This window comes from Tachypleus tridentatus, chromosome 13 (assembly GCF_004210375.1).
Source record: "Tachypleus tridentatus isolate NWPU-2018 chromosome 13, ASM421037v1, whole genome shotgun sequence".
Lineage (NCBI taxonomy): Eukaryota > Metazoa > Arthropoda > Merostomata > Xiphosura > Limulidae > Tachypleus > Tachypleus tridentatus.
Genome location: NC_134837.1, coordinates 40404186 through 40980901, shown reverse-complemented (window position 1 = coordinate 40980901; position 576716 = coordinate 40404186). Strand labels below are relative to the sequence as shown.

Sequence of the window (576716 nt, the reverse complement as noted above, 5' to 3'; positions counted from 1 at the left end):
GTAGTTGAAGTTGAAAAGTCAGTTATTTGTTTAGATGTAGCTGTTGGTGTGTCTGTAGTCTTATCAGTTGAGTCTACTTCTTTTATTGTTGTGGCAAACGTAGAACTTTTCACGGAAGATGGTTCTGCAGTAAATATTGTTTTGTCAGAGGAAGTTTCGGATGTAGTCTCAGTGTTTTGAAAAGATGAAGATGTCATGTCCGGATATATAGAAGTCCTTATACCAGTAGTGCTTGCAGATATTGTTGAATCTTCACTAGATAAGGAGTAGTGATCTGGAATTTCATCAGATGTGGGTTTAAATGAAGTTTGAGTCACAACTATATTAGAAATTGGTATGTCTGTGACTGTGGATGAACTCGATTGAGTGTCTACTGAATCGGATGTCACATAAGGTGTGCTTAGTGTGGGAACAATGGTTGTTTCTTTATACATTCTAGTTGTGGATGTCACACTATATGCTTCGGATGCAGACACCTTTTTGACGTTCCAGGTAACTTTGACGTTGTTATGTTCTTCGTTTCGTCGGTGAATACTGTTTCGGGTGATGTCGAATGAGAGAAAACCTCAGTCACTGGACGAGACGAAGATGACTCCTGAGCGAAAGAGGACGTTCTTGAATCAGTTCTACTTGAAGGTATTGTTGATGTCTCACTATATGCTTCAGATGGTGATTCCTTTCTTGATGTTTCTGGTAACTTTGATGTTGTTATATCCTTCGTTTCGTCGGTGTATAGTGTTTTGGGAAATGTAGAATCAGAGAAAATGTTAGTTGCTGGAGGAGACGAAGATGATTCCTGAGCGAAAGAGGACGTTCTTGACTCAGTGCTACTTGAAGGTAGTGTCGATGTTTCACTAAACAAAGAATACTGTCGTGAAGTTACTTGAGATGTTGGTGCAAATGAACTTTCTCCATTAGTTTTGGAAGAAAGTAGTGTGTCTGCTGTCATGGAGGAATTTATTTGATTTGTTGCTGAAACTGATGACACATAATGTGTAGTTGAAGTTGAAAAGTCAGTTATTTGTTTAGATGTAGCTGTTGGTGTGTCTGTAGTCTTATCAGTTGAGTCTACTTCTTTTATTGTTGTGGCAAACGTAGAACTTTTCACGGAAGATGGTTCTGCAGTAAATATTGTTTTGTCAGAGGAAGTTTCGGATGTAGTCTCAGTGTTTTGAAAAGATGAAGATGTCATGTCCGGATATATAGAAGTCCTTATACCAGTAGTGCTTGCAGATATTGTTGAATCTTCACTAGATAAGGAGTAGTGATCTGGAATTTCATCAGATGTGGGTTTAAATGAAGTTTGAGTCACAACTATATTAGAAATTGGTATGTCTGTGACTGTGGATGAACTCGATTGAGTGTCTACTGAATCGGATGTCACATAAGGTGTGCTTAGTGTGGGAACAATGGTTGTTTCTTTATACATTCTAGTTGTGGATGTCACACTATATGCTTCGGATGCAGACACCTTTTTGACGTTCCAGGTAACTTTGACGTTGTTATGTTCTTCGTTTCGTCGGTGAATACTGTTTCGGGTGATGTCGAATGAGAGAAAACCTCAGTCACTGGACGAGACGAAGATGACTCCTGAGCGAAAGAGGACGTTCTTGAATCAGTTCTACTTGAAGGTATTGTTGATGTCTCACTATATGCTTCAGATGGTGATTCCTTTCTTGATGTTTCTGGTAACTTTGATGTTGTTATATCCTTCGTTTCGTCGGTGTATAGTGTTTTGGGAAATGTAGAATCAGAGAAAATGTTAGTTGCTGGAGGAGACGAAGATGATTCCTGAGCGAAAGAGGACGTTCTTGACTCAGTGCTACTTGAAGGTAGTGTCGATGTTTCACTAAACAAAGAATACTGTCGTGAAGTTACTTGAGATGTTGGTGCAAATGAACTTTCTCCATTAGTTTTGGAAGAAAGTAGTGTGTCTGCTGTCATGGAGGAATTTATTTGATTTGTTGCTGAAACTGATGACACATAATGTGTAGTTGAAGTTGAAAAGTCAGTTATTTGTTTAGATGTAGCTGTTGGTGTGTCTGTAGTCTTATCAGTTGAGTCTACTTCTTTTATTGTTGTGGCAAACGTAGAACTTTTCACGGAAGATGGTTCTGCAGTAAATATTGTTTTGTCAGAGGAAGTTTCGGATGTAGTCTCAGTGTTTTGAAAAGATGAAGATGTCATGTCCGGATATATAGAAGTCCTTATACCAGTAGTGCTTGCAGATATTGTTGAATCTTCACTAGATAAGGAGTAGTGATCTGGAATTTCATCAGATGTGGGTTTAAATGAAGTTTGAGTCACAACTATATTAGAAATTGGTATGTCTGTGACTGTGGATGAACTCGATTGAGTGTCTACTGAATCGGATGTCACATAAGGTGTGCTTAGTGTGGGAACAATGGTTGTTTCTTTATACATTCTAGTTGTGGATGTCACACTATATGCTTCGGATGCAGACACCTTTTTGACGTTCCAGGTAACTTTGACGTTGTTATGTTCTTCGTTTCGTCGGTGAATACTGTTTCGGGTGATGTCGAATGAGAGAAAACCTCAGTCACTGGACGAGACGAAGATGACTCCTGAGCGAAAGAGGACGTTCTTGAATCAGTTCTACTTGAAGGTATTGTTGATGTCTCACTATATGCTTCAGATGGTGATTCCTTTCTTGATGTTTCTGGTAACTTTGATGTTGTTATATCCTTCGTTTCGTCGGTGTATAGTGTTTTGGGAAATGTAGAATCAGAGAAAATGTTAGTTGCTGGAGGAGACGAAGATGATTCCTGAGCGAAAGAGGACGTTCTTGACTCAGTGCTACTTGAAGGTAGTGTCGATGTTTCACTAAACAAAGAATACTGTCGTGAAGTTACTTGAGATGTTGGTGCAAATGAACTTTCTCCATTAGTTTTGGAAGAAAGTAGTGTGTCTGCTGTCATGGAGGAATTTATTTGATTTGTTGCTGAAACTGATGACACATAATGTGTAGTTGAAGTTGAAAAGTCAGTTATTTGTTTAGATGTAGCTGTTGGTGTGTCTGTAGTCTTATCAGTTGAGTCTACTTCTTTTATTGTTGTGGCAAACGTAGAACTTTTCACGGAAGATGGTTCTGCAGTAAATATTGTTTTGTCAGAGGAAGTTTCGGATGTAGTCTCAGTGTTTTGAAAAGATGAAGATGTCATGTCCGGATATATAGAAGTCCTTATACCAGTAGTGCTTGCAGATATTGTTGAATCTTCACTAGATAAGGAGTAGTGATCTGGAATTTCATCAGATGTGGGTTTAAATGAAGTTTGAGTCACAACTATATTAGAAATTGGTATGTCTGTGACTGTGGATGAACTCGATTGAGTGTCTACTGAATCGGATGTCACATAAGGTGTGCTTAGTGTGGGAACAATGGTTGTTTCTTTATACATTCTAGTTGTGGATGTCACACTATATGCTTCGGATGCAGACACCTTTTTGACGTTCCAGGTAACTTTGACGTTGTTATGTTCTTCGTTTCGTCGGTGAATACTGTTTCGGGTGATGTCGAATGAGAGAAAACCTCAGTCACTGGACGAGACGAAGATGACTCCTGAGCGAAAGAGGACGTTCTTGAATCAGTTCTACTTGAAGGTATTGTTGATGTCTCACTATATGCTTCAGATGGTGATTCCTTTCTTGATGTTTCTGGTAACTTTGATGTTGTTATATCCTTCGTTTCGTCGGTGTATAGTGTTTTGGGAAATGTAGAATCAGAGAAAATGTTAGTTGCTGGAGGAGACGAAGATGATTCCTGAGCGAAAGAGGACGTTCTTGACTCAGTGCTACTTGAAGGTAGTGTCGATGTTTCACTAAACAAAGAATACTGTCGTGAAGTTACTTGAGATGTTGGTGCAAATGAACTTTCTCCATTAGTTTTGGAAGAAAGTAGTGTGTCTGCTGTCATGGAGGAATTTATTTGATTTGTTGCTGAAACTGATGACACATAATGTGTAGTTGAAGTTGAAAAGTCAGTTATTTGTTTAGATGTAGCTGTTGGTGTGTCTGTAGTCTTATCAGTTGAGTCTACTTCTTTTATTGTTGTGGCAAACGTAGAACTTTTCACGGAAGATGGTTCTGCAGTAAATATTGTTTTGTCAGAGGAAGTTTCGGATGTAGTCTCAGTGTTTTGAAAAGATGAAGATGTCATGTCCGGATATATAGAAGTCCTTATACCAGTAGTGCTTGCAGATATTGTTGAATCTTCACTAGATAAGGAGTAGTGATCTGGAATTTCATCAGATGTGGGTTTAAATGAAGTTTGAGTCACAACTATATTAGAAATTGGTATGTCTGTGACTGTGGATGAACTCGATTGAGTGTCTACTGAATCGGATGTCACATAAGGTGTGCTTAGTGTGGGAACAATGGTTGTTTCTTTATACATTCTAGTTGTGGATGTCACACTATATGCTTCGGATGCAGACACCTTTTTGACGTTCCAGGTAACTTTGACGTTGTTATGTTCTTCGTTTCGTCGGTGAATACTGTTTCGGGTGATGTCGAATGAGAGAAAACCTCAGTCACTGGACGAGACGAAGATGACTCCTGAGCGAAAGAGGACGTTCTTGAATCAGTTCTACTTGAAGGTATTGTTGATGTCTCACTATATGCTTCAGATGGTGATTCCTTTCTTGATGTTTCTGGTAACTTTGATGTTGTTATATCCTTCGTTTCGTCGGTGTATAGTGTTTTGGGAAATGTAGAATCAGAGAAAATGTTAGTTGCTGGAGGAGACGAAGATGATTCCTGAGCGAAAGAGGACGTTCTTGACTCAGTGCTACTTGAAGGTAGTGTCGATGTTTCACTAAACAAAGAATACTGTCGTGAAGTTACTTGAGATGTTGGTGCAAATGAACTTTCTCCATTAGTTTTGGAAGAAAGTAGTGTGTCTGCTGTCATGGAGGAATTTATTTGATTTGTTGCTGAAACTGATGACACATAATGTGTAGTTGAAGTTGAAAAGTCAGTTATTTGTTTAGATGTAGCTGTTGGTGTGTCTGTAGTCTTATCAGTTGAGTCTACTTCTTTTATTGTTGTGGCAAACGTAGAACTTTTCACGGAAGATGGTTCTGCAGTAAATATTGTTTTGTCAGAGGAAGTTTCGGATGTAGTCTCAGTGTTTTGAAAAGATGAAGATGTCTTGTCCGGATATATAGAAGTCCTTATACCAGTAGTGCTTGCAGATATTGTTGAATCTTCACTAGATAAGGAGTAGTGATCTGGAATTTCATCAGATGTGGGTTTAAATGAAGTTTGAGTCACAACTATATTAGAAATTGGTATGTCTGTGACTGTGGATGAACTCGATTGAGTGTCTACTGAATCGGATGTCACATAAGGTGTGCTTAGTGTGGGAACAATGGTTGTTTCTTTATACATTCTAGTTGTGGATGTCACACTATATGCTTCGGATGCAGACACCTTTTGACGTTCCAGGTAACTTTGACGTTGTTATGTTCTTCGTTTCGTCGGTGAATACTGTTTCGGGTGATGTCGAATGAGAGAAAACCTCAGTCACTGGACGAGACGAAGATGACTCCTGAGCGAAAGAGGACGTTCTTGAATCAGTTCTACTTGAAGGTATTGTTGATGTCTCACTATATGCTTCAGATGGTGATTCCTTTCTTGATGTTTCTGGTAACTTTGATGTTGTTATATCCTTCGTTTCGTCGGTGTATAGTGTTTTGGGAAATGTAGAATCAGAGAAAATGTTAGTTGCTGGAGGAGACGAAGATGATTCCTGAGCGAAAGAGGACGTTCTTGACTCAGTGCTACTTGAAGGTAGTGTCGATGTTTCACTAAACAAAGAATACTGTCGTGAAGTTACTTGAGATGTTGGTGCAAATGAACTTTCTCCATTAGTTTTGGAAGAAAGTAGTGTGTCTGCTGTCATGGAGGAATTTATTTGATTTGTTGCTGAAACTGATGACACATAATGTGTAGTTGAAGTTGAAAAGTCAGTTATTTGTTTAGATGTAGCTGTTGGTGTGTCTGTAGTCTTATCAGTTGAGTCTACTTCTTTTATTGTTGTGGCAAACGTAGAACTTTTCACGGAAGATGGTTCTGCAGTAAATATTGTTTTGTCAGAGGAAGTTTCGGATGTAGTCTCAGTGTTTTGAAAAGATGAAGATGTCTTGTCCGGATATATAGAAGTCCTTATATACCAGTAGTGCTTGCAGATATTGTTGAATCTTCACTAGATAAGGAGTAGTGATCTGGAATTTCATCAGATGTGGGTTTAAATGAAGTTTGAGTCACAACTATATTAGAAATTGGTATGTCTGTGACTGTGGATGAACTCGATTGAGTGTCTACTGAATCGGATGTCACATAAGGTGTGCTTAGTGTGGGAACAATGGTTGTTTCTTTATACATTCTAGTTGTGGATGTCACACTATATGCTTCGGATGCAGACACCTTTTTGACGTTCCAGGTAACTTTGACGTTGTTATGTTCTTCGTTTCGTCGGTGAATACTGTTTCGGGTGATGTCGAATGAGAGAAAACCTCAGTCACTGGACGAGACGAAGATGACTCCTGAGCGAAAGAGGACGTTCTTGAATCAGTTCTACTTGAAGGTATTGTTGATGTCTCACTATATGCTTCAGATGGTGATTCCTTTCTTGATGTTTCTGGTAACTTTGATGTTGTTATATCCTTCGTTTCGTCGGTGTATAGTGTTTTGGGAAATGTAGAATCAGAGAAAATGTTAGTTGCTGGAGGAGACGAAGATGATTCCTGAGCGAAAGAGGACGTTCTTGACTCAGTGCTACTTGAAGGTAGTGTCGATGTTTCACTAAACAAAGAATACTGTCGTGAAGTTACTTGAGATGTTGGTGCAAATGAACTTTCTCCATTAGTTTTGGAAGAAAGTAGTGTGTCTGCTGTCATGGAGGAATTTATTTGATTTGTTGCTGAAACTGATGACACATAATGTGTAGTTGAAGTTGAAAAGTCAGTTATTTGTTTAGATGTAGCTGTTGGTGTGTCTGTAGTCTTATCAGTTGAGTCTACTTCTTTTATTGTTGTGGCAAACGTAGAACTTTTCACGGAAGATGGTTCTGCAGTAAATATTGTTTTGTCAGAGGAAGTTTCGGATGTAGTCTCAGTGTTTTGAAAAGATGAAGATGTCTTGTCCGGATATATAGAAGTCCTTATACCAGTAGTGCTTGCAGATATTGTTGAATCTTCACTAGATAAGGAGTAGTGATCTGGAATTTCATCAGATGTGGGTTTAAATGAAGTTTGAGTCACAACTATATTAGAAATTGGTATGTCTGTGACTGTGGATGAACTCGATTGAGTGTCTACTGAATCGGATGTCACATAAGGTGTGCTTAGTGTGGGAACAATGGTTGTTTCTTTATACATTCTAGTTGTGGATGTCACACTATATGCTTCGGATGCAGACACCTTTTTGACGTTCCAGGTAACTTTGACGTTGTTATGTTCTTCGTTTCGTCGGTGAATACTGTTTCGGGTGATGTCGAATGAGAGAAAACCTCAGTCACTGGACGAGACGAAGATGACTCCTGAGCGAAAGAGGACGTTCTTGAATCAGTTCTACTTGAAGGTATTGTTGATGTCTCACTATATGCTTCAGATGGTGATTCCTTTCTTGATGTTTCTGGTAACTTTGATGTTGTTATATCCTTCGTTTCGTCGGTGTATAGTGTTTTGGGAAATGTAGAATCAGAGAAAATGTTAGTTGCTGGAGGAGACGAAGATGATTCCTGAGCGAAAGAGGACGTTCTTGACTCAGTGCTACTTGAAGGTAGTGTCGATGTTTCACTAAACAAAGAATACTGTCGTGAAGTTACTTGAGATGTTGGTGCAAATGAACTTTCTCCATTAGTTTTGGAAGAAAGTAGTGTGTCTGCTGTCATGGAGGAATTTATTTGATTTGTTGCTGAAACTGATGACACATAATGTGTAGTTGAAGTTGAAAAGTCAGTTATTTGTTTAGATGTAGCTGTTGGTGTGTCTGTAGTCTTATCAGTTGAGTCTACTTCTTTTATTGTTGTGACAAACGTAGAACTTTTCACGGAAGATGGTTCTGCAGTAAATATTGTTTTGTCAGAGGAAGATTCGGATGTAGTCTCAGTGTTTTGAAAAGATGAAGATGTCTTGTCCGGATATATAGAAGTCCTTATACCAGTAGTGCTTGCAGATATTGTTGAATCTTCACTAGATAAGGAGTAGTGATCTGGAATTTCATCAGATGTGGGTTTAAATGAAGTTTGAGTCACAACTATATTAGAAATTGGTATGTCTGTGACTGTGGATGAACTCGATTGAGTGTCTACTGAATCGGATGTCACATAAGGTGTGCTTAGTGTGGGAACAATGGTTGTTTCTTTATACATTCTAGTTGTGGATGTCACACTATATGCTTCGGATGCAGATACCTTTTTTGACGTTCCAGGTAACTTTGACGTTGTTATGTTCTTCGTTTCGTCGGTGAATACTGTTTCGGGTGATGTCGAATGAGAGAAAACCTCAGTCACTGGACGAGACGAAGATGACTCCTGAGCGAAAGAGGACGTTCTTGAATCAGTTCTACTTGAAGGTATTGTTGATGTCTCACTATATGCTTCAGATGGTGATTCCTTTCTTGATGTTTCTGGTAACTTTGATGTTGTTATATCCTTCGTTTCGTCGGTGTATAGTGTTTTGGGAAATGTAGAATCAGAGAAAATGTTAGTTGCTGGAGGAGACGAAGATGATTCCTGAGCGAAAGAGGACGTTCTTGACTCAGTGCTACTTGAAGGTAGTGTCGATGTTTCACTAAACAAAGAATACTGTCGTGAAGTTACTTGAGATGTTGGTGCAAATGAACTTTCTCCATTAGTTTTGGAAGAAAGTAGTGTGTCTGCTGTCATGGAGGAATTTATTTGATTTGTTGCTGAAACTGATGACACATAATGTTTAGTTGAAATTGAAAAGTCAGCTATTTGTTTAGATGTAGCTGTTGGTGTGTCTGTAGTCTTATCAGTTGAGTCTACTTCTTTTATTGTTGTGAGAAACGTAGAACTTTTCACGGAAGATGGTTCTCCAGTAAATATTGTTTTGTCAGAGGAAGATTCGGATGTAGTCTCAGTGTTTTGAAAAGATGAAGATGTCTTGTCCGGATATATAGAAGTCCTTATACCAGTAGTGCTTGCAGATATTGTTGAATCTTCACTAGATAAGGAGTAGTGATCTGGAATTTCATCAGATGTGGGTTTAAATGAAGTTTGAGTCACAACTATATTAGAAATTGGTATGTCTGTGACTGTGGATGAACTCGATTGAGTGTCTACTGAATCGGATGTCACATAAGGTGTGCTTAGTGTGGGAACAATGGTTGTTTCTTTATACATTCTAGTTGTGGATGTCACACTATATGCTTCGGATGCAGAAACCTTTTTTGACGTTCCAGGTAACTTTGACGTTGTTATGTTCTTCGTTTCGTCGGTGAATACTGTTTCGGGTGATGTCGAATGAGAGAAAACCTCAGTCACTGGACGAGACGAAGATGACTCCTGAGCGAAAGAGGACGTTCTTGAATCAGTTCTACTTGAAGGTATTGTTGATGTCTCACTATATGCTTCAGATGGTGATTCCTTTCTTGATGTTTCTGGTAACTTTGATGTTGTTATATCCTTCGTTTCGTCGGTGTATAGTGTTTTGGGAAATGTAGAATCAGAGAAAATGTTAGTTGCTGGAGGAGACGAAGATGATTCCTGAGCGAAAGAGGACGTTCTTGACTCAGTGCTACTTGAAGGTAGTGTCGATGTTTCACTAAACAAAGAATACTGTCGTGAAGTTACTTGAGATGTTGGTGCAAATGAACTTTCTCCATTAGTTTTGGAAGAAAGTAGTGTGTCTGCTGTCATGGAGGAATTTATTTGATTTGTTGCTGAAACTGATGACACATAATGTGTAGTTGAAGTTGAAAAGTCAGTTATTTGTTTAGATGTAGCTGTTGGTGTGTCTGTAGTCTTATCAGTTGAGTCTACTTCTTTTATTGTTGTGGCAAACGTAGAACTTTTCACGGAAGATGGTTCTGCAGTAAATATTGTTTTGTCAGAGGAAGATTCGGATGTAGTCTCAGTGTTTTGAAAAGATGAAGATGTCTTGTCCGGATATATAGAAGTCCTTATACCAGTAGTGCTTGCAGATATTGTTGAATCTTCACTAGATAAGGAGTAGTGATCTGGAATTTCATCAGATGTGGGTTTAAATGAAGTTTGAGTCACAACTATATTAGAAATTGGTATGTCTGTGACTGTGGATGAACTCGATTGAGTGTCTACTGAATCGGATGTCACATAAGGTGTGCTTAGTGTGGGAACAATGGTTGTTTCTTTATACATTCTAGTTGTGGATGTCACACTATATGCTTCGGATGCAGACACCTTTTTTGACGTTCCAGGTAACTTTGACGTTGTTATGTTCTTCGTTTCGTCGGTGAATACTGTTTCGGGTGATGTCGAATGAGAGAAAACCTCAGTCACTGGACGAGACGAAGATGACTCCTGAGCGAAAGAGGACGTTCTTGAATCAGTTCTACTTGAAGGTATTGTTGATGTCTCACTATATGCTTCAGATGGTGATTCCTTTCTTGATGTTTCTGGTAACTTTGATGTTGTTATATCCTTCGTTTCGTCGGTGTATAGTGTTTTGGGAAATGTAGAATCAGAGAAAATGTTAGTTGCTGGAGGAGACGAAGATGATTCCTGAGCGAAAGAGGACGTTCTTGACTCAGTGCTACTTGAAGGTAGTGTCGATGTTTCACTAAACAAAGAATACTGTCGTGAAGTTACTTGAGATGTTGGTGCAAATGAACTTTCTCCATTAGTTTTGGAAGAAAGTAGTGTGTCTGCTGTCATGGAGGAATTTATTTGATTTGTTGCTGAAACTGATGACACATAATGTGTAGTTGAAGTTGAAAAGTCAGTTATTTGTTTAGATGTAGCTGTTGGTGTGTCTGTAGTCTTATCAGTTGAGTCTACTTCTTTTATTGTTGTGGCAAACGTAGAACTTTTCACGGAAGATGGTTCTGCAGTAAATATTGTTTTGTCAGAGGAAGTTTCGGATGTAGTCTCAGTGTTTTGAAAAGATGAAGATGTCTTGTCCGGATATATAGAAGTCCTTATACCAGTAGTGCTTGCAGATATTGTTGAATCTTCACTAGATAAGGAGTAGTGATCTGGAATTTCATCAGATGTGGGTTTAAATGAAGTTTGAGTCACAACTATATTAGAAATTGGTATGTCTGTGACTGTGGATGAACTCGATTGAGTGTCTACTGAATCGGATGTCACATAAGGTGTGCTTAGTGTGGGAACAATGGTTGTTTCTTTATACATTCTAGTTGTGGATGTCACACTATATGCTTCGGATGCAGACACCTTTTTTGACGTTCCAGGTAACTTTGACGTTGTTATGTTCTTCGTTTCGTCGGTGAATACTGTTTCGGGTGATGTCGAATGAGAGAAAACCTCAGTCACTGGACGAGACGAAGATGACTCCTGAGCGAAAGAGGACGTTCTTGAATCAGTTCTACTTGAAGGTATTGTTGATGTCTCACTATATGCTTCAGATGGTGATTCCTTTCTTGATGTTTCTGGTAACTTTGATGTTGTTATATCCTTCGTTTCGTCGGTGTATAGTGTTTTGGGAAATGTAGAATCAGAGAAAATGTTAGTTGCTGGAGGAGACGAAGATGATTCCTGAGCGAAAGAGGACGTTCTTGACTCAGTGCTACTTGAAGGTAGTGTCGATGTTTCACTAAACAAAGAATACTGTCGTGAAGTTACTTGAGATGTTGGTGCAAATGAACTTTCTCCATTAGTTTTGGAAGAAAGTGGTGTGTCTGCTGTCATGGAGAAATTTATTTGATTTGTTGCTGAAACTGATGACACATAATGTGTAGTTGAAGTTGAAAAGTCAGTTATTTGTTTAGATGTAGCTGTTGGTGTGTCTGTAGTCTTATCAGTTGAGTCTACTTCTTTTATTGTTGTGGCAAACGTAGAACTTTTCACGGAAGATGGTTCTGCAGTAAATATTGTTTTGTCAGAGGAAGTTTCGGATGTAGTCTCAGTGTTTTGAAAAGATGAAGATGTCTTGTCCGGATATATAGAAGTCCTTATACCAGTAGTGCTTGCAGATATTGTTGAATCTTCACTAGATAAGGAGTAGTGATCTGGAATTTCATCAGATGTGGGTTTAAATGAAGTTTGAGTCACAACTATATTAGAAATTGGTATGTCTGTGACTGTGGATGAACTCGATTGAGTGTCTACTGAATCGGATGTCACATAAGGTGTGCTTAGTGTGGGAACAATGGTTGTTTCTTTATACATTCTAGTTGTGGATGTCACACTATATGCTTCGGATGCAGACACCTTTTTTGACGTTCCAGGTAACTTTGACGTTGTTATGTTCTTCGTTTCGTCGGTGAATACTGTTTCGGGTGATGTCGAATGAGAGAAAACCTCAGTCACTGGACGAGACGAAGATGACTCCTGAGCGAAAGAGGACGTTCTTGAATCAGTTCTACTTGAAGGTATTGTTGATGTCTCACTATATGCTTCAGATGGTGATTCCTTTCTTGATGTTTCTGGTAACTTTGATGTTGTTATATCCTTCGTTTCGTCGGTGTATAGTGTTTTGGGAAATGTAGAATCAGAGAAAATGTTAGTTGCTGGAGGAGACGAAGATGATTCCTGAGCGAAAGAGGACGTTCTTGACTCAGTGCTACTTGAAGGTAGTGTCGATGTTTCACTAAACAAAGAATACTGTCGTGAAGTTACTTGAGATGTTGGTGCAAATGAACTTTCTCCATTAGTTTTGGAAGAAAGTAGTGTGTCTGCTGTCATGGAGGAATTTATTTGATTTGTTGCTGAAACTGATGACACATAATGTGTAGTTGAAGTTGAAAAGTCAGTTATTTGTTTAGATGTAGCTGTTGGTGTGTCTGTAGTCTTATCAGTTGAGTCTACTTCTTTTATTGTTGTGGCAAACGTAGAACTTTTCACGGAAGATTGTTCTGCAGTAAATATTGTTTTGTCAGAGGAAGATTCGGATGTAGTCTCAGTGTTTTGAAAAGATGAAGATGTCTTGTCCGGATATATAGAAGTCCTTATACCAGTAGTGCTTGCAGATATTGTTGAATCTTCACTAGATAAGGAGTAGTGATGTGGAATTTCATCAGATGGGGTTTTACATGAAGTTTGAGTCACAACTATATTAGAAATTGGTATGTCTGTGGCTGTGGATGAACTCGATTGAGTGTCTACTGAATCGGATGTCACATAAGGGGTGTTTAGTGTAGGAATAATGGTTGTTTCTTTATACATTCTAGTTGTGGATGTCACACTATATGCTTCAGATGCAGACACCTTTTGTGATGCTCCAGGTAACTTTGACGTTTTTATGTTCTTCGTTTCGTCGGTGAATACTGTTTCGGGAGATGTCGAATGAGAGAAAACCTTAGTCACTGGACGAGACGAAGATGACTCCTGAGCGAAAGAGGACTTTCTTGTATCAGTTCTACTTGAAGGTATTGTGGATGTCACACTATATGCTTCAGATGCAGACACCTTTTGTGATGCTTCAGGTAACTTTGACGTTTTTATGTTCTTCGTTTTGTCGGTGAATACTGTTTCGGGAGATGTCGAATGAGAGAAAACCTCAGTCACTGGACGAGACGAAGATGACTCCTGAGCGAAAGAGGACTTTCTTGTATCAGTTCTACTTAAAGGTATTGTTGATGTCTCACTATATGCTTCAGATGGTGATTTCTTTCTTGATGTTTTTGGTAAATTTGACGTTATGTTCTTCGTTTCGTCGGTGAATACTGTTTCGGGAGATGTCGAATGAGAGAAAACCTCAGCCACTGGACGAGACAAAGATGACTCCTGAGCGAATGAGGATGTTCTTGAATCAGTTCTACTTGAAGGTATTGTTGATGTTTCACTATATGCTTCAGATGGTGATTTCTTTCTTGATATTTCTGGTAACTTTGATGTTGTTATATCATTCGTTTTGTCAGTGTATATTGTTTTGGGAGATGTAGAATCAGAGATAACCTCAGTCACTGGACGAGACGATGATGACGCCTGAGCGAAAGAGGACGTTCTTGAATCAGTTCTACTTGAAGGTATTGTTGATGTCTCACTATATGCTTCAGATGGTGATTTCTTTCTTGATATTTCTGGTAACTTTGATGTTGTTATATCATTCGTTTTGTCAGTGTATATTGTTTTGGGAGATGTAGAATCAGAGATAACCTCAGTCACTGGACGAGACGATGATGACGCCTGAGCGAAAGAGGACGTTCTTGAATCAGTTCTACTTGAAGGTATTGTTGATGTCTCACTATATGCTTCAGATGGTGATTTCTTTCTTGATGTTTCTGGTAACTTTGATGTTGTTATATTATTTGTTTTGTCGGTGAATACTGTGTCGGGAGATGTTGAATTAGAGAAAATCTGAGTCACTGGATGAGTCGAAGATGACTTCTTATCGAACAATGACGTTCTTGAATCAGTTCTACTTGAAGGTATTGTTGATGTCTCTCTGTATGATGCAGATGGAGACTCAAGATGCATATTTTGCGTTGTACGCAGTTGTCTTGGTGCATTTAAGTGTAAAAAAATTTCAATACTAGCTATGGCCAGCATTCCTTTTTGGCTCTTTGAGATTGTCCCTTGTAGTAGTATCTTGGAAAAGAAAAGAAAAAAAGAAAAGTCGTTTTGAAGTATTGGATTTGAGATAACATTTTTAAATTATGACATATTGACATTCAAATATTTTGTAATTAGTGGGACTAATATTTTTATTGTATGTACAATAATTTATTGTTTTTTTTACTGGGTTTTTGTAAAGCTAGAGTAATCACAACGGTTCTCCACATGGTGAAATTTTACATTAGTTAAACTTGTAAGTGAACTGTTTGATTTATTCGTGGTACTTATTTAATCCTAGTTGGCTGATTAGAAACTAGCTCTTTTTTGTTAATTTTTAATGGTAATATTTTGGTTCATGTGAGAGCTCTAAGGAGAACCGAGGAAATCCCTTTTAAAGTCACAACATATTTCGTTTCAGAACAGCCAAATATATGTTTACAAGTGTCTTCACAGTATGTAGAGATCTTTACACTGTGCATTGAATTTCAAAATAATTTGACTACTTATTTGTTTAAAATATATGTTAAGTTTATTTGTAGACGTTATATGTCTATACATCTTCGTTATTTTAATAGTATGGTTATTTAAGGGTTTATTATTGACCAGCCATTATCAGAAGTGGTAGTTTCTTTCAGTAGATTCAGCCAATATATACTTAGTTTCAGTTTTTTGCTTAGAAAATGTTTATTTTAGCAAATAATACATATTAATTAATAATTCAAGAGTTTGGGCTCGTCAATAAGTTGTACATAGATATTGAAGCTTTCCCTTCGATTGACTGATTGTTTGGAAGCAAGAACAAAGCCACACACTGAGCTATCTGTGGTGTACGTACCACGGTTGTCGAAACCCGGTTTCTATTAATGTAAGTCCGCAGAGATATTGTTGTGCCATTGGGAGGCTTTTCCCTTCGGTTTGGTTTTGTTTGGTTTGTTTTGAATTCCGCGCAAAGCTACACGAGGGCTACTTGCGCTAGCCGTCCATAATTTATCACTAATTTTAACTGGTGGATTAGATGGAAAACAGTTGGTCAACAGCACGCCAAGACTTACGCTACTTTGTTTGGTTTGTTTTTGAATTTCGTTGAAAGGTACACGAAGACTATCTGCGCTAGCCGTCCTTAATTTAGCAGTGTCAGACTAGAGGAAGGCAACTAGTCATCACCATCCACGGCTAACTATTAGGCTACTCTATTACCAACGAATGGGATTGACAGTCACTTTATAACGCCCCCACGGGTGAAAGGGCGAGCATATTTGGTATTACAAGGATTCGAACCCGCGACCATCGGATTATGAGTCGTGTGCCTTAACCACCTGACCATGACGGACCCTTTTCCCTTCGGAGGAGACATAAGAAATTTAATTAAAAGCATTATATACATACAACCACACACACACACACTCACATATATTGTATTTCAAGTAATCAGATGGAAAATAATTAATTCACTCTTTTTCTTTTTTCAATAATAATGTAATTGCTATTTCATTTCTCTAAACACTTTTGTGTTACTTCTTTCAATTCAACAGTATTTATTATGCGAAATATAGTAAAAATAAAATTCTGATAAGCATGTTTTTACGTTCATAGTTTACCTCAAACGTTTTGTTTTCTTTGTTTTGTTGAGTCATTTTACTAATCAAGTCAATTTCAATTGGGATCCATTCTCTTCCAAGCTTTATATTGGGAGTAAATTCCGATTTTGTTGACCATAGGATTGTTTTTTGAGGACTAAGTAGCGTCACTTCAAATTGCACTTCAATTGACAAAAAAACCCATAGTATCAGTTTGTCTATCGCAGTGCTGAACTTCAATTTGTCGATTACAAGATATGCCGTTTTATGTTTCTGTCCTCTGAGTAGCGCAATAATACGTTGACCTGTAAAGCATACAATTATAAATATTAAAGCGTTAAATGACAGAAAAGTCAAGAAATGCGTAATCTCCGCTTTAATGTGTTCAAACAAAGACAACGTTGTACCTCAACGTAAAAAGAATCAGACCATATTCAGTTTTAACTCGAATTCGTTATTTCGAGTGTTGCTGAAACACTGTATTTTTAACTTGCGAAATAACTCTTGTAATAAGTTCCAGTTAGCGTTTGAAAAAGATCAGAAAAATTATTTGTCTGTTTATAATTCGGAATAAAAATGATATCCAAAGATATTTGGAAGTTTCATGTTTTCAAAAAGATATTACATTACTCAGCTTTTTCACTTAATCTATTTCCAAACTACTAACAATTAGAAATCTGTTTTGAAATAAGATATGATAATCTCTTAATACATTTTAACAGTTGCATCTTAATGGATGAGTCAATATGTAATTTTTACCATTTGTGATCTTATGTTGCCAGTATAAATGTGGATAAATTCATAATAACTTGCTACATGCAGTACATATGATTGTCTGCAAGGAAACGTTTTGGATTTCATCATTTTTGACCTCAATTACATTTTCAATTGTAGTTTATAATACCCAAGATAGATTCTTAACCTACTATATTCATCTCTAGGTGTATTCTTCCACATGGTGAGGGGAGTTCCCAGTGAAGGTTCTGTTCTTTGAGTTTACCTCCTATGGGATCTAAACATCCACCCATTTGTTTGCCATGTGTGACGACCCATTTGACATTGCAATGCGTCCCCTCGTAGGGCTTCATGGTAGGTAGAGACAGTGGGCATTGAAATTTACTTTGTTTATTATGGATACCCTAGTTCATGAAAAAAACCTGAAAAAAGGATTTTTGGAAAACGACCATTTATGGACGACTCTGTTCAAGTGTTACCGTTTGACTCAATATCTTGATTTCTCTTTTTGCATTCATTGTCTGAGAAATCCTTAATGCAAATGTTTCCCTTTTTTGTTCAAAGAAGTTTAGAGGAATTTTCTGGCTCCCCCAAGTCACTAAAAAAATTGTGCTCTGGAGACATTTTTATGGAAATATTAACACTGCAATATACCAACCTCTCCCTGAATGGAAAGACCATCGGGGATATACCCATTGATATTACTCCCCATGCTACTCTGAATACCTCAAGAGGAGTTATAGTTGAGAGGGATCCAAAGAACATTCTCGAGTTGGAGATCCTCACTGGTTTCTACAGCCAAAAAGTTTCTACAGTGTGCCATATCTCTGCTCCCAATGACAGAATAATGCTACCTACAAATGTTTTAATTTCGACACTAACATCGCCCGTCCAACTGCCACTACCAAGGCAGGTTGAACTGTAAGGTACGGCAAAATATTCCCAATCTTCTATGATGTTTCCAGTGCCAGCAGTTTAGTTATTCAAAGACGTCTTGTCTTGAATCTTTAACGTGTGCTCGTTGTGGAGTCAAAGACCATAATGCCTACAAGTGCAAACTGGAACCACATTGTGTTAACTCTAGTGATTCACACTTCTCGCACCTTCTTTCATGCCCTAAGTGGGTGGAGGAGAAAAAGGTACGTTAAAAGACTGTAAACAGTATCTCCTATCCAAAGGCTCGGAAGTTCTCGTCCTTCACTCTATCTTGGACATATGCTGCTGCACTTCATTCCACTGCTACAGTGGGAGTGCAGAAATACCTTTGCGTGCCTCTGAAAGAGTAGTTCTCCAGCCATGTGAGGAGTTTTTGCTCTCCATATTAAAAGAGTTAATCAGTTAACGTTTGCTCCTGTCTCTGTTCCCACCAATCCTTTCAGTGGCTTTCCAGAAGAAGTTTATTTGGCACCAGCTTCTGACATCTACTCGGGTCCATCTACTTCTTTGGCTCCGAGATGCAGAATGATTATTTGTTCATGCTCTCAGTTATGGAATCTTCTTCCACTGACAGAAACCTGCCCTGGGTCGAGAAAAACGACTTTCGTAAACCAAAAGGTTCTCTACCAAGTTTTCTACATAAATAAAATTACCCCATCAATACAGTGGAATTTTCGAGGTTTCCATTCTAATATACATGACAATAAGGATTTGTTTGACACTCATCATCCTGTATGTCTTTCCTTACAGGGAACATTTTTGAAACCTGTGAATACAACCATCTTTCAGCAGTTTCCTTTGTACAGAAATTACAGGTTGTGTGATGGATGAGTGCATGGAGAGGTGGCACTACTGGTCGCCCAGCACGTGACTGCCCTGTATTTCTCACTCGATACACCCTTCCAGATGCTTGGCACTGGGCTTTTGTCCCTCCTTTCTCTAAGTCTGCGATGGATCCCAAATTTCCCTCCAACTCTCGTCCAGTTTCTTTGACGATCTCTCTCTGTAGGATCTTAGAGAGGATGGTTAATGTTCACTTTGTTTAGTTCCTCAAGTTAAACAACCTCCTCTCACCCACCCGGTGCTCTACCATGGAAAATTTGATTCGACTTGAAATGTCAATCAGGAAAACCTTTCTCAAGCGACCACATCTTATCACTGTATTTTATTTTACTTTGAAAAGGTTTATGATACTACGTGGAGTTATGGCATTATGCGAGACCGCCACTCATGTGGCTTTTATACAGATTTTTAAAAAGACATGAGAATCCAAATTTTTGTGGGCTTAATGCTCGCCCATTCTTTTCCATAGGCACTTGGAGTCCCTCAGGGCTATGTCTTGAGTGTCGCACTTTTCAATGTAAAGATTAATATTGTCATTGCACAACTTTCTCCTACCATTCAAAACAGGCTCTATGTCGACATCTTCCACATCTTGTGTCAGTCATCGAGTATAAGATTTGTTGAGCAGCAGATTCAGACTACCCTTAATTGTTTATTGAAGAGGACCACTGCAAGTGGTTTTATGTTTTCTTTCTCTAAAACCACTTGCATGCACTTTTACTGCCAACGGGGTATTTACCCCAATTCCAAGCTCCATCTCAGTGATGTTATTCTTCCAGTTTTCCTGAAGACACAGTTCTTGGGGCTTATCTTTGATCATAAGCTAATCTTCATTCGACACATCAAGCAGCTTCAAGTCAAGTGTATAAGGGCACTGAACATTCTTCATGTTCTCTCTTCCACCTCTTGGGGAGCGGTTCAGTGTTCTATATTAAAGAGTTAACGTGCTCGTGATTTAAACTGGACTCTGGGTCTGTGGTTTATAGTTCCATCAGGACCTCTGCTTTGAAGATGTTAGATCCTATTCACCATTTGTGGATTTAACTCTGTAGAGGGGCTTTTCACACTCTTTCAGTCCAGAGTTTCTACATTGAGTCACCTCAACACCTCCACTACTTCAACTTTCTTTCATATGTGCTTTAAAGCTCTAATGCTTTCCACAGCATCACACCTGTGGTTGTGTATTCCTTCTTCAATGGGTTATGTTTTTAAGAATAGACGGTCTGCCATTTTTCCTTTTGGCACAGCTGGCTGAATTGAGTCTGTCATTGGATGACATTGCAGTCCCCATTGGTGAGCCCTTTCCACCATGGCTTATTGCAATCTCCAAACCTTGAGTCATCTGAAAAAGGCGGATATTCCCAATTGGAAGTACCATCTTTTATTTGCCAGATATCTTTCGTACCATCCTTCCATTCTCATTTATATGATTGGTTCGAAATTAGGCGACTCTGTGGGCTCTGTCATGGTTTGTTGTGGCCCGCTGGTTGCACACAGCATCTCCTCTACGGTTTCTATGTTCACTGCCGAATTGTACACCATTTCTTTTGTCCTGGATCACGTAGAAGCCATGCAGTACATGAATTGTACTATCTACATTGACTCATGTTCGTTCTCAACCTTTTCTCGTCGATATTCCAAACCGACTGGCTCATTTCTCTTTATCATCCATTTTTATCCAGTTTTTCTAGATACTTGGCCACGCCGGTAATCACGAAATGAGCTCTCTGATACCACAGCTAAGTCTGTATGTTCGGATGCTATCACTGCCGTGCCTGTTCCATACATGGACTATGGTCATGTACTAAGGGTTCGGCTCCGCCCCAGTTGGCAGTAGAATTGGAGCGGGCAACGTGCTAACAAGCTTTTCGAGATCAAACCTTCTATTGCTCTTTAGCCATTTTGTTTCCGCAAGGATCGGAAGGAGAAAGTTGTCCTAACGAGGCTACGCATTGGTCAAAGTATGTAACTCATTTTTTTCTTTTATCTGGGACTGATGCACCATTGTGTGGTCTGTATGACATTAAAGTCACAATAGCCCACATTTTACTGTCATGTCGTCGCTCACGGTCGTAACGACGACATGACAGTGAAATGTGGACGATGGTGACACTGCCCTCCTCAGTTATGTTTTTAAATTTATAAGGGCCGTTGGCCTTTTTAATTCTGTTTAAGTTCCTATCCGACTTTGAGCCATTGTATAGTTTTATCTTGCTTAGTTTTTACATTTTATGTGGATGGAGTTTAGTTTTACGTGTTTCTTTTACCGCTTGTTTTTTGCATATAGCTCAGTCGCATTGCACCAATAAACTAACCAACCACCCTACTTTATTAATTTTGTCATGTTTACAAATTTATCAGCCATTTCAAATTCCCTCTTGGTAGTGCCAACAAATAACGCACACGCTCATCATTCGCTATCCTTGTGAAACCTAAAATAATTTTGATTTTCTTAATGTGTGTACAAATTTGAAGCGTGCCCGGTTATTATCATCTTATCCACATTTATACTAGCTTCACATTACAATGTCAAACACATTGTGGTTTTCTTGTATAATGACATAAATAAAGTATCAAACATACTTACCCTTGGATTTATAACTTGTATTTTAACTCTATTTTTTATCTTCCATTCATAAGATCATTTTTTTTTACACCAGAAAACTGTATGCTGAACTTTTATCATTTCCGGGTTACCAATTTGAATTCAAGCCTTTCTTTTTTACCGTCAACCATGTATTATTATGCCTTGGTTTGTTTGCTTAAAGTTAAGCCCCGGTTTACGTTTGCAGACATATTGTTGTGTCACTGAGGGCATCATGGCTAAGATATGTCGCCTTACATAATATAACACATAGCAAGTGTGTAATTAAATATTATAATCATTACAGATCTGTAGTTCAAAATTATTAAATGCATGTCTTAGCAACTTACAGGTATATGCATTTGATTACTAGTAGAAAAACAAAGACTCATAAATATGTTGAGCAAGTTATTTGTAAATTTAATCAGCATGCTTGCTAGTAGCAAAAACATATTAGGAAAAATCTATTAATACACTGCTTAACGCTCAGAGGCCATGACTAATATGGTTGATTACTTGGTTCCACAGGAAGCTCGTAAGGCTACCCTTTTCCACGGTAAATGATGATTAAATAACATATTGATAATAATATTATGTGGCCCGGAATGGCCAGGTGGGTTAAGGTGTTCGACTCGTAATCTGAGGGTCGCGGGTTCGAATCCCGCTCGCACCAAACATGCTCACCCTTTCATTAAAATTAAAAGAAACTAATAATGTCACATTAAAATTGAGAACCTTCTCCAATTACATAGGAAACTTTACGTTACGAACCATTATCTTGGATTTTTTAAGGTAAACCATTACATCCGATAAGGAAAGATTACGTGTTCTAAAATATCCTAATACTCAGGACGCATGAGTTAATACAGCTAGTAAACTAATTTAGGGTAAAACCTATGGATTTTTATGTGATAAAAAACTCTCAAAAAAAGGATTAACACAGAATGGTAGAATCGTTAGTTTGTTTTGAATTTCGCACAAAGCTACACAAGGGCTATCTGCGCCAGCCGTCCCTAATTTAGCAGTGTAAGACTAGTGGGAAGGCAGCTAGTGATCACCGCCAACTGTTGGGCTACTCTTTTTTACCTACGAATAGTGGGATTGACCGTCACATTATAACGCCCCCACGGATGAAAGGGCGAGCATGTTTGGTGTGACGGGGATTCGGACACGCGATCTTCGGATTACTATTCGAGTGCCTTTAGCACTTGGGCATGCCGGGCTGAGAATAGTTAGCAATTTGAAGTTAAATAAAACTGGCATCCAATAAATTTTATTTTAAAAAGTAAGAAATATTCTTAAGAAAATAAATAAATAAAAACTGAATAAATTAAACACACTTAACATATTGATGTAATTAGAAGTAATAGTAAATTAATTTCTCAGTAATTCAATTATGTACTGAACTCCTTTAAAATAACATTTTATTTAAATTTTTATCGCAATTTAACGTAAAGAAAATTAGTCTGAACTGAACATTAATAAAATCGAACATAGCGGTAAATTTGCAAGAATTTTAAACTTTAAATGATTTGTAATACAAAATCGTACTTTCACTTTATTAGTCATTTAGATTTAGAAAGATTTTAAATAAGGTGAACACAATAACTGTCACAACGGGTATCGAAACTTGTTTTCTAGCGGAATAAATCCGCAGACATGCCGCTGTGTCACTGTGTGTGTGTGTGTGGAAGTTGTTTGAGAATTTTGTTGAACGGCTACAAAAAGCGCCATCTGCGCATAACCATCTCTGATTTTGAACTTAGAGGTGAGATGAAAGACAGCTCACCTAACGCTTGCTCTGGGGTTACTCGTGTTTCGATGAATAATGGGATGTGACTTTTATAATGCACCCCCAGGTAACGGGACACCAACCATAAAACTCGCAAAGCTACAATCCAGCAAAAATAGCCATGAAACACGTTCTGTCTTGTTAAGTTTGTGCTTTAAATTTAGGGAAACGTAATATATTTTTTTTAATTATAGAAACGAACAAAACATTAACCAATTTGAACGTATGTTTTGGGAAGTTAAAAAATATAAAAAGAAACGTAAAGCCTTAGCTATAAGATTATTTAATATTTCAGGTAAAAAAATGTAACGTGTCGGATAATTTAATAATTTCCATAATATTGTCCACTGTAAATTTATGAAGTTAAATTAACGATATATATGGCTGTAAACTTATTAAGGATTTATTGTAATTCACTGTTCAATATCAATAAAGCTAAATTATAATTAAATGGATTAGAAGATTCTAAGAATATATAAACATTTTTATAATAATGAAGGATTGTTTTAGTAAAAGTTTAGTGAATATAACAAAATTTCACAAACACGGATTTTATGGGAAGTAAGACAACGAAGGCTGAGTTCGTTATATTATAACGATTTTGGAGTCACATCCTGTTATGCTGTTTTTTATATAACTATGAAATAGTCCTGCAGCATAGTGTCCATTAAAAAGGCTTCGTCGTAAGGCTTTCATGGTTAAAGTACACAACTGCTACCTAAGTGCTTTTCATATTCCATTTAGTTTACGAGAGCACTGTTTCCCAATGTCCATTTCAACAATTTGATCACGAAGAAGTCCGTAAGCGCTGCGTCTAGCGATTTGACCAGTATGTCTTCGTATAAATTAGCACGAAATCCCATTTCACTCTCTAGCTTCTTATTCTTAAGGTATATTTTGGTTGAACGGACGGACATGTCGTGGAAGTATTTTATGTACACTTCTAGACGAAGGTCCTTCTTTATTATGTTGCTACTATTATCTTGGACACATGGACTGCATTGACAACTGAACTGGGTGCTCACCTGTTGCAATTGGCTTACAATGACTTGTTACAGACCTCTTCACTTATGGACCTGACACCCCAAACTGATTCTTTTCCTTTATCTTCTAATTCATTAAATACAAGGGATATCCCAATCTTGGACATTTTATGTCCTGATGTGAACATATCTCTATAATTTAATTGCGGAAAGGACTGTTACATTCTCTTTCTAAAAACGATGATTTTTATTAGCATTACGCTACTTACGAACAACGAAACATTTCGTAAACGAAATTATGGTTGTAATTTGTATATTTAAAATATTTTAATATAACATACAAAACCCTCTATATGACTGGCATATTTTAGACATATCAAGACACTTATAAGACTCATTTTCAGTCTCTTTCTTCCCAAAGTATTGAACTAAATTAAATAATAATGAGGTATTTTTGCCTAAATATTAAACTGATTCAACCGGATCTAGCTCATTTTGTCGAATTCGTGAACTGGTGAATATGTTCTATCTCCAAAAGTAGCCTTTTTCCGTAAAATTACTTTGAGATAAATTATTTGTTTACTCATCTGTCCCTTTAGGAACTCACGTTCTCTTAATGATACACTGAAATAGGTTTATTACAGATATCATTCAAATTAATATAAATAAAGGAACATGTTTCATAAATATAACATTTATACGTCATTACCTTTTGGTGGTGGGATGTTGGTAATAACAGAATAATCCACAAATTCCCAGTTGCTATAATTTCTGCAATTACACAAATTTTGATCAAAGTCACAATTGATGCGAGAAATGACTGTTGGAATTTGGCCTGAAATGTTAAGAGACAGAGTGTTACACAATATAAAGATAGACAAGAAAATGAAAACTAACTGTGTAGAATATTCAATATAAACATACATATATATGTTTATATCCACATAAATAGAATGATTACTATATGTTGTTATTAACGTATTTTATTCGTACTACTTCAGTCTGTAAATATATAGACTGTATATGTATATATATAAAGTACGTGTATCTATATACATTTATATATATATTCAACTGCATATTAATCAGATTGCAATAGTATGTATTCTGTGTTATAGTCTGTAAAATAGGACACTACAAAAGGGAAAGCGTACCTCAATTTTCGTCGATTTTAAGGCTGTATTATAATTATGTTTAAATAGCTACACAACTAATGTCAGATAAACGTAAATGTATGTTTATGTAGTGAGCAACTATAGAAACTAATATTTCCGTCGTATAAAAGTTAAAGAAACGTTGTAAAAACTTTTATTTTTCTTAAGATCGAAAAAAATCCTGCCAAAGCAAATTGTTTATTCAGTTACAATAGAAATGAAAAGGAACTGCACTGAGGTCATAAATTTGAGTGAAAGTTACTTGCTTGTGTATTGATAGTCTATATAAAATATGTATAAACCAAAAACAACACAATATACTTGAAATTCAAAAACACTCCTTCTGTACCATTCCTTACTATCGTCCTATAGTCATTCATGTTACATTCAATTCATAACAATAATAAAATATTCATATTAACACTGAATCGTAGTTGAGAAAAGGAATTGTATTTTCAACTTGAACGGTTGACTTTGTGCCCTTGGTCTAGATAGCTAGGTCAGAAACTACTAGGATTCATTTAGAGTAATTCCACCAGCACCCACTGCTACAGGGTCAACATCAGATTCTTTGGATGGGATAACACAGTTCAATGTTCTTCTATAATGCACCCACAGGTAAAAATATCAAGCGTTTCCTGCATGAAACTACGTCTTATACACTGTTAAGCCTATTAAAGTGATGTTATAAACAAGCAAAAGTACCCGTTGTCAGTAAAAAGTTATCACTTTAAATTATTTTGTGGACTTTGGAAAGATTGTCTTGCATTCTATATTTTAATCAGAATCAAAGTTCTGAGATAATTATATCGCCAATCGCGAAAAATAATTGTTAAGCCTTTCAGTTATGTTAAGAATCACTCAGCAATAGCATAATCTAAATCTACATTTTTATTATTTAAGTTATATCAAATTTTGAAATATGAGTGAGAGTGTGATTAATTCCTAACAATATAGTGGAGAAAATCCTACTTGTGAAATAAAATATCCTGTTTGTGAAATAAATTTTCACCTCAACACTATTCATTTCTGTTCTCCCGTAATTTCAAAAGTGAATGGTGAGTTTTGCCTGCCTTGTGCAGCTTTTCAAACACAGCACGAAAAGCGGCCACCACCATATACGAGAGACAGATGGACAGACACCAGAGATCGCAGTATATATAAGATACTGCTTATTATTCATCCATTTGTAACAAATGTCTGTATGTTTTATTACCTTCACATTCTGTCACTTTTTCTCTATTTCTGTATCACAGATCTGACACTTAATTCATTACTTTAGATAACAAAATGTAATATACTGGTATTTCTTAAATCAGGAATTATCTTCCACGCCCTTCTCTTAAGACTTATACCTCGTTCTTGTAATACTAAAGTTGTTTTTTATTACATATTATTTTGAGTGTTACTTGCTTGTTACGTCACAACGACGTATATATCATTTTCTGTACATAATGTATGGTGTGTGTGTGTGTGTGTGTATATATATATATATATATATATGTGCATTTAAGTGTGTGTATGATATACAAGTTGTACGTGTATATATTTGGGCCAAGCATACACTCAACCAATAGTTTGTTATAATCTCAGATTTACTTTCCAGGCCCAGCATGACCAGGTGGTTAAGGCACTCGACTCGTAATCCGAGGGTCGCGGGTTCGAGTCCCTGTCACACCAAACATGCTCGCCTTTTCAGCCGTGAGGGTATTATAACGTGACGGTCAATTCCACTATTCGTTAGTAAAAGAGTAGCCCAAGAATTGGCGGTGGGTGGTGATGACTAGCTGCCTTCTCTCTAGTCTTACATTGCTAAATTAGGAACGGCGAGAGCAGATAGCCCTGGTGTAGCTTTGCGCGAAATTAACAAACAAACAAACATTTTAGTTTCGAAGTTTTGTATATATAGAGTTAGAATGCTGTTTGTCAGAAACATTTTACCTGTTATTTTTATTGTTACAGTTGAAAAACATTCGGCGGATATCGTGAATCTTTGCCACAATTCCGTTTGAGATTCATAGTTGGTTTAATTATTAATTTCATTGTTACTGTTCATAAAACTTCATTTAACCACACATACACGTGAAACTTTTAATTGTTTAACTTATTACAATAAGAACCAACTCAGCGACAGTGACGTAACTACATATTTTATGGGCTCCCTCACCGCATGAAAAAGGAATTCAACTTCATACATTTATTTCCTTATAACTGTAGTTACGATTCAGACTAATTCATACCCCCCTCCCCATTTTTCTCGCCCTCCCCAACTGGGTGGGTTGTGGAAGCATACTTACATCGACGCCCAGCGATGACAGATAAATACTTTTAATATATATATGTAAAAACGGCTGGTTTGGGTTGAAAAAATTTTTAAGCAGAGGACTCAACCCAAACCAGCCGTTTTTACATATACATTTTTCCCTACAAGTGGGTTTTCTCGTCATCACTGATTATACTTTTAATACGTTTTGAAACCGTAGTTACTGTATCTGTAATGTATTTTTAGTTGTGAAAGATCTTAACCAAAACGTTTAGTTAGAAAAAGTGTACACTTCTTTCTTAAATACAAGAATTACTTCTAGAAATAATAAAGCCCTCCAAGTGGCACAGCGGTATGTCTGAGCACTTACGACGCTAGAAACTGGGTTTTGATACCCGTGATGGGCAGATTATAGGTAGTCAGTTGTGTTGTTTAACTACAAATTAACGTTTTAGAAATAAATGTGGCGACATCACTAACTCTTTGCTCGTATAGTTATCTAGGCAGAACGATTAATTTTGAAATTGAGTGAATGAAATCAAATGACTTTACTCACGAAATATATTTCGAAAAGTATGACTACTATTTTAAAAGAGTTCACGATTCTTAAACATAATATATTAACTGCAATTTAGTTCCAAAGAGATAGACTGAGATAGCTTTAGGTGAACCAAACCATTTATTAAAAACTTCCTGGGGCCTGGCATGGCCAAGCGTGTTAGGGCGTGCGGCTCGTAATCTGAAGGTCGCGGGTTCGAGTCCCCGTCGTGCCAAACATGCTCGCCCTTTCAGCTGTGGGGGCGTTATAATGTATCGATCAATCCCACTATTCGTTGGTAAAAGAGTAGCCCAAGAGTTAGCGGTGGGTGGTGATGACTAGCTGCCTTCCCTCTAGTCTTACACTGCTAAATTAGGGATGGCTAGCACAGATAGCCCTCGAGTAGCTTTGTGCGAAATTCAAAAACAGACAAACAAACAAAAACTTCCTGAATTGGAGAAATACACTGACGAAAAGAATGATTAAAACATGCCAACCCGTCAAGTCTTGTGGATAATCACTTCACCGGTTACAAAGACTTAGATATGCAAAGTACAAATGTAAAAATGTAAACATCGACACATTATTTAAATGTAATACCGAGGCAAATAAAGCGGCAGTATTTGTTGGCTTAACTTTGACAGCCTCCTATTTACAGACATACTGATTTATCTTGTGTAAAGTTACATGTAGCAGTCTCTCCATCGTAACTTAGGAACAATTCTAACATTGTATACTACAGAAAATTAATAATAAAAGGTAATATCAGAAATTCGGATCCAAAGATTCAAGGCTCGAACTGCGATATGCCCCTGCGCACATTCTTTTTTAGGCATTATTGTTGAAAGAGCCAATCCTGATATTTTATTAGAAGTAATCGTTTAGACATTGGACGCTGCTCTGACTGGATTCCGTTCCTTTGGTCAGCAATACTAAATTATGAATAGTTAATCCTGAACGTCTGTAACGAGGCCATTTAGCCAATTGACCATTCTGGTTGAACACACCAAATACGACATATTACAACGAAAGTTATATGCAAACTAAATGTGTGTTTGTGTGTTTTCTTTTTAGCAAAGCCACATCGGGCTATCTGCTGAGCCCACCGAGGGGAATCGAACCGTTGATTTTAGCGGTGTAAATCCGAAGACATACCGCTGTACTAGCGGGGGGCACAAACAAAATAAACTGTACCATTTTTTTCTCGAATTGTCACAAGGTAGGAGATCACAAAGGAAACTCCAATGTTACGCAATTGTGTTTACGCAAGTACAAAGAAGTCATTTAATCTATAGAAGTCACTTAATCATGTATATGGTCACTTCACATGCTGCGATATAATTACCAAGCATTAGAAACCGTTTATTCTGATAACGTATACTTAACCTTAACAGAATGTTGAAACATTATATGTGAAATTTAATATCACAATATAACAGCCAAAATGTAATTTTTTGCTGTGATTTAAGTATTCTAGTTTTTGAAAAATAATAATTACTTTTAGAGAGACACAAACCAGTAAAGGCGACTCCTGTAGTGTTATCAATTTATATCTTATTTATATTTATTTATAACAAAAAATATTAAAAGCATTTAGTTATTGTAACCTTCTTCTACTGTAAGTTAAGTTTGTATTATTTTTGTTGCTATAGGGAACTTCGATTTATGGATGTCTTCTCTCAAAGACTGTTTTGAAGTTAAGCGCAAAGCTATACAATGGTCTATCTGAGCTTTGCCCATCACGGTTATCGAAACCATATTTTTAAGTCCGCAGACATACGGTTGTGTAACTGAGGGGCTCTTCTCTCGAACATCAGAAACAAAAATAACTGTACTATAACCCACGTCCAGGTATAATGGGGTTTGTTAATAATCTTATGGGACAGTGATAGCCTCATAATATATACATATCTATAACATTTTAACGTATTTTTTTACTTGACAATGAATCCGCTAAATCAACTTAAAATATATTTTAAATAGAATAACATAAACCTATTTTAATTATGTTTGAAAAAAAACACATAAATATTCAGTTGTAACATCGTAAATGCCACATTTGTCTTACCATGCAGTTTCTGAACAAAGCCATTCAATGAAAGAAACGTTATTATGAGAGGTACAGTGATTATAGTTGAAAAATACATTTTCTAGTTACTATTCTAGTTTTAGTTACGTTATTTGAAGTTGTATTATTTGGAAATAAAGATAACTTTGTAGTTATGATTACACGTAAAAAACTCCTATCCAGTAATCCTCTTCTCTCTAACACTGCACGTGAAGGGTATTAGAACAACGCCCGATACGAAACACAAGTTATTTTTGTTTTGTCAGATTTGAAATTTCTACACCCAATAAATTGTTCATTAATCATCTTTAGAAGGCGCTGCTTTATCAGCGACCTTGATTTCAACACCCAATAGGGCAAAACTAATGTAAGAAAATATCTTAAACTGAGCCACGTTATCAAAATTTATCATACAAGGATTAGATAAGATGTTTCAGAAATGAAGTATTTTACCGCTTATTTAAACTTAATATTTGCCATTGAAATTAAAATATATGTAATGCAATGCAGCGGCCTTTGATAAGCTATAAACTGCAAGAAATAAAATAGAATAAGATTTCGAAAAAAATCTAAATTCTAAAATGTATGTTTAGGAGTTTACTTCTGCAAGGCCCGGCATGGCCAAGTGGGTTAAGGCGTTCGACTCCTAATCCGAAGTTTGGGGGTTTGAATCCCAGTCGCACCAAACATGCTCGCCGTTTCAGCCATGGAGCGTTATAATGCGACGGTCAATCTCGCTATTTAGTTGTAAAAGGGTAGCCCAAGAGTTGGCGGTGGGTGGTGATGACTAGGTGCCTTCCTTCTAGTCTTACACAGCAAATCTAGGCTAGTGCAGTTAGCCCTCGTGTAGTTCTGCGCGAAATTCAAAATCAAACAATGCTTCTGCAGTTTTCGTTATACTATAAATCTTATAGTGACTTGAATAATTTAAAGTTTAAATAAGTTTTTCTTTTTTGTAATTACGCACAAGACTACACAATGCGATATCTGTGCTGAGCCCACCAAAGATATCGAAACCTTGTTTTCGGCGTTACACATTTTTAGTGGGGGATAAAAGATGGTGTATTTCTTTGGGTTTGTTGTTTTTAGAGTAAAGTCATATAGGAACATCTGCTGCACTGCAGGAAACTGAACTACAATTTTAGAGTTTTAAGTCTGTAGTTCTAAGTTGTAAGTTTCCATTTTCGCTGGACCAAAAATAGCGATTATTTTATTCACAGATTTAAGTGTCGAAAAATGGCCCATCAGTTAACACCTGTAAATACACAATACCACTCCATCCGTCTATATATGTGATATGCCAGTGTTATTCATTGTAGAACGACTAACGAAAGTTATATAATTTAACTAATTAAAATAAATTTGTCTATACCCACAAAATGCACCTACTATTCGCTTATGTCATCAGTTTCGAAGTAATTCTTTAATCACCACATTATTTTCGTAAAAATTACGCATAAAATGAAATGTTATCGTGAACAAAAGGTACGTGTGCATTTTGAAATAAACTCAATCAGCTTTCTTAAGCCTTTCCACTGTAATCTAGGTGAGAAAGTACAAAACATAATGCCGATATTCGGAAACATATTTTCAACTTTTGTTACTGCACTAAGGATAAAAAGTATTTGGAAGAAAGGAAATTTTTTTTTTACTTTATATTTTAAGTCCAAGTAGATAATATATGTGTTAAAATATCAAGAGAATAGTTATTAATTAGCACTTATTCACCAGTGAAAACTTTTTAAACACGGTACTATTAGTAACAGCAGGTCTATTTGTCGTCTGATTTTACCGTTAGGCCTAAGTACGTAAATGTAACATAAGGCTTAGCTGAAACACTACTTGGTAAATTTTATTTTGCTTTTTGGTTAGAATTCAGTTTCATGAAACTTTTGAATTAAACTCTTTTGCTGTTTTATCACCGAAGTTATCAAAAATAAAGAATAAAAAACAAACCTTTCAAACAAGTTAACAATAAGATTGATCATTCGACGCACACACCATATACAGGGCGGCCCGTAAGTCCCTACCCATCCATGTATCTTATGTATCCAGTGTATCTGTGTGCTGTCCCTCATTCTCGCTGCATAATATTATGCGACACCATATTTTGTGAGACATTTTCAAGTGTAAATGAGTTTAAATCGGCCATATTTCTGTGACAAAAAAGAAAAAAATTATAATGCATGCGTAATTGAGTATAACATGATAACATATGGATGGGTAGAGACTTACGGGCCACCCTGTAGTTAGCCTAAACTTTATCTTAAAATTTAGGAATATTATTATAATATACTTCTGGTACAGACTGATGGTTAGGACGATCAACTCAGAATCTGATGCGGCATTATAATGTAACGGTCAATCTCACTATTCATTGGGAAAATATTAGTTCAAGTAGGTAGTTGCAATTCTTTTAGTTTACTACTTCTAAATTATGGACAGCTAGCACAGATAGCCATCGTGTAGTTTGCACGAAATTCAAACCAAACTATTCTACATTATATTTTTCTAGTATGGAATTATTTGTTAACACTAATATTCCTTATGTAAGTATTTTGTTATTTGAGTTACAGCACCTTTCACATATAAATATTTGGTATTATATGTATTAGTTTATATGGTTGAATGATTCTTATTTTTCGAAACCTGTTATCTTTTTAGTGCATCTAAACGTTTCTGTTAAGGACCGGAAAAAAAAACAACAACAAAAACAACTCGTTCATATAGTTAATAGGGCTGGGCATGAGCAATTGGTTAGCATGCCAATACTGAAAATCCGAAATTTCGTGTTTCGTGACCTTGAGGCTAGAACAAAGTCTCCAATTTGGGTTCATTGGTATATTATACAAATGAAGGTCAAATATCCATATCCGATTAGATAAGAATAGCTCAAGAACTGTTGATGGTCACTGTTGACTGTTTGTTTTGTTTTGAACTCTGCGCAAAGCTTCTCGAAGGCTATCTGTGCTAGCCGTCCCTAATTTAGTAATGTAAGACTAGAGGGAAGGCAGCTAGTCATTACCACCCACCGCCAACTCTTGGGCTACTCTTTTACCAACGAATAGTGGGATTGACCGTAACTTTATTACGCCCCCACGGCTGAAAGGGCGAGCATGTTTGTGAAATGTCATGTACCACTTTTGGACTTTTCATTCTCCCATTTACTAGTAGAAAATGACACAAAAACTTGTTACCATATGTTTCGTCGGTCGTTATCATATGCTGTTATTTTATGTTAACTATGCACTATTCGTACAGTTTTATATAACTAGTGTTCTCTACCTGAATATTTCGTGGAAGTAACATGTTTAGGTGTGACCTGTGCCGCTTTGGCAAGCAAACGTTCTTCTTAATTATACTGTCTCTGTCTATGATTGTCTAGGACACGTGAACGGATTTTTCCGTTATGTTTGTATATTTCCAAATGCTTGAAGATTCCGCAATTTTTTTTTACCACGCTGGGGTACAACGTGTTGTAGATCTCCTTTCTGGATAGTTCTATTGCACGAAGTTAATCTATATGCCTTTGTTTTCCAATACCATTAAGCGCAAGGGACATCGGTTTCGCTGAAATTTGAAATCCATGATCTGAACACATCTTTATGTTCGGAGCGTGTGACTCTAGCCCGACATGGCCAGGTGGTTAAGGCACTCGACTCGTAATTCGAGGGTCGCGGGTTCGAATCCCCATCATGCCAAACATACTAGCCCTTTCAGCCGTGGGGGCGTCATAATGTGACGTTGATAAAAGAGTAATCCAAGAGTTGGCGGGGGGTGTTGATTTCTATCTGCCTTCCCTCTAGTCTTACACTGCTAAATTAGGGCCGGCTAACGCAGTTAGCCCTCGAATAGCTTTGCGCGAAATTAGAAACAAACCAAAACAAACATGTACTCCCCAAAAGTTATAAAGCTGGAGGATGAAATGGGTATTAATTCTTTTCCGTATAGAGGCATAACAGTCAAATATCCAGATCCAGCACTTGAGGATTTCTTTGCTGTCTGAATGTTGAAATGGGTGCTGAGAAGCTGTATTCCTCGTAAACTAGGTTCATTATAGAAAGCACTCAGGAAGTAGTGGTATGCTTTTAACATGAAAGCCTTACGACAGAGCTTATTTTTGTTAGAAGTTACGCCTCAGAACTATTATCAAGCTGCATGGGCACCAAATAGAGCATAACAGAACATGGCAAGAAAAAGTGTAATCTGAAAATCAACATAATCAACCTTAATGTTGTCAAGCAGTTGCATAATTGGATGTGAATCTGACTTTTTAATACTTTATTATAAGCTCAATTGATGAGTTATTTGGTAAACAACTGTTTGAGTTTAAATGTCATTAACGCGAATCTCTGATCCGAAACACGTAAAGAACTAATTAAAAAGAATGTAATAAAGATAAACAATTGCCATCTTTAGTCTTATCAACTTAGGTTCTGTAATAAACTACGCTAAGCCTGACGTAGAGCATATCATTCATTAGAAGAACTGTTGAAGTATAAGAATGAACTTAATGAGATGATGATCTGCCAACAAATAAGTGTTGGTTTTAATAAATCGTGTGAAGCAATACCATCACTGCCTGTACATGATCATTCATGTTTACGTCGAGCTGCTGGTAAATGTTCACAACTTTGAATTGTTGATCATCTGGTTGGTTTCAAATTTCAAAGAAATGAAAAAAACCTTGATTGTAACCCTTGTTTTCAGGCTTTTAGTTGATTTCCGACCCAAATACTGAAAACCCGAGCTGATGGCCAACACCGTGCCTAAAGATAACCAAAAGTAAAAATCATACATTTTTGCACAAGTACATATTAAATTATGTTTTTCTTTCGTGAATATATATTTTATTTACACCCACAAAGACTTTTACGTTTTAAAATATGTTTCTTGGCTATTATAATTTCAAAAGTGTGTGGTTTATTCATTTATAAATAATTACAACACTTAAACTGTGCAGTTATAAAGAGTACATAGTACGTATAGTGTTTGGTTGTGATTTCAATCGAAAGGCCTTTTTTTGCATGTTATATTCGAATTTTTTATTTATTGAATGAAAGATTTATTGTCTGTGATTTTGTTTTAATACTTAATACCACATTTTGAATAGTTTTGTTCAATTATGCATTTTTATCAATCGTATTGCCTTCATTTTTAATAATCAGTTCATCTATTTGAATGTTTTACGACACTTAATCTTGTGCTCTTGAGAATAGAGTTAGTATGACGTTATTTCTAGAAAAGTGTATTTACTTTGTTTCTTTAGTGATTGTTCTATCACTGAGTTTGCTTAATTAGATATATGTTGTGTTCAGGTTGCTACTATGGATACCATGATAGTTGGTAGAGAAACGTATGATGTGTTGCATGTGGCCTTTTGATATCACTTATGCCTGCTTTATTATGTTTGTCTTGCATGAAAAATTATCAAACAGTGATTGAGAGAATACGGATACGTTGGTCTTTTTTTTTTTTGACCAACGGTCAGCATTTCTTGGCCCGTTTGGTCGTCAGTACACTACTAGATTTGATTTGACATTGAAACTTCATTGTACTCGCTAGTCTACAACTCAAATAAGCTGGTAGACGTTCAAGCATGTCCACTGCAATGTGAAAGATATTTGACCATTTAGCTACAAAACTTTCATTTACTTCAAAACTAACTGCGTTTATTAGCATCACCATAGTTTTTACTGGGATTATCATCGTATCTGGGTTTGTGTAGTGAATGTGCAAAAAGACCTCAAATAGCAAAAGTCAGTGAATAATATATGGAAAGTTTTTTTTTTAATTTCACGCAAAGCTACACCACGGCTATCTGCGCTAGCCGTCCTTAATTTAGCAGTGTAATACTAGAGGGAAGACAGCTAGTCAATCACCACCCACCGCCAACTTTTGGGCTACTCTTTTACCAACGAATAGTGGGATTGACCGTCACATTATAACACGTCCACGGCTGAAAGGCCAAGCATGCTTGATGTGACGGGGATTCGAACTCGCGACCCTCGGATTACGAGTCGAGTGCCTTAACCACCTGGCCAATATGAAAAATAGTAGACGAATTAGGTTTATCCACAGACTAAAACATTGTATATCACATTTTAGGACAGGAACAAGAGGATAATATTTTACAATTAAAACAAAAGTGACACTTAAAATATCTCTTCTATGGTATTGTTTGTTTAAGTTGTGGCGTGCAGAGGGTTGCGTACGTCATTTTAACACCATATTGAGCATGTAAATCAAATGCATGACAACCACAGTCGATATAAAATCGCGATGGAACGGGATATATAAAAACTACATTTTGACACTGGCGTTTTAGATTAGTGTAACGCCACCGAAAATTCACCATTTTAGAGAAGAGATATGTAACAGCTCTTTACGACGTAAATTAGTCAGATCACGAAGATGTATTCAGATTAGAGACTTAGAATTTGCAACAAAGGGATATCTTTGTACTTACTGGCATCAGAGATAAAGAAAGACGAATAATTTTGGGTACCCCAGCCATAGTGAGAAAAGTACGGCGTTTCATGACAGCTTAAAAACAATAAACATATACGTTAGAAGCAAAATCGGTCCACATGACTTAGGCAATTACGCAACATAATCAGAAAAGGGTTTTCAACTAGAAAAGCTACAAAAATACACTGTATATAAGTTGTTTCTATAGCATAACCGCTCAACCATAGTATATTTCAAAGAGCTAGAGAATGAAACAGATATCCATGATGCTCCGAACGACACACAATAGTCAGTACTAGGCCATCAAGCCACTAAACGGGTGCTGGGAAACCCTCGTTCTCAAGCATTAGGTGGATTATGAAAAACCGCATAGAGATGCGTATGCTTTAAACAAGATAATCCCACGATGTATTCTTTTACAGCTGAAACAGCGTTTCACTGATGTTATTAAGATACACGGTCATCAGTTAGGGAGTGACCGGATGTGGCGACGTAGATTGTAATGGCCCAGTGAGACTCGAAAGTTGTTTCAATATGATGTTCTGAATCTTTGTACATTGAACATTATCAGCAAATTAAACGTGTATAATTTTCATAAATGGAAGCTGTTAATGGCTTCAATAAAGATATTTTAAACTTTGTACAGATAAATGTTGCATTTTATGTATTTATGTGATGACAGGTATTGTTTTCTGTCAGCTATACATTTTTAATAAATTACAATATTTTATCAGTAATGTTGAAATACTGATACACAAATTAATGGTTAATGGATTTAATAAAAAAAATTTAAATAAAATTATTAAATTATTCTGTAACAAATATAAGAATGTATTAAATAAATATAAAAAAAATCAATGTGTGTTTTTCTTATAGCAAAGCCACATCGGGCTATCTGCTGAGTTCACCAAATTGAATCGGAACCTTGATATTAGCGTTGTAAATCCGTAGAGTTACCGCTGTACCATTGTGGTACTATAAATAAATAAAAAATAGAGATGTTTTATTAAAAATTTCCAATAACTATTTTTAGTTATGAATTAGGCCATTTAACAACTTGGCACTACTTTATGCGGATGTACACCTTGCTGTATATAAATGCTTGTTTATAGCGTGATTGTCACAGTGGACTTAATAAAATGGGTGGTGGTTGGGTGCTATACTAGTTTGTTTAGATAACTGGGCGGGACTCTTCATACTGGTATGATTCGTTTACTGGGCTACCAATTAGTGCCTTTCTACCATAATAGGGGCTGTAATGCCAATTTCAGGAGGTCAGTTTTAACATACTTACCCCCAAATGTTTGTATCTTATTTTTCTTATTTCTATTTTTCAATTAATGTTTTATTCTTTACTTTGGAGAGCAGTCACCTCCCACAACTGTCTACAGGCAGTGAAGGGTGATATAGACATGGGACGTTGTGGGCTTAAGCACCCATATCTCGCTCTCTTAATTTTTATTTCTATATCTACTGTCACTCCTTTATTTTATTTATTTATGTGAGACTAATGAATGAAAGTTAAGACTGATAGGTAGTGTATCCCCACCGCAATATGGGTTCTACTTCCGCTGTCACCTCCAAAATCTAGGATACATTTTATATTCCACTTTATAACTTGTACCCTTGGATCTTTTTAATTAGTTAAACGTTTATTGCTAGGTACAGTTTTTGTTGAGTATATATGTACGAAGTTGAGATTATTATCAATATTTTTTGGTCATGTGAAAACGATATTATGATTGCTATTTACTAGTTTTTGTTCAATGTACATGTGACAAAGGAATTACTGTAAACTGCTAGGTTAGATCCAATATTCTTTCTCTTTTTGACTGGTTCTGTTAAGTTAAAAATTAAACTATATACTGTTACTAAGTAATATCCTTTGTCACAGTTCTTCGTTTAATATCCTTATATGATAGTTATTAAATTGGAATATTCTTATGTTTGTGATTTTCGTTTCTTTGTTTTCATATTTTTGGTATATCGAATTAATTCTGTTAAAGTTTAATATTAGTAAGAACTAAATATCTTTTATTTTTATCATTTTCAATATTCTTCAGTTACGAACTGATAAGATGAATTGTTTAGGCACTTTTGTGTTTAATATATCAGTTATTTTGATTCATGCGCACCTTCAATTTTACAATAGTAAATATTTTAGCGATTACAGAATATAATCAAATTTCTTTAGGTGAATACACAATTAAGTCTCCCGATGGGTCACTGATAATTATACGCACTATAACACTAATTTTTATTGTGTAGTTTAATGATAAAATTACGACAGCGGTAATAAATATCTCTTTTAAATCGCACTAATAATAAAGCACTTGTTTCTATACGTTATGATTTCATGTGTATCACAATACTTTTAAAAATACATATAAGGTATTTGAAAACTGATAACTAGAAATATATATCAGGAAACAATATTTTGAAGACATGATTATCAACACAAAATGTTTATCCGAATGCTTATTTATATAAAAAAGAAAAGTCAGTTTTATTTTAGCTGCGTTGTAAATTACTTGTAGGATCTCTGAAAGGCATTAACCTTGTCACAAAGATATGATAATTTTCAATAAACAGTAAGTCAGATTCAATGATTTATGTATTTATTTTTGTGTTGTACGAACCAAATAAATCAAATAGTCTGGTTTTTATAAGATGAAACGAAACTCTATGTACTGACTACGTAAAACTTGGAACAATAAAACTTTCCGCCACTTTGTGAAGGGATGTGGGGTTAGCGCCCACTCTCGATCCGGGATATGACACCCTAACAAGGTTTGGCCAATTGGCTGAAGTTGCTGTAAGTCGGCAAGAAGGGCATGAGAGGCCAACATACCGAGGTACAAACAGTCAACTGTTCTGACAAAAGAGGAGTTATCAACTTGTAGTCTGCCCGACGCTCAACGTCATGAGTCTGGTGACATATTTCTTGTTATGTGTTGGATCCTGTGGTTTTTTTTGGCAGGTTTCTGTTGCCAGGGCAACGAAACTGTCGTATGATAAAAGTGAGTAATCCAGAGATAAAAATGTATGTTAGTGAGAACTTTTTTTAGTGTTTCTGTTTTTAAGTAAACAACCAGTTGTACACATAATGGTTTCTAATCTCGTTAAATGCAGGTTTTAATTTGTGGGTTTGGCAAGTAAAGAGATATTCGTGTGAATAGTTTTCAAAGGTTAAATAGTATTGAAAGTATGCAAAAAATTGCCATTAGGTTGTCTTATAGATTCTTATCACAACACTTTATAGGTATTATTATTCATTGTTGTTTAGTAATATTTGTCTTTAATAAATATAGAAAAGATTAGGTTCATGTTTCTTCTTTGTCACAAAGTATTCTGAGGTAATGTGATAACTGTCGCAAAATATTCTGATGAAATGTGATAAGTGTTACGAAGTATTCTGATGAACTGTCGCAAAATATTCTGATGAACTGTAATAACTGTCACAAAGCATTATGATGAATTATGGTAACACTTGTTTAGTGTGATAGAATCGAAATTTTCAACTTAAATGATCTAACTTTTTTGTGTGTTTTTTTTAAATATCAACAGTTTAGGTGATAATTTTAAAAGGTATTAGAACTGTTCACTTCCAGCTGTAATTGTGTCAGAGGTGTTTTGTTTTTTATCATTCTTACCTTCAAAAAATAGGATGGTCACCTTACTTATTATTGTGGTGTTTGTCTCTGTAGTTTTTACACCTTAGTTTTGGTAAAAACTACTAACAAAATATAACATTCCAGTTAATACCAAATTTATTCAAAAACCAGGCACAAAACTAAGGTCTATACTATGTAAAACCTACACTGACAAACACAACACCAGCATTATTTATAAAATACAATGTGACAACTGCCACGACTTCTATATTGGAGAAACAAGTAGAAAAATGGAAACCAGATTCAAAAAACATAAAAAGTCACCTTCACACGTTTTTCAACACAGCAAGTCAAATAAACACAACATAACCATAGAAAACATTCAAATACTAAATAAAGAAACAAACATAAACAAACGCAAATTAAAGAAGCCTTACTTATACAACAACTCAAGTTCAAAATAAACCAATACAAAGGAACACCTTTATACCTATATTAATATATAATCAAACATCTAAGTACGCCCTCTACATTCCTACACTCAGTTACACAACCGCTTTCAAACATGTGGTCAGCTATCGGTCAATTACCTCTTCCTTTCTTTCTGAACCTGACGATGACCGAAGAAGGTCGAAACGTTGTTCACTCCTCTACATAGAGTTTTCTCTATCCATACCAGCCGTTTTTACATATATATAGATGCCTTCATATGAATGATATTAACAAGTTTCAGTTACCCTGTAATACAGCAATCTCTTCAGAGATGTAGGATCAGGCAGGTGTCTCTTTAACTTCAGATTATGGAGCACTTCTGGAGTGCTTTCCAGTTCCTCTGATTTACCACATAAAAGGGTTAATATTAAACATGAAGCTCAGTGTTACTACTTCTTTCTCTGACTTTGTTTGCAATTACAGACAGATGTGAGAGTTAACATTATTACATTAGCTTTTTGGTAGCCAAAAGGTTTGGACACCATTCACTCCGAAGTGTTTTTATTAGAAACACATTTTGATATTTACTATTCGAAACAGCTGCCGTTAAATCATTCAAAGTCTGAAAATTTATATCACTTACATAGCAATATACTTCAAAAATGGGTTTCTATATTTCGGTTTTCATACAAAAACAAACATATTTTTGTTAACTCAAACTTTGAACACTAATGGCGCAAGTATTTTTGACAATAATACCTTTATTTTCGATTGTTGAAGGACTTGTGATGTGTCTGAACATAGTCTTGTATGTAGCAAATCAATTTTAGTTTTATGTTGTCAAAACAGGTTATTTCATTCTTGGGATAGACTTACGTCACCCTTTTGTTATAATAAAATAATTATCGGATTTCGTTTCATTATTCAGCTCCTAACCTTTACATGGAAGCTTGATTCTGTCAACAAACGCATCTTCTTACAAAGTTTGAAAGTCAAACTAGTTGTAAGATTCAAACATGCAGGAAGGCAAAACATACTCATACAGTACATTGATCGTTTTAACTTGGCAGACTCATTGTGCACTCTCTTAAAAACAAATATCAGCCTTCCTTTATGCACTTGAAATGATTAAGTTGATTTATTTTTATTTCGAATAAATTCAACCTTGACTGGGTGAAAATAATTGAAACTCATTTTAGTTTTATTGTGTTATTTATACATTTTAGCACTGCATCTGTCATTAAAAACAAACATTTTATTTTGTGTTAGTACATTCACAGTGCTGTCCAAAATGTTTAACATTGTGCATGTTTGATTCCAGTTCTGTTTTGTTTCTTTTTCCACGAGGTCTATCTCGCATATTAGGAGATGCCCTGCTACCACCATACCATGAGGTGGGTATTGTACTTCGTGACATTGTCCCGCAACGGAGATACGAAGACAATCAACTACTGCTATCAGTAAGCTTTCCTGGAACACAGCATAGTTTGTGCATTCTGCTAGAACGAACAAAACACAGAGGTAATGTATGTCGTTCTTATTCGACACTTCTCCATGTGATCTCGAAAGATCCTATAAAAGCGCAAGTCGTTAAACTTGCCAATAGAATTATTATTGATATAACTAGAATAGGAGAGAAATGCCCAAATCAGTGACCAAAACTCAGTACTAGTGTAATTATCCACGTATCGTATTCCTCACTGAAATACACAGAAAATTTTTATTTTTTTTTATGAAATTTATTTCAGTGGGGTCAACTGAAAAATTTGGTGGACGTCAATATATCTTTTTTAACGAATAGGGCGTTGTTGTGTTCAGAAAGAGTTTTTGCATATGCAGATAAGCCGATTAGAGAAACGCTATTTTTGTTTGTTTGACCACTCTAATTGGTTTGGTTTGTTGTAAATTTTGCGCAAAGCTACACGAGGGCTATCTGTGTTAGCCGTCCCTAATTTTGCAGTGTAAGACTAGAGGGAAGGCAGCTAGTCATCACCACCCACCGCCAACTCTTGGGCAACTCCTTTACCAACGAATAGTGGGATTAACCGTAACTTTATGACGCCCCCACGGTTTAAAGGGCGAGCATATTTGGTGTGACGGGGATTGGAACCTGCGATCCTCGGATTAAGAGTCGAATGTCTTAACCACCTGGTCAGACCACTCCAGTTTTAAAAGAATACGTTGTGTATTTCGATTCTCTTCGGATACTTTCATTTTTTGCCGTATTAATTTTGTGAAGAAAAATGAATATAATAAGGACAATAATTACGCTGTAATTCCCTCATTATTTGCCATAAAGCCAAATTCACAGATTTGAGTAAGCGAAGTTATTAATAGAAAAGCACCTTTCATTACGAACTTCGTGATATACCAAAACATCCAACCACTACAAATTGATGGGTTAAATATAAGGTCAAAGGTCAAAACCTAAATGATCACAACAAGGCAAAATGATATAATACCGAGAATGATACAAATGGAAAATCTGAGCAATTTTAAAAGTGTTTTACACGTTATTGCGCATAGAAATTAATGTTAACGTTCGCTATTTTGTTTATGTTGGCTTTATTAACCTCATATTTATATCAGAGAATAAAATTTAGTTTTACTAGACGTGACCTATGGGTTAACTGCCAGAAGATAGATTTGCAGGTCCATTACTTACCTCGAGTTACCACACATATTCGTGTTCAATACTTTCGGCCATGTTTGTGTTATAAAAATTACAATCAACTCCCCCTATTTGGTCTGAAAAGAACTGCACAAGGGTTGGCGGTGGGTACTGTTGACTAGCTGCCTTTCCTCCAGAGATGGCTACCGAAGATAGCCATTGAGTAGCTTTGTACAAACACTCGAAGACAAACAAATATTTTTATTCTGTGTGTTTGGTTAAACTTCTGTTTTAATTACATTCTAATATTAACTTTTTATAACGCTCGGTATGGCCAGGTGGGTTAAGGCGTTCGACTCGTAATCCGAGGGTTGCGGGTTCGAATCCTGGTCGCCCCAAACATGCTCGCCCTTTCAGCCGTGTGGGCATTATATTGTCACAGTCAATTTCACTATTCGTTGGTAAAAGAGTAGTCCAAGAGTTGGCGGTGGGTAATGATGACTAGCTGCCTTCCCTCTAGTCTTACACTGCTAGGTTAGGGACGGCTAGCGCAGATAGTCCTCGTATAGCTTTGTGCGAAATTCGAAAAACAAACAAACTTTTTACAGATATATGCATATTTTTGTCACTGACCTTCCCCGTTCTTCTGTAGCATTTCATACTTGTAAGGTTTGTGTGGAACACTTTGGTTGGAAACGAAACATCATGTCTCATAAAACATCTTTTGCTTGTCTTGTGATAAATAACAACGAGTTAAGTTTGAATGATCGTTTCTTGAGCAGCAGTTAAAATCAATTAGATGATTAAAATACAGTCTTTATTATTATTAAACATGTAGAACACGTAGTGACGTCGAAACGTGCCGTTTCTGTTCAAGGGTCAATTAACGGTTTTAATTATGTTCAGAGAAAATTTGTCCTTTAATTATTCACTTGGTTTTATGCAGTTAGATACGACGCCACATGACCCAGAACTACGGAAAGAGAATTACTTTCTGACGTAACAAGTGTCGTTAAGCTAATACTAACTTCTTTAAAACGTCACATGATATTTTTACGTTTTTTCTTTTTTTCTTTCTGGTTGAAACGTTTGTGTTTGTTATCGATAACAAAGCTATACAATAAACCCTCAGACTTACTGCTAACTAGTGCTTTTACAGTTCATATATATATTTTAAACACACGTAGGTTGGAACCTATTAAGAATATCTGAGATTAATGAAGTTCTGCCTTTAAAAGGGTTGAGGGTATGTTATAACAATGACGGTCAAATTCTACTGTTCGATTGAAGTAGCGAGAGAAGGGGCAATGAGTGTTTTCCCTTTTGTCAGTTCAAAACTAGGGACGGTAAACACCTTTGTGTCGTTATGCGAAAATGTTTGAGAGATACGTATAACGAACAGTTCGCTTCTGTTTATTTACCAAGATGTGTTTTCTTAGAGCAAAGCCACTTTGGGCTATCTGCTGAGCCCACCGAGGGGAATCGAACTCCTGATTTTAGCGTTGCAAATCCGTAGACCTACCGCTGTACTCGCGGGGAGCGTTTTACCGAGATATTGTTCATGAAACAATCCTTTGCTGCAACGTGTTTGTTTACGAACCGTCAATTAAGGGACACACTTTCTAATACAAGTGTCAAAATTACAGGAAATATTCGTTTAACTGCAATGTGGAAAACAGCACAAAAAACGCAAAAGCGAATACAGAGTTAGAAACTGGTACGCGTAATTTCGTGTTTCTACTAATGCCTTTCGTTGTTCACTGTATGCTAATAGCAGTGTTTATCAGACATATCGCTGTGCTACTGGAGGGAGGTGGCTAATAGCCATACACTAAAATATTATTATTGTTGTATAAAAAGTTGTACTTTTATTTAGATATAGCATTTTAGGATAAGAACTACAGTTGAAAAAAGAAATATATAATTTTTATTTGTCATTTGCAGAGATACATGTATAAACATAGATTGGTATAATAAAGACACAAAAACAGATGTAGATTTGGATTCCCAAGGGCTGAAAGTCTCTGCAGTGCTTTTTTCAACTTTATAAGTGGTTCAAACGACATTTATAAATTGACGTCAAAAATTTGTTTCTTACATCTACGGCGCACTATAGTTCATATGCGCCACGCACATTTATGTAGTCACGTATCTCACTCATGCAACATTCGTTCGTGGTTTCGCACCGAATTCACCGCTGATTTGTTTCTCATGATAGCGGCTTTCTTTGAAGCTAGATTAATAATATTGTCACTGTATGTGTTCATTGTTGTGTAAAAGTGACAACGTAACTTTTTATGTAAGCTTTTCTCGAATAATAAAACGAACTCGTAACTAAAACCAATAATTACTACTGTACACTGTATATAGGATATAGCCCCCTTTCTAATGTGTTAACCACTTATTTTTCATATCATATCTTGCTACATTATTATAGTAATAAACTAATTTATTTGTAAACTTAATTAATAAATTAAAACTTGTGTTAAATTCGTCATAGAAGTGTTTAACTTTGTAACATGCTGATGTCACACCAAAATCATTCTTATTGTAAGATTCTGTGCCGGCATATTTCTAAAATAATTTATTGAGGCTTTTAAAACAGGTTTAATTTTTAAAAAAATCAACACATGACCTGTAAGAAGGTCATGGCCCGACTTTCCACAAAGAATACTGAGAATATGAAAAAAAAAAATGCTTGGATATGATTGTATGCACATATTATATGAAATGAAAAATAGAGCTAACTTTTCCTTTCGCTTCCCATAAACAAAACAGACTAGTTAAAGTTATTTTCTTGTTGCAAAGCTGCACAATGTGTTATCTGCGCTAACTGAACCCCGGGTTTTGGCAATGTAAATCCGTACATAAACTTACCTCTTACCCACAGGCAGACTCTGGACCACGTATCTGTTTAACGCACAGGAAAGACACAGGAGTCGCGAAGAGTTACATAGGGAAATATCCTAATTCCGACTCCTGAGGGGTTAAATTATATAATAAGTTTGGTGACAATCGGTCCAGCCGTTCTCGATTTATGAGCGGACATACATATTTTACATCAGGATTTCAGATTTAAGTTCTAAGACGTTATGAGTACATGTAAAGAATAATATGTAACCCACATTACATCTGTCATATCCAGCGCCGACGAGGCCTTTCATCAATATGAGGGTAGCGAGACACAACCGACACAGTAATGGTCCAGATGTTATTTAAATCGTTGATTTTCATTGTCGACAACTGTTGTGGTGTGGACTAGATTAAGTAAATAAACTGTAATTATTATTAATTTTATTTACCTCATTTACAATCATACTAATTGATTATGCACATAAATTATAATAATTATTAATTTTATTTACATTATTTACAATAATGGATTAAGTACATAAATTATAATAATTATTAATTTTAATTACCTTATTTACAATACTCCTAATGGATGAAGAACATAAATTATAATAATTATTAATTTTATTTACAAATCAATTTTTAGGGTAAGGATTAATAACACAGTATTATGTATTTATTTTATTTCTAACAAGGACTGTTTATTTTATCATTATTAACTTTAATATCATTCAGAAGAAGTAACGAATCAGAAGGCTAGTCTGTTCAACAATATCTTCGTCGCTCTAAACAGACACGTAACCTTTCTTATTTGTTTTTGGTCTGATAAGCAATGGAAATATACACACTACTATCTGTCGTTGGCTATAAGTGGTTCTCATCGATTCATAATACTAAAAACGAGTTTATAATCATATTTCATACAAAAATGTAGTCGTAAAAGCCACCCTCCCTCTGTTTTTTATTGGTAGTACATTTATTCATAAATTTTAAAACGGGAATGTTATTACAAGTTTTCACAGTCTTGTATCGAAATGACATTCGAAGTTCAGTTTTCAAATGGAAAGAGAAGCCAAATATGCACTTTCTATTGGAAGCGATGCTCCAGCTTCACATTTCTAGATGAAAGTATTTTCATTAGAGTCCTGGCACGGTCAGGTGGTTAAGGCACTCGACTTGTAATCCGAGGGTCGTGGTTTCGAAACCCCGACACACAAAACATGGTCGTCCTTTCAGCCGTGCGGGCGTTATAATGTAATGATCAATCCCACTATTCGTTGGTAAAAGAGTAGCCCAAGAGTTGATTGGTGGGTGGAGATGACTAGCTGCCTTCCCTCTAGTCTTACACTGCTAAATTAGGGACGGCTAGCACAGATAGCCCTCGTGTAGCTTTGCGCGAAATTCAAACAAACCAAATCTAACATGCAAATATGTTTAGCACAAACATATTTTCACGTTTCATTTTAAAGTTATGTATACATACGTGTTTGTGTGTATATTTTATCGATTTGTTAGTTCTACCTTTCACGATTCGTACTAGATGTAACGGTAACAAAGCAGTCGTGTCTGGAAAAAAAAAGTTTGTTTTATACTGGTAACCATATTCAAAATCATCTACCGCATTTCCTGATAAAAAACATTCTTTACTGAGAATAATTACTGACTATAATAGTGTGGCATGTAAATTATAAAATCGTTGAGAAGATGTTCTTATATAATAATTTTACCGTAACTTACACATACGTTATCATTATCATCGTATAGAGAATATTACACGCGTTAATAAGACTCAAGTGAACCATTCAGGCTACTTTACGGAAGCAAAAATTCTGTCGTCGTTCACGGAAATGGATTTAAGAATGTACATTATTATAAAGGAAACAACATAACAACTACTCGTATGGTTGTTACCGTTAACATAAGTTAAATTATTTACTTCTCTAACTTAAATAATTTGTGTATATACACGTACTAATTCATATACGTACTAACTCATTTTCATTATTAAAATCTACGCCATATTAGCATCATCATGACATAAAGATCTAGTAGGTGTAAATGTTGCGTGGGTCTTTTTAAGAAAAGACTAAAAGGTGCTATTGTTATCAGTATAAGTAGCTTCGCTGTAATTGCTTGAGTTCCAGAAACAAACAAACATAAAAAGACGGGAAATTAGATAAAACCTTTGTTTCAATATTGGTTCCCTAATTAAACTTAGTCAAGAATGTAAAACATTAATAAATAGTACTTATTTGCACTTTCTTTAAATTAAACTAGACCATATGCAAAGTAACCCAAATGATTTGCTACTAATTATACACAATATATATATGTATATTATAATCTAACTGGTAATACGTCGAATCATTATAACTTTCACATTTGTGTCGTTGAGTTGCTTTCATTCATTAATTTTGTTAACTGATCCACATAAATCATGATATTGAGTAATATTAATTTTATATTTCTGCTTGTTACAACACTCATTGTGAAGAACTGACTCAAAAACTGGTTGAAATAATTCGTTTTCAATGTAAAACATACAGGAAACTTGAGTGGTTTTAATTTCTGTATTAACAGTGTTTATGTTTTCGTGTGATTCGTATGCTATTAGAGACATCGTAAACAATAAAGTTATGAACCCACAAGCAATTTGATGCCTAAGTGAACAGCTTAGAGAACTCCGTGTCTGTAGAACTGATGAGGTCATTAGAGACTTTGACGGTAATTCGAGTTGAAAATGATCAGTACAGCTGCACAAATATTGAGAATTACAGCACTAGGTATATATAATTTATTATAAATGGTATTGTACATACAAGCTAGTTTTAAGAGCTAACACTAAAACTTAAGACTGCATGGAATTTTTACAAATAGCAAATCCATTGAATTTATAAATATGCAGGCGCTTGTGATGTTGTAGCATGTATCCAAAAAATATCTTACAGTGTGTGTATGTGTGTGTGGTCAGAAAATCGATGAATATGAATTTCTGATGAAAGACACGATTTAAAACGAATTAAACTTGTGTATTTTTTTCTACTGGAAACAAATTAGCCACATTGGCTAAAAACGTTTGTATCTTTTAATTGCATGTTACTGATTAGATATAGTTTCCGTCGTGCAGTTTACACTTTAAAAAACTGGCTGACAGTAGTTTTGTTTTATCAGATAATTTAAAGTTTTATTGTTCAGCAGTTTTATAATTTATGTACAATAATTGTTTTGGTTACAACAGGAATCTTAATACATGAGTAAAATGTTAAATTTTTAAGATACTAACATTCATTGAAGAATAGAAAGCACAGACAGCCCATTGTGGAGTTTTGTGCTTAATTCTAAACAAACAAACAAACATACGTTTCTAAAATTTTCGAGAAAAACGTGGTGTGTTAGGTCTGACTGTTTTACACAAAATACCAAACCTAAAATCCTAATTGGTCAAATTACGAACATTTGAGAAATTATTTTTAATAGTGTTTCCGTAGTGGAAACCAGAACAGTTGTATAATGTAGCAGTATCATATGTCTAATAGTTGTTTAGAAATGAACGTATGTAATAAAAAACGTTCATATTACTCATAAGCAATATAAAAGCTGTATTTACACAGTATCATAAAACAGTAAATAGTAATCATTCGTTTCCTCAGATTACTTTCAACCATGCTATAGAGTAATTTTCCAAACCATGTCGTGCATCTTATCTGTGGCGCACTTCTTTGATAGTGTTTACATTAGTTTGATTTCTGAGATTTTTACTGTGTTTATTTACTCCTGTCTAACGTATGGCAGGGCTATCATTTACACTCGTGTGTATGTGTGTGTGTGAACAGCATAAAAGGAAAGCAATTAATATGATTTGGATCAAACTTTGTACAAAGGTTAACTGTCTTCCACGGAATATACGTTTAACTTTCGGAGAATTTATCTCAAAAGCAAATGCCACATTGAATGTAAGTTACGTAATTTTAAAATTTTTAATCGGATTTTAGTCAAATTCGGTACAGAGGTTACGTTTCCTCCAAGGACTATTTGATTACTTTTTGGTAAATGTAGCGGAAAAAAGACAAAAGTTAAGGTCACATTGAAGACCAACTACTTTTGTTATAATCGTAACAAGTTGGGATTTTAATAAACGGTCAAAATACGGGGACCAATTAAGATCGAAAGAATTTCTTTTCACCCAACTTAAGTTTTTTCAATGTAGTAAATTGGTGTTTGTTGGATGAACATGTTAGATTGGTTCTTTCAAAACTGAAATCAATGCGGGGGCGGGGACTGACTTTCTGAGTGCCCTTCTATTTAAATATTTGAACACGCATGACGTATCGTTGTAGTCAGGTTTTAAACAGCTTAAACAAAGTCCTTATCGTGCATTTACACACTTTTCAGAAGCTTCTATTCTTGTATTTAGAATTTTCAGTTTATTTATTTTCAACTTCTAACTATTAATATTGAGAGATAAAAATATAGATATTCTTCTGTGACATATCTCACAAATCACTTAATGTGTTGACATTCTGCGCAAATCTTAATTGTCTAACATCATAGTGTATGTGGGTTGCATAATATTCAAATAAACGTTTAGGCGTGTTTCGGGACAGGCATGTATAGCAAGAGGGAAGGATTTGTTGGTCTATAGTGTTGTTGGTAGTAATATGGTTTTCCGCTCCTTATCACTAGTTCAGTATAGGTGTCGCTACATTCGATGCTGGGGTATTGTTGTAATTTAATTTGAAAAAGGAACAATTAAATTATCGGTTGTAATTTAATTATCTTAAACTACAAGAATTTTTTTTGCAAAGTCTAAATAATTTCTTGCAGTTTTCTTAACGTATCATTCCTTACGTTTCATGTAAAATTAGCGCAAGCAGACAATAGTTCTTGCTGTATGAAATAAAAGTAAGGATTTTCGCCTTGTGTTAGAGCTCCAAGCTGGTGAAACGGTTTCGTACCCATGTGTTTGTTTTTCCATATAGCAAAACCACATCGGGCTATCTGCGGAGTCCACCGAGGGGAATCGAACCCCTGATTTTAGCGGTGTAATTCCGGAGACATATCGTTGTACTAGCGGGGGTCTTTTATCCATTTGATAGCACAAAACATTCCCTGTGGATTTAAGTTGTGAGTGCATTATTGGAGTGACAGTCAATCCCTCAGTGTGAATACTAAGTGTACAGTGCTGCTGATTGGTTACTTGTCGTTAGGTCAGTAGTTCAGAATGAAGAAGGAGGACAGATAGCATAACTAGATTTGAGATAAATACGAGTACAAACGAAACGTTCATAAGTTCGAGAGTATTATGTTAATATTTAAGGTAATAGTTATACAAAGTAGGAAATAATAAGCTGTTAAACCGAAAGAACTCTCAACATAGAGATCAAAGTCTTGACTTCCGCTTGGGAAACAAGGCAGGGCAAGTCAATATCAAGTTTCAACCGTCATATAAGCTATATCTCTCCTGTATTGTATGTACGTTTTCAAGATATTAATTATTTTATGCATTTGAATCATTATGCTTTCGAAATACGTGCCTTCCAATTATGTGGCGGGAATATCGAGGGCTTGTAACGCTAAAAGTCAGAGTTCGATCCTTATGTGGCATTGCACTTAACAACAACAACAAAAACAAAAAGTAAAACAAAATTGAAATTAACTTATGTAACAAATTATGAATGAATTACTCTCGACTACTACGTGAATTCCCCTTTCCTTTGGATTAGCAGTGAGTTTACGGACATACAACGCTAACATACAAGGTTAGATTCCCTACGACATACAGAGCCAATTGTGTAACGCCGCGCTAAAACAAATAAACAAGAATAGACTAAAATCAATACATTCTATCAGTAAAATAATGATAATCAGGAACCTTTCGAAAGAACTGTGGAACCATTATATGCTATAGTTTAAAATACTTGTAAAACTCAATTTGATTTACTAATTTTATGAACAGAAAAATCTAGGTATCTCTTTCTTTTTTTTACTGGTTTAAAGTAAAATTATGTCTATGTAGGATTGTAAACTGTTTTCAGCTCGTAAATCGTCTTAAAATAAATTATTCGTTTGATTTTATCTATGTTCTGTAGAGAAGCAGTAAATTTATAGCAGGCACATGTATATCAATTATAGTAAATTTATAGCAGGCACATGTATATCAATTATGCCTTTCCATGCACCTTACATAAAATTACTTGAATACTGATATATTTAAATGAAAGAGAAATTCGTTTTCAATAGTAAAAGGTCTGGCATGACCAAGTGGTTAAGGTACCCTACCCGTAAGCTGAGGGTCACAGGCTCGAATCCCCGTCCTGTCAGCCGTGGGGTTATTATACTCTTACAGTCAATCCACTGTTCGTTGATAAAAGAGTAGCCCAATAGTTGGCGGTGGGTGGTGATGACTAGCTGTCTTCCCTCTAGTGTTACACTGCTAAATTAGGGACGGCTAGCGCAGATAGTCCCTCTTGTAGCTTTGCGTGAAATTCAAAAACAACCAATCAATCTCTCTAGTCTTACGCTGAATACTTTCTATTGTATTGTATTTCCATCATTCACAGTAATTTACAAATTTTAGCTACAAAATACGCTCGTGATGTTAGATTGTTGTTGTTTTTTGACATAGAGTTTACGACTTCAAATATACTGTTTTGTTTGTTTTTTGAATTTCGCGCAAATCTACTCGAGGGCTATCTGCGCTAGCAGTCCGTAATTTAGCAGTGTAAGACTAGAGGGAAGGCAGCTAGTTATCACCACCCACTGCCAACTCTTGGGCTGCTCTTTTACCAACGAATAGTGGGATTGATCGTAACATTATAACACCCCCACGGTTGAAAGGGCGAGCATGTTTGGTGCGACGGGGATTTGAACCCGTGACCCTCAGTTTACGAGTCAAACGCATTAACCCATCTGGCAATGCCGGGCCTATACAGAGGGGATTTGTTTGTTTTTGCCAGGGAATCATGTTCGCGAATAAAAAAAGCAAAATGTACATTTACTTGAGTATTTTACGAAAATACATGAACATGTCTCAAAAGCATTTAAGTTTATTAATCTAACGCGTTGTGCATAAATCCGCAGCTACATCCTAACCTTTGAGATCAGTATAAGCTGAGTTATTTGTAGGCCTAATGGGATACCGATCAGGACGTCCAAGGTTTGAGACGTGCTATGTCTCATAAAATGATTATAACCATAATTGTTAGGAGTATGCAGTGTGTGCTGTTGGCTAGTTGTCTTCCCAACGGTCAGTAATCATAATGTATGTATGGCTGACCTTTAGGGTCCCTGACGTGGCCGCTTAGCCCATGTGTTGCGAAAGTTGAAAGTGCCAGATGGAATCTATAACTAATGACTAATATTCCATTCATTTCTCTATGCAGCCAATCTTAAGAAATACGATATCAAATTTATCGAAAATAAAACGTTTAAAGAAAAAGTTCCGATTGTCAACAGTTATCCTCAGTTTATTTTAAAATTGTATTGATCACATGCTACAAAATTCAACTTGTTTTTATGTACGCAGCCACGTCCTATCATTGAGGATACATTAGGTTCATTATGAACTTCTTACCGTTATCTGTACGTTAATCTATTGCGATATGTTATTCAAAAGAATTAATTTTATCAGTAGTCGAAACTACAGTAAATCTGCTTCTATCGAGTTCAAATGACGCAATGCTATCCCAGAAGGAAATGTATCAGGAAGGGAGTGTTCAGCACTGTCAATTGCAGTGAGGCCAGGCGAGTTAAGGCGTTCGACTCGTAATCTGAGGGTCGCGGGTCCAAATCCTTGTCACACCAAACATGCTCGCCCTTTCAGCCGTGGGGACGTTATAATGTTATGGTCAATCCCACTATTTGTTGGTAAAAGAGTGGTCCAAGAGTTGGCGGTGGGTAGTGATGACTAGCTGCCTTCCCTCTTGTCTTACACTGCTAAATTAGGGATGGCTAGCGCAGATAGTTCTCGTGTAGCTTTGCGCGAAATTAAATAAACAAACAGTTGTCCTGATCAATGTTACTAGTCTTCGTTCACCTGCGATTATTCGCACTTGTTTTAAACTTCTAATAATGCTGATTAACGCTGCCAAAGAAATGAAGACTAAACGTGCTTTTTTTTTTTTACGTTACGGAATTCATTTATTACATCTTTATCAAACTTAAATATTTAATGCATGGTAACAACGCATAACATATAAAAATTGCAACGTAATCAGTCGCACAACTTTGAATATTTGTTGGAAGAAATAAAAAAGCAGACTTTAAAATTAGACGATAAAACTTTAATTTTATATAACAGTTAATTTTTAGTTCCTTGATTATCTAATAATTATGTTTTGACAAAAGTTTATAATAGTTCAACATAAAAGCTTCAAATTATAAGTAGAAAAACTGTACTTTTTTATTATTAACTTTCTGCTCGTATTGAAAGTATAAAATAAACTTTATAAGAATATTTATTTCTTAATAACTGTATGTCTGTGAGTTGCTAGACATCTATAAGCTGCTTGGTTTGTTTTGAATTTCGCGCAAAGCTACACGAGGGCTATCTGCGCTAGCCGTCCCTAATTGAGCAGTGTAAGACAAGAGGGAAGACAGCTATTTGTCACCACACACCGCCAATCTTGGGCTACTCTTTTACCAACGAATAGTGATATTGATCGTAACATTATAACACCCTCACGGTTGAAAGGGCGAGCATGTTTGGTACGACGGAGATTCGAACCCGTGACCCTCGGATTACGAGTGAAATGCCTTAACCACCTGGTCATGCCGGTATTATAAGCTGCCGTCATGTTTTTAAAGAGTAAAACGTTATACAAAAGGTTCTTATGACGGTTGCTCAATCCAGGTGGCTTAAAGGTAAGCCTATGAGTTTGGGGACTTACAACACCAGAAACCGGGTTTCGATACCCATGATGGGCAGAATACAGATAACCCACTGTGTATCTTAGTACTTAATTGCAAATAAACGAATATATGAAGTCATAAACGATCGAAATCAGGTTTCGATATCCGCTGTGGGCAGAGCACGGATGGTCTTTTGTGTAGCTTTGTGCCTAACAGTAAATAAACAGATAATCCAAAGCATTCAATAAATGTGACTCTTTTTGTTTTTTTCAGGGCTGAGCAAGACCGAGCTGCTGAATATATTTCACATTTTCAGCTATGAATATTTTATAAGTATCTGATTATTCCACTATTTGGTTAACGTGAACCAGGTGCTATTAACTGGTTCCCCCCCCCCATATGGGCAACATTTCAAAATTTCTCTGACCCATCCCTCTAACTGTTGTGTCGCACAATTTGTACTCATTATTAGACTATAGAATTCTTTTTACTTGAGAAATATTTTACAGCGTTGCTTCAGTGTTTTTATAAAAATAATTTAGTATAACATAATGCATTTAGTTTTCTCTCTTTTAGTTCTGATAATCACAAGAGAGTATGGACAACTCAGAATACAAAACCTGCCTATTAAAGGATTGCACAAGAAAAGCTATCACAGAAATATGTTTTTTTATATCTCACCTCCAAACGATAAAGGTTTTTCACGAGTCCAACTTTACGTTGATTGCGAATTTCAAAATCAGCTTTTCATGCCCATTTCCATATATGAGATGTCGTCTCAAGTAAACCCAACAAGAATCCGGACGGTAAGATATTTCTAGTGTGAATATACTTTTAAATTTGAAAATCACTGTCGCCATTCTTTGCGTTCAAAGGTATTTGAAGGATTGTGGAAGTAAAATACTAAAGCTTGAAAATAGAAGATGAAGAAAATATGTTCATTGAGGCTGATCGAAACAACTAAATACCTTTTTGCTTATTCGCTGTCTCGTCGACATTTTGAAATTATAAATGGAAACGAGCTAAGCGAATACATTAGATTTCACGCCTAAAGGTAATGTATGTGTTACTGGAGGAAAACTATTAAAATTAATGGCCAAGTATTCTTTGTTATCATTATTGCGCTTGGCATGGCCAAGGTGGCTAAGGCACTCCCCTCGTAACCTTAAGGTCGCGGGTTCGAATCCATGTGCTCGCCTTTTCAGTCTTGGAGGCGTTATAATGTTACGATCAATTCCACTATTCGTTGGTAAAAGTGTAGCCCAAGAATTGGCAATGGGTGGTGATGACTAACTGCCTTCCTTCTAGTCTTACACTGCTAAATTAGGGACGGCTAACGCATATAGCCCTCGTGTAGCTTTGTGCGAAACTCCAAAACAAAAACAAACAAACAATTATCATTATTAAATTAGCCGTTACTTTGACAATTTTGACTAATCGGAACTTCTCAGCCAATTCCGAGTTCAGGGTAACATTTTGACAATAGAATGATCTTTCTTATTATATTTAGTGACTCAAAAACAAAAGATATTTAGAAGAGAAATAAAGATTTATAAATTTATTAACGGCTCAACAGGCATATTAGAAATAAATCAACCATCCTTTATGATACTTATTGACCCGACAGACAGGGTTTTGTTAATTTCAGTTACTCTTCGAATATGTTTAATTGGTTTTGTAAATAAATTGTCCATTCCTGTCATCACTTGTGGAACACCAATAAGTTTACAGACTTTCAATGCTTCAATCTTTTTTCTATTCCTAGCGATGGAAATAACAGATAGCCTGAGGTGGCTTCACTCTAAAACAAAAAATAAACAATCTTAAATTAATGTGTTATGTTGTACAACTTCATAAATCACAGTATTGTGTTATTGAAAAACAATATCATCGTTATAATTTAGTTTGTTTTGAATTTCTCCCAAAGCTACACGAGTGCTATCTGCCTTAGCCGTCCCTAATTGACAGTGTAAGACCAGAGGGAATGCAGCTAGTCATCATCACCCACCGCCAACTCTTGGGCTACTCTTTTACCAATAAATGGTGGGATTGACCGTCACATTATAACGACCCCACGGCTGAAAGGGCGAGCTGTTTGGTGTGACGGAAATTCGAAACCGCGGATTATGAGTCGAGTGCCTTATCCACTTGGCTGTGTCGGGTTTGCTTTTTTTTTTTTTAATTTCGCACAAAGCTACTCCAGGGCTATCTGTCCCTAATTTAGCAGTGTAAGACTAGAGGGAAAGCAGCTAGTCATCACCACCCACCGCCAACTCTTGAGCTACTCTTTCACCAACGAATAGTGGGATTGACCGTCACATTATAACGCCCCCATGCTGAAAGGGCGAGCATGTTTGGCGCGACGGAGATGCGAACCCGCGACCCTCAGACTATGAGTCGCACGCCTTAACACGCTTGGCCATGCCGGGCCCAGGCTGTGTCGGGCCTCAACGTTATAACAAGCAAGTTGTAAATGTGTTTTCTCCCTATTTGTTACATGAACAATGTTAAGATTTCTCCCCTATTTGTTATATGAACAATGTTATGATTTCTCCCCTATTTGTTATATGAACAATGTTGAGATCTCAGTGAAGTGCCCAAAGGATAAATGTTTGATGTTTTTTTTTACTCAAATTCGTTCAAGCTTTTATGTATTAGTTGTACAATAACATATTTGCAGCGAAGTTGAATAATTGTCTTTGATATGAAAACTAAAAAAAAAACTTTCGCTTTTCATATTTGTTTGTGCTTGAGAGAAATAGACATGCTTGTTTATTGATAAACATTAGGTCTCTCCAAATGTCAGCACCAATGATGGGACTTTCTCTAAAACACACTTCACAATGATCAGCACAAAGCGACATGATGAGCAGTCCTTGTTATGCCTGTTGCGGTTTACCAAATCTGATATTTTTAGAATAGTATGCTTTCAGATGTACCGCTGAACGACTTTAGAGTGAAGGGGCGAACACAGTGCAAATGAATTAATATTTTTTAGAAACTGTAAATTTGAAAACTGGAACAAATAAAATATAAACATTAAACTTAAAAAAACATTCTTAAGCCTAATGTAGCTTTGAAGGCAAAAAATATAATTTCTATGATTAACTTGCTGATAAATTGTGTTAAGATTAATGAAAGTTTCGGCGCGGCATGGCTAGCGTGTTAAGGCGTTCGACCCGTAATCCGAGGGTTGCGGGTTCAAATCTCCGTCGCGCCAAACATGCTCGCCCTTTCAGTTGTGGGGGCGTTATAACGTTACGGTCAATCCCATTATTCGTTGGTAAAAGAGTAGCCCAAAAGTTGATGGTGGGTGAAATTAGGGACGGCCAGCGCAGATAGCCCTCGAGTAGCTTTGCGCGAAATTCAAAACAATACATGAAAGTTTGAAGTATTTGTAAAAGACGCGAATTTTATCTTTCTCGACTGGACGATCTACTCGAGTGAATTAAATACTAAAAACAGGTTACCAAAACGAGGCTTTTCGAAAGGTGTTAATAATTTGAAGTGTTATCAAACAGAAAATAACACATCTTTTTTGTTGCATTATGTACGATTGTTGTAAACACAAATCCTAGAATAAAGCTATTGTGGTAAAATTGTGTACACTTTAAGAAGTAACTTAGAAAAGACCATCTGTGTGAGAATGTTTTGGGTTTGAATTTTTTTTGTATAGAAATATTGTAAGGTATAGAACTCGGGAATAACTTAAGACTATTTCTCCAAAATATTTAGCGAGCTTTCTCCCAAACAAATTTGTTGTATGGTAATTCTTATGTTGGTAAGGTATATACTTGTGTTAGTAGAATTTAGAAATTATATAAAAGTTTATTAGTTTCAAATATATTTACAAAAAAAGAACATCTTTTAAGGCTTTTACGAAAGTGTGCAGCAAGAAATAAGAAAAAACAACTACTCCAATAGCCAATATAAGGCTGGCGAAAAACGGTTAGTTATAACAACACTAGAAACCAGATTTCGATACCCGCGGTGGGCAAAGCACAGATAGTCCCCTTGTGTATCTTTGTGATTAACTTTAAACAAACAAATACTGTAAATATTTAATGCCCCATTTATGGGTTGTGATTGGTTGCGCGCTGAAATTTATGATTATGCATTACACATTAATATTAGAATTGGAAAACCCTTTGTAAATGAGTCAAAAATAATTTTAGCTTTTATTATGTGTGTGTAGAATGTAAAAACATTAAACGCTACGAAATTTACTAATATAATGAGACGTTATTTTATCTCTTGCCTTTGATTTACAATTTTACACATTATCAGTCTGCACCTCTATGTAAAACATTTGCATTAAGTGAACAAGCGAGAAAGAAAAACAAAACAATTATGTTTTCTTATCTCCTCATAACTAAAACATTTATAGATATGGATATAGGACAAAATGAAAGAATTGTGTATTTTTGTCATATATTTTTCATGTTAATGTCTTGTTCGTATGAAAAATTACTTAAACTTCGTGTGTTTGTGTTCTTTTCTACAAAAGGAAATTTCCTGGTGTTCCACCGCAACCCCCATCCCCATTTTAAAGGGCAATGGACCCTCCATTTTTTTGCACGTGGTTTCCATAAACAGCCGTAATTTTTCATTTAGAATGCATGAAGACCCTACCAGACACTAGGAGGGTAGGGTGTCAATCAGACGCATGACTGGCCGTTTAGAGGGGCTAAATCTTAAAATGATAGAAAGTGCTAACGGTATAATTAGCTCGCTGGTAGCCCACATCTAATGTTGTTGTTACCGGGTTCCATCTGTTAGTCGCTAGAATCGACTCTCGTCTCCACGCTGAAACTGCCAAGCGTTTCTCCCACATTCCTGAAATATTAATGGGATTTCCACGCGTGAACGTATTTACCTAAATCCATTATATCCGGACTTTAATCCACGAGCAATGTCAGAGCTTCCGACATTAAACCGAGTCAGGTATTTTGGTATTTTTCTCCATTTCGCGCACGCGTCGAATGTCTGCAATTACCAGTGTTCGTTTTGCGCTTCACTGGGATGTGTTAAACGCAATATTAGCGTAAAATATACCATATTGCTTGCTGTTGACGAGTTATTTCCTAATACCAGTTAGTCATTCACTAATGCTCTATCGAAATGCAACAAAATAACCAGCAGAGTGGTTATAATTTCCGTACATTTTGACAGTAAAGGCAGACAAGTTCAAATTGAAATAAATAACTCTCTTTAAAGTTCTATATAAAACTATTCAAATTATATTCAATGGCACTTGTCCAAATGACACTGATCAAAAGCAAGAGTTAGCGCAATACTATTATATATTTATCGTATTCTCTACAGACGATTATCAAGAGCCGATCAGTTATTTTCTACAATAAAAACCCAAATTGTATGTACCTAAAACATCCTTTGTTCGGACGCGTGTTTAATATCCATACCAGCCGACTTGAGAATACAGATGGCTACGGTTTGTTTTGTTTGTTTTCGAATTTCGCGCAAAGCTACACGAGACCTGGCATGGTCAGGTGGATTAAGGCGTTCGACTCGTAATTTGAGGGTCGCGGGTTCGAATCCCGGTCCCACTAAACATGCTCGCCCTTTCAGCCGTGGGGGCGTTATTATGTGACGGTCAATATAACTATTCGTTGGTAAAAGAGTAGCCCAAGAGTTGGCGGTGGGTGGTGATGACTAGCTGCCTTCCTTATAGTCTTACACTGAAAAAGTAGGGACGGCTAGCGCAGATAGGCCCCGTGGAGCTTTGCGCGAAACTGAAAAAACAAACAGCTACATGAGTGCTATCTGCGTTAAGCGTCCCTAATTTTGTAGTGTAAGACTAGAAGGAAGGCAAATAGTCATCACCACCCACCGCCAGCTCTTCGGCTACTCTTTTACCAATGAAGAGTTGGACTGACCGCACATAATAACGCCCTCACAGCTAAAAGGGCGAGCACGCTTGGTGTGACGGAGGCGGACGTGTGTAGAAATTTAAGTGTCAATACTGCTTGTCTGTACACCAACCAATATTATTTATATTTTCTAGAAGCTGTATTTATTTATATAATTATGAAACTTACGCCAGAAAGAACTTTAAAAGGAACCAGCTTCACCTCCTTTTTCCCTCTTCTTTCAGTGACACAGAATAATTAGTTTATTTTTTAATGATCATTCCTCGATCAATATGAACGATAATTAACTTACTCAACTGTAACCCCTAAATTACATTTTAAAGGTTACTGCAAAATAGTACGTTCGTTATAAAAAGGTGTCGTAAAGCTCGTGAATGGGACTTTGTAATGCTTGCTTGTTTTCCAGTTATTCCTTAACCCAAACACGAAGCACAATAATAACTTCACGTCCAATCAACACGAGCAGCAGTTCACAATTCACAATGAAGACAAATGCAGAAGTCGGTCTTTGAAACGATAACTTAATCAAGGAGGGCTACAAACAAAACACACCAGGTCTGAGATTAGTGTATTTAGGTTTCGAAACGTTTAACGACTGTTGTTGTTTTGTATTTAGGTTTCGAAACGTTTAACGACTATTGTTCTGTATTTAGGTTTCGAAACGTTTAACGACTATTGTTGTTCTGAATATTTAGATGTTTTAAGAAAATTAAATATGTGTTCGAATTTTATTACCTTACTACGTTACTTCAACTCCACGCTTGTACAGCGGTAAGTCTATGGATTTACAATGCTAAAATCACAGGTTCGATTCCCTTCGGTGGATTCAGCAGATAGGTCGATATGGGCTTGTTATAAGAAAACACACACACACATTACTTCAGTAATTTCATAATGCGCTAAATCGTTTTATTCAGTAATATTATACTGAGTAAAAGAGAGAAAACTTATGTGATGGTTATCTATTGATATTTTATACTAAGTAATATTGTTTGTGTTTTAGTATCAGCTGAAATATAAATTTCAGTAAAATATGGAACTGACCAATAAAATGTTTACTAGAAGCGGCAACTGGCGGTTGTCTTTTCTTGCTTTAATGTTAAACACAAAACTATATAGTGGACTATGTGTGCTTTGCCCACGGTAAGTGTCAAAACCATATTTTTAGCGATATAAGTCTTCAAAATCACCGCAAAGTCACTGGGGGCGGCAGATAATGAAACATTTGATAGTTAACTTCGTGTGCCAGTGTATCGTAGTGCATGTTTAAAAAAATCCCAGGAGGTCAGTGTTACGTTTACGGACTTCATCACTAAAATCCGGAGTTTGATGCTCGCGCGGTGTACAAAGTACAGATAATAAAACTACTGCTAGGTGTTTACAAAATTACATACACCAATAGAGAACCTTTCAATAAGTTCGAATTAACGTACTGGGTTGTGGATGCGCGGATCCGGCGCTTACGTCCCGTTACCACCAACACAGCAAAATATAATCTCGCTCTACACTTCGAGACCGTCGATGCACTATAAGTGTAAGTATCAAATCCTGTTATTCTGTCAGACAAGAATAATTTGTGGGTGTTGTTGACAAGCTGCCTTCCCTTTAAGCCAATAAGTTCAAGAGTAGGGACGACTGGCACAGATTAATCTTGAGTAGCTATGCTCGAATATACGTCAGCAAAGAATAACACAGAAGTGTGACATAGAATATTTTGTAGTTGCGTTCATAATTTGGTGTTAGAAAAGAGAGAGCGTAAACTATAGTTTATCTGTATGATTTATATTTTTCTAGTATCTTCTCATTTGCTGTATTCTTTTAATGAATAAATATCATTTAAATGATTTATAACATTGACTAAACGATTTCTGATATATTTTGATAGAATTATATGTTGTATGTTCTATGATGAAATTAACATGAAAAGAAAAATATAATGTTTTTTTAAAGGAGTATTTATTTTTAAAATAATATCGTATCGATATGAAAATGTCAATTTATTTTAACAAATCATTTAAGCAACACTAGATGGCAGCAGTATGTGTTTTACTTTTTTTAATTTTTTAAAGGAAGTACATCAGGTGGTATTTTATTGATCAAAATATCCGATACACTGTAACGCTACTTGAGTGTAAAAATCGTACTATTATAGTTGGAAAACTTAATATTCATTATAGAAATCCTCAATTAAAAACTAAAACTTTACTTTCAAATGACTGGAACAGAATAAGTGACTTCAAGAATTCCGAAGTGTTTTACAGATTTGAGTAGGAATTTTGTTCCACAGATATTTCACAGAGTTAAGAAAACAGAAGATGTGAGTAATAAATCTTATGGATAGTACTACAGCGTTATTAAGTTCAGTAAAGATATGATAACTTGTTAATTTGCAGAGAAGGATATCTCATGATTCCACTTCAATCTTTAATAACCTGTGATTTAAAACTAAAACTTAATTTTTTCTGTTCGATGATAAAACGAACAATCATTATAAAACAAAAATAAATAATCACTGTTTGTTTTTAGTTATTTAAATACATTTATCCTATCTTTAGAAACGATATCACAAAGTACATGTTTCGATTTACCACCATGTTACTCTTGAGAGAGTGCTGGAAGAGGCTGGTTGTGAGCCTCCGAGATCCAAGTCTGTTCAACCACCTAGCTATTTTGTTCGTGATGACGAAGGTAAATATCTATCTACCTTTAATGTTAGAACATCAAAGGGTATGCTTTGATCATTATTTGAATGATTACACTTCATAGTTGTACTTTTAAAAATTCAGTGAAAGGATTATTTGTATTTTTTATTGTCTGTATTTAATGAATAAAATATTTGTTATTTTTAGGTATATGGTCAAGTGCGACATTTAGCTTTAATAACGATGAAGAGATAAGGTAATTAGTTAAGTGCGTAGTTCTGTCTATTACTTTACCTTGAAATATCTAAATCAATGGAAAGTTAGTTTTTGGTAGGATGCACAGGTTGACAACTCATTAAAATATTTTTTATCCAAATATACCTATTTACCTGTAGATGCTTTGATGTTGGATAAATACTGGAAATGACCAGGTTCAACTTAATTGTCACTAGAAGGAGTTGTTTTCAAAAAAATCTCTGTAGGACTGTTGATAGAAACAAAACATATTTAAACCACAGTTATTTGCTACTGCAGAAATCAAAGACATTTTCCTACACATGTTTTACCTTGTGAATGGTGTGTGCGTGCATTTGTGTGTTTTGTTTTTTGTAGTTTTATTTAAGAGTAATCTTAATTTGGAATTTACATGAAAGACGTATTACAGGAAGGCGTTTGTTAGATATAATACACCCACAAACATACACATGTATGTTTTGTTATCTCATTTATTGTCATTATGTCTGACGATGGCCTGGTCAAATTGGGACGAAACATGAGTAAAATACCTTTATTTTTGCAATAACAAATGCTTAAACGGTGTATTTATTTTATTAATTAAAAACAGAAAACAGATAAGAAGAGGGAACTTCAGCAGAGATTACTATTTTAACGACATAAGTTCAAATTTTAATTGTTGTTTGTTCTCGACTTCTTAATCTTGTCAGTGTTATTAAGCTGTTAGTTGGTAGTTTAGACGTTTTACGGGTTTATTGTGGGCTAGTTTCTAGAATGCTCGGACTTTTAATTCGAGAGTTATGGTTGGCGTCCCGGTGTCGGAAAAACGTGCTCCGGCCGTTGGTGTTCTATAACAGTGTTTTCCAAAGTGCGACCCCCAAAAAAATGGGCCGAAAACAAAGATGCTGAATTAATTCTAAATCTACAATTGTCCGATGAAAATTATGTTTAGTTGATTAAAGTACAGGATTGCTTCGTATTTTAAAACGAAAATAAGATAATCTTACATAAAATGAAGTGTGCATTTAACTGTTCATTAGTCTACAAATTTAACCCAAGCATGATAAACTTCTAATGATTTAATTACAATATGAATAAATTGATGAGAAAAATCACTTTAAATCACTAATATATAATTTAATAGAAGAATTATTTCATAGATATTATTATAATTCGAAGTCGTTAAATTACATTTTAAGGCATTTTTTATAGGTTGGGGGCTAAGACTTTTTTAGTCATATCAAGGTCACCTCAGACTAAAAAACTTTAAAACCCACTGCTCTGAAAGAACATTATATAATCCTACTTCACCATCAGGAAAAAGATTAGCTTAAATGTGCGCTTTCTTATAGCAAAGCCACATCTACTGAGTCTATCAGGGAGGAATCGAACCCCTGCTTTTAGCGTTGTAAATCTGTAGACTTACCGCTGCACTAGCGGTGTACGGTAGTATAAGAAAAGATGTTAGGTACTTCTCAGTAATTGTTAGGTACTTCTCAGTAATTGCCTTTTCAGTAGTCTATTAGTTCACAAAAAGCCATCCGATGGCTCTGCGGTGTACAGAGCGTGGATAGTCCATTATCTTGTAGCTTTGAGCTCAACAAAACAAGCTAGTTCAAAATTATAGTTGAATTTGTGCAAGTAGCTCATTGTATAGCTTTGCAAAAAAGTTTCAAACAAAACTAACTTGAACAGTTCGTGAACTATTAGTCTCAATAAAGCTGCAGTGGCTAAACATTGACTGAAATATTTTTTGTTGTTGTTTTTTGATGTGGAGAATAAAGATCATTTTTTTCTCTCTTACTTTATTACCATAAAACTAATGTTTTTGCACAAAATATCATTATTTTGCTCAGTAATAAACTCAAAAACATCGTGGATCAGTTAAAGATTCTTAAGAAGTAATAACACGGTTGATTTTCATATTTTTAGGTCAAGAAAACTTTGTATCAGCTTTAACGGAGCTAACAGCAGCTGTTAAAGAACTACGATTTTTGTTGGAGGCTCAGGTAAAACCAATAAATTATAACAACAGTACAATAAGGATTCTAATATTTAGCCTGATTTTCATTGATATATTATTAAAAGAACTACCTAATAAATGACAGTATTGCCAGCAAGTATATACGGTACGTTAATGTCCACTTATGTACTTTTGATTAATTTTGTTATACTGAAAACTATTTATAAAATATATTGTGAGAACGGATTAGAGTCGACTGTTGTATTTTTTATGACAGTGATTATTGTTTTATTTTGTAGTTTATTACTTATGTTATCTAGATTATTATGTACCTCACTTGATTTACGTTTCATTGAAATCTAAAGGTATATAATATTTTATTAATTATGGATGTAATACTGAACTGTGTAATGTAAAATGATTAAGTAATAAAGGTGTAATTAGAACTAATATAACTATATACTTGTTTGATTTGTATTATTTCATTATTTTGGAACGTTTAGACATTGGAGACAAAAATGCTACGAGAGTCATTAGAAAAATGCGAGATTTGCAAAGGTGAGAAAAATTGCACGTGTTAGTGATGTGAAACAGACATATTTTTATCCTAATATGTTTATTTGTTTTAATTAAAATAAATTGTATCAAAATATATTTTGTTTGTTCTTCACATATCGAATACAATTACTGCTTTCTTTGCTTTCCAATAAAAAAATTATTTTTCTTTGTTCACTACTGTTCACTACCAATAGTATCTCGTTGTTATACCGTTTAATACTAGTCAGACCTCGTTTTTACACTGTTCACTATCACTTAGTATCTCGTTGTTATACCGTTCACTTCTAGTGAGATTTCGTTTTTACACTGTTCACTACTAGTAAGATTTCGTTTTTACACAGTTTACTACTAGTAAGATTTCGTTTTTACACTGTTCCCACCACTAGTATCTCGTTGTTACACCGTTCACTACAAGTAAGATTTCGTTTTTACACTGTTCACTACCAGTAAAACCTCGTTTTTACACTGTTCCCACCACTAGTAACTCGTTGTTATACCGTTCACTACTAGTAAGATTTCGTTTTTACACTGTTCACTACTAGTCAAATTTCGTTTTTACACCATTCACTACTAGTAAGATTTCGTTTTTACACAGTTTACTACTAGTAAGATTTCGTTTTTACACTGTTCCCACCACTAGTAACTCGTTGTTATACCGTTCACTACCAGTAGGATCTCGCCTTTACACTGTTCACTACCAGTAGGACCTCGTTTTTACACTGTTCACTACCAGTAGGACCTCGTTTTTACACTGTTCACTACTACTAAGATTTCGTTTTTACACTGTTCACTACTAGTAAGATTTCGTTTTTACACTGTTCACTACCAGTAAGATTTCGTTTTTACACTGTTCCCACCACTAGTAACTCGTTGTTATACCGTTCACTACCAGTAGGATCTCGCCTTTACACTGTTCGCTACCAGTAGGACCTCGTTTTTACACTGTTCACTACTACTAAGATTTCGTTTTTACACTGTTCACTACTACTAAGATTTCGTTTTTACACCGTTCACTACTAGTAAGATCTCGTTTTTACACTGTTCACTACCAGTAGGACCTCGTTTTCACACTGTTCCCACCACTAATATCTCGTTGTTATACCGTTCACTACTAGTAAGATCTCGTTTTTACACTGTTCACTACCAGTGCGATTTTGTTTCACACCGTTCACAACTGTAGGAGTTTATATATTGCGTCATATAGAGTTTTGTATTTTATTTTTGTTTATTACGTCAATCATTGTAAAGAACTAGCTAAAACAAGTAGAGTAAAATAACTAATTTTCTATTTAAAATACACAGAAAATGCCTCCAGTAATTTGTCATTAATTGCAATAAGGATGGCATTTTAGTTTGACTTACATTTGTGGCTCATGTATTGTCAGGAACTCCTGTAACCAATAGAACCAAAAATTCACAAGCAATAGGATAGATAAATAATTTATAAAAAAATGTACTCAAAATTCGATGGGGGGAATCTCGACCTCATGAGTCACAAATGAAAAAATAGGGTTTTATTTAAAATTAATAACTCGTAACTAATAAACGTAGTCGCATCTTACGTGGTTATTTCGCTCAGCATAGCGACTGAAGCTTTTACATATATATATATATATATATATATGTGTATATATAGAGAGAGATTTTAGTCCAGGAATAAAATGTTGGCTTGCAACGACTGACAAAAAGAAACTGGATCCGTAGATAAGAATTGAAAAAAATTAACCCAAGCAAATAATATAGATAATTAACAAATCGGTCTAATTAGATTTATGTAATGTGAAAAAAGGGAAACTTTACGATAAACTAATGCTCTAATTCATCAGTTAAATATCCTTGTTATTATAAACATTTTTAACTGAAATATTTGTGAATAGATAACACTTGTAAGATTATTATAATTTGTTCGTTATTAACGTGATTAATTATGTGGTTTGTTTGGTAATTCTTGTAATTTTTTTTAAATTTCGCTCAAAGCTACACGAGAGCTATCTGCGCTAGCCATCCCTAACTTAGTAGTGTAAGACTAGAGGTAAGGCAGCTATTCATCACCACCCACCGCCATCTTTCGGATTACTCTTTTACCAACGAATAGTGGGATTGACCGTCACATTATAACGCTCCCACGGCTTAAAGGACGAGCACATTTATTCTTGTAAAGAGTAGAGGAGTTAAGTGTTTCAAATCCAAATACAGCTCTGTGTTCTACACGAAAATCAGATATAATCTGACAAATTCGTATCAAAATCAAAGATCGTGAACCATTTCTTTAAAATAACGTCAAAATTTATCAAAGCGTTACTCATTTACTGAGATCAAAGTTATATAATTAAAAACAATTATCAACCTCTATGTTCATTTTATGATTTTTTTCATAGCTCATTACATTTAAATAAAACTGATATATGATATTTTTATTAATTAAACACTTCATATATCAGCATCTTTTTCCGTTATAAAGCACCTCATATCAATTTCACATTTAGCTAACAACTTCATATCAGTATCTCAAATTCGTTCATTTTCTTTATGTAAATGTTTCAGTTCGTTATAAATCTTTTATATCAACTTCTGAGCTATATGTAACTTCACTTAATCATGTCCATTCGTTTAAAATCTATCATATCAACTTCTTAGTTATCTAATAACTCTCTAATATTAACTTCTTAGTTACTTATTTCTCATATTTACATGTTAGTTATTTAATAACTCTCTAAATATTAACATTTAATTATTTAATAATTCTCTTATATTAACATTTTAATTATTTAGTATTTCTCTCATATCATTATCGTTTGCAGAATGATCGCAGTATAAGCTTGTTCATGGTCAACTCAGAGGATGTGTAATACTCTACAGTCCATGAATTTTAATTTTGTCAGATTTTATCATTCGATATTAACGCCTTCGTAACTGTATTTCATGACATTTTTAGAGTAATTATATTACAAGATCCACGTGACAAGAACGTGTTTTAATTTTCGTAATTTTACTGCACATCATTTTCGTGCTAAGCAAACTAAAGTTAAGACAATGTCGCGATTAAAGTTAAGATCAAATAAATGTTCGTGAAGCTGGGACAACGTTGGCGTCTTTGTAATTTGTAGAGTTTAATTAGATGAGGACTGTAGCACTCGAAAAATAAAATGGCTTCTTTGCTTGCTAATATACCTGATAGAGGTACTTCAGTATCTCTTTGCATGTCGGGACAGACTGATAATGTTTGTCATTTGTGTTTGAATGTCATAGTTCAAAAGACCTGTCGAGACAAGCCTTGCTTTCCTGGCGTTCGGTGTGAAGATACTACACGGGGATATCGGTGCGGTCCCTGTCCAAGAAGTTTCCAAGGCAACGGAACTAAATGCATCCCTCTAGTCACGTGCAGTGACAAGCCATGTTTTCCAGGTTGGAGACTGAAATGAATTCTCAATGTCTTCGGCTTTTCACTTTTTTAAATTACTTAATTTTTTTATGTATGTTATTATTCCTCTTTGAAAGTTTTTGTTAAAAAAATATGGCAGCCTTCACACCTGAGAATTACTTGTGTTTTTTTTTCTAATTATTTCAATAATATTATTACACTTCTGTTTAATTTATTTGAGTTTGTTTTACGTTTTAGTACAGTATCGATCTTCAAAGGTTTCTCTGAGGATTTTTGGATTCTTTAAGACTATTTTATTAACACTTGTTTCTGAAACGTTTTGATTAATTATGTGATATTTTCATTCGGGTATGACTTTGATGAACCCATTTCTTAGTTGTTTTTTCTAGGCTGGAAAGCAGCTTGTTTCGTGTTCTGATTGATGGTGGTTTACGTAACTGAAACAAATTAGTAGAATCGTTGTTTATGTGTCAGTCCGATATTTCAGTCACATAAAACCTTCAAACGTTATTTTTATGCCATAAGATATACAATTCTCATTGTATGCATGTAGGGCTATTTAAACCTGCCTTCATTTAGTTTAATATGTGCGTTTCCGTCTACTTAAAATTTCGTTAGAATAGTTTAAGTCATTTAAATACGGCGCCAACTGCTTAGTGAAAAATGGATTTAGTTTGCATACTTTTACGTTTACTCTTTAATCAAATATAAATACATCGTATAAATTCATTTAGAGGTTAAATGTTACAACCGAGAGAAAATTGGATACGAGTGCGGACCGTGCCCAGTTGGGTTTACCGGGAATGGTGTTTACTGCTCGCCGTATAACACTTGTGAAGAATCTCCATGCTGGCCTGGCGTCCAGTGCACTACCATTGACACCAGTCCTGGGTTTCGATGTGGACAATGTCCTGTCGGTTTCTCTGGGAACGGTACTATATGTGAAGACATTGATGAGGTAAGTTTTTTATAAAGTCTTTTTTATATCTCTTTGGTAAGGGATGATTCTGGTGTAAGAGAAATGGTAAATAAATGAATAACAATACAGTTATAAAGCACCTTCAAAAGATGTAACCTAACTGTAAAGGTATAGGTGTAATAATTAGAAGATGTAGGTGTCTTGACAAGTGTAGTAATATAACCTTAGTGAAATAATCATGAAGTAGATGTGTTGTCGTTTTATTTTGAAATTTTCAACAAACTACTTGCTTTGACAAGTTACTATACTTCACTGTGTTTGTTTGTTTTGTTTCTTTAATTTCGCGCAAAGCTACTCGAGGGAAACCTGCGCTAGCCCTCCCTAATTTAGCAGTGTAAGACTAAAAGGAAGATAGCTAGTCATCACCACCAACCGCCAACTCTTGGGCTACTCTTTTACCCACAAATAGTGGGATTGACCGTACATTATAACGCCTCCACAACTGAAAGGGCAAGCATGTTTGGCGCGACGGAGATTCGAACCCGCGACCCTCAGATTACGAGTCGAACGCCTTAACCAACCTGGCCATGCCGGGCGCACTTCACTGTGTAAACCATTTATTACCGAAGAGAAGAAACGTTTTATATCTGTGTTTATGACCAATTTTTTCTTGATAATATGTTTCCAGTCTCTCTGCTAACAGAGGCTGTGGTGGGTAACAAGCAGTTCATTGCTGTCGAAACGTTCCTCAATAAATATCCAGCAGAGCTAAGTTTACAAAAATCTCTTGCTCTAATAGATGTAGCTGGTAATTACTTTTCATAACATAAACAACATAAGCGTCTTCAGATTATAAATTCTACGAGTTATTTTGAGAGAATGCTTCTCTCACGATTCACTGGAAATGGATTAATTAAAGGTTTCCTTGAAAAGAAAGGTTCATTAAATTATTTTTGAATGATCAACGATATCAATGAAAAAAAAAAAACGTTGTCTGAAGCAAATATGCTCCGCATAAACTGGGCCGAATACAATCTTCATATTAAAAGTGATTTTTAATTAAAAACTACTTAGAAAGAGCTTAAACAATTGTAAAATAAATTTATTTGCCATAGAACTTTCACGACAAGCTTCACTAAAATCGGTTGCGAATATGTGTCGCTGATTTTGTAACTGATACATTAGAAGGAATACAACTGGTCAACAGCATATATTACAAACCATCGGCTTCTAAGCAGTTTTAATTTGTCAGAATGATAGAATGTCATCGTTATTTTATAGTTCACCCATGGATCCAAGTGAGAAGTACAGTTTTCGTGGCAGCAGGACAAGATGCAAATCATAAGCTTGTGCAAGATGCTCGAGTTGTTTTTATCTACTTTTCAAAAAATAAAAATAAAGTTATTACTGCTAGCGTCATGGCCCGGCCATGGCCAGGTGGGTTAAGGCGTTCGACTCGTAATCTGAGGGTCGCAGGTTTGAATCCCCGTAGCCCCAAACATGCTCGCCCTTTCAGCCGTGGGGGCATTATAATGTGACGGTCAATCCCCACTATTAGTTGGTAAAAGAGTAGCTTAAGAGTTGGCGGTGAGCGGTGATAACTAGCTGCCTTCCCTCTAGTCTTATACTGCTAAATTAGGGACGGCTAGCATAGATAGCTTTCGAGTAGCTTTGTGCGAAATTAAAAAACAAAACAAAACAAGCGTCAGAAATTTTTAGTACAAACAGTCAACAAACAAAATTAAGCGATTACAACCTACTAGTAAAACCACCTGGTGAGAACCAGTGGTAAAGGAATAGGTTTAATGATGAAATAATTGAACTGAAAACTAATATTTCATTATGTCAAACACAGCGTGTAAAATGGGTATATTCGTCCAAGAAAAAATAGCGCCGGTCTGACATTCAAGAACAGTAGCACTGTTTTTCGTAAATGATGACACAAATCTGAAATATCCTAATAGATGTCACACTTCTTTTTATACGTTTTATTTTTTGGTGTAGAAATAACCCAGGTATATCGTGAGAATTTTTTAGAAATCCGCTTGTTTTTATTTTTATGCACTTCAGGCTATTCTATATAATTTCAAAAGAAATCTGGACATTTTTTCAAAACCAGAATAATTGGTGATTGTTTGAATTTCATTGACTTTAGCAGAACCACTGTCCATCATGGTCATGCAATTCGTACTCGGCACTAACCATTTAAAAGCCTATTTTGTAAACCCTTGCCTTTCACATCTGCCTATGCTACAAATCTCTATTGATGCTATTTTGTAATGTAGCTTTTGTTTTTCTCCATTTTAATTTTCAACTACCGAAAAAGAAAAAGTGGATGCGCCCAAAGAAATTGACAGAGACGTGTGAACGAGGCCTACTTTCTATAAGACACATTCCTCCTACCGAGATTAACAGAAACATGTCACATGAACAAGGCCTAACTTCACAACAGACAATTCCTTCCTCACGATTTTAACTGAAACCAGTTGTGTGAACAAGGCTTAATTTCAAAACGGAATTACCCTCCTAACGACATTGATAGAAATCAGTTGTTTGAATAGGCTTGATATTAAAATGGAAACTCCTTTCTAACAACATTTACAAAAACCAATTTTTAAACGAGGCCTAACTTCTTAAAGAATTCCTTTTCGGAAGAGATTAACGGATATCCATTGTCTGTGCAGAAACTTAACTTCATAAGAAATATATCCAGTTTTTATACTATTGTGTGTGCGTGTGTTTTTATAACAAAACCGTATTGGGCTATCTGCTGAGTCCACCGAGAGGAATCAAACCCCTGATTTTAGCATTGTAAATCTGTAGACTTATCACTGTACCAGCGGAGGACTTTTATAATATTGAGATAGTCACAAAGTCCTAAGACGTTTCAGGAATTTGTTTCTCAACTAATGGGCAATGTTATTTTTGCTTAAATTGTTACAGTGCAGTTTGGCTGTGCCATGTTACCCAAACGCCACCTGCACTAATATTGCTCCAGGTTTCCTCTGTGGTTCCTGTCCCCCTGGATACACTGGCCAGATATTGAAAGGGGTAGGAGTGAAGCAAGCTCGGATGTTTCGACAGGTAAAAATAGTTATCATAACAATAAACAATGCACATTCAAGTTTCAAACACCTCAATTCGTGTGGGAACTTGTACGGTCAAAGTGTTACTTTTACTCCAATAGCAAAAATAAAAATTAAAGTTTGTTTTAAAGTCGATTTTTTTCTATGAATGTTTTGAATTATTTTATTAGTTCATTTTTCAATGAAATAACAATGGTGATTCTAAAAAAGAAATATACTCTCACTTCTCTGTATATGTTTCCAAGTAAAATTTGAGGTGTACCACAAATAAACAATATGAACAAGTTAAATAAAAAGTTCGGGATTTGAAAGTTCCAAATAAGAATCGTATGGAAAGTAACGAAATAAGATTGGAGATGCTGTAGGCATTGTTACTTATATTACGAATCCCTGTTTTGACTTCACAAAATATAACAGCATGTAGCCTTATTTCCTTATTTTCCTTGCAATCTATACTTGCAGATTTATAACTTCCCAGTTTTTGTTTATCTTGTTTGCTAGTTTTTATATACTCAACTGTTGGCAAATGACTACTTGATACGGTATCTAACCTTATAAATTGTGATGATAATAAACATAGCTGAAGCTAGCCGATACAGTTAATGATGATTTACTATAGCTATTGACTACTGGATCGCATTAGTCGAAATGTGAAACGTTAAGCTGGAGTTGGAGATTGTCATGGAGATTTGTTGGAGAATAAAGTGAGAACTTATAGTTTCTGTGTAACTAAAATAGTTATATAAAATACATACCACTAAGTAAGTATATACCTAAACTAATACATAACCTCTCAAAACACGTATAACATTTTACCAGTAAGAAAGTAACACTTTGTCAAATAAAACATATACTTCTAAAACATAGATTTAAATAAACTTTCATGTATCTTAAAGTAATTATTCTATTAATGTGTATAATAAAATTTAGTATTATGTGTATTGACGTTTCTTTACTCCTTAATTTTACACATAATATTGGGGTTACACCCTCTAAAGCCACCGATTGTATACTGTACAAAGTGTTGAGCATTCTGCATGTTACAGACATTTAACGTTTATCTATTATAGGTTCGTACGTCCTGTTTCAACCTGTAATTCAGTTTTCTTTTTTTTAAGGAACACCTGATATTTGTAAAAAAAACAACTAATTTTAAGGTGTAATGATAACATCATTTACACCAAAATTACGATGTATTTTTTTAGCTTATGTAAAACATGACAGAAACAAACTGATCTTTTAATACACTCTACAACCTTCACAGTACCTTAATTAGTATTCTACAAAAGCTCTGGGTGCAATATAGGAAACCGTTTTTGTTGTACACTGGTTAGAGAATAATAATAGTTACAAACTGAAAGTTTTGTGTATATTAGTTGGTTTTTTTTTTAAGTATAACATGCTTTTTGTGTATTTTTATATGAGTACAGTTTTAGCAGTTAATAGTAAAGCTCTTAAAGTGTTGTTCGAACTGAATCTTTACTGTTTTCAGTGTTTTATATCAGAATATTATATTAGGATTATGTGCAATTCCTTGCGATCCTTTTTATGAATCACTATTGTAGTTTATGATATTATCATATAACATAAGTCGTACTATGTAATGAGAACTTTATCATACAAGTGTAATATGAACTGACGAAGTAAATAAAATGTAACTTGAACCATATAATATGAATTATAACTACAGGGTGTTCGGAAAGTCACTGTGCAGTTTTGTAATAATATTTATTCAGTCTATTTCAAGCCAGCAACTGATAGCGGTGTTTAGAAACAAAATAAGAAGGATCCAGGCCTGTATTGATGCCAACGGGGGTCACTTTCAACATTGTTTATAATTGTCATTCATATTTACCTCCTGTATTCTATATTGAAACATGTCTGTTAATAAATATATAAGTGCACAGTGACTTTCCGAACACCCTGTATTATGTAAATAATAACTGTCGTGTCAGTTCCTGTTTTGCAGTAAGATAGTCTGATCTGCGATCTGGTGATTATCCTGTATTGGTTATTCATCTTTTGTTATGATCCCTTCCTTGCACTAATATGATCTCGTTTCCCATGCATTAAAACTAAAGAACGACTAATAAGTGATACTAAACACATGTAATAAGTTTTATAATAAAAGGAAAACAAGAAACAAAAAAATCACAAAATCGGTTCTGCTATACAACTATAATATGCATTATAATTTGAAAGTACACTATAAATTCCATAAAGAATTACGATAAACTATAGGTGACTCTCGCTAATAGCATCACTGACCAACGTATCTGTTTAAGCTACGTAAATAATGAGTCCAGTTGCGGGAAGTAGTTAGAATAAAGTTTAAATTAATTAAATAAAATCTGTATACCTAGTAATTGCAATACTTCAAGTAAATAATTAAAATTGAAGTAATCTCGTGAAAGACGAAGCATAAAACGTAAGTATCTAATTTTCCGTTAATATCCGTAGTGTTCTTTCGCCATAAGACGAAGCTAACCAGATATTCAGGTATAACAACCATTAGAAAGCTTCTTAACAACAATATATATAGAAAAATAATGGAAAATATACCTACTGTTCTAGGTTAGCAGAAGAATTGGTTCTATCATTAACAAACCAATTTAATTCGCCTGCTGTGTAATTAACTCTACTAACTGTGCAGAAGCTTTGAAAATGCCTTCCTAATGAGAAATATAATGCTTTCAGTACAACTATGGAATTACCTGTTGAATCGAAAGCGAACAAAATAAGCTTTCTGTTCTCTCATACACTTCTGTTCGTTAGTGTAAATATCTCTGGGTTAGAAATTTGATGAAGAAAATGACTGCTTTCGTTTATTTGCTTGATCCACTGTAAATTACTTCAGAATTTTGTATTATCTTCAGAACAAGAAAGAGCTTTTTTTGAAATACAAATAATTGTTAAGGTGGTAATCCTAATTAAATAGGCTCTTGGTTGAGCTCAAGGTAATTCTTAAAATTTCGCTTGAATAAACCACCTGAAATGTTTCATCATAAAGTTATTGTAAAATTATTATAATTATAACAAACAAACACAGGCTGAACCTTACTCTTCCACATCTTGTGACTTTTTTTTGTAAATTTCTAGTCATCTCAAAACAGTGACGCAAGGGAAGTTAGTTTGTTTTGAATTTCGCGCAAAGCTACTCGAGGGCTATCTGTGCTAGCCGCCCCTAATTTAGCAGAGGGAAGGCAGCTAGTCATCACCACCCACCTCCAACTCTTGGGTTAGTTTTTTAACAGTGAATAATGGGATTGACTGTAACATTATAACACCCCCACCGCTGAAAGGAGCATGAAAGGAGGGAGCATGTTTGGTGTAACAGGGATTTGAACCCGCGACCGTCAGACTAGGAGTCAAGCACCTAAACTACCTGGCCACGTCGGGGCCCCAGGGAAGTAGTGATTTAAACGTTTTATTCAGAGCATTTCTGAAAAGGGCGAATTATTTGGTAGCAATGGCAGAGTTTTATCCGGGTCCTCTTCGTAGGGAGAAAATACTATGCTATCCATTCCTTCAAGGGTTTTCCATTTTTAGAATAGAATCAGTTAACTTATTTTAATCATTTCAAGAGGAATCTTCAGTTATTTATTTACATATACGCTAGTGAATTCTAATTTCATTTTTGTATTTTTAATAAACTAGAGTCCACATTTATAATAGTAATTTCACTTTCTAATGAGTCTTTAGTAATTAAAATTGAAACACTGAAGTTTCAAATTATAATGAAAACAAATATAAAGTTTCTGATAATTAATACGAAGGATTTCTAAACTTTATATTATATCCTTACGATGTTAAATTCATTTAGTTTTATAGATTATCGTTGGAGGGTCTGCATTTATTCGTATCACGTATCATTTTTTTATTGTCTGGTTGTGCATGTTTGAATGCTCAGAAAGCTATAATCTTCAGAATGTGTGAACAAAAGAATGTGAATTACAAGCTAGGTCATCAGTGAATGAATAACCTCTGCTCTTTCTTAAAGTAGTCGTTTACATGAGAAACGATATAATAGGACAGAAATAAAGTAACAGAAAATTGAAATAATTTTTCGAAAGTGTATGAGCAGGATTGACGTGTACAAATACACACAATAAAGATTTACAAGTCTTGAATAATAATATGTTTCATTTTTTTAACTGTGATTTATTTTTCAGCATTGTTTGGACATCAACGAATGTGCGGACGGAAATAACGGCGGTTGTGTGGAACACTCCTTCTGTATCAATACTGAGGTAACACATGTCCAGTTCATCCCAGAAACGTTTAAAATACTTAATATTAATTTCTGATAAAACAAGCTGCCTACTTAGAACTAATCAAAAGTCAATCTGGTAATGACGATAGCTAATTAAATCTATGTTCTTAATTATAAAATTATAATGCATGTTTTCATCAATTGGGCATTCTCACTGTTAACGATATTTTCGGCCGTAAACCCAATAATACTTCACGAAAATTATCCACGCCGAGAGATTTAGGTTCGTCCTATATGCCTATATTAAGCTAACACTATAATTTCTGCAGTAAATATATAATGAAGTTAAATATTTCATTGTTTGTAGTTAAGCACAAAGCTCCAGAAAGGACTATCTAAATCCGGTTTCTAGCATTTTAAGTCCACAGACATACCGCTTTGCCACTGGGGGCTAAAATTTGAAAAATAAAATAAATGTACCGCTCTTTTGAACAAATATTATTTGTTATTTTTACCAGTATTTTTGTTATTAGTAAATATTATTAAGTATTCTCGTGGTTGTTATTCTGGAGTAAGATACGTACTGGTAATTAAACAGTTAACCGTTTCCTATGCTAAGGCCCAGCATGGCTCGGTGGTTAAGGCACTTGAGTCGTAATCCGAGGATCGCGGGTTCGAATCTTCGTTACATGAAGCATGCTTGCCCTTTCAGCCGTGGGGGGCGTTATAATGTTACGGTCAGTCCCACTATAAACATTAGGTAAATAATTATTCATATTTATTCACTTCATCTTCTCGTTTTCCATAAGCACAGCAAGACAATTTTAAGGATTAAAACATCGTCATTAAGTGAGTGAATAACTAGGTTACACAACAAAAATAGACACATATAGATTTTATACGTATTTGTAACAAACATTTTTTAAAAAAGTAATCCAATCTTGCCTTACTAGGGATCTTTCACGTGTGGAAAATGTGTCGACGGTTTTATTGGGAACCAAACGTCTGGTTGTGTTTCTCACCCTGGAAGATGTCCAGATGGAACTGCTTGTGACTGGAATGCGGTTTGCGAGTTGCAGCGTGGTTTAAGCTCCTTCTCTTGCAGGGTACGAGAGATTACAGTTTTTCCTTTGACGTAAAATGTATTCTAATATACAGCAAAAACTCATTCATTATATCTCGCCGTTTTCTGTTCTTCAGTTGTTAGCGCCCTCTTTTTTGGTGTATTTTTATTTTAATAAACTGAGTGATATTGGCATATATCTGAGACGTTACAGAAATACTGCTGTCAAGACAATAACTCAGTCTCAATTAAAACATGCTTACTTCACGTCAAATAATTCTGCTTTTAAAAGTAAATGAAGATTGTGTTTATGGCTGTTAGTTTGGCCTACTCCAAATAAAACAGTTTCCCTTTCATTCTAATACACGCGATGTAGTTCATAAATAATTTTCATACTCATATGTGTATGGTATTTGCTACACTAAATCACATAATCTGTTTTGAATTAACAAGGCCAAATGAACGCATAATGTATCACCATGGTCCATATTACAAGAGTCAATAGAACGTGTAATGTATCACCAACAGCAGTATAACACGAAATATATTACCGTTATTAGAACACGTAATATATTTCCAAGATCAATAGGATACGTAATGTATTAAAGAGGTCAAGTGGACGCGTAATATATTACCATGGTCAGAAGAACATATAATGTATTTCCAAGGGCAAGAGTACGTGTAATATTTTATCAACCTCAAATGAACACAATATAATATTGACCCGTAACATGTTGACTGTTGATCTGTACTTTAAAAGGTCAACATTATACGTGTCAACGTGCTAAGCGAGAACCAAATTTCTCAAAGATCAATATTAGCAGTGTGAAGTAAGTATATTAAATACGCTTGTAGTTACAGCATCTTCTAAACAGTGATATAGTCGCAGATAACACTATGTAACAAAATTTTTACTTTTTCTTGTTCCTGGGCAGAAAGTGTTATTTCCCAATTGCTTATGCCTAAAGTAAATGGAAAATACCTATTTTTCTCTTCAAACTTTGCTTTTGTGACCTGGGTAACGAAATTTTCAAATTTGCCCATTTTCCAGAACATTCCAGGTAGATTTGGTGTTGAGTAGTTGATGGAAAAATTTTCTCGATCTTACAAGAACTTTCTACAATGTTGTAGAACTTACGAGAATTTTCAAGAACCTTTTAGAATTTCTTTACAACTTTCCATAGTAATATATATACAGGGGCTCACCACTTACCACTTCAGTTTAGTTCTAGCTGCTTAAGTGAGCACATAGGCCTATCGGATTTTATCAGAGATGGCATCAAGAAGCTGCAAGCATTCTTCAGACGCATTCTGCTATCTATGTTGTCAATTTATCAAGACAAAAGCGAAAAAGTACTCTGTGACAGCATCTGCTAAAACGTGTGAAACATACAAGACATATTTCGGCATGCCTGTCGGGAATCAAGACAAACCCTGGGCACCTCATTTTACCTACGACCATTGCAAAAAACTCTAGAAGGTAAGAAGGACAGTTTTTGCTTGCTTGAATAGAAAGATTTTATATTATATAAATTTTAGACCTTTTACAATTTAAGTATCTTTCGGTGCACCTCAAAGAGGAATACAAAAGCGTCAAGGCTTCTAGCAAGGTATTTACGCTGTTGTATTTCTCTTTGAGTATGGCTGGAAGGTTACCAGAGATGTAACATTCCCGATGGGTCTTTAAGGAGGCTTTACCAAGTTTCCCTGTTATCTTTGCCTTTGTGACAGCAGAGACACCGCAGTGCACTTCAACAGGAAGCACTGGCCACAACAGACCCAGTTCTCTGCGTGGAGGCACAATGTCATGTGCGTGCCACTAGTGGACCTTCAGAAAGTGTTGTTCCCACCATTGCACACAAAACTGGGTCTTATGAAACAATTTGTCACAGCTCTTGATAAGGAGTCTGCAGCCTTCAAGTATCTTCGAGACTTCTTCCCTAATCTGTCTGAGGCAAAGGCCAAAGCTATTGTCTTCGTTGGACCACAAATAAAGATGATCCTGCAGTGCAGAGAATTCCTCAAGAAGCTCAGTAGGAAGGGAAAAAGAAGCTTGGGGCAGCTTTGTCACAGTGGTTCGGGGTTTCTTGGGCAATCACAAGACCGAAAATTATGTGGAACTGGTTGAGGTTCTGGTGACGAACTAAGGCAAAATGGGCTGCAGCATGTCCCTGAAAGTCCATATCCTTTGAGCTCATCTTGATATATTTAAGGAGAACATGGGAGCATACTCAGAGGAGCAAGGCGAGCGCTTCCACCAAGACATACTGGACTTTGAACGCCGCTACAAAGGAGCGTATAACGAAAACATGATGGGAGACTATATTTGAGGACTGATACGTGAAAGTGATTTACATTGCAGTCGCAAATCTCGAAAAACTACTCACTTCTAAACATTTTTGTTCATTTTTGTTCATTTTTGTATAACTTTTGTATAAATACATGTAAATTTTGATTCATATCTTGTTTTATTCACACCTTATGTAAATTAAAATGTGGAAATTTGTCTGTTTTTACATAGAAAATATGTTAATTTTTAAATTTCATTGTCTAGGTCACAAAAGCAAAGTTTGAAGGGAATAATAGCCATTTTCTGTACTTGTACAACATAAGCAATTAAGAACTAACACATACTATCCTGGAACAAAATTTGTGTTACATAGTGTAATTTCAAAGAAGCTAAATGACTAGTTCGCAGGGAAGTAACTGTTGTGTAATTCACTGACTGTGGAAGTAACTGTTGTGTAATTCACTGACTGTGGAAATAACTGTTGTGTAAGTCACTTACTGTGGAAGTAATTGTTGTGTAATTCACTGACTGTGGAAGTAATTGTTGTGTAATTCACTGACTGTGGAAGTAACTATTGTGCAATCCACTTACTGTAGAAGTAATTGTTGTGTAATTCACTGACGGTGGGAGTAACTATTGTTTAATTCACTTACTGTTGAAGTAATTTGTGTAATTTCACTGACGGTGGAAGTAACTGTTGTGTAGTTTTACTAACTGTTGAATTAACTATTGTGTAATTTCACTTACTGTGGAAGTAACTGCTGTGTAATTTCACTGACTGTCGAAGTAACTATTGTGCAGCTCACTGACAGTGGGAGTAACTGTTGTATAATTTCTCTGACTCTGTAGTGTCGGATTGGCTGGGCAGGGGATGGGATGTTTTGTGGTCCAGATAAAGACCTGGATGGTTGGCCGGATTCTAATCTTCCATGTTCAAGTCCTCACTGTAAAGCTGTAAGTACATTGAATATAAAACTAGTTTTAAGCTTTCTCTTCATCAAACTGCATTTCTCGCATATCTTCAAATCTTTCCGTAGCTTGTTTAATAGTGATATGTATCACAAGTTTCTTAATAATATTTGAAATACATTTTTTCTTTCCCTTCAACAATGCTTCGTAAAGCAGTTATGAATATTTCAGAACTAAACTAAATTGTCCGGGGAGACAATTGTCAGGTTACCTAACTGAACTTTGCAATGCTTGTTTGTTATTAAACACAAAACTACACATTGGGCTTTCTATGCCGAGCCCACGGCGAAATACAATGTTTAGTGTTGTAAGCCCTCAAACTTGCAGCTAAGTCAATGTTAAGAAAGGTTGGTTGTTTAGTGTTTATTGGCGAAAAGCAATTACGCTATCTGCGCCAAACAATTGGTAAAAAAGTTAAATGTAAAAGTAAAAATATTAAAATATGTTAAAGCAAATCAAAGGTGGAAATAGAAACTTAAATAGAATTTTAAAATGTCAATGTATTTTAAAATTTAAAACACAACTGGATAGAAATGGATGATAAAGAGAAATGAGCCAGTCGGTTTTGAATATCTACGATGACAGGATGAGAACTAAGATAAAGAGATTTCAGGGCCAATTAAAGAGCTAAGCGAGTAGGTATAAATAGTACAACTAGTGTAATGCATATTTTGTACACGATCCAGGGAAAGAGAAATGACGTACAATTCGGCAATGAACAAAGCAACTGTGGAGAGAATCCTGTGTGCAACCACCGAACCACAACATACCATGGCAGAGCCCAAAGTGTTGCCTGATTTCCAACCATCTGTATAAATGAGAGTGGAAGGATGGTTTGAAAGATGTTCGGAAAATAGAAGATGGTACTACTTTCAATCAGGATTATCCGCTTTCCTCAGATGACTCAAAGAAAGATAACAGTTGAGAATCTTAATAAGCCATGGAGGAATGAGCTGATCAATGGAAAGACCAACTTCATCCAAGGACAGATCCAATTGAGCCATCTGCACCTTGATACAAAGGCCAAATGAAACAGTGGTAAATTATCTCTTCTGATAAAGCATGGCCAACTGGAAAACACAACCCCAAGTTGGATGCTGTGGTAAGGATCGAAGTTTTGAAGTGTACAGTGAGACATTTGCAAACGGCAGAGATGTAGAAGAGGTTCATGAGACTCAGTGTACAAACTCTGGACTGGAAAAGTGTGGAACGCCACCATGCAGAGCCAAAGCCCCAGATGGTAGAGGGAGTCCAACATCTTCTAGGCCGAGGTCCTGACAGAGCCACAGATCAGAAAGCCATAGTCCAGTTTCTATCGAATAAAGGCATGATAGATCTTTAGCACGAAACATGCATCCACTTCCCGAGAGATATGAGAGAGGACACAGAAGATGTTTAGTGCCTTTGTATACTTGACTCGTAGCTTCTTTATGAGTGGAATAAGGGTCAGCTTACGGTCTGAAGATAAGCCCCAAGAACTTTTGCCTCAGCGACTATGTGAAGTACAACTTCACTGACACGCTGTTCGGTAATGGGGTGAATTCTCCATTGGGAGCAAAGGTACATGCAAATAGCTTTAGACAAAGAAGAGGTAAAACTGTTTGCTATAGTCCACTTCAATAAACAATTGACGGTAGTCTGTAGCTGCCACTCAATAAACCTCATGCTCGATGACTCATACGGGATATGGAATTTGTTGACATAGAGCCCATTTGCAACGGTAGGAAGGAGTTGTCTGGTAATGGCATTAATCTTTATACTAATACATGTGACACTAAAGACACAACCCTGAGGTACTCCAAACTTCTATAGGAAAGAACGGAAAAGATCAAAAACTTATAATAAAAAATGGGCAAATGGCCATACAATCCATATGAGTGGAGGTCTCGCAAAATGACGTGCCTTCATATAGTATCGTAAGCTTTCTCAAGGTAAAAAATAGTGACACAAGATATTGTCGCTTGAGAAAGGCTTCTCTGATCAATATTTCAAGCCAAATCAAGTGGTCCACAGTGGAAGCACTGTCGTCGGAACTCACACTGAGTGGGTGAGAGGAGGTTGTCTGATTCGAGTAATCAAACAAGATGACCATCAACCATCCTCTCTAAAATCTTACAGAGACAGCTCGTCAAAGCAATTGGACGGTAGTTTGAAGGAATCTTATGATTCTTCCCAGGCTTAGAGAAAGCTAGAACAATACCCAGTGTCAAGCATCAGAAAAAGCATTCTCCTGCCAGATCCAGTTAAAAACAACCAAAAGAACAGCAACAGAGGCATGAGATAGATGGCGCAGCATCTCGAAGTGAACATCATCAGGTGCAATGGAATTTCTGCCAGATCAATGAAAAACAAGCGTGAGTTTCATCAGTGTAAAGAGGTAATTATATGGAAGAAACGATCGCGTTTCCCGAGTCTTGGTGACTAAGAAGGAGGTAATTATATGGAAGAAACGATCGCGTTTCCCGAGTCTTGGTGACTAAGAAGGTGGTAATTATATGGAAGAAACGATCGCGTTTCCCGAGTCTTGGTGACTAAGAAGGTGGTAATTATATGGAAGAAACGATCGCGTTTCCCGAGTCTTGGTGACTAAGAAGGTGGTAATCATATGGAAGAAGCGATCGCGTTTCCCGAGTCTTGGTGACTAAGAAGGTGGTAATTATATGGAAGAAACGATCGCGTTTCCGAGTCTTGGTGACTAAGAAGGTGGTAATTATATGGAAGAAACGATCGCGTTTCCCGAGTCTTGGTGACTAAGAAGGTGGTAATTATATGGAAGAAGCGATCGCGTTTCCCGAGTCTTGGTGACTAAGAAGGTGGTAATTATATGGAAGAAACGATCGCGTTTCCCGAGTCTTGGTGACTAAGAAGGTGGTAATTATATGGAAGAAACGATCGCGTTTCCCGAGTCTTGGTGACTAAGAAGGTGGTAATTATATGGAAGAAACGATCGCGTTTCCCGAGTCTTGGTGACTAAGAAGGTGGTAATTATATGGAAGAAACGATCGCGTTTCCCGAGTCTTGGTGACTAAGAAGGTGGTAATTATATGGAAGAAACGATCGCGTTTCCCGAGTCTTGGTGACTAAGAAGGTGGGGAATGAAGTAGAAGTGCTAGATGCACCAAAAAAAAGCGTTTGCCAAGAGCATCGGTGGTGCTCTGAGCATCAGCAAGTCCTGGCTGTTGGAGAGCAAGATTGAAAGAGGACGAAAGTATACTGCCCACTGATCTTTCGAATCTTGTCCAATATAACTTTAGAACTGGTGGTAGAATAGATGCCAGATGTGTACTTAAACCAAGAATATTTTGGCTTTGACGTCTTACCTGCCGAGCATATACGTGGGACCACTGGAAAGCAATGCAGTTTAAAAGTGTGGGATACCTACAAAAGATATCCTAAGCCCGTTTTTGAGTCTTACATGCCATGTGGCAGGCAAGATTCCACGATGGACGAGGATACTGTGGAAAACGTGTCGAGGTTTTAAGAATACATTGAGCAGCTGTCTGGATAATACAGTCAGTCACTGCTGCCACGCAGTCGTCTATTGATGGTTTACAGACGATGACAAGATCAAGTTCTGAGAGAGCAGCGAAAAAGAGCCACTTGGCCTGGTCCAGCTTCCAGCGAGGCACACGAGTTCGATAGCGTCTACTTCGGCTAATCTCCCTCAAACTTATGGAAGGATGTTGGAAAGAGTGGGTAGACCTCTATCAGCAGATGTAGAATCCAGCGACTAAAGTCGAGAACGAATACTCGTTCGACATCTTGAGGTAAAAGAATATATGCTCGAGCATATATCAGAAGCTGAGACCAAAGAAAATGGACACGAGCAATCACTGGAAGGATTTGTGGGAACAGAGATTAGAGTAGACCTTGACTCGTCTACTGACTCGTGTACTCGTTTAACTATGGAGGGCAAAAGACTCTTCACATGGTTGGAGAATGGCTCTGTTGGAGACACGAAAATATCTGTTTGCACTCTCACTGTAGAGTGGACGACACTGACTTCAGAGTCCCGCTATACGAAATGTCTTTTACAGTTTTTAAACGTTGTACCACCTCTTACTTTCTCACTTATTTTGGGAAAGATCGAAAATACAAGGTGTGTGAGCCACTACAATTCACAAAGTGTGGTTCCAGTTTACACTAGTCAGCTTTATTGTGTTGGCTTGCTAGGTTGAAAGGTTCCAAGTAGTAACCACATTTTTCAAATTGTGGAGGAGGGCTGTCCTTCAGACTGATTTAAAATGTGGCTTCGGAGCTCCTTGTTGTAGTACGCCATATTTTCTACGGGTTTTACTCTTTCTATGGTAAACATTGACGTTATCGTCCTTCGAAATATTGTGGTTTTGTATTTATATCTTTGAAAAGTTTGCTATACAAGTCCTGTTTATTGAAAAGGTCACAGAATATGATGGTCGGAAATACATCTTAACCCTAATACGTATATATCTACTAAATGAGACACCAAAAAGGTATATATTAATATCTACTTCTAGCTACTTACCATAACGTTAGCATATGCAAAACATTTTTATAAAGCGCAGTTAACCCTCTACATACGTAGCAATTCAACAAGTCTTTGTTTTAGTTTTTTCACTTAGATGTATCTTTATTGGACTACGTAGGATAACTGCCCTCATACACCCAATAGTGGTCAAGAAGATGCTGACAATGACACCATAGGCGACGCCTGCGATGAAGACGCAGACAATGATGGTATTCTTAACAACCCGGTGAGTTTGTGAATGCGAATACATTTCAAAAACAGATTTTCTTTAATTATATTCAAATAAAACTAATATTTGCGAATATTATTTGCTACATGTTGAGAAACGAATCTTTTTCAAACCGAAAACTCCGGTACAGAAACGAAAGTAAGTTTACGTTAGCTCTTAATGGAAACGTCGCAAAATAAGAACTAATTCTTGTGCTTGTTTGCTTAATAATGGTTGGACCACATGAACATTTTCCTTATGAATGTTAGTAAATGAAAACTTTAATAATAATGTGAATTTCACTTCAGTTATAACTATTAACATTTTATTCACCTGTTGATAGTCAAATTCGATTAAAACAAAAAAACTTAAAATATTTTATTTGAAATAGGATAACTGTCCTCTTGTGGCAAATCCAGAACAAAGTGACACTGATCCAGATGGCGCTGATAGACTAGGTGATGCTTGCGATAATTGCCCTACCGCTCCAAATCCTGATCAAACTGATACTGATGGTGACGGAATAGGTGATGTTTGTGATGAAGACGCAGACGACGACGGTCGGTTTCCCTTTAATAAATCTAGAGTTAATCGATTATACAGTTTCGAATTTTTAGAAAGTAGAAAGCAATGAAAACTATGAACTCCAGATCAAAAGATAAGATTCTTGGGTCACGGAAATTTTATTGACTCCGCACGGTATTCATGTATAAATAAATACTCTAAGCCTTTAAAACAACTCAATATATTATAATTAGTTTTTAAAATAACTTGGCGAAAGTTAAACTTGTTAATTATTTGTGATTAACTAAATATTTATTATGCACGTGTTATAGGTAGTAATTTTTGTATAGGAGATTTTTACAAATGGTGCACAAGGAAAACATATCAGACCCGATCGCTAATTCTGCTAATTCATTCGACGAAAACCTTAAAGGTAAATGCAAGATTTGGTGACAACTGGTCCAGCTGTTCGTTAGTTATTAAAAAAAACACACACAGAGACTTCTGTCAAAAATTATTTGGTTTGTAATAAGAGTTGTTTTTGTTTTAACTTTTAATGGCATTATACGAACACGAATAGTTAGAACCTACTTCTATTCTAACTGGTTACACTCGAGTTAAATAATCGGGGCACTTTAAAATTGTCATTATTTAGAGAGTGGGATGTTCTCTTTTGCGTAGGCAAACTATTTTTATCAATAAACTTAAGATTTATCACTTGTGAGAGGATTAACTCAGAAACTTCGTAGTTCTTTCACTAGAAGCTACACTTGAGGATTTATATGTTTGATAGAACATTAACTTACAGACATTTTAATCTTTTCTTTGTTAGAGAATCATTCTAGAATAGGTCAAATCTATTGAGGACTCTCGAGTTTAAAAGCTTAATTGCTTATTGACCACGTGGTTGCCCATGAATAAATAAAATACTCAATGGACAAGGTCATTTTGGAAAAGATTATGCTAGAAGTAATTTAATTCATTAGGGAATACGTTTTGAACAAATGGAATATGCAAAGGACGTAGTCGGTTTTGAGAGGTTTAAGTTAAATCCAGTTCAATAATTTCATTACGAGAGTATGTCCTTAGGCATTACTCAGATCTTAGGCTTTATAAAAAGCTTATGTTAAACTCGGTTGGTTTTTGTCTTTAACGTGGTTTCTATTTACAAAAGAAAAAAAAAAACTACTGAAAAGCCACCAGCTAGCTTAAAACAGCCTACTGCTCTCCAATGATCCTAGGACTTCTGTTCTCGCTCAACTTAGAACTATTTGCAGAGGAAACAAAATTCCAAGTTCTTGTAACACCAGTTTAATATTCTTCAATCTTATTTTACACTTATAACTACATATTTTGATAAACCCATTCCACGTCTCCCAACATAGTTTGTGCCGATTCAAACCACTAAGCCTAACTTTCTTTAATCCGTAAGTAAACTAAATTTTCCCTTCTGTAAATTCCTATCTGTGCGAACGTTGACATTATCTGTGAACAGCCATAAGTTCATACTGATTGTAAGTAATGTTAATAATGCCATGAGTAACTTTAATGTGTCTGTAAGTAAACTTGGCGCCGTGATTGAGCAACTGTGATACTTCCTGTGAACAATTTTAGAAATAAATATGTATAACACTGATAAAGCTGTTACTAACCTTTGTACTGTCTGTAATTAAGTTTAGTACCTTTACTGAGTAACCGTAATATTATCTCTAACTAAGTTCAATACATTTATGGAGTAACTTTAGTAACATATGTAACTAAGTATATTTATTCAGTAATCCTAGTATTACCTGTAACTAAGTTCAGCACCTTTATTTAATAACCTTGGTATTATTTCCAAGTTTAGTACCTTTATTAGTAACCTAGTATTATCTGTAACTTAGTCTAGTACCTTTATTGAGTAACCTTAGCATTATTTGTAACTAAGTTTAGTACCGCTTTTTGAAGAAACTTATTATGATCTGTATCTAAGTTTGTTATTTTTATTAAGTAATTTTGGTATTATTTGTAAGTACGTTTAGTACCTTTCGTGAGTAACTTTAATATTATCTGTAACTAAGTTTAGTACCTTTATTGAGTAACCAATATATTATGTAATTACGTTTAGTATCTTTTTGAATAACCTTTGTATTATCTGTAACTAATTTTATTATCTTTACTTAGTAACCTTAGTATTATCGCTAGCTATGTTTAGTACCCTTATTGAGTAACCTTTGTATTATTTGTAACTAACTTTTGTACCTTTATTGAGTAATTTTAATATCATCTGTAACTACGTTTAGTACCGCTTTTTGAAGAAACTTATTATGATCTGTAACTTAGTTTATTATTTTTATTAAGTAACCTTAGTATTATCTGTAACTAAGTTTAGTATCTTTATTGACTAATCTTTGTATTATCTGCAACTAAATTCAGTAACTTGATATTTCCTGTTGGTAACTTTAATATTATAATGAACAACAGTGTTACTGCCTGTTACTAATTTTGGTATTGTTTGTTGATAAATATGATGGTGGCTGTCAGAAGCTGCATTATTGTCCTTGAGTAACTTTGATAGCGTCTGTGAGAAACCATGATATTACTGTTGAATTGCTCTGTAAATTAATAAATATGAGTTTCTCATATGTTATAAGATAAATATTTAGTTACCTATTTTGTAAGAGGAAAAGGATGGAGAATGCAACAGGCACTTACCTCTTGCATATAACTTCAAACCCAACAGGCACTGACCTCTTGCATATAACTTCAAACCTAACAGGCACTGACCTGTTGCGTATATATTCAAATTCAATAGGCACTGTCCTATTGCGCGTAACTTCACAATAAAATGTGTGTTGAAGTTGACTAGGAAACAGGCTAAGAGCTTCGACATAAAAACTTATGTAACTTATTTTTCTTATTTCACCTCACGCGGCCTCCTTATTTCTCTATGTTACCGCTTCTCATCGTGATAAACATACCAGTTTTATGTTTAGTAGTCATGTTGTGATCCTCCAGGTATCTCCAATTTATATGTACTAGTTATGTTGTGTTCCTCCAGGTATCTCCAATTTATATTTACGAGTTATGTTGTGATCCTCAAGGTATCTCCAATTTATATTTACTAGTTATGTTGTGATCCTCCAGGTATCTCCAATTTGTATTTACTAGTTATATTGTGATCCTTCAGGTATCTCCAATTCCCTGGACAACTGCCCTTTTGTGGCTAACCATGACCAAAACGATACAGATGGAGATAACATTGGAAATGTCTGTGACAACTGCCCTTTTGTTGTCAACCCTCTACAAGTAAGGCTTTACATTTTCTTTCATAGGCAATCTGTTTTAAAATTGTATATACCTACGCATATATGTGCTTCGCAATTTTATGTTTATTGCACTTTTGAGAAATATTCTCGACTTATTTTTGTGTATGACATTCCATAGGGACAAGTTCTGTTTTGAAGGTTTTAGAATTTTATAAAAATCTGAATAAGACACACAGAAAAAAAATTCATTAGCGCCAACTTGATTATAAGAGATCGATATATTAGAACATACATTTAGTTGACTTAAGTGTCCAATACTTCTCAAAACGTATTAAATGTAACGTCGTGGATGTTGTTGTTTTATGAGCAGAGATTTAAATTTGAAGAATTGTTGTGCTTACAGTGATTAAACTAAATAAAGTTTTCATTTTAATTTTGTTTGTTTCGCGCATAGCTACACGAGGGCTATCTGCGCTTGCCGTTCTTAATTTGGCAGTGTAAGACTAGTGGTAAGGCATCTAGTTATCACCAACCACCGCCAACTCTTGGGCTACTCTTTTACCAACGAATAGTGGGACTGACCGTCACATCATAACATCCCCACGGCTGAAAGGACGACCATGTTTGGTGCGACGGGGATTCGAACTCGCGACCTTTAGATTACGGGTCGAACGCCTTAATCCACCTGGCCATGTCATTTTAATCTAAGTCACCGCGTCACGTAATGAAGTTCAATATTTGAAAACAAGCATGTGACTTTCCTACAACAGTTTAATGTTTATGTGACTCGAGGAATTTCGTTTTAACTAGTTAATATTTTAGAAGTACCAAAGTTCTGCGTGAAGGGGAAAAAAAACAGACACAGGGAAATTGAAGGTCTGGTAGCGCTCGCTTCATGTCTTCTGTTTCTTAATGCACTTCTTTGTTGTATCTTTCATGGAGCAGAAACGTCATATACGAAACGTTAATATAACTAAATTGGATAACATGAATTAATAAAATACTCAAACAACTTTGTGCTCCTAATATTTTATTCGATTTAAGCTACAACGGACACCTTAAATAAACAATTTTCTTATATGATTACTTGAAAAGAATACCTATTACAGTAAATTGGAAAATCAACTCATAGCGATTTTTAACACCTTGTTTTTGTATGTTGGGAAAAACCAAAACTAATTACTTCATGTTAGATAATAGGTCCCACAGCATAACCTACCAAGAACTACTGTATAACTTAATCTTCTAGACGTTTCTTGATTATCAATCTGTCGATCGTCCTTGTCATTACATCAGTTGTGTGGTTGGTTAAGATACGTGTTTTATTACCGTATAAAAGGTAATTAAACAAAAGATAGATTTCTTCTAACCAAGATTAAAAAAAGAATAGAAGGAAGACATAGATCTGTTATAGTCTAGTTTTCAGTATACTTACTGATTATGTTCGATTTTTTTACAAGTTACACTTTTACAGTAGCGCTAACATTGTGTTTCATTCTAAAAAATATGCATCTAACACTAGCTATGTTTATTTTTTATTTTAGAAGTTTCCAAAAAAAGTTCAAAATAGAATTCAGTTCTGTGTTTAGAAGTAAAAGGTATAATTATTCTTTTTCGTAACGGTATAAATGTGAAGTGAAAAGTTCAGCGTACGCGCTAAAATGGGCTTCAAGATAATCTGTATCCGTTATTCGCTGCTAAAGAAAACAACCCTACAAAGTAATACGTACGCCACGTACAGTATCGAACGCTAGACTGACAGCTAGCGACCACAATCAGTGGATTCTAAGAACTCAGTGAAAGTGAAGAAAAATGTTTAACAATATGTCAACCACGTTACATGTACTATATAAAGTGCCACGACGCGTACAGTCCAATGCCAGGGCTCATTAAACAGGCTATGATATGACAGACATAGTTGTAGCTCAGACGCTATATGTCTTATTAAACATCAGTTATTATGATGAAAAGTAGAATAAACTGATGAATTAATTTTTTTCAATTTTATTTGATTACAGATCAGAATTAGTATAATGATTAATAACACATTAGTGTGATGATTAATAACACATTAGTGTAATGATTAATAACACATTAGTATAATGATTAATAACACCTTAGTATAATGATTAATAACACCTTAGTATAATGATTAATAACACATTAGTGTGATGATTAATAACACATTAGTGTAATGATTAATAACACATTAGTATAATGATTAATAACACCTTAGTATAATGATTAATAACACCTTAGTATAATGATTAATAACACATTAGTGTAATGATTAATAACACATTAGTGTAATGATTAATAACACATTAGTATAATGATTAATAACACCTTAGTATAATGATTAATAACACATTAGTATAATGATTAATAACACATTAGTGTAATGATTAATAACACATTAGTGTAATGATTAATAACACATTAGTATAATGATTAATAACACCTTGGTATAATGATTAATAACACATTAGTATAATGATTAATAACACATTAGTATAATGATTAATAACACATTAGTGTAATGATTAATAACACATTAGTATAATGATTAATAACACCTTAGTGTAATGATTAATAACACATTAGTGTAATGATTAATAACACCTTAGTGTAATGATTAATAACACATTAGTATAATGATTAATAACACATTAGTATAATGATTAATAACAAATTAGTGTAATGATTAATAACACATTAGTATAATGATTAATAACACCTTAGTATAATGATTAATGACACATTAGTATAATGATTAATAACACCTTAGTATAATGATTAATAACACATTAGTATAATGATTAATAACACATTAGTGTAATGATTAATAACACATTAGTATAATGATTAATAACACCTTAGTATAATGATTAATAACACCTTAGTGTAATGATTAATAACACATTAGTGTAATGATTAATAACACCTTAGTGTAATGATTAATAACACATTAGTATAATGATTAATAACACATTAGTATAATGATTAATAACAAATTAGTGTAATGATTAATAACACATTAGTATAATGATTAATAACACCTTAGTATAATGATTAATAACACCTTAGTGTAATGATTAATAACACATTAGTGTAATGATTAATAACACCTTAGTGTAATGATTAATAACACATTAGTGTAATGATTAATAACACCTTAGTGTAATGATTAATAACACATTAGTATAATTATTAATAACACATTAGTGTAATGATTAATAACACATTAGTGTAATGAGTAATAACACATTAGTATAATGATTAATAACACATTAGTGTAATGATTAATAACACATTAGTATAATGATTAATAACACCTTAGTGTAATGATTAATAACACCTTAGTGTAATGATTAATAACACACTAGTGTAATGATTAATAACACCTTGGTATAATGATTAATAACACCTTAGTGTAATGATTAATAACACCTTGGTATAATGATTAATAACACATTAGTGTAATGATTAATAACACCTTAGTATAATGATTAATAACACCTTAGTATAATGATTAATAACACATTAGTATAATTATTAATAACACATTAGTGTAATTATTAATAACACATTAGTGTAATGATTAATAACACATTAGTATAATGATTAATAACACATTAGTGTAATGATTAATAACACATTAGTATAATGATTAATAACACCTTAGTGTAATGATTAATAACACATTAGTGTAATGATTAATAACACCTTAGTGTAATGATTAATAACACATTAGTGTAATGATTAATAACACATTAGAGTTCATATATTTTAACACCAATTATTTATTACATTATTTAAATTTGTTTTTAAATAATCAGGAGAACTAGCTATTCAACAAGCTAAGTTTCTTGTCTTTATTTTTCTCAGAGTTTGCAACACATTATTTCTTACGTTAGAGGTGTCAAACAGCGAATTAAACCTGTCTATTTATTGAGCTAGCTAATTACTTATTTGTAGTTGTAGATGAATGTTTATTCTTGAAAGCGTATCACATCCATGATGAAAAGGGATAAACATAAATTAATAAAAATAAAAATACACTCTTTCCCTCATTCCCGGATTTCAATTCGCGTAGCTTTGTTCAAAGAGAGTTTCTTTCGGTGTCATTGTTGTTTCCGGTGCTTTCTTGTACTTTGTAATCCTGAAAGGTAACGAACTTTCCAATCCTGTACAATCTACGTGATGATGTGTGTTATGTTTGCCATATTACGATTTGGATAATATTTGCTTTCATGAATTAATTCCCTTTAATGTTTTGCTCAAACAGTAATGATTACAGTGTAAATGTATTGGGTTGATGTAACACACTAAAATACGTCAAATGTATTCGAAAATACACGAGGCAAGCTGAAAAGTTATTGCTTTAACAATGAAGAAATACACAACGAGCTATCGGTTTAACTCAAAAGAATTATAAAAGTCGTTCAAACAATGAAAATTGTTTAACACAAACTGTAGTTAATATGTCATAATTGCAGAAAACTAAAACACGTTGTATCATTAATCACGTGCTGTAAAACTGCATTTATCTTCAGTTTGCCTCCAACTTCACCTAACAATAAACATATATTTACACTGAACAAAATACATTTTGGTGAATTAGGAGCTAACTAAGTTGAATATAAATTTGTTTACAGCACATGATTCAAATGATACAATGTGAATGATGTACATTTGCTTTATTTTAATGTATTTATGACATATTACCTACAGTTTGAGTTTCAGTAGAATATTAGCTTTTCTGGTTCAATTGTTTTTAGATTAACATGAAATTTTCTTAAAAGAAGTTTTTTATTATTAGTGGGCGATTTCTTTGCCAGTTGTACTTACTTTACAAATACTAAGGCTTTGTTTTAAATATTGGAAACACTTATTTAAGTTAAAATAAACTAAATTTGTTCTTGTAGACATGTGACAAAGAAAGACTTGTAATTAGAATATAATATAATATTTAAAATGATAGTGCAATAATAATAGAGAGTTCATCATTGAAAAGTATAGCAATCATAACTAATTCTGAAATCTAACTAAAAAACAAAAGGGCTGGGTTAGGCCTGTAGGTTATCGTCATACTCTACAGCTCGAAAGATCCAAGGATCGAGCCCGCATGTGTCTCCGAGCAACTTTTGAACTTTGAACTTTGGGAAATTATAAAAGCGTCAGCCAATCTCGACTTTCTGTTAAAAATAGGTGGCAGATGTTGATGTCTGTTTGCCTTTTATATAACTAATATTAACAAATTAGTAATGGCTATACTTAATGAACCTTGGATTTTTTTGGCCGTTTAACCTGTGGCTTGCTCGTTAAATATCTTAACATTACAATAACCGATTGTCACATGAATTCCATTTTCTTTTCATCGCATTTTCTAATTGCTAAAATAGCATATTGCTTATGAGCCCCTAATGGCAAAGTCATAAAACACAAATTTGACAAAAATTTCAATATTGCAGTTGATCACGCTCGTGGCAACAAAGGCTTCCCATGTACATTGCACAGAAAATAAGAGATTTCTATCATTCTTTTTTTTTTTATGGATAACAGTTCTTCCCACTAGTATTTTCACAGGTAAAAACATGATTACTTTATGTGATGCAACATGTGGATTCTTCAGATAGAAAACAGTAAATGTAAATAAGTCAATAGTTTTGAGACTTCGTAACATTACTGTGTTATTCAACTCACCAACAAGTTAAAAGGGAAGTGATTCGACTTTTAAGCCAATAATACTGTATTTCGCTATAAACTATAGGAAAAATTGAGAGTTATGGAATGTTTAGGGTCAATATTCATCACACTTATCCAGTGAATCAACAAAATTGCTTTTCAAACTCCTGGTATACGTTGTGTGAAACGTGTGAAAGATACAGTATTTTAGTAGCAAAGTAAAAAGAGTAGGTAGGTATGCTTAGTTCCTCAACACAATATCAGTGGAATGTAACTATGCAGGACTTACGTAACTAAGGTTGTGAGATAAACTGATGCTTCTTATATTAAACATTACCAACAATGCGTTGTTGAAACCTTACTTGTTCGACATTAAAAAAAAAAAAGTTGTTTACCCTTATATGCATGGTTTGATATTTAAAATTAATTTATTTCGAGTTGTGAACTTATTTCCTAAGAAACTCTACTTGTTTTTTTACAGAATGGAAGAGTATGTACATTGTAAGAAAATTCTAATAACGAAGCGATAAGACGTTTGGGGAAGTATTCCTTTCTGAATGAGGAAACAGTATGGTTGATGTGGTTATCCATAACACACAAACATTACAACAAAAATAAACTTTAAATTTTCTTATTTGACCTTTTTACCAACCAACAACTATTTGTTTATTTATTATAAAGTACATAGCTAAACAATGGGCCATCTGTGTTCTGCCCACCACAGGTATTGAAAACCGGTATCTAGCATTGTAAGTCCACTGACTTACCATTATGCCACAGGGAGGTGGGGTTTCACTAACTACTACTAAAAAAGAAGGGGGGGTTCAGAACGTCTCTAACTGTTTATTAAACATTCAGTATCTCTAAACAGTCAACAGTCGTTTTCACACAAATACAACATACGGATTATGTTGGAGAAAAATGGTTTTCTGGAAATAAGCCGCTCGTTTTATTTCTTTGGTGTTCCCCAGCGAGTCAGCGGTAACTCTTCGGATTTAGAACACAGTGGACACAGCAGATAGCCCAATGTAGTTTTGCTATAGAAAACACACATGCAACCTTCTAGTGTCCATTACTTCTGTTCAAATCCGAAATGACAGTTGTCTCATCAAGGAACATTTTTATTTTTATTTCCGTAAGTGAAATATTCTATACACAAGAGAATGTACGTCAACCTGCAAATTATTTTGTACTTGTCACATATTTATACATTTGATATTTAGTTTCGAACATTAGTGTCAGAAGCAGGTATTAAATTGTTTTCCCTTCTGTCTTTCGTGTTGTAGATTGACGCAGACAAGGATCTCGTGGGAGATGCATGTGACGACAATGTTGATAGGTAAGTCACTTATGAAAACTATCACACGTGCGAATAATTTGAATCATTATGGTAGGCTTCTCGTAAAGTTGTTTTTAAAGACATTCGTGGAAAATGTATTGATTTATATATCTGCTATATCACACGCTTCTCGGTTTTATCAACGTAAAGTTTTCGTGTATATTATTAAGTAACGTTATTAGTCTGTAATTAACTCATTTCAGAGATTACGACGGCATTCAAGACAACCTCGACAATTGTCCAGACGATGCAAATAGTGATCAGCTGGACTCTGATGAAGACGGACTTGGTGAGAATGCGTAGCGTTTTGTGTGTACATTGACAGTGTATTTAGCGTAGCGCTTGTTTGTTTGTTTGAAGTTAATCCTGAAACTACACAGTGGGCAATTTGTGCTCTGCCTTACCCGGGGTATCGAAACCCAGTTTCTAGCGCTGTAAGTCAGCAGACATACCGCAATGCTATTAGAAGATGATAATAACAACCTTGTATGAAACTTTTCATGTTATGGTTTATTATAATATAAAATCTACTACTGTGTGATGATAGTTATAAATCCTCGTGATGAAGAACACGTTTTCGTGAGAAATAAATGTGTATAAAGTTAAATATCACTATGCTTATATGATGATGATGGTTGTCAACAAAGAGTAATATAATTTCAATACGTTTCTACGAGGCTCGACTCGTAATTTGAGGATTTGAAGACCCGTCACACCAAACATATTTGCTCTTTCAGCCGTTGGGCGTTATTATGTGATGGACAATTCCACTATTCGTTAGTAAAAAAGAGTTGGCGGCGGGTGGTGATGACAAGCTGCGTTTTCTCTAGTCTTACACTGCTAAATTAGGGACGACTAGCGCAAACAGTCTTCGTGTAGCTTTGCGCGGAATTCAAACAAACGTTTTTACGAAGCGGGAATGAGATTTATTTCCCCTCCAAAACGTAAAAAGCTCTTTTTTTTTATCTGTTAGTTTGGGAATGAAGCAAAAACAACTCAGCACGTGGCATTTCAGTGTAGGAAATTATATCTGTGATTATAAAATTATAATTTAACAATTTGTTAGGGCTGAATTCGTAATAGCCAGTATAAAATGTGTTCCAAGTAAGTTAACTTAGTCTACAACATACGTCTCCCCTTGTCGTCGATATTGCGTAAGAATACTTTGAAATTTTTGACGCTAAGTAGTAAACAAACTCGCAATATCACTCCATCGTAGTCTTTGCTGTTACTCTATCAAAGTGTATGAAACAGCTTTTAGAACTTAAATTAATTTGGAGATAACCTCCTCTACCATATATCCCCGTCACACCAAACGAGGCTCGACTCGTCATTTGAGGATTTGAAGACCCGTCACACCAAACATGCTCGTCCTTTCAGCCGTGGGGGCGTTATAATGTTAGATCAATCCCACTATTTGTTGGTAAAAGATTTAGCCCAAGAGTTTGCGGTGGGTGATGATGACAAGCCGTCTTCACTCTAGTCTTACACTGCTAAATTAGGGACGGCTAGTTCGAGTAGCTTTGCGCGAAATTCAAAACAAGCCAAACCACACAGAAAAGAAAACAAAAACGCTTGCTTCTCCCTAGTGGCACAACGGTATGTATTTGGACTCACAACTCTAGAAATCGGGTTTTGATTCCCGTGGTGAGCAAAGCACAGATAGCCTATTCTGTAGCCTTGTTGTTAATTACAAATAAGCTCCTGCGCCAATGCTATGTATTCTACTTTGTTGTCCTTGTAGTTCATTTAGAATATATATGATATAATAACATTATCGACCTCAACCTTAACTAAAATACGTCATGTTGGTAAGATCCTTGTTTAGTCAGTGCTCATTTCAACACAAATTCAATATATTTTAAAAAGCAACATGATCTGGTGTTTTATTTCAGAAGTTATAATCATTTGTTTTTTGAAAAGATAGAAACAAAAGATTTAATTACACGTCACAGTTTTGTGACAACTGGAATGTGTACAGTTTTTAATTACGTTTCCCAACAGTGTTTACAGAGTAAAAGAAATATATATATCTTATTTGAACTGTCTAATTAACACTAACAAAATAAAACTGGTACGGTTTTAGATGAAATCAAAGCTAAAGACTCGTGCACCAAAAGTAATGCCGATACACCCCGATTTTACAGTACCAAATTTGTCTCAAAATTTTGGCCTTTTTGTAACTGAGAGTTAACTAGTATTTCTCGCTGCATCCGCATTGTTGGATGGAAATGGACAATAGTAATGATAGGCACGTGTGAATGACACGTCTTCGTCACTTTGTTTCAATTGGTTATCGCATTGAACACCAGATATATAGATGATCTTAAGAGAATTGACTAAACTGAGCAAATATTGTGATCATGTACAATGATCATGAGCTGGCTGGCTTTCTTTTCCTCGCCTGTCTCACCTTCGGAGTATCATGGACGAAAGGTGAAGATATACTATTCATATAATTAATGTGTATTTATGACATACCTTTAATGTTAAATGCTCATAAATCTTTACTAAGTCTAGTAGAGATTAGTTTTGTACTAATAATTTTTAATTCTAAGCTAATATTGGAGTATTTATGTCTCAACAAAAGAAAGTATTCCGAAACACTGCTTTATTTATACATATAAAGTCTTCATTTGAAATAATAGATTTTTGTTGAAAATAACAGCAAATAAATGGTTAAACCTGAATCCAAATAATAAACAGATATTAACAGAGTGGTTTCATTTGTTTCGAATTTCGCGCAATGCTATACGAGGGCTATCTACGCTAGCCATCCCTAATTTAGCAGTGTAAGACTAGAGGGAAGGCAGCTAGTCACCACCACCCACTGCCAACTTTTGGGCTAATCTTTTACCAACGAAAAGTGGGATTGACCGTCTCAATATAACACCCCCCACGGCTGAAAGGACGAATATGTTTGGTGTGATGGGGGATTCGAATCTACGACCCTCAGATTACGAGTTGAGTGCCTTAACAATCTGTCCATGTCGAGCCGTTAATAGCGTGAAGAGATAAATTATTATTATTTCCGAGTTTAAAATAGTATTTTGATTTGACTAATGAAACTAACTTTTATAAAGATAATAATAGCATATCTTCACTTATTCTTATCTTGATTAGTTTATGCTTTTCCCAAAGTTTATTTATTAAAGGTAAAGCAATTAATTACGCTTAAGGCGTTCGATATAATAGGTTACGAAAGTGTAATTGTTTTGACAACCAAGTCTGTAATAGATTTAAATAAAGTTTACACTTGTATAGCGTGGTCTTGTTAATACAGGATTATCTTTAACTTTGTTTTGATAACTGAATTACTTCTTGCAGTGATTAATGGCTCATTATTCATTAATATCTGTAATATTCGGCAGCAAAGACAATAATATACCACATCGTGTTTGCTACAATTGGACTTGTTTATTTTTAGGTGATAAGTGCGATTTTGACAAAGATAATGATGGAGTTCCGGACAACCTTGATAACTGTGTATTAGTTTTCAACCCAGACCAGAGAGACACCAACGGTAAACATTTTGACAATATTAATTTCCAAACAAAAACAATAATAAAGAACAGTACTAAATTAAGCATACAATCTGAAATTGTATAAAAATTTAGTTCATTTTTTATAATTTAATTATTGTTTATGACTTTTGAGGATTATATTTTTCTTCGTATTGTGTTTGACGCAATGGACGAAGAGTTGAAACATTTCAAAAGTGGATGTTGTAAAGTTATAGCGGATATTTCACAGACTATTTATTATTAGTTCACTTCTTTCAAATATTTAATACCAATACTTTATTTAAATTGAAACAGAACATTGTTATAGTGTGAAACCTGTGATCTCTAACATTATATCGGGTGTGAAAATAATAAATATTAACCTGTTCGGTGCCGTAGACGAGACAACTCGTTCAAGCCGATCGGTAACACAGTGCCACGGACGAGTTAATTCGTTCTAAATAATACCTAACTTCAACGCTAGATGTCAGCACCATACATGACTTTGACCTACTTACTAATTATTTCACTTTCGATCCAAAATGGCGTCACGAAAAGCGTTACAAAGTGAAGAAGCATTAGAGTTGTATTATAGCAGCTGAAATACTTGGCAGTCAACAGGTTAGTATTGTTCCTTACATCGAAGCCTACTGATATTATAAACAACAGAACATGCCTTTAATATTGATTGTTGTTAGTTACAAATTGAGTTTACTCTTTGGTTTTGGTTTTGTTATGGATAAACAAATTTTTGACATTAAATGCAATTGAAAATAATAAAGCTAATAACTATTTGAAAGTAGGTATACAAGGTAGGAAATTGTGAAGATGTTAAAGCACGCTTTGCTAAGGATTTTTTCTATTAGTGTAACATTTATGTACTGGTAAGTGTTCTAATATATTTAATTTATTGTAAATTTACTTTTAATGGGAACAGTTAATACGTAAATAACAGTTCGAACGTTTAGTCAATGTAATGTCTCTTGATTGGCCATCACAAATAACAAGCTGACGTATCCGTTGAATTCATGGGGGGTTGGGGGTCAGGGTTACTAATAAGGAACATGGGAGTATCACTTCTGAAATTCGGTAACAGTATTCCTTCTAGAGCTCGAAAGGTTTATGCCTGGTTTAATGACAATTGGTCCAACCTTTAACTGTTGTAAGTGGACACAAGCAGCGGTTTTTTTTTGTCAACTAATGATTTAGGATTTAGACTTTATTAAAGTTTTGCTTTATTTTTGTGCTAGCGGGTTTCTTTGAAACTTATCTCTTTTTTTTCAAGTTGATTCTAATGTTCTGTACAGAAACTGGTGTAGGTGACGCTTGTAAAGGTGATTATGACGGTGACAAAGTCCCAGATCATGAAGATGTCTGCCCCGACAACCGAAAGGTCTACGTCACTGACTTCCGGACTTACTATACTGTGGTGCTGGACCCTGAGGGGGACTCCCAGATTGACCCTCACTGGATTATCTATAATAAAGTTATAAGAAACGATTATATTTTATTTACACAAGAACAACGTTTTGATAATTTTCAGTTGTGTTGCAATTAAGAAAAAATATATATTGACGTGTGTTAATAAACTAATACCAAACGACAGCCAGCAAAGTGTAGAAAAATAATACAATAAGCCTAATAATTATTTAGGCCTAAAGAAGAAAAACGTTTAACAGATAATTAATGTATAATATTATGAATTTGGTTAAGTGCAGTATAATGATGCTAAACTATTATATTCATGAGTTAGTAAGTAAAGTTTTAATTATTCTCCAAACATATTGCAGACGTTTCTCATGAATGCCTAAGAAATCGGTCGTATTTCAAAAATTATAAACATAATTCAAAGTCAAGTTATGTCCTTTATAATTATTTTAATTGGGTAAAACTTACAACAAAGTTTCTTTCTTTTAGAACTATTACTTAACAATAAATTGAGAAAATTTGTTTTTGTTTTAATAAAAGTTGCTATAACCAAAAGCTCGCAATGAAAGATTGCCTAATTGAAAATAAATTTACAGTTTTACAATTTTTATTAATTAATGTCTCTTCTAGAAAGTTGTAAAAGCGGTCATGAGCATGTCATTTACGTAGATACTTCAGTAACTAATTTGCTTTACCTTGGTTGCATTGAAAACGTTTTATTTTGTTATCTTTGTGGAATCTCAGAAAATTTTATATTAGTTGCCGAATTTAAAAAAAAAAAAAAAACATTTCAGGGAGCCGAGATTGTACAAACAATGAACAGCGACCCAGGCCTGGCTGTTGGTAAGTGTTATCCACCTATAGGGTGTGTTATAATACATTTTTATGCGTGACTCTTAGCACAAAGCCACACTAATTAAACTATATGCTGTTTTCACTGCGGGAAAATCGAACCCAAAATTTTTGCGTAATAAGTCCTTCAACTTACTATTAACTCACCGGGAAACATATTATTTAATATATGTTTGAGTTTATATACCAGGAAGTGTTCAGACATTATTTGATGTGTCCTTAGAAGTTTCATATATAGCTTAACATTAAATGTCACGTACACACGAATTATATGTGTGTGTGTGTTTTGTTAAAGCAAAATCACGCCGGCTATCTGCTGAGTCCACCGAGGGGAATCGAACCCCTGATTTTAGCGTTGTAAATCCGTAGACTTACTGCTGTACCAAATTTTTTATGTTATTTTAAATATATGTGCATATGTTTTTCACTTTGAATTTTGTTTTTAAAAATAATATTTATGAAAATTCCTTACACCCCAAATAGAGTTTCTGGTAATGTATCATAGAAAGAAACGGAATTACAAAGATAAATCCAGGGTTAAATTCCTCACAGTAGACAATGTATGGTACTCCATTTTGTAGCTTTGCGCTTAAACAACCAAAGAAGAAACAACTATAGATGAACATTTGATATAAATTATGTTTGTCATTAATAAATCTTTATTTTCAATTGCACGCGTATCAAAGATCTAAAATTAAACAAGAAAAGTGATAACTCAAAATAGAAAGCGAAACGTGTTTAATTTTGGGAAAAAAGTCACTAATATAGTTAGAACAAGTGATACCACATTCTAAAATATTAGTTGTTGCAATAGCAACCAAATGACAGAGCACAACGATTTCTTGTATTTACTACAACACCCATACACATGTGGCTAATCAAATACGCTGGTTTTATATTACTAGGATTCTATGCTTTTGGCGGTGTTGATTTTGAAGGAACATTTTATGTCGATAGCGAAATTGATGATGACTACGTTGGATTTATATTCAGGTTTGTATAACTGTTGAAGTGAACTGTCCAAGGGATCCACAGTTTTTAATACGTTACAATAGAGAACTGTGAAATTATTTTTAGGCTGGCTTATTTGTTTGTTTTGAATTTCGCACAAAACTACTCGAGGGCTATCTGTGCTAGCCGTCCCTAATTTAGCAGTGTAAGACTAGAGGGTAGGCAGCTAGTCATCACCACCCACCGCCAACTCTTGGGCTACTCTTTTACCAACGAACAGTGGGATTGACCGTCAGATTATAACGCCCCCACGGCTGAAAGGGCAAGCATGTTTGGTACGACCGGGTTCTGGCTGGCATATTAGATTCTTTAAAAAACCTTAGTAGCACTTAACTGTTATCAGTTATGTTAAGACTAATGATAAATTCAGAGAACAATTCTTACGTAACTTGTTATTTTGTTCGTAATAAAATGATAATTTTATCTCTACGAAGTTATTATCACGTGTATACTCTAGCATCTTGTTCAATAAATATTTTAAAGAAAAATGTTTTGTAGGAATCGGCTGCAATAATAGCAGAGAATTCAGGATTCTGAAGAAAAAATTCAGCGTTAAGTAATAATACGAAACTGAAAAAAAATAAACCACTGAAATTCCGTTTTCCTCGTGGTCGTTGAAGAGACATCTTTGTTGTAGTTAAATTTCGGTATTACCTTACTACTTCTTTACGTAGGTTAGAAAATAAAACGTTCTTTTTAACCAATAGGAACATCAAAGAAAAAGTATAGAACAAATTTTTGCTTTCAGTCTATCACGAAATTAACATTTTGTTTTCACGAACATCAGGAATTCTTACCGGAACTACTCTGTACGATAGGTTGAGCAGACGATCTCTGAATTGTTACGTCATAATTTCGGTTCCTTGACTCTTTTTTATTGCCTGTTGTGTTTCCTTCCGACTCCAATATGTCCACCAGTTAACGGTCTGTTTGTTAAAAGTCGTGTAAGTTAGTGGAGCAAGTAATACTGAGATAAAAAAAAGAACTTGTCATAATAGTGTGCTTAAAGTTGTTGTTTTAAGATATTCTTAAAAACTGGATGTTTTGTTTTGAATTTCGCGCAAAGCTACTCAAGGGCTATCTGCGCTAGCCGTCCCTAATTTAGCAATGTAAGACTAGAGGGAAGGCAGCTAGTCATCACCACCTACCGCCAACTCTTGGGCTACTCTTTTATCAACTAATAGTGGGATTGACCGTCACTTATAACGCCCCCACGGCTGAAAGGGCGAGCATGTTTGGGGCGACCGGGGTTCGAACCTGCGACCCTCGGATTACGAAAAACTGGATGTAGAACTGAAATAAAATCTATGTAATAAACTATTTTACTCAAATGTAAAAGAGCTTACACAAAATGTTGGTACCTACTTTAATTTTTTTAAACACACTTCTGTGAATCTTATTTAAATAGTTATATGTATTTTAATATGAGAAATGGAGCAAATAATCTTTGAAATGAAACTTTTTTTTCAGGTGGATAATTAAAATAACACTTTTGGCTACACTTTTAAAGGTAGCTGTTGGGATATTCAGTGGCCAACGCTTTACGGAAACTAAAGAAAGGTTTCACATATAAACTCTGTATTTTCAAACAGTAAATATTATAAGCATTTAATACCACCAAATATAAAATATAAATAAAATGGTGAGTTATTTATAAACGATATTTTCGATAAATGTGTAAATTGTTGTTACATAAGAGGTGAGTATTGTGATTGAATCATGCATATTTTACGAAAGACTTCATTCAGTAATAAATAGAAGGCTCGTTTTACCTATATTTCCATATTACCCTTAATGTTAGTAAATTGTTGTTCTGTCCAATTATTACTTTTTCTGTAATGCTAAGTAACCGTGTTTGTTTATTTGGAATTAAGCACAAAGCTGTACAATGGGCTATCTGTGCTCTGCCCACCACGGGTATCGAAACCAGGTTTTTAGCGGTTTGAGTCCGCAGATATACTATGTTATGTACTACAGAATGTAGGCTCCTATCTCAAGTATGTGTAACTGTGGCTCCACGAACATAACCCCTGCATTTTATATATATATTTCACACGGTAATTTGAAGAAATACACCGAACGTAATTAAACATACATGAAACCTCTTTTAAGTGTAAAGCAGTAATTAACACGCGAACATGTCTATTTTACTATTATAATTGAGTTGAAAATTCTGGAGGGCATTTCAACATTTTCAATTCACGTCTTGTTGTTCTAGGTAAGAGGAAACTTGATTAGTGTAAGTATGTTTACGTGTTTAACTGTCAGTGTGATAACTCTATAAATTATACCAAAGGAAAAAAAGTTAAGAAAATTAGGAACGCTAAGGTTGACTACAAGTTTACTAAATCCTAAATTTTAGAACATTCACACGTAGGTTTTTTTCGCTGTTATGTCTATTTCAATTCCCTTGATAACTTGTTATGCGATAAGTGCCAGTTACAGGTGAACTGTTTAACACAGCCGTACGATCAGTTATAATACCGTATTATTGATTGGGATGATAATTTTATTTCATCCTTTTTCTTGTCTTATTTCAGCATCAGTATTTCTAGTCAATATACACAATTCGTATTTAATATAATTCATTTTTCTGGGTTCGCTATTTCCTAAGACTCTGTTTTTGTTGATGATTCAGGGTTCTTGGGTCCTTGCCGCAGTGACGCGCTTCTTAAGTGAACTTTTTTTAAAAAAAAACGATCAAAGCACCCAAAGAGTCAGATTAGAATAGCCAAAGAGTTGATGAAGGGTATTGTTGGTTAACCGCATTTCCTCTATAATCTACTGATTCAGATTTAGGGATAGCTATGCGTAAACAGTCTTTTCTGTAGATTTCCGGGAAAAAATTGAAACAAACAGATTATAAATTATTATTGTATTTTTCTCCCATATAAGCTGTTTTCTAGCTTTTGCTAGGCCCAGCATGGTCAAGTGTGTTAAGGCGTTCGACTCGTAATTCGAGGGTCGCGGGTTCGAATCCCGGTCGCACCAAACATGCTCGCCCTTTCAGCCATGGAGGCGTTATAATATGACGGTCAATCCCACTATTCGTTGGTAAAAGAGTAGCCCAAGAGTTGGCGGTGGGTGGTGATGACTAGCTACCTTCCCTCTAGTCTTATACTACTAAGTTAGGGATGGCTAGCGCAGGGAGCTATCGTGTAGCTTTGCGCGAAATTCAAAATAAAACAAAAAGCTGTTGCTAAAATCAAACCAACATACACTTTTTGTGTTATAAGACAGTATTTTTGTTGTCGGATTAGAAACCGTTATTGTTGTCTTATTAGAAACAGTTGTTATCATATTATAAAGTATTGTTGTTGTCATATTAGGCACTATTATCGTTGTCGTTGTCTTATTAAAAACTGTTGTTGTTTTATGAGACACTATTATTGTCGTCATATTATAAACTTTTGTTGTTGTCCCGTTAGACGCCATTTTATTTCCATTAATCGTTAATGGAACTTAGATCCTTGTCAAACATAAGTTGTAAAATACAGTTTATTGCTGATTATTTAAAAAAATGCGAAGTCGAGAAATGCTACTTGAAAACTTTGTGAACAATAAAATATGATATTTTATGTTACTTTAATCCTGCCGCTATGTGTTTATTTCAAACAGTATCGCTTTGATCCATTGATCATAAAATTTATTTTACAATAAGCAAATTTTGTATTCTGAATAAAAATTGAGCTTAATTTTGGTAAGCTCTAAGCGATAAAGTCATCCATAGAAATGATGGCACTGAGCTGGTAGAGAACATTTGGGAATGGTAAAGGTGTTCTGAACTGATAGAGAGGATTGTAAATTTTATATTTTTAATTTTCAACTGTACCGTTAAAGTTTCTCTTTGCGATTTTGGTGTTGGTTGACTAGAGTCATCTTTCTTGATGGATCATTATCGACGCTGCTTTTTCCTATTTGTGATTAGCTTGGAGGATGAATATTAAATATAGATAAAGGTTACAAGAAAAATACAGATATTTTTACCTTTACTGCCAAACGGATCGATTTTCAGAACTGTTAGAGAATGTTACTCCAAAATGAAAAGCATTTTTGGGAGAAAAAATTAAAAACAGCTTTGATCTGATAATTGGTTTATTCAGTTAGATATGCTAGCTGTAAACCAGACAAAATCGACTAACACCGTTCGAAAGTTGCTCTTTAACTTACTAAGTTCTCTATATTATACCAAGTACCTTGTCTTTAAGATTTTATATAAAAATTACATCTATAGAAATATATATATATATATATAAACAAGATTATTAGATCCGGCATAGAGATGTAGTTAGGATGCTCTTCTCGTAATCTGAGGTTCGCAGGTTCGAATTCCTATCACATCAAACATGCTCGCCCTTTCAGCCGTGGATCAGTTCGTTGGGTTGGTGGTGAGGTCTATCTGCCTTTCTTTTACTACTAAGTTAGGGATGGCTAGCGCAGATAGCCGTCGTGTAGATTTGTGCGAATTTCAAAAAACAAACACGATTGTTAAGAAATGTAAGCCAGGAAGTAAATCTTCTATAAAATAATTTAAAATTCTTTAAGAAGAGAAAACGTTTATTTTGAGGTGTAGGATTTACATAGTTAACCAATGGGTGTATGTTTGAGGTTTGAAAAATAAAGTTGTATACCATATTTCAGTTTGTAATGGCAGAATTCTGTAAATATATGAATAGCGAATGGCTGGTACAAAACTACTTGAGGGTTATCTATATTAGCTGTCCTTAATTTTGAAATGAAAGACTAGAGAAAAGCAGCTAATCAACACCACCTACCGCCAACTCTTGAGCTATTTTAATCAAACAGTGGCATTGACCATCACGTTATAAAGCTCTTACGGCTGAAAGGGAGATAATGTTTGGTGAGAGGATTAGAACCCACAACTTCCGGATTGTAAAATGAACATCATAACCATCAGGCCATGCCAGGCCAAGCGTTTGTGTAATCCATGATTTGGATAACGAATAGCTGTTTGGTTGAATGTTATCGCATATCGCATTAATTTGTTTAATTTTTTTCATTTGAATAACGAATGGCTGATAGTTGAATGTCATCACAGCAAGCACTCGTTTAAAGTATAATGCGAATCTCTAATTATTGAATGACATCATTTTCAGCTGTTTATTTAATCTGTAATTTGAATACTAATAGTTAGTGGTTGAATACCGTTATTAAAATGTGTTGATTGAAGAGAGAATGAATTGTAATTTAATGTTATCTCATCAAGCTACTGATTTAATTTATGATTTGAATAGCAAATAACTGGTGGTTAAGTACTGTCATCAAAAGCTGATGGTGGAATATTAAATAGCTGATGATTTAATTTACGATTTATATAGCGAATAGTTAATAATTTTATCTATGATTTAAATAGCAAATAACTGATTGCTGAATGTCGTCATTCATAGTTTAAATAGCGATTGACTGGTCAAAGTGAACGATGTTATTTCAAGTTCTTGGCTTAATCCATAATTTTGATAGCACATGGGTGATGGTTGAATGTTATGAAGCTGTTGATTTATTTGGTGATTCGAAAAACAAATAGTTTTTGTTGAATTTATGCCTTCAATTACGAGTAGCAGGAGCTGAACGTCGTCTCTTCAAGTTGTTTGTTTAATTCTTGATATGAATAACGAAAGCTAGGTTAAATGTTATTATTCTAAATTGTTTGTTCAGACTTTGTTAATTAGTTTGGTTTGGTTCGAATTTCGCGCAAAGCTACACGAGGGCTATCTGCGTTAGCCATCCCTAATATAGCAGACTATAAGACTAGAGGGAAGGCAGATAATCATCACCACCCACCGCCAACTCTTGAGCTACTCTTTTACCAACGAATAGTAGGATTGACCGTAACATTATAACGCCCCCACAGTTGAAAGGGCGAGCATGTTTAGTGTGACGGGGATTCGAACCCACAACCCTCGAATTACGAGTCGAGTGCCTTAACCACCTGGCCATGCCGGGCCTTTTGTTAAATACACAGGATACATTTTTATTTTATATTTTAGAGTATTTAGTATATTACTTTATTTTCACATTTCTCGGTTGGACATGCAACGTAAAACTTTAAGATATAACGTGTTATATTATAATTATTTTTACAATGGTAGCTCATAAAAAGTTCTAACACATAGAAACGAGTATCGATTTTAATGTACAGTTACCAGGACAATGCTCATTTTTACACTGTCATGTGGAAGAAAAATACTCAGACCTATTGGCAAGCAACTCCATTTAGAGCTGTAGCAGACCCAGGCATCCAACTGAAAGTAGTAAAGTCGCACACAGGACCTGGCCAGCTCATGAGAAATTCCTTATGGCACACAGGAGATACGGAACGTCAGGTAACAAATGAAAATCATACGTCTTGTTATTCTCATTGCTCGCTTTGAAAGATATAACAAAGCATCAAGTTTTACAATAATTTAAAACAAAAATATAAGAGTTATTTTTTACCTTTAAATAAGGTTAAGAAAACGTAAACATACTATGTGCTCCCTCTTTATTCAATTTCCTTTACGACGCATTTTTGTTAAGCAGGAAAAAAAACGTGGGATGTGTGGATTTGGACAGCTGACACAAAAGCTTCGTAAATTTTAACAATGGATTGTCAAATACTGATTCCTCTAAGTGAAGGAATATTTTAGCATTTATGTAAAAGGTGAATAAAAAGTACATAATTTTTTCATGCGCATACATTAGCAGATGTGTAATGATGGAGATTTTCATAAATATAAAGAAATTTTATGGAAAGGGTATTTTTTATAAAAACTAATTACCATAAATTCAAGTTAATGCGTTAGCGACACCTATTGTTCCATCGAGTCCGCATATCTTGGGTTAATGGTGTAGAGATGAAAAGTGACAGGTACACGAAATCTTCCTTAACCTTTAGTAAGTTCATGCAATAAGGGGAAAAAAAAATTCTGTAGAGTGATTGTTTCAAAGGATAGCAGAAGATACTTGTTTAAAAAAGAAGTTTATTTGTCGGATAAAGTTAAAGGGCAATCTGTGAAACTGAATAAGTTGTGGCTACACTTTTTTTGTGTGTTTGTCAGCTGGGGTTGGCTTTGACGTGAGTGGCTTAGGGCAGAAAAAACAACAAAAACTTGTCAAAGCATGGTTGATTGTGGCTTCAATGATATATAATCGAAAACTCAGATGGTTAAATATTCTAAAAGGTACAGATGTAACAATTTATAATTAACTTAATTTCTTTGTCTAACTAATTTCCTGAACCTTCTGTTTAGAAACTTTCTTTACTTCTGAAATAATTCTCTATGACAGTCTATAGCATTTCTTCACTGAGGTTTTGCACCGCTAATGCACACAAGGAACGAGAAAAAATGCAGCTGAAGTCAATTCTCAGAAAACGTGTTGAAGTTAAGGTGAAACGCTAATCGGTGCGAAGCACGTTAATTGAAGTGTGTTTTTCTTCCAAGTAGTTCTTTAAATACTTTCGACCATCTTAGGCTGATGCATTTTCAAGTGCTACCTTTCAAAGAATTATTACTCCTACTGGATCTCCTGTTTACAATTTGGGTAAAACCAATAAATGAAAGAAGTACTTTAACTTAAAAGTAATGACTTTTAGTAAAACAAATTACCCATTAATTAATTAATATTTTTATAATGATAATAAATTAATTAGTTAATTATCCACGTTTACAAAGTTTTTATTTGTTAAGCTTTGCGGAGGACCTAGTAAAGATAATCCATTGAGCACCTTTACTATTAGCAACCAGCAAAAATTCGTAATTAGGAAACGTTTAAACAATAATGCATTAAAGATGGTACGGTGTATATATTAATTTAGTTTTATTACACCATTTGGTGAAGCTAGAATTAGTGTTAGATATTTATAAGACACATTATCACCAAGAACAAAATACAGAAGCTTCCATAGATTGTTTCTTTCGTTCGAAATTATTGGCAAGGAACGATTTCGTAAACATAAACTGATTAACTACTGAAACGGAATCAGTAACGTTTTATAGCTATCTTGAAAATTAACCAATCAGATACAAGATAGATTTTACTCTTCCTCAAGATGAAGCTGTGCTAACACTTTTATTCTTAAAAATAAAACAAAAATAATCTAGATGTTTGAAGAATAAAATTACACAAAAGAATAAAATTATAATTTCATCTGGTGCACTCCATGCAAACACAAAAGATCAGAAAAATGAATTAGAAATTTTTTTTGATCTCACATTCCCTAGAGTTCGCGTCTAGTCTGTGTTATAGATGATATACATGTCCGTAAAACAAAGAGTAAATATCATTCAACGACAATAAATTATAGATGTAGTAGAACGTGAAAACGTTATAGTAGCGATAGGAATTAATCTAAAGGAGTTTGTTTTTTCATTAGGTTCGACTTTTATGGAAAGACCCGAGAAACGTAGGCTGGAAAGAAAAAGTTGCTTATAGATGGCTTTTACTACATCGACCAGACATTGGATTAATTAGGTAACTTAATAAAAGTAGCAGGTGAATGAATATTATAAGGTTAAAGTTGAGATATTATTCGTGTTTGAATTTTAGAATCAGATTGTATATCAGTATAGTTATTAGTTATACAACAGACAACATAAAGCACGCAAAAAATAATCGAAAATACGTAATAAGGTAAAATTATCTACCTTCATCTAATGATCGTTTAATTTGTTTTTTTTAATTTTGCGCAAAGCTACACGAGAGCTATCTGTGCTAGCCGTCCCTAACTTAATATTGTAAGACTAGAGAAGTCAGTTAGTCATCACCACCCACCGCCACCTCTTGGGTTACTCTTTTACCATCGAATAGTGGGATTGATCGTCACTTTATAATGCACCCACGGCTAAGAGGGCGAGCATGTTTGGTGTGATGGAGATTCGAACCCATGATCCTCAGATTACTCATCTAGTGAAATTGAGTTTGAAAATAAGACGCGTGACAGTTCGCACGAAACATACTCGCCTTTTCAGTCGTGGGGCGTTATAATGTGACGGCCAATCCCACTATTCGTTGGTAAAAGAGTAGCCCAAGAGTTCGCGGTGGGTAGTGATGACTAGCTGTCTTCTCTCTAGTCTTACACTGCTAAATTAGGGACGGCTAGAGCAGATAGCCCTTGAGTATCTTTGCGCGAATTTCAAAACCAAAACCAACCACGTGACAATACAGAACAATTAAAGATGTAAAAATAAAAATGTCAATAAATTCTATGAAAATTGTATGCGTGTGAAAAATTGAGAATTTTAAAATGGTTAAGTTCTCGTAGTATTTGTTGAAGGATATTTAAATCATATCGTCGGTTGAGGTAGTTTTTGTTTCGTGTGAAATGGCAAACTAAAATCCGGAATTCTATTCCTCGCGGTGGACAGAATGTTGAAAGCATTGCGTATCTAAGGAAATAACAACAGCCCCCTGAAAACTATTGATATTTAGTGGCCTCGCGACCTGGGCTTGTAGTTGGATAATAGTTCGAAAATAACTCGCGCCATTCTATTGTGGCCTTAGACAAGAAAACGTTACCACCACCCCCTTTGTACCCAAATGTATGACGGGTACAAGTTGTTTGCTTGATGTTAACCTGCGATGGACTTTCTTTCAGTCCCGGGGAATGGATCATCGTTGTGAAACAATTCTATCTATCTATCTTTAGGTGTTTGGGTATATATATTTGTATACCCAGGAGGGTCAGGTACACTAGACCTCTTCCTCCTTCTGTAACTTAGTTGTAATGTCCGGATTAATACATTTAGAGTAAATACAAAATGGCTGAAGTAATAGCATAACTTTAAATCTGGTCCTTTTCAGGGCAATGTCCATTTATATTGTTATTTCATTTTTTTATTTTATTTTTTAATAAGTGTAGAACGTAGGTGGCCTGTTTTATTTTAACACTATTTTATTATTATTATTATTTTAAATTCCATTTTATCTTAAAGATCTGATGTACAAGTTTAACGGGGAGAGGTGTTTAGGTCTCTCTTCATCATATATGCAATATCTGTCTAGTTTGCATAACAACTAATTTTTTCGCCAATTTTTATCAAAATATTTTATTGTAGAAGTCTATTTGGTATTCTTTGTGTATTTGAGTAATTGTGCATGAACTTTGAGGAAGTGGTTTTAGGTACTCTGTATGCTGATGTAATTAGTGTATTCTGTAATGTTTGGAGTTTGGTTTGTATTTGTTTTTCACTTACATTGATCCATGCAGGAGCTGCATAGTCTATTACAGGTCTAATGTATATTTGTATAATGTATAATGTCTTATATATTTTAATGATGTTTTCTGGTGTTGTTCTGTAGTTTTTACCAGTTACACTCCTAGCATAGTTTATTCTTCGCCAAATTTTAGTTTTTATGTTATTTGCATGTTTTATCCAGGTAAGTTTAGAATGCAGACGTAGCAGTTTGGAGAAGCTTTCCGTTCATGTAGATCTGAGGTTGAACTTTTTGATGTTTAGTTGATTTTAAAAATATTACTGATTGTGTCTTCGCTGTGTTTATTTTAATTCTATATTTTTATCAGTATTCACATAATCTGTTTAGTTGTGGTTGTGAGTTAGTGGCTGCTATTTCTGGCGTAGGGGCACTTTTCCAAATTGCTACATCATCAGCGAACTGTGACTCGTATCCATGGTTTGGGTCTTTGAGTGGCATATTATTTACATACATGATGAAGAGAATAGTACTAACCATCCCTCCTTGAGGGGCGCCAGCTTCTGTAGTGAAGAACTCGAAGAAAGTTCCCTCTACGTTTACTCTATATTTTTTATTTTCCAAAAAGTTTGATAACCAGCGAATAATTCCTCGCTGTAGTCCCATTTCATACATACGGAACTGAAGATCATTGTATCATACAGTGTCGAATGTTTTCTTGATATCGAGGAAGCAGGCGACAGTGCATTCTTTTTTATTAAAGCCGTTTATTATTTTTTCAGTTAATCTAATTAAATGATCTGTTGTTTGTCTATATTTCCTAAATCCGTTTTGTTCTTCTGGTAATTTTGAATTAATCTCCAAAAATGTGGAGAGTCTGTTGCTTATTATTCTTTCAAAAATGTTACCTACACAGCTGGTCAGGCTGATCGGTCGATAACTGTTTGGTTTATTGGCTGGTTTTCCGTCTTTGTAGAACATTAAAATATTAGCTTGCTTCCAAGAAACTGGGATGTATCCAGAGTATAGAGATAAATTAAATATGGCTAATAGATGGTCCAATAATTTTGGAGTGCCTTTTTTGAGAAGAATTGTTTGTATTTCATCATTTCCCGGTGCTTTGTTTTTTGAATTTTTGATTGCTTGTTCAAGTTCATTTAGTTTGATTTTTTTGGTGAGTAGTTGGGTATTTTAGTCATATGTATTATTAGTGTTGCTGTTTATAATGTTGACTGGAAAATGTGGTTTATATAATTCTATGTTATTTGTTACGTGGTTGTTTATTTTATTGTAGTAATAGTTGTTCATGTCCGAGTCATTATGTGTTTTAAATGTGTTTTGTAATTGATGTTTGAAGACTTCTGCTTTTTCTTTGTTGGTTTGTGCTAAGGTGTTGTTATATTCCAGTGTTGGGTATTTTCTTGTCGTGGGTTCATTTGTGATTCTTTTTAAGTGTAGCCAGAACTTACTAGGGTCCGTTTGTTCATTTAGTTGGGAGCAGAAGTTGTCCCATTTTTATTGTTTTAGCTGTTTAACTTCTGCTCTAATTTTATTTCTAATGTTGTTAATTTGTGTTTTTATTTCTTGTTCTCTTGTTGCCATGAATTGTCTTCTTCTTAATTGTCTTCGTTGTTTTATCATTTTTAATAGTTGTTTGGTTGGTTTCCATGCAATGTTTGTGGTTGTATATTATTGTTTTGGTGTCCGTAGCTGCTTTTAGAAGGCACTCCGTAATTGTTTGACTGTAACAATCAATTTCTAATTCGTTATTCGCTGTATGTTTAATTTTGTCTGGTAGCATGTTGTCTAATACTTTTTGAAATTCTTGCTAATTTGCTTTTTTGTAATCAAATTTGTCTTGCCTACAGATTTTATGTTTATGGGGGGTGAGATCGAAGACACACCATATTGGGAGATGGTTGCTGTCAACATCTTTTCCCACATTAAAATTTATTAGCTTTTGTCTCGCATTAAAAGAGGTGAGACAGATGTCTAAAATATCTTTTGAATTTGTTGCATAGATAGTATGGGTAGGTGTATTGTCATTAATAAGGGATATGCTATTGTTATCTATGAATTGTAATAGGTGTCTGCCATTTGAGTTAGTGGATTTACATCCAACGTTCTTATGTTTGCTATTCAGATCACCTATTACAATTGTATCTCACATCTACAACATCTTTTCCCACAACCAAAATATAATTGTCAAACACTTGTAGCGCTTAAAAGCGTAGTTCGAAAACACTGGCCATATATGCCATGCGAAGACATAGCAAAAACTTAACTTTATAGCTTATGTGGCCAGGCTTCCATATCATAACAGAATATTTAGTTACCGCACTCTGAGAATTTTTTTATACAAGCTTTTGTGTGAGTAATTTAAATAATACAGTAATAATTCATTCCTTGCAAAGGAATTAATAAGTTTGTAGGCAAGTGTTCTACAATCAGAAATAGCAAATATATATTCATTCTGTATAATAATATGTTCTATATTATATATGGTTTCAGACTTAGGGTATTTGAAGGTGAGAATATGGTTGCAGACTCAGGGAACATATTTGATAATACTCTAAAGGGAGGACGTCTTGGAGTTTTCTGTTTCTCCCAAGAAGGAATTATTTGGTCAGATCTGATCTACAGGTGTAACGGTAAGAGAATAAATTAAAGTTTTATTGTAAAGCTGCAAAACTTCTGCTAGCAATGCATTAGTGCTATTTTTTAGAAAATTGCTGTGTGATGAGTGTACTGGTACGTTCATCAAGCGATATCCGCAGACAGAGAATTGTAAGGGATTTCGCATCGATTTTTTTCTGTATCAAATCACTTTCTACAGATGAAATATCTTCATCTTTTGAAATGTATCGAATTGAGAGACATTTAACAGACCTTGCTACATAAGACAATGCACTTTCATAGTCTACATGGCGATTTAACGCCTTTCTCAAATAACGAATAGTAATTAACGACATTTAGAGGTGACAAGAAAACTGACACTGATTTGCAAAATAGTAGTTCCTATCGTCTTGAATAAAGTTAGGTCAGTGTATTAACTTTTTATTATTATTATTTAGCTGAGAACGTTTAATGAAAGAGACACTTCAAAAGTCATCATTAACCATAAGTAGTAGTAGAAATATCCAAGTTACTATTATGAATTTTCACTTGGTAAAATACCATATAATATTCAATTTCCTATTTTGGGGGCCTGGCATGGCCCGGTGGTTAGGGCGCTTGACTCGTAATCCGAGGGTCACGGGTTCGAATCCCCGTCACATCAAACATGCTCGCTCTTTCAGCCATAGGAGCGTTATTATGTAACGGTCAGTCCCACTATTCCTTGGTAAGAGTAGCCCAAGAGTTGGCGGTGGGTGGTGATGACTAGCTGTCTTCCCTCTAGTCTTACACTGCTAAATTAGGGGCGGCTAGCGCAGGTAGCCCTCGAGTAGTTTTGCGCGAAATTCAAAATAAACCAAATCCTATTTTGGGTAATTTCAGCTTGGTTACAGCAGAAAAGTTTTGTTAAGTTTCTTCTCTAGGTAACGTATTTTATTTTTATCTATTCACGAAGTAGTTTATCAGCAAACTTGTTCCTTGTTTGTCATGTTAGAATTTTTTTCTTCCTCCACAAACCTTATTCTTTATTGTTTTGGGTTCACACAATAGAATTTATCTCCGATGTTCTACTTCTGTTTTATCTGCATCTATATTGAAACTTATCGTTTTCATTTGTTTATTTGGTACGTGCTTATTTTAGTCACCGAGAAGCTTATCGTGTGTATTTTTGTATTCGTTTACGCAGAAGCTGTGCCACCTCCTGTCTTTGACGAGCTCCCTCGCCGCTTGAAAAACAGAGTTAAAATCGACGCGTCAAGACCTATTGAGGTCTCAGGTTGAAAACGTAACACACCAAACGATGCTTCAGGCGTGTTAGCACAACTGTTCGGAATTCGGAAACTATTACTCCTGACATAAAAAGATTAGTCTTACCTGTGCCTTTCTACTAATAATGTTCAATCATATCTTTAATATTTCATGTTCTTAGTCCGAGCTAGACGAGTACTGTCTGTAAAGTTATATCAATACTTGTGATGTCTATACGAAGTCTGACCTGTTCTGATTATTATTTTATTGCCGTACTAACGAGCTAATTATCTTTGCTACTAAATACGGTGTTTTACTGAACTAAACTCAGTTTTATTATATATATGTATTAATAAGCACGACAACCGTTATCTCTCTTGTTTTGTTAACGAACTGTTGTAATCAGCGGATTAAAAATAATAGTCTAAACTATATTACCGTACACCGACAAAAATGAAACCATTTGCTTACGTCCGTTAATATATGTGTAGATAGAAATTCTCTTCATGACAAAACAGATTCGTTCTCGTGCTCGTCAAGAATTAGTGCATATGAAATCTTTTTGTTTGTTCTGTTAGTGCTAGCTTTATATGGTTTTTGTACATTAGATTTGCTCTGTAAAACAAGTTTACTTGTTTCAAACGTTTTTAGTTCGAAAACGATAATAAAATTGCAGTTACTATAGCACTTTAAACGATGCAAATCTAAGCATTTGATACGTAGCAGAAAACATCTGAGTGCTTTTGAAAATTGAAATATAGTGTTTTCTGGTTTATTCTTTAAAAAGATAACAAACTTATGTCTTATCTTTAGAAATGGACTGTTTATGTTCACTGATATTTCAATAGCTTTTGAAGCGGTATATAAACTGATCGTAACAATTATACTTCTTTTAACATAAAAGAAAACATTGGAATGGGTTTCAAACTACTTTAAACTATTAGGTTGAGGAATAATTCGTGAGCGTTTTTAAATAATTTCATTCAAGCATTACATGCAAGACTATACAATACTTCAATGCATGAACACATTACACCCAAAACATTTATTATGATACTTTATTTCATGTAATACCTAGCTATATAGTATGCATTGTTTTAAACGAAATTGCAAGAAATTAAATGCGAAAAGCAGATGGTGTCGAAAATGCTCGATTTTGTCCACTTGACATTCCATTTAATGAGCTGAAAATGAAAGCAAAAATTAAAGACATATGAAAATCAAACACACCATCTATTAGAGCAAAAATTATCTACCAAATGACATGAAATATTTTGCGAAAGCGTTTCATTTATGATTATATTTTGTTAACTTGAAAAAACGCTCACGAATTATTCCTCAACCCAATATTATATGAAGTGTATTTTGAAGAGTATCTAAGTGTATTATAGAGTCACATGTACGACAGCCCAATATTACTTAGACATGTTTAAAATGGAACGAAACTTCTAAGTTCGCAACATTGCAAATACAACTACGAAATATTTGTGAAACTTATAATTTACATTTTTTGTATTTCTTAATACAGTTTTATTTAACTCTTTTTATTATGTTAGAATAATATTGTGAAATAATAAATGAATTACCACTGCTTTTGTTTCCTGTTATTATGTGTTACTGTGAAATATGCCAGATCAGTTGTTGTTGTCAAGCGAAAAGCCACGCAGATGGATGGATATCTGTGCTCTGCTCACCACGCGTATCGAAACCCGGTTTTTAGCAGTATAAGTTCGCAAAGTGACCACTGTGCTACGTGGATGGCTACCAAATCAGAAATGCTTTCTAATGTGGCATTTAAATATTATATATTCCCGCATATTTTCTCCTGAAATATCTTAATGACTGGTAGTTTTATAAATCAACCATAAATAGTTTTTTTTTTTAAATTAAGCACAAAACTATGCAGTGGGCTATCTGTGTTCTACCCCCCACGAGTATCGAAGCCCGGTTTCTAGTGAGACAGAATGAAACTAAACCTACCTGCTGACAATTCTTGGTGGTTTTAAAGCTTTTACATACGTTTCTCTTATTACCGTGATTTTGAAATCCAAGTCGTAATTGTATAATTTTGTATTTAGACTACAGGAGTACAATTTCGTGGAACATGTTGTGGTATCGAAGGTCTGTTTCCTTGGCAACACCACATGTGGAGCTCAGAGCTTGCACGATGGTTTGAGAGGTTTACAGTACACTCAACTATTTTATAATCGTAACCGTTAGCGTATTTAAATACAGTAGTAACCTAACTATACTTTACCAAATTCAGCAGTATGAGTGTATGAATTCTACCATATTCAAGTCAGCAGTGTATAAATGTACTAACCTTGATTCCCTTTCTTTCTCTGAAACTTTATTCACTCTTCTTAAATATGAAAACAACGCATATTACAACATATTAATTGAATACAGCCTTTAAATGCTATATCTGTGTCACATCTCCCTTCGAAATACTTTATCAACCTCTCTACATTGCTGCTAGTAGCTCAGGTAAAGCTTTGGTTTTCAGTAGATCAGGAATATGAGAATCGATAAAAATGTCTGCGTCGCTAATTTTTATCACGTGACTGGATTTCATCCCTGGCCACTGTAAACAAGACGTCCAATAGTCGCTATTCACCTTTTCCACACACATAGACCTACATCTGTTCAAACTTCATGTCCAACAGGGTAGGTATTACGCAAATAAACAATACTTTACATCAGAAGTTCGTGTGGTACAATGTTAGCTTTTTAGGATTAAAACTCATTTGTTTCAGATTTCTTTTTCAGTGTTCTTATTCGTCTGTGAACAGTATTATAATGATATGTTTTGTAAGGAATAAAATATAAGACATAATTTCATAATCGCTGCTTCGCTCTTCCAAGTTCGCAACGTTTATGCTAGTAGAAAACCGAACCTATTTTATAATATCAGTTAACAGTCTTAGTTTGGTTTGGCTTGAATTTCGCGCAAAGCTACCCGAGGGCTATCTGTGTTATCCGTCACTAATTTAGCGGTGTTATTTAGCTAGAGGGAAGAGAGCTAGTCATCACCACCCACCGCCAACTCTTGGGCTAGTCTTTTACTAACGAATAGTGGGATTGAACGTCACATGATAACGCCCCCACAGCTGGAAGGGCGAGCATGTTTGGTGTGATGGGGATTCGAAACCTCGACCCTCAGATTACGAGTCGAGTGCCTTAACCACCTGGCCATGCCGAACAGTCTTAGTTTTACTATCTTGTTAAAGATATTTAAACTTTTTTTTTTAGTTTAAAAAACACAGTCTAGTCTGTAACAGGTTAAACAATGATCAATATTAAAAAACTAATTTTGTGGTTCAATATTGAAGCTAATTTGAATCGTTTTTAGTTTTGAAAATGTTTACTAAAATAATTATGTACCATTTGAACATCGCATTTGTTTTACTGCTAAGCAAACATTTCTCGTGCTTGGGGTTTCATGTTACACTGCTCTTTAGTCGCGAATACCAACAATGAGTAATAAAACATTTCTTAAGGCACATAGTCTTTTAAAAATCTAAGAAATGGTCTCTGTAGAACTAAAATATGTTATCTATGTAGACGTTGGATAAATTTACAGACTATAGTATTTAATAGGAAATAAAAGACTTGAAATCTGTAATTGTAGAATTACCATTTAGACCTTTTAATTTTTCATCAGATTCGTTAACGAATTTTGTTAAACTTTTTATGTACCAATGTTTTTGTGGCTTTATGGATTTCATGGTGCTATAATAATTTATGAGTAAAATAAAAGGAATTAATACTGCATCTAACATCATTTGGGCTTCCTATGTATTTTAATAAAACAGTAGCGATTTAAACTAATTATTTTGCTTAATTCTCACACTGTGCGTTGTGATAGGCAATAAAAAAGCTACTCTATATAGTGTAATATGTGAGCCCCTACTGGTAGTAAGTGCGAGTAAATGGCATTTAAAACAACGTGATAATATAACGGTAAGGGTTTGGCTTACTTGTACTAACGATTATAAAATTTAATTATAACATGCTTTGATTTGGTTTGGCTTGAATTTCGCGTAAAGCTACACGAGGGCTATCTGTGCTAGCTACCCATAACTTAGCATTGTAAGGCTAGACTCTAGAGGGAAGGCAGCTAATCATCACCACCCACGGCTAACTCTAGGGCCACTCTTTTGTCAACGAATAGTGGGATTGACCGTCACATTATAACGCCCCCACGGCTGAGAGGGCGAGCATGTTTGATGTGAAGGAGATTCGAACCCGCGACCATCAGTTACGAGTCCAGTGCCTTAACCACCTCGCCATGCCGAATACAGTCATAACTTGACTTTAATCGACGACCCCAATATGTGTTGGTAATAGTTTTTGTCCCATAGCTAAATTTGATGTCAAAATAATCAAAGGGTGTGTGTGTATTTTCTTATAACAAAGCTATATCGGGCTATCTGCTGAGTCCACCGAGAGGAATCGAACCTCTGATTTTAGCGTTGTAACTCCGTAACCTACCGTTGTACCAGTTGGAGAATAATCAAGGTTTTTTAACTGAAAGTTTGAGAGGAAATGACTGATATATATTAAGAGCCTGTGTTTCTAATACGGCCGTGTTTCTGCCCAACCACCATTCACAATGTACTTTACCAACGACATTCAGAATTAAATAAATAAATCTTTTTTTTTACCACAAAACGAACGTATTGTGAGGACATTGTGGTATATATTTCTTTGTATTACTATTTACCCTTCTTTGATCTAAGTTGGATGTTCTCTACATTACCTCCATACTGTGTTTGAAGTTCTAAATCAAACAAAGCAGGAGCATTATAATTGTAACGCAGGTTATCTTGTAATTTACATTCATTATTGTGTACTTTCTCTCAGCTTCACAGTGGGCTATCTGTGCTCTGCCCATTACGAGTATCGGAATCCCAATTTTAGCTTTTTAAGTCCTCAGACTTACTGCTGAGCCATCGTGAATTTAGCGTTACACTACAGTCTGTTTGGTTTCCTTCGATCGTATTGTATATTTTTAAAATAAATATTATACTCACTTTAATAGTAAATATTCTATATGGTTATCTCACTTTGATACATTTATTGACCATCACAGGTAATATAGTAAGAAGTCTCGGTACTTAGTGGATGGAAGTTTACTTTACAGTTTTAAATAATATGCTAAAATAACATATGCGAGGATTAAAGAGAGCGACTGCGTTATACTAAAAGGATTTTGGAGTCCCACCATGTTGTTATGCGGCTCATGTTCTATTTCACGATCGTACATTATAAGGTTGTCATGATCAAAGCACAATATACCTTTCTGTAGGCTTTCCATATTTCGTTGATCGAAATGTACCATAACGATTGTTTCCCAACGCTTGTTTCAGCAGTCCAACTGCACGAGAACCTGTAGGCGTTTCTTCCATTACGCTTTTGCATGATATATCTTGACTATTCGTTTCATTCTACATTTGTTTAAGTTATGTCGTGGAAATAGCTTGTGTACAACTGAATGGTGTCGTTTTTTATCTGGTGGAGATACCTTTTTAGTATTACTTAATGTTCCTTAAGACATGTGAATGTCGTTTGCCACTGACATTTGTGTTCCTAGATTCTCATATGTTACAAGACACTGGTTACCATGGTGAACTATAACTTGTTGCAGGTTTGATACACAGCGTTTCGTCTGGACTTTATATCGATTGTCGTTGTCACATGATTTGCTTGCTGAATAAACATAATTCAGCAATAGTATTTTATTCTCTTTAAAGGGTAAGTTTTAAGTATCATTTTAATGTATATTAATTTTATCACCGTAACTCAGCAGTTATTCCTTAACTGAAGAATATCATAATGATAGAAGTTTGATGGTTTCTGGGAATATCTTATAATATCTAATGTCAAGTACAGAAAATGGCCATTATTCCCTTCAAACTTTGCCTTTGTGACCTAGATAATGAAATTTAAAAATTAACATATTTTCTATGTAAAAACAGACAAATTTCCACATTTTAATTTACATAAGGTGTGAATAAAACAAGATATGAATCAAGATTTACATGTATTTATACTAAAGTTATACAAAAATAAATAAAATGTTTAGAAGTGAGTAGTTTCTCGAGATTTGCGACTGTAATGTAAATCACTTTCATGTATCAGCCCCCAAATATAGTCTCCCATCATGTTTTTGTTATACGCTCCCAGGTCACAAAAGCAAAGTTTGAAGAGAAAAACAGTTTTTTTTTTTTTTTTCATTTACTTTAGGCATAAGCAATTGGGAAATAACAATTTCTGCCCAGGAACAAGAAAAAGTAAAAATTTTGTTACATAGTGTAATCTACGGTGTTGTGGCGTCACTGGATAGTTGCTACAGTAGCGCTTCCTGAAGCGAGTTTAAAGAATAGTAGAATATGTCATCCGTAATTCTCTATAAACGTTTGCAAATATTTCACTGATGCTTTACACAGTTATCGCTGTAGACCGTTACAAATATCCAAACTGATTTTACAGCCACTTTGTTTCATATTACTTCTACGATGCGAGAGATTTATTATTTATTAGAACGAAAACACTTAAACATTACAACGAATTTTTTTCTTTCTTTAGATGGTAGATGGTAGAAAATGATTTAAATAAAAATTAACTCATGAAATTAAAATAATATTGAAACGTCAAAAGTTTTGGTCTTTTCCTGGTGGTTGTTTGCAATTTGATTCCTCCTAATGATTAACTGATTTAATCTTTTTGGTTTATCAACTAACTCGGACATATGCATTAATACCCTGTTTACCTCACAGATTAAAGTATGTGACGTACGTAATTTTTATTTGCGTGAGTTTCCACCTGCGCAAATTCGTTATTATTATCAAAAGCTTGAAGATAAATAAGCGTTTTCTCGAAATACTGAAAAGAATTTATCTTTTATTTGCTGTTGCTTTTTTTGTTTTGAATTTCGTGCAAAGCTACAGGAGGGTTATCTGCGCTAGCCGTCCCTAATTTAGCAATGTAAGACTAGAAGGAAGGCAGCTAGTCATCACCACCCACCACCAACTCTTGGGCTACTCTTTTACCAACGAATAGTGGGGATTGAACATCACATGTTAACGCCCCCACGGTTGAGAGGGTGAGCACGTTTGATGTGACGGGGATTCGAACCTGCGAACTCAAATTACGAGTCGGGTGCCTTAACCACCTGGCCATGCCGGGCCCTATTTGCTGTTGAATTGCTAAATCTATAATTTTCATTTTAACCTAAACATGTTTGATTTTCATGAAACTGGTTTTAGTTGATTTTCTGTCAACTATTAACGCATAACTACATTAAAAAAAAAAAAAAGAACCAATAATATATTGCATTAAAAGCACTTCAGCCATAGTGGCACAATAAATTGTATGAACACACTCACAGAAACACACACACATATATACTACTCATAAAATTTCTAGAAAAAGAAATTGTTAAAAGTTTGAGGATGAAAAACAAAATCCTCGTCTCTGAAATTTCACTCTCTATTAACCACAGTGTCTTATTTGTTTTTTTTGCCCCTTCTTTGTTTTTTATCGTACAGTCTACACATGGATTTCTTGCTATAGGATTACGATGGATTTCCAAATTTCCTTTTAAGACGGGTATCTAAATTGTTTGGTTGATAAAGTTGTCATGCATTTGAATGGCGTGAATTTGGTCATTATAATAGTAGAAAGCTCTTAATTTTTAACAAGCCATGCAATAACGCCTTTCATATGGATATCAATAAATGAATGTCGTTATTGTTACTGTCTAGAATGTTGTGTTTCAAAGTCTTCTACGTTACGTATACGACGAAACTAGCAGATGGTTTATCTAATTTAGTCCTTGGATAATCTTGTTAGACAGACTGCTTTTCTTTGCAGCAGTATTAGGAGTTTGACTACAAAATGGAAACGACAAGCTGGTGCTTGAAGTAATGAAAATAGTTTGAATGAGAAATTATTTTAAGGTGTAAATTAAACGGAACCAAGCTTAAATCCCTCTTTTGTGGACAAAGTGTTTGGATATAAACTAAGTTTTATAGCAGAAAAATATTTTAAAACGTTCATATGTTGAAGTATCTTATATATGTGTGAATTAGATGATTTTTTAAATATGGTGTATTTTACTTTTAAAATCCTAGGTGACCAAGATATTACTAAACCTTGAAAGTTGTATTTAAAAGTTTTAGCTCAGTTTGAGCTAAAAGAACCTATTGAAGACAAACACGAGCAGCGTCTTTACTCTTATAAACGTAATTGAGTTTTTTTTTTTAATTCGAGATAATCACAAATCAATACAATACGACAGCATTAAAGTTGGCACTTCACTGCCCAAAGGATGCCGCCTTACGCTGATTGGCTACTTTTGGTAAGGGGAGAGTGGTGATGTCATCAACGATGACGACTTTCATACTTCCAAATGTTCCAGGTGCGCGTTGCTAGGTCTCCATGACATGTGATCAATTTGTGTCATCATAGGGTGTAACTAAAGTTAGGGAGGACTGAAATTACAGTTCGATACCAGACAGACAGCTATAATGGACGATTAAACAAAGTACGGAATGGGTTTCTAGGTCACCATGATAAGCAGACATGATTCATACCATACATGTTTCATCCATAATTAATTATGGATAATTCATTATCTTTAATTATCAAGATAATTCATTATCTTTAATTATGCATTACAAAATACACTTTGTCAACTTAGTAATGGGTTTATCATGTGTGTCAATGCCTCATTCTATGTATCAATATGTCTGAATATATACTTTCACTGTTTCAAAAACACTATATTTACTATGGCGATTTTCTAGGAAATGTTTACTGTCGAAGTTTGACTGAAATGTTACTGAATTCAAGCAGAACTTTGATTTTTATGGTTATTTAGCGGCTTTCAATGACAAAGAATAACTGTAAAGTTTCATGATTTGAAGTGAGTAACTTATAGAAACCAGTAACCTCTGCTGTAATGCTTCATTGATACCTGTTGACAGTTAAATGAACCAGATGAAAATACTTATCATTCTTTAGACTCCCGTATATAACAAAGACAAGTAAAAAGTTTTCTGCTTGAATGAACACACTGATCAAACTTAGGATATGAAATGACTGTTATGTTGCCCCATGCAATTTCTTAACTATAAAGAAAAACTAGCAAGAATCTAGCATATTTTACTGGTATCTGCTAGAAGAAATAAGTTTAATACGACTCCACAAGTAAATTTTGATAAAAATAATGTTTCACACTATATGTTAGGTTTAAATTTAAAAAAAGGTCATGCCACTGCCCAAAAAACGTATAGAATTGTCAGTATAGCAGAAAGTTAGCATAAAAGCTTTATGTGATGCTAGTTGGACTCTCCAACAAATTTCTGAAGACTTGAACTGCTCCAAAACAATCAAGTACCCTAGATCGTGAGACCGAGACAGATAAATTTGAAAATAGGAAAGGAAAAGGCAGAAAACTTGAACTCAATAATACTGATGTTAAGTATCTATGTTTATGCAGCTTTCGGAATAGAAGAAAGATTTCCACTGATCTCAAGCATGAGGTAAATGACAGTCTATCAAATGACTGAAAAGTGTCCAGATTTATAGTATCAAGAAGTCTCAAGAACAAAGGAATCTTTGGTAGTGTAGCAGTAAAAAAACCTTTACTTCGCTCTCCAAATTTTGTCGAGAGACTGGAATTTGCTAAAAGGCAGAAAACCTGAACTGCTGATAATTGGAAAAAGGTGATATGGAGGTATGAGTCCAAGTTTGAAAATTTGGTTCAAAGCGTAGGTCGTACAGTTGGCGGAAGAGAGATGGAAGATACTTATCTCAGTGCATAACATCTACCATAAAGCATTGGGAAGGCATTGCGGTGGTTAGGGTTGGTTTTTCTGCTGAGAAAATAGGAGATATATTTGCAAAATGGATAGAATAAGGGAGTAGTACAAATACCATCAGAATATTATCCGTCATGGTATACTCAGTCGTCTACATATTATTGGTTAAATATTCTACTACTAAGAATATAATGACCCTAAACATTCATCTAACCTGTATTTTCAAGACGGCTTGTATGGGCATTAAAATTTTAATTAAAATAAACTATAAAAGAACAAAGAACCTCTTTGTTAACCTGAAAATGACCTAAGAAGGTCAAAACGTTGTCCTGTACTTTATTTTAATTAAAGTTTTAATGTCTCTATGTATCTTTTCTGATAGCAAAGCAACATCGGGCTATCTGCTGAGTCCACCGAAAGGAATCGAACCCGTGATTTTAGTAAAGTTTCAATACCCATACAAGCCGTCTTGAGAATGCATTTTTACTTCAAGCGGATTTCTCGTCATTATGAACTCATCCAATCTTCGCAGAAAGTACTCAGCTAAGAAAGACGCTACTCGAGTCATTCAAATATGCAATAGCCCCCACAGAGCTCTTATCTCAGCTCAGTTGAACAGATTTTGGATTAGATAAATCAAAAGTCACTTACAAAGAAATTTTATTGTAGTATATTCGAGGCATCATACAATACTTGAACTCTAGCTTGAATGATATTGAAAAATATTTTTTATTACGACATGTGTAACTCCACACTTTGCGAAATTTTTATCCCATATGCATGTAGATTTGCAATAGGGATCACGCTTTTTCCATTTCTCCTCCGTTTTCTGTCACGGAGAAGTTTATATTTCTCCGATCTCAAGGTGCACATACAACGTCATAAATACATCACACGCAGATATAATGCAGTGAAGCCATATATACAAACATATATAGTACTGTCTGTTGTATATCTACGTAAATACTTCGCAGGGTGTGGATGGATCTTCACAAAAACTGGTATGTAGGTCTGTTAGGTCCATGGAAAAATATACACAAATGATCAATTTTGTATTTTGCAGACGTGTGTTTTTACGGTTTGTTTTTACCATTACTTTGCCCCTGTTGATGGATCTACACCAAATTTGGCATGAAGGTTTGTTGGGTCCATGAGGAGACACATTCAAATTTACGGTTTCACATTTTGTATTTTACTGTTTTTATGGGTGTTTTAGGTTGTTGTTTTTTAAATATAAAGGAAGCAACTGTATATGTCCTAAGATAGCCTCTCATTAATCATGAATTTACGTAACTTCCTTCCAGGATACGGGTAACCCAAATGATTTGTAGCAAAATCTCAAAGGGCATTTTAGTTGGTATGTTACAATAATTCATTAAAGATTCCCTGCAGTTATCAAAGAAAAAGAGTGAAAAATAAAAGGCAATATAATACGTTTTTTTATACTCATTAATGTTATAAATTTTATAGGACTTATATATATATATAACAGTGTGTATGAAGCTTTAATTACAAATAGTTTATTCATTTAGTTTATTTTGTCAAACAAAACGAAGTAAAAGTAATACATGTTTTAACTTGGTAATATAATGAACAGTAGTACATATTTCTTTTTGTTGTTTGAAGCAAGTAACTGCTCAATAGGTCTTTCGCTCCGTAACTGAACTCGTGAGCTGAATTATAGCTATGACAGTCAAATTTCTGTATGAAAAATATCTCTGTGATTCGAAATCCGCAAGGAATAAAATCATAGGAAACCACACATGATTATCACAAGTTTAAGGATCATTTATTTCGTAGATCCATCAGTTACAGAGTTTTAAACCAAATATACGCTCCGAAGTTGTTCATACAATGAACATACTTTTAGTGTGACAGAGGGATAATTACATGATATGTAAACGATTTTGAACTCTCACCAGGGGTAGCCACGTTTGATTATTTCCTATTTTTAGCTATCATACATTTTTAAAATAGCTCTTACACTCAATGACTTAATGATAAACACATTTGTAACTTAGTTGCAATAAAATAAGTTTCAGACGAATAATTATCTTATTTTTTCTGAAAGACTAACAAGTCGAAATGTCTACAAGGAGCTCACATAAGAGTAGCATTTATCACCAGAAAATCACTTGTATGGTGAGCTGTTTTTAAATGCCCTTTCTTAGGGGCGTAGCAAAATGTCTGCGAACTTATAACGCTAGAAACCAGGTTTTTATACCCATGGTGGACAGAACACGGATAAGTAGGTTATTGTTACGAAATGTAACAAGAACTATGTAATAAGTCCCCCCATATTGGAAAAAGGATATTTCTATGGACTTACAATGCTAAAATCTTGGGCTCGAATCCCCACAATGATCACATTAAATAGTTCAATATGGCTTCGCTCTAAAACAAGTTAACAAAGCCTAGATAGTTGTTCAATAAAATGCATTTTGAATTTTTATTACAATTTTATTAGACAAGGGTTATTACAAAAATTGGTCAACTGCATTACTCAGTTCAATAATTGATTAATGCGGAATTTTAAGAAAAACAACGAATTGCTGGCTTTTTAAAAAAACTGTGATCAAATTGTGCATGATATTAAATATCCGACACATTTTATTCAATGAGACGATCGTTACACTAGACTTTATTTCTCCATTTACTAAACTCATTTAAAATTTAAGATAAAAAGTTAAAGGTTCTTTCTAAACAACGTTATCAGTTATCTATATATAAATTAACGTCAGCTAAGGTTATCTACAATTTGTTAAGTATAGCACCAAAAAATTAATTGCAATCTCAAAAATTGTAATATAATTACGTAAGGACGCCACAGACTTTCCAATGTCGAAAATGATATCGAAACGAGAAATAAAAAGCGTAGCCCAGTGAAAAAACCCTACGTGGTTATGTTGTGCAGCCTAATTACAGCTAAATTAGTATATTAATGGGGACTACATAATTATATTGGGTTAGCACACTATGCATCATGGTTCGTTTTGAATTTCGCGCAAAGCTATACGAGGGCTATCTGCGCTAGCCCTCCCTAATTTAGCAGTGTAAGACTAGAAGGAAAGGAGCTAGTCATCACCATCCACTGCCAACTCTTGGGTTATTCTTTTACCAAAGAATAGTGAGACTGATTGTAACATTATAACAACCCCACAGCTGAAAGGGCGAGCATGTTTGGTGTAACGGGAATTCGAACCAGCGACCCTCAGATTACGAGTCAAGTGCCTTAACCACCTGGCCAGGCCGGGTCCTATGCATCATCATTTAAATGAAAAGGAAAATTGTTTGTTCCTTTCTTGGTTATGCACAAAATTCTCTGTTTATTTTAAGAAAACACGATTTATCTATATAAATAAAACAGTACTGTCTGTTTTATGTCCATGTAACTACTTTGCCCCCTATAGATGGATCTTCATCAAATTTGGCATGGAGGTTCATTATACTCATGCAGGAAAAAATACAGACATTTGGCTTTGCATTTTCCCTTATTATGGGCGTTTTTTAACTATTACTTTTCCCTTGTAGATGGATCTTCGCCATATTAGGTATAGAGGCTCATTGATTCCATGAAAGATACAAATTTTGGTGTCACATATTGTGTTTTGCTGTTTTTGGGTGTTTTTACGATTTTTTTTTACAATTACATATAAGGAAAGGAACTTTTATGTCATAAGATAACATTTTATTAAACATGAATTCACATAACCGTCCAAGGGACGGGTACTCCAACTAGTTTAATAGCAATTTAAAATAGTTTATGGGTTGACAAGTCTAAAACTACATGATATTAATTTATTGCACCCAATATTGTTTATTAAAAATGTTGTGCAAGCGAAGTTAGCATTTCCATAGTGTAAAATACCCTGTTTATTAAATATCCTTGAAGATACTCAGAATGACATGGTACGGGAACTGAACCTATGTTATTGCAAAGTCGGATGGCAAGTTTTCAAAACCTCACAGTATTCCATAGATTCGAGACGTGCCCAGTTTTAGATAAAGCGTATATAGTGACAAGGACTGAGGTATGAAACCTGTCCAGTTTCAGATAATGCGTGTATGATGACAAGAATTAGACCTTAAGACCTGTATAATTCCAGATGACGACAGTTAGAGTGTGAACTTTGTCCAATTTCAGACAACACGTGACTGGTGACGAAAACTAGGGTGTGAAACCAGTCTAGTTTTGATAATGTATGTATAGTGACAGAACTTAAGAGTATGAAACTCTTCCAGTTTCTAATAAAGCGCATCTTACGACGCTCATTAGTATTTGAAATCTATCCGATTTCAAATAACGCGCCTCTGGTGAAGGAAATTGTGGTATGAGAGTTATCTAACGTTGCATTTTACTTTCCCAAAGAATCTCAAAAACATCGTAACCTTAAGTTCGACTCGAGCTGCTTAAACTTTTGATAACTACATTAATTTCCTTCTTTGTTTGAAATATTATTCAAAACATTCAGTCCACTATAATGAACACAATATCTTTAAAAAATAGGCATAATTAAGTTTCAGCTACCAAGGTCTGATTTTATTAATGAACTCATGATTTTAAATAGGTTAATTGAATCATTATCCATTTTCTAATTAAGACCACTTTTTAAGACAAAATAATACAGTATTTCTGATACTCATTAACGTTGTATATTGTTAAAAGACGTGTATATATATATATATGTCAGTGTGTTTGAAGCTTAATTAGCCTCGTATGTTTTACATTTATTATTTGTAAGCCATTTGATTATGAAATCCATGTTACTTTAATAATAAATGAATCGTTAGTCAAAAAAAATATGATAACAAAATGGCGTATGTAAAATTATTATGTTGAAATGCTATGTCACATTAGAACACAAGCAAAACACATTTCATTTAGTTTTTTAATAAAAGTCCTGATATATTAAACGATTAAACTCCTCGTGTATGTTAATGAACTGACAAAGCTGGCTTTTAAACAGAATTTTACTTAGAAGTATGGAACAGTTTAACAAAGTTATTATTCTAGAACCAGCTTGAACCAGTCAATGTGACTGATAATAATGAAAGAGATCAAAAGTGGACTATACATATATCTAGAGCTATGAAGTATTTATAACTGAATGCAAGGTTTCTCTCTCGAAATAATTATTTTAACCTTGAGAAATGATTACCTTAGCCTCAATAGAACGATTCTGACCTAGGCATAATAATAGGCCTTAAGTTTGATAAAAAAAACACCCTCAAAATGTACTTTCAAGCTCTTTCTACTGGTCATAATCGTATTTTAAGAAGCGACAGTAATGAAAAATTAAAGTTACCACAAAATGTGTTAGGTATTCGAGGTCCCAAAGCATCACACATGATTATCTGAGAATAGTGTAAGAAGATAATAAACATTTTCTCTGTAAGAAAGTTCTGGTCTTTAGGTGTCTTCTTTGTGGATCAGAGGTAAGTTTACGGTCTTACAGTGCTAAATTTCAGGGTTGGATTCCCAAAAGTAGACATAATGCAATGACATTGTGTAGCTTTGATCTCAAAACACAACAACTTTCGTAAAAGGACACTGAAAATAACAGAATTCTCATATTAAAACCGTTACATACATATAAATCATCAGTCAACAGAAGTATAACAGATGATGCTTGATCATAGGATGTAACTTTAAGATATCTCATCATCGTAATTAATAACATTCTGCGAAATTAAAAGAGAGTGTTATAGAATATTAGATAAAAGACGACTGATTCACTTTCAAAGTATTATAGAAGCGTCGAAAAGTTACATCTAAAGTGAAATCGAAGGGGAAAGATTTGTTCAGGAAATCGTTAAAGAGTTTAAAAGAAGATGGGATATAGGTTTTATTTTATTTGTTATCTAAAGTACTAGAAAAAACAACAAAAAGTATTGGAATTGCAATTATTTTAACAATCAATTTTAATCTCACAAGAAAATATAATAACTGTATCTGACACAAAATAACTTATTATTTATTCAAGCTGTTTATTATTGCAAATAATTTCTCTAGAATCCAAGTGTCACATGAGGCTTTGTTTAAAAATTCAATTATGTATTCTGATTTTTTTATTTTTCAGTTCTATACATTTCTAGATACCTAATTTGGTTTGTTTTGTATTTCGCGCAAAGCTACACGAGAGCTATCTTCGCTAGCCGTTCCTAATTTTACAGTATAAGAGTAGAGAAAAGGCAGCTAGTCATCATCACCCACCGGCAACTCTTGTGCTACTCTTTTACCAACGAATAATGGGATTAACCGTCACATTATAAAACTCCACGGTTGAAAGGGCGAGCATGTTTGGTGTGACTGGGATTCTAACTCGTGACCCTCAGATTACGAGTCGAGTGCCTTAACCACTTAGCCATGATGGGCTCTTTTGATGTTTAACGCAAAAACTGCAAATATTTTATACTTGTGATTATAGTTACTGGTGATATATTTCGTTTATTCGTGTTTTTTAGAACAAAGCCACATTGGGCTATTTGCTGCATCCTCCAAGAGAATCAAACCCAGATTTTAACGTTATAAATCCGTATAAGAATTGAAGCTCCTTTGAAAAGTGCTTATTATAATCAAGAATTAAATTAATATTAATGTTATTTAACAAATGAAATACAGTTTTTCACGTATGTCCATCAACAAATCTGTTTGGTGTCACGAGCTCTTATTTAATGTGTAAACTTTTTATCTGTGTTTTGTTTCAAGCATGTGGTAATAGAGAGCTGTCAGTTTGTTTTATTAAAACATAAGGTTCGATTACTAATGTTTAACCAAAGAATATGGAAAACCTGCTCTTTCTTTCCCAACAGCAAAAAATAAGTAAACGAGAATAAAACATCCAAAATAAGCAGATATGGCGTGTTATTTTACTCTAGGATTATATTCAACTGTTTTGTTCTCATGCCGATTTTTAGAAATGGAAGATTAGATGATATAAACATTTTCAAATAAAAAATGAATTCGACTTCTCATTATTTTTCATTCAACACGGACCGATGGTGACCTAATGGTTAGTAAGCCATACCATGAATCTGCGGTCCCATCGTTTGTGTTCTGCTACCACAACATAATATAAATAATAAAATCGTTCTACACTCTATGGGACCGTAAGTATGTTATTTGAGTATTGATCAAACCTTACTATTCGAACAGATACGAGTAACCGAAAAGTCTGTAATGGGACAGATGAATAGCTGTTTTCCCTATAAGTCTACCAGCTAAAAATTAGAAACGGCTAACTTAAGATACCCTTCGAGTAGTTTTGAGCGAATATTCGAAAATAAAGAAAGAAACTATTCTACAGCCATGATGTTTCCTATATATAATGTCTTCATATAGGACCCAGCATGGCCAAGCGTGTTAAGGCGTGTGACTCGTAATCTGAGGGATGCGAACTCGCGACGGTTATAATGTGACGGTCAATCCCAGTATTCGTTGGTAAAAGAGTAGCTCAAGAGTTGGCGGTGGGTGGTGATGACTAGCTGCCTTCCCTCTAGTCTTACACTGCTAAATTAGGGACGGCTAGCACAGATAGCCCTCGAGTAGCTTTGTGCGAAATAATGGGATTGACCGTTACATTATAACGCCACCACGGCTGGGAGGGCGAGCATGTTTGGCACGATGGGGATGCGAACCCGCGACCCTCAGATTACGAGTCGCACGCCTTAACACGCTTGGCCATGCCGGGCCTTGCCGCTCGGAAAGGGCTCTTTCTGCACCAAGTTCTATGTTTCATTTATTAGCACATATTTTTTATAAAAAATGTGAACCTGCAAAATTAATCAGTATGAGTAGTTCTTTTGGCTGCAAAGTTTGTTTTTTTCTGTAAAATTCACCTTTAACGATGTGTCGAGGTTCTAAAAACAGTTTTAAAATAAAAGTTCCAATCGTGAGATTTCATGTGTATCGCATAAATGGTTTATAAGAAACATATTTAGATAGTTGAAACAAACTTTGTGACAGAGAAGACGTTGTTATTTATTACTGTAACGGGTTATATTACCACGAATTCTCTGATTCTGCTGATTCAATACAAATATAAACAGCAAGACATTAATCTAGTCGTACTGAATTCGTGATGACCCGGGTGTTATTCAAACAACCTGAGATATTGCTGTAAATCAATAAGACAATTTTATGATACTGTCCTTTGCTTTTTTTACATTAAATTTGCGGATTTTAAGAAATAAATTTTAATTCAAGTGAGTCGCTACTGATATTTATGTTTGAATGCTTCTGAAGTGAAGAGTTGAGACTACTTTTCTTCAACTAAGTTTGTGTATTAAGTGAAGAAAAAAGTAAATTGGACGTCCAATATTTAGTTTAAAACATGCAATCTATTTCTCATGCTTTTACATAATTCGCTCACTTAGTATTAAGTATAGTTTTAATTCTTTGGGTAAACATGAGGTAATAGTTTTATTCAACATTGGCAAATATTATAGCTAGATCAAGTAAAGTTCCTGATGATTTGATTTCATAGTAATTTAGGTTTGACGAGCTATAAATAGTAGAAGTCAGAGCTCGATTACTGACCATGAATACATTTAGGTTTTCGTAGCAGTTCATGTTAGATTTTGCAAATTTGATTTTACAGCATGTCTTTAAGGTCTGTTTCATGTATTCTATGCTAATGTTTCATAATGTTATAGTCTCACAGATTCATTTTTTTATAATTAAAACTGCTTTTATGTTACAATTATAAATTTTTGTTTATATTATGTTACCAGCAGGTGGAGGTATGGAACACAAACCAATAGTTGCAATAGTTTATTTACAGTGGCTTTAGCAAGTATGTTGTATTTGATGTACTGTTGTTGCACACTCTTTATTTCCATTAAAAAATACTTTACGGTATTTATTTACTAGTTATTTCATCGGCAATGCTAATCATAAAATCCCTATTTTACTAATACCGAGCATAACAGCGTATTAAAGATAATTTGATGACATTAATGCGTTTCGCTTTGAGTCTCGCACACTGCAAAATCAGTGGCATCGCTCTTGTATGAGAGATAGCAACATCATTACGTGAGTGCTGTTGAATCAATAAACACTTAGGGTATACGGTGATACATGATCTCGCTTGTGTCTTCTTTGTAACATGCCAATATTTTACACATCGTATCTGATCCAACAACTCCCAGCCATAGTACATATTTTCCACATTCACCTTTCATATTACTACGTGTATTGTTTACAATAGACATTTAGTAATTAAACCTAACACACCTACCATAATATGATGATTACAGAAATATTTAACATACGTAAAGTAACTCGGGAAATAACAACTAATATTATTACTTATAGAAATATTTTCTGGCATTTCTCAGTAACGTAGTACCATTTAAATGGTAAATGTCATAACTACCACTTATATAACATGTATAACATAAGAAATAACTGTGAAAACGGCGAGAAAAATATATACAAAAAACATGTTCCACAGGAATGAGCTACGTCAGAATGCAGTCACAAACTGAGTGTTTACATTGTCTCCCAATAAATCGAAAAGAGCAAAATATGTGTAAGGTCTATAAAAAATATCGTCAATCATACTATGCCCAGTAGTAGTGGCGTATTCCAGTTATGGCTGTTCGAACTGTAATAGCGCATGACAAGCGTGAGGAGATCAATGTTTTAACCGGTCAAAAATGTTTTACTCGAAGAATTGCAACAATAATTTATGTTTCAGTAGAAGATATAAACACGACTCTGGAGAAAGTACGTGAAACTGGCAGTGTTAATAATAGAAGTGGTCGAAACATGTTAAGGTCGACGTCACTTAGTGCAGATTTTGTCAACGATCATGATGAAAATACAGGTGTGAATGTTATCTCAATATCAGTAAGAAACACATTAGAAATAATTGGTTCCAGTGTACTTCTGGATGCCCGAAAACCGCCGCTGAGAAGAGGTAACCAAATAGAAAGAATGAAATGATAATTTGACCATAAACAATGTAAGCTGAAGACGTGCGCTCTCTGCAGACGGATTTAAGTACGTACAAGTCGTGCAACAACACTCAACGACTTTTTTTTTTAAAGCCACAGAATAGAATGAGTTCACAGTCAACGTAAAATATATACAACGTAGCATTGCGAAGGATCGGTGCAGTTTGAGCTTATGTATCATACCTTCAGGAACACGACTTATTGGGTGAATTTTCATCTTTCAGGAAAATAACTATCCTAGGCACACACAAATACAATGAAACTAATGTAAAGCAGCCTAGGGAACATCAACAGCCCTGAAAGTAAAGCAGCATATGGAACACCAACAACCATGGTTTACATAAAATCCTTATATGAAGTTGCATGAGACGAAATTTTGTGTAGTAATGTATTTTACCATAAATAAATTCAGCATTTACTGTTCATTATCCGTTTTTTGAGACACTTTTATTGTCTATTGCTTGTGTGTATTTACATAATTACTTCCATTATTGTTTGTTTGTATTTGAATTTCGCGCAAAGCTACTCGAGGGATATCTGCGCTAGCCGTCCCTAATTTAGCAGTGTAAGACTAGTCATCACTACTGACCGCCAACTCTTGGGCTACTCAACGAATAGTAAGATTGACCGTCACTTTATAACGCCCCCACGGCTGAAAAGGCGAGCATGTTTGGTGCGACGGAGATGCGAACCCGTGACCCTCAGATTACGAGTCGCACGCCTTAACCCACCTGGCTATGCCGGGTCTTTCCATTAATGTATATGTATATATCTGGACGTGATAATATTTATCAGATACGAAAACAAATTACTTTACACGTATCAACACTTTCTAAACAAAAAACAAACATAACAAACTGATTCCAGTAGTTATCAAGTGTAACATCGATAATCTGACACGCATAAATGCACAATAAATGCCCATGGGCCACGAGTACCTCTCTAAACCCCTACCATCAGATGCTTTCCATACACTGTTTTAATAACCCAAAACCATGTATACAGAATGGATTAAATATGATCAAAATATCTGTTCTTGTTTGAAACCAGTTAAGGAACGTAACAAAGGAAATCTAATACCATGAGAAATGAAAGGTACCTTACTTGTTATTGTTTGCTGTCTGTGTCTTCCCAAAATAGGCTCAGCATGTAATCCAATGGTCCGGTTTCTAATCCCCGTCACACCAAACATACTCGCCCTTTCAATCCCACTATTCGTTGGAAAAAGGTAGTCCAAGAGTTGGCGGTGGGTTGTGATGACTAGCAGCCTTCCTTCTAGTCTTACACTGCTAAATTAGGGACGGCTAGCGCAGATAGCCCTCGTGTAGGTTTGCGCAAAATTCAAAAACAAATAAACAACACTCCCAAAATTAGCTGCATGACGTCATTGTTTGATACGATTATTTAACCAGAAAACATAAAGACAACTTTCTCCAGGATTAAAGTTTTGTTCTTAAAGATTAGATGGACTTATGCCTTTTTTATCTACAAAACTATTGTCCAACAATTTTCAAATTATATAAATAGCACTAGGTTCTAGTCAATATCGAGCCAAAACGAAATACCTAATTTAATTTCAACTGTATTCTACATTGAAAATAAATTACAAGTCAATGCAAAAATAGAAGAAAAAAAAGTTACATTCAGTGACTTTTAGTTCTTGTTTTTCAACGATAATGTAATTACAGTAACAGCATTTGTGCCAACTCTCATGGAAATTAACATCTGAAGAAGTTTCACCCATCCTTCTTCCCTTAAATTTTGTGACCTCCTCAAAATCATCAGTAGAAACTACTCAAATTTTAAGAATGTGATGAACAAACATTTGTGGTCGACGTGATTTCTATCACAAATTTTTGACCCATTTACTTCCCCAAATTTTGGTATTTGAGCAATAAATTTTCACACATTATTGCGTAAATGTTAATGGCGTTTCAGAGAGTCTTTTTCTTTATCATCGTCCATCCCAACCAACGAGCTCTGTTACTGAGCGGAAGATCACTTGGACAGTGAATGGGTTTGTTTGTTTGTTTTGTTTTTGAATTTTACCCAAAGCTACTCGAGGGCTATCTGCGCTAGCCGTCCCTAATTTAGCAATGTAAGACTAGAGGGAAGGCAGCTAGTCATCACCACCCACCGCCATCTTTCGGATTACTCTTTTACCAACGAATAGTGGGATTGACCGTAACATTATAACGCCACCACGGCTGAAAGGGCGAGCATGTTTGGTGCGGCCGAGATTCGAACTCGCGACCCTTGGATTACGAGTCGAACGCCTTAACCCACTTGGCCGTACCGGGCCCAGTGAGTGGGTTGTGGGAGACAGAAGACAGATCTAAAATGTTATTTCTATATGCTTCTGATTTTGAATCCATGCCAGACAAACTGAGAGGAATATGAAAAAAAATATGCGACTTACATGATTGTAATTACGGAAAAGTATTTTTACCCCTTGAATGGAATTGAATATTTAGGAAGCGTATAATTTGTATAAACTACAAAATCACGTTCTTCTCGGGTTAAGGGGTTCAACTCGTAATCTGAGGGTCGCGGGTTTGAATCCCGTCGCACCAAACATGCTCGCGCTTTCAGGCGTGGGGGCGTTATAATGTGACCATTAATCCCACTATTCGTTGGTAAAAGAATAGCCCAAGAGTTGGTAGTGGGTGGTGATGACTAGCTGCCTTCCCTCTAGTTTCACACTGCTAAATTAGGGACGGCTAGCTTAGGTAGATAGCTCTCATGCAGACTTACCGTTGTTCCAACGGGGAGCATTTTATCATAATTCACGTTTCTTTGTTAGGTGAATAGTCTCCGCAGTACTATTGCAAGTTTTAATACTTTTTACCAATACTAGCTTTTATATTATCATGTACTTTATATGATTGCTTAGCCATTGAAATCCAAGTAAAACGCTATGTAACAAGGCTAGTCTTAAGATTTTATGGTATTCTTACAGGATTTGTCTGTTCTGTATTTATTATTCGCTCATCACAGTAAGTCGAGATGATAACACTAATTTTGACATGGGTAGGGCTAAATAAAGTCATTTGATGTATAAAAGACCAGTATGTTTTGTATTAGTTGCTAATAGTTTGTTTATCGTGCTTTTAAAGAGAAACACGAAACACAAGTGGAAGATAACATGTTTATTTTTAATGACATACTATAGTTTAATCCGAACGGCGGATTCCACTCGGTAGACCAAATTCTCTAAATGTTTATTGCTGTTGTTTATTAGCAGCCTTTTCAATTCTTTCGGTATAAAATATAGTAAAGCAAATATTAAAAAAAACTGACAAAAGAGTCAACCTTCGTGATCTGTCTTATCAGCTTGAAAATCATAAGTTGAGTTGCTACAGATTTTCAAGGAAATGTTGTTGTTTTTTTCTTTTCCATGATCTGAATCTAGTGTAAGTTCAAAAGATAAGGAAAAGCTAACATCTAATGCTTTGTGTGAGTTCAAAAGCCAAGGATAGTGGCATCCAGTGCGGGTTTTTACGAATATATTTTCGGTTGTACTATAACAAAACGCATGGTACTTTTATAACTTCTTCTGGTTTTTAGGACTTCGTTTCCACTAGACTGATCTAATTCCTTTCCAGAAAATGTCAGATTTGTCTTTTTCTTCCAAGACTATATAGTTCCAAAACATCTAGCAAAAATTAAAGTACACAGGAAATCCAACAAAGTGTTATTACGCTTTACACATGTTGTGAAAGCCAGCATGACCTTCGCGCTCTTGAAGACATTTCATTGCACGAGGATTAGAGAAACATTTTACGGGAAACGGATGTAAAGAGAATGTTTCATTTATTTACCGAGTTTCAAGTTTAAGCTCTAAAAATAGATAAGGTTCTACAGGCTGGAATAGTAACAGTTCATTAAATATCACGTGCTAAACAAATGATTTGCTCGTCGTATGAGTGAGTTGAAATCTGCAAAATGATTTTTGTAAATTATTAATTACACTTTAACCACTTTCGAGAAACTTAACTGTTTGTAACACACACACTGAATGCCCATACAGATACAATTTTTAAGTTATGCAAACTAATATTCTTTTTATCTCTGTATATTAGATTTCTTCTTAACATACATTTAAACCACCTTTAAAGGTGAGCTTTAGTCGATTGTGTGATTCGTTACGTATTATAATTTATTACGGATTAATCTCCGATTTATTATGTTACGTACATTACGTATTACTTTTACAAATAACAGAAAATTTGAATTTAGAACTTAATTAAATCCAGTTTATGATATTTGCCAACAAGACTGGTACACACAGTTTTATTTCTGGATCCAAATATATTTTAATATACAAACAACAACACAATTTATAATAACGTTAATTACAAATGAGGGTTTATATACAACAGTTTTACAGAGTTACAGACAACACTGAGTCTTATACCCGGGTTAGAACTGAATACTTTATCGACGATCCAGGTCCTCGACGAGCAAATTAATTCTGAGTTCATATTGTCACACCTAACTTAAACTAGCTATTTTGGCTGACCTCACACCCTTAGTAGCTGATTTTTTTACGGCGAAGATATTTAATTTGCTCGTATAAATTCTAACGTCCGAAGTTAGTTCACTCAAGTTAAACGGTTTGTAATGTACGAAATCTATAAACGCTACTGATCCAGTTCTGCAGTTTTCCTGTTAATAGTCGTTAATCACAATTATAGCTTCCTAGGCCTATAGCTCACTGACTGATAAAACACCTTAATTTGTTTTATGTTTGGTTTGTTGGTTGATTTGATTATATTTTTGGTTGAATTTAATTACTCATATTATTGCATTATTTTGTTGTAGAGCTATAAATGTTTATTTGCGCAATCTAAACCAGAATATTTCATCTTTGTAACATACTTAACTTTTTATCCAAATTTAATCCAACATAATCATTACTTTGTGAAGTAATTTACAGAGGTGTCGTTAAGTGTTAAAAATATTCAGAGTTCGGGCCTGTAAATGCGGAAATTTTTGGTGTTTCATTATTATACTGATCATTGTTCTCTATTCTGATTTTTCAAGACATCATCTGAGGAAGAATTTGGTACTATCAAATACAATCAGAATACAAGCCCCGTTTTCCAGTGCCCAGCGACGCTTCTGGTAGTTTATATGATGGTTATCCAATGAGTCTCACATCTTGTTAGTTAGGGTGCTCAATTTAGGATTTGTGAGTCGCGTGTTTGAGCCTCCTTCTGTCAGTTAGTCCCTCTAGTCGTTGGTAAAGAGTAGCTCAAGAGTTGGTGGTGGGTGGGTCTGACTAGCTGCTTTTTTCTAGTTTATTACTTCTAAATTAAGAATGGCTAACATACAGATCCCTCAACACAATTAAAGAAATTAATGTGCCAATCGTGCGTAACTATACGTCAATAATATATCACTAACTGATAAAGTCAGAACAAAGGCGACAGTTGGAACTTTGTTATACAAATTATTTTTAAAAAGCATCATTGTAATAATCTATATTGTAACATTTCAACAAAAAATGACACCATATGAATAATGTTTGGTTTGATCTTTAAAAACTATTATGTTCTTCTGAAACTGCTTTCTTGTGACTCAGTTGTAAGTTTGAGAGCTTATAACACTGAAAATCAGGTTTCAACACTCGTAGTGAGCACAGCACCGATAGCCCATTGTCTAGCTTTGTGCTTAATAACAATCAAACAAACAAGCAAACTGCCTCGTACGTGTCAGTCTGTTATATCTAATAGATTATTAGAAGATTTCTTCACCTCTACATCTATAAAACATGACGTACTTTTTTAGACCTGTATTTTTATATTTCTCTTTGTTCTTGTTTTTTTAGTTTGTTTGTTCTTGTTTTTGTCCTACAAAAACACGTTTCTGAAACATTACGTTCCCAACAATTGGAAACAACATTAAACGGAATAACATAATTGTGGTAAAAGAAAGGTCAACTTAAATACAGAGCAGAAAGATATAAAAATTACTTTGTTGCACGTACTTCCTTTATTTCCACTTGAAGGAATACGGTAACCATTGTTGGGATGAAGATAACAATCATTAAAAGATTCATGATCTGTATTCGTGTCTGTACGTGAAGCCGACGATACGAACAGAGATGAAAGCAAGCTTTAATTTTTGAAAATACATGTGATAATTACGGAATGTTTTTTGTTTCTTTTTTAAAAGAGATGTGAGAAAGGCTGAGAAAAATATTGTTTACTTAAGGCATCATGGAATACAAATAAATATGTTGGAGATTGGGGAGAAATGAAATAGATATTATGTTAGTTTTCTTAAAATAACAGCTAGCACTGATGGATTATTTATACATTCGTTCTGTATTTCGTAACAGAGTTTAAGCATTTTGTATAAAAACATTTTTTAAAATTTATATCTATGCGTTCTAGCACATTTCTAACAAAGGTAACATTTTCACTTATGTAACTTCTGAGGTGCAGTAGGTGTTTATAATCTAAAAAAATGATTAAAAACTAGTGATCGCTATTGTTACATATTCGATTAGTGCAAATATAACTAAAGAAAAAGTGGACAGGTCGCCAAGTTCTCCAACTCATAATATTTAATTTATACAAATATGTTTGTCTGTTTGTTTTTTGAACTTCGTGCAAAACTACACGAGAGCTACCTGCGCTAGGCATCCCTAATTTAGCAGTGTAGGACTATATGGTAGGAAACTAGTCATCATCACCCACCGCCAACTCTTGGGTTACTCTTTTACCAACAAATAGTGGGAATGACTATATCATTATAACGTCCCAAGACTTAAAGGGCGAACATGTTTGGTGTGAGGGGGTTACAAATATAACGAACTCACTTATAAAAATAGCAACTATCCATATTCCTCTTAGTTGATGTAACTTTCTGTATAGTGTAATGGAAGTGAAATCTGCGCCCTCTTTCCTAAAATGTCAGAAGTATCAACTCAGATATCTCATGGTGGTTTTAAAACGATACTATATAGTCTAGAAAAATTTTCCCTTTACTCATTCTTTCTGCCAGTAATAGCTTTTAACCTTAAAAATGAATTACTCCTGAGGATTCATGTGAATCTTGCTGTTTTTCTTAAGCAAGTCTTTCTAAAGTATTTGTGCTCCAACTTGTGGATCCATGACTTGTTTTTAACAGGGCGTCTAATAACATATGAAAAGTTAAAGAAAAACATTACAAACAATTCCAATAATTAGAACCACATTTTTCTACACATGTTGCATAAAAAAATAAATGATTTTTACCCACTTGATTGACCAGCTGTTTATAGTTAGAGTCGTAACGAGAGAGAAACATATATTAATTCAATGTCACAAACTATACTGAGCTCACTCTGAGTGAGCGGTAGATGAACAATGTGGTAAATTTGTACTTGATAATGATCGAAACGTTGTATTTGTTCTAAAAACTAATGCTACTATAAAACTATAAACTGTAATAGAAAACATTATTTATCAGAAAGTAAACTCAAAACGAAAGAAACATTGGTAATTGTTGGTACTGCTTGTTTAATAAACCTTTTCAAAGGTAAAAAGTGATCTGTATTCTGAAAGTACTGAACAAGTTTATTGTCCAGTCAGAATCAGATTCATGTTTATCTAAAAGGCGATATATATATATATATATTAATTAATTAGCATCCAGTCCGAATTAAGGATACATGTTTATCTAAAAGGCTATATTTAAATATACATATTGAATAAATTAAACCACTGACGATCTATTATGTTTTAAACGATAAGATTATGTTACCAAAACATGCTCCCGTTAACTTCTTGAGTGATGTAACTCTAAATGCTGTATGAATATTAAAATTCGTCGGTTCCGGTGCCAAGTATTTATTGCCACGATGATGGCGCCGCCAAGTAGTTGGAATCTGCATGACATGGCTTGTGTCTTTGGTATTTAATACAGCCATGCTTTTATAGCTTTAGCAACGTTTCCTGCTTATTAGCAGCTCCTTGAAATTTAGCAAATAGGTGTAGTGAATTTAGCTCAACTGTCTTTCTTTGGACTGATTTCAAACAATCAAATTATTGTTCTTGTCAACTGTTCTCGAGTCAAAGAAATGATATACAAAGCTTTTACTGATGTAAGGAAATATAAATATTAAAATACACTGATGTTATCTTTTTGATGAAGAGACAACTTTTACTAACTTCGTGAAAACTTCGTATGTATGTAAACAGTTTCGTGCAGTAATGACATTACATCATGATGCTTTAATACGAGTGATATTAAATTATCTAGTTTACTCGTTCCCTGGACGAAAGTTATGTAAATTCGTGATTAATAAAAGGTTATTTTATGAAATGAAAAGTCGCTTCCCTTACATGGCGTTGTATAAAACGTCAATAAAAACTGCAAAACGCAAATTACGAAACTAAATATTTGTAGGTATCTCACCATAGACACAATAAACATCCATACCAAATTTGGTGAAGATCTATTAACAGGAGGTTAGTTAGAGGAAAACACTCAAAAACGCCCATGAAAGTGGCAAAACGCAAAACTGAAGACTTGTATGTACTTCCTTATGAACTTAAACTTGTATGCACTTCCGTATGAACTTACTTAACTTCCATATCAATTTTGATGATGATTCGTCCGTACTGTGTGAACTGTTTATATGGATATGCAACAGACAGTTATATATATGGATAGATGTTCATCTATGATGTTTTCAAAGTCTTCTTCTATCCAGTGCGCATTTATTCGTCTCTCGACTGAATATTTTGAAATAAAAAGCAAACTCATTTTTTGTAATCTGGGTTATTTTCATTTCAACATCTTATAAATCAATATAAATTGTCAGTGATTAGAATAATATTTTTGTATCTATATATGCACTAAATATCGTTAGCTTTGACAACTTTTCTATAGTTATTAAGTTGATGTAAATGCTGTAGTTTTGTAAATGTTTTTGGTTTTCGTATCATTTGTACTACTGACACGTTACATGAATAAAATTAGCAAAGAGGGAGAAACTTTAGTAATTTTATAATCTTTTGTAATCCTTCACTTTTTGACGAATATACCAAAATTGACGCTATTCTATACAGGTTCAGTTTTCAGTAACTTTCCATGGAAAAAATCAAGGATACACATAAAAGGACTTGAAAATATGAATCTGAAACTTGCGAAATATGTCCTACATTTTTAAAGAGACACACAAAAGAAAAAGCAAATTTAACCATGATATAATGTAACTGTTATTTGTTATCTTGAATTTCGCACAAAGTTACACGAGGGCTATCTGCGCTAGCCGTCCATAATGTATCAGTGTAAGACTAGAGGGAAGGCTGCTAGTCATCACCACCCACCGCTAGCTCTTGGGCTACTCTTTTACCAACAAATAGTAGGATTGCCCGTCACATTATAATGCACCCACGGCTGAAAGGGCGAGCATGTTTGGTGCCACCGAGATTCGAACCCGCGCCCCTCGGATTACAAGTCGATCCCCTTAACCCACCTGACCATGCCGTGCTAATATAATGTAACAAATTTAAACACAAAAGTCGCAATACCTAATCTATGACTTAAGACGTATCAAACTGTTTATTACCACAATCTGACCAGATGAAAGCAATAAAGACGTTAATATTTATAAACTTCATACTATTAAAGGGTGAGTCAATAATCAACCTTCATGGGCCTAAGTACTTCGACGGCTGAATGATTAAAAAATACGTAAACATAAAGCCCTTGTAAGAGATCAGCTATCTGTTGGTGGCTTATGTTGTGGATGAATTAATAAGCAGAATTCTTAGAGAAATGCTCGATAGTCAATTCATTTTAATCCTTTTCTTGTTTAATATTATTAAAGAGCAAAATAGAAGCCAGTGAATAATAAATATTTTTTAACAAAGAGTTGGTATTCCGTTGTGCTTTTAAACAGGGAAGGAAAGTTGCATTCGCTTCCTTCACGTCAGAACTAAGCTGATTTTTTAGTTTGCTTCTTTGAAACAATCAATTCTATAAGTGGAGGGAAGCTGTGTCTCCGCAAGAGCATCATTAGACTAGTAGAGATTGTTTCTTAATGGTAAAGAAGACACGATCAAGCCTCGATAGAGCACTGCAAACTGTAGAGATCAGTGTATGGATCAGAGAATCACGTGAAGGACAATGTAAATAGATAAGAGTAAACCAAAGAATCAAGTAATCAACGACGTAAAATAAAAATATATTTGTTTGTTTGTTTTTGTACGTTTGATACTTATACAATAATTGGGAACAATTCACAAACAAACCTTGTAAGCCTTTTTTTATACTTCAGCCCGTTTCCGATCAGAATCCAAATATAAATACCTTTATGTAAGTGCTCATCACAAGCTGGTAAACCATAGTATTTGTGGGAATGACACTCTTAACAGATCTTTACTGATAGTTCATCTACCCAACGTGATTCGACGTCAAAACGTGTAGAGCGTCTGTTTTGAGATTGTTGATTAAATCATACAATAAAGTTATTGATAGTGTACTAAAATACTTGCACGTTTGAACGTTTATTTTAATTATATTTATCCAAGTATATTGAATTTTAATATTTTAATATCAACATGCTTATGTTAAATACATTTTAAATGCGTTCACAAAGAAATATTAGTGTGTGTGTGTGTGTGTGTTTTTTATAGCAAAACCACATCGGATTAACTTGGAATCGGAGTCCAAGAAATGCTAGTACCACATATCTAATTTTTGCCTAGTAAAATAAAAGAAAACACCAGCGAATTCAAACTAAACATTTTGTCTGGAATAACAAGGTATCTGTGTATGATCACTGATTATAAATTTTGTCTGGAATAACAAGGTATCTGTGTATGATCACTAATTATAATTTTTTGTCTGAACTAACAAGGTATTTGTGTGTGATTACTAATTATAAATTTTTGTCTGAAATAACAAGGTATCTGTGTGTGATCACTAATTATAATTTTTTGTCTGGAATAACAAGGTATCTGTGTGTGATCACTAATTATAAATTCATATAACACTTATTTTGGGGAGGGATCATCTTTGCAGTATAGTATTAGTTTCAAACCTCTAAGTGGTTCGTGGGTAATACATAGAAATGGTTCTTATGGATGCATTCATGGGACTTCAGAACTAAAAGACAAACAAATAGATTTAGTTTAAAAAAATATATTTGGTTTAATTAAACGAATACCATTGACAAATTAACCGAATAAGTAACAAACTGGATTTTTGTTTGTTTTGAATTTCGCGCAAAGCTACACGAGGGTTATCTGCACTAGCCGTCACTAATTTAGCAGTGAAATACTAGAGGGAAGGCAACTAGTCATCATCATCTACCACCAACTCTTGGGCTACTCTTTTACCAACTAAGAGTGAGATTGACTATAATTTTATAATGCACCCAACGCTGAAATAACGAGCATGGTTTGGGGGGATAGAGATTCAAACTTCCGACCCAGGGATTACGAGTTGAGTGCCTTAACGACCTGACTATGCCGGGCTGTCAGAAAACTTAATTGTGGTAGTTTAGTACTTTGTTAATTATAGGTGTTTATTTTAATTATAAAAAATAATTACTTTTTTAAAAAATTTATTAATAAGTGTTTGCTTGCAATTAAACACAAAGCTACCCAATGGGCTATTCGTGCTTTGTCCAGTACGGGTATCAAAATTCGGTTTCTAACGTTATAAGTCCGCACACATACCGCAGTATCACTGGAGGGAGGCTTGTTTATAAATAATATAATCACCCAAAATACAATTAGTTTTGTATTGTTTCTTTTTGAATTTCGCGCAAAGCTACTCGAGGGCTATCTGCGCTAGCCGTCCCTAATTTAGCAGTGTAAGACTAGAGGGAAGGCAGCTATTCATCACCACCTACCGCCAACTCTTGTATCAATGAATAGTGGGATTGACCGTCACATTATAGCTCCCCACGGCTGAAAGGGCGAGCATGTTTAGTGTGACGGGGATTTGAACCCGTGACCCTCAGATTACGAGTCGAGTGCCTTTTCTATTAGAAGTTTTTGTGAAATTCCTGGGCGAACCCTATTATGAACTATTGTGGTTCATGATAAATACCGAAGTTAATATAACAAGCCCTCGGATCGATGTATTCAGCATCCAAATTTGTATAAGAAACGTTGATATTGAAATAAATGCTCAAGGTGGTTTAACAAATTCCGGAAAAGAAACAAACACTCCAGTTAGTATTACAATTACCGAGGTTATACAAAACAAACTCCGAAACTGGTATAAAAATACTCAAGTTCGTATGACAAGACATCAAGTTGGTACAAGAAACACCGAAAGTTATATAAGAAAGTTTCAAATTGATATAACAAGTTCTGAAGTTGATAAGTATTCCCTTTTCATTACTTAGGACATCTCTTTTCCCTCTTTTAACAAGTCTAATGAAGCTTTTCACCTTCAGTGACGTTGGCTTTCAAAATATACACAAAGATAGGTGCTCTGAAAGGTGGATTGTCTATTTGTCAAGTGAATGGCACATTTTCCTGAAAACATAACAACACTTTATAATCACTAGGCTTAGAGCTACAAATAGACTAATGTAGATGCAAGACAACAGCAAGTTATCCTCTCAGTGTCGGAAGAAAACTAAAATTAAACCAGAATTTCCAGTAACATTAACATGTAATAAAGCTGTTTTTATCAGAGTGTCATGCTTAACACATTAATATAATGTTATATAAACCGTCGTTTAAACATACGGAAATAAAAAGAAAACATTTATTGTTATTAAACAGCAGTGTGGAAACCGGAATTCGTTCTATTACTTTTAGTCTGTTATATTATTATCTATACATGCGTTCAGTCCACTTAACTTGTGTGTATACCATTACTTTTAGTCTGTTATATTATTATCTATACATGCGTTCAGTCCACTTAACTTGTGTGTATACCATTACTTTTAGTCTGTTATATTATTATCTATACATGCGTTCAGTTCACTTAACTTGCGTGTATACCATTACTTTTAGTCTGTTATATTATTATCTATACATGCGTTCAGTCCACTTAACTTGTGTGTATACCATTACTTTTAGTCTGTTATATTATTATCTATACATGCGTTCAGTCCACTTAACTTGCGTGTATACCATTACTTTTAGTCTATACATGCGTTCAGTCCACTTAACTTGTGTGTATACCATTACTTTTAGTCTGTTATATTATTATCTATACATGCGTTCAGTCCACTTAACTTGCGTGTATACCATTACTTTTAGCCTGTTATATTATTATCTATACATGCGTTCAGTCCACTTAACTTGTGTGTATACCATTACTTTTAGTCTGTTATATTATTATCTATACATGCGTTCAGTCCACTTAACTTGTGTGTATACCATTACTTTTAGTCTGTTATATTATTATCTATACATGCGTTCAGTCCACTTAACTTGCGTGTATACCATTACTTTTAGTCTGTTATATTATTATCTATACATGCGTTCAGTCCACTTAACTTGTGTGTATACCATTACTTTTAGTCTGTTATATTATTATCTATACATGCGTTCAGTCCACTTAACTTGCGTGTATACCATTACTTTTAGTCTATACATGCGTTCAGTCCACTTAACTTGTGTGTATACCATTACTTTTAGTCTGTTATATTATTATCTATACATGCGTTCAGTCCACTTAACTTGCGTGTATACCATTACTTTTAGTCTGTTATATTATTATCTATACATGCGTTCAGTCCACTTAACTTGTGTGTATACCATTACTTTTAGTCTGTTATATTATTATCTATACATGCGTTCAGTCCACTTAACTTGTGTGTATACCATTACTTTTAGTCTGTTATATTATTATCTATACATGCGTTCAGTCCACTTAACTTGCGTGTATAAGTAAAAAGAAAAGGGAATAAATTATTTTACTCTAAATATATATTTAATTGAGTATTTGTAGAATAAATTATGCTGCGATTACATTCGATTAAACATACACACACGCACGAGACAAGGGGTCATAGAGGTTTTCAGATGTCTGGTTCAGTGATCTTATGACGGCTTCTGAAGATGGAATTTTCTCAATTTCAAAGTCTCTTTATGTTCTTTTTTTTTTCTGTATGTCAAATAATCCGGAGGTATGGTGTGTTGAAAGAGAACAACACATGCGCAAATCATCTTGTCAACAGCAGACGTTTCGGAGATACCAATAACAAATATGTCAGGAAGCTTCAGGGCATTCGACAGATTTCCTTTGTAAGCCATTAAATCACTAAACATTGGCGAAATAAGTTAAGAAAAGAATTCATTAATGGTGCGAGTTTAAATGTTATTAGATAATATATTTTTCCCAAACGACTTTTGAAAAGGAAAAAATGGAAAATAATAATATGAGAAATAATTTTGAAGGAGACAGAATCATTAATTATTGCGAAGTGAATAAAAATACCATATTAATATAACTTAGATCTTTTTGACATTTGTTTTGTTTATGCAAATGTTATATATTACTACCTTAGTTTTATTTCACTATTATACAAGTTCTCCAGCTTTGTTTACCCACTGTGTGTGTATATATATATATATACAGAGAGAGAGAGGTTCTATTCGCCCTGGCTTTCAGCGCTTCAGAGATGCAAAAACTACGTTTCTTCTAATTTTATGTACACTGAAATAGTGAGTCAGAAAGCTTTTATATTGAACAATCCACGTGATTCTTTCTCTACAGAACAAACGTTTCTTGTATAGGATAGTAAACATTGGTCTGTTTACAGAACCAAGTTGGAATTAACTTCAAGTTTTAGCTCGTATTGGTAATCTTACTGTTTGGGAGACAAAAACGTTAGTCGTTGCTATGGAAACAACTTCTGATCTTTACGTCGTATCACTTGGCCATTTTTAAATATATATCGTGTAACCGTATATATATATAAATACCATGCGTACGTAAACATAGTGATTACAAAGACAACCATTAAAACAGACAGACCGATTGTGTCGAATGTACATTTTTATGTGTAAAATATGCGTTTTAAATAAATACGAAGTATTGATAATGAAACCAATCTTATCACAACAATACAAAGATGAAAATACTTCGGAAATACAATAAATAACAAGATAATGACCGAGTAAACACATACGACATATTGTAATTACAATATAATTATTAATACGTCTTGTTTTCCATTTTCTTTTCTCTTCAATAAAATGAGACCTCCTACCCAGTGGTATGTCTGCAGACTCACACCTCTAAAAACCGGGTTTTAATACCCGTGATGGGCAGAGAATAGATAGCCCACTGTGTAGCTTTGTGCTTAATTAGGAAAGCCAAATCTGCGGAATGAAAAAGCGTTTAATTACAGAAAGCTATCTACGAAAATGATTTTGGCTCCATCTACGAAAATGATTTTGGCTCCATTTTGGAATAACTAACTAACCAGGGTTTCGTAGATATCATTCCCCATCTTTGAATTTCACTAAAACAAAAACAAAATTTCAGTGTAAAACCTTTTTAAACAATAACTGAATATCTCAAAGCAGAGAGATTTTGAGTACAAGATCGGTGTCACCATCAAGTCTCACGGTTTTGTTTACTACTCATGCATATATATATATGAAACGGCGCCACTCTTGAACTCAACAAAACTTTGATCGAAAACCTTTATCAAGTATTTTATATGTGCATAAGAAAATGCATATAAAAATGCGACACATAGATTTCTATAGAAATATATATCTTTGATGTGCTCGCTTACAATGTCTAACTTTTCGTGAATTTAGTTTTACAACTTTATTTTTATGTAAGGAATTCGAAACAAGTCAGAAATAAAGCTATAAGTTATTACTTTGCAAAATCACCGAAAGGAATCAAAATATAGTAGCTAACGTTACCAGTTCCAAAATATAATTGTTACATGTATTCTTTAAGAAAAAAACAACACTAACAGCAGAAAGTTATTTTACTTTTATTGGATGAATGAAACTGTGGGGGGAGGGATCTTGGTTAAAGTTAACCTATCAGTGATGAATGTAAAAGTAAACAGAACCAAGAAGTTTTTTGGCTATAAAATGTGCAGGATAAGATCTGTAGTTTTTGTTTAATAAACTTTTTTTTTCTTCTTAAAGAATCAAAACGTGTGTTTTGAAAACCACCCGAACACTTATTCACAGGCCTGGCATGACCAAGTGGATAAGGCACTCGATTCGTAATGCGATGATCGCGGGTTCAAATCCCCGTCGCACCAAACATGCTCGCCCTTTCCGCCGTGGGGACGTTATGATGTGACAGTCAATTCCACTATTTGTTGGAAAAAGAGTAGCCCAAGAGGTAGCGGTGGGTGATGATGACTAACTGACTTCCCTAGTCGTACACTGCTAAATTAGGGACGGCTCGAGAAATTCAAACCAAACATTTATTCACACATCTGAGCTGAAACGCATTTAGTCGTTTGCTAAACATTTACCACAATTGTGCAATCTGTACGGTGTTCATCGCAGGGATCGCATCTCGAATTTTAACCACCAGTGGACACTAAAACAGTAACTTATAATAATTATTGTTGTTGTTTTGAATTAAGCACAAAGCCACGCAATGGGCGATTTGTGCTCTGCCCACCACGGGTATCGAAACCCGGTTTTTAGCGTTGTAAGTCCGCAGACATATCGCTGAGCCACTGGGGGGCGACATATAATAATTCTGAAAATAATGAATTTTATAACGAATTAAGTATTCACCCTATACTTGATAGATATGGAGATAGAATTAGAATTATTTTACCCCTAATTTTTACTAGATCGAATATCTGAAGAGTCAGAGCTTTGATAATGTTCCCCGGTGCCTCAGAGATAAGTTCGGTGTTGTTAACCCCAGTGATCATAGAACAAATAGTTTAATGTGTAGCTTTGTGCTTAACAACAGAGAAATAAAAATAAATAATTGATATTCAAGAATATTTGAAATTGTATTTTTTAAACAATTGTTTTTGCTTACAAAATCAAGTTAACACTATATATACGAAAGGCATGTAAATGTAAGCGTGGGAAAAAATTAAATAGAAGAAGACAAACAGTTTCACTGCCTCTGCGATGTCATTTTTGAGTTGCTTTTTCTGTCAGAAGAAACAGTTCATAACGAACGTCAACTCTGTTTAACAAATTCTGTATTATTTTAGAATTTTCTCCCTTGAAAGAAAGAATGTTTTTCGTACATTGTATGCCAATGTTGACTTCATGTTCGCTATTCATTTGCTTGGCACTAAAATTGTTTGTTTGTTTTTGAATTTCACGCAAAGCTACATAAGAGCTATCTGCACTAGCCGTCCCTAATTTAGCAGTGTAAGATTAAAGGGAAGGCAGCTAGTCATCACCACCCACCGCCAACTCTTGGGCTACTCTTTTATCAATAAATAGTGGGATTGACCGTTACATCATAACCTCACCACGGCTGAAAGGGCGAGCATGTTTGGTGCGACGGGGATTCGAGCCCTCGCCCGACGGATTACCAGTCGAACGCCTTAACACACTTGGCCATGCCGGGCCCTACTGTACTCTACTGGAAAACATTTTTTGGTGCTTTTACAAAGTATACGTGTGTCACAGAATAATTATTATAAATTTTAATATTAACTCCCTTTACATATATTTACTTATTAACCAAAGTTTTGGACGCTTTCGATTTAGATGATTCTTTATCTTTATAGGAATACACGTTTTTTTTATTTTCTCATTTTTTGCTCATAGATTGATTGCTTTGTTAACTCATTCATCCATTATGATTGAATATTGGATACACGCCATATTGCTTACTTAACATGTATCATTCCCTACATAGTGACGATAAGGAGAATAATGACCAGTGGCTTTGTGTGTGAAAACTTACATGAACAGAGTGAACAAAAATCATGAATAATGTTGTGTTCCATGTACTTACAAGCATACAGTAGCAACTGTTTTGTCATTATCATCAGTCGCTGTACAAACTTTTCACTTCGACATTTGTTGCTGCTTTTATGCACACACGACATTCGCCCTTCCCTGGTATTGCCACGTGTGGATTACTGGGGTTCGCTCATCGATTTTGGTTTTGAGCGTTCGTATGATTGGTTGGGAATTCTGTTTAATCTCCTACCCATTCATATATGTATATTATATCACTAAGTCATGGTTATAACGTGTTTTGCGGATTTAAGTACTTAGCTTTTGTCCTGAACAATATTTATGTTTTCTTTGCTTATAGCATGTTGAAGCATGAACTTCCAGGTTGCATACATTTCATACATGTTAATACTTTGTATAATTGCCTTCTGACGTTCTCTCGTCTTGAACAGCATAACACTGCAAATAAAGTAACTTACATAATTCCATGCTAAATTTATGCCGTAATAAAACGAGCTAATGCGTTTATCATATTTAATAAAAATTTATGTAGGATATTTGTGAATATTCTAGAAAAAACTTGATTTTCGGAGATAATTCAATCTGCAAAATGATCAGAAATAGTTCATTTCGGTGAAGACAATATAATAGCACAAGTTATTCAATTCAATACTAAATATTACACGTTTCAAAAAAATGCTGTGTTAATCTATTACTGATGACAGATAACATCAAAGTAATAATGCACATAAACCTCTAATCCTGAAAAATAAACATTCGTAAATTGAATAACTTAAGGTTATTATAAATACTCTCATTTTGTAAACTTACGCCCCACAACTGATATTGTTAGACATATATTATGCCACCTAAAAAGAGACACCAAACTTTTTTTTGTACTAGGAGAATATAAAAGTCGAAACTAGACCCTTCTTGAGAAACCGACACTTATCGAAATGATTTTATATTGAATATAATCAAATGTTCCAGAGGAGTTATATAGTTTCCTTTTTAAATACACTGCTGGCCAAAATATTAAGGCCAATGAACGTAAATAAAAAATTTGCATTTTGCGTTGTTAGACTCAACTACTTAACTTAGTAGAGCTTTCAAAGATGAAAATAAGAAAAGGGAAAATAAAAAAAAAACTATTTTAGCATTCAACAGGGAAAATGTGAACAATATGAAATTAGTCTAAATACTAGCTGGTCAAAAGTTTAAGACCATACTGAAACGAAGCGTTCATCGGTAAACATAACGAAATTTAGTCATTTGTGTTCAAGCATTGGCGTTGTCAACATCTTCCATTGACATCTCCTGTGTTACATTGGGTTAAAACATGGCAAAGGCTAAAAAGTTGACAGAGTTTGAATGTGGAAGAATTGTCGAGCTGCAAAAGCTAGGTCTCTCTCAACGTGTCATCATTGGTGAGATTGAGCATATTAAAACTACTGTTGAAAATTTCTTAAAATACCCTGAGGAATACGGAACGAGAATTTCAAGTGCTAGACCCAAGAAAATTTCGCCGGCGTTGAGCAGGAGGATTCGACAGGTTGTCCGGCAAGACATCGGCCGATCGTCGAACCAGATTAAAGCTCTTACGGACGCAGAATGCAGCTCAAGAACAATAAGACGGCATCTACGAGATAAAGGCATTAAAAACCGTAAACGTCTTCAAATGCCATGCCTCCTTCCACACCACGAAACAACTCGGTTAAACTTTGCTGAGAAGCACCAAACATGGGACGTAGAAAAGTGGAAAAGGTTTTTGTTCTCTGATGAGAAAAAATTTAACCTGGATGTTCCAGATGGTTTCCAACGTTATTGGCACGATAAGGATATCCCACCAGAGATATTTTCTACACGACACAGAGGAAGTTCCATCATGGTCTGGGGTGCTTTCTCCTTCCATGGAACAATGGAACTTCAGGTTATACAGGGGCGTCCGAGAGCAGCTGGTAACATTGGCATGTTGAAGAGAGCATCCTTATTGACTGAAGGCCCTCACTTGTGTAGAAATGACTGTATTTTCAACAAAACAACGCTGCAATCCACAATGCTCGCGGGACAGAGGACTTTTTCATGAATAATAACGTTATTCTTTTGGACCATCCAGCGTGTTTGCCCGAACTAAACCCCATTGAAAATGTTTGGGGTGAATGGCAAGGGAAGTGTATAGAAATGGACGTCAATTCCAAACAATGCATAATCTTGGTAAAGTCATCTTCACCACTTGGAATAGCATTTGAGCCAGTCTTCTGCAAACGTTAATATCGATCATGCATGCCAAAGCAAACGTTTGAAATTATTCGCAAAGACGGCTGTACAACTCACTACTGAGACCTCTTGTTGGGCATTTCCTACCCTGTTTAAGACTTCTTTTTAGTATCGTCTTAAACTTTTGACCAGCTAGTATTTAGGCTAATTTCATAGTGTCCACATTTTGCTATTAAATGCTATTTTTTTATTTTCCGTTTTCTTATTTGCATCTTTCGAAGTTCTACTCAAATAAGTGGTTGAGTTTGACAATGCAAAATGCATATTTTTTCTTTATGTTTATTGGTCTTAAGATTTTGGCCAGCAGTGTATATTATCAGCTTGTATTTATTTGAAAACAAAATAACAAAAGTACATTGGTGAAGATTACTGAAGATAAAAAAGTGATAAAGTCTGTCTTAGGTTATTTCAAATAAACTTATAATAAAGATATCTTATCTGATTTTATAGTAATTACTAGCTGGAGTATCCGTTCGTTGGACGGTTGAAATAAACACTCGTTTGTAAAAAAGGATAGAAAACTGTGCTCCTATTTTTTTGCTAAGTAAAGTAACTATTAAAAGTACAATAAAAATACATAGAGGAACCAGTACTGAAAAGAAAGGCAAACTGTTTCCAAGAATTCTATCATTATGAAATAGATGAAGGTCAAACCCCTATCGTGTCATTTAGTATCACTCTGTCACGTTTCGCTGATTTGGTAGTTTTTGCGAAATTATATATGAAATTAGATAGGAGTCTAATTTCTAATCTAAAGAACAGATACACACAGATACTGACATTCAAGTTACTAAAAAAGTTTGAAAATAATCTTACTTCGAATATAAAAAGTCCAAAAGTTGTAATGCTTACGTATAATTGGCGAAATTGTAAGATGGGGAATAGGGTGACAAAAGGATTTTATTGTACATTTAGTATCTATTGTGTACAAAATATTTTATCTGAAATAATATTATGTTTTATCAGTTTATTCATGAAAACTGATGACGTATATTGTGTTATGTCTGTCGTGTCTTAGCTGGCCTGGCGATCTCGCATATTTAGCGAAAGGCCTCTTTAGCACTGCATACAGCATATGCAATGTGATTGAAAAATAACATATTGCTTTTTACTATCACTTGGCGGATCTTAGAATATAAGTAGAAAGACTATATATCATAAAAGCGGTGGATTCTACATGTAAGATGACTGAGGTACTGGACAGGAATAATACAAATATGTATGCTGGAAATCAACAGTGGCAGATTTTTGCTTTAAAAATGATTGCCACTCACTTTTATTTGTTTCTATACCCATTAAACCTCAAAACAAGGCAAGAAACTATCGCTAAGATACCAAACCAAAAAGTGACCAACGCACCAAATTGTTCATCTTTCTTCATCTTGTTTCTGTCGAGGTAACTAATTTAAGTAACTTTAAATCTATATCCACTCTATATGTTTATGGACAGTGCAGGGTGCCATCTCTTAGTCGTAATAACTAGTATAAATTTAAGAAAATCATAATTGTAGTTTAAACAATGATACCCCTTGAAGTTAGTTTTTTAAATAAAAATATGGCACTCCTTTAATTAGCTTAATTACAGGGTAAAATCTGAATTGCCATTATATTACTTTATCATGTAGAACGTACAACCTGTGTCTTTAGGGAGCAAACCTACATATTATGTGTGAAGTGTGGGTGTAAGAAAAATGATACACATAATACTAAAACTTATTACACACATTCAGAAAATACACTAGCTTCCAGTAAGGGAGAAAAACGTTACAAAACAAGCAATAAAAACATTTTGTAAATTTCAAATCATGTAGGGATGGCCACGTTGAAAAGGACGTCAATAAGAATGATACAGCTATACATAGATCATCCCTATGTGCCTTTAATATTAACATTTTAATGTTACACTTAATACTTTCTTTCAGAGAATCTTCATTACACTTTGTACTTTCTTTCAGAGAATCTTCATTAAACTTTGTACTTTCTTTCAGAGAATCTTCATTAAACTTTAAACTTTCTTTCAGAGAATCTTCATTACACTTTATACTTTCTTTCAGTGAATCTTCATTACACTTTGTACTTTCTTTCAGACAATCTTCATTAAACTTTATACTTTCTTTCAGAGAATCTTCATTACACTTTATACTTTCTTTCAGAGAATCTTCATTACACTTTGTACTTTCTTTCAGATAATCTTTATTACACTTTATACTTTCTTTCAGATAATCTTCATTACACTTTGTACTTTCTTTCAGAGAATCTTCATTACACTTTGTACTTTCTTTCAGTGAATCTTCGTTACACTTTGTACTTTCTTTCAGATAATCCTCATTACACTTTGTACTTTCTTTCAGTGAATCTTCATTACACTTTGTACTTTCTTTCAGTGAATCTTCATTACACTTTGTACTTTCTTTCAGTGAATCTTCATTACACTTTGTACTTTCTTTCAGTGAATCTTCATTACACTTTATACTTTCTTTCAGAGAATCTTCATTACACTTTGTACTTTCTTTCAGTGAATCTTCATTACACTTTATACTTTCTTTCAGAGAATCTTCATTTTGCTGCTCAAATCATACAAAATATTCTCCAAATATTTTTTTCATCAACTCTTATTGCAGATAATAATTTCTTTCCAAAGATTTGTTTTCAGTCTAAATCTCTTCCAGTAAAACATTTACTTTTACTGTTGTTGATCCAGGCTTTCAGTCATGCATTCCATTAATTTTTTTCTTCCTTTTGTATCCATTTATTCAAAGTTCGGTTTAATTTCTTTAAGAAATCCTCAACTATCTTCTTCCACTTCCATAACTGAATCATTACAGTTAAATTCTTCTTATTTTTTTTAAACATCTTTCAGATATCTTGTTTTTAATGTTTTTAATCATACTATAAATATGTGAATTTACATATGGCTCAATACTATAAAATGCATAACAGAAAAAATTCAGATATACACTTTTAAGTTTAACATAATATCAACTAAATACATTTTCTTCAAAATGTGCACATAAAACACATTCCTCGTACAAACTAAACGTCCCCTAGTAGCACAGTCGCATGTTTGCGGATTTACATTACTAGAAACTGAGTTTTGATGCCCGTGGGGGGCAGAGCACAGGTATCCCGTTATATAACTTTGTACTTAATTAGAAACAAACAAAATAACTTAGCAAACTATGATATTTGTTTAACAAAGTGGGTTGTTATTATATTAAATAATAAACAAAAACAGAAGCGCAATGCTGAACTCCAAGTAACTTATCGCTTATTACAGAACAAAGTTATTTCGTATAAAGCGAATAACACAGCTGTGATTTAAATTTGAACCTAGATTATGCAGTAGTAGCGCTAAGGAATATTTTGTGTTTCGATCTGAGTCTAAATATAAATGTTTTTCCTCACTTTTAGAGCAACAGCACATATCAATTTGACTAGACTCAAAACATATAACATAAAATAACATGAAACGTAGTTCGAAACATTTCAGACACTGTAGAGATCATGGAAAGAATTAAAACCACTAAAATCTGAATATTAAAATATGTTTTTCATAATACATTTACCTGTGAAATAGAAGCCATTATATCCGTCAAAAGTAAGAAAGTTTATCGTTTTTGATTAAGTATATTTATGTCTAAAAATGTTTTGATCTTGTTTTCATGGATTTTTATTATACTGTAACTACACTTATATTTACACACACTTAAGAAGTAGAACTGGAAAGATTTAAGACTGAAATTAAACCTTTGCAAATTAGAGTGAAAAATAAAAAAAATTAGATTCGCTGATAATGACTAAAATTTGCCACATCTATTGAATGGTTGTTTTTGAATTTCGCGCAAAGCTACACGAGGGCTATCTGCGCTAACCGTCCCTAATTTAACAGTGTAAGACTAGAGGGAAGGCAGCTAGTCATCACTATCCACTGCCAAGTCTTGGGCTACTTTTTTACCAAGAAATAGTGGGATTGATCGTCACATTATAACATCCACACGGCTGAAAGGGCGAGCATCTTTCGCGCGACGCAAAGGCGAACCCGCGACCCTCAGATTAAGAGTCGCATGCTTTAACCCATGTGGCCATGCTGAGTCCGCTTTATTGAATCTAAATATACGTTGTAAATATGTTTCTGAAGTATTCAGAATACTCGAATATGTTATATAGAATACAAAGGATGAAAAATTAAGAATTGAAGTAAAAATAATTGTGGTTTATAAAACAAGTACAAAGGAATAGAGTGGACTGGATAAAGGGAGAAAAAAGGAATATTATTTTAAATGCTTGAACGAAAAATTCTCAAGAAGTTTGTGATAAGAAAGGAGAAAATAATTATTATTACAAGTCACAAAAATAAAGAAGAAATCAAAGATACAATAGAAATACCAGAGGTCTTGTTATAATAAACAAATTTGTTCGAAATAACTCCAGGATACAAAGACATCAAATAGAAAATGTGCATGGAGGAGCTGTAATGGGAATGAAAAATATGAAACATGAGGAAAGAGAGAGATTTTACAAAACACCTATTATTTGGGGAAAGATATGACAGAGTTTCAAAATATATTTCAGATAACGAGAATCAGTATTTTAAGAGAACTGTTAACTTAAAAGAAAGTAATAAGAAAGGGAATGAAACACGATTGTTAATAAAATTATTAACAGTTACTCCAAAATATAAGTCTAATAAAATTGGCTTGTTTGAATGTAATCACGAAAAGAGATACACGTGTTCTCTCCACCACTGGTTTTGTAAACCGGTTTCTGGTGTTATAAGCCTGTAAACATACCACTGTATTACTGAGGAGAGTTAGCGATGCTTGTAAGTATTTCAACGTAAAGAGGTCTCTTTATAACTGATTTTTTTTTTTACAAATCTACATACAACCTTAGGTCATTATCTAAATTTATTTTAGTAATCATTCGAAAGATTAAATGTTCCAGTAAATCTTGCAAGTAGGTTATATCGTTTGGCTACCAATAAAGAAACGAGAGTCCATAGATTACTACAACTAAAACATTTGTTTAATTCAGTGTCACTATCTAGAATGTATTATACTACAAAGTTTGGAAATTAATAGAAATTGCTTTAAAAACATTTAGAAAGAGAGATTATTAAGCCTAAAGAGAAAATTATATCGTTTAAAGCGACTCGCTGTTCAAATATACATATTAATATTTTATATCTCAAACACGATTAAGTTAATACCATTATTTGGTCGACGAGAGAACCTAAACCTTTTTATACATAATTCAATGAACATTAAACAGTGAGGTGTTTTTTAAGGAAAGTATTTTCTGTTGTTTAAGTAGAGATTGTTTTTTACATAATAAAGATAATTTGTATTTATTTAATTGACGTTCTCGAAATGTAATATTCCTTTTAGAATGTATACATCGCGATGACTTTTAGGTTGGTAGAACAGCTGGTTTAAGACGAGAATGAATTTACATAAATTCGATGTAAGATTACCTGAAAAAGTCCAGTATGTGCTTACAAACATTTTAATGAATGTATTTTGAGCACATTTAAAATTTTGACAGAAAAAACGTAACACTATCTGTTATATTTTTTGGGCATGTAATATAAAACATGAATATTATATTCTAAAATGTGTTTCGGACATTTGTGGAGCCACTTTAAATAGATATATAGTTAAAATATAACACTAGTTGAGCAAGCATAACTTAACTTATGCTTGTTTGTTTTCTTGAATTTCACGCAAAGCTACTCGAGGGCTATCTGCGCTAGCTAACCCTAATTTAGCAGTGTAAGACTAGAGGGAAGGCAACTAGTCATCACCACCCAGCGCCAACTCTTGGGCTACTATTTTACCAACACATAGTGGGATTGACCGCACATTATAACACCTCCACGGCTGAAAGAGCGAGCACGTTTGGTGCGACAGGGATTCGAACCCGCGATCCTCAGATTACGAGTCGAACGCCTTAACCCACCTGGCCATACCGGGCCTCTTAACTTATGCAAATGTAAAAAAAACAACTAAAATTACAGAAATAATAGAACGAAGTAAATAAAGGTATATTTTGTATTAAACTGTCAAAGATTTAGAAAATAATATCACTTTTCTTTAACAACAGAAGAAAGTATAATTAAGATTTAATTGAATTAAAAATGGCAAAAATAATAGAAATTAAATGGAAGCGTAAGATATTTTTAAGCATATTTTAATGTATTTAGTTTAAATGAAAATTGTATCTGAATGTAAAATTATATCTTAAAATCATCTTTAAAAATCACTAAAGCGGTAGAAAATAGTTTGTTTGTTATGAATTTTTCGCAAAGCTACACGAGGGATATCTGCACTAGCCGTCCCTAATTTAGCAATGTAAGACTAGAGGGAAGGCAGCAAATCATGAACACCCACCGCCAACTCTTGGGCTACTCTTTTACCAACGAATAATGGAATTGACCGCAACTTTATCACGCCCCACGGTTGAAAAGGCGAACGTGTTTGGTGCGAATTGTCAAGCGTCTTATTTTCAAACTTAATTTCACTAGATGAGTAATTCGAGGGTCATGGGTTCGAATGCTCGTCCTCTCATAGTTTGAATTATGAGTATAATTTTGGTGAGAATAATCGTAATAGTGTAATGAAAGAAATTTATCTTGCTATTATAGTTGATCTCGAGCCATCCATGTAATGTGCTGTTACTGGTGGCAGGGTTGTACCTACAGAAATATTGAATACACTGTAAAGATGTTACAATTTCATTGTATAGGCTACACTTGGAGAACTGTATCCTGTCTTCGACTTGTTTGTCTTAAGAAGGCGACTGAATTACTTAAAATGTTTCCAAAAGGTGTCATGAGATACTTGGTTAGGATTTTTAATATTCTTTCCTCTTGAAAATAAAATGGTTAGAAATGATATTAATGAGGTATTGAAGACTATTGATGCTACAGATATAGGTGATGGAAGACAGTTTTTATTTTTTCTAACTGGGTGTTTGGCCTTTGGAATATGTTGTTTCAGATGTAGTGAATGTAGTTAAGTTAAGATAAATATTTGAGTGGTAAGGGTGGATTTGAGTGTTTTGTTTCTATATGAAAGTTTCATATAGTAGGTGGGGTGTTCTAGATGAAACAATACATGTTTTGAAATTATTTGCCATATATATACTGTAATAAGAATTATAATAACAGAAACGAAACTTTCTCAAAAATATTAAACTTTATCACAAAACATGACATTTGGTTGAAATAATGACATCTACTTCAAAGGTAACTCCCCCCGCTAGTACAACAGTAAGTCTAAGGATTTACAACGCTAAAATCAGGGGTTCGATTCCCCTTGGTGGGCTCAGCAGATAGCCCAATGTGACTTTGCTATAAAAACACACACAAACTCAAATGTAAACGTCTTATATATTCAGATTACAAGTCATTGCAATTATTTTCATAATCTCCACACTGCCTAAAGTTTTTGAAATATTACAAGTAAAAGAAAAAAACACAAAAAGAAATTTTCAAAACATACATTCAAATCTCATAAACATTGTGTTATTTTTTATTTCGTATGCTTTGATATTAGCCAAAGTAACATAAATGCTATTCTAAGAATGAAAGAAAATGTTTGTACTTTATACACAAATCGGTAAACAAAATATTCATTAACACTATTTTTGCATGATTTGGGTTTAGGCTTTTATCATAAAAGAAAAACATTTGTGTTTTCAACACAGATGGAGGCACAAAATATTAATTAAGGCTATTTTTCAAGGTGTCGGATTATGCTTCTGTGGCAACTGTGTGCGTTATACGGCATACATTTATTTAATAACAAAGTGTAAGTTACATAACGTCAGACTTATATGTTTACTATTTAATATAATAATAATAATATTTCATAAAAAATAACATGAAATACAATAATTATTCTCTAACTTTTTATTTATACATCAATCGTAGAGCTAATAAATGAATAAAATGTAGAGAAAATACGACAAGTGTGTGTGTGTTTTCTTATAGCAAAGCCACATCGGGCTATCTGCTGAGTCCACCGAAATACGACAAGTAATATTTCGAGTGATACAGTAGCGAGTCCATCACACGCAATGTAAAATTCAGAAATAATTGTGCGATGGGGACCCAAACTACTTCCTATGACACGTCATGTCTTAACTTACCTGTGTTCACGTCCGTCGTGCGCGCAGCTCTTGTCATTCGCCACATTTAGATCACAGCATCAAGCCGCAGTCGTCCACATCCAAGTAAGTCTCTTGCGCCCCAGCACCGATTCATAAACCTTCCGCAAGCTCTTAGACTAACTGTCTCTTTAGACGGTGTGAGCCAGGTTATAAGAGGCGAAGTCTGATCTGCTATATACATCATATAAAGCTTTATTGTGTCGTACTATTGACAAATGATCTCGAGAGACAAACAGCAAAGCTAAATATTTTTTTTCTCATGTGATAGTATGGGCTGAAAGGTGGGGGGTTTCCAGCACGTGTGTCGTGCCATGCGCGGGAACAAACTGGTGGTCCTTGGGGCAGGGGGGGTAGGGAAGACTTCCCTGGTGGTCCAGTATCTGGAAGGATTTTTTTCCTCCTGCTATAAACCCACAGTAGAGGACTGCTACAGACACACCATTCAGATGCCAGGTAAAACCTACTTTTGTCTTATATCGTATAATGATATTTATCCTTTTAATTCATAGCAGCATGTATATATATAAATATATGAGCACAGAGTTAAAAAAAACTTGACATTAATGCGTTTGCATGACTTTTAGCTATTAAAACATTTATTTCTTTAAAAATTAGATAATATTTCTGACATACCTAAAACATTAAGCTGTGGAAACTGTACTCAGATCGTAAGAAATGGAGATTTAATTTCACAACGTAAACTTTATATTTTATTTTTAGCCTATATGAAGCTCATAGCAACTTTGATTCTGGTTCTAAACGATATATTTCTTAATTAAAGAGTTAATTATCTGTTATGTGAATATGTACTACAACAAGCAAAATGATTTACTTGAACCACAGTATTCACAGAAATGTGTATATATTTATGTATGAACAAACTTATAACTTATTGTGGTACTACATAATATAAGAAGTAAACTTTCGCATTTACCTTTATATCCTGCTCAAACATTTGACTGCTCTATGTTCAAAATTATGCTAATATTTCAATTTGATTTGTCTTCAGAACATCGCTTCTACGTTTATTAAAACTTGATTATTTTTAGACAGTTGTTTAATAAAAAGTTTAATAACATTGACCTTTCCTTCTGTATTTCTTTCTTTTTTTAGAAACAGTTACAGAGAGAAAAAAATATTTATTTTTGAATCTATTTTTATTAGCGTCGTTCTCTGATGTTAGGTTTATTCCTATCCATAATGATGACCTTTGTTGTTAATTAACGTTTACAGTGTTTACTTAAGAGATAATCATGGTTCGTGTAAACTTTAAGTAAGGTTGGGTTCAAATGCATCATTGATGAGTTTCGATATTTTAGAGTAATTACAATTAGGTTAGGTCGTTTCTCTGAAGGAATAATGCATAGGTTGAATAAGTTATATTAAAACGATTTTGGATCTTCACCATGCCGTTACAATCTGGTCTCCACGTCATGTCGTACTCTACTTGACAAGTTTTCATCTTCACGATAACCTTGAAGCGTAGATTATGTGCAAAAACGCTTCAGCATAGAGCTTCCATGTCCAAAGCTCTCTATTTTTCCTTACAGTCTTTGGATAGTCCATCTACTGTACATGGACAGTGGCTTCCTAGCATCTATTTAAACAGTGTAATCACACAGTAATATATTGGCCTACGTCCGACGAGTTGACGTGTATGTCATCGTACGGAATAGCATTAAATCTATTTTATTATCCAGCTGGTTGAGGTATGTATTTATTGAACTGATTTGTTTCGGAAGCAGTTTATGTACACGTGACTTGTTCTGTAATTCCACACAAAAATTATTCTTGATTATATTGTTTATTGTTGATTAAGGCACGTGTGTGACTTTTGATCTTCATGTTTTGGGGTTCTTGTCTGTTACAAGACACCATAATTTGTTTACTAACAGCTGAGATCAAAATAGACTTCTAATGCATTCAATTCCTTCAAAACTTATCATCAGCTGTGTGTTTCATGTGACTTGTTTATTTCCATGTTTAAAATCCTTTTCTTACAACGTATGTAACACTCTGCAGGTTCAGTTTTACCAGTGATGATGTTCATAACGTAAGGTTAGGTTCATTTACAACAATTATGAGAATCGTTTCTTTATTGAATTCACAGCAATGTTTAGTTCTGCCTAATGAATACTCTGCCTAAAGAACCTATCAAAGAAGGTTTAGCTCTGCCTAATGAATACTCTGCCTAAACATCCTATCAAAGAAGATTTAGCTCTACCTTATAAATACTCTGCCTAAACAACCTATCAAAGGAGGTTTAGCTCTGCCTAATGAATACTCTGCCTAAACAACCTATCAAAGGAGGTTTAGCTTATTTGTATCAAAACGAGGACAGTTTCTGCACTTAAGTTGCAGTAAGTTTAGATCCATTTGCACCGATGTTGCAAATCATTTCTGTAATTTAATAAGGATTAGGTTAAGTTCAGTTGAATCAATGATAGCATTTTCTTAAAACAGAATTAGAAATATATTTCAGTTATACAATGGTTATAATTTGCAAACACATTTATATATTTGCCTACAAGTGAATGATCAATTTATTGCTATAGCTTTTTTTCCTTTGATAATACAGCATTACCCTGATCATCCGTAAACTACCCAGATATCTTGTACTTGATACTAAAGTTCTGGGTTCCTAACTCTGTGCTAACCTAGTGTGTTTTAAAAATTAAATGTATTTTATTAAGGCACAGTAAAACACATTTGAGTTGCAGATGTGGTATGAGTATTGAAACACGTTTTCAGTGTTAGCAGGTTCATTAACTGTTGCCTGAGGGATTACGAATATTTTAGATTTTTGAATTGTGAATTTTCCTCCTTATAAGTCTCGCATTGTGTGAGAATAAATAAAACTGAACACTTCTACACAAACTACGCGATGGTTGTGTACACCAGTCGTCCTAAATTTTGAAGTGACGTACTATACGGAAGAAAATTACTAACAACTCGTGGGATACTTTTTTTTTATCAGCGAATAATAGGATTAACTAACATATTATATCTAATGTTCTTCAGACTGAAAGTCTGGGCATGTTTGATGACAAGTTTCGAGCCCGCAACTCGCAGAATGCAATTCGAGCTCTCTAATCACCGTTCGCATCAAGTAAGAATGTACTTTTTTATGTGCATATTATAGCGATTGAAATACAGTTTAGATCGTACACTATGAAATCCTTAAACCAAAATTAAGCGAATTTGAACATTTGTATAAAATAACCGGAATTTTAAGATCTAATCTTTATAAAATAAACCAATATTTCACATTTTTCATTAGAGTATTTTATTGCAAAAGCAGAACTTTGGTAAATTAATAATTGTAGTTATTTTTTCCAGTTAATATCATCAATATAGTGATTTTAGAAAGGAAAATTAGGCTAATTCACAAAGGTAAGATATTTGTGATATACAAAACCTACAAGTGTTCAGAAAGGATATAAAATAAAGCTTCTTAATATCTAGTAGTATTTGTAAAAATGTGCTTACAATATAATTACTCTCAAGGCGTAATCGGAGGGTCGCGGGTTCAAATCCCCGTCATCCCAAACATGCTCACCTTTTCAGCCGTGGGGGCGTTATAGTGTAACGGTCAATCCCACTATTCGTTGGTAAAAGAGTAGCCCAAAAGTTGGCGGTGGGTGGTGATGACTAGCTTTCTTCCCTCTAGTCTTATACTGCTAAATTAGGGACGGCTAGCGCACATAGCCCTTGTGTAGCTTTGCGCGAAATTCCAAAACCAACAAACAATGTAAGTATCCACTAATTAAAATATAAATATGACGGGATAGAGTAACAAACGTATAATATTTTCATTTTCTCCTAAAGTCGATCGTACTGAGATGATCATGTTTTGCTATCATCTGTGAAGAAGTGAAAATTCTCTATGCCAGTTTCTTTGCATAAGTTTAGGGTTCCACCTCTTTCTTCCTAATGAAGCCCCAAAATGTTGTATTCATTAAAAGTTTTCCCAAATTAAGATTACCTAGATACTTTTACTCAGGGTCATTTCATTTTAACCTTAAGTTTCATTGTAAAATTGGTTTATTAATATATTCGTGATATATAAGAGACAACACCCATTTAATAGAAAGGACAATAAATGTAATTTTCAACTATTTTTATGACATTAATTGGCTGCAGACTGGCCAATCAGGTCTAAGTCTGTCAATCACTGATTGATCTAAAACAATGAAAGTAATTACAATTACAAGAACAAAAAATCGTGTTGTTTTTTTTCTATACCTCCTTTTCTGTAGGTTTCTGTTTTGGTTGCGCGCCCTATCTCTTTGATCATTTGAACAAGAACGACATCGTAAGTACATCCACAACTTTTTTACTTCGTAACCGTGCACTTGCAACCAAATCTAAGGTAATGATGACTTTTAAACACTCTTCCAATACGCAATGACTAGTTTAACACCAAAAACAGAACTTATGTAGATAAGTTACTTTGACTTCATCAAAATCTTGATTCAAACTACAGCTACATTTGCCAAACCTACGGTACTCAGAAATAGAAATGAAAATGAAGCAAGGTAATGTATTGTAAATTTAACTTTTATAATACTTCGAAACTTCTACGTATTTTACTGTATAACTTTAGTTCACCCTCCTTACTCAGACCGTATTCTCTCTTTCTCCTTGATAACAAACGAAGCCTTTGAGGAAAAAAAACATTTCTGAAATGTTGTCGTTACTAACTTGTAGAAATAAAGGAGAAAACCCAAATATGTTTTAGTTCCATCTCCTTGTTAGGAAAAAAAATTAGGAAATGCTTTGATCTCTACAAGATATATATTTCTTAAAAACACAATCTATGAAACGTTAGATCTTCTGGGGTTCCCAGAAGCAAGTGGGAAACAGAAGCAACGAATAGAAAATATGTGAGATAAAACGAAACAAAAAATTCTTAAAATTTACAGAACTGTATACATATATTTTTAGTTGCAGAGATTTCTTTTTTAAACCAAGAAGTGCATTTCAGAAGAATAACATAAATTATCAAAACATGGGATTTATGGGAGACACGAAACATTGAAGTAAAGCAACTTTATTTGAAGGAAATACTTATTGTAATAATTTATCTTTATCTGGTATAGATAAAATTAAACGGAGTTGTTTTATATTTGGTTATATTTGTGGTTTGTGTAAAATATAGCAAAGAAAAAATAGTCCTACCGCCTTAATCTTTATATGTAATCGATCAACTTTCAATACCTTTCTTATAGTTTGGATTGCTTCTTTGTAATTAAGAACAAAGCTAAACAGTGGGATATCTGTTCTCTGCCCACCACGGTTAGGGACACTTGGTTTCTAGAGTGTGAGTTCGCAGACGTTCCGCTGTGCCACTCGGGGGCATTTGTTACTGACACAACTCTTCAAAAGAATATCCACTTTATGTTAGCAAATAGCGTAATGTGAACGTGAAGTAATTAGATTAATATAAATAAAGACGTAAAATGTAATTAATTTTCAAAGTCACTAGTTTGTTTAAAGGTCTTGTGTTTAACTTAAAATTTAAATGTGTACCTTTTTCTCAGATATTATTTCTATATCTAGTCTGGAAACGATTTACCATTATTGATACAGACTACGCTAATGTATCAGATAAAAGCATAGACTATATTATTTACCAGCAAGTGGCTTTGTCCGAATGCCTGACAGCGCAGGTTTTTCCTTTTTTTTATTTAAATGTAGGGTTTTCAATATCTTCATTAAGGAGTAAGAGTTTGTGACACGACTATAGAAGCAAGGTCTAAAAATAAAACTGAAATAAGCATATGGACAGCGTTAGAATCTCATGTTTTTCATTTTTTTCTCTGCGAATATCGACACAGTTAAAACTTCCGAAGAAACACGGTAAAGCTTTTAGAATTTTCCTTTTAAAGTTATTACACTAGTTTCAGCCTATAAATAACCTATTAAATGTCACTATACACCTATCGCCTTGGGAAGGTTGGGAAAACCTCTGGAACTAAGCATAAGAGGCAAAATATTAATTACGTTACAACACCCACGGATTAAAAAAATCGTGTTGAATGAAGTAGTTTACGGTTTCTACTCTTATACATTGCACATATTAAGGTTTTTCGTAACATCTGTCGACCGAGGTTGTCCAGCTCAACATTCTTAAAACCTTTTTTACAAAACTAGATGTTCTGGTTGTTACTTACGAATATGTTATTTTTTTTACACAATGGATTAAGCTGGATTCGTTCCTTTCTTTTTTTCTGTATTTTATGATGAAGTGGACTGTACTTAGTGTCTAAATACAAACATGCTAGTTGCCTTTGTTCCTCATGAAATCAGATTTGACTTGTAAAAACCTCTAGCGTTTTATCCTTTTTGAAAAAATTAACCTCATAATCACTATTTTCACGATCTCCTAGAAATTAACTCGAGTCACGTGTTAATCTTATATTGAAATGTGTAACTGCCCTCTGGTGGCTTATTGGTAACTTTAGAGGTTTATAATGCGAATATTTAGAGAAAGCATACTTGATGGCAACCACTGTTACATAGAAGCGTTGCCAAGGGGGAGTGGTCCTCTGAAAAATCTAGGCATATTAATTACACATTATTTTTCTGTTTTTATACATACATATGATACTCGTTTTGTATCATTTAAAACAATATATATGCAAAAACGGCTCGTTTGGGTTGAGAAAATATTTTATGTAGAAGAGCGAACAACGTTTCGACCTTCTTCGGTCATCGTCCTGACGCTCTTCTACTTAAAATATTTTCTCAACCCAAACGAGCCGTTTTTGCATATATATTTCTCTACAAGTGGGTTTTCTCGACATCACTGATCATTTAAAACAATATAAAACTTCTATAAACGCTATTTAAATTTGGTTTCATTTGTTTTAATTACCATTTTATTAAAAATTTAGGTCAATTTTAGTTGTTTTTTTTATTTATTGCACCCTTTTAAAATTTTCTGCTCCCATGAGTGGAGAGCTTGGCTATCAATGTAACTGAAGAGTGTAAGACCAATGAAACATACTAACATTTGTACCTTTTTTGTTCGAGGGAACGGGGGATATTTAACTTTACTCTTGGAGTTTTAATGTTTCTTGTATGAGAAAGTTATTCCTCTTTGAAGCTAATCCCTTGGGATTGCTGCTTCTCAGCAAAGGAAGAGGTACAATCCACTCCTTTGTTTATGTTTCGTTCGAGATGCTTTCATCTTTATTCATGAACTAATTCACTCGGCTTGTTCGTAGAATTCAGTAAAACTTAACCAGCGAAAATGGCAGAATCATTCTCATTGGACGGTACTGAGGTACACTTCAGCTGATGAATGCAACAAAGACAAGGGTTTCTTGCACACTCACATGGTTGTATGAAACCGATCAAAAATTGGAGCCATGCATTTAAAATAATACAAGTAACTGTCTATGGTTTTATCAAAACGTCACCAATAATATTCGCTAATGTGAAAAAAAAACGCAATACCACCAGAAAAGGTCTGAGTGAGATGTGATGAAAGTTTTCTTTCAAAGTGAGCTATCAAACCTTTTGTTTTTTTGTCACCTGCGTCTTTTGGCGAACTACTCACATAAGTTACATTCCTATCAACAAAATTGTAATCTTCAAATACATCCATTCATTACTTAGCTTTTCTCAAGCTATCTTCTGATCCTTACTTAAGATATGAAAAAAGTAAACGATACTGAGAGAACCAAAAACATTACGAATACAAAAGTTGTCTCACTAAATATTTTTCAGAAATATGTATTATACATCGTACTTTGATCTCAGACTACATCTAATATATTTTTCTTTCATAACGTACATATATATATATTTAAATATTGTACGGTATACTTATTTTCTTGTTATGAGTGTTTGCAGTATTTTATTGATCGTAAAGACGTTACAACTAGCGTTGAGAAAATTTTGGCTTTCAGATCTACCTTTCAAAACTTTAATTTTTGAAACATTTTAGCGGTCTTTAAAATCATAATCTTTACTGCTTTAAATCATCACATTAACATTCCAAGATTAAAGAAGCACTCTTTCTTTGATGTATTTATGTATCCTGTTTCTTTGTTTTTGTTGCTGTTTTAATTTTGTTTCAACTGTCGTGAAGTTGGCAATTTTATACCAGTATTGTTTCAGCTATCATGTAGTATAGAGGTTTCATACTACTAGTACCGTTCCAACTAATGTGTAGTAAGTAACCTTATACCAGTATTCTTTCAACTATCATATAGTATACAGGTTTCATCTTACGATTGCTCCAACTATTGTGTATATAGACGTTTAACACTACTGTTGTTCGAGCTCTTATAGTAACCAACCTTGTAAAAGACATCATATGTTAGTCGTGTCCTGGTAATTTTCGTCCAATAACGTTAAGTTTTCTAGTGTATGGTATTGTAACACTGCAGAAAAAAGTGTTTGCTAAATAACGAACTAAGAAGTTTGTTTCGTTTTTCGAATTTTGTGCAGAGCTGCACGAGGGCTATCTGCGCTATCCGTCCCTAATTTAGCAGTGTAAGACTAGAGGGAAGGCAGCTAGTTATCACCACCCGCTGCCAACTCTTGGGCTACTCTTTTACCAACGAATAGTGGGATTGATCGTTACATTATAACACCCCCACGGCTGAAAGGGCGAGCATGTTTGATGCGACAGGGATTCGAACCCGCGACCCTTAGATTACGAGTCGAACACCTTAACCCACCTGGCCATCCTGGGCCCAAAATGGTTCCCCTGCTGGAACCAAGAAGATATGTTGTCAACGAACATAAAGCTTTATCCACTTGATTCATTACCATGGTTTCTGTGCTTCACTTAACTGATTCTAGACATCTACATCTTCCTGCTAACAAGCCAAGTTTTCTTGGAGATAATCAGGTGACTATCATTTCTTGATACTCATCTGACGTTTGGATCTGGAGAATCTCTTTCTAATTTTGGTTTTAATTTACCTACTAAAAAGTCGAGAACATTTCCATACTCATCAAAGCTTAATTAATATTTATTTTCAATTCACATTCTAAAAGTATCTTTGCTCAGAGAAATTGGAATATTTCTTTAAATAAGTCACAGTTGAAAATATTATTATTATTTAATTAGATTTAGTTATTTATAATAGTATTTAAATGATCACAAATATCATTGATTTTTGAAACAAAATTGGCCTAGGAAATACTCGAACTATGTGATATGATACAACAACAATGTTCTAATTTTTCAGTCACAAAATATCACATTTTTTGATAAAAAAATTAGTGGTTATTTCACTCTTATTGAAGTAAGTTATTTGTAATGGCAAGTTAAAAATTTGATTAATAAAGCAAAATACACAACAAATCAACTTATCACATGGTGTTTGTTATTTTGTACTTCCATTCTTAATGCTCTCTTAAAAATTCTTCCCGATCTCAAATTGCATTGCACACGTGCAGGGTATTTCAGTGAATAACTGAGTACCTTCGAACCCGTTTTTAGAAAAAATTAAATTTTTATTGCTGTTGTTGTTTCCCTGATAATATAACTTAGAATATGATACTCAAGAAACTTACAAATCTATCTAAAGAATTGATGTTGATCGTTGCTAAGAAATAGAAGCAAAACAAATATTAACCAAAGTAAATAACCTAGTATTCAGTTGAAAATGAAGTCCTGTTAAAATATCGCGTGAAACAAATGAAGCAGTTAATCAATCAATGGTTTTTTTTTTCCAATAAATGTTTTAAAATAAGTTATTGATTACAATAAATATGTTAATTGTTGTAAGTCCTTAACTAAGTGTTTCTGAACCAAATATATATATACATACAGACATACAGACATATATATATATATAATTGAATGGTGGAATTTATATTATGTCAAGGTTATCAGAAGGTTATTTTGATCGTGAATTAAATGCTCAAATTATTTAGGAATGTGATATAAGTATATATGACGTTATCTTCAATTAATAAAATCCTTATAACAAAAGCTGCACTTAATACTTAATTTGTAATTGTGGTTAAATTCTGAATATAATCAAGCAGAATCTCTAATTTAATATTATAATTAGTAACATAGCATATACACTGCTGGCCAAAATTTTAAGGCCAATGAACATAAAGAAAAAATATGCATTTTGCGTTGTTAGACTCAACCACTTATTTGAGTAGAGCTTTGAAAGATGAAAATAAAAAAAAGGGAAAATAAAAAACTATTTTAGCATTTAACATGAAAAATATGAACACTATGAAATTAGCCGAAATACTAGCTGGTCAAAAGTTTAAGACCATACTGAAACGAAGGGTTAATCGGTAAACACGTAAAGAAATTTAGTCATTTGTGTTCAAGCATTAGCATTGTCAACATCTCTCACTGACATCTCCTGTGTTACATTGGGTAAAAACATGACAAAGGCTAAAAAGTTGACAGAGTTTAAACATGGCAGAATTGTCGAGCTGCAAAAACAAGGTCTCTCTCAACGTGCCATCGTTGATGAGATTGGGCGTAGTAAAACTGCTGTTGCAAATTTCTTAAAAAACCCTGAGAGATACAGAACGAGAATTTCAAGTGGCCGACCCAAGAAAATTTCGCCGGCGTTGAGCAGGAGGATTCGACGGGTTGTCCGACAAGACACCAGCCGATCGTCGAACCAGATTAAGGTCCTTACGGACGCAAAATGCAGCTCAAGAACAATTAAGACGGCATGTACGAGAGAAAGGCTTAAAAAAACCGTAAACGTCTTTAAAAGTCACGCTTCCTTTCACACCACAAAATAGCTCGGTTAAACTTTCCTGAAAAACACCAAATATGAGACGTAAAAAAGTGGAAGTAGATTTTGTTCTCTGATGAGAAAAAAGTTAACCTGGATGGTCCAGATGGCTTCCAACGTTACTGGAACGATAAGGATATCCCACCGAAGACATTTTCTACACGACACATTGGAGGAGGTTCCATCATGGTCTGGGGTGCTTTCTCCTTCCATGGAACAATGGAGCTTCAGGTTATATAGAGGCGTCCAAGAGCAGCTGGTAACATTGGCATGTTGGAGAGAGCATTGTTATTGACTGAAGGCCCTCGCTTGTGTGGAAATGTCTGCATCTTTTAGCAGGACAACCTTCCAATCCACAATGCCCGCAAGACAAAGGACTTTTTCATAGCGAATAACGTTATTCTTTTGAACTATCCAGCATGTTCACCCGAACTGAACCCCATTGAAAATGTTTGGAATGAATGGCAAGGGAAGTGTATAGAAATGGACGTCAATTCCAAATAATGCATAATCTTGGTAAAGTCATCTTCACCACTTGGAATAGCATTCGAGCCAGTCTTCTGCAAACGTTAATATCGATCATGCATGTCAAAGCAAACGTTTGAAATTATTCGCAAAGACGGCTGTGCAACTCACTACTGAGACCTCTTGTTAGGCATTTCCTACCCTGTTTAGGACTTCTTTTCAGTATGGTCTTAAACTTTTGAGCAGCTAGTATTTAGGCTAATTTCATAGTATTTACATTTTGCTATTAAATGCTAAAGAAGTTTTTTTTACTTTTTTCCCTTTTCTTATTTTCATCTTTTGAAGCTCTACTCAAGTAAGTGGTTGAGTCTGACAACGCAAAATGCTTATTTTTCCTTTATGTTCGTTGGCCTTAAGATTTTGGTCAGCAGTGTACATAGCGTAGACAATTTAAATAAAAGTGAAACAAAAATTGATTAGAATAATAAAAATGGTATTGGTTCACCAATTAAATCTAGTGTCTCTGCCAGTAATATTTTGAGACGTAACGTCATGAAGTTCGGCAAAGTTACAAGATAATATCTTAACTTAATAATTCATGTAACAATGTGTTTCTGATGCTGTTGTCTCTTATTTAGATAGTCGTTATCCTCTCTATAGAGCTATATCGTTAACTCTATGGTTATACTGGGTTTTCAAAATGACAATCCATTTTGGCAATTATAAAGTATCCAGAGAGGAGAAATAATACAAAAACTGAAGTGGATATTACTGTCTCACAAAATTCAGTGCTCATTATCCTGAATTACGTGAGTCAGAGTTTTATTATACGGATAAGAACCTAATGAAGCTTATCGATAGGACTTACGAAAAAGAAAATCTACAAAAGAATCTTAAATATCGTGTAAAGATATAGGTACTGGTTGCTTAGATACACAGTGGTATTAGTGATTTATTTTGAATGTAGATATGTTTTGCTTTTTTTCTTTGTAAGAACAAGAGGTAATGTTGAAAGTAATTAGTTGTTATAATTCTTTTTGTTTTGATGAGAATATTGTGTCTTAAAACAAGATGGAAAACAAATCATTTTTGTTATTTTAGTTTAATGATCCATTATGCTATTAATTATACGTATTCTTAGTTATGGATCACAGTTTGTAACAACCTTATTTATTTGTCTTTTTTATCTCTTTGCCTATCTATACAAATACAAACTCCGTTTGACATACCTACTGTTGTATTACACCAACTAATATAAAATCTTAGAATAATGATGTGTGAGTAAAAAATCACAGTATTCACCAATCTCACTTGTTTCTATTATTTTTCAAAGAATTTGAAGGGATTTTTTTACAAACTCTTGCTATCTAAAACCATTAAGGAACACAAACTTTAAAACTAAACCAGTGCATGCTTACAGTATCAGTAATCTTCAAATTTACTTTCTATGATGTAAAACACATTAAGATTGTTTGTCTACAAGGAGAAAATCTGTAAAGAATCTTTTAAAAGTAACGTTTTCGTGCTGTTATCAGTCATAGTGTGATGTTTGACTATACCAGCTTTTCTGAAGAAAATTGTGATTCGCCAGCCTTCACTCATGGTATGATGGTTTACCACACTGGTTCCTCTAGCAACGCTCATGATTTGCCAGCCTGTACTCATGGTACGATGTTTCACCATACTGGTTCCTCTAACAACGCTCATGATTCGCTAGCTTTCATGGTTTCAAATTTATTTGCAACGTTTTTAAAAAAGCTACATAGCAGGTGAACAATGTAACGATCTTCAGAATAAAACGGTGATATTAAACGTTGTACTAAATATATAACATTTAAGTTATAATGTATGGCTGTATATTCATTTGTATAGTTGTCAGTTTGTCTAAATTAAGTTACCTGCTCTTATTTAAAAAAAATGTTCTGTGCGTATAATATGAGTCATAGAAAATGTTTCATATCTATGGATTATAAAAACAAATGCGCTTCTTCTGTTTTTTCAGTTTACAAATCCATCCTATAGTACACTTTTGTATGTTTGCTCAATAGATTAGTAATTTTTTAGCAATCCAATAATATTTTTAACTTGTCATGTTTTCAAAACAAATGCAAATGAATCAGACAGAGATTAGAGAACTTTATCTTAGCAAGTTAGGATTTTCTGGCAATCTATCATAATTATACTTTAGATAATCAGTTTCTTATTTATCTAAGCTGTATGCCATACACCCACAATCTTGTCTTATTTCTGACCGAATACCAAGGATTTATTGTTCACATGCAACTCAAAGGGGAAGATTTTCTAATCAGTAACAGTAGTCTTTCTTTGTATATAAGAGATGCTTATTTATAGCTTTCTTATTGGGAAATATTTTTTCCTATCTATACACACAATCCAACTCTCTCATCAATGGCGATCTACGAGCAACAGGGGACTGCGCCAGTTCATCATTAACCAGGTAAGGCTTAGCTCAGTTGAAAAAAACAACAACACCAAATAACCCAAGGAAGTAAAGGAAAGTCAATCTCCCCTTTTTTTAACCGAAATAACAGCTAGATGCAGACAAGACATTCTCGTACATTATCAAGGCATTTCTTGTCATTTATTACAGGAATATAGTTGAAGGAAATATTCACAATGTGAAAACTTTCTGCGTTAAAAAAACACATGAAACAATTGCAGTGATACTTTTATATCAGTCACCAAACGTATTGCAATATCTTGGTCACAATATTTTTAAAGAACCAAATAAATAATGTGTTGATGAAGACTAGTTAGAGAAACAGTTGAAGAAATTTGTTAACAATTAAAGATTTTAGCTGTTTTTTCTATTTTCATTCCTGTAAAAAAAAAAAACAACAGATTTCTTAACATCTTAGTAAAGTGATCCAAAGTAATTAAAGCGTCACAAAAAAAAAAAACGTGGCTTGGCATGGCCAGGTGGTTAAGGCGCTCGACTCGTAATCTGAGGGTCGCTGGTTCGAATTCCTGTCACACCAAACTTGCTCACCCTTTCAGCCGTGGGGGCGTTATAATGTAACAGGGAATCCCACTATTCTTTGGTAAAAGAGTAGCCCAAGTGTTGACGGTGGGTGGTGATGACTAGTTGCCTTCCCTCTGGTTTAACACTGCTAAAATAGAGACGGCTAGCGCGGATAGCCCTCATGTAGCTTTACGCGAAATTCGAAACAAACAACCAAACCATAAAAAATGCATAATGTTTCCAAATAAACTTGAACCTAGTTAACCAATATAAGTTATGTAATACAATAAATAACAGTATATTAACTGGAACGTTAACATAAGACGCAAGTACATGATACTCAAATTTGGAAATAACACTGTCTGTTAATGAAAAAATACAGAGTACAGAAAAATATAGCCAATACATTCAGTTCTTTTTATAGTTTTAACTTTTTGAGCAATTTTAGGACATATTTGGCACATATATTTAGCTCGTAAACTTTATTAGTATAGGAAAAATATTGTGTAACATAATTAGAAAAGAATAAGAAAAAATAGCGCAAAAATTATGTTTCAGATTTCCCGAAAACATGAAAAAAAATATTTCCTACAAAAATCTTCAACTGAAGTCGAAAACGTAACTAGAACCATCTGGTTACTGTTGTTTTTTTGTGGTTTCGAATGTTTCAAAACGACAGAATTTAATAAATGAATGAGTGTAAAACTTCCAGTGCTATGCACAAGAATTTGTAAAACTAAACATATCAGAACGTTATATGGATACTGTGGAGCGATAAGCTAAAAGTTTTCTTTCGTAAGGCAACATAAAATACTTTTTATCTACCTTATAAAATATTTCTCTGCAAATAACGGGACCCGGGAATAGCCAGGTGGTTAGAGTGTTTGACTTGTAATCTGAGATTCGCAGGCTCGAATCCTCGTCCCATCAAAACGTGTTCGCCCTTTCAGCCATAGGACCATTACAACGAAACGGTCGATCCCACTACTCGTTGGTAAAAGAGTAGCCCAATAGTTGGTAAGCTGTGACGTCAAAGCATCTTAGTTTTTGTACATCATCTCTCTTAGAAAAGCCTAGTTTGATCATAAAAGTACAGACTACTTAAATTCAGGATTTTTTATTTTAAAAGGTTTGATTTTGTGGGTTTAAGCAAAATCCAACAAAACAAATGTACTTTGTAGTGTTGATAATTAAAAGCCACCACTTTGAGTTTAGCAGTCAATAGAACACACCCAAATCTTTTTCATTTTTTATTCCAACTTTAAGTTCTCGTCTTCCAGAAACTATAGAAAAGGTTAAAAGTAAAAAAAAAAGAGAAAGGCTTAGAAATATTCACTGTAAGTAACTTAAACAAATCTCACTGCGGTATTTTAATCAGCATGCCCTTCTTATACAACTACGAAAAATTACTTAAAAATAATCAAATTCAGCAGTGCTTATTTGGTCTTTAACTAATTCATGAGGATAAAGGAAGTTTGAGAAATATATTTATCCAAACTAACTTGTAAAATAAAAGATTATCACACCTAAGCTAGTGCCATAAGTGAAACAACAAATACAAAAACGATCTATGAACGTGTTGTATTATATTTCACAGATACTTACTTACAGGAGTGAGTTAATTTACAAGCTCTGTAAAAGTATTACGTAAAAAAATCTGAACAACAAACAAGAAACCATTTAAAATAAGCCCAGCATAGCTAAGTGATTAAGGCATTCGACTCCTAATCTGAGCGGCGCAGGTTCGAATCTCCTTTACACCAAACATGCTCGCACTTTCAGCCGTGGGAGCGTTATTAATATTACGGTCAATCCCACTGTTCGTTGGTCAAAGAGTAGCCCAAGAGTTGGCGGTGGGCGGTGATGACTAGCTGCCTTCCCTCTAGTCTTACACTGCTAAATTAGGGAAGGCTAGCACAAATAGCTCTCGTGTAGCTTTGCGTGATATTCAAAAGACAAGCAAACTATTCAAAGTACTTGTAAGCGAGAAAACGTTATCTTATACATTTTCAATACAACATTTAAACCAAAGTTCGGTGAGAAAAAACAAACAAATACCAATCACGTTTAAACATGGCAATTATTTAAAAATCTCATTGGGATTACCGGTCATCATATTAAATGGATAGAAATGTGCTTGCTTTGAATACTTACTATTTATAGCACAAAATATGTTTTAAGTATTACATTATTTATATGAAATTGATATAAAATCATCACATTTGAAATGTACTTTGATGTATCAGTTACTGGCTCCATTAACACTTGAGAGTTTCCTAGTTACAAAACACTATGGTACTATTACTCTCAGTAAAAACAAAGCACCGAAAATAACTCCTGTCCTTTGTTGCGCTTGACGTGGTTCGTGCAAGGCAAGTTTAACACTTGATAAGTGGGTGTAGTAACATTAGTTTCATCTGAAGGGCAGTCAGTCAATCGTGTCTTGGTTCTCGAATTCTGTTTTTCTTGGTACTTACACTGACGGTCAGTGGCAGCATGTGATGATATTACAATACATCCTGAAATGGATACAACTGCTTTTTTACATTCCAACTGTATAATGTGTGCTTACTTGAACGAAAATTAGAAAACAAAACAAAAAACAAACCTCCCATTACAAATTAAGCTCGAAAATGTCGATAAACCTTAGTAACTAGTTTCGAATTATTTAGTAAAGTGTAATAGGAACGTATTAACACATGCGATGAGGATATATATATATATATATATAAGTTACGTTATGGTGAACGTAAAGAACTTGTCACTCCTGGAAAGTAACACCATACTAATTTTACCCGGGAAGGAGTTGTACAAATTCTTCTTATTTCCAGTTCAGTATTTCACCTGCTATTTCTTCAGTATTTCACCGGGTAAGAATAACAATCGAAATGTGTAACTTAAGTTGCTTTTATATATATATATATACACACACATGTTAACTCAGTCACTACAGCAAGTCAACATACTGAATTTTTATCTGTTTTTCTTACGTGCTTGTTGGTTTTTATAGTATGTATGTCTTTGTGTTGTTATAAAGTCACATGAGGATATCTGCTGAGTCCACCGAGGAGAATCGAACCACTAATTTTAGAATTGTAAATCCGTAGACTTAACGCTGTACTAGCGAGGGACGACTTTATAGTAAAAAAATTGCTATATTTTTTTCGTTTGCATACTTGTGACAACCGTAAGCACCATCTATTTTCATTTCGAACAGGAAGCGTGCGTGAATTTGAAACAAACGTTACCAACGGTCCCTCGGTGGACTCAACAGATAGTCCGATGTGGCTTTGCTAAGAAAACACATATACCAACGGCCCTATGGGGTATTTAAGTAGAGTCTAGAGAGGGTTCAATCCCAGGGCCCACGGTCTTAATGGGGGCCCATTGTTAATTTATTCTACGTAAAATTACTTAGGATGTAAGTTGCTATCCCCTGGGCCCACACAATTTTAAATCCAGCAATACAAAATTTGCGCGCATTATTACTTATGATAATAATTTAATTATAAAGAAGGCGGCTATTTGTCTCTAACTAACATTAATTTTTACCCTATCATATGGTTTTAGAGGTCTCGTTTCAAAACAAAACTCAAAAAATTTAAAGAGATGATCTCAACCATGACAACAATTTGTTTTCCGTTTGCTACAACTTTACATAAAATAGCTACAGATCAAGTCTAGTATACCAATATTATCAGTATATAAGAGCAGGAAACTCAGTCGATAGATGCATTAAAAACAATCTTTCTATCCAATAACCATCTGTTGTTTCTACAGGTTTAATTGCTACAACACATCTCCAAACGAATTTATTATAAATATGCAAATTTTAATAAATATTCGGGTTGATACTTTGCAATTAAAACATTTCGATTAATTTGGTAATTAGATCTGAATGTTTAAAATAAATAAAGCTGAAAATAATCGAGAAAAAAGTAGCAACAACAACACATAGAGTTAATGTGTTTGTTTGTTTTTGGTTTGTTTTAATTTCGCGTAAAGCTACTCGAGGGCTATCTGCGCTAGCCCTCCCTAATTTAGCAGTGTAAGACTAGAGGGAAGGCAGCTAGTCATCACCACCCACCGCCAACGAAAAGTGGGATTGGCCGTAACATTATAACGCCCCACGGCTGAAAGAGCGAACATGTTTGGTGTGACAGACATTCGAACCCGCGATCCTCAGATTACGATTTTATCGCCCTGACTACCCGGCCATGCCGACCTCCACACAGTTTAGGTAACATAAGAAAACCAAAATTTGAAAGTTCCTTCATAGCTCTTTGAGATGTTGTTAAGACAAGCAAACTTTGCTAACTTTCAAATTGTGCTTTATGAACCTGCGTTAACACACAGTAGAACTTCTACGGTGGTAAAGACCGACGAAACGACCGACATTCTTTATTCTTTTACTTTTATCCATTTCAAATGTTACATCAGTATCTCTGCAGACTTACAAAGCTAGAATCCGGGTTCTGATACGTATGGTGGGCAGAGCACAGATAGCCCATTCTGTTGCTTTGTGTTTATCTTCAAACAAAAAGTTTTTTTTTTTGCCGTCGCATGAATTTAATAAGACAGACATTTTTGTATTTTAGTGCTTCTTTCTAAATAATTTTATCTTTAAAATTGAAAATGAAATTTTTAACCTGAACGACACCTTATTATTAATGGTCACATCAGAGACCCATTGGGTTCAGGTATATCCGTCCATAAGTTTGAATTAAACAGGGGTCAGGGGGAAGGCAACCTGCTAGCAGCACCCGCTACTTTGTGTGGCTTTTTAAACTATATATATACGGTTACTTTTGGTAAATACGCACAGCTGAGCATGTTCAGTGACATAGTGTCTGGAGCATTGGGCTCTTCCATTTGTAGGTGTAACCCAATGGTAACTTCAAAGGAACCGTTTCAATGTTAGAACACGCTTCTGAAATACCAGAGCTATGATCATACTTAGTAAATACAAATATCGTTGATTAATCTTGTGTGTGTGTGTGTGTGATAACGCAACAAGATGAGTTTACCGCCTGTTCACACAAACATATCATATGGCACACAGAGTGAGATATTTAGGTTGATGGTACAATTAATCTGGCAAACTAAAAACAGATTTGAACAAAAAAAATTAAAGCTCTCTATTAAACTGCTTGAAATACAGAGTAGAATTATTGTTTTAAAAAATAGCCTGTTTTTCAAGAATTTGATCTTAATTCATAAGTAAGGTGTTTTTGTTGGGAGTAGAAACTAGACCTCAGAGAAATGTTGGAGGCATTACCAGTGACTAAACGTACTTCAAGTATATTTGACATGACAAGTGAAAAGGACCAGAAGAGGACAGTATTTCTTATTTAGCTGTCACTTCTCTCTCTCTGAGATAAACATTAATTACAACTTTGGTAAATACATGGATCGTGACTTTTAAATTTTTTCAACTAAAATTATCTTTATGTTTTTTACTCATACGACTGCAGAGAGGTAAAGAAGAGAATACATTTGTTTGCTCTTAGCGAAAATCCATACAATGGGTCACATGTTCTGAGATTCTGTTGGAAATCGAACGTTAAATTTTAGCGTTAAAGGAAAAGAAACTTGGTTTAATAGAAATGCATGCTTTCAAAAACTTATATCTAGATGTGATTGTTTACTCTTTATTTATCATTCACTGTACAATAACAACAATAATACCTTCCGGAGTAAGTCCTATCAACTGTCATTTTGATACTACAGTATGTACGTATGTATATATAAGTACGTATATATGTTTGTGTGCTGGTGAATGTTTGTGTCAGTGGAATGCCGTTCAGCGACATTAGTTTTTAACAAGTGTTACACAAACTATCCTTTATCTAATATTTCGTATTTTGTTACTTGTTCGTAAAATGGATGCTTGTGTAATCGAATTGTCGTTCAGCAATAAGTAACTTTTTTTTTATTCCCAGCGGCTTGAACATCTTCCATTAGCCTACCAGTATTCATTTAGCTGCCTCTAGCTTTTGGGGTATATTTATGAATTGAATCACAACTGAATTGGTGGTAGAATGTCATTTAGAGGGGGGATATTTTGCTTACTAATTTCTTTCTGAGAACAAGACAAAACTATATATATAGCCAATTTATCATTATTTGTGGATGCTTATTTTATGAACTATCATTGATGACGTGTATATAACAAAACGACCACTTTTAAAGAATACTTTAAGATTTTTTTTAGTTATTTTCCTAAGAGTAGCGTCAACTTAAAAACAGCTCTGATTTTGAAGCTTTTATTTATATTATATTAATATTTATATGTTTTACCAGCAGATAGAATAAGTATTCTTATTTTATGTTTTTTTTAGTGTGAAAATTTCAGTGACTACATTTACATTTTTACATGTATGGTCTTCGTCTATCTATGTTCCTCCATCGCCGGTGACTCGGAAGTAAATTTGTAGATTTAAAACAACAAAATTCGAATTCGATACCCTCGATAGACACAGCATATTAGCGCATTATAGTGTAGTATGTAGCTTTATGTTTAACAACAAAAACACAAATATTCTAACTATGAACAACGACAACTAAACAGAATCATGTTTCTTTTTTTTTTATTCATGCAAAGAGCAACAATGAACATTAAGAAATATGTAAGGGAATATTTTGTCAAAGTTTCATTTTTTTTAGATAGAATAAATCCTAACCAACACCAGCCGCAGGTAACTCAACAAAAAGTATTCACTGCATTTAGAAGTTTATCTTTTAAGGGCCAATACCACCAACATAACGATGGTTAAGCTTTAAAACCAAGTGACACAACAACTGAGAACGTAAAGCTTTGGACTTAAGTTCAAACATTACAATATCTACTTCATTAAGTTTAACTCTAAAATATACAAGTGAGCATACGAAAGTTTGTTTGTTTTCTTCAAAGAAGAGGAATCTTAGAAGTAGTTTTACCAAAGCGAATTTTGTCTTTTTACATAGTTCGCGATCTACCGGCTACTCTAAAATGTAAATATTCTAAATATTTATATGCCTTATAAACAATGTAAAATGAATTGTTTGTATGTCTTAACCACCTAGAGACGCCTTATGAAAAACGCCTAAAAGGATGTCTTTTGAGTCATCAACATTTAGAAAACTTTACTTGCTTTTAAAATAAATTGAAGCACTGAAAATCTGATTTTGATCACATGACAAACTTAAAAATTCCCAGTTTTATAGCTGGAGTAAGGCCTAGTTGAACAAACTGCGGTACATTTATGAATCCGTATTATGGCAATACTTCGTCACTACAAATGATAAAATCTAATCAAAAACAGAGCAATAAAGTTTTTGAACACTAATAAAAATTGACGTGAAAAACAGAAATTGTGCAGTTTCAATTAACATGTTATATATCAGGTGCATTTATCAACAATTAAAGCTAAGATAAGGTATTTCAAAAATCGAATACATATAAGCCTCAACTATCTTATTACCCACGATTTTCAAATATATTGAATAGCCTTGGTTTAATTTATTGATAAGTAATATCAAATGGAATCTCACTGTTTTGCTTATCACCTTTTACTTATCACCAGTTTTTAATATAAAGTTTCATCATTTAATATTTTTACTCTCATTTCAAACAGTATAATTTACCGATGGGAAGACATAAAATCAACATGTTTCTTTTAGTCAGTAGCAGTAGTTTAAAAGAGACTGCCTGTAAAAGTCAACAAACAGGACACCATATACTATGGAGATTTTAAAACAGGGTCTTTGTGGCAGGCCTTATCTGCTCTTCAGTACAATAAAAGATGGTGTCTATGTAATTCATTCATTATCAGTACTATATATACGTATATAACCATAGGTTGAGAACATTAAATTAAACGATTTTTGGAGCCTTGCAGCATCGTTATAGATAATATTTTTTGACAGTCTTGTAATTTAACAGCAGTTCTACAACGCAACTTCCATTGCAAAATATTCTGTCGTAACGCTTTTGCAACTAAAGCACGAGGACGACCGTTTCTTAATGTCCATTTCAACACACCAATCGCACAGTAATTGATGGTCGATTTAACTGATGTGACTTCGTTTAGAATAGCACGAATATCAGTTTCCTTCTCAGGCTGTTTGAGTTATGTAACGGAAAAACGGAAATGTCTTGAAAAAGTTTGTGTACTCGTGACTTCACAGACAGAAGTTATTATTGATTATTTTGTGTACTGTAGCATGGGGCACGTGGGCGACGTTTGCCACTGATCATTGATTAATACTACTGGAATACTACTTATTGCAAGTCTCTTCCTGGATAGTCCTGATACCCCAGTTTAATCTATGTACCCTCCTTTTCCAATGCAATTAAGAATAAGGAAATTCTAAAATGCGTGAATATTTGGTCCGGTATGGCCAGATGGGTTAAGGCGTTCGACTCGTCATCTGAGGGTCGCGGGCTTGAATCCTTGTCACACCGAACGTTGTGGGGCGTTATAATGTTACGGTCAATCCCACTATTCGTTGGTAAAAGAGTAGCTCAAGAGTTGGCGGTGGGTGGTAATGAGAAGTTGCATTTCCTCTAGTCTTACACTGCTAAATTAGGGACGGCTAGCGCAGATAGCCCTCCTACAGCTTTGCGCGAATGTAGTTTTGATACATTCCGTCCCACCGAAATTTTATATAAACTACGATTGTGTTGTGCCTGCTGATTTACATATACAAAATCCTTATCTGCATCTATTGTCTAATTCATAATTTGCCTTTTATTTTTCTAATACTGGAATCGAAATTAAACAACCAAACAAGTGAAATCTTCAAAGAAACGCTTTCTTTGTGATTACTGTAAGTTGTAAAGACATGTATTTTTTTTATTTTAAAATAAGTTCGACTAATAAAACATGAAAACTAGTATCCAAGGTTGTAATGATTAATAAACATAATTTGGAATTTGACACAAATTTCGCGACCTTATCCATAACTCATTGTCTCAGCATTATTCGGTTTGTTATGACAGTAAACCCGATTCAATTTATCATTTTGCTAATAGCCTCTATTTACTTCTTTCACACTAGACCAGTTACGGATAAATTATTTTCACCACAAACGAAGTAATAGATTATAAACTAGTTTCAGCCATTGAAAATATATTAGTATATAAAAGCGCTATTGTGTCGGGATCGTTTTTTTGTTTCTTGAATTTCGCGCAAAGCTACACGAAGGCTATCTGCGCTTGCCGTCCTTAATTTAGCAGTGTAAGACTAGAGGGAAGGCAGCTAGTCATCAACACCCATCGCCACTACTCTTCTACCAACGAATAGTGGGATTGACCAAACATTATAACGCCCCCACGGCTGAAAGGGAGAGCATGTTTGGTGCGACCGGGATTGGAACCCGCGACCATCGGAAACGAGTCGAACGCCTTAACACACTTGGCCATGCCGGGCTCATAGCATATATACATAAACAAAACCACAAGTCATATGTATATATATAGACACAATTACATGACATGTTTACATATACATACAAAACTACATGACATATATGCATATATACACAAAATTGTATGATATATATATAAGTATAGATGTGCATAGCATTCAAATCTTTGGAAGGAATAAGTAGAAATCAGAAAACCTTTAAGAGTAAATAGTACGTTATACTGTATCACCGGTTTAATAAATATATACATTAATAACACCAGATTAAGAACATTTGATTTTAGTCTGAAAGACATCAGCGTGTAAGTTGCAGTGACATAAAACTAATAGCTCGTGCGAACAAATAAGTATAACATGCTAATTTTCTACTTTCCACTTTTATATTCGCGTTTTTACAAGAAATTTCCACTGACTGATCTGAGAATGAAAACATAACAACATCTAATGTATTTTTTGTAATATTACATCACACATACATGGTTTGATAAATGTCTTTGAAACTGTTTTGTATGTTCGTGATACAAGCAAGGATTGTCTTTGTTTGTAAGGTAGGACCGGCATGGCCAGATAGTTAAGACCCTTAACTCGTAATAGCGGGTTCGAATCCCCGTCACACCAAATATGCTCGCCCTTTCAGCCGTGGAAGCGTTATAATGTTATGGTCAATCCCACTATTTGTGGGAGTTGGCGGTGGGTGGTCATGACTAGCTGCCTTCCCTCTAGTCTTACACTGCTAAATTAAGGATGGCTAGCGCAGATAATCCTCGCGTAACTTTGCACGAAATTCAACGAACAAAAATGTTTGTGTGGTAAGAAACTTATACCAAATTTAGCTAACAAAACAATAAACACGCATGTGCTCTACTAAAGTTTTATTAGAAGTCTAATTTATTTCATTCATCCCTTTAGACTTCATTTGTTTTTTTTTTAAAAGGTTAAATCTATGTTAGTGGTTACCAGCCAACAAGACCTAAAACTGACAAAAACGTTTCTTTTGTAAGACATTCCAATTTTTGAAAGAAAGCAAAATATGCATTCTGCTAGCAAAGTGACTTTTAAAGAAATGCTACAGTGACAAAAATAGAAAAACAGATGGAAAGAAGCTCTTTGGTTAAGGAAATAACATCAAGCGTGAAGATACGATTTGAATCTGTTTAATTAGTGAATGTGTTTCACAACGAAGAGAAACAAGAATATTATTTGTCAAATCATAATATAAATCGACTAGTTTAGTCAAACGAGACTTTACGGTGTCATGATAATCTGTGATAAGGGCAGGTTGAATTAATCACAGTCAGAAAGACATCGTTAAACCTTCTAAAGGTGTCTGTATTATTATGTAAAAACTGCAAAATGCCATAACCTGTGATGAATGTAGATTGAACCAGTCAAGATAAGACGAGGCGTACGTTTGATAATCGATAATAAAGATGAAAAACCTGATAGATCCTCTTCTCTTGTCCTTGATTAATTTTTGCACGGTGTGACCTGGATTTCTCTCACTGTGTTCTTCAAGTTTCAAAAGTGGCGTAAAGCTCAGTTTGAGAAGATTAGTTCTTTTAGTGAACTAGGATTTTCAATTTAGTTTGATAAAACCCAGATCAACTGTTCCTGATATTTATAACTCCGTATTTAGTGGAGCTATAGCTCTCGTTCTAGACCTATCAGAATTGTTTTTAGCATTTTATTCCTATTCAAATGAGATAAGGTTTTATTGGACATTGAAGGACGTGTTTGTCCACAAAAGGTGTGTTTTTCTTTTATATTTATATAACAATATTTTTTCAAGAAAAGTAGATGGGCTTGCAACTTTAATAAGAGTAGGTAACCCAAATTCAGTTGGTTAAATGTATGATTACTTAACAGTCACTAACCTTTCAGGGGTCCTCAACTTCACAGGCTGTGGTCAAAATTATCAGCCTCAGAAGTAGCATCGCATTCTGCCACAACACGCTTAGCAACACGAGACGCATTCCTTGGATTTTATTTTAGTGCATTACTTTATGCTGATTAAACAACTACGAGACCATGAGTTCTAGATACTTCTTCAAAGCAGTAAGAACATAAACATAAAAAACTCTTCGTTCTTAGGAATTATATCTTTGAAACTTATTATCGTTCTAAAATTTGGCCAGCTGGTTAGCTCGCTCGACTCCTAATCTGAGGGTCCCTGGTTTGAATCTCCGTCACGCCAAACATGTTTACCCTTTCAGTGCTGAGAGAGTTATAATGAGATGGTTAATTCCGCTATTCGTTGATAAAAGAGTAGCCCAAGAGTTGGCAGTGGGTGGTGATGACTAGCTTCCTTTGCTCTAGTGTTAAACTGCTAAATTACGGACGGCTAGCCCCTATAGCTCTTGTGTAGCTTTGCGCGAAATTCAAACACAGCAAATTCTGAAATCTGGATTAACTACACATATAATTTGAATTTGTAGATAAACTAGAAGAATATTTTTTTCTACTGATTATGTGAAGATCGTTACTAGGTAAACAATAGCATCATTACAACAAGCGTTTTATAAACATTATAGGAGCATTCATTAATGTTAACATTTCAGCGAAGTAAATATCAGTTACTATATGATTATCATGTTTCAAGACCTTTATTTTATTTTACATTGAAAGCTGTAAGAACAAAACTATGGAGGAGAAAATTTAGACTAGGAAATGTTTTTATGGTAAACATTTGAATACTGGTTCTAAAACAATTAATATTGGATGCATATTCCTCTTTAACGGTAAGTTCTTTGACCTGTATCCATGGCTCAAAGATACTTCAACAACACAGTTCCAAGTGGATATTTTTATGGGTTTCATCGTTCATTTCCTCGATCTTTAAAAGGTTACGTAGTTTTATGTGATATCTTGTTTCGAAGCTGCATTATTGAAATACTACAACATGATTTTTCAACAGAAAATGACATAGTGGTTATAACCAGTAAATCATGTATTATTTCAATAATGCAGCTTCGAAACTTGTTATTGAGTTACCATGAGTGACGCAAATTTGCAATCCATTTACTAACCCCTCAGGATTCTTTGTAAAGGAATACATATTAAACATAAAATGGAAAACAGAAAAAAAGTTAAATTTCGTTGTAGAGATAGGACCCACACATCCGTAAGAATACACCGTTTATAAGACTTAACTTAATAGAATAAAAATATATGAACAGATATAGGTGCTCAGTACTATAGTTTTCTACACCTAAACTTTCCATTCTCTAACATATAACTGGTTGTAGGAATGTAGTTGCTCTTAATGAAAAACTATAAATATTGTTACGTATTATAATTTTTAGTATCCGAAATTTTAAATTTAGATATAATTGAATGATATTTACCAACAAGATTGATACACATAATTTTCTTTCTTAATAGAAATATATTTCAATATACTCCAAATATAAAATTGGCAATAACGGTTATTAGAATTAACGGTATATAAGCAAGAATTTTACAAACTTACCAATAATACTGAGTTTTTCTATCTGGTCTGGAACTGAAATTTTTATCGACGATTCACAATGAACAAATTAATTCTATGTTGATGCACAGGTACACTACTCGTGATGGCTAACCTCACACCGTTTACAAGTTCACTTTTTTCCGACAAAGATATCCAATGTCCTCCTAGAAATACTAACGTCCAAAGTTAATTCACTGAAATTAAAAGGTTTGTAGTGTTCGAAATCTATAAACGTTCCTTGTCAAATATCTATAGTTTCTTCGTTAATAAGTGTTTATCACAGTCATAGCTACCGAAGTTTATTGTAAACTGTTTGTTTGTTTGCTTTTGAATTTCGCGCAAAGCCACACGATTTTATCTGCGTTAGGAGTTCCCTAAGTTAGTAGTGCAAGATAAGAGGTAAGGCAGATAATCATCATCACCTACTGCTAACTTTTGGGCTGCTCTTTTACCAACGAATAGTGGAACTGACTGTAACATTATAACACTTCCACGACTGAAAGGGCGAGAATGTTTGGTGTGACAGGGATTTGAGACAGCGACCTTCAGATTACGAGTCTAGCACCTTAACCACCTAGTCATGCCAGGCCTTATAGTATACTAACTGTAGCAAACCAACAATATTAAACTGTCTCTTGGAGCGTCGATTTACAAAAGTTCACTGTAAATTTCTCGAAATTTCAGTTGGCAACAGTGTAAAACATATATTGTTGAATCTTACGCTCGAGAATCTTCTACAAATTTAGAGAACAGACGAGAATTTTGCAACACATATTTAACAGTATAAGTTAAATTTCTAAAGATATATTTAAGTGAAACAAACATCGATATTTAAATAACTATATAATAGTAAATCCGCCACAACGTATGTATAACAAGTTATTACAGCTGGATATCGAGGTTAAAAAAAAACAATACTACTATCAAACGAATGTGAAGTAGACTTTTTCTTAATAAAAAATTCCATAAAATAGTAATAAACTATCACAAATATCTATTACTCTATACAGTAATTTAGTAGTAACTGAAAATATAACTTGAAACGACAGAATAGCGTTTCTAGTGTAGAATTTTATTTTTTTAAAATTGTCTATAAAAGGTAACCAAGTGCTATCTATTTTGAGTTGGTAGACTACAGAAAGGGCAGCTAACCAATATTGCTCACCACCAACTCTTGGGCTGCTCCTTTTTGATCGATTAGTGGAATTTGAATATTACTGTTTAATAGAATACCCCAAACCCCAGAAATGAGGGATAACGAGTTTTGAACCATTTATTTTCGGATTTACAAGTGCAGGTATGCTAACCATCAGTCCACGCTGATACCACACAGCATAACACTGCCTTTTATCGTAGCTAAATTTGATCTGTATTCGCACAGAAAAAAATCCAACAACAAAATATCGTATAATTTTCAGAATCGGAAAAACTGTGTGAATATTATCTGAAATAAAAGTAAAATACAAACATGCATATAAACATATATAAAGAAATACAAACATATATAAAGAAATACAAACATATATAAAGAAATACTTTTGGAGTGACTAATTCAAATATATCGTATTTAACGCTACGCTGGAGAAAAATATAATGATTTCGTTTATGAGTTACATATGTTTATATGACTGATAATGGAGGTCTCGGAAAAAATTGGTATAATAATTCTGATCTATCATGTGTTTAAAAGTTTTCGTTTTATCTTAGAGTGTTTTACTAACCGTTGCAGATAGGAAAAGTCTTCGTTTTATTGGGTAGTTGAACTGTCTTTGCTCTATCAAAGCAGCAATATTTTTCAACCTGACTTTACTAAGAACAAAAATATTCACCGTCGATACCTCATTCCTTCAGCTAGGGAAAGAACACAGAACTGAACATATAGGTATGAAATTCCCAAGTGCGTTTCAGATAACAGCACTAATATGAAAAGGCTGTCAACAAGAAATTTTGTTGCAAATCGACTGGTAAGCTCGAAGGCTAACGTTAGCTTTTCAGAGAATTTCTCAAATATTAGACAGGTTAGAACGCACAGACACACAAACGAAACAAAAAAAAAAAAAGGTTTTAAAACGTAATCCCCAGCCCATTAGTATGGGCTTTGGAGATCACAGAAATATCCTGTTTTTAGCCTCACAGCACAATGGAAAATCGTAAAGAAAGGCCTGCTTTTTATAATAGTAGTGGGTGTTTTAAACAACTTTTGCAAAGACAAGACTAAATGGAATGTCTAGAATAGGAAACAAAGAAGAGTTATAATTTATAAATATTGGAATGAAAATATGCACATTTTTATAAAATCAGCCGTGCTTTTGTAAAAATGAACATTTCGTAAGAGCATATATACTTTTCTACTTGAATTAACAGTTGCTTTAACTTTTAGGCCTATTGGCAAGGCTTAGCCTGCCATGGTGGCTCGTGTGACTGGGCTCTGAATCTAAGGATTCAAAGTTTGAGTTTCCACTGTCTCAGAACTCGATCCGCGTTTTTTTTTTGGAGTGTTTGATGTACTTTAAGAGTGATGGTTAGAACCTACTAGCCTAAGAGCTGACGTTAACTGCTTTAACAGTAGTTTTTCAGTTCATAATTTTGGCTAGTTATGTACTTTAGTGTTGCCTTGTGCAAAAAACTCTTGGAACAAACAGGGGCAAAGTATTTATGAGATTATTTCAGTGATACGAAAACAACATGCATATCAACAACATGATTTTAATTTAGATTTTTAGTTAATTTGCTGTTAGTGACAAGCGTGGACTTATTAACTGAACATCTCTTAACCGAGATGCCAACAAGACTATTTTTAGTTTTTAGTCAAATCGTTTACAACAAAAGCATTGTTACCAATTCCTAAGAAACAAACAAACCTGAACAAGATTTTACGTTCCTTTTAAGATAAGATTCACCTGACAACATTTAAATACATGTTTGTAGATTTGAATAATTTGTTGAATCTGTTCAACATGGCCTGGCATGGCCAGGTGCGTTAAGGCGTGCGCTTCGTAATCTGAGGGTCGCGGGTTCGCGCCCGATTAGCGCCAAACATGCTAGCCCTCCCAGCCGTGGGGGCGTTATAATGTGACGGTCAATCCCACTATTCGTTGGTAAAAGAGTAGCCCAAGAGTTGGCGGTGGGTGGTGAAGACTAGCTGCCTTCCCTCTAGTCTTACACTGCTAAATTAGGGACGGCTAGCACAAATAGCCCTCGAGTAGCTTTGTGCGAAATTCCAAAAACCAAACCAACCTGTTCAACATTATGATTGATGATAACGTATAAACAGTTAACCTTATAAGCAAAAACGTACATGAACGTTTATGAGTCTACTACTAGCTTTATGTAAATAACAAGTTCTGAACTATATCTTTAACATATATTTAAAAAAAAAATCTTTGTGCTTATTTATTTGATAATAATACCATTAGGGAACTATCTCAATCCCAGTTTTTCACATTACCGTGGTTATCTCAAAGTATAATGTTCCTGGTTTTCAATCTTTCTGTTGGTGTTTCAATACGTACATTCTGCCCATGGATAGAAACTAATGGACTAGCGGTCGAGAGTTCTGTAAAATGATAAGGTGTCGTTGAATTTTTTTTTCTTTGAGAGACTGGTACAAAATACACTCTTTAAGATAATATAGTACCTTACATACATATATCTCTATAAAAACACGCGCTACTTCTCTGTCGTCATATTTTCCTTCTTATCTCGTTATATAATATGTTCACCGGACAACATACAGAAGCTCACTTTTGCTTTATCAATGTCTTCATGTCTTCTTGCAAAATGCTAGTGAAATGAAAGATTAATTTAAAAGGATCTAATACATATAGGTAAGTTTGTGCCTATTTTTTGCACCTTTCAGTCATCTATTGCCACGTTTCTTGATCAGTTAGCATCACACTTGACACAGGAATATAGGAAGGTCATAAACGGGTGGGAGCTGAACCTCTCATCTTCTATAGAAATTAACGTCATTATGTGTGTATCTATTCCTTATAAGTTTCCACATTTCTTGATCAATCAGCACCAAACTTGACACAGTACAAGATTACGTGTGAAATTTTATAAGGAACTGGCATATAATTTTGTGTTAATATAATTCTTTAAAGGATATGATTGGTTTGGTTTGTTTAAGAATTTCGCACAAAGCTACTCGAGGACTATCCGCGCTAGCCGTCCCTAATTTGGCAGTGTAAGACTAGAGGGAAGGCAACTAGTCATCACCACCCACCACTATCTCTTAAGCTACTATTTTACCAACGAATAGTGGGATTGATCGTAACATTATAACGCCCCCACGGCTGAAAGGACAAGCATATTTGATGTGACGGGGATTCGAACCCGCGACCCTCAAATTGCAACTCGATTGCCTTAACCACCTGGCCATGCCGGGCCTGAAACGATATGTCTTTCTGTTTAGTATTGGTACTTCTATTAATATTTGTTGCATTTTCAGTGTTTCTTATGTTAAGTAAAAATAAAAGCACAATTTCTAATTAAAACACATTGTTATGACAGATAGACAGGTCAATAATTAAACCACATTGTTATGACAGATAGACAGGTCAATAATTAAACCACATTGTTATGACAGATAAGCAGGTCAATATGTAAATAGGTTAAATATTTAAAATATTTTCACTCTCATATATATATATATATATATATATATTCTATCTGCTATTTGTTTTTTCTTGCAGACGTACACAGATAACGTTTCAAAACACCATTAGTATACGATAAGCAAGATCTGTTAGATTTTACACAAACTAAAAAACACCAAGCAATGTCAAAACGTAGTTCTGATACATTCCTTTTCACCGCAACTCTATATCAGTTGTGTTTTTTCACTGATTTGCTGATTTGCATATTCAAAATTCTTTTACAATAACGTATTCATCCAACTGTATGTAAATGAACAGGTATATAAAAATATATTAAGTTTAGATTATTAAATAATCTTGAAACAAAACGGCAGAAGTGTTATTAGGAATTTTCTAAGGACTTCAGGTCTGAAATAGAAAAAAAGAATCTTTTGGCTTCCGAATATTGGAATGAGTTTCGTCATGAATTTATAAACATACGTGGAGAAAAATACAAATAGGGTCTATAAAAATGTTCATAAGATCTAACTGAACTTTATTACATCAAAGAACTAGTGTTACCTTTTTTTTTTATCGAAATAAAAGCTGTAATATGCTCCATGAGTTAAAACTGAACCTAACTTATAGAACATGCCAACAAAGTCCTATGTAAGTTTTTTTAATTTTCGTTGAAACTCGGTAATGCATTTAGTAGCAGCTGAACTCGTGTGAAAATTACTCTTAATATAGCTTAAAACTTTACACACTTTACTTGTAACTATGCTTTAACAGCGGGAGTTTTTCACATGTCTAGATATCTTTGTATTAGACTTATTAGTAATCGCTGTAATAAATTCCATGTTTGGTAATTCATCTTTCGTATGTGACAGATTTTAAACATCTAGTGAACGTAATAAAAAAACTGTGGAGCAAAAAAAAAGTATTTTCCAGGTGTTTACAGTCCTTGAATATATTCTCTAAAGAAATATTTCAATTGCGTATGTTTAATATTTTATAACATATATTTTCTCGCCTGTTATTTTGTGTGTTTAACATAGGCAAGTTTGTGACTCACTAAGAACCCTATTAATCCCAAGATAATGACGAATTTAATTTTATATGAAATTAATATACTTTTAGGATAAAACGTAAACTTCCAATATAAGACGTCTATCTTACCTTTGAACCAGGCAGTGTTATAAAAGTGAAGTCAGTTTCGTTTTTCTATTAAGATTAAACGTTTATGTAGCTGCTGATGAGTGGCTCTCTTCGTTGTGATCAAATGTAAAGAACTATCAGTGGTTATGCCAGTACTTCGGGGTCCTTGACTTGGCTGTTTAACCGTTCAAGCTGAAAATATTAAAATACTATGTACAGATCAGACTTAAAATAGCTGAACCAGGGTGCGAAGCACTACTTGTCTGATAAACAAAAATCCAAAATTTGGTTAATTCGTATATTAGAATAATTTATTTTGTATTTATTTCAATGTGTTAGACTGTGTCTGTTTCAAAACTCATATTAAATAAAGACAACTATAATAAACAAACATGTATGTGAACAATCTTTTTAAAAACACATGCATGCATTGTTTACCCTACAGAGTCTATCATTCAACCAATATTATGAAATCAGTCTCTGTAACAAAATTCCTTCTTTATTGAAAACAAGAGAAACTGGAACGCAAACAGTTTACAAAAAATATGATGTTCAATTTCTAAAGAAAGTCAAACATTCTTACTTGTTGTTCACTTCTATATAAAACCTCAGATGTTTAAGATAGAATCTCCTTTTAGAAAAAAATAATACAGTATATTTTAAAAACAATATTAATTTATCAAAATATTAATAATAATTTTTTACCTTTTCACCAGATGGCATTTTTCATACAGTAGAGATTTTGGACACAGCTGGGTCTCATCATTTCCCTGCTATGAGAGAATTAAGCATCCGATCCGGTCGGGGGTTTGTTATTGTTTTCAGTGTAGACGACAAGCAGTCATTCCATGAAGTTACTGAGTTATGGAACTTGATAACAAATCTGAGAGGTAAGTTGTTAATATTTTTAATATCAGAACGTTGATAGACAGATAGAAAGATAGAAAAGCAAACAGGTCCAGGGCCTACGACAGAAAAATAAATGGATATCTAGATAGACACGAAGCCCTTTGGTGTGGAAAATGTTTCTTGACAAATAGACTTGTAATACGCCAACATGCTTACCTATCTTATACAATGTTCTTAATATATTGTTCAGTTTCCAATGTTTTTAGTTAAGTTTTCTTGTTTTTCGAAAATGTTAACTATTAGCTTGGAAATAAAAATTACATTGTTTAGCTGAATTCATTTATGTAAGCCTTTATTACTCAATAAAGTAGCGCTAAATATTATAGCAACGTTTTTGCTTTTTTTTCTTATCATAAATCGAACACCCGCAAGAAGGCAACGTACGCGCAGAAACACTTCGTGGTTGCAATTACGTGGAAATTAGGTGACAGATGGAATGGATATTGAGCAGAAACAAAAAAGTCAGTGTCGTTGTGTTATCTATCACAATCTCTCTCTTCTTTTGTTTTTGCTCTCTTTCTCTCTATATATATATATATTCAGTTTTCTTTTGTTTTAGTGAAGCATTAGCGCTGGTTCATGAGCGACAAGATACGTTCCTGAATGAAAATAACTTGTTAAAACCAATCGTGGGTGTAACGAACAAAAATGGCTTACGATTGCTTATATTAGTGATATAAGTCTGCATTTTAACCTCTTCACTCGTTCTTCTTATAAATATATGTATATATATATTAGTAACAATGGTATTTCATATGAAATACGTGTATTTCTTTTATAGTGGTTTGTTTGTTTGTTTTCTGAATTTCCCGCAAAGCTACACGAGGGCTATCTGCGCTAGCCGTCCCTAATTTAGCAGTGTAAGACTAGAGGGAAGGCAGCTAGTCATCACTACCCACCGCCAACTCTTGGGGATACTCTTTTACCAACGAATAGTGTGACTGACCTAACATTATAACGCCCCCACGGCTGAAAGGGCGAGCATGTTTGACGCGACCGGGATGCGAACCCGCGACCCTCAGATTACCAGTCGCACGCCTTAACACGCTTGGCCATGCCGGGCCGTTTTATAGTGGTATGAAAATGTACCGCTGAGTGAAACTGAGACAAAAAACATTAAAAACAATAAAATATTTTTAAAAAACATCGACGCACTGCAGATCAATAGTTTAAAGACATTTCTAACAATCGTCGTACGTATTAACTACAAGTAATTATGCACTATTTTCTCATAAATTTATCTTACTGTTTTTATTGATTTATTTATCTTGTGGTTTTTAACACTGTTATAATTTTTTTAAGACTTTGGACAACAAAACATGGTCAGAAATTATTAACATTGAACTATTTAGGCCTAACATTTTTTTTCATCACTGTCAGTTCTATCAGGCTAGTTACTTCCTTTGCCACCTTTTAAGTAACAAACATTTACGGTTCTTTTACCATTTACTTTGATATACTTTTACTCTCTGTCTTTTTCCCTTGATGGTTTTTAAGCATCGTAGATGCCACTTCACAGTATATCAGGTTTAATAATGTATTTAAACAGTTTATGGGTAAGTGAGCAGAAAGTGTAATTTTTCATAAATTTCCAGCTGAAGATTGTATAACTTTTACTAACAGATACGACTTTTGAGCCATATGGTATATAACATCCAAGATGATAAAGCATCACGTTTTGGTAGATTTGATATTAACTCATAATGAAACTGTTAATAACATTTATTAAACATTTTTACTGGCCAATTAGGGATTTCGGTAATAAAAGTGTAGAACAGTGACTACCGCTATCCAAGAGGCCCTTTGTAAACACTATACCTCATCAAACAAGAAGAATTATGACATACACATATAAATTATTTGATGAAATTATTTTTATTACCCGTTTACGATAAACGAAGCTTTCTAACGTGTAGCACCTTATTTAGCGCAGCATGTCTTTTAGTATACGTTATAACACCATCATACACTCTCCTGACCAAAAAGTCGTATAATAGTATTACAACTAACCGTTTAATATCATTCATTGGTTATCAGATCATCTACTATATTTCATTCTTAATAGAATCCTAAAGAAGATTTCAGTCACTGAGTCGAGTAGATACGGTTTCAGCTAACATGCTACAATACGTGAGGACAAGATGAATAATTGTTCCTAGAAATATATTAAACAGAAACCGTTACGGTGATGATTGGTACGAATATCACCACCAACGTAAATAAATATAAAATATATAAAAGTTTCTGACCTTTTTAAAAATGAATAGTGTAGAACTAATGGACAATTATTTCTTAAGAAACTTTCTGTCCGACTCTTACTGAAAATAAAACCAAATGAGAAAAAAAGGAAATTTGTAATTAAATTTAGCACATGTTTAACAACCTAATTTTAATTAAAATATTGAAACTAATGACTTGTCATGTTCTTTTTTTATGGTTTAAAAAAGTAATGGAATCATAAAGAGAGTCGTAATATTTTTTTTCATTTCTTTGAAAATTTGAGTCGTCACACAACGTGCTATTTATTATAACAGAGTCAGATTTTAAAAGATTGTTTGTTGTTGAATTTCACGCAAAGCTACACGAGGGCTATCTGCGCTAGCTGTCCCTAATTTAGCCGTGTAAGACAATAAAGAAGGCAGCTAGTCATCACCACCCACCGCCAACTCTTTTGCCAACGAATAGTGGGATTGAGAGTGGCTTTATAACTCCCCCACGGCTGAAAGGGCGGCAATGTTTGATGCGACAGGGTTCGAACCCACGACTCTCATATACGAGTCGAGTCCCTTATCCACGTTGCCATGCCAAGCCGATATTAAAAAAGAACCATCACGTTATAGCTTATTAACACGTTTAATGTGTGAATGTTTTTGAATTTCCGAGATCTAAGATGCGTGATCTAGAGGCATAGAGATTGTTTGACGTTTAGATTGTAATAATAAATATTATTAACATAAATAATACACATCAGAAATACAACAATAAATAAATAAAATGCGAACATTAATAAACACGTGTAAAAAAAACTTAAAATTTAAGATGAGGTTATGAAAAACTGTAGGTTACAGTTCAAGTACAAGTGTTCGTACCAGATCGATAATAGCTTTATTCGATCACTAGACTACCATATGAAGAAAGGACACTTGTTGTTTTCGTTGTATATACATATAGGAGAGTTCATGAGTTTATCAGCTTCTATTCCCTTCTGTTAGAAACTCTTTTCGTTTTCCCATGTGTTCAATTTATTTCTGTTTATTCCTGTTTTCTTGAAGGATTCGAAGTGCTACATTTATATTAATATATATTTATTACTCTCGTGTTTTGTGTGTTACATTAGCGCCATTTACTATTACAGGATTGTGGATAACGGTGTTTCAGCCTTTAACTAAACTCTGAACTCAACCTAATGTGTCTCTGAAAGTATGTGACAACGAAGTTACCTCTTCTCTCGTATGCAAATTCAAATTCTAGTCAAAATAGTGAAAACGTCGATAATTTATATCACGGATTTATTAATTACAACACTAGGTACATATGAGAGAGTTTATAACTCTGGCATGGCATGTGTTTTTATGAGTATAGATTTATTTTCAAAGCAACGTTATGTAATAGTTTATCTCTGCTTTACCCAACACATGGAATAGAACTTTGAATTTTATCGTTGTAAAATAAACACTAAAACAACAACACTTATACATTTTAATTGTGTGAATGTTTATACAAGCTGGCGAAGCATAATAATAATTGCATTTGCCACCAGACATTAGTATTAGGCCCATTATATTTTTAAACACTACATTATCATGGAATTTTCTGGAATTAGAATGCATAATAATAGTGTTTGAAGTACAGTATTCACAATATCAATTGCCGTCAACGCGTTTCCCTGAATCTAATTAGGTGGACTGGGGTACAATAAACACAGTTATGACTGGAACGCTATTTGTATACGCCATTTGCTACAACAATTGTTATAATATGGGCGTTTTTCACAAGCTGTTAAAATATAATTATAGGAATTCTTGTCATAAGTCATTAATATTAGGCTTACTCTAACACTTAATCAATCCAGCTTTGGAGAAAAAAAAATTACTATGTTGCTCTGGAGTCTTTCCAGCTTATAATTTTTATAGTTTTATTTTTATTTTAACAGACTTACTTTTGAAGTTTGTAGGAAGCAACGTTTAACTTTTAAAATACAAATACTGATAATTTTCTACAGAACTGGCAAAGAACTAAGTAATTTAAATTATGACAGAGTTGCTGTTGGAATCATTTATCTTAGGCGAATTGCATATTGGGCAGAAGTCAATGATTTTAATGAGCATTTGGAGTTTCTGGGTTTTTTTAAAAGAAAAACACAATGCAACGCCGTGGACTATCTGTTCTCCGCTCACCACGGGTATCGAAATCCGAATTCTAACATTGTAAGTCCGCAGGTAAACCGCTGTGCCACTGGGAGGCTCGGAGTTTTTGTACAGACATTCCACTATTTTACATTTTGTTGTTTATCATTAAGAAGCAGATTAATCACAAAAAATGTAATAGATTTTTAGCTATCATACATGCTTATATCTGTTTTTTACCACTTTGTCATTATCCGAATTAAGAATCTTTAAGTCTAGGGTTCGAGTCGTGACCACTTAAGATGCTTCGGACACCCTATAAAAGTGATAGTCAATCTAGCTGTTCGGTTGAAAGGACCAAGCAAATACCTTATCGTTGTTGGTGGTACTAAATAGCCGCCTTTTCCCCGATGAAAGTTTGAAATTAGAAAAAAATTATACCCGAATATAAGGCCTCTCACCTGGTCACTGAGCCCACGTGCGAATAAGCTGCTATCGATTTTGAAAATTTCTCTATTCCATTCTGTCAGGGCCCGGCATGGCCAAGCGCGTTAAGACATGTGCGACTCGTAATCTGAGGGTCTCGGATTCGCATCCGCGTTGCGCCAAACATGCTCGCCCTCTCAGCCGTGGGTGCGTTATAATATTACGGTCAATCCCACTATTCATTGGTAAAAGAGTAGTCCAAGAGTTGGCGGTGGGTGGTGATGACTAGCTGCTTTCCCTCTAGTCTTACACTGCTAAATTAGGGACGGCTAGCACATATAGCCCTCGAGTAGCTTTGTGCGAAATTCCACAAACAAACAAACAAACCATTCTGTCGTATTTTAACTACTCTAGTTTACAAACATCACACTATTATAATTGACGTTAATGTAATAACAAATCTGATGCAGAAAAATAGATACATATTTCTTTAAATTAAATTCTAAATACATTACTTACCAAAGTAAAGATGGAAGCTAAAGAAACGGCGAATGTTTAAAAAATATGTTATATTTTATTACAGTGGATTGCTTCATTGGTGTTATAAAATGTTATTCAGACGTTATTAATTCTTATTTGTTTTGAATATAAAAAAAAAACTACTCCAGGGTTGTCTGCACTCTCCGTCCATAATATTGAAGTGATAGCAGGTGAAAAAAGGCAGCCCTTCAGCCCCCTTTACTGTCTACTTTTTATTAATCAATAGTAGGATTGAGCGTCACATTTTAACGCCCCCATGGTTAAAAGGGTGAATATGTTGGGTATTTGAACTTGCGACTGTTGGATTGAAAGTAAATTACCAAAACCATTACGCCACGCCAAAGCTATTATTTATTCTAGCTGTGTAATAATGTGTTGGAACATCTTTTTGTAAATATTTATCACAGGAGACTATTGAGGCGAGTCACTTTAAATTAAAAATGGTGTGAGTCAACAATTAAACGTTCATACTTGAGAAACAAGATAAAAACTGTGTTCACATTCACGTAATATATTAAAACAACTTGTAAACATTAAACTAATTTTTCTCAGTTCACAAGCCTGAAATGATGGATTTGAACTTGATTGAATTTAAACTATTAAAATTGATTCTTCACTTGTTTTAAAATACAAAAAATAAATAAACATCACAAACTATCTTACATTAAATATTGCTCTGTTATTAAATCACTATTGAAAAATCACAAAAAACCATTGACGACGCAGAATATTTTGCAAAATTTGTTTTAATCTACCGTTAAAATGTCGATGTCCATTTTCATTGGGCCAGGCATGATCAGGTGGGTTAAGGCGTTCGACTCGTAATCTGAGGATCGCGGGTTCGAATTCCGGTCGCACCGAACATGCTCGCCCTTTCAGCCTTGGGGGTGTTATAATGTGACGGTCAATCCCACTATTCGTTAGTAAAAGGGTAGCCCAAGAGTTGGCGATGGGTGGTGAAGATTACCTGCCTTCCCTCTAGTATTACACTACCAAATTAGGGACGGCTAGCGCAGATAGCTTTCGTGTAGCTTTGGGTGAAATTCAAAACAAACCAAACACAAAAAACCTGATGATATTAAAATATCCATTGATGATGTGTACTTTACAAATACATATATATATAATCTAATAACACCAATGGTATGGAAAATGATGTTTCTTTGCACACAAAGTCAACGCATATTTACTGACAATTAATTAACGATGGTCGAATATGGACTAAATACACAAACACATATATATATATATACTTATTTATTTCATTATCTTGCGTACGCTAGTACTTATAGTAGGAATGGGCTAAATGTGCAACATATACAATACAAATTAAAATCTCAAACACACTGCAAACAGCATGAAACAAAATTTTATAAGTACTTTACACACACTGTTAGATGGTAAATAAACCAACTGCACAATAACAGGCCATCAAACACTTGAGAAAGTCGGTGAAGTTAAAACAAAAAAATCATAAAATAACAAATTTGTCAGTCTGAATGACTGATTAACAATGTTCAAAAAACACAGTTCCCCTTTGGTTTCATTTTATGCCAACTTAAACGCACGTGATCGCAGTTTTACTTACAACATTAGTCATAACAAGTGCAAACATAACCTATTTTGCACTACTATTTACGACCTAACAATACACTACTAGCCATATTCTGTGATTACGAACAAGCTCTGTGAGTTGCCAAGTAACAACCCGTTCTCACATCACGTACAGGTGCACGTGATAATAGCAATTCTATCACAGCAGTTGTGAGGATAAACGTTACTAATACTAAAGTCTGATATGGTTTTGCTCAACTGCACTGGACGAGATATAATATACCTTTGCATTGTTTTCCAACTAAGTTATAACCTCAGGCTGTAGTTGAAATAGTGTGATTTTTAAACTATGGCTCTCAAAAAACAAAACGAGAGGAAAGGAGAAAATCTTATGTTGCTAAACCTAAAAAGTATTTGTCCCAGCAAAGAAAACATTGCTGCAAGAATAAAGATAAGGTTAAGAAAAACAAAGTATTGAATGTTGGAAAGAAGCTTTAGCCATTAATTCAGCCAAAAGAAAAGGGTCCCACCATAGATTAAAAATGAGATAGAAACTATAGCTAAGATATAAGCAAAGTCCCTAAAACGTCAAAGATAGCTCTAAGACAAACTATGAGAAGAATAAGGCTAGAGCCCTGTCACTCTCGAAACTTAGCGACAAACAAAGATTATGAGACAAGGGTTAGAATTTTTCTAGTAACAAATTAGTAACTAGGAATGGGAGTACAAAACTAAATAAGAAAACAAAGAGGGAATGGACAGGATAGCATTGTAACACTTGGCGGTTTTATTTTCATGGCAGAACTTCAAAGTGGGCGTGGCCATCGTTTCGCTAATTCCTACTTTGAGTTTTACTTTGAAATTTTATCCAGTTATAGAACTGAATTGCGTTTTATCACAAATTAATCCTTTTTACATACTCAACAAATTTATAAGTTTCGAAAATCTGTGGTTTTGATACTATTCTCTTGGCCCACCCTTTACGAATCAAATATCTATAATGTCTTCCATGAGCAAAAATGTCTATTGGAACTTCTTGTTTCACTTCGGACGTCAAATGCGCCCCCTCTCCATTATGATGTCATGCATTTTGGTAGGGTCACCTAATTTGATTGCATACATGTATCTATATTTCACTGTGGAAACAAAGCTTATAACAGAGATATTTAGTTGTATACACCTTTCATTTAGTTTAAACAAATAGGAAGTTAGAAAAAAGCATAAAAGCATGCTCGAAGTAAGAACGGGCGGAACGGTGGCCACGCCCATATTGAGGTTACACTAAGTTTAGTAATGTTATTCCACCCTTTCATACCTTGTTTTCTTACTTTTCGGTGCTCTTATTACTATTTCCCAGTCTTTTATTTAATTTTTTTACATTTGTGTAAATAAAAGTAGTGAATATTTATGTAATTTTTTCCTACGTATTCAGTCTTTACTCTTTGTTTGCACGAGCGGTATTCCAAAATTGAAAACGGTTCAAATGAAGTAATTTTCCATTAAATGTTTCCCATATCTAAGCTGATATGACGGAGTTGAAGACATAGAAAATGGTATAGTAGCACTAAACAACGATTGATACAACCAACACCTAAGCTTAACGGGAAAATTAATTTTAAACTTTGACACCACTAACATAGCATCACATAATATTTAGGGATAATAGGTGACCTGTTGACCCATTTAAGCTGTCCCATTCTCTAACGTAAATTAAAATATTAAATAAAAATAAAGGGAAACCCCTCAAAGCCATTAATGAATCGTATAGTTATTAAGTTTTCTCTCAAACACTTAAATTTACTGCCTCATTAACAAGGCGCGGCGTGGCGAAGTGGTTAAGGCACTAGACTTGTAATCCGAAGGTAGCAGGTTCGAATCCCCGTCACATCAAACATGCTTGCCTTTTCAGCCGTGGGGTCGTTATAACGTGACGGGCAATCCTACTATTCTTTGGTAAAAGAGTAGCCCAAGAGTTGGTGGAGGATGGTGATAACTAGCTGCCTTCCCTCTAGTCTTACAGTGCTAAATTAGGGACGACTAGCGCAGACAGCCCTAGTTTAGCTTTGCGCGAAATTCAAAACAAACCTCCACAACATCCAAAAGCAACCCGTTCCAAAGGCAAACCACCTTGTTAGAAAAATAAAACTGACTTAGTTGAAGATGACACTTACCCTGCCAAAACGTATCCTCCTAGTTCTACCAAGCTCCATTAAATATAGAAGAAAATGTCGCTTCAACACTATCAATTCTCTTAACAATTTTAAACATTTCAATCAGATACCATCTACCTCTTATTTTTCAATAGAAAACAGTTTTATAGATCTTAACTTCTTCCTATATGAAAACCCCTTCATCCCACGCACCACCCTAGTATTCGTTCTTTGAATCCTTTCTAACAATTCAATGTCTTTCCTAAGGTAAAGAACCTAAGACTGAACACAATGCTCCATATTTGGCCAAGGATCTTCATTTTCAACCCAGTAAACAGTTCAAATGATATAATTTTCCATTTTCATAGTGCCACGTACTTAATTTTCCAGGTCTAAATTGATATGATGTAGCTAAAGACATACTATAACTAATATTTTAACGTAAGGCAAAATCAATTTCAACCTTTTTTGTACTAATAAGCTGCGATTACTAAAGCTAGTACGTTAGTAAGAGGCAAAATCAAATGTTAAATTACTTTGCAATGCACCTTTTATCAGACTTTCTAAAACTTTCCCATTCACTAATGTAAAACTAATAGTCCAATAATTACTGGGACAAGTTTAATCATCTCCATTCAAAAGACGAGTTGCATTAGCTACATTCCAGTCCTCTTTACTTGCCCACTATTTAAAGACTTACAAAAAAATGTAGTAAGTGGTTCATATGTTCAATTTTAAATCTCCTTGAAAACTCTTGGGAAAATATTATCTGGCACAGGAGTCTTATCGTTCTGTAAACATTTCAATGATATTTTAACAACTAAGAATTAATGTGAGCACCTTGTTCGATGAGGTTTTTATCTATCAAATGTTCAAGATGAAGAATACTGTTCTCATCTTCTGTAGTTAAAACTGAAGAAAAGCCAGAATTTAATAACCCTGCCATCTCATAATAATCATATACGAATGTTCCTTTATCATCCGTCAAAGGTCCTAAACACCATCCTAACATTTGGTTTACTATTAATGTATGTAAAGAAATTCTTACTGTTAATTTTTAGATTTTCAGCCAATCTTTTTATTGTGCATCCTTTTGACGTTCTAATTTCTTGTTTGGCTAACCTTCTAGATCTTATATAATCTTCTAAATAACCAATAATACCAGCCAATTTGAACTTTTTAAATTTGTGATGCTTTACTTCTGTCTCTTGTACTCTCTGGGAACAAGTCTGATTTTTTTTTAGTTGCCTCTACCACTTTCTTTCTACAAACAATATATTTATCTTGAATGTTGAAAAATCTATTTTCAAAAATCTTATACATTTAATATACGTCTCCAAATAACGTAGCTGCCCATTTCACAACAGATAATTCATGTTTCATTCTTTCTAAATTTGTGTTTTAAAATGTGTTACAAAATATTATTGTTCCTTATCTCCATATTCATTACAACATCGAACCTAATGGATCACTTGCATCCAAATGTTCCCTAGTTTTCAGTCTCTCAACTGTTCCTGTATTAAAAATTAACGGTAAATCTAAAACACATTGTTTTTAATAGGTTCCTCGACCAATTGGTGAGGAGAACCATTTTGAACTGTTCCCAAAAACCTTTCTCCCTCATGGTTTGACTGTAACATTTCCCAACAATATGTCTGAGGTTAAAATCACCAATAATCATAACTTCATCATTAACTGAAATCCTAATCTTATTGTAACGTTTCTCATTAATTTCATCAGTATAATCTGATAGTCGGTAACAAGTTCATACAAAGTTTCTTTCTGTTTATACCCACTATTAGAAATCCAAATGGATTTACTCTCCTTGTTATCATTTCTGACATTCTCAACTTCTACAGGATGTAGCCACATTGTACATATAAAGCCACTACTTTCTCATTTTTATTACTGTATCTCAAGTAACCAGTGACCTTGTATTTCAAAAACATATCTGTCACGAAAGTTGTCTATATTTAGTAATGTTTAGGTTACTCTTAATTCATCAACATCAGCCATTCCTACCAATATTTTAAAGTCATCTACTTAAAACTGTAACCAATACACGTACCAGTTTAGCGAAAAACAAATCAGTTTTAACCTTTTATTACCACTAAGCTGTGATCAATATAGTTAACAGTTTAGCAAAAAGTAAAGTTAAGTAGATCCTGCTTTGATAAATTAATTTCCAGTAAGTAATTTTGGATTTTTTCATGAAGCAATAAGTTATAAATATTTGGTTAATTCTGAAATCTTACAGGTTCTCAAGTGCCCGTTATATTGGTGGGTAACAAATCAGACTTGAACAAAGAAAGGAAAGTATCCGAAGCAGAAGCCCAAGAGATAGCAAAGGACGTTATGAACAATTGCCGCTACATCGAAACCAGCGCCAAGTACAATATTAACGTAAGCCAGCTTTTCGTACAGCTTTTGCTTCAAGCTAAAGCCATGGAACAACCTTCGACTCCAGACCCATCTAGTAGCCGATATTCGAAGCGACTGAGCAGAAGATTAAGTTCTTTAAGCTCACTTACTGGACTTACGATTCGACGAAAATCTAGTGGACCCAAACTTTCTGAGGAAGGCGAAGCGAAACGGGATGACCAAAAGTGTGTTCTTCTGTAAGAAGAACACACAACATTGTCGTTTTGTATTAACTGTACAAGCTTTCGTATTGAGCTCTAAGTAATTGATAATCGTTTATCTGTATAATTTCAGATAAGAGGTATTTTCGTGTTTTAACAGACATACGTGTAAGAAATTTAATAAAAACCAAGCTTTGATTGTGGCATGAAAAATGTATTGCTTAATCCTTTCGTTGCTCGTGCCTTAGGGCGTACGACATGATATATGTTTGTATGTGTGCGTACCGTAAAATATGCAGTATATGCTAACGTCCTTACACTGTATCCCTAAACAGATGTATTTATCATGGATACGTATATACTGCACTTCAGAATAATTCCCAAGCTTTGTAGTAGTCATATTGTACGTAGTGTAAACCACGCAACTGCTGATTATCTACAGCATGATATCATGTTTTCACAGAAGTTTTAGGATAAATTCTAGGGCTTCTCCGACATTTACTGTCATATTTTTGGGGCTGTATACAGCTGTTTAATCAGTATAAACGTGATAACTATACAATGTAAAAGAAAGATTACAAGAGTAAAATCCTGCATGGGTAATAAAAACTTCTGTTACGTCCTGTCGGTATATTTTTTTTAGCCTCAAGTGTTTATTACGCATATATTTTTTTCTCAAACATTTACAAAATTTAGATAAAACGGTTGGTTGTTAAAAGGTAGTCGTAACTTTGGGTTATATTTTAATTGAGCTGTTGATATTCCATATCAGTAATGATTATTTTTTAAGAAGAACAGATAGTTTGATTTTCCATTTATAAAACATTACCATGTCGAATATAAATCCAAGTAAACTTATTATTCAGACAGTGTTAAGATATACCAGCAACAGTCATTTACAGAAAAGTACTGTTGTTACAATAATAATATTGATACATCTATGATTATATTTTTAAATATGTATCAACGTATAAACGGCTTACTTTGATAGCATCGTGAGATATTATAATACGAAAGAGGCTTAGGTAGTATCCGCAGTGTATAGAAAAAGAAACATATATTGTAATTGTCAGCGATGTACGTTATCTCTGTATTTAAAAATAAACAGTGGACCATATGTTTGTAGAAAGTATGTTAGTAATAAAGTAATAAAAAGCAGCTAAAGCGTGATGATTCTTCCGGCCAGTCATTGAATGATTTGTTTGTTTTATTATTGTTTATTTTTGTTTGTGTCCGTGTGGGTTAGTAATACCAGAAGCGGTATTATCGCAACATGGTGAACATTTTAAACAAATTTATTGCGATAAAATGAAAAAAAAAATTAAATAAACCACTAAATAGTGCCCTGGTTCGTTTCTGATTTGCTATAAAAGCTGAAAAATTAATTTCAATAAAGTTGTGATGTTATAATAACTTTAAAAAAACACGTTTATAATTTCTGTATTATATTCATTTGCTTGTTTGTTTATGAATTTCACGCAAAGCTACATACACGAAGGCTATTAGCGCTAGCCGCCCCTAATTTTGTAGAGTAAGACTAGAGGGAAGGCAGCTAGTCATTATCACCCATCGCCAATTCTTGGTCTACTCTTTTACCAACGAATAGCGGGATTGACCGTCACGTTACAACACCCCAAGACTGAAAGGGCGAGCATGTTTGGTGCGACGGGATATCGAACCTGCGACCCTCGGATTACGAGTCGAACGCATTAACCCGTCTAACCACTATATTTGTTTATTTGATTAAGTTGAAGAGCAAAGCCACATTGGGCTAACTACTGTGTTAACCGCGAGAAAAGAATCCCGAATTTTAGCGTTTTTAGGTCTGTAAACTTACTACTAACTCATGGGAAAACTATATAATATTAACCATACACGTGCTGGACGAAATAATAATAAGTGCTGCTTTCAATAAGCATCTAAACCTCTTTCTTTAAATTGGAAAGCAAGCCCATAAGTTACACAATCGTATTTTCATATTATTTGCATATGTGTGTGTGTGTGTGTGTAATATTTGAAAAACTGCAAATGAACAAATCACCAACCTAAGATCACCTGTGGCAGTAATATGTTTAGAAAACTATTTAAATAATTTCAAAAATAAAATCTGGAGACGAATAAGATTTATCTTAAGTCTCTGTGGCAAACAAGTACAATTACTTGTCCAAAACTGTCATTAACGTATGCAACACTCTCATTAAACCTATAGTAGAATACGCCTCTCCAGAACGGGTTAACTTTACTAATACTAATTAAATAGAAGGATATTCAAACCACGGCTTTATTGTCACCATATAGATTATCTTGGTAAGTACCTTTATAAATTCCTAACGAAAACGCAAGAATATCAGTTTTGGAAAAGAAATGATGCGAACCATCATATATTTTATATATATTCTATTAAATTTTAAAAGGACTGGGGAACAGTCACCATTTTTATTTAATAAGTCGTTAAAAAGCAGTGAACATGTACAACAGCCGTAGCAAATACAGAATAGCCAATAAAGCAGAAAGTGAGACACCAAAATCTGCAATGATTCACTCTCTCTCTTTAAGCACCATATTCAAAGAGAGATCTGGTATTACCTATGATAGTCTCCTTTGAAACTTTCTCTCTCTAGGTACCACATCCAATGAGAGCGTTAATGACCATGGTCTTCCATGTGCAAGCCAGCTCTGATCCACTCTCTCTCTTTAGGCACTACATCCAAATACAACGTTGGCGACTATGGCCTTTCACAAACTGTTTCTTATTATGACACAAATTTCCAGCGTCGACACATTCATTCATTTATATTCACTCTTGATTAAGCCAATCTCTTGTTTCCACGGACTTTCTGATGTTAGTGAGCAACATTCTCTAACTACCAGCTCTTGACAAAGTACCTTTAACTAAGGCGTGGCTTACTGGTTTGAATGACTCATCTGTTGTATGGAGTCAAGCCTTAACATAACTAAGGCGTGGCATACTGGTTTGAACGACTAATGTTATATGGAGTCAAGACTTGGCATAACTAAGGCGTGACATACTGGTTTGAACGACTAATGTTATATGGAGTCAAGACTTGGCATAACTAAGGCGTGGCATACTGGTTTGAACGACAAATCTGTCGTATGGATTCAAGCCTTAACATAAATGAGGCGTGGCTTACTGGTTTGAACGACTAATCTGTTGTATGGAGTCAAGCCTTAACATAACTAAAACGTGGCATACTGGTTTGAACGACTAATCTATTGTATGGAGTCAAACCTTAACATAACTAAGGTGTGGTACACTGGTTTGAACGACTTATCTGTTATATGCAGCCAAGCCTTTACAACTATTACAGATATCTTTTAGTCCCAAACATCACACTGTCTTTCGAAAACACCTTAACAGATGTTCATGAATGAATCATAGCTGAGATATGTCACTCAAACAGTGATGTATCAAGAACATAAGTATCTTAGTGATATGGGCATCTTGATAAAAGCCTCAAATAAGTGACATAAAAGCGATCAGAAGGCCTTCATGTAGGGTTAGGACCGCCTTTATGTTTTGAAACTGTGAAAAAAGACAACAATAAAAAAAAACAGTAACTGAAGTTTGTTTGGAATTGGATGACAGATTTTAGTAGCCATTGTCAAAAAAATGTAATTATCTGGGATTTCACAGTAAACCAGCTTCACAGTAATTATTCATTGATTAAGAAACACGTGTTTGTGAGTACAATGGTGCAATGACCCACAATCCGTGAGCCCAGGAACAACAATGAAAGTTGAGTTTGTAAAATGACTCAACATTTATCTTTTCTTCACCAAACAGTGAGGACAATGCCCAAGAAAGTGCAAACCTTGAGTGGTTGGCTTCAATTTACGTTATTCCATAATAGTGACTTGCATTTTTATAACGTAGTAGGTTCAGTCGATACAAAGAAAGAGCTGGCTGGTTGTAACTATATACAAAGTTAAATAATGAGCTATCTGTGTTCGGTCCGCAACGGGTATCGAAACCCGATTTCTTGCACTGTTAGTTCGCAGACATGCAGCTAAGCATACTGAATACAGTACAATCCTGCCATACAGATTTATAACGCCAGAAATCGGGTTTCGATAACCGTGATGGTTACAGCACAAGTAGTCCATTATGTATCTTTCTGCTTACCTATAAACAAACAAAGAGTAACATTCTAGGAGACAGAGTTCTCTCTAAGGTTTAGTTTGGTTTGTTTTGAATTTCGCGCAAAGCTACACGAGGACTAACTGCGCTAGCCGTCCCTAATTTAGCTGCCAACTTTTGGACCACTCTTTTACCAACGAATAGTGAGATTGACCATCGCATTATAACGCAAGCATGTTTGGTGTGACGGTGATTTGAACCTGCGACCTTCGGATTACATGTCGAGTGCCTTAACCACCTGGCTATGTTGGGTCTTTTCTCTTTAATCCCACCAATTTCAATAAGGCAATGATTGTATTCGCTCTATATGAGCAGCTACTTAACGGTTTGCTGAGCATGAGAAAGTCTTTAGTTTTCTATCTCTATCTGATCAGTCACCATATCTCAATCACTATCTAATCAATCCATTGTCTTGAAAACCAGCCATAGACGTCGTTTTTTTTTCTTTGTTCCGACATATCTGAACGAATTTGGAGATGGTTCTCATAGAAAAATGATGCCAAATTTCTGTGGAAGTGCTCTAACGTTTTCTGCCAACACGATTTAACCATTGCCACGCTGAACCTTTTAACTAGGTGTTTCCTTATTTTCTCAGACTACTGCAGATGTTGAATATTTTAATTCGGCTAAAACTTAACAGTAAAATAACGATAATAAAAAGGTTTTTTGAAATAAATATGTTTTTCGCACAATATAGCTACTACCGGCCTGCACAATTCTGCGACCTCAAACTGTTGGTTTAAATGTATCTCAGAACGGCTGGTATGGGTACTAACACTTTTATTGATAAGGAGAAAACAACAGGTCATCTTAACCCGAAGATCATATGAGGGCTTGGACAATTTTAAATAATTTTTATTTGTTACAGTTAAAATCGTTTACTAGTCAAGGAAACTTTATGACTGCTAAAACATTTTAATGGTATATGTAATACGGATCCATACGCTTTCTGTATATACTACGACAGTTTAAGAGACTTTCATCTTAGAGTCCATGATTCATTCACTAGTTCCTGCTGGTAAGTGCTAAATGCAACTTATGAACGGATCAGTAAAATCTCTAACATACATGATGCAATACTAAAACTTGTGTAGCTTGGATAACAAGTGATGGCGTGGTAAATTTTGACGTTTGCGTGTTGTTCTAACCTGAATGCCAGTCATGATCTAAAAGTGAGTCATTTATCATTTAAAGCATTTAAACGTAATGATAAAATAGTCAAGTAATGTCTGGTGAGAGAAACGAACCCAAGTTTTTTTAATAAAATAACACCTACATGATAAATCCTTATCATAAAATTTTTAAAAGCATGAATAAAAATGAATTACATTTGTGTTATGAAAGAGTTTATTTTTGCATCGGTATCAGTACGGTCGTATATCCATATTGGTTAACTTATGATTACAGACATATTATATCTGTTTATTATAATTTTTAATAGCTTATGTGTGTCTGTTGTGCATTTTGTTCTTATAGCAAAGTCACACCGAGCTACCTGCTGTGTCCACCTAGGGGAAGCAAACCCTTGATTTTAACATCGTACGTTCGAAGACTTACCGCTGTTCCGCTGGGGGCTTTATAATACCCTTCTCTACGACAGTGTTCTAAGTTTTAATAAGATAAGCGCTATTAATTATTTGAGTTCAACTTTGTTCTTTGTAAATATCATTGATTCAACATATTATTATGCAGACGATTGTAGAGATCTGAGTTCGAGCCCTTCTGTGGAAACGGTACAGATAAACACATTGCGCAGCTTAGCGTATAACAATAAAACAAAACGTCATAGGCCCAGCTTGGCCAGGTAATTAAGGTTCTCGACTCGTGATCTGAGAGTCGCGGGTTCGAAGCCCCGTCACACCAAATATGCTCGCCCTTTCAGCCGTGGGGGTGTTATAATTTTACGATCAATCCCACTATTCCTTGGTAAAAAAGTAGTCCAAGAGTTAGCTGTGGGTGTTGATGAAAAGCTGACTCCCTCCTAGTCTTACACTGTTAAATTCGGGACGGTTAGCAAATAGCTCTCGTCTAGCTTTGAGCGAAATTCAAACCAAAACGTCATTATTGAAAAATATTTTTACTGGGCATCATGTTTAACGTAACGTAATAATACTGATACATTATCAACACTATCTGGCATCCTTGTACGTTAATAAATAAAATGTGTTAATATTACACTAACTAACGTTTAGTTTGTTTAGCAACATCTTCAGTGTTGGATAGAATAAATAAAAAGACAAACAATATCCGTTTCTGAAACACTGACATTTAATCTCAGTTATACTAAATCTGATACGATGTACGTTACATTTTAATTTATACCACTTATTCTATTAGATTTGACTTCCGTTGTTCTTATTAAATTATAAGTAATATTTCAAGTATTTATAACGACAAACAATTTTTACACGAATTCCACAGAGCAAAACTATCTATAGAAATGAATTAGTTAGACAGTCGCTCACCCTGTTGAACAGTTAGGTTGTTAATCATGTCATTTCCAAAGCTGCAGTTTTAATTATATGAACAAACGAATATCAAAGTTATAAGAAAATATTTTAGTTTCAGTGAAAGCGTTGATTACCCGATCCCACGCTTTGTCAATGACGCAAAACATAAAGTGAGAAATCATTACAAAACGTGATATCTGGAGTTCTCTTTCATCGATAAAAAGTTGATTCTGGAAGTTTCCCATTCCTTTACTGGATGACGCTAAAACCTGATGTCAAACAACTGTAGGATTAATCAGCATGTGACACAGGAAAATGGCACAAATGTTAGGCCAGAATAAACAAGTTAAACACAATGGGATAAAAGCATAACGAAAATTTGAAGTATTTTGGTTTCGTAAATGTAATTACTGTAATGAATGAAAACTTCAGGCATCTCATGTGATGAATGGTATCATTTTGTGAATGAATTATTTCATAGTTTATATATACATATATTTACATACATATTTTTTAAGTATTTTAAATAGAATTTCTAAGCTTTCATTTCCAGTTCGACATCGCCTATAAATATCTTAAGAATTGTGGCGACGATCCCTAAACTCTGAAATAAAGACTTTCCAGTGAACGCAAGAGAAAGTCCATTAATGACAAGTTTTTCACCTTAGGGTCACTGACCGACCACTCACTTCCTTGTTATAGACGATCGCCATTCGTCCACAGAAAGTGTGACCTTTATTTCATCCTTTGAAGACAAGGTTTTCGATACTAATTGCATGCATACGCTATACATTTCACAGTAGTTATGTAAGGAATAAAACAACGTGTGTGAGTGGTTTAGATAAAGCTCGTGCAGCTATGACGTTATAGAAGTACTTTTCGTCACATGATTTCGTACTTGATAAAACCTAAGTACTGTAGCAGCCAGGAAAAAGAAGACGCCATTAGGCTATAAATTATGTATTCTGCGAGAAGGTTAAAAATAAATGAGTGAAGGTAAAAAAAAAATATGTATTCAGTCAAAAGAACCGACTAGTACTATAGACGGCTCGACATGGCCAGGTGGTTAAAGAACTCGAATCGTAATCGGAGGGTTGCGGGTTCGAATCTTCGTCACACCAAACATGCTAGCTCTCTCAGCCGTGGGAGCGTTAAAATGTGAGGGTCAATCCTACTATTCATTGGTGAAAGAGTAGTCCAAGAGTTGGCGGTAGGTGGTGATGACTAGCTCGTACAGCTATGACGTTATAGCGCAGATAGCCCTCGGGTAGCTTTGCGTGAAATTCAAAACAAATCAAACAGTATTATACACATATGTATATTCTACTTACAATATAGTTTTCTAATATAGGAACTAAGATCAGAAGAATAGAATATTTATTCAACTATAATTTTATTAGTATTTTCATCACATGTCATTCGCAGATTAAAAAAAGTGTTTATGTTTCTTTCAAATAATTACAGCTGAAAGTAACACAATGGCTAATTTTAATATAATATGAATAAATTTTAAACGTTCTAAAACTTGTCACCATTTCAAGTAGTAATGTTTTAATTTGAAAGTATTTTACCTTTCATTGATAATAAGTTATGATATCTCATGCCACTAATCACAGCCCGACAAAAGCAATTGATAAGAACATTCGACTAGTAATCAGAGGGTCGCAGGTACGAATCCCTGTCTCTCCAAACATGTTCGCTCTTTCAGCCGTGGGGGCGTTATAATATGACCATAAAAGATAATCCGTGACGAGAAAAACCCACTTGTAGAGAAAAATATATATACTAAAACGGCTGGTATGGGTTGAGAAAATTTTTATGTTCGCTCCTCCAGATAAACATTATCTTAACCCATACCAGCCGTTTTCACTTATATATTAGACGATAAAAGTGTATATCAATAGTTGACGGTGGCCCTCTAGTATTTCACTGTTAAATTAGGGACGGCTAGCGCAGATGACCCTCATGTGGATTTTCGCGAAATTCAAAAACCAAGCCACCAATCATGGTTCATCACAAGAAATGAGTGCAGAACATTGTTAAATGGATGGTGCCTGAGAAAAAAGCTAATTATAGGCGGAATATCATAAACCAACTCCTTCCATCTATTCTTTGTGATTAAATATTCCTCTACTTCAAGACTTCTTAAATTTAAAGCATGAAAATGAATAATATTTTGGTCAATAGAATATTACTTTTTTACACACACTGAAGATTACAAAACCATCAAATTCGCGCTTCTTGTATCACTGGAAATCAAAGGGGAAAATATTATAGAGAATACTGAACTATTTTTTTTTATTGTGCGTTTTAAAAGACTTTAATCTGAGAAATACACAACTAATTAACTATTGGTAAATATAAATATCGATATTTAATACTTATGCAGTGAAAGTAAATTAATACTGTTACCAATTGTTTCAAATCTCTGATATACTTCTATATGGTCTAACTAGAAAGCAAGAACATGACACCTTAATAAATGGCCAGTTGGTTAGGTTGCTCGACTCATAATCTGAGGGTCGCAGCTTGGAGTCCCCGTCACACAAATTACGCTCGTCTTTCAGCCGTGGAGGCGTTATAATGTTGCGATCAGTCTCACTATTCGTTATTAAAAGAGTAGTCCACGAGTTGGTGGTGAGTGATGATGACTAGCTGCCATCCTTCTAGTCTCACACTGCTAAATTAGGGACGGTTAGCGTAGATAGCCCTAGTGTAGCTTTGCGCGAAATTCAAAAACAAACAAATCTTAAATTCTACGTATGTAGGTTTTATCCATTTTGCTACTGACAGGCTAGACTAGCGTTAACATGAATAGGTTAGGTTTAAAAACCAATAACATGCTGATAAACACGTCGAACTTTTTGTTATTTTTCCTTAAAATTCAATTACTGAATTTGTTCACCCTGTCTCCCTTCAAAAGGAGAGAGAATGGGGGAAGGGCATGTAGAGTTAAATAAAATGCACTCAGGTGGAAAGGGTGCTTTAGTACTTCCTTCTGTAGCGGCTCACGTCAACCACAACTAAAGATCCTGTGCTGAGGCCACGCGAACCGTTCTGTTGCCTTAGGGCTTTCCTTGTTTCTAGGTGCAGGTGTACAGGTATATACGGTTAGGTGTGTTTCATCGAGATGTTTTCTTTGAATTGGGTAAGACTGATGTTTCTGTTTGTGCTTACTGGTGTATATTCACGTTTGCATAACGTCTTGTTTTATTCTCGAGTTTCTATGGAATAGTCCCACCAGACTAACACACAAACACTGAATGTCGTGATATGTAAAGAGTTATTGTCTCGTAATGTGGGAAATGGTACGTGGCGCAGGCTAAAATCCTGAAGCTTGAGTAATCGAGATTTCGAAACGAGCGTTGTACATGAACGACAACTTGATATATTTCTGGACAAACTTTTTACATGTGTTTCGCCAGAACTAACTTTTGTTAACAGCTTTTGTTTTGTAATGCTGATGAACGTATTCAAAATTATCTAAAAATGGCGAAAAAGTTACAAAAATTCCTTATTCTGCTTGATAATGAGAGTCTGTTGTATTTTCCGGGTTCCTTCCTCTCAGGCCGAGTGTTTGTCGAACTAGACGACCACACTCAAGTATCAGGTAAGACGTAATGATAAGCCTAATAAAAATACTTCGTGTTTTGTCCTACTCTTATAGAAGTTTGTCAGTTTATTATTATTATTTTGTACCTGAGTTAATGAATAAGTTTACTTCAGTTGCTCGCATTAGACAATAATTCCTCGACTAAACGTTATATCCACGTACAACAAAGACCTAACGATTTCAAACGTTCAAGGCTTCTTCACTAAACAGATAAATAAATAGTATCCACGAAGTTTTTGAAGATTAGTCTATAAATCCTTCAAGTTTCATCTTTGAAAAAAGTTACAATTGCATTGTTATTCAAAAAGTGACTGTTCTAAGAAATAAGTGAATCAAACTTTAATCGTGTATTTTGTAATATTGTTGTGTGCAGAGTCAGTTGCTCATAAGTTTCGTTGAAAAAACATGTGCCTCTGACATTTTATTGTTTCAAAATATTAACGTTTACAGCACTGTTCACACAAGTCTTTTCAAGTTCATATGTTGAATAAAGTAACAATCCATTATCTTGCACTCGAATTGTTTAAGCGTATAACCAGAAATTTGTACCACAGTAATAACAATATCGACGCACTTATTTTTATATGCAGTTAAAAAAAACGTTGCCCAGTATTGTATTAGTAACATTTATGTGCAAAAAAAATTTATTTTCAGGATTAAAACTTTGGTTTTGTTTCTACATGTAAATATTTATTTTAATAGTTAATTTTGGATATTTTTCGAACTAGACATAGTATTTACATTACATCAACATTTATACTTTTATGTTGTTCTACTTTTAGAAATTGCAAGGTTTGAATGGCACTACTAATATTATCGTTGTGTTTTATATTATAAGTCTAAACAAAATAAACTCCATATATGCTTCAGGAAATTTCGTAAGTGCACTGCTGTAATTTGTGCAAATAAAGTATATAACATTTCCGACGTAGATGGGAGCTGTTGTATAAATATTTGATACGAGTGCTATAACAATTTGTTGGTAAGTGAGAACGAGTAGCTCTTAAAACAGTTTATACTGAAAAATATATAAATGAAAGGAGAGGAGATTATATTCGTGTACTTTATAAGGTAATTCGTGTACATTCGCTAGTGGTAGACAATACAGGTGTTTAGAACAACGTGTGACACTTTGGTTATATTTCAGATACCATTAAAAGCCTTATATCTAAACTGTTCACAGTTATTACTATAGCGACCACAAAGTTACAAATTATCAGTGCACATTCTCTTCTATATGTTATAAAAAATAATTAATAATTTTCAAAAAGCACAGGGTGGAAAATAATAAGACACGCGCGTATGTGAAAAAGTCATGTGAAAAAATTAGGACACCCTATGAAAGCCTGTGTATTTCTGTAACATTTTTGGATATATAGATATTTAATCTCAATTTTAACAATACTGAGAAATTATAGGAATATAACTAAACAATTAAAACTGAAGAAAAGACTTTTCAAGATCTTCTGTAAATGTAATTCTACAATAATGCATATTCTAACTGAGGAAAAAGTTAGGACACCCCACCCCTAATAGCTAGTGTTACCCCCTTTGGCTGAAATAATTGCAGTGAGATGCTTCTTGTAGCCATCTACCAGTCTCTGACATCAGTCTGAAGAAAGTTTGCCCCACCCCTCAATGCAGAATTCTTTCAGCTGTGAGATGTTTGAGGGGTTTCTTGCATGTACAGCCCGTTTCAAGTCACCCCCACAGCATCTAAATGGGATTAAGATCTGGGCTTTGACTCGGCTATTCCAGGACTCTCCATTTCTTAGTTTTCAACCAGTCCTTGGTGGATTTACTGGTATGTTTTGGGTCATTGTCATGTTCCAGGGTCCAGTTCCGCTTCAGCTTTAATTTTCGTACAGATGGTCTCACATGATTTTGATACACAGTAGAATTCATGGTGGATTCTATGATTGTGAGCTTTCCAGGTCCTGCTGCAGCAAAGCAGCCCCAAACCATGACACTTCCACCTCCATGCTTCACAGTTGGTATGTATACAAAGGTTTCCTCCTTGCACACCTCCCATGCAAGTTAAACTTGTGCAGTCTCTTTCTGATTGTAGAGGCATTCACTTTCACATCAACAGTAGCCAGAGCCTGCTGTAGGTCCCGTGATGACATGTTAGGGTGTTGAGACCCGTTTTAGCATCTTGTGGTCTGCTCTCGGTGTGAATTTGCTTGGACGACCAGACTTGGGCATGTTGGCAGTTGTTTTGAAAGCCCTCCACTTGTTGACTATTTTCCGGACAATGGTATGGCTGATTTCAAAATTTTTTAAGATAGTTTTAAATCCCTTACCAGACTCATAAGCTGCTACAACTTTCTTCCTGAAGGCCTAAGACAGTTCTTTTGCTCATGGTACTCACTCTCACTGCAACAGTCAGTAGCACATCAAACTAAATGTCTGAGGTTTAAATAGGGCAAGCCTCATTCAAAATACTGAGTAACGATTTTCTAATCATGTGCACCTGGTGTGACACACCTGTGTGTGAGTTGAACCATTTTAAGTGGGAATAAATGTGGGGGTGTTCTAACTTTTTTCTCAGTTAGAATATGTATTTTTGTAGAATTACATTTACAGAAGATCTTGAAAAGTCTTTTCTTCAGTTTTAATTGTTTAGTTATAATCCTATAATCTCTTAGTATTGTTAAAATTGAGATTAAATATCTATATATCCAAAAATGTTACAAAAATACACAGGCTTTCATAGGGTGTCCTAACTTTTTCACATGACTGTATATATGTGTATGATACCGGGTAGTTTGAATTGTAATAAAACTATTTACAAACATTATCTGCTTAATTGGTGAAGCGTTTATTGTTTATTCACTTCAAAGGAACGAAGTTTCGAATTGGTAGTTTCGGTAAAGAATTCTTTTAAGATCTCATATTTACAAAATAGCGACAATAGACTGAACACGGGTGAACTTTATACTGTTGTTCTATTAATATATTAGATGAAATATAATTCGTATATAGATACTTTTTATGCCCCTCGCTGATACAGCGGTAAGTGTATGGATTTACTACACTAAAAACAGGAGTTCGATTCCCCTCGGTGGACTCAGTAGACAGCCTGATGTAGATTTGCTTTGAGAAAAACAAACACACACTCGTCATCTTATTGCAATATCATAATAGGGTTCATAATCTTGACAAATAAGTTATCGAAAGTCCATACTGCATAGTATAAATTTAAGTATTCTACTGTATCTTTGTTTCATTATTATGCATTTACGGCAAATTTTTTTTATTAAAAACTTAGTGAAGACACCGTTTAAAAGTACACAATAGTTTTAAATTGTTGAAGGCACCAGGTCTTACTAAACAGCTAGAGTAGCCTAAGAGTTGGCCGTGGGTCTTACACTGCTAAATTAGGAACGGCTAGCGCAGAAACATATCGTGCAGGCCTAAACATCTCTCCTCGATCAACATATATTTCAAACACAAAAATAAATTAAAATAAAGAAAAATTAAACACAAAAATACAAAAAGGAAGGAAAAAAAAGTCCATCGTAAAACCAGATTTTCTACTGATAGGACAAATCATATCTATATAAGTACGAAAATAGTAAGTACATGGACATTGCCCTGAAAAGGGTCGGAGTAAACTCTGACCACTCTGACCCTAATGCAGTAGCCACACCAACTCATATTGCATGATCATGAAAGTGGAGGAAGTAGGAAGAGGTCAAAGTGTACCTTACCCTCCAGGATATATAAGATCACCCACATCCTAAGAGAGAGATATATCATCAGAAAGAAAAAAAATCATCGACATATGTCGATTTTTAGTTTCAATAATTTTAAATCATTGTGTACTTTTAAACATTGTTTTGAGTTTTTAAAGACCTCTACATACAAGGGTCGTGTTTCTATAATTTATAATTTAATTACGGAAAACTTATTAACAGTATCCAACGTCATCCCTGTTAGATCTTTCTACCACCCACAATCCCTAATGTTGAGCTATTAACCGAGGAAGATAATCAATTAACATTCTTCTACCTCTCACCATGTAAGTGATTGACTGTCACTTTCATAACACACACACACACACTTTCAAATGCGGAGACTATCTTATGGTATCGAACGCCAGGTCCGAAATCCAAAACTCAGCCAAACAGGTAACACACGAGAATAACACTTGCACAGTTAAGAACATCTTAAATCATGTAATAATGTTGCATACGAATTATTACGGCCTGGCATGGCCAGGTGGTTAAGGCACTTGGCTCGTAATCCGAGGGTCGCGGGTTTGAATCCCCCTCACACCAAACATGCTCATCCTTTCACCCGTGGAGGTGTTATAATGTGACGTTCAATCCTACTATTCGTTGGAGCTTAAGAGTTGGCAGTGGGTGGTGATGACCAGCTGCCCTCCCTTTAGTCTTACACTACTTAGGAGCTTGCGCGAATTTCAACAACAAATAAATAAACGAATTATTATATGGAATTACTTACTAGGTAATATAAATTACACTTTCGTTAGTAACGTTTATTGTAACGAAATAATTAAACGAAGTACAAAAAATCCGCAGAATATCTCAAAAGGCAGTGTTTTCAAGTTCATACTTGTATTGCACTTATATATATTTGTACTTTTGATTATTAAGCTATTCACTTGCAGACAGCTAAGCCTTTCCCCCTTACTTATGTACGTTCTTGTACAAATGTCGTTCACAAATGGTTCTGAAATATAGCCATTATAAAACTTTTTTTTTTTTAAATTAGTGTTTCTGTGGTATTCGAAATACGGTTTTCAGTTAAAAGGCCTTATTTTTATTAGCTGTGTTTGTTCTTACACTTCAAGATAGTTCTACTCCAGAACCGTAAGTTTATTTTTGTCAGACTTGTAAAGGTTCCTGGAAGGAATAACCAAAAATACTTTTAGATCTTGTTTTCGATTATTTATCGTTATTCTGAACTAAAAACTAAGTAGGTTAAAGACGTTAGGACTACATTTATTTTAAACGACCTTCACCAGAAGCATTTCTGACCTACTTGTATAACATAGAGTGACTGCACCTTAGCTTTATTTAAATATTACTGTATCTCATTTGCGGAATACGTCAATTTTCTTCTTTGCATGTGATAAACATCTATTATTTACCATCTGAAATCCGTACAGAGTATATGTCTCATGTATAGTTAGTTGCCTGAGTGCTCATTCTGTTGCACGTGATTCGTGTTCTGAGCACAGGGTCACGATGATTTAAAGTTGTGAACACCTGGTAGAAACACTACTGCCCTACATTCGAAAGCGCCCTCAACGACGACATGACCAAAGCATCTGACCTAGAGATGTCTCGTGCGTAAGTACTACTACCTGGAGCTTGAAAAGTCTGGGCTGTCTTATTTTCGACTATCGAGAGAATCGGTGTATGAAAAGGAAATACTTTTCAAGTTAGCCATTGTGAAATTTCCAGATTTGCTGCCACATATAATTTTAAAGAACTATTAATTACAATGTTAAATTTAGGTGACAACTTTTAATAGAATTAAACAAATTTGGTAACCCAAGAGTTGTTTGTAGTTAGGCAAAAGCTACACAATGGGCTATCTGTGCTCTGCCCACCACGGGTATCGAAACCTGGTTTTTAGTGCTGTAATTCCAAGACTTATCGCTAAGCCTAATTTCACTTTTACTTTTGGCTCTTCTAGAGGCAATACAATTGTACTATATAAAAGTAGATAATATTTATATGTAAAAACAAAGAAGCTGCTTTATTTTCGATGTATTAAAATTACACTTACTAATTTTTGTAAAACGACTTTTTTCATATTAATTTCAGCGAAAGCACTGTGGAGCTCTAATATTTCCGTGTTTCTACCGAATGGCATTTCATTAGTTTAGATACAAACAGAATTAATAAAAGATGGCAGCAGAGACTTCCTCCATAGTAATATTATGTTTAAGCTAAATTATAAGAAAGGTAACAAGTGTAAATAGCATGAGCAGGGAGGGACGATTTTGTTAGATTAAAATAACATATTTTATATTATTTTCCAACTCTTAACAAGTTTATATTAAAAATTGTTGAATTTTTCTGTTCCCTTTACCCGCAAAGCCTATAGTAACAGTTTTTTTTCTGCTGTAACTTTAGTAAATCCATTAAAATTATCCAGCGTCTAAACACCCAGTGGCATAGCGATACGTCTGCGAATTTACAACGTTAGAATCCTGGTTTCGATACCCGTATTGGGCAGAACACAGATAGCTCATTGTGTAGTTTTGAGCTTAATTACAAAGAAACAAAATTACCCTATGCATATTTAACCTATCTCAAATGTAGTGCACAACAACGCATCGTTGTTTTACGATACAATTTACAACGAATTACTAATGTGTTTCTGAAAACGTATTTTTATCTTTTATGTAAATGTGAAGGAACATAAAAAATTAGTTAATGAAGGATGTGAGCTTTACGTTGTTACGTCTTCTAGGATTCATTGTTTCACGATTTCTTTACGCGACCAGTGACAAGAGAAATTTAGAACACACCTACAAAGATTTAATTTGGAAATTACCAATATTCTGAAAGATCTGGTAGTATATTATATTTTAGCTACATAACCTGTAATAATTTTGATTACTTGTTAAGACTGATAAATATTGAGTTTCAACTATAATGTACACTATTAGCACGAGCTTATCTTATGGTTTTACACTTCCGTATTGTAGTTTAATCTCTATGTTATTCGACTCGAAAAACTTTCAGGACTCCACTGTTAAAAATATTTAAATATACGAAAGACCTTTCAAGTGAAAAATATCTCAGAATTCCAAGCATCTCTCTCACAATACAAGGAGGTGATGACAAAGTACTTTCAGAATCTATTTAACAGGTCGAAAAATAAGAATTGGTTACGTGGAGGAATAAAGCTGAAAACAGGAAGCAAATTGCAGAAAGCGAGAAAATTAGCCCTAAAGATTTGTAACGTAAAAGGTAGTATTAATAGATGGTTCGTCTGCCTGAAGCACGTGTTTAAGAATATATATGTAAGAGATTACCAAAGTTTCAAGGGGGTTGAAATACATATTCCAACAAGAAGTATAAATACTTATAATAAATGAAAGGATAAAAAGTATACTATACGATAGCTGTATTTTCATAAACGATATACAAACATGTAAAACATGTCACACTCTACATTCCTGTAGATCATCTAATAGTAGAATTTGGTCTATGATACATTGACGAAAATACACTTTAAGCTATGGATCCTAAGAACTTTTGAATGAAAGTAAGGAAGAATGTATAAGAACATATCAACTACATTTAACCTGCTATATCATTGCCTACGAATCTATTTGCTCAATACCAGGGCTAATCAAGCCGGCTGGAATGCAATAGGTATAACAGTGATTGAAATGTTATTTGCATTATTAAACTGCACAGAGTTAGTGTGGTATAATTCAAGGTGTATAATAATACATAGTTTTATTTTGTGGTAAACGTTTTTTGTTTGTTTTTTTACAGCTGTCATTCCGTGGACAATTTAATGAAGTGTAGAGACGTGTCATAAATGTTCTCTTTATTTCTTTTATTTTAACGAAGATTGACACAATGGATTATTTGTGTCCGTTCCGGTGAAGGAATCTTGAATTTTAGCGTTGTACACTCTAAAGTTTAACGCTGAGCAGAGTGGTGTCAATTGACAGTTGATAAAATTAAAGCCAATATCAACAGAAACAATATATTAATCGACGCTTTGAATAACAAGCAACACAGCAACAAGTTCGTATAGCGTTTATAATGTTAGCACATTCCACATAACGTTCATGTTGGTGTCAGCGTATTTTACTTAACGCTCATGTTAGTGTTAACACATTTTGCATACGTTCATGTTGGTGTTAACACATTCTGCGTAACGTTCATGTCGTGCGTAAATCTCTGGTTTCTTGACAGTTTACGAGTTACGTTGGAAGCAAGAAATCGAATCGAATGTCTAAAACGAGAACAGTCAAGCAGTCTGGCATGGAAAGACCGACGACATCTAACCTAATCTGGAAGCGTGCGAGTAACAATATTTTGTAAAGTCATAGCAAAACAGGTTCCCTTATACTTCTGATATCATAAATGAACCTATTATTTATGGTAAAAACTGTGAATAACAAATTATGAAAACCTAATTGGAGATAAAGTTAAACGTTTCGCATTCTTTATAAATCTCCAACGTCTATTTTTAGCTTCATACCCAGACGGAGTCGAAGAGGATGGACTGGTTGAAACAAAATGCTTTAAAGCAGAAGAAGAGCTAACACCTTTCGAATCCACCAAGAAAGTAAAACAATTTTTTTTGTAATGTTAAACCTTGTTTGAAGGATCGTCAGCATAAGAAAAGTCACAATTACTGTTACCTTATACGAGAACAGCTGTTCATCACTCAACAGTTTTTCTGCGAATTTGCGTTATGAACGCCAAACGGTATTAACATTTAAAATTACAAGTGTGATAATAAATTCTGGGAAAATAAAATGATCGCATTTCGAGAACGCTTTTATCGAAAAAAAGTGCATTTTTTCAGAACTAGTTAAGTTTCTCGTATAATGGAAATATTAGAATCATCGTATTTACAATAAGTTAAGCACGCGTGAAAACACACAGAGTATTGGTAAAACAAGCAAAAGATACTTCCCAAAATAGGAAATATAAGTAGCTGATAAGTTGATGTATCGTAAATAAAATCGTGAAAAAACCTAGCCCTAGTTATATTTCATACATTATGTTTTATGAATCTAGTCATATTTCCTGCATTGTGTTTTCTGAACCTGAAATAAACCATGTGTGCTTCTACCAGAACCATACAAACACACAATACAGAACACGATCAAACAGTGACGCCCTTACTTTTTTTCGTCTTTTTGTTTCTAGCAACACCTCATTTATTGTTTACATTTGATCTGTAAACTCTTCATAAATACTTTATTTTTTGGATAACATCTTTATCCAAGTCAAGTTATTAAGCCTTGTGTTCCGTGATTTTCATGTCTACCAGCTTCAAATTCTCTGTCCTCAACATTGTATTTGTTTGTTCAGCCAAGTCAATTTATTAAGCCTAGTGTCCCGTGATTTCCATATCCACCAGCTTCAAGTTTTCTGCCTTCTAAGTTGTATTTGTTTGTATATATATATTGATCAACTGTACTTTTTACACCCGATTTCATGAATTTATATAGTTTTTTCTTCACCAAAGAAGAAGGACTTTCTCTTGATGTGTGTTTTACAATAATATAAATTATGATCACTTTCCCTAAGTTTGAAAATAATACGTTAGTTGAGGCTGTTTCAGCCTTTATAGATGTTGGAATAATTTACATTGATTGTTGTACCATGTTTGTAATGATGTTTTTCACACCTGTCTTATCATTCATACAGCATTTTGTAATTCTCTTTATAGTAAGCAAGATATGAACTTTTGTTGTAATCTGACATTCAGATAACACCTTTTTCCCCAAATAAGCATGTGTTTTCTCAGTATAGAATATAACAATATATCAGGTGCGATAAATTAATGTTTAGTCTCATTTTGCTCATTTTTGACAACTGATGTCCATTTTAGTTTGTTTACCAATTCATGAATTTATCACCAAAGAAGAAAGTCGAACCGACTTCTCAGTACTGTTTAGGCAGATATCGTCTGGTGTTTAAGCTAGTACATAGTTTTAACTTCATGTCTACGCTAAATATTTGTTCGGGGTTCATTTTACGTGTTTTATCTCAATTCACAATAACACAACTAAGAAGCTCTAATCAAAAATGATTTTATTCCTTTACCTTATGGCCTGATAAATACAGTGAAGAAAATCACCATAAATAACAATTAGTTGAATCAAAGCCCTGGTAATGTTGTTTACTACTCTCTCTCTCTAGACATTCGACAATGATGTTTAATGTTCGAATCTCTATCAAGCCGATAGCCATTCATTTACCTCTGTTTGCACAAAAACAAACCAGTGGCTCATTATGTTTTTATAAACTGTCTATCGGGAAACATAATCCAAACTGTCTTATAAACAGAGGATGTTTTGTCAGCATTTACTTCGGCTGTACTGATATTAAAAGGCTGTATTATGTTATGCACACTTGTGATACTTGCGAAATAAAATGCTGTAATTTACATGGCTAAAAAGTGTATACTTTACATTAGTTACAAATGTATATGTTAAACACCCCAGCGTTACCTTGTTGTTAGGGCACTCGTGTGATCGAATCCCCTCCATTCCACTCCTCACCTGAGTATCCTTACCTCTCAGTTCTAAATGAAGGTCGACTAGCGTAGATAGGCTTCGAGTAGCTTTTCGTGAAATTAAAACAAATAATACTTTACATGGTTTATAATTGAATCGGTATCACGAAATTATTTGCATTTTACTACTTGACACAAAGCGGTCCGGCATGGGCAGGTAGTTAAGACGCTGGATTCGTAATTTGAGGGTCGTGGGTTCCAATTTCAGTCACCCCAAACATGCTCGCCCTTTCAACTGTGGGAGCATTATACTATCACGGTCAATCTCACTATTCGTTGGTAAAAGAGTAGCCCAAGAGTTGACGGTGGATGGTGATGATTAGCTGCCTTCCCTCTAATCTTATACTGCTAAATTAGGGACGGCTAGCACAGATAGTCCTTGTGTAGCTTTACGCGAAATTCAAAAACAAAACATAAACAAACTTGGCACAAATACTTTGTCACAGCTACTACGCAGCTGATGAGTTATAATGCAGTTCCTAAACGTATAGTGTCGAATGGCTAAATACGAACAATCTCACACTGAATATTTCAGTTAAATTGTCTAAACATATTTTACAAATAAAATAAGTATGCCAAAAACATAGTAACTGTTATTCATCTTTTATTTGAAATAAACTGATAGATTATGTAGCCAACTGATTAGCGTACCTGTACTTTGAATCTTATGATTCATGACTCACGACATATTGCTGCAAAAATAAGCCTAGACAGTGAATTTGTTGTAAGACTAACGGTCAAATCAAAATTTTCGACCAAAAAGAGCAACCTAAGAGTTGACACTGGATGCTGCTGACAATCTACTTTTTTTTTCCAATTAATTAGTTTACAAATAAAGACAAAAAGGCCTTGTGAAGCTTTGCTGGAAATTATAAAATAAACAAAATATTTAGCTTCATTTATTTCGTTTCAAAATAACAGGGCAATAATTATTTTTATCATATGCTTGTGGTGATCAGATTAAACGATCCAAGCAAAAAAATTCAAAGTATCTGCCAAACGCATTTTCTAGAAGAGTTAAATATAAAATACATGAATCTCGAACATCAAAAGAAAGACACGTAAGTGAACAAAAGAACAAAATCTTTATTCATCACGGTGTAAATTTATTAGGAACTACAATTCCTTTGCTGGCAAGTCCTCTGACCTTGTTGTCCTTTAAATCCCTGCTGGGATTCAAAATAAGTTTTTTCTTTGTTCTTAAATAACGTTTACACTGGCCAAATGAAATCCTAATTAAAATTTATTATTTGGATTTTGGACCATGCTGTCGGGAGCGGAACACACACGTCACCATCTCGAAGATTTTTACGTGCGTTATAAAGAACTAGCACAAACTAACTTATTAGAATTTGAAATAACTTCTTTATTTATATACTGTTAAACATTTTATTTATATCAAAACTCTCAAGATTATTTTGTGAGAAGGCTTCTTCTAAATTATTGAGTTTTTTATTTTGAAAATCTATATGTTCATTAATTAGCCCTTCTATTACCTTCAATAGCATAGCTACAGTATTAGTTAAGTTATCAAGTAAGTTAACAAGAAAAATTTTCTCAGACATAATCTGTATAACTGTATTAATAATTCTTCTGGGATATCTTCAAGTAATTTCACTTTCAGCATTTTGAAATCTATTATTTCTTTAGCACAGTTAATGTACTTTTCTTTTATCTATTTTTACATTATTGACCCATGAGTTTGATTGGATCACAAATAGCACATTTACAAGGAGTTTATGTGGTAAATTTTGCATTACTGCCATCTTTTTATGAGGTTGGATCAAGGCCTTAGAGTAACTTGATAAGGGCACAGAACTTGACCAAGTCACGTAAGTGCCGTTTAGAGTCGGAAACACGGAATTACATAAACGATTCTAATGATTTTTCCGATTGTTCAAAAAGTTTAGCAGATTTAACTCGATTGCTGCAAGTGTGATCGTCTTCTAGCAACAAGCCCCACTATGTTATGATCTTTGCAGAACTTATTTTTGTCCCTTTCCTAATATCTTTTTGTAGCAAAACAATCTAAGACAATTAACTAAGGGCATATAAAAACAAACTCTGTAACACTTGACTCTTCACTAGAAGTTTCTCACTCATGATTTTTGTCTCTTATTCACTTTTCTTCCCTGTGGCATCGTTTTATTTCATCACGCAGTTTATCTAAATGTTGGAGTTTTCTCAACACACCACACCTGCCAGCTGTGAATATTTGCCCTCTGAGGTCACAAATGGAATGTCACTTTAAGTTTATTCCTGCTACTGCAGTACACAAGTTTCTGTCCACATTTTCTTATAACATTTTCGATCTTGTGCTTTATCCATACTATATTATACGTTATAAAATAAAATTTCCATTCAGCTAATCTCTTTTTCCATAATGTAATAACAAGTATTCGATGCTCTGTTGAAAATTTTTAATTGTTAACCCTGATCGCTTTTCGTGGTTAAATGTTGTGTTTCTGTTAATAAAAATTTTAGTTTGTTAATTTCTGAATAATTGTGGTACTTATTCTTCAGGTAATAATTCTTGTAATTCAAGAATCTTTATGCTTAATGGAACAGAGGTACACTTCTAAAACTGGAGGATAAATTTATTACTTGCCCATATGCTAAACAATTCCTAGCTAGTTTCAAAAATCTACTATCCCTTAATTCAAGTCCTTGTATTTGATAATCGAATTGATGTACATATATTTCAAACTCACGCAACTGATAAAGTTAGTTGGTTTATAACTGTAAGTAGCCACGTGCTCGGTGTTTTAGTTTTCAAGAAGTAAAATGATTTAGGAATATTCAGTCGTTTCTCACACAGTTCGTTTATTTTATTTCTCTTACCTGCGACTAACTCATAGTTACAAGTAACTATAGGTATTGAATATATTCCAGAAATAGGATCGCATACCGTAAGAGGAACTGTCGATACATTTTAGTATATCTTCTTTTATTAATTTTAGATATGTATGTTGATCATTAGAAATAGATTCACTTTCAGTACTAAATGCTATTGAATTTAAAACTAATTCACAGTGTATCTCTTACTTCAGCTGTTTCTAGATCAGCCTATATATACATGTAAATCTGATCACGATGCTTAGGAAGTACAAACTGTAAATGAGGTGATAATTTTTCTTCGTCTAGTACTGTTTCTAGTTTACTAGGAAGTAGAAAGTAACAGATTAACTTCCTATCTGTAGCTCATTCAATGTCTGTACCACACTGTTTTACTGTAACTGTATGCAATGCCATGCAATGCCTATACTACACTGTTCCACTGTAGCTACATACAGTACTTGTATTACACTGTCCAACTGTAGCTACATACAATGTCTGTATTACTCTGACCTACTGCAGCTGCATTCAATGTGTGTACTACGCTGTTCTACTGTAGTTACACACAATGTCTACACTACACTGTCCTATTGTAGCTATATACAATACAATGCCTATCTTCTTATATTACCACCTTCAGTACAAACTAATTGTTGAATTTTTTAGTCTTATTTTTGTTTATGGAATTCAATTGTTTGATTCAAGGGATGCATAATAATCATCTGTTCATCTGTTAACTGGCTCATTTCCTCGTATATTTGTCGTTGCTGGTCAACCTTTGTATTTTATTTTGTGAAGTCGTCCGAGGTTGTGATTTGAAATACGAGTATAAGGATACTTCCGCCTATATTAATTAAACCACGTTTCTGTTGATTACAATAGGATATAAAAATGTTGTCTTTTACACTGAGTGGACAAAAAGTGACTCTTCCATGGTATACATAACAGTATCGCATTTCATTATAAAACAGTACATATAGTCTTACTCCACGAATATTTGTCATATCTCAGTAAGTTATTACAGATAGCAGTTTGTTTCTCTGTAGGTTTTTAAAAAATTCAAGAAAAATAGTAATTTATAATGAGCAAATGAAAGAAATATAAAATGAATCATCCGCTTGGCTGAGTAAGTGTAACTTTATGTTTCGCAAGTTTCTGTTTGGTTATTGTTTTTTTTATTCCATAAACCTATGATTCATTTCTACTTTCTTTGTTTTATGTTTTAAAAAATTTAAGAAAAATAGTAATTTATAATGAGCATAGTAGAAATGAAAGAAATATAAAATGAATCATCCGTTTGGCTGAGTAAGTGTAACTTTATGTTTCGCAAGTTTTTGTTTGGTTATTGGTTTTTTTTATTCTATAAACCTATGATTCATTTCTACTTTCTTTGTGTTATGTTTTAAGGCTAAATTTTGCGAGGGATTTTTATGCCAGAAGTTTTTATAAATATCGAGCCTTTACAATACTAAAAAACATTATTAATCTAATTAAAACGGCCCGAGTTTTTTTTAAGTCGTACACGTGAGAGCCTGTTATATGGATTTGCATATGATTTAGAAACTTGTCGTTTTGCCAAAATAATTATTCTTTGAAATTACGAAATAATTTCTATTTAGTAAATGTGTAACTTTTACTTCTTACCTCTACTTACGTTTCTAAAGCCAGAATGACAATTTCTTGTTAAAATTATTTTTATGGCTTTTCTTATGTTCATGAGAGCAGTGATTAGAACTGTAACAAGATATTTAAAAATTACCAAACGTTGTCCTCTTAGGTATTCGTACATATTATCACAAGGTAGCACTTGATATAAAAAAAGTTAATTTAATTAAAAATATTAAACAATTTATAAGTGCAGTATAATTTCCCAAAAGTTGTGACTTGAAATGCTATTTTTTATACGCTGTAATTTTCAACTTCATGTGGACAAATTCAGAGAAATACGGAGGAAAATATCCGCAGTTTATGTGATTTTATCACACATTGTTGGCCTAAGATATTATTATTTAAGTTTAACGAACTTATTTTATCGGTATTTCTTTACCACCACTGAATTTTTCAATTATCACTTATTATCTAAAGTTTTGTTATATACACTAGGCTTTAATGTAAAATGCTTTAACGGTATTTAGAAATAAATTACCTTTTGCCATCATCTACTATGTCATTTATATATTTTAAACCAGATTATTTTATTTCACCATATTCTCCAGGACTGTTTTTTCACATCTTGGGAGAAGGTGTTGTGCAATTATCCAAAAGAGGGCGGTCAGACTTTAGTGATAAAGAAAATTATATAGATTTTCGTATGAGACTTCTGGGAGAAGGGCAACCCAAATCAGGTGAGTTAAAATTATAGAGAAGTTTCCTTACAGTCTAGGCTACAACGTGTTATTATATATATGTATCATATTGTTTACACTCTGTTTTGTTTTTCCTTTGTGAATAGGGCCTGGCATGGCCAGGTGGTTAAAGAACTCGACTCGTTATTTGAGGATCGCTGGTTTGAATCCCCGTCACACTCAACATGCTCACCCTTTCAGCCGTAGGGCTTTATAATGTTACGGTCAGTCTCACTATACGTTGGTAAAAGAGTAGTTCAAGAGTTGGCTGTGGGTGGTGATGACTATCTGCCTTCCCTCTAATCTTACACTACGAAATTAGAAACGGCTAGCGCAGATAGTTTTCGTGTAGCTTTGTGCGAAATTTAAAACAAACATACTGATGTTAAGTGTCATGTAAAAGTTTTAACACTCCATTTGTTTGTTTGTTTGTTTTGAATTTCACGCAAAGCTATACGAGGTCTATCTACGCTAGCCGTCCTTAATTTAGCAGTGTAGGGCTAGAGGGAAGGCAGCTAGTTATCCCTGCTCACCTTCAACTCGTGGGCTACTCTTTTACCAAAGAATAGTGAGAGTGACGGCCCCATTATAACACCCCCATGGTTGAGAGGGCGGGCATGTTTGGTGTAACGAGGATTCGAACCCGCGACCCTCGGATTACGAGTCAAGTGCTTTAACCACCTGGTCATGCCGGGCCTCATTTGTTTGATAGCTATCTCTACCGTTTATTGCATTTTCCAGTAGAGAGAGTTTAAATTTTAAGAACCATAGTTCTGTATATCCTTAGAACGAACATTTTTTTTTGTTACACATACAGGGTTAACACCGAGAGTTGTTTTTTTTTTTTAATTACGAACTAAAATCTAACCCTGGTTTGAGAGAAATTCATCTGTTATTGGCTGACTTGAATAATATTATCATTAGTGAGTTTTCACTTCTGAGAATGCACTTCAGTGGCACAGCGGAATGTCTACGGACTTATACTGTTAGGCCCAGCATGGTCAAGCGTATTAAGGCGTGCGACTCGTAATCTGAGGGTCGCGGGTTCGCATCCCCGTCGCGCCAAACATGCTCGCCCTTTCAGTCGTGGGGGCGTTATAATGTGCGGTCAATCTCACTATTCGTTGGTAAAAGAGTAGCCCAAGAGTTGGCTGTGGGTGGTAATGACTATCTGCCTTCCCTCTAATCTTACGCTACCAAATTAGAAACGGCTAGCGCAGATAGTCCTCGAGTAGCTTTATGCGAAATTCAAACACAAACAAAGTAAACAAAACTTATACTGTTATAAACAAATTTCTGGAAAAACATTTATACTTTAATTTAGTATGTGGGTTTTGAGGCTACCTATCCTGGACAAACTTCTTTTGAATATTATTGGATTTAATTCTAATTAAGTCTGAATATCCTGTATATAGCAACTGGATCAATGCATCCTTATTATTATAAAATTTCATTTGCTGTATTTTCTACTAGTCAGTTCAATATATATATGTATAAATATAATTACCGTCATTAAATTATAAGATATTTTTATTTCTGATCTAAACAGTTTGCTTAGGTTTTTATTGGAAGTTTACTGTAAGTATTCTTTTGATGTAATGACCTTCATGAACTTTTTGAAAGGATTGTCGGGAAAACATTTAGAAAGTTTCAAACGCTTTGTTAAATTTCGTTACTGAAACGTTCTTTGTTTTGCTTTATTGCAAAGCTACAGCCACAGAGAATAGAATCTCGGATTTTAGAGTTGTAAGTCCTTGAACTTGTCGCTGAACCAGTGAATGAGGAGGTTGGCTACTGGAAGGTTCAGTTCAACACATATAGGTCACAATAGGTTACCTACTTTGTATGCTTTAACACATTGAGTTCCAAGTTATCCAAAGATAGAGGTTGATTGGTAAGCGTGTATCATAAATTACATAAAAGCGTAAAGACAGTGTAGATACTTATGAAACCTGTCTGCTAGTCCTGGAAGATAGTCTATCCATTCTGTTCGGAAAAACGTCATGTTTCTAATATATACAACTTTCACTCTTGCTGATACTATCTTATAGAACTGTACTTTCTTCAATATTATCATACAGTTTGATAAAACTGTACATTTTAAAATTATTTATTTATATATCATGATCTTCACATTCTTTCTTTAAAAAAACGTACATTTATCAGATTTGTTTGCTTGAATTTAAGTACAAAGCTATACATTGGGCTATCTGTGTTCTGTCTACCATAGGTATCGAAACGCGGTTTCTTGCGTTATAAGTCCGCAGACATACTGCTGTACCACTGGAGGGCTCCCGGTTATCAGACATTTTGTTCAGTCTGACAACTGTTATTAAACAAAATAACAAACTGTAAACAATGTTTAAAATTATAATTATGAAACCAGAAGAAAAGTTTGTTACAACTTGAACACGTTAACGCTTGCAAAATGCATTTCTTGTCGAACCGTTTAATTGTTCTTTTTAAAGATTTCTAAATCTTGTATTTGATTAGAGTTGTTTCATTGTTTTTTTCTGTTACATTATGAGTGTGTTGCATATATTCTTTCAAAACACCCAGCCTTCATTCCAGGTTTCCAATCTGGCGACTCGGCATGGCTTCCGAAATGTTTTCAAAGAACCAGATTGGGTTGTTTGTTCGATTTTGAATTTTGCAAAAAAGCTACTAGAAGGCCATCTACGTTAGCCATCCCTAATTAGAGTAGCGATAGGCTAGACGGAAAGCAGTTAGTCAATATCACCCACCACCAACTTTTGAGCTACTTTTTTCACTAGATTTTGGAACATGGTTGCGGGGATTCTCTCCTATTCAGCCACAAGAGCATTAGTGAGGTCGGGCACTGATGTCGGGCAAGAAGGCCTGGCTCGCAGTCGACGTTCCAATACATCCCAAAGGTGTTTGATGGGGTTTAGGTCAGGGTTCTGTGCAGGCTAGTTAAGCTCTTCGACACCAATCTCGGCAAACCATGTCTTTATAAACCTTGCTTTGTGGACGTGGATATTGTCATGATGACACAAAAAAGGGCCTTCTTGCCACAAAGTTGGAAAACCACATTTCTTTAGTGTGTCACTGTATGCTGTAGCATTAAGGTTTTCCTTCACTGGAACTAAACATCCTAGCCCATACCATGAAAAACAGCCCCAGACCATTATTCCTCCTCCACAAAACTTTATCGTTGGCACTATACATTCAAGCAGGTAGCGTTCTTCTGGCATCTGCCAAACCCATATTTGTCTGTCAGACTGCTAGATAGTGAAGCGTGATTCATCACTCCATAAAACGTGTTTCCACTGCTCCAGAGTCCAAAGACGGTGTGGTTTACACCACTCCACCCGACGCTTGGCATTGTACATGGTGATCTTAGGCTTGTGTGCGGCTGCTCGACCATGAAAACTCATTTTATGAAGCTCCTGATGAACAGTTCTTGTGCTGACATTGCTTCAAGAGGCAGTTTGGAACTATGTAGTGAGTGCTGCAACTGTGGACAGACTATTTTTACACGCTACATGCTTCAGCACTTGACGGTCACGTTCTGTAAGCTTGTGTGACCTACCGCTTCGTGGCTGAGCTGTTGTTGCTCCTAGACGTTTCCACTTTACAATATCAGCACTTACAGTAGACCGGAATAACTCTAGCAGGGAAGAAATTTGACAAACTGACTTGTTGGAAAGGTGGCATCCAATGACAGTGTCACATTGAAAATCACTAAAATCTTCAGTACAATCCATTCTACTACCAATGTTTGTCTATTGAGATTGCATGGCTGTATGCTTGATTTTATGCACTTGTTAGCATTGTGTGGGGCTGAAGTGGCTGAGATAGCCGAACCCACTAATTAGAAGGGGTGTCCACATACGTTTGGCCATGTAGTGTATATCTACAGGCTCTACGAACCAGTAGAAAAATTAGTTATTTATATTTATTCCACTCACTAACCTTTGTGTTTATCGTCTTTTGGTTTCTTTAATTTTCTAAATCCTGTATTCGGTTTAAAAGTTATTTCATTACATTTCTGTTAGATCAACAAGTTTATGTTTTACAAACACGAAGTTAGAAAAATAATGTATTTGATGCTTTCAAAATTACCTGGATTCTCTTCTTATTTTACATGACGTCATTAACCAAATGAAAAAATATTTGCACGCAGAGCAATGGTAAAAACGTGTTGATAAGTAGGTCACGTTTTGCTGGCAATCCTTCAATAATCTCTTCAGTAAAAGCCCCTTCAATCTAAGGCACATGACACTTTATACTGGCTTAACTTTAATTGGAGTGTTGGGTTGAATTTTCCATTACATTGCTGTAATGTGTTTATAGATGTTTTATCCCACTTAAAATTCAGAATTATACAAAAGGAGATAGCATCTTTATTATAGTACTTCACAGTAACATGACGCATGATATTTCGAAATGCTAAGAAGTTAGCTTCCAATGCAGGCTTGACTAGTCTAGTTCGCTTGTTTCTTATTTTTCAAAGAGATGTAAATTACAGAATCCTGGGTATTGCTGTGGTTCGTAAAGCCAAAAGAGCTCTTAAAAGTAATAACAAAATTGTTGTTCAATCACTTGCCAGGGATACTTTAAACAGTTCTGACTTCATCAACTTGTTTCATATTAAAACACTCAATGCTGACTTATCTAACTTGCTGTTTATATTATTGTTTGACCTATTTTCATCCTAGATTGTACAATGGAAATGGTAGTAATCTTTGAAATAAATGGAGAGATAAATTCAGTTAAAATCACCAGAGCTTCTTAGCAAGATCTTATTGCTTCGCCAATTTATTCGATTGCAATTTCTCTAATTTTTTTAGCTGCAAATTTCATACCCAGCACTGCCTATGGTAAAAGCTCGCAGGATCCGATAAAGGTCTAAAAATATAAGTGGGCTCTTAGTCTATAATGGACATAATAAAAAAGCTTTTATAATTATTTTTAAATGTCTTACGTTAGAAGTTTTCAGAGTTATTATGAGGATGCTGCATTACTTCGTATTTTCTCTTAGAACACGCGGAAAACGCACAAATTTGCTAAAAATGAGCAAAACGTTGGACTCAGGAGAATTCTTTGTTTGTTTTGAATTTCGCGCAAGGCAACACGAGGGCTATCTGCGCTAATCGTCCTAATTTAATATTGAAAGACAACAGTGACGGTAGCTAGTCGTCACCATCCACTGCCAACTCTTGAGCTACTCTTTAACTATCGATTAGTGGGATTAACTGTCACATTAAAACGCCCCCACGGTAGAGTGCGAGACGAGATTATCAAATATAAAAATAATTCAACGTGACTATTAGTTTTTTAGGCACCTGATCACAGGGGTTAGGTGGCATGTTTATAGTGGCAAACAAGATAGATTACTCGTAGGAGGGACATATCACTTAAGATAGAAATCTAAATACGCCCATTAAAACATATTAAATATTATAAGATATGAATGTCAAATAATCTACGTTTTCTCCATCAAATAAGATAACTTGCATTGCCATAAAATAAATCAAATGCAAATATGTTTCAGAATTATCCATTAATAAAGATAAACCAGATATCGTTGCGAAACATTCAGTGGTGTACTTATTGTTGTTACAAGAATTATACGTTGATAAATATAAACCAGAAATCGTTGCGAAACAATAAGTGGTGTAGTTATTATTGTTCATACCCTGATTTTCTTATATTTCTATCCGAAAGAAATTCAATTTTAAAAGTTTATTTTAGAAAATTATTGTTTTGGCTCTTAAAACATTATTAACATTTCAACTAATCTGACATTATATATATATATATGTTATGGAGGCCACTGGTATATGTAGGACCCACATTGCGGTGGGGATATACTGTCTATCCGTCTTAACCTCCATTCGCTAGTCTCACATAAAGAAATAAAATAAAGGAGTAGCAATAGATGTAGAAATAGAATATCAATATCTGAGGTGATTCTGTGAATGTGATGAAGAAACTGACAAAACTGATGATATTAACAAGATATATTATCAACGAAGTATAAAAATAAAACAAACGTTCACTTATCAACCTAATTCAATGAAACTGTTTAATAGTGTTAAACATGTAAAAAAAAATCCAAAAGTAAGTATGATGTAGGGATGGAAACGCCAAAAATTACAGAAATAAGATAAAGATAAATGCACAAAACCATACAGAAACCACAATACAAACAGCCAAATCTTTCCAAGAATCGTTTCAACCAACAACTAAATGTTTGATTCTTGTCAGTTGTAAGAATTCATGTTTGAGCAAGAGCATTTGATGAATAGTGCTACAATGTATTACAGTAGCTATTAATAACCATAAGCTTGTATGGTGAACTCAGTATTTACTGGTTACTTATGTAAGGATTTGTATCTGGTTTTCTGTATTCATTCCTACCTACTTTGCTTCTGTACTTTTCAACACTGTCATTCTTACATCATACTTAAATTTTGCAGTTTTTATTCTTTAAATTACTGAACAAACAAGTTTACGTAAGTTCATCGATGATCTAGTCTTTTGATCTAAAGTTCCAGGCCAGTCTTTCGTACAAGTGGTTAAATGGTAAAGTCATTACCTTCTCTGCCGTATTATTTTTAATGCAATTAATTATCACTTTTTAAAAAAAAACAGGTCAACCACATTTGAAAATTATTCGCAATAAACTACTTCTTACTTCTATGACGCACTTTTTATGCGTGTAATAAAAATATGTAGAAAACAGCGACTCTATACTTATAATCATGTATGCAAACTATTTACAACTATTTATCATGACAATTACGCACTAGCTAAAACTACGGAGCATAAATATGCATAGAATTTGTAACTAATTGGCCCAGTAATAATATACAACGTCCAGCTTCCATTATATCAACTAGAAAACTTGGGAAGTTGAAAACAGCAAACTTATCAAGTGAAATTTTTTGGTCAAACGTAGATTTGTCTTGATATTGACTGACGTTATCTGTTCCTCATTCCAAGTATAACCAACCTGAGAAATTAATATAACGTTCTTGCGTAACTGGGCCACTCTTATAATTTCTTAGCATTTCCTACAGACACATTTCTTTGTGGTTTAACTGAACATAATACCGTCTCTAATGGCCTAATTATTATCAAACTTCTTTATTTGACTTTGAATAACTTAGTTGTTCGTGATATGTTTCATACTGGGATACTCTTGATTCATTTTGCCACAAATCGCACAAGTTGTGTGTTATCTTTGTTTCACCTAACAGCATGGACTAGTATAAATAAAGTATGAGGCATCTGACCCTGTGAAGGTGTACCTTCGGTTAAAAGCATAGGTTTAGTAACTGGTCATTGGAACAACTTTTATGTTATGAGACGCAGTAGGGCAAGGATGTAATTACTCTCTGCTGTTATACACACGTCACAATCTGTTAAAATAATGTTTTACTTTATAACGATTTATATGTACAACGTAATTTAAAAGATAACGTGTTAAACCGCACTTTGAGATCGCGAATGCGCAAAAAGAGTAATCAAATCGCACTTCTTATTCAGACAAATGTTGCCCAAGAATTGGCGGTGGGTACTATTAACTAGCTATTCTACCAGTTCAAAATTAGAAAGAAGGTGAAGGGACATTTAACGCATGGAATGGTACATTATGGTTAGAAAGTGTTTAATTTCAAAGTTAGTTACACCTATATTTTAAAATCACCTGGCGAGGATATCTACTAAAAGAAAATTAAAAGAGGGAAATCATTTCCCTGTAAATCCTGTGTCAAAAACACATAGTATCGAAGTTTATATCCTTAATTCAATAAATTGTCATAACCATGGTTTCAAATTGCTTAAAATTTGAAAATGACCACTTTTGGTTTTGATCAGTATCCTGCGAGTCTGCAGACCTAATGTTTTATTGCTTTATGTTGGAAAGTTCTGTAAAGAAATTCAACAAATATAAACTAAAACTAAGAAATATAATGATTTACAGTGTTTATTAAACTGTAGTTACAGTTGAATCTAAACCAATGTTTTAACATTTCGTTCTTAAAGACAGGTCGATGATCCAACATATTTTGCTGTATCTCATTTCATAGCAACGATTCGTCAATTTTGAAAGGCTTTTATTTACAACAGTTTCACTCTTTGTTTATAATTAAGCACAAAGTCACACAATAGTTGTCTGTACTGTGTCCACCACAGGTATCTGAATCTAATATTTTGGCGGTACAAGTCTGCATGAGTACCGCTGAGCCACCTGTGAGCTATGTTTACAACTGTTACTTTTGGTGAACAAAACTATTCTCAGCATCAGTCATATTTCAAACATTTTAAGTATAATTGAAAACATGCTCATTATAGCTAGAATCTAAAACTTGACTTATAAGTATATTTAATATTTTGATCTTTTTAGGTAGCAATCGTGAGATTGTTTTGCCACCAGGTGTCCAAACCTTTCCATTTAAACTAGGACTTCCATTAGGACTACCTTCAACGTTTTTAGGAAAACATGGCTGGGTGCAGTACTATTGTAAAGTGGCACTTAAAGAGTCTTCTGGCGTTGTTCACAAAAACCAACAAGTGTTCATCGTCATGAATCCTATAGATTTGAACTTGGAGCCTTCTCTTCTCATGGTAGGTGTCGCTGAAAGGAAAGAATGACGTAGAACTACGTAATGTTAATCGAATAACCTTCCTTGAAAATTGTTACTGACGTAAGACGTTTTTGAAGTTTAAAATCGTTAATATGCACGCAACAAAATAATGAAACACCTTTCATGTTCCTTAAATAGACAATTTATAACTTGTGATTACAAGTACTGTGCATGAAAAGCTTAACTCCAGAAAATGTCAAGAGTTAATTTCGTCTGATCCTGTTCATTAAATTTCAAAATTATAATAATTTTTGTCAAATGTTACAATAATAAATGAGGTACTTTGGATAGTTATTTTTAATTTCGTGGCTACCTATTGTCTTGTAGATACCTAGATGTAGTTCTAGCTTAACATTGATTTGACTTCTTATCTTTACTATTATTTCGCCTCACAGCAACCTTTTCACTGTGAAATCGAAGACACTCTCGGACTCACATGTTTCACGTCCGGTACTGTCACGTGCAGAGTTCGTCTAGACAGGGGAGGATATGTACCAGGAGAAAGCATCTCAATCTTCGCCAACATAGAAAACAGCAGTAAAGTTACGATAAGGAAAACAAAAGCGGTACTCACTGAGGTATGAGTAAAAAGTTTACATTATTTACGCCGGTTTTATCTACTTAAAAAGATAAAAAAGATATGTCTAATGTGATGACAATAACTGAAGTTGTAGTCATTATATGCATTGAAAGGTTTACTATAATTATATAGCGCGTGCTACAGTAAAAATCTATTATTTATTTATAACACTATATATACAACTATCTTTCCAATATACTAATTACAGTACTATACTTAAAAATAACAATATTTACTTAACAAGAATCGTAAATTGGAGAAACGTAACTGACAAAAGAAATCTACCATTCATTTTGTGATTGATTTTTATGCTCTAATGAACGCCATAAAATTTGACTTTATTTTATTCAGTGAAAGTAGAAACTATTATAAAAAAAAGATGTCTTGTCTGGACAAAAAAAAAAGTCCCCAGTATTCTTATCTTATTTATATTTTGTTCATTTACTTCTTTGTAGACGATACAGTACACTGCTAAAAACAAGTTAGTTCAGGCTGAGACCAGAGAGTTGGCTTCTCTACAGAAGGGAGAGATTTCTGGTTGTTCTACGGATCAATGGAAAAATGAGCTACTTTATATACCACCTCTTCCACCCACAAACCTGCGTGGTTGTCACCTAATTCGAGTCCAGTATGATGTTTACGTAGGTGTTAGAAGTAATAGGTTCAGCAGCTTAAGTTATTATTTCTATATTTATTTGACACGTAAGAAAGTGAAGATCACCCATTAATCGGGTCTGGAATCGATGGCTGTTACTTGACTTTTCTAAATATATCTTGCCATTTTATTTTCTTAACCACCACCTTTTCTAACAAGAAACTGTGCAATTAATTTAACTTGAAATTCGTTTTAAGTTACCACTCTTCATCCGTGAAAGTTAGCCAACATTACGAGAAAAATTCTTGATGATTTTGGTTTGTTTGGTTGTTTTTAAGCGCAAAGCTACACAATGGGCTATTTGTGGTGTTAAAAAAAACTTGCTGAAAACTATGCCGAGTAATGAAACTAGGTGTTTTTTTTTATCATTCTAAGTCTTTTCAAAGATGCTGCTGAATCAGTAGGGGCGATATATTTTGACGAAAAGTTGGATGAAACTCATGATTGAGAGTAAATATTTGTAGTTTTTTTTTCCCTATTTTGAATTGTATTAAGCATTTAACAACATTTTTATTATCTAATACACTTTATATTACTAAACAAGCATTAAAACTCACATAAATGAAAAGATTGACTGGGAAGGTCAACTTAATCCAAACTGGACATTTTACACATGTCCATGCCAAAGATTATATGACGTAATATCATGGTTATTGTGGTTATGTGAGGTTACTTGTGGAATTTTTCTGTTTTCTCTCTTTTTTTCTAATTTTGTCATGAAAACTCAAAATGAACTGTGTTCATGATAACTCAAAATGAACTCTATAAATTAGGATTATATTACTTCAGATTTTTCAGTATATCGAATTAGGAGTTAAGAGTGACAATCCACTAATCATACCGTGTATGTTAATTAATTAATTTTAAATTAATTCACTACCGTCTCAACTTGCCTTGGGCGTTATGAATAATTTTAAAGCAGTAGTGTCTTGGAACTATCTGAAACAATTCGCATAGTCTAGAGATAACTTACGACATGTTTTATTAAAATCAGTTACTAAACCATTCGGTAAAACTAACTCTCTCCAAACCAAAAAAGGTTAATACATATGGTATTGATGTCACTAATTTGAGAAATAGGAGACATAAATTGCCTCGAGGGCTACAAAAGCCAAGAATAAGGTAAGCCCAGGCGAAACCCCTGAATATCTTGCATTTTAGACAATTTCAAAGCTTATCTTGTGGTAATTTTGACATACTTTTAATATTGTTTCAAAACCAGAAAGCAAGAATTATACCTTCGCCCATGAATTATCAACTTGCATTTAATATTAATCTAAAGGCCTAGCATTGCCTGGTGGTTAGGGTGGTCGAGTCACAATTTGCGGAGCACGTGTTAGAAACTCGTCACCGAACATGATCGGACTTTCAGCCGTAGAGACGTTATAATGTTACAGCTAATCTCACGCTTTGTTGGTAAAGAGTATTTGAGTGACGATGTCTTTATTATAATCTATAACTTCTACGTTAGGAAAGACTGATATAGTCCACAAACAGCGCACGAATATCAACACCACCACTGTTAACGTCTTCACCAAGCGTAGAACTGGGAAGGTACTGGGTGACATTTTATACCCCACTGTCATTCCTTTCCACGCTTGTCCCCGTGGTACAACTTGGAAGCTGCCATTTTGTGTCTTAATTCTACACTGTCAACCAATTTTCAAACAACTGGTCTCATTATAAACGTTACTCTGGTAACGTTTCTTCACTAGCCCTTAAATAGTACTGCAGTAACGTTTAGCTGTTTTTACCGACATGCTTAACATTAGGAATCATAAGTCTAAATGTGTGTTTCTTTTTGTTATTTTAATGCTTTGTTTTATTGTTAAAAATTATAACCTATATTCTGTTTAAATGAAATATTTGCTTAGATATAGTTTTGTAAATTACAATTTGCAAACTCAACAGTATACTGCAGGCATAATATTGGTAGCAACCATCTAGTTTTCTAACATTAGTACTGTTCACGAATTCATAAGTGTGAAATTTTGGACTTCTGGTATTCAGTATTATAAAGATCATTCCTGGTTGCCAGTTATCTGTACACTTCGTTTAAAACATCTTAAGATATTTCACTCTGCTACCGAGTTTGCTACAAAAAGATAAAATAATACAGTTTATAACAAATTATTTTGTCTTAAGGTAGGACTCTGAGTTATTGTTTTCGTAGACTCGGAAATGTAAGATCATGTACACAAAGAAATAATAAAAGCAAAACAAACATACACTACTTACTTAAGTTTAATATGTATCCATAGGGTTTTGGTTTTTTTCTTATTCTTAGTTAAGCCAGTGAACTCAAATCAATGGTAACACTACAAACATGCGATGTGACGCTACACCGAGTACGACGACAAAGGAAGCGAAAAGTTATCGTATTCAGCAACTTTTGAGGTCAGGTGTAAAAACGTTACATGACGTCACTAGTAAGACCACGTTGGGCCGCTATACATATAATCCTAAAATATAGTTAAAAAACAAGAAAACTGTCACTAGCTTTTTAGAAGCGTTGCAGAGGCCATGTGCAAAACGTTGCACAATCCTTACATCTCAAACCGCTTAACGTTTCGACGGACTCTTCACAAACCTACAGTTGTCATAATGCATTAAAAATTAACTTGTAAAAAATCAGTTTAGTAAGCTTTCCTAACAACTGTTGGAGGCTGCCATGCTGTTTCATGTGACCCCAAATTATGTTAATACAAAATAGAGACATCTGTCGATGAAATATGAAATTTAGAAATATTTTATGCCATAATTTTCTAACAAAAAGTTCAGACGTTCGCTTGATCAGGTCTGTTGCTTGCTTTTTTTTTTGCCAGTAGAACTATTCGAATATTCTCCGGTAGTCGAGTAACTGAAATATCTGACAGTATTCTTATCAAGTGCTGATTTGAATGTCTTAATAAAATAAATTACCCAAAACGAGTGACATAAGACAAGATATGACAGTGCGGAGTTAAATCGAACAAAACCAAACGCTAAGAAATATGATTACTTACATGATTGGGCAGGCACAGTTTGGCAGTTAGCGTGTTCGAACAGTGAATCTGAGGGCTCTTGATTCTTAGTCCATTGCCGCAAAAACGCGCTCCACATTTAGGGTTCGTAGGTGAACTATAAAAGTGACGTTCAGATCTCAGTATTTGGTCAGGCAAAAGAAGATGGAGAGTTCAGAATGTGTGCTGTTGACTAGCAGCCTTTCTGTGTGCTGTTGACTAGCAGCCTTTCTGAGTGCTGTTGACTAGCAGCCTTTCTGAGTGCTGTTGACTAGCATTCTTTCTGGGTGTTGTTGACTAGCAGCCTTTCTGAGTGCTGTTGACTAGCAGCCTTTCTTCTAGTCTATCGATTCAGAATTAAGGACAACTATGTGCAGATAACTCTTCGTGTTGCTTTTAATGGAAACGAACTGTCTTAGTGTATGTGACTGACGACACACTTTGATAACTATCTTTCATTACTTCTTTCAGTTCTTCATCTACCCCAAAGGACCAGAGAAAGAAATTAAACTTCAGTTACCAATCATGATGGCCACCTATCCGATTAGAAACACAGATGGCACTCTTCAACGAAAGAAAGGAACCCATTATCCAACAGTATTACCAGTGTTCCGACCGTGGCTTAGCACGAACACTCTGAAGTAAACAGCTAAGCTCAAAGATGTCGAATATAAGATTCAATAACATGTTTTATTTCAGTAAAAAGTAATACATCTAATAAAATTGTATTAACACATAACTTTTTATTCAACCTCAAGTTAATCATTTTTTTGCGTTACATAGAATTCATAATGTGTTTGTTTTTTTTCATTTGTTATGTTATCATGTTTACCCTTTAGGGAGGACCTGAAGATGAAATACGTCATTACTTTGAGAGTTAATTTTATGTGTATGTGGGCTTATCTACGGGATATGTTACAGAGACGTTATAAGAGGCTAAGAATAAATACACGAGGTACAGGTTAAATAAGCAAGAGGAAGATCATTATTTAACCAGGAACGTCCCAATATATTTTGTGGGCAACTTGGATAAAAGTGCTTAGAAGCTGGGAAGGAAGTTCAAGCTCTAAAGAGTGGGCGTCAGTTGTAGTTTTCTCTCTTCATTTATTTTAAAGTAAGTAAGTATTTGGCTTGGAACCCAAAATCTTGAAATGTGAGGAAAGAAAAAGGCATCGACATTGTTTAAAACGTTAAACTAAAACGAAGTTTCAGAAGTAATGACACACTGAAAAGATTAATTTGAAATAACGTATGTAAAATGTAAGCTTGTATACATGTTATAATAATAGCGCACGTAACATGAATGTTAGAATTGCTATAAAACCAATCCACCTTTAAAGTCACATATGATCGTGACCTAGCCGTTAGCGTGCCCGAGGATTTATGATTTGCAATATTTCGTCATAGGGTCGCTATAGAAGATCAAATATCCACTATTCAATCAGACCAGAGTATCTTAAGAATTATCAATAAATTATGTTGATTAACTGCATTCTCTCTAGTGTACGAGTTCAAAATTATGGACAATAATGTGAGCAAATATCCTCTATGTAGCTTTGCGTGACATTTCTGAAACAAAGCAAAGCATAATTTCGGTTATGGCGTAACAACACCCCCAGCTTAATTCACATCTTCGATTAAATGCTCTTAGACGAGAGAAACAAGCAACATTTTAAAACAATGCTGGCAGGAAAGAACAAATATTTGTAATATTTCATTTACACAAAGCAACTAAGCACATTAAGCCTTGATTTTTTCTTTGTGTTTAGGTTTTCGCCTGTTAGTGATAGCATTAACAGTTGTTCCTACGAAGGTACATATGATTATATGAATTAAGATTTGATATCAAAGAGAGCAATTTCTTTGCGTCATTCGTAGGTATTCTACGCATTTATAGAAGTAAAATGTTTCTCACTGTTCGTGACGTAATGCTGTTACAGTTTTGTACTCGCTTATATAAGTACAAAAGCTACTGAAAAACATTTTTTAAATTAAAATAATTTAATGACTGAGTGGTTCTTATATAAAAATGAAAATTTCAGTTACTCAAATCAGGTCGTTTCTGGTTTTACACTGTGTGGATACACTATCTATTATACGTAAAAATAAATATAAAACAGCAAAGAAAAAAGAAACCTTATACGTAGACTTTGACGTTTCATTAGGCTTAACTTGGTATCATTTTCAACGTAACCAGTTCATAGTGATGAAATGTGAATGCTCGTGTCTGTATGTTTAACACCCTGTTTAAAAGCTAATTGTTTGATCTTTTATTTATTATCAAAGGCTTTATTGGAATTTTCAAATCATTCATGAAACAGCTGCTGTTTAGAAAGTTTCAAAAATGTTTTCTTAATCTATTTCTAATGGCATTTCCTCGCGCAAAGAACAATGTCAATTCAGCATTGAAAATAAAGCTTTTGATTGTTTGAAATAAACACTGTTGGGTTTCCCTCGTTTCAGTATTTTGTTTTTATTATGTGCCTCTCGAATGCCATTTTATTGTTGACATCTAGTCCAGTGAATATTTTTATTCATAGAAAAATTATTTTTGTGGCAAACAGATTAGATTATTATATCTTTTATGGGTTACCTTATCTCTGTCAACACTGTTATTCAGTTCTCTGAAACAGGGATTCATTGTAGGGGACAAAAACACCGGGATTCTGGTACTTTTAGAGCATCGTGGAAGGATTAGAGATGATAGGTTTCACGTTTGAAACGCGAACATTATGTGTAAATACGTCCAGATACAATTTATATCGTGAAAACAGCCTCTAAAGTCCAACTAACAAGTTTGTATTTTAGATATGGCGTTACTAGAATTTGAATTATAATAGATTTATTGTGGCTTTCGATGACTTAGATCTATCGAGAAGACTAACAGTAATTAATATGTTCATTAGCAAATTTTATTTTAAACGTTTCATATAGACTTGTAGTTAACCGTGTGTCTAAAATTAATAATTATGACATTATTCGACATATTTCTCGTGGTTTTGATTTTTCTTTCATGGCTCATTCACTTCTGAATATTAAGACGAGTTTTTGTTTCTTGATTTGGTTATGTTAATCAGATGTTACTAAATTACCTTAGTTGACCATGTTTAACCTTATAAACTTCATAACATTAAGTTCTCCACTTCCCTGATATTACTTGTTGATTTTGTTCTACGTTATTTTTAGAAATATCCAAGATGGCATTAATTTCATTGCAATTAATGTTATTATTTAACAGTTTATTTGGTATCACAATCGTATTGTGCCAGCTATGTAAGTTATTTATATATATATAAATATTGGGATCTTCAGGTTGTATACAACTAATAAATTTTGATCCATGTAAATTACTATTTTGTGAAGTGGTATTAAATTTACGGCTTTGAAACGCCAACATCAAGGGTTCGATTCCCTCCTTCGTGAACTCAACATATAACCTGATATGCCTTTATTTAAAAAACAAAACCACACTAACTTAATAATTGCATCTACCATGAATTTCAGTTGGTGAATGGTGGTAAAGAGATGGGAGGTTGTTTTTAATCACATTTTACAAAATTGTTACGTTAACACAATTTTTTACGCTGTTTATTTGTTAAACACTTTAATAACTAGGGACCTGTTGGTTTGTGTACTTGACTTACAGACGTGTGAAATACTGGTACAAAGGTCTTCCCGGAACTTACCCCTACTCATATCGGAATAGAAGTTCATGTGTTATTTATTTCACTTCAGTTTCTGTCTCTTAGCGGTCTGTGAGCGTGAATAACTTGCATATTACTGCAGTTTGTTTTGTAATTAAATACAAAGCTACACAATGAGCTCTCTCTGTACTGCGCTCACCACAGGCATCGAAACTCACTTTTTAGCATTGTAAGACTTCAGTCTTCCTTCTGAGCCAATGGGGAAGAGAGGAGAGAACAAAGAATAGACCGCACTCAAGATTCCCATAAAACATAAGGCTCTAATCAAGCAGCTTAAAGAATAACGCATTGTCGTCTTAATTTTAGTAGGAATTATGGAATCTTTATTTGTTACCATGAGTACGAAAAATAACTCATGTTATTAATTTATAAACATTTGATACCAATATCCTACGCACAATATTTGAACGTTGATTTGGGAAATGATTATTACTCAATTTTTTTTTTTTTTTGGAATTAAAATAAACATAAAAGTATTATTATTAGGTGGACAAGAGGTACAAGTTATATGTATATGGTATGTAAAAATTAATATCTATGGTAAATCCAGTGGCTCAGCGGTGTGTGCTCCTAACTCTAAAAGCTTTCAATATTTGTGGTGAAAGCAGCACTGAGAACTGGTCGTGTAGTTGTACACTTAACAACGAGGTTTCTATAGGATATAGAGCGCCACCTAGTAAACACAAATGTTATTCAATGCTTTACTACTCATTGACATTTATTTAATAATACATAGAGTACCCGTCCCTGCACGGAAGGTATGTAAATTCATGATTAGGACATGAAAAGTTACTTCCCTTATACGTAATTGTTTCAAAAAACTCCCATAAAAACTTCAAAACGTAAAATGTAAAACCGTACGTTTGCATGGATCTCCCCATGTTGGGTACATAAACTTCCATACCACATTTGGTGAAGATCCATATAAGGGAGAAAAAACACATGCAAAAACGCCCATAAAACCACAAAATGCAAAACTGAAAATCTGTACGTACTCCGCATGGATCTAATGAACTTCTATCCAAAATTTCATGAAGATCCATTCACATCCTGCGAAGTTGTTACGTGAACATACAACAGACAGTACTATTATATTTATATAGATAAGTAGCTACGTGAACATACAACAGACAGTACTATTATATTTATATAGATAAGTAGCTACGTGAACATACAACAGACAATACTATTATATTTATATAGATAAGTAGCTACGTGAACATACAACAGACAGTACTATTATATTTATATAGATAAGTAGCTACGTGAACATACAACAGACAATACTATTATATTTATATAGATAAGTAGCTACGTGAACATACAACAGACAGTACTATTATATTTATATAGATAAGTAGCCACATGAACATACAACAGACAGTACTATTATATTTATATAGATAAGTAGCTACATGAACACACAACAGAGAGTACTATTATATTTATATAGATAAGTAGCTACGTGAACATACAACAGACAGTACTATTATAATTATATAGATAAGTAGCTACATGAACACACAACAGAGAGTACTATTATATTTATATAGATAAGTAGCTACATGAACACACAACAGAGAGTACTATTATATTTATATAGATAAGTAGCTACATGAACATACAACAGACAGTACTATTATATTTATATAGATAAGTAGTTACGTGAACATACAACAGACAGTACTAGTATATTTATATAGATAAGTAGCTACGTGAACATACAACAGACAATACTATTATATTTATATAGATAAGTAGCTACGTGAACACACAACAGACTACTATTATATTTATATAGATAAGTAGCTACGTGAACATACAACAGACAGTACTATTATATTTATATAGATAAGTAGCTACGTTAACATATAACAGACAGTACTATTATATTTATATAGATAAGGAGTTACGTGAACATACAACAGACAGTACTATTATATTTATATAGATAAGTAGCTACATGAACACACAACAGAGAGTACTATTATATTTATATAGATAAGTAGCTACGTGAACATACAACAGACTACTATTATATTTATATAGATAAGTAGCTACATGAACACACAACAGAGAGTACTATTATATTTATATAGATAAGTAGCTACATGAACATACAACAGACAGTACTATTATATTTATATAGATAAGTAGTTACGTGAACATACAACAGACAGTACTAGTATATTTATATAGATAAGTAGCTACGTGAACATACAACAGACAATACTATTATATTTATATAGATAAGTAGCTACGTGAACACACAACAGACTACTATTATATTTATATAGATAAGTAGCTACGTGAACATACAACAGACAGTACTATTATATTTATATAGATAAGTAGCTACGTGAACATACAACAGACAGTACTATTATATTTATATAGATAAGTAGCTACGTTAACATATAACAGACAGTACTATTATATTTATATAGATAAGGAGTTACGTGAACATACAACAGACAGTACTATTATATTTATATAGATAAGTAGCTACATGAACACGCAACAGACAGTATTAAATTTATGCAGATCATATTTTGGCTACCTATTAAGGTATCTTAACTATTTTATAACGTGCATTGAAATCTAAATAAATATCTAGTAAATAATTACAACTGTGAATTGATACAATATTATGAATGGAATATCTTTAAGATCAAAAGTAAATTTTGTAACCTCAATAATATACGTATTTGTCATTTTATATTTTTATACATTTATTTACATGAGTAGTTTGCTGATACTATTGGAATCAGCGCACTAACAACGCTAGGGGTCACCAGCTTGTATGAAACGTTTGTTTGAGAGTGTGCGTGTTTGGAGGATGGCGAAATTATAAATTTTTGATGACATGAGGCTTAACTATAGTGAATGACAAACATAAAACTACGCACGCAGTCTGAAGATTAGATATTTACCTTTGTTTACGCACTCGAAAATGTTATTTAAAAAAAATCCATTCCCTGGTTGCATTAAGGTTGGATCTTTTGAGAATATAAAAGCAACAAGAATTCCTGAAAGGACACGTTAATTTACAAACAACAACAAACTGATTCGTTCTTAAATATAAATTGAAAAATAAGATCATGCTATCTTTAATCTGTCACACAAGTATACTGACCAACTTAATTAAAAAAAGGAGGAAAAATGATTAGGTTTTGAAATGACAAAAGGAAACAAACTATAATGAAAAGGTTTGTTGTATTAGTGCTGTTTTGAAATGCGGTTATTAATCACGCAATCTAAATTTGTAAAACACGATTTCACTTTTTGTTAACAGATGGCGTTAGCTAAAATTGAATAAATAAGCTTTCTTATGTATATATCTAAATATCTCATTAATTTAAAAATCCAATAATTTTCTTTAAATAATGAGTGTTTTATTTTGTTTTTTAAATATTGATTTTAAATCTATTTATTTTAATACAAAAATTAACAAATAGAGATAATATAAGAACATATATAGGACTAATTCAAAATTCAACGTTTGCATTCAGCATTGTCGCGCCATCTCCATAGTGTCATCTTTTGTGATTATTGAATTCCATCGCTGCTTCAGCTTTGGCTCAATGCACCCAACAGCTCAGAGGAGTGTGAGGAAATTGAAGAAGTTCCCAGCTGGTACAACGGTAAGTCCACGGATTTACAACGCTAAAATCAGAGGTTCCATTTTCCTCGGTGGACTCAGCAGATAGCCCGATGTGGCTTTGTTCTAAGAAAACACACACACACAGATTGAAGAATGCAATATGGCAGCTTCCACGGAAGGTGTGACACTTATGATATGCGACTTACATTTTACTGTAATTTTTTTTCTTTTAAAATAAAATCACTGTAAAAAAACGAGGGGAAGAATATTCTTGATGGCCACGTTACACCCCAACATTAAGTTTACCTGTTAACAGGAAAAAAACTTACCAAACAGCACTATTCAACTACAAGATCAGTAGAACCGATACACAAACTAAAACAGAAACCCACAGAAAAATCACCCTTACTGGATTATACATTCCCTGGGACTCAGCACATGAAACAAAACAAAAACTCAACATATTAAAAAACCAAGTAAATACAGCCATAAAACTATGTTCACCATATAAAATTAACGAAGAAATCAACAAAATAAAACAACACTTTATCAACATCAACAAATGTCATCCAAAACCGTGTAAACAAATTATACGCACACACCTAGACCAACAACAAACAAACGACAATAAATCCCAAGATACAACATACTACAAAACCTTACACGGCTGCATAACATATGTTCCCGACATCAGCGAAAAAATAACTAGCATTTGGAAAGGAAAAAAAAAACTTTAACAAACCACAACATTTCAGTAAACACCAAATTTCTTCAAACACCAGATACAAAACTATAGTCCATACTATGTAAAAACTACACTGACAAACACAACACCAACATAATTTATAAAATACAATGCAACAACTGCCACGACTTCTATACTGGAGAAACAAGCAGAAAAATGTAAACTAGATTAAAAGAACACAAAAAACACCTTCACATGTTTTTGAACACTGCAATCAAATAAACACCACACAACCATAGAAAACACAGAGATACTAAGTAAGGAAACAAATATTAATAAACACAAAATCAAAGAAGCCTTACTTATACGACAACTCAAAGCAAAATTAAACCAATGTAAAGGAACACTTATATACCTATACTACTTAATAACCTAACAGCCCGGTATGGCTAGATGGTTAAGTCGTTCGGATCGTAATCCGAGGGTCGCGGGTTCAAATCCTCGTCACACCAAACATGCTCGCCCTTTCCCCCACGGGAGCGTTATAAAGTGACGGTCAATCCCATTATTCGTTGGTAAAAGAGTAGCCCAAGAGTTGCTACCTGCTTTTCCTCTAGTCTCGTACTGCTAAATTAGAGACGGCTAGCGTAGATAGCTTTGCGCGAAATTTAAAAAACAACACAAATAACCTCACATCCAACTGCATCGCTCCCTACAAATCCCGTATCTGTTTATATTCTTATCCATAAGACGTATGGCCGGCAACACTCAGCTGCAAATTCTCCATCTTTGTTAACGTAAAGATGACCGAGGAAGGTCGAAACGTTGTTCTCTCCTTAACAATAATATTAATGCTTATACCAGTTGTTCCGAATACACTTTTATTTCAAGTGCGTTTTTCGTCATTAAGTGTTGCTCAAAATGTTGCTAAATAAAATTAATTTGTTTCCATTTTAAAGTTGTGTTTTAAATACATTTGGTTTGATTACATTTGTCTGCTAGTGTTGTGCGAATCCCAATTCTTCTGAATCCTTGTTGTTGTTTTTGTGTACATGACGTCCGTCTTGGAAATGTCAACAACAACAACAGAGTATTTTGGTTTTAAAGTCTGCGTTAAGCCAACCATGACGTCATGGTAGTTTCGACGATTATTACAACCCTTAAATAATATCATTTTAAAAGTATGAAGTTCTACGTATTTTGGAAAGCATGTCACGAAATACGATTGTAAATGAAATTCTGTGTGTTGAAGAAAGATTTCAGTGAAAATGACACAGTTTTGGTTTTGTAGTTTTGGAATTAAAAGTGTAAGTTCTGCATGTTAAATATAGTTTCCTAATCGTGATTGACACTGACTGTTTTTAAGTTTGAAATAGTTCTATTATTATCACAATTTGGTTTATAATGACGGAATATTTCTGTGAGATCAACTATTTATCCACGCCTTTGGTGCGTTGTGGTCAGTTGGTGTTTTAACGTAGAGCTATACAACGGGCTATGCGCAATCTAACACGGTGGAGATTTTAGAGTTATAACATTTTATAGTTATTACATTTTTAGTTGAGGAATAACATAGTTCTGGGTTTTGCGTATTCAATATGTAATAACAATAAATAGAACTTGGGTGATACCTTATTTATTAACATTCCATCATTAACAGATCAGATCATGCTGGTGATTGCAAGCAATCTGGTGGCTTTGAATTGCAAATAAACTAGTATTATTGTGCTAATTGTGAGTAAACAATAGTTGTTTGTCAAATAACAATATCTTTTATAATGAAGGTATTGAGGGTTAAAATTCAAAGAAAATTCATTCATCTCAAAAACTAATAAAAAAGTCTATCACTTTTTTATGGTGAACTCTGAAAATCTGTCAGATCGTTTATGTAAGGAACAGTGTTAAGCATATGCAAATGAATGATATTTAATTTTTCAAAAAAGCTCTTACCAGACTTCTTTAAGTATTTTGTTCATGGTGTATAAAATTAAAGATTGCGACACAAACACAGAAACAGCATTTGTTTGAAGTTAAGCACAAAAAGCTACTCAATGGGCTATCTATACTTGGCCCACCACGGGTATCAAAGCCCGGTTTCTAGCGTTATAAATCCGCAGACCACTCGGTACTAGGGGAGAAACGACGTAGGAAAGGGGTTCCCAAAGTTTACCAAGTTACAATATGTTTGTGTTAGAGCAAAACTACAATGAGCTGTGTGTTGTGTCCACCGCGGGTAGTTGAATCCCGAGTTCTATCATTGTGAATCCATAGACTTACCGCTGTACCGTGGAGGTCTACCTACACACGACCCACTCGAAAGACAGAGCAGTTGACTTCTACCTGTAATCAGTTGGAGAGAGGGTTTGTTTGTTGTTAAGTGCAAAGCTACACGATGGGCTAGATATATTTTGTCTACCACGGGTATCGAAACCTTAATTTACTGTTATAAGTTTTCGGACTTTTTGCTGAGCTACTGCTTGTTCAAAATCATTTTAAGATCATTATTTTATAACTAACCTTGTAATTTAAACACATTTATGTTTTACTGTGTCTTGTTTAGCGACCAACTTCGATACTTTTTATAACACCACCATGGGTCGTTACGTCAGTTTTTGAAATGCTGACGAATGGTTTATTTGTTTGTTTTGAATTTCGCGCAAAGCTACTCGAGGGCTATCTGCGCTAGCCGTCCCTAATTTAGCAGTGTAAGACTAGAGGGAAGGCAGCTAGTCATCACCACCTACTGCCAACTCTTGGGCTACCCTTTTACCAACGAATAGTCAGATTGACCGTCACATTATAATGCCCCCACGGCTTAAAGGGCGAGCATGTTTGGTGCGACTGATATTTGAACCCGCGACCTTCAGATTACGAATCGAACGCCTTAACCCACCTGGCCATGCTGGGCCCTGACGAATGGAACCCTCTCCATTCAAATACATTTTGATATAGCCTGACAGATTTCATAAACAATTTCCTTCTCTAATTGATTTTAAATGTAGCAAAATAAACTATAATTTGTTTACAAGCTTCTTGTTGTTTTACGAAATAATTATGAAAAGCTCCACTTTTTGGGTTTGGAAGATTTAATTGCCGGGAGCTTTCTCATAATAATGTTATTTTCAGTCCAGTTTATGAATTAGGCTTAATCTAAATTTAATGGAACTCTCAAGTGTCGTGATGATTGTCGCTTGTCGTACGGAGTTGCTAATGGTTTTTTGATTGGTGCATATTTGCTACTCTTCAGGAGAAGAGCGCACCGCATGGGACTTAATTAGTTTATGGAAATAGCGGATACTTTCTTTCATTACTTTCCTATCATTTTAACTCGTTCATTCGATATTTTACTCTAGATTTAATCTCATTGGATAATTTAACGTTTTATATTATTTATGTATTCGCTCAATAAAACGAAACAAATTATAATAAACGATACAGAATCGCTCGTCTTGTGATGTTGTGATTAACGAGAGAGATTTTTTTCAAGAGTAAACTGATTAGGCCGTAATTTTATTTTTCAGCTTCCTATTTATGCATTCTCTCAGTTTTACACTTTTAATAAAATGCATCGAACGTTTTGAACTGGTATGCAAAAATAGATGTCATCCTGGTGACAGTTAAAGGAGAAAACAAAACAAAACCGATCAATCATCGTAAAAAGGAAGCACCACCTTTCATTCATCGAGAATTATCGATAAACATAACTGGAAACAACAATCGATCACGTATATCTTATGATTCATTTCAAGACACCGGATATCCCAGCGACTTTATTTGGGATGGTACAATAAGTAGTGTTTATTTGATTTGGGAGGTCAACTAGATTATGTGTAAACATAATCGTGAATAAACACGATCATTAATCTAGTTGCACAATAAAGATCTAGTTTAACGGTGTTTATCAGCTAAGTCTGTGAAGCACTCTCAACGTCCGCTGTAATTTAAACCCCTGTGTTATATTATAAGTTTTATGGCACGTTTAGTGAAAAGTGATCTGTGTTTATCTTTCAGGTGTGGTGCGCCCACGACACCGAAAGTTGGAGTATACAATTTTGCCGTCTAATGAAAACCTGTCTCCAGGTAAACATTTTACTCGATGAGTTTAGAGGATATTGTAAATAAAGTGATCGAAGAAGAGTCGATTAGACGACCAAATTAAAAAAAAAATATATAAAGAAAAATAATACAATCTGGGAGCAAGTGAAGCAATTATGATTGATTTCCCAATGTATATATATTGTATAATTCTGCTAGTGTGTTCTCATTTTAAGGAATGGAACAAAGTTTTTGGATCAGTAAGAAGATTAAAAACACTTCTATTTACCTCATTGCTCTTTGGATCATTTAAACTATTTATGTTTTATGGATGTTTTGGTTCCCAGGTGTATTATAATTGCTTTGTCGTTCAGCTTTAAGTAGACCCCGAATAGCCAGGTGGTTAAGACACTCGACTCGTAATCCGAGGGTTGCGGCTTCAACTCCCCATCACACCAAATATGCTCGCCCTTTCAGCCGTGGGAGCATTATAATGTGACGGTCAATACCCCTATTCGTTGGTAAAAGAGTAGTCCAAGAGTTGGCGGTGGGTGGTGATGACTAGCTGCCTTCCCTCTAGTCTTACACTGTTAAATTAGGGACGGCTAGCACAGATAGTCCTCGAGTAGCTTTACGCGAAATTCAAAAAAACCAAAACTCTCCAAACAAAACAAGGTTAATTCATATAGTACTGACATAACTAATTTAAAGAATACGAAACATAAATTGCCTCGAGGGCTACAAAAGCCAGGAATAAAGGAATCCCAGTCGAAATCCCTGAATATCCTGCATTTTAGGTAATTTCAAAGTTTATCTAATGGAAATTTTGACACACTTTTAATATTGTTTCAAAAACAAAAAGCAAGAATTATACCTTAGCTCTTGAGTTATCAACATACATTTAATGTTAATCAAAAAGCTTTGCATTGCTTGGTGGTTAGGCTGGTTGAGTAATTGCTAAATTAGGGCTAGCACAGATAGCCCTCGTGTGTCTTTGCGGGAAATTCTAAACAAACAAACAAATCAAGTTAAAGTGGGCGAAACATAATGATTTTGTTTAAACGTTCTCAGTTTTTAACATAATCCTTCTTCTCAGTATTGTAATAATAACTGTTTCAAAGGTGAACAAAAAAGACGATTTCTAACAATGGAGTTGCAGAAATTCTGTTTATGCCATATGATTCTTAAGAAAAAGTGAATATGAAACAGGTTTTTAAAAAACTTATGAGTTCGTATATAATGGAGCTCTATTTCAATGTACGACGCCCCTCCTAGTGTTTTAGCGGTATACCCGGCGGTTTGTAATACTAAAAACTCAGTTTAGAAGTCTGTGATGGGCACAGAACAGAGAGCCTATTATGTAACTTTGTGTTTAACAAAGAAATATTCAACGACAAGCGCTGCAGTCTGTACATAAAAAAAACGTTTCTGTACAGAGCTTGGACATTGTCATCATAAAGACATAAAGCTGGTATCGTTAGTCTTAAGTTTAAAAATAGTCACAGACCTAAATCAAATAAGCAAAAAACCAAAAAATCCAAAACTGTAAACATTGCACAAATATGAGCGTTTTTTATCAGTGTTTTTTGTTTACCACATGCTATGTTTACAGAATGGTAAGTAATGGCTCTAATTAGTTTTATTTTTCAACATAACATCAAGTGTTTTTCCTCTTAGAATGACATCAATTATTAAAGGAGATAACTAATCATTTCAAAACGCGGATAGCCTTTGTGTGTTCGGGTCGCTTATTTTTTGAAAACTAATTTCTTTTGTATTAAGGCATTAAACTTCAGCGCTCATAAATGGATAAGCCTAACCAATTCATTTAATGATCATTATATCATTATTCAGACATATATATTTTCTCATTATATTTATAAAACTAACTTAGATGCATACAAATAGGCCTAACAAGCCTTGGACGAAAAGCCCCAATGGCAGTGGATATGGCTGATATAGTGTGGTTGATATATTGGAAACATGTTTTTCACTTTCACTCATAAGTTTTTAGAATATTGGGAAACACGAATACGCAAACAGTAAAACTAAAAATGCGTTGTCAATAATGGAACAAAATGTTTATTATATGTAAAATATCAATACTAATTTTTGAACTGTTTTTATGTTTTATATTTACATTTCTTACAGATATTATAAACAGGACTTGTTTAGAGAAATAAGATTTGAAACATTTATAACATATACAAACTATAAGTACATAGGCTTGTACTGCGCCTTCTTCACCGTCGTATAATTTACTTCAATATAAGAACAGTGTGAAAATTCAAATATTATGTTTTTGAAGTTACTTTACTGTTAAAGTAGATAAATGGTTTTTTGGTAATCACTACCCTGGTCTGATAAAAACGTTGTTATTTGAACTGTTTAGATTTTATTGAATGATTTATGTTTCGTTCAAATAACTCCCCACTTTCTTTTCAAAGATCTCGAGAAACTTTCTCTCCAATCTAATGTTTCTATAACACTTTCTTAAATGTTTAAATGTTCATGTCAATTAAAAATAACGTGTAATAAGCTGTAATATAAGGTGAACATGATTGTCTTTATATATACATTATTTACTATATCTACAGTATCAGTGACGGAATCAGCGAAACAACCAAATTCCTTGTTTCATAGTTCCTTTCCAATACAAAAATGGCTAACAAACAGCGTGTTCACATTTATTCTAATAAGTGAAAGAAAACTTAATGGGACATTCTATTGAGAATCTTTGATGTAATCTGAAACACCTCAAGCATGGTAGTTGACGTTTTGTGGATATTAATGGGAGATATATAGTATCGATTGTTTGAGTTATGTTACTGTATAATATATATCGATGTCAAAATTAAGACAACTGTAAAACTGTGTATATTTAAATTGGTTCTATTAGATATTCAATTACAAATTGGTAGAAGTCCCAAGAGGGTCGAGTTCGTAGCTCGAATTGTGAAGGTGAGGATTCGTGGACCAAATCCTGCTATCCGGTTAAACAAGAGTAGCCTAGCTTGTTGATGAGAGCAGTTGATCAACTAATCTACCTTTAAAGCTGATGGACTCCTATGTGTAACCTCACGTAAAAATTCTGAAACAAGCAGAAAACATCGTTTTAACCTTCTTAGGTCATCTTCAGGCTAACAAACAGAAAAACGTTGTTCTCTGCTTTATTAGTGAAAGTGTTAAAACCTATACCAACCGTTCTGAGATATATTTTTATTTCGAGTGAGTTCCTCGTCGTCAATAAATAGTAGCAAGAAACGACAAACGTTGTCGTTCTGTCATTTAGCGGAAATGATTGTTTTTTATTTATCTTTTTGACATTAATGTAAATATGAGAGAACAAAGAAGTATTTCAGAACATAAAGTAGCTTAACGTCTTACACATAGCTGAATCATGATGTTAGAAAAACACGAAGGTTCAAGAAGTCGTAATAGAAGTAAATAAAAGCCCTGTAACCCATAGTGACATTCAAAACTATTTCTTCTTATGAATACTAAATTGTTTAGTAAGTGTTTTTGACAATAATGTATTCATGACTTTTTTTTACTTTGTGTTTTATAAGTGTTTTATAATAGTTTCATTACTGCTAATGAACGTCGTTTAAGAGAACAGAGGCTTTCTTTAAAATGTAATTTTTTAACCCTTATCTAATTATTTTCAAATTTCCATTGCTGTATTTTAATAGACATTCATGGTAACGTGTTTTTTGTTGCTGTTTCGTTTTAAGACAATATACTGAACGCGTTTACATGGATGGTCTGGTAAATCCGCTTCGTATATCACTTATCTCATTACAATGGAATAAAAAACTGTAAATATTGAACCAAACGACCAATAACTCATTCTACTATTTGTTTTTGTTAAAACAGGTATTAATCTAATTAAATTCTATTTTCCCTTTTACAAAATGCTGTGTTCATTTGCTTATAGAAATAGAAAGTAAAAACAGAACAAAATAATATTATTAAACTTCATTTATTTTCATCTTTTTTTTTTAAAGTTAATCAGAAGATTAATATTTGTTTTTGGTTTTTCAAAGCTGCACCATTACAGGATAAGTGATGACGGTCAACAAATCCTAAGGCATCAGATTAGACAGAAATGAATTGCTTTATGCAAACGTGCGTTTGGTGAGTGGTGTTGATTTTTAAAAATACTTGTTTGAGTGGTGTCGTTTATGTTATTATAATCATATATCAATGTCGATAAACGTAAAATCGATTCACGTGATAAATACTTAAAAAGATGAGCCATATCGATACTAAGTATGTTGCGTATTTAATTCGGGGGCCGGCATGGCCAGGTAGTTAAGACACTCCAATCGTAATCCAAGGGTTGCGGGTTCACACCCCAGTCGCGCCAAACATGCTCGCTCTTTCAACTGTGGCTGCATTATAATGTGATGGTAAATCCCACAATACGTTGGTAAAAGAGTAGCCCAAAAGTTGGTGGTGGATGGTGATGACTAGCTGTCTTCCCTCTACGTTTACACTGCTAAATTAGGGACGACCAGTGTGGATATCCCTTGAGTAGATTTGCGCAAAATTCCAAACAAACCAAATCTCTTTGTGAATTAACACGGATACAACAATTTAAATTTCGTCTTTTTGTTGTTGTTGTTTAATCAATTTTATAAAAGTAAAGTCTAATTATTTTGGACGATATACGCAGGATTGTTATACAAAACATATAAATACAAACGATTGAAATCATTTGTAGATAATCCATTCGTCTAGAAGACTTTTTTTCTAAGTATGCTTGGCTTAGTTAATTGAGATAAGCTTCCGAAAACAAATTTTCAAAATTTTCTGAGCATTACTTCTATCACAATTTTTTTCTCTTCACCAACTGTCAACTTTGATGTTTTACTAAGAATTAAATTCAGTGGAAGTTATTAATCTGTATTTATCAATTAAAAGTTTAATCTACTTACGGAATTATAAGGAATTCTATTAGGTTGTCCAGAAATAAATGTTGGTATTCTCAAGATGACATTTAGAAGCTGAATACTGAGTAACTTATTGTTGGTTGGTTAGTTTAATCCAACGTTTGTCGCTTACAAGGTGTTTTAATTGTCATCTACTTCAACTCTACTTAGAGTAAGTTTCGCAACCCTCAAGGCAGCATAGACAAGAAGGACTTTCGTCTGATGTTCCTCTACGACTTCAAACTTGGACGAAAAGTTACCGAAACTACATGGAATATCCACCAGGCATTCGGCCATGGATCTGATACTGAACGTACAGTTCAGCATTGGTTCTAAAGGTCCCGACATGGTGATAAAATTCTTGAAGACCACGAAGGTCGTGGAAGGAAGCCATCCTTGGATGAAAACACATTAAGGGAAGCAGTTGAGATAGACCCTCGCACAATAATACGTGAGCTTGTAGAAAAGCTAGGCACAAACAAATCAAGCGTTGCTGACCACTTGAGTGCAATTGGAAAGATAAAAAAAGTTGAATAAGTGGTTTTCGCATGAGTTGACTGAAGATCAACAAAATCAGCGTTATGAGACCTGTCAAGGATGACGCTCCAAATATTGAATGAATTTGAATCGAATTTCTACCTCATTCCCCTTATTTCCCTGACCTTTTCCCTACAGATTTTCATTTTTTCAAGCACTTTGAAAACGTTTAGAACAATAAACGCTTTCAAAACCAGGCAGCTGCAGAAGAAGATTTCAGGGATTTCAATGACCGTAGAATCTCTGGTTTCTACAGCAGGGGTATAAACAGCATCATTACACGTTAACAAAATTGTGTTGAAGCAAATGGTGCTTACTTTGATTGAAGCATGTTTTACAACACTGGTTTATACTTATCCAAACTTCGCAGTTCAAAAACGACATTTATTTCTGGACAACCTAATATTTCAACATTTTACATAACACACCTGGTCACAATCATCTGCTAGCTTCTGATTTTGTTACTAATTTATGTTTCATTGTTAATCAATCTTACTGCTTTTGCTAATGTGTGTAAAGCTTCCAATGTTTTCAATAAATACCATTTTCATTGCTTAAGTGGTATTTCTATTCTAAATATAATTTAATAGTCTCATCTCTTAAACTACTTATAGGTTATTAGTTCTCTCATGTAAAGCAACAACATTTTTACACTAAATAATAAAGATTTACTTTTAAACGGAAAAAAGGTTTCCACAAGAGTACAAGGTAATCCAATCAAATGTTTTCACAGAGACACTCTTCTTTTTCAAACGAGTTAGTTGTTGTTTTTAAGCCTCATCCACACATAAATACGGTGTGAAAATATAAAATATCGGCATATTTTACTACTATCCTCAACTATCTTCTCCATAAACTCACACCTCCTTTCTGTAATGTCTAGTCGTCAGACTAAGTGACATTAAAATACACTTTTTAACGTCTAGTAACTGTTCACAAGCCTCTCGTAAAAGGTTTAAACCAATCTATTTACTCTTCGCTTTCCACTCAACCATAAATTTAGGGACCTTTTAGAAATTAACTTTTATATTCTTGAAATATATTTTATTCCACTATGACCTTCATTACTTGCATTTTTTAGGTTCCTACACACACGCATCTCACATTAAACGTTGAAAGAAACTTTTATCCTTAAAGGGCTTAATATACTTCATATTATCTCTTAAACGGTGACTCAGTAAATGAGTTACGATGTTGTATGCAGGTTACGTCTGAATTTCACATTTATTTAATATGCTGTTTTTGGTATCACCAGTTTTTCCCTTTAAACTCTGCTTAATTTTAGGACAAACGCCCCATATACGTTTACTGTGAATTCCGTTTTCTAATTTCTCAATGAGTGTTTCAGGAGTTGTTCTTTTCAATATTTGTTTTAAAAATTTCATTATTAACTTGCGTGTTTTCTTTCGGGATGTCGCGTTAAGGAGCTTAGAACTGACAATATCTGATTAAGTATCTGATTTCGATTTTCCAGGTTTCTTACTATTGATATCTTCACGTCGTACAAAACATTAATTTTACCTTCATTGACATCTGATCGAAGATTTTTGTTACCCTTATCAGTCTTTAGATTGTGATTTTATGTGATTTTTAAAAATAAATTTTACCATGAAACTTTCTTGGTAATTAAAAAATAATTAAATTTGAATTTATACAAATTAATTTCTTAGCATGAAAAGAACTCGTGTAACATTTTTACTACTATTTGCTGTTACGCACAAACACCTACACATTAATCTCAACATATACAATTTTATATTTTTTAATTCTTAGTTGCACAAAAATATGTAATGGCCTATATGCAATTTGTCCATCGCAAACAGACCTGGCATGGATAGGTGGTTAGAACGCTCGACTCGCAATCTGAGGGTGGCGGGTTCGAATTCCCGTTGCACCAAACATGCTAGCCCTTTCAACTGTAGGAGTGTTATAAAGTTATGGTTAATCCCACTATTCGTTGATAAAATAGTAGCACAACATTTTGCGGTAGGTGATGATGACAAACTGCCTTTTTTCTAGTCTTACACTGTTAAATTAGGAGCGCTAGCCCAGATAGCCTTCATGCAGTTTTGCCCGAAATTCTAAAGCAATTCACAGCAACTAAAATCGAACCCTGCATTTTAGTTTTGAAAACCCGTAAATTTACCGATGCCCGATTAATACAAGAATATTATGTTAGTTCAGGTATCAAACTTCATGTGGTTCTTTCTTTCTGAATCTTGAAGTAAATAATTCAAAATATTTAATTGTATTAACTCTTTTATTGAGTTAATTACTAAATGATTTTGTTTTGTTAAACCTGATAGTCTGGTTATTCGACAGTTCACTTTTTTTTTAAGAATTCATGTAAACTCTTGTATTTATATCTTAGATTACTGAAGCAATAATTATAACTTGAGTACAGCAAAAGACACAAATTTGTTTCTGTCTGTGATAAAAACTTTCTAGTAAATTATTTATTTATACACTAAATAAGATTGTGACACAAATCCACCAGATGGCACCCACTACATCAATCTTAATGTTAATGTGTTTATAGTCTTATACGCATAAAACTTTCTTCTCCTAGTGCCACATAAATACTTCCTAAGGTAAAACAGAGAGAAAACATGAGATGAAAGATTCTGTAAAACTCCAAAAACAAAGTATTTAAGAATGATGATGTTGCCGTTTCAGAAGCACCGTAATAAAATGGGGTATAATTAAAAGAGGGCGCTACAATCTCGCAGCTTTAGACAACAACGACTTACCTAAACTGAAGCCGATCAGTCTTGTTGCAGGTGAAGTGTGAGAGTGTCCATCGTCTGACAAAACTTATAAACAGTACGTTAACAATGTTACAAAGTGAGAATTTCAACTTCAGGAAGAAAAAGTTTTCTTACCCTTTAGAATGCTCTTTATAAATTCACCGAGACAAAAAACTAATATTTCAGGTAAGTAAATCCATTAATCTTACTCTAAATTATAATTTTAGTGACACATAAATAAGATTCGAATAGAATACTTCGTCTGAGGGAATTTTAAACACTAAATATATGACAATTCAATATAAATTAGTTTGCAAGACCAACGGTTAGCGTTTATAAGTCTGTTACAAAGAAATAGGGCAAAGTCGACGTTTCAGAAACTTAAAAACGTTAGAGCAATGTCTCAGTTCCCTACTTCGTTTAGTTTATAAAATATAATGTTATTTATACGGCGTACAATATCTCACAATTATAGCTTAGTATTTAATGATGCCCGTCGTATGTTGTGTTTCTATGTGCTTAGAAAATACAAATCGAAGTTTATATTAGATAAAAACGTTAAATACTCAATAATGTAGAACTCCTGTGTTACATTTGCTTGTAGTGCACAAAGTGGACACATTCTGTAGTCGTTTCTCATTTGTGAACATCGCTTTACCAAATTCTATTAATTGATTTGGTTAGTACTGTTAAGCAATGAAGCATCTATCTAACAACATTTAAAAACGACATTAGTATCTGATTAAATCAAGTAAAACTACGACAAACTCAAAACTCTGAGAAATAAACATAACATTTCTAAAGATATTTTCAAATAAATCGGGTTAGCAAAAGTTGTTTACAAAATAAATGTTATATACAAGAACGTATTTACTTGCACAGTATATCTTAATGTATTATATTTTAGTAACAACAACCATATTTTGCTGTTGTTCTATGAAAACCTTATATAATTTTCTGAGCTGAGCCGGTTAGAGAATCAAATAGAAACACTTTTGTATTTAATTCCACGTAATAATTCATCAAAATTCCACATGAAAATGATTACTTGCTTTAAGCTTACAAGATAAATTAACGAACGTGTCAATTAATTTACAACACACACACAGCAAAGATATGAATACATAAGTAACATTAAATTCAATTAACTACAAACAAAGTTCTATCTCTCAAAACTAAATAAACGTTAAATCTGTAGACATAGTTTATTTTCTTAGGGTATCAATATAAAACAAATACTCTTCTCTTACTATTTGTCGAAATGATTTTGGGATGCTTTTAACTTTATTTTTAAATATTTTGTTATATGTTTTTATTTTGGAAATAGGAAACAATACAAATAGAATAAAAACATATATTTTTTGTGAAATTTTGTTTTGAAATAGTTGAATGAAAGAGAGGCTTCGATCAGTACAATTTATATGAAAGAAAAACTATTTAAAGATCTCTATCGAACTGGGTAAACAATGCACTGCTTTGTTCAATTTGGGAGTTTCTGTAATGCCTCTGGGCAATGCCTTATTTATAGATAAACTGATTCTTTCCAGTTCCCACTTGGTTTCATAAATATGGCTACTCTGTTTTCAAACGGTCGAATCTACAACCAGGTTTGAAAATGCATTCCAAACAACAAATATAGTTATTCGTATTCCGTTGGAACCCTAAGTATCCTTCGCGGTTATTAAATAAATCTCTTTATGTATATATGTAGAGTTTTAGTAAACTATATTAAAACGACGTTGGAGCTTCAATACGTTGTCGTAGTCCATGTACCCACGTCCGTTCATGCATTACCTGATTATTATACAATAGCCCCGTAGTGTAGATCCCATTACAAATGTCTTTGTTGCAAGGCTATCACGTTCAAAGCACACAGCTGCACTCTGCAGATTTTCCATAATCCATCAAGTGTACGAAAATTACGTTTTCTCAGCACCCTTTTCAACAGTCTGATCGCACACAAAATCCATAGGCGCTATTTTCAGTGACTTTACTAAAATGTTTTCGTATAGAATAGCATGAATATTCGCTTTATTCTCCAGATGGTTGAAGTAAGCAACGGTTGAAATGACTTATTGTGGAAACATCTTATATGCTTATTACTTGTGGCGCTTTTCCGGATGGAAGTCCTTCACGGTTATGTTGCGTACTGATGCCTGAAACACATGGACGATTTTTTCCACTGATTTTCATGTTTATGCATTCTCATTTGCTACAAAGTGTCACACCTTAATTACTACGACTGGGGTACGATTTGTTAAAGGTCTCTTTTGGAGTGGTCCAGGTACTCAAAATTAATCCGTATTTCTTTATTTTCCAATGCCACAAAACACAATGAATATTTCCATCTTAGAAACTCCAAGTTCTTGATATAAACATATCGTTATGTATGAATATTTCGCGTTGGTTATTTTTTGATGTTCTCTTACCACAAATTAAAAGTTTAGCTGTACCATTCTACCGCGACTTTATATCAGTTGTGAGTGTCACGTGACCTACTAATTAATTTATAAACATGTTTTATTTAATATTCTTGCTCAGCCTACTGTATGCATTAATTGTTTATGTTTTATGATTAGAACTATTGAGGATAGAACGCGACTACTAAAGACTATACTTCTATACTAAAATATTAAAATATTAAACTATTTATTTAAAGTAATCGATATCCCAAAAGACTCACACCAGACATGTTCGCCCTTTCAGCCGTGTTAGCGTTATAATGTGACGGTCAACCCCACTATTCGTTGGTAAAAGAGTAGCCCAAGAGTTGGCAGTGGTTGGTGATGATTAGCTGCCTTACTTCTAGTTACCTCTAGTCTCACACTGCTATATTAGGGACGGCTAGCGCAGATAGCTCTCGTGTAGCTTTGCGCGAAATTCAAAAGAATCCCAAACGGCATTTATTATAATGTTGTTGAATATCGTTGAAACAAGTTTACGTTGTTAAGAATGTTTTTATGGTTACACAGTAAACACTGAAGATAATTAGATGAAATTATATAATGATAATAATAACATTTAGGTACTTTTGTAAAGTTCATGTTTTTAAAAATTGAATTACGTAGGAAATTGAAACCGAGTTGCTGGTATTAAACCTATTAACAATTAGTCTAATTACATGAATATGTCCCCCGCTAGCATAGTGGTAAGTCCACGGATTTACAACGCTAAAATCAGCGGTTCGATTCTCCTCGGTGGACTCAGAAGATAGCCCGATGTCACGTTGCTATAAGAAAGCAAACAAACTAACAATTATCTGAATAACTATTAAACGAATTGAAAAGTGTTTTAGTTCATTATATAATCGCTGTGTAGCGTACTACCCCAGGGACTCAGACTCAGTTGAATCGTCTGTATAAGGTCTTAAGCTGTTGTCTAATTGTTTTGTTTGTTTTGGAAATTCCCACAAAGCTACACGAGGGCTATCTGCGCCAGCCGTCCCTAATTTAACAGAGTAAGACTAGAGGGAAGGCAGCTAGTCATCACCACCATCGCCAACTCTTGGGCTATTCTTTGAACAACGAATAGTGGGATTGACTGCAACATTATAACGCTCTCATGGCTGAAACAGCAAACATGTTTGGTGTGACGGGGATTTGACCCGTGACTTTCGGATTATGAGTCGAGTGCCTTAACCACCGGGTCCGTTATCTAATTCATTTTGGTAAAGCATTACGGCAAGATTTGAGTATGTTTCTAACCAAATTATGTAGTTTAATAGTCTTTTAGTAGTGAAAAAACTGTAGAATTATATATTCAAACATCTAACACCGCCCTCTACATTCCGACACTCAGTTACACAACTCCTTCCAAACATGTGGTCAGTTTCCGGTCAGTTATCTCTTTCTTTCTTTGTGAACTTGACGATGACCGAAGAAGATCGAAACGTTGTTCGCTCTTCTACGTAAAATATTTTCTCAACCCGTTTTTGCATATATATTTCTCGACATCACTGCAGAATTCTCCATTTACCTAAATTAGCGTTACCAATTTTAAAAGGGATTCATCGAGTTTGTTCTTTTTCTGTTTGGCCAAACCGAAGCTAAGAAAATTTTATTTTCCACTGGCAACCAAAATCAAAATTTGAAGATTTTGACATATAGAACTTTACACCATAAAATACAATCGCCAAAACACCAACAATTTGAAGTACCAATACTGATATTGTACACATAATGAGTCTTTAACTATTTTAGTATAGTTATAGGCTAAAAGTGTACGAAATGCTTTAAACGAATCACCAATTTTTGGGTTACATCACAAAAGGTGTTGATTCGACTTCACTCTTCTCTAAATTAGATCACAGTATTCTTACAGGATGGAAGAGACTCCAAGCTTATGAGAGATAATACCAACTCTAACTCCACCTAAGACTGTAAACCAACATTAAATGTTATTTCCCAGTGTTAAGTTTCATACGCAATCAAGCGTCCGTTCAGCGTGTTTATCTTTATTTTCGATCACATTCATGTAATTAATTACTTTTAGGCTTAATCATATCACATATCTGGGTAGTGGTGATGGGGTTTTGGTTTCGATCTTACATTAGAGACATAGATCCTTTAATATGTCTTCAAATTACAAACAGGTATACACGAAGCGTATTAATTAATGAAATGACGAATTGCTTTAGTCTAACATTATTTCTCACAAACTAATGCCAAAATCTCTTTGAAATCTTTCTAAGACTTGTATTTAATATCTGCATAAAAGAGCTTAATGGTTTTATAATAACCTATTTCTTGTGAAGAAAGCAAATCAACGCTTGAGTTAAGGGCAATCAAACAATTCTTCCGTATGTCATGGCTGTGACACATTTGAGAAACTGTTTCGTTCATCTCTATTGTATTAGTTGTTATTATACTATGCTAAATTACTATTGTTTCAAGTTTTATTTTATGTTACATCATATTTTGCATCATACTTTATCAAATTATCGTGGCCTGGCATGGCCAAGCGCGTAAGGCGTGTGACTCGTAATCCGCGGGTTCGCGCCCACGTCGAGCTAAACATGCTCGCCCTCCCAGCCGTGGGGGCGTATAATGTGACGGTCAATCCCACTATTCGTTGGTAAAAGAGTAGCCCAAGAGTTGGCGGTGGGTGGTGATGACTAGCTGCCTTCCCTCTAGTCTTACACTGCTAAATTAGGGACGGCTAGCACATATAGCCCTCGAGTAGCTTTGTGCGAAATTCCAAAACAAACAAACAATCAAATTATCGCTTAATTTTTATTAGATAAATTAAATTTGCATCTCTTAACTACTAACTACTATCGAAAGAAAATATTATCTATTGTTACTATTATCATTTTCGAATTAGTTGGATATGTAATTTTTAGATTTACCCAAGATCACGCATTTACAGAACTAAAATTCGGGTCTCGATTCTCTACGGTGTACAATGAGCACATTGCATTACTTTTTCCTAAAACCACAAACAAAATTAAAGGGAAAAACTATTGGTTTGTTTTCCACGGTCAATTTAAGTTACTTAAAGCGTGTAAAAAAGGAAGTTTTATTTCGCTATTTAGGTTATTTGTGGCCATTCTGATCTTCTCTATAAATGTTCAGTTTACATTTTTTCATTAAATAGAAGCTAGAAAAATCTTTCGTCAGGGTTGTTTATTGAACAGAAACATATCTGACTACTTCAAATTTCAGAAATTTTAATGTAATTTAAAAATGAAAACAAGTTATGTACGTTAAACTGTATATCTCTGTACTGTAAATATACTACATGGCTTTATTTTGGTGTAGTAATAATACGCATTACTTTCGTATTATTTTACACACATATTCAGTCTCCCTTTTCTATTAGCAATTTTCCATAACGCTAGTTATTAATTTTACACACAAAAAACGTGAAGCTCTTATCAGGAAAACTTAAACAGACCTAACACTTGACTGTTTATGTTGTATACCTCAAGTGAAACAGTAAAGTAATTCTATTTCCGTCAAAACCAATATACGTACAAAATAGCTCGATCCACCATGTCGGGTAATCTGGGAAGACTTTGTATCTCAGTTTGGCTGCACCCTATTGTCCCATACATCCACCATTTCTGATGACAGTAACAATACAATTTGTCTTCTATTTCCGTATCAACTAAATGAGTAAGTGCCTACGCCCAAATTATTTCTATAACACCATTCTGTCTCATAGTAATTTATGGAATAAGAAATTACCGGTAGCCCGTTTTGTTTTATTTATTATTGCCTTTTGTTTGGTTTTGAAATAGTGACTTTAACAAAGTTTAGTAATTTAATTTCACTGTTACATAGTTATCAAAATTATTAGTAATAAATTATTAATGAAAAGGAGTGATAATTTCATAATTAATTACTTGCAAACATACAATTTTTTTTTTCATTTCATGAGATTTCTGAAGGCCCGGCATGGCCAGGTATTATGGCGCTCGACTCGCAATCCGAGTGTCGTGGGTTCGAATCTTTATCACATCAAAAATACCCGCCATTTTTGCCGTGGGGATGTTGCAACGTGAGGGTCAATCCCACTATTCGTTGGTAAAAGAGTAGCCGAAGTTTAGTCTTACACTGCTAAATTAGGAATGGCTAACGTATATAGACTTCATGCAGCTTTACGCGAAGTTCTAAACCAAACAAGATATTCTCGATAAGATTTACCATCGAACTTTATTTTTACTCTTGAAAATCTTATGAAAATTCCCAAAATTTAAGAATAAAAATCAAAGGCATTATTAAAGTTTAATCTTTATGTTTTATTACGACTTGTACTTTAGCCTATTTCTTTACATATACGAATTACAATATTGATTGTTGAGATAGGGCCTAAATATATTCCATACGTAGTAGCAGTTGTAATTGTGTACCTTTCTAGTGACAGTTACTATATATCATAATAAATCAATTTAATCGGTGATACAGTCTGCAATAGTTAGCCTCAAAATTATATAAAATCCTTTTTTTTTATGGATTGCGACTAGTAAAACGTGGAAAAAGATATATTTTCATTTTCTCTGTGACATAAAAGCTAGAAAGCTGTTTCGGCGAGAACTTGAAAGAAAAGCAAAAGGAAACAAAATATGTTGTATAGGAGTTTGTACAGCTCTAACAAAAACCCTCAATTAAAATCATGCCTGATTGTTGACTACAGACTAATTAGAAATGAATGTATTCTTAGCACTTTGGTAGTGATGTCATTAGTTAGAAGCAATGCGTTAATTAACTTTTCATTTTTAACAGCGAACATTTTTTATCCTAATATCAGAAAAAAGAAGAGATATAATACCGATAGTTTTACCCAAGGTGGTCCTAGATATATGACCTGTCGCTAGTGGGTGAATAGTTATTCAAATGTTTAATACAGATATACGGCAAGCAAAATAAATTTAATTAAAATACGCTTTATTTAAATAGCAACATAACCTGTTTAAATATGAGTAATATATCAATTTTATTTAATATTTTATAAGAAGCCACTAGGTGGCTATCTGTTTATGATGCTGCTGAATTATATCCTACGTAGTAAAATAGCTTTGAATATTAGATAATCAATAAGATGTTCCTGTTGGAAAGTGTCATACTAATAAATATATACTCTTGATAAGCTTTACTGGGTATTACTTTGGTAGAATATGAGTGTGTTTTTGAACACAATTCATTTTTATGTGTGAAAAATGTATGAACCTAAGTATTAAGAGTTTAGTACGTCTGATAGTATAAATCTTTTTTGTTGTTGTGGTAAAGTAGATGAAAACGCTTCGTTCCTATGGAAAGTGGGATACAACGGCTATAAAATGTGAATAATTAGACGTACAAGATAAATATTTGTATTTAAATTTTCTGCATGTTACTTAAGTATTTTAAGCATACTTTATAAACTTTCAGAAATAATAAAAGATATTACTAACATATTTTAACAGCTATAGACCATCATAAATATTTGGATTTCGGTTTTCTGCACTTTACTGATGTTTATGTATTTCAATCAGATTTATAGACTTAATAGAAATAATAAAAGCCATCTCGAAAATATGCCAACATGTATAAAGCATAATACAAATTTGATTTCAAATTTTCTGTACTTTGCTTATATTTTACACAGGTTTAGAGACTACAATAAGAAAATGACAAACATTGGTAAAATATGTAAAAATTTTGTTCTTAGAAGTAGTACCACTAAAGCTACCCTAACAGTATAAGACTGACACCTTTATACGTATATTAAAACAATTTGTTATCAGTTGGTTCATTACCCATAATTTTCTGATTATTACAGCTTATCCAAGCCCTAGTAAACATGATGGTATCATTATGGGCTATGTTCAAGATGTGAAAATTGAATTCATTACGGATTTCGATATCCTCCTCTTTGCTAACTATATTGAATGATTATGTTCTGCAATGTAAACTTTTTCATACAGTTTCTGTACTATTATAACGTAAAGGATAAGAAATTTCTATGACTATCGTGACCAGTGCATTTCGTGTCTTCAGTCGATTTTCTTCATTTTGTAAACTGCTCTTACATCAAATCGGTTTTATTTTATAACATTTTTACTATTTTCTTATGATTTTTTAAAGATTTTAATCATAGAATATCTACTCTATAATCGACTAGAATTTATATATACATGTGATATAAATTGGTATATACCGTGTTCAGTGAACTGTGATTACAGTCCATTGGACGCTATGGAATAACTTGCACAAATTCGAATTGCATGTGATCAGATACGAATGTAGTAGAATATAAGAACAAAAAATCACGATAAGTAAATAGATTCGTGCATTTTTTTGTATTTGATGAAAATATTTCAATAATTTGTTTACAATAGTTATTGTTTTCTTAGAGTAAAGCTAAAAACGAAATTTTATCATCAGACATTTTGTCCGATGAATTCTTTTAAAGTACAGACACTGTTGCATAGGAATAACGTGAGTTATAGATGAAGATTGAAATAATTTTGTACTCACGTTAGAAAGCATACGTTAAAAATGGTTCTGCTTTTGTTGCTTAATTGTTAAATATATTTTAGAAACAATGCGCTGTGGATAAAAGGACCAGAGTGTTTACTCGACGAAATATTGTGTTTGTGTTGAGAATTTCGGGTGTGGTTTCTAGAGAGGGTGGTGTTCTTGTTATTTTGATTTATATTTTCCAAAAGAAAAAAAGTACATGTTTTTATGCAAGAAATGTTCTATACAATGTGCATTAAGTTTGATAAATCAGTTTCTATCACAGTTTTTTTTATGTAACTACTGCCTCAAGACATCCACATAATGTACCACATGTTTCTGCTTGTGAAAGCACGGCTTGTAAAAATTGTACATATATGGATATATATGTATGTTTATGTACTGGAAACATTATTACGCTCAAGCTTTGAATTTCATACAGATTGAAACTGTATCAGAAAATACTTAAGCTTAACATGTGCTACAGCGATACAACAACACTACAATTAATTTTTAACCATTTAATAGTAATAACAACTGGTTCAGTATATTTATTAAAAACAAACAACGATAGTCGAATATAAATAAATATTGTGAACGTTTCAACGACAGCGCGTTTTCTTTCATTTCATCTTTTAATTTTTTTCTTCACTTTTTCTCTTCTTTCAGTAGACAAACAGGTACATGAAGATAGATTATTGTAAGATTGGTATCCATCTGTATAGATATGAACTTGTATACATATATATTACTTAATAATATTTAACGAATGCAACTGAAACTTTCTACCTGAAAGGTTCATTATTCTCACGTCCAGTTTAGAGACATCTAGGATTCTGAAACAGCTGTTTCTAATTTTGATCTATTTATCAGAAGGATGTTAGTTGCCAAAAGAGCTTCGTATGATGTTTGAACCGACTAACAGGATTGACGGTCGCTTTTATAAAACATCACATCTCAAAAATTAAGATCGTGTTTAGTGGCACCATGTGGGAAAGCCTCCGAGCCGTACGTAGCCTGGTACGCTAACCAGTGGCTTCACCAAGCGTGATAACGTTTAACCACTTTAATCAATCCATAAACACTATCGCCTAATAATTTCCGGTAACCTTTCAATATTCAAAAATGAGTTTCCACTACGTTTACAAATTAAATATTTTAATAGGATCTATCTTCATTTATTGTTGTCGCTTGCCCTAAATACACGTGTTTTAATCTTATGTTTGCTTGTTTGTTTTTGAATTTCGCGCAAAGATACTCGAGGGCTATCTGCGCTAGCCGTCCCTAATTTAGCAGTGTAAGACTAGAGGGAAGATAGCTTGTTATCATCACCCACCGCCAACTCTTGCCTACTCTTTTAATAACGAATAGTTGGATTTGCCGTCACATTATAATGCCCCTACGGCTGAAAGGGTGAGCATGTTTGGTGCGACGGGGATTCAAACCCACGACTCTCAGATTACGAGTGGAACGCCTTAGCCCACCTGACTATGTCGGGCCATAATCTTGTGTCTATGAATGTCTAGCACCAAAAAATGAATACAAAATATTTTTAACATAGATGAATAGAACGGTAATGTTAAGGAATAGTTTTACATACATAATTTCTCTTATGTTTTTCACTATCAGTATCTTTTAAAAACTCTAATAGAAGTCTCACTGCAATTTACATATGCATGGCATACGTATATATAAAAAACACAGCTTGTAGGTTATCTTGTTTTAACTTTTGCTGTCCCTGAATAACTTAGTCTGTATCTTTTGATATTTTGGGCAGAATTTGTTTCCACGTAATTAGAGAAAAATAACAATTGATTTATGGCTTATTTAGTTTTTGATTTATAGTCCTTTACTTACCAGTAATAATCTGAAAATGTTTACTTAAATAAATAACCAGTTGGTCCGCTGATTTATAACTTATTGTAATAACATTTACGAGATGTTGTAATTTTGTTATAAATAATAGCATTATTGTTGTTATTTTTTGTCGATAACATAATGTAGTAACATAATACGACCATATATTAATTAAATAAGAAACAAATGAATTGAAAGAGCTTCGATTTTGAGTGCGAAAAATAGTGTATATCGTTTGTTGTTGTTGTTTGTTTGTTTTTGCTTTTCTTAATTTGGTAAACTTCGATCTAAAAACTGGCAACAAGATTTCCTAAGACATAGCTGGAAAGTTGTAGCTATTCATTAAGTTACACTAATACTTTTGTTATCCATTCGTACGAAGAGTAAATACTGATATTTTCTTGGTTATTCAAAATTCACGCCCCAAACGGAACTAACTGAAAGGTGATAGGTTTGGTTTGCAATTAAGCACAAAGCTACTCACTGGGTTATCTATGCTCTGTCTACCACAGGTATCAAAACCAGGTTTCTAGCTTTGTGAGTCCGCAGATATATTTCTGTGGCTTATAGAGAAGTAATGCACAGATCTTTGCTTTGCAATCGGTAGGCAGCATTTGCGACATTCTGTTCGTAATTTTTCTGTGTGCTCATGTATAGGGCGTCACTTATAACCCTGTAGAATTAAGAATATACGTCAGTATATTTATTTACGTTTTGATATTTTTTGTTTTGAAAACAACATCATATAAGATATGATTCAGACTTTCTAAACAAAATTGATGTGATAAAATTTAAAACAGTGTGTTTTGGTTTCAATTTTTTTTTTTCAGCCGCGGCATAACGGCTCATAAAATGGCTCTGAGGTTTTCAAACACAAACTTTTAACTCATAGCTCCGTCATTTCTTGACTGATTTGAGATTTAGTTACAGTTTTAGATTCAATGGGTCAGACCCTTCCGATTGATGTATTCGGCTACGCCCAAGGTTTCTTAGATTAATTTGCTCTAACCCTGCCGAAAAGAATTTTGAGTGACGCAACTATTGAGGATTCTCTTTTATTTTTAACATCAAAACTTTGCTATTTTTTGTTGAATTTTATGCAAAACTACTTGAGAGTTATCAGACCTAACCGTCCCTGATTTTGAAGTAATAGACTAAAAGTAAAACGACTAGTTAACACTACCGATCAGTAAGTCTTGGACTACTCTTTACCAACAAATAGTATGATCGACCGCCACATCATAATGTTTCACCACGCAGGTTCGAATACCAGTCACACTGAGTATGTTCGCTCTTTCAGTCGTGTAGCTGTTATAAAGTAACAGTAAACTTTACTACTTGTTAGCAAAAGTATGAAAGGAAATAAACTTTTAGAGTCAAATTTAAATTATGTTCGTGAATCTGAAAATCATACTATTATATAAAATATGTTGTTACTTTGAAAATTTATTGAAAATCATATCGTTATAATACTGGCGAAGCCAGACAATTTTTGAATTAAACATTAATAATTGTTTCTCGTGTTGAAACCAAGTAATCTATATATTTATTCTTTAAGAACTGTAGATCTGTTAGGTGTAACACCCGCCTTTCCTCTAGTTTATCACTGCAAAATAAGGGATGGATAACTAACGCAGATAACCCTCGTGTAGTTTTGCGCAAAATTCATAACCAACCAAATCAAGCCATATTTTTTACAAAATAGTTTTCATTCAGTAAATTGTCCAATGTGAATAAACTAAACTAACACACAATAACACATACATGGTAAGGGTAATGAAGAAAAGTCACGTACGCGCACTTCCTGGATTTTTCCAAGTCGTGTTCTTCCAGCTGTTCGAAATGTGCACTGTTGACGTTACTTCCATGGTTAACAATTTTTATAATAAGAGGAAAATAGAAAGCAAGTAAAACACAGACACAACTTTAACATGTTGTAGTATGGAAGACATTCTTTTGACCACCTTATATATGCCAATAAAGTGGGCAAATGGCAAATATTTAATGTCTTTAAATTTACCTAAATCTAATTAAGTTTCTACATTATTGTAGTAGCCCCCTAGTGGCTCAGCGGTATGTCTGCGGACTTACAACGCTAAAAACCGGGTTTCGATACCCGTGGTGGGCAGAGCACAGATAGCCCATTGTGTAGCTTTGTGCTTCTTTCAAAACAACATTATTGTAGAAGATGTTTATTCTACGAAAACCTCGTTACACCAGTATGTGGAGGTACTGCCTTGAGAATCATTCCTTTCTTTGATGAACATGATACTTTCTGTCGCGGTAAATGGTCTTCATCATAAGAAAATAAAGTATAATATAATAATTGGGTTTACTAATGTTGCTAAATGCCTTTAACGTTCGCGAATACATTCTTTTGAAAAGTACACCTTATTTCATGTACATTTATCGATATAATATGATTAGGTAATAGAATTATATGATCCTTTTCTTTGAATCGACAGCAGAATAATACTTATAATAACTAAGTTACATGAAAAGGCTTAAGTATTTGTTCCTCTATTTCTTTTTTTAAAACACGAAACATATTAATCTTATCACATTAGTATGTGTAAAAGAATGTTCAACATTAACTGTAAGAATACTACTTTCTTGAGTAACTTAACTATGTAAATTCATTTATGACAGCCTGGCTGTGTGGTATGCAAGCATTCCATGTGTTTTCTATCTTCTTATTTTAAAGTATGAATTGTCAATTTTTTTTGTTTATTCTAAGTCCATGCAGTTTTCGCATGACACGTATCCCAGGAGACCATTAAGTTGATTTCAATCTAGCTGCCTTTGTTCCTTTATTATTCTCTAAAGATAATACGATTTCCGCTCATGTCAGGTGTTGCTGTAAAACTAAGCACTGTGAAAGAATGCAGACATCAGAGTTTCCTTTGCTGATAAAACGGATAATATCTAGACGTTGTTGCTTCCCATAAGTTAAATGAACATAACCAGTCACATTATAGCGTTCGACATTATGTGTAAGTCTGACATTTCCTATTAAATACGAAACGTTCAAGTAAGTTGGTTTATGGGAAGACACTTTGGGGAAGAAAACCTTTTGACCAATTCATGAGTCTAATGTAAGTATGCGCACTGTTATGTCTAGTCTATTTTTTAGCTTAAAACTCGGTTTAGTTAAGTTCACTATCACTTCATGATTAATTTTACCAGTTCTCTCATTATCAAATAGAGCTTTCTAATATTCTCTATGGAAATAAGTTTAATTTGATAATGCCACACAACAGGTTGGGAAGGATAAGATTTTAGTACGCTTACAACAGGATATTCTTTCGTTATTCTCTATTAGTAGATGTATTCGTAATGAAGAGTAACAGCTTACTTCTGAAGACAGACTACTGTACGAGAGAGGGATCTATTTTAGAAGTCGTCTCACGGACATAGAGCGTTTGCTGATGCTGAAAATGCCCTTAACATATACCTTTCTGCAACTGCAGATTCAGAAAGATCAGCTGACACCTAGTGTACCGGGAATAGTAGATAGGACATTGCTTCTGAGGACCAATCTTGAGAGGAAGAATAACTGAAAATCGTCAAGGTGAAATGGTGCCTGTTAAGCCTGAGCTAGTATTTATTGATCTCTAAAAGAACTTCCAAGCAATCATATGCCAGAATAATAGAACCCAACTCTGGTGAGAAGAAGCTAAGAAGAAATGAATATGTCATTACTGGTGGACTAAATCTGCCAGTCAGAGCTGCTTTTCTGGTAGATGAAACAATAGCCATTACTAAGAAAGAACCATCATTGTGATCCTCTGCAAACTGAGAAATATCCTGCCAGAATGACCTTGGATTGCAAGGAATTCTGAACTAGTATAGAGTTTCTGCACGAGCTCTTAAGAGCAACTCATAATTTTGCTGCCCTGGACCAGGAACTGACAAATCATCTCTAAACATGTCTACTGCCCCATACTCAACACATGGGAAGCACTTCAACCAAGAAACCAAAAGAGAAAGAAGCTTTTTGACCAGCACTATAGATCCTTGAGAGTGAAGCCAAACAGATTTCGCCTTAATACTTAAAAGCGCAGCAAAGAAAATTCTGGACTATTTCCTGAAACATTTCAGGCAGGTAACTGTTTGGAATAATTAGACTCGAGAGCAAACAGTCCAATACCTGATTCTAAGCTTAGAGAGGCCAGTCCTGGATTCCATCAAGGAGCTGGATGAGGCATCACATGAGCATTGGGACAGTACCATGACCAAGTTGTTTAAAAATTTCAATTTAATGCAGAATCAAATAATCTGCTGGTCTGAGTTTAAGTTTTGGAAAATGAACACTACCAAGAGTGTGACCACTTATGCAGAATATCTGTCATCTTCATGTTAAAGTATATCCTGTGATAGCTTCAGTAAAGCGTGAAGAACATCCATCCTTATCCTACCTAAGGAAGATTCTTTATTGACGAAGTAGGATGTGGTAACTCTAAACCAGTTGCTGGAGAGTACTAAGCAGTAGCTGTTGTGATAGATTATTCTACTCAGGTACCTCCATGGCAAGGGTTTCATACATCTCAGTGCTGCGATACAACCACACCATGCGATACAACCACACCAGTTTTGAAGGAAAATTTCACATTACATGCACTCTAGAAAACCATGAAATGGACTTTGTTCTAGTTACCTTTTTTTTTTCTTTGTTGTTATTTAAATATAATAGAATAATATAATAAATATAATAACTGTTCCATCTGCAGATGTATTATTGTAACGCTAAATATTATGCAAAAATGTAGACGTCAACAGTGGTTTGATTTGGTTTGTTTTGAATTTCACGCAAAGCTACACGAGAGCTTTCTGTGCCAGCCGTTCATATTTGAGCAGTGTAAGACTATAGGGAAGACAGCTAGTCATCATCACCCACCGCCAACTCTTGGGTTTCTCTTTTACCAACGAATAGTAGGATTCACCGTAATGTTATAACGCCCCCACCGCTAAGAGGGCGAACATGTTTGGTGTGACGGCGATTCTAACCTGCGAATTACGAGTCGAGTGCCTTAACCACTTAGCCACGCCGGGCCTAATTATTAGTTTGTTTTTTGAATTTCGCGCAAAGCTACACGAGAGCTATTTACGCTATACCTCCCTAATTTGAGCTACTCTTTTACCAACGAATAGTGGGATTGATCGTCACATTATAACGCCCCAACGGCTGGAAGGACGAGCATGTTTGTTGACGGGGAATCGAACCCGCGACTCTCGGGTTACGAGTCGAGTGCCTTAACCACCTGGCCATACAGGGCCACGTCAACAGTGTCCTCTAGTGGTAAGACAAATGGTATCTATCAGTCACGGCTTCCCACAATAAGAATGACCAGTTTCATCGAGCACTAGCTGCTTTGGTTAAATTCAACATTTTCTATTAAGTAATAAACATGAATTTGAAGCATTACTATACGGGATCTGATATAAGTTAGTAATGGAATGACATTTTAAGAAAAGAATACTTGTTTATCAGTTAACAATCCTTGAGAGGTTAATACTTAGCCAGTTTAATTAAAGTCACTATCTCTTCGTGATTTTTTCTACAGATATTCTCGTTATAAAACAGAACTACTTAATACACTTTGTGAATAATTAATTTAATTGGAGAATTACAGAATCACTAATCAAACATTGAATTTTATGCGCGACTGACTTCAGATTATAAATGTACTGGGCATTTCCACGATCGTGAACGTGAGTTATTCAGTGAATATCGAAATTGTATTAATGATGTCTGGACAATATATGTTACTAACTTACCTAGTCCCCCAGACACTCAGCAGTAATTCGTATGACTTATAGTGCTCAAAAGTGAGTTTAGGTACCCGTGGTGGGTGCAGCACAGATTGTGCTGCTTTGTGCATAACTGCAACCAAAACAAAAAGACTTACAAACTGAACTGCTATAAAAACTGTAAAACGTTCTTCAGATTATATTCACACCACGTGACTGTTACATTATTCAACTCTAAGTTACCTCGAAGTTGTGTGGAAAATCGAGGGATAAGCTAATAGAAATACCTATACTTCTCATGAACATCATGAGAGCGAACCAGCATCTAAGGCTTTTGATACTCTACCCAAAAACATATTTCCGTTGCAAAAAACTCCTAAAAATAAGTCAGTTAAACATTTTGATGAAAATTAGCTCTAGTTAAAATAAAATGTATTGGTGGTAGTATTTTGAAATGTATAAGATTTTAGGCCCAAGTCACTTGCTAAGTTTCGTTTCAGACTACATCCAGTAGCATTAAAGTTAATGTAATTATTATCGCATCAAGTTTACAGTTTAATATAGCTTTAGAACAGAACTTAGAAGAACTTTCCAATGTATGTCCTGAATAAGTATACCAAGCACTAATGTAATGTTATTACTTTGTGCACCTGCAACATGAAAAATTATACGCATGATATAGCGTGCAATCAGGGTTTTAAAGTAAAAGAAAAACTGTATCATATCATCCGAACATTCTAGTGTTTTCACCACAACCATTTTTCATTAACTTTATTTTTTTACGCTGATTTATGGAACGTTGCCTTTCTGAGAGCGTTTATCAAATATTAAATTACTCAGGAACGTTGAAGCTAAAAATTCTCTGCATTAAGTGCGTAGGGTCAACTAACGTACGTAAACCAATCATCTGAAACTGTGGTTAACACTAGCCGGTCTTAGTCAATATTTTTAAGTTCCTGTAGGCAATTCAAGGTCTCTTACTGGCTCAGAGGTAAGCTTGGAGTCTTCTATTGCTAAAGTTTGATGTTCGATCCCTACTGGTGACGCAGCACAAACTGGCCACTGTGTATAATTTCATTTCTCGAAACAAGTACTGATTAAAAAGATAACGTTCACATGAATATTAGAACATTCCTCTCGCTGGATAAATGGAATTGATGAAAACCTTTTTAAATCTTTCTAAAGTAAACATTACGAAATAAACGATTCAAAAGAAAACCATTAATTTTTGTTTTAGTTTACTGAGTTTATATTTCAATTTTTTTTATATGCTCGCTCTTTCAGCCGTGTGGGCGTTATAATGTTACGGTCAATCCCACTATTCGTTGGTAAAAGAGTAGCCCAAGAGTTGGCGGTGGGTGGTGATGACTAGCTGCCTTTCCTCTAGTCTTACACTGCTAAATTAGGGACGGCTAGCACAGATAGCCCTCGAGTAGCTTTGTGCGAAATTCAAAAACAATCAATACAATCGAGCAGGTGAATTTTTTCTTTTTGTTATTTAACGTTTAGACCAGACATTTATATTTCACTCGACTTGTAATCTGAGGGTCGCCCTCAAAAAGTCAAAAGTACTGAAATACCTTAACTGTTATTTGTTTTTTGAATTTTACGCAAAGTTGTACGAAGGCTATCTGAGCTAGCCATCCCTAATTTAGTAGTGTAAGACGAGATGAAAGGCAGCTAATCATCACCACCCACCGCCAACTCTTGGGCTAAATCTCTAATCAACAAATAATGGGATTGACCGTCAATTATAACGCTCCCACGGCTGAAAGGGAGAGCATGTTTGATGTGACGTAGATTCGAACCCGCGACCCTCGAATTACGAGTCGAATGTCTTAACAACCTGGCCATGCCTGGCCGAAAAGAAATGGAATGCCTTGAAGTTCAGAAAATCAAAGGTATTTATAAGTTTATATACTTATGAAGAACTACTGCGAGACATAAGGAATTCAGAATACAGTTGTTGAATTATGAAAGTTAAAGTGAATCATTTTCAACATATATGAGTTCTAAATACTAATTAAATGGTTATACAGAAGGAATAATGTAAAAAAACACACATTAAGACGGAATAGACTTGGGGCTTATAAATTCAAAGAAGAAAACTAATTACTGAATTATACTAAATAAAACATAAAAATAGTTTTATATGTACGCATTGAACCCACGACTAAAACATGATTGAAGATATAAAAGTTCGAAGCATCATAAGAAAACAGACTTTAACTCTGAAACTGCCATGGAACACATTATGTGACTTGCCTTCTATACTATAAAAAGTTACTATATTAACCGCATTCAGGTTTAGACGTTTGTGTCATCGTGAAAAAAAGGTTGTCACTCTTTAAACTTTTCGAACTTATCTGTTTTAGCATAAATAATGAAATATTAAAATTTCTATTGTGCATTTGAAGGGAGTGAAAGAAAACAAAGTTATTGTATGAAATAAAATTAAAACGAAGACAAATTTATAAAGTAATTAATTAAACATAATTATGGACTGCTACAGAATTGAAATTCACATGCTAAACCCAACCCTTTGTTAGGTGTCAAATACATCAGGTTTCGACCAATCAAATGTTCTCTTTCAGTATATACTACAAACATAATTTGGTAAAAAACATATATTTTCCCATTAACACCTGCTTTCCATTATGTTTGTTTTTCATCTGTAATCCAGTGGATCATAATAATTAATATAAGAACTGTACAACGGCTTCTTTTTTCTCATATTTATTCCTATATAGCTGTAAATATATTAAATGCATTTATAGTTCGAATCCATAGGTAGGCGAAATAATTTGATGTAAAAATGCTCTGGACTAATAGCAACATCTTCCTTAACATATTAATATTATTATAATTTGATGTCAAAATGCTCTGGACTAAAAGCAACATCTTGCTTAACATATAAATATTATTATAATTTGATGTAAAAATGCTCTGGACTAATAGTAACATCTTGTTTAGCATATTAATATTCTTATAATTTGATGTAAAAATGCTCTGGACTAATAGTCACATCTTGTTTAACATATTAATATTCTTATAATTTGTTGTAAAAATGCTCGGAACTAATAGCAACATCTTGCTTGACATATTAATATTATTATAATTTGATGTAAAAATGCTCTGGACTAATAGCAACATCTTGCTTAACATATTAATATTATTATAATTTGATGTAAAAATGCTCTGGACTAATAGTAACATCTTGTTTAACATATTAATATTCTTATAATTTGATGTAAAAATGCTCTGGACTAATAGCAACATCTTGTTTAACATATTAATATTCTTATAATTTGTTGTAAAAATGCTCGGAACTAATAGCAACATCTTGCTTGACATATTAATATTCTTATAATTTGATGTAAAAATGCTCTGGACTAATAGCCACATCTTGTTTAACATATTAATATTCTTATAATTTGTTGTAAAAATGCTCGGAACTAATAGCAACATCTTGCTTGACATATTAATATTCTTATAATTTGATGTAAAAATGCTCTGGACTAATAGCCACATCTTGTTTAACATATTAATATTCTTATAATTTGTTGTAAAAATGCTCGGAACTAATAGCAACATCTTGCTTGACATATAAATATTCTTAAAACAGCCACGTTAAATATAATTATCTTAAGTACACGAAAAATGGAACAGATAAGAAGAATGTTTATTTCCAGTACTAAAACTTTTAATTTCGGATGTTACTTTGGACAAACTTTGCTGGTTTAGCATCAGTTTGTTAGAGTAAATATTCCATAAGTAAATTCGACAATAGTTTTAAATGTACACAATAAATATATTTATGTTTGTTTGATTTTTAATTTCGCAAAGGATATCTGTGCTAACCGTCCCTAATTTAGCAGTGTAAGACTAGAGGAAAGGTAGATAGTCATCATTACTCACCGCCAACTCTTGGGCTACTCTTTTATCAACGAATAGTAGGATTGACCGTACCATATAACGTCCTCCCACAGCTGAAAGAGCGAGCATGTTTGGTGAGACGGTGATTCGAACCCACCACCCTCAGATTACGAGTCAAGTACCTTAACCATGTGGCCATGCTTGGCCGTACATATTGATATCAGTAATATAATGGGTATCAAGATCACCATGCCAGTTGGAAGTGTTTAGGGCTGGTTGTTTTACTGGTTATGTTGCAGAAATATGGTGTGAAAAGATAGTGTGAAAAATATAAAAGCTAGTCAGGAGACAGAAGAGGAAAGAAACTGTGTAATTGTTGAAAAAAGTCCAAAAGTAGAACAGAAACTAAAAATGTCTACATGTAGCACAAGATAAAAATAGTATATGAATAGAGATTAGAAAAAAACTAGTTAATTATAAGGAAAGTATGTGTGAAAAATTCGTAATAAAATATAATAGAAAATTAATTAACAATAAAAAATACGTCAGCTACAAATACTAAGAAATTAAATTTAAAAAAAATAAAAGTAAACAACTATCTTACTGAAATAACAAAAACATGTAAAAACAAAATGAAATGAATCTGATAGAGAGAACTGACTGAAGGTTCAATGTTACTGATTCCAAAATTATGGGTAACAATACTTAAAGACGTTATCAACGAGTTCATTTCGACTCTCTGCTTTTATTCTAAACGAATTTTCGATACGTAAGAACACTATGCCATTGATAGAATGGAGCTTGTTGAAATATCGGGCAACAGGAAAGGTTTTTTCTTTATGGTTCTGATAGAAGATTTATTATTGTTGAAATGCTCCCTAAAAGTCGTTTGAGTTTGTTCACCATGCTGGTGGTTATATTGTTACGCTGAATACTTGAGTTTTGTGGAAGGAATTGACATAAAAAAACAACAACAAAAAACGTTTCGAAGAGATTCAGCGTAAAATATCACCTACGTAAAGTTTCCAAGTGTGAAGTTTTACTGTTATTTTCTGTAATAACTGGCCTTAAATACCTCGCATAAAGACGTTGATCATTTTAGCACCCATAACAGAATTGTTATTGTGAGCGACATATTCGTTGTTGCATTCAGAGTTATTTAAAGATAAAACAAGAGTGTCTAGACAAAACACTTTTTTTGTAATATTTTAATAAAATGGTTTAAAGAAGATTTCGGAATTTCACATTGTGGAATATTAATTTCTAGGGGGGTAAACAGTTGTGTATTGAAGAATGTTAGGAGGATGTGGTCTTTCGTTACTGATTTCACCAACTATATTAATAAAATGTATCATGCTTTTAAATTTGGTGCAAAGCAACTCGAAAGCTGTTTGCGCTAGCCGTCCCTAATTTAGGAGTATAAGACTAGAGAGAAGACAGCTAGTCATCACCACTCACCGCCAACTCTTGAGCTACACTTTCACCAACGGCTGAAATGGTGAGCATGTTTGATGCGACCGGGATTCGAATCCGCGACCCTCAGGTTACGAATCGAACGCCTTAACCCACCTGGTCATGCCGGGCCTTTAATATAAGAATGAATACAACTAGATCAATAGTTTATGTATTTTTTATCTCCAAACTCTACGTTGTCCACATAATTTCGCCCAACTTACCTTGGAGCCTTTCATACTTAATTCGTACTTCCAACAAAATTCAACCAAATAGTTATGACTTTTTCTCATTGTAATAATTCTGATCTCGTCTCTATTCAGTTTTATGACTTTTTAACTATCTACTTCACTTCTTTTAGGAACCACAAAGAAACATGTTAATCTCACTTCGGCCTATAAGCAATAATCTTAATCAGTTAATTACATCTCCCCTTCTTCTGTCAACGTATTTCCAACCACATATCATAGTTCATCTTTTACTAATACCATTTTTCTGAGTGATATTTTACCTGAACTGCATGTTACTTCATAACAGTCTACGTTTCCGACACTATATTAAATCAGCTTTACCTTCAAATCTCTTTTTCTTCATCTGACTCTTCTATTGAAACCCTTACTCTTTTTTTGTCCCTGAAAGAACTCACTGCGCTATAATGCGACTTTCATTATTCTAAGAGAAACATTTTTTTAGAAACTTTCAGAATCAAATGTGATACACTCTCTAGATGTCATCTTCCAGACTTGAACCATCAATCACAACAGGAGACCATAACAACAGATTCTGTTACAAGTAGAACTAGACTGCTTAAAATAGGTCTTTAGAATTAATGCAAATTACTAAGACTTTCAAACAAAATACTGTAAATGACCTAGATAAGGGAGCTTCTAACTGCACATATTTATAGAACCCCTTCTCGCCTTCAAATTGAAACAGAAACCTAAAGCTTCAAGGGAATAAAACAACAACAACATAGGAACAAAACGTATTTTCATTAAAACGCCAGAAAATCAAAAGCTATGATCGGGGAAATAGACTTTTTAATTATTGTAATCATTGTTTTAATAAGAATATGACCATAAAGGCAAACATCCTACATTTACTTACTACATTGCTATCTTCTGGTAAAGAACATCTCAAACAAGCTTCTAAAATCATGTAATCACTCAATTGCTGAAAATTGGTACTTTGATTTTATGTTTCAATCTAATACACCTGTTGATGACACTAGCGAATAAACTGTTCTAGTCACTTAGCGTTAAATTACTTCAAATAATAATCAATCTTTCTTCCTTCTTGCATTAAAGGCTGGACACATTTTATTAATATCGTCCACAAAATCAATGACAACGAAACCTTCACCTCCCAATAAGCTTTTGTGTAATATCATAAATGATTCTTCCGAGTTCACAAATTATCTGGGTGATGAGAGGCTAAAACTGTTGAAAGCTACTCTGAACTTATTTAGTGCACGAGAAACTCGAAACGTTTTTCATCTAATTTACTTTGTTTCATCCATAAACAGCTTTTAATTAAAGAATGAATATCACAGTCAGACTAATGGTGTACTGTAGTGGGTGTGACGATGACCACTAATTTGATTAACACCTGTTTGGGTGACACTTAAAGTCAAATTAAACAGTAAAGCTTTTAAAGAAAGCTACTTAAACAATGTTATTTAGTAACTTGAATAACTAGTGCTGAAGTCCTTCACAACATGTTCATGACAAAACTATCAAGTTTATTCTTGATTATTTATATATCCAGATAAACTTTCTTAAAGGTTTTAAAAGGCGGAGGTCTTCTACATTATGACTTATACAGAAAATCAGCAGAGAAACTATAAAATATACCAGTGAGTGTGGCTTAAGAACACATGGAAGAGGTTTTGAAACAAACCACTATAAAAATTAATTATAAATACTCAAATTGACAGAAATTAAAACACTAACACCATTTAACAGAAAACAGCTTTTAAGCACCTATTCCTTTAACACCAATCACACATTCGTATTCTCAATTAATGTAATTCATCTAAGCCATCTTTCAAAATAACTTTTTCACCAATTTCCTAACGGTTCTTCAAGAAGGACAAGCATAAATATATTCTAGTTCATACTCCAGCCTGTAAAAGTAATTACACTCCAAGTTCATAAAAGATACCAATAAGCACAATCAAAGCTAGTTTAAAATGATCAAATATATTAATTTGTGTCGTTATTTATCTCATAAAGAATAGCAAGTATGTAATCATCAGTATTTTTGCCAGAATCCAACAATTTTAAAGGGGAATGTTAATAACCATGAATCAACACCAAAAACTTATTTCTGTTGCCAATAATTTCAACCTGCATGACTATTTTACAAGTGATACGGTTCTATTACGTATGCAAATTATATTTAGAACCAGAAAGCAGATAAATAATTAAAAATAAACTAATAGACTGCCACTTTGAACGCTTTTGATTACTGTGGATTACAAGAAGTCTAATAGACTGCCACTTTGAACACTTTTGATTTCTGTGGATTACAAGAAGTCTAATAGACTGCCACTTTGAACGCTTTTGATTTCTGTGGATTACAAGAAGTCTAATAGACTGCCACTTTGAACGCTTTTGATTTCTGTGGATTACAAGAAGTCTAATAGACTGCCACTTTGAACGCTTTTGATTTCTGTGGATCACAAGAAGTCTAATAGACTGCCACTTTGAACGCTTTTGATTTCTGTGGATTACAAGAAGTCTAATAGACTGCTACTTTGAACGCTTTTGATTACTGTGGATTACAAGAAGCTTAACGGACCGCCACTTTGAACGCTTTTGATTACTGTGGATTACAAGAAGCTTAACGGACCGCCACTTTGAATACTATTGCTCTCTTTTGATTAATCATGATTTCAGAAACAGTGACCTTCGACTTTTAATCAGTTTTTGTCAGATGAAAACTATACTGTTTTGTTTTCACTCTTTATGCCTATCTTCCTATCACATCTTTGTTTGAATTTTATTTCGTATCAGTTTTTATTGTTTACGTTATTTACTCCTCAACATACTTTTTATTATTGTTATTTTTGTTTTTAATTATCATTGTTTGTTGTAACCTTTATTCATATAATATTTTTATCTTACGCTATTTGTAGTCCATTTTAATTTTCATATTACTTGTACAGTTTCTTTCCTGAGTCTTTCTAAGTTCACATTTACGAATTTTTACATTTTTATTCTGCTTTTTCCGCCTAACGTCTGTCTTTTAATACACCCAAAATTAGTCACATCTGCAACATTACCCATGAAAACAAATCTAAATATTTTAGTGTTGTCATGGTTATCTAAAACTGGCACACGTGAAGTCACTGAAGACCACTAACTTTTACACTTTGTATTCTTCTTACGTATTCCCAGTTCATTCCTATAGAAAGAAGGTATACGAGGGCTGTTCAAAAAATACGCGGACTGACGTCATAAAACAAAATGTACTTTATTTAGAAGTTACAGGTCTGGGACCCCTTCAAAGTACTCTCCTCCCCAACGCACACACTTATCCCAACGGTGTTTCCACTTGTTGAAACAGTCCTGGTACGCTTCTTTTGTAATGTCCTCCAGCTCCTTCGTCGCATTTGCCTTAATCTCGGGAATCGTCTCAAATCTTCTTCCTTTCAAGGGTCTTTTGAGTTTGGGGAACAAGAAAATATCTCAAGGAGCAAGGTCAGGTGAGTAGGGGGGGTGGGGAAGAACAGTGATCGAGTGTTTGGCCAAAAACTCACGAGTTCTGAGGCACAAATTTCGCAGCAACGCGGTGTATCTTCAATTTTTCGGTCAAAATCTCGTAACAAGATCCAACTGATATCCCACACTCTTCAGCAAGCTCCCTGACAGTCAGACGTCGATTTGCCCGCACCAGGGTGTTGATTTTGTCGACGCGTGGGTCGTCAGTTGACATGGAAGGACGTCTAGGACGCTCATCATCTTCAATGAACTGTCGACCATCCTTAAAACGTTCATTCCACTTGAAACATGCCGTACGATTCATAGCAACATCACCGTAAGCCGTGTTAAGCATAGCAAAAGTTTCAGTCGCAGAGTTTCCAAGTTTAACACAAAATTTCACAGCAACTCGTTGCTCCTTCAGGTCATTCATTCTGAAATCCGCCAAACGAAAAATCGCACTTCACTTAAAACCGCGTAGCTAATACACAAATGAAGATATCTGCAATCGGAAAATGGCGTCGTAATCAGCTGATCTGTGCAAACCTAGCGACACCAAGCGGATTCCCCTGGAACCAACTGGAGCCGCGCAATTCAAACAGTCCGCGTATTTTTTGAACAGCCCTCGTACAGTCATGTGAAAATATTAGGACACCCTATGAAAGCCTATGTATTTTTGTATCATTTTTGGATATATAGATATTTAATCTCAAGTTTAACAATACCGATAAATTATAGGAATATAACTGAACAATTAAAACTGTAGGAAAGACTTTTCAAGATCTTCTGTAAATGTAATTCTACAAAAATGCATATTTTAACTGAGGAAAAAGTTAGGACACTCCCACATTTATTCCCACTTAAAATGGCTCAACTCACACACAGGTGTATCACACCAGGTACACATGATTAGAAGATCGTTACTCACCATTTTGAATGAGGCTTGCCCTATTTAAACTTCAGACATTTATTTGGGTGTGCTCCTGACTGTTGAAGTGAGAGTGAGCATTATGGTGAGAACAAATGAGCTGTCTGAGGCCTTCAGGAAGAAAGTTGTAGCAGCTTATGAGTCTGGTAAGGGATTTAAAACTATCTTAAAAGATTTTGAAATCAGCCATTGTACTGTCCGGAAAATAGTCAACAAGTGGAGGGCTTTCAAAACAATTGCCAACATGCCCAGGACTGTTTGTCCAAGCAAGTTCACACCGAGAACAGACCGCAAGATGCTAAAACGGGTCTCCAAACACCCTAACATATCATCACGGGACCTACAGCAGGCTCTGGCTACTGTTGATGTGAAAGTGCATGCCTCTACAATCAGAAAGAGACTGCACAAGTTTAACTTGCATGGGATGTGTGCAAGGAGGAAACCTTTGCTTTCTATGAGACACACCAAGGCCATACTGAAGTTTGCCAGAGAGAATGTAGACAAAGACCAGTACTTCTGGAATAATGTTCTTTGGACAGATCAGTCCAAAACTGAATTATTTGGACACCAGAACAGAGGACATGTTTGGCGTAAACCAAATACAGCATTCCAGGAAAAGAACCTCATACCAACTGTGAAACATGGAGGTGGAAGTGTCATGATTTGGGGCTGCTTTGCTGCAGCAGGACCTGGAAAGCTCACAATCATAGAATCCACCATGTATTCTACTGTGTATCAGAGGGTGCTTGAGGAACATGTGAGACCATTTGTAAGAAAATTAAAGCTGAAGCGGAACTGGACCCTGCAACACGAGAGTGACCCAAAACATACCAGTAAATCCACCAAGGACTGGCTGAAAACTAAGAAATGGAGAGTCCTGGAATAGCCGAGTCAAAGCCCAAATCTCAATCCCATTGAGATGCTGTGAGGTTGACTTGAAACGGGCTGTACATGCAAGAAATCCCTCAAACATCACACAGCTGAAAAACATTCTGCATTGAGGTGTGGGGCAAACTCTCTTCAGACCGATGTCAGAGACTGGTAGATGGCTACAAGAAGCGACTCACTGCAGTTATTTCAGCCAAAGAGGGTAACACTAGCTATTAGGGGGTAAGGTGTCCTAACTTTTTCCTCAGCTAGAATATGCATTTTAGTCGAATTACATTTACAGAAGATCTTGAAAAGTCTTTTCTTCAGTTTTAATTGTTTAGTTATATTCCTATAATTTTTCCGTATTGTTAAAATTGATATTAAATATCTATATATCCAAAAATGTTACAAAAATACACAGGCTTTCATAGGGTGTCCTAATTTTTTCACATGACTGTATCTTTGTAAAGTATTCTAGTTATGAGATTATGTGTGTCAAAACGTTTACCGTAACCTTTAACTTAGCCTTAATCCTTGAAAGCACTCTCTTTTAGCTGGATACCTCAATGGAACGGTGGTATATCCGCAGACTTATAACGGTAGAAACTGTGTTTCAATACTCGTAGTGGGCAGGGCACTGATAGCAAATTTTGTAGCTTTGTGTTTAACTACAACCAGCCAAACAACATTTCTTTAGATATAAAATAGTCGACCTCTCTATTTGTTCTTTTGAACTACAGTCTATTGAATTGCATTATTTTCTCAATTGGAAGAACTGCTCAAAATGTCTCTTGTGTTTCACTCATTTCAATCAGAATATAGCAGAGTGCAGATTATAACTAGGAAGATGTTCATGTCTTTTATTGGCTTACTAGTATCTTGTATTTATGATACAGGCTATCTTTCGCCGTCCCTAACTACTGGAATAACTTTGTATATCTTTAGAACAGTGGAGATCAGCTTGAATCATATAATGTATTATCAAAGAACATTTTATGCAAGAAAAAAGTAAAAAAAAAACACATTTTGATAGCAGACCAAAGTAAAAATCCAATGCCTTTCGAATATCCCAGTTCTTCATAATGAAAGCATAAAATCTGAAAAAGTAACAAATGCTATCAAGAATTTTCCATGTGTTCTGTTTTTTTCTGAATGCCTGAGTGTGTTTCATTTAAAATAATTTATTACAGTTTCTATTCACCTTTACTTAAAACTAACTCTCCTTTGCTGTTTTATAATTTTTAATTATTTTAACCTTGCCCATGTATTTATTATTTTGCATTTATTTGCCTTATATTTCACCATATTAACATGTTGATGTTCAAAACTTTTGGCTAAAATCAATTTGATTTTCGTGTTAATATATATTTTTTTAATTTGGGCCCGTGGTATAGCTTATTTATTATCATGCTATTCGTTATTGTTATCTATAACCCATGTTTTCAGTTTGGTGTATTATTTTTGATTTTCTTCTATAAAATTAAACAAATACCTTAGCAGAATATTTAAGGCTGTCTTACAAACCTTCGACAGTAACGCCTTCTAACTCAGCAAAGTTTTCGTTACGCCTCTCCTTTATATTAAAATAATTTTAGCAACGGATAGTAGATTAATCAATATTTTATTTACCTGTTTTTAACTTTTTTTAGATTAAAAAATTCTTATAAAGAAGAAGTAAAGACGAGAATTGATAGTTTTGTTTCGTTGTCGTCGTCCCCACTCTTGTTTCTTCTGTCAAAACTTCGTGACCCCAGGGGGCGCACGAATCATTTAGTGACACTTCTTGTGTTTTGGTTGTTTGTTTTTTAATTTCACGCAAAGCTACACGAGGGCTATCTGCGCTAGCCGCCCCTAATTTTGAAGAGTAAGACTAGAGGGAAGGTAGCTAGTCATTACCACCCACCGCCAATCTTGGGCTACTCTCCTACTAACGAATAGTGGGATTGACTCTCACATTATAACGCCTCTACAGCTGAAAAGGCGAGCACGTTTGGTGTGACGGAATTCGAACCTGCGACACTTGGATTACAATTTGAGTGGCTTTAACCACCTGGCCATATCGGGTCGACAAATTTTGTTATTCACTTGTTGAGCCATTTTTAACCAAATTTAGATAATTTAATTGGTTATTACTATTTTTTAATTATCCTATTTTGAAGGTTTATCCGTATTTTACATTTTAATACAAGAAAGTTACAAAATTTATGAAACTAGTTTCTGATTTCATTCAGATGTCATCAATAACATTTTGTTTCAGAATTTATCATCACACTTTTAATTAATTCTTTGCTGATCACTATTCTATCATGTAAAATCAATCTTTGCAAGTGATTGCTGTGCTAACAGTTTTCGAAATAGAGAACTGCAAAATTACTTTGTTGTTAAGTGACATCCTACAGCTTTTAACTAGACACTTCCTATCTCATCACTTCAGTCATTTGGAGGTCTCAGGTTTTATTAGAAGAATCGAAGTTCGGTTGGTAATAGAACAACTCATTAAACGGGAGTTAAAGTGTAGGCAAATAAACACATCATGTAGCCTGATATTTAAGTGTGTAACCTCACAGACATATCGATTTTATCTGTTCGTTTCAACAGTAAAGCATTGACATTTTATAGCTAATTTGGTGCTTTCGAAGATTATCCACTCAACAGGCGTTAATACGGAACACAACACCTTAATTAATATCTAGTAAGGGAAAGCTCTAGTATGTAGAAGATCAGTCATCCTTCTTAATACATATACACTGCTGGCCAAAATTTTAAGGCCAATGAACATAAAGAAAAAATATGCATTTTGCGTTGTTGGACTCAACCACTTATTTGAGTAGAGCTTCGAAAGATGAAAATAAGAAAAGGGAAGATAAAAATAAAAAAAACTTTTTTAGCATTTAATAGGGAAAATGTGAACATTATGAAATTAGCCGAAATACTAGCTGGTCAAAAGTTTAAGAACATACTAAAATGAAGCATTAATCGGTAAACACGTAACGAAATTTAGTCATTTGTGTTCAAGCATTAGCGTTGTCAACATCTCCCACTGACATCTCCAGTGTTACATTGGGTAAAAACATGGCAACGGCTAAAATGTTGACAGAGTTTAAAGGTGGCAGAATTGTCGAGCTGCAAAAGCAAGGTCTTTCTCAACGTGCCATCGCTGATGAGATTGTGCGTAGTAAAACTGCTGTGCAAATTTCTTAAAAGACCTTTAGATATGGAACTAGAATTTCAAGTGGTCGGCCCAAAAAAATTTCGCCGGCGTTGAGCAGGAGGATTCGACGGGTTGTCTGGCAAGACACCAGCCGATCGTCGAACCAGATTAAGGCCCTTACGAACGCAGAATGCAGCTCAAGAAGGATAAAACGGCATCGACGAAAGAAAGGCTTTAAAAACCGTTAACGTCTTCAATGGTCACGCTTCCTTCCACACGATGAAACAGCTCGGTTAAACTTTGCTGAGAAGCACCAAACATGGGACGTAGAAAAGTGGAAGAAGGTTTTGTTCTCTGGTGAGAAAAAAATTAACCTGGATGGTCCAGATGGCTTCCAACGTTACTGGCACGAAAAGGATGTCCCACCGGAGACATTTACTACACGACACAGTGGAGGAGTTTCCATCATGATCTGGAGTGCTTTCTCCATCCTTGGAATCATGAAGCTTCAGGTTATACAGAAGCATCCAAGAGCAGCTGGTTAGATTGGCATTTTAAAGAGGGCGTTCTTATTGACTGAAGGCCCTCGCTTGTGTGAAAATGACTGGATTTTTCAGCAGAACAACGCTGCAATCCACAATGCCCGCAGAACAAAGGAATGTTTCATGGCGAATAACGTGATTCTTTTAAACCATCCAGCATGTACGCTCTAATTGAACCCCATTGAAAATGTTTGGGGGTGGATGGCATTGAAAGTCTATAGATATGGACGTCAATTCCAGACATTGCATGATCTTCGTGAAGCCACCTTCATCACTTGGAATAACATTCCAGCCAGCCTTCTGCAAACGCTTGTATCGGCCATGCCAAAGCGAATGTTTGCAGTTATTCGCAATGACGGCCGTGCAATTTACTACTGAGACCTCTTTTTGAGCATTTTATACCATGTTTAGGACTTCTTTTTGGTATGGTCTTAAACTTTTGACCAGCTAGTATTTAGGCTAATTTCATAGTGTTCACATTTTTCCTATTAAATGCTGAAAACGTTTTTTATTTTTATTTTCCCTTCTCTTAGTTTCATCTTTTAAAGCTCTACTTAAATAAGTGGTTGAGTCTAACAACGCAAAATGCATATGTTTTCTTTATGTTCATTGGCCTTAAGATTTTGGCCAGCAGTGTATATTTTCGCAACTGTAATACTATAATAATCTTGTCACGTTTTATTATGTTTTTTGGGGGTATGGGTGGGGACCAGAGGTTCAATGGAGTGTGTGTTTTGTTATAGCAAAGCCACATCGGGCCATCTGCTGAGTTTACCGAGGTTCAATAGAATGACTAGAACGAAACGAGCTTCGAGGTCAGAGGTTTGAAAAAGTTCGTTTTTAACTCTTGCTTGACCACCGAGCTTATTACTTCCTTGAAATCACAAATTAACACAGTGTGTTTATATAATTATTCTAAACACTTTCCTACTCAATTATGAAAACAGGAAGAACGATGATACATTTACAAAATTCCCCTTGTTTCACTAACACGATATACCAATTATCTATTTCATAACAACTCCTTCGAAGATAGCATTAAAAGTCCAAATGTAGTATAGTGTAGTTATATATATATATATATATATAATGCTATAATTTGTCTGCATTTTTCTCATTTAGTATCTAAGTGGCTAAAGGCGTAAATAATAAGTAAGTTTGAACAACAACTACCACGTGTCAGATTTTCTAATAAATGATTGAAGTGGAAAGAAATGACGTGTAAAGCTGGCAACTGATCTGAAGTCGTTTTTTTAAAGCCTACTAGTACTCAGAATTTCCACTTCATGTACGTTTCTTTTTTGTGTTTTTAACATGGTACATCTTAATACAAAATTCACGTAGACTTTTTGGATTTAGTTTAAACCTTAGACAACAAAAAAGTTGTTTCACATCTATTTGTTAAACTATATAAGAAAGTATATTCCTCATTATTAAAATAAAATAAATTAAGTAGCAAAGTTTAACTCTGCTGTTCGGACACAGATATACCTCTTTGTACAATAAGGTACGGTTTCTTTTCGTACTTAGAAGTTATAATGTATTGTATAAGAGCCAAGTAGAAGAAATACCTTAGTCAATTAACTTTTGTAAATGGAGGTTTATCACACATGTTTCTATTAGAAACTCACAAAAATTCCGTCTGAAACATGAATAATACACATCCTCCCAACGTTTATTTTAGTTTCAAAATTGTTTCTAATAACTCGATGGAGAGTTGCCTTAATGAAGTTCTAACCAAGACTGACAAACTTTGAATTTTTAAGTATACTGTATAAGAAATGTATTCTAATGACTCCAGAATAATAAACTAACAAAATCATTTTTTTTGGCGAAAACATACGTGAAACTTAATAAAGTCTTAAGAATTTTTAAATCTCTTGTCTTTCGAAACGTTCGCATGTAACGGGCTACTTATAAAAAAATAAAGAGCGTGGAATGGAACTACCGCTTATTATGTTTAATGATTTTCTGGATTTTAGGTTTAATGCAAGTAAATAAATATCTCGCAACATTTTTTTAAATAAGTATCACATGACTTCATTATATTAGTGTATTCTCCTACCACTAACTTTCCATGTTTCAATTGTTGAAGTCGGTTCGTTTTCTTAGAAAGTAGATACGGGTCGTTCAGTTCTTTTCCTGAGTGATAAGAAGCCACAATAATTTAAATATATGGTAAAAAAAAGTTGACATCCTGTCATATAGAGTGGACTTCCTGTCTTTCTGTAACGAAACTAGTCTCAGAACAAAGACCCTTTTAAAGAGGTGTGTGTATTCTGTAATCATGTTAACATCCTGCCATTTAAATACAGACAAGCTAATTATGTAAATTAAGCAGATAAATGCAGTTTATCAACAATACAATAGTATGTGAAAAATGTAAGAACTAACTATGGTTGAACAAAAAAAAAATTAACTTGGCATGAAAATCTTCAATACAGTTCCAGTATAAGTGATGAACTAAACATAGATGAAAGTTACTGCTTCAAATAAAAACTCTCATAATCAAACAGTTATATATCTTTGCCTTCATATTTGTGTGATATTTTGTTATTCACTGAAGATAAAGTGTGAAAGTGAACAAGCTGCTCGCCGGAACCTATACAATCAAGAAAAACCTGAATAACAGAACATCTGCCTTTTACCGTCTTGGGTTTTTAAATAAATCTTTCTGTCTTGGCCTTAAGGGTTTGTTCAGCAGCTTCAGTTTTATACAGGGTGAAAGAGTTTGAATTACTTGAAAATCGATAAAACAGTAGGCCTGTAGGGTGTTAGACTGCGCGACAAGATTCACTTCTTAAATCACAGCACTGCTGTTGAAATGTCGTTTAGCACGGTTAAGCGTTATCGGATCAAGTAAAGGGCACTTCGACTGTCAAAAAGAAAACTACAGAAGAAAGCGTCTTATTTATTCGTTCAGACTTTATCTCCACAATATTTTATTATTTGGCTAAAATCGTCTTGAATTTGTTACACAATATCTTCAAAAATATGTAACGTAATCTCTTTCTTGTATATCCACACAAATTATATATGTATATATTATCTCGCTTCTGAATTTCACCCTTTTATACACAAATATAAAATTATTCGGAGTTGCAAGTAAAACTAAAGTTGATGTTTTATTTGTGTATTTGCTGAGCTGTAAAATAACATTTAGCTGTCATCACGAAACTTCTCCGCTAAATAATCATCAATATATGTAAACTAAACCCTTTTGTGTTTCTGATTGCTGCCTAAGCTTTTTATTCGTCCATTTTCTCCATCATAACTGTATATGTTTTCATGGTTTAATATTTAGCTTCTACCTGATCTACAGTATCGGTAGTAGATGTTTTATACGTTGGTGTTATTATTTTCTAATAACTTTACTTTGGTATATCTTCACTAGAATAAACTGATTTTAAAACAGTAAACAGACTAATGTTTTTGCATCTTAATCAAGGATTAAATTTATCTTGTTGAAAATAAACGTTCAAATCTCTCGTTGAAGGCTTTTAATAACAGGGAATCTATATTTTCGTAATCAATTGAGTGTCAAGGGTATCTACATTTCGTTATTCAGTTGAATATCACCGGATATCTACATTCTGTTAATCTGTTGATTTCAGGGTATTTACTTTTTATTTGTCAATTGAATGTGTAACAGATTTACAATTGTACATTTATTTTAGTGCCTACGTTTGTTTCAATATAGTTTTTTGTGCATGTGACGTACATTGTTGGATGTGTATTTCGTAAGTCCTGTCTCTTATCTAAACTTGGAGAGAAATCTTGAAAACAAGAATCGACAATATATGGTTTACGCGTTTTCGAACGTTGTTGAACGTTCGGGAATCCCGCCTTAAACTATATAAGCCAACTCACCGAGAGACAGAACATTATTATTATTGGCCAGCTACAATCAGCATACTATAAGCCTCAGAATATACAGTTGTGCTTGACTCTTATTAATCGGAAAAATTACAGACTTTGAGTAGGAACGTTTATAGATGTCGAATATTACAAACCGTTCAACTTCACTAAAGTACATCGAATGTTATTATTTCTACAAAGACGTTGAATGTCTTCATCAGTGAAAAGTCAGATTGTAAGTGGTATAAGACCAGCCAAAAAACAACAGCGCAATGTAACAATATCAGCTCAGAATTAATTTGTTTGTCGTGGATTTGACCATCGATAAAATATTTACTTCTAAACCAAATAGAAAACTCAGTGTAGTTTGTAAAACCTTTGTATATTAACCAATATTTGTAATAGCTGTTAATATCAGTTGTATTATCCTTTGTACATTAAAGTATATTTAAGTTAATAAATAGAATAATAAGTATTAATCTTGCTGGTAAATATCCAAAATGTCGACATTCAATTAACTTTTAAATTCACGGTTATTTAAAGTAATACATAACAACTTGCATAGGGTATTTACAGTTTTAGGTTTCTGATGATTCCTTTCTCTTGTTTTATTTTTCAGAATTAGAGTAATAAAAATACTACATAAGGGGTAAGATTTATCATAAATAAACGAACACTCTGAAGGTTTATTCGCAAAATGTACAATATTTCCCATATTATTAGGAATTATGTAGTGCGTCTGGACAAACAGTTTTAAGCTTGGCAAACCATACTGTTTGAAATTTTGAAACATACCAATTAAAGAAATGGGTTAATAGACGATTATTTTTGCAGTTATACACATTTTATAACTTGTCTTCATACTTTTCGGGTTTACGTATTGTTTTATACGAGTTTTAAATTTAGTATTTCTAAATCAGTAACTGATTTTGTTTCTCTCTTGGATTTGTAGTTTTACCTGATGTTTATCAGTGCATTTTCTGAAACATAGAAAGTTTTGATAGTGTCAAATAAACTGTTTTTGTTGAAGATGGGTAGAATATATTAAAAAATGACCAAGTTTATTTTGTCCAAGTTTGAAAAATTAAAATTATAGACTAATCATCTAGATTTTGTAAATGGAAAAACATACGGCGAAATTTGTTTCATAAATATAATCTATATAAATAAATTGTTTGTTTGTTTGTTTTTGAATTTTGCACAAAGTTACTCGAGGGCTATCTGTGATAGTCGTCCCTAATTTAGCAGTGTAAGACTAGAGGGAAAGCAGCTAGTCATCACCACCCACGGCCAACTCTTGGGCTACTCTTTTACCAACGAATAGTGGGATTGACCGTCACATTATAACGCCCCCACGGCTGAAAAGGCGAGCATGTTTGGCGCGATGGGGATGCGAACCCGCGACCTTCAGATTATGAGTCGCACGCCTTAACACGCTTGGCCATACCGAGCCTCATATAAATAAATAGTCTACTATTTCTTCAAATAGTCTAGACCTAAGTTTTATGTATGGTGTTTTGAAATGTTTTTGCTCACACAGTAATTCTATATGGTAAATGACAAATCGAATGATAGATTGCGCTCCATATCTATCTTTAAAACCAGCTTTTGTTCGTATTTCATGACCATCTAACTTGGAAATTACTACAATTCTATAAAAGCAATAATAAATATATTTCTTGATATGTAACGTGTTACAAACTAACAGTAAAGCAGTTATAATTTCACTACAAATAAATTTGTTTCTACTTAAATGTCAAATTCTTAGACGTAAGCGGTTAATCAAGATAATTCCATTGTACCATCGTTCAATATTAATCGTTGTTCAATATGAAAACAGAGTTGATGTTTAGTGCACCATGCACATAATAAACTCAAGTTCATAAACTATTCTAAATAATTTATTTCAATTTAACAATAACAAGTTTTTATTTGTTTTTACTTGAGGTGAGTTGCAAAAATAGATGAAGCAGGTTTTATCTCTCAGTAACTGCACGAACATGATAAAAACTGAGGGATTAAGGCATTCTACACAAACGACTGCACGCTTTTAATATGAAATACGATATTTCATGAACATTTTTGATAAAATTATGCCTTAAAAGTTTCAACTGTGCATGATAAGTTCGAATTTTAGTTTATAGCTAAGCCTTTTGGTGCAAACATAGTAGGATACTTTAGTTGCACTTCAATGTGAAACTGTTTCATGCAGTTTCTAAGTTCGACTATCATCTTGTCGTAACACAAGATAAGGTTATCTTGTAGTTAATTCTCGAATATTTATTGAAATATTTTACTTCACTTCTTACTTCATTCCGTGTAAGTCGAGTACCTAAACCAGCTGACCATGTCTGGCTTCACGTATACTAAGACTTAAGTATAACGCAGTTTAATTATCGTAATAACAAGTGTTGTGGATTTCGAAATTGTTTGGTATTTGAATTGTAAAAACCTCTTGATAACATATAGATATATATATATAAATTTCATCTCGTTTCTCTTCATTTTTCTAAATGTTAAGGTATTTCAGGCCCGGCATGGCCAGATGGTTAAGGCACTCGTAATCCGAGGGTCGCGGGTTCGAATCCCCGTCGCACCAAACATGCTTGCACTTTCAGCCGTGGGTGCGTTATAATGTGACAGTGAATCCCATTTTTCTTTAGTAAAAGAGTAGCCCGAGAGTTGGCGGTGAGTGATGATGACTGCCTTTCCACTTATCTCACACTACTAAATTAGGCACGGCTAGCGCAGGTAGCTTTCGTACAGCTTTACGCAAAATTAAAAAACAAGCAAACAACAGTTAAGGTATTTCAGTACTTCTGACAACAGTTTTAGTTCATAACTACACCATCTTTTCACCACAGAAGACCTTTTTAAAGCGACAAAATTGTGTCATTTGTTATAAATTTTGTTTATTGATGTAAGAAACATCATGTTATATTTTTAGTCCTCCTTTGTAACGTATGTGATGATTGACTCTCAAAAGACACTTTGCTCAACAAAGAAGATTTCAACAATTCATTACAAATAAGGTTTTCATTGGCTAGTCTTCAAAGTGTGATGCATTTAGGAGTGAGCTATCTTTTTTTTCACAATATAATGGTTATTTAATAACAGTGGAGGTACCAACGCCAGGTATGGCATTTATTTTGCGAGCATGGTGAAACGGTATTTGTGTATATTATTTATCCGCATGAGCGAGTGAAAAAAAATCGAAATTGCTATCAATTATGTCTTTGTTTTGTTTCTAGTAGTTGAGCACAAAGCTACACAATGGGTATCTGTGCTTTGCCCACCACGGGTATCGAAACCCTGTTTCTAGCGTTTTAAGTTCGTGCCACTGGAATGGGGGGAATTGCTATCAAACTTGTAAAAATAACTATAATATAAATAAAACAACAGAATATCCGAATCTCCCTGGCGCAGACCTAAGTACCCTGAAAAGTTATGGAGACCAGAGGTATGGATGTTGAGAACATTTTGTTATGGACAGACAGACATACACAGATAGAAAAAAAGTTTCGTAGTACGATTAAATTTCAAAACCGTGTTTCGAAGGCTTTAAAACTGTTTTAAAACGTCTCTAATTTCTCTAACGGCAATGTCTTTCAATATTATCTGTATTTTAACATTTTACTTTACGTCTTCCTACTTCATACTTGATGTTTAAAAATTATTTACAAACATTACAAAACTCGGGTACCTAGGTTGTCACGTCTTAACAATAACAATGAGTATTACTTCCAACATTTTGACAATGATCTAAATATAGCCTGAAATATAATCTTTGTTTCAATCCTGTTATGTTAAGTATATATGATCCCTTCAAACAGTTTGTATTCTCTACATTAATTAACCTCTAACTATTGTGTAACGCAATCAAAGTCAGATATCCTTATTTGAGTCCTGTTATGCTAACTATATATTATACTGTCAACTAATTCATATTTCCTACAATAACTAACTTTTCACCATCGTATAACACAATTAAAATGGGTCATCTCTATTACAGTTTTGTTATGTTAACTATGTATATAAAAAATCTCATCAAACAAAGTGTATTTTCTGCAATAATTAATTTTTTACTATTATTTTACACAGTTTAAGTCAGTTATATTTATTTCAGTTCCGCTATTCTAATTGTATTTGATCCTTTCAGACAACTTACGTACTCGACAATAACTACACTGTCACCCTTATTATAATCCGATTAAAGTCTTCCTGTCTGTATAGACGATGTCGTTTAACATTTAACACTGTTGAAAAACCTTATGGTCTACTTTTAAATACGTAACTTATATATTTTCTTTTCTTTCGAAAAGTCAAACTTTTTTCATTCATACCCTCAGAACTCGTAAATCTATAGTTAATTGATTCTAGAATATTTTCTGACATGGAATTCGTAAAGCTATTGCAATTGGAAATGTTTAGTAATCACTGCTGTAAAACTAAGGAATTTTAATTTCAAATCTTCATATAGATAAAACTTTTGAGTGTAGAATGGTTTCGTCCATTGCATGGTTTGTTTGTTTTGAATTTCGCACAAAACTACTCGAGGGCTATCTGTGCTAGCCGTCCCTAATTTAGCAGTGTAAGACTAGAGGGAAGGTAGGTAGTTATCACCACCCACCGCCAACTCTTGGGCTACTCTTTTACCAACGAATAGTGGGATTGACCGTCACAGTATAACGCTAACACGGCTGAAAGGGCGAGCATGTTTGGCGCGACGGGGATGCGAACCCGCGACCCTCAGATTACGAGTCGCACGCTTTAACACGTTTGGCCATGCCGGGCCATGAAATTGTGGACAAGGCACTCAAATCGCAGTACACAGTCGTAGGTTCTAAGCCCCTCACCAAACATGGTCGTTTTTTTGGCCACCTGGGCGTTATAATTTACGATCAATCCCACTATTTATCGGTAAAGAGTATCCCAATAACTGGTGAAAGATGATGTTAACTAGTTGCACAGCGGCATTTCTGAGGTCTTACAGCGCTAAAAATTGGGTTTCGATTACTATGGTAGTAGAGAACAGATAGACCATTGTGCAGCCTTGTGCTTAACTCAAAACAACAACATTTCAAAATCAGGGACGGCAGTTTTATATTTTAACTTCATCAAACAATGCAGCATTTATTCAAGATCTTAAACAAGTTTGAAGTTATTTGAACCAATTTCCAAAAAATATTACGTTTTAAAATTACGGTTTAAAAAAGTTTGTAAACCGATTTTATAAGGTTACAAAAAACAATTATTTACGTATACATATTGAATTTCATCGTTTAGCCGGGCCCGGCATGGCCGGGTGGGTTAAGAAACTCGACTCACAATCTAAAGGTTGCTGATTCAAATCCCCTTTACATCAAACATGGTCGCCCTTTCAGCCGTGGAGGCGTTATAAAGTGAAGTTCAAATCCACTTTTCTTTGGTACGAGAGTAGCTTAAGGGTTGGCGGTGGCTGGTGATGACCAGCTGTCTTTCCTCTAGCCTTACACTGATATATTAGAGACGGATAGTGCTGATAGCTCTCATACAGTTTTGCGAGAAATTGCAAAACAAACATACAAACTAACAACCATCTTATAGTTAAAAGGCATCAGTTTTCGTAAACTTAAAGAAGAATTACTGAAACATATAACCAACAGTAATTATTCAGACGATTAGTGACCACCATTACATCAGAAAAAGTAATCTATGATTCAATAAGTGAACAAAATAAAAGTTAAATAATAATGCACTATGATAAACCACTCCAGTTCATCATTAATTTGTTTATTTTTCGGGTTTTTTTCTCGTCTTATTATTTGAAACCATTGTCAAACTCTTCTGATGACGCGTAGTGTGATCCTTAAATACGTCCCAAATTTTTTATCGTGAAATAATTTGAATTCACAGAACGATTTCCTTCCTTTTTTTTCAAAACATACCTGATATATCATTGAACAAAAATCTAGACTTAGAGTAATGCTTAGAGGCATAAAACTTATTACACGATTCGGAAAAACAATTTCTCGCAAAATAAACGAAACCGAACAATAATACCTGAATGATCTACGAATACAGGAATGACTTGGTGCACATAACTATTCATTACAGGTTTGTAATACTAGATGTGTTAGCAGCAATTTGGAGCTTATGAAATGTTTTCAATATAAGAACATGAGCATATTGATTCAAGAAAACGTCTGTGTTCCTAGTAAAAGGTGCATTTTTGATTATCTTCAACGTTATTATTTTGCTTTCTATTGTTCCGCAATCGACTAACAGTCCAGAAGGCGTTCTTTCGCATTGCGTTCTTCGACAGTTTTTCCAAGAAAAGGTAAATTTTCTATCAAAAAGCTACCTGCATCACAGTTCACTGTTTTGCATATCATCAACTTCTAATCATTGTTTCTTCAGTGTTATACGCAACCTGTATGACTTTCGTTTCCGTTGGCATCACATCCAAATGATAATAAGGTATTTATGCGCGTGTGAGTAAAACAAAATTAGCTTCCATTCGGAGCCGCTGGTTGTACCAGCAGCTATACACGATACCGCTAAAGTCTCAACTTAATGATAGGTTGTTGGCGTGATCGATTTGGGAGTATAGAGGCCAGGCAAACAGTATTTTTTTGATCTCTCTAGGTTGGAAATTGGCTTTCCATGGTTCATTTCCCTTATCTTCAGCAGTTCGAAAAGTTTAACTCTCAATTACTGGTTTGAACCTTTATTAGTTATTTTAGTTGAACCAATAAAAATATTTTTGAAGTATCCATGATATTTAACTTGTGTATTTTATTTCACGTTAATAGAAAACTAAAATACGATTTATGCTCGAAGTTTGCAGTCCACGCCCATACAATAAGGTTTTTATTTCCTCTGATTAAGATCCAGAAATGTTTATTTGGTGCTGCAAAAAGTTTAGAGAAAAAAAAAGATAAAATTTTCGACCAAATTAATAGTTTTAATCCGGTTTACAAAGAGCACTCTGAGTAAAATGGGTTTGAATTTTCACGTTTTATGAAAGAATAATAAACACATTTGGAGCTCCTTCTACTAAGGCATGTCTTGATGGCCCGAGCACTTGACTCGCATCTGAGGCTCTGGAGATTGAATTCACATCACCGAATATGCTTGTTTTATCATCTGTTGGGCGCTATTATGTGACGATAAATCCAATTATTTGATGGTTAAAGAGTAGCTCAAAAATTGGTGCGGGTGGTGAATGGTGTTTACTAGCTGGCGCAAAGAGCCGTCGTGTAGCTTTGCGCGAAATTCAAATCAAACGATTTAGTAGAGGGTGGTGATTTGACTTATTGACTTATTACGAGTTTTTAGTAACAATGTTTTTCTTAAATGATTTCAAAAATGTAAATAATATTTATACCACAGTTTTTTTTTTTCGAAAAGCATTATAATTACATTGTTTTATTGACTGGAATATAAAACAAAAGTAGAAATAACATCCACTCAGAAAATTCAAAAATTAGCTCTAACGCCCATCGTAAATTAACCGAAAGGTCATCAGTTGTTTATCATAAAGAAGCATTACTGCGCCATCTAATTAAACGACAAATCGCATAAAACTTCTGAGAATTTTTGTGCAATAAAAATCAAGCAATGTTTTCACTCGGAGTGGAGAATGACATGGCTAGGCTTAAAAGCTCAGTGAAGCATGTGATCAACGTCAGAAGCCATATGACGGAGGCCTGTCCAAAATCAAGAAAAAAACATACAGACATTTAAAGCAAAAAAATAGCATCTGCAAACAACTGTCGGTGTAATTTAGCTTGAGTTCTTTTGTGTCTTTTCAAAATTCGTGTATCGCGGTGAACTAATGAAATTGTTTACACCTAATTTTCAAAATTTTAGATGCATTAGGGCGTATTTTTGAAGCAATTTTCAGAAAACCAAAATTGTATAAATAATTTGTATCCGCATTCAGAGTTATGAATTTATTTTCCAGCTCCATGTTATCATTTGGGATCATATCAAGACACAGGAAAAATAGAAAAAAGCATTCTTGTGTTCATTTTTCCGTCACATAGTTACATTTTGTTAGTCAATTGGGTGTCACATGGCATCTATATTTTGTTAGACATTTGAATTTACAGGATATATACATTTTGTTAGACAGTTGGGTGTCACAGGGTATGTATATTTTGTTAGCTAGCTGAATTTTATAGGATATATACATTTTGTTAATCAGTTGAGTGTCACAGGATATATACATTCTGTTAATTTGTTGTCACAGATACATTTGTATTTTCTATTTTCTGTTGAAGTTATATAATTTTTTCTCTGCGATTTATGATGAATTCTTAAACTAACCAGGAAGACTTTTTTATTTCTAAATTGGGTTAACAAGATCTGACTGAATGCATCGTAACATCATTAAGGTTATCACTTGGTAAAACGTTTCAAAAATGATCAAAGTAGTAATTTATTTGCATTTCAAAGTAAAATAAGCCGCGAGTTTTCAAAGTAAAGGGATAACATTTATAAAAACAACAACAAAAAAGAGATATCGAAAATGCTTTTTTAAAAAAAACGTTAAGAACAAAAGGCACTTTCATATTTCATCTTGGTACTTAAGTGTTTCTGGAGTGTAGAGGAAATGTGTTAAACCAATAAAATAATTAGATGATATATAAGCTGGAAGGTTCCATGCACCTGTTGGACAAACTAACTTTTTTTAAGAATTGTGCATATTCTTACATATAAGTTTTTTGTGTCTATTCGAGCATAAAATAAAATTCAAGCTTCAGTAATGTAGAATGAAAGGAGGTAACTCATGAATTGTAGAACACGACGTAAAAGCCGTCTTTTTGAGAGGTTGGTATCGTGTTTTTTATGTTTTTTACCCTTTTCTTCTATTTTTTATTTTTTATATTTCTAGAAAATTTAAATAGTTACACTTAGATAAAGAAGTGTGATGAAAAGGAATAGTAATTTCCATGTTTAATTGTTACATAACTATGATAACTCAGTTGTTAATAACTCAGTTAGAATCAATACTGCCCAAAGAATATGAATTTAATTGGTTAATTGTAGATTGGAATGGACAATTTCATATTGACTTGGTATATTTTTATTTTTACTCTACATGGCAAAAATTAATGGCTTCTAAACATATTTCGATTTTAAACGAAGCCTTATCTCAAGAAACCACAAAGATATGTATTTTTATTTATTTATAAAGGACCTAAATAAACTTACCAAACCTTTTTCAGCTCGTTTTAGTTTCCCATTTCCAGGTATATACATGCTGGCAAGAAAATCCTCAATGGAAAGTAAATCGTAAAAAAGAAGAAGCAGTTCATAAAATGTTCGTTCTTCACCGTAGTTTACAGTTGAATTAACATGTGTTACTTGTGTACGTTACAAACGTTTCCTGTTATCTTGTTATTCGTCTAACTTTATTGATAAACCAGATATAAACAGAACAGGTGATGACGTAGCACTAAATATGAACGTAAAAGAATGATGTTTTGAGGATTGAGAGTATAACTGCAGTTTAGCTGTACAGTATTTTGACAAAGCGGCTGCGCAGAGTGTGGCAATACGTACAGCTCTCTGACGAAACCTTAGAACTGAAAATCACTCATCAATCATGTGAAGGAAAGGGTGTTTAGGAATTTCACCTTTCAAGTTGAAACTATATAACCGATGGTTGAAGTAACATCTCAATTGCGAAGTAAGCCATCCTAAAATCAATCTTCTCGTAAAGTGCAGAAAAAGAACTTTTGAAATCGTTCAGTCTTACGCTTGAAAAGTAAAGAAAATAATATAAAAACTCAATATATCTAATGAGGAGGGATCATGAGTCGACCTAACTTGTCTGTCCTTCAGTTGATCAAGTGATGATCAACAGCCATATACAACGGGATCTAATATAGTATATATATATATATATATTACATTTGTGGGTCTTTTTCGACAAATGTTTCAGTTAATTGTAGAGTAGTCATTATATTATATGTACAAAATTTGATAAGTAATCTGTTGTCACTTACATTTGCTAAATAAACATACGTTCTTAATTCAACTTTCAACACAATTGTCTTTCGTAATGGCAATATTCTAATGTACTGTACTTTTTCTTCTGTTTCGACGAATAATAATGCTCTCGGGAAACTTCTAAACACGTGGATGGAATCTTTTAAAACTTTTTCAGGTGGATCACAATTCTCCACATGAACCTCGTTTCAAAGTACATCTCAGAGATCGTTAGGGAAAGATTGCTGTTCGTCAATTTAAACTGGGAATGTTCTTTGTGGACATTCAACAAATTGCCCGTAACAACTGGTATAGGGTTTTATTTAAGTCTTAAAAAGAAACTTTTCTATAAAGTATTGCACGTAAGTTTCAAAATGTTTTCCTTAAGGCTGAGCTGATAAACAACATCTTCCTGTTGGTGTACAGTGTCTAGCAATGCTATATTCCTATTCTAAAAACTAAACAACTAAGCTATAATAAGCTATGCACATTTTGAAAATTGCAAAATAATTTCCGAACTTTGAGTAAAGTAGAATATTTCCAATTATGAATCGCCTCAATTATAGGACTTATTTTTCCTCCATTTCATTTTATATCTTTTAAAAATACAAGTAATATAAAAAATACGTATCTGTGACTTTTAAGACTTCGATAATTATTAAAAGTCAGAATACTTTATTAAAATGAGTGAAAAGAGTGAAATTTGCAAGAGTTTTATTTCCAGAAGGAAAAGAGCAAATATTTTTTATAATATCTTTTAGCAGTAGAGAATTAGTAGTGCTTGAAGGTTGGAATCTACGGATCCGCGACAGTGTTGGGTAGAAAACTTATGTATGACTCATTCGCGAAACTACTGTGCGTACGGAATACAAATTAATAAGCTAAACAGCACTAGAAAAACTAAGTGTAGTTGAAAGACACTCTTTGTCTTTTATTCTGTGGAGTAATATTTACTCTGGAACTTAAGGCAGGGAATGGGATGTATTAGATGTCTTTGACAAATGGAGCTACCAGTTGGCAAATATGTTGTACGAAGCAGTCAGACAAATCAATAATGATGCACTTCTACATCGTTTAGGATAAACAGTAATTTATTCTTATTGCATGTTTGTTATGTTTTTTTTACAATTTTGCCACCTCGTTGTTCCTGGAAAACCAACAACACTGTCTCTCTTTGCTCTAGAAAATCCTCAAAGTCTTGCTTGTACGTCAAAACGACATGGACTTCTAATAAGACACCAAGTTGCAAGGCGTGGCAAAACTGATAGGCGTGCATTTACTAAAAATATATCTACATATTTCTGATGCAGACATAATCTTTTCGCACACAAAAAAAGATCTTTGTTCCCAGATTTGTAAACAATAATTTAAATAATGTTTACATTACAATTAAGAGTCCACATTTTTTTGTAACTGAAATTTCTTTGAAGTCTGTCGGCAACCAAAAGCTGTTTCAATTGCTTAAAAACATATATTATTCTTAGTTTATATACTGAAACATATCACACAAAAAATAATGAAATATAAAATTTGTTTTTATTTAACAGATATATTCTGCTTAATTTTCCAACTGCATTGAATGGTATAAAGTGACATATTTTGCTATATCGAGTTTACTGCTATTTTAACATCATTATTTTAAGCCAATTTAACAGTTTTATCCAAGTTATGTGTTTCTACGTTAAAAATCGGACATTGCAACTCTCTTTGTTAACCTGAAGATGACCTAAGAAGGTCGAAACTTTGTTTTATACTTTTCTCTTTGTTAACCTGAAGATGACCTAAGAAGGTCGAAACTTTGTTTTATACTTTATTGCAATAGAAGTTTTAATACCCTTACCAGCCATCTTGAGATACATTTTTACTTCTAGTGGGTTTCTCATCATCATTTGAAAATTCACACTTCACTTTCTGATGCGTGAGAGCGCTACAAGAGTGACGGTTAAGTTATGCTGTTTGGGCAGGCAAGAGTTACCGGTGGATGTTCGTTACTATCCGCTCTTTCTCCAGACTACCACATCAAAGCTGAGAACTGTTTTGCGCTGATAGCTCTTGTGGAACTTTTACCAAAAATTTTAATACAAGTAATATAATACCTATAAACTAAAATGAACATTGTAGCACACAGAATGCAAGCTATCATATTTGAGGGAACCTATGGCAGTGTTCAAAATAAAAGTCTTATGATGATTTCCATAACACTACCACTGTCGTGATTCTATTGGCATTAATCTTTTTTAACGTTTTTTGCTCTATACAAAGGTATTTCGCGTCTTTAGAGTTATCTTAAACAATCAAAGTGTCATATTTGGGGATTTTAAGGCTTTTCTTTCCAATACTGTAATAAATAAGTTTAATAATAAACAAATATTGCTCATCATCCCACCACCATCTATGTTAATTTTTTTCTCATCAGAGAACAAAATCTTCTTCCACTTTTCTACGTCCCATGTTTGATGGTTCTCAGCAAAGTTTAACTGAGCTGTTTCGTGGTGTGGAAGGAGGCGTGGCCTTTGAAGACGTTTACGGTTGTTCAGTTTAGAGCATGGTGGTGAGTGAAACAAATTATTCGGTCTAAGTAACTAATGAATGAATAGTTCCTGTAAATTATTATCAGTGCTAAAATTGTAGCTAAATGTTTGACCGCCAACTCTGATTTTATTCCTTTAAGTCACACACTTAATCCTCTTTTTAATCGTTTTTTCTCTCCACATCTAAGATATTTTTTATTAGATATCATGACTTTTTGTCAATACTCGCTAAAAAAACATAGCAAGTGAGAACGTGACACTCGGTAGTAGCCAACATTAGTTTCAGGATCGCAACCCTATTAATCGGAACAAATCTTTGCTTTGCAGAACCAATCAGATTTTGTAAATACATGATGGAAGTTTTTAACTTTCTAGTAATGCAATGGAATTTAGATTAACAGTTTCTAGTCATCACCCTCATTCTGCCGTATCAAACATTGTTATTTATGCTAATTGCATATGTTAATATTACATAACGCTAAACGCTTATTAATTAGGATAAGCTCATAAAATTTAGTAAGTTTGTGCTGAAAAGTTGGCAATGAATAAACAATGATAACCGTCCACCTGCCTGATTCTTTTGAAACTTGAGCTAGAAACTAGTTTACTTGGCCTAACTAATACTTATGCATTTGCACATTCTTTCAGCTCATAATTTTGCTGGTCTACATCAGTTGTCTTTAGGCTGAATGACAAACGACTCCAAACGGTCCACTTTTACACCTCGGTTAAGTTGTAGTAAACATGTTAAACCAATAAGTCTCGTGATTTTTTTGTGTAAAAGTGCACAAAACTTTCATCAAATTTAAGCGTTTTTCTCTTAACTAATTTGGCACGCGTGGCTTAAATTTGCACCAAATGATATTCTTTACTGTAGGTTAAAGAGATCTATCATTGTTCCAAATTCAGAAAAAAAATCCATTAAAATTTAAGTGTGCTTTTCTATCAAATACTTTTCTGTACTTTTGGTAGAAAGGAAAAATAAAGGAAAAAACTCAGTAAAAGTTGGAGATATTATATCTCAGGTATACTTTAATGGACTGCCTTGTAATTTAGTATCTATAGTAAGAGTACAGTAGAGCGCATCCAGTGAAAATATATTTTAGTTTGGATTATCAGGGTCTGTTTGTTTTTTGGAATTTCGCACAAAGCTACTCGAGGGCTATCTGTGCTAGCCGTCCCTAATTTAGCAGTGTAAGACTAGAGGGAAGGCAGCTAGTCATCACCACCCACCGCCAACTCTTAGGCTACTCTTTTACCAACAAAAAGTGGGATTGACTGTCACATTATACGCCCCCACGGCATGGAGGGCGAGCATGTTTAGCGCGACGCGGGCGCGAACCCGCGACCCTCGGATTACGAGTCGCACGCCTTACGCGCTTGGCCATGCCGGGCCCTATCAGGGTGTGAAATACAGAAGGTGGAATATTGCTAAACTATCACTCCTGTTAACAACACACTGTGTTTCACACGACAGGCTGTCGTGTGTCTTGATAAAACAAAGAAACAAGTATACCAAAAGACGTATTTGAAGTATAAATCATGTTTTTCTTCCAAATTCCTTAATATTTTTGCAATATACTATTTACGAGATAGTGGCACTATAGACAGTGAAATAATTAAAATATAAATCAAATTATTTAGAAGAATGTTGAAAGAAAAAGGCATTAAATTAGCATTTTGATATCCGGGTTACAATACGTAAATTTATGAGCCGAGCACGACACAACAGTTAACGTAGCAGACAGTAGACCGGAGGTTCCGAAGTTCTGCTTTGTTACCGCCAAAGAATTTCGATCTGACGATATTTGGGCTCTTAGATGCGTTATAAATACTCGTTTATAATAGTAAAATATTTTGAAATAAATTTTATGGTTACCTTTACTTCCTTTAGTCTGTCACTTCAAAATTAAAGATGACTAGCTCAAATATCACTCCGGCAGCAATCTGCGAAATTCAGCAAACAAAATCTAATACTTATTCAAAATATTCGAAAACAAATATTTTAAATCCAGGAGAGCTTAGGAAATTGTTCCGTTTTACACAAAGAATGCAACAACAATGTTACAACTTCAGAAGCAACACCAGCTTCTCAGAACAAAAACGATTTTAAACACGTAACCAAGATCTGAAATTGTTGGAAGGGCGTTTAAATTTTCTAATAAAAAATGTATGTGTTTGGAATACTACTGGGTTGTTTTCTATTCAATACATAAACACTTGTAACTTTGACCTTTTACCAGTCCTTAACATTGTGTTTACATAATATGATATTGAACGTTCTATAAAGAAAGGTTCGTGAAGTCCAGAAACTATACATTTCAGGTTTTATATATTTTCTATTTTCAGAAGTATACTCCAGCTAAATTTGAAACCTGTATACCTGCCTTTTTTGTGTGAAAAAATCGCGTTGATTTAGTTATTTTCTTTCTACAACAACGTAAAAGTTACTAAATGTTTATCGTGTGCTTGTATCCATGTTATGGCTTGCAGAAGTAATATTTTCAAATATCCTCTTCATTTCATGAGGCAACGTTATAAAGCGATCAAAACTTAAACCCACTTCATTTAGCAAAAAAATCTGTGCGAGTCAGAATGCTTTAAAAAAAATCTGGAATCCATTTTACATTATACTGCTATATTCCAATCCTTGCAGAGAATAGCTTTTATTAAAGCATGCGGAACTACGTTGGGTCAATAAAAGTTGTCCTCGAGTGCTTAATGGCGTTGAAACAATTAGTATTCATTATTCTAAACTCCTGCCGAAAGTGCAATTGAAATTAATGAAATTGACACCAAACCAGTGAAATCAACATACCAAAATGTTTCAGATTGTTTAACGTAATTTTCCGCTACCTTGTATCAGACATAAAGGCGTGAATTAACAGTCAATATGTTTGTGTATCTTCTCAATTATCATGCAGTGATGCAAGTTTTAACTCGTAGTCAAGTTTGTCACTTTTGCAATCTTAAATAAATGGCATTGTTTAATTATTTTTCACATAAATTTAAATGCACTGGGAATACATTACTCAGTACTATATTTCTTAGGAATTACATTGTTCACATTCGACGTATATATATATATATATTAAACTACATACTCAGTGTCAATAATTCCGAATTTCCTGTAGTCAACCTACAAGTGTTTGCATGGGTTTTGGTTTCTTTTTTCAAGTTGCGTGGATCATAGACAAAAAGCAAGGTTGCAAATGTTTTCTTCGAATTACTGAATAACTTCATAAGTAGAAACAGTCTGATAAGAAAGCTCGTAAGAGCATCGAAAGATCCGTTTAAGGTAATTCTTAAGAGCAGAAAGAGCGTCTTTGTTTGGTTTTTCTTATTTATTTTACTAAACATATTTTGTTTCCTGCGACCCAGGCGATTAATATAATTTCATTGATTGTATTTGCAAACGCGTCAAATTAATATAAGTTTAGCAGATGCACAAATACATAATTCGTTTATAGTTAACAAGAAATGAAGTTGAAAAACAGCTATATGTTCATTCTGTTATTTACAAAGTTAAGGGCCCGGCATGGCCAAGCGCGTTAAGGCGTGCGACTAGTAATATGAGGGTCGCGGGTTAGCATCCCCGTCGCGCCAAACATGCTCGCCCTTTCAGCCGTGTTAGCGTTATAATGTGACGGTCAATCCCACTATTCGTTGGTAAAAGAGTAGCCCAAGAGTTGGCGGTGGATGGTGATGACTAGCTGCCTTCCCTCTAGTCTTACACTGCTAAATTAGGCTAGCACAGATAGCCCTTGAGTAGCTTTGTACGAAATTCAAAAACAAACAAACAAAAACAATACAAAGCTAAGTATCTGTATAAAAAGATGTTCTTGTCATCCTGTAGCTAAAATGTGACGCAGAAGTGGGTGTGGCTAACTTGCAGACTCTTCTAAGTAAAGATTTATATTTTATTCACATCCACAAGATTTGCTTTTTTCAAAAGAGCCTGAATTGATTTGTAAGAAAAGTTACTTACCATCTGCTAGAGTATGCATGAGCTCGGATGTCATATTAAATTTGATGACCTGAAGTGATATTTTTCATTTCTATAGTACTTTGAGATGAGAAAAAAAGAAAAGAAGGGTTTATTATATATTGTAGGACAGTTGATGTGTATGCGGTAGTTTTAATATTTTCGTGTGAATATGATATACAGTTTTGATGGTCTTATAATAACATCTCCGAAGTTGTTGTACATTGAAAAATCGAAGATAAAAACATTTTTATTTTTTTCCTGAAAAATACATTGATTGACGATAGACTATTTTCTTGAATTCACAATTAATCATGAATCTAAAGAGTCCTTTTTAAAATAATGGCGGAAGTTGGTGCTATTAATAAATTATATTTTTCGGTATTTATACAAAACATATATTTATTATGATGAAACAGAACTGAACGATAAAAGCTGTCGTTTGAACAATAAGATATCGAGAAATATATTCTCAGAAAGTAACATTGCTTTAGAACGTTCACATTTCAACATTTTCATTATGACCTGTTAACAGAGAATGAAAGATAAACGATCATGAAAAAACAAAGAAAACAAACTTTAATTGGTGAAACAATATTGATTACACCAGTTTATGAAGTTGTTTCTTTTAAGTAATTTGTATTTATTTCAGGTTGATGAATTATTAGAAGAATCAATGTATTCTAAAGCAAAGGAGGTTTTGGTTTATATTTATATACGGATTAAAGAGTAAAAATCATTGCTAATCTAAAAACACAATATTAATATTTTTCAATTATATGGCTCGATTTATTTCTTATCATGTCGATAACATTTCTGAATGATATGATTCAAACAATTTATTATTATGTCGATAACATTTCTGTGACATGATTCGAATAATTTCTTATTATGTCGATAGCATTTCTCAGTGATATGATTCAACTAATTTCTTATTATGTCGATAACATTTCTGTGACATGATTCGAATAATTTCTTATTATGTCGATAGCATTTCTCGGTGATATGATTCAAATAATTTCTTATTATGTCGATAACATTTGTGATATGATTCGGATAATTTCTTATTATATCAATATCTATAATTATTTGTCCCACACTGGCACAACCATAAGTCTTCAGATTTACAACGCTTAAACCAGGGGTTCAGTTTCCCTCAGTGAACACTTCATATGACTTTAATATAAGAAAAACACTGTCATTTTTATCCCTTTTGAAAAAGGAACTTTCATGATTACTTTAAAAAAACGTTTAGTAGAGAAAGTAAAAATGTTTAAATCAATACCAGAACGAAATTAATTTAATATTACTAGATCGTTTTGCTGATACTCGTGTGTGATATTTGTGACATATTATAAAATGAATGAAAAATATACTTATGATTTTAAAAAAGAGCAATTTTTATCTTTGTTAGAATTATTTCAGATTCATGTCAACTTTAAGAACTTTCTAGATGGCATCCACAAGACAAAAGCGAAAACCTTTACAATGTCAGAAAGTAAAGACATTGTGAAGTGATAAATTGACACATCTAAATTTTCGTCACTTGTAGAAATCTTTTGATAAATTACAAAGTTGAAAAATAAAATAAACAGGAAAAAAAACGAGATCTTGTGAAACTGGCGAATAATGAAGAGGCTGTATTTACCAGTCAATTAAGTTCAATGACATGTTCGAAAGAACTTGGTAATTTAGTTTCACTTTTTATCAACTTTATGATTTTATATCTCTTATAACTATAAAAAATGAAATGCAAAACTAGAACCGGGTTTTTTTTAATTGCGCTACTTTTAATTAATAATTACGTCGGAGTTAATTCCTGTTGTTGTTGCTTTAATTTTCAGAAGTCACAGACAGAAGGTTTGTGGCAGACTTCTATGTCATGTAAAAAAGTACGTAAAACCGTTCTGAAAATATTTGACTTAAATATAAAGATTAAAAATTTATTCCAACAGAGAACTTAAAATATATGTTATTTTTACAATTGTTAAATCTTGTATGTTTAATTTAAAAAAATGCTCTAATTGCTTTTCCTGCATATCATTGTTTATAAGAGGAAATACTGATAATGTTAGCATTTTGATATTCAACGTGCTATTTCACGTTTAAATCATTTCTTGCTATCCTGGTGCCTCCATTATACAGTACAATGATTTCAGGTGGTTTTAAAACGTTATTATTACATTAGTTTGAAAAAAAAAGGAAGCTTGTAGCTTATTTGTTAGCATTATTAAGACAACTTAAGATTTTTTTATAGTAATGCGTACGCTATTGACAGAATTTTTGTCATTACCTAGTACGTACCTCAATCCAAAGCGTAATAGTGTATTCGGGACAAAAATTCCAAGCTCTTTTTTTTCATTAATTTTATGTAGATAATATACTGGTACATTTAAGAAGATCTTACGTGAGAAGAGATATTTTAACATCTTTTACACGTTTATCACTAAATAAAATCAAAACATTAACTGCATATGAAATATTGTGGCCATCAAGTCAGTTGAAAATAAAAATGAATTTTATAGAAAACCACAAATTACATAAAAAAAAGAATCGTCGAAAGGTACCTGGTCTAATTTTAACCTCTCTCAAGGCCACTTTAAGTGAAACAAGTTTCTGACCCCCTTTGTCCTTAGGGGATCCGATGTTCCGTGGTCAAGTAGACGTTGTTGACCAGCTTTCCTGTCAAAAGACAATGTGAGACTAAATGTGTCGAAACCAGTTCATTCGATATCAAAACTTCTAACAGTTCGGCACATTTAATACATTTTTTCCACTAACCATTAGCCATATTTCTGTCTGAAGAACGTTAACATTTCGGAGAAGTTACTTAGAGTCTATAGCTGTATTTGAAAGTTCTACAGGGTCTATGATATTAGTGGTTCTAGGATGAAACAACAGTAGGTTTACTGTCTTATAATGCTAAAATATAAGGTTCGATTTCCAGCGATAAGCACAGCAAATACCCAAATATGACTTTAAAAAACAAATTAGGGTTAGCATTAATATTTTGCCGCTTTTACCAAGAAATATACAATTTCAAACTAATAGACGTGCATTTTCTAGTCAAATTGTAAGCTCATTAGTAATGAATTACAGTTTCAGATAAATCATTCTATTTTCTGTTTTGTAGAACTTTTGTACAATTCTTCATTTAATTTAAGTTGAACTCACAAAAATGAAATGAAAAAGTAGGTTCTTGTCGCTATAGCGGGCTGCATAGCTCCCCCATAAAACGAATAACACACTGATTAATATATATATATATATAAGACTGCATCACATGTTGAGAAAAACGTCTAAAACGTTTTTGAACAAAGCAGGTTTATCTTATGGCTCGAGAGCACCTTTTGTCTAAGAAAATTAGTTTGTGTTTTGGCTTTAAAAGAATTTTGATTATAATAACTACGAGATTATCTTGTGATTGCCGCTATTATTGGTAATAGTGGCTTATTACGTACGTATCCCAGTGACACAGAGGTATGTCTGCGGACTTACAATGCTAGAATCCAGGTTTCGATTCCTGTGGTGGGCAGAACACAGATAGCCTATTGTGCTTAACATGAAACACATTTATCACTTAGATACATAATAAGAACTTCAGAAATCAACGTAACCATGTATATTGTGAAGCTCAATGAAGTATATATATAAACTTTTTTTCAGTCCTTCACTTATTCAAAAATCATTTGTTTACATTGATTTAAAATGTGCTAACTTGTAATTTTCCGAAGTGACTTGTTTTTAACCAAAGAAGCAAAAAGAATAACGAAATAAATACTCTTACTTCTTTAAATCATACTGACGACTAAATAATTACTACTTATACAAGCAAATTCAGTGCTATTTAGAGTCACAAATGTAATGAAAAACTTTCACAGTTCTGTGGTTTTCAGAAAGTACCTTCGTAAAAGTGGCCGTCGTGGACTTTATTACAAGAATACCTCGACGGCAGAATAACCCTAGAGATTCATTAAAAGTTTTTTGCCTTTTTATTACATAATACCATTTTGTATTATTATATATTATTACATAATAATATTTAGAGGAATTATGGTATTATTACATAATACCATTTAAAGTTTCCCCCAGTAGCACAATAGTATGTCTGTATATTTTAATCACTGGAAATCGGGTTTCGACACTCGTGGCAGGCAGAGCATTGTGTAGCTTTGTGCTTAACTTAAAAACAAAAGAACTATTTCAAGCAATTGTTATTGTAGGGGTTGAAAAAGGTGAATTATGCTCGTTTTCATGTTATATAACAGTAAGAATGCTTAATGTCAATATTGTGCAATGGATTTACCGTTATAAGTTAATTTTAATATCTACGCTTGTTTCAGTTTTCTTTTTTTGCGTGTGATGTGTATTGTTGGCTGTGTACTGTGCAACTCCTGCCTGTTCTGTAAATTTATAGAAGATTCTTGATAGTAAGAATCAACAATATTTGTTTTATGAACACGTGCTAGGATACTGTTGAAAATTCGAACGAGCGAAAAAAAAAGAGGAACATTATTGAACAGCTAAAGTCAGTGTGATGTAGGCCTAGCAAGTTATAATTGTAATTAACGCCTATTAATCGGGAACTAAAGAATTTGACCAGGAACGTTTATACATTTCGAACATTACAAACCATCCAACTTCAGTGAATTATTTCAGACGTTATTATAGCTACGAATACATTAAATATCTTTTCGGTAAGAAGTGTGCTCGTATGTAACCAGCGTGAGTCAAGCTAAGAAAAGTCAACGTTACCTTAGGCGAGGCGTAATAAAATCAACTGAGAATTAATTTGCTTGTCGTGGACCAAGACCGTCGATAGAATATTTAGTTCTAGACCGGATATAAGATTCAGCATTGTTTGTAAAACTCTTATATACAAATCATCATTAGTAGAAACTAACAGTAATAGCCGTTATTATAAACTGTATTGTTTTTTGTTTGCATATTAAAATATATTTGTTTTAAAAAAGAAAATTGTGTGTATCAACCTTGTTAGCAAATCTCATAAGCACGATGTATATTAACATTTAATTAAGTTGTAAATTTAAATGTGAATTTCCGATTATTTGAAACAGTAATGCATAACTTACGTAACATAATACATCAGAGCTCGTCGAAATAAATTATAATGCATAACACTTAGCAGACAGTGTCGTATAGAAACCAAAGAAGGAGATCGCATTATGTTTATGTTGTAGCATAAACCAGAAATACTTTCGTAAACGTGTACGCAACATAAACTTGACCGTTTTAATGCTGAAAGCTGGTGAATAATTAAAAACCAATAAACTTAAAATTAGTGATAAAAACACGAAAATTCAGATCTGCTTTTTCCACACTTCTGTTAATGTATCCATCACCGATTAAAAAGCTATAAAAATAATATTTCAGATCTGTTTTTATCACAAGCCACCTTAAATTGAGAGATATACTTAACATTAATTTTTAAAACAAGAACACCTTGCAATTATGTAAAGTAATTGAAAAAATCCAACGATTTTCTAAGTGTATCACGTATCCCTAAGAAATTTCCACACTGTTATAAGACTTAAAATTTACATTGCAATAATTACGTAAATAATGCGCCTTCACCAACAACGATACTGAACATTGAACTGGAAACTCCGAACAAATCATAGCCATTCAACAACGTTGGACACGGTTCTGGACTGCCTGTTTCAACTCACCCTAGGTAAGTCACATCATTCTCTTCTGCAAGCACTTTTCGGGTAGCCCAGATTTCTCTGGTGCTTAACTGTCGATTGTTGTCCACTGGTTTCCTAAGGGCGTGTCTAATTCAGCTCGAATTTTTCTTTGGCAGTTTGAATGATGATTGGTTCTCGGACACAGATCATTGTTTTGGTGGTTTCTCGCCACTTAATTCGTAAGTTGTTTCGAAGAACTCTGTTGATGAATGTCTGGAGTGATTTTGTTGAACGTGGTTATGTTTAATCTTAATGTTTCAGAATGAAACAGCAAGACTGAACTGAAGTTGCCATTGAAAATCTTAAGTTTGTTTCTTATGGAGTTTGAATTTGAAACTGGCTCTAAGGTGATGAAGACATAACCAGCCTCTCTATTGTGTTTTTTACGTTTTCATCCGTGCCTTTAGAAATGGATACAATACTATCAAGGCAAGTGAATTTTTCATTGCTTTTAAGTTATTTCCGTTCACTGTAATGACTTCTTCCTGTTTATTATGGCTGTCCATTATCCTCGTTTTATCTTTATGCTTTTATCCTCTCTTTAATACTTTCATGATCAGCTTGTGTCTATTTTTAGTACCATACCAACCGTTTTTAAATATAGAATTTTCTCTACAAGTGGGTATTTTCGTCATAACGGATTATTGTGTCTGTTTTTCGTTTCATGCGTTGCCTGTTATGTGACAAGAGACGCAGATCGTCTGCGAAGTCTAGGTTTCCAAGGAACTGTGTGAGTTACCACAATGCTCCATTATTCAGTAAGCACGTACTGTTGGAATCACTGTCCATTGCTTAATCTTACTTACATTATTAACTTTTAAAGTCTTATTTGACAACAAATAAGTCCATTTTTTATGGTCATAACGAATCCGGCTATTTTGTTAACGAAATACCAATAATTATATTTAATTTTGAGTAAGATTTAACTTTGTTGGTTTACGTAGTAAAGTCCACAAAACAGAGTACCCACTACACTATATTATATTAGAGACATACCAAACAAGTACCACATGACGTCTTACTAAAGGAAGCTCATATCACACATGGTTTGAGTTGTTATGAATTTCGCGCAAAGCTACACAAGAGCTATTTGAGATAGCCGTCCCTAATTTTGTAGTGTAAGACTAGAGAGAAGGAAACTAGTCATCACCACCTATCACCAAATCTTGGGTTACTCTTTTACCAACGAATAGTGGGATTGACCGTCACATTATAACGCCCCCACGGCTGAAAAGGCGAGCATATTTAGTGTGACGGGGATTCGAACCCGCGATCCTCAGATTACAGGTCGAGTACCCTAACCACCTGGCAATGGGATCGATCGACGCAGTATAATACCTTTACGGTTGAAATGGCAACTCGAGCGCCCAAATCCACCTGAGAAACAGCATTAAGAGTTAGTGTTTTTGCACCAAACGAAAAGTGCAAGAAAAATTACATGGGTTACAGTTTCTTTTGAATCTGATTCTTTGTTAATATAAAAATCAATACAGTTTTTCTCGAAAACCAAATAAAAAAGAATATTATTTTACTCTTAAAAATAATACAAATAATGATTTTCTGTGTTCTACTTTTTGACACGGCTAACCTCTCTGTTTCTGCAACAGATTTTCTTTAGAATAAAAAAATTGCTCCTATAATATTTTCGGACATTCTCTTTATCAATAAAAAATATCATTTTCTAACGAAATTTAAATGTCCATAAATATCACAATTACGTAATATTTGGATAAGTAATCTCGAAACATAATATCACTAAGTATTGAAATGAATTGGTTATATATTTTAACTTTATTTTTACTTCGTTCATCTAAGCTCATGATAAGAATAATTGTATACAGAATTAAAGAACAACTCTCTACGAAACAAATACATTGATACAATTTACAATACAGCCTGGTTAGATAGTGTAACAAAACTGTTTTAAGCTTCACTTTCTTGTGGAAATTTTATTTAGTGAAAAACTAACTAAACTTACAGTGTGTTTCGTTTTTCTTGCTATTTTTTTCTTAATTAAACAATTGTTGTATTTTGTTAAGCACAAAACTACACAGTTTCTTTCTCAAGTACAAAGCTATACAATTAATTCCCTGTGTTCTGCCCATCGCGTACATCGAAACTCAGTTTTATCGTGATAAGCCCTCAGTCTTACCGCTAGACCACAGGAGCCATTGCTTATTCGTTTTTTATTACGCACAAAGGTACTCAACGGGCCATTCGTGGTTTACCTACCACGAAAATCGAATCCTAATTGTTATAAGCCATCATACTTCAAGCTGAGCCAAAGTTTAAGCCAGATAAAGAATGTAATACTTAGAAGTATGTTAAGCCTAATAGTAATGTCTTATGGTAAGTGTAATTAACCTCATGTTTCTCTAGCCTGTAAAAGGTGTCCACATCATAACAAAAGGAGTTTTTGTAACATAAAACTTTGTAATGTGTATGAAAATCTTGAAGAACATTAAAAACATTGACTTTTAAGCGATTAGTTTCCCCATGACATCGGCTTGGATTTTTTGATCCGAAAGGTATCATATGCGCACGTAAGCTGAACGGTGGATTGAAAGACTTCTAGGATGTAGACATAAACATACCTAGTATTGAACCAAAGATAAGACACACAGCCAACAGCATTCACTCAACAAAGGTTTGCCCAGTGGCTAACTGGATAGCTACTGATACGTCATACACAAGGCTGCGTCCTTGTGTATTCTGGTATTCATGTACCATGTGTATGTACATCCTCTCTTTGAATTTTTTATTAACGTATGTTGTAAAAACTATTTTTCTAAATAGTGGCATGTATTTTCTATTCCCTATGAACTATATAGTTAATGATTACTAAGTTAAAGGACAAAGGAAACGAAGATTCAATAAAACGTATAATATCTTATACATATCACAAACATGTAAAGCATAAATTTCTCACTGACTGTTATTTCTTTCTCAGACAACTATTCCAGGGTATTTTTTTTCAATTTTAATAATTATTTGAGGAATGCTTAAACGTATGCGATAATATGGTATTCAGTCGTCTAGCAGATACATAATATGTATGATAAGTGTTTTTTTTATTTTTAGAAAATGATAAAATAAATATATGGGCTACAAAGAGACTTTTCCTGTTCTTAAAACTAGCAAGAAACAGCTTGCTTAATATTGCAATAGGGTAAACCAATTTGTACGTAAGTCACGTGCTTGTTCAATAGATACGGGACACTATTTGCTTCAGTGAATAATGCTAGTTTTACCTAATTGGAAAATACTTAGCTAGTGAACACGCAATGTAAATATTTATTACCTCTTAGAAATTATACATCGGGTGAAATTTGGTAAATGTTGTGTTATACATCTTTTACGATGCTGTCGAGTTTAAGTCGTAGTTTCTGAAACGTAGTTAAAGGAAGGAGTATTATGTACGTTCACGCCAAATTTTAATACTTTTTTAGTTTATTGATGTCTTTGAAACAGTAGATAAATATATGCTCTCATGACTTCATCTTCCTCTTCTAAGTCACCAAGGGTTTTATTCAAACATTTTGCAATGAGATACGAACATATATAGGAAAAACACTATTACTAATAACGTTCGTTTGGTGTATTTACTAAAGTTAAACTGTTCTGCATACATTTAAACAGACAAGTTAAAACTAGTCAAAGCAATCAATAAACATTCCTGATGTGACATCATTGGATGACAATATTATCTTCCATTCAAACTCTTAAAAATAACATTTTGGCGCAAGAAAAAAGGACACTGTTCATCACCTGGTGAGTGGAGTGATTACTTTTGTACACAAATCTGTCAGTTTCTTCTCCAGTATGGAGGGTGAGTGAGAAATCAGATGTTGAAGGAACAGTAGAAACGGAGAAAGGAACATAATAAACAAGAACATGTCGACTCCAGCCCTAGATACTGTGTCTGTCAAATAAACCAGAACATGTCGACTCCAACCCTGAATACTGTCTGTCACTGTCGCTTTTCGATTGGCTGTCTGGGAAAAATTGTATTTGCATTTCAGCAAAGATTCAAAAAGAGTGTTTGTCATTGTTATAAACAAACTTCTCCCAAACCGTTCTACTAGACGGACGTCAATGTCATAAACCGTCAATACTTGCGAAATCGGTGAATGAAGCTTCAATATTAAAAACGACGAAATTGAATTGACAGTAAAACAGTTTCTGAGAATGGGTAAATAAACTATCCTCATATCCATCTTACTGTATTTGAGTTTTATTACGGATAATAAATAAGCTAACTATATCATGTCTCATGTTCGGATACATCTCTTGCACTGTGATTTTATAAATCGATCAAAGCTTAATCACAGGAAAAAAAAAAAACAGCCTTCAAGGTATAAGTCGTATATTGATATTTTAACGAATATATTGACAAATAGGGTTCCTAAATCAACTTACTTTACTTTGTTTTTCATACTGTTACAAATAATAGTTATAAAATGTAGGCAATTTTGTTGCGCAATAAAGTGATTACATTTCAAGATATATAAAACAAAAGGTAATAACTATTAATCATATCAGTAATAGGGGATAGCGTAAATAAATAGGATACACATACTTCTATGATATATTTGAAGTCAGGAAGGAACTAAGACATGCAACAGTAAAGATTTCTCAGAAAACACATGTTAACAATAACATTTTTTATGCAATGACAGAAATTGGACATCTTATGAAAATACAAAACAACCTCCATTCAAATGCTATAAATAATATATATGTATATATATATATTACATTTGTGAATGTAAACATGAGTTTTAATATAAAAACTGTATGTTAGCATAGTTCTTAGTGTATCGATGTTAAATTTCAATGAGAAGTAAGAAAGAATGTTTTATATAAAAACATTTTGTATGAAAAATAAGTACAAAACAATCTTCAGATTGCTGTTAATTAACTTCTTTTACTGTATAGTTCACAGAAATAAATCAACAACACATCCTTATGATATTTTCCAATATTGCTACATCTTTTAAGTTGTGTACTCGTTTAATATTTCACAATACTGTTCGTTTTCTCTCTTTTTATAGGGGTTTCATTTTATTTCATTATAAATGGAAAACTAGCCAGTTACTTTGGATCTATCTTCAGCCAATCTATCCTAGAAACCCTAAGTTTATATAAAGATCAAAATAAGAAAACGATCGTTCGTAGTGTGTATAGTAAGAAGGAATAGATACATTCAACCTTTAATATCACGAACAACTATAAGCAACGTACCATAAATTGGTTTGTGTGGTATTTACAATCACCAAGAGTTACGTTTTCACAAATTTCGCTTACCGTAATTTCTACAATAACTTACAATTAAGCATTTTGAACACTTTGTAAACTAATTAATATAGCTTCAAATGCCTTAAAACTAGAGACATTTTTGTGTTCAAACAAGTTACATTCTCGTGTACTCAAAGATTACATTATTCATAAATTAATCTTTTTACCAAAAATATTTAGGTTTAAAAAGAAAATCTCAGTTATATACAAGAAACGGTCTTAGCGATGTCATGGAATTATATTAATCATTCGGCTTTTTGTTCTTTCCTTATAATTTTCAACGTGAAGCGTAGTAAACCGTATTCCTGACTTGCCAAATGCCTGATAATGCACATGGTTGAAATTGAAATGCTTTCATATAAATAACTGTCTTTGAATTTTGTCTAATATATAATATAATTCGATGCGAGGATAAGACTATTTATTATATTTTTAGAGATGACTAATAATAATCCTCTTAATATGAAACTGAACCTTGAAGTAAGTACAATTAGTGAAGCCATGCTGACATTGTAAAGTGGGTCTTTAAGGCTCAGAATAAAACAGATATTTGGTCATTATCAACTTAGTAAATGTTTTTTGACGTCATGGTTATGTTTGCCCTTGAAGACGAAAGGTTCACCTTATGAAAAGGTTCGAGTTATAGGGATTTTATCATATTGTATCAAGACTTATTGAACCTATGTGTTTTTCTAATATCATGAAGGCCCAGCATGGCCACGTGATTAGGGTGCTCGACTCGCAGTCTCTGGGACGCGGGTTCGAGTCATCGTCACCAAACATGCTCGCCCTTTCAGCCGTGGGGGCGTCATTATGTTATCGTCAATCCCACTGTTCGTTGGTAAAATAATAACCCAAGAGTTGGCGGTGTATGGTGATGACTAGCTGCCTTCCCTCTTGTCTCACACTGCTAAATTGGGGACGGCTAGCGCAGATAGCTCTCGTGTAGCTTTGCGCGAAATTAAAAAAACAAACAAACTGACGTCATGAAAATGCTTATGTTAAACATAGTGACCACGAACGTTTCTGCATACATCGTTTGTTGAAATGGTTTGTTTGCTACCAGATGAACAAGAAATTACTCATTTCACCATAACATAATTCTAATAGTTCTATTTCTAAAACTAACATTCTCTCTTTTTCCGTTTATCATAAATTAATAACGGAAGAAGACAAAAATTAGTTCACTATAAACTGAATAATTTCTTTACCGCTCCATTCAGAGAGTGCGAGGGCTAGTAGTTATTATGTCTAACTATGGATACGAAGACCCAAGGTTCGCGTTTAGTTGTCGCAAGTTTATGCTCCGCACTTTGAAGTCGTAACGGTAAAATCCAATATTCGATTACACTAACCTGCGAGTTAGCAATGAGCTTATTTCGGGTAAAACTTCAGTATATTCGCCATAATATCCGAAACAAATGAATTTTCCATTATATTAGTAAACCAATTAAGATAACCCGATGAATTTTCTGTTTTATCCGTCATGAAAAATAAGCATTTTTATTTGAGAATAGATAAAAGATGTTAAAAAAAAACTTCATGCGATTATTACATATCAAGTCACCAACAATAACACGCAAATAGGCAATTACGTTATTCTAAAAATAATTTTAAAAACTGTAGCTGGTAATAAACTCCAAACCACTTTACTAATTGTCGCGTTTCTTTTCTGTGTCTGGCACTTCGCCAGGAGTATGCCCTATTTCCTTGTACAACAGAGCAATTACAATGAAAGAGAAATGATCTATGTGAAATTACATGTGTCATAATATAGACAGTAGGATCTTAGACGTACAAATACGCTCACAGAGGCACACATATAAGTGAGTGTGCGATTCAGGATAGGGTTAGCTACTGTTTCTGTTGTAACATCCATCTTGAAACGGATATTTATAACCGTGAAGGAATAAACTGATTTTTTAATAAAGCTAAAGGTGAGAATAAGCGTAAATTATATTGAAGAACAATTATGTACAAGTAGCAATAATTTGAAAAGAAAAGAAAGACAATAAATTAATTGTGATTGTTACTCTATGGAGAAGTACATCGGACTCAAAACCGCATAGAAATCAACTGTTAAGAATTAAAGCGTATTTCTTAAAATATAAGAACCGTTGCCACCGCGTGCTTTTATAATTCATGTGTGTATTGATACGTAGTTTGCACATAAGTTTTGTTTTTTATATGTTGGTGAGATTTTCGTTCCATTTTGTGGCAGGGAAAAGGTGTCGGATTTATTTCGGATTATAAAATGTTGAAATCTTATCTAACATCGTAACTACTCAGTTGGATATGCCTGAAATGATGTATATTTTTATAATTCCAAAATTATTGGATGTGTTTAGGCAGCAGTAAAGTTAGATTAGATTGTGTGTGTTTATTTCTGTACTGAAGATTATGATTTGATTTTTTTCGCAGGCGACAGCAGAGCCTTTCAGTGCATGATTTTGAAAACATAAAGCTTATATAAATATATGGTTTGGAGATCGTAGTGGAAATTCGTATATAGAGGTTCACAGCGCACTATTATTGACGTGTTTAGGCAATTTAAGAAGCCTTTCCAAAGCTTCCCCTATCCATGTTTAATTAATTGCGTGTGTTGGCTGGACTTTGGTTGATAGCATGCTCAGAAGAATGAATGCTCAATTAACCATTTGATAGCTGATTTTTTTACGCTTAATACTGTTGTATGGAGTTTTTTCATAACACACGTAAATAAACGTATATTTGTAGATACGCTCATAGATTTCGTGTGTTTAGTTTACGTAAAGCGCAAATAAAATTAGGGTTGGTGTCTAGTAAATATACATACAGCAAAACAATCACATAGGTATTGTTTTGTATTTATCAACAAAGTTACACTAAGGGCTGTCTGTGTTCTGCCTGTTTCTATCAGTGTAAGGCCGTAGACTTGCCACTGTGCTACTGGGAGAGAGGGCAGGCATTGTAAAGACAGCGAGAGAAACAAAGAAAAACATGTACACAGGTTATTGTGTATCCTATATTCGATCAGCTTGTAGCTCTGTATACATGTGTGTATGTCCAGCTAATTCCTCCTAACAGTTCTCAGAATAGTTGGAACAATCTTTGCAGACGGACAAAGAATAGCCCAAGAGTATCCTTATTTCTAAGATGTAGATCTCGTAGTAGGACGGTTAAAGGGTTTCCGGAAGTATTAGTGTCTCTGAGGTTTTCAGGGTCCCTAGACCCAAATATGGCATCAGAGTTCTGTTTACTTGTTTTTGTCTTGATTTCGTTTAGTGTAGATGAAGAAGTAATTGGGGATAATGGAAAAGTTTGATCGGAACGCTGGAACCCCTATGAATCATGATGGAGCCTTTAAGTCTTGCAGCGGAGCGTGGGTATTTATGTCAGTACTGACGAATAATTAATTAAACTAGCAAAAAATACGATGTTTATTACGCAGATGGAAAGTGGCAAAACAAATATACAAAGAAATACAAAGTGCTTCGTGCATACGAATCTAAAACTGGACAAACGTAAGAAATGCAAAGATTGTACAAACACGGATATATAAACGAACACATATACCAACAATAATATAAAGATCCCTAAGTACGCAAATAAACTAGCGAACAAACATAAAATATTACGAGGATGTTACGTACACAATATATATATATATTATCGTACAATACGAGGATTTTACGTACACTCACAGAGCAGAGAACAGGACAAATAAATATACATACAATACGAAGTTGTTACGTACAGTGACAGAGCAGAGAACAGGTCAAATATATATATATATACATTACGAAGATGTTACGTACACTGACAGAGAAGAAAGCAGGGTAAATGCATATACATACATTACGAGAATGTTACGTACATTGAGAGAGCACAAGGCAAATATAAATATATATACAATACAAGGATGTTACGTACACTGACAGAAGACAGGACTAATATATATACATAGAATACCAGGATGTTACGTGCATTGAGAAAGAACACGACTAATATATATATATATATATACAATACGAGGATGTTACGTACACTGACAAAGCAAAAAACAGGACAAACATATATACAAACAATACGATGATGTTACGTACACTGACAGAGCAGAGAACAGGACAAATATATATACAAACAATACGAGGATGTTACGTACACTGACAGAGCAGAGAATAGGACAAATATATATATATATACAAACAATACGAACATGTTACGTACACTGACAGAGCAGAGAACAGGACCAATATATATACAAACAATACGAGGATGTTACGTACACTGACAGAGCAGAGAACAGGACAAATATATATATATATAAACAATACGAGGATGTTACGTACACTGACAGAGCAGAGAACAGGACCAATATGTATACAAACAATACGAGGATGTTACGTACACTGACAGAGCAGAGAATAGGACAAATATATATATGAACAATACGAACATATTACGTACACTGACAGAGCAGAGAACATGACAACTATATGTACACACAATAGGAAGATGTTACGTACACAGGAAACAGGACAAATATACATCAGGTCATCTCTTAAGTAATGTCTGATTTTAGGTTCAGAAAAAGAGAAAGGATTTCAAACGCTTTTAATGTTATTGAATCAATAATGTATGTTCCATTATTATTAATTACTTTCTGCTAACGATTCACAAGCTTCTGAATGACACTTCTATAAAAGTTTTGGGGTCAAGAAGAAAAGAATGTAGAGAGGGTAGTTTTGACATCTTCATGTGTTCCAAGCTCTTTTCCATCAAGACAGTTCTGGAAACTTCGGAATTGATGATAATGAGATTCGACAAGGTCTGGAGAATAAGGAAGATATGGAAGTATTTCCCAGTCTAGCTCTTCAATCTTTGCAGATGTGATCCTTGCTGTATGGGGCCGTGCATTATCCTGGTGTAACACAACACCTTTACGATTGATCAAAGCAGGTCTCGTTTCTTTCAGTACAACATTCAAGCGCTCTAACTGTTAACAATAGAAATCTGATGTAATCGTTACATTGAGTGGCAGCAACTCAAAGTGGATCACACCAATAACATCCCACCAAACACTTAACGAGACTTTCCTAGAGTAGAGGTCCATTTTCGGCTGTGTTTTAGCTAGTTTACTTGAACTAAGCTATTGTCTGCGGCACATAACATTTTATAAAATACCCATTTTTCATCTCCAGTGTCACTAACTTGCCCAAAAAAGGTGAATTACGTTCACGAGCGTGCAGAGAAGTGCAAATGTCTACTCTTGCTCTAAGGTTGGCTTCTGTCAAATCAGGTGGGACCTATTTTCCAAGTTTTGATACCTTTACAAGCTGTTGCCGTTGACAGTAAACTGTTGAATAGGTTAAATTAAGCTTCTGTGCTAGTTCTTCAACTGTTGCAACACAATCTTCATCAAGTGCAGCCAGCAGCAAGTCATCATTACATTCAACAGGACAACCTCAACGTGGCGCATCACTTAAGCTGTAGTCAACTGATCTGAACTTCTGAAACATCCTTCGACATTTTCTTTCATTAAGAGACTCCGCACCATAAACACCTTGAATGTTTCATGTAGTTTCTGCCGCACTATTGTTTTTGGGTTTTTTTTAACTCATAAAGCATTATATACTTAATGTGCTCCTCAGACACATCCATCTTCATAAGGGTTCATTTGATTAATGATCTGAAAAAGTGGAGTTGAGTTAGTTTCTCTTATTTATCTGAACATTTTTATACACACCTTACTACATATTTCAGCCATTAAAACCTTCTACGAAGATAGAAATGATGATGCACTTTCTGTATTAAATTTTCGGAAATTATTTGGGGGACGACGTGATATATATATATATATATATATATACAGAAATAGCATATACGTAGTGCATTGCACCCTCAAATAGACAAACAAAATTGGAATTTTATTTATATACATAAACAATACTTCTAGCATAAGCTAAAGCTCCTAGAATTTAAATAAAGCTATCTCTAATTTTCAACTACTAACCAGAAGGAGGTCAGTAGTAGTAGTACCTAAAGCAATAAAATGTTTTCAACTGAATAACAGGATTGGTTGTCATTTTTATAATGTGGCCGCAGCTGAAAATGACAAACGTCACGTATAAAATGTCACACCCTCCACCCTGATATTTTGGCACGCTAACTACACGAATGGATATGTATATATATATATAATACTGCAAAGGATGTACGAGAAAAATCAAGAAACGAATAAATATGTTTACGAAAGACACGAAGATTGCTGCATATACGAATAAGTAAGCAAAGAAACTTAGACAAGTATTGCTTTCTATGCTATAACGAAGCTTAAATGTAATGTTACTTTTGTTTATTTCAGATCATAAAACAACGTAACGCTATATGCACATAGTCTTTCCTAATTTTGAAGGACTAAAAGAAAAGGTGGAACACGGCTGGTCAACTATACCAGTCGCAAACTCTTTGGTTGTCTTGTGTGATCAAATAGTGAAATTTAACCGTTCTTTTTACAGCGCACCACGACCTAAAGTACAGGGTGCTCATTGACGACAATAGGTGTCGAGCCATAAATCCTCCGGTTCATAATTTGCGCACGCTAACCTCTAGATCATCTGTTCAGGCTGTAGCGTATACAAAAATATACAAAAGAAATATATTAAAACCGAAGTAGGTAAGTTAATACTTACAAACATTGATGAAGAAAGACGAATACTTGTGGATAGACAGAATGAAAATACGTGCATAAGATGTTATAAAAAGAAAAATAAATACGGATAGACAGAGAACAGTCATATTAATGACTATAAATAGGCAAATAGATAAAAATGTATGTGAATATGTGGTTAGATAAATACATACATACAGACTAATTAGCAAATATATTTATATAAAACAATACAAAAGGATGACGACAGAGTGATAAAGCAGATAAAACGTTCAATTAAACGTACTGGTAGTCCTCCAAAACGAACTGATTTATTAAAAATTTATTTAAACATACGAAAATATAAGTACAAATAGATATAATGACCACCTCTTTTATCGCTGCCCCAGCGGTAAGTCTTTGGATTTGCAACGCTAAAATCAGGGGTTCGATTCCCCAAATGGACACAGCAAACAGCCGGATGTGGTTTTGTCATGAAGAAACACACACACAATCGGGTCTTATGATGAGTTTTTTTTTCTAAAATTCTACGTTTTGTTTGCTATAGCTGCTTAATCACCTACATAAACAAACACACGCATTATTAAATACGAGCTGACATCAACGTTAGACATCTCAAATATCTTTAATAACTCATATAAGCTACATATTATCCTGGGCGGACCTACAAAATTTCTACTCGATGAAACACTTATTCATTGAACGGCTATGAGACCACGTATAATGAAAAAATGTAGTTTTAATATGAGAGAAATGTTATTCTACAATCCATGTACATAGTATGGCCTGTTGTGTACTGTAATATTGAAAGGAAACAGAAACACACATTAACAAACTTTTGGATTATACGTTTTTGGGTCACCCTGTATAATAATGTGTCCTAGATTAGCTGAATCAGCTTGAAAAGGAAGTCTTTTGAAGACTTGGGCTCTTGCAAGATATGAATTTTCGTAGCAGCTGTTTACCAACAACATCAATTGTTGCTATAGCATTAGAGAGCTGGAGGGTTACAAGAATGAAAAAGTACACTTGCAAACGAAACTTGCCATCCAAACTGTACTTTGCCTCTGGTAGTTCGTGGAAGCACGTAGAATGTAAAAACCTTTTAATTCGAGACTTACAAGCCAAGGGGGGAATATTAAGTGTTGAAGTTTTCGTGACATCAGATTATAGAAATTCGACTTGGTCGAAATCTGATGACAACAGTTGAGTATGTTTGTAAACAATGATATAAACATCCATGTACGTCAAATGAGGATTGTTTTAAAAAGATTGATATCTTATCCAAATCACGTGTTTATGTAGATTTCTTCAAGGAGTTATGTGCTTGAAACTTCTAGAGCCTTAAACTGGTAAAGGTTTAACTGCTAATGCACTTTTCTGCACGTCCTGTAGGATGTATAGCCACACCCAGAAAAACATTACTGTTGTTCACATCTTAGTCGTTTTCCGCTCAATACCTTAAAGTACTGGAAAGTTAAAAGTGTTAAAAACTGTTTAAAATTCGTCAAATCTCCGCAGATTTCGAAATGCAAAAGTTTTAATGTTTTTTTTTTCTTTTTCTTCAGAATATTGTTACAATGTGTCAAAATCGTTGTTACACAATCCCAAAGGAAAACGTGTCTGAAAAATTGGAAGTAAGTATAATATTGATAAATAGCATTTGATATTATAAACCGTTTAAATTAACACTATCATACACTGACCTGTTGTTCAATGTAAAAATGGACTTCAGACTGAAGACAAACTCGAATTTAAAAAAAAAAAGAAAGTTTTAAAGAACAAACCTTTCTTATATAGAGTAAGAGTTAATAACAAATATATAGATAGGTGTACTATCTGACGAACTCGTTTAAAGTATGGTGAAAGCGTAGGTACCCTCTGGGGTGACACAGCGAATCAGACACCCCTATCTCAATCCCCAAGGACCCTAATGGTACATTTCAGATTTGGTGACAATCGGTCCAGTTGTTCGACAGTTACAAACGAACACACACATGTAAATACTTGGTAAACTATTTCGTCATTTCCTGCTGTATATTTCCAAACATGATTAAAAATCACATTTCGATCTCACCTATAAGAGAACAATAAAATAAGTGATCCTTAATATTTGTTTCCATTAAAAGATTTATGATGTGATCAGGAAACTTTTCCTGATTCAGAAAATTACCCAGTTAGATAATATCTAAAAATATGGCTATTTAAGGAAGAAACAAACTGAAGAATTCTCAAGATTCCATAAAGTACGTACAAGAAATTTAGCACCATAAACGTGTTACCTGTGTTAATGATATATTTTATAGATCGTTTGGTGTGTATACATCAAAATTAAAGATAATAATTCATTCGAATATAAATTATTTAGTTGTCTTAAATGTTTTCGTCCTAGTTGTTATTTATCAGGAGTTATTGGGCAGAGTGATATGTTTAGATACTCATAACGGTAGAACAGCGTTAATAACACATTTTTAGATTTATATTTACCAACCCGCCAACAAATAAATAAATAAAAAATAAAACATGATTTACTGAAACAAATACAACGTTCCTTCATCAGATGCGAAAATGCATGGAATGTAAATTCGAGGGTTCGTGGATTGACTCTCGTTGTCGCAGAAACATGCTCTCTCTGTGTGATATACAACTGACATTCAAGTACAGTTCTTCGGCTGGACAAGAGTAGCCCAAGAGTTGACGTGGTTGATGTTGTTTACTTGCTATTTCTCTGTAGCCCATAAGTTCCAATTGCGGAGTGAGTTTCTGAAGCCACTGGACGAGAAACATGGAACTTCAAATTCATAGTCACTAGGCCACGCCCGACCCAAATTATATATGTCAATTTGAAAATCAACAAAAAATAACAGCCGATCGTTCTCTATTAAACTTTCGAGGTTTGTGTAATTTGGAAATTCTTACACTGTTAAAATTAAATATGCTTTAGTGTTTGTTTTTCGACTACAGTGCTAGAAAGTATGACGAGCCATCCTTCAAAAAAAAATGAGATTTTTATGGAAATCCTTTAGGCAAAGATTATAATGAAATGTTATGAAGCTCGGTTGTTATTAGTATTTCTGCGATAAGATGGAAGTTTTAAAAGCTCACTAAAATGTCTCTTGCGATCAAAGTTGTAAGCATAAGCTTGAGTGTCCAGCTTATAGATCAAAAGTTGCAATTTAAACAGTTTAGATCGCGTCATAGTTACGACTAAAGTAGAGCAGATCACCTTGAAAACACTAAACCCACAGTGCCTTTCTATTCTTGTAGTTTTCAGAACCAGTTTCAACTCATCGAATTTCATAAAACACAAAATTCAAATCATGCAAAAGCGCCAGACTCGCTTAGGCCAAAGCACGCACGTGATCTCAATTAGACTTAGGATACGTATAATTTGGAATGATTATGGTTGTTTGTTTTGTTGAATTTCGCGCAAAGCTACTCGAGGGCTATCTGCGCTAGCCGTCCCTAATTTATTAGTGTAAGATTAGAGGAAAGGCAGCTAGTCATCACCACCACCGCCAACTCTTGGGCTATTCTTTTACCAACGAATAGTGGGATAGACAGTCACATTATAACGCCCTCACGGCTGAAAGGGCGAGCATGTTTGGTGCGACCAAGATTCAAACTCGCGACCCTCGGATTACGAGGCGAACGCCTTAACACGCTTGGCCATGCCGGGCCTGGGATGGTTATGGAACTAAGAAAAAAGAAGGTTGTTGTACAGTTTATAAAGTTAACTGAAATTTGTAAAATTCTTTATTTTGCAAAAGATTTTTCCAAAATTGCCATAAATAATTTTTACCCTATTGAATAACATTTATATTCTCTATGCTTCAAAAGTGCCTTTTTTATTTTTTCAGCCAACGTTGAGGTAAACGAGTTAATTTGATGCAAAAATTTCGATCCTTTTTATGCGAAAATGCAATCAAAAATTCCAATAAGTTGAAGAAATATATTGAGATAATACCTTATGCATGTCTATTTGACTTCTAAACTTTGCACCACCTTATTGATTGGAATTATACCAGCCATTTAATATATTACATTTAGCGTGTTATATTCTTTTCCTAAGAAATTAAATAAAGATCAATAACTCTAAATCACATGACAAAAACACGAAGACTTCAACCAGTTAAAAGAAAAATAAAATGGGTAAAATAAAGACTGAGATAAAGTAATTAAGAAATGAAACAAATGAAACGTCTAATGAGGACTAAGACTAAACAATCTGATCCTTCGACGATAAATTAAAAACTGAAAGAAAGTGAAGATAAATTTATGAAATGATCTATAGATACAAAGAAGAAAAGGTCGAGTGATGACAGGAAAAAAGTGAATCATGAGCTGGTCTGTTTGTTGTTAATCACAAAACTACACTCTCCATGCTATGCCCGCCTCGGATATCGAAGTCTGGTTTTTAGCAGTATAAGTCCGCAGAAATAAAAGAACACGTAAGAAATTTGTGTCCGATAAACGAGCTGGTCAGATTACATGACCTGTGAACAAATTTAATTATTTTTTGATTCTCAAATTTCTGAACCGAAAATGCATGGCGTAAAAAATGTTAACTGAGGTAACATTAAATAAAGCAGCATCTCTTATAACTGTGATTAGTTTTTGGTATTTTTATTTCTTAAAGCTTTGAAGCCTGAAGGCGTAAACAGGTAAACAAGGATAGTTTTTTTCAATAAGGAGGTAGGAAATCTAACTGCGATATATAAGGCAGCTTAAGGAAGGGAGTTTTTTCTTAAGCCTTATTATCAGATGAAGAGAATGATAGACACCCAAGTTTGATTATTACTTTGTAAGCCCAGTTCTTAAAAAAAAACACGTCAAAATTGCAGAATCTAAGACCTAACGTTCTAAATAAGTTGTGATTAATCTTTAAACTAGGTAACTTTCTGTTAGTTTGATTTTATTTGAGAACGACATAATTTAAGCACAATCTACGAAGATTGTAATCCTCACAGTAAAATGTGTAAGCTATCTGCTACAACTCGTCAGCACAGCTCTTACTGACTCATTAACATAGTATCCGATTGTTTGGCTTTAAGAAAACAAGACATACAGACTTAGACGATCTGTCCGTAAACTTTACTAATTAGCTAAGTAGTGTTATATTACTTTTAATCTAGTATTTAAAGAGATTCAACTCCTATTTTCTGTTAGGTATTGGATTGTAAGAATAACCGTGCGTTACGTTCGCTGAAACATAATTTACTTTTTTAAATAATGATACAATACACGTGTATTCAGTGTTATTAATAACAAAATCTACAATTAATTTTAAAAATATAAACTGTTATTGTTCCTTTCTATCTTTTTGGAAACTTAAATCAAATATCAAGCAACTAAAGCTGCTAAAACATTTGTAATCCCACCTCTAAAACATCTCATTTTTTATTTTATTTTTTGTTGGAATGGTAATTAATTTTATTACAACCTAGTTCAAAGACGGTAATTTTCAAAACGTTTGTATTATCAAAAATGTCTTCAATTATTTTTATGACACTTTGTTATGTTACCATAAAATAAGTATTTCTACTGTAAACGTACGGAAACAATCGCTTGACACTTGGCAATAATGGTTTGGTCTAAATTTTGCGCGAAGCTACACGAGTGCTATCTGTGCTAGCCGTCCCTAATTTAGCAGTGTAAGACTAGAGGAAAGGCAACTAGTCATCACCACCCACCGCCAACTCTTAGGCTACTCTTTTACTAACGAACAGTGGGATTGATTATAACATAATAACGCCCAAGCGGCTGAAAGGAAGAGCATGTTTGGTGCGACCGGGGTCAGTAATGGTATTTTGTCGTTAAATTTCTTCTAAATTCACTAATACTAAAAATACTTTTTGACACTAGTGTAAAAAAGTTTGCTTAGCTAAACAGTGAGTTTTTACATGGAAATTACTGAAACAAATGACTCTTAAGTCACCAGTGAAATCGAAAGTAACGTTGAATAGTGAGGTGGGACGATGGAGTATCAAGAAATACCTAGAATTATTTTAAGTGGGTGCAGGAAATAAATTATTATTTCATCTAAAACGATTTAGATATATTCTTGTGATTTTTTTTTCAGCACGCAGTCTGGTGTTGTTGTTTGTTTTTAACCTTGCTACTATTTTCTTGTGTCAACGAACTTACAACGTTAAAATCAGGGGTTCATTTCACTGCGGTGGGCACATCAAATAGTCCTATGTAGCTTTGTTATAAAAACACACACTCACACAAATTACGAAATATAACAGCAGGTGGTAAGCTAATCCGAAAGAAACGACCATATATCATATTTATCAGATTGCATTAACAGTAGCTCTTATCTCTACCATAAATATCGCTGTTCGAAATTATAACATCCCTGTGATTCAAATAAAGTTATCATTTGAAGCAATTGTTTCAAACATCATGGAAATCATCTTATACATAATTATTAAGGTGTTTAACAATAATTAGGAACTCGAGTTTTATATGATGCTGTTCAGATAATAACACGTCGCGCTTTTGTTTTGTTTTCTTTCGTCATTTTCTTTTCTGACTATATATTCTCGGCTCATTTACCAGTTTTTTTGAAAACCGCGTAGTTATACTGTTACTATTACGAAGTTTACAAAGACCCTACGTCCGCCTGCTGGTCAATAGAACATAACGATCCAGCTCTCTAGCTCCACAGTTTGTCGCGTCTAACTAGGATTGTTATCCGCTCTTTGGTAGTTTACGTCGAACGTTCCGAAAAAGTAAATTCTAGCGTCTTCCGTGTAATGGGCGACGCAATCACATCACAATTAAAATATTCCAAATTCAGTTTATGGAGTAATTAAAGTTTCAGCTTAGTTTCAGAAAACTATGTAAAAAGAAAAGATCACGGAATTTTAATTTACATAATTGTAGACAGCACTTGATCTTTGTTTTTATTAATATTTCAAAAACCAAAATTTAATTCTCTCGTGTTTTTTCAATTAACACCAAAACTTTCTATATTATCATTTCCTAAAGAATGAGGAAAAGTTGCGTTATGTCTGGTTTTAAACATTTTTGTTTTGCTATTCTATATGTTACATGAAAAAACAGAACTTTTTAACTAACTGATTTTTATAATTCTTTTTAAGGCACATTTTTGATGGTATATTAAGATTAACAATTAGAAAAAAGGACGTTTTTTCTAATTGTTACTTTTAATAACTGAAATATGTTTCGTTTTTATTAATTCTAATTATATTTGTTGAAACTTTAGTAAAAATAAAAACATCTATGAGATGTCTATACATCTTTCAACTATTTGGTTGTTTTGAATTTCTCGCAAAGCTACACAAGGGCTATCAGCGCTAGCCGTCCCTAATTTAGCAGTGCAAGACTAGAGGAAAGGCAGCTAGTCATCACCACCCACCGCCAACTTTTAGACTTCTCTTTTACCAACGAATAGTGGGATTCACCGTCATATTATAACGCCCCCACCGCTAAGAGAATGAATATGTTTGGTGTGATGGCGATTCGAGCCCGCGAATTACAAGTCGAGTGTTTTAACCACCTAGCCATGCCAGGCCTAATTATTAGTTTGTTTTTTGTTTGTTTGTTTTTTTTAATTTCGCGCAAAGGCTATCTGCGCTATCCATCCTTAATATAGAAGTGTAAGACCACCCACCGCCATCTCTTAGGCTACTCTTCTACCAAGGAATAGTGGGATTGACCATCATTTATATAACACCCCACGGCTGAAAGGGCGAGCATCTTTGGTGCATGGGGATTCGAACCCGCGACCCTCGGATTACGAATCGAACGTCTTAACCCATCTGACCATGCCGTGCCCTAAAAGGGCGTTCTTGTTTGATGTAACGGGGATTCGAATCCGCGATCCCCAGATTGTGAGTCGAGTGTCTTAAACACCTAGTCGTGCCGGGCATTAACTTCTAGCCTGTCACCAGTTTTCTTCTGTAATTAAAACCATTAGGTTTTGGTTAAATTAAGTTTTTCAGACTATAAACACTTTAATACTGGCCCGGCATGGCTACGTTGTTAAGGTACTCGACTCGTAATCTTAGGGTCGCGGGTTCGAATCCCCGTCACACCAAATATACTCGCCGTTTCAGCCGTATGGACATTTTAATGTGACGGTTAATCCTGCTATTCGTTGCTAAAAGAGTAGTCCAAAAGTTAGCGTTGGGTGGTGACGACTAGCTGCCTTCCCTGTAGTCTTACACTACTAAATTATGGACGGCTAGCGCAGATAGCCATCATGTAGCTTTGCGCGAAATTCAAAACACAAACGAACACACATGCAAGGTATAATTAAGAATTGTTGAATCCATATGTATTTTTTAAAGCCATCTTAACTACGGATTTGTCACTCTCGAAGTTGAAAACAAGGATTAGGAAAAATATATCGCTAAATAAAAGAGCTATGGTGGGCTTGTTACTAACTTGAAGAAAGAAAGGAATAAATCGAGATGGAGATGGAAGTGGACATATCACTTGATTTGGCTAATGATCATATATGAGATTAAGTTGTCTCGAGTTTACATAAATAATAATATCCTTACATTAATGGCTTCCCCACTTCGTCTATCGAGAAGTTGATGCTTGAATAGATCCTAAGCTTTCATCATTATACCTTTCCTTTAATTAACTTAAACATATTACACTCGTGGCTATTTTACCATAGAGTAACATTTTACTATTGGAAATGTTGGTTCTATTAATTTTGCTAGTGAGGAAGCCAGTAATAATTTCCTTCAAATTGTTAAGAAAGAATGGTTATTAAAACTAAAAGTCCATATTTTGTAAATGCTCATCAAAATACAAAAAAAATTCAAATTAGGTTTATTTCGGCATTTTAGGTATTATGATGACATCTATATCAAAAAAGTAAAGGAGGTTAACATGTTTGTTAGAAAGTACTATAGAGAAAATTACAGTCTATTCCATAAAATAATAAAAATACGAATAAATGGAAAATTTCTTATTGCAATTCGTTGAAAAATTGGATACTTATTAAAGTTAATTGTTAGTTTCATTAACACAGGTAGAGGAAACATGCATCAGAAAATAAAATTCTGCTTTTTAATGCATAACAGAGACAGATATAAAAAAATGTTTAGACGATATCTAGTGCAGTGTTTTGAGCTTACAGTTTCCTGTAGAAACCTGGATATAAAGTCTTCCCCACAAGTAGGTCATAAAATATCATTCCTTTTCTTTTCTCATATATGTATTACACTGTTTTTCATAGGGTGCTTAACGGAAACAAAACTAAAGAATAATGGTAAATAATATCCTCGCTGATGATTACGTTGTTGATGTTTTCATCTCTTGCACCAAAATGAAAAAGAAAAGCGATTATCATTTGAAGATGCAAAGTTTAGATGATTTGAATAAATCAAAAGAAAAGGTTGTTGATATTATTTAACTTTAGGGTTAAGCTAGTGCATGATTAGGACCACGTTTAAAATATAAGATAATTTAACTAACATGTTTAGAGTGATGTCCGAGTGGTGGTACAGCCTTTTAAGTATTTCATTTCCTCAAATAAGTTACACCGAAAGAGAGACTTTTGATAAGCTAATGGAATCCATGTGTCTTAGATACCAATAAAGGATACATGTCTCTTATGGAAAAAAAAAAGTATTCTGTTTGTTTGTTTTGAATTTCGCGCAAAGCTACTCGAGGGCTATCTGCGCTAGCCGTCCCTAATTTAGCTGTGTAAGACAAGAGGGAAGGCATCTGGTCATCACCACCCACCACTAACTCTTGGGCTACTCTTATACCAAGGAATAGTTAGATAGACCGTTACATTATAACGCCCCCACGGCTGAAAGGGCGGACATGTTTGGTGCGACCGGGATTCGAACTCACGACCCTCATATTACGAGTCTAGTGCCTTAACACACTTGGCCGTGCCGGGCCCAAAAGTATTCTGAAGAAGTGCTTTAACATCTTCTATCACACATATCTTAAGTTACTCTTCAGTCCCCAGAGTTGAAGTCAAACTAAAATATAGAGTTTATATTGACATCATTTAAAAATGTGTTTAAAATTTCCGTATTTCAGATGTGCATTGTTAAGTTTCAGGAGAGAAATAAAATAAAATATACATTATATGCAAATAGTTAATCACACATTATATGAACGATATGTGTGCACTGTATCGCAGTGTTGTGTTGCTATAAGGCGATATATTTAGGCACTATATATTAGGTTTACAGCTAATTTCCTGACACACAACATTTTATAAAAAAGGACCTTTCATTGTTTTCTATAGAGGATAAAATACTTTGCCCACTTATAGCTTCAGAACAATAATTGGCTCCATAATCTCACTCATGTCATAACAGTGCGTAAAATGGCGGTTCTAGTTACGAAAGAGGACCCTCCCACCCGAATACTGTTGTAATAAAATTAAGTATATCTCTATGTTGTTATTAAACAAAAACCTACTTCAATGAAAACACACAAACCAAACAGTAACAGTTTAGAATTTTTCAGCCTCATATTGAAAACCATGACTATTTTAAAAGTATGGCCGAAAAACTGATCACGACATTTAAACACATGCGTATCAAGTTTCTTGATACAGTTTCAATGTATTTTTAGGTCCGTGATCTGCTTAAAATTGGTTTTGGAATCTGGCATCGAGACACAGTGGCAATTTTGTTGAAAGTTTGTCGAGGTGTGTGATCTAAGATTAATCTTCTGTCATACACTGAAGCTTATTAATATGAAAATGCTGGTATTGGGCAATATTGTATTAACGTAGCCTTCATATCGAGCTCAAGCGACGGAAAAAGTAACTCAAAAGGTAGCACAAAACCTACGTTATCGTTCTTATGAAATTCAATTAACTTCATTATATCTATTGGCGTTTCCTTCACGTGTCTCCTGTAAAAAATAAAAGTTTTAACAATTTTATACATCGCCCCCCACTTGAGCCATCCCTCAGTTAATCAAGTACTGAATAATACTGCCTGTCATAAGGATTTCTGATAAGATCAGCATGATGGATTTTGTTCAAACGTTATTTAATGGAGTGGATTTATTCATCCATATTCTCCATGACTTATCCTTTTGCTTTGCTTTTCCAGTTGAAAGTAGCAATTCATATTATAATATTTTTTTGTTTTTAATTAGTGAAATAAAAGATAAATAAAATGCTATCTGCACTCTGCCCACCGCAGGGTATAGAATCCGGATTTTTGTGTCATATGTCCGTATACTTATTGCTCTTTCACAGATGGATCCATATTATAAGGGAGCAACGCGTGTTTTGCACGCATTTTTCTGCAGCTTTTAAGGTTATTTGTGAAAGACGAAGTACCCTTAATGTAATTGGATGCTGAGCAATGATATAAACATCGTTAAAAACATTATTTTTACATCGTTGCGCAATGTTTGTTAAGAAATATTCATATAGATAACAAGAACAAAGATGTACTAGTAACACGATGTCTAAAGACTTACAACATTGCACAAAACCGCTGTCATTAAACAATGTTAATCTCCTTCATTTCATTAATATGAGATTCAGGAAGATTGTGATTAGTCGTATAATCTACAAATACAAATGGTAGTTTATACAGCCTGTGCTATAAAATTATCTTACGTAGACTTTTCTTCTTTTTCCACATTGAAGCTTAAAGCATTCATCCTGCTCTTAAATTAAGGCTAAACCATAGCTTAAAAATATTTGAATGTGAAAAAGCTTCAGGCAAAAGGAAACCAACCAATCACTGAAAGCAGTCCCGTAGTAACTACACGTATTTTTAAAATGTTGATAGAAGAACGTGAAACAATTTCTAAGCCAATTATGCAGTTGCCTGGATACTTGGTCAAAACAGAACATAATCCATGACACCAGCTAATGACCGCTATCTGTCGATACCGACTCGCCACATCCGAGTTTTGAAACTCAATACACTCACTACCTGCATTAAACACAGTATATAGACACTTAAAAACATAATTCAGAAATATAGCTTAATACCGATGTTCAGCGAAGGTCATTCGATTTAGAGCAAGACACTAAACAGTTCGTTTCCAAAGGTGCCAAGAACAGGTCTAAATAACAGGCTTATATGCATTTTGATGGGCTGGAGTGGCTTGCATCCCGTCTAATAATTTCAAGGATTAAAGCTGCCTTGGAAACAGTTAATTTTGCGGAAAGGTCGAGGTCATATAACGACCTTGTCTACATTCTGATTTTTATGTTTACAATGTCGATACCACGCTGTCCATAGCGTTCGTGCTCGAAACTGGACGGATACGTCATATAATGTAATGACGTACAGATATCTCGTGATAAATGATCGTAGGCAGAATGACCAATCATTTACATTTCAGATCAAATGACATTAATCAAAAGGAATTATTGACGTAATTTTTATAACGTCTGCTGTAGCCGCCATGACGAAAATGTTATTTAAAGAGAATAACATTCGCTGGCAAATGCAACATTTTCCGCCACGCAATCCAAATATGACTAACTTTGACACTAAATAAATCGAAAACTGTCTATATTTCTGCTTGTAACCAGCAAAAAATGTATCTTTGCACCAGATCCTACAAAAGTTGGTTGACATACTTATGAATAGTTCACGAAAATTCCAAATTGTGTTCTCCTCACTGAAAAACTGAGCAAAAGAGAAACATTCCAAAATTATCTCCGTTTATTTTTGGAACTTGTAAAAAAACAAGGCATCTTTGTATCAAATTCCACGTAAATTAGCTGAGACATGCCGGAGTTATTGTCAAAAAATAATTAAAATTATGATTTTGTTGCATCTTGTCCCCTTCTTCCGTATTATCACTAAAAACGGGCAAATACAAAATATTTGTTTGTTAATATGTGTTACCGATAAGCTCCAATATATTTGGTGCAGACATAAACTTAGTTGAAATGATATTTTAAAACAAAAATTTTATATTCTGAATGGTAGTCATGATGATTATTAGCGTAACAAGCCAATATGAAAGTCTAACATTTAAACTGAAAACAAGAGAATTCATTCTAATGTTTAAGCATTTAAGGTTGTTCACTTATTTCTTACTTTCAACGTTGGAACAATCAAGTTGCATGGTGCGTTTTTATCGTTACATCATATCATTGTTATTTAGTGGGCCCCTCCAAGTGCTTATTCCATTTATATTTCACAGAACTATTTCGCCCTATGAACTTCAAATTATGAAATCAAATCGCTATATAGGACTTAACACAAGAGCTTTAAGAACTTTTGTTTGTTTTATGATTCAAAATCATTCTGTGTTACAGTCGTACCTAATATGATTAATGCTACTTGCAGAAATGAATTTTCCATCAGTAATCTATACATTTGTATTTACAAAAGTCTCATATTTTATTTTCACTTTTTCAATGAAGTCAATATAAAATGTAATGCAGATAACTCTTGAGACTTCTTTTTTTCTCATGTACAGTTGGAGAAAAATCTACAAATGTATTCACTGAGAAGCTAAGTTCAAACAAACTTTGGAAATGTTATATCGGCTGGTATTTACTTCCTCAACAAATATAGTTTAGATTAATGAAAACATAACATTATTTTTTTTCGGTATAGTACAATCGTATGTTTCACTAAAATGATAAAGTTAAATAATGTGGGAAGTCTACCCTACCTTTAAACTAGATCTCAGAGGGAAGGCAGCCACTCTGCTGCTTCTACCGCCGTGAGGGCTTTATATTTAATATCAGGATTAAGTGAAACGTCTACAATGCACTGAAAGCAGGAAGTTTGGAACGCAATCAGCGGCATTGCGGCATAACCCATGTACCTTCCGAACCTCTGTCCTACAGGCTAACCACTAAGCCACACTTGATCCAGCAAATTTAAATAATTTTGATATTTTAACAAATAATATATATTATTTTAAATTTATAATTTTAAATAAACGTTTTTCAATCAAAATTAGGAGGTAGTCTAGCATGTGGATATAATGCTTTATAATCCAATAAAGTTACTTTAGCCTTGAATATATTTTACTGTGGTCATTTGTAAAATAGCATTAACTATTGGCTAATGAAGTTTTTACTTTATCTTCCAGTCTCTTGTTTATCTCGTTATTGAGTTTTTTTTTTCTCTTTATCAGTTAATTCCTGTGACCGGTTGTTTCTTTACACAGGCGCGGCATGGCCAGGTGGTTAAGGCGCTCGACTTGTAAACTGCAGGTCGCGGGTTCGAATCCCCGTCAGACCAAACATGCTCGCCTTTTCAGCCGTGGGGGCGTTATAAAGTGTCTGTCAATTCCATTATTCGTTAGTAAAAAAGTAGCCCAAGAGATTGCGGTGGGTGGTGATGACTAGCTGCCTTCCCTCTAGTCTTACACTCCTAAATGAGGGACGGCTAGCACAGATATCCTTCGTGTAGCTTGGCGCGAAATTCAAAACAAACAAAACCAATTCTTTACACGTACCTTGATACATGGTATAATTTAGAGGGTTTTGTTTTGTTACTCGTCTACTCTATTTCGTGTTCTAAATCCGATAGTAGGCGGAGATATCTCATGTGTATCGGACAGCAGAGGTTTGAATGTAACTATAATTTCTTATTTAAACATAACATTTACAAGTGTGGTGCACTGCTCAAATAAAAACCATTTGAAATAACCTAACGAATCGAAAAGTAATCGCTGAAACAACAATTTGACTGAATAAACATAATGTTTTGTAGCAAAACATTTAGTTTTCCAAAAAAAAATCAAAATAATCCTAAGATTATATATCCCTGATTATTGTTTAATTATCTAAGAAATTATATCAAAGAGTACCTACAAGTGCATCCGATATCTTGGAGAATTATTATAAATAAGTGTCAATGTTAGGCTATACTTTTAGTTCCTAGTCTTACGTACCGTCCATAAAAGATTCATCAGGAGATAAATAAATTCGTATTGTGCCCAAACAAATATGCTTTCCTTACTTTAATAACATTTCGTTACAAATATGCAAGTTAACATTTGGCTCTTTGTATATTAAGGTAACCTATAATATATAATAAAATAGTCGCGCTCTGTTGTAGAACTCAAATTATTCTCTTTAGAAGACAATTTTTTAAATATTCAAGGTAAATATATTTTTAAAGAAAGAAAAGGGTAGATGCAACTGAAAGAAACTTGTTTGGCTCACCAAGAGTATAAGAAACAACATTAAAGAAGAACATAACAAATTTAAGAAATTTAAATTGACTGGTACGACAAGGGTTTTTAGGACATTATAGAAGATCATACAAGATGGTGAATCGGGAAATTAGGACATCAAAATTTATGTATGAGAAAATGTTCGCTAAAAATGTAAAAACAGCAAGGATTTCTTTAAATACAATAAAGGTTAACAAAATATTACAATAAGAAAAAGACCCTTGAGGTATGATAAAAGAAGGCTAGTATCTGATAATGATCAGATAGATGGATTATTAAATGCTGTTGGTTTTACAAATATTTAAGCAGTATTTCACATCTTAAACAGTTAATAAATGGAAATGAAATCAAACAAAATGAGTACATTAAATCTGAGCTGATTAAGGAAAAATTGGTAAGTTTAAAAACAACAACATTCGTGGGCCAGAAAGTATTTGTCAAGGGTTTTGAAGGAGGTTAAATAAAGATTGGATATGTGAGCCACTTACCACTATTATTTGTGAATCACTGAACAGTGGGTAGCTGCCATAAGATAGCTAGTGTGACTCCTCTTTTCAAGTGAAGTGATGAAACTTGTCCCAGTAATAATTATAAACCTATTATTCGTACATCAGGTGTGGGAAAAGGTTTGGAAAGTCTGTTAAAAGATGCTTGGCAAAGTTATTTAACAAAGTTTAGATTTCTATTGGATAGTCAGTATGGTTTCACTGAAGGAAAATCTTCTGACTTTCTTTAAAAAAGTTACTACTTGTGTAACTGAGAGTAATAGTCTAAATTTTCTGTATCTGGATTTTCAGAAAGCATTTGAAAAGGTGCCACATCAAAAGCTTGTAAAAAATTGTCTATATAGATGCGGAATTAAGTTCTATATAGAACTTAAGTTCTATAGAAGAGTGGCCGGATGGAAGAAGGCAAATAGTTGTTACAAGTGGGGCACCTCAAGGATCCGTCTCATGACTTTTGCTTTTTTTTTGACTTGCATCAATGACATAGATGAAGGAATAGTCCATAAATTACTTAAATCTGCAGATGGTATTAAGGTCTTGAATATTGCTGTTTTAAGAAGAATGTTTGTGTCTGTTGTTTTGTATTTAAGCAAAAAGCTAGAAAATGGGCTATTTGTGCTCTGTCCAGCACTGGTATCGAAACCCGGATTCTGGCAGTGTGAGCCTGCAGATAAAAAAATGTAGATCATTTAGTAGGTTGGGTAAATAAATTATAATAAAGGCAAGATAATGCATATAGATTGTCATCATAATTTGAATTATAAGTATAATTTTTATGGAGTTATGAAGGAAAGAGATCTTGGTGTAATATTGAATCAGTCTATCAAGCCATTCGAGCTGTATGCTCTTGTTAGCGGTAGGACAAATAGGATTTTAGGTTGTTTCTACATAAATATTGAATACAAGACAAAGGAGGTTATAATGTCATTGGTTAAGTCACATTTTGAATATCGTATTAAGTTTTGTGCTCCTTACTTTAGGAAAGACATTGAATTGTTGGAAAGGGTTGAGAGAAAGGTTACTAAAACGGTGCCTGTGATGGAGAGATTGAAATCTCTTAATATTTTTTCTTGAAAAAAGAAAGCGTTAAGGGGGATCTGATCGAAGTGTTCCAGTGAAAATTGAAATAAGGGACACAAATATAAATTTTGACAGGGTAGGAATCATATTTAGCTAAGTTTAGTTTTGTTTGTTTTTAATTTAGCGCAAAGCTACGCGAGGGCTATCTGCGCTAGCCGTTCCTAATTTAGCAGCGCAAGACTAGAGGGAAGGCAACTAGTCATCGCCACTCACTACCAACTCTTGGGCTACTCTTTTACCAACGAATAGTGGAATTGACTGTCACGTTATAACGCCCCAAAGTTTAAAGTGCAAGCATGTTTGATGCAGCGGGAATTCGAACCCACGATCCTCAGATTACGAGTCGAGTGCCTTAACCACCTGGCCATGCCGGGTTTATTTAGCTAAGACCGTTTCATTTTTCTAACAGGATGGTTGGCCATTGGAATGGGTTGCCTTCAGATGTTGTAGAGGCAGGAGGCTTAAGTGAGGTTACGATAAAACTTGATAAATATATGAATGATAAATTTAGATGGTTAAAGAACCAAGCTGGGCCAATGGGTCTCATACGGTCCCAAAATGTTATTCACAAAGGTCCCAACCAGTGATCAAAGTCCTCCACCATTCCCAGTTACTTCTATGTACACCACAAGAGGGTCCCAATCCCAAAATAAAATATCTTTGGAATATCCGTTCAAGATCCCTGAGTACATGCACCAAATTTAGTTCCAATAGCTTGTGAATGAGATTATGAAAATATTTTCAAAGATGGTGCCCCTGACATCCCAAGAGAGGTGGTCAGGAACACAATATTTTATGTCGGAGCTAGATTCAGCAATCATGAAAATTTAAAATGAGACACCCATTATGCAAAGATACCATTAAGGTGCGTTTTAACCCTCCGTGGTAAGGTACTGTTCCATAATGATAAAGACAGGTCTTGGGTCTGACCCCAGTACCGTCCTACGCAAATAATAATTATTGACTATAAACTATAAGTATAGCAACTTTCATTTCATACAAATGCATGTCTACAGAATACCAAAATACTAAACGTTTTAAATGTTTAATACCTCAGTATATTTAATTAATTTGAATAGTCTAATCTATTAATATAAATAATGCTCAATATAAAGCTCTTACGTTTAAAACACGTAATAAACTGCACGATCCTTGTTTTAAGGCTTTATTTAAATAAATATTGAAATATTTATAACGAAATAACTTAAAAACAGATGTTCAAACCTTGCAAAACTTTTAGGCTTCAGAGTTGCTTCTAGTGAACCTTATTTTCTGAGTTTCCCTTAAATTGGTGTGTCCACCGACTAATTATTAATAAAACCTTAATAACTAACGCAGTTATTTACTGCAGAAATTATTTAACACCGCCTCTCGCTCCCTCTAGAGAGTTGACTATTAAACATATAAAAAACATTCCATAAAATAATTTACTGTAAAGCAGATAATTTTAAAGGGATTTTTTTTTCCCAAATAATGTTATTAAAAATACATCATTCAAAACGAGTTGTTTAAACTTTAATTAATTAATATTTCCATGTTTTGTGAATGGTAGGTTTTATGTGACCGTTACTCCTTAGAAAACGTATAAATCTACGTAAAAGAATATTTAATTATTTCTCTCATATCAAATCTTCTCCTTTTTCTTCGGAAAAGATAAAAATTATCATCACCCACATACGCGTTTTCAACATTTCAAGTGGAATAGTAATTTTATAGTAGTTCCCAGTTTCGATCTATTGGGAGTGTTAAGTACACATTGCTTGTACTTACAGTCACAACAATATAGGGAACGTAAGTATACAAAGTACTACTTACATTTATGAAGGAATACGTGAATATACATATATATATATAATTATAAACATGATTTAATGATAAATAAATTTTTATTTTAAATACATGCCATTAAAATAATGTTACAATCAGTCAATATTTTTTATCGGCACACTTACATGTCAAATTTCCAAACCCTAAGTAACAACTATAAAACTTTGATGCCTGAATAGAAGGCGTGTCATTTTTCAATGTGAAAAACTTGCCTGTTTACTCTTGTTTCTACGCCTACTTTTTACAGAATTTTAATTTTCTCAAGAAAATCCTTGTTTACATACAAAATATTGTTACTCTTTTATCTTTCTACGAAGAGCTAATCCAGAAACTAGTTCACGCCAGTAGTATAACACGATTCTTAGTAACGTTGAAAAAAGAACAAGTAAATGTATGTAACAACATCAAAAAAGTAAAACCTCAGCCTGTATATTTGCCATGACTTCAAAACTAATCACAGCTTGTGGTTTACTGAGTTCAGAAAACCACATAGCGTTAACGATATTACTTGTCATATATTAAATGAAAGATGAAATACACATACGATTATATGGTTAGTGCTTACAAATATACTATTCAAAAAAAGAAACGCAAAAGGCAAAATTTGAGACATATTGTTAACAAGTTTATTCCGGGTAGTTCTGTATGACATGTGTGAAACTTTGCACATTCACTGCTGAACATCCAAAGTCTGCAAATGCGAAGTCCACGCTCACTAGTTGACGTTTAACGTCACTCAACGTCAATAACAAGTATGCCTCCCGTGAGCATCAATAACTGCTTGGCATCTCCTGCCCATGGAAGCGATGAGATGACGAATCACATCCTGTGGAATGGCTGTCCACTCAGCCTGCAAAGCTGCTGCAAGCTGAGGTAGAATCTGCGGTTGAGGTTGTCATTGTCGCAGACGTCGGTCCAACTCATCCCAAAGATGTTCGATGGGGTTTAAATCTGGTGATCTGGAGGGCCAGGGAAGAACGTTGATGTTGTGGTGTCTCAAGAAGACAGTGGTGAGTCGGGCTGTGTGAGGACGGGCGTTATCATATTGAAAAACGTCGTTGACGTTCACCATGATGGGTTTCACATGGGGCCTAAGAATTTCGTCGACGGTTGCGTACGGTTTGATCGGAAATCCTACGCAGCCCTGGTATGGTTGAGGCAGTAGACGTCGCAGTGATGGTCCTATCCCGAAGGTGACGTAACCGGACGTAGCGATCTTGTGTGGGCGTGGTTACACGAGGTCTGCCAGATCGTGGACGGTCACGAGTTGATCCATGTTGTTGGTGACGATTCCATAGCTTTGTGATGGTACTTGGGTGGACAATGACAGCTCTGGCAACATCTGATCGATATTCGCTTGCTTCCAAGCGACCAATGGCGTTGTTGCGTTATGTTTCAGTCAGTCTTGGCGTAACTGTATTGCGTGTCGGTGGCTTAACACTGAGCTATGGAAACCAAAAACCCGTCACTTTTATAGGGATTTTGCACATGTTGCACTTGCATAACATGCAGATCTCTCAAACATATTTATTGGACACGAATGCGTTTTGGCGAAAAATCCGATGTTTTCCTCCGTTTTCAAAGTGCACAACTTTTATTGTCATTTTGGTCTGACAATCAGTGTCTTAACACGTTTAATATCACGTACTCTGAGCTTGTAACGTTATTACATATATTTCTCTTTAAAATAACAAATATATCCCTTTTGCGTTTCTTTTTTTGAAGAGTATATTTAAAAAGTATCTTACCATAAGGTATTTGTTTCATTTGGCTCTACTTGCGCGAGATATACATCTTAGATGTGAACACAATCAAAGAACACCACGCCTTACATATTTTGAAAGATACATATGTTTAGTCTGGTTTGTATATCAGCGCAAAGCTACACGAGGGTAATCTGCGCTAGCCGTCCATACATTTTTAGCAGTGAAAAAACTAGGGTAGAGGCAGTTAGGCATCACCACTCACCACTGACTATTGTTTGACTCTTAAACCAAAAAAATAGTGGGATTCATCATCACATTATAATACCCCCACGGCTAAAAGGCCGAGCATGTCTAGTTGGAAGAGGATTCGAACTCGCGACCCTCAGATTACGAGTCAATGGAACTAGACACGGCATGGCCAGGTGGTTAGGGCGCTCGACTTGTAATCTGAGGATTGTGGGTTCGAATCCTCTTCCAGCCAAACATGCGCACTCTTTCAACCACAGGACCGTTATAATGTGACGGTCAATCCAACTATTCGTTGATAAAAGGGTAGCTCAACAGATGGTGATAACCAGCTTCCTCCCAACTAATGTTGCACTGCTAAATTAGGGACGGCTAGCATGGATAGTCCTCGTGTAGCTTTGCGCGAAATTCAAAAACATACGAACTCATCGAAACAACTACTTGTGCATTTTCGCGCTCTACAGAAATGTTCAAAGTGAAACATTGTTTCGTCACTCATTCTGGATTTGTAAAACCGAAATTAAGTATTCAAATGAAACTAAGCTCATAAAAAATATTTTTATATATACCATACCATATAACATGGTCGTTTATCTACAAGTTATTGTTTCCATAGGCAAACGTAAATACGTCATACGCCCCCCAGTAGACTAGTGGTATGTCTGCGTACTTACAACGCTAAGAAACGATATTTCGATACCCATGATGGGCAAAGCACAGATAGTCTATTGTGTAGCTTTGAGCGTAATTACAAATAAAGAAACATATGACATACAATATAATATGACAGTTTTGATAAGTTTTGTTTCCATAATTTAACCCCAATACATTAATATGAATCATTTTAATATGCATTAATAAATCAACCATATTAACTATAACAAAAAGCTAGATTTATAATAATTGAACATCCTGTATAATAAAGAAATATCTTTTAATCAATTTAGAAACAAGTAAGCTATTATTATGAAAATAAATACAACTAGAAACTTTGGATAATTAAACGTTTAATGTATTGGACTTTTCTATTAACGCCTTTAGGAATCTAAAGTTGACTCAGCTATAGGTTCATACTCTTACTTACGACGTAAGTCGAAACGTCGAGTATATTAACAGTTTTATTTATCAGGAATTTGTTATTTTAATTATTCATATAACTATTTTTATTTTACAGTGTGCAATTATGATGAAACAGTGTTCTAAACAGACTTCACATCACGTACTACGCTATACAAGTAATGTGCTTTGTAACAGAAAACGTAGGGTCTAAATGATCAGTGTCTAATAGCGTTCATTCTATCCAAATCAATAGAATCCTTTACTGTAGATTCCTAACCCTTCATAAAGAATTAAGTTAAAGCATCGGGTACATGCTTAAAAGCTTTGTTTATCTGGATTTTGTGTTTGTTTGTTTGTATTGGAATTTCGCACAAAGCTACTCGAGGGCTATCTGTGCTAGCCGTCCCTAATTTAGCAGTGTAAGACTAGAGGGAAGGCAGCTAGTCATCAACACCCACCACTAACTCTTGGGCTACTATTTTACCAACGAATAGTGGGATTGACCGTCACATTATAACGCCCCACGGCTGAAAGGGCGAGCATGTTTGGCGCGACCGGGATGCGAACCCGCGACCCTCAGATTAGGAATCGCACGCCTTAACACGCTTGGCCATGCCGGGCCCTGGATTTTGTGGTCGAATGTGTTCATTAATAACACAGTGTAACACAAATGTTGTTCCTGGATAGTATGTGTTATTTCTTATTTGCTTATGTTGTAAAAGTACAGAAAATGGCCATTATTTCCTTCAAACTTTGCTTTTGTGACCTAGCTAATGAAATTTAGAAATGAACTTATTTTCTATGTAAAAATGGGCAAATTTACATATTTTCATTTACATAAGGTCTGAATAAAACAACATATGAATCAAGATTTACATGTATTTAGGCTAAAGTTATACAAAAATGAAGAAAAATGTTTAGAAATGAGCAGTTTTCGAGATTTGCGATTGTAATGTAAATCACTTTCTCTTTCAGCCCCCAAATACAGTCTCCCATCATGTTTTCGTCATACGCTCCCAGGTCACAAAAGCAAAGTTTGAAGAGAAAAATAGGTCTTTTCCATTTACTTTAGGCATGAGCAACTGAGAAATAACACTTTCTGCCCAGGAACAAGAAAAAGCAAAAATTTTGTTACATAGTGTAATTTCTAGTCTGCGGTGTGCACTTGGACACTGGAATATAAGTAACAGTAATAAATTATTTTTAGTTGAATACAATTAACACTATTAGACACTTTGTTTTTGTATTTTTTCAGTATTAAGGTACTACATTTTCTATTATTGGACATGTAAACTATATATAGACAATGTGATATGAAGTCTATGTGAAATACTATTGTATATTAGTTCATGTAGGTTGTAATTTAGTTTCAAATATAAACAGAAACATTTTCATAGTTATAGCTTAAACTGAACCAGTTAAGATTCTCGTCTCTTTGCTTGCCATGCTGAGTAAGTTCCAAAACTACGTACAGGTTATGGTATTAGTGTTCTCTGTCTTAATATCAAAATATGCCTAACGTTTGATTCAAGTAGACAAATCTCGTCATTGTTGATGTCGGTCTGGTACGTTTAAAAATAACAATTTCAAAATCGATAGAAAAAACAATCCTATTTCACAAACTACCTATCAGTAAGTTTTAAGTTGTTCGCCACGCAAGAAAGCTTCAGTTAAACGTTCTGCTGGTATCAATAGTGATGATTTACCCGATGTTGCCGGTTCCTTTTGAGATGCGCTTTGTTTTACGAAAACATTTTAGGAGTAATTATAATAACCGTTTCATCGATTAGTTTGCGTATTTACTCTTTTACCCACTATAAACCCATCGACGAATATCGAGTTTGTTTGTTTTTTACACATAATACTCATCGTTCTGAGTGCTGTTTCACAGAAATAAAAATGCACATTATTCGATAAATAAGAAATAAGTGTGTGTACACACACATACAAGGCAAGCGCCATAAAACTAAACACTCTGGCAAAATAACCAATAGATTCAGACGAATACGAAACGAATAATAAAGGAGGATCGTTCAGTGATACGAGTATTGTGCGCATGCGCATATTAAAAAAAAGAAGAAAATATTGACTATGTGAGAAAACCAGAAGTACGAACTATTTCTTTAATTAAATTATTTTAATAACTATAGGTCCGTGTGAAATGTATTGTTTTCATAATTCCTAAAGCAATAGTGCAAGTAAATGATACTGTACTACTGCAACAACAACAACAGCTGAGACATTTCCATTTACTTAACTCATCGTTTTTATTTAAAGTTTGATGTGTTTCAAAAATATAACATATTTTTATATAACATATAAAATATGATTTTGGATTTTGGCACAAAGCTCGACAAGAGCTGTTTTTGTCTACCATCCGTGATACTGAACTCATAAGAGAGAAAGTACTCAGTCAATATCATCCACTGACAAGTCTTTGACTATTCTAATCGATTAATGAGATTTGGCTGTTGCTAATATAACACACCCATGGCTCGACCACGATTTTTGTTTTGCAGTAACAGGAAGAGAACTATAAATTCCCATAATCTGAGGGTCGCGGGTTCGCATCCCCGTCGCGTCAAACATGCTCGCCCTTTCAGCCGTGGGGCGTTATAATGTGACGGTCAATTCCACTATTCGTTGGTAAAAGAGTAGCCCAAGAGTTGGTGGTAGTTGGTGATGACTAGCTTCCTTCCCTCTAGTCTTACACTGCTAAATTAGTGACGGCTAGCACAGATAGCCCTCGAGTAGCTTTGTGCCAAATTCAAAAACAAACAAAATCTATGAATTCCAAGGCCAAACCCTGGTATTGGGATTAGTGTATCTAAGTCAATATAAACAATGTAAAAATCATGGAACTTAGATTCCATTAGGTACGTAAATCACTGAGCCATCACCGGCCCTTGGAACAGCTAAATTAGTATAAACCATGTTCACTCTAATAAAATTAAACTTTGGTGTACGAGAAAAGCTAGGAACGCATGAATCAGGCTAGAGGGTGTACCAAAAATTAAATATGAACATTTTGTAGACATATGTGACTACTTTAGTGATGTAGTAAGTTACATCTAATGTCAAACATTAAATATCTGGTGCCAACTTTGGGGTGTTTTCCTGGAAACGCCTGCACGCTTGCAACGTCAACAACATAGTTTTCCGTGTTACTAAAAAGTAATAATTTTAAAAAAAGAAGGGATGTACATTATTATTAATTACTAATGAAGCATCTACGATGTTAATGATTTTCAAGAACAAAACAATGAGGTAACAAACGACATACGTGATGCTTGAGAAAGACAGAGAAAGAAAATGACATTATAGAAGGCAAATTGTGAAGTTCGAAGCAAACTTAGTAAACTAAGTTTAGAAATGTTTATTCGTAATACTCCTGGCAGATAGAGTTGGAGAACACAGCTGTTAATACTTGTTCGTGATACTCCTGGCAGATAGAGTTAGAGAACACAGCTGTTAATATTGGTTCGTAATACTCCTGGCAGATAGAGTTGGAGAACACAGCTGTTAATACTGGTTTGTGACATTCCTGGCAGATAGAGTTGGGGAACGCAGCTGTTAATACTGGTTCGTGATATTCCTGGCAGATAGAGTTGTAAAACACAGCTGTTAATACTGGTTCGTGATAATCCTGGCAGATAGAGTTGGAGAACACAGCTGTTAATACTGGTTTGTGACATTCCTGGCAGATAGAGTTGGGGAACGCAGCTGTTAATACTGGTTCGTGATATTCCTGGCAGATAGAGTTGTAAAACACAGCTGTTAATACTGGTTCGTGATAATCCTGGCAGTTAGAGTTAGAGAACACAGCTGTTAATATTGGTTCGTAATACTCCTGGCAGATAGAGTTGGAGAACACAGCTGTTAATACTGGTTCGTGATAATCCTGGCAGATAGAGTTGGAGAACACAGCTGTTAATACTTGTTCGTGATACTCCTGGCAGATAGAGTTAGAGAACACAGCTGTTAATATTGGTTCGTAATACTCCTGGCAGATAGAGTTGGAGAACACAGCTGTTAATACTGGTTCGTGATAATCCTGGCAGATAGAGTTGGAGAACACAGCTGTTAATACTGGTTTGTGACATTCCTGGCAGATAGAGTTGGGGAACGCAGCTGTTAATACTGGTTCGTGATATTCCTGGCAGATAGAGTTGTAAAACACAGCTGTTAATACTGGTTCGTGATAATCCTGGCAGTTAGAGTTGTAGAACACAGCTGTTAATATTGGTTCGTGATACTCCTGGCAAATAGAGTTGTAGAACACAGCTGTTAATACTGGTTCGTGATACTCCAGCAGAAAGAGTTACGGAGAAACGAGAGTAGAAACGTTTGATATTGTAAGTTTGTTGATTTTAACCAAAGCCACATTGTGCTATTTGATGTGATCACCATAAGGAATCTAACTGCGGATTATAGCGTTATGAGTTTGTAAACTTACTGTCCTGATAGGAAACCGAGACTCTAGACCAACAGAATTAAAGAATGTTGTTAATAATGTTACTTCATTATATTCCACGTTTCTGTTGTTGTTGATTTATAATTAACCACAAAGTTACACAATGGGTTATCTGTGGTCTGCTCACCACGGATATCTAAACCAGTTTTCTAGCGTTCTATGTACGCAGACATATCGCTGTGCTAATGGAGGGGCCATTATATTCCAGGAAGACAATGTTAGATAACATAGTGATTAATGGTAGTTCGTGATCTTTCAGGTAGACAGAATTAGATAACATAATTTTTAACACTATTTCGTGATATTTTAGGCAGGTAGCTATAGAGAACTGAAGCAATAAACGCTGGAGTGTGAAATTTAAGCAGATAGAGTTAACAAACATATTTATTACCTGTAGTTCGTGATATCCCAGGCAGTTGGAGTTGTAGGGAAATGAACACAGAAACGTTAAATTGCGATATTTCATGCAGAGTTATCGAAACAAACTTACACACAACCCATCACGATATTTCTAGCAAACATGATTGATAAAATTACGTCTACACAACTTAGCCAAGCTACCCTTAATATGTAGGGAGATAAAACACTACCGTTCAGAAACACAATTACAGTCATATGTAAACCACAAAGTTTCGGTGATTTTTACTTTGAAACAAGTATATACTTAATAACGTGTTCTAATATATATATATATATTGAATTTGAACAATAAAATCCTATTACAAAAATTTAAAAATATTTTATATGTTGCCCAAAAATAAAATATTATTTTGGAGTTATACTAATAAATATTTTGTATTAAGAAACATGTTGATTATGCGGCTTAAACGTTTTGCACATTTTACAGCAAGCTTCATGAAGTTCCCTTTTAAAACGAATGTAGAAATACACTTGAAAAGTTTTGGCTTAGTTGTTTGTTTGCTTATAATTACTGCTGTGCCACTGAGGAATTTTTTGCCTCATAAAACTATTCTAGTATTAATTAGCATGCCTCCCAGTGGCTCAGTGTCAAGTCTAACATTAAAAGTCTGGTTTTGTTACCAGTGGTAGGCGCAGTACAGACAGCCCATAGTGTAGCTTTATGCTTAACAATAAACAGTACAAACAAGTAAATCCCACATTATCATCCAAGCAATCTGAGGAATTAAAAGTAATATATTTCGAATAATTATCGTTAAAATATTACAGATTATTCACTTGTTTCCCTTTATAAATAGTCCGACATGGTCATGTGGTTAAGGGTGATCGTCAGACCAAAGATGCTTGCCTTTTCAGCCGTGGAGAAAGCTATAATGTTACGCTCAATCGCATTATTTGTTGATAAAAGAGTAGTCCAAGAGTTGGCTGTGGAGAGGGAGTAATGCCTAGCTAGTTGCCTTCCATCTAGTCTTACACTGCTAATGTAGGGACAAATAGCACAGATTGCCGTCGTGTAGCTTTGCGCGAAAATTAAAAACAAACAAACAAAATTTTAAAAATTATTATTTCACGCACTAAACCACGGGCTCCCAAACATTGTTAACGCATGGTTCCCCAGAACATTCCGAATCCTGATTGAGACTTCCAACAAGCGCAGATAGCCCTCGTATAGTTTTGCGCGAAATTCAAAACAAACAAACGAGATTTCCAACAAATGAACTTATAGATACTGAATACCATAACACGTTATATTCATCCACTTTCCCGAGGCATTCAATTTGGGAATACCTGTACTAGACAAAAATGTTTAACAAAGCACCAATTCAGATCTGTTTATAGACTTTCAAGCAATCTTCGTTTTAAATGTTTGCATTAAGCTTCCTTAAGTACAGTAATTTTAAATAGTAGAAATCATGATGAAACAAAATGGCGGTCATTAAAATTGCCTTTGAAAACCATAGTTAAAATATCTGAATATTAACAATCACTACTTAACAGTATTAGCTGAGCACAAATAAAGCTCGTTGTATTAAAAACACCTAAGTCGTTGCAGACGCGTTTATGGAATGAATTAAAATTTTGCTGTTTCGATGAATTTTCATCTAAGTAAGTGACTTTTCTAGAGAAATGTACCGAAAAAAAATAACGAAACCTCTCACTTTTTAATTTTTTCAAAGAACTCTTCTGCTTGGGGTCTCAGTGACTCTTTTCTTGTAGCCTAAATGATACGAGTATATGTATATAAAACAGACAATGCGTTACTTTGTACATATACTTAGATTGAGACCTTTATGAGAAATAGAATCAGGTATACCGCACTCCATACTTGATATTGTTGGCGCACAAAAATATAGTTAATGAAAATGAAAGAAACAAGTATAATTAAAAATAATTTAAATGTTATAAAGTCAAGTATGGAACGATATATACGTAACCTAGATAACTATAGTAATATAGAAAGTTTTAATGATACAAAAAGTATTGAAACAAGGAAGTCAAAACTAAAAAAACTAGTTATTAAAATTTTAAAAAATTATTCCTATGTTGGTTCAGACTAATATGCTTAGAGTGATTTGCAAAGTAGAGATTTTTGTTATTTTGACTTTTTTGTTTCAATACATTTTGTATCATTAAAATTTTCTCTATTACTACAGCTAAGTTACTCATGTATCAATTCCTATTTCATTACTTATCTTTATAAAATTTAATGTTTATGTTATACTTGTATATATATACTGTTATAATTCCGTATTATTGTATTGTATAATATGTAAAAATAAAATCATGACAGCTCTGCCATTTTATAGTATTATAGATATATTATAACATAAGAACACGAACGTAAAATATTAAATTATATACAATAATTTACAAAAGTGTACTTTACAAAAGAAAACCATTTTTAAAAGATTCACGTAGGAACTGTCTCTCCAATTCAATGCAATCACTTCCAACCTAGTATGTTGAAATTCACGCTAGATGTACAGTTACAAAATTTAACTGTTCTAATGCCAGTTTGCACCAAAACTTGACGATATTTTGAAAAACGGTTTTCAGTAGTTCACAAAAAAGGCACAAGGCTTAGACATTTAAGAATGATTCTTAACCTTAAACTTACTAGCTCTTTAGAATTGTTAACAAAAAACTAACGATAGTATATAACACAGTCTACGATTATAATATAGATTCCAAAACTCTCAAACTTTTCTCTCTCTCTCTCTAAAGGAAAGTTAAGATTTATTATACAGAACACGAAAAAGAAAAATATATATGCAAAAACGGCTCGTTTGGGTTGAGAAAATATTTTACATAGAAGAGCGAACAACGTTTCGACCTTCTTCGGTCATCGTTAGGTTCACAAAGAAAGAGGTAGCTGACCGGAAGCTGACCACATGTTTGAAAGGGGTTGTGTAACTGAGTGTCAGAATGTAGAGGGCGGTGTCAGATGTTTGAATATATAATTTATAGCATCGCCCTCTATATTCCGACACTCAGCTACACAACCCCTTTCAAACATATGGTCAGCTTCCGGTCAGCTACCTCTTTCTTTATGAACCTGACGATGACCGAAGAAGGTCGAAACGTTGTTCGCTCTTCTAGGTAAAATATTTTCTCAACCCAAACGAGCCGTTTTTGCATATATATTTCTCTACAAGTGGGTTTTCCCGACATGACCAAAAAGAAAAACCGTTACAGAGAGCGCGCGTGCGAAAAACCGTTAGTTTCGTCAGTGATGAGGCGATACACCTGCAGCGATTAATAAGTAAGTTTTTACAAAAATACAAGATCGTAACAATGCGTACTTAAAAGCATACTTCACATAACATACAATTAAAATTAGCAGACTGTAGTTACTTGAGAACATTGTTCCACATCTGAATTGTCAAATATGCTTAGTATAATTATGTCTCTGTTGAACGTAACAAGATAGACAAACTTAAAACAAGAATGAAAAAGATATAAATGTTTTGTATCTATCTATGGTTTTTTGTGTCTTTAGGTGTAAAGTCCATTATACTTAAAAATGCAAAACTTGTAAATTAAATTATTTTGCGAAAAAACATGACGGAAACACGATCAACGGTCTAATACTTAAAATTCCTTTCTTTTTTTTTTTTTTTGAATTACAAACTCAGCTTTAAAACTGCGAAATCACTGCTTTGTTATTGTTGCACTTAAGAGATTTTTTTCGGTTTCAAGTACATTGTTTCCCCTTACCTTTGTTTCTTAAAAATTAAAACAAACGAAAAAAAGAAAGTTTTTATCAAAATATAGAAAATAATGGACAATGAAAACGAAATATCTTATTTTCCTTTAACCAAAAGACAAAAAACGAACATTAAACTTGTTTAAAACTTTACCCCGTCCTTCGACTAGAAAATTAATATAATATTAGCTGAATGCCCGTTTCCTGAATGGAAGCTTTGTAAATTCATAAATAATGAAAAGTTACCTCAGAACATGAAAACTTGCTTCCCTTATATGTAATTGTATAAAAAAGGAACGCCCATAAAACTGTAAAATTATGGAACCGCAAATTTACATATACTTATGTATTTACGTAAGAAATCTTCATGCGAAATTTGGGAAAGATCCATATACAGGAAGCGAAATAATGATAACAAAAACCGCAAAAACCATGCCAGTTATGGTGAAAACACATCTACACCCTGCGAAGTCAACTAGTCGTTGGTAAAAGAGTAGCCCAAGAATTGGCAGTGATTGGTGATGACTAGCTGCCTTCCCTGAAGTCTTACACTGCTAAATTAGGGACGGCTAGCGCAGTTAGCCCTCGAGTAGCTTTGCACGAAATTCAAAAACAAACACAAAAACAAGCATTTGTATAGATTTGGCTACTAAAATTAATTACTTTTATCGTTTATTAGATAAGGTTGTTGTTTAGAATTTTTGAACAAAACTACTCGAGGGCTATTTGCGCATTGCCCTCCCAAATTTTGAAACGATAGATTTTAATTATGGCAGCTAATCAACACTATAGACTTTAATTATGGCAGCGAATCAACACTGTAGACTTTAATTATGGCAGCGAATCAACACTGTAGACTTTAATTATGGCAGCTAATCAACACTATAGACTTTAATTATGGCAGCTAATCAACACTGTAGACTTTAATTATGGCAGCGAATCAACACTGTAGACTTTAATTATGGCAGCGAATCAACACTGTAGACTTTAATTATGGCAGCTAATCAACACACCCACCGTCCTCTAGTATTACAATACACCGACGGTACCGAAGTGTGGAGCACATTTTTATTACCAAAGGTGTGGGAAACCCGAATCAAAGTATCTGCAGTTCGGACACACTAACCGCTGGACTATGTCCGATCCATTTACTGTACACATAATTTGTTTGTTTGTTTTCTCCTGTGTAGGTGTGTAGAAACTTTATATATATATGTATATAAATAAAAAACACATTCTTTAGTGTAGATGTGTGTGTACAGTAATGTTGTTCAGAAATGTAGCAGCTACATTTATACGAATTGAATACATCATTTTGTCTGGAAACCTGTAAATTATGTTAATAAGAACCAAACATAATTACCAACACACAGAAGTACATACGGTCGCTGCTTCTCACAAGTGGAAAGGAATGTATTATGGTAAAGACTTGACATCTCAACATGAACTTACCCAAACATCATGCACTCCAACAGACAATAGCACATGAGATCTACACATGCAGGCGTAGAAAATAAGTGGCACTCAAAAGAGAGAAAAACCTTGATCAAAGTGTGTATAACTACCAATTCTCTTGTAAACCTTGAGGAAACATATTTATTATAACCAGCTTGTACACACTATATATGCACACACATTCACATCATCTTACAGGTGAAAATAATACAGCTGGACATAAATGACACAATTTACACCAACCACCCTTAAGTACCACGTTTCCTCGTTCAATAAAGTTTTCGCAACAACAGATGTGCGGTATTTCTCATTTAATAAATAAAGTTTCAGCGACATCAGATATGCGATGTCATTCGACTTTAAAGTTGTCTCTGTCATACGTGTTGCTGACCGGACACTTTACATATTTTAGGAGGTACAGTTGCTACTGATAACAATGAATACTTGGTAATTACAGACAGTTGGAAGAGACTGGTAATGACTTGAGTGTTATTAATTGTTGTCTTCTTGAATAACGTTCTAGAACAATCAGACGTTATAACAGACAAAGATTCGTGTGTTCTCTCGTTGAGAACACAATATGTGTTTCCTTTCGTTTGTCTTTTGTTAAGACTGCAGTGTAAAAGCTGTACGTCATTAAACCGTCTTGTGTTCTCGATGTTATAACCGTTGATTAAATAAAGATTTTAAGTATATTCTACAACCTTCTTTATTAAAATACGTGAACTGATCCTAAAGCGACCAACAATATATTCTTTAAAAGTTAACCAAACCACACATAACTTTCAGTTTTCCAAACTCTGAGCAAATTTAGTAGACAGAAGAGAACTGTGACACCTTCAGCCTAAACAAAGTGTTGCAGTAGTGTTAGGAAAGATAATTTATGCAAGCTGTCTTGAATCATAAAATGAAATACAACCTCGTTACGTAACCGACGAGAGAATCAATGAACCACTCTGCTATTGTTAAAGGAGACAATAACCAATGTGTATAGAGACGAACCAAAGTCTTTCAAAGTAGGCAACAGTCTTACGATTTAGCATATATGAGGTAAGAAGAAACGAAACGCTATTCACAGTCTAAGGTTTACTTTTCGAATTTAATACGTTTTCCTTTATTAAAAGTTAAACACTTTTGGGCATACTCAAGCTGTAAGAAGAATTCTGCCCTAAGCTCTGTGATTTTTTTTGTTAAGTGATGATCTTTTTGGCTCTGCTGTGTTCGAATTATGTTTGTAGTTCAATAAGTCAACATTAAACTAGTTTCTTGTCAGAATCGATCTAAAACGGTTAATGTCTTAACAGACGTTGGAGGACGAAATTTCAATTATATAACAAAAGAATCTTCAGAAAGAAAATAATATTTTCCGACGTTGTTAAAATCCCATACCTTTCAGTGAATAAATTGTTTTATAATGTTAACAAGAATAAATAATTGTATAGAAAAGACGATTTTCATGACCGTGCTGTTGGTTTGTTTGTTTTTATTATTAGAAGAAAGACAGTCGACAGTCTTATCGATTATGTTGTTTGAAACTCAAATCACGTTGAAAAGCCAGTCCACTCAAAACAGATTTTCCTGGAACGTAACGTTCTATAGCCATCTAGCTAAGCATATAATTACCTAGAATTCACTATTCTATAAACATATCCCTCAGCATAGATATTCTTATGACTTAGTGTTCTACATACATGTCGCACAGCACAGATTTTCCTAGACTTTACTGTTCAAAAGTCATGTTTAACAGCATTTAATTACAATGGAAACACTCCTCTATGGCCACGTATAGTGCTTATATTACTTGTACTTTAGAATCGACTGTCTTGCACTCGCTTTACTTTCTTTTCTGTCTTTTCCTGTCATGAAACCAAACGCGGTGAGATTATAAAGGAAAATATGAAACAATGACTTATTGAACCCAACAAACTGGACATTAACAAAGTAATTCACCAATTTCCGTCGGGTAAAAAAAGAGTAAAGTTAATATTCTCGATATCCAAGGACTTAGAGTCGAGGTCCAGCTGGATCTATTGGAACAGATAATTACTAATAACCATTATACTTTCCTCATACGATATTACAATGTCAGCCGATGATAAGGGTCGCAGTACTTACGAAGACAAAATACCTAAGTCAATCCTGAACATGTGTATCAGAATAAACTACTTATGAACATATATTAGTAAAATATACTATTTTAAAGTATTGTCGCCCAAAGTAAGTTTTATCAGGACATAATGTTCAAAGCTGCGAAAGCAAAGTTTAAAATTTACGTCGTTCTAGCATTCTTAAACTTGTGAGTAAGGGAACGTGATTGAGTCATGAAAATTTGCACGAGTATTTAATCTATACTTCCATAAAATAAGACGTATTTAGATATGTTTAGCTCATGAGTTTATGAGAAAATTAAAGTATATGACCACTTTTCTCGTCGTATAATCATTTATAAGACTACATAATATATAAAATTCCCTTTCGTTTAATACACTGTAGCAGTTGTTCCTCAATCAAGATGAAGTTAGGGGCTTATGAAAATTAGCGAGAAATCAGACTTAAAATCAATAAATATTACTTAGTGTGATCATAAATAACGATAATCCAATAATCTGGGCAAAATACGAACAAACATTAGGCCTTCATAAAAATATGTTAATGATTCCAATTCCAACATGAACACTGTTTCATATGTTAGATGATACACCATAAAGAATTATTTTTGATCACTCCAAAAATTGATCTGGAATAATATTTGATTGGAAGTTTATCCAAGTTTCGTAAAAATCACGGTGAAATAGAATTCATTGCTGCAATAGATTTATACTATTTACAATATAAATATATAAATATAATTTCTGCATTGAAGTTACCTATGATTTACAATATGTCACTGAACTGTTCTCTCCCCCCCCCTCAAAAGTGTGTCTTATTGTGTGGATAATATAGTTCAGAATTCTTAGAAATGAGACAACAATTCTTTTTACAAACAATTCTTTACGTATTTCTAAACAACAATAATGCGACAATGAAGAAGAAGAAATAGCGTTGTTTATTACGTTATGAGACGCTAATAAGGTTTTAGAAACAAGAAGTGAACTGTTTGTTTTCATCAGCAACAGTTCTTCTGAAAAAACTTTACTAAAAAAACCATATACTTAACAAAACCGATGCAGTTTTCTTTAGCTTACCCATTTAGAGCTCTTCGTCCTAAACGTAAATTAATGCATTTTTGTTTTTATTTTTTAAATAAAATGAGCTCAGTAATTGTAAAAAATTACGAACACAGATAAGGTTACCATCACAGCACCTGGTGGTCAGGTGTGATCGATTTTCAACATTGAATAAGTTTATATATATCAAAAGAAATGCACAAGGCGGACACAGTACAAATTTACGAAATAGAATTGTGTTTTCACACTTGTAACATAGAGAACGAGGTGCACATTTTATGGTGCACAAAGAAGGTAAACATGCATATATTTCACACGTGTGCGTTTACTTGATTTATATGTGTGTGTTTAGCGTTCTCTCTCCACCCCCGACCCCTTAGTAATGGTCAGATTTAAACAGTAATAGCTTTGGTTGTTCTTTTTTTGTTTACACCGCCGCGTAGCATTAAAATAACTTTATTAATTATGTTAAAATAAGACATGTCTCAGAACTAATCGGGGACAAATTTACATTACGATTTTTATGTTTGTTTTAGAATTCTTACGCAAAGTTCAAAAATTTATCTGCACATAACCGTCGCTAAGTTTGGGCTACTTTATTCTAACCGAAAAAAAGGTATTTAACGGTAATACACTTGCAGTCCAAAAACGGATCTTGAACCATGATCCTTCGGATTCGAAGTCCGAGCGCTCCTCACATGGGAGCAGGCCTGGCCCAATAGAGTACGATTACGCTTGATTGTCACTATAAAATCTGAAAACTCATATTACACATTATGAAGGTTATTCTGGTTAAGTTGATTACTTCCGAAATACGGGTCTGTATATATATATATATGTTATTTCTATTTTTCAGTGTTATAGAGTTCTGAATCTGTTGGAAACATACTTTTCTATCGACGTTCTGTAACTGACCCTCTGTTAAAAACACGAAAAAACAACCTATTCATCAGAGTTTTCGATTTTTTTTTAACATTTGAAGTGGAATGAAACGTGTTCAAGCGTTGAAAAGACTGTTATGAATAAAACTTGAAACGAATATATATATATTTAAATACAGAGACATCACGTAAAACAGAGATTTTAGCATATTTGCAAGAATATAGTTATATATATATATTGTATGTATTTGTGTTTAGAAATTTCACTAGGACTTCAGTGGCACAGGAACTAGCGCAGCAATCACATTTCCACATTCGTACATTTGCGTGGAAGGAACATCGGAACCGGAAGTGGTCACTCTTAAGTAGAGAAATTACAAAAGAACTACGACATTTACACATTTTTAAAAGTATGTGTTGTAAAATATCACTATTTTCTTACTAGATAGTTACTTGGTAATAATACTTTTCATGTGTAAGTTATACCTTACAATTTCAGATTTATTGAAAGTTGCCCCTGAAGAGGTACTAACGTGTAAATACACATACACATTCAGCTCATTTTGTTTATTTGTATTTTAGCACAAAAATATAACGTGGGCTATTTGTGATCTAACCAACGAAGATATCAAAACCAGGTTTGTAGCGTTTTATGTCCTCAGACATTTCACTGTACCACTGAGAAAATGAGCAAGTGAATCATACAACATAATTATAATTTGTTTATTTGTCTTTTGTTATGCACAAAGCTACACAAAGGGCTATCTGGGCTCTGCCCACCACGGATATCAAAACCCGGTTGTTAATAGTATAAATCCTCAGATATACCACTATGCCACTGGGGGGCGAATTATAGTTACTCTTAAATCAAAAATAATGTCGTTTCCGACTGTTTGTGTAGCATGGTAATAAACTTTAGTTATAATATGTAAGGATCGTTTAATTTGCCTCCCAGTAGCTCAGCGGTATGTCTGCGGACTTACAACGCTAAAATCCGTGTTTCAATACCCGTGATGGGCAGAACACAGATAGCCCATTGTGCTTAATTTGAAACAACAAAAACAACAACAACATCGTTTAATTTATTTCATGATTTTGTATATAATATCGTACAACAAATTCCTTGTATGATATGTTAGAACGGAATATTTACCCCAGTAAAAAGGTAACATTTCCCATTTCTGTAGAATCGTTGCAAAAGAATGACAGTGAGGAATTACTAAATTAACACCCACTGTTGTTTTAAGGGAAAATATTTCAATGCTGTTTTTGGTTTCTTTACTTTTGCTCTTCTTTTAAGTTGTTTTTCGGCCACTGATCTTGATCTCCCTGAAAACAAGTTAATTATTAAGAATCTTACGGTATAGAGGGCGCAATGCAAACTAATACCAACTGCTCAAATTACATCGTAATTGGACAAAAAAAAAAATGTAGATGATTTATTTGGGTTGTATGGACGTAAAACTTTATACCTGGAAATATTTGTACGTACCATAAAACGTATCGTGACTCATTTAAAGTAGCGATTGTTTACACATGTACAAGTGGAAGGAAAATCTACGTTTGAAACAAAACCTTTATGCTATGTATATATGTCCCCTAATACGTATTTAAAAGACAGTTTACTTATTTAAATCGAGATATTCACCGTATGTTAAATAAAAGTTGTTTCGAAGATTTTGATTCTGCTAAAACGTTATTATAGTATAAATAAAAAAATCGTGTTTATTATCGGAAAACCAGGATATTATTTATACGGTACAACGTTTCACCAGATAATCTTGCAAAGCGTATGTATGTGTACATAACACCCTGCTCATTCGATGAATAAGGTTTTTAGTTATACGAAAGACCGTATACTCTTATTATTTATTGCTCGCAACTTAGTTTTCCGAAAACAGTGATTTGATGTATCATCCAGTTATTGAACAGTTAAAACAAAGGGACTTTGTAGTTGTCAGAATTTCTCGGAAATTTTTAATCGCTTTTATGATTTACTTTATTTACTTTTGTTTTAGTTTACGCCAAGTGGAACGACAAGCTAGTCATAGTTCAAAGAGTTCACTCTCCCCACATCATTCGTTCTGTTGTTTTAGAGATATCTTTCAGAGAGTTGAGAATCTGATTGCGTGCAAGCTTTCAACTAATCAACTTCAATAATCATCATCAGTTTGTGTAGAACAAGAAACGTCTTAGGGTTTGTTTGTTCATATTGTTTTGCCATCATGGCTCACAAAAAACGCTTGTTGTATTCTATATCTGATCTTGGAGCTGGAGAATTTCCTACTTCATTAATAATTATCATTACCCTCAATTTCAGAAAATGGTTACTTTGTTATTTGTTTGTTTTAGAATTTCGCGCAATATCTGCGCTAGCTGTCCCTAATTTAGCAGTGTAAGGCTAGAGGAAAGGCTAGTCATCACCACCCACCGCCAACTCTTGGGCTACTCTTTTACCAACTAATAGTGAGATTGACTGCCATATTATAACGCCCCTCACGGCTGAAAGGGCGAGCATGTTTGGTGCGACAGAGATTCGAACTCACGACCCTCAGATTACGAGTCGAGCATCCTAACCACCTGGCCATGCCGGGCCCTCTTGTTACTGAGTGATAAAAAGTTTTGACAAGAGAAAATGAGGGGAATTCTATATATTTTCTATTTAGAAAATAAATTTATTCAAAAAGCAGTTCGTGCTTTATTTTATAGCAAAACCACATCGGGTTATCTGGTGAGTCCACCGAGAGGAAACGAATTCCTCATTGTAGCGTTGTAAGTCTGTAGTCTTACCGTTGTACCAGTGGAGGACATTTACAAAGCAACCGCAGGAAGCAAGACTTATGGACTGACATGAAGATAGACAGACTTGACTCACATAGATACACTATGAAACATAAGGATAGACAGAAACACTCAGAAGAATACATTAAAAGATGAACAGGCTGATAGATATTCAATGAATACCAGTTAAAAAAAAAGAAAGCCATGTTAAAATTTATTAACGAAAACCTTCTTATCGTTATGATTGAATCGCCATGCTTTTGTATATTTTTATATTTATGTTTCGGACGTGACGTATTTGTACTTTTCATAACGTAAATACTATTTTATTATGCATGCGCTACTGTTTATGATTATAATTTTAACTATTCAACCATTAGAACTGAAAATATATCTGCAACCATGAAACCAGTTGTTAACAATATTTAAACTCAATTTATCGCAAACCCCAATGGTTTAGAAATAAGACAGAAAGCTTATAATGATATAAACTGTGTTTCGATAATAGTAGTAAGCGCAGTACAGATAGACCATTGCGTAGCTTTATGGTTACGTCCCGGCATGACCAAGCGCGTTAAGGCGTGCGACTCCTTATCTGAGGGTCGCGGGTTCGCATTCGCGTCGCGCCAAACATGCTCGCCCACCCAGCTGTGGGGGCGTTATAATGTTACGGTCAATCCCACTATTCGTTGGTAAAAGAGTAGCCCAAGCGGTGGGTGATGATGACTAGCTGCCTTTCCTCTAGTCTTACACTGCTAAATTAGGGACGGCTAGCACAGATAGCCCTCGAGTAGCTTTGTGCGAAATTCCAAAACAAACAAACAGCTTTATGGATAAGTACAAACAAATTATATTTCCTGAGGTATCGTGCATTTCTTTTTTGTAAAATAATGTATCAGATCAGTTGTTTCGCCTGTATTTTTTATGGTGGTCAGCATTAAGAGTCAATGTTTTTAATAGTTCCCTGGAATCGTAATTAATCAGTATTATGTAGCTTTAAAAGGCAGCCTAATATTTCATGTTTTATGCCATAGTTTAGAAATCTACATTTTCTATAAAAATTTAGAGTTTAGATGCTTTTATTATATAAAGCCATACGTAAAGCCAATTACTTAAAGGACAAAAATCCTATTCGTTTTCAGTTATCATTTATTATTTCTTAATAAAACAAACATGCGTATATATTGAAAGATGTATTTTCTGTGTAAAAAATAATCGATAATGCGATAAAAAAAACGAATATGTATACAAAATATAAACATAAGAGAACTTCAGATTGAGAAAATAAATCTCAATTTAAGAAATGTAATGAGCAATTCTTCTTACAGTTAAAATAAAGCATGTGTAAAGTAGGTACGTACACACAAAACCCCATACAAATAACAAACAACCTGTTAAACAATTTAGGATTAGTATTTTCTATATTATTTTTGCGTTCTAATATTCAGAACAATATAAACAGACTTAAAGTTCCAATTCTATAGTTTTTGATCGTTTTTTTATTTTACTTCGTTCTTCGCATACATGAGTGCAATTCCAGTCTATTTTGATCGGCCCGGCAAGGCCAAGCGTGTTAAGGCGTTCAACTCGTAATCCGAGGGTCGTTGGTTCGAATTCTGATCGAACCAAAAATGTTCGTTCTTTCAGCCGTGGGGGCATTATAATGTCATGGTCAATCCCGCTATTCGTTGGTAAAAGAGTAGCCCAATAGTTGTAGGTAGGTGTTGATGACTACATGCCTTCCCTCTAGTCTTACACTACTAAATTAGGGACTGCTAGTGCAGATAGCTCTCGAGTAGCTTTGCGCGAAATTAAAAGCAAAAAAATATTTTGATTTGTTTATTTTCAGTTGGGTTTCGTTCACTTGCAAAAAATCATCAGGGCAACTGTGACACAAAGAACGTATTAGTGATTGGAACACTATTTATGTTGTTATTATAATAGTTTTTATGATGTGAGTGTCTTTTATATGCAAAAACGGCTCGTTTGGGCTGAGAAAACACTTTACATAGAAGAGCGAACAACGTTTCGACCTTCTTCGGTCATCGTCAGGTTCACAAAGAAAGAGGTAACTGACCGGAAGCTGACCACATGTTTGAAAGGGGTTGTGTAACTGTGTGTCGAAATGTAGAGGGCGGTATTAGATGTTTGAATATATAATTTTATTTATTATATTAATATAGGTATAAAGGCGTTCCTTTATATTGGTTTATTTTGGGTTTAAGTTGTTGTATAAGTAAGGCTTCTTTAATTTTACGTTTGTTTATGTTTGTTTCTTTATTTAGTATTTGAGTGTTTTCTATGGTTATGTTGTGTTTATTTGACTTGCAGTGTTCGAAAACGTGTGAAGGTGACTTTTATGTTCTTTGAATCTGGTTTCCATTTTTCTACTTGTTTCTCAATATAGAAGTCGTGGCAGTTATCACATTGTATTTTATAAATAATGTTGGTGTGGTGTTTGTCAGTGTAGTTTTACATAGTATAGACCTCAGTTTTGTGCCGGGTTTTGAATAAATTTGGTATTAATTGGAATGTCATATTTTGTGACTAATTTTGCCAAATGTTGGTTATTTGTTTGCTGATGTCGGGAATATATGGTATACAGCAGTATATGGTTTCGTGGTTTTTGATTCGTGAGCTGTATTTACTTTAGTTGGTTGATTTTGCTTTCTGTCTAGGTGTGTGCGTATAATGTTTTCTACGGTTTGTGGAGGAAACTTATTGATGTTGGTGAAGTATTGTTTTATTTTGTCTAATTCATCGTTAATTTTATCTGGTGAGCATAGTTTTATGGCTGTGTTTATTTGGTTTCTTAGTATGTTGAGTTTTTGTTTTGTTTCATGTGCTGAGTCCCAAGGAATGTATAGTCCAGTATGGGTGATTTTTCGGTGGATTTCTGTTTGAAATTGTGTATCAGTTCTTGTAATTTTGAGGTTAAGAAATGATATTTGATTGTTTTCTTCCTGTTCACATGTGAAGTTGATGTTGGGATGTATAGAGTTAATGTGATTGAAAAATTAAGTATGTGTTCTGTAGATTTGAATCCCGCTACCGTGTCATCTACATATCTATACCAGTATAGTGGTGGTTGTAATGCTGTGTTAATTGCTTGTGTTTCAACTTGTGTCATAAAAAATATTGGCTAGAACTGGTGATACTGGGTTGCCCATGCTTAGGCCGTTTGTTTGTATATAGTTTTGGTCGTTGAACATGAAGTTTGTCTTTATCGTGGTGAATTCTATGAGGGTTGCTAACTGGTTACTGGGAATTTCTATAGTTGGGTTAGGGTCTCGGATATAGAGTTCTAAGGCTATCTTGCAGGCTTCAGTGGTTGGAACTTCTGTAAAGAGGGATATAACATCGAAACTGGCCATTAAGGCTTTATGATTAAGTTGATTTAGATTAGACTTGAAATTAAAAGAGTCTTTGATAAATGAGCTGGCTGATGTTACATATTTGGAGAATGCCCATGCTATGTATTTACCAAGGTTGTAATTAAACGATTCATATGTGGACATTATTGGTCGTAATGGACAATCTGGTTTATGAGGTTTGGGGATGCCGTATATTTGCGGTGTGCGTGAGTCGGTTTTACGTAGGTAGGAATAAAGTGTTTGTGAAATTGTGTTGGCTTTTTTCATTTGTAGTAGTAGTTTTTCTAGTTTTTTGTTGTGGCAGATCTTTACTAAATCAATACTAAAAACGACAGAGACAAAAAGATCTGCCACAACAAAAAACTAGAAAAACTAAGATGCAAACAACAGAAAAGACACCAAAACGACAAACCGTTGACTAACCTCATAATTAACAGATCCGACCGTCAATTAAACACAGACGAGATACATCTACTTAACAAAGGACTCAACTTCGCTATAGCACCTAGGTACATTCCAACCATAGAAATCAAAACATGTTTAGAAGACCTAGCCAGGAGACTTGTGATACTTTCTACAGAGAACAAAAACAAGGAAACAACCAAAAACAACCAACAGAAAGAAGACAACTTAGATAATTTTATTGACATCCAACAGCCAACCTTCCCAGGTAAAATTACAAATTTATATTTTCCAGAAACACCTAAAAACAACATCTTAAACGATTTTTTCAAAGAATTTTCTCACAAAACCATCAACATAATTTCACAAAACAGAAAACTGAAAAACAACCTTACAAAAGAGACATTAATTGCATAAAACCTAAAACAAGACAAAAAACATAAAAATTCTAAAAAGCAGATAAAGGTAACGCTATAGTCATAATGAACACGAATGAATACATCCAAAAATGAATAACATCCTGTCAGACACGAACAAATTTAAACCAATACACACAAATCCAACAAAGACACACGAGACGCAACTGAACAAATTACTACTACAAATGAAAAAAGCCAACACAATTTCACAAACACTTTATTCCTACCTACGTAAAACCGACTCACGCACACCGCAAATATACGGCATCCCCAAACCTCATAAACCAGATTGTCCATTACGACCAATAATGTCCACATATGAATCGTTTAATTACAACCTTGGTAAATACATAGCATGGGCATTCTCCAAATATGTAACATCAGCCAGCTCATTTATCAAAGACTCTTTTAATTTCAAGTCTAATCTAAATCAACTTAATCATAAAGCCTTAATGGCCAGTTTCGATGTTATATCCCTCTTTACAGAAGTTCCAACCACTGAAGCCTGCAAGATAGCCTTAGAACTCTATATCCGAGACCCTAACCCAACTATAGAAATTCCCAGTAACCAGTTAGCAACCCTCATAGAATTCACCACGATAAAGACAAACTTCATGTTCAACGACCAAAACTATATACAAACAAACGGCCTAAGCATGGGCAACCCAGTATCACCAGTTCTAGCCAATATTTTATGACACAAGTTGAAACACAAGCAATTAACACAGCATTACAACCACCACTATACTGGTATAGATATGTAGATGACACGGTAGCGGGATTCAAATCTACAGAACACATACTTAATTTTTTCAATCACATTAACTCTATACATCCCAACATCAACTTCACATGTGAACAGGAAGAAAACAATCAAATATCATTTCTTAACCTCAAAATTACAAGAACTGATACACAATTTCAAACAGAAATCCACCGAAAAATCACCCATACTGGACTATACATTCCTTGGGACTCAGCACATGAAACAAAACAAAAACTCAACATACTAAGAAACCAAATAAACACAGCCATAAAACTATGCTCACCAGATAAAATTAACGATGAATTAGACAAAATAAAACAATACTTCACCAACATCAATAAGTTTCCTCCACAAACCGTAGAAAACATTATACGCACACACCTAGACAGAAAGCAAAATCAACCAACTAAAGTAAATACAGCTCACGAATCAAAAAACCACGAAACCATATACTGCTGTATACCATATATTCCCGACATCAGCAAACAAATAACCAACATTTGGCAAAAAATTAGTCACAAAATATGACATTCCAATTAATACCAAATTTATTCAAAACCCGGCACAAAACTGAGGTCTATACTATGTAAAACTACACTGACAAACACCACACCAACATTATTTATAAAATACAATGTGATAACTGCCACGACTTCTATATTGGAGAAACAAGTAGAAAAATGGAAACCAGATTCAAAGAACATAAAAAGTCACCTTCACACGTTTTCGAACACTGCAAGTCAAATAAACACAACATAACCATAGAAAACACTCAAATACTAAATAAAGAAACAAACATAAACAAACGTAAAATTAAAGAAGCCTTACTTATACAACAACTTAAACCCAAAATAAACCAATATAAAGGAACGCCTTTATACCTATATTAATATAATAAATAAAATTATATATTCAAACATCTAATACCGCCCTCTACATTTCGACACACAGTTACACAACCCCTTTCAAACATGTGGTCAGCTTCCGGTCAGTTACCTCTTTCTTTGTGAACCTGACGATGACCGAAGAAGGTCGAAACGTTGTTCGCTCTTCTATGTAAAGTGTTTTCTCAGCCCAAACGAGCCGTTTTTGCATATAAATTTCTCAACAAGTGGGTTTCTCGTCATCACTGATGTGAGTGTCTCTTTTAGAATAATGAAATATCATGATTATTTATGGCTTTTCCAAAAGATGTTCCGACAGTTTTTGTGTCTTATGTATCCTAGGCACCCTACTCAGGTTTTTATTTAGCTAAATGCGACGTAGACAGTGGATGTAGTGTCTTTGAAATACTATTTTGTATTCTTCTTCTTTAACAGAAAAGTCCCCTAAGGTACTGAATAAAGGGTGTGTGTGTGTTTTCTTATAGCAAAGCCACATATGACTACACGCTGAGTCCACCCATGGAAAACTGAATAAAGAATGTAGTGTTAAAATATAATATGCCTAATATTAATATCTTAAGACAAGTATAATTAATTACGAACATGTTTTGCCAACTTAGGAAAGACAACCACACCATAAAACTGAAATATATTCGTGTTAATTAACTACTCCAGGGAAAATGAACTTTTGTAAGCATTACATTTTGTGAGTCAATGACAGTGTAGTATTTTGTTACATGCAAACTATATTTGTGTAGTGGTTGTGTGCTGTTGGATGACTGACAGACAATAAGCCACATCATGAAAGTCATGTATTATCTCGTATTTTTAATAATTCATGCTTAAGCATGATCCCCTCACAAACTATTTCGCGCACTAAAAATATGAAGGATATCAGATTTAGAGTCGATCACCTTTCATTCATAATGAAATATATTATTGTTCAGAGTTCTGAGTGACATCAATATGGAATTTCTGTAAGAATAATACATATCAAGAAATTGCCTATTCATTACGGTATACATATTGTATACTAATGTATATATATTTTAATATCTATGTTTGTTTCAGTTTAATACATATTTAGAAATGCATGTAACTTATAATGTTAAATGCGTATTGTGAAAGTACCGTCTGTTATATATGTATATATATTTTAATATCTATGTTTGTTTCAATTTAATACATATTTAGAAATGTATGTAACTTATATTGTTAAATGCGTATTGTGAAAGTACCGTCTGTTCTTGAAGATTCTCGAGAGTAAGAATCAACAATATATGATATGTGTATATAAAATACGAGTGATTGCAAGTATTATTGCCAACTGAACGTTCGAGAATCTCTCTTTAAAGCTCATAAAAGGTAATCAACGCAATACGGAGGGTTAGCATACGTTTTACATTGAAGCCAACTGAACGTTCGAGAACCTCGCCTAAAGTTTATAAATCGACGCGCCAAGAGACAGTTTTCGGAATATTGTTGGTTTGCTTATTACAAACGTCGGAAGCTATAATAGTGATAAACGCTAAATAATCAGAAAACTACAGATATTTGACCAGGAACGTTTATAGATTTCGAACAATACAAACCGTTCAACTTTAGAGAATTCACATCGGACGTCAGTATTTTTACGAAGGCATTACGTATTTTCTTCCGTGAAAAAACTCGCGTTTGGAAAAGCTAGCTAGCCGTCAAATGAAGTGTACCTGTATATCAACATAAAATTTATTCGTCCTTCGTGAACCGTCCATCAAATATTCAGTTCCAGACCAGATAGAAGACTCAGTATTTTTTGTAAGTTCGTGAAACGTTTCTATATAACTCACTAATTGTAATAACCATTATTATAAATTGTGTTGTTGTTAGTATATTAAAATGTATTTGTGTTAATAAAGAAAAACTTGACACATATTGACATTCAATTAACTACTAAATTTAAATTAAAATTTTCCAGCTATTTGAAGTCGTAAGACCTAACGTTCGTAACACTGTAAATTGGAGACTCGTCCGAGATAATTTATAATACGTAATAGTATAAAAAAATCTTCCATGTTTCCGTAAGTATGGCAATATTGGGATTAATTCAGCAAATTAGCGTCATATTTGAGTAAATGTAGGCCTAACACGGATTAGCGATTCGAACTGTGAAGGTGAGGTTCCATGTTTCATAACTCATGGGTATCCTCTAAAAAACAATTGCCCTAAAATGTGAACTAATAGGTTAGACCGTTAGAGGAAAGACACCTACTCCCAACTTCTGCGTTACTCTTGTCTGGCCAAATAGGAGTATTTACCTTTATTCTTGTTGTGCAATCACGGATCTAATGTGAAGAGCACATTTATAGGAACTAGGTCTCAAATCATGAAGCTATGGACTCACAATCCGAGAACTCTTACTATCAGACCACATTTTATCCGAAAATGCCAGGAACTTGTTCTTTGCATTCTTTACTTTTATGTTGTTGTTAATGTTGGATTTTTGTTTACAATGAAGTTAAACACCCCAATCTCTTAAACCAAATTTTATTGTTGTTTCTTAACATACGCTTTCACATTGTATTTTTCTGACGACGAGACGAGACTCGTCGGCCAATATTGAAACAGATCAAGACGCTTGGATTGCTTGTATTTGAAATTTTACTGTATACAGTAGTTGATTAAGATTGACTTGAGTGCAGCAGAGGTCACAATTAGGTACTGATAATAACTTTAAAAGTAATTAATATCCGTTAGCGTATCATTTTTGTAAGTTAACGGCTTTAAAAATAAAAACTTCCTTTTGTCTAACGTAAAAGATCCTTTGTTTCAATCTTTTGAGGAATTACAACAGGGATTAATCAATCGTTGAATCAAAAATACTAAAATCTTGTCTAAACTGGGAGCGTTTTCATTGCTACACTGAACTTTGTTTGGCAACTGACACGTTACCTCAACGAACAATTCTTTAAAGTTTTGTAACTGAGCAACGATATCCATAACATTCTACGTCTATTGTTGACAGTGTGGACCACAAGTCAAAGCTATTCATTTGAAACAAAAATAAACGTTTAGAGCAATAACTTGGCAGAAAATTTATTTGACAAATATTCACAAAACGTTTTATTGTTACGGTTTAAAGAAGGCCTGCATTTAATTTGTTTTTTTATCAAATCTAAAAATAAAGAAGTTTTAATTTTGTATCATACTAAACACAAAGTTACATAACGTGCTAACTATACTATGGCAACAGCGTGTAATAAAGCATACTGAAGGTATGTCAGGTAATAGTCAAAATCCAAAGAACTGCGTTATTTCATTTCAAACTTTTGGGCCAGACGTCACCTAATGGAGAGCGTGCACTGACTGTGAATCCGTTTTGCTTGAAGACATAGGCACGTTATATGATTGGAAGCTTCCGATAGCCAGTCAATAATAGTAGCCCAACATTTGTCGAGAAGGCCCAGCAATGGTTAGGTGGTTAAGGCACTCGACTCGTAATCCAAGGGTCGCGGGTTCGAATCCCTGTCACACCAAACATGCTCGCCCTCTTCCACGCGAGGGCGTTTTAATGTGACGGTTAATCCCACTATTCGTTGTTAAAAGTGTAGCCCAAGAGTTGGTGGTGAATGGTGATGAACACCTGCCTTCCCTGTAGTCTTACACTGCTAAGTTAGGGACAGCTAGCGCAGATAGCCCTCGTGTAGCTTTGTACGAAATTACAAAAGCAAACAAACTACTTTCCATTTATTCTATGACTTCAAACCCTAAGAACGGTTATGCCCAAACCACCCACGTGTGGTCATGCTAGAACTTCTGAAGCAAACAAGTCATCCAAACTCTTGAAACTGTGAAAACCAACAATCATAGGCAGCGTCAAGCCTGATAACACGTTGTTTTCAGTAACTTGCATAAACGAGAATCGATTCTCCTCGGTGGGTTCAGCAGATAGCCCGATGTGGCTTTGTTATAAGAAAAACACACAAACACATAAACGAAAAATCAAAGGACACCAGTGGCGACTACGTCCAAATTTATACATTTTTTTTTCACTCGTAAAACAGTTATGCAAAAGTGGGTGTTTTTATAAATTATAAATCGAAAGAAACGAAAGATGGCTTTGTACTTCTCATTATTACTTACAGAAAACCATAAGCTAGCGGGACCAAGTACACCAGAAGGTCAGATTAGTGGGGCTTAATTTAGAATGCAGCCCAAGTATAGATATAAAGTTTATTGATGACAATGGAGGACATTCATCAGTACATTGAAGCCTTCGTGGAGCCACAGTACTTTTAAATTATAAAACAGCCGTGGGGGCGTTATAAGATGACGGGGTATACCATTATTCATTGGTACAATAGTAGCCCAGGAGTTTGCGGTAGGTGGTAATGATTAACTGTCTCCCCTCTAGTCTTACACTGCTAAATTAGGGATTCCTAGGGTGGATAGTCCTAGTGTAGCTTTGCACGAAATAAAAAAACAACAACAACAAACAAACAATACTTGCTTACAAAATGAGTCCTTGCAAAGATTTACGTTGGCATAAAATTTGAATTTAATCTAAAACGACAATGTATTCACCATCTAAATAGTTAACAAGATGAGCAAAGGAAATTACAGCGCCCCACTTTTTAATTTTTAAGTACCGCTATTAATTGGCAAACATTATTATTAGCATTCAATTTAAATACAAAATGTGAGAAATGTAACAATGCCCCCCCCTCATTTGGAAATTTTGTTTTAAATTTCTATTTTTCTACAAAACCCGCTGTATATATTAATATTTATTACTGCTTTAAGTAAAATTTGAATATAACTATGATTACAAAATAAAAATCAGAGATAAGTTCTCAACGTTTTTTCAACAAATTCTTACGAAGGTAAAGTGTGCTAGAAATGTTCGAGCCAGATCCGTAGAGGACCATAAATAATTACCTTGTGAAGTTATTGCACAACTGGTTTTAAATGTGAGAGTTACTGCAGGTTTTACTTTTCTTTTTAACCCAAGAAACGTTTGTTTTTTTTAAATACGAGAAAAAATATAGTTACGGTTATCTACGTAACTATAGTTATAGTCACGTAATATATAAAAAATAATTTTCGTATCGAACTGCATACAAACTTCAATCGTGACTACAGTACGGCAACCAGTATGTAAGATTTGAATAGTATACGAGAATATCTTAATAGTGAAGGTTTGTGTGCGATTGTATTGACATATATATTTATATAGTTTCTATTTTAGTACAGTTATACTTTACTTACCATTCCAGTTTATCATAAGGATGCTCGTTCAACTCAATGAAAGAAAAGACACACAATGTATAAAACGCATAAAAACAGTGGATTGGTTTACTTGTTTTTGGATTTCGCGCAATCCTATCTGCGCTAGTCGTTCTTAATTTTGCAGTGTAAGACTAGAGGGAAGGCAGCTAGTCATCACCACCAACAACAACTCTTAGGTTACTCTTTTATCAACGAATAGTGGGATTGACCGTAAAAATAGCGCCCTCACGGTTGAAAAAGCGAGCATATTTGGTGTGAAGGGTATTCGAATCCGCGACTCGCATATTAAGAGTTGAGAGTCTTAACCACCTGGCTGTGCCCGTCCTTAAAACAGTGGATTATCAATATATTCTAAAACCATTCTTCAGCCTCCCAATGGCTCAGCGGTATGTCTGCGGACCTACAACGCTAAAAACCGGGCTTTGATACCCGTAGTTGGCAGAGCACAGATAGCCCATTGAGTAGCTTTGTGCTTAATTCAAAACAACAACATAGGCATTGTTCAACGTTTAATAATGCACACTAAATTATTTAATAAACGTAAAGATAAAGTATACAGTAAAAAGTATATACAATAGCCATAATGAAAGCTATAGAAAAGGTATTCTCAACAACCTTCAGAAACAACCACATCAATCATAGGAAACTCACGACGCAAATAGATTCGCTAATCTCAGAACACAAACGCCTTAGGCCATTATTGATGACTGTACAGATATGACCATAAAAACCTAAAATTAATGAAATACATGCACAAATACAACGAAACATAAACATAGTTAAAGTAACCAACTGGTTATACTTCTACAGTAGCCTTCATAAGACAGAAGGTAATCACTTGGAAAATATTTAAATCACTAACTTCCGAAAAAGATAACCACAGTATGTTCTGCCATATTAGATCTAATAAAAATAAAAACAATAACGTGTTTCAGTGATGTCGAGAAAACCCACTTGTAGAGAAATATATATGCAAAAACGGCTCGTTTGGGTCGAGAAAATATTTTACATAGAAGAGCGAACAACGTTTCGACCTTCTTTGGTCATGGTCACAAACCTGACGAGCCGTTTTTGCATACATAATAACGTGTTTCATCATACAAAATTTCAGCAACAGAAAACAGATAACAAGTTCCACCATATTAAATACAGCAACATAAAAAGAATAAAAACATGTTCGAACATTTTAAATACAACAACATTGAAACAATAATATGTTCCACCGTATTAAATAAATCGACATGAAAACAATAACAACATGTTCCACCACATTAAATACAACAGCATAAGAACAAAAATAAAATGTTCCACCACATTAGGGCCTGACATGACCAGGTTATTAGAGCATTGACTCGTAATCCGAGGGTTGCAGGTTCTGTTTGTTTCTTTTGGAATTTCGCACAAAGCTACTCGAGGGCTATCTGTGCTAGCCGTCCCTAATTTAGCAGTGTAAGACTATAGAAGGCAGCTAGTCATCACCACCCACCGCCAACTCTTGGGCTACTATTTTATCAACGAATAGTGGGATTGACCGTCACATTATAACGCCCCCACGCCTGAAAGGGGCGAGCATGTTTGGCGCGACCGGGATGCGAACCCGCGACCCTCAGATTACGAGTCGCACACGTTAACACGCTTGGCCATGCCGGGCCGGGTTGCGGGTTCGATTCCCTGTTACTGTAAACATGCTCGCCCTTTCAGCCATGTGGGTGTTAGATATAACGGTCAAACCCACTATTCCTAGGTAAAAAAAGAACCCAAGAGTTGGCGATGGTTGGTGATAACTAGCTGCCATCCTTCTAGTTTTATACTGCTTAATTCTGGACAGCTAGAGCAGATAGCCCTAGTTTAGTTTAGCGCAAAAGTAAAAATAAACTCAAGCTCCATCACATTAAATAAAAACAAAAACAACTTTTTGCGGCAAATTAAATACAATAATAACAGCGTGTTATACCATATTAAATACAACAGCATAAACACCATTACATGTTCAACCATATATAAATATAACAACATTACAGCTAAAACTGCCTTTAAAAAAAGTAAATCATTTCCAAGAATCGTTTCAGAAACAACAGTTTACAAACGCGTAAAGAATATCCAAATTCAGTATAAATCAATGTTTCCAGCCAATTATTTAAATAGCGATACACTTGTCACGGGCAACAATATTTAAATCGAAAAGTCTTGAGAGGTGAACCAAAACCACTATAAAAACACTAAAATATTCAGCCCCCGAACACGACGATACCATAAATGTTAATTTTAAGAAAAAATCAAATGCTCTTTTTAAGCATTTAAATAATTTCATAAATATATCCCTACTTTTCAGATACCCGGAGAAAAGCAGCTATGATAGCTATTCTGCAGCCTGAACTTCAACTCTTGTACGTTATATTAAAACGATTTTGAGTATGTAAATTGGCTAATCAACCAAAGCCGATATAAAATTGTGATGCAACGGAATGTATCAAAACTACAGTTTATTATTGTTTGGCGTTACGTTTACGTGTTTGGTGCTACCGATAATTGTTCGCTTTTCTAACACAAAATATTCGTACTCTCAGGTTATAAACATATGTTTATCTCAGAACTTGATAACTGCCAATGCCTTTGTACTAATGGTATTGGAAAATAAAGAAATGTAAATTAATTTTGACCATTAGGATAATCCAGAAGAATATATCTACTGCAACTCAGATTACTTGGTCATGTAACGGGTGAGATTCAATAGACACAAAGTTCACTAAAAATATCTTGTCCAGGAATACCAAGCAAAAATATGTTACATAACCAAAAATTATTTCTCTCTTTAAATATCCACAAGTCACGTGCACACAAATTGCTTCCATAACATATCCGTTCAAGGTTGCATTGCTGAAGAATGAAACGGATATCCATCCTATTCCAAGCGTAAACAAACAAGCCTACGAACTTCCGTGTGATCAGGATCATACCGTTAAACGGTACTGGAAAACTGTCGTCTTAGTGCTTTATGGAAAGTAAACAGGGAGGATTAGTGTGTTTTGGACATGATAATTTTACGACAGAGCTTTTTACAAAGGAAACTGCGCTGCATAGTTATTTTCAGGACACGCACTTTTTAAACAGTTCACGACTGGATGTGGGAACATGGACTGTAACGGATTGGTAAAGCTTTAAATATATTTAATACAAATACGTAGCTATAACAGACATTACAAACACAAGCTTTAAGGTATACAAACTTCTTTAACAAGACATCAGATAATATTTTTCATTCTTTTAGTATAAAATAAAAATGAAGAATGAACTTAAGGTTAAAGTTAGCTTTATTCAAATGTTATCTTAGAACTTGTAATTTTTATCGTATATAGACCCAAGCATCTGAGCAAATTATTTCGAAGAAGAACTATCTTCGACTGTTTTCGTTTCTGAAGAAAGGTGTACTTTTCCAAATAAATCGGGTAATCGAATTTTTGAACGGCGATAGATTTCATTTACTGAGTTTTTGTGCTTTACGAGTCACGTAAACTATTATACATGTATATATATAACTATATATACACTGCTGGCCAAAATCTTAAGGCCAATGAACATAAAGAAAAAATATGCATTTTGCGTTGTTAGACTCAACCACTTATTTGAGTAGAGCTTCGAAAGATGAAAATAAGAAAAGGAAAAAAAAATTAGCATATAATAGGGAAAATGTGAGCACTATGAAATTAGTCTAAATACTAGCTGATCAAAAGTTTAAGACCATACTGAAACGAAGCGTTAATCGGTAAACACGTAACGAAGTTTAGTCATTTGTGTTCAAGCATTAGCGTTGTCAACATCTCACACTGACATATCCAGTGTGACATTGGGTAAAAACATGGCAAAAGCTAAAAAGTTGACAGAGTTTGAACGTGGCAGAATTGTCGAGCTGCAAAAGCAAGGTCTCTCTCAACGTGTCATCGCTCATGAGATTGAGCGTAGTAAAACTGCTGTTAAAAATTTCTTAAAAGACACTGCGGGATACGGAACGAGAATTTCAAGTGGTTTGCCCAAGAAAATCTCATTGGCGTTGTGCAGGAGGATTCGACAGGTTGTCCGGCAAGACATCAGCTGATCGTCGAGCCAGATTAAAGCCCTTACGAACGCAGAATGCAGCTCAAGAACATTAAGACGGCATTTATGAGAGAAAGGCTTTAAAAACCATAAACGTCTTCAAAGGCCACGCCTCCTTCCACACCACGAAACAGCTCGGTTAAACTTTGCTGAGAAGCACCAAACATGGGACGTAGAAAAGTGGACGAAGGTTTTGTTCTCTGATGAGAAAAATTTATTCTGGATGGTCCAGATGGCTTCCAACGTTACTGGCACGATAAGAATATCCAACCGGAGACATTTTCTACACGAGACAGTGGAGGAGATTCCATGATGATCTGGGGTGCTTTCTCCTTCTATGGAACAATGGAGCTTCATGTTAAATACAGGGGCGTCAAACAGCAGCTGGCTACATTGGCATGTTGGAGAGAGCATTCTTATTGACTGAAGGCCCTTTTGTGTAAAAATGACTGGATCTTTCAGCAGGACAACGCTGCAATCCACAATACCCACAGCAAAAATACTTTTTTATAACGAATAACGTGATTTTTTGGACCATCCAGCGTGTTCTTCCGAACTGGACCCCATTGAAAATGTTTGGGAGCATATAGCAAGGGAAGTCTATAGAAATCGACGTCAATTCCAAACAGTGCATGATCTTCGTGAAGCCATCTTCACCACTTGGAATAATATTTCAGCCAGCCTTCTGCAAACGCTTATATTGACCATGCCAAAGTGAATGTTTGCAGTTATTCGCAATGACGGCCATGGAACTCACTACTAAGACTTCTTGTTGGGCATTTCCTACCCTGTTTAAGACTTCTTTTTGGTATGGTCTTAAACTTTTGACCAGCTAGTATTTAGGGTAATTTCATAGTGTTCACATTTTTCCTATTAAATGCTAAAAAGTTTTTTATTTTTATTTTTCCTTTTCTTATTTTCATCTTTCGAAGCTCTACTCAAATAAGTGTTTGAGTCTAACAACGCAAAATGCATATGCTTTCTTTATGCTCATTGGCCTTAAGATTTTGGCCAGCAGTGTATATATACATATATAAAAAGTAAAACCTCTTTCTTACGATTTGACGTATTAACTCTGTTAAAAAGGCATTGAAAACCTCATATAGAGCCTTGTATTCGAGCTAACAAATTTTAGTACAGGTTTACAGTTAGGAAATTATATATACATCTTAAAGAGTATTGGAAGTATTTCATGATGTCATCTTGTAACTTTGAATAAAACAAACAAAAAACATTAATTGTTTATATATATATAGAAATATATACTCACGGAGATGTAGAGGCTTGTATTTTATTTTATCGCTAGGATAGCACATATTTATTAATTACAGATTTTAAAAAATCAATATATTCTTATAAATGTTATTGAAAGTCATATGTAAAAAATACAAGAATAGTATACTGTCTGTGATGCAACATTCTAGTGGCTCCACTTATAGTATATTTGATAAACATTGCAACATGTTTACCTCAGTGTGAAAAATAACGATATCAAGTCGTGTGTGAATGTACTTTACTGAAATTAATTGTTGCAATTGTTTTAGTTGTTTATGAAATTGAATTACAATAGTTGAATAAGACATAATTCATTTGAATTGATAAATTATCCAACTTAGGTGCCTACTGTTAATAAGAAATAAAGTTAAGACAGAGAATGGATAATTTATCAATTAATAATTGTAAATTATTTTTAAAAAAAGTAAAAAGAGGAAACTAAATACCATAAGATTGTTCATAAGTTGTCACTCACAAGGATAACAGATGAGGAACAATGTATTACACAAGTAAATACACGTTACTATGGTAACAGTAAGGTATAACATACGGTTGTGAATCGAAGTTGGTATTATTTCAGTTTGTTAAATATTGACGTAAAAGTAACTATTACTTTTTAAGACAGCTATTTTGTTTTGCTTTATATTATTAATGGAACAAATGATATCGTATTGACATAATATGATTCCAATATCTACTAACAGCTATTTTTATCATAAGCAAAATAATTTGCTACATCAGCAGGCAACTATTGGATATTACGAACAGCTCTCTATTACGTCCGAAAGTGAAAAGAGTCAAAGCAGAGTTTGATTTGTTACTGCTTTCGCATGGTTGCGCATTGGCAAACATTTGTCTGATAGATTAAGTAAAAAATATTTGTATACAATGAAACCCAGATGTTCAGGTTAAAAAGCCATAGCGAACACAGCTGCAAGTCGAGACTACGCATCTGTAGTATCCTCTTTTGTGATAATTAACCAAAATGCTCTTGCTTTAATTAAACTGGCGTATTCTTTACAAAATAAAGGTAGAGAATGATCACTTAGGTTTGAACCAAATATTTTTTTAAATTAATTTGAATCTCAAAGATTTCAATAACGGTAAACAGTGAGGTTAGGTTTGAAGTTAAACACAAAGCTACACAACAGGCTATCTGCAATCTGCCCACCACAGGTATCGAAACCCGATTTATAGCGCAACAAATCCGTGAACATACCGCTTTGCCACTGAGAGGCTAAACAATCACTCCAATCCGTTATATGGTTGACGCTGTGCTCCTCGAGGTAACCTAGGATAAAAAAGTTTTGCAATTGTATTTCTTTAAGAAAGTGACGTTACTGGTTTATAAAGTTGAACGTAATTCCAGTGCCAAATCACTACTGGCACGTGCATCAGTAAGTTTATGTATGTGGGAGAGGATTCCCTCCTGAATGTTAACTCATAGTTGTTGTCACTTGGAGTTCTTGAAATGTAGAAAAATAACATTACACGGTGAATTTCAAACAAAATATTACTGTTTAACTTTTAACTGCAGAAACGTATACATATTTTTGAAAGCACATTTTAGTCCGACCTTCGAATCAAAATGTTTCATGAGCAGCTCACGTCATCCGTTTAGACCACAAGAATCAAAAACATAATGCCCATTCTCGTTTCGTTCTCCATTGCTTCAGCGGTAAGTCTGAGGACTATGAGGCTAAAAAAAAAAGTCTGGTTTCGATACTTGTGGTGGGCAGAACGTAAATAGCTCATTGAGTCGTTTTGCATTTAACAAGAACAAATTAACGTTACGTGTATCAATAACAGTATTTTAATAAAGGGATCGAAAAGCAATACCAGATGAATACGTTTTTAGCAACTGAATTTCGAATAAAAGAGGAAACTTATTAAAGATAAACATAATTATAATAATGTGAGATTCAAGGACGATATCATTAGTTACTCCACAAGTAATAGTATATAAAATAAGAATTAATATTGTAGATAATCCTTGGCTGGAAACGTCTGCGAAGAGCGTCTTGATTGTAAGGATTAATGCTGCTTCACCACGTACATTAAGGACTTTATCCAGTGGTTAATCTTACTAGCTTTAACTGATTATGTAATGACATTTAGCACGGTCACATTAGGAATACCCTTACTGTGCTGGTTTTACAGCTTAGCCGCGTTTTATGTGAACGGTTTGCAATGCGTTGCCAAAGGTTCAAGCTGCAACACCATGGGGGAGATGTTTAGTTTATACGTGTGTTTATATATATAGAGAGAGAAAGAGTTCACGGTATAACTTTTCCATTAACAGATTATGGCTATATTATAAGTTGCATCCTTTCCCGAAGAAGAACATTAGTATAACTAGACTTTTAAACAGTAAAAAGTCAAACATACATAACATTTCAAAGAATATTCTTCAGTCTTCTCTGTGGAAGCGGGAAGCGAAATATTTATAAAGACAGTGGGTTACAAAACCGCACTCGAAGTTAGTCCAGAACAAAGCCCTCATCCAAAAAGTACACGTTGTATTAAGAAGAACCCTCTAAATCGCAATCAATCAACCATCCAGAAACATTCCAATGAAACAGGGACTATTGTATGACACAGTTAACAAGAAGTTGGAAATAACCAAGACTGAACAAGCCTAAAGTTCATGAGTTACACATCGAAATCAACAACAGTTTTCTTGGAGGAAACAGTCTGATGAAACTTTAATTATATCAGTTCCATTCAATCACGCATCAAGTAAGTCTATCGATGTAGCTTAATGAATTTTGTGCCTTTCAATTGCTTAAACGGAGTCTTGAAGTCGGTGTTCACGCACAGTGAACGGAACCTGAAAACTTGTCGAGTTTTTGGTCAAAGATTGACGTCATCATTCTTCGCCGAAGCGTATTACAAAGTAACTTAATGTGTTATTCAATGATGTGTAATCATGACCTTCGGATTAAATACAAGTAAGTCATGGATAAAATGATTCCAGAGTTAACAAACTACTTCGATTTTCGTATTTTACAAAGTTTATTTACTTGTTTTTGAACTTAACCAGAGATGCAAAGAAACTGTCTGCAAATACCTATCCCTAACTTTAAACTGGTAAGACTTGAAAGAAGACATTCAAAGCACTAACCGCCAACCCTTGAGCTTCTTTCATCTGATCAAACAGTTGGATTAGGCAGTAGTTCTTATGGCGTACCTGCAATTTAAAGTTATTGTTGTTTGTAATTAAGCACAAAGCTACACAATGAACTATTTGTGCTCTGCCTACCATGGGTATCAAAACCCATATTATAGCGTTCTAAGTCCGCAGGCATACAGCTGTACCACTAGGCGCCGCAGCTCAAAGTACCGATTGTGTTTTACAGCAGTGAGTCGCTAACGTTTCTCATTCACTGTTCGATCCTGCTAACAAGTGGGTAATGTTTTTCCTTTTCGAAAATACACTTATAACTGTCGTTAAAATAAATAAATAGAACAAAAAATTTGTATTATTTTAGTTTAGAAAATGATTTGTAGTATTTTTAAACATAAAACACACTTTTTATTCCTTTTCATTCCAACAGACTTATAAAACTGCATTGGTAACAGTTTTTATCATCACCCAAGCTGAGATGACAACAGTTGTAACATTATTTGAAACTAGAGTTCACTAGTTGTTACGATATCGGTTTTGTTACATAACGTGAGAATATAATGTTTTCGTTTCACAACTACAAACACCGAAAGTTGAAGGTAACTTGATTTTACATTCAGCTGTAAAGCTAAATAAAGGCGTGTGTATGTGTATCTGAAAACGACGTATATTTACAGTTTTATCCATGCATATTGTAAATTTAATTATAATTACATGTTTATAGAATAACCACTATTAATAAAAAATAAAATGATCCATTTGGTGAAGTTTAGTCATTACATAAAAATTTAACCTTCTTCTATACATTTGAGCTACAATTGTTTTGTTTGATTTAATTAATCATAAACTTGTTTAAAAACATTTTTTTATATTTAATATTACAGATCTAACCCTAATTGAGAATTTGGCTTACGTTAACGTGGAAATACTTATAAAATCTAGTGCTTTTAATCAGACTCGCTCGGTTTACAATTATGTATGGTAACTGAAACTTATACATACATGTTAACCATTCATTTTTACACACATTGTAATTTTCTTTCTATGTTGCTTGTATTTCCTTAAGCTTCCACGAGTATTTACTAAATAATTTTAGTCTTTATCATTCATGTAATTTAAGACGATTTATTCATATTTAAATTTCACTAATAAATGAGTCCCCAAGAAGTATGTGCAACTACTCCAAAGAAATAAACTAAGTTTCATTATGTATTCTTTATCCTTATAAAGTTTACTTACATAAACGTTTCATTCTTCTGGTTGTCTTCAATCGCTGGTTGAAGTAGTATGAATTATGATGTTTGTGGTAACACTTCGCTCTGGATAAACCGGGGATTATTTTTTTTCTCTTGTATTCCCTGCATATACACTGTTGGTAAACCTTCTCACACTTCAGAAAGAAAGAGTTCAAAAGCAATCCGTAGGTGGCTTTTCTGTGTCTATTACTCTTAATTCACATCTGACTTACAACTTTGGAGCAATCAGTTCACAATATTTTGGACAGTACGTGCGGAAACTTATAAATAGACGACCATGCTCTTTAAGCTTCGAAGATTTATTAAACTGAATTATTCGAATTCCATCACATACATACATATGTATTTAAATGTTGTTGAAATTCGTTAAAAAGAGAGAAAAATATAGATCGGAAACACAACGACGCATGATAAAATTTTATAAAAATAAATAAAATAACTTGCTTATTATAAACTGGTACGACAAAATATCCAAAGATATTTTCGACATTTAATGCACGGAAAATGCTAGACAGTATAGAATCATTTAAACACTATCCACTTGTAAAAACCTATCCATAATTCGTTAACTGTATAACTGACAAAATTACCTGGCGATACTGGGCTTAAAACGTAATGTTAGAAATGGAGGTGTGGCTTGCGTCTTCCATTATTTTGAGCTGTAGCACACGATGCATATGTATACCACGTGCTATACCAATATCAAATATGACATTCGTTTGTCGTATATTTTACGTATTTTTTATGCTTAATTAAGCCTCTGTGTTATTGGTTAATTGGCCATTCCTCAGAACAACTTGTGACACCAGGGTTCAACATTGTTCTTTTTTTATCCCTATCTGTATAGAAGCTTTCGTTTTGCTCGTGCTGGAACTGCTTTCAAACGCGTAAAATGCAAAAGCGTTTTGGGCATATGTGTAAGCTCTTAATTATTTAACATCACAGTATCGTGGTGGGAAAAGATTAAAACTGATATAGACTAAAGTTTACGCATTTCAGTCACGAGTTTATCACATTTCTTAGTATAGAAAACGAAAAATTAGTGTGTCATAACATGTGTAACATATACCATGTGCACCGTAACGTGTTTCTGAAGAGCAATTAAACTTAACTGGAACTTATAGCACAAAATATGAATTGTGTTACGTGTAGCAGACATTTAAGTATGTAAGCAGGCTTTATCGTGTACCAACAATTTCAGATCATAAAAAAAGATACATTAACGTGGAACAGATATATTAGAATGAGTAACGGATACGTAAACGTATAGTAGAGGTAATGAAGCATGTACCAACCCGTATTTGTGGTATTTAAACATGACAGTATAGAAAAATTACTGATACCTGTCATAATGAGTATCGAGTGTAATGCAACATGAGGAGATGTTGTGACACACGTGATTACAAGTAACATGACTATTAAGACATAAAAACACATAGGTTTAACACTTATCAACACTTATCCAGTGTTGCAACTGGATTCAAGACGGGCGTGGTAACACATAGGACCTCCGTGTACCAACGGTCTCTTAATTTCTTGTTGGGTGGTCTAGTTTAAATAAAACATTTTGTAATTTACTATTAACGTATTTTATGCTGTACTAAACATGGTTTTGGCGTATCAGACTTGCAGAACACGTAAGATACGTATTGTGTTGATTTTAGTTGTTGTGAACAAAATCAATTTTAATTTGCCAGTAACTCATCGAGATCTTTTCACGAATAGAAAAAAAAAACAGATCAACGGGTGCTATGCGTTACGTATGATTGCAACGAACTTGTTGCAAGATGAAATTATATTTCATGTTTCGCGATCAATTAAGAAATAATTATTATATTCAAAACAAAACAACAAAACATAATAACATCACAGGTAAATATTTCGTGGCTCGCAGAGAAGGTTTAATCAAATGATCTAAACATAGCTGAAGATCACGTGAAATGGTAATCTTCGTTCCGCTGGACACTCCCTCTAGTGATGTTTATAGAACCAAATGCAAACGCTAGTATATCCAATCTATTACTTTCATTCATTTGTGCATCTTTTAGCTCACAGTACATGTTTTGAAGCCCTTCTCTCCAACTTGGAATGTACGTAGAATTAATAAAGCCGTGTGTGAAGTAATATTGGATATCTTGGTGCCGTGTAATCACACGAGACCAAGCTATCACTGCGACTAAGGAGCCTAGATTTAGGGTAGGAGCAGCGAATATAATTCTTACCAAGTCTACATATATATAAAGTGCCAGAGATATTTTATAACGTATATTTCCTTCGTAGCGTGACTTGTGCCGATTCCTAGATGAGCTACTATAGAACCAAACATACATTATGATGTATAGATTTTTCAAAAACAAGGACAAATTTGAAATGGTCTTCTAGATGTGGAACATAGAAAATCTCTTCTCTTACAAAGTCTGTGATTAATACATCGTATTTATAAAACACGTGCGGACGATAATTTCCCAAATAAATCTTCTTGTAATTTAAAAAAATATATATATATATATATATGAAGTGAAAGTCTAGATTTGCGAGTACCAAGTTTAATAATGGATACATTGAATGAACTATTATTACATCGATACTCGTTTTTCCGAAAATATTTTACGATTGTATTAGCTCTTGCCAAGCTGTGCTATCATAACATGATTAAGACAAGTAATGGCAAGCAGTTTAGAGTTTGCACCAGTAAACGCCAGTCATTCTAAGCTGTCTACATTTAATGAAGAGAAAAATTTATTTCTGAAACATTTATTATACGCTAAACATCAACAACTGCAGTTTAAAAGTCTACAGCGACTCATTTAATAATGAACAGTATATTTATGTAAAAGGGGTAAACAAATACAGACCTTTGTGAAAAACAAAGAAGAATCACTAACATAGTTGTTTAAGTCTCATAACGTAGGTGAATTAATATGTAGAATTAATACACGAATGTTTCCATATGTTAAAATACTTTTGCCCACCAGTAGCACAGCGGCAGGTCTGCGGACTCACACCGCTGGAAACCCGATTTCGATACACGTCATGGCCAGAGCATATACAGCCCATTTGTGTAGCTTTGTGCTTAATTCCAAAACAAAAAATAAAATATAATTATTTGCGAGCTTTCGGCCCTCTGCAACAATGTACAAACGCTACAAATACTTTGCCTAAACAAGTCCTCAGTGGCGATTACAGCTTAAACGGTTGACAATGTGAATGACTGAAAATGTATAAACTAGTCTGATAAATCATTTCTTTATCATTTCCAGTACTAAAAGTAGATTAAAAGCATTAGAAACCACGAGGGAAATTTGACCCTACTTGTATTGCTTTGTTTTTGTTTGCGTTTGAATTTCGCGGAAAGCTACACGAGGGCTGTCTGCGCTAGCCGTCCCTAATTTAGCAGTGTAAGACTAGACGGAAGACAGCTAGTGATCACCACCCGCCGCCAACTCTTGGCTACTTTTTCACCAACGAATAGTGGAATTGACCGTCACATTATAACGCCCCACGGCTGAAAGGACGAGCACATTTGGTGTAAAAGGGATTCGAACCCGTGACCCTTGGATTACGAGTCGAGTGCCTTAACCACCTGACCATGCTGGGCCACCTGTATTGATACAATGATACAAGTTGCTGGAGGTTCTGCAACATTAAGAGAAACGCTATCGTGGCATAGGAAAGAGTTCTTAGATTCATTTTGGACTGAAAGTAACATCCAGTGTATACTTAAATCTTATTACTAACCAACCCTCAATTTAAACAGTGGCGAACAGTGGCCCTTCTGAAATGATATTGAGCAGCCCACGGCTCTAAGCACTACTTTTAAGGGCATTACAAATACTAAAATTATATTCTTTAACCAGCATCATTATTGTTATTCCAAACCAATCAGAATGAACACGAATATTACATTTACCATGAATTCTCTTTTCCCATGATTATTATTTCCAAGACTCTAATGTATCACAGTGACTTTAAGACAACAGCGAACACATTAATAATCAGCAATGATAAAGAAGAAAAGAAACTACATAATTAGCTGTAGCTATTACTAACATTTACACTGCGTTCCTTCTTTGATCCACCAATTATTACTTATCTTCCTCGTTTTTGTCTAAATTAAAATATCTTACAATGTCTGTTAAGAACTGTTTTGTTCACGTTTAATGAATTTCCCTGAAGGTTTACACTGTAGCTATAATTGATTTACTGTTGCGTGTAGTAGCAATAAATCTGCAAGTTTGTTTTTTTTACAGTTGTTTTCAGTCTACAAGGAATTAACAAATATATACTCCTTACCACTTGTATCGTTACAGCACGCTTGGCAGAGACAAATAATTAAAAAGGTTGTCAGTATTACAAACGCTTTACTGTAAAGATATAAAACTAGCTAAAAGACAAACTAAGTAATTTAAAAATAACAGATTAGTTATCATGTTGTTAATAGCACCGTCTTTAGAATCGTGAGAGTTTCTGTAAGGTTTGAATGTCGTGCAAGTTCATAGAATGTATGTATTTCGTATTAACAGTGTTTCGTGTAGGATTTCTCAGAATGTATGTATTTCGTATTAACAGTGTTTCGTGTAGGATTTCTCAGAATATATGTATTTCGTATTAACAGTGTTTCGTGTAGGATTTCTCAGAATGTATGTATTTCGTATTAACAGTGTTTCGTGTAGGATTTCTCAGAATGTATGTATTTCGTATTAACAGTATTTCGTGTAGGATTTCTCAGAATGTATGTATTTCGTATTAACAGTGTTTCGTGTAGGATTTCTCAGAATATATGTATTTCGTATTAACAGTATTTAGTGTAGGATTTCTCAGAATGTATGTATTTCGTATTAACAGTGTTTCGTGTAGGATTTCTCAGAATGTATGTATTTCGTATTAACAATATTTCGTGTAGGATTTCTCAGAATGTATGTATTTCGTATTAACAGTATTTCGTGTAGGATTTCTCAGAATGTATGTATTTCGTATTAACAGTGTTTCGTGTAGGATTTCTCAGAATGTATGTATTTCGTATTAACAGTATTTCGTGTAGGATTTCTCAGAATGTATGTATTTCGTATTAACAGTGTTTCGTGTAGGATTTCTCAGAATGTATGTATTTCGTATTAACAGTGTTTCGTGTAGGATTTTAAAATGTATATATTTTTTGTGTCAATTTGTTTCGTGTTGACTTAGTTATACAAAAAAGTAAATTTCTCTGAGTATTATAAATATATGTTACATTTTACTTTCAGTCAGTTCCTGCGCTCTGAAACAGATATAAGGGTTATTAATTTAGTTCCAGGTTTTCTTAATGCAGCCTTGTGAATATTCTCCATCAACAAAGACGTTCTTGGCTTGCAGAAAATTAAGAAAAATATTGAGTTAATATGTTAACTAAGTGTATAATACAGAAACTGTTTCTTTTTACTTATCAAGTTCCAAAGTTTCTCAAGATTCGTTTATTATGCTGTTGTATTCAATTTGAAGCCGCTTGTTAGACAGATAAAACAGATGTACAGGGGCTTTGGTAATTATCATCATCGGATTGTACTACAAACCCTGCTTTGTAAAGCTATAAAACTTCTTAAAAGCTGGAATAAGCTATTTAGAATTGATCGATTACTTACTTAAAACACTGTCTTTATTATAATGGGAATTTTGTTAGATTAGATTGTTTTACAACTTCGCAAGGCATGCATATTTTCATAATGTAACATTGTAGCTTTTCTGTATGTAAAACGCATGGAAAATGTATATTTTTATTTGCTTGAAATATACTTAAAATTCATATCCACATTCGATTTATTAAAGACAAAAATTGTTAATGATTGATATACCTGTCCAATGCTGTTAGTGTACACATATGCATATATTTACTCATGTATTTACATTACGAGACCAGCGCTGGTACGAAAACTTATTTAATAGGACGTTGTTATCAATCCTATACGGAAAATTGTATTTACTTTGCATATATTCATAAAAGCTATCGTCATCAGTAAAGAAACAGTCAATAAATAGCATATGAAATATGTATAGATTAATTAAAGAAATCCTTGTTCTTTATCAGTGTCATTATCGTTTCTAATTAGCTGCTATGTATCATATTCATGTAATCATAAAACGGCTAAGCCTACAATTCTAGTTTTTGTTTTCTTAAACATCTCCAAAATCTGTATGGCATTGGTTTCTGTCAAAAACAGTTTAGAGACAAAGTCAATAACCCTGAGAAGGAACAGGTGCATCAGAAGTTGCTACTTATGAGTTATGAATGGCGTAAAGAATGTTCTATTTTCACTGTAAAGTATGTCGGTTATGTAGCATGACAGGTACGGATGAGTCCTTTACTTTGATCGTCTGTACACACGCCACACGTCTCACAGACGACTCTGAATAATTAATTACCTCTCAAATTAGGCTTATTAGGTAAGATATTTCCAAGGAAACACATTTGTGATTGCTCCATAGTGATCTTTGTTAATTAAGCAATTGACGTTATGTAAGCGCGCACTAACATCCTATTATGTCATATACGTATCTATATATGAATGAGTAGAGTATTCATATATATACGTATATGATGTAAGCATCCATCTATTCATTAATCCGTCTTTTCCATCTGTTTAATGATATATTATATGCAAAAAATACCATAAAAAACATTTCCATTTAAGAACGTTATATAATTTCTAAGATTTTCATTCATCCACTGTTTTTCTATTTCTTACACATTTTATAAATCACTTATCAACCTTTTCTATCCGTCTTTTACTACTAATGCAGTGGAGAAGTTTCACCCCGAAAATGAGCTTTCTATAATTGTAAATAAGTCAGATCATATTATTTTACACCTGATTTCTACATCTGAGTTTATTTTACACCTGATTTCTACATCTGAGTTAATAACACACTCACAGTAGCGCAACAGATAACTCACAAACATACTCGTTAGACATATGATCAAACTTCAAGTCTGAATCGAGGCATAAAAGCTTATATGGTACGTTTACCTACATAATCTTTCTGTAATTACATTTATCTCTTTCCACGTGTCTTCTATGTAATATAATTTCAACAGTCTGTCTGCCTATCTTTTCGCCAATGATTAGTACCAATATACTAATACAATAAACATGAACATACATGTAATTTACAGTTACAAGTCTTGTCGTCCATCGACAGTGAAACATATATATTTATCCCTGGGTGACTGCCATTTTATAAACTAATTAAGATAAAATATACGCGTATTTGGAATTAGTTTCTTTCCAATTAGCCCTAATGAAGCGTTTCAATAAGTTGCAGTGAAAATACCTTTTATATTAATATATAGAATCGTTTTAAATTAACTTCCAGCTTCCATTGAGCGTTTTTACACTTGTATCGGAGCCGTGAGATCTTAAAACACCGATCATGTATTATTAATAGAATACACTTACGTTATTTAATCACTAGTCTTATCAGCAGCCATTTTGTAAGTTTTGAATCTTTAATCATTTACTTAACTAGAAATCTTTACAAGCTAGTATTGTTTATACTAAGGACGTTTAGTCGGTTCTCAAGAGAACATTTTTACAAAACAAACGGTTCATTTATCTCAGCTACGAGTAATTTAATTCATAAACTCTTTAAAAAGTGTATCCATGAATTTATATTCTCGCCAATTATAAATCAAAGGCAAAAGTTTTTGAGGTAAAAGCAACGTAAGGTAAGACTTTATCTAATGGTTAATTACAACGTTGTGTGAATTATGTTTTTAACAAGTAATGAGAAAAGTAAATTGTTAAAATAATACATTACAAACTTCTTTTTTATATTCAGTAGTTCTTACTTATATAATTAATATAATTCCTTATTAATTTCATTTTATTGGAATAGTTTTCTGTACCCTTTTTATATAATCTTTTTTCATAGATTTCCACGATTAAGACGTTTGTGTTAATTTTACTTTGTATTTCCTTGTCTTATAATTTACTTTTGATTTTCACTTCAAAGGTTATCGTTTTATTTATAATTATGGTAGCGTTACTAAAGCTATTGCTCGGCATGGCCAGGTGGGTTAAGGCGTTCGACTCGTAATCTGAGGGTCGCGGATTCAAATCCCTGTTGCACCAAACATGCTCGCTCTTTCAACCGTGGGGGTGTTATAATGTGACGGTCAATCCCACTATTAATTGATAAAAGAGTAGCCCAAGAGTTGGCGATAGGTGGTGATGACTAGCTGCTTTTCCTCTAGTCTTACACTATTAAATTAGGGACGGCTAGCGCAGATATCCCTCGAGTAGATTTGCGCGAAATTCAAAAAACAAAACAAACAAACAAAACAAATACTAAAGCTATACTCCAAATTCCATAATTTGAACTGCTGACCAAAAAAGAAAACTAACCGGTTATTAGCTCCTTATCACTCATCATCCACGCTAGGGTAGTTACTGTCACTCTTATAACGCACTTACAGTTTAAAAGTACGGTAAACATTTTATAGTATCGCACGGATTCTAGCTCTACCATACGGTCAACCCACTCCCTATTGTTCTTAGTAACTTATTTATACTATTATTTTGTTTAAAAGGAACGAGAAAAAAAATGAAATTAAAACATTGATTGATAAACATAAAAACAATGGCGAAAGTGAACAACTTGTAAAAAGTGCAGCAACTGTGAAATCGAGGAAGTGCAAAGAGATGAAGAAAAGTAGTCGAATAAGTGAGAGAAAACGAAACAAATCACAAAATTTTTTGAAAAAAAAACAACAAAATCGAATAGTTAAAATGTGTGAAATACAACGAAAAGCGAGGAAGAACTGAAGGCAATGGGGAAAAAATAGCTAAAACACAAGATAGAAAGAAAAGTAAATGCTCAAATAAATCGTGAGCTATAAAAATCAAAAAGAAAAAGACTATATTTTCGAACAACGTTTCTGTGAAGGCGGTTTTATTTTTGTTAAATAAACAGCAAGTCGCTTATTATGACTGGCACCTTGCATTATTTAGCAGCCGCAAAAATAAATATGAAACGTGTTTCGTAAGGCAGCATTCCTTCTGAAAAAATACAAAATTGATCATGTAATACCGTTCGTCACGAAGATATTTTCTGGGTAAAAGTATGTATTTCACGTGATCACCCAACAATGCTGTATTTTTGAACTTGTACACATGCTATCTGTTATTGGTTTCACTATTTTTATTAGTTGCATACCAAACAAATTACAAAGAATTCTCAACTTTGTTTTTAACAAAGTTATCATCGTCAATGTTACTAGTGTTAGAGTTTCTGAAAACATTCATTATACGTTGATTAAATTTTCAGGTCGATATATTTTTGGAAACTCATAATGAACTGGAAATTTTTACGGATCTTCGTACAGTTGATAAAGAGAAGTGTTGCGGATAGTTGTTAGAAGTTCAGTTTCAGTGACGTCAGCTTGCTTGTGGCCAGTTAAGGTCTGGGTGTGTACATCTCGCGTGAAGTTTAGCGCAGTTAAATATATATGTAAAAACGGCTGGTTTGGGTTGAGAAATAACGTTTCGACCTTCTTTGTTCGCTCCTCTGCATAAAAACTTTTCTCTATCCATATCAGCCGTTTTTACATATATATTTTTCTCTACAAGTGGGTTTTCTCGTCATCACTGATTTGGCGCAGATAACACACAGGCTATGAAGTGACTTGGCTTTTACGCGTCAAGTTTTCTTATTTTCGGTTATTATTACATATATCTTGATCATAAATAAATATTTTTTTCCTTTGCCTATGCGATCTAACTTCATCTGTACCATCTTTTAAGGCTTAATTGAATATAATGTGAATACCATTTGTAGTGTAATCGCATTGTTTGTTTGTCTGGAATTAAGCACAAAGCCACACAACGGGCTATCCGTGCTCTGCCCAACATGAGTATCGGAACGCAGTTTTTAGTGGTTTGAGTCCGTAGACAAATACAGATGTCTCACGTGGGGACGTGTAATCATATTTAACAAAGACGAAATTAAACGTAACTCTATATTCTCCTATATAATCATTTCACGCCTTCCATTCCGATAGCTCAACGTTAAATATGTGGACTTATGCCGCCACAAGTCAGGTTTCAATACACGCGGTGGGCAGAGCACAAACAAACCATTGTGTAGCTTCACGCTGAACAACAAAGCTCTATACTACAAAGAAGAGCTACTTCCAATGTTTACTCAATTAAAATGTTATTGGGTATAACATGAAAGCTTTAATTTTTAATTAATAAGGCTTTAAGTTTGTTTTAGTATTTACTGCAAAATATTAAGTAACTTCGTGTTCGTGAAGTTGTGAAACATTCCACAAAGTAGAGAATTACCCTACTTTTAGGTTTCATTTGTGAGATTAAAATCTAAGCATTTGTACCTGTAGTTATCATGAAGATTGCTAAGGACTTTTATTGATATGACTATTGCGGTTCTAATTTTAAATACACAGCTAAGGCTAATTACTCATACATTGGTACGCATAAGGGAAACCAATTGCTAATTTTACTTTCTCTTGCTCAGATTTTTAATTTTTAATGTTTAGTTATCAGAAAATGTGTTTAAAACTAACAGTAAAAGGTCCTCCGTATAAAATTGCGGTAAATTTACAGACATGTAAAATCGGGGATTCGCTCCTCCTTCTTGTCCACAGTGTGGGCACGACAGATGTATGTGGCCCTAATACAATCAAACATTATAAGTGTTGAATGATATTTCTCTACTTAATTATTGTTTTCAACAGGAATAATTCTGAAATTAATTATTGTGAATTGTTTGCTTTTATTTAGCTTTAGTTGAAATGTTCCAGAAATATGTCTATGTTTGAACCTAAAACGACTAATTTCTCACGTCGACATTTTGCTTAACGTTTTCATCGGAGTATAAGTTTCAATCTGCTTGTAAGCTATAGCTCTAGTACTGCTCGCTAGTAACCACCAAATACAACTGTTGGAACAAGTCTACATCTAAGATAACTTGAAACGAACTCGTTGCTGGTTTTTAAACATTTTTGTTATTGGTTCTGAGATTACTATTGGAATTGGTATGGTATTGACCCCCAGAGGAAACTGCAAGGTGAAACGCTAAGGTTATTTTTTTTTTCGCTGAAACAAAAAGATAATACTTTTTTATATATTAATTGTTCATGCAACTTGTCGAAGCGTTGATTAATGGGTAACTAACTCGAAAGATACGACTGCCAATGTCGCACCTAAGCTGCAAACACGTGTCTATGTGAGCTCGGAATTTTTATAAATGTTTTTACTAAATATTTTTCCATCAAAAACTTGTTTTCGCATTTATTAATTTTATATTACACACAATAAATTATATGAGAATATGCTTTATTTGTCTCACAATCTCTCTTGAGTTTCCGAATTCCTTGTGCCCATCAAGTTGTACACACATTCTTAGACGTTCTGAAAAGTTGATATTAATTATGATTATGGTTATTTTAGTTTATTACTTTTTACAGCGTGTCTGTATATCACGCACGAAGTGCAGATGTTTTTGCATGCACGCACGCAAGTTGAATAAGTGTATGTATCTGAAAAGATATACACTGCATGTTCTCATTCGTGCGAAAATATGGCAGATACTTCAAATATAATTCCACTTTTTTTCATTTTAGAAGAAGCTTACGACCTCTGGTGAGTCACTGGTTTTCTTATCTGCCATTTTTTGTTCGCTTCTTCTCGAAATGTCCATCTCGGTGAGGCAGTGATAGAGTACGGACTTGCAACGCTATAATCCGAGGATCGACTCCTGGCGGTAGACGCACCAGATTGCTCGATGTGGCTTTACTCTAAAAAGAAACAAACAAATAAATCTTCTGCAGTTTTCCAGTAAACGAGAATTTTCATTCTATCGATATTCAAATCTAGAATAAGAATTATAAAAACTGCAGTTAATTTATCATGTCGTCCCCCGCTGGCACATCGGTAAGTCTACGGATTTACAACCCTAAAATCAGGGGTTCGATTCCCTCTCTGTGGACTCAGCAGATAGCCCTTTGTGGCTTTGCTATAAGAAAACACACACTTATCATGTTATATTTAATGTTTGGAAGAATCTTTTAGCTTCTGTTCAACATTAATAAAACTAAAATAACTTTGATGAAGTTTACATTCGTAGGCCTGTGTTATTAATCGTAATAAGAATAATATTCAAAGTCCTATGCTGTCCCCTCCTTATCCCTGGGTTATAGTTCAGCCATTGTCATTTAACTGTATCATTCCCATGGTAACAAGTTTCTGCTAAGGATGGTGTGATCAGTCTTAAATCACACCATCTCAAAAACAATTCCATGCTCTACTGTGCCGGGAGTTGTCTTTCAATGTTACCTGTTAACAAGTTATGTGAACAAAAGACAATGAGTGCATGGCCACGCGACGTCACATGTATAGCGAAGTAAGACATAGCTCGATATTAGTTTCATTGTCCACTTCCCTTGTTTGTGGAAACAATCTTATTGACTTAGATCCACGATCTGATGCTTTGTCTTGACGTAGCCATAACTTCTTGGTGTTCAACAGAGCAGGAATTTTATCACTCAGAGTCCACCTGATCCACTCCCAGTAGTACAGCGGTATCTTTGCGGATTTATAACAGTGGAAACTGAGTTTCGATAGCCGTGGTGGACAAAGCACAGATAGCTCATTGTGCAGTTTTGTGCTTAGATATAAATAAAGAAATCTTCTGATCATAACTGGAATTGTTTCAAGTTTACGATGAACTTTTTGAAATTTAAGTTTCTCGTTACTTATAAACTTGCGGCAATAATCAAGAATGGCACACATGTGCCAGGTTCGTAACCGTCATATATTACTCCACAGGAACCTTTGAGTTTTGTAAGCCATTTAGAATAGTACGGGGACAACATGGAGACCCATACGGATAATAGAGAATAATCCGATTCGAACGCTAACCTAGACTTTGTTATCTTTTTGGTTGTTTTCTAGGAATCTGGATAGAAATCAGTAAAACAGCATGAACAGCACAGAGAGCTATGAGTATGGGGATAAATTGGGAGTTATACACAAGTGTCGAATCCCTTGTCATTCTCCAGGCTGACCTAAGGATACATGCCAAGTTTGACTGAGATCGATTAAAAAGTGAAAAGAGGATATACAAGCACACAGATGACATTCATGCTTTATAGAATCCTACTGAACTATATACATATATATATATCATGGTAATCATTAAGATAAGCTAAACACGAATAAATTAAATACAAGATGCTAACCTCTTAATACTACTGCTTGTTTTTAGTTTATATTCAATGATTAAGTCACTTTTTTTTCTAATACCTGTGAAACTTTGATACAGATGATGATCTCAGTGACTTTAGTAATACGGTTGTTCTTCAAGCACCTGATGTATGAAGCTCAATTTGTTGTTTTATAACTGGTTTAAATCAGGATCTGCAGTTGAAGAAAATATTATTTCACTCATATGGAAAACAAAAGTCACCAACGACATAGAAAATGAAGTATCGTTTATTTCTTTAATGCCTTTTATTTTTATGTAAGTGATTTTTTTTCCCGACAAAGAAAAAAAAAGGATAAATACAAAGGCAAAGTTAACGATTTTGGAATAACACCATTTCAGAAATGTACAATGTGACGATGGGAAGTAAAATTCCTGGAATACCATCGTAACGACAAAGTTGTTAAAATTTTGGATCGTGTGTAATCTTTTAAAACGACAACACATTTTATTTATATTCTGTCTAACAAAAACTTAAAAATGACTATTCTATATTTATGAAATACGATTTTTTTACTTCTTGAGACCGCATAAAAAAGAACCTAATCTTTGTTTTACTAAAACTTTAATTACAGAACATGGAAAAGCATAAGTGGAAACATAGTTCTAAGATTTAATTATGTTGTTTCTGAAAAATATTGTCGAAGCACTGGAAACACGAGCTAAGTAGTTTTAGTTCTGTCTTTCGTACACATAGTATTCTTTAAAAACTAACATCAAACAAACAATAATTCTATCACGCAAACACATAGAGACTGATACATCACAGCTTGGTAATTTTCAGTTTATCTGAGCATTGGGACAACGTAAACATGCGCAGAATTTATTTTTTATTAAGACAGTGAGCTACTTTGATAGAGAAACGAACATTATTCTTAATTAGAATGTATAAAAACATTAACTCTACGTGCGAAGAAAAGCTTGAATACAGGAGCTAGAGGGAAGGATTTCTTCAGTTCTTGTAATGAGATATGGCGTTTACAAAGCTGGGCCTGTTTTTTTAGCCAGTAGACTAGACAGGTGTTGTATTATACATTGTCAGTTTTAATTAAAATTCTTGGTTATTAAAAATAAAAGTAACACAGCTGTCTGAGATTTTAATGTTGGTTCCACCAGTTAAAACTAAAGAGTAAACGCGAAAGACTTTATCATACAGTACAATTCGTGATTCGTTGCTGAATATTATTTTTGTTTTTAATAATGGTACCCAGGAATGTTAGTTAATACTTTTAGAACGTTACAAACATGTTTTCACCACGTAAAATTATAGTTTTTGCTGCCTAGAGACACTGTATGAAACAAATAAGCTAATTGACTGCTTTCTATACTAAATATTACATTTGGTAACCAAAGGAGATTCGTTAAGCTAATTGACCACCTCCCACACTAAACATACATTCCCTGCTACCAGAGGGAACTAGAGTTAAGGCTAATTGACTGTTTACAAAGAATTACAGGCGGTGCCTCAGTAACTATAGTAAGCAAACTGATTAAGTTCTTTAATATTATTATTGCTGGCTAATTAGTATGGTTTCTACTGTGTTTAAAACTACTTAACTAGTAACATTTATAACATATATATATATATATTGAACCCTAAAATACATTATTTGTTCTTAACATGATAAATATTTTTCCATTTTGAATGCTTAGAATGGAAATGTTAATTATATACCTTTTAAGTAGTAACCATACTTTATCACCAGAAAGTAGTGCGATTTTTGTTCTGACCCTAAGGAACAGGAGCAGCTAATAATCTTATCAGTTCCCCATAAGCAACAACAAAACAAACTATATGAATAACAGTGAAGTAACAACGTTTATCAACTAAATTCGTATGAAAATGAAAGTGTTTCCCAATAAAGGTGACGTGCTTTATTAACGATTGAATTTAAAAAACAAAACTCTTTTTGTTTCAAACGTATGTAAAAATGGTAATAAGGATTACAATACGCAACAAAATTTTTACTTGTTCTTCTTCCTGGGCAGAAGTGTTATTTCTCAATTGTTTATGTCTAAAGTAAATGGAAAAGACCTGTTTTTCTCTTCAAACTTAGCTTTTGTGACCTGGGAGTGTATAACGAAAACATAGTGGGAGACTATATTTGGGGGCTGATTTACATTACAGTTGCAAATCTCGATAAACTACTCACTTCTAAACATTCTAAATACATGTAAATCTTGATGTATATATTGTTTTATTCAGACCTTATGCAAATGAAAATGTGCAAATTTACCTGTTTTTACATAGAAAATATGTTAATTTTTAAATTTCATTATCCAGGTCACAAAACCAAAGTTTGAAGGAAATAATGGCCATTTTCTGTACTTTTACAACATAAGCAATTAAGAAATAACACATATTATCCAGGAACAAAATTTGTGTTACATAGTGTTATCACAAAAAGAGAAATGCGTTATACCACTTATAGAGAGAGAGAAAAAAGATGTTAATTATAATAGTGTGCATTCACACACTTAGCCCACTTTGATCAAATTTTAGGTGTAACTTTTTTAGACATTAAATCACTGAGCTAGATTCTGCAGTACATGTTTATTGCACCAAGTAACAATAAGCATGGGAAGTTCAAGTTTCCTTTCATTGTCTTCAAGGAACGACTGTATTGGAGCACTTACTATATTATTATTATAGAAAATGTTGTCGTTAGATTGTATTCTTGAATTTTAAGGCCTGGGTTTTATAGGTTTTGAACGTGCTGAATAATAATGCTGCAGCTAAGCAGTGAGCAAAGCAACACTACGGAACGACCCATCGATATGAAGTTCTTCCCTCCTTTATAGCAATGAATTTGAAATGTATTCTGAATGTGAGCGAAAACTGTTAACTTTTTTTTTTTTGCCTTTCAATGTACACAGAAGAATTGTACGTTACGACTCTGCTCGATCTTCTGAGATTTCTTCTTTTATTTGAGAACCTCGGAGTGATTTCCAACGTTATAGTGGTTAATGAATAATTATGATTACTTGTAAACTTTTATTTCAGTATTTTCACACCTTGTATACTGTTCAGGTCTATTTATATTCATTTCCAATGACACTATCGTTTGTCTGCTGCTAAATAAAGTATTCATACTTTGGTAGATACGAAATAACAATTTGTTGTTTTTTATCGTGGAGCTTTACTGTCGTGTGTTGTCTTCGTCTTATATGATCAAATGAAAACATGTAATTTCTTTTTGAAATAAATAATTAATATATACTATTTTTGTTTAATGCACGATACCTGAAAGTACGATGAAATTCTCTTTAAAACACATAAGATTAAGTTCTGAAAAGTGCCCGTTTCTTAACATCTTCATAATTCGGAGGTTGTTCTCGGTTTTTCGAACAAAGATCTGCCTAGTTTTCAGCATGCCACAACAGTTGTTGTCCATGTGGAATAACAATAATTAGATGGTCTACGGATTCAAAGTAAAGAGCTGAGCCGAGAACCAATAGGTAGAACATACAGTTGGTCAAACAAATACTTTCTCGTCATGACTAATCTACATCATTAAGGACAAGTTTACACGCAGGATTTAATTATTTGATTTCAAACTTTATAAAACATATAAGGTTATAAATATGCTACAGAAAAACCTGAACTTGTACACAAGAAACACAGTAAAACAAATGTGTTTGAAGTAAAATGAAGTGCATCCTTACTTCAAAAACACCGACATATATTTCATTATAATTTTAATATTTATCACAGAATATTAACATTGAAATTTTTATTAAACGTAAAATGTGGTTAATTTTTCCACCGAAGTATGTGTTATAATGATACACAACACGAAAAATACTGCTAATATCTTTCTCAAACATTCACTGCCCGTGTATTCAATATGAAACAACATTATTTATAGTATTTTATTTAGACACCTGCCTTTTGATATCAAAGTATAAACGCTTACATTAAAATAATATTTTTTCAATGAGACAGTTGAGGTACAGACGCATTTCTATGTTTACAAAGCGCTTATTTAAAAACGTAAAATTAGAAACAGTCCTTCATGTAAATTTATGATTAATGTGCGATTATTTAAGCGCATACAAAATGTTTCTTTTATTTGTATTTGTATAACAAAATGCCTATAAAACACAAGATGTGAAGCCGCAAATATGCATGCATCTCAGCATGAACGCAAGACACGATACTAAATTTGGTGAATATTCATTTACAGGAAGTGAAGTGATGCTCAAGAACGTAAAAACGCTCATAAAAAAACTGCAAAACGCAAAATTGAAAATTTCTAAGAACCCCAGCATGAACAGTTTTTATTAAGATCCATCCTCACCCAGCGCAGTAGGTACAAGGAAATAAAACAGACAGTACTATTATATATATATTTAAAGTTTACAGTTTTCTTAGAGCTTACATTTCTTAGTTTGTTAGTAATTATTGATTATCTCGGTTAGACAACAGCGTGTCTGCGGACTTAAAACTCTAAAATTCGGGTTTCGATTTCCTGTGGTGACTTTTCTTTAAAATAACAAAAGCAAACTAGACAAGTGAAAATTGACAACATATAGGTCATAAATGAAACAATATCACATGCCACCCTTCCATTAATGAAGGTAACCCTAATTAAAAACGTGGCTTTATGAATTGATATATTAGAAACGTTAAACATATAAGGATTAAACTTCATTGAATCAGCAGCTGTTAATGATGCTGTCAAAGGTTCAACCAACTTAGGAGACCTTCCCTCTTGTTGCTCAACATTAAGTTTTAGGGGTTATAACATTTATAAAATTCGGGGCTTGATCCGCGCAACAGACACAGCACTGGTATTTGTTTTGCAATTTTACGCTGAAAAAAACAACAGCTTATGATTTTTTTTCCTTAGTTAACTTCCTAAGCCAGTAATTCAAAGTAATCCTTACAAGTGTAGTTAAAGTTCAATCAAACCCTAAAATATCATTTGAATTAGAACTAGTAGAATTTAATGAAGTAGACTGGATAAAAAAAAGAAATGTAAAGGTTATTAAAACTTATAACGTACCAGTTGCTTACTCTTTAAACCCACACATCCTAAACATAAATACACTAACCGCCTACATGAATATTATGCCAAGGTTCTTCCACTAAATCCTTTAGAAGTCATGAAACAAGTGAATACAAATATCTGTGTATTTCTCTAAATCAAATGGTAGTCATAAAGTAATTTCTCGACTGTGTATCGCTGCTTACTTCGACATGAAAGATAAATTACTTGAGGCATAATTTACCGAATATCTGTAGAATCAGTAGTGGGAATTTTTAAGTTCACTCTGATGGGAGCTAATAGATCAGATGTCAAACTATTTAACAAATAGCTGTAATTTAATAAGACAATATGTTTGTTTTTTGAAATTTCGCACAAAGCTACTCGAGGGCTATCTGTGCTAGCCGTCCCTAATTTAGCAGTGTAAGACTAGAGGGAAGGCAGCTAGTCATCACCACCCACCGCCAACTCTTGGGCTACTCTTTTACCAACGAATAGTGGGATTGACCGTCACTTTATACGCCCCCACGGCTGGGAGGGCGAGCATGTTTAGCGCGACTCGGGCGCGAACCCGCGACCCTCGGATTACGAGTCGCACGCCTTACGCGCTTGGCCATGCCAGGCCGTAAGACAATATGAGAAACTTTCTTAATAACTTTAACTGTTATACATCAATACTTTAGAAAAATGAAACCCATAATAATTAGCTTGTATTTATTCCCTAGTTTGCTATTATTATTTTTAACGATGATTTTGTACACAACAGATAACGAAACTTGTGTAAAAACAATATTTCTGTACGCAAACAACAGCAAAAGAGCACTGGCTTAATGGAGTGCAAAATATGAAACCTATAATTAAATTTACTGAAATAATGTAATAGCGGTTAAGTTAGAGAATTTTAAGTCGTGTATATAAAGAAGTTACTAACTGCCAAACCAGGTAACCGAAAGAAATAATTTGATAAATTGTTGAAAACTGTATAATAAACTAAAAAAATGAATATTCAGTTCAATAACTGATTATACTAAAAAGTATAATAAAATGACAACAATAGAAAATATAACAAATAATAATATTGCAAGATATTAATTTAATAACTTTTAACGTCATGCTCTATTATGTAATTAGAATTTGTTAAGTTTGGAATAACTAGTGAAATAATATAATAAATTTAACCCAAACCAATCAAATTATTCTTTATTTAGTCTTATTAAATAAAGAACTAAAAATAATAAATAAATTCAAGTAAGATGTAATAGTAATAGTTTTGGAAATATTCTGTTATATTGTAAATTGGTAACCTGACTTTCCAATGGTGGCTTAGCATAGCCTGGTGGTTAGAATGGTTGACTTGCAACAGAAACCCTTCACCGAACAAGTTCACTCTTTCTAATGTGAGGCCGTCATATTGTTACAGTCGATATTCGTTGGTACATAGTAGCCCAAGAGTTGGCGGTGGGTGATGTTGACTATTTGCCTTCTCTCTAGTTTATCACTTCCAAATAACGAATGGATCGCTAGTGCAGATTGCCCTCGAGTAGTTTTTCATGTAAGGGTTAGGAAAGGACGTTTTGAATTTGCAACATAGTTAAATAAATGTTCAGATTAGGCTTCTAGAAACGTACTTGTGGAAAACCGGGAGAGAGCTTATGAGCTCTGTTCTCAAAACTGTGTAATATGGACACATCCAATGAGCGATGAGAAGAAAACATATGAAGTATAGCTTGTACGGAATGTTTGTATTTGGGAATAGAAAATGTACGGCTTCATAATTAATATTATGTTTTCTAATTAACAAATTTGATTTTGAGCGTTTGACTAGAAGTATTTATGTAGTACGAGTGGGATAGTAATGAAAGAATTGCAACTAATTATTATCAATCATATTGTGATTTACTATCACACAGATTACCAATCTATGGGGCACACTTAATAAACTTCATAATAGATTACTTTGGGTATGTTTGTTATGAATAGAAAAATTCATTTCTTTTCATCTTGACCATCCATCCATACATAAGTAGAGATTACACACAATATGGATCTTTCGCCTTCCCAGTAAAAGGGTTAAATCTCGCTTGTTCCCCTAGTGGCACTGGAATAGAATGATAAAGACAAAATATCAACAAAATCAAACAATTCTAGTTGAAATAGATATATTTTATTAGGTCTGAGCTCAAGTATCGATTCATCAGTCATTATTGTAACTGGTCAAAGCCATCCCATCAGCTTAAGAAACTGCAGTAAATTTTAAAAATGTACAACTTGCATGAATTCGTTAATGTTTGTATTTTAGTACCATTTTTATAGTCAGCTAAGCTCGCAGCAAAGCATTGCTTTCGCACCCACACCATCTGCGTGTCCGTATTTGCTCTTAAAGTGCATTTATAACGTAGTTTCTTATACCTGAAAATGTATCACGTATTACGTATTATGATTTATCCCAGACGAGTCTCCCATTTATTATGTTACGTACACTAAGTATTAAGATTTCAAATTGTCGGAAATTGTAGTTTTGATTTATAAGATAATTAAATGTTAATTTATGATGTTTGCCAATAAGATTAATACACACAATTTTCTTTGTCAACACATATATATTTTAATATAAAAATTACAATTTATAGTAACGGGTATTACAAGTAGTTATTACAAATAATGATTTATATACAAGAGTTTTACAAACTTACAAACAATACTAAGATTTATATCTGGTCTGGAACTGAATGTTTTATCGACGTTTGCGGAGAGCGAATTAATTATTTATAGATAAATCTGCACACTCTTATTGACGGCTCGCTAGCTTGAACTGCACGTAAGTTTTCATCGACGACAATAACTGATATAATCGTGGAAATACTATCGTCTGAAATTAATTCTTTGAAGTTGAATGGTTTATAATGTTTGAAATCTATAAACGCTCCTGGACAAATACCTGTAATTTTCCGGTTAATAAACGCTAATAACAATTATAGCTTCCGAGGCTTATAGTAAACTGACTATAGAAGACCAAGCAATATTTTGTCTCTTGGCGCGTCGATTTGTAAACTTTCAGGCAAAGATCTAGAAAGTTTGCTTGGTAACAATACTGGCAATCACGAACATTTTACATACATTGTACATTGTTGCTTTTTACGCTCGAGGAATCTTCTACAAATTTAGAAAACAGGCGGGACTCGCGCAACACCAATTAAATAATATACATTACATGCATCAAAATGACATAAATATTAAAATAAGTACATAACAGTAAATCCGTTACACACGTTACAGCGAAGTACCCAGTGCCAAAAGTAGGAGACTATCACAATTTTTCTAAGTATACTGTAACCACATTAGTCATTTACATAAGCGAAACATTTGAATTTTGATTATTGAATAAATAATTAAATTACCGTTGATGGATACTATGTTAATTTCATTTTTTTTTTAAATTTGTGTGTCTGATACATTCACTTATAATTATTTCATAACAATTACTTAAAAATAAACTTTTCATTAATTTTAATACTAATTTTTCCTGCTCAAAAGATCAAAATGTGTTCATTTATTTCAGTTGAAAACCATAAATATGAATCAGCTTCATGCTGTATTAATTAATTAATTGTAAATAAAATTTAACTTGCGATACTTTTTGCAAAGGCGTATTTATAATGAAATGCTAAGTGGATTATTACATACGTAAACAGGGCCCGGCATGGCCAAGCGTGTTAAGGCGTGCGACTCGTAATCTGAGGATCGTGGGTTCGCATCTCGGTCGCGCCAAACATGCTCACCCTCCCAGCCGTGGGGACGTTATAATGTGACTGTCAATTCCACTATTCGTTGGTAAAAGAGTAGCCCAAGAAGTGGCGGTGGGTGGTGATGACTAGCTGCCTTCCCTCTAGTCTTACACTGCTAAATTAGGGACGGCTAGCACAGATAGCCCTCGAGTAGCTTTTTGCGAAACTCCAAAACAAACAAACAAACATACGTAAAGGGGCCCGGCATGGCCAGGTGGGTTAAGGCGTTCGACTTGTAATCTGAGGGTCGCGGGTTCGAATCCCTATTGCATCAAACATGATCGCGCTTTCAGCAATGGAGGCGTTATAACGTGACGGTCAATCCCACTGTTAGTTGGTAAAAGAGAAGCCCAAGAGTTGGCGGTGGGTGGTGATGACTAGCTGCCTTCTCTCTAGTCTTACACCGCTAAATTAGGGATGGCTAGCGTAGATAACCCTCGTGTAGTTTTGCGCGAAATTCAAAAAGTGCAACAAAAACAAACATACGTAAAGAATTCCAAAAATGATTTTTACATGAATTATTCATAAGTAGTTATTATTTGTTTGTTTTGTTTATCCACGCAAAGCTACATGCGGGATTTTCTACAAAAAAGCTGTCACTAACTTCAGATTGACAAACTAGAAGGAAAGTGCAAAGTCAACAGCACCCTTCACTTACCCTTGGTATTGAACTGTTCCACTTATCACGCACCCACGGCCCCGAACTGAGTAAGAAGCACAATTTGGTGACAAAGGGACACGAGCCTTGGACAATAAGATTCATAATCTAACGCGCAAACGACTTAGGCATGCCAAACCTTCGAAAAGTAATATTGGGAATAACTTACATATATGCAACTTTTTATGTATTGTAACCATTACAAAGAAACAAAAATTCTTTATATCTTAACTACAATAGCATGATAAAATTATATGATGTGTAATATTCAAAGAAAGCAGTGATTTACTGTGGATATAACAGGAGGGACACGTAAATGTAATTGTTGATGTGAATAGAAATTACACTTTTATTTTTCGTGGAGAACCACATGTATACATAAAGTCTTGCATGATACTTTATGAATGTGCTATTTTATTAAATATATATACTTCTGGAAACTAGGCCAAAAATATAAAAGACAAATAAACGAATCGTACATACTACAATCATAAGAAAGCTAAAATATAACTTAGTTAAAAGAAAGGACAGAAGAGTGTATTATAATTATTAGTGTTTTAAATTTGAAGCATATATTTTTTGTTCTTGCATCAGTCAGAAGATTTTTCTTTGTTTCATAATGTTCGCGGAAAACAACACGTACAGCTCTATCTGCGCGCAGCTGTCCATAAGTTTAAGCAAATAGTCCAGCGCGATATGCATACAGTCAACAGCAGCCATCTTCGACTCTTGGGTTAATCTTGTCTAACCAAATATTATGATTTGACCATCACCTTATGGCGTACCCATACCAATCATTTAGCTACGCCCAGCCTTTCAAACAGTATAGATTATAGACCTAACATCTTAAAGTGCATTATGCTTTTTATACAAGTATGTGGATTATATAGAGGCTGAAATAATAATTTCAAGAAACGTTTTACTTACCTCACCAAGTGGTCTATTTATGGTAATGTATTTTTCTTCTTTCCATGTGCTACTAGCAGTATCTATCTTACAACAACTGCCTGCTGGTAGTCAATGGACAATCTGCATTCTCTGGATTTTAGCATTGTAAGTATATAAACTTACAGCTGATCCATCTGGAAACTACAGTTGGTGAGTAATAGTTTTAGATGTGGAATGTAACAAGACTGAACAGCGTTCACACGTGTATCTAGTTATCGTTTCACGAGTTAAGCCTGATAGACGGCTTATCATAACCGCTGTGTTTATCCATTGATGCCTTTCTGAACAGGACACTTTTTTCACTACGTATTAGTTTGTATCATAATTTTTGTTGTCAGTTCTTTCTGGCTTAGTTGTTTGGAATGTTTTTAAGTGTCGTTTGTTTAGATACTTACGTTATCTTGATACATTTGTCTATATGATAAACTATGTAATTTTATATTTTACTGTCAGAATATTCTGAAATACCCATACGCTAAACATCTAAAAACAACAGTACAGTATAATATGTTATCAAAACTTGCTGTATTTTAACATTCCTTGAATATCTTAGCAAACTCAATCGAAATATCATTTTAAAACTTTTAAATGACAAAAATAAACAGAAACAATCACTGTATTTTAAAGTTAAAGGCCCGGCATGGCCAGGTGGGTTAAGGCGTTCGACTCGTAATCCGAGGATCGCGAGTTCGATCCCAGTCGCACCAAACATGCTCGCCCTTTCAGCCGTGGAGGCATTATAATGTAATGGTCAATACCACTATTCGTTGGTAAAAGAGTAGCCCAAGAGTTGGCGGTGGGTGGTGATGACTAGCTGCCTTCCCTCTAGTCTTACACTGCTAAATTAGGGACGGCTAGCGCAGATAACCCTCGAGTAGCTTTTTGTGAAATTCAAAATAACTTTAAAATTAAATTATAAGGTTTTATCTTTCTTATATTATTTTTGATTCCCCTCTGTGGACTCAGCAGATGGCACGATGTCGCTTTGCTATAAGAAAACACACAATCTTACATTATTTTATTTTGACAAACTTTTGTACGTGAAAACAGCATTTTATTATTGTTCAATATGAACGATTATTTCATAAGAAAATCGGAATAATAATGGGAGAGTACATTTTGTTACCTGTAAAAAAGTATGTCTTTTGTAAAGTTTATTGGTGCATTTTTAGAGTTTATTTTGATTATTTGGAATTAAGCACAAAGCTATACAATGGACTATTTGTGCTTTGCCCACCAAGGTAATCAAAAAGATATTTCTAGCGTTGCGGTTGTTTGTTTGTTTTAATTTCGCGCAAAGCTACACGAGAGCTATCTGCGCTTGTTTGTTATTTTGTTTTTGTAATTTCGCCCAAAGCTACACGAGGGCTATCTGCGCTAGTCGTCTTAATTTAGCAGTGTAAGACTAGAGGGAAGACAGCTAGTCATCACCACTCACTGCCAACTCTTGGGCTACTCTTTTACCAACGAATATTGGGATTGACCGTCACATAATAACGCCCCCACGGTTGAAAGGGAAAACATGCTTGGTGTGACGGAGGTTCGAAACCACGACCCTCAGATTACGATTCGAGCGCCTTAACTACCTGGCCCTGCCGGGTATTTCTACCGTTGTGATTCCGCCGACGTACCACTGTACCATTGGGGGAAGGGCGTTTAGAGACATTTTTAAAGAAATGTATAAAAAATCATAAAAGATAAAACATTCATCATGTTGCTATTACAACTAAATACACTTGAACTTGGTATTTGTACCTTGCGAACGTTAATATACCAAGACCAAGCTTTATCTTAAAGCTACGACATAATGCACAATATAAGCAGAAAGAAACAAAGATGGTCTACAATTGATATTTAAAGTTTTTTTTTTATCTTTGCCTATGAACAACATTCTCAAATGTCACTTACGCTCCACAGATACTTTTAACCTTTGCAAGATTTCTTTATTTGAGACACACAATAATTTCGAAAATTCCACCATTTACTCGTAAAGTTTAAAACTTAATTAATATTTACCATAATGACATTATAATTACCTGGCTTCTGAACCCAACCCCAACTAGTATATTTTGAACCACAAGTCGGCTAATTATGGCTTCTGATTTTTCTCTCTCGAGTCAATAAAATGTCTAACATAAACGTGATTTAAATATTATTTATCCATCCAAACTTGGTGTTCATTAAAGTAAATGAGCACGCCTATATGTACTAATGCTTATGGATTACTTTTCTTATTCCTACTGCGTCAACTCGTGTGGTTGTGACACGTTTCAGATTTGCAGCCAACATTACAAGGACCGTATGCTCCTCCTATGCCCAAGTTCCTTTTCGCAGCTGACTTCAACATAAAATCTGCGATTTTTGTCACTTAACTGTATTTAAATCGCGAACTGAATACCAGTAGAAAGAAAAATAATCTAAGTCTCTGTAATCTCTTTTAAGAGACGACAAATAAAATCACAATAGCCAGGGATAAATAATATGAAAAGAGAATACTCTTAAGTTACGACATGTACTGGCATTATTATAAAGATAAAAAGTATTTCCTGACAAGATAAACTGTCCTGAGAGGACAAGCAAAGTATTTTATAATAGGTCTTGTCATATATTTTTTAGGTAATAATTTTTTTTTTTTCAGCTCCTTTCGAGGGTGGTTCATAGAAAATAACTTATTCATTCAAATTTTGTAATTCGTAATAATGAAACGTTAATTATCGTACGTGTACTTCTCGCAGCACGGGGAGTTCTTGCTATAAAGGCAGAAATTACCTCCGAAAACTTGCTTTCTAATGAATCCTATATATAACAAACGAGATGCTTATTTTTTAAGACATTTCAGCTTCTTACAAACATAGACTTATCCTTTATGCTAACGTTTGTCTCAGCACGTTTGATGTTTCAAACAATCACGGAAATGTTTTGAAAAACGTCTTAACTTTTCTTGTTCCATTTCACATATGTTAAAATAAATGCATACTTTCAATTCTATTTCAGACTCAGTTTCAAGGAGAGTCATTCTTGAAGTTAGCAACAAGGTAAAACTGTATTTAACGTAGAAAATCTTCAGTCTCACACCTTATACTATATTACGTTTCCTTCTGTTTCTATCTTTCGCAAGTTAGGTAAATTATCAAATCTTTTTACGATGTTGGGCGTATTTTGTCTAAAGTGTAGCCCAGGAACACGTGAAATAGACAGTTTTGTTCTCAAACAAAAACTAGCGTTATTTCGTTTAAAAGTGATTCACCACCAATGTGAAAAAGATTTAAAATTTTATATAAAAATATAACATGTAGTACAAATGTGAATCTTACCATTCTCTGCCATTAAGGTCGACAACCACGATGAGCAGTCTGTTATAACCAAATATGGTATTTAATATAAAATCCCTATAATTTAGTATCTTTCCAATGAATTATTAACCAATGGCTACAAGTACTTACCTTAGAAGTAAAGCAATGTGTGTATAAATATTATTTATCAATTAATTAAAAGCTAAATGAATAATTTAAAGTGCACTTTCAACCTGTGTAAGTTTTATGAAACGGATGGACCTTGACGGCCCAGCATGGCCAGATGGTCAGTGTGCTCGACTCGTAATTTGAGGGTTCGAATCCCCGTCACACCAAACTGTGGGGCGTTATAATGTGACTGTTAATACAACTATTTGTTGGTAAAAGAGTATTCCAAGTGTTAGCGGTGGGTAGTGATGGTCAGCTTTCTTTCTTCTAGTCTTACACTCCAAAATTAGGGACGGCTAGCGCACAGAGTCCTCGTGTAGCTTTTCGTGAAATTCAAAATAAACAAACAAACTTACTTTGACGGAGTGTCACTGAATAAAGTAGGTTCTTTTTACAGATTCAGAATAGGAAACATATCTAGTTTATTGAACACCATAGTGAAAGATAGGACTCCAACAATTATGTAATATTCTATTTCATTACAGTACATGTACCGTATGTCTTTATTTTGTGTGTAGAGTCTTCAGTAAGCAAACAACTTGTGTTGATTAACCAGTAAAATATGTAATTGAATTAAGTTTAAAATTAATAAAAACCGAGGCATACGACATCTGTACAAAGCCTAAAAAGAATATTTTGTTCTTACACAAAATAGTATGGTTGAACAATTCCATTGTAATGTACAGGGTGTTCGGAAAGTCACTGTGCAGTTTTGTAATCATATGTCTATTCAGTCTATTTTAAACCAGCAACTGATAGCAATGTTTAGAAACAAAATAAGAAGGATCCAAGCCTGTATTAATGCTAACGGGGGTCACTTTCAACATTGTTTATAATTGTCATTCATATTTACCTCTTGTATTCTATATTGAAACATGTCTATTAATAAATATATAAGTGCACAGTGACTTTCCGAACACTCTCTCTATATATATCTTAAACATTTATTAGCCAGTGTGTCAATCTTTCGAGCCTTCTTCGAATTCTTGAGAACATTCGTCTCTATTTATATGGATACCGTGCATTTCAATCATCACCAACATATTTGGACTCTGCTGTCTTGCACCCTGTTAACCTTCCACCTTTAAGGACCACACTTGAGGATGTTCGTGTCACTGGTTGTGATGTCTAAATATGTTCTTTTGAGGGCTACTTGGTTCATCCCTAGCCCTCAAACATGGCTTGTGGTGGCGCCAGTAACTAACTCACAACAGCATATATCATGATACATATTTCTGTAAGTACTTATCCAGGATAGCCTGTGTTGGAGGAATTGCTTTAACAGTGTAACTGTATCGTTGTTCTTTGAACTTGGTTGAGACTTACTAGTGCTCTTGTACAACACATTTGCTAATCAATACTAAATCACAAACAATTTATTATGAAAAACTCTGTGTTTGTTGGGAATCATATGAACTTTTATTTCATATATGTTTTTGTTTCTCTTCAGCAAAACTTTTGTTCTAGACTAAAGATATTTAACAACTTACAAATCTGCTTTCGTTACCAAACATATTATGTTCATTTTCTGTTCTATTTCATTAATAAATAAAACAATGTTGTTGACTCTATGTCTCGCGTACCATATTTAATCTTTATTATAAATCCGTTAAAATCCATAGCTTTTGAATCATGACTACTATTCTATGTATATATATAATAAATTAGACTAGCATTGTCAACGTAACTAAGCCATAGTTCACGTTAATATATTACTACGAATTATTTGAAGAGTAATCACGCACAGTGTATTACCGAACTTCGATTTAGATTAAATATATTAACCTTAACTTGTTGTTAGAGTCTAAAATAAGAGACGTATTAACCTAAACGAGCCAATCACCTGTGATGCCAGTGCTCATTTGGGGTGCAAGCAATTAGTAGGGAAGACAGTACAGGGTGGCTATGAGCGATGTTTTTTCTTGTCCAAAGACAAAAGACATTTACTCTTAGCTATTGGTGAACAACGTGCATAAGCAACGATACCATTTATCTCTTTGTAACTTTGTAAATTCATGGGAAAAATAATTAAATCCGCGTGTGACGTATTCATGACCTCATACCTACACCTTGCGTGTCTGTAAACAAATAACACCGCTTTAAGAACATTTTTATTTATTTTTTTTCAATTTCTGTCCACAAATGACAGTTTTCACTTGAATACTCGGTAGATACCTGAAAATTGATAATACAGAACTGCTTCTCACATTATTTATCTCCTTATAACTTCGTAAGCGATGAATCTGTGTGTGACCTCTTAACCTTCGTTTTGCTCCACTACGCGCAGCAAATTCAGCTGCACCTTTTTTTTTCTACACATTCAAATAGAGAAAAAAAGTTATCCGTGACAGGAAACGAAGACGAAACGGGAAAATCGTGACCCCTATTACAAATCTACATACACACAGGATACAGATTTTGCAAAGTTGGGATCGCACATCGCATAATAAAAAGGTTTTTCTCGTATCATACATATTAGCAAGAGTTTCATTATGGTACTGTGATGATTTGTTGTTGCACTGTAAAGCTATGAGACGCATTAACTCTAATCTGTTAGTACACTGCAAAGTTACGAGCTTCGTCGGAACAATTTCATTCAGTGTCATATAGCTTACTTTTTTCCTAATATTAAGTGGTACTAACTGACTGATTTTATAAGAACAAATTAGATGTGGGCCAAGTATTGCCAGATGGTTAGAGCGTTCACCTCGCAATCTACATGTCAAGTATTCGAAACCCCATCACCAACGTTTGCCCTTTCAGCCGTGATGGCCTTATATTATGACGGTCAAACCCATTATTCGTTAGTAAACGAATCGTCCAAGAGTTGGTGGTGGGCGATGATGACTAGCTGCCTTCCCTCTAGTCTTTCACTGCTAAATTATGGACGGCTAGCGCAGATAGTCCTCTGTAGCTTTACGCGAAATTAAAACCAAACTTTATTATGTATATTTTATAACGAAACGTTGATTGCTATGTACAAAATTCAGCATTTTAAAACTGTTTAACATAACTTTATTCAGATTAGGTTAAATAACTTATAAGTGTTATCTGACACAACCACATTTTTATTATATATAACCTTCAGCTAAGGTTTATCATCCGTATTTTTAATTATCCTATCTGACATTTTTACTGAAAAGCGAGCCGGTTAGTTCTTATTTTATCTCTTGGGTTGGTCCCCTGCTAGAATAGCAGTAAGTCTACGGACTTACAACGCTGAAATCAGGGTTTCGATTCCTCTTGGTGGACACAGCAGATAGCCCGATGTGTCTTTGCTATAAGAGAAACATACACACACAATCTTTTGGGTTAAGTGTTTCCCAATGGTTAACATGCTATACTATTAATATGCAGGTTCAAGGTTGACATTCTATTGCTAAAAGAAAAGTTATTCTCTTCACTTTAGGGACTTGAATGCGTTAAAATGATAACAAACAAATCCCACTATTCAGTTATACAGAAGTATCCCAAAAATTAATGGTGGCGGTTGTTGACTGTCTGCCTAAGAATTAAAAACAGAAAGGGAAGATAAACCTTGTGTACATATACAAAAAAACAATTTCTTTCTGGCTTATGTATTTCTTTTTTAATATTCTAATTTACTAACTAACTTCGCTAAAACAACACAGTTTCGATAAAATTATTTTAAAAAATTTTAGTTATGACATAGCACTCGATTCCAGTTCCATCCTGACAGCGCCCTCGTGCCAGTTCCAGTAACTAACTTTGACATAAAATATTCTACTAAATACCGTTTAACATAAAATATTCTACTAAATACCGTTTAACATAAAATGTTCTACTAAATACCGTTTAACATAAAATGTTCTACTAAATACCGTTTAACATAAAATATTCTACTAAATACCGTTTACCATAAAATATTCTACTAAATACCGTTTAACATAAAATATTCTACTAAATACCGTTTAACATAAAATGTTCTACTAAATACCGTTTAACATAAAATATTCTACTAAATACAGTTTAACATAAAATATTCTACTAAATACCGTTTAACATAAAATGTTCTACTAAATACCGTTTAACATAAAATGTTCTACTAAATACCGTTTAACCCTCAAACGGCGGTCATCATCAATTGATGCTGCTACTCACAACATTCTCGCTGTTTAAAGGTTAACCAATGCCGCTTTTTAAACAAAAGCCCTGCTGTAATTGATTTTTTTCACATGACCAAATAAAGCTTTATGCAATATCTTGTTAAAAATAATAGTGAAAACATTTATTATAAAGGTATTCATTGAAAAATATCGAAGGCAAAGACGTATTTTTTTTTATTTACAGAATACCCGTCTTTAACCTTTTTTTTCGTTTTTATATAGACGATTTTCTTTTCAAAATTGTGCTTTGAAATTCTATATGATAAGGTTAATATTTCATATATCAATTCTGTCATGTAAATCGATTGATATTTCTATGATTAATTTTTAATTTTGCAATTCAGCATTGTATCTCAGAACGGCTGGTATTAGTATTAACATTTATTGATAAGGAGAGAACAATATTTCGACCTTTCTAGATCATCTTCAGGTTAAGAAGGAGAGAGTGGTGATGACTAGCTGCCTTCTCTATAGTCTTACGCTGCAAAAATTAGCAAATAGCTTTCGTCTAGTTTTGCGCAAAATTCAAGAAACAAATAAACACCTTAAGACAACGACTTTCTTCGGGCGATGTCGCTTTTCAATTAAAGTTAAACGTCAAGTTTTTAGTTTGTTTTTTTTTCTAATGAACTGGTTCACCAAATGCATTACATTTAATAATGAATTTTCCCCACGTGTGCATCCTTACATTTTAATCTAATTAGAACTGTTAGTTTAGTTTTATCCAAGTTATCAACTAATTTCTCGTGAGCGAACAAGGCCCTCAGCTGGTGTTGCTTTGGAAAACCGTATAGTACAAATTCGATATTACAACGGTTGTATATTTCAAACACAAAGTTTAAGTCAATGTTTCTTAAATCTTTGAAATTCAGCGAACTAATGCTTATAAAGGTGAAAATAAAAAGGTGAAAATAGAATTCTAATATGATTTGTAAATATCCATTGAAATATAATTATTGCAATGATTACGTGTAAGGTGTGGATAAATGTATTTTGTATTCATAAATCTATACAACCTTTTTTCATGGTTGTGGGATATAAGCAAATGTTATCTATATACCCTTGTTCTCAGGGTGAGTCAGGCTACGTATGCTGTAGACTACGGCCAAAGCAATCAAATGAATACGAAACAGGTGCTGCCTGGATTGGCTAAGTATTTACTGCAAGATCAATATCGTGCTTTCAAGATGAGTTTCTTTTCCTAGCGGCATTATCGGTATGGGATGTTCAATCACCAGCAATTTACGCATATTGTGCAAAGTGTGAGCGGCCAGAGTACCTATAAAACTACAGTAGAAATAAATTGCATGACTCGGTTGAATCAACGTCTGGAAAATGAATTATAGACATTCAAAAAATATTAAAGTCGTATACGTAAAACATCACTCAGAATTTAAAGTCTTATTATTATTATTCTCTATGGCGAAATGCAGTCGCTACCTTTTACAGTGTATCGAAATTTAATACGATGTTAAGTACTAGCTGGTGATTGGTTGTGTCCCTGAGCACGTGGAAACTTCAGATTGAAAAAATACAAAAGAACTTACACAAAAGATCTGAGGACATTACAGAGTGGAAAAAGTATAAGTACATTTCCATTTGCTGCTTGGCCTTACAGTGAAAACTGTGCGTAACATTTATAAAGCTTTAAACTCTAAAACGTATGAGTAAAGTACTTAGATTTGGCCTGACTCTTACTAGAAAGGTTGTTTTCCTAAACTTTCAGGCTACTTCTATGAAACAATATTATTTAATTCAATGGCTCAAGTTTTAATCGGAGTCAATTTCTCGATAATTCTGAAGTCAAAGTAATCTCTTAAACTTCAATAAAGTAAATAAAAACATGCATCGGTTCAAAACGTGATACATAAAATGTACTTGATTAATTTTTTTTCTTATATAATGTTGTTGACATAAATAACTGAAATCTATTTAGTCTTATGTAATGTTGTTGACATAAGTAACTGAAATCTATTTAGTCTTGTTCACTCGTATTTAATTATCTTTACTTGTTTATTGTTTTTAACTACTGATTGTGAAAAAGTAATCACAGTAAAATAATGAATTATTTCTCAGAACAGACTTTTAAGTTCCAATTTCAGATACCTATAGACGATTTTCAAATTTGCACACACACACACACACACACACACGTACATTTGTTGAAATTACTTGTTTATCCGAATATGCATCAGGTATTAAATTCTAAATGAAATTACATATGTAAAACTCATTTTAAGTTGTAAAAGGTTTGACTCGTCTCTTTCTTTCATTTTCTGCTTATCTGAAGTAAGTAATACAAGTTCTATGAATTCAAAGTGCCTATCATAAACTTCTAAAACGATGTAACTATGCTCTGTTTCTTGTTTAGGTTTGTAATTTTAATTCCCTTTGGCCGTAATGTATAAGAAAATTTCCATTTTGAACTTTTACAGGATTAACCAGTTTATAACATTGAAATCCTAAACATTACTGTCTTTGGTCAAGTTTTAAAGCTCTCTTTAAAAACTATTAATCATGATATACATTTTTAATGATTTCGGAAAAAATCCTTGCTTTAGTCACATAATCAAAACTTTTGTTTAGCAAACTTATTTGAAAGATGACATATTATTAGTTGAAATATAATCTATAATGCCACAATCATGAGAGTGTTTATAATTTACTTGTTAAAATTTAAAGACCACTTCATTTAAATATCTACACATTTCAATACAGAATGAAAACAACTTCATAGAAATATAGTTGTTTGATCTTTCTATTTCTTCTAGATTATATTTACCCATAATGAATGGGTCAACGTAAAATAAGAAGGTAACTAACTCATTGACACGTCTTATCAATGGTTCTACATCTCAGCTGTTCGACGATGGATTGTTGTGGTTGTCACAAATGGCGCCAAAGGTCAAGAAATCCATGGAACTTTCTCGTCGTAATATCGGTTATCTTACAAGGTGAGTGAAAATATTTACTGCAAAGCTTTTCGTCCTTTTTCCTACAGTTAAACTGTTATGTTAAAATATGAGAAACGTGTTATTTGAACTGCTGTATATAAATCAAATATAAAGAACGAATGAAACGTGATTACAAAAGAAACTTTTATGATGGTATCTCAGTATTTCACGATACCAGGAAAACTTGAAACAAATGTTTTTGTGTTAACACTACACATTAATTCTCATTAAGTGACCATCAAACATAAATAAAAAAACAACTTTAAACACCCCTTGGTGTTACATTAATTTTTCTGAAGATTTATTGTGAACAACGAAACGCTTTTCACCAATAGAATGTATGAATAGTGTATATTAGGCGTTGTGTATGAAATCAGTTATTTTACTTTTTAGCTTTTTTACTTGTAGACCATGAAGGGTTAGATTCATTAGGACGTTTTCCTCGTGTCTGAACTGTGAGTTTGCGTGCGTTTTTCTTATAGCAAAGCCACATCGGACAATCTGCTGAGCCCACCGAGGGGAATCGAACCCCTGATTTTAGCGTTGTAAATCCGTAGACTTACCGCTCTACTAGCGGGAGTAAAGGACGAGCATGTTTGGTTTGACCGCAATACGAATTCGCGACCCTCAGATTACGAGTCGAACGTCTTAGCCCACTTGGCCATGCCAGGCCGTTAAATATCAGTGATTATGAATTTGCTTACAGGTGAGTATTTATTATGATACAAAAATGTATCTCAGGGTGGCTGGTATGAGTATTAACGTTTCTACTAATAAAGCAGAGAACAAAGTTTCGACCTTCCTAGGTCATCAGATCAAGTCGTTGTTAGCATGAAGATGACCTGTCCTCTGCTTTATTAATAAAAGTGTTAATACTCATACCAGCCGTACTGAGATTCATTTTTACTTCAAGCGTGTTTTTCGTCATCACGAATATTATGATACAACATGAAGGTCGAAGTAAACCACACTTGCTCGGACTCTTTCCAGGGAAAATGTCCATGTTGATACACGCATTAATATTCTTATGCTGTGTATTACGTTGTTAGTGTTCGGTATTGTGAAGTCTCATACTTAAACGAACAGTTGGGTACGTATAAATAACATATTTTTCTAGTTCTCAACTAACACAAGAACATACGAAATTCATTTTAAATGTTATCATATTAGTCCAAAACTTGTATGGCTTTTATTATCGGGCCTGGCATGGCCAAGCGTGTTAAGGCGTGTGACTCGTAATCTGAGGGTCTTGGGTTCGCATCCCCGTCACGCTAAACATGCTCTCCCTTTCAGCTGTGGGGGCGTTATAATGTTACGGGCAATCCCACTATTCGTAGTAGCTTTGTATGAAATTAAAACAAACAAACAAACAAAAACTTTTATTATCTATTAATAGGTGGCCTTATTAAATCTCGATTTATAAAATCTGAAAACTCAGAGTGGCTTGTTTTGCATTTCGGGCAAAGCTACTCGAGGGCTATCTGCGCCAGTCGTTTCTAATTTAGCAGTGTAGGCTAGAGGGAAGTCAGCTAGCTTGCTAGTCTACATCTATTTTGTTGCTTCGCTTGTCGCTTGCGGCAAACGTACCCAACATTGACCATCTTCAATTTAAAGTAATGTCTCTAGGTTAAATGTATATATATTTTAACGTAAACTTGTTTGAGGCTTTTTAGAGGTTAAGACTAATACCTTAGATGTAAAAAAAATTCTCACTAAGGAAAATATTAAACGCTATGTAAATTAAGGATTCCATTCGATTAACTTAGTGATGTGAGAATCAGTTTTTATACTTGGAAAAGGTTGTTTTAATAGCTTTCAGTACAACATTTTGTCCTACAGTAGCGAACCTTCAGGTTACTCTCACAGTTAAATAATATTTATGAACAATATACAGTAACAATGAACTAACTACAAACAAGAGATTGACCGAAATGGGAAAAGTAAATCATATTTTTTCCCCTGTACTTTTTGTCTTTAAAAACTCAGGTATTTTGCGTGAAGTCAGCTTTTTTTTAACTGTCCGATTGATGAGCTAATTAAATGAAAGAAAAATATTATCTTAATGCCTTTCGTATCAGCAACAAAGCAGAGAAGTAAAACGTTTAACGCTGAGTGTTACATCAAAGAACAAACCTGGTTCATCAACCCCGTGAATGTGACTTTCCATGATCAAGTAGAACCATAGAATTCAACATATGCTGAAATGTTGACTGAACATTTTAATCGAACACACATCGAAATACTAATTAGACATGTTTTCTTGAAACTTTGACCATTGTTCTGTCAGTTTTAAACTATATTTAATATGGCAAATTACATTAATAACAGTAGAGACATTTTTATAGCTTTAGGGAAACCGATTTTTAAATATATATATATTTAAACTATATAGAGATTTCTTTTGAGACATACACGCGTTAGTGGTTGGAGTTTTAGACTAGTTTACTTTCCTTCTAGTACAGAAAATCTCAAAGTGTTTCATGTAAGGATTTCAGGTGGTACCCGGTAGGGGCAGAAGGGTGCTCGTTTTAAAAAGTTTTCTTCCTGAGCCCGACATATAGAAGCCGCGTCTACATCTCAGTCTCACCAACCTCGAGCCAGACATCCCTGTCCTACTGTCTGGTCATTTCTGCACTCCCTCGCTTTGAACAGTCATCAACTTATTTATACGTAACTTTGAATGCTCTGGTTATTACTTCACGATTACACTTAATGGACAATATTAATAAAGTTTATAAGCTTCTGTGCATTATTACGTTGTTATATGATTGTTCTTCTTCTCCAGCCAACAGTCAGACATCGCTGACTACACCCCTACCCCGGTGGTACATCAGTAAGGCTGAAGTCTAAAAAATGATGCGTAAAACTTTGGACAAATAGACAAACCTAAATGCGTCAGAATTATTACAAGCTTTCTTGTAAATAAATAGGGTGCCACTTATGCTACCTTATATTAACATCGGTTATGCCTAGCTCTACTTAATATCGTGACTTATTCTAATAGTGAACAACATATCATTTATTCTACAAGCTTGTCAATATTTTGTACTTATATTACGCCTACTTTAGTTCTTCCAACTAGAATGATGTATTAAAGTAGTTGATATAGAATGATACAACAAAATCATGCACACGTTGTTGTCATAACAAGCTGGTTTTCATCAGCTGACTCAGATAATCATAGTTCCTTTCGTTACATACATTCATTTGAAAATGGGCGATTTATCGATCTATTACCTCGATGAACCTGTAAGATAAAACACCAAGACCGGCTTCTATTTATTACAATATTAATACAAGAACTAGATTTGATTGCTGGTCGAGAGATTAGAACCAAAATAAAACCGCTAATCAAAAACCAAAACAAAAAAACGTTATTAGGATTAATGCAACATCATAACGATACTTGTATGAATGAGAGATATGCACAATTACGAGTTTGCGTGCACTGCCAGTAGCAGTTACCTATAGACAGGATATTATCCTGATGAATTTCTTCCTTTCCCAACGGCACTTCTTTGATCGGTTTCTATAACTTACTAGTTCAAACAAGTCTTCCATGAAGTTGAATTGTAGTACTGGTTACAGCAATCTGTTCAACACAGCTTAGGCTAAACCTAGCGAGTTGTTAATATTTATTTGAGGATATTCGTTTATGAGTATACTATTACGTAAGAAATAGACATAATACATTATTTACGTGGTTTATTTCGGAAATGTGTTTAAATTGCGACACAAAATACAACTGCCCCTTCATCATTGCTTGTCGTGCTGACAACAGATATCTGGAACTCGTTTTTCTAAAGTTCTTTCATTGCTTTGTACGAATGGATAGATCGATCGACACATTTACACATACATGGCAAAGAAGAGACGACGAATACAGTACATTTTGTAATATTCTCCAATCTGTCTTTTCAATCTCAGAAAGAAAAAAAAACTGTTTGTACTTTTTTGCAGGTACGCGATATGCAAAAATGTCTGTCAGCAAATTATTATAAGACTTTTAATATTTTTCGTCCACCCACCTCCGTTTTTTTTTTCTATTGTCGCCTCACAAATAAAAGCCATTAAAGCACAACGCCATCTGTCGTAGTCGCATTATTATCGTTATTCAGACGAAAACCTTTTAATATCGGTAAGATTCTACTGCTTATTGAAAAGTTAATATTTAGCTATTATATCAAACTGCAATTCAAGGTCCTACTATCCAGTCCTATTAATTAACGAACCGTTTGATAAGAAACATATTAATCTCATTGTAGTTTGGTGTGAAGAATAAGGAAAAATCTAACATTTGGTCACGTAAATATGTTTCATGGCAGAAAAGTGAATGAAACACCTTATATGCCTCACTAAAATACATAAAACTCTGATGGTTTTGCTTTAGTAGTGCCTTAGAACTTATGTCAGTGGTCAACGTCTGAGAACTAAAAGCTTTGCTTTAAATAAATTTTCATAATAAAAATAAATTATACAGTCACCTTAAAAAAAAACCCAACAAATATCCATAAACTTATCAGCTCCTTAACTAGTTCGAAAAATCAAACTTACAAACATTAATTCAGTGTATTAAATAATAAATGTTACTTTCACTTTCGAGACTAGTATTAAGAAAACTCTGTGTGACGATATGCTCATGCAGAGGAAGAGATACAATAACACTAATTCAGCAAAGTAAACCCAATATTGGTACTAACTTCTAGTAATGTCAGTTTATTTGTAGGACTTAACCTCATCCACGATGCTTATTCTTGAAAGCATTTTTGGTTCAAATTTCTAAATCAATTATGCGTTTGGTTTTGGTTGCATTATATGCATAAATATGTTTGAAAATAATAGCTAAATGGTGATGGAAAAAAAATCTAAATAAACGTGGGAGACTCGGCATGGCCAGATTGTTAAGGAGCTCGACTCGTAATGTGAAAGTTGCGGGTTCGAATCCTCGTCGCATCAAAGATGCTCGCCCTTTTAGTCGTGGTGAGGGTCAATCCCACTATTCGTTGTTAAAAGAGCCGCCCAAAAGTTGGGGTGGGTGGTGATGACTAACTGTCTTCCCTCTAGTCTTACACTGCTAAATTAGGGACGGCTAGCGCAGGAAGCTCTTGTGTAGCTTTGCGCGAAGTTCAAAAAGAAACAAACAAGCAAACATAAACCTGCTAACCTGTCGTCGCGAAGTATTAATCTTCGTTTAACCTCTGTTAACTTCAAAGATTTTCGCTGTTTCTGATAAAAAAAAACCATACCATATTTCTTCTTTTCTTATGTTAGAGAAGGAAAAAACAAACAAAGCGTATTCTAAACATTACTAGCGTATATCTATCATATACTTTTGTAGAAAGCTTTAAATAATGAGAGATATTTCTGTATACACCGGTTCAGAACGTTATATTAATCGATTTTGGAGTCTCCAATTGTCGTTACTTTTCATGTTGTCACGTTTAAACATGCTATACATGTTGACAGTCGTTTCGCAATGCAATTTTCATTGCAAAATTCTCTATCGTAAAACTGCTATGTCCGAAAGTAACACTTCTTTATACATGGTTTCTACAATATATCTAATTACAACAGTTTTTCAGTGCCTGTTACAACATTCCTTTTGCGCATAAATCTGTAATCATTATAACCAGTGACTTTCACCAGTATGACCTCAAATGGAACAGCGTGAATACCATTGAGGTGACTTATATAAACATATAATTCCCTGTATTAATAGAAAATGTTTGTAATTTGTCACTTTATGCTGTTTTAAAATCACTGTTGTCAAGAACGGTGTTAAATTTCTTTCCCTTAAGCTGTCTATCCTACGTATTACCTAGAGTAATACCTTTTGTTCTATTGTAGAAAAAATAATTGTAAGGTTACCTATAGCATGTGAAGTTAGAGCAATATAATTACTACTAATGGTCAGATGGCATCGTGTATTTCATTGGTCACAGACATAGCACTAGCTTCTCTGGGTAAGTTTGAAGTTAACGACTTTAATAACTGGCGAGAGAATTATTCAGTATGGAGTAATAATTTTAAGATATTTAGTATGAAATACAACTTTGAGAGACACAACAAAGGTAATTATTCATTTTCACTGTGTTTGCTCACTTTAATGGTACTCTTGTGTTTAGGCTTAATTTATTTATTTATAACAACTTCGATACCATATAATATATAGAATTATTCTACAGTGAATGTCTTGTTGAATCTCCGGTTGTTAAGAGAATCTGTATTTTTCATTCTAAGTGCAATCAGTCTTACCTAAACGTATCAAAGAAGTATGCGATAATTGGATTGGTATGTTATGGAAAAACGTGTGTCGCTTTTCCAAACAGCACCTTATGTGCAAAACGTTTAGGTTAGAGGCCATTATAAGATTCAGAAGTATTTTCTAACTTTGAACTACTGAGAAGAGGAAAGACAGTCAGTTAGCTCTGCATACGCCACCACAAAGGTTTCGTTTTGCTCTTTGAACAGAATAACGTAATCTGAAACTGCGAAGTGTGTTCATTGGCATAACGTTATTTGACCCTCAAAATTAGACACTGCCCCTCTAACAACTTGTGTAATTACTTGCTTCTTTAGCGCTTTAACTTCAAGTGAAGAAGACCTACAGGTCAGAGTCTTGAGTATATATATATTTAAAACAAACTAACATTTTGCCACAGCGTGATAATCTTTTTATTTTTGTCACGATTGTCTTTCCTGTCTTGAATAAACACATGTAGGTCAGCCAAATATGTGAGCATGCGTACACTAAGTATGCAGGACACATCCTGTATTAGCACATTGTTCCACGCCTGACTGACTTGTTTGTGGGAATCTTTCTAGTTTTCGAATCCATCGCACACTTCAAACTTCGTAGCTGCAGGCAAGCTATGTTTCTATAAGTGCATGTGCCTGTCACATGCAATTCAATGAACTAGCAAACTAACCTAAACGTCTTTAAGTTATAACCATTATGAACGTTGAGGCCAGCAAGAAAATTTGTAAATTACGCAAAACGTTTTTTCAGGGATAGAAAAGGTAAAAAGCTATTAATAAATTGAGGTCATGTACATCATATAGTGTGTTGAAAATCATAATCTCAGCTAGAGTGATGTAGTTGCATTTGAAAACAACTTTAAATCTGTCACACTTTAATAATTAAAACAACCCATTTTCTGCCTGCGATGTTAGCAACAAACAAACAGACCAAAACAATGATGATTGTGTGTCCTCAGTTTTTCCAAAGCTTCTAAAAATAAAACAATGTTTAAAAATTAATAATATTAAATTCGATTTTTTATCGTGATCAGGTTATCTGCATTTCAAAACGAAAATATATATTTGCAATAATATTTAACCTCCTTTTTAGGCTCAGCAGTTTGGTTTGTTTTTTAATCTCGCGAAAAGCTACACGAGAGTTATCTGCGCTAGCCGTCCCTCATTTAGCAGTGTAAGACAAGAGGGAAAGTAGGTAGTCATCACCACCCACCGCCAACTCCTGGGCTACTATTTTACCCACGAATAGTGGGATTGATCGTAACATTATAACGCCCCCACGGCTGAAAGGGCGATCATATTTGGTACGACAAGGATTCAAACCCGTGACTCTCGGATTACGAGTCGAGTGCCTTAACCACCTGGCCATGCCAGGCCATGGCTCAGCGGTAAGTTTGAAAGCTCATAAAACTCAAGTTTCGGTGCTTGCAGCTGGCAGTGTTTAAAATAGCTCATTATGTAATTTTGTCCTTAAAGTTGGTTTTCCTATAGCAAAGCCACAAAGCCCATCACCGAAAGGAATCGAATCCCTGATTTTAGAGTTGTAAATCCGTAGACTTATCGCTGTACCAGCGGGGGACTTGTCCTAAAAAAAAAGACGTATTTGTCAAATTATTGCGATGATTAGAGAACATGTCACTAAAATTATAATAATTAATTTTAAATTAATGTGTAATTCTAAAAAAAAGTTAAAGAAGAATAAGGAAAAACCTATCAACAGAAGACCAAAGTTAATGATTCTTTCTTTATTTTTTTAATTTTGTGGATGTTTTTTATAACGCTTTTACAACAGTTTTATCGTGAGGAAACTGAGCCATAGTTTTAACACCCACAGATTTGATTCTGATTAGCACTGCTATATAATATACAATTATGTAATACATTTGTAGTTTTTCGCTGAGTACTTTTAGCTATTATTTATTTACTTTTAATATTTTGGAACCTTGGTAATATATAACGTCTAAATTCCTATAGCCTTTCGCTGTCCGCAGGCAGTTACACTTAATATTCAGAAATAACCTTAACGTAGAATTGAACCACCCTTAATATTCTAGATTGTAAAACTCCCAACCTCCACCCATTTATTTAATATTATAAATAAATAAAAAAAACTGCAAAAATGATATTCGTAAGGTGGAGATTAGGAATATTATAAAAATTTAGGATGGCTAATTTCCACTCTAAGTAATGTAAAATAACTTATTGCACAAAATGTATTAATACCTTTTCTCTCTCTCTCTCTCAGTCAACCAAACTTATAGATGTGTTTTGCTGATTATTTTTCTTGCGTTGTCTAAAACCTTTTTGCTGGACTTTCCAATAAACGACGATATTTTAGCGTTAAATCTTATAAAAGAAAACAAACTAAATAACTGATATAACCATGGTCTGTAATTATTTTTTTATTTCTGCTTTAAGTCTATTCTTAAACACAGTTAACAACGGCAGTACAGCTGAAGTAGCGTTCTCTCCTTCTCTTTCCTGTATTTCCTGAATGTTATAACTTGTGTCAAGAGTTATGTGATGAACCTATTCTGTTGGAAAGTAACAACGCTGAAAACGTACTTCAAGCGTTCTCTAAGAGTGGTATATAGCTTAAAATCGCTATTACATTGCTTCCCTTCAACACAGGTGAAAGAAAACCACAAGTCTAGCCCTATAGGAACAGTCACGCACTACTTAGGTATTTAAAAGCTGATTGGACAAGGAGATGTTATACGCCATGAGCTCAGCATTTAGTACCAGACACCCCATTTTTGACAAATATTTACTGCACCTTCGAGAATTCTGACTTTTCCTCTTTTAACGTGTTAAACAGCAAAAGTTCCATTTCTTGTCTTTAGGTAGGTGTCTGATACAAATGAGATGTGTTTGTTTTTTTTATCCGGTCTTGGAACTGATTTCTTTTGCATTCAGTTTTTATTTTAGATAAGGCAAGATTCCAAATCTTGCAAACATTCTAAAATCTGTTGTTAAAACTAACGAACAACATACCATTAAAGGAAACAGGTGCCAGTTTTTAATTATTAGAAATCAGTTAAGCACTTTTCTTAGGACTTTATTAGCTTACTTTGACATCTGAGCACAACATTTTCTCCTCCGATTCCATCTGTTCAGTTACATAATTCATTATTTAAGTTGTTGATGGGAAACGTTGCGTTGTAGCGTGACCACAATAGGTAGATAAGTCCCAGTATAGTGTGTTTCTTTCTTATTTGGTGATAGCGTGCGACAGTAATAATTATTCAGAACCCAAATCAGTATGTGTGCTCTGGCACGTGGCAGGCTTCATTCTATTGGTTGCATACTTATAGAATACCTGTTTTGAATATATCACAAAATGTTAGTCTGTTTGTCTTCTTTTAATACATTTTTCTTTCTAGAAACAGAATGCATAATTAATGTATCGTGACAAGAAATTCCGTTTACGAGATGAAAACTGTTATTTCAAATAGTTTTTCAGTTGAGTTTTAAAATACTAAATCAGTTATTATTATTTACATAAACGAATCAAATCAACATATTTATCTAATTCGTTTCCCCACGTGCTAGTCTGATTTTCTAAAGCTAATATTGAAAAAATTACCTGGTATTCATTGTAAGACTAGAGAGCTAGTTAATGTTTTGTGGGCCCGACATGGCCAAATGGTTAAGGCTCTCGACTCCTAATTCGAGGGTCGCGGATTTGAATCCCCGTCATACCAAACATGCTCGCCCTTTTAGCCGTGGGGGTGTTATAAGGTGACAGTCAATCCCACTATTCGTTTGTAAAAGAGTAGCCCAATAGTTGGCGGTGATGACTAGCTGCCTTCCCTCTAGTCTTACACTGCTAAATTATGGACGGCTAGCGCAGATGGCGCTTGTGTAGCTTTGCGCAAAATTCAAAACAAACAAACAATCGTGTTGTGTGCGTTTGTTTTATATATAACTTCTCAAAATGAAAGATTGTTTTTATTGTATTTAGTTCACTAAAACAAACAAACAAACAAACAAACAAACGTTCTTTAAAAACAGCTGATGATCTCAAATCCACTCCGACTAGGACAAAACCATTGTAAGACGCGAGTAAAAAGTAATCCACCAAATAGTTTCGGTGAGTGTGTGTATATGTGTTTTCTTATAGCAAAGCCACATCGGTCTATCTACTTAGTCCATCGAGGTGAATCGAATCCTAGTTTCAGTGAAATGGAAGAATATTTACCATCTGATTTTAGTACTAGTTTAAATCGTGATATATTTTCTTCTGTTATTTGTAGTTTATTTGTATGCAAATATACTGTGCTTTTCTCATGAAAAGACAAGAAAAGATAAGAGAGATTAAGGCTTTATCTCGTGCATGTTATTCATGCAATGTAATCATATATTTCCATGAACTTCAAGAACTTAAAGCAATTAGGAAGGATTTTAATGTGTTAACGATGACTCTGGACCATCACTCCGTTTTCTTTAAGTGAATTATGTATATCGTGACATTTACAGAAACTTGCAATATCCATTAATCTTGATTAAAATTCCCAACCGTGATAGTCAAATGATAAATTTTAATAGAAAGAATAATTACCAGATGGCTGTAACGTTATAATATAAATAATTTCAACATAAATTTATTATATTGGCATAACCACTAGTTTTTGTTAAAGAATTATGGCTTTCTTAGATAAAAGCTGTTTTGATGTTATGAGTGTGCAACATTTTCAACGAGAGGAGCGCTAAAAGCTATTTGCACATGCAGTTACATTATCTTAGCTTGGTTCACTGTAGTTCAGAACCATTATGACATTATAGCAACGATGGGTAAGTACTACTGAGGTTCAAGCAGAAAAATGAACAGCAACAGTAACACAAACAAAAATATTAACACTTACACGAGAGGCTTTAACTTGCTACTTCGTGCAACGTATTACTTAACTGAGGAACTTAAACGGTATACCTTTTTTATCCAGGAATATCTGTAACTGTCACACACAAACGGCTAGATCAGATAAGCATGACTTCATCTGACTCAGAACTTTTGATTAGATCGAGAGCAGCACGTGATGTCCATGCAGCTTCTTTTACCGAATAGAGACCTAACTGTAACAGCTATAACACCCTTCACAACTGAAAGTATGGAGAGTGTTCAGTGACATATAACAGCTCGAACTTACGATTAGTAAGTGTCAAAGACTAACGACTCGGATCAAGTGCCTCTTCAACAGATTATTGAAAACAATGATGTTACAAGTAATTTTAGAATTAAAGTTAGTTATTTTAATTTCGAAAAGATTAAAAAAAGCGTTTGATATTAGCTCATTACCATCTTCACTCTCTTATCTGCAGTAAATTTTAATTTTGTCTACAAATAAGTATGTTACTTTACATTAGTGTTTCTTCTTCTTCTATTACAAACCTAATTCCAAATAGTTGGCCCAGCATGATCAGATGGTTAACGCACTCGACTCGTGTTATTATTTACCAGTTAGAAAGAAATAATGGTTAAATATAGCGGTGATTGACATGCCAGGGTTTTAACAAGTTAAAATAATAACCTCGCACTATACTTTGTAGGTACCCGTTATAAAGTTTTAAAGATTTTATTTGTATTTGCTTACATTTCGCCTAAACTCTTAGCGTTAGTTTGACGATTGTAGATTTTCTTTTAATATCGTATTTCTTCTCCTGAAAATGTTTTTTTTTACAGTCGTATGTTTAGAAATCTGTACTTCGTTGAATACGTAAATAGGTGAATACATTGCTGGTGTTACATTTCGCCTTTCGATCTAATAAAAATAAAAGAATGACGCATTAAATTATTTAGGTTTAAATATTTGAATTTAGAAAAATCCGACTTTATCATTATATTCTGTCTTCTAGTTGTCTTTTATGAGGATCTCTAGTTCCATACACCTTATTTTAAATATAAACATAGTATACATATGTATATATAGACACACAAGTATATCAATATATATGTTAATATAGATGCGTAAAACAAATAAAAGAGGTTGCTATGAATGCATGGCTGAGAAATAACACAATAATACAAAACACGCGCAGCTCTACTTCTGTTGTTCTCAGATTAGCTTTTCAGTTTATTTTTGGAAAAAAAAACAAACTCATTAATACATGATACAGCCCAAAGTGTCATTTTACCTACTGCCACATTCTAGTTTATAACAAGCGATACAACCCACAGCTCATGTTATTTTTATAACAGTCGCACTCTAGTTTTATGGAAAATTTGTAGTTGTACCTAACGCAGACATTCTAAAAAGTGGGCTTTCGATTGGCGGTACGAGATGGAAGTGATTGCGATTTGCCTATTAAAGCTTAATCATTCAAACGGAGCTGATTTCTTTTCTTACAGTGTTATCGGAGTCTTTGTCCATGAAGATGATAATGATGGATATTCCGTCGCCTACTAGAGTGGGCCAGGCTGTAGAGCTGGTGTGTAACTACGACTTGGAGGGCGAAACTCTCTACTCGGTGAAGTGGTACAAGGATGGAATAGAGTTTTACCGGTTTGTCCCTAATGACTGGCCTCCTGGGCAATTTCTCACACTTCCAGGAATTAGAGTAGATGTAAGGATATTCACCCTGTAGATGTACTAACTAAGAAGGAAAACAATTTTAATATAGACAACCACAGAATAAACTTCCCGTTTTGAAGTTGAAGCTTAGGAAAGTTTTTAGTTCTTTCTTCAATAGTTTACTTTTAAAAAAACAATAGGACCTCTATCATGACATTATTTAATAGGACCTCTAACTTGACATTATTTAATAGGACCTCTATCATGACATTATTTAATAGGACCTCTAACTTGACATTATTTAATAGGACCTCTAACTTGACATTATTTAATAGGACCTCTAACTTGACATTATTTCCATTACTCAAACAACTATGATTTTATTCACGTGACTCTTTTCCGATACTTGAATGTAACCATAGCGTTTTATTTGTTTTCCGTGACGTTATTTCCGATATGAAACTAACCACGACATAACCATTTCATTACAAGTGAAGTGTTTCAACGATTGATTTTTAGAAAGCAGCAGTTCCTTTGGTGAGAAGAGCTAGATTCTCTCACATAAAACTGATTTTCAGGCCTTTAAACTATTTATATTATATTGTGTATATATATATATGTATATACTTACAATGAGACAATTTCTGGCATATTCTTGGATTAGTTTTAAACTGTCTGCTTGTGAACAACGAAATATCCATATAAAACCAAAGACCGTAGTGAAACAATGTCCCTTACAAACTGTTTTATTCTCAAAATATTTAGAACTAAATTAGTTTAATTTGACAAAATGTGTTTCTAAAATAGTTTTATTGTTTTTATGTGTCAAGAATATATCACTCTTAAAACTTTTCGTTTTAGCTTCAACGTTCTTAAACAAAAACTAAACGCCACTGCACCTCAAACACCAACCAAACGACACCTTCGCATTGTAGCTTTTCCGGATACTTTCTTTCATTTGATGCAGAACTCAAGAACAAATAATGCAGTGTTAAAATATACACAGATGCCCAAAGCTTAAGGCCAATGAACATAAAGAAAAAAATAAGCCTTTTGCATTGTTAGACTCAAACACTTATTTAAGTAGAGCTTTGAAAGATGAAAATAAGAAAAGGAAAATAAATATTAAAAAATGTGAACATTATGAAATTAGCCTAAATACTAGTTGGACAAAAGTTTAAGACCATACCAAAACGAAGTCTTAAACAGGGTAGGAAATGCTCAACAAGAAGTCTTAGTAGTGAGTTGCACGGCCGTCATTGCGAATAACTGCAAACATTCACTTTAGCATGGTCGATATAAGCGTTTCCAGAAGGCTGGCTGGAATATTATTCCAAGTGGTGAAGATGGCTTCACGAAGATCATGCACCGTTTGGAATTGACGTCGATTTCTATAGACTTCCCTTGCCATATGCCCACAAACATTTTCAATGGGGTCCAGTTCGGGATAACACGCTGGATGGTCCAAAATCACGTTATTCGCCATGAAAAGTCCTTTATCCTGCGGGTATTGTGGATTGCAGCGTTGTCCTGCTGAAAGATCCAATCATTTCCACACAAAGGAGGGCCTTCAGTCAATAAGGATGCTCTCTCCAACATGCCAATGTAGCCAGCTGCTGTTTGACACCCCTGTATTTAACATGAAGCTCCATTGTTCCATGGAAGGAGAAAGCATCCCAGATCATGATGGAACCTCCTCCACTGTGTCGTGTAGGAAATGTCTCGGGTGGGACATCCTTTTGTGCCAGTAGCGTTGGAAGCCATCTGGACCATCCAGAATAATTTTTCTCATGAGAGAACAAAACCTTCTTCCATTTTTCTACGTCCCATGTTTGTTGCTTCTCCACAAAGTTTAACCGAGCTGTTTCGTGGTGTGGAAGGAGGCGTGGCCTATGAAGACGTTTATGGTTTTTAAAGCCATTCTCTTGTAGATACCGTCTTACCGTTCATGAGCTGCTTTCTGCATCCGTAAGGGCCTTAATCTGGTTCGACGATCGGCTGGGGTCTTGCTGGACAACCCATCAAATCCTTGTGCTCAACCCCGGCGAAATTTTCTTGGTCCAACCACATGAAATTCTCGCGTTTTATCCCTCACGGTCTTTTTAGAATGTTTCAACAGCAGCGCCCAATCTCACCAACGATGACACGTTGAGAGAGACCTAGCTTTTGCAGCCCGACAATTCTGCCACGTTCAAACTCTGTCAACTTTTTAGCTTTTGCTATGTTTTTACCCAACGTAACACAGGAGATGTCAGTGCAAGATCTTGACAACGCTAATGCTTGAACACAAATGACTAAATTTCGTTACGTGTTTACCGATTTATGCTTCATATCAGTATGGTCTTAAACTTTTGACCAGCTAGTATTTAGACTAGTTTCATTGTGTTCACATTTTCCCTATTAAATGCTAAAAAGTTTTTTATTTTTATTTTCCCTTTTCTTATTTTTATCTTTCGAAGCTCTACTAAAATAAGTGGTTGAGTCTAACAACGCAAAATGCATATTTTTTCTTTATGTTTATTGCCCTTAAGATTTTGGCCAGCAGTGTGTAATAAGCTTGTTTTCGAGTTCTCTCCAGAAATAATAAAGTCGACCTATATAAACATATTACTCCGAACTCTATGCTTTGCTTTTGTAGTTCGAACTTATGTTAATTAGTTTCAAACAAAGTCGTTTATATCTACTTAAAGAGATGAATGAGATATTTGTGTTTGTTTTTATTATACACCATTTATAGGAGAAAAATTACACTTGTACTCAAAGAGAACAAATAGAATTTACGCACAAAGTAAAATAATCACCAAAATAACTTGTGAACAAAAGATACTTAGTTTAAAAGAAAAACCTAAATACAAAACTGTAAATTATCTACAATATTTTTACGTCAAAGTGCAATCGACTATGTACCGGAAAATAGAAATGGCTCTTAAAAAGTTATTTAGTGAACTTAACCGGATGTAAAAACAATGAAAACATGCGCATGCAAATAATTAAGGGCTGTTTATTTGTGTTATCGTACTTAGAAATTTTTATGGCTGTCTCTTGAGCACCTTGTCTTCACTAAGAAATTTTCACAAGCACAGTTAATGACTATGTCTTAACTTTCACTCTTTTTTATGTGACATGCTTTCTTTTTCGAAGACGAGTTTCGATGATCAAATTTAGTATTTTATTTTAGATATTCTGACTTAAGCAGAAAAAATTTAATGATATTTTTAACGTATAAATCTGGGATCTTATTTTATACATACTCTCCTGAAGAGGCATTTGTTCCCACGTGCAGTACGTAAATGTTTTGTTTGCTTTTTCCTTAAGCCTTTTATGATAGGCTTCCGGTACAGGACCAATAAGATGGTACTTCCTCTTATCATTAAGTGTACTTGGTTTGACATGAATCCCGTTCTTTTTTAAACAAAATCTATTTAGGCTGAGCAAAGAATTCAAAGCAGTAGTTTCAACACGAGAGTGCCAAAAATCGATTGTCTACTTCAGATTTCCTCTTCAAGTTGTTTAGTGGCTAACTGTAAGGTATAAACATGGTTAAGAGTCTGTAAATGACGTAATAATGGTGAAAGATAGAGGGGATAGTGTGTCGCATTCATAATGTCTCGGTGAAAGAATGGAAAACCACTTTGTAAGTTAAGCAGCAAATGATCCCAAACTCATAAATTTTTCAATATATATTTACATTGTAACTTATAAAACTCATTCTATGCAAATCACGATACTTTTAAACCTGACCTAGTAAATGTTTAGTATTTTTCATAGATGATTTATTTAGAGTGTTCATTACAGGCAATCATGACTTAGTTTGAAAGAAATCATTTGTAACAAATAAATAATGTAATAGTGAAGTTCCCTTAAATGACGTATACCTTTAACACAAGTAGTCACTGATGATATATATGCAAAATATCGTGTGACATGATATCATAGAACCTCGGTATAAATGAAACTAAATGCCTTTGGTTGCTATATAATTTACGACTTCCCGTCTTTATTAAAATAAGTGGGTTTGTACATTTCGGCCAATTTAAATAGAATTCAACTGTTCACAGAGCTTACTTAAATGGTCCGCATACGAGTGTAGATAAATAAGTTAGATGTAATCTTACGTTTGGCATGACAGTCGTACCATGTATACGCACATTCAAGATGTTATATCCAGCACTTCATAAAATACAAGAATATTACACTAGCAATTATTATGCTAATCTTGGCAGGAAGATTGATACACATGAGGAAGATAACCCACGCTCTAGACTAATTCAAAGAAACTACCCTGATTAGAAATTCTTTAAATGCTATGCAAAATTACATTCCTCTAGGGGTGTTTCTATGCCACTCTGGAATGTTCGCTCAACTTAAGCTGAGCTGCTAGTGAGCTCGAACATGGCGTTATTTAGCAACGTTCTGAGAGCTTTGTCCAACGTTTCATCATCATTACGTCTCTCTTGTTGGTAAATATTAATATTAAATGTTACAGAAACTCACCTGTAGATGAATGTTTAGACATTTCAAACAGTTGTTTAATTAGAATTCTTACGTGAATGCTCTCTTCCGTAATGCAGCCTAGTGCAATGCCTTCTCGGATGTTTAATACACAAGGTATTTTTAATAGGAGCTGATGTCGTAACGCAAACTACATTTAAAACTTAATAAGCTTTATCTCATAACCTACTCTTACCTCTTTCCTTCTTTGATGTACTTTCTGAATATTGATGATCGTACACAGACATTATGTTTAATTAAGATTTAGTGACCATTTATTTCATAATTTTCTCTACCTATCTGCGTGGAAACTTTGGAATATACCTGGTAATCAGTTTCTAATATCCTGATGCCAAATACAGTAAATCCAAGCACGTGATGTTGTTACTCCAGGGTTTATTTGTGTGGGAAAATAACCAGACAATAAACTAATGCGAGTGATTTTGTTTAACTCATCTAACCTGTAAGTTCTCGTTTGGGATAATAAAACTATTAATTATTGAAATATAGAATGACTGAGCAACAAGCAGTTTACTAGCATTAGTGAATACAACGTATAAAGCTATAAAAATGTGTTAGTTCACTGAACAAAATTGACTAGGTATTAAAAAAGACCATACTCAGGTAATAAACTAAGATATAAAGCTATTTCCCGTTAACTTTCAAATCATCTCATATATTCTATTTTCACCTTCATTTGACCGATTAATACAGAGTGTTATATAACTTAATAGACAGAGTTATCGAGAAATTATGCTTAATTTATTCCATGTGATTATGCCTGCATGGTACCTATAAGTTGATCAGTTGTCAAGAAAATGTGTTTCATGTATCCTTTGTTACAGTGGTTACGTGTTACTTCCACTTGATAGTTATTACGAAATTACTTTACGTGTTCCTTTTGCCACGCTAGTTTGATGAAAATAAATTGTCCAACTGTTTCATGGAGTCGGTCTAAGCCTAAAGGAAAAGCTGACCGAACCGAATTATGTATTTAAATAATCGTATTAGAAAAGAGGATTACAGGTAGGTTTATGGTATTTTTATACATAAGTTGTTGGTTGGTCTTCAATAGGAAAGGTAATGAGAAAATACTGATTATTTTGATGCATCCTACATTTGATATTTATAATAGCCCTGATAGAGTACACGTGAACTGCAGAGAACTTGGAAATTCTACACAGTTTGGAGATTCAAATGACGTATGTGTCAATAGAGGAGGACTTCCTTCTGTAAACCTTCAGATGCAACGTCATTACAAATAGTTTCTATGAAACTGACTTACTTTATTCTCCGGTGTCATCTAATTAGAACCCTTGTGACTTCTTTCTCTGGGGTTATTTGACAAGAACAACAAGATATTATACAAAGGCTTAAGGGTACAGTAACACTGGACGTGGATGGAAATTCCCAGGACACATCTGACAGAGATGTGTACAATGATACTTCGCGTGGTATGAAAGAAATATTAAACATGTCTGTACGACCTACTGAATCTCTATTCTGTAGCACAATAGTGCCAAGTCTAGTGACGTAAAACACAAAACTTTTAAGTTTTTTTTTACTATATACTATTAATCATTTTCAATAAACGTAATTAGTATTAGTCGATTTCAAAGAGGTAGTACGGTTGTTATAAACTTATATTTGCAGTTGATTTATAAAGAGTAAAACTTGTCACGTTCCTTGCTTTTAAAATATTATTAAGATGGAGATGACGCTTTAGATACTAATAAAATAGCTATTACTAGAACGCTAATTACTGAAGAAATTATATTATCTATTACTTCAAAACTTTGAACTCGTTAAGTTGTTTCATTCTTTACAAACAGATAAACTTCAGAATAACAAAGTTTCAAGTTTTCACCATCATATTAAAAACTAAATTTTTCTAATGAACAGCACCACATAGTACTTTAACGATAAAACCTAAATAAAGCTAAATATATAGTATTGCTTGTGAGTAATATGAAATGGAACCCTGTGCCTGGAAGTTAAAGTGATATAACGTGTCGAAGGCATTGATCCGTCAACAACACCAGGGGCGTGTTGCTTGAGGATCGTCAACACCAGGGGCGCGCGTTGCTCCAGCACGTTGCTAGGTGGTTTAATAGAATTACGACAGCAACAACAGAGGTGCGTTGCTATGGGCGCAATGCAATGGCAGGTGACACCAGATAGCGCATTACTAACATCTATTTTTTTCATATTATTTCATTCCATTTATAGTCTTTGCTTTTGTAATTAATTATCATGGAACCTATCTTTGGGATACTGTAGAGAATATCCATAGAACAAATTAGATGTGCATTCATGAAATTCTCAACATTTGATGGTACATTAGAAAATTATTTTCTAAGTTACTAATTCCTCTTTCGAAATATAACTCCTATATTTGTCGTATAAATATAACTCACTAATACTTATAGTATTAGTATAACTGGATACATAAGATATATGGATGGGTAGGGACTTACGGGCCATACAGTAAACTGTATGATTCACTACACATTAACTCTGATAACGAAGTACTGATTTTTATGCCATTGAGTTTAAAAGCCAGTAAAACAAATTCCCTTACTCATACACTTCACATAACAATATAGTGAGCTATAGGTAAATTCTTAATATGTGATGTTTTCACAGGTTATTATTTTCTGTTTCTAAGTTGCTATTTTCTGTTTTCGATCTAGAACACACATATTTAGTGTTTGAAATATAATTTACCAAGATCTATACAAAACCCTAACGTCTTTAAAATGTAATGATTTTACACGTAAATAAATAACAGTATTGTCCATCGTCTTACAGTTTGTGCTGTGTTCTTCAAATTTATCCAAGGGGTAAATTTATTAGGTAAGAAGTTAAAACTTCGATAACATTTGATATTTACAAATAACACAAACTGAAATATATATTATTTATACAAATCTGGATTGCCAAAACTAAACTAACTTTCATACAAGTTTTTGTTGTTGTTTATTTTCCCATGTGTTCTGAAGTTCCAATCTTGTTACAATAACAGCGTGTAGATATCCAACTTACCATTCTAGAACACCACTTTCGTCATGTTCATATTTCCAGTTTAATGAGAAGTCTACCATTGAATAATATACATAAGTAAAATAACCAACCCTGACTCAGATTGTTGTCACACACACCGAAATATCTGTTTTGAAACGAAAATAACAATAAACTAGTTTTCTGAGTCCAAAAATTGATATATTACATTCTAAATAAAGAAACGATTAATTTTTATAGGCAGAAACTTATTATATTCGGTTACTTACATACTAGAACACTTGAGTATACTATAGGTACACTATAAAATCATCCTCGTGTTTTCAAGTGACGATTTGATCAGACGAGGAATATTAACCTGACGAAATGACTTCGTTCAAGCAATTGAGGCTTAAAGGATTTTTTTCAGCGCCATCACATCATGAGAAAGAGAAAGCTACATTTACACACATCACCTACCACCTCTACTGAAGGAAATGTTTTCCACTTGAAATATTTACAGTAAATACCAACATTAATATTTCTTCTAAGCTTCCAATGAATGGTATCTGAACAGTTGATCTAAGACCATAATACTTGCCGTTTTGTAAATGTACGTACAAGTGTATTCGACAACAGTTTGAGTCAGGATTTGTGATTTTACGTACGTACGTTATTGAATGAAAGTACTTTTACTGAAATTTATAACTGGAAATGTGTTCATGACGAGAGTGTTATTCCAGTTAGATATTTCCACTCTGTGAACATGTGTGGAAAAAAAAAAAAGTATTGTATGAAAGTTATTTTAATTTTGGCAATCCTGATTTTTATAATTTATACATATTCGAGTTTGTAAATATCAAACGTTATCAAATTGTCAGCCTGTGAGAAGAAATTTACCTATAACATACACGTTCAAGAAATTAACCTATGATACCATAATAAAATTTTTCAAGGTTTTATAAAATACATGTTCCTTTTTTATTTTTTAGGTCATACCTACAAACTGCTCTTTTTTAAAACCACGTCTATAATTAAATACTATAAGTGATTCCTACTATCTTGACGACTGGGGGTCATTCCTCTCCGCTGTACAGGTAATGGTGTTCACGTAAAGTAGACTACAGGGTGGCCCGTAAGTCCCTACCCATCCATATATCTTATGTATCCAGTGTATCTGTGTGCTGTCCCTCATTCTCGCTGCATAATATTATGCGATACCATGTTCTTTAAGTGTAAATGGGCTTACATCGGCCATATTTCTCTGAGAAAAAAGAAACAAATTTATAATACATGTGTAATTGAATATAACATAACATATGGATGGGTAGGGACTTACGGGTCACCCTGTAGTTGTCAGTCTTAGTTCAATCTGTTGGACATCAAGGATTTTTTTAGATTACTTTTGTAAATAAAAGTTCAGGCACTAAGATCACAATTTTTATTCTCAGTTTGTATGTGTTTGAAAGGTGAGATGTTTTTCAATATATACGTGAAGTGCATGAACAGACACGTTTGTTTCATTCATATACAAAATACGTTTTTCATTTTTAAAACTAAATAAAACAAACAGGATTAGAAACTATGTTTAACTGCTACCCCTCCGATAAATTTGAAGGAACTGATCAAATTGTAAGACGCTGGAAAAATACTGTTATTTCTTTACGCGTCTGAACCATTACGTTTTCAAGAAGCTAGACTTTTCACCAAACCTGAGAGTTCTGGATCGAAAACAGAAAGTGGTAATTTAAAAACAGAAACTGATGACCTGTAGTATCATCAAATATTGATAATTTAATGAATGAACATTTAGTTTAATGTTTTGTTATTCTCTAGTGTATCCAATAAAGTTTCTACGATAATTAATTATAAAAGCAAAGTCGTATGAAATGATATGAAAAAGATAAATGTTGGTAACACACCACCTGGTGTCATCTGCCATTGCACCCTTAGCATCGTGCCCTTGGTGTTGATGGTCACCTAGTAACACGTCACTGGTGTTGTTAATAGGTCATTTCCTAAGAAATGTTATACGAGCTTGTCGAAATTGGGTGAAGGTCATGTTGGCTTACTTCCAATCTCGTACTTCTGTAGTGTATAAAAGTATAATATTATTTTTAACTTTTTAACATTCAAGGTATTCACTCGATTTAGCAGACTATATATATAATAAAGCAACTTTTAAAATCAGAATGTCACAAAATACTTTTTATTAACTCGTCTAACAGATTAGTTTATATTTTTTTACATCTATTTTTAAAGTTATGTAACAGAAAATATTGTATTTTCAAACTATTTTATTTAGTTGCGATTTTCGGGGGCGTTTTTCTTCATAAAATCGAGATGCGTAAGGAAAATAAAAAAATTGGAACAGAGTTCATTAGAAAAACAAAAGTGTCAAAACATGACAAAACCTCAAACATTTTAATCTATTTGTAACTCAAAATAAACACACGCATATTAATATGTTTAACATAGTGTGTTTAAAAGTAAAGTCTTTGTTAAATAAAACGCATAGATCAACTATAGTGTTAACAGGAGGAATAAAACTTTCGATTTTTTGATGATTATCAGTTACAAACAAAGTGGAAACATTGTCCGAATTTGAGAAATTTCACAAAAGATACTATTTGTTATAAAGAAAATAACCCCTCCTTCCACAGAAAGTACTTGCAGTTAATTGTGATATTGAACAAGAGTTTACAAAAGTTGTGAATGCAGTAAAAATTTCCCGCGAGAATTACCTGTCTGTCTGTGATAAATTATCAAATTCTTATTTTAATTATTCTTTTCACAACTGTCGAGAATTTTAAAGCCACAGTAAACATGAAAAGAATGGCACGTACATTGGACAACTGAGATCTTTTACTTCTTTATTTATTGTTGTTTGTTTTGTTCGTAAGGTTTTTCTATATCAGGAAAACCTACATTCTTGAATAATGTACGGAATAATAATTAGATTTTTAATTTCACATGGATAATCACGAATGTATTTATAAAGCCAAATATTTATGGAAGTTTATTTAAGGAAGTTATCCCTGGTAATTTCTCCAAGTTATTCACAGTAAGATATCCAGGTAAGTTATTCACGGTAACTTATACAAGTAAGTTATTTATGGTATCTTATCGAAATAAGTTATTAATGGTAACTTATCAAAGTAAGTTATCCAGGGATATATATATTGCACCAATTATCTGTCTGTGCATAGGTTCTTCTATTTTTCTGTCCATTCTTTCTTTCTATATTTCATTATTTTTATTACTTATTAAATTATCTCTTTTTTCCATCCTATTATTTACTTGTCGACTTCAAACAGCAAATCAATCTTCTATCCATCAATTTTTCCCTTCTTACCCTTTATTTATCATGTTCTTTTGTCTTTCCTGGCTTAAGTTAGCAATTGCTTCTCACCCCATTTATCTCCTTAAAACCCATCTTTGTATTTTTGCATTTCTCCTTTAATCTATCTGTCCATTTCCTTATCTCTTGATATGCACTAACTTGTATGTACATTTACTGATACACTCACCTATCATCACCACTTTCTAATTTTTACTTAATTACCCATACATTCTTCCACATAATTAACTAAAGAGAAACACCTTCAGCTGTCTAGGTCCAATAGACAGTCAGTGTATTTACGAGAGGTTGATCTGGATACAGCTGGAGTATACCGTTGTGAAGTGTCCGCTGAAGCTCCTGTTTTTGACACAGTATCCGCCAAGAAAGAGATGAAGGTATTCGGTACGTTCTTTATAACATGCTTTGACGTTTGTTTAAACAGAGCCCAACAGAAAATACTTAAATATTTTAAAATTGACTTTGTTTAACGTGTGTTTTCTATGTATGTCTATAATGTAGCTGCATAGTCAAAAGAGGCGAGCGAGGGGTATCTAGCGTTAACACCAATATTATTGATGAAACCTCAAACTATCACTGACAACAGAAATTACGTTTTACTTAATTTCAATTAATCGACTGGAAGAACAGTTGAGATAATCACGTTGTTGAGCTAATAAGCTGCTTTCTTTCATTTTTGAGTCGTGTTTATATTTTTATATCGGACTTTACAAATGTATCTAATTGGTATGGAGCTTTAAAGAGCGACTTTAATTAACTGAAGTTTAATCAAACTAAGTAAATTACTAAAACTATTTCTTCTCGCTAGTCTTTAATAAAACAAAGTATGTGCATTGAAAACAATTACAAATGAGAGATACGTCTGATTTGAGAAGTTCTGTTAAGCAAAGTATAATTTTTACTCACAAAATAGTTAATTTTCGTTCTATTTTTAGTTGCAAAATAATGTATTTAATAGTGATACACTTATTAAGATACAAATACATCCAATTGAACTATGCAAATCTGTTTAATATTACAGGTTGTACAAAAGTAAGTGTATCATTTGATATTATGATGGCTATAATTTTTCATTCTATGTCCTTAAAATCTATTTCAAACTGTTAATATACGTGGATACCTTATATATCACCTCATTTTGTAGAAATATGTTTTAAAAACAAACAAGTATGTAAGTTGTACTTCAGATGGTTTCTTTACGATAATGTTCAAAATGCTTCAGAGTTAAATATATATATATATACCTCTCCCCTCCTGGAACAGTGGTAAGTCTATGGATTTACAACGCTAGCATCAGAGGTTCGATTCCCCTCAGTGGACACAGCAGATAGCCCGATGTGGTTTTGCTATAAGAAAAAACACACAAAATATAATAAAAGCAGTATAAACAATTAATTTCGATTTCTCATAGAGTTGAGGCTAGTTTTTAGAATTACAACTTTAGACATTTTAGCTGACATTCGTAAAACGAGTAAATAATACAACCCGATTTACTTACCAGTTTTTTTGCTCCAAAATTAATTTAATACTATCATTTCAACATTAACCGTAATATTTAATTAATATTACCAAACCATTTGATTTCAATACGTTTTGTTTTTTTTTCAAAGTGGTAGTGACCGTTTCGCTGAGTTTTCTGTCATGTTTGATATAATGACACGACCGCTACCACCAGAAACGTTTTATTTCACGCAACGTTTCATTGTTATAATTATATCTTCTTTAAGAACTAATTTATTTTCACTGACTTATGAATTATAAAAATAAAATGTTGAGCTATGAAAACATTTTTTTTATTAAGGTAAACAGCCGTTTTGTCAAATCGGCTATATCCAAAATATTACAGTTTCAGTTCACTTTAACAAATCACAAAAGCCTCCCCCACTCAGTTATTCAGTGATAAGCCTATAGGTTTGTTACGTTAAAATTTGGCGTTTCGATATCTCTAATGAGCACAGCACAGATAGGGCAAACAAACAAACTAATATGCTTCCTTTTTCGTTTTTGTATTGTTAGTAGTTCAATTAGAATTTCCACTACTCTCTCAATGGTGAAGATTTACTTTGAAATTCCCAATTAATATATATATAATTTGCTTCTGGAATTAAGAAAATACTAATATTTTTTTTAAACAAATAAACCACAGGACAAGCTGGTACTTATTATTTCCAAATTACGATGAACTGAGGTTAAGGAACTTCAGATTGTAGGATTTACAACAGGGAATGATCTTTAGAACAGCACGACTCTGAGAACGTTATGCCACACATAGCCAACCAAGGATTATTCTAACTCTGACTTTGTTTGGAAGCTTGGTTATATCGTATGTCGGAAAGTTAAAGAGACAAAGAGAACGAACTGTTGTTTTATGTTTCAAAATTTTGGTTCTCGTTACACACGAGTTATCCACAGGTGGCAATACCTAGAGTGTGTTTTCTTATAGCAAAGCCACATTGGGCTATCTGCTGACCCCACCGCGGGGAATGAAACCCCTGATTTTAGCGTTGTAAATCCGTAGACTTACCGGTGTACCAGCGGGGAACCCGAACAATGGGATTTGACTGTTACTCTTATAACGTACTCATGTACTTAAAGCGAGTATTGCGTTTTTGTAATAAAGAGACGCTAACCATAAACCCCCTGATTCACGGGTCGAACATGCTAACACTGAGCCTTGCTTTGTCTCAGACAAACCAAATGAAATCATAAATAACCTTTACTCACCTCAGTGTTTTTGTCCCATAATGCACTTTTTAAGTGTTTATGAGAATCACTTCAAGATTAATTTATTCCACCAGTCGATCTCAAATATTATTTCTAATGTCTGTTTGTTTAGTATTAAGCACAAAGCTTCACAATGGGTTATCTGTGCTCTGCCCACCACGGGCACCGAAACCTGGTTTTTAGTGTGTAAGTCCGCAGATATGCAACTGTGCTATTGGGGGCTTGTAGTGTCAGTCAAACTCTCAGAAAAATATCCTTTCAAATTGTAGTTCCTTATCTAATTATACATATAATTAATTACAAAGCCATTCTTTTACGTTTTTTAATCACTACTTTCAGCATGACTTAAACTGTTTTTATTATTATTATGCCTAATTCATTTGTAAAATAGAGAAATAACCTGCAAAATAATAATTATAATAAATATATATCATAATGTGATTTCAAAGAGTTCCATTGAATTTTATGGAAAGAACAGTCTTTAATGTCGCATTCAAAACAACAATGTACCAAATCATGTGTTTCAATCATTTCATTACAAACTGTACCAGGCCACGTGGTTAAGGTACTCCACTCATAATCCGAGTGTCGCGGGTTCGAATTCCCGTCACACCAAACATGCTCGCCCCTTCAGCCTTGGGGTATTATAATGTTACGGTCAATCCCACTATTCGTTGGTAAAAGAGTAGCGCAACAGTTGGTAGTGGGTGGTGATGACTATCTGCCACCCCTCTAACCTTACACTGATAAATTAGGGACGGCTAGCGCAGATAGCCCTCGTGTAGCTTTGCACAAAATTAAAACCAAGTTATACCAGCGCCACCATAGTTTAGGTCATATAGACATTTCGTTTCACAATATACTTAAGGCCACCATGACCTACGCCGTAAAAGTATATTTCTGTTACGCAATTATTGGTATTATATTGTACAAGATCGTGTATACTTTTCACTTTAAATAAACAGTCTTTATAACAATTTCTTTTCTGACGTACGTAACAAAATACAAATTAAGACTTCATTTAGCAAGGCAGTGTATGTTTCCTTATAACAAAGCCACATCAGGACATTTTCTGAGCCCACCGCCGGGAATCGAACCCCTGACTTTTACATTATAAATCCGTAGACATACCACTGTCCTAGCGTGGGACAGCAAGACACTCTCCTAGATTAAAGAGAAATTTAATGAAGATTGTATTACTATATTAACATTAGATCAAAGTTACATATATGTGCAGTGCACACAAGAAGGTATACGCTACATTTGTTTAACACTTGTTTAGGTATAGAAGACTAGATGCTTCCTATAACTTCTTCTAAAACAAGAATATAAATTGTTTATACCCTTAATGATTGTTCAATAAACTATTTTGCTTTCTTTTGTCGTTGTTTTAACAATAAACTTTTATTTACTGTGTTTTAGCTCTACCTGCGGAAGCTCCCAAGATAACAGGAAAAAACGGAAAGTACAGGATTGGAGATACTGTCTCTGTGAATTGTAGCTCAGCCAAATCGAAACCTGCGGCAACCTTGCGGTGGTATATCAATGACTTGCCGGTACGTTAGTGAATAACCGTGTTCATTTATAGTTCAGGTTTAGATGGGGTTGTGGTGGAGTAAACAGTATTCAACTGATTTCTTTTTCGTCTCTACTGTAAACACAATGAGCTCAATTAGTGTAGAAATATTCTGCTACCCATTCATAGTTAACAAAAAACAAAACATAAAAGATAAACAAATCTTTGAGCTATGCTGCATGATAGGCTATTTGCAATGTTCTCTCCACAGGGATCAATTCCCAAAGTTTAGAACTTCAAGATTATCGCTGAGCCACTAGAGTTCATTTACTAAATACGATTAAATGTTTAGAAAAAACAAACAAATGTTATTTATAATCTTACGAATAAACTTATTATCATTTAGCTATGAAAAGCTAATTAGTTTTAGCATTGTTTTTCGTCTATTAGTGTTGAATAAAAGTTGCAAACTAAATTAATATGACTAAAATAAATACTGCAGTCACGGCTCTTCCAAATATTGTGTCTTTCTTTTTTTTTAATTTCACGCAAAACTACTCGAAGGCTATCTGCGCTAGCCGTCCCTAATTTAACAGTGTAAGACTAGAGGGAAGGCAACTAGTCATCACAAACCACCACCAACTCTTGGCTACTCTTTTACAAACGAATAGTGGGATTAACCTCATATTATAACGCCCTCACATCTGAATGGGCGAGCATGTTTGATGCGATGGGGATTCGAACCCGCGGATTACGACTCGAACCACCTGGCTATGCCGGGCCTCAATATTGTTGTCACTGATATTGCAGAATAAATTATTACTGTCTACATTGTATAACTACACACTTATCTTATCAACAGACGTACTAGGCGAAATTTATTAAGTAAAAAACACACTACCATTCAGAAACATAAAATGGCCTGCTTTGCACATGCACCAGAGTAGCAAGGAAGTTTTAAATTCGGAGAAAAACATAAGTTCATCGCAAAAACATCAAAAAACACACGTAGATTAGAAAGTTTAGAAAAATTGGTTGTCTTTACACGTGCATTAATCATTTTTAAATATATGAAACCTGTTTGTAGAAAAACCTTACAATCAACGTTAGATACATGCAATTCATTTGAAGCGAAAAGAACAACAAATTTTCGGTTTAGAAATAACTACCAGCAAGCACACGTTACACACCCACCAGTGACGCTATTGAAAATGAAATTCGCGTGTTACGTGAAACTCTGAGTTTATGTCATCTAGAGCTATATATATATCGTGCAAATTATTGTTCTTTGCTTTATTTAGGGTAAATCGGCGGGCAGAGTAAATTGAAATAATTGTTTACTAAAATAGCAGCCTTACCATTCATCTCACCCCCTCCCATCAATTTTAGGCAGTACACAGATTGTTCTCTAAAATCGCTTTACCGTATATCCCGTTCACAAACTTAAATACTATAACTTCAACCCCGTTTGGGTTACTTTTGTTTCATGTAATAGCAGAAACGGTATGGAATAATGTACAGCTAGAGATATTTTAACAGCTATTACTGAGCTTACCGTTGTTTGAAATCACGCCGCAGAAAGCATTAGGAGTAACGCAATTTTTTTGAAAATAATAATATTATTTTACCTTGAATCGTGAATGTTTCGTTAGTTTTGTGTATTCTTTTTCTTCGTCACTGAATGTCTATAAAGATCGAAAGGTATCAGAGACTTTAGCTAGCTACAAAAGTACTGAAGCTAAAACATGTATCTGTAAAGTCCATGATATCAACATTTCCATGAAAATTATATAATTTTGGAGCCTTATACCGCTAAACGTCTAACAGGAGCAATTTAACGTAAACGGTATGTCAAAATGATGCTGAAAATACAACTGAAGTTTCCTTTTTTACTAAAGGAAGCAGTTGATACATTACAGATCTTAATAGCTCGTGAGATAAATCATGTCATTTTACCTAAACGGAAAACCAAAACTGAACATAGTTTCGATCTAATTGTTTACAGCCAAGACTTTAAACATGACATTTATAAATATCTTATTCCAAGACAACTCGAATAATTATCAATAAATTACCCGAAGCGAAAATACGTTTCAACGACTTTCCATTTTTCAGGATTAATTTGATTGATCTCTGTTTAACTTACAAAGGCGTTTATGTTTTCAATTTATGACGTTAGTAAAGTAGCATCGTAGTTTCACATACCAACAGAGACAAATCTAACACTTACTTGGTGGAAAAATTAACGTTATTTGAACAAGATGATTTGTTTTTCAGTACTCCCTGTTACTTTGTTTTACTGTCTTTGTTTGTTCACACTTGATCAACTCTCATTACAGTGTGTTTTGAGATCTGATTGGTCCTCTCTCCTGTTTTAATCACTGTCTGATCCCAAATGAGATTTGAGAAGCCAAGTAGCTTGTATTATCTCATTAATATTACAGTCTGAATTTTAATTTATGTTATTACTGTAACATTTAAAACTAAGGTAAGCAAATATAAAAAAAAAAGAAGTAAAATGAATCTTATTGCCCCATTTTATTCTTAATATGTATAATTATATGTTTCATAACTACCAGGATTTCAGTTAAACTACATAATTACATGAATCAAAAACAATAATACAGTATTAATGAAGCTGTGTTCGATTTATGATACATAATAAATGTACAGTTCTACATATTGCACGAATATCTTTATTGGGTTCACCATTGTTATTGTATGTTCATTTAATCAGAAGCAGTGCGTTTATACTGGATGATAAAGTACCGGTTAAATTACAGATAATTTACTACGATCATGTTACAAGTATAACAAAATGCGTATGTTTATTGTTTTATATATGTATATACAAGTACCTGCAAATACATTTAATTACTTAGATAATTTTAATGCATACTTTTTTTTAAAAATCAACATTGGCTCAATTACTTCCTAAAAAAACCATATATTCATTAGAAAATGATAGATAAAAATGTGAATGTGAAAAATAAATCGCTTACAGCAGAGGCTAAGATTATTTTGTTTGCTTTTTTGTTTTTTAATTTCGCGCATAGCTACACGGGGGCTATCTGCGCTAGTCGTCCCTAATTTAGCTGTGTAATACTATAGGGAAGGCAGCTAGTCGTTACCACCCACCGCCAACTCTTGTGTTAATCTTTTACCAAGGAATAGTGATAACGCAGGTTCGAATTCCCGTCATACCAAACGTGCTCGCTCTTTCAGCTGTGGGGTCGTTATAAAGTTTCGGTCAATTCAACGATTTGTTGGTAAAAGAGTAACCCAAGATTTCGCAGCAGTGGTGATGACTAGCTTCCTTACTTGTAGTATTCTGCTAAATTAGCACAGATAGCTCACATGTAGCTTTGCGTGAAATTCAAAACAAACAAACATACAATGATTGGTGGATGTGTCATCTTATTTATATAGTGGAGAACATTTAAAATATTTAATCTGTTTTGGATTTCTTAAACTTGTAATCGATATCATGGCCCACAGCTTGGCATGAAAGTAAATTAACATGTCATCTTGGTGAGTTTTGATGTTAACCGTCCATGCTTTAGAAATTTTTATCATTGTTTCTCAATTACCTTCTTAACAATTTGGAAGATAATTGGAGAAACTGGATGTCTACAACTTCTTTTGATTGCTATTTCATTAATTATCATTCTCCAATTTTATACCTTTTGCAGGTAATTGTGATGTGATTTTTTTTTTTACTTTTGTTTTTGTTCTGCGATATTTGAATTCACTCATGGTTAATTTACATATATCATAACGTTTTAAATGTGATCCGCCTTAGGAAAGTACTTTCAACAGAGCCATCTATCATTTTGTGGAAGGTTTTATGTCTTTATGCTCTAAACTATTACTCTGCTATTTGGAGGAGAACAACCCTGCATATTATTATTATAATTACGTGTGTGTGTATGTGAGTGTTTTCTTGTAGCAAGGCCACATCGGGCCATCTGCTGAGTTCACCGAGGAAAATCGAACCCTTGATTTTAGTGTTGTAAATCCGCAGATTACTACTGTGCCAGTGGGGGGACTTTGGTTATGTTTCTATCAGAAGCAATTTGTCGTCTGGCCAAACTGTGAGCATTGGTAACTAATATACAACCAAAGCGATAATCCATTGACCTGTATATATATTGTGTACAAAAGAACTAATAGATTATTCCAAGTGTCCCAACTGGCTGCACACTAACGACTGTAACCTTATAATGAAGACCGTAATCAATAAATCTTACATTAGAACACCCACTTCTCGTGCCATAAATCTTTCTTCTCAGAAGTTAAAATAATATTTTTTTCCTTATCGATACATTTCAAGCAAGCAGTTGTGTCATATATATTTATATACAATTTAGTGTTCATCTAAGTTATTTTTTATTATTGTTATTTGTTGTTGTTTTTAATATGGACTTGACATTTTTTACTTGGTAGCATTAAAGTCATAAGCTGTTGTATAAATCTGTCATTTGCTTTTTCCTGATATTTATGGTGCAATAAAATGTACAATAAACAGTTTGTTTGATTTTAAGCACAAAGCTACACAAGGGGCAATCTATGCTCTGATCACCTTATGTATCGAAACCCGGTTTATAGCGTTGTAAGTCCGCAGACATACTGCTGTGCCACTGGGAGGCCGCAGTATACAGTTCCCCAGCCAAAATTACCATATTCAGCACACTAACATTTGTCATCGCATCTGTCAGATTATGAAACTTTATCGTGAAGGTGCACTAATCCATTATATTTAAGAGTTTGTCGACAGGCAGTCAAAAATTAGTACCCTGTATTTAAATTTTTGCTAATCCTGCTAAACCGTAAATCGAATTACATTTACTCCGATAACAATGTAATCATTTAATTGTAATTTTCACAAAAATGTTGAATTAGAGAACTGAAAAGAATTAAGCAATTAGTTTGAAACTACGTTTGTACACTTGTTATCAAGTTTATATTATTTTCTTATATATGTACAGACTTGAAACTTTAAAAATCACGATTAATTGACATCAGCAAAATACAACTAGTTTGTTTCTAATCATCCAACAGAAATTTTGTTTTCACAGGGAAACAGTATAATTAAATGTTAACAAAAATAATTAATCACTTTATCCCATGTATTTATGATATAAAGGCAGTTGTTGGGTATATGTCTTAAGGACGTTTACACTCTCGCCTCTACGACAGGTGCCAAGCAACGGTCAGATGCAAACTCTCTTTGTTAACCTGAAGATAACCTAAGAAAGTTGAAACGTTGTTATGTACTTTATTTTAATTAAATTTTAATGCCCATATCAGCCGTCTTTAGAACATATTTTTACTCAATTGAGTTTCTCATCATCATCAGATGAGAAACATTTGCAACACCATCGACCATGGCTATTGCCTCTTCTTTCCAGCCATTAACATAAAATGATGGCTTGATTAATCCTGACACCATAATTTTCACAATTGCAGTAATTTGGGCATCTGGCGAGGCTACTGGTCTCATCACGTTGCATGAGCTGTTTCCAATCTTAAGGCATTTCTCCATCAGCAGGGACATTGTACACATGACATATAGATCGGAAGTGCTTTCTTGTTTGACCCTTAGTACAATCTTATCGGCATGCAGCAAATACAATTCTTATTTGGCTTAGAAAGGAGCATGTATAGTCAGGACAGTAGTGTGTAAATCATGTACTTATCTGCCGTTATCTTCAAGCACACTTTATCTGTCAACTTTGGAACTACAATACAACATGCCCATTAACAGCAGTGAAAGCATGAGAAGTGTGAACAGAGACGACTTCCTCTTTGGGAAGTAAATTTTCAGGCTTTTGTAAAAAAAAAAAAAATGTCAGTGGATATATTAGACTTATCCTCTTTGAACAGGCACAAGGAAACTGGCAAGTTTTCTAAGGAGAACAATTATTGAAGAGGCAGTTTCTTTTTGACATGGACTGTATGTTGAAGATGTGTTACTTCTGGATAAATGGACAGAGAGAAATTAATGGGTTACATTGAAAATACACCTACGCACTTGTGGCTACTGAAGATAACTTAAAAAACTAAATTTTAATAACGCTATCTAGTTACCATGAATGACAGTAATTTCATTCAAACTCGATATATTGATTCGCAGTGTTTGATATATGTGCATAAGTAGAATAAATCCAAACTTGCTTTTAAATCTACCATGTTTAATTAAGTCTAATTGAAATCGAAACTATACGCTGCAGTGTCGTTATCAAGTTTCATAGTCCAGACACTCTATGTTTATATTTTGTCTGTAGCAATACATGTTACTCTACCGGATAGAGTAACTTCACACATAAGCCAAATTTTAGAGTCTTGCTGCAACATTAATACACGATAGACGAAATAATGATGTAGGCTTCTGTAAAGCACAACTTTTTTCTGATGTGAAATAGGATATCTGAATTAAAATGACCTTGGAATTTATTAATTGTCTGACTTCATACTTATAAAACAAATGTTTTATTTGGAATTAACAAGTCTTTGTTTGTTTGTTTGTTTTGGAATTTCGCACAAAGCTACTCGAGGACTATCTGTGCTAGCCGTCCCTAATTTAGCAGTGTAAGACTAGAGGGAAGGCAGCTAGAATTGAGAAACACATGTCATTTGTTTGTTAGAAGACACATAAAACTTGGGTTTAACTCATTACAGCAACTCTTTGTGTTATGACTCACACGAGTCTTGTTTATTGCGATATGGGATTTTTTTTTAATCCAAGAAATAAATTATAAAACTTCCAATGAAGTTTGTTGACAAGTTACACGTCCACAAGTGTTTAACAAGTTACATGTTCATAATTTTTTATCAGATTTCATGTTCTTATGATTCTTAAAGAATTATTTCTTCACAATTGTTCAAGTAAAATCTCTACAAATGGTTTTTATCACATCTTTCCAAGTTTTTCAGCAAGTTACATGTCGACAAGTTTTTTATCAAGTCACATGCCCACATTGTAATGTTATATGTATTAAGGAAACATGTAAAAGATAAAACAATAATTTCATGAAAACAAAGCGCTCCATCTGACTTTTGCGAGTGTGGAAGCTTTAATATAAATATTTGTTTTGTTTTAGCATTTTTGGGCAAAGATAAACTAACCTTTCTGTGCATGACCGTTTTTAATGTTGAAGTGATAGGCCAGAGAGAGAATAACTTTTCAACGGCACCCACCGCCAAACTTTTGCGTACTCCTTATAACAGTTATACAGGGTGTTCGGAAAGTCACTGTGCACTGGGCCCGGCATGGCCAAGCGTGTTAAGGCATGCGACTCGTAATCTGAGGGTCGCGGGTTCGCATCCTCGTCGCGACAAACGTGATCGCCCTTTCAGAGTAGCCCAAGAGTTGGCGGTGGGTGGTGATGACTAGCTGCCTTCCCTCTAGTCTTACACTGCTAAATTAGGGACGGCTAGCACAGATAGCCCTCGAGTAGCTTTGTGCGAAATTAAAACACAAACAAACAAACAAACACTGTGCATTTATATATTTATTAACAGACATGTTTCAATATGGAACACAGGAAGTAAATATGAATGACAATTATAAACAATGTTGAAAGTGACCCCCGTTGGCATCAATACAGGCCTGGATCCTTCTTATTTTGTTCCTAAACACCCCTATCAGTTGTTGGCTTGAAATAGACTGAATAAACTATGATTACAAAACTGCACAGTGATTTTCCGAACACCCTGTAGGAAAATGGAATTTGGTTGTCACTTTCATAACGCACTCACAACCTTAAAGTACCAAGGCAACGAATTAATATAACTGAAAATACAAAAATCCAGAACTGTGGGGGGAAGTAGCTAAAAGAACTCTGTTAACAAATTTCCAGAGTTCGTGTATTAAGAAACAACCTGTTTAACTCCATGAATCTTTCTAAATGAGTCTAATATAAAACAGGTTAACTAAATGTTGTTTTTTTTAACCTGGAGATGACCTAGGAAGGTCGAAATGTTGTTCTCTCCTTATCAATAAAAGTGTTAATACCCATACCAGCCGTTCTGAAATACATTTTTATTTCAAGCGGGTTTCTCGTCATCAGGTGAGAACTGCTCTCGTTAATAATACTTAACGAATCATACTGGTCAGTGAATAAGTCAGATGTTTCCTTGTTCAATAAATTAACTCCGTGACACGTTGTATACGATACGTATTTTCTATTTTCAGTATGATATGTAAAAATCATAAACTGAAATAGTATTTAGATATATCTTTTATATAGAACTGTGAAGAAAAACTCTGTTAAAAATTTTTTGTAATGGTGGATGTGCCCTTAGGTTGAGAAGGTGTTGTATGTCTGTCAGGTCATTTACTGTTTTATTTGACGAGGCTTCGGCATGTTGATCACATACTAGTCAGTAATTGAGAATTTGACTTCACTTTCTGTTGATGAAACTGGTCTGATGACGTGGGTGACATGGTATCCTGGGATATTCTGATAGAGGTTAGGATTTAATGTAATGCTAGACAAATTTTCAGCTCTGATTTTTCTGCCAAGGTTTACATGTCAGGTTTGTTCATAACATGTTGTCCTATTGTGAGACATCTTTTTTTGTTTAAGGTCTTTTCAGGTTTATTTACATTTCTCTCAGAACCACCAATTAATGTGGTTTTAATTGACTTACTTATTGACTAAGTGTACTTTGAAATAATCAAATCATGTACTTATCTCGTATTATTTTTTAAAAATGTTTATTTATGATCACAGTAATAATTAAGGATACATTTTTCTTAATCAACTTAACACTAATAATCAATATTTTTAAATTAGAGACTTAATCTTAAACCAAATCGATAAGTCCAGCTTATTTATACACTTATTTATTTATAATAAACTTAATCCTTCATCCATCTCTATGGATTGTGTTCATTTCTCCAGTTTATGATATTTAAACACCATCTATCTGTTAGCCATCCCACTTATGTCCCAAACAACTTCTCCATTTCTTAACCCCACGACATACTTTTGTTTTTTCTTATGTATGCTTTATGTTTTTCTATGTCCACTGATTGTATTCAGTTCCATATTTCGTGTCCACAAGCTTTTCATTACATAGTACACTTATGTTCCTAATAACATGTACATTTCTTATCACCATGATATGCATTTAGCTCTGTGGTGCATGCTTCACGTTCTTGAAATTTTTCTGTCACTATTATCTCTAGTCAGATGGTTATTTACAGTTCATTAACGCTGTTTGATACCTACTACCATTGTAGTTCCTCTGTTATCTTTAATATATACCATCGACTGTTTTATTCATAACATGTATCTTTTCACTTCTCAATATAGGATCTTCTGTTAATTGGTAATAACCTTAAAAATTATGAAGTATTTCGTATTACCAAACATTACCTCGTAATTAAACATTTTAAATATTGTGTATTATTAGATTATTATTATTATTATTATTAGATACTTCATAATTAATCCATAGCGATATTATTATTATCCCTAGTTTCCTGTTTCCATGTCCCACAAGACACGTTTCTTCCTACTAATTGTTTAAAATTAGATTAAACATAATTAAATACACTCCAACGTATCAGTGGGGTGTTTTAACTAAAACTATTATGTATTTTAGATCTAATCTTGTTATCTTCCCGAATGTTAAACGAAATTAGCTTTCATTATAAATCAATTTGACAGCATGAACACCACAACTGACTTTTAATGCCTATCGTGTATCGAATACGCGTTGTAATCGTATTTTACGATTTTCGTAAATTTCACTTAATTTTATCTTAAGGCTTTTTTAGTGACGGTAAACAGGTCAAGACATTACGGATTGTTTGGTTCATTCGTGTTTTTCTATCTGAATTAAACTGATATATTAACAAATGTCAAATTAAACTATGTGAGTTTCAATTTATATTTAATTAATTCCCTTTACACTGGAAAATATTTCACTCATTCTTGTGGTAATAGTTTTATATCCATTTCTTTCTTGGATTTGAACTGCCAGGTCGGTCCTGAATATGAAACGTCACATTCTACTATACTTCACGCTGACGGTTTGGAGAGCTCCACCTTAAGTCTTCGGTTCGTGGTTAAAGAGCATCATTTTGTCAATAGCAACATGAGAATTCGCTGTTCGGCCACAATTCCCAGAGTTTACACGATGAGCGACGAGGAACTTGTGGTTGGCGGCCGGTTACAACAAGCCTCGGGACTTCTTCATATTAGTGAAAATGTTAGTAAAGGTAAGTAACAATTATCAAAATGATTCTGAAATATTCTTTTGAGTACACATTTTACACGGTCGCTTGTTTGTTTTGAATTTCGCTCAAAGCTACACCAGGGCTATCTGCGCTAGCCGTCCCTAATTTAGCAGGGTAAGACAAGAGGGAAGACAGCTAGTCATCACCACCCACCGCCAACTCTTGGGCTATTCTTTACCAACGACTAGTGGGATTAACCGTAACTTTATAATGTACACACGGCTGAAAGAGCGAACACGTTTCGTGTGATGATGATTCGAACCTGCGACCCTCAGATTACGAGTCGAGTGCCTTAACCATCTGGCCATGCCGGGCTACACGGTCGCTCTTCAGTTGGGAATTCAAGTGATGCGAAGTAGACATATCATATATATATATATATTTATTTAAAGAATAAAACATGACAAATAACTTCCAAATTTTTATGAGTTTTTTTTTTCTTTTCTGAAAGCTAATACAAGTTTTCTTTTTCTGGTCAATGTTAAAGACAAATTACTATAGGAACTGCCTTAATCCCCTATTGTAGTAATCTTTAATGAACCGCGTTAATAACATATTGTAGTAATCTTCAACGAACCGCGTTAATAAGATAGTGTAGTAATCTTTAACGAACTGCGTTAATCGCATATTGTAGTAATCTTTAACGAACCGCGTTAATCGCATATTGTAGTAATCTTTAACGAACCGTGTTAATAACATATTGTAGTAATCTTTAACGAACTGCGTTAATCGCATATTTGAGTAACCTTTAATGAATCGCGTTAATAGCATATTGTAGTTATATTTAACGAACCGCTTCCATGGGCTACAATATAATAACATATTGTAGTAATCTTTAACGAACCGTGTTAATAACACATTATAGTAATATTTAACGAACTGTTTTAATAACATAATCTTTAACATGTATGTAACTTTTACTCTTCTAGAAAATACTCTGCTCTCCGAGACGTCAGATCGAAATTCCTTATCATATAACTGTCGGAAGTGTATATATTTTTGTATCAGACAAAAGAATGTGTCATTCAAACTTTCGCATTTAAGAAACCACTCGTTTGTTTTTTTTTCCTTGCAACAGATGTTTAATGTCCAGTGATAGAATACTGTTTAAAAGAACCATGAGAAGATTCTTTAGCTAAAGTACAAATATACTTGGTTGCATTATACTAAGGAAATGCTTTTCCTTATAAGCATACCATCTGGGTTACAAATACCAATAAAAAATCTTAAATGTAATAAGTAGTGGAAATTCATGACACAAAAACTTTGTTTTAGGATTCAATGCACAAATGGAATGTTACATAAGGTTTTCCTCAAAACACTTAAAATACAATAAAGTGTATCGAGAGAAGCTATGTTTCGACTCAGCGAAAGATTAAATGTTTGTTTTTAAATTTAGCGCAAATCTACACGAGGGCTGTCTGCACTAGCCGTCCCTAATTTTGCAGTGCAAGACTAGAGTAAAGGCAGCTAGTCATCACCACCCACCGCCAATTCTTGGACTGTTCTTCTACCAACAAATAGTGGGATTGACTGTCACTTTATAACTCCCCCACGGCTGAAAGGGCGAGCATGTTTGGTGTGACGGAGATTCAAAACCACGACCCTCAGGTTACGAGTCGAGTGCCTTAACCATCTGGTCCTGCCGGGCCTAAGATTAAATGAAAAGTCTAGAAATGGCTTATGGTGAAATTTTCCTGCTTGTTCGAAACGAATCGTCATTGTGATCAAAGAGGGAGTTGTTCTCGTTAACAACACTGCTGACTTGTCACGCTGTATTAGGACACATAAGCCCACTCCCCTATAAAATGACTAAATTCTAAAACTGGTGTTACAAATCTGATAAGTGTGATATACTTAAACATTGGGTATCAAAATGGCATCAATCAACTTATATGTGTCAACTTTCTTCCACCCTTGTCAAAAGTCACTGAGGGAACTAAAAGTGGATTTTAAAAAAGGTAAAGTAATAAAAAAATATACTTCATCTACAATTCTTCCATTTTCAAAATAAGTGCTCAGCATTCAGATTGCGCTAAACTGTGTTTCAGATTAGTCGGTACAACAACTCTTGTCCTTGAGTGACAGTTATAAGGATCCGTCAGGCAACTTTATCAACGAACTTCTCTCAATCAAAAAATACACATTGTCCTCGAGCAACAGTTACTAGAGTCCATCAGGTAACTTTATTAATTAACTTGTCTTAGTCAAAACAGTACACATTGTCCCTGAACGACAGTTTCAGGGGTCCATTGAAGAGCTTTAATTAATCGTATAATGTTCTCTGGGTTAAACGTAGTATCTCTTTCACGAAAAATACATCCTTCTTTAAGAAGGGTCAAGTTTTTATGGCTGATGATAACAGTTATTCTGTCCAATTTACTTTTAAAGTACATAAAAGAATCGCATCAATTTTAAACAATATGTTCATGAAACTACTTTTAAAGTAAATAAACATAGGTGAAGAGGAAAATATAGTAGGTTTATTAATTTATTCTAAACACGAAAATATCAGTATATTGTAAAATAGTGAAATACCATTAATTAAATGTTTAGTCTTAGCAAATTTCTCTTTTCACACTGGCGAAAGTAACCATTTATTCCGCTGTGACGTTAATCTACTAGAGTAGAATTATACGTTTATTTTCATCTATTATGCTAAATGTTAACTATATATTAAGGTTGTACCTAAATTACAAAGTCTTGTACACTCATTTTACAATTAAATAAAAATAAAAACAAATTATTATTAAGACAAGTCAAATTTAAGTTATTTATAAAAAAAACAAAAATTTGCTCAACAAATAATATGCCTTAGCACAAAACTCAGCAATCATAAGCCATAAACTTTCTTGGAAATTTATAAAAACAAAAATAAACTCCAGTATTATATACATGTCCGTATCCTTTACAAAGTCCTACCCATTTTGATGAAAATATATAATAATCTAAGGTATCAATTTACAAAATTGTGCACAAACACGACATAACACAATAAGTTGTATAAATCTAATCAGGTAAGTATACACAAGTAAATATACATGAAAGTAGGACAAATAATTAAGGTAAACCAATATAAAAATAAAACGAAGGCTTTGGTTAAACTTAAAGCATTTTCCTCGTAACATAATCATCTTATTAATGTATTTTGAAGCAGTTTAGAAATAAAAACTTAACAAATTAAACTGTACTTTTAACTGTGAATTTTAACAGCTGGTAGATACCAACATAAACTCATAATGTTGGATAATATCTTTGCTCTCAAAATATTTCAAATTTTGTTTGTTATCCATAGGATATTTTAGCACTTAACATTCCGTTGTTTGTCTGGCTCTTTGTATAAATGTTTGTCATACATTGTTAAGTAGTTGTTCGATATAATGTTATCTATACGATATGAGTCAAAGCAAAAATAAGGTTTCCCAAGTTTTTATTTAACCGATTCTGATGCAATTTCTTAAGGGCCTGCGTGTGTTTTTCACTTGAACTAATTAATAGAAACAAAATATAATATTCAAACATTCCGTTTGAAAATTGTAATATTGCTTTGAATGAAATGTCAAAGTTCAAGTTATGCCTTAAATCTTGCCTAATCATACACCTAAAACGAGCCTCTCTGAAGTCGCTCAGGTTGAAAACATTGAACACTAACTGTTCGGTTTCGACACCGGTGCTTGGCACAACAGAGATAGTCCACTGTTTAGTTTAATGCTGGACGACAAAGAATTGGTCAAATATACCCTAAAACGGTTTTACAAAAAATGTGGGAATCGCCATTTTTAAAACCATTGCATAAAATTTGCAATTTCATACTTTTGTTTTCCAAACACTGTAACTCACAGCGACTTTTTTTCAGGAATCGAAGTATCTTTCTTGAAATGTTGAAAGCTCAACTTGTTTGTTACATAACTAAAAGTAACTATATTCATAATTAATTTAAGAAACAAAACGACTTAATGCCGCCTTAGATTTTGTATCATGTTGTTGTTTCCAATACTTTTGTTCGAATTGCAAGTTTCAGTTCTCTATAGTCAGTTTTGTAATATCCTTATCGTACGTAAGAATGTAAAACAGTCTTTTAAGTGTGTATACACTCAGTCTTTCACGCCACTTAGAGATAGGTATATATAAGCAGCATTCTACCATTGTTATTTCATCTAAAAACATTCAAATACTATTGTATTTGGTGTTATGCTTTACTAGCTTCAGCTAGTGGTAGATAGATATTTGTTATTCTATCCTGAACTATTTGTCTTAAAAATTACTATCATATATGTTATTCAAAAATCGATTAGGATATGTAATTTCGATTCAAAATGTAGGCACTTGAAACTTTTGAATAATGCATCGCCATATCGTGAAATGTTCACCGGTCATAAATTAGTTTTTCATTTATTAATTACATAATGTATCTAATGTATTATGTGTTAGCCTACACCTCAGAGAGAATGTGAATATATTTGACATAATTATACGGTGTTTGTAGAATACAAAGCTTGGTACTCAATTTTTATGACGTTTACCGCTACAGTAGACTCCAACTAGGCGTAATAATAGCAAATCCTTAAATACCAAATTATGATTTACTGTCTGTCAGCAAAACGTTTTTGTTGTTGCACTGATTAATAACGAGGAACTGGAAACATATCATAAATCCTGTATAAATCCATAAGAGAAAAGAAATATTTTATTTCAAAACTTCAAATCGAGCAAAAAGTTAGAACCACGAAAGATGATTAAATTTAATTGTTTGTTTGAATTTCGCGCAAAGCTACACGAGGACTATTTACGCTACCCGACTCCAATTTTGCAGTGTGAGGCTAGAAGGAAGGCAGTTAGTCACCACCACCCATCGGCATCTCTTAAGCTACTCTTTTACCAACAAATAGTGGGATTGACTTTCACATTATAACACCCCTACGCTGAAAGGTTTGGTGTGACTGGGATTCGAAACCGCGTCCCCCATATTACGAGTCGAGTGCCCTAACTACTTGGCCATGACGGGCCTGCAAATTGAATTAATCTAAACTTTTTCTGATATTAAAATTTTCAAACTATTCCGTTACTAATTATGAAGTTATGGAATAAGCACGTAATACTAAGTGCAATTTTTACTGGATTTCCTATAAACTCAGTTGGGTATTCAAGGCTTCTTAATCATCTAAAGCAAATATTTAATAACGTAATTTATTGTTACATATTAAAAATTCTATTATTGATTGTGAACGGTAAACACTCCTTGAATTAGATTAGTTTTCTTCCACAGAATTGACATTCGCGATTGATATTGGCTTGGGATCAGATATGATTTTGGACTTGAGATTGAAGAACAAATTGGAAATTTTATTTTTGACGTTTCTTAACTTATTAGAGACCTACGCCCAGATGAAATGAAAGTATATCAAAAGAAGGAAAACAAATTTTGAAATAGACGTACTGATCCGTGAAGAATCTAATCCTTAGACTTGGTTTTTGCTGCTGACTTCAATATTTTAGTGGATTCAGAATTGTGGACCTGTTCTGTTTCCTTTTTTTTCCGCTGGGAAAACACACATATCTGTTTTGAGACATTTTAAATTACCGTTAAATTGACCACAGAAAAAGGAAATTTGCTTTCGAAATCAATCCATGTAAAATCAAATTCAGTTACATATCTCAGAAATAATTATCAAAATATTACATTTGCATTAAAATACATGAATAGTTGTCTATATTTTAACTATTAACATAGAAATGAAAAGAATTGTGTAGCTGAAGAACGATTTTTTTACATAAATAAAGAAAAAAGACTCAAAGGATTCAACAATTATCTAGGAATATATCTAGGTCTTTGTTATTTTGTTTTTAAATGTTAGTGTTTCCCGATCATGAGACTGTGAGAAAATTGTGAAGTGGCATCATATATGTACGCAAAATGTGTGACTTATTTTAATGAAAGATATATGTGCAATGCAATTTCAGAATATATACATAATGGAATATGTATCTTAATAGAAAGTGCAATGTCACCCATTAACTAGTAAGCAAACACTTTTGTTTTGTGTTAATGTCATTGTTTTCTTATAATTCAAGTTGGGTTTGTGATGTTGGCCTTGGACGGGCAATAATAAATATAAAATATAATTCTTAATAAGAAGAAATATACGTTTTGGATAATGAAAAATAACGAAACTATTTTAGAATATCTTCGAACTTGTGAATAAGTAAAGAATCTCAAAACATTTGATATCACCAATACAACAATTCTGTTAAAAGATTTAATTTTTGTTATAAATTCATTAATAAACAGTTCTGTTATCCTTTCATAGTACAAAAAGAAAAATTTAGATCCAAAAACATACAAGATACATTAAGTTTTTGCATTTATAATAATTATATGTTTTCCAATAACCAGGTTTTTAAACAAGCAACATGAGTTCCAATGGGAGATAACTAGTCTACTTGTATCGCAAATTTATATTTTTATTTTTATGAAAATAGATTAATTGAAAATTACATAAACCCTATATTTTTGCTTTAAGTTACAGATATATAGATGATTTAATTAGTATAAATAATTTTACTAACACTATTTACCCAGTATAATTATAAATTCAAAATACTTCAGTATTTATTACAGAAGCACATTATTTATATTTATAAATTTAAATAATTGATAATGGTATCAATATAAATGTTTTTGATAAAAGAAAATATTTTGTTTTTCCAATATATGGTTTATCTTCTTATAATAATAAGCTACCATACTCTTCTGTTATATTGTTTGTTTCTTTCTAATTTCGCGCAAAGCTACATGAAGGCTATCTAAACTAGCCGTCTCTAATTTAGCAGTGTAAGACAGCTAGTCATCACTACCCACCACCAACTCTTGGGATACTCTTTTACCAACAAATAGTGGGATTGACCGTTACAATTTGAATAGCTTAAAGGGGGTCATGTTTGGTGTGATGGGGATTTGAGCCCGCCAGCCTCAAATTACGAATCGAGCGCCCTCATCATTTAGCCATGCCGGGGCAACCTTCTGCGATAAGCATTATAACTTCACAGTTAGTCAGATTTTATAAAAGTAGTAATAAATTACAATAATTTATTTCTGATGTTGAAATATTGATACAAAACATAATAATTAACGGATCTAATAAAGAAACTTTGAATAAAATTATTGAAATGTTTTGTGATCAATATAAGAATGTATTTAATAAATATGAAGAAGTGAAAATTAAGAAAATTTTACTGAAAGTTTCTGATAACTATTTTTAGCTGTTAGTAGGGTCATTTAAACAGCTTGGCGTTATTATATGTGGATGAACACCTTTTCGCGTGCATAGGCTTGTTTAGAGCCTGAAAATTGGTAGTTACAGTGGACCAGGTAGGGATTGGAAGTTATACTAGTTAGTTTAGATAACTGGTTAAGTATCTATATACTAGTATAATTTATCTACTGGGCTACTAATTAGTGCCTTACCACCATAATGAGGACTGGAATGCCAACATTAGTAGATAAGTTTATTTAACTTACTTACCCTCAAGTGGTAATAGTTTTTTTCTTTATTCTTCTTTACTTTGGAGAGCCCGACACGGCCAGGTGGGTTAAAGCGTTCGACTAGTAATCTGAGGGTCGCGGGTTCGAATCCCGGTCCCACCAAACATGCTCGCCCTTTCAGCCGTGAGGGCGTTATAAAGTGACGGTCAATCCCACTTTTCGTTGGCGGTGGGTGGTGATGACTAGCTGCCTTCCCTCTAGTCGTACACTGCTAAATTAGGGACGGCAAGCGCAGATAACCCTCAAGTAGCTTTGCGCGAAATTCAAAAAACAGACAAACTTTGGAGAGCAGTCATTTTCCCACAACTGTCTGTAGGCAGTTACGGGGTGATATAGATGTGGGATGCTGGGAGCCTGAGCACTCACATCCTAATTTATATTTCTATTCCTTTCATAATTTTATTATTTAATTACTTCTCATGTGAGACTGACAGACGGTGTATCCCCACCGCAATGTGGGTCGTACTTCCTACTAAACCTAGAATACATTATAGCCTGTATCTTGGGGATTCTTTCGATGAGGTCAGCGTTTTTTTTATTTTTGTTTATAAGAAATTATCATTAGTCAGAGGTTTGGATTTGCTGTTTTATGACGCAGTTCTTCCTTTTGATTTTGTTTTCTTGTACTTGACTGTTCAATATTAATATTATATACATATATACCTATGTTCTATCCAAATTAGTTTGATATTAATCTGTTTTTTAAAAAACTCTCCACTTTACCTTGAGTCGTTCATAAATTATATTTTTTGTAATACTTTAATGTATAATATTTTAAGTAAAATTCCATAGATTTATTAGATTTATTTCTGAAGAAACATTATTATTCGTGGTGTTAAGATATATTCTTCAGTATTACAGTAACAACGAACAGGTTCGAATAGTTCGAAGAGATTTGCTTAGGTTTAAGAAAAATATGAAAATATGAAAAAAGAAATAACTGAATAACGAAGAAACGGGAATGTTCTCATAGAAACTTCGTGTTTAGTAATAAAACGAAAAACGTTTTATTAGTGGATTACAAAAAAAAGTGAACACGAAAGGAAACTTCATTCCGTGTATAAAACCACGCCTACCAGTTGCATTATATATACTCCTTATAACCAAACAGCATTTGGGAGAAATGTTTGAACACAAAGGTGACGAATACAGCCTTATCTGATCTTTATCTACAGAAAAAGAACAGAATATACAAAAATATTAAAGTAAACAAATACAGAAGGGAAACACGGACAGAGAAGTGTGCTAAAACTGTGATAACAACATAATACATTTTTTTTCATTTAAAAACAATATTCAACACACCATTCGTAGCTAAAAGAGAGAATATTAAAATATAACACGAGAAGAAGTGTATGTTGTTATGGTGAAGGTTTATATTTTTGATACCCCTAACTATATACGATGAAATCAATTAATCTCTTTCCAAAAGACTCAGTACATCAAACTTATGGGCAGAAATTAAAATATAAAAACAGATACATATAAAATATAAACACACACAATATTGATAGATTTGGTAAATAAAAAAAGAGGTATAGCTATATAGAGACTTAGGAAAATAACGTTTTGTTGTGTGTTTTTTTTTCCTCTGCAGTTCGAGACTCTGCTCCTCAATCCATGGTTCCAGTGTATTCTATAGACCGTGTCCTGCCCTTTGTGTCAGTTGCCTACAGTTTTTGGATCCTAAAGTTGTAAACACACTCAATTCAAGGTCGAAACATCTCCAACCACAGCTTAGGAGACACCAAGACAGTAATATTCCTTTGGTGAAATTAATGGACAAAATTTTTCATGTAAGAGGCAACTTTGATAAAAAGAACAATGTACCTGTTATAGGCCAACCAAAATTACCTACCATTTTACCCAACCTCCCTTCCTACCAGAAGTGAAGCAGACCCCATCAATCACGTGCTTGCGTGTTTCTATGGTAGTCGGTTAAGAATAGTGCATAAATTGAGCAGGACTGCCTATGTTGTCTTTTCTTTGCTTCTCACACTTCCATGCCCCAGGTAATTACATGGCTGTAGAAAGAGGAACATATATATATATATAGAACTGTAAGCCTCTCTTTTCGATCAAAAGAAGAATTTCTATGCGTCTTTAACATGTCCCCAGTCTGACAACGCTATGATAAATCAACGTTGAATAATCGTGACGAGTACCGCCGACCTCGTGAATTCCAATGTTGGATTTGCTCTAAGTGTTTGTAACGACACATCGTGATGTATTTCGACATTTTCTTTTATGTTTTTTTTTTGCTTTTAAACCCATTCTCTCAGTTCGAATAGATTCTTATATCAAATCTACAAATGGATACTTGTGGAAAATAAACAGAATTAACACCGTTCATAAAGTATCCGCATAGAATTGTGCAATCTGTGCTAATAAATTTCAGAACACTTGTGAAGTTTACATAAAACCACGGAAAATATAAATTTCGCGCACAAACTGATACATATATAGGCATTTATATATATATATGAAACAATAAAAAAGAATTTCAGTCCACCAGATTTCAGGCTAATCAAATTTTATCCATTTTGACTTTGTTTTTAGTAATACAGTAAGATAAATCATAAATCATTCGATATTTCAGTATTTGAAGCTTATGGTTTGCCGACCAGTATCTTTACAAAACTTATATAAACTACGGCTGCAGAATGGTAGTGGTAATATCTGTTTAATATATTATTAAAGTGTGCTTCTTGTACACTTAAGTTAAATGCAGTTCACAAATTTTATGCCCTGTGGTGGAAAATTATGAAATCAAAACCTCAAAACTTTGCATACTCGAAGGATAATTTATAAGAAATGTTAGCCCCTCACTGGCTCAGCGGTATGTCTGCGGACTTAAAACACTAAAAACCGGGTTTCGATACCCGTGGTGGGCAGAGCACAGATAGCCCATTGTGTAGCTTTGTGCTTAATTCAAAAACAACAATAAGAAATGTCTGATTAGGACTCTACTGCCTAGTTTATCTCTCTGAAAGATAAACATAAAATTATCATGCAGATACAAACATGACAAATTTTTCTGTATTATAAAAGAGTTGAGGTCTAAACCCTGAAGAATCTATTTTACCTTCAACATCAGTAAAATTTCTTTTCTTCGCAATGAACTTTTATAAATTGACCAGTGTCTTCGTAAACAGGTGTACACAGGTGAATTTCGCTAGACCTTCATATCATATGCAGGTAATAATAACTTTCGTAAGTTGTCTATTTTTCGTAACTGAAACTGGAAAACTTACCAAAAATCTCCAAATCTCCAAACAATAGTTCTTGCAAGAAATTTTTGGCGATATTTTACCATACACCAATGTTTCACTTAAAATATTTCATCAGGGTAACAAACCCTAACCTGTAGACCTGTCAGAAAACTTTTAGTTTACTCACCCTGGTCAGTGGAATATGAGACACGTAATTGATAAATTCTTATGATGGATGTGAGGTAAATTTGGTTCATGAATTTTTGAGTTATGGTGTACTAATAAATGCACTACGTAAAATATTATAGATGAACTTCAATCAGTTAGACAGATTTTTTTTTAAATTCCAGCTACCACAGAAAGGGTTACGTGTATTGGATCTGACTCTATGGATCTTATATGTCTAGGTTTCTGAAGTCTATTGACATATCCCTACAGTGTAAATATAACGACGACTTTACTTCGGTCATAGTAATATTTTGTGAGTCAATATCAATATTAGTTTAACTTATTGGGAAACCAACACACAGACATATACAAAAATTAAATACACACAAGGTTTTAGAATTGTATAAAAATATGAATTCTGACGTTTAATTTTAAGGTTTCTTTTATGTGAAAATCTAAAGTCATTTGACAGATTTTCGATCCTTCATTTCACGTTTTTTTTTTCACTTTATTTTACTTAACTTTTATTTAAAAATACCAAGAACAGTAAACCAATTTCTTCATGATCGTTAAAACAAAACTAGATAATAAACAATAATTAAAATGGAATAAGTAAATAAGTATGAATTATTTTTAAAAACTTAGGTATAACTCTTAAGCCTAAATGGTTTTGTTCAATGAAATCTTAACTGCTTTTGTTCAATTAAAGAATTCGCTGTGACAAAGAAATTGTTTATTTCAATTAAGAAATCCAATTAACACATCGATGTTTTAGAACTTCTTGCATTTCATAATCATTTGCTTCTTTTCTTATCATGTTATTTCTTTTTAATCTTCTTTCATTTTTCTTTGCTTAGTTTCGGTTACTTCCTTTTAACATATTCTATTTTTCTAGAATAATCTCGAGCTTAAGAAATGTTCATCAGAATAACGCGATACCTAATATAGATGGCTGTTATAAATAGTAGAAAGTGTGGCTCCTCAAATTAGGTATAAACTATAGTCTATTTACATACCCCTCAAATTTTAATATGATACAATCTGTTTTATTTTTCGATATTTTTAGTAATCATCTTTTAGTAATAAAATGTATTGAAATTGAAGCTTAAGGTTACAAGCTAGCGCATATTATTCGAGTTCTTCATTGCATACAATGAAGATAAAGGATTCTAATTATTATAGAAATTCAACAAAAATATTAATGGTAATCAATACTTTTTAACAAAAACTTTGCATTGTGTTTCAATCTTAGAAAATTTACAGGTTATAACATTTAAAAATGAAACAAAGAAAGAGTTTTCATTTCATAAAAATTGTTCCCCCGCTGGTACAGCGGTAAGTCTTTGGATTTACGTTAAAATCAGGAGTTCAATTTCCCTTGGTGGACTCAGGAGATAGCTAGATGTGGCTTTGCTATAAGAAAACACACACAAAACTTGATAAAATGAAGAAATATTTTACCTGTTTGGATACAATTTGAGTTAAATACCACAAACCTAGTATTTTTGTTATTTGTATCTTAATCAAGCAGGGTTTTGGGGAGTATCCACTACTAATAAAACTATAATAATAAAATTATTACCACTAAAGTTTTCTATCCAGTGTTTAAGGAAGAAAAGATTTAACACAAACAAAGTACGAAACTTAATTCGTACTAAACCAGAACTGTTTCATTTGTTCTTATTTTCATAAGTGTCTATTTCTTCAGCTTGGAAAGCCAAATATCAACAGTTTTAACATAACCTGTTTTACTAGATGTATTTTTATGGTTTTATGGAATAGTTTGTAATATCCTTTTATTAGGAAATTTGTAATGCATCGGAAATCATTCACTCTCAGTGAAATGAAATCGAAGCTAGTATTTTATCCCAGTAATTAGTTTATAATAAGCCTTTGTTATAGAGCTCAGCCAATACGAAGCTACTTATTTGGGACTATTGCTAGGAAAGGATAATTCAGCGCATCATTATGTAACCATGACGTCATAAGAACTTCCGTTTTAAAACTTGAAGCACACTGGTATCTTTGAAAAAAATACTGTCAAGTAAAAATAATTATTATCTTTACTAGTCACGTATTTGTAAAAACAAATTATTATTGTAGTCTCTACAATGCATAAAATAGTGATTGTGAATTATTTTAGTGAGTAAACATAACACAAACTTTATGAGTTATTGTTAGAGGATGTATACTCTCTTTACAAGCCTGACAATCAGAGATAAACTTATAGATGAAACATTAGACCGAAAGTTCTTTAACAACACTGAATGTTATTTAGAAACTTGTTAAGGATGAACCGATAACGCGTTAAAATGACTTATTCTGTATTTTACAAAATACAGTGAAAGTTACAAACCAAGCTTAGTGAACTACCTGTCAACAGAAACGTGGTATTACACATATTAAAGCAGTGGTTCCCAACCTTTTTTATGCCCCGCACCCCTAAAAAATTTTAATATGTTCTCGCACTCCTCACAGTAATTTTTTAATATATAGAACAGTACACTTAATATAAACAAAAAAAAAAAAACTGAAATGTTATCTCGCACCCCCAAGGGGTACGAGCACCCCTGGTTGGGAACCACTGCAGTAAAGTATATTCACTTGAAATGTTATGATATCTTATGAGAAAAAGAGTTGATATTATTTGTGTCAAGTTTTTACTGCTCAGTGTTATAGCTATCTATATGTGTTACTTTATTGTATCCTCTCCCTTGTGTTATAGATAAAAAGAGAATAAAAACTAAATAAAGCCGTAATGTCAGATGTTTAATTTCTTTGTAGCTGAGTTTATTAAAGAAAACATTCGTTCATTAAGGAGGTTCGAACTAGGTTAGTTTAGCAAGGTTTAGGTGACGAGACACTAAAGTACTGTTAACCGTCAATTTTTCCACATTGATCTTATCGTTAAAGAAACTCATTTCAGATGACAGTTATCCTTTAAAGTATTAATTATGCCAAATGAACTTGGTTTTGAGTCCCGCAAAAGATTAGTATTCTTGTTGCTAAGAGTCAATTTTTTCCTGACTTTGTATTTCAAACGTATTTCCATTAAAAAGCGAACAAACAATTCTGATCGCTTGAGTTTAGTAAAATGTGTTTTCTTTTCACAATAACATTTAAATTGATAAACGTAAGAAATAAATTTTCTTCATAAACTGGAATTAATCTGAAAACAAATATTATATTTGTTTTATAATGAACACATAACAGAAGTATAATTATCATTTGATCGCAAGTCCAGTGTTCGAATCCCGCAAGAAAGTATTCATTTCCTTGCAAATCGTAGCTCAGTAGAGTATAATAATAGCCATCGTGATTGTAAACGTAACTTGAACGCAATTAAAACAGTTTCTCCACGAAAACGAAACTTACTTAATACAAAAACACTATTCGTACAGTCAAACAAAAAGTATATTCAAGAAAAGTAAACTTTACAGCGAATTCATATCTGGACGAAATCAGAATATCTATCTACGATTGATCGAAATTAAAATAGTAAAAGTAATCGTGTTATATCCAATTATATTTTAACTGTATCTTTCTGTAAGCGTCATCATCTTATGATTTGACGTAAAATCACAACGTAGGCATTTTGTGGCTTCAGAGTCCTGACTTCAGTTGCAGTAAATAAATCATTTAGGTCAATATCGTACATGTGTGTGTTATTCAAATTCTATAATACAAGATCACGTGCTGGAGATGATTATAAATTAAAGTGTAGAAGTGTGGTAATTAAACAACGATTTTAGGCAAATAGATTTGTTAACATGAATATTTCATGATATAAATCAGCTATATCTTTAAAATATGCTTAAACATACGCTGCCTGAAAGCATTAGCTCCTACTGAATATACAGAATATTTCTAACGGTTAATCATGAAAATCTGAACGATCACCCCTTGTGTCAGCAGTACATTTACGGACTTACAACGTCAAAATCCAGGGTTCAATTCCCGGCGGTGAAAAGAGCACAAACATTCCATTGTATAGCTAAACGAAACAAACAGAAGCTGTTGGATTTTCATTTGCTACACCAAATTTATTTAACAACTTAAACAAGTACTCAATAAATCTTATAAGATTGTATATTTAAAAATGATTAGTAAGACTTCATGGCATTTTATTCCCTCTTTAGTTAATAAGTTATCTGTCGGAGCCGAATTAAAGCCTAATTGGCTGATATCAACCAACAAAACGATTTTGCTCAGACTCCATATTAGCCTTTAATACATTGTTGTACACTTGGGTCAGAGATTAATTATTGCTACGAAAAGAGCTGAGCGTACGGTTCAGCTAACAGACATTTTCTAAGACTCCAACCATTTAACCAATGACTTACCTTGATAAGATCACCGATGCGTCTCCTACGAGTCTCCAAGAACGCTGCTTTTCTGTACCGTTCCTGGTAAAGAGAGGAACGATTAGGGTTTAATCTCTCTTTTGTTCGCTTATAGCCCAGTTTCAGTGAATTCAGAGTTTCTGATGACGCATGGTATTCACGAAAACCAGTCAAGCTGACTAGTTAAGAGCAAACAAAAGCCAACTCAGACCTTACCCGGTGTCTTATATATTAGAAATATCAGGAAAAAAAACCTTTCAGCTCGTATAGACCACAATGTCTTCGTCAGAATAAGATAAAAACATTGGTATCACCAACGTGATCTGTCTTCTAAGTCTCTGCAGGGCAGTAGTAAACAGAAACGTTTCAAACGCAATCAAGTCTAAAACAAACACTTTTAACATTTGGTAACTTTTGGGATCTGTTAAAAAGGAACTATATAAAAGACTGTGGATGTTGTAAAGTTAACGTAAAATGTGATAAGAAAGCTCAGTTGACTATTAAAGTAAAGGACGGTTCTTCTAATAATACATAAGTATTCTCAAAGATACAAATTATTTTATCTTTAACTTACTTTAGTCGAGTATAACAAAATGAAATCGTTAATAGAATGATTTTAATTAACGAAAACGTGATTTTGAAAAAAATAAATTAGTTAAAGCGTTGTTTATAACAAGGCTAAAAATAATTCTATCTTTTCTCAAAATATCAGAGAAGTAAAAAGATGACAGCATTAATGTGTAACCACAGAAAAGATACAGAAACTCTGAATTTGTTTATTTTTGTCACGTCATTAACATGAAACAACGATATATTTCATTCTCCTTTTAAGCTGATAAATCTGGTATAAACAATGTTTATAAAAGTTAGTGGGTAAACTAATGTTATCCTAGAAACAAAGAGTAACAGAACTCCGTATTACCAAAGCTCCGCAAGAAAGTATAGTTCAATCATAAAGTAAAACGCACAACATATTATTTGACTTGACCTGTGACGCCATTTGTCACACACTTTTGTTACCATAGCAACGCACAGCAGACTTTCACCAATCATACATACGCAAGAAGAAAAAAACGTAAATCAGTTTAACAAGAAAATGAGATTTTAAAAAGGTCAAGAACGTTAGGACTAATGCTCAAGTCTGAATAAACTCTATTCGAAAATAAATGGTTTGCAGCTTTTCCACACCAAAAGTGGATAGTGAATCAACATATTTTTTCGTCTGAAAAAGTAATATAGAAATGCTTTATAATCGAAACAGTTGAAAATTTGAGAATTATACTAGGTGTACTTGAAGTCTAACCTTTACAGAAAGAATTTAAGTCAATATTAAATTGTCTCGATTACATGATAACCACGTTTAGACGTATAAATTGTAAATTATTGCAAAAATAGTATTTTTTCCCACCTTACTCAAGTCGACACCCTGTAATTTATATATGCTCAACCTGCTTATCAGTACTCTATTCTCCTTTTTAAATTATACCTCCAACCACTTAGACTTTTCTTTCCTCTTTATCCCTTAGCAACGCCTTCTATTTAGGTATTTGTATTTGTTTTGTTTGTTTTTCTAAATTTCGCGCAAAGCTACAAGAGGGCTATCTGCGATAGCCGTCCCTAATTTAACAGTGTGAGACTAGAGGGAAGACAGCTAGTCATCACCACCCACCGCCAACTCTTGGGTTACTCTTTTACCAACGAATAGTGGGATTGACCGTCATATTATAACATCAACACGGCTGAAAGGGCGAGCATGTATGGTGAGACGGGGAATCGAACACGCGACCATCAGATTACGATTTGAACGCCTTAACACACCTGGCCATGCCAGACCACAAATAGAATTAGAAAAATGATAAGAATTTAAATTGGGATAGGGAGGACTTAAAAGTGGACAAAATGAGTCTTCATTAAAGTTTACTAGGTACACGTTTTAAACTATAATTATCTTGTCAATTGTATTTTACTTCTTATGCCAGGTACATATTATCATTCAGTTTCCAGTCCTTTTGCTCCCGTTAAACTTTTATTGGGTACACATGTTCATGTTCACTTACAAGTCCTCTTTCTCTCGTTTTGCTCCCCCAATGGACAAGCGTATGTCTTCATAGTCTCAAAGACACTATAATATATTACAAGACAGTAGATTACTCTTTCGAATTGTTTAATTATTTTCTTTCACTATTAAAGTTCATTGTTTATTTTCATACCCTATACTTCTCCATAATTTGTTTTATACTTAAATAAAATTTTATAGAAATTACCTTAGAGTTTAGGATTAATTTTTTAAAGGTAAACGTTTGTCTCTTACTTTTAATCAAATTCTTTCTCTTGGATTGAAAAACATCTTCACGTTTACAAAAGATGGGTACCTAGAATTCAGAAGTGAGAACAATGAAATAAGTTCGAAAGACTCTTTCTGTCATTGCTCAGCTTTGTTCTAGGTTAAACATTTTTGGTCTCAGATGCAAATAGACCGCAATTTCTCATATATTTACATCATTAAAATGCATCTAATTTTTGTTGCAACATTTTGGTAGAAGCATAACGTGTTTTGTTTTTAAACCTGTGGTTACGATAGCTGGATACAGCCAGATTTTTCACAGTTTATAATACGGGACCACTACCAGTATTTCTAAAAATGTACTCAAATGAAAGGTTGGAGAGGAATAAATTATTTAAATCTTTGTACTTTAAATAATAATTTTATCTGAAATTAAAACTATTTGCTTGATTAGAATAATTTGATGGATTCTGTTATATTTATTTTTCAGTTTATATTTACTAAAGTAGTTTTTAGTCCAGGGTCCAGTCTTCTTTCGCGGATACGAATTCCCTTGCACCAAACATGCGCGCCCTTTCAGCCGTGGGGGCGTAATAATGTGACGGTCAATCCTACTATTCGTTGGTAAAAGAGTAGCCCAGGAGTTGGCGGTGGGTGGTGATGAATAGCTGCCTTCCATCTAGCTTTACACTGCTAAATTAGGGACTGCTAGCACAGATAGCCCTTGAGTATCTTTGCGCGAAATTCAAACCAAACCACTCTTCTTCTGAACTATGCAATATGAACTCTGAGAACGAGAGTAATCAGAAGGTGGGGAAGGTATCTTATATTTTATTTTTTCCTCATTCATCACAGGTGTGGCATACTTTCAAGAATAAGTATTTATTTACAACCAAAACGATGTAGGAAACTGCTCCAATTAAACACACGTATATTTAATTCATTGTGCTATCCATTGGAGCTAGGAATATTATATTTTGTTAAATTGTCGAGTTATAATGCAAGAATCCACTGACTGTAGTAACTAAGTTATCATGTCGCAAACATTCAATCTAACCCTCGTTATTGTATTTGTTGTTTGCTTTTTGAAGTTTTGTAACTTAACGACAAAAATGTAGTGAAATACAAGTTAAATGTACATCATATTAAAGTAAATTTTAGGTATCTGACAAAGAAACTTTGCAAAAACGTGCATACTGTATTTTCCATTTCGCGTTCATACTACTAAGAAAAGAAACACGAATTTTTTTATTACCTGATAAAATTGAGGGTGTTAAACATTTTTAAATTTATGGAAAATTTCACGCGGCTTAGAATCACGAACATTCAAAACTGTTGATTCAAATTATTCAGAATAAGGCCCGGCCTGCCCAAGTGAGTTAAGGCGTTCGACTCGTTATCTTAGGGTGGCAGGTTCGAATTCCCGTTGCACTAAACATGATCGCCCATTAAGCCGTGGGGCGTTATAAAGATGACGATCAATCCCACTATTCGTTGGTAAAAGAGTAGCCCAAGAGTTGGCAGTGGGTGGTGATGACTAGCTGTCTTCCCTTTAGTCTTACAGTACTAAATTAGGGACGGCTAGTGCAGATAGCCTACGTGTAGCTTTGCGCGAAATTCCAAACAAAATAAAAACTAAACGCTCTTTTTAACCAATATCGACCTTCTCCAAACAACTGAAAAACAAACATTTAATTTACCACAAACTTTTTGATTTACATTTTGCTAGAAATATATATGTATGTAATAATAAATAGGTGTGTGCATATAAATTACAGGGGCATTGGTTAAGAATAGACGGTATTCCAGACATTCTTTCCAAAACTGTTCAATTTCTCTCGTTAAGCACAAAAATTAAACTACTTCGATTCATAAACGTGTTGATTTTTATAGGAGCTCAGAAAAAATATTCTCACTACATTTCTAGTGCATGAGAAGCTCCAAGTTTTAGTAACCAAAATAAAAAAGGAAGAAATGAGTCAAAACAGTTTTCTGTTTATTCGGTTTACTTATTACACAGTATTAAAATGACAAATGTTTTGTTTATTATGAACGTTTGTTTGTTTTTGAATTTCGCGCAAAGCTACTCAAGGACTATCTGTGCTACCCGTCCCTAATTTAGCAGTGTAAGACTAGAGAGAAGGCAGCTAGTCATCACCACCCACCGCCAACTATTGGGCTACTCTTACCATCGAATAGAGGGATTGGCTGTCACATTATAACGCTCCCACGGCTGAAAGGATGAGCATGTTTTATTTTGTTCTAACCTCTCTTACATTGGGTAAACAGTCCTTTCTGGAAGAACTGTCCTTTGTTAAGAAATTAATACTAATGAGATAACTGTTGCCATACAAGATGGAGTGTTTAGCTTTTTACTTCCTTGTGCTGACTCTAATGCTACAGCGTGCTGTTTCCTTCTCCACGCGATTGTGTTTCTGGTACTAGAACTGAGAGGGTGTACGTGACACTACTATTTATTTTACATGTGATTCGTGCTTTTGTTTTTAGCCGACCAGTGCAACATTTTAATGTTCTGCACCTCTTTAAATTCTTAATACGATGACCACCAAAAATTCCAAACTTTTCCATCCTTCTACTGAATTTTGACCTTTAAAGATTGTCAATAGCTGTCATTATCCAGTTTTTAATTTAATTACGTATATTAAGCATCACTTGCTGCATGTGTTATGCATGCTACAACCTAACGGTGGTCTCAGTCAGTTGCATACAACTCAATATAGATATAATTTATTTGTAATCGGTGAATACCTAAGAACGTTATTCCTGGGATTCTTGTACTTGCAAACTGTCCGCGTGTATTATAATCAGTTTTGTATTCATTCTTGTTTAACAGAACTTCGCACTGAACAGCTTAACGTTATTAAAAAACAAAAGCCCAATTCTCTATATGTTACACTTCGGTCTTTTAAATAAATTGCATCTGTTCCACTAATTCACAATTTGAAAATATCTATTAATGTACGACAGTTCGAAAGCTATGTTAAAAGTGGTTGTTTTGCATTCCATTAATTTCAAAATATATTGAAAATAGTTTTCATTCGCGTTTACTAACTATAAATGTTTCAGAATTAGTAGAGGTAATTCCAACAAATTTCTCATACGTTTATATGTTTAATCAACTCTTATTTATTCCTTTCAAGGCTATTATAAATTCTACGCTTATCCTGATAGTAAAATAGTGTATATAAAACACTGGAATCAACGAGAAGTGTTTACACATATTCTATATGTTTAGGTAACATATCTTGATGTTCTTAGCTTGGATACTAATACATAACACTTACAGCATCTTGTAAGAACCAGAACTGATTTTCCTTTCTGCAATAATTACATATAACACTACTACTATATTATGCAATGTTTGTATGCGTGTCAATTATTGGAGCATGTCCATACGCATGATCTTTGAGCGGAAAACCAAACAGAAACGTTGGTTTAATTATTTTATAAATACATACATATATATATATATATATATCACCATACGCGGTAGATCAAAACATTGTGAAAAATATGAATAATAAATTGAATTTATAATAGAATAGGTTTATTACTGGCCTTTCTTGGAAAGCGTATTACAATTTCTATATGTCTATAAACGTTGTGTCACGTAACTTTTCCATTATAAATACTGCATTAAAAGAAATACAAGTAGAAAATAATGTTTAAATAAAAACACTGCGCTACGGAAGAGATAAAAACTGACCCAAAGAACAGATATTAAAACATTAAATAACTGATAGTATAAAGAAAAAATGCATTTATTTTAAACTTGTATATGTTACTCTTCCGTGTATCACGAAATATTTTCATTTTTGCATTAAAAGTACGTGTTTCTATTCAAGTAAAAACAATGTTGAAAAAGGTTCATAATTGCATGTTCTTTATCTTTCCTTTTAAAGACTATTTTCATGTTTAGTATGTTCGAGCAAAGCTAAACGACATCTATTTACACTTAGCTATCCTTTATTTTGACGTGCTATGCTGGATGGAAGGCAACTAACCAGCAGAATCCATCATCAGTTTTAATCTACTTGTGTCTTACCATATACTGGGATTTGACTTTCGCTTTCATAACACACTCACGATTCCAAAGTCCGGAACGGCAGTAAACTTTAAACCATGAACCATTAAATTCACTGTCTTGCCACGCTAATCACTTGGTCACACACAACCGATTCATAATTATTTCTGAAGTAGATACGCTTGTTTTAATGTCAATTTTACTTCCAAGTACTCCATTTATATCCATTAATCAGTTTATATATATATATATATATACACATACAATAACTATATCTGATTGGTGAGGTTAAAAACATTTAATTTTGAGAGTTTTTATCTCTTATAAATGGCGTATCATTGACCTGTTTTTGTAATTTCAATCTACAAAAGAATGAGTTTGTTAACCAATCATGTACCTATGAATGGAGAAACATTCAGAGAACATAAATTCAGATTGTTGATCTTAGAATTTCTTCGGCATAGCTTGTTTTTAATGGACACTACTTTATAAAGTCATTAAATAATTGAAGAGTCATACTTTACACTGGATAAATAAATACATTGTTACTCAAAAACTCAACAGGAAGCGCAGATATTCGTCCAGGTACAAATACGTGGTTACAAATCTCTGTTGAACTGAGCTAAGTTGCACTTTCGGTCTATACATTATTGACGTATATTATGGTCCTGCAACAGCCTACATGTTTAACTATGTTTCTTTTAACTTTCTAGAGATTCTATCGAGTCTGAATAAATTGTAAATGTTTTGTTCTCATTTGTATCTCTAAGTCATGTTTCTCTTCTCCTATGAGCATAATTTTATTTGTGAAATGAGTTAAAATGGCAAAAAAATTCCATTAAAACGACTCATATTGTTACCTACACATGAATATGGTCGTGATTTTTAATTTTTACCCTAAAATTCTTATGAAACGAATTTATTTCCTCAAGTGCTACATTATTTTTCTATACAAAACTAATAAGTAGTTATCCATAAACCATAAATATCTAACTAAAACGCCCACATTATCTTTCTTCTTGTAATTGGTTTATAAATAATATATACAGTGTACAAGGCCACTTGTCTTAGTAAGAAATTTGGAATAAAAACTCTTGTCAAGAAAGCATGGAATTGTAGTATTTTCACACTCAACAACAGAAGTAATTTTAAAGAAATGAGAGATAAGAACTGTAACTATTGACGTTGTGTTATTTTAATGTATTTTTTAATAAATGCATACCTTTAAATTTTGATAATTCAATATCATGAGTGTATCAATAATATTATTTAATGGCTGATTTTTTGCGTGTTTAAAAATTACAAAACAACTTGCAGAAATGTGTTACAACTGATAAAATAATATGTATTAAACGCGTTTTTACTAAAACAAAGCTTCAGAAGTAGTGTTAACTAATGGCTGCATATAAAGACGTCTGATGAGACAAGGGTGAAATTGTATAAATAATTACCCTCCTCACCAAAACGATAATCTAGTTAGTTGAATAATAACAGCTGGTCGTTAAGGTAATTAAAAAGTTTGATAATTTGCCTGCATATAATATTATCTTTAACTATAAAATCGGCAAACTTATTTCTTGCTTTCGGTTCTGTCAGTTATAAACTCTTATACGCCTTTCTATACGTTTTTTTTTTATGTTAGACATTTAGCCACACCTTTCTCAAGTCCCATAAATTTCCTTTTATTCTCGTCTTACACAAGATGGGTGATTCTAGCATATTCTATCTCTGACTCTTAAAGTTTGTAATTCTCCTTCATTAAAATCGATACTCTCGGCCTCAGGTTTATTGTGTGCCCAGCATTTTTATTGCGATATATGAAGCTCATGCACGAACTCCAACAAATCACTTTACTAAATTATAAATTTCGTAGTATTTTTACTGAACAACGATAAACACTTTGACGCAGATGCTTCCTCGAGGTCCGGAACATTCACTTATTGGTGAACTGTTTAATTTCGGACTTGCAAGTAACTCCAACGCGATAAGGCGAAAGGCGTTTCTCGAAAATTATTTGTTTATCGAGCTTGAAGTAGCACATTCCAGGTGTTCTCAAGACTAACCTGCTTAAAAATCTAATTATTATACTCTGCTGTATTACACATTTATAACGCTAGTTTGGCATACTTTCAAACCAATTTAAAGATCAACTGTTCCTTCTACTCAATGTTACATAAATTTGAGACCCGACCAGTTTTGAAACCTGGCTTTATTGTACCTTTACCTTATATGTATGTATACCATTACTTTAATTTAGTTCTCGAGATAGTGTTCATTTCTGATCACATGCACGTGCATTCTGTGCGTAACATTAACTTGATGGTTGTCCAAAACAACTGATGTGTGATTACATAGCTGCACGAGATATAAAAAAAATAATGCGTTTTCTTTTCAGGCTCATGCAGACTTATTAATGTTCTGAAAAATTCGTTGTTAATACTTCTCAGTCGATAAACTGTAAGATTGAATTCTTAGTTTGATGTAATGAAGCATACTGCTACGCTAAGATAATACACTGCATCTTTAAAAACTCCTGGAAATCAAAGGCATTTTATTTAACATTGTAGAAATAACTGTAAATGGGAATCTATAGAACTAAAGTGCTTGGCTTTGTTGACGTTAAAATGTAATTAACATGCATAGAAGTGTATGGTGAATGGAATTAGTTGTTATACATCAACCATACAATAACAGACCATTCAGCACTGTTAACCCTCAAAGACAAACTTAAATACCAAAATATTACTTGTATTCTCACCTTCTCTTAAAGATTTACTATTTGAGTTTCATCATCTTCTTTACCCCTAAGCTAATTTTCGATATTCTAAATCTTAGGCATGATTTGCCTAGTCTATAATATTGACATAAGGCGTTTGAATGATACAATAATGTAAAACTTTCATATGCTTTTAACCTTTGACCTTTTCACCAAATTTTCCAAGTTTTGTTCTCCTTCTATATCAACTTCAGTTCAAATAAATGCACGTTAATATGGAAAGCTTCCAGTTCGGACGGGCATAAAATAAGGGTTTTCCATTCAGGATGTTTATAAGAACACTAACAAGTTAAAGAAAAAATTTTAAAAACCCTTCACCACATGTATTTTTCAGAACTAATTATATAAACTTAAAGCATTTCTAACACATTTCAAATGTGTGTTTCAGTAAAAGAATATTTGAAATACACTTTTTTCAGATTTTTTTATAATAGCCATGTAATGTTAATATAAATTATAACTATCAAAAGTTCGGAAAACGTGCAGATAAAATAGTAATTTTATGTTAGCAAAGAATATAAAAATAACATTGAATAGTACGGAGAGGAGAAAATTACATTTTCGTAGATTAAAATGTATATTATTATAAATTGAAAGTCATAAAAAAAACCTTTTATCTATATCTATATTTTCGTAAAATGATTATATTATCATGTATGCTAATAACACAAAAGTTACCGTGGGCTTTTTTTTTCTCAAAATTCGATGCCAAATACTGAATCATATTATCTATTTCTTTTCTCATGGTAACTAACATTACAATTTACCATTATTTCAGTATTACATTTTAATATTTTTTGTCTTTTCTGTAAAAGAAGCAAATCATGTAGCTGTTTTATACGTTTGATTTAAAAAGTATTAATGACTCTATTTGAATTTTACGCTGAAAAACGCAGTGGTAAGCTTAAAATTTATAACGCTAAAATTTATGGTTCGATACTCGCGATCGGCATAGTGTGCATAGCTCATTATGTAGCTTTGCGTTTTAAATCAAAGTCAGAATTTCTATTTATCTTAGAAGTACTCAATATTCACTGAAAATTCTAAATTCTCGCAAGTTGTGCGCGTAATTATAACATAAAAATATAAATAATATCTTAAATTATTGTTTGACGAACATTTTACGACAAGGAAAACACAAGATCAAATACTTTAAAAGCTGCTTTAATAATTCTGTTTCGTTCTCAGGCAAAGATGCACAATAGGCTATTTGCGCTGTGTCTGATACAGGATCGAACATAGAACTCTATCGTTATAAGTAATAAGACTTTCTGTTTCTCTTGTTGTTTCGGTACAGCTCAGTAAAAAAAATGTTTTTTTTTAACGTTTAGTTAGTTAGTTAGTTATCATCATTAGATTCCATTTAGGAACATAGGGCCGCAATCGTTTGCGGATTCTTCAACAAGTATTTGAGTGAGTAAGTTGTTAGCCCACCGCACCGAGCCGTCCCTAATTTAGCAGTGTAAGACTAGAGGGAAAGCAGCTAGTCATCACCACCCACCGCCAACTCTTGGGCTACTCTTTTACCAACAAATAGTGGGATTGACCGTCACATTACAACGCCCCCACGGCTGGGAGGCTAACATGTTTGACGCGACGCGGGCGCGAACCCGCGACCCTCGAATTACGAGTCGCACGCCTTACGCGCTTGGTCATGCCAGGCCCTTTCAACATTTCGAATAGCCTAAATCATGATATTGATGCAACATGGTTAACTATCCTTACGGTTGCATTTTCATAACTAGTAACACCTCTGGCGAAATGTTAAAATAGTTCATTGCCATATAATACTACAACTCTTGAAATAATTAAAATTAATCGAATTTGATATTTTTTTAAGTAGGACAGATCTTGGTAAAAATAAAGATATGTTTTTATTGTTTGTTTGTTTTTAAACTACGCGTAGGTTTCATAACGTTGCTAAATTAAATACTGTAATAAATATGTGTTTTCTCATTGCAAAACCATTTCGAGCTATCTGTTGTGTCTATCGAGAGAAATCGAGAAATCTATAGAATTATTGCTTAATCGTGGGACATAATGAATTGAAAATCATTTGTCTAAATCATTCACTGCTGACTGATTTTTGTTTAGATGAGTAAAATTCTGCAGATTATTGGAAAAACCTTCCATGAAAACTGGGTTCTTGAGGTTGCTTGAAGGTGATCATTCCTTTACCTTCACTAAGAAAAAAACTCAAGATTGAACTGGGCATGAGTGGATGATAATTCTGACTTAATGTAAAGAGAAGTCAGCAGAAAGTGTTGTTTTTAATGAACAAAACAGACAATGAGTTTCTTGTTTGAAGTTGAAGTGATACTTCAAAACGGCTGGTATGGGTAAAGAAAGCTCTATGTAGAGCAACCAATTAGCAACCCTCATAGAATTCACCCCGATGAAGACAAATTTCATGTTCAACAACTACAACTATATACAAACAAATGGCATAAGCATGGGCAATCCAGTATCACCAGTTCCAGCCGATATTTTTATGACACAAGTTGAAACACAAGCAATTAACACAGCATTACATCCATCACTATACTGGTACAGATATGTAGATGACACGGTTGCAGGATTCAAATCTACAGAACACACACACTTAATTTTTTTCAATAACATTAACTCTATACATCCCAACATTAACTTCACATGTGAACAGGAGAAAGCAATCAAGTATTATTTCTTATCCTCAAAATTACAAGAACCGATACACAATTTAAAAAAGAAATCCACCAGAAAATCATCCATACTAAACTATACATTCCTTGGGACTCAGCATATGAAACAAAATAAAAACTCAACATACTAAGAAACCAAATAAACACAGCCATAAAACTATGCTCACCAGATAAAATTAACGATGAATTAGACAAAATAAAACAATACTTCATCAACATCAATAAGTTTCCTCCACAAACCGTAGAAAACATTATACGCACACACCTAGGCAAAAAGCGAAATCAACTAACAAAAGTAAATATACCCCACAATCTAAAAAAATCACGAAATCATATACTGCTGCATACCATATATTCCCGATATCAGCAGAAAAATAACCAACATTTGGCAAAAACTAATAACAAAATATGACATTCCAGTTAATACCAAATTTATTCAAAAAACCCGGCACAAAACTGAGGTCTATACTATGTAAAAACTACCCTGACAAACACCACACTAACATTATTTATAAAATAAAATGTAAGAACTGCTATGACTCCTATACTGGAGAAACAAGTAGAAAAGTGGAAACCAGATTCAAAGAACATAAGTCACCTTCACACGTTTTCGAACACTGCAAGTCAAATAAACACAACATAACCATAGAAAACACCCAAATACTAAATAAAGAAACAAACATAAACAAATGCAAAATTAAAGAAGCCTTACTTATACTACAACTCAAGCCAAAAATAAACCAATACAAAGGAACATCTTTATAACTATATTAATAAATATATACAACATCTAAGCACACCCTCTACATTCCTACACTCAATTACACAACCGCCTTCAAACATGTGGTCAGCTGTCGGTCAGTTACCTCTTTCTTTCTTTGTGAACCTGACAATGACCGAAGAAGGTCGAAACGTTGTTCGCTCCTCTACATAGTGCTTTCTCTATTCATACCAGCCGTTTTTACATGTATATTTTTCTCTACAAGTGGGTTTTCTCGTCATCACAAAAAGTGTACTAGAAATATTACACGAGCAGGACCAACGATGTCTCAGATTAGAAAAGTATGTCTTAATTATTGTTCAAAGACTCTGCAAAATATATATTCATGAAAGTTGTAATTTCGTTTGTTTTTGTCTTATACAAAGCTATAATAAACTGCATTATGTGACTGTATTTTACGGACTTTTTTGGTTTGTTGATACGATTCTTTGAACTGATGAAAAGCTCAACATAAAATCCAAACCGCAGTTTCAACACGAAACTAAGGAGAGGAGAAGTTCATGAAACAGTATATATGTCAAATAAGCTTCCTAAACTGAATCTTGTTAGAAGATTATACAATGTGAACTGTGTTTTACGAACTTCTCTGACCAGTTGATACGACGCTTTGGGCTAATGAAAAGCTCAACATAAAATCCAAACCGCAGTCTCAACACAGAACAAAGGACGAAAGAAGCTCATAAAATACAGTCCACATATTGAACAGTCTTTCTAAACTGATCTTGTACGAAGATTATTCTATGTTATATATACTTGTATTGGACACGTTTAGTAGAACTATATCTATATATATATAAACGAAATGTATGTTTGTTTGCACCCTAACGCTTCTGAGTCTAACCTCAACCAAAATTTGTACGTAAACTCTAAGAACTATGAGAAATGTTTCAAAGGGTTCGAAATTGAACTCAACACTATTTCATTTTTGTTAAACATATTTTCTAAATATTCAAAGCCTACTGCGTCAATCTGAAACAATCTTACACAACGTTGAATATTCTAAAATGTCTCGAGGTCAAAATATGAAATTTGCTGTTGTGTTTCTCAAACAGCCATGCCTTTCTTATGGTTAATATGATGATGTACGGTACTCAGTGGTGGAATAATCTCAAAATCTTTATTTGTTGGTAGATAGAAAGCAAACTGCATATTTTTTACGAAGAAGCTTTATTATAATTTTATAATCAAGTTATTACTTTAGAATAAATGACTGATGTTAAACTTGCATTATTTTAATCCAGTTTAAACATTCCCTGGCCCCTAGTGGCTCAGCGGTATGTCTGCGGACTTCCAACGCTAAAATCCGGGTTTCGATATCCGTGGTGGGCAGAGCACAGATAGCCCTTTGTGTAGCTTTGTGCTTAATTCAAAAACAACAACAACAACATTCCCTGTCGGTTGTCAGGTATTTCATCCTGTATAGTATATTTCGTGGATCAAACACTTAATTCTTAACTATATTTTGATTATTTAAATTACATTGCTTACTGAAACTGTTAGCGAACAAATATTTTATTTTTATACATTGTATGAACATGAAAAAAACGTTTACATGATTTACAGCTGCTCTAAAAATCCTTAGTACGAACTAATCACAAAAAAATTATTTATAGCTACTCTATAATCATTTTTATAAGAGTTTTTCCTTCTACTATAAGAAGATAACAGACAAAACATCACGCTCCGAAAGACAAACGACAATCTAGCTATTTTATTGTATTTCTATAGCTTCTAGTTTCGTATAACAACTTGTTTATTACCATGTACTTACTAGTATTGGTAATTTCAGAGACACTATTTATAATTTTTGTTGGAGTGAACCATAAGAACCTAAAATGAGTTCCTCTCTCCATAAAGAATTCCACTGTATATTATTGGGATAATAGAATACTTCAATAAAAACAGAATTTTGATATCGGGTTTTTAACGTTTCCTTATGTGTTTTTGCTTTCTGTTTTCTTTATTAAACTCTGAGATATTTTAATGAGGCTATAATTACCTTGGTTTGAAGTTTGATATAATTTTATCCCTAACGTATTTTGTTGTTGTTTTTTTTTCTTTTCTAAATTCCGCGTGTTTTGTTGCTCTCTACCCCGCTGGGACATCCCATGAGCAAATGACCTATTAACCTACTTCATAAAATCTGAACCCATAGGACTTTTAATGGTACTGGGAACAGCAAAATACTGTTATACCGCTCATTTGATAAGACTACTTTCCTTTCTTTGCTTACCCAGCGAATTCGCAGAGGCCACAACTGCAAGAACTGGTCTTTAACGAACTCTCGAACGAAGCTATTCCCCGTGTGATGAAAATGTTAATGAAACGGCTACAGTAAACGAGCTCTAGATTGATTAAAAAGTTCTCTCAACAAAACACGTTGTTTTTTTAGAGTTGATGTTTTCACTGGACAATTACTCTCGACAACAAGCTATACACGCTAATGCTTCTGTTAATTCAATATTTATTTAACTGTATTGTTGTTTCGTAAAGTATAGGTTCTAATTTGTCGAGCAATAATGACTCATCTTCCAGATATGGGTTAAATAAGACTTTATAAGAATGAGTTACGTGTACTAATGAATTGGCGCGCCACAGATTCAAGACGTGACCTCACACAAATGTTTAACATCAATATATTTCCTTCACAACAGATATCAGCCCTGTGACAGTGCCCTGCTATCACGATAAAGCTATTCCTGAAGAAAGAAACCACACCTCTTCCGAAGAGATATGGTCATATTGCGATATTCTTAAACACTGTAGAATTAAAAAAAAAACAATTTTTACCTTCGATGTTCTTCTTGTAACAGGCAAGCCACGTGCAGCAGAACGTTTAACACAAAAGTGAACTAACAAACTGCTTTCGGAATCCATCCAGAACAACGCCTGTTCCTACAAACGGAAACTAGTGGACACGAAAGAAGGCCTTCTGACGCGAAAATGTCTGATACTGTTAGCACGGTAATAAACAAGGCTTTGAAGTAACAAAAACAACACTTTCACAATTCTCCAGCTACAACTTGAAGTCAACGGCTCTTTAAGATAAGTGGAATAATAGCAACATCTTTCTTTACATTCTATCAAATCGGGTCAGGCATGGCAATTTGAGGGCAGCGGATTCAAATCCCCGTTACACAAAAATGCTCGCTCTTTCAGCTGACGGTCAATCCCAATATTCGTTGGTAAAAGAGTAGCCTAAGAGTTGGTGGCGGATGATGATGACTAGCTGCCTTCCTGCTAGTTTTATACTGTTAAATTAGAGACAGCTAGGGTAGATAGTCCTCTTGTACCTTTGCGTGAAATTCAAAACAAACCAAACCAATTCTATAAAAAATTTCAGTGCATTTTTAGTGGACTTCAATGTCGTTATTTTGCTGAAATGTCGTCTTAAAAGGTGGTATCCACTTACAGTTGAGAATTATAGAAAGATTGTCGAGGTACATCAAAGATTTAACTGGCTATCTTTATTAAAATGGAAACTGCTCTCTAGTGCAATGATGCATTACCATAAAATAAGTTGTTTAAAGGTCAACATTTTCTTAGAAGATGCGAATAACTCTCGCTAATGTTATTTAATTAACCTTTTCCTCTAGTTTATCAAATCGATCAACTGTTTCCAACTGTTATTGTTCACTGACTCTTTCAAGTGCTCAACTGGTACAATCATTTGTGTAAACATAGAAAACAAGGAAGAATATACCGATAATATATTGTTCATATATATATATATAATCATTCCTAACTCTACCACGTTGCTATATTCGAATCAAAAGTTAGTACTATTTCCCACACTCCAGGGAAAAGTGTCATTTTGGTTTCTAAGATAATGTTCTCAATAATCAAAATGAGAAGAGAGAGCTATCTACATTTTTACCTCTTTGTTAAAAACGTCACTGATCTGTTTTTGAAAGTGATTAAATTTACATTTATCGGAAAAAATGAAATAATTGGTTTCTTCATAATGAATATTTAAAGACTTTTTTGTGAAGAGAAATAAAAATTGTTTTCGAAACAGCCATGGAAGTATGTAAATCATTGATATATAAAAGTATGGAAAAACTTAATTCATTAATGGAAATCTTTGAGAACGTGTTAATGTGACGTTATATTTAACGGTAAGTATTTTGCGCTTGAAAAGAACATATTTAGGAAGATATTTAGAATAAGAGGAATTTTACAGTTTCACTTACTCATTACGACAAACTATGTAACTTATAGTTTCATTGTAAACAATAAAGTTGTTGTTGTTGTTTGTTGTTTTTGGAATTTCGCACAAAGCTACTCGAGGGCTATCTGTGCTAGCCGTCCCTAATTTAGCAGTGTAAGACTAGAGGGAAGGCAGCCAGTCATCACCACCCACCGCCAACTCTTGGGCTACTCTTTTACCAACGAATAGTGGGATTGACCGTCACATTATAACGCCCCCACGGCTGGGAGGGCGAGCATGTTTGACACGACAGTTTTAAACGGTGTGCTCCGCCCTTCGAAACCGCTCGAGCTTTTTCGCCCACTTTTTGTTTTCTGATTATTGTTGATACATCTGGCCTGTTAAGAACTATTATTTGTTTATGAACATTTGGGTTAACGCATTCGATGGTAATATTGCTTATTAAATGCTTCCAATTTTGTCTGTCATTTAAATATTAGCGACGGTTGTGAGTAAATAGCTCTTTGTGTGAACGAGGGCGAAACAAACAAACAAAGCTGTTAATAACAGTGGTAATAAGATATGATTAAATTTACGACTATTTTTGGTTTGTGATACGATTCGCTTTAAGCACGAAATTTGCAGCCGTCAAAGCAGGAAACGTATGTTTGTCATGAGTTAAAAAATATTTAACATTGCCACTTCAGATAATATGTTACTGAAAGAAAAAAAAAATGCAGTCTTTTGTATTGCGCATGTTGTTTTCAGACTATTCTGATTGCACAACGAGGCAGCATCGTTTCGGCAATCTAGCATGTGACATTATGAGTCTTTAATGCATTTCTATCAAACAAGTGCCACTTTTCAGCGAACTCCCAGTATCTCTCCCCCTTTGTCAACGCGAAGCACGTACTAAAACGATACGTTTGCTCCGAGAACTTTATGCCTTTTCAGAGAAAGTTGCGATTTTATTTATCTCAGAAGGCAAACAGATCTCCGTTAGTAAAGTGTGTTAGGAATAAGTTAGGTTTCTAATCCTTAAGTCAAAAAAGAAAAAAACAACCGTTAAATGAGGCGTTTCTCTCTTTTCTTGTTCCCTGCTTTCGAACAGCTTAAAAAAAAATAATAATAAAGGAAAGCAAAGTTCTTATTACTTGTACCATTTTGTCGTGAAAGCAGTTTTGTCGCTGACACAAAGACGCTTATGCCAGTAGTATTCGTGTAAGTTGGCGTTTTATCTCCCTTCTTCTGACGTAGATTCGAAAGAAAGGTGCCTCCTAAAAAGACATCAAAGAGTTTAGCCGAATTAAGAATAGCTTCTTCTTTGCCACGTTCATGTGACAGTAAGAAAAATGAAATAAAATTTCATTTAATCTCTGTTTACTATACTTTCCACAAGTTTAATAGGCTTCGGGAATTTTCAGTTGCAAATGTTTGTTTGTTTGTTTTAGAATTTCGCGCAAAGCTACACAAGGGCTATTTGCGCTAGCCGTCCCTAATTTAGCAGTGTAAGACTAGAGGGAAGGCAGCTAGTCATCACCACCCACCGCCAACCCTTGGGCTACTCTTGTACCAACGAATAGTGGGATTGACCGTCACATTATAACGCCCCCACGGCTAAAAGGGCGAGCATGTTTGGAAAGGCAAAGTGAGTTCGAAACATATTAAAATGAATATGGATAAAAGCGCATGTTAATGAAAATAAAATAAAAATGAATTGCAACACGAGAAAACGTAATATCTAAAGAATTTTGTATTTCCATAAAAACAACTAAAGGGTATTCATGTATATATATATACCATATTCATTGGGACTTTTTCCCTTGTAATTGAGCAAAGAGTAATACTGTACTATTACTGTAATATTCTTCTGAAAAGTTTGAAGATTGCAATACAAATGCCTACAGAAAAATCGCCAAAAACCTGTACTATTAATATTTTTCTGTTCACTTTGCATGCCTTTAATTTTTGCATTAATGAGGAGAGGTACAAATCCAGGTAAGAAACTAATTATATCGATTTTTTTTACCTTTCTAGCCACGATACCAAAGAAAATAACTCATAATGTTCATATCCAAGAAATTTCCATAATAAAAGATTTAAAATAACAATACTAATTACTTACCAGCTATTGTAAATAAAATATTCAATTCAAAAACCATTGAATGTTTTTGGTTTGTTTGTTTTCTTAACCATTGCTTATATTATGATTTTATCAAATATCCCTTGTTGTACCCAATGTAATGAATGGATTACCATATAAAGATCCAACAAAGTGTATTGTGTTGAAAAACATAAATAAACAGTGTACATTTTTATATGAAGAAAGCATGGAGATTAATTTGAAAAATGCAAGAACTGGTGGCAAAACGTAAGCTATTTGTTGAAATGGTACCACAGCCGTATAGTGTGAGATCTAACAGCCCAGCTGCGGCACTCGGTTAGAAAATGTTTAACATTTTCTAAAACACATTTTCTATAGTTCAATTCTTTCGCCTTCTTCACTATACATTCTTCTCGTACGTAATCTCACGTTAATACTGGTGAGTTCGAGAACGATACTAAATACTGTAAAAACTAAACCAAGAAATGTAAAAACAAATGAAACTAGTTATGATGAATAATACCCACACTAATACCTGCGTAAAACCCAAGTGCATAGATAGGTAGAAAAATTAAAGCCTCTAAAACTGTTGAATAGCTTGAAAACTATATGTTTTCTAAGGTGGATACGGCTCGGCAAACTAATGTTTTATGTGAAGATAACATTATATATCCTCCATACAAATAGATGAAAACTATCCGTACCGTAAATAAGGTAAGCTATATACGTTTCTAAAGTTTAAGAGCTCACCAGAGTTTCGTGGCAACTGAAAGAAATTAGTTTCCTAAAAAGTTTCATTAGAAACACTACTTTAATAAGATAGAGCTTACAACTTAAATTTATCTGTAATTCCAAGCGTGTTTCTTTGCGTGTTTATGGATGTGCACTTTCATTTAAATATAAATGTGTTTACTTTTACGTAAAAGCCAGAGATTATTGTCGCGTGTACGAATGGCAATAAACCTGCTGAATGTTCGATCAGTGATCAGAACATTTCTTTATGAGCATGTGAAACTCCACACGGAACCGCTTCCTCACAGAGTTGGTTGTTTTAGTAGATTATTGATAAGTTAATTATCTACTTAGTGAAGGACTTTTCCTCTTTTTCCGCTTGTTCTGTTTCTCTTTTCTTTTGTCTCTAAGGCATTTTTCAAGAGCGTTGAATGTCATACGAACAAAACTTTGCATAATTCTCTCTTTCTAAGAATCGAGATAATGTTCATGGTTGAGAGAAATGAACTACAGTTTCCGTAATTATACACGCAGACTAAAACGATTTCTCTGATATTTTTAAAATTCCACATTAGATTATGCTATACCTACCTATTTTTGAAGAAAAAGGGCAAAAAACGTTTATTTGGTTAAGCAGAACAGTGTTTTTGTAGTACAATAATAGTACAATATATTGTATTATATTTTCCCATCCACTCCCATACCAACTATATCCGTATGACGCTCTAGTCATGGCAAGTAATTCTAATTATTAAACCTTGTGTTTCATATGTTCTGCTGTTTTATAAGTGGAGGAACGTTTCTTAGAAACCATGTGGCTATATGAGAGCTGTGTATTAAATGTTTTAACCACACTAATAATCTTAACTGTGCAGAACGTAAAACAGGCTTTTTAAGAAGTCTAACTTTAAGTTTATAACACGTTGACATAAATAAATATACTCCTACGGGTGCAGGTTGACCCTGCGGTAAATCTGGATTTTGGTTTGGTTTGAATTTTGCGCAAAGCTACACGAGGGCTATCTGCGCTAGCTGTCCCTAATTTAGCAGTGTAAGACTAGAGTCATCACCATCCACCACCAGCTCTTGGGCTGCTCTTTTACCAATACTGGCATTGACCGTCACTATTATAACCCCCCAACAGTTGAAAGGGCGAGTATGTTTGGTGCGACCGGGATTCGAACCCGAACCTCGGATTTCGAGTCGAGTGCCCTAATCACCTGGCCATTGGATTTTGGAACTGATAAGTCTGCTTCAAACCCGTGTGATACCAGAAAACATTCAAACTGTGAGTGCGTTACAAGTGTGAAAGTCAATCCCTTAACGTGGATGGTGGGTGGTAGGTAGCATCTATCTACAAATTCAAGATATAATAAATAATTCTGACTAAAATATGATTTAAATTATCATTGGTTTAATTATTACGTAATATATCGTACATTTGACTTCCAATCATCATTTTTCGCCAGCTAAATGTCTGGATGTCTTAAAACTTTATCATAAGCGATTGATATCACCAGAGTGTCAACTAAAACCTTACCAGCCACAACTCTGAAACTGAGCAAAAGATCTCGTTTATAAAGGAGTACAACAAGTAAAGAGTATTTGAAGCGTATCGTTGTTGACCAGCTGCTTTCTCTCTAGTGTATCACTTCGAAATTTGGGGCGGCAAGAACAGATAGCCCTTATGTAGATTTACGAGAAATTCGACAAAATATGGTACATTATTGTGTGTTTTTAATTAGAAACTTGTACTTATTCGTGTCGTAAAAGGCAAATGAGGTGGTTTAAACTGTAATCAGAGTTATTGTGATAGTTTCTTAAATAAATATAACTATTATAGTTGTTGGGAATAACAACAACAATGTATCTGATTTTAGAAACATGAATTGCTCACAATACCAGAACAATGTGTTGAGAGATGTTAGTTTTCTATGTTGTTGTTTTTTCTCCAAACAAAGGATTCTTAAATAATTTTGAAAATTCCTATTTTCTTTTTCAATTATGCGTTCTAAAATGGGATGTGCTACTATGAAGGTTAAAAACTGACCAATCAAAAGCTGCTTTTGCATTGTACGAACGTTGAAATACGATTTTCGTTAAAAATAGAGCGGAGTCATGTATTAAGGAAAATGAATATTAAAGCTAGTCTGTTACGGTTGAGTTAAAGAACTGTGGAAGAAGGAAAGTATTGTTAACGCAGGAAGGGAAAAGCTGTTAACTCAGATAATAAGACTTAGTAAAAAAAAGGAAATCAAGAGAAGAGAAAAGTTAAAAAGGGGCTATAAATGATTATTTGACTACTATCGTGTTTTAGTCGTGTTGCGTCGACGAGGGTCATCAAATTTTCAATTCTATAATACTAAATGAAAACTTTATCAAGAAAAACTTCTGGAAAACTAAATTATCAGCTGTTAATCAGGTTAAAGTTTTATTAGAGTTCGCAAAAAAACACACGAAAAAACGTTTTGGAGCTTTAGCTTTAACAGTTCGCTTCTGCGATTTGTGTGGGTGTAAACACTGTTGGTAGAGAAAAAACTGTTAAGGTGGTTTTTATCACAGAAATGATGTCTGGGAAACATTCTGGTAAACGTAAACTGTCAATTAGAACGTCAGTGGTTACTAAAGTGTTGCGCTAAACCACATAAAGAAGAAAAGGTCAGAGAATCATTTGAGTGCATGATTCTATAAGAGAATATTCTCAACCAAGAGACGAAACGAAAGATGGATCGACTTTTTAAATATTTTTACCAGAAATTTATTAAGAGTATGTGTTTGTGTTATAGCAAAGACCCATAGGACTATCTACTGTGTTTCCTCTGAGGGGAATCGACCCCCTGATTTTAGCGTCAAACATCCGAACACTTACCGCTGTCCCAACGGGAGACAACGCGTGAAGAACATACCTTTAAGTTTGCTTTGATCTTTCCGTGTATAACCAAACAGAACATTCACATTTTGAATTAAAACGCGCATTTAGCCACGCGTGAAAGATGATGTACTTTACGAGGGTAGAGCTTGCTATACGATAATAACAGCATGGAAAAAATAACAACGAGAAAAAAACTATATCCTTACTACTGATATAGATGTACTACAGAGGTGCATTTACACAACTCTAAGAGAAATTACCTCAAAATTATTTCACTTAGGGGCTATTTATAAAACTATTAGTTACATAAAAGAAACTGACAGATTTATTTCAACATTAACCAATTATATGTGAACATTTTGTTTTCATATGAAAGAAATTAAAAATCGTGTACCAGGAATATATATATATATGTATTGACCTATTTTTATTCATCCGCGTATGAAAATTTACTTATTATCCAAACATTGACCGGAGCTTAAAACTACACAAAAGTTAACAGCAATGCTATTAATCAGTTATAAGTCATTGCTCATACTAAGAATTATCGTAGCCATAGCAATAAAAAATAATGTATGATGTCATCCATCGTGCAAGGAAAAAGAATCGACAACGTAACTTTTAGTGGAGATTAGAAGTACATTACCTTTACACTGGCCATAAATTTTGAGAAATATACCCCACCTATGAGTATGATACTAAATTAAAACTGAAGCTAACACTGTCTCTAAAACAGTAACAATGTGGTACACTCTATTTAAAGCAGAACCTTTCTGTGTCAAACAATAAATTCTGAATATCAATCCATTTTATTTCACTTCTAAATTGTTTGGGCTCGGCATGGTCCGGTGATTAAGGCACTCGACTCGTAATCCGAGGGTCGCGGCTTCGAATCCTCGTTACACTAAAACATGCTCGCCCTTTCAGCCGTGGGAGCGTTATAATGTGACGATCAACCCCATTATTCGCTAGTAAAAAAGTAGTCCAAGGGTTGGCGGTGGGTGGTAATGACCAGCTGCCTTCCCTCTAGTCTTACACTGCTAAATTAGGGACTGCTAGCGCAGATAGCCATCGTGTAGCTTTGCGCTAAATTCAAAACAAACCAAACCATTTATTTAACTGAGACTAATCTGAATAAGCTAAGAAACTGAGAGTCTGAAATGAACAAATACCAACATGTTAGAGGTAGTTTTATAACATTCATTTTTGCGGACGCGAAATTTACATTATGCTATTGTTCTTAATCTGATTATTCGCGATTACCATGTTTAAAATGATTTTTCATATTATCCTACCAGTTACGAAGAATGCTAACATTTCCAGTAATATAATGTATATCCATTCTGCATGATAAATTGTTTTTGCATAAGAATTCCGTCAAGGTGATGGTAAGCGCCTTAAAACAAACATATCCTACAAGTGCCACAGTCATACTATAATATTTTATATTCTGATAAAGGTCATATAATTTATAGTATTAAGGTTTGGTATTAATTAAACGTGCTTAAAAACTGACTGATCAGTGTTGTTAAACAGTTTTATTTAGCATGTTACTATTGCATGTATCCTCACAATTGTATGATGCTATTGCTACGGCTAGCCAATCACTGCTAAGTGGGATTTTAAAGATGAATTTTATAGAAAAAAGAAAAATTTGTGGTCAAAAGAACTACTCATACTGACTAATTTTGCAGGTTCACATTTTTTTTGTAAAAAATATGTGCCAATAAATAAAACATAGAACTTGGTGCAGAAAGAGCCCTTTCCGAGCGGAAATCCGAACGTTTTAGTTTTTACGTTTGCCGCTAGGAATAGTGCTGTGACGTAATAGTTGCCAAACAAACCGTCAACGCCAGCACTTTAAATGTAAATAAACATGGCCAGTGCAAACGGAGAAACAGAGGCGGAGTCTGTTTTGACTTTGTGTTCTGAACAGTGTCGAGTAGCACCATATCAATTCAAACCTACTCTGAATGAACCTATAACAGTTACTTTTGACACAGATCTGACAAGTTCTAGTCAGGATCAGCACCTTCATCATCATTCATATGAGCATCATCAGTATCATCAACATCTGTCACTTGTGATACAGAAGACTTCTAAGCAGCAGGTGATGATTCTGCAAAAATCAGTGAAAGAATTACATGTATATGAACAATGTACTGTTTACCAGCAATAATTTATAATAAATAATCAAAATAATATTAACAAGACTAATCTGACTATTGAATATTGTTAAATCATGAATGAAATTTCATATTCATATTCAAACTAACTTACCAGTACCACAAGCAGAATCTATTGTTGGAAGATTTTCTGTCTGGGTAGCAACAGTCTTCAAGCTAGATGGGAATACCGTACACCTCTGGAAACAGAATACCAGCCAGTCTGTGCCCCTCTTGGAATACTTGGGATAGGCTAAAACAATAGGTTTTTATTTAGGTATTGAAATTATAACATTCTTTCACGGTTAAGTTCAAATTAATGTAAATAAAATTATGCATCAATTATTGCAACTTATGAATGTTTAATCTAACAATCATGATCTACTTACAAGAGTCTGAACAGACACACTCTGAAATAAGTCAGCTCTAGAGTCTTGGCAGTCATCATCAGGGTGGGCTGAATCACAACTTCCTATACAGAAGTAAGCACTGTGTCATCAGCAGCACTTTCCTCTAAAAGCTGAAGATATAAAATTATATATTAAAACAACATGCTTTATGAGGTTTATGAGATTTACATTTAATATGACAACGTCAAAGTACTGTGTTAAGATTAATTTTATTATGGTGAGTTATGGAGATATGTTATGGAGTTTATATATGATTTTTTTACAAGTCTACAATTTATTTAAATACATAACATGTACTTGATTACTTCAACATGTTCAAGACATAGTCTTATTTCAGTTTATCTTGAAATGTTAAATTTGAAAAATGGAGTTCTTCAAACTTTCCATATTTAAAAATGATACAAAAACATCTACAGAATGATCTACCAGCTTTTAAACTTGGAATATATTCTATTTGGGATAGATTTGTTTACTGTTTAGACTAGGAAATCAAGGTTGCACTGACTTTCAGGTGGTCAAATTCAAAACATGCTCATGAATATGAAATGTGTATGTCTAGTTACATTCTTCGAAAACTTGTACTTTTCAAATTATTATATTATACTAGTTATTGTTTATCGCTTTATACTGCACACGTACCTTTAAGTTTGTTCTTTTCGTGATGGCAAGGGATGGCTTCAGAGGGTGGAACCTGTACGCAGCAGGCTGAGATCAGTCCTCAGCTCTACACGAGAAAAGATGATGAGGACGATCCTGTCTACTGCCGATGGATTTTTCAGTCTCAACCTGTCTGGCTTGAAACCCACGGAATCCAAAACAGTGGGAACCGACACAAAACATGAGCGTTCAAAGCGATCTTGACAAAGGTTTGCATAGTGTGAAGGTGTCCAGTTCTTCCTAGTGACCATCCACACCCACTGTCGCCACCTTGTCGATTCCTTCTCCTTGCACGGAAACGAAAAGAAGCTTTTGTCCGATGCCGAACCGTTTTTACAACCATAAGCAACGCAGTAAATCATGTTATCATAAAACAAACATAAAGTAGTAATATCAAGACAAAAAATAGTCTCACAAAGTATGTAATCCGAGAAAAGCACCAATAGATTTGCATAAAACACCAGCACTGAAAGGAACAATATGGTCGGCGCGCAACGTAGCGTGTTTGGCAACTATTACGTCATAGTTGTAAAAAGTCACGGAAACAGCTGAACGACCGAGAGGAACTTGAGTTCGAGGACCCGAATATTTTGTTTTATTTTTCACTCAAAAACTAAAGTGTTTAAAAATATGGCAACCACACAGGAATTATACCTTATCAAAGTACAGTTTCTAAGGCAATTATTAAATTTGTTGAAAATTCACCTTTGAGAAAGGTAATGCTCGTGTAGTGATCTGACTGATGACTGGGTTTATATGGAAAAAAATGATGTGTTTTTATACTCATCTTGCAACTGCTAACACGGCTCTTTAAAAACAATAACGTTCTTGTTATGTTCAGTCTATGATTGACGGCTAGATACACAGATGAATGTTATATTCTTGTTATATTCAATCTATGATTGACGGCTAGATACACAGATGAATGTTATGTTCTTGTTATGTTCAGTCTATGATTGACGGCTAGATACACAGATAAATGTTATGTTCAGTCTATGATTGACGGCTAGATACACAGATGAATGTTATGTTCTTGTTATGCTCAGTCTATTATTAACGGCTAGATACGCAGAGGAATGTTATGTTCTTGTTATGTTCAGTCTATGATTTACGGCTAGACACACAGATGAATGTTATGTTCTTGTTATGTTCAGTCTATGATTGACGGATAGATACACAGAGGAATGTTATGTTCTTGTTGTACTTTTCTGTCATTGACCGGGCTCTAAAAAATGTATAGCTCGAGTTCCATTTCGTTTCTGACTGCTCACATAAGACGATGGATGCTTATGGTACATTTAACATGCCGCTATTTATTGGACTTTCAGAGAAGATAATGTGCACCATAGATAAATATCCATTGTCGGCAGTTACTTAAATGATGCAACTACAGCCACAATAAAACAAGTATGTTTGAATGCAACAGTAAACTTTTGACTGGATATTACGTTTTGCAGTAAGTAGTAATAGTGTTATGCTTGTTTTACAAAGTTGCACTGAAATTATTTTTTAGTCAAGTGTAAAGTTGTTTCTATTGAAATATTGATTAAAGTTTACTGAAATTTGTTCTTTTTTATTTCTAGTATAAGATCTTATTTACGACTCGTTTGAGCTGCAATTACTTTACCAGCGATAACGGAAATTTTCTAAGGTGTTTTCTTGCATCTTTATATCCCGAATAATGGCTTACGTATAAACATTTACTTAAGAATTTAATAACCAATACTGATGGCTGGATATGTTATATGTATTGAGTTGTGTCAATATCATTAAAACTAATTATGTTTGAGCTGTACCAGGAAGTAAATAGAAAATGGCTATCATCACTAGTATTTGACTAAAGAATTTATTGCTTTATCTTACCAATATGCTTGAGATTACAGCATTTTATCACCATCCATCTGACGTACAGTATGATTTTATGGTTTAACCATTAAAGCCAAATTCAAGCTCACATATTTCTAACTTGAGTCACAAATTAAAGCTATCACAAGAGTGCAGTGATTCGTAAGTAAACCATGCCATCTAACACGGTACAAATAGTAAAGTTCAAAGATGAGATGCGATTAGAATGAGGTGTACACTTTTGAATCGATTTCTTCGTGTGTTTTTAACGAATAAAACCACTAGCGTTTGAGTTGGAAGTTAATTTGTTTATCTATTCATTCACATTCCTTTTATAAAATAAACCAAAGTCTGTTCTCAGAATATTTCCTGTTCATTCCTAAGTTATCTCATATGATACACAAAATTGACAAAGCCACAATAAAACATTCATAACTTTAACTTTTGAATTTATCTGAATGTTAAAGTTCGAGATCGTGGGTTGAAAACAGAAGCGCATGGTTTTACTTTAAGGAAACCTGTAAAGAAAGATGCAAATTGCTGAATGAGGAAATTTGTTTATTTATTGGTGTTGCTACAAGTAAGCCTGGTGGTCAAAAATTCAACTATGATCGAGGTATTAAGTTAATAAAATGAAAACCTGTATTTATAACTGTGTATAGTCTTGGAAAAATTAAAAAGATATATTCATGAAATCAACATATGTTTCCTATATTATGCATTATTTGTAGAGAACGTCTCTTGATTGTAATTTCTTAGCTTTTCACAAACACTGTGAATTTGTCGAATACGTTACCTACCTTCCAGTTTTATGTTGAATTAACTTCTTCGTAAACAGTACAAGTAAAGCTTGACTTACCTGTGAAAGCTACGAATAAAAAGCTTGTTATTCATCGATATAGAACATTAATGTTTATATAGCGTCAAAACTATGCGTGGCGTTAAAAACAAGCAGTGTATATATATGTTCATTTATATATACAAAGACAAGAGCGTTTATAACCTTTGTGTTACTAGTTTTCTCTAGTAGCTAACAAATTAAACAACACTTATACCATATCAATTTGTAGTATTAAACGTCTTTCTGTGAGCAATGTCTTAATTTAACACCCCAAAAATACATATTCCAGCTAATAAAGGTCGACTTTTTTATTCAAAATCACAAAAGGTTAATAAACATAATCCATTTCTAGTTTCAGAAAGTAAAGAGAACAGGTCCTGAAATCACTCCTGAAGGAGGTATGTGTTTCACGTTGGTTTGGAGTTTGTTCAGTCTTAGCAGCACTAACTATCAACCAAATAGCCTAAACTAGGGGTGGCCAAACCGCGGCTTGTGGAAATATGTTTAGCTGAGCTCCTTTTTACATCACAATTAATATAAAAGGTTAATAAAAAAATCAATCTTTATAATTATTTACCGGGTATAAACTGATATCCACTAAATTAAAACGTAAGTTTAATGTTCATGGTGGTTAATATATTTATGAGTTCTAATGTTCATTCTAGATTTGAGTCAGGAATTAAAGAAATTTCGGATCAGCAAGGATTGTAGAGGATTTGTGCTGGAGAATCAGTAATTGTACAAGCCGGTGACAATTTTAGTTTTAGTGGGCGTGGCTTGCGATCGCGTGATTGTGGCGTGTGTGGCTGTATTGCGGGCAGTGAAATTAGCGGAGTGTTAGTGTGATCTGGGCACTGTAGCATTTGGTTGCATTACACGTGTTGGAGCTTATTGTTTCTTTTCACTTTAATTTTTTAGAAGTGTCTGTGAAATTTTGTAAAGAAAGATTGTTTCATCAAATTGTAAGAAGCGAAAGTACGGAGATGAAAACAAAAATTTTAAGCCAGATTAAGAGGAAGATTTTTCATTCACTGTTAACGAAGGTAAATCTTTGTGTCTTATCTGCAATGTGTTACTCAGTCATCACAAAGCCAGTAACTTGAAACGCCGCTATGAAACAAGTCACAAAAACTTTTCGTCTGATTATCCACATAAATCATAATTTCGGAAAAACAAGTTAACTGTGCTAAAATTATCACTTAACAGCCAGTTAACACTGTTGACAACGTTAAGTAATGAAGTTGATACAACGTATGAAGCTAGTTTTCTTATATCTTGGAATATTACTCGTACTAAACGCCCATATTCTGATGGTGAATTTGTTAACAAGAAGACAGCTGAAGTTGCTGCAATGTTAGATCCAAATAACACAAAACTTCAGCGACTAATAGCACAACCAGTAGCTTCACGCCACACTACATAGAGACCTATCTCCCAAATCAGTACTGATGTTGCAGGCAAAATGCAAAATGATTTAAAGAAATCTCTTGCATTCAGCTTAGCCCTTGACAAATCTACAGACATACAAGACAACTCACAACTGGCGGTATTTGTTCATTTTGTTTCTTTTAATGTAACTGTGAAGGAAGAAATGTTGGACTTAGTGGCACTAAAAGAAACAACTCGTGGTGTTGACAGAGCCTTATCAAATGCTGATATTCCACTGGATAAACTCGTCAGTGTTGCAACAGATGGAGCACCTAAATGGTGGGGAAAAATGCAGGATTAATTGTACTTATGAAAAGTGATCCCAGCTTCCCAGAGTATCTCCCTGTTCATTGCATTATTCATCATGAACACCAGCCAGCCAGATACTTCAAATATGAAGATGTGGATGTTATGAAATTTGTTCTTAAAATTGTTAATTTCATAAGCTTAAATATGAAGGAAGATCCACTGACAGTTCAAAAATTTTATTGAAGAACTAGAGCTTGAAGATAAATCCAGTGATGTCTCTTTCTACTGCGATGTGAGGTGGCTGTCAACCAACAGTGTCTTAAATAGGTTTGTGGATCTTTGGAGCCTATTATTACTTTTCATGAAGAAAAGAAAATATTCTATCCTCAACTGGAAAATGATGAATGGATGCAAGATTTAATGTTCATTACTGATGCAATGAATCATCTGCAAACTTTCAATTTAGCACTCCAGGGGAAGGATAAGATTTTTTCTGATCTTTCTTAGAAAATTTTCAGCTTTCAGAATAAAATAAGACTTTTTCAAAGAGACATATTGTGAAGAAACTTCAGTTACTTTTCCAATTTCAAAAGAAAAAAGAAGAGTAAATACATTCACTGATATTCAAATAAAAGACCACAAACTGGAAGAATACAAAGACAAATTACAAGGACTGATTGATAATTTCCTAGACAGGTTTGAGCACTTGCAGAATCTGAAGCCCTGTTTCGCCTTTCTTGTAAATCTATTCATGGTTGATGTGATCAATGATGGTTGTCCAATTCTCGAACCTTTGGTTACAGAATCATCTGCTGTGGAAATGTAACTAACAGAACCACAGGAGAACCTGGGTCTAAAGATAATCCATAAATTCCATTCTACAACTGAGTTCTGGAAGCAAGTTCCAGAAATAAAATATCCTGAAGTGAAGAAAACCAGTGTACGACTATGTCAATTTTCAGAACAATATACTGCTGTGAATAACTGTACTCTGTAATGAAGTTTGTGAAGTCGAAGCATCGTGCAATCCTTACAAATCAAAACCTGACGGAGCTAATTCGTACAGTTTTGACAACATATCAGCCGGAATTTCAACGACTCACAAACAAAATGGAAACTCACAAGACCTCTACCAGCAGTAAATATTCTGATAATTGTATCAATGTTTGTGTGTGTCAGAAGAATATTATGATAAGCCTAAAATTTTGTAAGGTGGTATCTGATTAAAATATCTCTAATTTTATTGTTTTACATATTTTCCTCCATGTTTTGACCAGATATTTACTAAGACAAATAAATATCATTAAAAATATCCGTTTTTGCCCCTTTTACTTTTATTTTCGGCAGTCTCATTTAATGTTAATAAAATGTAAACTTGCATATTTTTCTTAGATGTTTTCGCAGTTCATTACCGCATTAAATACGCTCAATATAGTTAAAACAATAATTACCAAGGATTTTTGAAACATTTGGTATATATATATGTGTACTTTGTGATTATTGAACCTCATACAGATTAGCAGTGTAAAAATTACATAAATGAATAAATATTATTACGTACACGTATTTCTTAATGTTTATATAAAATTTATATAACAAAATGTTCATGCTACAATAAAAACGTGTGTGTAGTATTTGTTTATGTCTTGCGGAACGGCCCGGCATAGCCAGGTGGATTAAAGCGTTCGACTCGTAATCCGAGGGTTGCTGGTTCAAATCCCGGTCGCGCCAAATATGCTCGCCCTTTCAGCCGTGGGGGAGTTATAATGTGACAGTCAATCCCACTATTCGTTGGTAAAAGAGCAACCCAAGAATTGGCGGTAGGTGATGATGACTAGCTGCCTTCCTTCTAGTCTTACACTGCTAAATTAGGGACGGCTAGCACAGAAAACCCTCGTATAGCTTTACGCGAAATTCAAAAACAAACAAACAGTGTCTTGCGGCTCTGAAACATCTGAAGTTTATCATATGTGGCTCTTATGTTAAGCACGTTTGGCCATTCCTGGCTTAAATGAACTGTCTGAAGTGTATTTTAGCACTCATGTATGAATAAATATTTAGCTATGTATTAGGCCTAATAACACCCACGACAACAACCAATACTTTGATTAAACAAAACCACAATAACACTAAATTTAAATAACATAAAATAAACGTCCGATCACGTTTAGAAAAAAATGCAAATTAAGCCTTTAAAGAAAATGGGAATTATTTGAAAGTGAGAGCTGATTTTGACAAAATAGAACCTCTTCATCCAATACCACCACCGCTCCTCTGCTTCCCATGTGGTGTCTGTTTAGAGTTTTTCAACAAAATTTATGAAAGTTAATAACACCTGATATGTACTGCAACTTTATGACAAACCAAACACAATCAAAATATATTCAAAGACTTGGACAACTTCCTTTCTGACAGGAAACTAAAATGGAGTATTGCTTCCCTGTAGTACATCTTTTTCAATGCCCCCACATTTCCGACACTGTGATCCACATCAGAATATATTGTTGAGTCAAAGCGACCTCTGTTATCTGTTATAATTAACAATGTAATCACAAATTTTGTAAAGAAACAAAATGGCGCCCGTAAAGATCTCCCGTTCAAAACAGCTTTTAAAAATGTCTGATTATTAGCAATGACTATTTCACAGCAATTACTGAGGAAACCTAAAGCTTATTATACTTATAAAGCCGTCTAATTTGCTATTGTTTATGGAGTGAATCAAAGTTCATTATTTCAACTATTTTTCATCTAGGTAAGTGACTTACAGACAAGCATACAGAAAAAATTATGAGCCTTATCGCTCTAATTATTTTACAGAACTCTTCTGCTTAGGGTCTCAGTGACTCCTTTCTTGTAGCCTAAATGATACGAGTACATGTATATAACACAGAGGATGCGGTACTTTGTACATATACTTAGATTGAGGGTGGGTTGGTAGAGACCCTGATAGGAAATAAAATCGATCAGGTATACCGCACCCCACGCTTGATATTGTTAGCGCACAAAAATATAGTTAATGAAAATGAAAGAAACAAGTATAATTAAAAATAAGTTAAATGTTATAAAGACAAGTATGGAACAATATATACGTAACCTAGATAACTATAGTAATATAGAAAGTTTTAATGATACAAAAAGTATTGAAACAAGGACGTCAAAACTAAAAAAAAAAACACAAGTTATTAAGATATTTAAAAAAACACCAGTTTAACATAGCTACAGTGATTTGCTAATGTTTAGTTCCAAATTTTAAGTTTGGTTTGTTTTGAATTTTGCGCTAAGCTACATGAGGGTTATCTGCGCTAGACGTCCCTAATTTGGCAGTGTAAAAAAAGAGGGAAGGCAGCTAGTCATCACCACCCATTGTTATCTCTTGGGCTACTCTTTTACCTACGAATAGTGAGATTGACCGTAACATTATAACACTTCCACGGCTGTAAGGTCGAGTATGTTTAATGGGAGGAGGATTAGAACCCGCGACTTTCAGATAATGAGTCGAGTGCCTTAACCACCTGGCTATGCTAAGCCTCAAATTGTAATTTTGGTTTGTTTTTAATAGTTTTGGCTTTCTTATTTCAATACATTTGTATCATTAAAACTTTCTCCACTTTAATAGCTAGCTAAGTTACGAATATAAGAGTTCCTATTTGTCTTTTTAAAATGTTATTTGTTTATTTGTGTATTTTAATTTTTACGTGTATAAATAAATGTTGACCAAATACTTGTATGTACTAATTATTGTAATGGTTTATATTTAGAGGTTTATAGTTTGGTTTTGATACTAGTTTTTATTATTATCATTACTATATTTAATAGTCGCGATTTTTGACCATTCACTGTTATTGTAACACAGTAAATCACCTCTTCCCCTCTAGAAAGGCTTATATTATTGTTTATACTAGTTGTTAATTTTCATTACACACGTGATGTTTTTCTACTTATTGCTAGTGTTTAGCATATGTGTAAACAAAGTTGTTTTACAAATCAATTTTGTAAAAGTTACTAATCTGTTGTTACAGTAGTCTAGTTCCACTACTTTGTAGTTTATTATTTCATTTTCGCTCGAAGAGTTAGTATTATGAGTAGTTTATAGATCTGATTTTATCTAAGATGACACCAGGTTATGTTCGTTTCGCCTTCAAACAAGAAGCATTTATAGTACAAGCAATTACATCTAAGGCCTAATCAATTTCACAATAAGTTAAATATATACACTAATCTCTTACACATAGTAGACGTGCTATAGATTAGTCAAACCGAGGTGCAGACTTAAGAATTGTATGCCAAAGGCTAATATGTACCCAGTTCTATAGATAATATGTTGACAACTCTCATTTCGTACTTGATAGTATTGTGTTTGTTTGTGTTTTCTTATAGCAAAGCCACATCGGGCTATCTGCTGAATGCACCGAGGGGAATCGAACCCCTGATTTTAGCGTTGTAAATCCGTAGACTTACCGCTCTACTAACGGGGTAATCTTGATAATATAATTTTTTTCATCTTTATAAAATGAACCCACTTTTTTTGTAAATTACATATTATATTTATTGTTAATTTGTTGTGATAGTAAAAACATGATACGGACAATGTCTTATCAGGCTTTGGAGGATAAGAACATTGTCTTACCCATACTATTTGTGTATTATCTACTACCTTTTTATTCATTTCTTAAATGCTTTTTTGAAGACATCTTGAAAGTTTGTTTGCTTGCAACTTTAGTTTTGTTTGTCTCCAAGTGAGAATATAATTAGGTAGGGAATTTGGTAATTATAGATTGTATTTTTCAAGACGGGAAATTACACATTGTTGCAAAAACTTCGGCATTTTGTTGTATAAAATTGACGTTTCATTACAAAGAAATGGCTCAATTTCAATAAAACAATTGTCAAATACATTTTTCAGTCGAATATAAGAAATTAAAATTTTCGGAAAAGATTGGAAAACACAAAATACGTACGGAAAAAACAATTTTGTTTGAACACAAAACAAAAAATATGAAGATTCATTCCATGTAAAGAAAAACTTAAAGAAATTGCCTACAGATGAAACATAGTTCAGAAAAGCTTCTCAGATATTTATAAAAAATTAAATTTCACTTGATTACCGAGGTCAAGTCTTATAATTACACTTTTTCACAAAGTAAGGATCTTGTGCTTTATCAAAGTAACACAAAAGTTTTGTAATAAAGTACAAAATTTTGCAAAACTATATTTATGAATGGGATTGCAACATCAAAAGTTAAGTTGTTTTATTAGTTAGAATTAAGTACAAAGTTAGAGCATGAGATATCGGGGCTCAAAGCCCTGTTTTCACGAGTGAAAATCTGCAGACATTCCGCTCTGCCACTGGAGGTACTTTGTTTTAAAATGAGAGTCAGTAATCATAGAAGTGAGGTATTGTTCAGTGAGACATTTCCCTGGATGCAGGTAAAACATGTAGATTTCTTAGACCTTTAGATGATGCAATGAAGCAAAGAAAAGACGCTGCAAATTACATTTATATAGGCGGATTACCAGTGATACCATAATGAAGTTCAATTTTACCATCAGCTAGAAAAAAAATATCTTTAATCAGATAGCTTATTCTCTTGACGCTTATTATAATGGTTTAATTTTAATATACAAGGTTGACTGACAAAATTTAACATCTAAAGTAACCTAGACTAAATAATCTCCCACACTCCACGATAAAGAACAACTAAAAAGTCAATGTTTCTTTGATAAACCGCTTTAAAAGGTGAGTCTTACACGTACTTACGGGCAATCAGCTCATGTTACTTTCTAATGTATAGTGACTTATGACTGTTACTTACGTGTTATTTAATGAGGCAACACAGCATCGGGATTTTAAGCACCCAGTGGACAATATTAGTAGAGTTTTTGTGTTTTCTTATAGCAAAGCCACATGTAAATCCAAAGTAGAGTTCATTACGCATTTGCAGTTACATGTAACACAAAAACGTAATATTTACTGAATGAAACATAAACAAATTCCGTATACTTGCCATTGTTGGTGAAAGGAAGTGGCGCTAGCTGTTACACAATAGAAACTAAAAGTCACAAGGATATAAGCTTTTCTAAAAAAAAAATGATTTTATCTTTAAAGTGTTGTGTTTATTTGTTTGTCTGCTTTCAAATTTCGCGCAAAACTACACGAAGGCTATCTGAGCTAGCCATCCCTAATTTAGCAGTGTAAGACTGGAAGGAAGACAGCTAGTCATTACCACTCATCACCAACTATTGGACTACTCTTTTACCAGCAAATAGTGAGATTGACTGAAACATAACAACGACCCCACGGCTGAAAGAGCGAGGATATTTGATGCGAGTGGGATTCAAACCCGCGACCCTCAGATTACGAGTCGAGCGTCCTAACCACCTGGCCATGTCGGGTCTTTAAAGTGTTGTGAACAATTATTGTCCTTGGATATTTGTCTTCATTCAGTTATCAATGTTTAGTGGCGATTTATTGAGTCTAATATAGAAATTAGTGCTTTCCATCGATAAACTAATTCAAAAATGTAGATAGAGTTAATTGTAACGTATAGTAGTTGTAACTTTCCAGATTTTACTCTTTGTCTTACTAAACAACTGGAAAGTGCTTAGATTGTGCCTGCTTCGAAAATCAAACTACACGTTATCCAAACGGGATACGTAAGATAATTTGTTTGATTATCACAGCTCTGTGAATATGTCTTACAACAAGGAAGAAACAACTTATCTTTTACACTGGTTTCTTACGTTCTGTTGAGTGACAACTGAAACGAATTATGTTTTTCAAGTGTGTTTGACGTATGTCAAATGAAATGGTTCAGAAGTATTGATGAGAACCGTATGAACAACTCATCATGAAAACCGTAACCTTCGGCTCTGCAGAGGTAATTCAATGTTCTAGAAATTCCTTCTGTTTTACTTCAAATAACGACAAATACTTGCGTGGCATACAATCAATCAATTGAGTTTGGCTTTATCATTGCGATTTTCTTAGTCTTCTTATAATAAATAACTTGAAAACGATAGAAAAACAGATAGATATGGTTTTTCTTGATGACGAGAAACCCACTTGATATAAAAATGTATCTCAGAACGGCTGGTATGGATATTTACACTTTTACTGATAAGGAGAGAACAACGTTTCGACCTTCCTAGGTTAAGAAGATGACCTAGGAAGGTCGAAACATTGTTCTCTCCTTGTCAGTAAAAGTATTAATACCCATACCAGCCGTTCCAAAATACAGATATGGTTTTTATTTAGGGACACATGGTCTTCAAAAACTCGAGTATTTCTGAAGAAGCAAAAACTGAGATCCTATTCGATCTATATCGTTGCTTAATTAAGAAAAAAAAATATTTCTTTTCGGTACAGTGTTCAACCTTTAAAACTTCTGTAGAGTTAAATCTCTCGGAATTCGATTGATATCATATGGTTTATTGACATCACGTTTTAGACTTGCAGATCCACAGGTCTTTGACTTTTTTTTCTAAGTACAATCCGTTATTCTCTTGGTACGTGTATATTATTAGCCTAGTGTTCAGTTAGCAAATACTCTATGTTATTCGTATTTGAAAAAGCTGAGTAAGTGTATGACTTTTAATTAAACCTTCGGAGTAGAAACTAATGTAAACTAACTTACTATTACATAATTGCGGTATGTATCTATTAAAATCCCATACATTCTGAAGGTTATGAATAGTTACTTATAATCCAGAAATTTGTCGAACGAATGAAAAAATATGGTGGTGAAGCCCAAAACCCACAGCTTGATCTTATAGAAAATTATTACTAGAAGTCTCGAGTATTCTGTTTGGTGATGAAAATTTATTTTACTTGTCTGGTTTACACGTTATAAAAAAACAAAAGTATAGCAAAGCCCTCTTTTATACATGTTTGCACAAGATAATTAAAAAGGTTTGCTTTTAAACACTGTTAACAATAAGCCGTAAGATACGATGTTAAGTATTTTAAACACTGTTAACAATAAGCCATAAGATACGATGTTAAGTATTTTAAACACTGTTAACAATAAGCCATAAGATACGATGTTAAGTATTTTAAACACTGTTAACAATAAGCCATAAGATACGATGTTAAGTATTTTAAACACTGTTAACAATAAGCCATAAGATACGATGTTAAGTATTTTAAACACTGTTAACAATAAGCCATAAGATACGATGTTAAGTATTTTAAACACTGTTAACAATAAGCCATAAGATACAATGTTAAGTATTTTCGAATGTTTTTACTTTTTCTTTTCCTTTACTGTCTCTTTATACGTAAAATTGTTGTTCAGTTACGAGTCCGAACTTTTATTTCTAAATATGCTTATTTGCAGTAACTCAAAAACACCAACTGCAAGTCTTCAGGCCGCTCTTTCTGGCATTATACTTGTACTTGACTTTCACACTTACAACGCAACCTAGATTCGAAGATGAGAGTGCGTCTTTGCAACCAGGGTACGTCGACCATTAACAGTCGGATTCACATTCTAGGTGCGCTAATCACTAAGCCAAGTTTGTCCCGTGTAATACTAACCACTAAGCCAAGTTTGGTCCATGTAACGCTAACCACTAAGCCAAGTTTGTCCCGTGTAATACTAACCACTAAGCCAAGTTTGGTCCATGTAACGCTAACCACTAAGCCAAGTTTAGCCCGTGTAACGCTAGCTACTAAGTCAAGTTTAGCCGGTGTAACGCTACCCACTAAACCAAGTTTGGCTCGTGTAACGCTAATCACTAAGCCAAGTTTGGCTCGTGTAACTCTAGTCATTAACCTACGATTTAAGTTTTAAAGAACTTCTTAATCCTTAAACGGCGGCTATCATTGACTAATGCTGTTACCTTCAACATTCCCTCTATTTAAGAGTTAAATTACGTGAATTAATCAGATTTTTAGCTTTGTCCACCGCAAGAAATCACACCCAAATTTCATAGGTGCATATCCATAATATTACCAGTGGCCTATCGGGGTACAGAATAATTAGCAACTTAAGCTTTGTGATAAAAGGATTCAGAGGTATTGTATTGGTTCATACCATAAACAGTGTTATCAAAATCATTGTTTACTGTCAAATAAAGTGTTTTGCTTCTCATAAGTGTCATACTCAAATGAGTCTTGCCAAATTAACTATATGAGGAAGGTTATTAGCCTGCGGACTTTTCTGGAATTGTCTGACAACTCTACAACAAGGCACTCATACTTTGCGTTCAATAACGTTTACCATACCTGAGAAAAATTATTTTATTGAAATTTTAATTTAAAAATTAGCTATCGTCACAGAATTACAAGATGGAGTAAATTTTATTAAAGTAATTCTTTGTAGATGCATGGCCAGGTGATTAGGACGATCGGCTTCTAATGTGAGGGCCAAAGGTTTGAATCCACGTCACACCAAACATACTTGCCCTTTCAGCCGTGAGAGCATTATAATGTGGCAGTCAGACTCACTGTTCTTTGGTAAAAGAGTAGCCTCAGAGTTGACGGTGGATGTAGATAACTAGCTGTCTTCCCTCTAGTCTTACACTGCTAATTTAGGTATGGCTAGCACAGATAACCCTCGTGCAGTTTTACGCGAAATTCAAAACAAACTTTTATAAATGTAGTTATCGATGAAGGTACCTTGCTTTTCTGTTGGAACACTCACGAGATTTTTACTAACGATAAATATTTTAGTTTGTTTTTTGTTTTATATTTGAAACGTGCTTATTTTTTTGAAATAAGTCTGAATTATATAATTTTTGACTAAATTTCAATTGTTTTATTTATTGCTCAGCTGTAAAAATACTACCTAGTTATAAAAATATTATCCAGTTATGATTGTGGATGATTGGTGCGGTAGTTTCTCAGATCCGAATTTTGGACTTATACGTCGTCAGATCTATTATAATAAGATCTTCGCAATGTTTTTTAGTTTCACAGCATTATCTATAAATAATATTTAATCTCTAATTGTACAGAGAGTGTAAAATAACCGATTGAAATCAAGTGAGTAACCAACAACAGACAAACAGCCCTATATCTGAAGCTTTTTAGGTAATAGAAACCCTATTATAGGTGTTACTCTTCATTTTCTTCTGAAAGAGAGCTAAATGTTTCTCCGTTTTAAATAACATTTTATTCTAGGCATTTCCAGTTTTGTTCGTATGTTTGTAGTTAAGCGCAAAGCTACTCAATGGGCTGGGTATCAGTGCTGTCGGTCCTTAGTGTTGTAGGTGTGAAGAACCCTCATTGTGTTATTGGGGAACTGCATTTTATATATTTTTTACACTGTTTGTGATATCTGAATACATTTGTAATTAAATATGAGAAATGAATTAACCCATTTTACGATCAAAACAAGGCTTTTATTATTTATACTACTTTCAACGAAATATGCTATTTCTCCTCTATTATAAGATAAAATATACTTTAGATGCTTTAGTTTCAAGATAAAGTATTGGAGTCAGTGTATATGACAGTGTGTAAGAAATACGATGAGTAGCTACCTGTAACAGCGATGAAACGTTCTGACATGAACCTATTTCGAGGCTGAACTAGCTTTTAAAATTCTCAGCAATAAGCTTAGTTCTCTAAACATGCATAAGATCTCCTAGACAACGCAAGAAGGTCATAACAGACCACTTACACAAAACTTGATAATTAGGGTTGAAGGTGCTTCAAGTTAATATGTATTTTCATAGTGATCGGGTTGTATCGGAACACACAAAGTATTATTATTAATGTAGTTGTTATTAGACGTATGTACATACTACAGTCACAAAACTCTTGTGAGAAACAACGATAGAAAATTCTTTGATAGACTGATAATCCAACTAATCATAGCACGTTTTCCACAATCCACGAGGACACTATAAAGGACCAGCAACACCTACACACACACTGACTTGAAGACGAAAGGCGAAAGACTTTCGAAACGTAGTCCTCTACACTTGTGTCTCCACAACAGGCAGTTGCCGTCCATTCTACAAAGTTTTATCATTGACAGAAAATAATATCTTTTTTAATGTAAATCGGTTTATGCCACAATACACTCTTAAAATCCAAAATTATTATGTTTATCAAGCAATAAAATATAAACGTTTTTTTAATTTTTATATAGAGATAATCTTAGAACAGCAATCGTTGTAATATCAATTCTGGAAAGATTTATACAAAATCCGTCACTTTATATAGATTTACCAAATATAAGTCGATAGTTTATTAATCTAACATTCACCAGGATGTTTATGATTTGTGTTTTAACAGTACGGGACTATGATTAGAAGCAAAAGAAAGTCATTTCACTTTAACTGAGTGTTAAAAAACACAATACAACAATGCATTCATAAAGTTACAAGTAACATAATTTTTGGATCTTTCATGCTATATCACAATATTCTTTGTTTTTGCTCACCTTAAAATTCACATTTCTACTAAAACGGTTACGGTGTGAAGAATGACAAGTCTTAATTCGTTTTTCATCTTTAATAAAACATTATTTTTTATAGTACTTCGGTCTCTTCTAAGGAAACATATGTATTCGCTGATGAATAATAAATAATTAAAATATTTAATATTTCATACAATTACCACGTACTGAATATTTGTTTTGTGACTATGCATTCCTTTTCTTTTTTCAATTATTTATTTTATCTAAGGTTTAGATGCATCCTCTTTACTTCTGAAGTAATATATTTAAACTAAATTTAGCTGACCTAAATAATATACATATGTTCAAATTGTTGGCTTCATTGTAAAATTACATAGTGGGTTATCTATGCTATATCCACCACATGTAACCGAACCCCGAATTTTACCATTATTAGTCCGTAAACATATCACTGGGGCATGGCATGGCCTAGCGCGTAAGGCGTGCGACTCGTAATCCGAGGGTCACGGGTTCGCTCCCGCGTCGCGCCAAACATGCTCGCCCTCCCAGCTGTGGGGGCGTATAATGTGATGGTCAATCCCACAATTCGTTGGTAAAAGAGAAGCCCAAGAGTTGGCGGTAGGTGGTGATGACTAGTTGCCTTCCCTCTAGTCTTACACTACTAAATTAGGGACGGCTTGATGCAGTGGGCTAACAACTTACTCACTTAAATACCGGTTGAAGAATCCGCAAGCGATTGCGGCCCTATGTTCCTTGATGGAATCTAATGGTGATAACCAACTAACTAAACATATCATTAATACATTACGCTGCAGGTGTGTGTGTATATATATATATATATATATATATATATATATATATAATTAAATTGAATAATTCTGTTCCAAAATGCTCTCCTGAAATTAAAATACGATTTTTTTATTGTTGTTTCAATGTCTACTATAATTTGTATTGTTCAATAAACACAGCTATGGATTGTTGAATACAGATGATTTTTGCCAAATGTTTGTTTCCAAATTCTTCAAACATTTACTGCACTATTTGTACATATCTATGTTTCGTACTGTGGAGTCTTTCAAAGAGGAGTTTTATTTACAAAGTTTCTGTTGGAATACGAGCGTCTTTTATGCCATAAGTGTATTTATAGACTACAACTATAAAGGAGCAGTTACTTCTCGTCCGTAACTGTATTACACGTAAACTACTAACGAGCTTATAGTATGCGACTAGCTCCAGTACTCCAATGAACGAAATAAACAATAGGAACACTTATAGGTATATTGATATGCTTTAATTTAAAACTATATGACCAAGTTATCCTAAATTGGTAATTATAACAACGAACTGCATCTGACTTCCATATTTAAGATTATGTTTATGATGAATATTTGTATAATCATTCGTTCTCGTGCTACTAGTTAAATATGAGCAGCGTAAAGCTCGCTTGTTCTAGCAAAATATAAGAATGATTCCTTCGATTATTACATAGTTCACAGACTTCAGTTAAATGATTCTGGTCGTTGGTGAATGCTAGTCTTTAAGTAAGCAATAATTTAACTCCAGAACGAAAGAGGGACATTTTGGTATAAATTTATCATTAAAAGTAGATCACTTTGTTTCTCTACTTTTTTTTTTAAGATAGTAATTCATCTTTTCTAATATAACCAAACAATACATAACTGGTTTCTTTAAGAATAATTTTATATAGTCAGTACATACAATATAACACTTGATTAAAAGTAAAAACATTTCATATATTTTGCTTTAAAAAAGCCTTTAGACGTTCAGCGGTAAACTTCAGGGCTTAAACAGTGAACAGCAGAGTTTGACGCCAGTGTTGGGCACAACGCAAATAGCCTATTGTTGAGCTTTTCGCTTATAAAACCAAGAAGCAACAAAAACTCTGGACCCGGCATGGCCAGGTGGTTAAGGCGCTCGAATAGTAATTTGAAAGTCGCAGATTCGAATCCCCGTTACACCAAACATGATCGCCCTTTCAGTCGTGGGGGCATTATAATGTGACGATCAATCCCACTATTCGTATATATAGTATATATATAGTAGCCCAAGAGTTGGCGGTGGGTGGTGATGACTAGCTGCCTTCCTTCTAGTCTTACACTGCTAAATTGGGGACGGCTAGTGCAGATAGCACTTGTGTAGCTTAGCGCGAAATTAAAAAAAACAACAAAAAAATCTTCCGTATTGATCATCGCCATCTGTCAACAATGTATGGCATCATTTATTTTAATTGTAAAGAATAAGTAATAACATTGAGACAAATATTATATTAAGGCTATTTTACTTTCAATGGCGTTGTAATTATTTTTCTTAAATTAGAATTCTAGTTTTAGTTGTGAACTTGCAAAAACAAATAAATAGTGAATTATCTCGTTAGAAGAAATCACCAAACGGTTTTATATACACTTCAAACTATACTTTATATGCTTTAAATTACCCTTATTCTTAAGCCACATACCCTAAGGTCCTCTTTCACTATGTACACACAGACGAGTCTTACCAAAAAAACCTACATTATATACATGAACATTTCGGAACAGAAGATAGTAAAATGCAATAAAAAAACAAAAATCACCTTAAAAACGACACTACTTCAGTCTCTTATAGTCAACTAGACATTTCAGTTTTTATAGTAAGTAACAATATAATACTGGAAATCGAACCTGAATTTCTTTTACTTTCCCTGAAATTTTTATAAACTAATTCGATAACCTCGTTCGAAGTTTTAGAGACCAGAAAAGTGGGAGTCTAAACTAATGTTCATTGAAGTGGGAAGCAGATAAAGGTAACAGAAGATTTTTGTGGAATGCGAAACAGGAAGAAAAAATGGTTATTCACCTTATCGCGTCAGAAGACTGTCAATCAGACCATGGGTTCCATACATATAAGTTTGTTGATATGTGATCTTCTTCGAACATTGCCGGGAATCACATTGAATACGGAAATCATTCTTTCGTTTTTTTTTTTTTTTTTTTTTTTGCTGTTCGTGCGGTATATCAAGGCAAGTCGGGGAAGTTTGGAATGTTGTTCTTCTAGTAGGATATGCTTGTTATCCAGCGTAAACTGAGAAGACCTTGGAGTCATGCATGATGTTAGTTCGTCTCTTCACTACTGACACTTCTATTGACTTTCTCCACAGTTATCAACTGGGTGATATAACATTCAGCTTTTTCTGTGGTTCACCGTAAGTGATATTTATAAGAACGTCAAAGCTGCCCGCCTGGTGAACACAAAAACGTTATAGCTGATACCAACCTTAATGGGTTATCAAGATAATACATTTCCTGCACTATAGAGGAGTTCCATGATAACAAGACGTTATTACCGAAACGGAGCTGGTGTAACTGGGAGAAATAAGTACCGACCGTTTCCAAAGTTGACTCCACCAATAAATCTTCTACAGATACAAATAACACAGACTGCTTTAAGTGTCCACTCTACTAATTCGTGTCGTTTTTAAGCCAATTAAACTTATTGAACGCAAGAGAAATAACATAACATAGTACATAATAAGGTCAACATGCTAAACAAAAATGTTCGGGACTTAAATTTCAGATTCCTGATTAATTCGTGCTCTAAAATATTCACTATAAAGTCAGTTTTTGAACTGTTTCAACATTGAGTAAAATAACCAATCAGCTTACTGTTTTAAAAAAAGTCCTAAGATTTCATTTAAAAAGTTTGCAAAAGCTTCAAGGAAATAATAAATTATGTTAATAATTTTCTAAAAATTTATTATTTTCTTCTAAATTACGATAACAGAAGAAGATCATCTGGACGACTACTAGCTTGTGGTAAACCAACTCTTAACATGACCTCTCGCGCATCATTTCTTGTAAGTCAATATACAACATCGAAATACACAAATGCAACAGAAGATGATGCAACGTGTCATCATGCTAGCCCTAATACAAGTATCTAACCTGTTAACAAACAAAACTTTCGCCACCACTGGGGCTAATTTTACTCATGGTGAATTCCAGAAATTACTGTGTGTATTAGTTTGTTAGATCTTTGCAAGATGAATCTCAATATAACTTCAGTTTCTCTCGAAATAAGATGTTCGTTATTACTTGCACACAAATATGGAGGCACAAATAAAATAAAAATGAGACATTAAGAAAAAGAATAACATATACGAAAGACCAGTTTTGCTGTAATTTGTTTCTATTCATAGTAAGGTAATTTCCCAATGTCTGCTCCTTCTACCGGTCGATTTCGTTGTCATGAATGTGATCAGGTTAGCTGCTATGTGTTACTTCACACATTTTGATATTAAATTACGAAAAAATAGTGTATGAATCTCATGAGCTTCTATCTTAGGATACAGTTTAATAGTAACTGGAATTGTCGCCAATCTATATTCTAAAATAAAGTCACATTTACAAAAACAAAATATCACAGTTTGTACGATTCTGACAGCGAAGGATCCCTATCAAACGATTTTTCTCTCTATAAAAGAACACAAAATTTCCAGCCGGAGTTGACGTGCCTTTTGTTAGAACATGCAAGTGGAAATTTGTGTAGATAATTATCAAATTTTCATGTTATGTTTTGGGAACGATATGAAAGAAACTTGAATGAAAATGAAACAGGATATCAAATATACAAACAGAAAATTGCATTGCCCTAGATTCTATTAAAATAGTGTTCTACATACTACTTCAGTACAGATATTAACCACATATAGAATGTTATTGATCAAAGAGTTCCCATTCAGGGCCGGCACAGCCACGTAGTCAAGGCGCTCGACTCGTAATTTGAGGGTCGCTGGTTCGAATCCCCGTCACACCAAACATGCACCTCCTTTCAGCCGTGGGGTCGTTATAACGTCACTGTCAATCCTACTGTTCGTCGGCGGTGGGTGATGATCATGACTAGTTACCTTCCATTTAGTCTTACACTGCTAAATTAGGGGCGACTAGTTAACCCTCGTGTAGCTTCGCGCAAAATTAAAAAACAAACAAACCATTACATAGCTTTGTGTCGAAGAACAACCATACAAGCAAAGAGATCATTTTAAGGAGAAATAGAAAGTTATCAATTACCAAACACATAATAAAGGCATTCAGTAGTCTTTTCTAAAAAAACAAAAGAATTATTGCATTATATTCTTTCTAACTCTCTGATTCACAAAAATATATACAAAATTGTCCTGAGAAATTTCACAGTCTTCAGAGAGCGTGGTATTCGAAACAATATTTATTAAGTAAACCCAATCATTTTGTTCTTGGTAATTTTTCATAATTATTTCGTCAATTTATGGTAATTTGAAACTAAAGTGCTCATCTCAGATTCACACAAAGTCCTAATTAGTTCTACAGAACAAATGCATAATTAACTCAACTCCCTGAGGTCAACAGTTTGTTAGCTGTAGGGATAACAAATTGGCTTTTGTCCAAACGTCCGTGTATAATTATACTGTTAGGAAATTGTATTATGCAGCGTTCACAAAATGAAAATTTTAATTTCACTAGTTTAGAATCACAAGTTTACTCAAAAGCTAATGCTATAGCATCCAGACTTCCCAAAGGGTTGAATACTTTTCTAGGAACTACAAACTGTATTGTTTATTGTGTCTTTTGTCATGGGAAGCTAGTGGTGTTCTTCTGTAATCACTCAGTTAGTCCTGGATAATCTCTGTGACAGCATTGGATATATAAATAGTTGTAATTCATTCAAAGGCTAAAGGACATTGGATATCTTTATAAAGTGTAACAATATAAACTGTTGTCAGTAAACAGGCACACAAAGCTCATAATATGTAATTCTTAAGCTCCAAGTCTTTGATTATATATTGTTTTCACTAGTGCATTTGATTTACTGTCCTCATGTCCAACAGTGTTGAAACTTTTAATTAAAGTGTTTTGCAAGCAGTCTTATTCATCTAAATGAATGTATAGTTCATTTGCATATACTGTACAACTGGTGTTTCAAAATTTATTCTTTAGAAGAAGTTCATAAAACGGAAATTTAAAGTCCATAAACTATTAACAATGCATCTCCTTTCTTTATTATTACTTGTTGCTAACCACAACAATACACAATGGATCACCCGCGTTGTGTCCCCTGTGTGAAATGGAACCAGGAAGTTTAGCAGCATAAACTTGAAGCTTACTCCTGATCCACCGGGATACGTTAGTTTCTGTTTCTTTACATTGATGAAACGTAATTCAAACACCACAATTCATGCTTCATAAACAATGTTTTGCATAAGATTATTTCACGACAGCTTCTTTAATGTTTTTAAAAAAAAAAAAAAACCCTAATAATTCAAACACCTGTATATCAGTCTTTTTTTTCTTAAATTCAATGGGTAATATCCAATGCCATGGTTCAAAATGATTCTTCACTTACACCCAGCAATCAGTTTTGGTTTCAGCTATTCAGTATAGTCACTAGATTAAGCCATAAAGGTCGATTGAGTCACCTTATTTAAATCAAAAACATACTTGTACAGTTGATTCCTACTGACATCGTAACAAACAGCGAATTAAAAAATTGAGATGAGAAAGTGAAATGTGCAAACCAGTAGGGGATAAAAGACAATTACATTTCGATTATTTTATGAAAATATGTTATATTTATATATACACACACAGATACGTGTGTATCCCCACATATATATATATATCAGGTCATCCCTTAAGTAATGTCCGATATTAGGTTCAGAAAAATAGAAAGAATTTCATACGCTTTTAATGTTATTTAATCAATAAAGAAGGTTCCATTATTATTAATTACTTCCTGCCAACAATTCACAAGCTTCTGAATGCCACTTCTATAAAATTCTTGAGGTTTAGAGGAAAATAATGTAGATAGGGTAGTTTTGACATCTTCATGTGTTCCAAGCTCTTTCCCATCAAGATAGTTCTGCAAACTTCGGAATAGATGATAATCAGATGGGGCAAGATCTGGAGAATAAGGAGGATGTGGAAGTTTCTCAGTCTAGCTCTTCAATCTTTACTGTGATGTGATCCTTGCTGTATAGGGTAGTGCATTATCCTGGTGTAACACAACACCTTTATGATTGATCAAAGCAGGCTTCTTTTCTTTCAGTGCAACAGTCAAGCGCTCTAACTGTTAACAATAGAAATCTGATGTAATCGTTATCTTGAGTGGCAACAGCTCAAAGTGAATGACATCAACATTATCCCACCAAACGCTTAACAAGACTTTCCTGGAGTGGAGGTCCATTTTGGGCTGTGTTTTAGCTAGTTTACTTGTACTGAGCCATTGTCTGCAGCGCTTAAAATTTTTATAAAATACCCAGTTTTCATCTCTAGTCACTAACCTGTCCAAACAAGGTCGGTTACGTTCACGAGCGTGCAGAGAAGTACAAATGTCCACTCTTGCTCTAAGGTTGGCTTCTGTCAAATCATGGGGGACCCATTTTCCAAGTTTTGACACCTTTCCAAGCTGTTGCCGTTGACAGTAAACTGTTGAATAGGTTAAATTAAGCTTCTGTGCTAGTTCTTCAACTGTAACAGCACAATCTTCATCAAGTGCAGCCAGCAGCAAGTCATCATTACATTCAACAGGACAACCTCAACGTGGCGCATCACTTAAGCTGTAGTCAACTGATCTGAACTTCTGAAACATCCTTCGACATTTTCTTTCATTAAGAGACTCCGCACCATAAACACCTTGAATGTTTCGTGCAGTTTCTGCTGCACTATTGTTTTTGGTTTTTTAACTCATAAAGCATTATATATCTAATGTGTTCCTCAGACACATCCATCTTCATAAGGGTTCATTTGATTAATGATCTGAAAAAGTGAGTTGAGTTAGTTTCTCTTATTTATCTGAACATTTTTATACACGTCCTTTTACATATTTGAGTAATTAAAGCCTTCTACAAAGACAGAAATGATGATGCACTTTTTGTATTAAACTTTCGGATATTACTTATGGGATGACCTGATATATAAGACATTTAATTAGACATATTACTCTGCTAGTTCAGGTAATTAAACATTGGCCTTAATATATATAGATAAATACATATCCTTAATTTCTGTATTCATTCAACTAACAGCTGTAAGGATTAAGGAATAACCTAGTACTAACTAACTATAGCTGATGAAATGTTTTCTGTGTTTAAGGTCTTGGCTGTAATGTTAGAATATATTGTTTCGTTAGTTGGGTACCTTCTCTATTAACGATACTTTCGGCCATAATCCAAATAATACTTCATGAAGTTTTTCCACCTGAGGAAAATTTAGTCCTAAATCCAAATATTAAGCTAACGACGCAAAATAACAATAATATAATATATAACAATAAGTAGTTTGTTTGTTTGGAATTTCGCTCAAAGTTGCTGTCTATAATTTAGCAGACTGAGACTAGACCGAAGGCGAAGGTAACTAGTCATCACCATCCACCACCAGCCTTGGGCTACTCTTTTACCAACGACTAGTGGAATTTATCGTCACATTTTAATGCTCCCACGGTGTGACGTGGATTCAAACCCGCGACCCTCAATTACGAGTCGAGTGCCCTAACTGCCCGGTCATGTCGGGCCATAATAAAATGTTCAAGGTGATAACAATATACATACTATTTATTATAACCAATACTGCTGATCAATGTAATATATAGGATAAACCCTGCTCACGACACGCGCAAACTCTAGTGTTTGCATAGTTAAGATAATTTTTTTCGCCTTTAAATTTGCTCACTGTTATGGCTTATAATGCTAAAAACCAGATTTTGGTACCCGAGATGGTCACAACATAAATTTCCCATTGAGTAATTTTGTGCTTAACTGCAAACAAATAAGGGTTTTTTCAATGTCTACTCACTGAGACGTATTATTTCGAAAAGTCGAGATATTATGCAGAATAATAAAAGTTCAAGTCCGATATAAATTAATCATAGAAATTAATATTCATAAATATGTACCCACCTATTCTTCATTTATTAGTAATTATCACGGTTCACTGTTATTGTGATAAATCAACAAACGGATAGTTCTGGCATGTATTCCAGTAAGCTTACTTCTAAGTCATATCTTGAATATTTGATTTAAAACATAATACGATAACCAAGTATACCTTTAAAAGTAACTTGATCCGGTATAAACTGAAGGAGAATTCTGCGAACGTATTTAAAATACAAATATGGAGTTAATATCCTGCATTTATTAAAACTGTCACATTTACAAATTCACGGCTACGAATAGAGGTTTGTAATCGATATGAAACAGTCGCCAAAACGCACCAAGAAACGGTTTACTAAGAAACTACTCTATTTGAATTAATAAAAATTTCATCAAGGCAAGAATTAAAACAAAATTTACTAATATTTATAAAAAAATAGAAATGATTACATAAATTAAAAGGTGCTTATAAATATGATATTCATTTGATTCACTGAGACAACTAGAAGAGTTAAAGAAGAGAAAAAAAACACATAAAATTAGAACAAATAACAATACAGGTAGAAAGTTTTAAAAAATCAGAAGCAGAATAGAACAGAAAAACAGAGAAGAATACCAGCAGAATTCTAGAGCCAAAAACATAAGGTCGAGTCATTATGAAACAAGGCATACAGAGAATTAAAAAGGACATAATCGAATCAGGAGAAAATAAAATGGCAAACCAGACAGCATAGAAAACAAGTCAGTAAATAATAAACCATATGGATGGCGAGAGAAAAATCCACTTCAGTAGGTAAAAAAAATAATAAACCACATAATAATATAAGTTAAAACATATGAGAGACAGAGAGAGAGAAAATGGTGAAGAAAAAATAAAAATAAAAAGATCCAGGGTGATGAATTCGTGTTTCTTGTTTACCATAACGACTCGTACAGTATAATTAACATGGCTATACTAGAATATGTAATGTATTAGTGATAACTAGTTCAGTATAATAAAGTTTCCATCACTAAACAGTTAATGAAGTAGAAAGTTCTCTCAGGTAAAAAGATAATCTGGTACAGATTGATGGAGGTCACAATAAAATGAAGAGTAACTAGAATCAGAGTTATAACAAAGCAGTTGAATGTTAATATTATAGCAACATACAAGAAAAGAATAAAAACATCCCAAACCACAATACGCAGTTTATGAATATACAATAATGCATCAAAATTAGTAATTACACAAAATTCCTTCACGATAAAACTGGACAAGATTAACAAATATTAAAAAGCAACAAAGGAAACAGATTCATTGAAAACGGATCACTTACGTCGTGATAAATGATCACTGAATCTTACAATGAAATCAGGGGTGTAGATCCTGGAGGGATGGAGGGTATACATCCCCCCTTCATTTTAGGTGGGGGTATGGTGCATGCAGTCATCCACCCTTACAGTTTGGTCTGTTAAATTGTTTTATTGCATCACAGACCTACAAATTGTGTGTTTGTTCTTGTGATTCTTGTGTTCTTACCAATCGAATTACATAATTAGGCCTAGATGTAGGCTTCTTCAGTAGCCGAAATTTACATCTTTAATATAGGCGTGCTTCTAAGCGATAGTTCGTAAGTATCAGTCAGTAGGCCTAAGTATACATGCAAGTATCGTGGCAACAAGATTACTTGTGACTGCGTGTTTACAGCTTTCAGGTTCACGTAATCAGAGATTACCAATTTGCAAATTTAACAGTCCACATAAGTGGTTGCAAAAATCATCCCCCCCCATCGGGTGTAAAAAATCTACGCCCCAGAATGAAATAGTAACTTTATCGCGAAATTATTTATGGGTGATCATAAGGAATCATAGTTTGAAACATTAAGTTCCTAAAGAAACGTCGTGAAAGAAAAATTTACGTTTTGGACATTTTTTTTGAGTGAAATCAGTTTTATTTAAAGGAAATATTTTATGAGCTTAACTCAAATATTCTTTAAAATTCTTCTTTTGATCCGTTTTTTTTACCTTTCTTCGTGGAAACGTGCAATAATGGATTTTGGGTAACATCGAAGAAATACATCTAATAAGGTTTCGTCTACACATACCTTCAGAAACGACTGGCACTATTTCGTGATGACGAGAAACCCAGTTGAAGTTAAAATGTATTCTCAAGACGGTTGGCATGGGTATTAACACTTTAATTAAAATAAAGTACAGAACAACGTCTCGACCTTCAGGCTAACCTGAAGATGACCTAAGAAGGTCGAGACGTTGCTCTCTGGTTATCAATAAAAGTGTTAATACCCATATCAGCCGTCTCCGAGAATATGATTGGCAGTATGCATAGATGAAACTGTATATTGAACAATTACAGGCTACGATACACATATAAAACATAATAAATTTATTATAAAAAATGCCTGTCTGAGGTAGTATAAAAACTAGTGTATGAATAAAAGCTTCAAGCCTAGAAAGCTATACTTAATAACACGAATGAGATTATAATAAAAAAAAACACCTTCCCATTACTACCGATTATGAAACACCCGATTATAAAACTCTAAGACATTAATAAACGACTCTAAGAAAGCCTCGCCTTTCAAAGAAGACGGTTGATGCCTCTGTAACCAAGCTTTCTACATTATCTACTGACGTGCACGTGATATTCTAGCACAAAAAGGCGTGAGTTGTAGGGAATACGTTTGGCTTAATTAAAGAAAGCAGGTGTCAACGACAGAGGGCGTAACGGAGAGAGGCTAGGCCCTTACAGAAGATTAGGTCTGTGATGTACAACCCTGATTCAATCAATCATACAAGACCTATTTATATCTGTTATTTTATACACTTTTGCTAGTACTTAAAGTTTCAACTCTTATACATACCTGCAATTATCTTTATAGCAGTTTAACGAGTTACTTACGCCACCACTGTAAAAAAATATCAGGTGAAGAAAATAAAAACTACTAAAATTATTCGAACATTAAATATAAAATGTTACTTCTCAAATTAATTTTGACGTAAGGGTACCTTTATTACATCTGTTTTTTGACAGTAAACGTAAAAACTGCTAAGAAATTTAATACAAAACACGGAGTAGTGATTATTACTGATTCATTTACAAAAAAACAAAATGCAAGCTGTGAGCTTACAACATAGTCGCTTGGCCTATAAAAATAATGCCTGTTTAAGATTTTGCCCTTTTCGAGTTGAAAATACTTTCTTCGTAATTATTTTTAAACAATTAATATGTCTGCTTCTTGAACAATTACAAACTTAGCAGACTAATGATACAACGTAACTTTTAAATTAAATAAAATGTATTTACTTTAAGCATGATGAGGGTTGGATTTATGATTCAAAATTCTGTAATGGTTTTCAAGATCAAAATTACTATCGAACTAATACTTATAGCAAAGTTCTTTATGACACAATAAAGAAACAATACACAAAGTTTCATTTGCTAATTATCACATTAATTACAGGAACTATACAGGAAGAGAACACGAGTCCTTTCATGCGAAGAAAAACTACTTTTATTAATTAATTATTACTATGGACGTCCTGTCTCTCCAGTTGTGGGGCTGTCATGTAGTTTGTACAGGACCGTAGATAATTCTGATTTAGTTACTTATGCACAAATATACATTTGCTAGGATTAAGCTTCCCTCCTGGTGCCCCCTAGTGACGCAGCGATATGTCTCTGGACTCACACCATTAAAAACCAGGTTTCGATGCCCATGGAGAGCAGAGGACAGATAGCCCATTGTGTGGTTTTGTGCCTAATTCCAAACAAACAAATTCCTACTTGCTTAATTTATTTGGACATTTAACAGTATTATCTGTATCGTCCGCCTTTGCTATCATTGTATGTTTACATATTCATTGTGTGGACTCAGATTTGTTGACTTTTAGCACTTATTGTTACAAAGGCTTTCTATTATGATATATACACCTGGGCTACTCAGTAAAGGAAACTATAAATCAAATTTGTAAACATGTGGATAGGGTGATAAAAGACTGGTAGTGAGTTAATTTTGACTCACCTATCCATACCTTTCTTGATTCCCCCTGTTAAAGAAGTCAAAATGCATGTAATTAAAACATTCACTTGGTCGAAATGAACTAGACCAACAATACACTTGTTCCTGTCACAGTCACCACTTCTACCCTTTGTTTTTACTTCCTTAATGGTTTACTTGCAATAGTAAATAAACAACTTACCTATTTTATTTCGTTTTTAAAATATATAAAAAATAAATTCAAATTATAAACACTTTAGCTGTTCTTCAGATCAGTTTGGTTGATCATAATTTGTCTAGTCATACATTGATAAAATATCTTGAGATCACTAGAGACAATAGACACAAAACACTAAATCATTAAAATACATCAGACAAGAGTTTTATAGCGTCAGACATCATAACTTGATTTCTTACTGTATTATGTATCACACGTTTATGTTTTGCAAAACATCATGTATTAAAGGCTGATCTTTCTATATCATTGTATATCATACACTGATCTTCCTACAACAACAGGTATCACATACAATCTTCCTAAAGTATCATGCATCATACCCAATCTTTCTTCAGCAACATGCATCGTATCCAATCTTTCTACAGCAACATGCATCATATCCAATCTTTCTACAACAACATGCAACAAATCCAATCTTTCTACAACAACATGCATCATATCCAATCTTTCTACAACAGCATGCATTATATCAATCTTTCTGCAACAACATGCATCATATCCAATCTTTCTGCAACAATATACATCATATCCAATCTTTCTTCAGCAACATGCATCATATCCAATCTTTCTACAACAACATACATTATATTCAATCCCCTATAACAATATGCATTATATTCAATCTTCCTACAGCACATCACCTACAACATGGAGCATCACTTGCTAAGCTTTCAACAACAGGGTGTATATTATCTTAACCTTCTCACAACACCATGCATTATACATTAATCTTCCTTGTGGATTACAATTCATACCAGTACTGGTTTTTATCACCTTTGTAAACATATGTACATTCTTATGTAAATAACATTTTCTGTGGAAATTACCTGAAAAGTAAATTAAAATTGAAAACATCGGTACAAAAACGGAATAATTAAGACCCTTTTTCTGCGTATTTGTATCTATGTATAAGCAGAATTAATTAAATTGGCAACGGACAGTAATGAGTACTATTTGCCTTTAGTTACAGAAAATTAGTTCCATTATGATGGCGTTACTCAAAGTTCTTACCTTTTCAACACTTCTTGAACACAGCTAACTATACCTTTGATCGAATTCATGGTTTCTCGACCAGAACCTTTAACGAACCAAAGAATGTTCAGTCAGCAATTTTGACAAAAGTGAGGAGCGTAGTACAGTTTTCGTTTTTTGCTCCAGTTTGATTAAGAGTGAGTAAACTTTGTTCTTGATTGAGACAGAAGGGAAAGTACGCGAAACGCGAAACACGTTCTACATATTGTCAATAGGCCTTGTATGGTTGAACAATATTTATAAATCAAAGCCAAAAACAGTTTGAGTAAACAAAAATAAAGCTTCTACTGATATTAATAATGTTTATTTATTACATAAATCCTGCTACACTACATGTAGTTACTACAGTTTAGACGAATGCTTAATTATTAATGACTAGTTCTATATATAAGCCTCATGTGTAAGCTCCTTAATATTAAATAGAACCTACACCTAATAATACTCTTGCTTTGCGTGTGTCATTTCATCTCACAGTTACATAATCTCACAACTGCCAGATAACAAACACCAACTCATTCTTTATTCTGTTCCAGATATTTGATTCTATTTGTAAAATAAAGTGGAAAATATTCAAAACAAAAATTATTTCAATTTAAGATGCAGCTTTCCTTTTCGGTGGATAAAAGTGTAAGTTAATCCGGGCAAATATAATTACGTTCTGCATGTTTGTGTGGGTATGTTTCGGAACAGTTAATTTGAAAATAATTTTTTAGTGTGTTGGAAGAATGAAAGAAAGTTCATTTTCATCTTTGACAAAAAAAAAATGCCAACATGAGATACAAAACTTAAACTTATAAATGCTCTCAATAACATTTCAAAAAAGCTCATGTTAACCTATCAAGTTTGTTTTCAAACTAATGAGGACTTTACGCGCTCTCTGTTCCAAGTTCAGCAGTGATAGAGTAGAGGGAAAGCAATTAATCAACACTATCCATCGCCAGCTTTTGGGTTATTCTTATACCAGCGAATGATGTGATTAACTTTAACATTGTAATGCTCCCACAGTGGAAAGGACGAAATTATGGTAAATCTAACCAATCCAGATTGATTACGTTAAACATTACATGGTATTATAATGACGTGATCGTTATATAAATATTTAAACATACATGCATGATATACAGCATTTACATTAAAATGTGATAATGGCTGAACGTATTTGTGTGTGGATATGTCATTATTAATTTAAGATGTTTTTATAAAATTATAAGGAAATAAATACTATAATAATGATATGGTATCTACAAGGAGGAATACCTAATTTCAGAGAAGTATCGGTTTTGTTTAACGTATTGTTAAAATAAATGTAACTTGCTTTCCCCCCACCCTCCAAGGTCTGTACAGATATATATTAAGTGACATGATTTATTCTGCAAATATACGCGTCTCTTTTGAAAATCAATATATGTTAAGAATATCTTAGTGCTACTTCAATCTCTCTATATATATATACATGTATATATACTTATGTTTTATTTTAAATTCCCGTTATGTTTTATTTCAAATGCCCACACCTACGTTTTATATAGTCGTAAAGGTAGTATTTCACTAGAATACTTTATCGGTTCAGAATAAGCTCCCGCTAGCATTTAATATCATTTTAATATCAGCGTGTTTCTATAGAAAATGTCTCTCTTTTTCTTTTTTTAAGCCTTGCAAAGCAACTGTTGCTTAATGGAAGTGTGTCCTTTTCTCTAGCTTTCTTATCTGCACATATAAATACGTTGTATTCAATTGTTTGAGTTGTTATGTTAGGTTTCATTTTTCAAAGCAGACCTCCAAAATACATTCCAGCCTGAAAAATAGTCTTAATAGAATTCTGTTAAGTTACGACGCTAAAAGTCCATAAGGAAACACTTATTCTGAATATTGAGAGAAAGCAATGCACGTTTCTAGAAAACACAAAAATATTTTTTCGTGTTATGTACTATTAATCTACTTAACGATTTATTGCATGAAAGTCTTTTTAGCATTCGATTACAAATAAAATAATCGCCTTACTCAGAACGAAATGCATAGTGTGTTTGAGTTTAACTATATCATATCTTCCTGTTTTAACAACTTTCCAATTAAATATTAAAGATTTTCGTGAGTCTGTAGACATCCGATTTAAAATATTTATAAACATGAATTAAGATATAAATATCATAAACAATGTGAAAACTACAGCATTAGCACAAATATTAAGGAAATGTTTTACGTTTTTCATTATTATTCTCGCTTCCAAAGGTAAATCTACGGTTATTCCATTAGTATTATGTGATAGTCTAAAACTGTATCTTTCAGGTTTGTCCGTAAAATACAGTGCGAACAACTTTGTTCTAGCGAGTTCTTCTTATACAGGTAGTTTACTGAATGCTCTTAAATTGACTAGAAGGATCCAAAATAAATATAATAACGAATATTATATATGATGTAGACTCTTCTACACCAATTATTATGAGCCATCGCAAGAAGACAGTATGTGAACTGGCATAGTTTATTATAATGAAGGCACGGGTTGGCTCTACGCTAAAGCTCTGAGCGTCATAGCTGGCAAGCCGAATCAACTTCTATGCGATATTAGAAAATATTCCCTGCACTGTTAGGTGCGAATGCATTATAAGAATGACAGTCAACTCCTCAATGTGAGTGATAGATGAGAGCGTACTGATAGGTTGTCTTCACTCCAGTTATTAACTTGGAACTGAAGACGAGAATAGATATTCTTCGTTTCTGTAACATAAACACAAAATACAATATTATTATCATAAAATTATCAGGAGCCACCAACAGCGTCGCTCAGTGACTTATTTTAAAAGTTGCCTCATCCTAATAATTAAAAACTATGTGTTTCATTCTTAACACACAAACATCTTTATTTACAGGAAAACAAGGGATCTACATTTTCATACAAAGAATTTCCACTTCTTTTCTAACAAAAGACACACCATAATATTTGGAATGGTTATATTTTATGGTCTCATCTACGTCAGCCTACATTAAACTAGCAAAGTACGTTAGAGCAAACGAATACAGAATCTAAAAATGTGTATGAGAATAATAATCGATGCACAATCTCCTCATTATTTAATAAAAATGTTTCTACAGAGCTTTTCCTCATAATTCTTCATTCATGATTTGTTTTATTTTGCCTTGGTTTAATTCATTTGTTTTAAACTACGTAGATAAATCTGAAAAAGTACAAAAACAGAAGCTTTGTATCCTAAAAACGTACCAACAAATAACCACTCGTCCCATCACAAAAACAAGGAAGAGATAGATATCTTTGGAAGGCAAAATGTCTAACTGCTTTTAATGCCTTTGAAGCAATAATTAATTTTATTTATATGAATCATTGCTCTTATTATCTGTATTCAAAATTCATTTGTAAATTGTGATTTCAAGTTGTTGTATTTATTGTTATACTTGTTTGAGCAAAGATAGGATAAGATAGTACTATTGGACAATTAAGTGTTAACACTATGTATTAGTAGGTATTTGTTTGTTTGTTGTTAAATTTCGCGCAAAGCTACACGAGGGCTATCTGCGCTAGCCGCCGCTAATTTAGCAGTGTAAGAATAGAGGGAAGACAGCTAGTTATCACTACCCACCGCCAACTCTTAGGCTATTATTTCACCAACGAGTAGTAGGATTGACAGTCACATTATAATGCCACCACGCCAGAAAGGGCGAGCATGTTTGGTGTGACGGGGATTCGAACCCGCGACCCCGGATTACGAGTCGAGCGCCTAACCACCTGGCCATGACAATATGTACAACCCTCGTGTATTTAAACCCATTCAACATAACACTATAAAAATATAATAAATATAACAAAACAGTGTTTGTCTATTTGTTGTTGTTGCTTTTTATTTCAATCGATATAAAATATGGTCTTTGTTATAATGTAAATGTTTTAATTTTTCAATGACACAGAAAAAAGGTTGGAATCTACTTTTAGAGAAACTCAAAAATCCAAGCTTTATAAGAAAGAGTTGCATGCAGAAACACAGTGGAGTGTTGTCACAGTGTATCGGGAGTGTTGTCGCAGTGTATCGAGCTCGTATTTATTATGTTCAAGGCAAGTTCCAGCCAATTGGATATGCAAAGCCGCCATTGATTTAATTATCAAAACCCAAATGATCGAATAAGGAAGCCTTCAACGTTTACCAAGGAAGCAGAAAACTCGAACAGTAGAGCATTTAAAAAACACACTAAAATTCAGTTTGCAGTCACGCTTTTATCCACAAGATAAAGGTAAAAGCTGCTAAAGAGAATACTCCAATCAAAAAAGGCCATTCTAATCAAACTGTCCATATCTTCTATAATACCGTTAACAAGATAATAAACAGGGTTTGAAATTGATAAAGTTTTTAAAAGCTTTCAGCAAACCTCAAAATCGACGGTTATGTGGACAAAAAGGAAGAGAGAGCGAAACAGGGATCAAATGAAACCCAATCAACTACATTACTGAGGTTTCTCTGATTATCATAAACTGACTTATTTTTTAGTCCTTTTGGTTGGTATATGTTTGTATGTTTTTTTTAAATTTCGCCTAAAACGTCAAGAGGGCTATCTGCGCTAGCCATCCCTAATTTAGCAGTGTAACACTAGAGAGAAGGAAACTAGTCATCACCACTCCACGCCAACTCTTGGGCTACTCTTTTACTAACGAATAGTGGGATTGGCCGAAAATTATAATGCCCCCATGGCTGATAGGGCGAGCATGTTTGATGTGATACGGATTCGAACTTGCGACTCTCAGATTATGAGTCGAGCGTCCTAACCTTGGTGGGTTTAAATGTGATATTAGAAGTTGTCTTATTGAATAGTCGAGCCGTCTTTAAATTTTGACAAGATATGTATTAATGTAGAACTGACTTCATCGTCTCTAGCAAACGCTCATTTGTTGTGATTGAAATTGCGATGTTGAGAAAACGTCTGTAATCGTGGCCATCAGACTGAGCAGGCAGAAAATCATTTCTAAGTTAAAAAGGAATTAGAACATTATTCTTAGAATGTGTGATTAATGTCGTACAGCGTATTGGTTGTATTTTCTTGTTTTATTGTTGTTTCCTTAGTGCAGAGCTACATAATGGTTTATTCGCTGTATGTCCACGGTGGTCAAACTATCCCCGGATTCTAGCTTTATAAGTCTATAAACTTACGGCTGACCTACTGGGAGTTTTATTGTTATTGTCGGTCTAACAAAACCTCTTAGTGTTGATTGATTTTTTTTCGAAACCCAAGAACTTTACGATACTGACATACTATGACATTAAAAAAAAACTGAAATTGTCAATATGGTTAACCAGTTTTAATGTTCAACTAAATTACGCAAGTTTGCTTCAATTAATTAATGTTGACTGGTCAATAATGGTGTTACTAGTAAACGATCTAAGTTGGTATACAATGCTCAAACATTGAAAATAGTTGCTAAGTTCACCTTAGTTATTACTTCATATGTATTGTTGCCAACGAAACCTCAATATTTACTTATACAGAAAGCGCAGCACTACGGCCCCATCAGGCTAGAGCGAACAGAAAGATACTCAGATTTCAATAATACAAGTATTGTAGAATTTAATAGGAGATAATAAACTCGGTTTCTAACGAGTTCCGAACAGTTTTGAACATCCTTGAGTTACTTCTATGTAAAAAATGATTAAGAAATAGTAATACAGAAATCAATATTTGTGACTAAAACCAATTACAGACAATACTCGTATCAGAAAATTATTACTGATTCACTAATACTTTATTCCTCACTTTGATTCGTTTCATTATTCGTATTTCTTTCACTGGTTAGTAAAACTGTTCATGAGAATCCTTAGTTACTCTAATCTACATATTTCGGTTAACTTAGTATCTGACCTAGAATATTCCTTTTGAAGCAAATATCCTAACTGTATAAAAGTATGAACTATCTTTAAACCTGTTTTACGTTAGTCTGTGCTTAATTACAATAATATAAAGATCTTATGATAAAGCAGTCAATATGTTATTAAAGTATATAGTGTGCAAAACTTATTCTAAAATGGCTTACTATAGTAAGTTTATTAGTATATAGTAAACTTATTCTAAACTGGCTTACTATAAAATCGTCCCGGCGTGGCAACGTGGGTAAAGGTGTTCGACTCGTAATCTAAGGGTCGCGGGTTCGAATCCCGGTCGCACCAAATATGCTCGCCCGCCCAGCCGTAGGGGCGTTATAATGTGACGCTCAATCCCACTATTGGTTGGTAAAAGAGTAGCCCAAGAGTTGGCGGTGGGTGGTGATGACTAGCTGTCTTCCCTCTAGTCTCACACTGTTAAATTAGGGACGGCTATCGCAGATAGCACTCAAGTATCTTTGTGCGAAATTCAAAAACAAACAAACAACTATAGTAAGCTTATTAGTATATAGTAAACTTATTCTAAACTGTCTTATTATTGTCAGGACGGCTTTTTAATCAAGTGATCAATATGATGGTTGGCTTAATCTCATCATATTAAAATAATTGTTTTTGATTTTTGTTGTTAGTATGCATGGTTATGGAGTCAATGTTATTATTTTAATGCACTAAGCATGGTGGATGGCCACGAATTTAATTGGGGATTTTTTAAACGATTGTTTGTGTATGTGTGTGTGTGTTTTCTTATAGCAAAGCCACATCCGGCTATACGCTGTATCCACCGTGGGGAATTGAGCCCCTGATTTTAAGTCCGGAACTTACTGCTGTCCCAACGGAGGACATAGTTATCTCTAGTGACTCACAGTGGTCAATATACAGAATGACTAAGTGGTTAGGGGATTACGGATCCCAGTTGATTCTATTAATACTTAACAAATTCTTTCATCTAGAGTAAATAGGCCGCTTACCTAAATTATTTAGAAAGATTCTGATGTAGCTTGTTTGTTTGTTTTTACAAACTAACCATGGCTAATTTATTGCTAGTTGACCGACTACCTAAGTTGTTTAATAAGATTGTTTACGAAGTTCGTTCGTTTGTGTTTTTTGTTTGTTTGTTGTTGTTATTGTTTTTAAAGTAACCGAAGCTAATTTATAGTTAGTTGGCCAGCTTACCAACGTTACTTAGCAAGATTTTTATGTATTTTTTGTTTACAAATTAACCAAGGCTTATTTATTATTAGCTGGTCAGGTTACCTAGGTTATTCGGTAAGATTCTTGAAGCATTTTATTCATTTTTAAAACTAACCGAAGTAAGATATCCATGTAATTAGAATTATGGGTAACATGGTTTTGGTGTAAGAATTAATGCTGGATAGTCAGTGTAGTAAATATTATTACCAGATTAACATTTACACATACACATACATCCTTATCAATTGTCCTATAAGACTTCACTTTGCAATTTTCTAAATAACTCAGCGTGTTGTTGCTTCTCGATTAAGCAAAGCTGAAGAATACTTTAAATGGAGAGTTGTCCGTCCATTGGAAGAAGTCAACCCCCGAATGTATTGGAGACTAATGATTTCCCGGGCTTCTTTCCAGTCAACATCCAACAATAGGGTCTGTCTGTTCGTTACTGTCTCCACACAAAACAGTTTTGCCACAAAGCAGCTTCTCTGCGTCCACTTGGCACAGTAGGGAATAAGAAAAGCGGCAAATCAATTTTCCTTGACAGCTTACTAGCTACATTGTATAGGACATCCAGGGCTTAATGTTTCATGAACTGTTGTTGCTGTGTAATAGTTGTTTCTTTCTTGTCTAAGTTTATACTGTAATAATACAATATTATGTAGCATTTCTTGTCACACATCTTCATCTTCCCTTTCATTATGTTCCCAGTTTTACTTCTATTATATTTTTATCTTTTGTTGTTGTTGTTGATCATTGTTAGTCACGTTGTCTGCTTTCTGTTGGGTCTCTCTTTTTTTTATCTTTCACAATCAGAAGATAGATTATCAGGATTGAGCCTTTTCTTATCAGACTTAGAAGCTGTCTCTTCAAATTACAATCAAAGTAAATTCTTCGTACACATGAATATTAAATGCCAGTGAAATGGGAAACCAGCAGTCATAATTAATGAGCTTTGAATAACTCTTAACTGTTTTTAACAGAAATATGAAATAAAATCAATTTACTAAAACCGTCAACTATCATAGTCGACTTGGTTTTCAAAATCAATTATTATATAATAGTGAAAAAATCGTTGTTTCTATACCGTGTTCCATTTTTACCTCATTAAAAAAATGGTGACTTAAGTTTCTCGTAATTCATGAAACATTCATGTTCTGGTTGTGCACGGTTATTCATTTGTTTAGAGTTCTTTTTCGAAATCAAAGATTCCAAACTAATTACCCTTTGTTTTTTTATTTAAAATTATTTACTAATCTTTTTCATAAATGAGAATTCAGATTAAGTAGCTAAAGATAAAAAATACGGGAAACCCTTTTTAAAACTGAAACAAATACTCAGCAACAGGATACAAAAATGTCTCATTAAAATACAAATAGGTCATTTCAGAACCGTAAGTACTACAATTTTTTAGCATAAATATTCTGAAGAGGAATAAATTATCATAATTTTACTTACTTATAAATTTACTTAAAATAATAATTAAATTTGTAGCTAGTGTCTAATATGTGACACATTCCAGTTAGAGTTTCTATTTAATGTATGTAAGGTTATCGTTTATATTTATATTACAGCAATTCAAACATTATGTAAAACATTTATAAACCTTTACTGTTTTCTCTCTCATAATATAACCAGACCGCTATGATCAAGTGGTTAAGGCACTCGATTCGTAATCGGAAAGTCGCAGGTTCGATTTCCCGTTGCACCAAACATGCTTGCCATTTCAGCCGTGGGGACGTTATAATGTGATGGTAACTTTCACTATTCTTTAGTTAAAGAGTATCCCAAGAGTTGACCTATGTGTGTTGATGACTAGCTGCCTTCCTTACACTGCTAAATTAGGGACGGCGAGCGCAGATAGCCATCGAGTAGCTTTGCGCAAAAGTTAAACCCAATACAATAATTTTTCATTAGTACTATTAGAACATTTCATGTTAAAGATTGGATTCATCGAAAAAACTAAACATTTGCATATATCAGTTTCATCACTATTGTTTACAAAACACTTTTTCTTATATGTTCTTGAAAGAAACAAGGATAATGTTGAATCAATCATGTGTTTCATAAAAAGATTTGCTAAAACTACTGCTGTGTTATGACAAATTCGAAAACAAAAAAATGGAGAAAACTTATATCACATACCACAAAAAAATTAAATCATCAAAAGAAAGTGTCCCAGCCAGAGAACATAAAAACATTTAGTTAACAATAGCCACTTTTCATTGTAATCTTCCACTGTTTCAGTTTAATTCAACCAACCTCCAACTAAAGGGCATATTAAATGTGAGGATATACGTTATACAACAGCATTGTTTTTTACACTGTTGTTATCAGAGCACTATATGAAAAGTTTGCTTGAGATCAAAATCATTTTGTTTTCTGCAAAATAAAAAAAAATCAGTTTCGTGACGTTTTCAGCTGACAATGAACGCCATTTTTAGGTTTATTTAGTAGACTCTCTAGAGTAAGTTTATTCTTCACTACCAGAACATTTCATCAGAGTAGGAAATTAGAACAAAAATAAGAGACTTCACGTCCCTAGATACTTCATATTTACATCACTTCGTTCACGTGAACAACACGTTTAGTCCGAACTTCCAATCATAGCACGTTGTTAAAATTCAAATGAAGTCTCTTCACTTCGTGAAGAAACAGATAAAATAGGAATTTAATAGAGAGAAAAAAACATACCTCTGGGTAATTAAGGTAGCATTTAATAATTCAAACAACTTGAATGAACTGGTGTGTTACGACAGCATTGACAAAGTAAACTTCTTTCCGCATCATATTATAAATTCATTGTAAGGTTGACTGCAAAAACAAACAAACAAAAAACGTCTGTAATGCTAATACGTATTCTGTACTTGTGTTTAAGCTAATAAACAATAAAGTACCAAAATATACGCATGTTAGACCATTATACATCACGCTTATTTAGTATATATAACATCACGTAATCTTAAAACACTGATGAAAGCTTTTTGTAAGAAATACAGAAAACAGTACTGACTGCAAGCCCACAATTTTATTACACTGCTAAACTGATAAGCTAGTTACTGGATGTACATCGAGTTCTTAAAATACTTTAAACTTACAACAACCTCACGAAAACCAGATCAGTGACTTAGCCGGAAGCTTAATGACTTATAGCACAAAGGATTGTGGTTTGATCCATGCGGCGATCATAGCTCATATAGCCCATTGTTGATTTTGATGTGCGGAAGCAGACACTTTTTTATATATAACCTTTTAAAGCTATGTTAAATACGTACATGTATAAAATACATTCATGCCACGTCATCACAGTAATTTAGATTTTTACACAAAAATTTTCTTATCAAAAATGTCCACACTACGACGTCTTGAGGCTATCGTTTTCGAGCTATTAATAGTTTAACTGAAAAGGCTTAGGCAGTAAAATCCCGTCTTTGCTTATTTCACAAAGTGACTAAATCCATCCTTTTGTTTATTACAGTAATTTTCTTCCGATAAACCAATTTTAACCTAAAAGTTAAACAAAAATTTGATTTCTGCTTATTCATAAGTTTTTCTTACTAATCTTTAACTCACTATATGGTTAAACAACGAGTACTTTTTGGCCTTCTTTTTATGAATCATAAAATCGGCAAAAGCAAAATTTTTAAACAACTTAGCTTTTTCTTTTGCTGATTTCAGTATCTAACATCTCGTAGCTTGATCTCTGACTTATAATGATTCAATCACTCTATTTACTTCAGTACCCTCTGGTGGGTCAGAAGTAACTTTCTCGATCTTATAGTTCTAAAACCCGATCTCGTGACCAAGCGGTGGACGGGCACAGCTTATTATGAAAAAAAAAAAAAACGTATTTCAGAAAAAAATAGTTTCTCTGAATGTAAATCTCCAGGCTAAAAACAATGCGTAAACTATTTAAGAATCTTATCTTATATCTATTATTTGTTCCCCCATTTTCGCAGTATGATTTGTTATTGTTATTTTTCTGAATATAAGCACAAACCTACACGATAGGCTGTCTGTTGTGTGCTAAGCGTAAACAATCAAACCAGGTTTTTAGCGTTATAAACCTTCAAACTCACCGCTACGCCACCAGTGAGTGAATATGTCCGGAAATTTCATTATTCACGTCGGATAACAGATGTATTAATGCTATCCGCAAACAGATATTTACTACAAATCTTGTTATAACTCGTTTTACAAACATTGTTAAACAGTTATTGACGACGCTTATAGAAATCTAATTTTATGACTTTTCAAAATTTTCAAAAAATACTTTCATACGTTACAGGTCCGGCATGGCCAAGCGTGTTAAGACGTTCGACTCGTAACCCGAGGTTCGCGGATTCGAATCCCAGTCGCACCAAACATGCTCGCCCTTTCAGCCGTGGGGGCGTTATAATGTGACGGTCAATCCCACTATTCATTGGTAAAAGAGTAACCTCACGAGTTGGCGGTGGGTGGTGATGACTAGCAGCCTTTCCTCTAGTCTTACATTGCTAAATTAGGGACGACCAGCGCAGATAACCCTCGAGTAGCATTGCGCGAAATTCAAAACAAATTCACGCGTTATAAAATTAAACCAGGCATTAATAATTCTCCTTTAACACGCATACATATACAATAGTTTTTCAATTTAGTACGAACGTTTAGATTGTTTATTTGTTTGTTGTTAAACACAGTGGGTTATCTTTACTCTGTCTATTTGGGGTATCTAAACCCAATTTTTAGCTTTATGTTTTCCAACTTGTCTCTAAACTGTTAGTTAGCTTGTTTATTTGTTTGGAAATAAAAACTGAAACATGATTAACGAAAATCATTATATTTATGATAATATTCAACTAATCAGTAATTGTAATAAATCACTGCATCAAAATAGAAAAGTTTCGAGTTTATTCTCATTTCTTGCATAAAGAGACGAGTGAGTATACATAATCTAAATACATCCCTGAGATTAGTTAATATGATTATTCTTAATCTTAATATATTTTCATATGTCATAAAGTAAATCGCTTCAATTTCATTTCAACCAACATTTCAGTTGTTATAGCTTCTTTTGAAATCAAAACTAACAATAATTATGTTAATTCATTAGATTATAATCTTATAATATTTATTGTTCTACAAACATTTCAGATCTTACGAGTATCTGGTATTCACTCCTTTCTTAACCAATTAAAGCATTAAGAAACATCTGAGCATTTTGAAACTCTCGAGTGTATCTGCCAGGTTAAGCAACTGCTTAATAAATCATAAGATAAATTAAACTACATTTTTCGAATAAGCTGTAGTTTTAACAGGATGAGACTAACACAGTCTCAAATGGAAACACAAATGTATGTAATTCATACACGGCTAATCTTCTTCACACATTGTGTGATTTTGAACGATATCAGAGCACGCTAGGCATTTATTTGACATTAGGTTTGGAAGTGGCTTAACTAAACGAATTGCCATTAGGGTTCTAATACCTCCGTCATTTAGATCTAATCTTCCGACCTGAAGCAGGTGGCCTGTTTTTGTGTTGTTGTTTTTTTTTCTCAGTACCACTCGTGAACATAACTGGTGGTCATAAAACTATATTTGTGCACTTATATGACAATGTAGCTAAAATATTGCTTTGTTTCTTTGTACTTTTTTTTTCTGTTTACCGTAAAACGTTTCATTTTTCTTCTTAAAATAAAATAATCTAAGCTTTGGTTATAACAGCTCTTGCGTAACTAACGACAGTGATGGCGGTTAGTGTTTAATTTTCTGTCGCTCGCTGCACTTTATAAGTTGCTTGATCTTAAAACCTTGCGACAAACAATCAATGTCTATGTTTTCTTTTATTATTGTTACTATCGTGTCTGTACTTAAGAACAGGACGCAATCGTATGACGATTTATTGTAGAAATGTAAATAAAAATAGCGAAGTGTACGAGGGCTGTTCAAAAAATACGCGGACTGACGTCATAAAACAAAATTTACTTTATTTAGAAGTTACAGGTCTGGGACCCCTTCAAAGTACTCTCCTCCCCAACGCACACACTTATCCCAACGGTGTTTCCACTTGTTGAAACAGTCCTGGTACGCTTCTTTTGTAATGTCCTCCAGCTCCTTCGTCGCATTTGCCTTAATCTCGGGAATCGTCTCAAATCTTCTTCCTTTCAAGGGTCTTTTGAGTTTGGGGAACAAGAAAAAATTGCAAGGAGCAAGGTCAGGTGAGTAGGAGGGGTGGGGAAGAACAGTGATCGAGGGTTTGGCCAAAAACTCACGAGTTCTGAGGCACAAATTTCGCAGCAACGCGGTGCATCTTCAATTTTTCGGTCAAAATCTTGTAACAAGATCCAACTGATATCCCACACTCTTCAGCAAGCTCCCTGACAGTCAGACGTCAATATGCCCGCAACAGGGTGTTGATTTTGTCAACGTGTGGGTCGTCAGTTGACGTGGAAGGACGTCCAGGACGCTCATCACCTTCAATGGACTGTCGACCATCCTTAAAACGTTCATGCCACTTGAAACATGCCGTGCGTTTCATAGCAACATCACCGTAAGCCGTGTTAAGCATAGCAAAAGTTTCAGTCGCAGATTTTCCAAGTTTATCACAAAATTTCACAGCAAGTCGTTGCTCCTTCAGGTCATTCATTCTGAAATCCGCCAAACGAAAAAATCGCACTTAACTTAAAACCGCGTAGCTAATACACAAATTAAGATATCTGCAATCGGGAAATGGCGTCGTAATCAGCTGATCTGTGCGAACCTAGCAACACCAAGCGGATTCCCCTGAAACCAACTGGAGCTGCGCAATTCAAACAGTCCGCGTATTTTTTGAACAGACCTCGTATATTTTCAAGTTCTATTGTGTGTGTAAACTTCTTCATGAATTAATGAAATCAATATACGACGTAACCGAGGTCGAGTTTCAGTTCTTTAACTACGTGGTTACGGTGTTGTTGGCACTGTAGCACCTTGTAGATGTTCTAGTATTTTATTTAAAAGGTGTAAAACATTTCGTGAAACATTTATTCCATCATCAGCGAAGCGCGAACACAAGATGTATCGGTGTACCTATAAGTACAAACTAAATAAAGTTCGAATTGCATTTGAAAACACGAAATTTTGAAACCATTGAGATTGAATAAACAAATATAAACGGTGAAGTAAGCTACAGAATACAAACAAAACCTTAATTCTGTGATGAAATGAAGAACAAGACAGTCATATTAACATATATAAAACTCAAAGTGAAGAATATAATACCAACAAAAACTCACAATTTGGAATACAAGAAATACGGAATGACGGTTGTTTTTCATTATACAGCCCTTCCCACTGACACAGCGGCGTGTATGTAGACTTACATTACTAGTAACTGAATTTCAATATTCGTGGTGGGCAGAGCACAATTAGCCCATTCTGTGGCTTTATGCTTAACTACAAACAAACAACAGTAATTATACTAAATAAAGAAATTGTAAAGCTGTATATTACAAAGCTTTCACAATCTTTAACTTTTCCATCAAAAGTAGCTCAAGGTTTGGAGTTCCAGATCCAGTTCTAATGATGGTAAAGTCGTTTTTCATTTCATCGAACTGCTGATTGATGTGGCCACAGCTCTTCTACCGCTTATAGACTCCAGTTTGCAAATGGTCTTTTGTTTCCCAGTTTACGTAAGTTCACAGTCACTATAAGTGTAGTAAGATGTAAGTAAGTCACGAGTAATGGGCTGTCGATAGCTGGTCCACATACTGAAGTCACCCGGTGGGACAACGGTAATTCAGATGTTTACAACGCTAAAATAAGGAGTTCGATTTCCCTCGGTGGACACAGTTGATATAGTCCGTTGTGGCTTTACTATAATAAAAAAACTATAATAATACTATAATAATAAATAAATAATTTTGAGTTGAACCTAGGGGTAGAAGTGCTTTAACAATCTAGAAATATGTTTCTGATCTGTGAACTTAGAAAACTCTTGAACAATAAAGAAATAATGAGAAAAATTTGGAAACTATACATGCCCTTTTTGTATATATATAAGGTTGCAATTTGCTGTTAAGGGACTTACGTGTGACGTTGACTGAAAAGTTTGGTAAGTGACCATTTTGTTTTACAAGTCCATGCATCGAAGTAGTATGATGATTAAGCCTTGTGAACAGCATCTAAATACTCATGCATATTGAAATACCTTTTTCATTGTAGTTTAATGAATGATGTTGCTTAGGAGATACGTTTGTTTTTTTACCTTTTAATGTTTGATCGCTGCGTTTCATATAATAGTATTATAAATATAATATATGAATTTATATATATATTCTACGACAACTTTCAGATTTATATAGATCATTCATTGTATATTTTTATTAAATACATCTTAGAAAAATCAAATTTTCAACGATGTAAACGTAGTTTTCAAATAATTTTTAAGAGTTGTAGCTTTGAACACAAATCAGTCAGTATGTAATACCGCAAGTGTCAGTATTAAACCTCTTAGAACAAGTTGAAACTGAACAAAAACAAGAGTTTCGACCAGCAGTAGTACTGCAACTATACTTTGTTAAAGGTCCGACGTTTCGTTAGAGCTGGACCCTGCTAATACAGCGATAAGTCTACGGATTTACAATGCTAAAATCAGGAGCTCGATTCGCCTCGGTGAGCTCAGCAGATAAACTGATGTGGCTTTGCTGTAAGTAAACACACACACAAACACACTCGTTAGGGCTAGTGATAAACCACTGCCAAAACTAAAAATTAAAGACTTAGTCACGTAACAAAATACCATACCTTACTGACTCTTTGTCAGGTATAAAAATACTTTACCTTAATGACCATTTGTCGGGTATAAAAATGTCATACATTACTGAACCTTTGATTTTTAATATGTGTAACATTTTTATTTAGACAATTTAAGTTGAATAAAAACATAGAAATTCTAAAATCTGAAGTATTTTCGATGGAAGAGAGAGGAAAAGTGATGTTTGTTTGTCGTTAAGCACAAAGCTACGTAATGGGCTATCTGTGTTCTGCCCACCACTTGTACTGAAATACGATTTCTAGCGTTGTAAGTCCACAGACAAACCGCTGTACCACTGATAGGCAGAAAAAAGTGAATTTTAGTGAGTTGGAAAATGCTGCTAAACTTATAAACAGTAATATACAAATGCCTACGTCTGCTACAACCAGGATAGGTATTTACATTACTCTAATTAGCCTTTATTTTAAGGCTACGATAAATTTCACTAAACTATTATGACATGCAGTCCCTCAGTAACAAACCCTATTATATTCAGCAATACAACAATAAATATCCAGTCACACAATAGCAATACGCAATATCAATTAGTTTTAACCTCAGAGTGAGAAGGGGCCTAGTCTGAATTTCAGCTTACGTCATCAGTTGAAATGGCGCAGACTCACGAATTTTATGTCCTATAAGACTGATAGTTCTCTTTCACACGAACACCTATATTTCAACATTTATGGTTTAACGTTTCATACTGAAGTTGTTCTTTTTTTTTTTTAATTTCATATACAAACGTACAACAAAGGCATTCAAAGAAAAAAAGGTTTCCTTTGTTTTTTATAGTAACTTACTACCTTACTTACCAAAGACTTGTTACTCTACAAACCAATGTAACGTTTTTTGCATTTATTTTCAGACTATTTTGTCTACATCGATAAACCACTTCTATTTAGTTTTTTTTCGGTGTGTGTGGGGGAGTTTGTTGGAGAGGGATTTTCTCACTTTGCATATTACACGTTTTCTTAAAATGTCTTTTTTCTTCTTTTTGCTTAGAATATCTGTTTTTAACCGAAATACAAAAAGAATCTGCACACTAGTAATGTCAGGAATCAAGCTCATGTAGATAATTTCAAAAAGGACCAAATGACATTCCTGTCATTTCCTTTTATTTGTTTGTAGGTTCAAAAGAGACGTGAATATTTCGATGTAAAACATGTGAGATACTCTGGGTGTGTTTTTTTTCACGTGCATAGTTTCTCATCTTTCGCTGGATAGTGAGAAATGTCTTAATCTATGAGTTGCGTGTGCCTTGCTATTGGTAACAAACACAATAAAAAAGGCAGTAAGACAGTGAAACAGAAAAATACTGTATTTTCTTCTTTTTTATTTTTAGAACAATATCCTATTTTTACGTACAAGTCCTTTTCTTGTATTATTTTTTAACTAAAACCTTCGCGCCTTTTGTGCTATTTTTTCGGTAATGTAAGGTTTGGGTTACTAAAGCAAATTTAACCTGCCTTTTGTAGTTCTTTTTTGGAACCTGAAATTCCTCTTCGCTGTGTTTACTTGTTCTCGATATAGAACCCTTGAAGGTTACTAGAAAGATAATTCAAAACGTATCTCAGTTTTGAATATCTGTAATAGTCTCTTATAACACTCATACGCCATCCAGTGACACAGCGATATGTCTATGGCCTCACACCGCTATAAACCGGGTTTCGATAATCGTGGTGGGGCAGAACACAGATAGCCCATTGTGTAGTTTTGTGCTTAATTCTAAACAAACACTAACACATTCGGTGTATAAACTATAAAAAAACACTCAACTGTATCACCTAGCGTAAACCGTGAACAGTGTGTATCCGTTGTTCTCGTATCGTATATTGAAGAAATATAATAAGACCTATTAAAACGAAAATACGACCCTTGTATCTATAAAACAAACAAGATTGATCAATGTTTTCAGTTCTACCCTTATTTTGGAATATGTATCATACGCAGGTTGCGTTGTTTTTTATCTGAAGCTGTTGGTGGTAGCGGTGTTTTCATACGAATATAGCTGACCCATTGCGTAGTTTTGCACGTTACAAATAAGCAAACATATTTGCCTTTTTATTTTCCTATTTGCAGTGAGGCTTGAAACTTTTCAGATAAGAAAAACAATAATTTCAACTCACTTTTGTTATCATGATATCAGTACACAAAAAAATTCTACGTCAAAATTCATTGTTCAGTTACAACATGTTGCTTTCTTTACTCACCTGAGGTTTCTTTGACCCACTGTTGAGAAAGTGGACAGACAAGCCATGAGTGATTGCTATATAGTTGTAAGAGCATCATGATGGTTTTCTCATCGCAGACTAACTGCACAGACTGCGAGGGAGAGAAAAGACGAATGTGATATATTGTCTAAACTACAACCCTTTCTTCTTTCGTTTTAGTTCTGCGCACAGTTTGTTTTTTGAAATTTCGAACAAAGCTACTCGAGGGCTATCTGTGCTAGCCGTCCCTAATTTAGTAGTGTAAGACTAGAGGGAAGGCAGCTAGTAATCACCACCCACCGCCAACTCTTGGGCTACTCTTTTACCAACGAATAGTGGGATTGACCGTCACATTATAACGCCACCTCGGCTGGGAGGGCGAGCATGTTTGGCGCGACTCGGGCGCGAACCCGCGACCCTCAGAGTACGAAGCGCACGCCTTAACGCGCCAGGCCATGCCAGGCCTGTCTGCGCACAGACGGAAGATGATGACTCTTTTTTTGTCTTGTGTTAAAAAAATGTTAAATGTTAAACTTTTTCTGAGGGAGATAGGAATTTCATAAAAGTAAGTGTTATTTCTTTATTTAGTAACTGTTATTAGTCTTCTATACTGATTTCAAACAACTTATCAGTTTGATCGAAATAATCTTTAATCAACATATTACAATAATTAAATACACAGATAGCGCAGACAAAACGCCCTACAACAAAGCGAAACGTTGGGAGACTTTTGAGTAAGAACAGTCTGTGCTGTTATGACACTGTAGTTAAAGTCATTCATATACTTTGATATCCGGTTAACAAAAATAATTTATTTTTTATCCACACAAATAAACTGATTCTATATTTATGGATATGTTTGTTTGATAATGTGTTTATAGTTTAGTCCTCGTAGAGGTAAAGTCGAACTCGGTCCACTATTATCTATGCAGGAAGTTGTCGTCGGACAATTAACGAATAAAATCTGCGAAAGAATAACATTGAATTCAGTTCTCTAATACGTAAGGCAAAGACTTCTTCTTTGGAACCAATATAATTATTAGGCAATTAATGACTAGAACGCTTGCAAGGCGATAATCCAGCGAAACAGTGGAGCTGCATCCTATTTACCACCGTCTCTGTAAGAAGTGTCTCTATAACCAATATTATCATAGATAAATTAACAATTCAAATGCTTGAAGAACTTAGTTACAAGCAAAATCTGTAGGAAATGTAATTCTTTTACATTTCAGTGTAAACATGGGATAAATTATTCCTTTTTCTGGGGGAGGTGGATGCTACATATTTCGACTTGAAAACATAGTGCAGTCTTATGAGTAATACTGCATAGAATTGAAAATTTGAATATGTAGAAACTCTCATAATAAGAATTGTAGATAAATGTTCATGTAATATGCCTACAGCAAACGCCAGTAGTTTGATGCCTGAGGAAAACCACCAATAAAGAAGTATAGAAAAGAAATGGACAAACAGACTAAATGACTGGTGTTATCAAAATAAATTATTTAATAAGACATGTGTGGGGGACAGATGAGGGATAGGTGGAAGGAAAAACACTTGTCGTGGAATCCAAACAGAATTAGATTAGTTGAAATATCTATACAAACAAGTATTAAAACTACAGTGAGAAAAGAACTCGAAGAATATTAAAGGAGACAGAACATATTGGACACGGATCACGAAGGGGCTGAGTTCCAAACTTAACTCAGAGGAAATGTTAACGTATCTGACAGTGCTAAGGATTGAATTAATAGTTCAAGATGTGACTGAAATGAGGGGCCGTGCTAATTATAACAGTAGATGGCGCTAGAAGCGATGTAGTTCTTGTCTATGGTCAGATACCTGAATGTTTATATATTGTACATATTATTTGAATCGCCATGTTATCGTGCTTTCCGTTGGCTTCATAAATATGATAGCTCAAAAATGTCTCAAATGACTTGTAATCTGCCTGATGTTCCGAGAGAGGTGATCATTCGTGGCTTTCAAATTTGGAATTGTCTAGAAAGTGGCAGGCCTGCCATGGCCAGATGATTAAAGCACTCGACTCGTAATCTGAGGGTCGAGGGTTCGAATCCCAATCACATTAAACATGCTCCCCCTTCAGCCGTGGGAGCGTTATAATATGACTTTCAATCCCACTATTCGTTGGAAAAAGAGTCGCCCAAGAGTTAGCGGTGGGTGGTGATGAAAAGCTGACTCCCTCCTAGCCTTACACTGTTAAATTCGGGACGGTTAGCCCAAATAGCTCTCGTCTAGCTTTGAGCGAAATTCAAACCAAACCCAAACCAAACAGACGGAATTAGTGGAAATCGAAGAAAGGAGTTGTTATTTCTTATGTTTGTTTGTTTTGAATTTATCACAAGGCTACCCTCCCATAATTTAGCAATGTAAGGGTAGAGGGAAGGCAAATAATCATAATCACCACTCACTTCCAAAGAAAAGTGGGATTGACTGTCACATTATAACGTCCCCACGGCTGAAAGGGCGAACATGTTTGTTGTGACGGGGATTCGAACCCGCGACTCTAAAGTTACGAGTCGACCCGCCATAACCATTTGGTTATGCCGGGCCGTTGTTTGTTATGACCATTCGTGCTTGACATCTGTATGTCTGAAACTAGGTACGGTAGGCCTATGTTTAATAATTTTTTCAATAATCCTGCTTTTCATTTAGAAATGGGTCTAAGATATTTTCCATTTCATTTATTTTTTTACAGCAAGTCAAATTTTAAAACTTCATTTTCAAAGTAATTTCTCACACCAAAACCCATTTAGCTAAATTTAATCTATGAAATTATTTTTATAGGCCTATCATTACACTTATGAAATGAATGATACTTGATAAACATTAATGCATTAATAATACTTACCATATCATAAAGTATTGTGTGTGTGAGTGTGTGTGTGTGTGTATTTTTTGTTGTTGTTGTTTTTTGTTTTTTTTCTAAATATCACCTCATAGAAGACAAGTAAAATAAGATGCCCTTCTAAATGAGTTCAGCTGGTTCAAGACAACCACACCACAGTCCATGAGAAAAACCGAGTGAACACTGAAAAGGATAAAACGCTTCAACTAGCCAGTAGTTTGGCACACTCGAGGAAACTGTGGAATTTCAGTGACATTGCCAAAACATATTTTTAAATGCGAACATTATTTTCATTCCATTCGACAGCTATAATTATATCGTTTTACTCAGCAATTTAGAACAATATTTCTTTGTGTTTTGTGAACTTTATTTTACATATATGTGTGTTTTCTTTAAGCAGAGCCACATCGGCCTATCTGCTGAGTTCACTGAGGGGAATGGAACCCGTAATTTTAGAGTTATAAATTCGTAGGCTTACCGCTGTACCAGTGTAGGGATTTTACATCTCTACGGAAAGCTTTTTTGTAAAATACATAACAAATTAGACTTACGTTAGTGCTGCCATCTATTAGTGTTGTTAATTATATAATATTACCGTAATTTTAATTCACACTAATTTAAAATCATAAATAGAAGGTCTTAATCTACATTTTTGTAAGTTATTGCATTATATATCAATCCATACACAAAAAATAACAGGGCTTTCAAAGTTTTGTTTTTGTACGCTTGACATACACATGTGTAAACCAATACTTGACGTAGACCTGCCTATTTTTTTACTTCCTGCGAGTTGTGTATTTACTTTTCGGATATTCGCTCAATGTTACTCAAAGAATATCACTGCTAGCCGTTTATAGTTTTGCGCTGACAGACTAGATGGTCGTCAAGAGCACCCATCTTTGGGTTTTCTTATCTGTGCGAATGGTGGGTTCTCACAAACAACCTTAAAACTCACGTACGACCTCAAAATGTGAAGCACCGTGTTTTGTGTAAATACTGGGCCCGAAATATGACCCTCACGCAACCACTAAACCACTCTCGGGCCCGAATAAGCCCTAGAGTAAGTTAAGATAAACCAATCGTGCTGCTCTCTAGTGAGTACCTCGATGGTGTAACGGTAACTCTACGGATTTACAACGCTAAAATCAGGGGGTTCGTTTCCCCTCGGTGGATTCAGCAGGTAGCCCAATGTGGCTTTGTTATAAGAAAACACATGCTCTCCAGCGGTACAGTCATATGTCTGTGGACTTATACCACAAGAAACTGGGTTTCGATACTCGTGATGAGTAGATTACAGGTAGTCCATTATGCAGTTTTGGGTTTAATATCACACAACAACCAATCGCGCTTCACTGAAGTGCGTATTTTTGATGTAAAAAAAAAACACTCCACATTATTCGAACAGCACATAAGAAAATCAGGTTATTCATGAGGCATAAACTATTAACATAGGGCATAACAAACACGTAATTCTGAACACATTTGCACCAGAAAATAAAAAATTTAATCATTGATGAGGTAAAGAAATGCGAAGATTGGCATAATAAATGTGTTATTCAGACTATTTATACCGGAAAAAAATGGGCTCGTTTTCGTGGTATTAAACTATCAATTTTTGGCATGATAAACTTGTAGTGCGAATTGCTTGTACTAGAAAAGATGTCAAGGAATTGTTAACGTACCATCAAAATATACATTTGTGATGTCATAACTATATTAAACTCTTCCAACTGGAAGACGGTCAAATCGTTCACAATAATAGAACCTGGTCGGGCAGACTAGAGTAAAATTCTAAGTCCTAACGTTGTCAATCGTATCTAGAATATATGTGGAAACACGGAAAATGTATGCAAAATATTACTCGCAATACCTTAATATATTCTCAAACGTATTGGTTTAACTGTATTATTTTATTGTATGTGTGTCTGTGCCATCGAGAGGTAATACACAAATAAAGGTAGATAAGAACATTCATTTACAAGTAAAATAATATGTATTCTTAATGCAGCGTGCAAGTCTACTATAGAAAAATATCGGGTTATGTTAGCACTTTTACTTTTCAAGTCACTGCTTCTGAAGATACATATGTGAACGACCTACTTGCATATCAGAAAAAATGTGTGTTTCATTGAGTATATAACATACACAAGTTACAAGCATGCTTTCATTCGTATTTCTTTCTGGGCGTCTTTGTGTGGACGGAAAAAAGAAACAATGTTATTTATACAAATGTCAGCGCAACGTTCGTTGGAGGCTGAACCGCCGTACGTACTTAGTAAACATATAACAGTGGCTGTATATCTTTACGCCTTCGGTATATAATAATACCACACTCCATAAATGCTAAACTAAATATAAGCATATGTACATTGAAGGATATAAACCTCAATTAAAAAGGAAAGGGGGATTTTGTTCTATGTTTCCTCTGATTGTGTCACTTGATCAATACGCCAGTCAATGTTTTTTGTTTTGTTTTGCTCGTCTTCTGTCACTATAATACATGCAAAGGCAGTAACTTTCTATGTAGAGGTTCCCTTCTATATATGCTTTCGTAACACCAAGAACGGCTAAAATGCATGGAGTGTATGATAAGAAGGCATTTATAGGCAAATAAAGTGACTGTTTTCTCAACGAAGTCATCACGTCACGTAAGGTATAGCTCATGTCTCATGATTCATAGTAAAATGAATTTGTCAACCTTAAGCATATTTTTCATTAAGTATTCACCTTATTTCAATGTTACAAAAAAAATTTGACACTGAACTGTGGCCAATCGCTTCCCTAAAGAACATACAAGACTTCAAAATGTATTATATATTGAATTCAATTTCAAACCAACGTCTATTTCGACACTTACAATAACGTTTTTTTCCAGACCTTATCAATACAATGCTGAAGTCACCATATCTAAAGGAAAATTTTCATAATTGTTAAAGAATGATTCGTCGACAAGAAGATCCCGTGAGAGTCATTGGAAAGTTTGTAGACTTATAATGTTAAAATACGAGGTATGATAGCTGCAGTTGATAAAGTGTTGATGGTCCATGATGTAGCTTTGCACTAAGTAAACAACAACCGTCAAGAAGTATAGGCCTCACTATCGCAACTTGTATAACCGATAAGAATGAAAATTTGTTCTGAGAAACATTCCAAAAAAAGGGAAGTATATTATTAAGTTTTATCAAACCCTTTGCGAACTTTGTTTAGTTGCTGGATAAACTAATATAAAGTAAGTCGCATTCCATAGCATTAAATCCTACCAATTAAAATAAATTTTCCAAGTCAGTAGATTCACCTTACTGTAGCGTACTCCTAGTATTTTTTCTCTCTTCAACTTTTTAATGAAACCTTTGTAATTTGATTACCTTCTGCTATGAATAAACTTTTAGTGTTTGGACTTAGTTTTAATTATCTTGGGTAAATTAACAATCCAATGTTTTTCTACGCTTATATGAACACATAACACAAATGAAATCAATGTTAGCATAAAGATGACTGTTTTATATTTCTAATTTTATTTAGTAAAATTACTAAAGTAAAAACCGTGGTAGTTTGCGTTGTTAGAAACTGTCTTACTGGAAAACGCTAGAAAGGACGACGTGACGTTTTCGGAGTTGATTGAGGATTCTCCTGGTACGAAAGAGATCTCTGTTTCAAAGCGAATAAAAATAGAAGTATTGAAATATTTATACAAATCCTACCGAATTATTTTCAATCATAATAACTGTGAAAATAATTTGAATATTTATGCGACATTTATTTATTTCTTTGTTGTATAACATTTCAGAATATTAGATGTTTATGGAACGAGTTAACCATGTTTAAAACGTTATGATAGCTATCCTACATTATATACCGATTACTTATCATGACTTCTACTGACAATTATTGTCTTATAATGAAAACCAAGACACTCAGAGTTAAATATACGAACCATGGGTGAAATTTCATAAGAACAATTTCTTCTGTGCTTTTACAATATTTTCTAAAGATTTGTTTGTTTCTTTTTGAATTTCGCACAAAGCTACACGAGAACTATCTGTGCTAGCCGTCCCTAATTTAGCATTGTAAGACTAGAGGGAAGGCAGCTTGTCTTCACCACCCACCGTCAACTCTTGGGCTACTTTTTACCAACGAATAGTGGGATTGACCGTCACATTATAACGTCCCCACGGCTGAAAGAGCGAGCATGTTTGGCGCGACGGGGATGCTAACCCTCGACCCTCAGATTAGGAGTCGCACGCCTTAACACGCTTAGCCATGCCGGACCAATTTTCTAAAGAAGTTAAAAACTTTGCTCAAAAAATCCCCATATGCAGCTGTTTGGTTGTCTCCGCAAAGAAAGAAAAATAGGTGTGGCTCAGTGTTTAACGTACAGTTTTTACTACCTCTAACAAAACATAACTATTAAAATATCTTTAAAGTAGACCACATAGGGGTTTCAAATACTCAGAGTTGATTGAAAATTTGGATAGACAGCTTGAATTGGTTATTAAGTTTCTTTCCATATGCTTTAACTCAGAGAGAACAAAAACGATTCTCAGGGGGAGACAGCTAATCAGTGGGAACGAATATAATTGAAGAACGGAAACTGATGCTCAAGCTATTACTATTCTTCATATTTCTTCACGAAACAATCTAATTCCAGAATGGATTCCTTCTGTAAGAAGATTGATTATTCAAATTGAGATAAAACGATACACTTCAATAGCATTTTCAACAGAACATACAAAATCCATATGTTTAGGGAATAAGAATACACATTTTTAAAAGTTCATCATCCCAGAATAAGATTTTTGATCTAAATATTTTGTGGTAGTTTAGAATGAGAAGAAGAGAGAATGTATGTATACAGCGAACAAGCAAATACACCAATGATATGTTATTTATCTGTAACTAGAGAGTTTGTACAATGCTTTGTTGACTTCTAAGTATGAACAATTAATAATAACAACTGTATGAACTTAATCCTTAGAAGTATTAAAATGAAACTTTTATTCAGCCTTTCCGTTTTGTGTTTGTCTGTTTATTTGTTGTTTGACGAGGGTCAATCTTACTATTCGTTGGTAAAAGAGTAGCCCAAGAGTTGGCGGTGGGTGGTGATGACTAGCTGCCTTCCCTCTAGTCTTACACTGCTAAATTAGAGACGGCTAGCGCAGATAGCCCTCGTATAGCTTTGCGCGAAATTCCAAAACAAACAAACAATATGCATATAGTTTAAGGTGTCTTAACCCAAGGGTATTAAAAACAAGTACAATTTTTATAAATAGAGTGAGTTTCTTGCATTTAATGTCAGATGCAGTAAAGAGCAATAGTACACTCAAGTAGTTTACACCAGTAAATATACAAAAGCACATTTTAAAAGTTGTCTTAAGCTTTAACAACAAGTGAATTTTGCACTTCTTCATATCCATCAATAGGTATCACTACCAAACACCTAATCATTATGAAGTTAGATATGAACATCCAGAACGTTTCAGCATAGATAAATAAAAAGATAAACGGGGATTGGAAGGGTGAAGAAATGTATATGTTTGAGATAAACGTGTATTCGATAAGTTACTTGTATGGAAAAATATACTGACACGTGTATGAGCTAAAAAATCTAATTGGATAATAGTTTTTTTATCATAAAGCAAAAGGCAAGGGCAGTATTATGTATATTGTATGGGAAGAACAAAATAGAAACTAGTTACACAGTATTCTATGTTCTAATAGTTTCCCTAACTTTGAGAGATTCTACTCAATGTTGCTTACATTGAATTTCTTATCATTCTTTTAGTTCGAAAACTCAAAAAAATGGATGATACGAAGGACATCATTACTGGACGTTTCGTAGTCATACATCATAAACTTAATAATGATATATTCTCAAAGTTGAGCAAAGTACAGCTCAAAGCAATGTATGATACTTTTCAATACGTATCCATCAGCATATAGATTCTAGTGGAACACGTTTTGGCTCTCTAATTGGCTGTAATAAATAATCGAATAAACTAGACTTACTTTTATAGAACAGAACACTATAAAAAGTTCATGTGCATCTACTTCGGTTAATTTTTGGACTAGTGAATACAGTATTGTTTCTGAACCATGAGTCATTGAATGTATAGGCTAAGAGATGGTAGTTCTCAGAGGAGAAATATATACATAATTTGATTTTTTTTTAAATCACGTGTCATAGAAAGACCATCTAAACAGAGCCTTTATTAATAGGTTTTACTTCATACTAATACTTTTGCTGAATGGTGTAATTAAATTTATAATGGCAGTTGAACACTTTTCTTTAAGTATATAGGGTAAAAGAACAGCAATTACAAACAGAACTTTAAAATGTAAATAGAATCGTTATGAAAACTGAAAGTCAAATAGTCTTTCGTAATCACCTATTAAAACATAAGAAACTATTTATTTTACCGGATATAAAAATATTTCTATTTTATATTAATTGGTGTGGATTCAACTAGTTATATGCAAAAGTAACCGAAATTAAAGAAAAGTCTGAGTAAGAAATAAGTTTCAATTTCTGATTACAACGAAATTTAAATTTAAATGCTCTTTTTATAATTAGAGTAAATTTTGGCCCAATTAGTATATTCAAAAATTTAAAAAAATACATTACTTTTCCATAAAACCATTGAGTGAAAGCTTTTACTATAATTACACGTTTGCAAAAATGTATCATGGAAATATCGGATTTCAAGTTCTACTAGTTTCAACTTTTCCTCTTATACGTAACTCTCTCCAATACTGGTATTTTGTACGAACTTTTAACTATAGTGATTATCAAGTTTAAAAAATATAGCAGTTGCTTACTTTTTACTGTTTGTTTCTTTTGAATTTCGCACAAAGCTACTCGAGAGCTATCTGCTCTAGCCGTCCCTAAATTAGCAGTGTAAGACTAGAAGGAAGGCAGCTAGTCATCACCACCCACCACCTACAGGCAAAGAATAAAGTTGTGAATTCTGTGGCATATCCGAAACCATATTTCTACGTCCATGTTACAAACTGCACAGCATATATTGATTTATTTCAACATCACATTCTATATGTTAACCCTTAAAACTTTATTTCATAATGTATTATAACTTTCTTAATACACCTTCTAATTTCTTAAGTAATAATTTATTTCTATGGCCAAGTGTTTCGTTTTTCATAAAGTAGGCTTGGCATGGCCAAGCGTGTTAAGGCGTTCGACTCGTAATCCGAGGGTCGCGGGTTCAAATCCTGGTCGCACCAAACATGCTTGCCCTCCCAGCCGTGGAGGCCGTTATAAAGTGACGGTCAATCCCACTATTCGTTGGTAAAAGAGTAGCCCAAGAGTTGGCGGTGGGTGTTGATGACTAGCTGACTTCCCTCTAGTCTTATACTACTAAATTAGGGACGGCTAGCGCAGATAGCACTCGAGTAGCTTTGCGCGAAATTCAAATACAACAACAACATTTTCATAAAGTTGTCTGCTAGAGAGTTTCCCGCTGGGACAGTGGTATGTCTACGAATTTGCGATGCTAAAATCAGGGATTCGATTCCCCTCGGTGGATACAGCAGATAATAGTTTTCTTTACTTCTGTAATACTTTAGATATCAGCTCTAATCTTGAACATTATATCAAAACTTCATTTTCGGACATTTACATTAATTCAGTTTCCCTATATTACGTTTCTATGTTGCTCCTCCGTGGCTCAGCGTTAAGCTGGAAGGCTTATAATGCTAGAATGAGGAGTTCAATCCCTAACATAGGACTTAGCACAGATAGATAACTTTGTGCTTAACAGTTTTCAGTTTGAATTATTTATGATCTTCCTTTCTAAAATGCCCCCAGTGACACAGCGGTATGTTTTCGGACTCACATACCTAGAAACAGAATTTTAATATCCGTGGTGGGCAGAGCACAGATAATTCATTGTGTAGCTTTGTGCTTAATTGCAAACAATAAACCTTTTTGTGAAATAAACGTATTGAAATGTTTAATGTTATTTAATTTTTAGAAAAAAATTCTTACTTGGAGAATTTTGATAATTATATTAAACAAATGAAAAAGGGCATATGTAATTGTGAACTTTAAACTTAACTATTTGAACAAAATAAAATCGCCGACCATAGTTATAAATATGAAAGACCGGCATATGGTATATCCCCACTCAACTATGGGTCCTATATTTCTACATACCTCTGTTACTAGAATACATTTTAGTGTTTCAGGCTAAGTTGGCCTGTCATTTTATGTACAATAATTTTAACATTCATATTTCAAAGTTAACTTAAAGTGCAGAAAACTCCATACACAACTGTTTCTCATTTGCTATAGAAATCAACTAATGTGAAGTTCAAAATGAATTGTTTTTAAACAGGTATGAATTTCAGTTGAAGATACTTATTATATTGAAATAGATTGCTAGTTATTTCTTAAGGGAGGTAATAATTACGAACAAATATTTGAAATTTAGAATATGTGTATAATTTATAGGTATTTGCTGTAATTACGTAAATTAAAGTATTTAATTCGACAATTAAAGGATGTTTCAGTGCTTCGATACTAATTCTATATTTCCGTCTAATTTAAATATATATTTAACATTAAAGGAGCAGAACGCTCGATTGATCTTCAAATATGTTTCTGATTAATTAATTAAAAGGAATTATTTTAATTGATACCACATTAAGCAGCGTACCTAATGTTTTATAGTAATTTTCTAGATAGTGTCTCAGGCATCACTTGCAGTTTTCTCGCAGATTAACTGAGCTGAAAAAAGCACATCTCGATGAACCTCTGATTGGATTATGTTTCTTAGGAGCAAGCAAACATTTTTATCTTAATTAACGTTAGAGTAAAAGAGCGCACACGCGGAAACAGGAATCGCATAAAAGATAACCATGGGTATCCACTGAAATGAAAACAACGGTGTGTTTGTTTCCATCAGTCTTCAGGTATGTAATTGTGAGAAGTGCAAGTATATGTTAGCTCTGGATCCTAGCAAATTAAGCTTCACTGCTATAATCTCATCAGGAGAATCAGTCTGAAGAAGGCAGAATTTCTCAGGGGAAGAGTCAGTGCTAAAGCTTGATTTCTTGCTTGTTTGTTTTATACTTTCTTTTAGCACCTTCCAATCCACAAACGAACGTCTTGATAAAGGTGTAAAAAAGTTAGGGACAGACTTTCGTATTTCCGATTAAAATACACGGAAGTCTAAGATAAAACTACTAACCACTGGTAGAAGGTTAAAGCAAAACGCTGAAAAATAATTATTACTAAGGATTGAATAGCTGTTTTGATAAAATAGATATAAACATGTATCTGACTTGACCAACACACGTGGTCACCTGATAAGTCACATCGTTTTGAAAAAAAATAAACAGGCTGTATAAAGTTAACGCATGGCTATATTATAATATAATACAATAATAACTCTTACGTACAAAATTACTGACGTTAAAAGAAAGATATTCTCAAAATAGTCCTTATAAGGTAACTTATAACTTTAATGAACCACGATTCTTCAGCCGTTTCCATTAAAATCCTTATGTTCGTGTTACAAAGTGAAGAGTGGGTTATTCAAAAGTTAAATTGGGTCTTATTTAATCCTTTCTGTTAAAATCTTTATGTTACAAAGTGAAAAGTGGGTTATTCAAAAGTTAAATTGGGTCTTATTTAATCCTTTTTGTTAAAATTTTCATGTTACAAAGTGAAGAGTTGGTAATTCAAAAGTTAAACTGGGTCTTATTTAATCCTTTCTCTTAAAATATTTATGTTACAAAGTGAAAAGTGGGTTATTTAAAGGTTAAATTGGGTCTTATTTAATCCTTTCTGTTAAACTCTTTGTGTTACAAAGTGAAGAGTGGGTTATTCAAAAGTTAATTTGGGTCTTATTTAATCCTTTCGTTAAACTCTTTATGTTTATGTTACAAAGTGAAGAGTGGTAATTCAAAAGTTAAACTGGGTCTTATTTAATCCTTTCTGTTAAAATTTTCATGTTACAAAGTGAAGAGTTGGTAATTCAAAAGTTAAACTGGGTCTTAAAACAAAATATAGAGGGAGCGGATATACACTCTGTTTATTGTTTGTAGTAAAGCACCAAACTTCACACAGGCTATCCGCGCTCTGCCCATCACGAGTATCGAAACCCGGTTTCTAACACTGCAAGTTTGCAGACATACCACTATGCCACTAAGGGGTATAAAGTATACAATCAATACTTGTCGATTATTTTGAAAGGTTTGTCACTTCACCACAGTTGGCTATTAATGTATATAAAACCCTTGTAGGTTTATAAATACCTTAGTCTGAACTGACAGAATTATATCAAGTCAGTGTACAAATTCAGTGTGCTCGATACCAAGTGCAACACCCAGATTTTAAAATCAGACTAGTTTTTTACGTGTTATAGTGTGGCAATGTGTTTTTGTAAGATTGTTTTAATTTCAACCTTTCCATTTTGTCTGTTTCGACAGGAGTTTTAACTACTCTGTTTGAAGAGGCTTCCAACGAGATTAAAGTGTGTATAAACACACTACTAACAGAGCTTCACTCTCAATAGTCTCCTGGCGGTCTTCGGTATATTTTGTATCCTGAAAAGATAAGCCTCCCTCTTTCATCAGTTCCTGCCAATTATATTTTGAACAACTGTTATTGATAAACTTTGTAAAATAATAATTTGGATTTCATAGATCAATTTTTTTTATAAGTTTTCGTATTAAGTGAAAATACTTGAGCTACCAGTGGCATATAGCAGATGGAATAGTACCATTGGAACTTTTAAGATCATAATTGTAAAAGTCTTGGGAAACGTCAGAAATTTTATTTTAATACTTCATCAAATTGTTTCTCATTTCTTTCAAAACCATGTTACCTGCTTAGGGAAACTTACAAACAATCAGTTTGACTTATCTTGGCATTCTTGACCACTCACCTGTTATCTCTTTTACAATGCACTGAAACCTGATGCTAATGCACTTTCTAATGATGGTATACGTAAATGTTGTTGCAATGATAGATTAAGATTAATGTCCCTCGTGCCAGATAACTAACGTTTTAAGAAAGACAGTAACATTAGTCCACGATCAATAATAACTCTAACACGAGCATACAGTCAGTACTCACTACTCGGGGTTCACGCTTTATTTACTTAACACGTTGCTTCAAAGGAATTGTTCCAGAAGAAATATTTCCTACGAAGTGTCTTACCTGAAATAAATCACTATGAGTGTTTGATTTCAATAGTACGAGTTCTCCGGTGAGTCAGTGGTAAGTTTTAGGACTTACAATGCTAAAATCCGAAATTTGATTTCCCTAAGTGGGCTGAACACAGATAGGTCCTTGTGTAGCTTTTTGATAAAATAAACAACAACAAAAATACTAAAAGCAAGAGAGTGAATAAATTTGTACACAAAATGTTAGGCTAATCGAATAAGTATTTCATACCTTACACTGTATTTTTGTTTAACGTTTATTAATTTTTTGTCCAAACAATAGAGTTTCGACCTGTCAGTCCACAAGTTTATCGCTAATCCGGAGGACAGGTGAAACCAAGTTTCAGAAAACACATCGATACATCTGTTTGAGTATTTAAATCTAAAACGTTAAGAAATTCTGTTTAAATTCCAAATATATATATACATGTATTACTTTGGGTGAGCTTAGATATGCAGTGAAACAAATTACATTTATCGATATTAAAAATTCTATTTATTAGCTTAAGGTTTTATATGATTTTATGATTTTGCAACATAACTAATATTGTTCATCCTGTCCTAAAGGGCATTATCAAAATTACCCTTTCAACTTCAGATACGTATCAAATAGGTAATTTGTTCAAGCTTCTAACTTTTTCATGTAATTTGCCAGAAGCTAAGAGGTAATGTGTACGTCTCAGTTCTTTCTATCTTAGACTTTCATAAAACTATAATTAATTAATCTAAGGATCATCTCGTTCAGATATGCTGCGATAGCTACAATATAGCACACATATAGAAGAAGTTATGCATTTTATAAACTCGAACTTTCAGCTCATAATGAATAAAATATCACACTTCCATTTCTAAAACACTATTCAGAATAAAACATTAATATTGTAGTTTTATTCGAACTTCTGTTATTCAATAAAAAAAGATAAACTTTTTTTTAAATTGCGTTCAACGCAATTGTTAAAACTCAATGAAGAAAAGCAACAAGTTTGAAACCTTATTTTTCTGATAACCGTTCATAATGTGTCTGTTGAAATGTTCTGTTTAAAAACTGACTTCGTTCTGCTGACATATGAGGTCGAAGTGAAAATTTATTTAACTGGTAAAGTGTTCTAAAATTTTAAAAAAATCATTAATTTATAAATATATCTATATATTCAACTCTAAAATTCTATAAGTTAGTTTCGTAAAAACAGATTTTTTTGGTTTTTCAATTTATTTTAAAAGAAATTCAGATCTTTAATTTTATCTAATAGGAAATTGTCTTTCGCAACTCTTTAAACCCGTATATAGAAGTCGAAACTATTAAACTAAAGCATTCGTTCCGTTCTGTTTGAACGGTGGTGATTGTAAAATGATCTGACGTCTTAGCACTGAATAATAAAATTCCTTTCACTAATTTGCATACTTATTGATAGGCTTGCAGCCAATCTCAGTTCAGCCGTGAAATGAGATTGTGATTCACCAAACGATATCTCGGTTGAGTGAGTGGATTCCTATTCGAAAATCTGGTTTGTAGTACCGAGAAAATTCCACCAGAGAAGACGCAAATTAGACGAGGTTTGAAGGATTCAAAAATAAAAGGAATTTTACTTAATTATAGTAAGTTATTTTCTTTATTCAGAAAGGTGTTAACATGAACTTGAAAGGTTAAACTCAGAAACTTCATAAAAGGACAAAAAAGTTAATAAGGTTTGAAAAAAATACATTAATTTTATTGAACCATATTACCATTTACATGACTGTAATAAACTGGGGTGCTTAGGCTCGCTTTGTTGAAAGGGTTACAGTGTAATAATAATTCCATTTTACGGTAGTAAAAAACAGATGTTTACATCTTACTGAAACCAGTCATTAAGCTAGGACATTTATGTCCAACTTTGTTCTCGTACGAAGAGGAGTTTTATACATAAACAACATGCTAAAAATAAATAATAGAATAAGAAACAAAATTATATATTACACGTACGCTTAAAATATAAATAAGGCTTCCTGAAAACAAATATAACGATTGAAATTTATAATTAAACATGATGGAAATAACGAAACAATAATAGTATTACGTCACAAGTAAAAAAAAGTTTGTTTGGGATTAAACACGAAATTACACTTAGGCTATCTGCTCTCGCCGAGTATCGAAACCCGATGTTTAGCGTTATAGCTCTCAAACTTACCACCGGGCAACTAGTATTTTTGTTTGTTTGATGAAGCCCATTAAGGTCATTAGACGCCTTCCCTAATTTTAAACTATTGAGAAGAGAGAAGGCAGGTGGTTAGTCATACCTCATGACCCATTATCCATGCAAAGAGATTGTCTGTCATTCTTACAGCTACTCCCCTAAAAAGATAAGTCAGTTGGCTTAAAAAGTTAAATGTAGGGTTTGTGTTTTACAATCAGCAAACATTGTAATAGCTTTCCAACCTAC

General features: G+C 34.0%; 5 protein-coding genes and 1 long non-coding RNA gene across 11 annotated transcripts in view; 4 read left to right on the top strand and 2 right to left on the bottom strand.

Moving 5' to 3' along the window:
• LOC143239054 (uncharacterized) overlaps positions 1 to 30447 on the bottom strand; it is an 83821-nt gene extending 53374 nt beyond the window's left edge. The window contains exons 1-3 of the mRNA XM_076479842.1: positions 30181 to 30447; positions 24867 to 24992; positions 16306 to 16589 (exon numbers count right to left, since the gene is read on the bottom strand). Of these exons, the coding sequence (XP_076335957.1) occupies positions 16306 to 16589; positions 24867 to 24992; positions 30181 to 30259 (489 nt within the window). The 5' untranslated portion in view covers positions 30260 to 30447. The remainder of the gene's footprint in view (positions 1 to 16305; positions 16590 to 24866; positions 24993 to 30180) is intronic.
• A 9021-nt stretch (positions 30448 to 39468) lies between these two features.
• LOC143237383 (cartilage oligomeric matrix protein-like) lies at positions 39469 to 120114 on the top strand. Of its 2 annotated transcripts, XM_076476582.1 has the most exons (25): positions 39469 to 39671; positions 42045 to 42218; positions 55588 to 55817; positions 63458 to 63590; positions 65711 to 65787; positions 66245 to 66299; positions 69549 to 69704; positions 70416 to 70639; positions 73544 to 73684; positions 77859 to 77936; positions 78853 to 79005; positions 82102 to 82206; positions 86847 to 86954; positions 87328 to 87496; positions 90610 to 90728; positions 97663 to 97715; positions 97919 to 98004; positions 101143 to 101238; positions 102526 to 102704; positions 103441 to 103489; positions 104404 to 104491; positions 110670 to 110853; positions 112884 to 112981; positions 117173 to 117312; positions 118464 to 120114. In XM_076476582.1, exons 1-25 carry the CDS (start codon positions 39575 to 39577, stop codon positions 118556 to 118558), a joined length of 3087 nt encoding a protein of 1028 aa, XP_076332697.1. In that variant the 5' UTR covers positions 39469 to 39574; the 3' UTR covers positions 118559 to 120114. The 2 variants fall into 2 exon arrangements, with proteins under 2 accessions (XP_076332697.1, XP_076332698.1); XM_076476583.1 differs by lacking the exon at positions 69549 to 69704.
• A 46657-nt stretch (positions 120115 to 166771) lies between these two features.
• Positions 166772 to 212103, top strand: LOC143237384 (ras-related protein Rap-2a-like). The gene is made up of 3 exons (XM_076476584.1): positions 166772 to 167057; positions 200128 to 200301; positions 211594 to 212103. The coding sequence occupies exons 1-3, from the start codon at positions 166916 to 166918 to the stop codon at positions 211956 to 211958; spliced, it is 681 nt and encodes a 226-aa protein (XP_076332699.1). The 5' UTR covers positions 166772 to 166915; the 3' UTR covers positions 211959 to 212103.
• Positions 212104 to 221509: 9406 nt separating this feature from the next.
• LOC143237129 (arrestin domain-containing protein 17-like) lies at positions 221510 to 252465 on the top strand. 5 transcript variants are annotated; one of them, XM_076476031.1, is made up of 6 exons: positions 221510 to 222137; positions 237452 to 237580; positions 245958 to 246178; positions 246594 to 246776; positions 247234 to 247419; positions 250907 to 252465. In XM_076476031.1, exons 1-6 carry the CDS (start codon positions 222017 to 222019, stop codon positions 251078 to 251080), a joined length of 1014 nt encoding a protein of 337 aa, XP_076332146.1. In that variant the 5' UTR covers positions 221510 to 222016; the 3' UTR covers positions 251081 to 252465. The 5 variants fall into 5 exon arrangements, with proteins under 5 accessions (XP_076332146.1, XP_076332149.1, XP_076332147.1 ...); XM_076476032.1 differs by having other exon boundaries at positions 221537 to 222137; positions 247234 to 247432; XM_076476035.1 differs by having other exon boundaries at positions 221654 to 221675.
• An 18215-nt stretch (positions 252466 to 270680) lies between these two features.
• On the top strand, positions 270681 to 485050 carry LOC143237763 (uncharacterized). Its single transcript, XM_076477328.1, has 7 exons — positions 270681 to 270867; positions 433075 to 433257; positions 445862 to 446076; positions 457125 to 457260; positions 461023 to 461156; positions 471113 to 471350; positions 480509 to 485050. Exons 2-7 carry the CDS (start codon positions 433146 to 433148, stop codon positions 480607 to 480609), a joined length of 936 nt encoding a protein of 311 aa, XP_076333443.1. The 5' UTR covers positions 270681 to 270867; positions 433075 to 433145; the 3' UTR covers positions 480610 to 485050.
• LOC143237764 (uncharacterized) lies at positions 479747 to 486699 on the bottom strand. The gene is made up of 3 exons (XR_013020247.1): positions 486635 to 486699; positions 480770 to 480935; positions 479747 to 480080 (listed from the first exon to the last, which is right to left on the bottom strand). It is a non-coding gene; the product is annotated as an uncharacterized LOC143237764 (long non-coding RNA).
• Between the last annotated feature and the right edge of the window lie 90017 nt (positions 486700 to 576716).

Bases quoted from the DNA above. Each gene is read 5' to 3' on its own strand.
- LOC143237383 (XM_076476582.1), top strand. From the start codon at position 39,575: ATGAGTCTGGTGACATATTTCTTGTTATGTGTTGGATCCTGTGGTTTT. The intron at 55,818-63,457 runs GTAAGATATTTC...TCCTATCTTTAG, and splicing joins ACCCAACAAGAATCCGGACG to AAACGATATCACAAAGTACA. The intron at 104,492-110,669 runs GTTTGTATAACT...TTTAATGTACAG, and splicing joins TACGTTGGATTTATATTCAG to TTACCAGGACAATGCTCATT.
- LOC143237129 (XM_076476031.1), top strand. From the start codon at position 222,017: ATGGCGAAAAAGTTACAAAAATTCCTTATTCTGCTTGATAATGAGAGT. The intron at 237,581-245,957 runs GTGAGTTAAAAT...TGATCTTTTTAG, and splicing joins AGAAGGGCAACCCAAATCAG to GTAGCAATCGTGAGATTGTT. The intron at 246,777-247,233 runs GTATGAGTAAAA...ACTTCTTTGTAG, and splicing joins CAAAAGCGGTACTCACTGAG to ACGATACAGTACACTGCTAA.
- LOC143237763 (XM_076477328.1), top strand. From the start codon at position 433,146: ATGGTTCTACATCTCAGCTGTTCGACGATGGATTGTTGTGGTTGTCAC. The intron at 446,077-457,124 runs GTAAGGATATTC...AAACACCTTCAG, and splicing joins TTCCAGGAATTAGAGTAGAT to CTGTCTAGGTCCAATAGACA. The intron at 457,261-461,022 runs GTACGTTCTTTA...ACTGTGTTTTAG, and splicing joins GAAAGAGATGAAGGTATTCG to CTCTACCTGCGGAAGCTCCC.
- LOC143237384 (XM_076476584.1), top strand. From the start codon at position 166,916: ATGCGCGGGAACAAACTGGTGGTCCTTGGGGCAGGGGGGGTAGGGAAG. The intron at 167,058-200,127 runs GTAAAACCTACT...CCTTTTCACCAG, and splicing joins ACACACCATTCAGATGCCAG to ATGGCATTTTTCATACAGTA. The intron at 200,302-211,593 runs GTAAGTTGTTAA...GAAATCTTACAG, and splicing joins CTTGATAACAAATCTGAGAG to GTTCTCAAGTGCCCGTTATA.